General features: G+C 41.3%; 4 protein-coding genes and 2 non-coding genes across 28 annotated transcripts; 4 read left to right on the top strand and 2 right to left on the bottom strand.

Annotated features, from left to right (window-relative positions):
- The first annotated feature begins 133012 nt into the window (after positions 1 to 133012).
- Nyx (nyctalopin) lies at positions 133013 to 136996 on the top strand. Its single transcript, XM_076562953.1, has one exon. The coding sequence runs from the start codon at positions 133013 to 133015 to the stop codon at positions 134492 to 134494; it is 1482 nt and encodes a 493-aa protein (XP_076419068.1). The 3' UTR covers positions 134495 to 136996.
- A 41215-nt stretch (positions 136997 to 178211) lies between these two features.
- Cask (calcium/calmodulin dependent serine protein kinase) lies at positions 178212 to 511159 on the bottom strand. Of its 20 annotated transcripts, none has more exons than XM_015995775.3 (27): positions 510905 to 511148; positions 444758 to 444888; positions 380495 to 380600; positions 348142 to 348219; positions 343014 to 343086; positions 295756 to 295858; positions 290055 to 290230; positions 284211 to 284333; positions 278155 to 278238; positions 268114 to 268213; positions 264027 to 264044; positions 254368 to 254489; positions 233118 to 233195; positions 230474 to 230554; positions 223023 to 223211; positions 216388 to 216466; positions 214448 to 214533; positions 211878 to 211946; positions 209000 to 209068; positions 207618 to 207653; positions 205860 to 206056; positions 201926 to 202041; positions 194893 to 194973; positions 194709 to 194789; positions 191309 to 191511; positions 184317 to 184400; positions 178212 to 179610 (listed from the first exon to the last, which is right to left on the bottom strand). In XM_015995775.3, exons 1-27 carry the CDS (start codon positions 510961 to 510963, stop codon positions 179434 to 179436), a joined length of 2799 nt encoding a protein of 932 aa, XP_015851261.1. In that variant the 5' UTR covers positions 510964 to 511148; the 3' UTR covers positions 178212 to 179433. The 20 variants fall into 20 exon arrangements, with proteins under 20 accessions (XP_015851261.1, XP_015851264.1, XP_015851267.1 ...); XM_015995778.3 differs by having other exon boundaries at positions 444776 to 444888; positions 510905 to 511099; XM_076561542.1 differs by having other exon boundaries at positions 178586 to 179610; positions 194893 to 194958; positions 510905 to 511099.
- On the top strand, positions 292525 to 309938 carry Gpr34 (G protein-coupled receptor 34). Of its 4 annotated transcripts, XM_042269557.2 has the most exons (4): positions 301789 to 301929; positions 302385 to 302575; positions 303513 to 303607; positions 308201 to 309938. In XM_042269557.2, exon 4 carries the CDS (start codon positions 308296 to 308298, stop codon positions 309418 to 309420), a length of 1125 nt encoding a protein of 374 aa, XP_042125491.1. In that variant the 5' UTR covers positions 301789 to 301929; positions 302385 to 302575; positions 303513 to 303607; positions 308201 to 308295; the 3' UTR covers positions 309421 to 309938. The 4 variants fall into 4 exon arrangements, with proteins under 4 accessions (XP_076417669.1, XP_076417671.1, XP_042125491.1 ...); XM_076561554.1 differs by lacking the exons at positions 301789 to 301929; positions 302385 to 302575; positions 303513 to 303607 and adding exons at positions 292525 to 292619; positions 294774 to 294840 and having other exon boundaries at positions 308201 to 309907; XM_076561556.1 differs by lacking the exon at positions 308201 to 309938 and having other exon boundaries at positions 301732 to 301901; positions 303513 to 303608.
- Gpr82 (G protein-coupled receptor 82) lies at positions 327675 to 332057 on the top strand. Its single transcript, XM_042269558.2, has 3 exons — positions 327675 to 327808; positions 330706 to 330770; positions 330899 to 332057. Exon 3 carries the CDS (start codon positions 330933 to 330935, stop codon positions 331917 to 331919), a length of 987 nt encoding a protein of 328 aa, XP_042125492.1. The 5' UTR covers positions 327675 to 327808; positions 330706 to 330770; positions 330899 to 330932; the 3' UTR covers positions 331920 to 332057.
- A 12273-nt stretch (positions 511160 to 523432) lies between the features above and the next one.
- Positions 523433 to 523504, bottom strand: Trnaq-uug (transfer RNA glutamine (anticodon UUG)). The gene has a single exon. It is a non-coding gene; the product is annotated as a tRNA-Gln (tRNA).
- Positions 523505 to 548998: 25494 nt separating this feature from the next.
- On the top strand, positions 548999 to 549071 carry Trnak-cuu (transfer RNA lysine (anticodon CUU)). Its single transcript has one exon. It is a non-coding gene; the product is annotated as a tRNA-Lys (tRNA).
- The last annotated feature ends 14978 nt before the right edge of the window (positions 549072 to 564049 follow it).

Raw genomic sequence — 564049 nt, 5'->3', positions numbered from 1 at the left:
TAGACCAGGCTAACCTCAAACTCACAGAGATCCGCCTGCCTCTGCCTCCCGAGTGCTGGGATTAAAGGCGTGCGCCACCACTACCCGGCTAATTTTGTAATTTTATATTGAAGTCTATGATCCATTTGAGGCTCCCTGTTGCTTGCCCTTCCCCATTTACTCTGTGTATGTGTGCTTTTGTTTTTTTTTTTTTTTTTTTTTGTTTTTTTTTGTTTTTCGAGACAGGGTTTCTCTTGTGTAGCTTTGCGCCTTTCCTGGAACTCACTTGGTAGCCCAGGCTGGCCTCGAACTCACAGAGATCCGCCTGGCTCTGCCTCCCGAGTGCTGGGATTAAAGGCGTGCGCCACCACCGCCCGGCGTATGTGTGCTTTTGTATATGTGTGGTGTGTGTGATTGTGGGTACACATGCATGAACCATACACATGTGGAGACGAGAGTTCACCATCTGGTGTCTTTTTCAATTGCTCTCCACCTTTAAAAAATTTTTTATCAGTCAGGCGTGGTGGCGCACGCCTTTAATTCCAGTACTCGGGAGGCAGAGGAAGGCAGATATTTGTGAGTTTGAGGCCAGGCTACAAAATGAGTTCCAGGACAGCCAGGGCTGTTTACACAGAGAAACCCTGTCTTAAATTAAAGTTATTCTGGTGTGTGTGTTGCGCGCCCCTATGCATGTGTGGAGGTCAGAGGATAAATTCTCCTTCCACTCTGGAGGTCCAGGAATCAAACTCAGGTTATCTGCCATGGGGGCAATGGCTTTTATCTGGAGCCATCTCTTGTCCCTGCCCACCCCCGTCCCCAGCACATGCACTGCCACATCCAGTCTTTTCACTTTGGTTCTGGGGCAGCAAAGGGGGGTCCTCCAGCCTTGTGGGTTTAAGAAAGTTTCACCATTCTCCTGCCTCAGCCTCCTGAGGACTGAGAGCGACAGTGTTCATTACCGCATCCAGCTTAATTTGGAATCTGTTAAAATGCTAGAAGGTTTAGATTGAGTTGTTATTGTTGCTGTTGTTGTTTCTTTGTCTTGAGACAGGCTTTTATTATGCAGCCCTCCCTGGCCTGGAACTCATTATGTGAGCCAGACTGGCCTCCAACTCTCAGAAATCTGCCTCTCTCTCCCAAGTGCTGGGATTAAAGGCAAGTAACCACAGCCTTAAGGTTTGGTTTTTAAATCCATAGATAGCCAATTGTTGTAGTGTACCAGGCTTTTTCTTTTGGCCCACCAACCAGCTTGCCAATCACGACACAGAGACTTATTAGCTATGAATGCTCAGCCTAGCTCAGGCTTGTTTGTGGCTAGCTCTTTTAACTTAACTCATTTGTGTAGCTACCTTTCGCCTCGGGGCCTTTTTTCTTTCTTTCCCTATGTCTTACTTTGCTGCTTTCTCCAGTGTCTGACTGGCTGGAGGCTCCAGGTTTCTGGCCCCGGGAGTGTCTCTCTCTCTCCCTCCGTTATTCTCTTCTTCTCTTCTCCTCCTCCTCCTCCCTCTTCTCTAGATTCCTCCTCCTAGTTATTCCCTCTGCCCGCCAACCCTGCCTATCCCCCTACTGCCTAGCTATTGACCATTCAGCTTTTTATTAGACCAATCAGGTCCTTAGGCAGACAAGGTGAAACAGCAGCACATCTTTACATCATCTTTACAGAGTTAAACAAATGTAACGCGGCTTTCTATAGTTAGATGTTCACAGCACTAACCTGGGATACATGAGCGCCTGTTTGGGAACACAAGACCTTCAGTGAACGGAGAGTGGCATCTCGGGCTACCTGCCCTTTTCCTCCTCTTCCGTGCTCTCAGATGGAGAGGGAATGGCGAGTGTTCCCAGGTACGGCCAAATCTATTTGTGTCTTTCTGACCAACTTGACCTCAGTTCATCTCTCCTCCAGTACTGCATTGTTCATGTTCTTCCCTCTTCCTGCTCACTCCCTTATTCCACCCATCCCAAAGCCCTCTTGACCTCACGTCCCTCTCCAGCTGCCTCTCCATTTTTCTGAACCACCCTCCTCCACTCCTGCAAAACCCCAGCTTTGCAGTCTACTTCTCTCCTCTTAGTTTTTTATTCTAATCAGCCTTTCTTGCCATCATCCACTGAAGTGGCTCTTGTAGAAGTCACAGCAACCATTTTTGCCTTACTGAGACATTCAGTACCACTTGTCTCTGAACAAACACTTCCTTATTGACATGTTCTTGTCTCAAGAGTTCCATGAGCTCACATTGCCCTGGCTTCCCCCTCCCCTCCATCTTGTTCCCATCCGCTCCCTACATACCCACTCCCACCCCAATCAGTAACCAAGGATTAGTTACTTGAAGCCCTGACAGTGTCCTTATGTAAATGGAGGTTTCTGAGAATCTATTTTCCCACTTTATACTAAAGATAATATAATATAAAGCATATGTTGAGTGAGGTGGTGCACACCTTTAATCCCAGCACTCGGGAGACAGAGGCAGGCCTGGTCTACATAGAGAGACCATCTTAAAAAACAAAACAACGGGCCAGGCGGTGGTGGTGCACGCTTTTGATCCCAGCACTTGGGAGGCAGAGCCAGGCGGATCTCTGTGAGTTCGAGGCCAGCCTGGGCTACCAAGTGAGTTCCAGGAAAGGCGCAAAGCTACACAGAGAAACCCTGTCTTGTAAAACCAAAACCAAACAAACAAACAAACAAAAAAACAAAACAACACATATTGGAGATATTTGTATATCAGTTACATAGAATTTTCTGCAGTTGTGTGATCTGAACATTTTATTGTGTGTCATGCAATACTCTACTGATGGGCGTAGAGGTTATTTTCCATATTTTTCTTTTTTTCCATATTCTTCTGTCACTGTAATACTGCCCTGAATGACACCTTTGTATACACAGGTATATCCATTGAAAGCCAGGCATGGTACTCCCACTTGTAATCCCTGCACTCGGAAGGCTGAGGCAGTAGGATTACTATGAGCTGCAAAGTGAGTGAGACTGTCCCACACATAAAAATTCTTTCTATATATTGTGTTTTCTATAAAGATTATTCTTAGGGAATTTTCTTAGTATTATAGTTAGGGTATCTTCCATTATTTTTTTTTTTTTTTTTTTTTTTTTTTGGTTTTTCGAGACAGGGTTTCTCTGTGTAGCTTTGCGCCTTTCCTGGAACTCACTTGGTAGCCCAGGCTGGCCTCGAACTCACAAAGATCCGCCTGCCTCTGCCTCCCGAGTGCTGGGATTAAAGGCGTGCGCCACCACCGCCCGGCGGGTATCTTCCATTATATATTTAAAGTACTTATTTATTTAGAGACAGGGTCTTACTGTGTAGCATTGGCTGCCTTGGAACTTGCTATACAGACCAGACTGGCCTAGAACTCAAGAGAGTTCCTCTGCTTCCTAAGTGCTGTGACTAAAGATGTGCACCATAATGCTGGGTCTAATGTTTCACACCTTTAATCTCAGCACTGGGAGGCAGAGGCAGGCAGGTCTCTGAGTTTGAGGCCAGCCTTGTCTGCAAAGTGAGTTCCAGGACAGCCAGGGCCACACAGAGAAAAAAAGAAAAAGAAAAAGAAAAAAAAAAAAGATGTGCATGCACCATGACACTCAGCACCATTTTATATTTTTAGAATTTTTGTATATTATTATTGTATGTATTTGTACATGGTATCTTTCTTGTGTGTGTGTGTGTGTGTGTGTGTGTGTGTGTGTGTGTGTGTGTGTACACATGAACTCATGCACGTCACAGTAATGTAAGGGCAGAGGACAATGTGTGAATGTTTTTTTCCACCTTTACGTGAGTGGGTTCTGAGGATTAAACTCAGGTCAAACACCTTTAACCTCCTGAGCTATTTAGCTATCCCTCCATCATATTTTTTTTTTTGAGACAGGGTTTCTCTGTGTAACAGTCCTGGCTGTCCTGGAACTCACTCTGTAGACCAGGCTGGCCTTGAACTCAGAGATCTGCCTGCCTCTGCCTCCTGAGTGCTGGGATTAAAGGTGTGGGCCACCACTGCCTGGCCCGTCATATTTGTAATTAGTGATTATACATATAATATCTATTGATTTCTATATATTTTATTTTTAGATACCTTACTGAATTGTCACTTTAGAGTAGTTTCTCAGTTACTTCTTTGATTTTCCATGTTCACAGTTATTTCCCATGTTCACACCATCTGCAAAGGATGCAGTTTCATTTGCTGTCACTATTGGAGCGCTAATTTATTTGCTCTTGTTTTTTCTAATTGTATTTGTTAGTGTATCTAATTCATTTTCTCCTCTCTAATGCTTTTCTATTCATCTTTATTATTATCACCAGTACAATGTTAAATAATATTAGTGAATTCTTCCAGTATTTCTGCATTAAGCATGACAGAAGAATAATGTCAAATATGTTAAGGTTCTTAGTGTGTTGATAGTTTGAATTAAAAAGATTTAGTTAAGAAGAAAATTGTAGTTATGTGTATGCATGTACATCTATGTGTGGGTATGTGCATGTGAGTGCAGGTACCTAAGGCATCCAGAAGAGGGTGTCAGATTCCCCAGAAGCTGGAGCTACAGGTGTTGTAAGCTAGCCACCTAATCAGGGCTAGAAACTGAACTCAGCTCCTCTATAAGAGCAGTCCACACTCTTACCCACCATGCCATCTCTCTGGGCCCTATATTTCAGTTTTTTAAAAAATTATGAATGGGGGCTGAATTTGACTTACCTGTCTCTATAGAGATGATTGGTTCTTGTCCCAAAATTTCTTTCTTATTTTTGAAGCAGGGTCTTTCTACATACCTCTACCTGTCCTGGAACTCACTCTGTAGACCAAACTGGCCTTGAACTTGAAGAGATCCACCTGCCTCTGCTTCCTGAATGCTGGGATTAAAGGCATGCACCGTAACCCCTGGCTGTCCCAAAATTTACTAATATATTTAAGCATTTAATAGCATTTATAATATTCAAGGGATGTGGTACTCCTTGCCACTTGAACCAAAGAAAGATGATGGAGAGCAATAGATCCTTGGACATTCTCCCTTTCTCTGCCCTCTCTAGGCTTCTTCCTCATCTTGTTTAATGGCGCCATCATTTAATCACTCAGGTGAGGCTTAAAAGTCAGTGTTTTCTCTACCTCTATGACTCACCTGAAAATCTAAGTCCTACTCCCAAATATGCTCCCTGTATCATCACCACTACTAAAGTGCTAGGCCCACTTCCCTTCCTCTATCATGTGACGCACTGTAACAGCCTCACTAGCTGGCTCTGTCTCCACCATGGCTTCCGAGCCTTCCACATCCTCTGTATGCCTGTTCACCAAGCTCCTTTCAGTCCCTCAACCCAGCTGAGAGCGTTCTTCCTTCCAGACCCTTTCTTCACATAACCAGGGCCTCATTCAGAACTCAATTCTAGCACCTACCTTTCCAGAGAGACGTCCCTGACCTTCCTGGCTAGCTACCCTAAGTATAAAGGACCTAGAAAGTACTAAAGAAAAGACATTTACTGGTGTGGTGGTACAGTAAGCTGAGGCAGGAGGATTGCCACGAACTCAATGCCAGCCTGGACTATGGTGATACCCTGTCTCAAAAAATGAAGAAAAAAAAAAGACATTCATCTCCTTGCCTATGGGAGTTAAGCATAAGCTGAGGCGGATTGATCTTTGGCCACTGCAGCATATGAGGAGGAGGTCACAGGGTATCCGCTCTCCTGGTCGCTGGATGCAGCACACGGGAGGGAAACAAGTCTTTCTCGGCTCCCTCAACACACGTATATTGCAAACATCATCCTCACCGACTGTCTTCCTGCGTGAAAGGACCTATAGCTCGAAGCCATTTTTTGTTTCTTTAGGTGAAAGCATCTCCATCTGTGAGCAAAAGAGCAATACCCTACGGACTGGCCCCCTCCAGACTCATTGCTTTCTTTTCCTTGAAGTCAGAATATCTGGGAACAATTAAGAGTTAAAGAGTTAAACTGGGTGCTGGTGGCGCATGCCTTTAATGCCGGGACTGAGGAGGCAGAGGCAGGCGGATCACTGAGTTCCAGGACAGCCAGGACTGAACTACACCGAGAAACCCTATCTTGAAAACAACAACCACCACCAAAAAAATTAAGGAGTTACAGTGAAACAATCTATTTAGTGCCATTTGGTGATCCCTGGTTCCTATAGACATATACTAGTAGACTGTCACAGAAACTAACTCGCCCTTCACTCACACCTTCCATGCTACCAGGGTGTAAGCAGAGAGCCCTTCCCACGATTTCCCACGGCATCGCTCTCTCGCTAGCTGCTTTCCTCATTTTTCTGAACATTGCTCACATCTACCGCTTCTTCCCCCGCTGCAGCCTCAACGCAGACCGTGGGAACAGCTGCCTCTGCCTTCCCAACAGAACCCTTATTTAGTTCCGGATGGCAATGTGCCGCCTGGAGGTACTCAGCTCCTTAGTTGGGGGCTCTGTTTCCCAATTGAAGTAATGAGAAGCAGCTGGGAGCCCCTAAGAAGGCTACGGACTCCTAAGCGAAGCCCCGTGAAAGGCTGTGGGCTCGACTTTTTTCTTTCCCACCTAGAATATCAAGTCTGATGGCCAGGAGTGCGAGAGCCTGTCTGCGAGCCCGAGAACACGCTCTTTCCACATGCGGAGCCCGAAGGGTGGAGAGCTGAGTGTGTGCCCACCTGACCAACCACACGGCGAAGTCAGTGCCCAGCTGAGCTCGTTTCCCCTGAATTTCGTGGTACATGGAAAAAGAAACACCTGTGCATCTTGACCACATCCGCTGGCCTGCCCTTGACCCCCCCCCCCCCAGTCTATACAAAGGTATAGACATTCTCCTCTAAATTAAAATTAGTGCATAAAAGAACCAAGAACTCGGGCGGGCGGTGGTGGCGCACGCCTTTAATCACAGCACTCAGGAGGCAGAGCCAGGAGGATCTCTGTGAGTTCGAGGCCAGCCTGGGCTACCAAGTGAGTTCCAGGAAAGGCGCAAAGCTACACCGAGAAACCCTGTCTCAGAAAAACCAAAAAAAAAAAAAAAAAAAAAGAACCAAGAACTCAAGGGAGAAGGCAATCCCAATCATCTGCCCTAATGCATGGTTTCACGTTTATTTCCCACCAGACGATAAATGCCTTTGCAAATAAGAACTGTCTTTAAAACTCTAAACTTGGCTCAGGGGATAGCTCATTGGGTAAAATGCTTGCCATGTTAGAGTGAGGAACTAGGACCCATGTAAAAAGCCAGGCATGGTGACATATGTTTGTAATCCCATCCCTAGGGAGGTGGAGACAGGAGGACCCCTGGGCTCACTGGACGCCCAGTCTTACCACAACAGCAAGTTCCAAGCTGAGTGTGAGACCTGGTCTCAAAACACCCAAGGCGGACAGTTCTTTCAGAGCAACACCTGTGGCTGACCTCTGGCCTCCACATACGTGTGCAAACACTCACACAAAGTCAACTCTGACTTTAGGTGGAGGGCGAAAAGCCTTGTGCACACAGATAAGGCCTGGAGAAGGCGGGGAGTGTTAAACACACAGCTCACCTCTTCAGTGGGATGAGCCGCAAAGGTGCTCTTCCTTCCGGAATGCTGAGACGGGTGTAGTTTTGCACCCTGGCCAGCCTTTGCTCTCTGTTGACACGGCTCTGCCTTATCTCCCAGAATTTGTTTTTACTTCTTATCCCAGACCTTTCCCCCTAAATCTTTATTTTTATTTTTATTTTTTATTTTTTTGGTTTTTTTCGAGACAGGGTTTCTCTTGTGTAGTTTTGCGCCTTTCCTGGAACTCACTTGGTAGCCCAGGCTGGCCTCGAACTCACAGAGATCCGCCTGGCTCTGCCTCCCCAGTGCTGGGATTAAAGGCGTGCGCCACCAACGCCCGGCTCCTAAATCTTGACCATTGTTTTTAGACCATAAAGCCACTCTTAGGAGTGAGGTCACTTGTGTTTTACAACAGCCTAGGTGACTTCTCTGTTGTCTTAGGGCCAGGCCAATCCTGACACCCGCAGGTGTTATGTTTACCTCAGTCAAGCTCCTAGACCCTTGGCTTCCTAGACCCTTGGGCGCTATCTCTGAGTCAACAGTGCCCATTCTTGTGAAAGAAGCCAGACGTCCCTTGTAAGGCATCTCAGTGTAAGCATGTCTTAATTGTGTACTCGGGCCTGAGTTAATTGTTATCTGAATACTTCTTTCCAAGATTGTGCTGCGCTTAAATATGACTAAAGCAAAATGATCTGGGCTGGACTCTAGAAGGCCTGGTCCAGCCCCGGTTATAATGAAATTGGGTTGAGCCAAGTTTCATTCTTTTTTTCAAGACAGGGTTTCTCTGTGTAACAGCTCTGGCCGTTCTGGAACATGAACGACACCATTCCAGGCTTATTTTGGGGGGAGGGGGGAGACACTGAGATAAAACATGTGTGACATGTACACACAGTCCTCTCAGGTATACAGACAACATCTGCCGGCAGCAGCAGGGACACTGTTGTGATAGGGTAGAACCCATTATGAGGAAAGGCCAGGAACAGCCAATGAAGATTCAAAGAAGCCATAGTGCCTCACATCTGTAATCCCAGCACTTAAGACACGGCTGCCAGAAGATCAGGAATTCATCGTCCTCTGCTGCATAGGGAATTGCTAGTTTGAGCTACATGAGACCCCGTCTCAGTGTCTCCCCACTCCCCCCAAAATAAGCCTGGAATGGTGTTGTTCATGTATATAATCTTAGCACTTGGGTGTCTGAGGCAGGAGCATTGACACAATTATAGGCCAGCCTGGGCTACAAATGAAACCCTATTGAAAAAAAAAAAAAAAAAACACCTGGTCTGTTAGGTCTCACTTAGGAGGCTGAGGCAGGAAAATTGCAAATTCAAGGCCTACCTGTGAATTCAAGGCCAGCCTGGGCAAATTAGTGACATCTAGTTTCAAAGTTAGGAAACTAGCAATAAAAAGAGGGCTGAGGCCTCCGTGGTAGAGCATTTGCCTAGCGTACATGAGGTCCTGGTACCCGAGGACTGAGAGAAAAGGAAACCAAAACTCAAAGACACCCATCACTGGTTGCAGAGATGACCCCATGGTTAAAGCAGTTTTTCCAAGAGCACCAAGACTGCCTTTCAGATCCCAAGAACCCATATAAATGCTGTGTGAGTGCAGTGACTCACCTTCCACTCCACCTCAGAAGATGGAGATGGCTGGAGCCAACTGGCAAGCCAGACCAGCCAATCAGCAAGCTCTAGGTACAACTGAAAGGCCTTTCCTCAATGAGTAAGGTGGAGAACAATTGAGGAAGAATCCCAGTGTCAGACTCAAGCCTACACACATGCATAACAAAAAAAAGATAACTGTCTTTGTTTGGGTTTCTATTGCTGTGAAGAGACACCATGAGCACAGCAACTCTTCTAAAGGAAACATTTAATGGGGTGGCTTACATTTTCAGAGGTTTAGTCCATTATCAATGGCTCGACTTGGCGGCACACAGGCAGACATGATGCTGGTTACATCTTGACTTGCAGGCAATAGGAAGTGGTCGGAGACACTAGGCAGTACCTTGTGTATATATATGAGACCTCAAATCCCGCCTCCACAGTGACACACTTCCTCCAGCAAGACCACACCTACTCCAACAAGGCCTCACCTCCCAGTAGTGCCACTTGCCATTTTAAAAATTTTATTTTAAATTATGTGTATGTGTTTGTGGGGGTGTAGGTGCATGCTAATGCAGGTGTGTTGTAGAATATTAGTCAAAGATATATTTGTTTATGCTGTGGAACGTTTGTTTAATGATGCAAAGATGTGTTGCATTCCTTTATGTTGTGTCTGTTTAATTCTGTGAAGCTGTGTTACTTTGCCTTTCTAAAACACCTAATTGGTATAATAAAGAGCTGAATGGCCAATAGCAAGGTAGGAGACATAATAGGCAGGGCAGGCAGGCAGACAGGCAGAGAGAATAAAGAGAAGACAAAAGAAGATTGAGGAGCAAGAAAAGGAGGAGAGGAGAACTCCAGGGGCCAGCCACACAGCCAGCCATGGAGTAAGAAGGAAAGAAAGATTTATAGGATAGAGAAAGGTAAAAGCCCAGAGGCAAAAGATGGATGGGATAATTTAAGAAAAGCTAGCTAGAAACAAGCCAAGCTAAGGCCAGACATTCATAAGTAAGAATAAGCCTCCATGTATTTATTTGGGAGCTGGGTGGCAGGCTGCCCGAAGAGTAAGAGCCAAAAGAGAAAAAGAAGATTAAAAAAACAAAAACCACAACTACACAGGTGCTCTTGGAGACCAGAGGCATTAGATCCCCCCTGGAGCTGGAGTTACAGGCAGCTGTGAGCTGCCTGATGTGGGTGCTAGGAACTGAACTCAGGTCCTCTACAAGGTCAGTATGTGCTTTTAACTGCTAAGTCATCTCTGCAACATGGCTATTATTTTGTTGTTGTTAGGGATTAAACCCATGACTGTGTGGGGAGACGTGTGCTCTGTCATTTAGCACAACCCCAGCCCTCCTCCTGCTGCCATTTTTTCTTCCCTCCCTTCTGCCCTCCTTTCTTTTCTTGTTCTTTCTCTTTCTTTTTCTCTTCTTTCTTTCTTTCTAACTTATTGATTTTTATTGTTTGAGATGAGGTCTTGCTATATAGTTCCCAGTGGCCTGGAACTCATGATTCTACTGTCTTGGTCTCCTGAGTGCTGGAATTGCAGACTCCTGGAACTCACTAATCTTCCTGTTTCAGGCTCTCAAGTTCTAGGAGTACAAGCATGAGCCATATGCTTGTTTTCTGTTACCATTCTTCATTTAAAATTTCTCTATGAGTTAGATATTTAAATTCTTTTTTTAAAGATTTATTTATTTTTAGCTGGGTGTAGTAGTGCACGCCTTTAATTCCAGCACTCAGAGGCAGAGGCAGTCAGATCTACATAGTGAGTTCTAGGACACCCAGAGCTACATAGTGAGACTCTGTTCTGAGAATACAAATAAACACAAACAAAAATTTGTGTGTGTGTGTGTGTGTGTGTGTGTGTGTGTGTGTGTGTGTGTGTGCAATATGACGTGGGTGCTGGGAACTGAACCCAAGTCCTCTAAAGAAGAACAAACAGTAAGTGCTCTTAACTACTGGGCCATCTCTCCCGCTCCTGAAATTGTTAGTTCTTGCAAACATCCTGACATCAGGAATTATGGTTGTTTGAAGGTGGATGGCAGTGCAGTCTCTTGAGACAGGTCTCATGTAGTCCACTAGCCTCAATTTTGTTATGTGGCTAGATGTTGGAACCCCTGATTCTCCTGTCTCCCAAGTGCTGAGGTTTACAGCTCCGCCCCACCAAGCCCGGCTCAATTACTTGAAGAGGACTTCTTCCTGCCTTCTTTTTCTCTTCTCTCCCTTTTTCTGTTTTCCCCCTCCTAGCACTGGCATTTGAACCCAAGACCTTACATACACTGGGTAAGTACTATACTGGCTAAGCTACATCCCCAGCCCTTTTAAAATTTGGTCTTTTGTTTTGAGATAGTGTCTCACTATATACCTCTGGCTGTCCTGAAACTCACTCTGTAGACAAGGCTGGCCTTTAACTCATAGAGATCTGCCCGCTTCTGCCTCCTGAGCACTGGGATTAAAGGTTGACTGTGGTTGACCCATTACCTAAGCTTTCCTCGGACCCACCCTTTCTTCCTGTCCCATCAAAGCAGCCTTAGCTGAGGCCCCCCCCATCGTCTCTCTCACCTGGAATACTCCAGCAACCTTGGGACCGAGTCAGCTACTTTGATGTTCTCAACCTTGAATCTGTTACCTGGCCAAAAGTCAGAGTGAGCTGTCTCAAGGACTAGTTAGGCATGTTGCATGTTCCATGTTCCAATTAAACAAACTCTATAGTACCAGTTTCTTTTTGTTGTTGTTTGGTTTTTTAAATGCAGAAAGCCAAATGTGGTAATGAACATCTATCCTTTGCCTCTGAGCTTTTCCCTTTCTCTGTATATCTTTTCTTTCCTTCTTATTCTTTGTTTGGCTGTGTGACTGTGTGGCTGGCCTCTTTTCTCACTCCTTCTTCTTCTCTCTTTTTCTCCTTTTATTTTCTCTGCCTGCCAGCCCTGCCTATCCTTTCTCTTGTCCTGCAATTGGCCATTCAGCTCTTTATTAGACCAATCAGGTGTTTTAGACAGGCACAGTAACACAGCTTCACAGAGTTAAACAAATGCAACATAAAAGAATGCCACACATCTTTGCATCATTAAACAAATGTTCCACAGCATAAACAAATGTAACACATCTTAAACTAATATTCTACAACAGGTTTCACTATGTAGTCCAGGCTGGCCTCAATACAGACAAGCTGTCCTCAATCTTGTGGTGATCCTTCTGTCTCTACCTCCCTAATACTGGAATTACCAATGATGTTCATTACCACATTTGGCTTTCATAAGAAAGAATAAGACTCTGTGTGATTTATTTGGGAGTTGGGTGGAGGGCCCACCAAAGAGCCAAAAGAGTAAAAAACAACCAACAACAGAGACCCTGTGTCAAAAGACAAAAAAAGAGAAACAAAAAACCATAACTGAAACAAAACAAATGCTCATTGGGGAAGAAGCTCAGTGACGAGTATCCGCCTAGCATGTGCAAGGCCCTGAGTTCAAGCCTCAGCATGGCTGTAAAGATAGCTTAGGTTGGGTCACATGGTTACAATATTAATGTTACAAGAAATTTCCAAAGTCAACTGGGCCTGGTGCCACAATCTCACTGGGTCAAAGTAGGAGATTGCAAATCACACCTAGACAATTTAAGAAGACCTTGTCTTAAAGGGAGGGGCCTTGAGAGACGGCTCAGTGGTTAAGAGCACTTGCTGTTCAGAAAACTCAAGTTCGGTTTCCAGCACCCATGTTGGGCAGCTCATAACCCTCTGCCTCTAGGGGATCTGACAGCCTCTTCTGGTACCAGCGCGCACATGCCTTGTAGGGCTGGGTCTGTAATTCATCAAGAGGCTGCTGACCTAGTAAGTAAGTACAAGGCCTTAGGTTCAGTCCTCAGTATTAAAAAAAAAGGTGGTGAACTGCTTGTGGTGGTACATGCCTTGGGAGGCTGAGGTGAGAGGACCGCCAAGAGTTTCAGGCCAGTCTGGATTCATAATGAGTTCTAGGCCAGTGTAGGCCTACAGAGTAAAACCCTGTTTAACAAAACAAAACAAAAACAACTCCTCTTTTTAAAATTGGTGGGTTTTATCTATATCATTTTTACTATATTTATATTTACATATTTTATATTTATATATATTTAAATATATATGTATATATATTGGGGGTGCTGGAGAGATGGCTCAGCAGTTAAGAGCACTTGTGGGCCCTGGCCCCCCACTGTAAGTGGCTGCTGCCTTGTTTGCCGACCTTGACCAGATGTCCTCCCAATTCAGATTCCCTGCCTGTTTCCTTCTCACCTCCGGAGAGATCACCGGAGGTTCTTTGTTCTTGTATCCTGCATTTGGTGTAAACAGCTTAGATGCAAAAATGTTCAGTAGCGAACTTCTGCCCTTCCAGGATCCTCCATTGTGCTGTAAGCCTGTACTTAAGGTTTCCTCCCTCTTTCAATAAACAGCATTCAGCATTTCTGCCATGGCGAATGACTGCTGTCTCTTGTCTTTATTTTCTAATCCACAGCCCCTCGCTCGGACATGGTGAACGGATATCAGTAACTCGGGCATTACCACTACAAGCACCAACTGCTCTTCCAGAGGACATGGGTTCAATTCCCAGCACCCACATGGCAGCTCACAACTGTAACTCCAGTTCCAGGGTACCCAATACCCTCACATAGACATACATGCAGATAAAACGCTAATTCACATAAATATATATATATATATATATATATATATATATATATATATATATATTCTGAATGAAAGTTCTTTCTAGACACACAATTTGTACATCTTTACTCACTGCCTATAGCTTAGTTTTTTGTCTTTCTTTTTTTCTGGGACAGGGTTTCTCTGTGTAGTCCTGGCTGTTCTGGACCAGGCTGACTTCGAACTCACAGAGACCTACCTGCTTCTGCCTCCTGAGTGCTGGGACTAAAAGTGTGTGCCACCACCCAGACTTTCTCTCTTTTTGAGATAGGGTTTGCTATGTAGCTCAGGCATTCTAGAACTTTTAGTAATCCTCCTGCCTTAGTCTCCTGAGTGCTGGGATTATAGGCACACAACAACATGCTTAGTATCCTTGCTGGGGGTTGAACCTAGGACCTCATGCATGCTGGTCAAGTACTCTACCACTGAACTATATGCCTAGCACTTTTCATTCTCTAAACAGTATTTTTTGTTGGTGGTATTTTTTCTTATTTATGTATATAGCATTCATTCATTCAAAGCAGGGTCCCACATATCCCAGGCTGGCCTTGAACTAGATATGTAGCCAAGAATGACCTTGAACTTTGATCCTCTTACCCTACCTCCCAGGTACATTGAGTTTGAGTGTGTCTCACATTCCCAATTTATGTTTTGTTTTGTTGGTTTCTGGAGACAGGGTTTCTCTGTGCAACACTCCTGCTGTCCTGGATCTCGCTCTGTAGCCCAGGCTGGCCTTGAACTCACAGAGATCCTCCTGTCTCTGCCTCCCGAGTGCTGGGATTAAAGGCATGTGCCATTGCCAGCCTGGCCAGTGTTTCGTTTTCTTAATGGGAAGGTGTTTTTTTTTTTTGTTTTTTTTTTTTAACTACTTCAATGTAGCTGTTAGACCACTTTGATGTCTTGGGTGGTCTGTGGCTTCCACAGAGTTGTCTGCAATACACTCCTTCTCTGCAGGAGCTCTGTGGAGGCTACTCCTTATGCTGTTGGTCATTTCTCTCTCTCTCTCTCTCTCTCTCTCTCTCTCTCTCTCTCTCTCTCTCTTTCTCTCTCTCTCTCTCTCTCCCCATGTGGTTAGTTTCCTCAGTTTTATTGATCCTTTCAGAGAGCTAGCTTTTGCTTTCACGCCGCTTTTCTCTCTTGCCTTTCTGTTCCCATGTCATCGATTTCTGTCTTTATTATTTCCTTCTCCTTGCTTTGGGCTTATTCTATCCCGTTTCTAATCAGCACAGTAGCTGTCTTCGTTTGCTTTCTACTGCTGTGATAAACACCATGGTTGAAAGCAACTTGGGGAGGAGCGGGCTTATTTCAGCTTACAGCTTGTGGTCCACCACTGAGGAAAGGCAGGACAGGAATTTGAACAAGGCAGGTATGGATGTAGAGGCCCTGGAAGGGTGCTCTTCACTGGCTTGCTCCCCATGGCTTGCTCAACCTCCTTTCTTATAGAACCCAGGACCACCAGCCCAGGAATGGCACCACCCACAATGAGCTGGGTCCATTAATCAGTAATTAAGAAAATGCCTTCCAGGCTTGCCTACAACCCATTCTTGAGAGGCATTTTTCTCAACTGAGTTCCCCTCCTCTCTGATGAAGCTAGCTTGTGTCAAGTTGACATGAAACTCTTCTGGACAGAAGCTAAGGTCAATGAATTGCGACCTTCCTTCTTTTCTAATGTAATCATTTAAAAAAGCACTGCACTTAACTGCATCCTGCAATTTTCAGTAGACTACATTTTTGTCTTCATTAAATCCAAAATGTTTCCTAAGATTGAGTGCTTGCCGACTACGTGTAAGGCCTTGAATGCTATCTCTAGTAATAAAAACCAAAACATAAACCCAATATTCTCGCTCTGTCTCTTTGAGAGTGTCTCAACTATAGCGCAGGCTGGCCTAAAACTCACTGTATAGCTTAGGCTGGCCTCAAAACTCACAGTGATTGTACTGTCTCACCCTCCAAAGGATTGGGATGACCTACGGTATGAGCCACCATATCCAATTTCTTTGTAACCTATGAATTATTTAAAATGTGCAGCTTAATTTATAACTACTTGAGGGTTTCACATATACCACACACACACACACACACACACACACACACACACACACACACACACACACATTCATACCTCACACCTCACATATACCACACATACACCACACACACACTCACACACCACACATATTCCACACATACGTACCACATACACACACACACTCAGACACCATACACACACGCGCACCACACAATAGTCTCTCTCTCCTTTTCTTTCTCTCTCACACATACCACACTTACACAGAGGTGGAGAAAGATAAATCGATTTTTCTCAAGGTTGAACTTGAATAAATCTGCTTCCTCTAATTTCTGGTTTAGAGACGGGAGCAGTACGGACCTTAGATTCTAAGAACGGTAGAGACCTTGGATTCAATCCCCCAAACTGAAAAATTAAGGTGAAATAAAAGGTTTTGTTTTGGTGATTTTCATACACGTGAAAAGCATGTACAAGCTGGTGTGCTAGCGAACATTTGTTATCCTAAGCACTTGGGAAATGGAGGCAGGAAGAACAGGTGTTTGAGTTATCCTTGGCTAGAAAAGGCCAGCCTGGGTTCTAGGCCAGCCTGGGCTAAAAAAGACCCTGCTTCAAAAGCAAGCAAACAAAACTCAAAAACAAAACAACACACACACACACACACACACACACACACACACACACTCACTCACACACACACACACACACACACACACACACACACACTCCCATGCCGTTGGACAGTGTCCTGTAATGGCTGGCTAGAACCAGTTACTTGGTGGTTTTTCCTCAGTTCCTCCACAACGCTGCCAATTCTCCAGTCACTTACTCTGTCAACCTCAGTTGTCTCTCAGTATCTCAGGGATGGGAACCCTGTCAGAACCCACCGGTGCCCAAAGCCCTTGTACAAAGCGGTACTGTATTTGCATAGAACTCACAGGCATCCCCATTTGCATCATCTCTAGGTGACTTACCGCACCTCAAACAATGCAACCGCTGTGCAGCTAGTTCCTGGACCATATTGTTTAGGGACAAACGGCAAGTCCATACATGTTCAGACAGACACAAGCATCATAGGTTTTGTCACTTTCCAGTGTGGAGGTGGGACCCAGGGCCCTGTGCGCCAGGCAACCCTTGAACTGAGCTATATCCTCAGGCTTCTGCTGGGTTCTTTCGTTGTTTGATTATATTCTTTATTAAGTTCTTTCCACATTCCTTCCATCATTTTAACCACAATTTTGTATAAATAACTAGAATAACTCTGAGGCAGAGATTATAGTTATCACATATTACAAAACAGCGAAGAACCCGGCCTCAGACTTGCTTTGGATGGCAACTTACTGCTCCTGTGAGCTTTCCAGGGTCCCGGCATCTGTTGGATTTGTAATTGTATCTCACTGTATAGTATTTTTTTTCAAATCACGTCTATTATTTATTGGGGAGAATGCACTTTTCAGAGTGTGCACGTGGAGGTTAGAGGACAGCTTCCTGGAGTTGGTTCATTTTCCTGACCCCCGTTGGCCCCTTGCATGAGCAGAGAGGACATGGAGGACATGTTTGGCTTGCAGCTCCTGTCCCCACCTGCGTGTGCACAATCCAGCCTTGGGATTCAGGCAGCAGTTAAGTGACTAAACAACCCGGGAGATCTCATGGCTAGATGGGTCAGTCATAGGGTACCAGGTATTTCTCGGGGTCCTCAGAGAAGCTCCCAAGCCTCCCACCCAGAATGTCCCCACCTCTCTCTCTCTGTGTCTCTCTCTGCCTCTTGGTGTGGCTGGCTCTCTCTCTCTCTCTCTCTCTCTCTCTCTCTCTCTCTCTCTCTCTCTCTCTCTCCTTCTCCATGCTGGGGATTGATGCCAGGGCCTTCAGCATGCTAAGCAAGGACTGAACCACTGAGCAGCACCCTTCATCTCCCCTCTGGAGTCTCAGGCACACTGTAGTGAGAGAAGCAGGCTAGAATGCCCTCAGTCCATCCTAAGCAGAGTCAAAGCACAGCAGCTTTGTTGGGAATTCACGTTCACCCAATCCATGCAGACTTCCAGCACAGCCTTTGCTCAGCTTCCTCGCTTCCTTAGCATCTTTGAAGCTGCTCATTGCTTTGCTTTATTCCCCATCATCTTATGCTGTCCACAGCCACAGTCCACTAACCAGAAAGGGGACTGTAACCGGGCTATGAGACTAATAACAGCCATGCGTCACACTCAAGTTTCAGCAAGTTTTCTCCCTCACGCCCTCTCTGTGCGTCAGGATCCAGGCCAGGGTTTCACTTTGCTACATTCCCTTGCTCTTCTCTAACTCCTGACAGTGTCTCATTTTTCTTTCCTGACACTGTTGAAGTGTGTGCTCAGGTATTTTGTGGCATATCTAAGTTGGGGTCTTCCTTTTTTTTTTCTTTTCCCCAAGACAGGGTTATGTAATAGCTCTGGCTGTTCTGGAACTCACTCTGTAGACCAGGCTGGCCTTGAACTCATAGAGATCCACCTGCCTCTGCCTCCTGTTGCTGGGATTAAAGGCCTGTGCCGTAACTTCCTGGCTAAGTTGAGGTCTTTCTGATGATGTTTTCTCATGATTAGATGAGGTTGTGCATTCTTGACAAAAATACCAGAGAAATGGAGCTTGAGATGGCTTAGCAGTTAAGAATATGTCTTAGGGTTTCTATTGCTGTGAAGACACATCATGATCATGGCAACTCTTATAAAGAAAACATTTCATTGGGGTGGCTCACTTACAGTTTCAGAGGTTCAGTCCGTTATCATCATGATGGGGAACACGGTGGCATGCAGGCAGATGTGGTGCAGAAGCTGAACAGTGCTATGTCCTGCAGGCAGCAGGAAGTTGACTGAGATACTGGGTGGTATCCTGAGCATAGGAGACCTCAAAGCCCAAGCCTGCAGAGACACACTTCCTCCAACAAGGCCACACCTACTCCAACAAGGCCACACCTCCTAATAGTGCCACTCCCTGTGGGGGCCGTTTTCTTTCAAACCACCACACTGTACTTGTTGCTCTTGCAAAGGACCCAAGTTGATTCCGAGCACCCACGTGGCAACTCACAGCCATCTGTAATTCTAATTTATGGAAGTCTGACACCGTTTTCTGGCTTCCATGGGTACCACACATGCATGTGGTGTACAGATATACATGAAGGCAAAACACATATAAAATAAGAATACATAAAAATAACTAAAAAATAAAAATTGCCACAGAAATGATGTACCTTTTAAATCATTAGTAGTTATAGTGGGATGCTACCAGTAGTGTCTGTTTCTCTCTTTCCTCTCTCTCTTTGAGACAAGGTTTCATGTAGCCCCAGGCCGGCTTGGAATTTACTTTGTAGCCCAGGCCCACTTCAAAATCCAGGCAACCCTCTCTACTCTAGCCTCCCAAATGCCTGGATGGTAGACTAGTGATGTTTCTCTTGATCACTTGGCTGAGTGGCTTCTGATGTTCCATACCACAACATTCTTGTTTTTTATTTGTAGTTAATAAATACCTTACAAGTCTGGCTTGGTGGCGCATGCCTTTAATCCAAGTACTTGGGAGGCAGAGGCAGGCAGATTTCTGTGAGTTCAAGGTCAGCATGATCTACAGAGTGAGTTCCAGGACAGCCAGGGCTATGTAGAGAGATCCTGTCTCAAAAATCAAAACAAAAGGACTTTGGTGGTTTAAAAGAAAATGGTCCCCAAAGGGAGTGGCACTAATGGTAGGTGTGGCTTTGTTGGGGTGGGTGTGGCCTTGTTGGAGGAAGTGTGTCACTGTGGAAGTAGACTTTGAGTTCTCACATATGCTCAAGATACTGCCCAGTGTCTCAGTTCACTTTGTGTTGCCTGCTGATCAAGATGTAGGATTCTCAGCTCCAGCACCATGTTTGCCTGCACCCTGCCATGTCCCACAATGATGATAATGGACTAAACCACTGAACTGTAAGCCATACCCAATTAAATGTTGGCACCATCACACCCAGATGGCACACACCTTTAATCCTGGCACTCAGGAGGCAGAGGCAGGCAGATCTCTGTGAGTTTGAGGCCAGCCTGGTCTACAGAGTGAGTTCCAGGACAGCCAAAGATATACAGAGAAACCCTGTCTAAAAAAAAACCAACAGAAAAGCATTTTCTTTAGTGAATGAAATTGTAAAGTGGTTTTATGAGGTGTTTAGATTTAAGGATGAGAAAGGAGTGTTGATATGGTACAACTTAAGTTAATATATATTTGGGCTCTATGCTGTGGGATGGTCTGTATGTCAAATTGCTCTGATTGGTCAATAAATAAAACACTGATTGGCCAGTGGCCAGGCAGGAAGTAGGTGGGACAAGGAGAGAGGAGAGTTCTGGGAAGCAGAAGGCTGAGGCAGAGAAACTGCCAGCCGCCACCATGACAAGCTGCATGTGAAGACACCGGTAAGCCACAAGCCACGTGACAAGGTATAGATTTATAGAAATGGATTAATTTAAGATATAAGAACAGTTAGCAAGAAGCCTGCCACGGCCATACAGTTTGTAAGCAGTATAAGTCTTTGTGTTTACTTGGTTGGGTCTGAGCGGCTGTGGGACTGGCGGGTGACAGAGATTTGTCCTGACTGTGGGCAAGGCAGGAAAACTCTAGCTACAGCTCTAAATAAGCAAAAGTTATCTTCCTTCCTTCCTTCCTTCCTTCCTTCCTTCCTTCCTTCCTTCCTTCCTTCCTTCCTTCCTTCCTTCCTTCCTTCCTTTGCTAGAGCGTCATGCAGCCCAGGTTGGCCTTGAACTCACTATGTACTTGAGAATGATCTCAAACTTCTGGTCCTCCTGCTTCTACCTCCTAAGTGCTGAGATTACAGGTGTGTATCACCATACCTGATTTATATGGTACTAAGGTTTGATTTTTTTTTTTTTTCGAGACAGGGTTTCTCTGTATAGCTTTGCACCTTTCCTGGAACTCACTTGGTAGCCCAGGCTGGCCTCGAACTCACAAAGATCCGCCTGTCTCTGCCTCCCGAGTGCTGGGATTAAAGGCGTGCGCCACCACCGCCCGGCGGTACTAAGGATTGAACTCAAGACCTTGCACATGCCAAGCAAGCCTCCTGTCCATGGAACTCCATCACCGGCCCCTATTTGTTGTTTTCAACATTCTTGTTTGAGTGTCTTGTTTGCATTGTCTCTGTAGGCAGTTTCGGCCTTATTAATTAATTAATTAATTAGTTAATTTATCTATTTATTTATTTATCCATTCCCTTTACTCTCAATAGGAGGGCAAACTAGACCCCAAGGAAAGGTTTCTTTCCCTTCTCATGTCCCCTTCAGTCATTATCTGCCCCCCCATCCACCCTAGAAATACTGTCCTGCTGTGACTGGTGGCCCCGGGGTCAGAATGGTACTGTCCTCATGGCAGATGGATGGCTAGGTCCTCAGCGGACTTCCCAGAAGTGCTTGCTCAGGACTTGTATCAGTAGCTCATGTGCTAACTTCCTGGAAAATGAGCTTTGTTCCCCTGGGAGAGGGGGGAAGAGTCATCAGCTAGTTATTTTTTAACTCAAGTCATTTTCCACAGCTACCTTCTGACCATTGCCGATTCTGGACAATGTCCAGGATGGGCTGCCAGTTCCAGGGGGAGGGATGCTAGTGTTAAGAGAAGCCCCAGGAGAAAAAGGCAGCACTCACATTAACAGTCTACAAGGCTGCTTGACCAATTAGAAGTGCAATGATTGTGGAGAGCTGGAATTGATGGTCTAGAGCCAAACTCTCTTTGGCTATCTGAGCCCTCCAAATAGCCACTTATTGCCCACTTCTGGGTTTGATCTACCATCCTTGTAGCTATTAGGTAAATCCTTTTGGCCCCCAGCTTCCATCAGCCTGCCTGAAAAGCTAAGAATGTCATCAGGGGCCTACAACAGGGGCGTCATGGCTCTACTGGAACCTGCCTACCTGATGGACCCACCAAAGTATTGGAAAAGTGTCTGGATTTATGGCTCTCTTTGTTCTATTACTATAAAAATGTAAGGAAACTGTTATCATGTTGGGACATGGTACTCAGGGGAACCTAGATCCGTGTTCCCAGGCAATGCTCGCTCACACTCGGCTGGCTCCTGAATAAACTCTTACTACTGGCTTTGAGGCAGGAGCACGCCGCTTATGCTTTTGTTTGCCTTTTTTGTTGTTGTTTGTTTGCCTTTTTTTGTTGTTGCTTGTTTGCCTTTTTTTGTTGTTGTTGTCGCATTGATTGCAGTGTTCTTAGAAACTGCTTCTGTGGTGGGAGTGCTCACCAACCAGTAAAACTGGGTGGACAGGGTACCTGGGAGGCAAAGGCACTATTCTGCTGGGGAGGCAGGTGGGTCCTCAGGCCTGAGCTCTTCAGGGAGGTTAGGGAGGTTAGGGTCAATTTTTTGAGGCTCTCCATGGAGGCCTGGGCGTGGGTGAGGTTTCAGAGTGGCACCTAAGCAAATTCACAGCATACCTTGAACTTTCCTGGAGTTCTCCTTCCGGTTCAGATTCCTTCCTTAAACAAGCTCCATCTCCAGGGCATCGAGTGGGGTGTGGTGTGGTGTGACTGACCAGGTAAATCCAAACAGGTTATAACAATCCAGACTTGAATAGTGATACTTTAAAACAGCACTTGAGCCAAGTGTAGTGGCACAAATCTTTAATCCCAGCACTCTGGAGGCAGAGGCAGGTGGATCTCTGTGAGTTTGAGGCCAGCCTGGTCTACAGAGTGAGATTCAGGACAGCCAGGGTTATACAGAGAAACCCTGTCTCAAAATAAACAAACACTTGTTTCCTTCCCTTTGGCCATCAGACCATTGAGACAATGGGCCCCAAGAAACTGAAATTTCCCCAGGAGTCTCATGCTGGGTGAAGGAAAAGGCTGGGGCCCTGGTGCTAGCCGGAGTGGGAGCTTGTCTTCTGGAGAGAAATCTCATGCAGTTCTGACCCCTTGCAGGACAGACTGGAAATGGGTAGTGATGGTGTCAATACCTAGATTGGGCTGGACAGCTTTGTTTTGGGTAGTATACCTCTGCCCTCTCTTAACACCTTATAGGCAATTCATGGTTGCTGGGGTGGGATGGAAGAGTCATTCCTTAGTGCTAAATTGCCTTTGTTCAAGTAAATAACATCCCACTCCCTGAATTCAGGTGGGCAACTCTAATTAAATGCATTGGCCTCAGGTGGTGGTGGTGGTGGTAGTGGTGGTGGTGGTGGTGGTGGTGGTGGCACAAGCCTTTAATCCCAGCACTCGGGAGGCAGAGGCAGGCAGAGCTCTGTGAGTTTGAGGCCAGCCTGGTCTACAGAGTGAGTTCTAGGGCAGTCAAGGCTTCACAAAGAAACTCTGTCTCATTGGGTAATGCCTGGGGGGCGCTCACCAGCCTAAGACAGAGCACCTGTGTGGCCTGGGCAGGCGTCTCCATGATGGGTAAGGTGACCTGCTGATGTCCCATGCAACCTAAGTCGGAAGTCATTTTTTAGTAGTAAAAGGGGGACCTGTAGCTCCCTGGCCCCTGTTTTGGGTAACTGTTGCCTTGCTTGCTGACTTTGACCTTGATATTCTCCCAATGCTAATTCCCTGCCGCATTCCACCATCCTGAATGCTTAAGGGAAGTTCCTTGTCTGTGTATCCTGCATAATGGGGTTAACAGCTTAGATGCAAGATTGTAAAACATCAGTAGTGAACTTCTGCCCTCCGGGGTTCTCCCATTGTGCTGTAAGCCTGTATTTAAGACCTCTTCCCTCCTTCAATAAACAGCATTCAGCATTTAAAAAAAAAGAATAATTAGATAACACACACACAAAAAAAGAAAAACCTCTGTCTCGGAAAAACAGCAGCAGCAGCAACAAAAATGCCATGGCCTCAAGCCAAAAAGGAGGTGAGAATAGGAGGTGTGCTTTTGGGAAGGAATGAACTTGGTGGAGGAGGTGGGATGAGAGTAATGGAGGCGACTTTGATCAAAGTGTGTCACATCTATAAGGAACTGGGAATGAATAAAAGACCATAACCCTCAAGTTGGGACCCTGAAAATGGAGTTAAGGTTCTTGTTAGAAAGGTGGCCCCACTGAAGAAATCTCCTTTTTCTGCTTTTTGCTATTGCCTCTTGGGTAAGTTGCTTATTGAGGACAGGTTATTGAGGGCTGCCAGAGCTCAGGTTCTCTCCATGCCTGTGTCCTTTTTCAGTTCCTCAGAACACGGTGACATTTCTAGGCCGCCTTAGGAAGTTCTATGGTCTCTTCCCGCTGAGGACAAAGCTCCCTTCTCCTCACCAGCACTGGAATCTCTTTGTTCTGGGAAGTCAGGGAGCTGGCTGGACTTTTCCTGGGGTAGAGCCCCCCCTCTAGCCACGCTCTCAGCTCTCACCGGTTTCTGAGAGAAGGAAGTGAAGGAGCTGGATGATTCATCTGGCTGGCTTTGGGAAAAAGCAGAGGGCAGAGGTTCACCTCGGCTTATTTATTCATGACTGAGAGAGCTGGCTGAGAAGACACAAGAAAGCCATAAAGGCTGAACAAAATTTAGCAAGAATTTGGGTGGCAGCCCATAAGGAAGCCATTAGCTTTTCTAAAAAAAAAAAAAAAAGGACTTAATTCCAAAGCAGAAACACCATCTGCCCCCTACCAGCCCAACCACCACAGTTCTGGAGGGAGGTCCACTGTGGCCCAGGAGCATGCGGTGGCTGTCCTATGGGAACCGCCGATCTGCTGGTTTTGGCAGAAAGAAAGCAAAGGCAAATTCCTGCGCATGGACTCATTGCTCACCCCTCTTCTGCTTTTTGGCTGACATCAGGGCAGGCACACGAGGCAGCCCTACATCCATCTGCTGATGAGTCCAGGGACAAAAGGAAAGCCACACTGCTATTGTGACCTATTCCAAAAGGAACCCAGGGGCAGGACACAGAAACAAACCACATCCCCCCCCCCAGGTTAAAGACAAACGGCGCTCAGAAGACTGAAGTTTCACTGTTTAACCCCCCACCCCATCCCCCACGCGCCCCAAATCTGGGCCAGTTGAATCTAGCTGCTAAAAGTGCTCTCCAGATGTTAAGTCCGGTGACCTGAGTTCCTTCTCAGGGACCCACCCACATGGTGGAGGGAAAGACTCCCTGCAATTTATCCTCTGGCCTCCACAGGCATGCTATGGCATGCATGTGCCCACATACATATGCACACTAAATCAATGGAAAAATGCAATTTAAAAAATAAAATAAAACTCTGAGAACGAAAACTGGCTGGGGGTGTAGCTCAGTGGTGGAGGGCCTGGCCGCAAACCCGCTAAAAACGTCTCTGGTGTGGGACTCAAAGTGCCACTGAGACAGATTCTTGGGAGTAAACAGTGTACTTATCAGAAATGAGTTCCTATCGTCGCGGACAGACAACAGGCACAACAAGGATTTTGAAGAGAGAAATCCAGGCCTCAGTGGCAGAAGTGGGATTGTGTGCCGCATAGATTTAGATTCCAGAGCAGGCGCCTACAGCCAGGCTCTCCCGTGCCCAGGCGGAAGTCAGGGGAGGGAGTGGGGAGCAGCCTAGCCACCAATACTGCCTTTGATGTAAACTCATTTCCCCAGGTGAGAAACCCTGGCACCTGGAAGTCTGTGAGTTAGATTTGCAGACAATGTCTCCGTGTAAGGTGCTTGTCTGTGTCTGCAATGGGGGAAGGGCTGCTGCAGCTGTGAGCAGCTGCTGAATTCTACTATTACATTCTTACACCCACGTCCCAAGGTCGATCTCCATCACACCTACTCCTACAAAGCAAATCCCATGTGGCAGGAGTGTCTGTAACCCTAGCACTTGTAAAGCTGAGGCAGGAGAATTACTGCTAGTCTCATCCTTGGTACACGGTGAGACCTTATCTCAAACAAAACAAAGAACAAACAAAGAAACAAAACAAACCAAACAAAAAGACGCCCCTCCTCAAACTCTGGCTACCGGGACTTGTGCTTCTTTAAGAACTTGTAGTCACACCAAGGGCTTAATGTTAATTTGCAACTTGGATGCTGGGCTCCAGGCTGAATTCTAACCCTCAGCACATACCCTTGAGGCATGGTAGGGGGAATTATTCATCTTTAAATAGGAAGCTATTGGGGTGGGGGTGGGGAGGGGTGGGGAAGGAAACGGGGGAGGAGGAAGGGGGAGGGAGAGGGGGAGAGGGCAATTGGAGGAGAAGGATAGGGAGATAGGGCGGGGGGGGGGCGGGCAGCCAGAAAAAGCAAACGCGGAAGAGCCCTAGTTTTGAGAGTGCTAAGCCACGCCCCAACCTGAAAGGTTCCCATCACAGATAAGAAACCCCACTGCTGAAGTCCCACACAACCCCCCTGGGAGAAACGGCCACTTCCTGTTTAGATTAGTATCTTCCAGCTGGGGGTGGGGAGCGGTGATGGAAGCGATTGCCAGTGGCTCTCGGAAAGAATCAAAACTGCTGGATCAGGGCTCCAATTGCAGCATTGCGTCCCATTACTCCGCTCGCCCGCGGACAAGGCAGAGCTAATACCATAATAATACCAAGGAGGTGCGGGCGCGCTCGCAGCAGGTACCGTCATCTAGCTTCGGGTAACCACGCAGCATCCGTCCGGGGGCGGAGATGGGGAACAGATACCAGCTTTAGTCCCCCCCCCCCCCCCCCCCGCCCACTCCCGTCAGATGCGGAGGCTCCATGATGCAATTGTAGTCGTGGATTCACAGCTCGGAAGAGTCAGGATTGGGCTTGGGCTTGGGTCCTTCCCCTCCCCCAGCTACTTCCTTCTTAATATCTCTCATCACTTGGGCTTTTAGGTTTTAGCACCCGGACTGTCTGGTGCTGAGTAGTTAATCCCTTGGCAGTGCCAAGGCCTCGAAGCACACCATTCTTTCCATTCCCACCCTGGGGCTAGGGGGCGGAGCGGGATGGGGGGCGGGGATGATCCAATCCGAGGCTCCTCTGAAAGCTCTGGATGATCAATAAGTACCTTCTGAACTCAACGTAGGAATGCCTAAACTTAGTCACACTGTAGCTCATAGGGGAAAAAAAAAACATATTGTCAAGGACTCGACCCTTGTTTGATCGATGGAGAGCATGGCAAGGGCTGTAGGTGCTTTACAAAGCTATTTGGAGGTTCTTTAAAAAAAAAAAAATCAGGCATGCCGGGCACATGCCTTTAATCCCAACAGAGGCAGGTGGATCTCTGAGTTTGAGGCCAGCCTGGTCTACTCAGAGAGTTGCAGGAAAGGCACAAAGCTTACACAGAGAAACCCTGTCTCGAAAACCAAACAACAACAAAGAAGTCAAGTGTGATCTCCATTCATTCCCCTAGGAAGTCCAAGGCATGAGCCTTGGAAACATTTTACTAAGCTTCCGGACACAAAGGCTCACATATTGTGTGCTATAGGGTTCCATTTTTGGCCCCCCCTTTTTTTTTGAGACAGGGTCTTATGGAAACCAGATTGGCCTTGAACTCGGTATATAGCTGAGGATAGCCTTCACCTCCCAAGTCTAGGATTACAAGCCTGCACTACCCTGCCCAGCCTACAATTCTGTTCATATAAAGAGTCCAGCCCAGGTGCACCGTTACAGGCAGATAGTTACTGGTTACTAGATTTCGTGGTTATGAGAGTCAGGGCATGAGTGTGGGAAATGACTGTTAATAGATAAGGGATTTTTTTTGTTTTTTTGAGACAGGGTTTCTCTGTGTAGCTTTTCGCCTTTCCTGGATCTCACTTTGTAGACCAGGCTGGCCTCGAACTCGCAGAGATCCACCTGCCTCTGCCTCCCGAGTGCTGGGATTAAAGGCGTGCGCCGCCCAGCAGGTTTGAACTTCTTATCTTCATGTCTCAGCCCCCCAAGTACTGGAATTACAGGACTGTACCATCAGGCCTGGCTTATGTAGGGTCTGAGGAAACGCTGAAGGAAGACCCCAGACTCAAACAGTATGCAAGAACAAAGAGCATTTATTAGAGCAGCATGCATGTGGGGCCGTTCACCTGTACCAAATGGTGAGGAGCCCGAGAGAGACATGCAGGCTCCTTTTAAGCACAGCTAAGGGGAGTTTCAGGGTCAACTGCATAATTGGTTAAGCAAGCAGCAGTTTCATTAGCATACTTTTAATTGGCCGAGGTTTAGTCGTCGTTTCATTTTTGGACACATCTGCACAAGCTTGGCCGTGACTCAGAAGGGCCCGCTGGGTTTGTCCTTGAGACACTGTGAGGCTGACTTAGGCCCTCTGTGTGCGTTCTCTCCCTCCACCATGAATGTGAGGGCCTTGGAGATAGATGCCCTTTGTTGTGAGAGACACCTGTTTGTCTTCAGAGGACTGGAGTTTAAGTTCAGTTGTGAAAGTGAGAGCGTTTAACCCCTTCAGCTTAGAATCTACATTTTTAGTGACATTTCTAAGCGTTAGAGGAAAGGTGATTTACAAGGAAGCATATGACACCACCTGGGTCCCTGAAGAGCTCATAGTCACCCTGGGAAATGTGGGTTCCTACTGCGTAAAATTCAGGGCCAGCTCATGTGGTTCTGGAGGAGAACTTGCAGTAATTCAAAAGAGGATACTTTACGTTTGAGGCCCTGGCTTTGAGCTCCGCCAACCCCAAAAAGGTCAAGGGCAGTCTAGGTCGAGGTGGTCTGGGAGGATGAACAAGATCACACTGGCTGATGGGAGAATGGACCAGGCACGGACAGGTGAGAGTCACGAAGGCCTGTGCTGCCTGTGGGCTGGAGGCTACTTACTCATTGTGACCTGTAAGGGGAAACTGAGGCAGTTAGGATACGGGGAGGTGAGCCAAGGCCATTTCTAAAAGCTGGGACACATTCTGATGGGAGTGTGGGTCCAGAGGCCATGACAATGACGTGGAGGAAGAGCCTGGTGATAGTGTCGTTGGGCTGACAAGAAAAAGTTGACTTTGTGGAGCTGGGGACATAGCTCGATGGTAGAGGGCCCGCCACTTGAGCAGGAGGACCTGAGGTAGGTTCCCAGAATCCATGTAAAAGGTTGGGATGGGTGCACCCACCCGTCGGCACTGCTGGACTGGAGATGGGTGGATTCTCAGATCTCCCTGGCCAGCCAGTCCAGTAAACTGGGGAGCTAAGAGCTGAATGGCAGATGCTGTCTCAAAAAGGAAGGTGGGAGGGGACTGGAGAGATGGCTCAGTGGCTAAGAGTACCTACTGCTCTTGCACAGAACCCAAGTCGGGTTCCCAACATCTACATGGCAGCTCCCAGTTATCTCTAACGCCAGTTCTAGAGGATCTGATGGTCTTTTCTGACCTCTGCATAAGCATGGCGATGCACATAATACTCACGTAAGCACACACAGACACAGACACACACACACACACACACACACACACACACACACACACACATGTTAAGGTGGAGGGCTGTGGCTCAGTTGGTAGTGTGCTTGCCCAGCCTGTACCAAGTCTTGGGTTTAATCCTTAGCACCACATAAAACCTGGCATGGTAACACACACTGTAATCCTAGAACTTGGGAGATGGAGGCAGGAGGATAAGGAATGCAGTCTCATCCCCAGCTACATAGTGAGTTTGAGGCCAGCCTGGACTACACAAAACTCTGTATTATTTGTTATTATTATCACACACACACACACACACACACACACACACACACACAAACACACACACACACACATACACTAAGCTACAGCTTCCAGCTCCATCTTGCATTGTATACACATGACATTTTGTGGGGTCTTATTAGTCAATGCCTGTAATCTCAGTGCTCAAGAGGGAAGCTGAGGTGGGAGGATTGCTATGAATTTTAGGCTATCATGGGCTATATAGCCTGTCTCAAAACAAACCAATAAGCAACCTTCTCGCTGAGTAGCCTGAAACCATCTGCTTGATAACAGGAAAGTTTTTCCAAGTTTCTGGAGTAGATCACAAGTCAATCCTGCAGAACTCAGATCCCAAGCTAGAGAACTGGCATCTATCTGACCACTGGGTCTTGCTGCCCAGAGTAGGAAGATCCGACCTATCCCTTCGGGTTCCCACGAATTGTGAACAGAAACCTGGAGGCGGGGCCAGGGAAGGAGTGGCAGCAGGTTCCAAGGTCACTCTTCTGGGCTTCTGGCCAGAGAAAAGGGTGGAACACCGAGTAAAGTGCAAGAGAAACCACAAGTGGATGTCTGGCCAAATTCCCATTTGAGACTCGGAGAGGACATTTTCCCTCACTGGGCCCCGTTCCCCCATGCATCTCAGAGCCATGCGGAGTGTCTAGGAGGTACATGAGCCACAAGAAGACAAGGCATCTTATCCTGAGTTGCCCTGTGGTGCTGTGTGGCCCAGACAGTTCTGTTCTGGCTGGATTTAGACAAAGAGAAGGAAATTAAACCATAGGCAGACATTGAGGAGTCAACATCTACTGAACTCCTCCTAGAAAGTTCTGCCATAAAAACAAGGTGGTGTGAAGATGAGCTCATCAAAAAGGATCCTTGAATCTGGATTCAATGGCTCAGGCCTGTAACCTGAGTCAGGAGACTGAGGTAGGAGGATGACAAGTTCAAGGTCTTCTTTGGCTTCTGAATGAGTCCAAGGCCAGCCTGAGCAACTGAGAGAGGCCTTGTCTCAAAAGAAAGAGGAAAGGGGCTGCTGCTGATGAGGTTAAGAGCCTTGATGCTTTCTTCCAGAGGACCAGAGTTCAATTCCTAGCACCCACATCAGGCAGTTCACAACTGCCTGTAACTCCAGCTCCAGGGGATCTGACACCCTCCTCGACATACCCACACATATATGTATAAATAATAGAAGTCTTTAAAAGATACTGAACATGTACTTGCCTAGCATGCATGCGACCTTAGGTTCAATCCCCAATACTAAAGGAAAGAAAAAGAAGTAGAATGAGCATGAGGGGGAGGAGGGAGGGGGAGGGGGAAGGGGAGGAGGGGGAGGAGAAGCAGCCACTACCTTGAAGCTAAGCTTAAACCAAGATGGGGACACTCATCATTAGGGACCCAAGCTTGTGAGTACTCCCAGCTAAAGAGAGCACAGGAGATCAGTGCCACAGAGTCTGGAAATAGAGCAGGAAAACCAGCCAAGAAGTCCCAGGAATCTCAAGAGCTTCTAGACCCTTGTCCATTTTCGGTGCCTTAGCCCTGTCAGAAGGGTCACGTGTGCTATGTGACTCAGAGCAGTCGGCTTCCATGTCTGGAGGAGCAGTTAGGTCCCAGGCCCATAGAAGACAAGGCCCTTGTTCTCTGTAGCCACCCAATCCCCTGTGGTGGGGTCTCCGCTGTAGTCACCCCTGTCTTAGGTAGAACTGGTGACTCAGGGCCCTCAGTGGCTCAGAGCAGGGAGTCCCGGGCCTGGCTCCCGACCAGAAGCTACGGGAGTAACTTATTCCCCCACTTCCACAGCACCAGACAGAAAGGCCTAATCTAAGTGCCAGCACAGGAGAGGCCTTGGGAATGCTTGGACAGACACACCTATTGGCCAGGGGTGGTGGGCAGGTCACTTTCATGGCCGTGAACTGGGCCAGGAGGGAGTGTCGGGTAATTAAGTGAGGATGCTTGATTTCCACACAACTTGTTCTTCCTGTCTGGGGGTAAGTTTAGTTTTGCCCCTGTTGTTACTTTTAATAGCACTTAGGCTTGAAAAGGAAACCGAAAAGCACCAGCAGTCCTCTATTTGGATGGAGGGAGGTTGGGGGTGACTTCAGAAGGAGCTACTCAGGCTGTTACTCCCCGAGGCCCTCAGAACTCCTGGTGTGAGAGAAATGACCCGTGCTTTTCATGAGATCTTTTTTTTTTTTGGTTTTTCGAGACAGGGTTTCTCTGTGTTGCTTTGGTGCCTGTCCTGAAACTCACTCTGTAGACCTGGCTGGCCTCGAACTCACAGAGATCTGCCTGGCTCTGCCTCCCGAGTCCTGGGATTAAAGGCGTGCGCCACCACTGCCTGGCCATGTGATCTTATTTTCCCAATTGTCTGGAATTTTTTCCAAGACATGGTTTCTCTGTATAGTCCTAGCTGTCCTGGAACTTGCTCTGTGAACTCACAGAGCTCTGCCTGCCTCTGCCTCCTGAGTACCGGGATTAAAGGCGTGTGCACCATCACGCTCGGTGTCTGGAGGTTTTTATGACTTGAAACTCTTGTGTTTTCTGCCCCCGCCCCAGTCTTAGGCACAAAACCAGGCAGAAGCCGTGCCATTGACTTACCACTCAGCCCTGTGTTTTGATTTTGAGACAGCGTCTCATTATGTTGCCTAAGCAGACCTTGAGCTTGGTGTGTAGCTCGGGTGGGCCTTGAACTTGGAATCCTGAATAGCTGGCGCATTTTACCTGTGGCAGGTGTTCCCTCTAGTTATTAAGGGCAACAAGTCACGACAGCATTGACAGTGTCTGTGGTTTGACCTAGCACCCCAGCCCCAGGTTTCTCCTCTCTCTCAACACCCTTCCCATGAAAGAGCTCCATGCTTGTCCCTCAGTCACCCTTTCACTGACTGAGTACTTGTGTCTATACAGAGGAGAACGGAGAAGAAGAAATAATGTGACCATTTGGCACAGAAATGTCAGGGCAAATACTGCAGATGCTGTTGTCGTCTTGCCCTATAACCCCTGGGTCCAGCTGAGGTCACTAGCCGTTGTGGCAGACAGGTCACCACCTCCTGCCCCTCCCAGCCTCCCAGCTTGGGTACCAATAGAGGACCAACCCCGAATGGCGTGTGTGGGAAGGGAAGGGAAGGGAAGTTGACCGAGCTGGGCCCTGGTGGATAATAGCTCCAATCATTTTGTTCCCTATTGAGACAGTGTTTTTAATGGATGAGTGATTTTGTGTGTGTGTGTGTGTGTGTGTGTGTGTGTGCATGGTCATGAGTGGGGCGGGTGTGCATGAATGAGTGGGTACATTCACCAGAGGTCAGAGGTCGACCTTGCTGTCCTCATTATTTGAGCTGTACTATTGTGGAGGCGGGTGGGGTGCTGGCATGCAGAGGTCAGAGGACAGCTTTATGGAGTCACTTCTTCCCTTCCACGTCCGTGTGGGTTCTGGGCATTGAACTTAGGTCACCAGGCTTATGGGGCAAGTGCCCTCACCCGCTGGCCATCATTCCAGCACCGTCTTAGTTCTTGAGACGCTCACTGCTTGTCTGGCCAGTGAACCGCAAGGACCTTCTGGTCTCTCCTTGCCGGCGCTGGGATTCCAGGCATGTGAGCAGGAAGAGCTTTACTGACCAAGCTGCCTCTCCGGCTTCCTTTTTCTTTTATTATATATTTTTGAGACAGTGTCTCATGTGATTCCCAGCTGGCTTTGAACTCTCCATGTAGCTGGGGCTGGCCTTGAACGACTGCCCCCACCTGCCTCTCCTGAGTGCCGAGATGCTAAGTGTGGACCTCTACACCTCGCCGAGACAGTATTTACTATTACAATTAAAATTGCCTAACGGAACACCAGCCATCGGAACAGTTTTGGGAGGGTGTTGGGGTTGGAACCCAGCACGCACGCACGCACGCACGCACGCACGCACGCACGCACGCACGCACGCACGCACGCACGCACGCACGCACGCACGCACGCACGCACGCACGCACGCACAGCATATATTCTACCTCTGAGCTAGCTCCCTGCTTTAGCAGTGTGGTGCAGTAGCTCCCGCAGGACAGTTCTGAGGCGCGCTCCACACAGTCCCTCTGCCGTTCCCCAACAGGACTGAGCCCCGCGGTGGTAACCGGCTCAAGACACCCTTCAGGCTTTCCTCCCTACCCTGTCTCTCTTTTGTGTTCCCTGGGGTCAGGTCCAGAATCAACCACCTGCCCTCCAAGTCCTTCAGCAGGCATCTGTGTGGGGACTGCAAACACAGGCACTGGGTGTGAGCAGGTTCTTCTCAGAGCAGAGGACGGCTCTCCACCGAGGTCAGGGGTAAGAACAGTGGTCATTCTTGCAGAGGACCTGGGTTTGCCTCCCAGCACCAAATGATGGCTCACAACCATACATGACTCCAGTTCAGGGGATCCAATACCCTCTTCTGACCTCTTTGGGCACTAGGAACACGTCATGTACATACATCCACACAAGCAAAACATGAACATACATGAAGCAAAACAAAACAAAGCCCTAGTGTGTTGGCCATAAAGAAAGGAAGAAGGATTGGGGCCCAGGCAGAGGCCCCAGCAAGGGGAATGGTGTGTGAATGTGAGAAACTGGGGGGGGGGGCTTTATTTTTTTTTGTGTGTAGCTCGTATTTTCTTTTTACTCTTTGCTCTTTTGGGGGGCACGCCACCGAGCTCCCAAATAAATCACACCGAGTCTTATTCTTTCTTATGAATTCCTGACCTTAGCTTGGCTTGTTTCTAGCCAGCTTTTCTTAAGTTATCCTGTCTACCTCATGCCTCTGGGATTTTACCTTTTTCTATTTCTGTATACCTTTCTTTACTTTTTTGTTTTGTTTTTTGAGACAGGGTTTCTCTGTGTAGCCCTGGCTGTCCTGGATCTTACTCTGTAGACCATGCTGGCCTCGAACTCACAGAGATCCACCTGGCTCTGCCTCCTGAGTGCTGGGATTAAAGATGTGTGTCATCACTGCCCTGCTTTTTCTTTACCTCTTATTCCGTGGCTGGCTGGGTGGCTGGGTGGCTGGGTGGCTGGCCCCTGGAGTCCTCCTCTCCTTGCTCCTCGATCTCCTCTTCCCAGATGTCTTCTTCTATTTATTCTCTCTGCCTGCCAGCCCCGCCTGTCCTTTCTCCTGCCTTGCTATTGGCCGTTCAGTTCTTTATGAGACCAATCAGGTGTTTTAGATGGGCAAAGTAACACAGCTTCATAGAGTTAAACAAATGCAACATAAAAGAATGCAACATGCCGGGCGTTGGGGGCACACGCCTTTAATCCCAGCACTCGGGAGGCAGAGCCAGGAGGATCTCTGTGAGTTCGAGGCCAGCCTGGGCTACCAAGTGAGCTCCAGGAAAGGCACAAAGCTACACAGAGAAACCCTGTCTCGAAAAACAAAACAAAACAAAGAGAATGCAGCACATCTTTGCATCATTAAACAAATATTCCACAGCATGAACAAATGTAACACATCTTACAATAATATTCCACAACAGAGGAGATGCTCCTTCACTGACTTAGCAAATGAAGAGATAGCTCAGTAGTTAAGAGCCTCGGGGTCCCTGAGTTCAGTTCCCAGCACCCATGTCAGCTGGCTTGCGACTGTCTGTAATCCAGCTCCAGGGGATCTGACATACCCTTCTGGCCTCTGTGGGTATCTACACTCATGTACTCATACACACACACACACACACACACACACACACACACACACACACACACACTAAAAATAAAAATATATCTTTAGAAAATATCCCAAATTGAATGTGTGGCTGCTTACCTCACCTTCGGGTCAGCCTAGATGAGCCCCACCCTCCTGAAAGGGGCTCACAGCACTTACGTCTGCCTGCACTTGGGCAAGCCCCGTGATCACAAAGCCCGTTGTATAAGAAAGTGGGGAACACCTCATGTCATTTGCTGACTACTATACTTGAGGTGATAAATAATAGAATGTGTAAGTTTACTTTCACACCATCCTACAGCCAAAACCACAGACGGCAAATGGGAGGAAGCAGCAGGAGTCTAGGCCAAGCTGTAGCCGAGAACTGCCAGAACACAGTGTACACACATGTGCCACGTGTGCTGAGGGCAGCCAGGTACTCAGCTTGGGCCGTGTTCTCTTCTTGCTTTGCTTTGCTTTGTATAATTAAGACAGATTTTCTTTTCATGTGTTATACTGCCCAGTGCCACTGCCGATGAGCAGGATTTCCTCGCCATCTTTTTTTACGAGCACTGATGTTTGCACAATGCCAAAATCACCTAATGATGCATTTCTCAGGAGTCCCTTTGTTCCTTGACCGGCCTCAGCTGGGCAGAGGGAAGTTGCAGGTATGCCAGGCCTGACTGTTCTCACAGTCCTCCTCCCTCTCCTCCTCTTCTTCTCCGTTCCCTTCAACTAACTACGCGAACACAGGCAACTTAATCTTTTATTGGTGTTTGTTTTCCTTACCAGGTAATAGGAACATGTCTTTGTTCTTGGAAGAGAACAAAGGTCATTGGGAAACAGTTTCTCTCCTTCCTCATCCACTCTGCACAAACAGACCTTGAGACTAGTTTATCTTCTTTCACAGATACTCATCAACACATCTGATTATGTTTTCCTTTCAGCCTCTGCCTAAATAGTAGCATTTTATATGCCGCCCTGAACCTTCCGGTGTCGGGGTGGGGCGGAGGAGGTGAACTTGAGCGCTTGTGCTGACCAGAGGTCCACGTCACATGTCTCTCAGTTACTTTCCACCTTAGTCTCCGGGACAGAATCTCTCACTGAACCTGGAGCTGAATGATTGGGCCAGGCTGGTTAGTCATCACGCTCCTGTCTCTGCCACTCCAGAGCTGAAATGGCAGGCTTGTGCCACCATGCCCAGCTTTAACATGGGATTCGAACTCCAGTCCTCATGTGTGGATGGCAAGTACTTTCCTGACTGAACCATCTCCCCAGCCCTCCTAAACCTTGTATTTTTACCTAAAAGTAATTCCTGGACCTCCTTCTGTGTTGACATATTTGGAATGGCCTCATGATGAAGGCTCATGCCTGGCCTCTATATTGACATATATGTAGGCCACACACAGTCTTTTGTTGTTATAGATGGAGCTGTGATGTATATCTCAAGTGTGTGAATCTATTTGTAGGAGGAATCCCCAAAGGCAGAGCTGTGGGGTCAAGGAGATGTATAGCTTCAAGTTTTAGATATTGCCAACTGGCCTTCCACAGAGGTCACACCTACTTACGCTCCAACCAATAGCAGTGAATGTGCCAACGTTCTCACACCCCTTTGAACAGCCTACAGGATTTCTGTTGCTGTGTAATAAGTTACCACAAACTTGGTGGCTATGACAACACTCACTTATTGGCTCACTGTTCTGTAGGTCAGAAGTCTCCTGTGGCCTGGCCAGGTGCCCTACTCAGGGATCACCAGGTTAAGATGGAGGCATTGACTGGGTTGAAGTCCTCTTAGAGGCCATGAGGAAATCTTTACTTCCAAATTAATTTCTGATGGTTGGAATTCAGGTCCTTCCGGTTGTAGGACTGAGATCTGCTTGTCCTTTCTGGAGTCCAGCCAGGGGCCTGCTTTGCATTCTGGACTAGATGGCCTCCTCAGGGCTTTCTTGTGTTTTGAAATGCTGAGCTTCTGCACTCTCTCTGTGAGGTCTATGTCCAGCACAAAGAGGCTTATGTGATCTGGGCAGTGGTGGCACACGCCTTTAGTCCCAGTACTTGAGAAGCAGGCAGATCTCTGTGAGTTCGAGGCCAGCCTGTTCTACAGAGCGAGTTAATTCCAGGACAGCCAGGACTGTTACACGGAGAAAGCTTGTCTTGAAAAACAAAACAAACAAACAAACAAACAAACAAACAAACAAACAAAAAAAGTGCCTGAATGGCACCTCCATCATGGAGTCAGTTGTGCCAAGGTCTCAGGACCTACTGAAGTCTGGGGTCCTGTTACAGCCACATCCAGTTCTACTTTCCATCTTCGTATTATTGTCCCATCTTTGGAGGCTTCCTTAACCTGAATTTTAAGCATTCAGTGAAATTTTTGATTAATTTGCATTATTCTGGAAGCCGATTTTGAGTGTCTAAGTGAGCTCTTGTTTTGGTTGCTCCTTTGGCGTCATATCTTATCCTTGTGGACTGTTGAAGCTTCTCTCTTCTCTTTGTCCGTACTCGATTTCCTCAACTTCTCTTTCGAGAACTTTGGTGGTGTTTAGCAAAGAAGTGGAGAACAACTCACGCTTCCTTTCTATTTTTCCTCAGTTTGCTTTTGCTCATTCTTTCTTTCTTTTACAGATACGGAACTTTTAAAATAATGGGTTATCAACAACAAACTTACATTTCTGCAGTTGGGTGCTGTTTTGTCATAAAAGATAAAATCCTAAAATGGGGCTGGCAAAATGGCTCAGACAGTTAAGGCATCCGCCGCCAAGCCTGATGATTCGCGTTCAATCCTGGAACCCACAAGATGGAAGGAGATTCCTAAAAGTTGTCCTCTGATCTCTCTCTCTCTCTCTCTCTCTCTCTCTCTCTCTCTCTCTCTCTCTCCACACACACATACACACACAATGTAAACATTAAAAAATAAGGTGGAAAGTTATTGAGGAAAACACCCAATGTCAGCCTCTGGCCTCCACACACACAGGAACATATACACTTACACACAAAATGCTTAAAAATTATTTTTAGTTATGTGCCATTTCTCTCGGGGATGTCAGAGGCTCTGAGCCTGATGTGGGTAGTGGGAACTGAACTCAGGTCCTCTGCAAAAGTAGTTAGTGTGTGCTCTTAACTACTGAGCCATGTGTCCCATCCCAAGGGATCATCAAAGACACAGTCCCAAAGTGGTAGAGCTTTCACTGTTAGATGGACAGCTTAGACTTCCTGTGGCACTGAGAAGGCAGGGCCATATCTATGGCAAATGCCAAACCCTATTTGAAAATGAAAACTGTCCACTTTCAACTAGGAACACAGCTCCTTTTTCTCCAAGAATATTAAATGTAACTGTTTTGTTGTGTTTTGAGACAGGATCTCATGTACCCCATACTAGTCTCCAGCTCTCCAAGTAGCTGAGGCTGTTTTTGAACTCCTGATTCCCCTGTCTCCACTTTTCATGTGCTGTGATAACAGACATGTGCCAACATGCCTGATTTTAAGTATCATTTAAAAAATTCTTATACTTGGATGGGCATGGTGGCATATGCCTTTAATTCCAGTACTCAGGAGGCAGAGGCAGGTGGATCTCTGAGTTTGAGGCCAACCTGGTGTCTTAGGGTTTTCATTGCTGTGAAGAGACATCATGACCACAGCAACTCTTATAAAGAAAACATTTAGGGGGCTGGAGAGGTGGCTCAGCTGTTAAGAGCACCAACTTCTCTTCCAGAGGACCTGGGTTCAATTCCCAGCACCCACATGACAGCTCATAATTGCCTGTAGCTCCAGTTTCAGGGATCTGACTCCTTCACACAGACCATACATACAGGCAAAGGATGAATGCACATGAAATAAATAAATTATTTTTAAAAAAAGGAAAAAAGAAAACATTTCATTGGGATGGCTTGCTTACAGTTTCAGTCAGCCCATTCTCATCAGGATGGGCAAGGCAGCATGCAGGCAGATGTGGTGCTGGAGCTGAGACTGCTATGTCTTGCAGGCAACAGGAAGTTGACTGAGACACTGAGTGATATCCTGAGCATAGGAAACCTCAAAACCCACCCCCACAGTGACATACTTCCTCCAACGAGGTCTTATCCACTTCAACAAAGCCATACTTCTTAATAGTGTCGCTCTCTATGAGATTATGGGGGCCAATTACATTCAAACTACCACATTCCACTCCCTGTCTCCCACAAGCTTGTTTGTAACAATTAGTCCAACTTCAAAAGTCCCCATAGTTTATCACAATCTCAACAGTGTTTTAAAGTCCAAAGTTCAAAGTCTCTTCTGAGATTCATGCAATCTTTTAGCTGTAATCACTTGTAAAAATAAAAAAGTAGATCACATACTTCCAACATATAATGGCACAGGATCTATATTACCATTCCAAAACACAGGGAAGGGAGCATAGTGAGGAAATACTGGACCAAAGCAAGACTGAAAACCAGCTGGGCAAACTCCAAACTCTGCAGCTCCATGTCTGATGTCAAAATCCTCTTCAGATCTCCAACTCCATTCAGCTTTGTTGACTGAAACACACTGCTTTCTCTTGGGCTGGTTTCACTCCCTGTTAGCAGCTCTCCTCAGCTGGTATCCCATGGCTCTGGCATCTCCAACATCTTGGGTTCTCCAAGGCAATCCAAGCTTCAACTTCACAGCTTCACACAATGGCCTCTCTACTAGGCCTCTATTCAGGGACACCCTGACACATGCCTGGCCTCGGCAGCTTTCTTTAGGTGTGGAGGCAAATTCCATACCCTGATTCTTCTCTCTTTAACTCTAATGCCAGAACCACATGGCTGAAGCTGTCAAATTCTGTTGCTTACTGGGGCTGGACCATGGCTCCTTCATCCAATTACATCTTAACCAGCTTTCTGTCCAGACCACGCTGGCCTCAAACTCAGATTCACCAGTCTCTGCCTTCCCAGTGCTGGGATTAAAGGTGTGCGCCACCACACACAGCTCTAAGTTTTTCTTTAGTTCCTTTTCAGGGGTTGGAAACAGCTGGATCGGATCTTGCCCTGAGGTCACCACTCCCTTTATTCCATTTCTTAATCTGTTTATCTCCTTGAACGTAGGACTTAGCTCCAGTGCACTTCCTGATACTCCTTTTCTCCTTAAAATTTACGTTTTGTAATTACCCTGCTCAGCTTGCTCCTTTTCATTATAAATTTTCATTAGAGTTACCACTAATATTCACAGGACAGAGTCTATACTAGGCTGTTTTGAGATTTACTCTGCCAACAGAATTAATCCAAAATTCTTCACTTTAGCCTCATGTAGACTCTTCGGACAAGGGCAAAAGGTAGTTTGTTTACCAAAAATCACAAGACCAGTCTCTAGGCCACATATTAGTATTCTTCTCCTCTGAAGCCTCTTGAGGGAGCCCCCACAGTTCATCAGAGCACACTCAGCACCACTGTCTTCCATGCTCCTAAGCAGCTTTTCTAATCCATAGTCCCAAAGTCTGTATTACTCCAAACAAAAACATGGTCAGGCCTATTACAGCAATACCCAAGTCCCTGGCACCAACTTCTGTCTTAGTTAAAGTTTTTTATTGCTGTGAAGAGACACCATGACCACAGCAACTCTAATAAAGAGAACATTTAATTGTGGTGGCTTGCTTACTGTTTCAGAGGTTCAGTCTGTTATCATCATTGCAGGGAGCATGGTGGTATGTGCAGGCAGACGTGATGCTGGAGAAGCTGCTAAGAGTCCTACATCTTGCAGGTAACAGGAAGTCAACTGACATACTAAATGGTATCCTGAGCATAGCCCACCCCACAGTGACACACTTCCTCCAGCAGGGCCTTACCCACTCCAGCAAAGCTACATCTCCTAATAGTGCCACTCCTTATGAGATTATGGGGGCCAATTCCATTCAAACTACCACATCAGGTCTATAGAGTGAGTTACAGGATAGCTAGGGTTACGCAGAGAAACCTTGTCTTGAAAAACAAAACAAATTAAAATTCTTGTGCTTGTATTTTCATCGATTTCTTTTTCTGTTTATGAAGGGTTCTCCCCACCCCCCACCCCTTTCCCTATAACTAAAGATACTTCGAACTTCTGATCTGCCTGCTTCCACCTCTTGGGTTCTAGAATTACAGACATGTGCCCCAATACCTTGCTTATGCTGTGTTGGCATTTCAATGCAGAACTTTGTGTGTGCTAGGCAAACAGCACTCTACCAGCAAAATACATCTCCATCCCCCTAATTCTTCTTAAAAAGTCTTTGAAAAACATCTTTGTAGGGTCTAGATTAGAGGAGTAGAGAATATATATGATTGCCACTTCAAACCAGAACTCACTTTCACCCACAATCGAACCCCAAAGAAGCCTGTCAACTATGACTTTTCTTCAGAGCCGCTGATCTGGCCCTTCCTCATGGGAAGTTCCCACATTTTCACAAGATCCAATACTACATAGATTCAGAATCCTCTTGGAAATTTGGTCACAAAATATAGTAAAATTATTTTGAGGTGATTTGTGGCTTTAGTGAGTTGGGTGGTATTAAGGAGTATTACTTTAACTGTGTAAAGGTGTGTTACATTTGTTTCTGTTGTGGAATATTACTTTAACTGTGTAAGGGTGTATTGCATTTGTTTCACCTTGCCTGCCTAATTGATTGGTCTAATAAAAACTGAACATCCAATAGCTGGGTAGTAGAGGGATAGGCAGGGCTTACAGAGAGAATAAGTAGGAGGAGGAATCTAGGAGAGAGAGAGAGAGAGAATGAATGAGAATGAGAATGAGAATGAGGGAGAAAGAGATGGAGATGTCCAAGGTCAGCAAGGCAGCCACCAGCCAGTCAGACATGGAGGAAGCAGGAAAGTAGGACATACAGAATGAAAAAAAGGTAAAAAGCTCTGAGGCAAAACGTAGATGAAGAAACATGTTCAATTTAGTTATAAGACCTAAGGCCAAGCATTCATAATTAATAATAAGTTTCCATGTTATGATTTGGGGGCTAGCAGTCCAAGAAAGCTGGCTAGAGGGTAGAGACCCAAAGACCACTCAGCCTTACCAAAATGCAAATTGAGCTGGCCAGCAATTGCTTAGAGAGAAACACTTCTCATAGGGCAGCCGCAAATGCATTTTACAGGGAACTTTTAAAGAAAAGTATGGTGGAATAATCTTTTTGCACACTGTGAATATGTGTCATTCTGATTGGTTTAATAAAAAGCTGAATGGCTAATAGGCAGGATTTGGGGGGCAGAGAGAATGCTGGGAAGAAGATGGGTGTTGTTGTGAGGAGTTGCCAGCCAGATGGAGAAGGAGCAACACATTCAGGAGGACCAGTAAATACCATGAGTCACATGGCAACACATAGATAAATGCAAGTGATAGTGGGACAAGCCTAAGCTATCAGCCAATCTTTTTTTTTTTTTTTTTCGAGACAGGGTTTCTTTGTGTAAGCTTTGTGCCTGTCCTTGATCTCAATCTGTAGACCAGGTTGGCCTTGAACTCACAGAGATCTGCCTGGCTCTGCCTCCCCAGTACTGGGATTAAAGGCGTGTGCCAACACCACCGGCTCAGCCAATCTTGTATAATTAATAATAAATCTCTGTGTCATTACTGGGGAGCTGGTGGTCCTGATGAAAAGGTCCAGTTACAAATGGCATCCAACATAGGGACACATATATCTACAAAAGACCTGAGAAAGCTTAAAAAAAGGTTCTAAACACACAAAAATGGAGCCAAATGCGGCTCCCTAGTCTTGTGTCTCTCATGCTGGCCGTGGCACAGAGATGTGTCTCCCAGCAGCTGCCTGTGTGCTTGAGCTACCAGTGAATCATGAGCTAAGTCACATGGTGGGTTTAAGGTTTTGCTTGTGCAGACAGAAAAGGTTATAGATATGCAGTAAAGCAGGTTCAGATGGAAAAAAACTCTAAATATGTTATAGTATGTTTAACAATGTGCACAGGCTTAAGAATGTAAATTAAAAAAATGAGTATAGACACTATTAGAAAAAATAAATAGTTTAAAAATAGTAAAGTCTTTAAAGAAAGAGTAAAGTAATAATAAAAAAGGCCACATAAGGATGGGAAATACACAGGGAGTCTGGATCCTATATGGTGTCTTGTAACTTTGAATTTTTAAATGCTAATATACAAAAACCAATAGGTGCTGAGAGACTTTGGATTATACAAACTGCTAAATTAAACCAACCTTTTTTTTTTTTTTTTTTTTTTTTTTTTTTTTTTTAAGATTTATTTATTTACTATGTATACAGCATGTATGCCTGCAGGCCAGAAGAGGGCACCAGATCTCATTACAGGTGGTTGTGAGCCACCATGTGGTTGCTGGGAATTGAGCAGTCAGTGCTCTTAACCTCTAAGCCATCTCTCCAGCCCCCCCTAACCTATATATTTTAAAAATATCTTAACTTCAAAATGGAAGTTGGATAATGTGTTACATTGGGGGAGAAGTTATGCTTTAAGTTTCCACAGGAAATGAAAGGCTGTGGATTCCTTCCAGATTAATAGAGATCAGATTTGACAGAGGGAGACCTCCTGAGTATCTTGGCTACAGACATAGGGGAGGAAACCAAAAAAAAGACTACAGGACAAGTGACTTATAAGCTGATTCCTTTTTTGTTTGTTTGTTTTCGAGACAGGGTTTCTCTGTGTAGTTCTCCCTGGCTTTCCTGGAACTCACTCTGTACACCAGGCTACCCTCAAAATCACAGAGATCCACTTGCCTCTGCCTCCTGAGCCCTGGGATTAAAGGTGTGTGCCACCACTGCCTAGCCAAGCTGATTCCTTGACATGGGAACAACTCTGAGACTGGATGAGACATGATAAATCTTGTTGGTTACAGAATCCTCATTACTTATTATTGCATACCATCCTTTCATATGGCATGGATTGTTGTGGGAATTTATTCCATTCAACCAATGGCTTTTGGAGTATCTGACTTTACAAGCTGGCCTTGCACTTGTGATCCTCCTGCCTCTGCCTCTTTCAGCAAATCCTACTAGCATGCACCATCACAACTGGCTAGTAGTCAGATATTCCAAAAGTCATTGGTTGAATGGAATGAATTCCTACAACAATGAATAGAGATTTATATTATAGTTTGATTATACAGTCCAAACAGACTTATAAAGTTGACATATGTCTTTTACCTGCTCAAACATAAAACAAAAAAAAATCATCTTTAACTGATTTGTGCACACTGCACATTCCATACTTGTGTTAATGCAAACAGATATGTAGGTTACCTTTGAAAGTTTATGTATTTTCAGAGCAAGGGGACCAGACACCAATGAAAATGGGTGGCCCAGGTGATCTAACCTCTCAGATGCCTCTGTTGCAGTTTCCTCAGAGTTCTGCATCCAAAAGAGCTTCAAGGCTGCTGGCTGAGATGGTCCAGCCTCACAGACTACTCCAGCTAAGACTTCCGATAAGCCTTGCATTATCCCATCACATTGAGACCAGACAGCAGCTAGCTCCCACAGGACTTGACCATTATCTTAATTTTCTCAGAGTCCCCTAAAGATGCCTTTGCCCCCAGACACCAGGAAGTTATTTTAAGAATATAATGCCCACATTCCCAAGAAGGGTAGGTGGTTTTGGTCATTCTGTGGGTTTTGAATGTTTGTCATCATTTATGGGGGTTGGTTGCAAATTGTTACTGGCCATGCTAAGGGAGGAAACTAAGCAAGGGAGGTTGGATATTTTTTATTTAATAAAATTTTAAATTTATTTTACATACCAACCACAGATGCCCCTCTCATCTCTCCTTCTGCTCCTCCCCAGCCTTCCCCCCCCAACCCACCCCCATTCCCTTCTCCAAAAGGGTAAGGGCTCCCATGGGGAGTCAGCAAAGCCTGGTACATTCAGTTGAGGCAGGACCAAGCCCCTCCCCCCTGAATCAAGGGTGAGCAAGGTGTCCCATCATAGGCAATGGGCTCCAGAAAGCCAGCTCATGCACCAGGGATAGATCCTGATCCCACTGCCAGGGGTCCCTCAAACAGATCAAGCTACACAACTGTCTCCTGTATGCAGAGGGCCTAGTCCGGTCCCATGCAGGTTCCATAGCTGTTGGTCTATGTGGTGATATTTTGTTGAACTCTAATAAAATTTGCCTGAAGATCAGAGGACAGAGCCAGCCACTAGATTAAACATAGAGGTCAGGCAGTGGTGGCACACACCTTTAATCCTAGCACTCAGGAGGCAGAGATCTGTCTGGATCTCTGTGAGTTCAAGGCCACACTGGGCTACAAGAGATTGATCCAGTCTAGGAGAGAAACAGAACCAGGCAGTGGTGGCACACACCTTTAACCTCAGTATTTGGGAAGCACACATGCCATTAATCCCAGCACTAGGAAGGTTGAGACAGGAAGTAAAATGGCTGGGTGGAGAAAGGCGTGAGGAGACAGGAACTAGAGACTAGACATTGAGAATGTAATTCTTACCTGACAAATTTTCTTATTGTATACAGTTTTATTGGGTTAGACTTAAAACCTTTCTTTTTTATTTAGACAAAAGGGGGAAATGTTGTGGAATAATCTTTTGTACACTGTGAATATGTGTTACTCTGATTGGTTTAATAAAAAGCTGGCCGACCAATAGCTAGGCAGTATTTTGGGGGCAAAGAGGATGCTGAGAAGAAGAAGAAGGGCAGAGTAATGAGGAGTCACCTGTGGTGGTAATCTAATTGTATTGAAATATTATTTTGATTTGTATTGAAATATTAATTTGATTGTATGTTAATAAATAAAGTTGTCTGGGGGTCAGAGCTATTAGAGCCATAGCAAGAGTGTGGCGGTGGTGGCACACGCCTTTAATCCCATAGATATCTGTGTGTTCAGGGTCAGAGCTATTAGAGCCATAGCAAGAGTGTGGCGGTGGTGGCACACGCCTTTAATCCCATAAGATCTCTGTGTGTTCAGGGATACAGCCAGCATTGGAGACATATGCCTTTAAGACCTAGGGGGCTGTACATTCAGACAGTGACGAGGCAGTCATGTGTTTGGGTTTACAACCAATGAGAAGGCAGAACAACATACTTTAAAAATACGAACGGACAGGAAGTAGGTCTCTTTTCGCGAAGCTGGGACAGCAGGAGGAAGGGTGAGATTTTAGCTCTGAGCTCTGACCTCTCGGCTTTCTCTTTTACATTGTTTCTGTGTTTCTTATTTAATAAGACGGTTGGTTACATCTACATCTGGCGCCCAACGTGACAAGAATCCATTAAAAACTGCTTGGCTTGGCGGCAGGTCCGCTTTCCCGCAAGGGCGGCAGGCAGCCCGCGGCAGCGGCGGCACAAGGCGGCCGGCGGCGATCGGCTTCTTAGTCCGAGCTGCTGGCGTCCTAGTCCGGGTAGCAACTTCTAGCCCGGGCCTAGGTCTGTGAGCAGCTTGCCTAAAGCCGGTGCTACAAACAACTCAGACCTGCCCGTAAAGCCAACGCACGTGGTCGGAGCTTAAGGAAGCCAGACCCAAGCCTTGACTCGGCACAAGAGGGAACACGTGGCTGCATTTAAGCTTTAGCCGGCTACGCTTTCTTGTGCGTTCTCTCTTTCCTCTCTCTCTCTCTCTCTCTCTCTCTCTCTCTCTCTCTCTCTCTCTCTCTCTGGATTTACACCTGGGACACTAGGTGGCTGCTTTGAAAATCCCCTCGGATTTCTACTGTTCTACGCAGATTTGGTAAGTCATAATATATCAGATATTTTAAAGGAAACTATCTAAAAGAGAATTTTTTTCCACATTAAAAAACAAATGGGTTTTATGTGTACATTGGAAGAAAATTGGTTTTTGTTCGAAATTTTAGGCAGTCTGGCAATGGAACAACTATATAATATTAGTATTGGTGGAATTATGCACCTCATCACTATAATAATCCACATTTTAATATTTAAAAAGATAGTCAATTTAAGTGCCAGGATAACAGCATTAGAAGAACTTGTTAAACCTGTAAAAATTCAGACAGAAGAAATTAACAGTGAAGTTGTTTCAAGTCGGGATCATAAGGTTGCAGAAAGAAAGCCTGTTTTCACACAGTCACCCTTAATTTATCCTGTAACAGTACAGCAGATGCCTGATCAAATGGCTACACAAAATACTTGGGCTCCAATTGAAATGTTGGATTTAAAAAGGTTTAAGGAGGCAATAGTATCTTATGGCATGCATTCCCCATATGTAAAGCAAATGTTAAACACTTGGTCAACATATAATAGGATAGTACCACAGGACTGGCGGGACCTCGCACAAGGTGTTCTGGAACCCAGCCAGAGACTTCAATTTCTGACTTGGTTTAAGGAGGAGGCTAAAAACATAGAAAAACAATGGAGGGATAAAGGAGTACAAGTTTGCCAGGATCAGCTTATGGGCGAAGGCCAATATGCTTCAGCACAAGCACAATGTTTATATGATGTCCAAACCCTAATTTTATGTCGAACGGCAGCCTTGAATGCATGGGACAAAGTTGAGGAACCAGGAAAAAAATCTGAGTCATTTACAAAGGTGAAGCAAGGCCCAAAAGAGTCTTTTACAGATTTTTTACAAAGACTGGCTTCAGCAGTAAAGAGAACGGTCTCGGATTCAGAAGCTGGTAAGGCAATAATTGAATCTTTGGCCTTTGAGAATGCGAATGCAGCATGCAAAAGAATAATCAGGCCATTAAGGGCAAGATCTGCACCTATGGAAGATTGGATTAGAGAAACAATTAATGTTGAAGCTGATGAGCATGATGATACATGGGTAGGAGAAGTAATTTCAAAAGGTTTGAGGAGTGTTAGATGTTTTGGATGTGGAAAGCAAGGACATTTGAAAAGGGACTGTAGACAGGTCATTTCCAGAAACAATGTTTCTTCAAGGAACAATGGCAACAGAATGCCCCTTCCTTCTGGAGTATGCAGAAGGTGTGGTAAGGGAAAACACTGGACCAACGAATGTAGATCAACAAAGGACAGACAGGGTAATCCTTTGCCTCAGTCTTCGGGAAACTCCCAGAGGGGCCTCAGGCAGGCCCCCAGTGCAAATCCAGTTCAAACCTTTCCGGCAGCCATAGAGGAAATGCCTGCTCTGGAGAGCGATTAAATAACCAAATGCCTATTGGAATAAATCATGCTGGTCGGAATGATGAAACAGAGAGAATAGAAAATTCAGGAGAAAACATAAAGAAAATTTTTTGGCAAACTTCTATTAATGAACAAAGACCAAAATTAACGATAAAAATAAATGGTGTTTTGTTGTCTGGTCTGGTAGACACAGGTGCGGACGTTACCATAATTGCACCAGAATTTTGGCATCCAACTTGGCCTCTTCAGGAGGTAAACGTTCAACTGTTAGGAATTGGGACATTATCTCAGGTGAAACAGAGTGCAAGATGGCTCGAATGTATAGGTCCAGAAGGACAGAGAGGAAAATTAAAACCATATGTGGCTAACATAACTATGAACCTGTGGGGTCGAGACTTGTTGCAACAATGGAATACTCAGATTAACATCCCTCCAATCTCAGAAACAAATCATAAACTAGCACATGTTACTGAGAGAAATATTAGAAGATATTGTTCTAATGAGTGGTCACCAGCCATCCATATTATACAAGAACAGGGCACAATAACTGATGATCTTCCAAAGACACCAACAGCTCTACCTTTAAAATGGTTAACAGACAAGCCTGTATGGGTCCAGCAATGGCCTTTAACAACAGAGAAACTCCAGGCTTTAGAAGAGCTGGTAGAAGAACAGTTAAATGCTCAGCATATTGAAGAATCAACCAGCCCTTGGAATTCTCCTGTATTTGTTATTAAAAAGAAATCTGGTAAATGGAGAATGGTAACAGACCTTAGGGCAATTAACAAAGTAATTCAGCCAATGGGTTCTCTACAATCTGGGATGCCTTTGCCTACTCTGTTACCAAAAGGATGGCCTCTCATAGTTATTGATTTAAAAGACTGTTTCTTTTCAATACCCTTACAAGAAAAAGACAGAGAAAGATTTGCTTTTACAGTGCCTACTTATAATAATTCTCAACCGGTTAAAAGATTTCAATGGAGGGTCCTCCCACAGGGAATGTTGAATAGCCCAACTCTGTGCCAATATTTTGTACAGCAACCATTGGAAGTGATACGTAAAAAATTTCCTAAATCTATAATTTATCATTATATGGATGATATTTTACTAGCTGACTCAAATGCAGATACTTTAGAAATAATATTTGAAGAAGTAAAGAAAATTTTGCCTTGCTGGGGATTACAAATTGCTCCTGAAAAGATACAAAGAGGAGATTCTATTAATTATTTAGGATATAAAATAGAGCTACAAAAAATTAGACCCCAAAAGGTGCAAATTCGGAGAGATAGACTACAGACTCTTAATGACTTTCAAAGATTATTTGGAGATATTTCTCATCTACGAACTATTGTTGGGGTAAAAAATGATGAACTGACTAATTTGTTCAAAACCTTAGAAGGTGACAAGGACTTAAATAGTCCAAGAGAATTATCACCTGAAGCTGAGAAAGAATTAGCCTTGGTAGAAAAGAAAGTGCATGAAGGACACGTGAATCGTATTGATCCAAAGCTGGATTGCATTTTGGTTATTTTACCTTCTAGGCGTTCTCCTACTGGAATATTAATGCAGAGGGAAGATATTATATTGGAATGGATATTTTTACCAAATAAACCAAATAAAAAATTAAAAACTTATGTGGAAAAAATCTCTGACTTGATTTACAAAGGAAAATTGAGACTTCGTCAATTAGCAGGCATAGACCCAGCAGAAATTGTCGTACCATTAACTAAGGAGGACATTGAAAAATTATGGACAGAAAGTGAACCTTGGCAAAGAGCTTGCAGTAATTTTTTGGGAGAAATTAACAGCAAATATCCCAAAAGCAATAGAATTGATCTTATAAAGAGAGCTGAATGGATCTTGCCTCGAATTGTACGGCAAAAACCCATATCTGGAGTTCGTACATTTTATACAGATGCCAACAAAGAAGGAAAGGCAGGTTACAAATCAGAAAATTTAAGTAAAGTGGTTCAAAGTCCGTATAATTCAGTGCAAAAATCAGAATTGTATGCTATTCTGTTGGTATTAATGGATTTTTCAGAACCTCTCAACATAGTAACTGACTCTCAGTATGCTGAAAGAGTGGTGTTACATATTGAGACTGCAGAATTTATCCCTGATGCTTCAGAATTAACTTCACTATTTATTCAATTACAAGATACAATCAGGAAAAGGAATCATCCTTTATATATAACTCACATTCGATCCCATACTGGTCTGCCAGGCCCTCTAGCACAAGGCAATGAAGAGATTGATAAATTATTGATAGGAAATGTGCTGGAGGCCTCAGAATTTCATAAAAAACATCACGTTAATAGTAAAGGTTTAAAAAAGGATTTTTCCATAACCTGGCAACAAGCCAAAGAAATAATAAAGAAATGTCCTACTTGTTCCTTCTACAATCAGACGCCATTACCAGCAGGATGTAACCCAAAGGGTACTCAGAGAAATGAAATCTGGCAGATGGACGTGTTTCACTTTGCAGAATTTGGAAAATTGAAATATGTACACCACACTATCGATACTTATTCAGGATTTCAATGGGCAACTGCTTTGAGTTCTGAAAAAGCTGATTCTGTAATCACTCATTTGCTAGAAGTTATGGCCATCATGGGTATACCTGCACAAATCAAAACTGACAATGCTCCATCATATGTCTCTGTTAAAATGAAACAGTTTTTTGCTTATTACAATATAAGGCATATTACAGGCATACCACATAATCCTACAGGTCAAGCAGTTATAGAAAGATCAAACAGAACTCTAAAGGATATGCTAAATAAACAGAAATGGGTAACAAAAACCCCCAGAAATAGACTGCATAATGCTCTTCTAACTTTGAATTTTCTGAATGCCAATGAGAAAGGAACAACAGCTGCAGAGAGACATTGGATAATAGAAAAAACTACAGAATTAAATCAGCCTATATACTTTAAGGATGTGCTGACCTCAGAATGGAAACCAGGGTATGTATTACATTGGGGACGTGGTTTTGCTTTTGTTTCTACAGGAGAAGATAAGCTGTGGGTACCATCAAAATTGATAAAGGTTCGATTTGAACAAGAGAGACCTCTTAATTAGAGGAGGTGATAGTTCATCAACCAGCATGAACATCCAATTTAAACTAACTTGTATCAATAACACATGCCTTTTCATTTAATCAGATAATAACTTGTCAAAAGGAAACATCCCCAAAATTAGTCTTGGGGAAAGGTTTTTGTTTTTGTCTTTTAGGAGAATGAAGGTTAAGGAATCTGAAGAACACTGGACAAATGAGACAACTGAAGAAAAGGGACAAATCATCTATCCCAAGAAACAGAGTGAAACGGTGTATGGGTATATATTATCTAAAAAAATTTTATGTCTTCCTAAATGTTTGTTTCTGCTTTTCTCTAAAGATTTAACACTATTGGTCTTCTAACAGTCCCAGTTCAATTAAAATTTAAAGCTGACTTTGGAGTTGGAGAATGGCTCTCTCCTTCTTTAAAATCAAGCATGTTGTTAAAAGGAAAATGCAAACTCCCTGTATCATGCCAGAATAAGAGCCATTTCTGCTATGGTACAGGACAAAAGCAAAATTAATTAAGGGACTATTCTATTACTAATCTCAACTCTTTGATTCTATTCTGATTCTTTAAATTGTTCTCAAAGTATAAATTTTATATCAAAATTTACAAGATTAATATATATATATACATTTTAAACTTTGTTAAGATATGAATGGTCACATAGAGTACTAACTAATTCTAGAAAAAAGGCTAGCTGCATATATATGTTTTTGTGTTCGAGTCTCTTATCAGTTTTCTGCAGGAAATCATGGCCAGGCCTAACATCAACTGAAGTCTCCAGAAAGAAGATGGGGCCCCACAACAACAACAATTCCACGTGGACAATAATAATATCATTAAGCTGACAAACATCATCCACAGATCAGCTTTGAACTACAAGGTGCTCAGAGCAATTTTGAGATGACTAGCTGAGATGATCCAGTCTCAAAGACTACTTGAATAAGGACTTGAGATAAACCCTGAACTTTGGCATTATACACAGACTGGATAATGAAGGATATAGTTACCTCTCTTAGAATTTGACAATTAACCTAAAATTTTTCTTTCAGGATAAAGAAAACTTCGCCCATACCCAGCAGGAAGCAATTTTAAGAATACGACGCCCACATTCCCAAAGAGGTGGTGTGGGGCGGGTGGTTTTTTGGTCTTTTTAATGGGTTTTGGGTCTGGGATAATTTTTAGTATTTAGGGGGGTTGGTTACAAGTTATTGTCAAGGGTTAGGAAAAAGGCTAAGCAAAGGAGATTAGATTTAAGGTTCTTGTTTAAAAAAAAAAAAAAGAGAAAGAAAGAAAAGAAAAAGACAATTACTAGTTTTAAATACTTTACATTGGATTGAATTGTTTTATATTGTACACAAATTTGAAACTGATATTGTTAGAAAATGCTATATGTATATTTCTAATTGTATTTATTCCATCCATTTAACAATGTAATGCAAATTTCTGATCCTTGAATGTTATTATTATCAACTATTAGGATATAAAGAAATGAAAGCTAGTAGTTAGACATTATCATAGAACTTGTAGTCATATTAGATATGTTTTAAAAATTGAGCAGAGATGTTTTAGACAGGTCATCTTCAAACCCTTCAGAGATCTACAGAATATGGCATTTAAAATGTTTTAATAACTTAGAAAATTTTTCTTTTTTGAGACATGTCGGCTCCTGGCAGTACCAATCTACTTTAGAGAAAATATGGGCATTGAAGAAACTGCATATGGAGTCAACTTTCATTCTGGCAAAAGTTAGCCACTGGACAACAAAGTATCCTCGAATCAACAGGACAAAATGGACAGACAGATCACGAAACAAGGGACTACTGATTCTTGCCAAAACAAGTGTGGTTATGGCTTTATCAAAAGGCATCTTCTGATGCCAGGACAATATGGCCCCATCCCTGAAGTGGCCTTCGCATCCGGAAAAGGTACGGTGCCCTTTTCTTCGAAGACAGCTTAACAGGCAGAGGGCCGATGGATTCTGTTGTACAATGGAACAGCAGCTGAAAGCTCATGCCTCTCAAAAGTAGACTGGCATTTAATAGAGGGATGTGGAGAAGAAGGGGATGCTGAGATGAAGCCATATATACACAGCCAAGAAGAATGGACAGCTGAATTAAAAAACTGTCAACAATTTCCAGAATTTAAAATCCTGAATCATGACAGGACACTAGTGGAATTCAGGTGTTTCTGGTACGTGGACTGCTCTCACCCAATGTGAGGTTGAACTGTTGACCTTGTGTACATCCTACTTCACAAATGAGTCTGTCAGATACACTAAGCCTATAGGCTGAAGATGATGCCCCAACACTGCGGAGAAACCTCAGGTGACTGCCCAGGCAGCTGGCTGTTTCTGTCAACTCACAAAATTTTTTGGAAGTTGCTTGCATGCACTTCCTGTTTTTATTTTTGTTAGCTAATATTATTCCCTTCTTGGGTCTCTGAGGGAGTTGAAGATTAGTTAGTTATGGTTGAAGATTAGTTAGTTATAGTTGAAAATTAATTAGGATAGAAAGTACATTAGATACATCTTGGAATTATCAAAATAGGATAGATAATGGAATTATTTTCTCTGATTCGTCAAATACCTGTTTAGGTATTTATTACTTGTATATATTGTATATAGTTATTGTACTTTTGTATATAGTTTTTCTTTTGTTAGTCATAACCTTTTGCTTTTTTTCTTTTTATTAAAATAGAAAAGGGGAAATGTGGTGGTAATCTAATTGTATTGAAATATTATTTTGATTTGTATTGAAATATTAATTTGATTGTATGTTAATAAATAAAGTTGTCTGGGGGTCAGAGCTATTAGAGCCATAGCAAGAGTGTGGCGGTGGTGGCACACGCCTTTAATCCCATAGATATCTGTGTGTTCAGGGTCAGAGCTATTAGAGCCATAGCAAGAGTGTGGCGGTGGTGGCACACGCCTTTAATCCCATAAGATCTCTGTGTGTTCAGGGATACAGCCAGCATTGGAGACATATGCCTTTAAGACCTAGGGGGCTGTACATTCAGACAGTGACGAGGCAGTCATGTGTTTGGGTTTACAACCAATGAGAAGGCAGAACAACATACTTTAAAAATACGAACGGACAGGAAGTAGGTCTCTTTTCGCGAAGCTGGGACAGCAGGAGGAAGGGTGAGATTTTAGCTCTGAGCTCTGACCTCTCGGCTTTCTCTTTTACATTGTTTCTGTGTTTCTTATTTAATAAGACGGTTGGTTACATCTACAGTCACCAACCAGACAGAGAAGGAGCAAGACATGTAAAGACTTGCAAGTCACCAGCAAAACAGAGAGGATAAGTAAATGCCATGAGTCATGTGGCAACACATAGATGAATAGAAATGGGTTAATTTAAGTTATAAGAATTAGTGGGACAAGCCTAAGTATCAGCTGATCCTTTATAATTAATAATAAGTCTCTGTGTCATTATTGGGGAGCCGGTGGTCCCCACAAAAAGGTCCGACTACAAAAAGAAAAGAAAAACTTCTGAGTGTTGTGTGGGAGCCCACAAACGCTTCCTAGTGAGATCTGAGCTTGCTTTACACAGCAGGGCTGCATTAGGGCATGGCTTGACCATGTGCATGGTCACCAGGTGTCTCGGATGATCTGCACTTGGCTGTGGTTGGGGGGAGGTCTTTTGCTTCACCCCTTGGCATTCCTTTAAAAAGCCCTTTAGTAAACACAGAAGGGGATGGTGGGTTTTGACCCAGGCCCTCCCGAGGCTATCCTGTGTTTCTATCTGTCTCTCTCCTCTATATTTCTATCTACAAATTCCTCATTTCTCCCTGCTCAAGAGTATCCTGGGGGAAAAGTGAGGGCAGGCCCCCTGCAGTGTGGTGGTGCATAACTTAAATCCTAATACTCTTGAGGCAGAGGCAGGCTATCCTGGTCTACATAGCTCCAGGACATCTAGGACTACACAGAGAGACCTTATCTCAACAAACAAGTAGGCAGGTGGTGGTGGCACACACCTTTAATTCCAGCATTCAGGAGGCAGAGGCAGGTGGATCTCTGAACAGCTGGTCTACAGAATGAGTTCCAGGACAGAGAAACCTTGCCTTGAAAAACCAAAAGCCAAACCAAACCAAACTGAAGAGTCAGCTAAGTCGGGTATGGTGGCACATACATGCCTCTATCTTTGGGGGCCATTTTCTTTTAAACCGCCACAATGCCCAACTGAACCTTTTCATTTTAACCAAATGATTTCATGAAAATTTTGTTCATGAACGCAATAGAGGGCTGGCAGGCTGACTCAGCAAGCAAAGGCACTTGCTTCCAAGACTGACAAGAATCAGATTCTGTAATTTGTCCTCTGGATACACAGTAACCAGATAATTTAAAAACATCACACACACACACACACACACACACACACACACACACACACACACACACACGCACGCACACACGCACACACGCAGAGTGGAAGTTTCAAGACTGGCAGGAACTGACCGCTCTTTGATTATGTTCTTGAAGCCTGATTCCCCAGTGGGGGAAAAAAATCTTTATCTCATTCTGCCCTGAGCACAAAACGTTGTCAGTTCACTTGTAAGTCCTCATGTTCTTGTTCGATTGGCACTCATTTTGACACTAAAATAAAACTTACAATTAAATGTTTTCCCAAACTCTTCAAATAGCCAAAATGACTCATGCACATGCCAACATGGAAGCCGGTAGAAGTGCTCATGGATACCCGCGTTCTCTGTCGGGGGAGTTGCCCATACTTCCCTAGCTCCTGAGGGACTTGGCCCTGCACTCTGCCCCTGGTTCTCTATGGGTTCGTGTTGGTGGTCTTGTTTGTGTCGCTTTTGGTTCTGATGATGAACTTGGGGCCTCTCACGTGCTAAGTAAGCAAGCACTCTACTACCGAGCTCTTCTGCCCGCCCCAACGCTCCTGAAGCCCAGCCCCGCCGCCCCCTTTGGGCTCCTTAAATGACTCCTCAGCCTGCCTCCTTCTGCTCCAGCTCTGTATCACAGATGCTCTCTTCTGGCTTGACCCAAGAATGGAAGTGGACTGTTTGGCTACAGCTATCAGCACAAGGGCCAGGACCCTTCTCTGTGTTATAGAGCCCGGGATTGGTGGCTTCTCTCCAAAGCTTATCCTGATTTGGGGGTGAGCAGCCTCATCTCACTGTGCACACGTACTCTAGCGGAACATAGGCTCAGGCATCGCTTGGGGCCTGGCCATTGGTTCCTGAATCCCAGAGCATCTGCCAGGAGCCATCTGCTGGGTTTTCTGAGAGACCTGTCCACTCGGTGCCTCAGTGCCATATGGCACCTGTCACTTCGGTACGTGCATTCAGCAGACCTCCACCCAACCTGTTTACAAAGAGCCTCTCCACCTCCGAGGCCACCTCCGCAGATTTTCGGCGGAGCTGCACTTCCCTCTAATTATAGCCTGGGCACTTCTCGTGTGCTGGGCACTGCAGTAAGCATTTTGTTCAGTTTATCTCCTTCGGCCTAATTACAGCCCGGAGAGGTAGGCATTGGTTCAGCCCACTTCACGGATGAAGGAACAGAAGCAGCCAGAGTTTCTGTCACTAGGCAGCTGTGGCCACAGCTTTCCAGCTCACGCCTCACAGCCAGATTGAGTGACTCACTTGGCACCATGCTACCTTACCCTCCAGGATGCATGTAACCTGCAAATATGCCTCCCTCTATCCAGATCATTCCATTCCTTGGTGACCTGAGCATCCATTCCTGCTGCCCCAGAGTCCTGTCATGGTAACACTGTCTATTAATGTCTAACAAGGCTTCTGCCCCAGTAGGGCACGGCCCACATTATTTCTTTACCTCTTTGCATGTTTATTTTTGAGATAGGGTCTCATTTATGGAGCTCTGGCTATCCTGGAACTCTCTATGTAGTCCAGGCTGGCCTCAGACTCACAGATATCTGGCAGCTTCTGTCTCCCAAGTGCTAGGATTAGAGGTGTGCATCAACATGCCCGGCCTTACTTATTTATGTCTTTACTGTCGTACTGATTTCTTGGTGAGTAGGGGTATGTGAACATGAAGGGCAGAAGACAAAATTGAAGGAGTTGCTTCTCCCCTTTCACCTCGTGGCCCCCAGGATTAAACTCAAGTCACCATGTGCAGTAGGGTGAATGTAATTGGCCCCCATAGGCTCAGAGGGAGGGGCACTAATAGGAGGTGTGGCCTTGTTGGAGGAAGTGTGGTCTTGGAGGAGGCTGGGTGACACAGGCCTATAATCCACACCTTGAGGCTGGAGAGCACACCTTTAATCCGGGCTACACTTTCTGTTGGAAGTGTGTCACTGTGGGGGCGGGCTTTGAGGTCTTTTTCTCAAGCTTCACTCAGTGTGACAGTCAGTTGACTTCCTGTTGCCTGCAAGATGTAGGCCTCTCAGATCCAGCACCACATGTGCCTGCACACCGCCATGCTCCCTGTTGTGATGATAATGGACTGGACCTCTGAAACTGTAAGTGAGCCCCCTCAGCTAAGTGCTTTCTTTATAAAAATTGCTGTGGTCATGGTCTCTTCACAGCCATAAAAACTCAAACTAAGACATCAGGCTTGTAAGGCAAACCCTTTTATCCACCGATCTCAACAGCCCCATGTCAGACTTAAAGTAGCCTGTTGGGTATCGTATAACACGGGCCAACAGACCCTAGCCTCCAAGAGCGATAACCAGAGGAAAGAGCTCAAATCAACAGTCTACTTTTCTTGGTGAAAACAACAACAAAACAAACAAATAAGCAAAAACAAAACAAAACAACAGGAAGTCAGGCAGTGGTGGTGCACACCTTTAACCCCAGCACTCGGAAGGCAGAGGAGGCCAGCCTGGTCTACAGAGTGGGTTCCAGGACAGCCAGGGTTACACAGAGTAACCCTGTCTTGGAAACAAAAACAAAACAAAACAAGACAACCCAACAGCAACAACAACAGAACAAAGTCCATTTTTGAGGGTCTTGCCAGGTCCCAGGCTCAATCAGCTTCATGGTCAGTTGACTGTCAGTGATCCTGTCCAGAATCTGACCCAACAATGTCTGCCATCCCTGCCTCAATGTCCTGTTTTCTTGGAGACAAGTTTCCGGTTGCTGCTGTAACATCTGACCACAAGCAAGTGACTGAGAACAACATTAATGGCTGCCTTTCGGTTTGGGCGGTTTGAAGCCTTAGCAGTGAGGGGCTGGCCAGGGCCTTCTGCAGGCTCTGGGGAACATCTGTTTCCTTGAGAGAGGTGCCTGTATTCCTTGACTGCCCCTGAGTCCTGGGCTAGATAAGAAAGCTACTTTAGCATGGTCTACACCTCCGTGATTCCTGCTCCTTGACTGCCAGTGAGTTCCTTGGTCATCAGTAGTACTGTGTGGAAGAGTAAACAGGCCTGGTTCTGACGGCCCTCAGGATTGAACTGCAACTTGTGGGCTGAAATAAATTCTTTCCTCCCCTATTTGGTCAGAGTGTTTGCCACAGCAACAGAATGCAGCTCGAACAGCTTCCTCCCACCAGAGCCCAGCCGCTGGAAATAGGAAGTAGGGCATGGAAGGCAGGCGCTTGGCTGCGTGCCGCAGAGATGCTAGCCAGTTCTATAGGCCAGTGTGGAGCAGCCTTGATTCTGCCATGAGTAGTAGATGTGAATATAAGGTGGTGATCCGCCCTGATATCAGGTCACCAAATCCCCTCATAAGATGGTGGTCAACAAGAAAAGCCACCACTTTCACATGCAGGCCGCTCTTGCACTCTTCAGCTCCCGACCATTGTCCTTGTCCCTATTTCTAGCCCCGCTTCCCACCTGGAGATGGGCCTGCTGACCTGTTTCTCATTCTTGACCTTGGTGGTCACTGCCTCAGGCCCATCCCCTCAGCTCTTCATTTCAGTAGAAATCTGTCTGCGCATCATCTTTGCTTTCCTAAAATGTCAACCACTATACCTCAAGAAAGTGGACAATGCTCTGAGCAAAGGATCTAAAAATACTCGCCACTATTCTTGCCTCATTCTCCCTGGCTCCTTGCCCATATGCTCTGACCTTAATGTGCTGTATGCACAGATTTTTTTCCTTGCAGAATAGAAGCTTATTTTCATGAATAATCGAGGTTTTCCCCCTCCAGACTCACATTCTCAAAAGTACTATCTATAGAATGAGTTCCAGAACAGTCAAGACTACACAGAGAAACCCTGTTTTGGAAAAAAAAATGTGACCCAGTGTGGGAGGCCGGCTCCCACTTTTTCCCCGGGTACTCTAGAGGAGAGAGGGATAAGAAATATTTAGATAGAAAGATAGTGTGGAGAAGACAGAAACACAGGATAGCTTCGGGAGGACCTGGATCAATATCCACTGGCCCCTTCTCTCTCTTCAAAAGGGCTTTTTATAGGAATGGCAAGGGGCAGGGTAAAAGACCTCCCCCTAGCACATCCAAGTACAGACCCTTCCACATACCTGGTAACCATGCACATGGTCAAGCCATCCCCTAATGCAGCCCTTCTGGGTAAAGAAAGCTCAGAATCTCCACTAGGAAACCTCTGTGGGCCCCTACAACCCAGCTACTCCACTCTGGCATATGCCCAAAGGACTTTACATCCTATTCCACAGATACTTGCTCAGCCTTGTTCATGGCTGCTCTATTCACAATAACCGTGAAATGGAAACAGCCAAAATATACTTCAACTAACAGATGGATAATGAAAGCATGGTACATATTAATAGATTTTCTGTAGCCCAATAATAGGTTTCTCAGCTGACACAGTAAGCCAGACCAAGTTGAATTGAAAAAGTAAAAGAACAGGTTTATTTGAGCAAAGCAACTCCTGGGTGAGTCCTCCAGTCCCAGAGATGGAGGCTGGAGAAGTCATGCAACCAAACTAAAGCAGGGAGATTATACAGGTTGTAGGTGAGGGGTGATGATGTGTCCGTTACAAGCTGGGTTTGTGCCCAAGTATGATCAAAAACTGAACCCTTTAGTCAGAGACTTGGGCTGCTGGCAACTTCAGGGAGGAGCTGCTGCAGCCACCAAGAATGCAGAACTGGGCTTTTTGGTGCCTTTTCTTTGTTGGAGATTCTGAGAGAGTGGGGTTTGGGGGAGAGAGAGAGACAGAGAGAGACAGAGACAGAGAGAGACAGAGAGAGACACACACACACACAGAGACAGAGACAGAGACAGAGACAGAGATGGGGCTTCTCAAACCATGCAGGAGGGAGCTGGAAATTCCAACCAAACACATATATACTAGGGAATAATATTCAGCTATAAAGAAAATTGAAATAAGGATATTTGTAGGTAAATGGAAGACATCAGAAAAGATTCTATCCAGTGGGGTAACCCAGAGCCAGAAAAATAAATGCTGCATGTTCTCTCTCATCTGCAGTTCTTAGCTTCATATTTGTAGATGTGAATATATAACCTGGAGTAACCACACAAACCAGGAAAGACTAAAGGGACCATGGAGGAAGGGGGCTCAAGAGAAGAATAGCTGGACCAGATGATATGAAGTAGGAAATGGAAAGACTGGGAGGAGGACTGGAACTGGGGAGGAAGGAGGAGGATCAATACAGAAGGGAGGACTGGAACTGGGGAGGAAGGAGGAGGATCAATACAAAAGAAGGAGGGATGGGGAAAAATGACACAAAATCTGTGTGATAAACCTCAAGGAATCTTACTTTATATTTCCCTAAAACCATACACAATACATACAAGTGTATGAATATATATCTTAAAGGAAGTTTGCCACCAGGGCTAACAATCCTCACCATGAGGACCACGGACTAACAAAAGCCCTATGCATGAGAAACCCACTTAGAATGGTTTGTCAAGGTAGGCCACATGACTCCCAAAACAATATAGGCTGTTACTCTTGGTTCCCTCTCAGAGGTTGAAGTTAAGTCCCTATTGCTGAAGACATTGTACAGTCAGGACCCCGGAGGCAGATGGTTCAAGCTGGATCTAACCTGAAATCCTCCTTCCTGTGGTCTCGTTTCTACAGTACAAAAAAATATGCAAGTTGCCAAGGGATGGAGGCAATTAACAGTCTTACCCCACAGTGACACCCATGAACTACAATTACCAGCACGGCAGGATATCCGGGAAGGTGCAGTCAGTGACTCTCACGTGTTAGTGGTGACCAACAGCTGTCTAATTGCACTAAAGTCCCAACAGGAGCGAAATAACCCCTCGTCCTGGGAACTTAGGCAACTTCCTGGGTCTAGTGAGGTTATGAATCTTAGAAGAACCTACACTTTGCTAGAGCAGCACAATTCCTAATTACATTTTACATCTTATTCTTATACACATAGACAAATGTGGCTACCACCCCTCAGAAAAGAAGCCTCTCTTTACAGCAAATGGAGCCCATCAGAGAAAAGCACAACTGGACACAATAAGAGGTCAACAGATTGTGGAAACCTAGACCCAATGGATATGTTTTCAAGACAGTCCCCACATCTGCGGCTCAGGGAACATCGAGGAGGAGAGGGTAAAAAGATGGTAAGAGCCAGAATACCAGAAGGCGTGCTGTGAAATACTCTCTCCGAGAAATGGCTGCGTTGAGAAGATCTGAACATGGCGATGTCAGCAGACATGCTAACACAGAAGTGAGGAAATGTCATGGGGTCACACCTCTGAAGAGGAAATTACAAGCCACTGATGGCTGCTGAGAGAGAGGAAGTTAGCCTCTCCCAGGGATGGGCCCCTTAACTGACTGTCCAATACAAAGTGGTCCATTCTGAAACCATGTACACATACAACAGAAAGAGATTCAGAAGGCTGTAGTTATATATTTGTATGTATATTCATGCACCTATATATATTTAACAGAATAATTGGGGAAGAAATGTCTATTAAATTGGGAGTTGGGGGACATGGAAAGAATTGGAGGGAGGGTCTGGAGGGAGGAACTGGGAGGGGGAAAGTGATATAGTTATGTTTTAATTAAAAGTGTTTAAAAATAAAAACAAAATACATTTTTAAAAATTAAGAAAAAGATTGTGTGTTGTTTGCATTTATCTATTTATTCACTCGTGTGTGTGTGTGTGTGTGTGTGTGTGTGTGTGTGTGTGTGTGTGTATGAATGATGTGGTCTCATGCATTCCAGGCTAGCCTCAAACAGGCTATATAGCCAAGATTGGCTTTGAAATTTTGATCCTTGTGCCTCTACCTCCCAACTGCTGGAACTACAGGTGTGTGGCATGGCACCATGCTGGTGACTGAACCTAGGGTCTTGTGCATGCTAGACCGGCCGGCATCAGCTACTGATTATTTCCCCAGCCCAGGACCTTGCATTTTAGCTGGACATAGTGGTGGGTGCCTATAATCTCAGCGCTTGGGAGACTGAAGCAGAAAGAAGGCCAAGCGTTTGAGGCTAGCTTGGGCTGTGTAGTGAGTTCCAGCTAAGCCAAGGCTTCACAGTATGAGCTATAGTCTCAACATTCCTCACCCCCAAAACATCCAAACTGCCCTCATCAACAAACCCCTAAAGATCTTGTCGTCTATGGAGAAAGAATGATTTGCAGTGAACAAACCAGGCTTTGAAATCAGGACTGCCCCAGAATAGCCAGAACATATGATAGACATCTGGACATCAGGAAAAGATCTGCATGAGCTGAGTGGCTGCAACAGAGGCAAGATAACTGGACATTTTAAGAACTGTGGTGGTGGTACACGCCTTGAATCCGAGCGTTTGGAAGGCAGAGGCAGGTGGATTTCTGAGTTCAAGTTCTGCTTGGTCTATTCAGAGTTCCAGGACAGCCAGGACTACACAGAGAAACCCTGTCTCAAAGAACATGCAACAAAACAAAACAGAAAGAACGGTATCAAGCTTTTCTGAGCGCTAAGAACATCAAAACAAAGTCCTGTGGGTTGTGGAGCAAACTGATGCTCGAGGGAAGACTGGAGGACACTGAAAGCCGAAAACCCAGAGAAAATCGACACAGCAAACAAACGGTGACGACATGAACTACTGTAAGCTGCATGTTCTCATAACCACCGTGAATATCAGCACACGAGTCTCAGACCAGCAAGGTGACTCAGCTGGGACATTTGTCACCAAGCCCAATGACCTGGGTTCAATCCCTGAGGCCCATATGGTGGAGGGAGAGAACTGAGTTCCACAGGTTTTCCTCTGAATTCTGCGTGGGTGCTGTGGCATGCATTTGTGCCCACAGAAGAAATAAAATCTAACATGTTTTTTAAGATAACAATCTTTGGGCTGGAGAGATGGCTCCCCAGCTAAGGCCACCTGCTTTTGCAGAGGACCCTGGCTTGGTTCCCAGTACCATGTTAAGCAGCTGACAACCACTTGTAACAGCAGCTCTAGGACATCCAATGCCCTCTTTTGGTCTTTACTGGCACCTGGGCACATAAGGCATTCACTCACACATTCACGTAAGTAAAAGTAATAAAAATGAATCTTCAGAAAAGATAACAGTCTCTATTACCTGCCGAGGAACACCTTCATGCTTGCCTTTTTAATCATGGTCCTTCCCTCCTCCGTAAGTATTCGGGATGTCAACTTTTTTTTTTTAATTTTTTTTTTTTTTTGGTTTTTCGAGACAGGGTTTCTCTGTGTAGCTTTGCGCCTTTTCTGGAACTCACTTGGTAGACCAGGCTGGCCTCGAACTCACAGAGATCCACCTGCCTCTGCCTCCCGAGTGCTGGGATTAAAGGTGTGCGCCACCACCGCCCGGCGGGATGTCAACTTTGACAGTAAGCACAGAACTAGGTTTTACCGCTCAGCTACACATCCTTACACACTAAAGTTTAGCTTGCCTTTACATTTTTTTGTTTGAGGGACTGGAAAAATGGCTTAGTGGTTAAGGGAGCTCTTCGTTCTTGTAGAGGACCCTGATTAGATTCCCAGCACCCCCATGGCTGCTCACGGCCATCTCTTAGCTCTGGTTTCAAGGGATCTGATATTGTCACCTGACCAACTGAGGCATCAGGCATGGCATGCAGGTGGCACACAGACAGACACGCTGGAAAAACACCATATACACAAAATACAAATCAATCTTTCAGAAAACGTTTGTTTGTCCGTTTGTTTGACTCTCTCCCTGAGGACTGGCTCTCCTCTCACTGGAAGGTGCTGTGCAGGGCTGCTGAAGAGGACAGCCATCGTTGCTCCCACCCTGTAGTGCTGTGCAATGTTATTTTAACTGGGCAAAGATGGGTTGCCTTTGCTTATACTGCAGAATAGAATTACACCTGTGGAAAGGGGTGCTACATTTGCTCTGCTGCATTTGTTTACTGATGTAAAGCTGGGTTGCATTTGCTCTGCTGCATTTGTTTACTGATGTAAAGCTGGGTTGCATTTGCTCTGCTGCATTTGTTTACTGATGTAAAGCTGGGTTGCATCTGTTTTACCTTGTGTGCCTGAGGCACCTGATTGGTTTAATAAACAGCTGACCCAGAAGGTTAGAGAGATTTTACTATGGAGGAGAAACTTGGGGATACTGACCTGCCTTAGTGAGGCAGAGCAGAGCCATCGACCCAACAGTGTCCACAGCTGGGTCAGGGCCCTGCCAGGGCCAAAGCATGGGGCAGTTCTTTGCCCAGTGGTTAGCATTACCACACTTGAAGCAAGCTGCAGGTAGAGTCTGTTGCTGCCCGTATTTTATGGAGATAGCCTCAGCTGCTGCTACCAGAAGCTGATATTTTGTCTATCAGAGGAAATCTTTTTTCATTAAAGACCTTAAGTACCACATTCACAGTTCTCTCTGAGGGGTTTGAGGGCCACCATCTAATCTATTAAGTAAATAAACTTTACTTTTTTTTGTTACTTGCTTCAGGCTTAACCTTGACAACATATACAGAAAGCTAAAGATTGTCCTCATAAGTAAATTTCAATTGTACTTAACAGACTACAAGCATAGTTGTGAGCACATTAAAGAATCTGATCACTTAGAAGGTGACTGACCATGAACTTGTGTGTCTTAATTACCTTTGACAGTTTATAAGTTAGTAGCTGTCCTAGGTACTATTCTGTTGCCGTGAACAGACCCCATGACCAAGGCAGCTCTTACAAAAGGAAGCATTTAACTGGAGCTTGCTCACCGTTCAGACGTTTAGTCCATTATCAACATGGTGTGGAGCATGGCAGCATGCAGGCAGACATGGTGCTGGAAAAGTATCTGAGAATTTTATATCCAGACCCGCAGGCAGCAGGAAGAGGCAATACTGGGTCTAGCTTGGACTTTTGAAACCTAAAGTCCACCCCAAGTGACACACGTCCTCCAACAAGGGCACGCCTCCTCCAATGTGGCAGCAGGATCATGTCTGGGGAGGGCTCAAAAGTCATGAATGTGAATCATGTTGAACTACCCTGTCCCCTCATGGCATCACTTCAGGCCTACAGGTCCAGGGGTAAACTTAGAGTCTAGATGCGTGTAGGATCAGCCTTGTATCTAAGCATTTATTTAAACAAATGAATCATGCCCTCCAGTTTGTTAGGAAGCACTAGCTCCTCTGTGACAGGTCAAAATTACAATCATGTTCTGTGGGGGGCCGTTCACTGGGAAATGAAACAGGATCCAGAATAAGGTGGGGAACGAAAGAGCTGGAGGATGGGGAGGTGAATTGTGAATGCTGTCTTTTGGATGTGATACAGCTGCTGCACACATGAACTCACACTTGTGGTCATCTGCACAAGATTAGCATAAGATAAAAAACAGTCAAAATTCCAGCAGGGGCAAGGGGAGCTACGGGGTCCTGAGGCCCTATCACTACTGAGGAGCTTTGGGCAGTTGACGGCCACTGGGGAGAAAGAATCACTCTGTGTTGGAGATGTGGCTGCAGGTAGGTTGCCCGTGCCCAGTGATGACACCATACCCATTCATACGTGGTCAGACCTAGTTGAACTCAAGGACATATTGATAATAATAATGCAAAAAAAGAGGACAGGGAGTTGGGAGAGAGACAGGTTGGTGGGTCCTGGGGGAAGCTGGAAGGAGATAGTTGGAGCAGATAAGATCAAAATACGTTGTATACATGTATGAAATATTCAAAGAATGAATAAAAATATTATTTTTTAAAAGTCAGTTGCTTTTTAATACGCCAGCCCAAAGCAAGTGAAAATTAAAATTAAAATTATAATACCATTCATATTAGTATAAATAATGAAATATGTAGATATAAATATAATAAAATACATGGGTTGGGGATTTAGCTCAGGGGTAGAGCGCTTGCCTAGCAAGCACAAGGCCCTGGGTTCGGTCCTCAGCTCCAGAAAAAAAAAAAAGAAAAAAAATACATACAGGATCATATCCAAAATTGTGGTGAATGAAATAAAAGAAGATCTAAATGTATAAAAATGTTTGTGGCCAGGTGTGGTAGCGCACATCATTTATCCCAGCACTCCAGAGGCAGAGGCTGTTGGATCTCTGAGTGTGAGGCCAGCCCGGACTATAGAGTGAATTTCAGGCCAGTCAGTATACGTGGGGAGACCTTGTTTCATAAGAGAATCCTCCCACCCTGCTTCATTTGTTTAAGATAAAGTCCTACTCTGTAGCCTACCTAGCCTGGCCTGGAGCTCATTGTGTAGACAACATCATGGCAAACTGCTGGGATTATTAGCTGTTGGTGATCCGTTTGTTGTGGTTTCCCCATGTGCTTCCGTCTTCTATCAGAGGTGATTTTGTCTACAAGGAAGAAGAATGGCAAAGTTGGTGTGGAGACTTGAAACAAAACGGCCCCCATAGGCTCACAGGGAGTGGCGTTATTGGGAGGCGTGGCCTTGTTGGAGGAAGTGTGTCACTGGGCTTTGAGGTTTCAGATGCTCAAGCCAGGCCCAGTGTGGCATTCTCTTCCTGCTGCCTTCCTTTCTGGATTTGGAACTCTCAGCTCCTTCTCTAGCACCATGTCTGCCTACATGCCGCCATGCTTCCTGCCATGATGATAATGGACTAAACCACTGAACTGAAAGCCAGCCCCAATTAAATGTTTTCCTTTATATGAGTTGCTGTGGTCATGGTGTCTCTTCACAGGAATAAAACCCTAAGACAGCTGGCTACTTGACTAACTCATCCAGGGCTTTTAGATAGGGCTGGTGAATATTTCGTTGTCAATCACTGTGGTGGCATCTGCCTCATTATCCCAGTCTCTGGGTTCCCATCATGGCCAGTTTCCTTCTTCAGACAGGGCCGGGGAACATCCAACATAGTCAGTCACTCTGCTGGCTTCATTCTCAGTTCTGGCAAACTTCCCTGAGGTTGTGAAATGAGCCAGGCCCTCATCAAAGAGCAGCCAGAGCCTGCCTCAGATGGGACTTGTCTTTCGACAAAAGACCTGTTTCTGCCTGCACTATTGCTACTGCTGGGAATCTCCTCTGAAAGGGCCTCAGTTGGCCTGGTGGAGTACAGTCCCAGCTACTTAGGAAGCTAAGGCAGGCGATCACTCAAGCCCAGGAGCCCAAGTCAGTCAATGGTCTGTCTAGTCTGGGATATATAGAAAGACCCTGTTTCAAAAAAACAAAATGAAACTAAAACAAAACAAAACAAACAAATCAGGTGGTTAATTGACCAGAAGGTTCTTTGGGGAAGTTTTTCCTTTCCCTGTCATGGGTAAGTCCAGAACACAGTGTGGTGGTTTGAATGAGAATGGCCCCCATAAGCTAATGCATTTGAACCCTTGTTGCATAACTAGCTGGTGGAACTGTTTTTAGGAAGGATTAGGAGGCGTGGCCTTGGTGAAGGAGGTGTGTCACTAGGGGTGGGCTTTGAGGTTTCCAAAGCTCACAACAGGTTCAGTTTCTCTTTCTCTGACTCAAACTTTTGGATCAGATGTGAGTTCTCAGCTACTGCTCCAGCAAAATGCCTGCCTGCCTGCTGCCATGCTCCCTGTCACGATGGTCATGGATACCTTCTAAAACTGTAAGCAAGTCCCCCAATGAAACTCTTTCTTCTATAAGTTGCCTTAGTCTCTTCATAGCAATAGAAAAGTAAGACACATGAATAGGGATACTCCAGGTTTCCCCAGAGGAAAACCCTCTCCTAGGCTCCACAAATTTAGAGGCTGTCACATGTCACAAGAATATGTATAGAAAATTTCATGGGCGTATCTTGGGGTCCAGTGGACACATTGTTGACATAGCATCAAACTATGATTTTCTTGAAACAGCCATTCTTGTGACTGATATTCAGACTTCAGGGAAAAGCCAGGTGTAGTGGGTCATGCCTGTAATCCCAGCACTCAGGAAACTCAGGCAAGAGTTCTGGACCAGCCTGGACTCCAATGTGAGAACCTTTCCCAAGAAAAGAAAACAAACAGACTCCAGGAAAATGTTTTTGTACAATGTTTGTCTACTGTTTTATAAGGAAAAGGTGGATCTTTATTGATACTGTGAAGATGTGGTTGCTGTGCCACTCCAGATCTTGGAGGTAACCACTCCTTTGAAGTGCTGGGAAGATGGGAGCTTGGTGAAAGAAAGGGAAAAAATGAACTAATTGAGCCCTTCCTGTAATCAGACATTTCTCTCCTGCCTACCTGTTCTGAAATATCTGGCATTTTCTTTCCAAATAATTGACTTGGAGGCTTAATATAAATTATAAATGCTCAGCTGATAGCTCAGGCTTGTTACTAGCTAACTCTTACACTTAAATTAACCCATCATTCTTATCTATGTTTAGCCATGTGTCTTGGTACCTTTTCTCAGTACAACATTCTCATTTTGCTTCTTTGCATTTGCCAGCAACTCCCTGACTCTGCCCTTCTCCTGCCCATCATCCTTAGTTTTGTCACCCTGCCTATACTTCCTGCCTGGCTACTGGCCAATCAGCATTTTATTAAACCAATTTGAGTGACACATCTTTACAGTGTACAAGAGCATTATTCCTCAGCACCTTCCTTTCAGATAGCATGTGTCTTAGGGTTTCTATTGTTGTGATGAAGACCATGACCAAGCTGGGCAGTGGTGGCCCACATCTTTAATCCCAGCACTTGGGAAGCAGAGGCAGGTGGATCTGTGAGTTTGAGGCCAGACTGGTTTACAGAGTGAGCTCCAGAATAGCCAGAGCTGTTACACAGAGAAACCCTGTCTCAAAAAACCAAAACAAAGAAACAAACAAAAAGATCACAGCCAAAAGCAATTTGGGGAGGAAAGGGTTTATTTGGTTTACACTTCCACATTACAGTCCATCATTGGAGAAAGTCAGGGATGAACTCAAGGCAGGAACATGAAGGCAGGAACTGAAGCAGAGGCCAGAGAGGAATGCTGATTACTGGCTTGCTCCCTATAGCTTGGTCAGGTTGCTTTCTTACCACTGAGGACCACCAGCCAGGGGTGGCCCCACTCATCATGGACTGGGACTTCCCACTCTTCAATCGTTAATCAAGAAATGACCTATAGGTTTGCCTAGAGACCAATATGATGGGGGAATTTTGTCAGCTGAGGTCCTGTTGTGGGGTATTCATCAGAGAATACTGCTACGATATGAGTTTAAGCCAATAGAAAGTCTTTATTAGCCAGTCAGTGAGTACACTAGGTGTTTGGGATCCAAGTATAGCCCCGAGCCTTTCTCAGGGTGAGCTTTTAAGTACAAAAACCATGTCTTGGGTTCACATACTTCAGTTGACAAGAACAGTTAGGCAGAAGCAGAACTACAGAAGCCAAAAGCAAGGTTAGTACATTTAGAGACTTTCCCAGAACTATGGACTTTGATGGATTAGGTCTTGGTTTTAGTTTTGGCAGGTGGTGCTGTCTATGTGCTGAGTTTTACAGCCTGAATGGCATTTCCATCATGGAGTCAGGTGTGTTAAGGCAGTGGCTCTCAACCTTCCTAATGCTATGACCCTCATGTTATGATGACTCCCAACCATAAAATTATTTCATGCTACTTCATAACTGTAATTTTGTTAATGCAAATATCTGATATGCAGGATATCTGATATTCGACTCCTGTGAAAGGGTCATTTTTTTCAAAGGGGTCATGACCCACAGGTTGAGAACCATTGTGCTAAGGTCTGGTGCCCTCTTACACTATCCTCTAAGACAACCCGAGTGTGTAGGGGCTGGGGGGTGCATTAGTTCCCAACACCAACATGAGGCAGCTCACAACCAGCACAGCATGAGATCAGCTAATTCCAAGGCAACCAAACATTATTTACAACATTACCGTGGGGCCTGGGATGGACCTTGACCTTGTGCTCCAAGATGGAAGGCAACACAGATTAATAGCTCAGCAGCACTTACTAATTCAGGACTGCTCTTTTTAAAATTCAAAGCTTGGGGTGACCATTCTATTTGGAGAATGCCATCATTTCTTTTTTTAATCATGATTTCCCCCTCAACTTCTTTCTATTATGAGCACAAATGATTGATTAGTTACATTCTTAGCCTGAAATGGTGAGATATCAGGAATCTCGCTCTCTCTCCCTTCCTTCCTTCCTTTGTGTGTATGTGTGTGTGTGTGTGAGAGAGAGGGGGGGGGGGAGGGGGAGGGGGAGAGGGAGGGGAGGGGCAGGGGAGAGGCAGAGGGAGAGGGAGAGGGAGAGGGAAAGGGAGAGGTCTTATGTATCTCAGGCTAGCCTTAGACTTATCATGTAGCACAGGATGACCTTGAATTCCTGATCCTCCTGCCTCCACTTCCCAAGTGCTGGCATTACAGACTCATATCTTGATTATATCACACTTGGATCTTTCTCCTCCATTTTTCTCTTCATGTTTTTCTGTTGTTTCCAAATCCTCTACTTTCTCCTGATTTTCCCTTTGTGTGTCCTGGAAAAGACTCTGAAGACAAGTTTCTGTTGTTGGGCAAAATGAAACTTCTCTTGACCAAGAAAGAGTCTGATTCATAGAAACGCCAATGGATTTAAGAGAATTGATTCACTCAGTGGCTATTCACTGAGTGGCTGCTAGATGTCTGGCAGTACTCCAGGAGTTGGGATCACACAGGGCACATTCATTCTCTGAAACAGAACCACAAACAGTAGAGATGGGGGCTGGGGAGATGGCTCACTTCCCAACACCAACACGAGGCACCTCACGACTACCTGTAACTCCAGCTACAGCAGGTCTGACACCCTGTTCTGTCTTCTACAGACACAGACACAGACACAGACACAGACACAGACACAGACACAGACACAGACAGACAGACAGACAGACAGACACACACACACACACACACACACAGACACAGAGAGAGAGACAGACTGAGATACACACGAATATTAAAAATAAATGTAAAATCTTAAAAAACAAACAAGTAAATGAACATAACACAGCAGAGATGCAGCTTACCTAGCATCTTCAAGGCCCTGGGTCCCATTCTCAGCACCAAATGAAATATAATTTACAGAGGACTGTAGAATGAAGCAGAAGGTTGAGGATAGAGATTGAAGTAAGGCTTGACTAGGAGTGTTGGACCCCAAAGTTTAGGGTCTCAAGTGGGCGCCCCAAGAAACCAGACTCCAGTCCAGTTGATGCAATAGCAGGAGGATTTATTAAGCTTCTATATAGAAGGGCAAACTCTGCTCCCAAGAGCAAGAGCCGCATCTTACTGCAGCCCCATGAGGGCTTTTAAAGGAAAAACCCACAAAACCCACAAGATTACAATTCCCATACAATTTCGTTTCACAAGATCATGGTCTGATCACAGAGTGATCACAGAGGGGGTACAGTTACGTCAATAGGTACATTCTTCCTGAAACCTCAAGGGGGGGTATCAAGGCGGGAGTGGAGTTTACACACAGGTCACGGTGGTCCTTCCTGGAACACCTGCAACTATCCCAGTCACAGTTGAGAACATCTCTTAACAGAAATTTCTTCACATTGTTATATGTTTGCAGGGGAGATTGAACAATGGGTAAGTCAGGTTGCCCTTGGAACTAGATTTTCCAAGCCATATTTTAAATGGACATACTTGATAATAATGACAATGAAATAGATTTGTGTGTGTTGCTGAGGATGGAACTCAGGGTCTCTCCCATGTTAGTAGTAGTGTTTTGGGTGCTATATGAATAAGCACTTAAGTCTGAAATTATATTTTTAAGCTGGGCATTGTGGCATAGGTCTGTAACCCCAGTACTTGAGAGACTGAGATAGGAAGGTGGTGATGGGGGGGGGGTCTGGACTGCACAACAAGACCTTGTCTATTTTTGTTTTGTTTTTTCTCTTCTTCCCCCCAACTCTACCTTTTTTTTTTGTTTTGAGGCAGGGTTTTACTAGGAAGCTTTGGGTGGCCTGGAGCTTGCTATGTAGACAAGGCTGGCCTTGAACTCACAGAGACCCACCTGCCTCTGCCTTCTGAGTGCTGGGATTAAAGGCGTGTACCACCACTGCCTGGTCATTTTTTAAGTCTCTTCCTTCCTTCCTTCCTTCCTTCCTTCCTTCCTTCCTTCCTTCCTTCCTTCCTTCCCTCCCTCCCTCCCTCCCTCCCTCCCTCCCTCCCTCCCTCCCTCCCTCCCTCCTTTCTTTCTTTCTTTCTTTCTTTCTTTCTTTCTTTCTTCTCTCTCTCCCCCTCTTCTTCCCTCCCTCTCTCCCTTCCATCCTTCCATCCTTTCCTTTCGTGTGTGTGTGTGTGTGTGTGTGTGTGTGTGTGTGTGTGTGTTGCTGAGGATCAAACCCAGAGTCTTGTACATGCTAGGCAAGGACCCTACCACCTCACAGGCCCCCTTTTTTGTTTTGAAATAACATTGTAGGGTATTTGGTTTCATTTAGTTGGTTTTTGTTTGTTTTATTTTTGTTTTGTTTTGTTTTTTCCGAGACAGGGTTTCTCTGTGTAGCTTTGCACCTTTCCTGGATCTCTTCTGTAGCCCATGCTGGCCTTGAACTCACAAAGATCCTCCTGCCTCTGCCTCCCAAGTGCTGGGATTAAAGACGTGCGCCGCCGCCGCCACCACCACCTGGCCTAGTTGGTTTTTGTTTTTGGCCTTGACCTTGATATGTGGCTGAGGATGGCCTTGAATTTCTGACTCTCCTGCCTGTTTGCTTTATGCAGTGCCATGGACTGAACCCAGCGCTAAGTGTGTACCAGCCTCGGCACATCCCTAGGCCTGCTCCTTTGTTTTTAGGTAAGATCTCATGTGTCCTCGTGTGGTAGTTTGAATGTAGTTGGCCCCCATAATCTCACAGGGAGTGGCATTATTAGGAGGTGTGGCTTTGTCAGAGTAGGTGTGGCCTTGTTGGAGGAAGTGTGTCACTGTGGGGTGGGCTTTGAGGTTTCCTATGCTCAGGATACCACCCAGTGTTTCAGTGGACTTCCTGCTGCCTTCTGGTCAAGATGTAGCCAGCACCACATCTGCCTGTACGCCACCATGCTGTCTGTCAAGATGATAATGGACTAAACCTCTGAAATTGTGAGACCCCTCAATGAAATGTTTTCTTTATAAGAGTCGCCATGGTCACGGTGTCTCTTCACAGCAACAAAAGCCCTAACTAAGACATGTAGGTTGGCCTCGAATTCCTTATGTACCCAAGGGTGAATTTTACCTTTTAATCTTCCTACATCTAGGTGCTGGAATTAAAGGCATGCCCCAACCCAGTTTATGTGGAGCTGGGGATTGAACCCAGGACATTCTGCATGCTAGGCAGGCCTGCTACCAACTGAGCTGGGTTCCCAGTGTTCCTGAAATGTTTGGCTTGGCTTGATTGGTTTGCACTAAAATTTAGTAAGGCGAGCCCCACTACAGACAGTGAGATTTGCCCCTAATAATCCTGATGAATAACCTGGGCATCCTGCCAGCCCGTGAGCAATGCCATCAAGACACTAATGGCCAGGCAGTTGCTGTAGACCAGCTCATAGGCTGTCATTGTCACATGACTAAGCCCAACAGCCAGACGCAGAACCTTTTTCATCTGGAACTTGACTATGGATGGCATGATCGGAGGCTTGCAGGTCAAAAAGCCATCTTACAGCTTGGCCAGCTGCTTGACCAACTTCACATTATTTTTCTTAAAAATTCATTTACTCAGTGTGTGTGTGTGTGTGTGTGTGTGTGTGTGTGTGTGTGTGTGTGTGAGAGAGAGAGAGAGAGAGAGAGAGAGAGAGAGAGAGAGAGAGAGAGAGAGAAGGTGGGGGAGAGGAAAAGGGGGGAGAGTATGGGATGTATACATGCTTTGGCACACTTGTGGAAACCAGAGGATAATTTTATAGGAGTTGCTTCTCTTCTTTTTTTTTTTTCTTTTTCAAGACAGGGTTTCTCTGTGTAGCTTTGGAGCCTGTCCTGGAACTCGCTCTGTAGCCCAGGCTGGCCTCGAACTCACAGAGATCCTCCTGCCTCTGCCTCCCGAATGCTGGGATTAAAGGCGTGCGCCGACACTGCCAGCACACTTCTCTTCTTTTACTGTTTTTTTTTAGGTTTTTATTATTTTTGAAGTGTGTGTGTGTGTGTGTGTGTGTGTGCCACAAGTGCAGGTGCCAGCAGACGCCAGCAGAGCGCATGGGATCCTCTGGCGCTCGAGTTACGGGTGGCTGTGAGCCTCTTGACATTCAACCGTATTTTTGAGGCAAGGTCTCTTTCGTTTCTGTCACTCCGCTGTGCACTTTAGGCTAGCTCGCCTGCAGCTGTCTGGTGATTCTGTTTCTGCCTCCCAGCTCATAAGAGGAGTGTTGGGATTCCATCTGCCTTTTTAGGTGGGTTTCAGGGATTGAACTTGGAGCCTGAGGCTGTTGTGGCAAGCACCTTTACCCACCGCGTCGTCTTTCTAACCCCTGACTTCATATTGTGTGTTTCTTCTGTACCCTTGGCCATGCCTGGAAGAGCCAGAGCGGTGACGTCATCACAGGGCTGCTGGTTCTTCAGCATGCACACAGAGAACTTGGGGCAGAGAGTGCACTTAAACTTGATGGTACCCGAGAAACACTTGTCCTCCTGAGGGCCATCATTCTTCAGGCTGATCTGTAGACCCACTATTTCCAGAAAGTTCCTGTGTTTGCATTGCCTTCTGTGCGGCACTTCACACACCACCTCTTACAGAGTGTTAGGAAAGACTTCCCTGCTCACTCTGTGACAGCCAGCTGGAACAGAGCCCCCCATCCCTCTCCCTCTCTTTTGATAGTCTTGCTACGTAGCCCAGGCTGTCTTGTAACTTGCTGTCTAATGCAGCTGCTCACAAACACACATCCATCCTCTTTGCTTTTAGCCTCCTGAGTACCACAAGTGCAGATGTGTGCTGCTATATGGTGCTACATTTGTGTTATTGTAAATTTATTTTACTTATTTTACTATCATTGTTGTTGTTTTGAGACAGAGCCTCATTGTGTAGCCCAGGCTGGCCTCAGACTCATGATAATCCTCCTGGTTTAGAATCCTGAGTTCGGAGGTTACAAGTACATGTCATCACATCCGGTGTGAGGTGTGTTTGTTTCAAATTATCTGTCTATTTATTATTATTATTATTACCATTGTTATTATTACTATTTTGAAACAGGTTCTTCCTATTGTTAATCTCACCAGTCAAGAATAAGACTGCTACGACAGTTTAAAGCCAAATTTGAAGCAAGCTTTAATTAAATACTGGCCAGGTTGATGGACTCTCTGGTCAGGTGCATCTCTGGGTTTTCAGAAAATGTACACTAGTCATGCCTTGCAGAGGTTTAAAAAGGCAACCCCACAAGACTACCATATTTGCCATCAGGTCCAACCACGGACAAACATATATCCTGATGTGTTTCCTGCCTATGCACCCCCTGCTTACATCCATCTGGGACAGGTGTACATCCTGATGTTTTTCCTGCCTACATAGCCCCGATCCCCCACCTGTGATCAAGCACATCTGGTGCAGGTGCAGATGGGTCAAACAAACTTGTTTAGGGGAGTGAAAGCATAAACAACAGCCTCCAGCATTTAACTTTGGTCCTCACGCTATGTACACAGCATGGCCTTGAACTCATGGCACTCCTTCCTCCGCCTCCTGAGGGCTATAGGTGTTTACTACCAGACCCGGCCATTTCTAGTTTTTTTTTTTTTTTTTTTTTTTTTTTTTTTTTTGGTTTTTCGAGACAGGGTTTCTCTGTGTAGCTTTGCGCCTTTCCTGGAACTCGCTTTGGAGACCAGGCTGGCCTCGAACTCACAGAGATCCACCTGGCTCTGCCTCCCGAGTGCTGGGATTAAAGGCGTGCGCCACCACCGCCCGGCTCATTTCTAGTTTTCAGACACTAATATTGTGAATGGTTTTCATTGCTTCAGCATATCATGACTTGTCTAGACAATTCCAAGATGATTGTTAAACGAACAAAACAAAACAAAAACAAAAGCCAACTACAGCTGGGCCTGGTGGCTCATGTTTAATCCCAGCATCTAGGAGGCTGAGGCAGGAGGATTATCATGGGTTGGAGGCCAGCCTTGGCTACATGATGAGTTGTAAGCCAGTTTAGGCTACACAGAGAGTCTGTCTCAAACAATAGCAACAACAAAACAAAAAAGAAACAAAAATAATAGTGCCACCACCACCAAAACCAAAACCAAAAAACCACTGTGCAAAAGGTGATCTCAGCCAGATGTGGTGGCACATGCCTAAAAATCTCAGCTCTTGGGAGATAAAAACAGGAGGGTCAGGAGTTCAAGGTCTGACCAGGCCTTGTAAGACACACACACACACACACACACACACACACACACACACACACACACGGGATTTCTGGGTCTGGGGAATAGCTCAGTGGAAAAGCATTTATTTCAGAGAGTAAGGACATGAGTTTGGATCCCCTGACTCACCCCCAACCCTAAAGCTGGAAGCAGAGCTTGATCATGCTCCTATGGCAAGATGGGAGGTGGAGACAGGAGAATGACCAGCAGTCTATCATATCAGCAACAAATAAGAGATCCCATCTCAACCCAGGAGGAAGGCAGGGAAGACACCAAGGTTGTTTCTTATTTGTGGGTCTGTTTCCTTTTGTGGGCTTTATTGCCATTTTATTTTGAGACAGAGTCTTCTTACATAGCCCAGGCTGGCCTTGACTTTATGGCTATCCTCCTACCTCAGTCTTTTGAGTGCTGAGATTACAGGCATGCACCGTTATGCCTGGGTACGAATAGTCTGGGTAATGCATTCATCAGTGTTATTGTAATTTTCATAATTTGCATGTATTTGCCATTATGTAATGACCTTATTTATTTATCGTGCGGCTTTTTGCTGACATCTGCCTCATCTGCTGCCAAAATAGTAATCCCGGCTTGTCCCTTGTTCATGTAGGATATCCTCTTACACGGCTGTTCTCTGAATAACATTCTTGGTTTGTGTTTCTTATAGGCAACAAATTTTTAGATTGTTTTTCTAGCCAGGAAGCCACTCTTTGAAAGAAGAACTCAGCTGTTGTCATTTAATGCTTGAATTTGTAACATTTTTTCCATGCCATGCTTCTTTTTAATTTTTATGTACCACCTCATTTTCAGTTTGTGGTACTTTCAACTTGGTTTCCTTTTAAATCATATCAGCAGATGATCTGAATAAATCCATCTTCCTGAGATTTTCAGTTATGCTTTTAGAAAACTGTTAGCACTCATATTTACTTCTATTATTAAGCTGAGTCCTTTGAATTAATTCTCTCTCTTTTTCCTCTCTTTGTACTTCAGGGACTCTAGACTCATGTAAATTAAGTAAGTGCTCTACAGTGAGTAACAGTCCCAGCCTTCAAGTGGAGAACATTAAAAATCTACCTTTCAATGGATAGAACTGTGGCTCAGCGATAGACAGACAGCTTGTCTATCATATAAGGCCCTGGGTTTGATACCCAAAGGTGATAAAATAAAGGCAAGGTTTTTTTTTTTTTGTTTTGTTTTGTTTTATTTTTTAAAGACGAGGTTTGTCTGTGTAGCACTGGCTATCCTGGGCTGGCTTTGAACTCGCAGAGATCTGCTTGTCACAGGGATCTACCTGCCTCTGCCTCCTCAGTGCTGGGATTAAAGGCCTGTGCCACTACACCTGGCCTGTATTAGTCAGGGTTCTCTAGAGGAACAGAACTTATAGAATCTGTCTGTCTGTCTAGAAAGGGGCTTATTAGAATTGCTTACAGGCTGTGGTCCAGCTAGTCCAACAATGGCTGTCTACCAACAGAAGCTTCAAGAATCCAGTCATTATTCAGTCCACAAGGTTGGATGTCTCAGGGCTGCTCTTCAGTCTACGGCAGAATCCTGAGAAGTAGGCTCTAATATTAGCTAGTGAAAGAATGGACTTGCCAGTGACAAAGGAGGACAAGCAGGCAGAGAGCAAGCTGCCTTCCTCCACGTTCTTCATGTAGGCTGCCAACAGGTGTGGCCCAGATTAAAGGTGGATCTTCCCACCTCAAAATACTCAGATTAAAAGTGGGTCTTTTCACTTTGAATGATTTAATTAAGAAAAAAATCCCTCACAGGTGTACCCAGCTACTTGGGTTTTAGTCAATTCCAGATGGAGTCAAGTTGACCACCAAGAACAGTCATCTCGCCAGGTGGTGGTAGTGGTGGTGGTAGTGGTGGTGGTGGTGGTGGTGGTGGTGGTGGTGGTGGCGGCGGCGGCGGCGGCGGCGGCGGCGGCGGCGGTGTCGGCGGCGGCGGCGGCAGCAGCAGCAGCAGCGCACGCCTTTAATCCCAGCATTTGGGAGGCAGAGGCAGGCGGATCTCTGTGAGTTCGAGGCCAGCCTGGTCTACAAAGTGAGTTCCAGGAAAGGCACAAAACTACACAGAGAAACTCTGTCTCAAAAAACCAAAACAAACAAACAAACAAACAAAACAAAACAAAACAAAAAAAACAGTCATCTCAAGTTCATCCTTTATCAACTTGATATACAACCATATCTCCTTATGCCATGCTTAGCTTCCAAATGAAAACAATAACCAGGTCATAATTATGCCTAATATGAAACAGCTATCCCTCGTACAACTGCAAAAACATTATAACTTTAGAATAGGTGGCAATGTCTCTTGAATATTCTTTTAGTACCCCAAACTTAAATATGATAACTATTTATATTTCTTTAATTTAAGTTACATCATATGATAAAGAAATCATATAAGGAAAGGAAACACAAACATCTGTACAAACACATTCTTCACAAAACGTGACAGAGGTACTCATGTCAACTTAACCCTCATTTCTGCAACTGGTCACGTGGCCTTAGCTGGCATTTGTAACTACCTTCCTCTGCTACCCATTCTGTATTTCCTCCACCCTTGGTAAGAACCTCAGCAGGTCTTGGCTCTTTTCCTGGAGGAGTGACCCATACCCTCATTCCTGAGGGGTCTGTGCCCTTTGTCATCCTGCCTGGATTAGGCTGTTGTAGTTTCTCACTGACTTTAATCACAGGACAGGGTAGCACCAAGAGAAGCCCTAAAGGATCTCCTGCACTCCAGACATAATCCATCTTAACTCCACTGTGGAGAAGCAATCCAATTTCCCCATGGTAATCTGCATCAATCACCCCTCCTAACACTGTTATTCCTTTCTTAGCCTGTTGGCTTAAGGGCTTCGGAAGCCCTAAGTGTCCAAGGGAAGTCTAAGCTTCCAGTTCAATGGAATGTTTGTTGTGTCTCCTGGCTGGAGCATTTTGTTTCCTCCCTCTGGAACCAAAACAACTAAGCCAATAGAACTTAAAGTCATGGGAACAGGAAACAAAATTTTCCTGGTGGGTCACTAGGGGTGATAGTGAGTGGAACTATTCCCTTTTCCACACCTTGATTCCTGGACCCGTGGCTCCTGGCTATGGGAGAAAATGTACCATATATTGGACACTGATTCAAAGCATATACTGCCTTCTGGAGAAATCTGCCCCAGCCCTCCAGGCTACTGACACTTAATTGGCACTGTAACTTGTAAAATCAAAAGACCATTCCATCTTTCTATCAGGTCATTTGCTTCATTATGGTGAGGAACATGGTCAGATTAGTGGATTCCACAATCCTGGGCCCATGGTCACACTTCTCTGGCTGTGAAGTGAGTTCCTCGGTCAGAAGCAATACTGTGTAGAATATCATGATGGTGGATAAGGCATTTTGTAAGTCCACGGATGGTGCATTTTGGCAGAAGCATTATGTGCAGGAGAGGCAAATCCATAACCAGAATAAGTATCTACTCCAGTAAGGACAAAGTGTTGTCTTTTCCACAGAGGAAATGGTCCAATGTAGCTGTATTACTCAGGGTTCTTAAGAGTAAAGAGTAACAGAATTTATAGAATTAATCTCTCTATATATATAGAAAGGGGATTTATTAGAATGACTAACAGGTTGTGGTCCAGCTAATCCAACAATGGCTGCCTATAAGAATGGAAGGTCCAATAATCTAGTAGTTGCTCAGTCCCTGAGGCTGAATGTCTCAGCTGGTCTTCAGTATATGCTGGAATCCTGAAGAAGTGGGCTCTAATGCCAGCGAATGAATAGATTTACTGGTGAGGTGAAGGCAAGCAGGCAAAGAGCAAAAGCTTCCTTCTTTCATTTTCTTATATAGGCTTCCAGCAGAGGGTGTGGCCCAGATTAGGGGTAGGTCTTCCCACCTCAGAATATCTAGATTAAAGGTGGATTTTTCTCACCTCAAAAATCAGAATTAGAAGTCAATCTTCCTACTTCAAATTAAGTAAAAATCCCACACAGGGGTGCCCTTTTATTTTTGAGTTTCAGTTAATTCCACAATTGACACTCAAGAATAGTTATTACAGTAGTCAACCTGCCACCAGGTTGCTGGCTGGTCACCCTGGGGAGTGCCATATCTGGGGCTCAGTGTTGGTCTCTGCTATTGACAGATCTGTCACTCAGGAGCAGCCATAGCTAGGTCAGCCTTGGCGAGTGAAGTCCAGGTTATTGAGCCCATGCATAACCTCATCTCTGCCACCATGGTCACTTGGTTCATGGCCCCATTGGGCAATGACAAGAATGGCTGGGGAAAGAGGCTGACTGTCCACAGAATGGGTCTTTCTTTTTTTTTTTTTTTTTTTTTTTTGGTTTTTCGAGACAGGGTTTCTCTGTGTAGCTTTGCGCCTTTCCTGGAGCTCACTTGGTAGACCAGTCAGAATGGGTCTTTCTATCTACTTGATTATTGAACTTCTCTTCTGCTGATGACCATTTACATGGGACACAATTATCTTCACATCCTTCACCTGTTTGCAGAGATCTATCCACATATTTCTCCCTCATATCTCTTTCTCCTAAATTTTCCAATCATGCACTTTCCAAGTCCCTGATCATCCAGCCAATCCATTGGCTACATCCATTGGCCCATAAGTCAATGAACTATAGAAAATCTGAGCTGGGCAGTGGTGGTTCATGCCTTTAATCCCAGCCCTTAGGAGGCAAAGGCAGGTGGATCTCTGAGTTTGAGGCCAGTCAGAGGAACTCTGGTCTACAGAGTGAGTTCTAGGACAGCCAGAGCTATACACAGAGAAAGCCTGTCTCAAAACAAAACAACAACAAAAAAAAGAAAGAAAGCAAAAGAAAAGAAAGGAAGAAAGAAAGCAAGAAAAAGGAAATATGGTTATTTCTCCTTCCAAACAAAATCTATGACCATGTGTATTGCCTGGATTTCTGTCCACTGTGAAGATTTCCCTTCATTGGTGCCTTTCAGGGTTGTCCCAGAAAGAGATTGTCTTAAGTCAGTGTTCTATTGCTAGGAAGAGAAACTATGACTATAGCAACTCTTATAAAGGGAAACATTTAATTGGGGCTGGCTTATAGTTTCAGAGGTTTAGTCCATCATTAACATGGTGGCATGCAGGCAGACATGGAGCTAGAGAAGTAGCTGAAATTTCTATATTCAGATCCACAGGCAGCAGGAAGAGAGAGAGCTATTGGGCCTGGCTTGGGCGTCTGAAACCTCAAAGCCCACCCCCAGTGACACACGTCCTCCAATAAGGCCACACCTACTCCAACAAGGTCATACCTTCTAATCCTTTCAAATAGTGCCACTCCCTAAGCATTTAAATATATGAGCCTATGGGGGGGTCATTTTCATTCGAACCATCACAGGGGTTGTAATGCTGCAGCTGATCACTTCTGGGTGCCTCCATAGTATGTAGAACCATCAGTAAACCAGGCCCTAGTGTAGTCAGATGTTTCTTGGGGCCCTGCCAAGCCTCTGTAGTCCTGTGGCCTGCTTATAGAATAATGATTCTGAAGCTTATATTAATTATAACTGCCTGGCTAGTTCAGTTGGTAGAGCATGAGACTCTTAATCTTAGGGTCGTGGGTTCATGCCACTTATTAAGATCAATTCATGTGAGTCTATTAAATGGGTAACAAAATTTATTAAGATATAAATTAAGAAAATGCACTCATGATTATAGAATGGAGTAGACAGAAGAAGTCATCCTCTGATCTGACCAGGAGTGAATCCACCTTGCAGCCAGGAGCTGGGAGCAGGGGCTGTGTAACTTCTCCAGTTCCTTTTCAGAGGTCATGTAAAACCACAGCAAACACTGTCTCCTTTGGGCCATATAGCCCAGGGTCATGGGTGGAGCAAATACCACTACAAATAAGGAATATGGGTTAACTTAAAATGTAAGAACTCATTAGTAATAAGCCTGAGCTATTGGCTGAGCATTTATAATTTATATTAAGCTTCCATGTGATTATTTAGGAGCAGGGGGCCAGGACAGGAAAATTCTGACTACAGTGGGTCAGATTACACCCAGATCATGATGGGCAGCTCAGGTCACATGGTAACTTGGTGGCCCATTATCAAACATTCAGTTTCCGCTAAGGCACAATAGCAGGTCAAGATCTGCCTCTCAAAGGGAGAACAGTTGCAAATGATGGCAGAGCCTTGCTCCAAAATCCCAAAGGTCTCTTCTGTGATTCATCTATAGGGCCTGCCAAAGGCTCCAAACAGCACCCCTCTCTGCCACTGACACCTCAAGTACCATCATGTCTGCTGGATCACATGGTCCAACTGGTAGAGCAGCCCGCACAGCAGTCTGGACCTGGTGAAGAGCCTTCTCCTGTTCCAGCCTCCACACAAAGCTAGCGGCTTTCCACGTCACTTGATTTATGGGTGGGAGTAACACACTCAAGTGAGAATCCAAATAGGCTCATACAACGTTGTGCTCCTTTCTTAGTGGTGGAAGGAACCAGGTACAATAACTTATCCTTCACCTTAGAAGGAATATTCCTGCATGTCCCACACCACTGGACTCCTAAGAATTTCACTGAGGTAGAAGGCCCTTGAATTTTGGTTGGATTTATTTCTCATCCTCTGTGCATATGTGTTACCAATGAGTTCAATATGGTTGCTGCCTCCTGCTCACCTGGTGCAGTCAGATAATGTCATCACTATAGCACACCAATGTGACGACACTTTGTAGAAGAGACAGGGAATCAAGACCCCTTTGAACTGAGTTGTGACACAGGGCTGGAGGTCAAACTGTAAAGGGATACTGCTGGCCTTGCCGATGGAAAGCAAATGGCTTCTGGTGGTCCTTATGGACAGGTACCGAGAAAAAGGCATTTGCTAGATCCATAGCTGCACACCATGTACCAGGAGCTGTGTTGATCTGCTTAAATAAGGGCACCATGTCTGGTACAGGAGCTGCAATTGGAGTCGCTGCCTGATTGAGATTTCAACAGTCAACTGTCACTCTCCAGGATCCATCTGTCCTCTGTACTGGCCAGACGGGAGAGTTAAAGGGAGACGTGGTGGGAACCACCACCCCTGCATCCTCCATGTCCTTGATGGTGGCACTCATTTCTGCAGTTCCTCCAGGGATGCCATACTGGTTTGTTTCACTAGTTTCCCTGGCACAGGCAACTCTAAAGGCTTATCATTTCCAACCATAATAGCCCTCACTCCACAGGTCAAGGAACCAGTGTGAGAATTCTGCCAACTCCTAAGTATATCTATCCCAATTATACATTCTGGGACTGCGGAAATAACCACAGGATGAGTTTGGGGACCCACTGCGACTCAGACTTCAGCCAAATCTCCATTAATCCCCTGACCTCCATAAGCCCCTACTTTAACCGGGGGTCCACAGTGTTTCTTGGTCTCCTGGAATCAGCATCAATTCAGAACCAGTATCCAACAGACCCTGGAAAGTCTGGTTGTTTCCTTTCTCCCAGTGTACAGTTACCCCTGTAAAAGGCCTCAGGTCCCTCTGGGGAAGACCTGGAGAAGGCTAACAGTAGAACTCTTAGGTATTTTATCAAGGTCCTTCCTCAGGGGAACCTGGCCATCCTTTCGTTCAACGGGTTCTGGGTGTGCAAACTGACTCGAGTCTGGAAATTGGGTCACAGGCTGAGATTCCCTTGTGCCACAATCCAATGGAGCCTTTCTTTCATTTGTTTAAGAAACTTTCTGCTTATAAACATCAAACAAAAATTGAGTAGGCAGCCTATATATCTCATGTCTGCAAACACCATGATTGATGAGTCAGTACCAAGGGTCCATACGAATCACACTACCATAGAATTCACTTTGTCTGTGCTGACTATTATGGGTTAGGCCATTATGGTCATTACTTTGTGTTGCCCATTACAATAACTACAACCACCTTGTCTTTGGTGATTCGATGCTGCCACCTGGCCCCTGCTACCTCGGGGCCCAATTAAACCCATTGCATTTAATTCATCCGACTGAGCAGCAGCATCTCCAACCCTAAGGTCTGGGACAAGGAAAGGGGTAACAATGAAGCTCTTTGGATGTGCGGGTGCCCCTCTCACCGTTTTGTGTCATGTAGGATTAGTGAAGGGCGTGTCTTCTGGGCCTTCCCAATGTGGGGGATTAGGTTTTACACAATGTACTCACTGGAGCATTGAAATGTCCCTGAGCCTTCAAATCCCTTCATCAACACTAAGCTGAGGGATATCAGGCATCTCCAACTCCTTTTCAGCAGGCCAGCTTTTGAGAAATGCTTTAACCATCAATTCATACAAACTCCAACACCCCCCCCCCCAGACAGGGTTTCTCTTTGTAGCCCTGTCTGTCCTGAAACTGGTTCTGTAGACCAGGCTGGCCTCGAACTCAAAATTAGAGATTCACCTGTTTCAGGCGTGTGCTACCACCTCCAGGCTTTCAAACAAACTTTTGACACCCCTCCTTTTTTTTTAAACTGTGCAAGCTTCCATATTAAACCTAGAATCTCCACTCAGTGGGCCCTTATCAATAAACTCAGCCTGATCCAGTTTTATGTTCCTTCCACCATTATCCCACACCAATCCACTCCCACACATATTCCCAGACTTCTGCTTGAATGAATGAGCAAACTCATTAAGCTCTTTAGTTGTGTAGCGCACCTCCTCATGGACTACACTTTCCACCTCCTCTAGGAGCCGCTTTGCCTTGAGTCCGGTTTTAGGTCATGAGGGACTTCAGTATTGTCTTGACTGGCGTCTCCTTCAGAGAAAGTCACTGTTGATTTAGCAGACAATGAAGGATTCATTTCCTCAGTCAAAGCGGAAAAGGTACTATTTCAGGCGGTGAGGGTGAGGGTACATCTGTTGAGGGTGGAGAGACTACTTCCTCAGATGAGATAAATTCTTGCGAACCTGAAGCCTCTAGGGTTCTCCCACACATCCCCATCCCAAGTTACAGGATCCCACTTTTGTTGTTCTTGTTTTGAGACAGGGTTTCTCTGTGTAGCCCTGGCTGCCCTGAAACTCTCTTTGTAGACCACCCTGGCCTTGAACTCAGAGATCCGCTTGGCTCTGGAGTGCTGGGATCAAAGGCGTGCGCCACTGCTAGCCTAGATCTCATTCTCTACCAACTTACGCCCTTACTTTAACCGCTGACATCCTCTGAGGCTGAGACTTGAATTTTCTCTGTAATTCAGCCAACTTTATAAAGAGGGCTTCAGTTTGATTTTCTGAAACTTGAGCTCTGGCTGCTAGAGAGAAGATTCTCTTTCAGGACACACTTAGAAACCTTTAGACTGTTTGTTGCCCTTCATCATATTCTGAGAGGCTGAAAGTCAGTTAATTTTATCACAGAGCTTACTTGTTTTCGTTGTCAATTTATCCAGAGATGCTAGGAGCAACCAATTAGCATAATTTTCCCACAAATTGTCAAAAGTTTCTCTCCGAGTTTCTGGAAGAGGCTTCAGTAACTGTAGGGGTTGGCCAATTGGAAAGCCTATTCCAGGTACTTAAAGGATTCATCCTCAGACTTCTGTTGCTCTAGAACCACTTCTGGTACAAAATCTGCATTAGTCAGGATTCTCTAGAGGAACAGAGCTTATAGAATGGCTCTATTTTTTTTTAAGACAGGGTTTCTCTGTGTAACAACTCTGGCTATCCTGGAACTCACTTTGTAGATCAGGCTGGCCTCAAACTCACAGAGATCCATCTGTCTCTGCCTCCTGGCACTCAGGAGGCAGATCTCAGTGAGTTGAAGGCCAGCCTGGTCTACATAGGGAATTCCAGGACAGCCAGGGCTACACAGAGAGACTATGTCTCAAAAAGCCAAAGAATAAGACGTGTCTCTATCAACTTTAAAATGCCATTCAGGGCTGAGGGGTATAACTTAGTGGTAACAAGCTTGCCTAGCATGTATAAGGCCTTGGATTCCATCCTACGAACATGAAACACAGCTCACACCTAAAAGGAATAAGAAATGGTATCTTCTGGAACAAAATATGAGTGACCATGGCCTAAGAACGCAGATTCAGTGTGCACCAAATACCACGTCCCAAGTGGTAACAGCTTCATGAAGTTTTTACAGCTACAGAACAAAATAAAGTCATAAGCCAAGGTATTGCCTTGGTTGGAATGTAAGGTGGACGGATTACAGCAAAGCCTGGCTGACTCTCTTTAGGTCTCAGATGCTGTCTGACGCCATTCTTAGCTTTTGGGTTGGTGGAAGCTAGTGGTCTGTTAAGACAGCCCAAAAGATTTCACATAAAGTCTCAAGGATGGCTACCCAAAGGCTAAAGATAGCCCAAGATAATTTGACTTCAGACGCACAACATTCCAACTCTCCATAAACATACACCTAATCAGACGTGCAGAGTCATAAACATAGGTGTGGCTATTTTCTGGAAACGTCAGTCCACAATCCCTAGCACTGAGAAATAAATTCCTATGTTCACTGCGTGCTATTATATATAACGTATTTCATTAGAAATTTTTCCAAAGTCAGAAGAAAGACATTGTTTTACATTTTGCAAGTCTCTTTCCTGTCTGACTTTAGATGACAGCCAGATCCCTCCTGTGGTCTAGAAAATCTGCCTCTGGGAGGAGGGGGCTGAAGGGGCAAAGATTCTGATGTTAAAGCAAAGTTCATACACATCACGCTACAGTTGCCCACCGACATGTGGCATGGGCATACAGCTCCCCCACACCAGGCTTCAACACCAAGGCAATTCTAGAAAACAGAGGAGGTCTGTCAATAGCAAGATGCACATGAGAAATCAGACATTGTAACGTTAGCAGAGGACAAGTTTGGCAGAAAAGGTAAGACGGCAACAAAAGACTTGAAAGAAGGGACAGAGAACAAAGAATCACGTTTTGAAAACTAAACTTTAGGCTATGTGATGACTATTCTTAGTGGTCAACCTGACTACATCTGGAATTACCTAAAACCCAAGCAGATTTTTTTTATTAAATCATTTGAAGTGAGAAGACCCACTTTTTTTTTTTTTTTTTTTTTTTTTTTTGGTTTTTCGAGACAGGGTTTCTCTGTGTAGATTTGCGCCTCTCCTGGGACTCACTTGGTAGTCCAGGCTGGCCTCGAACTCACAGAGATCCGCCTGGCTCTGCCTCCCGAGTGCTGGGATTAAAGGCGTGCGCCACCACTGCCCGGCGAGAAGACCCACTTTTAATCGGGATCTTTTGAGGAGGGAAGATCCACATCTAATCTGGGCCACACCTTCTTCTGGCAGCCTGTGTAAGGACATGGAAGAAAGGAGCTTTGCTTTTTTGCTGTGTGCCCTCTCCTTGCTGGCAAGTCCATATCTTCACTGGCATTAGAGCCTACTTCCTCAGGATTCCGGCATATAATGGAGACCAGCTGAGACATCCAGCCTCATGGACTGAGCAACTACCGGATTCTTGGACCTTCCCTTGGTAGGCAGCCATTGTTGGATAGCCTGTAAAATATTCTGATAAATCCTCTTAATAGATAGCTGGATGGTGGTGGCTCACGACTTTAATCCAGTGTCCTTGTCTGGCCTTCACAGGAACCAGGCACACATGCAAAATACTCATACATTAAAAAAAAAAATCTAAAAAGAGTTCAAGGCCAGCCTCACTACAGAGTGAAACCCTATCTCAAAAAGAAAGGGGTTATAATAGTCTTGAGCCAAAAGCATTTTGAGAGTTACTGATTTAAGGCATCATGAGGTCATTTTTCTAGTAGATAGGCTGTTTTATTAACTGCTGCTCAAAGCATTTCTGAACACCTGAGCAGAATTCTTGGGGGAGAAATCATCCTTGTTGGAAAAGTCAACTCGTGAGCCACTGTGGCTGGAGAAGGGCTGGCACTGAGAGAAGTGGGGAGCTGAGACTGTTCAGCATGAGAAAGGGGTTCAAATTGGAAGTGTTTGCATGAGGATCTGGGGAGAGGACATAGGGGTGAAGGAGAGGGAGGTGGCTGGCACTGTAACTGGAGTGGGGCCCAGAGGAAAGAGAGCACAAAGAGTGCGCCTTCCTGGACGGGCAGGAACAAGTTGTGGCTGCCTGCTATTTTTCAGATCATCTTCAGGGATCTCTGTCAGACCCTGCAATAAGAGAAAAACCTCTCCATGTCGTGGTGGTGGTGGTGGTGGCGGCGGCGGCGGCGGCGGCGGCGGCGGCGGCGCACGCCTTTAATCCCAGCACTCGGGAGGCAGAGGCAGGCAGATGTTTGTGAGTTCCAGGCCAGCCTGGTCTACAGTGTGAGTTCCAGGACAGCCAGGGCTACACAGAGACACCCTGTCTGGAAAAATGGGGGGCGGGGAGGAAGAAAGGAAGAAAAAGAAAAAGCCCATTATATGTGTGAATGACTGGATAGATAGAAGGCTAAGTGGGAGAAAGCGGTTGCCATGGCAGCACGGAGGCTTGAGTTTGGAGCCCCAGCACAACGTAAAAGCCAGGCACAGGCGCAGGGAAGACACAGTGCTTGTAAGGCCAGTCCTGAGATGGGGGCAGAGACAGACAGATGATCTCTGGAGCTCTCTGGACACTCCATCTAGCTGCATTCATGAACTCTGGTTTCAGTGAGAGATGCCACCTCAAAAAATAAGGTGGAGAACAGTTAAGGAAGACCTCTGATACTAACCTCTGGCTTCCTATGCAAATGCATGTTATATGCATGCCCCCACAGGTATACCAGCCACCTCCACTGAAATAAAAAGGAAAAAAAATGAATTCATTTACAGTTTTGGTTAAAATCTTTCTCCCAAGAGCTCTAGGGGTAGACTGTTTTTCATTCCTGGCATGGCATTTCCTGTAGGGATCCTAATTTCTTAAGACCCCATTGTAGGGTTGGGTCATACCCCATGACTGCTCCAAATCCACACTAAACATCTGTTGTTATAATTAACATCACCATTGGTAAGTGATGTTTGGGGAAACTGGGGGAGAGGAGCTTTGTTATCTGTTAGAGTTGATGACTAATGGAGAGAAAATATGAGGCAAAATGAGGAAGACAGATTTCTGAGCAAACGAAATCAGAACAGAGTCAACGGGTAAAAGGGAGGCCGGCTTTCAAAGTGCAACCAGGGCTTAGTGTTTGGAAACTTTGTGGCTCTCAGGATGAAAGTAGCGATCTGTGATTATGACATCATCACTGTTAATTACCCCTTAGCGCAAATCTGCCTGAATGGAGAAGAGGGGTGTGTGTGTGTGTGTGTTGTGTGTGTCTCTATAAGGGTATTTAACATGATGATTAAACTATATTAATGATAATTTTCACTTCTCTAGCACCATATATCTTAGGATATCCTTTTAAAGTGTGTCCACAGGCTTTAATTAAGAAGAAGTAAACCCAGCTCATTCCACAAAAGAGGAAACTGAAATGCCAAGAAGGATCTTGAGCGGGGGTGGATTTTGGCTGACTGGAGCTGCCTTGTCGCCGCCCAGCCATGGGGTGAAATTTTCCTCTTTCCTTTCTCCAAGAATTGACGTTCACAGGCTTTACGTGAAGAATACCAATTTGCTCACGCTTGACACTTGAGGCATCCAAGACAAACCCCCACACATTTGAGGACTCAGATGAAACTACTGATTGATCTAGCCTGGGGGTATGACGCAGCCGTGGAGTACTTGCCAAGCGTGCAGCAGGCCCCGCGTTTCCATCCTGCCCATGTCAAAGAAAAATAAAGCTTATTTTAAGTCACCCTCTACTACTACCAAAACGAGTGAATGAACCAAGAAAATAGCCATGAAAGGAAAGCCCAAGGATTCAAATGGGCCATAAAACTCAGTCATTCTGAGCCTTGTTTTCCTCTTTAAACCATTTTCAGTCGTGGGTTATGTATGGCACTGCTGTAGCTCAAAATGGAAAATCTGATTGCTTCCTTTCCTACCTTTTATAGATCATTTCCATTTTCAGACGAAGGAAGCTGAAAGGGATGCCTGCAGGGAAATGCAGAGAAAAACAGGAAATAGTCTTTGCGGCAGCTGTATCTGAAAAGGTCCAAGTGAGGGCCGTGTATCTCAGAAGCTGTTCTGACGAACCCCAGCAGATGTGAAGGTGGAGGAGCATGCATTCATCAGCCACTTCCCACAGCGGCCGCTTGCTGCCAGCCCCTTTCTCCCAGTCTCCCTCCACCTGCTCTGCGTGACTATCTAAAGTCAGATCCAACATGCAATCTCCTTTCACCCTGGACATTTCTATTTGCTTCATTTTTTCCCTAGTAAGTAAGGAACCTTGAGAACAGAGGCGGAAGCCCATTATCCCGCCCAACAGGGAACCGGGTCGTGAATGCTGTCCGACACTCCATTTATTTTGTTCCAGGCTGTTTCAAGATTGTCCCCAAATCGCATTATTGATGTTTCTTAGGTTCTTTTGTTTTTTGTTTCTTTCTTTGTTTAGAAGCCTCTTTTCCTTTCCCGTTCCTCCATTCTATTAATTTGGCAGAAAACAAGTGACCATACGCCACCTAGAACTTTCCAGTCTATGTTTAGCTAACTGTGCATTTGTCTGGTGTCTTTCAGCACACTTCTCCATCTGTCACATTTCTTTAAGTGGTGGTTAGATCTTTCTGCTTTCTTTTTGGTTTGGTTTCTCTGTTTTCTTTTCTTGGTGTTGGGGGTTAAACCTGGGGCCTTGCCCATGGTAGACTCTAACTCTAACTGTCATTTTCAATTTTGGTTTTGAGACCTTTGACAAAGTCTTGCTTAAGTGAGTCACTCACTTACTCAGTAGCCCAGGCAGGCTTTGATTTTGTAATCCTGCCTGCCTCAGCCTTCTGAGTGGCTGGATTCTAGGCCTGTGTCCCCAGGCCCTGGAGCTGTGCTTTCTATTATATGGTATTGCATCACACAGGAGGAGGTGTAGAATGTTCTCGTCCTGACATCTGGGGCACGCTTAGATGGAAGAGTAGAGTCCATGCCTTTTTAATTCTATTGTTTCTGTCTTATTAGCTGGGCGAGGGCTCTACCGTGGAGCCATGCTCCATGCCCTCTGTGATTCCTTTATAAAGGAAACCTTTCTTTGGTTACCCCCAGATACAGAAGAGACAAGAGAAACGTGGGAATTCCCCTGTTCATTAGTACTTTTCATTTGAATGCCCGAGAAACCTCTAACGTCTACTGAGATGAATGCTTTCCTAAGTAAATTCACAGATTTAAAATTCTTTTTGTATTTGATGTGTGTCACTTGATTACACTTCATTGTTGTTTATTTGAGACAGGGTCCCCCGTTGTAGCTCAGGCTAGCCTGGAACTCAATATGGTCCCCAGACCGAAGACAGAGGGAACTTAAGCAGTTAGGAACTGGCCCCAGCAGGATCCTGATTGTCTGTAGACCCGAGCTCCTGGACAAACACTCATGATGTCAGTTGCAGAGGTGCCATGGGTTCAAGTCCCTCTGCTTGATGGCTTTTAGGTAACTTTATTAGTTTATGGTGGGAGCTTGTTATGGTGAGGAGACAAGCTCACCCTTTATCCCTTACCTGATTATTGTGCTCTTCGCTCTGTGACATTTAGAAGTGCACGGTCCTTGCTACTTGAGTCCTTCCTTGGGACTCCTGCTTCGAGGGCTTCTTTCTTTCGGTTTAATTTTTAAATCAAATATCTTTTACCTATTCGTTGACTATTCTACACATGCACACAATGTATATTGATCATATCCACCCAAACTCCCTCCTCCTACCCCCACCCCCAGAAGCCCTAATATACCCTCTCTCCCCTTCATGTTCTTCCCTTTTATCTTTATTTTTTGTAACCCACTGAGTTCAATTAGTGCTGCCTTTGAATGTTGGCTGATCTTGTGCAGGTGACTGTAGATGGACTTTCCTCTGGGCTACCAGCTCACAAAAAAACCCCAACACAGAGACTTATTAATTATGAAAGATTGGCCTATAGCTTAGGCTTGTCCCACTAGTTCCTATATCTTAAATTAACCCATTTATATTCATCTATGCTTTGCCTTGTGGCGTTTTACCTCTCTTCCATCTTGCACCTCCTGTTTCCTCTCCATGTCCTCTGGCATCTCCCCTGTGCCTATATTCATCTCCTCTTCTCTCTCTCTGCCCGGAAGTCCTGGCTAACCTCTTCCTGTCTAGCTATTGGCCATTCAGTTCTTTATTAAGCCAATCAGAAGGTGTCTTGGCAAAGACAGTGTACAAAAAGATTATTCCATAACAGGTGACAATAGTTGCAGTGAGTTCATGAGTACAATGACCATGTCACGGCAAGAAGACAGCATGTGACAGCCTTCCTCCCTACCCATTGATGGCTCTTACTTCTTTCTTCCCTCTTTTTTGACATTCTCTGAATCGTTAGGGGGATTGTATAGATGCCCTATTTAGGCCTGAACACCCAACAGTTACTTGTTCTCAATACTTTGACCAGTTGTGAGTATCTGAATTAACTTGTGAACACTGCAGAGTGAAAATTCTCTGGTCATGTTTGAGGGCAGCACTTATTTATGTGTGTAAACACAAATATTTAGAATGCAGTCTGGTAACATGTCCATGTAGCACCATGACAGTAGTAAGGTCCCTGCTAGTACTTTGACCCCCCTGAGCCATGGGTTTTTGACTATGTTTACAGTAAGTACCAGGCATGAATTCCCTCCTGAGGAGCACTCCTCAAATCCAACCCCAAAGTGGTTGGTTATCTCCATAACCTTCATGCCACCATTGCACCAACGGGCACATCTTCCTTGGCAGATCTGTACTGTAGCATTCAGGGCTAACCATGGGGTGTTGTACATCTTTCTCTGTCCCACCAGCCAGCTCCCGAATCACCACATGGAAACTTATTATTAATTATGAAAGCTTGGCCTATAGCTTAGGCTTGTTTTCAGCTAGCTCTTACAACTTAAATCAACCCATTTCTATTAATCTCTGTGCTGCCTCAAGGCTCATTCACCTCATTTATGTACTGTCTACCTGCTTTCTTCCTTCCTCTGTGTCTCTTCTCATCTCTGCCCTTCTTCCCAGCATCCCCTGTGCCTGGAAATCCTGCCTAGCTATTGACTATTCAGTTCTTTATTGAAGCAGTCTGAGTGACAAATCTTTCTATAGTGTAAGCAAATATCTCCCAACAGTGGGGTGATACCCTTGATGGCTTTTCAACCCCAGCAGCCTTCGGAGCACCTGTAGGGCACAGTGAAAGCTAGCCAGTAGGGAGGAAGTTTTCAAGTCAGTTCCAGTTTGATTTCTCTAGTTCCTGAAACCAAGTATGTTGTATTTTCAGAAATAAGGTCTTATCATCTAGTTCCAGTGGGCAACCCAGGGCAACGGCAATAGCCTGTGTTATTTTGGGGGCTGCTGGGGCCTCCCTGACCAATAATAACTCATAGGAAAATGTCCCATGCCTGGTACTGAAATTATAATTTAAAAATCCATGTCTTCTGGGCAAACAGTTTGCTTTCTTTATAATAAACAAGCTGGTTGAACACTCTTTCTCTTGACTCTAGGGCCTTCATTTCTCCTTGTTCACATGACATGGGCTCCAGGTCACAGACCACAACTATTGTAGCTTAGAGGCTTTATCTGGGATTCCATAAAACACCATCAAAACATAGCACTACCCAGCCTCTTTCTCCTCTACCCTGTTAGACAAAACAGCACTTCCTTTGCGCATCATGGGCATGCCTGTCTATCACCTAAGAGTACTTAGAGCGACAGCTATTAAGACTCGGTTGTAAGACTGGATGGGACCAGCTCTGATCAATTCCCTCCTCCTTGGGAGGAGCCAGAATGGTGGCCAGCTGCCAGGACAGTTTCCTTTTTGACCAATTTCTGGATTGAAGGGACCAAAGGCAGCCCTAGGGTAACGGAAAGTTCATAGTCAAGGCTACTCTTTGGCAGTATTCAGACCCTGACCTTCAGAATGGGGATCTGGGAGGTGTCCCTTTTCCCTGGAGTGCATTCCCTGGGATAGGGAACAGACTCCTGAGATTCCCCCAGACATGTCCTTTTCTCTCTTAGGCAGGCTGCAAGTGGAATTTCCCTGTGAAGGCCTGCCCAGTTGATCTGAATGCTCAGTGCTTGATCTATCTATTGAGAAACAGTGGACTCTTGGCAGGGGCAGACTCCCCCCCCCCCCCCCCCGACAACAGATAGGGCTTCAAGGAGTTGAATTCTTTTTTTTTTTTTTTGGTTTTTCGAGACAGGGTTTCTCTGTGTAGCTTTGTGCCTTTCCTGGAACTCACTTGGTAGCCCAGGCTGGCCTCGAACTCACAGAGATCCGCCAGGTATTGGGAGGCACCACACCCAATCTGAAGCATTTCTTGTGTATCTAGAAGGCTTAAAAAGGATCTGCACTAAACTCTTGAATGATTCCAAACTTTCTCAGGTAACTCAGGGAGCAGAGGCAATCCTAGATGGGTCAGGGGAGCCCTGATCAAACATATCAACTTAGATCCCAAGTCAATAGAGGATGCCCGGTCTTGAGAGACCACTTTAACTGTCTTTATCTACTACCAGGAGTATAATTTAGTCTGCCGTCACCCTGGACATCAAGCAAAAATGATAGAAGATTCACCTGGGGCCTGACAATACCCGACCATTTCCTCAGGAAAGTCACTAAGGTGTTCTATAATCCAGACCGGAGGAAACTAGGGCAAGAGAGTGGCGTGACAAGAAAAGAAAGGCCACCTTGTGAGTGGCCACCCTCCGGCGATAAAGAGCTGCTGGGACTCTGAGTGTCTCCTGCTAGATGGTGGCGTGAGTGTGGAAGCACAGGGCACTTCAAGAGGGAGTGCCCAAGCAGGAAGCAAGGGTCACCATCCAGCCCTGTCCTAAATGCCAGCAAAGCGGTGGAGAGCAGCTGAACCACTTCCCCAGTGGCAAAGGCTCAGAAAGTAACCTGATCCTGGTCCAACAAGAACAGGGCTGAAGGAGCGTGGGGCTGTCCTCTCCTGTAGCTGACATCCAATATCTCGACGTGAATCTTGGGTAGCCCTGATGGCGGGAGGGACAGGACATAAACTTCCTATTAGATTCAGGTGCTTCTTGGTCAGCCCTTCAGTCCAATCCCAGCTCTCCTTGTGGTGGCGTTCCTGCTGAGCTCCTGGCCTGGCTCCAGAGAGCAGCACCTAGCCCTAATCCATCCTTTGTTCAACCACACCTTTTGTTTCTCTTATCGCTCTATGTGAATCCTGTCTGAGAGTCAAGGATCAGAGAGTCCCCCAAGGATCAAAGGCCTATGGGAAACTTGGTCCAGGAAACCCGGAAAACCGAGGTACCTGAGAAATCAAGGAATTTGCACCTGGCATTTGGTCTCTGGGAGCTCCTTTTGGGTTGCTTTGAAGGTACGGAGATTAACTATCTAAACTGTAAAATGGAGTAAATAAGTAGGCCTTAGGCAAAGGGTTAGTGCTTCAGTCCTTCGAGGCTGGACCCCCCTGCAGCCGTGAAAGGCTAAATTCATTCTTAAGATGCCTCTGTGTCTTCATTCCACGGATCTGCGTGAACCCACACACTCGTGTAGCGACCACACAGCTACATCTCCTCCTGATAGTACCACCAGGATAGAAGTCTTTAGAAAGCCCATGACTTGCTGTTTTACCCACCCTCCCACCCCAGTGGAAACTGAGAAGACCTCTTTTTCATATGTCCCTGATAGTGCCAGAGAGCCTTCTTCTTCTTCTGGGACAAGATCTCATGTCCTGATTGGGGACCTTTATGGTCCAGGACAGGACCTCATTCTCCTTTTAATGGAGACTGAAACCCATCCAAGAGTATGAGTTGTCCAGGAGGCAGACTGAAAGGACAATTGTGCCTCCTTATTAAAATCCATCTCAAAGACCATTTCCTCGTCACCAGCAGGAACCTTTAAAACTCGAGGCACAAGAAAGCTTACACAACATAGCTAATCGGAAACAGTAAGGTTTAGTTTAGTAATTCCCTGTAACACCCCTAGTCTGGGGGTTCCAAAACTAATAGAGTGGAGACCACTCTATTCTCCTGACCTAGATCCCAGAGGACTCCAAATGGTTTACGGTCCCGGACTTAAAGGAAGCCTTTTTGGTATCCCTTTACATCCTGTGCCTGCTAGTGTTCTGTCAGCTTCCCACAACTGGAGTTATCTGAGAGGAGGGGCCCTCCATTGAGAAAATGCCTCTACAAGGCTGGGCTGTGGGCCGGCCTGAAGGGCATTTTCTTAATTAGTGATTGATGGGGAAGGCCCATTGTGGGTGGTGCTATCCCTGGGCTGGTGGTCCTGGGTTCTATAAGAAAGCAGCAGGCTGAACAAATCATGGGAAGCAAGCCAGTAAGTAAGCAGCGCCCCTTCATGGCCTCTGTGTCAGCTCCTGCTTCCAGGTTCCTGCCCTGTTTGAGTTCCTGTCCTGGCTTCCTCCACTGATGAACTATGATGTTGTGGAAGTGTAACCAAATAAACCATTTCCTCCTCAACTTGCTTTTGGTCATGCTGTTTCATCACAGCAGTAGAAACCCTAACTAAACACACTCCAAATCTCAATATCTATTTGCTTTTAAAGATCCAACTCCCCAGGCTAGCCAATTCACCTGTTTGGTCCCGCCCTGGGGATGCAGGATGCAGGCTTTAGCTGGGGGGGGGGCTTGCTTGACTTCTTCAGCTCTCAAGCCAAGATCTGGATGACCTCCTTCTTGTGTCTACACAGATGAAAGATCCTCAAGAAGAAAGCAAAGTATTGTGAATTTCTTAGGGAAAGGGGCTAGAAGGCTGTCAACAGTCAGTCAGGTACTTAGGAGCAGTCATACCTAAGGAGAAAGAAGCTTGAGGACCAGGTGCAACTTATCTCTTCTGGAAACACTTACACAATTTTAGGAAGTTTTAGAAATTAGGGATTCTACAGGCTCTGGATTGACCACACGGAGGAAATTGTCTGGTCTCTATATCAACTAATGAAAGAGACCCTGGCAGAATGAAAATGCAAACCCTGACCCCAGGGCCAGGGAATTAAGGTCTTAAGCAGGCACCTACTAGGGACCCTGCTTTGAATCCTTCCACTAATAAAGACTTCAAACTCTAAGCAACTGAAAGAAAAAGAAAGGCTTTGGGGTGTTTAGTCTAGAGGTGTTTAGTCTAGAGGTGTTGTTTAGTCTAGAGGTGTTTAGTCTAGAGGTGTTTAGTCTAGAGGTCTTTAGTCTAGCTCAATAACCGATAGGCTACCTTGGCTGAGAATTGGATCTTGAATCGAAAGCCTGGCTTGCATGCTTCAGGGCTTCTAAGTCAGTCAGTCACTGTCTGTTCCAGAGGCATCTAAGCTGACCTTGGGACATGATTTGACTGTTTATCTCCAATAACATGACAGGACAATTGGAATCAAAAGGGAGTCTGGTTAACTGAACACAGACTCTTAAAAGATCAGGCTTTACGCTTGGAGGGCCCAGCTGCTCAAATAAAAACATGCTACACCTTCAATTCTGCCACCTTCCGACCCGAGGAAGACAAAAGTGAAGACAGTCCGAAACCCGACTGAACAAACAATTCTACAAACTTCTATTGTTATGGAAGACTTGGAAAGTCCCCTGAAAACTCCGATTGCATCTTCTTCATGGATGGTAATGCCTTCATTGAGCATGGGATCCACTGAGTCAGGTATGCTATGGTAACCCTTTGTGGAACCCTAAAAAGGAAACCACCCAACCCTGCCACCCAGTAGTCAGATAGTTGACCTAATAGTCCTAACCAGAGCCCAAGAATTATGTCAAAACAAGAGGGTCCCTCTCTACACTGATTCTAAATATGCCATTTTCGTCCTCCATGCCCACACCACAACGTGGAAGAAGAGAAACTTCCTTACAGGTGCACAATCCCCTATTGAATGTCATCAAGAAACAGACTGCTTTCTGTCATATTTCAACCCAGACAAGTGACAGTCACCCATTGTAGAGGACATCAGAGGAGAACAGATGAACGCATACTTGCTCAAACTAGGTTAGGTTACATCAGAGGCTTCCTTTCCCCGGCTGTCCCAATCCGTGGCTTCCTCACCCTTTGGTTCCTCTAACCATGAGAGGAAAGGACTTCTCTTTTACCTTGTCTGTGGTTATTGGCTCTTGGTCAGCATGACTGATACCCTCTTACTCTGACTCACTAATCTTTCTGATTGCTAGATCTTTCCACGACAGGACTGACCCAACCCTGAAAAGACATCTCAGTGAACCTAGCCCCTGAACCATTCCGGGATAGGTCAATCTTTTTGTTTGTTTTTTCAAGACAGGGTTTCTCTGTGTAGCCCTAGCTGTTCTGGAACTCACTATGTAGACCAGACTGGCCTCGAACTCACAGAGATCTGCCTGCTTCTGCCTCTCAAGTGCTAGGATTAAAGGCGTGCACCACTACTGCCTGGCCCCGGATGAGTCAATCTTAACAGTCAATATTCTGGCTTCTCATACACCCTGTATACTGAAATCGCCCATAGCAGAGTGAGAGGAAGAGCCTGTCTGGTTGGTCCAGACTGGCAGCAAATAGAACTCTGAAGCACTAGGGTGGCTTCACTTGTGTACCACTCTTTTTTTTTTTTTTTTTTTTTTTTTTTTTTTTTTTTTTTTTTTTTTTTTGGTTTTTCGAGACAGGGTTTCTTTGTGTAGCTTTGCGCCTCTCCTGGGACTCACTTGGTAGTCCAGGCTGGCCTCGAACTCACAGAGATCCACCTGGCTCTGCCTCCTGAGTGCTGGGATTAAAGGTGTGCACCACCACCGCCCAGCTCGACAAGCCACTCTTTATTCCCTACCTGACTAACGTTTTCTTTGTTCTGTAACGATTTAAAAGCACCCTCGTTGCTGCTTAGAGAGCATCCTGTTTGGGAACCTCTCTGCTTCAGGAGTTTCCCTTTGGCTTTCTTTCTAATCAATATGTGGATTGAACACTCTCTGGAGTACCGCAGACTTCATTTCTTGTTGTCCCCAGGACAAACATCCTTGGAGGGAATCATAGATCACAACTCTTATAATCCTCCGGCCTCAACCTCTGGAGTGCTGGGATCACTGGTGTGAGCCATCACACATCTGCAAAGTCACTCTTCTTGATGATGCGACTGCCAGCAGACCCTGACATCCATGACGCTGATGCCTTTGTTTCTCTGTATTTCCTTTATTAAAGGTGTTTAACATTTTTGTTTGATTATTTGTGTGTGTGTGTGTGTGTGTGTGTGTGTGTGTGTGTGTGTGTGTGTGCAGTATGGAGGCCAGAGCATAATTGCAGGAGTTCATTATCTTCTTCCATCATGTAGGTCCAGGGGACAGAAGTCAGCTTGCCAGGCCTGGTGGCGGGAGCCTTTACCTGCTGAGTCATGTCACTGGCTGGTTTCCCGGGATTTTAGGTAAGGCAGGACACAGACACCGGTAAAGGAAAGTTGATTTATTTAGTTTGGCCGAATGGTAAGGCGGAGAAGTCTAATTCCACCCCACTGTGCCTTTGGTCATTTTACAGTTTATAGAAAGCCGTAAGACAACACCTAGAAAATATGGAAATGAGGCATGTTAATTGGTTCTTTCTTAAGAAAAGGGGGACCCGGGCCTCTTGAGTGCAGGGTTTTAGATCGATCGTATCGCCATGCCTACTACCGGTGATGCACTCTCTATAATGTTATATTTTTTCATTTTAGTTTTGAATGTTTATAACTGAAATAGAATTACATCGACTTCTCTCCCTTTCTTCCCTCCAACCTTTGCTAGCTACCCTCCCTTGAACCTTCCCATGTCCCCTTGTACTTTTTCTTTATTGTTACATATATATGTCACACACACACACACACACACACACACACACACACACACACACACCCTGCTGAATCCCTTTTCGTTGGTAGTGTGTATATAGTTTCAAGGCTGACCACTATGCATTGGACAACCAACATGGCGACTAATTCTCCCTTTCCCAACAGTCATTAGTTGCCTGTAGTTCTTTGTCTAGGGGCAGAGCCCCGTGAATCTCCCTCCTTCCGTGTTAACATGTCCACTGATATTGCCATTGTTCTGGTTGTTTATGCAGCCATTTCTAGGAGAGACTGTTTCATGGCGGACTTCCTGGTCCTCTTCCTTGATATTCTCTGAGCCACAGGTGCTCCCCGTCATCTGATGAGCTCTATCTTGTGTCTAGTTGTGGTTTTCTGGGGTGTTCTCCATTTGCTGCAGAGACAGGCTGCTTTGATAAGGATAAGAGCTCCACTCACGTATCCAGGAAAGGTGGCTCTCAAACCCAACCAAGTTTTTAATTCCAGTCTAGGCTGGGGAAAACAAGGTTTCAAAGCTCTTCCATTTTTGAAATAGAAAAGAGTCTTAGGGGTCTTGTGGTGTGGAAGATCCTCCCACTGCAGGTCTGACAGACTTCTTTGTTCCTAGATCCAGCCTTTGACGGGCAGGGAGTGGAAACCTTTGTATCTTTTCTTTGGAGATCAGCGTCAGCTCTAGACTGCTGTATGCCTGTCAAACACTAATTTCCTAAGTGGCCAAAGGTGATGGTCTGAGCACTTGGGGAGGGCTACAGCCTCTCCTGCATTTGTTCTTCTGACGGCTTCCGCAGAGCCCCACAGTTACATGGTGGCTCAACATTCCACAGATCCAAGTATCTTTGATGGCTTGCCTTCTGAAATCAGATGTTCCAAGAGCTTTTTGCCTGCCCCACATACCTATGATAAGAGAATTTTGAAATGCTCTAAATTAAGTTACAGGCCAGAGAATGGAGGAAGAGAAGAGATCAGAGGAGATTATTTTAACTGACAGCTTCCAACTAAATCAACAAAGAAAAAGACAAAACTGCTGGGCTGCATTATTTTTCTGTGTGCCGAAGACTGCCCACCAACGTCACCTCACTTTCGGTTTTCAGAAAAGATTAACCAATAAGCAGCAAATTTACTCAATCTCGGGACTCTGCCACATTCGCCTTGTCCTGGCCCGTATGATCATACGTGTAAACAATTTGTTTCTTTCCTCCAACATTCCATTCTCAAGCATACGGGCTCCTTAGGGCCATAACTACTGATTTCGACTGCTGTTTGGCCATGCTGCTGGTGGCTTAGGAAACCTATCCCAGGACCAGTTTTCACCTCCTAGCATGTGTCAGCACCATCAATCATTGTTTCAGAGGCCTCTGAGTTTGGAATGTTAATTTGATTCCTGGCAGCAGCCTCGCTGCATGGAGTTCTGGGTCTTTTTCCTGGGCAAGACAGATGGCTCTACTGCTCTATTTTGGAGGCCACACAGAGTGGAGATTTCAGACAGCAGTAGCTCCTGGAAAGTGCATTTTAGGGTAGTGGGGCAGCGAGCTGGGTTATTATCCACCCTCCTGACTCCAGGGTCAGGTCAGATGAGTAGGACTCTGGGAGACCCTCCCGGGAGGGTCTTTTGGCTTCGGCCAGAGCAGCCAGCCCTCCTGTGGCTTCAGGTGCGTGACTAAGGTTTCCGGCTCAGGCGTGCCCGGGGCCTTTCCGGGCCTGGCTGCCGCCCCCGCGCCGCCGAGCTGGAGCCTGCGTCGCGGTAGGGGCGATAAAGCGACCGCGGTGGCCGCGTTCCAGAGCCGGAGCCTCAGCGCCCTCTGATGGGCGCGCCTGGGAGGGCGGGGCCAATGCTCAGATGCCCCGCCCCTGCAGGCCCTGGAAGTGGGCGGGGCTGCAGCGCCGGTTACTGGCAGAGGCTGCCCAGGTTTCGCAAGGACGTGACCTTAAGGGGAAAAATCCCCTAGTGTGTCACGCGTGGTTGCTAACCCGGGCTAGCGAGCTGAACTAGTTTCGAAGCCCAGAGAAGGAGGGAGGGAGGGGACAGGCACCTAAACGTTCATACTGGGGATTCGTGGCCAACTGCCCCTCCATTAGCGCCGAGGCGCGCTTTGCGCCCGGGGCCCGGAAGCTGGTACGAGTCTGCATCCCGACTTTGTCCGAGCTTGCCCTTGGGGTGACGTCATTCCACTGAGCGTCAGCAGAATGCACGAACTGTTGCCTCCCTTCCTTCACTCCAGAACTAAGACTCTTGGTTCAGGTGGATTCGTCCAGCCCCACAAGGAGCTAGGGTTTTCATCAGAAGGATGCTTTTGGCCAAGGCAGTTTAGGGGTTCCTCACAAAAATTAGAATGAATGGCTTGCCTCATCCTGATCTCACTAGGTAGTGGCTTTTTGTCTTCTTACTGGAGTCCCCCTCGCCGAGGGTGGGGCAGGAGCGAGGCGACCAAGCCCTTGCTCCACGGTCAGCATTGTGAACTGACATTGTTTTCTGAAGAACTGCGTCTGCATTAGATTCTTCAGGCAGTTTGGTCAGGCTGATTAGAACAACTTGATGGTGGAGAGATGGAATTTTGTGAAAAGAGGATCAAAATTGTCTTATTTTAGAACCTTTACTAGCCATTTGCCTTAATTTTTATATCTGACCTAACGTGTGTGTGTGTGTGTGTGTGTGTGTGTGTGTGTGTGTGTGTGTACCTGCGCATGTGGGGTGCATGTGAAATCTAGAAGACAACCTTGGGTGCCTTTAATCAGAATACATCCACTTTATTCATTTTGAGATAGTGTCTGAAGCCTTCAAGTAGGCTGGGCTAGCTGGCTGGTGAACTCCAGGGATCTGTTTCTTGGCTTTAAAAGAAATGTAGGTTCTGGGGATCCATCTCAGATTTACTGGCTAAGCTGTCTTCCCAGCCCTGACTTAAATTCTTTAAAATTAAAAAGAATTGTGCGTGTGTTTACGTGCGTAGATGTGTATGCCAGAACACACAAGTGGAAGCCAAAGGCCAACTTACAGGAGCCCATTCTTGCCTTCCACCATGTGGGGTCGGGGGACTGAACTCAGATCATCAGGCTCGGGGGCAAGCACCCTTCATGGCTGAAGCATTTGGCAGGCACCTGGCCTAACATTCTTGTACTGGTTAGAGAAGGGCTCACAATATGTCATGGAGCTTAGCATACCTTTGGCCTCCACCTCCCCTAAAACAAAGACCGCTGGGAGATTACATCTAATACTGTAGAGCAAACAGCTTGCTGCATCAGTCCGCACGATGCTCTGCCAACAGAACTGAAAATCTATTGATTTACAACTTGGCTCTGTTCTGTGACTGTACAGTTCCTGTTGTCTCTTCCACTGTGGAACATGGCATTCAAGGTTCCCAGGTCCCGGCTACTCATATATGACTCGGAAGAAACTGTCTTCTTACTTCCTTTAAGGCAGAGTCGCTTATGTCAACAGCATCAAGAGACCCCGGCAGCAGGTCTCTTGCCCTTTCTGGGCCCTACTTTCCTTGCCTGAGGAATCAAGGGTCTGCTTTCGATTATGTGGCAAGACACAAGGAAGAGAAAAAGGCAGGACAAAGGCCAGCCCGTCACCCAATTCTTTTATTCCAGACGTTCTCACCCAAGCTTCAGTTCTCCTATTCAAACAGTGGCCACCTCCACCTATAAGGCAAATATAGGCTCACCTCTAATATTTGTGGGATCTGGGGTTAGAGTACGCAGGGAGGGCCATATACCACGTGTCTAAATATTTGAAAGTTATAAATCAAACTAACAAACCATTAAATAAAACATGCCCTATCCTCCATTGTGTGTGTATGTGTGCTCATGCATGTGGGGGCCAGAGGCAAACGTCAAGTGTTGGGGAAGTAGGAGTTAGACACATTCCCTGTCGGACAGACAGATGGGGAGAAGGGCCATGACTAGAAAATAAAAAAGGCAAACTTCCAAGATGGCCGGCCGACTTCTTCCTCACCCTTCTGAACTGAGACAAAAGCCTGGCAGCTTAACGAAGGCCTTTTCTCTCCCATCAGTAGGACCCTCTTTGCTGATGAGTTTAAGGTGGGATCAATACATGTTTACACAATAGCCCTGGGCCAATTAGCCATCCTGACTTTGTTCAAGCTGGCCAACCCTAAATCAGGGGAGGAAGACGCTTAGAGACTTTCAAAACACCAGCTCTCTCTCGAGAGGACTGGGTTTTTGCCTCGAGTGCCCCCCGTCTGTTTTGCCTTTCTCTGTCTGCTTGCTGTGTGAGTGTTTCCTCATCCCTAATAAAAGCCACGATTCTTCATGGCTGATTCTGCCTGCCATCCATCAAGACTTTCCCCAATGCTACCTGTCAAGGGAGAGATTTTTCCTGCCTTTTAATTCTTTAACCGTCAGAAAAATCGAACTCTATCAAGACCCCTAACTGACGACAGTGACTTCCTCAATCGATCTCCACATTATGTTTTTGAGACAGAGTCTGTCACTGAACCTTGAGCTCACCAGTTGGGGCACGCTTGCTGGTTGGGAAGTGCCAGGGATTTGCCCATCTCCCTACTCCCAGGCTGGAGTTACAGACACACTGCCATGCCCAGCTTTTCCGAGGATGCTGAGGATCCAAACTCAGGTCTTTATGATTTCATACCTCCTAAGCTATTGCCCCAGCTCTCATCCTCCTGTCTTAATGGATGTAGTCCTAGCATTCTGGAAGGCCGACTTCATTTGGAATTCTTCTATTCCTCAGCTCCTGTGGCTGGAACATGTGGGTACAGACAGTAACACCAGCTTAAGGCCATGGTGTGGCTTCCTTTTCCTCCCAGACCAGATCCACCTCTTCACCACAAGAAGAGGTGGATCTTCCCACGTGTTCAAGCGCTGTGTGTATCTGCAACCTGCTGCTCTTCTTGAGCGTGCACACTGGTGACCTTTAAGACACAATCTGACCTTTAAGAAACTAGACCAAGAGCAGTGCATTCAGAACCTGGTGGGTGGAAAACTCGGAGATCCTAGGTCTCCAGTGACTCCTTGCCTGTATCTATCTCCCTTTCTCCTGTCTAGTCTAACTGGTCCTGGCCAAGTGCTGTGGGGGTGTGGCCTTGGATCAAGCACAGCTCCTTCACAGAGGCTAGACATCCAAACACTGTCAACTGTGAGGCAGATGGTGCAGGTGAGGAGGTGTGAGGGTGCTGGGAAGGAATCAGTGGTTTTCAGAGGTGCTACCAAGTATGCTAAGGCTGGCAGAAAGCTTGAGAGTGGATGCAGATGGATAAGAGCAGGAAAAGACCAAAGGTTGAGAGACTAGCCATCCTAGGGCTAGGGTCTCTGAATTGTCAATGGTGTGTAGGAGATTGAACGTGTGTCTTCTAAACGGGAAAAGCCTCAAGCTGTGGCACCTTATGTGGTGTTCAAGGGCCAGCCTCCTCTCCAGAACAAGATGAGCTGAAGGCCACCCTGGTGCAGCTCTGTACTAGGCAGAAGTCGGTCACCACTCCCTGTACCATGCTGCCTTGGTAACCGACACTTCTTCACCAATTTCATTCTTTTTAGATTTATGTTTGTTTTTGAGATGGTGTCTCACTATGTAGCCCAGGCTGGGCTGAATCTCAATACATAGATCAAGCTGCCCTTGAACTCACAGAGATCCACCTGCCTCTGTCTCTGGGATTAAAGGTGGGCATGCTAGTAGAGGCCAAGGAGCCTTTGGAGCTGGAGTTGTGGGTGGTTGTGAGCTGTCCAACATGGGTGCTGGGACCCAAAGTCTATCCTTTGGAAGAGCAGGACGCACTCATTTGTTTTTTTTTTTTTTTTTTTTTTTTTTTTTTTTTTTTTTTTAGACAGTGTCTCAACATGTGTCCTTGGCTAGCTTGGAGCTAGTCATGTAGAGGTCCACCTGCCTCAGCCTCCTGAGTGCTGGGATTAAAAAGGAGTGTTCTCTCTCTTCTCTCTCCCTCTCCCTCTCCCTCTCCCTCTCCCTCTCCCTTTCTCTCTCTCCTTCTCCCTCTCCCTCTTTCTCTCACTCTGAGACAATCTCATGTAGCCCAGGCTGGCCTCCAACTCCCTAGGTAGCCAAGGATGGCCTTGGATTCCTGAATGCTGGGATTGTAGATGATCACCACCATGCCAGACTTCACTAGTTTCAAGGTGAGAGGGCCACTCAAAGCTTTCATAAAGAATTCTGCACAAACTTCCCACCCTGCCAAGATGGCACTAAAAGTAGCTCTTTTCTTTTGCATGTTTGTTTTGTGAGACAAGCTCCCACTATGTAGCTGAGGCTACCCTGGACTTGCTACGTAGCCCAGAGCCCAGACTAAATCTGAGCTTGCAATCCTCCTGCCTCAGGCTCTTGCGTGCACACCCAACAGAAGCTGCCTTTAGGAAGCAGAATGTCTACATCATGTTGACACAGCTCAAGATGGCTAGCAAATCAACAGTCCCTCATCTCCCCTGGGAGCAGTCATCCATGAAGGAGTTGGTAGATGAATGCCCAAGCTTCCCGCCCTGCAGCTGAGAGAACTCAGGTGTGTGCCGGGCAGGGTAAGCTCCAGTCAGTGGCTCTTGGTGCCTGACAACAGAGCTTTATTTCCACCCTCTCTGCTCCCCTGTGGAGCTTCTGTCAATCACCTCCCAAACAAAGTAATTCCATCTGTGTCCTTGTCTTGGGATCTGCTTCTGAAGGAACGAGAGACAGAGAACAAACATTTCACGCTAGAGTCTTGGCATCCATATATAAAGGGGTGGGCTCAGGCCAAGACTTCTTTCCCTTCCAGGCCCCTGCCTCTCAACAAGTGAGGCTACACACGCCAGGCACACATGCATTAGCCCTTCGAAACAGTCTAGTCTCCATGGGACGTGTGTATGAACGTGAAGGGAGGTTTTAGGTAAAGAACTAGAACGTGGTTTAGTACCTAAGAGCTACCAAGGAGACTCCCTGAACATCTGAAGCGTGAACGTAAGGTAGGCGATAACATTCTATAGGTAGTGAGGGAAAAGGAGCCATGGCGAGGGGGTGAGGCTTGTAACGTGCTCACATATGTTGCGTCAAGAAGAGAGGCTGGGATTAAAGGGAAGATTAGGGGTTAAAATGTTAGCATCTGAGATACTGAGCAGGATGAATAAGAGGACTTATAGTTGGATAGGAGATAACCAAGCTAGACCGATGAGAGGAAGGACAGGGTTCTGATCCAGTGACCTCAGGCTGCTTTGCCCCCTCCAAAGCCCTCCAGTGACATACTTGAAACACTGCTGACCTTTCACATATTCCTGCTTCTAATGAACAGGCTTAATTGCTAGCAAAGATGGCTTCTAATAAGAAGCTTCCACCTGGGAGACCACCCCAGACCACTGCATAGACAAGGAGCTAAATATGAGGTAACTAAGAAAGACTGCAGCTGTATCTTGGTACCTGATAGAGTTAATGCTCTGCCATGCTAAAGCTACAAGTTGATCATGCCTCTGACAGGCTCATGCTTAGCCAGCTTTCTTATACAGACCAGGACCATTTGCCCAGGGAATGGTGCTGCCCATAGTGGGCTGGGCCCTCCCACGTCAGCACCACTCTCTGGGCAAGTGGTTCTGGGCTGTACAAGAAAAAGTTAGCTAAACATGAGCCTGTGAGCAAGCCATCAATCATCGGTCCTCCATGGTTTCTGCTTCAAATTCCTGCTTGAGGCAATGCCCTGACATCTCTCAATGATGAACAGTGCCTTGGAAGTGTAAGCAAATCCTTTCCTCCCTTAAGTTGCTTTTGGTCATGGTATTTGTCACAGCAACAGAATGAAACTAGAACGCTGGCCAAATGACTAAGATGATACGATTTCTTCTACTGTTTATTATTTTATAAAACTCAGGGACAAGTATAAGAACCCGAGACAGTCACTGTGGCCGAGATACACCTGCCATATTTGTCTTCTGACTCCACAAAAGAGTGCGCAACATTCCAGCCCACCCAGTCTCCCAGTAGGCTCGCTTTCTCTCGTCCTGGGTCCATCAAGGACTCATTGATCTGTTCTGGCCACCTGAATGTGAACTCTGCCTCTTGAACCAAATGCTCTATTCCATTGGATAATGGACCAGGACATAACAGAATTCCCATAACAACAACTAGTAGACAGTCAAGGTCAAAGCTGGAGTCAGATGGATAGAGAGGGGCTTCATCTACCCCTAACTAGGTAGGTAGTACATAAATAGCCTATGACTGACTCCCTGGTTGGGCCAGGGCAGCAGGCATAGAGCATGTGGGCCCTTCCTTGGTTCAGCTCATACTAGCCCAGAGAATTAATTACCCTCAGGAGAGATTTCCTTAGTCTTTGTCCAGTTTCCGCCATTGCCCTATAGAAACTCCAGACAAGAGGAACTCAGTAGATTACCCGTCCTGGAAGCCTCTCCCAATTCTCAGGAGTTTCTCTCACTTTTCTTACTTTTTCCCTTTTCCTCGGCTTCTCATTCTTCTGTAATAATTCAGAACAAAGCCTGTCTCTGCTCTGCAGGTCCTCACAGGAGTCTGTGTCTTTAGTATTCTTTGGCATGTGACAATGAACTTGGGACCATAAGTGGTTGGCATCTGAGGTCCATGGGTCATGCATAACTGTACTGTGAAAGGTCCCATCACACTACAAAGGCCTGCAAAGGAGGAGTTTCATATTTCCCTTCAGCTGGGGTCAATTCTAAACCAATGGGCAGAGATACCGCAGAAGCGCTAGCCTGTCTCCTCCGACGAGGAAGCTTCCGGTAGAAGACTTGCAAAGGTGAAAATGGGTCTGAACCGCCCGCCTCTTTCACGTTTTCACTCGCCACACTCTTCCTCCTTCCTGCTGCCAAGTGTGCCATGACCTAAAGCCGGAAAGGGATACAAAGGGCCTTCTGCATTTTTTAAAATAAAACAAAGTGTTATGTGACTTCCCTGTGTGTGTGTGTGTGTGTGTGTGAACATATGTCTGTTCACTACAGATAGTGTTAATGCCACTAAACAAGAGTAAAGACCATCCCCAAATTCTTGTAGTCTAATTAAGCAGGCTTTATTTTCTGTCAGGCAGGGCTGTCTCCCTAAAGCAGGGTTTGAGACACAGCCATGAACACCGGAGACAGTGGGGTTTATATAGCTTAAAAACCCTGCATGACCAAGGTTTCCAAGGGCTGGGGGGGGGGGGGCTGGTTACGTAGGAATTTGGCTGAACATTTTGAAATTATTTGGCAGAACATCTTACCTTATCAGTGTGGAAGTCAGGGTATAGAGTATGGAACATGTCAAACTCCAGAAAATGGGTCAAGACATGGTCAAATTTAAGTTTGATGGAAAACAGGAATGAACTTATTTTGACCTCGGAAGAAGATGGCTTCTAATCTTAAGATGGAGTTAGGCTGCTCCATCCTTGGTGACAGACAAGGGCTACTTGTTCCTCACTGTCGCCTTCCCTGTCCCCTGGGGAGGAGCAGTTTCCCGTGCTGCAGCTGTTGGGCCACAGGTTCAATGGCGGAAGGCAAACAGGACTTGAGAAGCTGCCAGCTGGGGCTGCGGGCTGCGGGTGTGACCAGCCCCACTTTTACAGCGTCATTTCAGCCTCTGGCTGCCTGGAGCGGGGAGGGGGAGGAGGGCATGGAGACCTCACTGGGATGTTTGAAGGGAAGGTACAGTGGGGACATCAGCGGGCGGGCGTCAGGGTTTGGTGGCTTCCTCCGGACTGGGGGTGGGTCCTTGGCACCCATGCCAGGCGTCTCCCAACCACCTGTAAGCCAGCTCCAGGGGAACAGATGCCTCAGGCCTCTTCAGGCAGCGGCACTCACATGCACATACATACCCATATGCAGACACATCCACCTACACAGGACTAAAAATGATACAGAAAAGAAACCCTTTTTTAAAAAGAAAAAGACACTTTCGAGGGAGGAAGCTAGAGCAGGAGGAAGTTTAGAAGTACAAATGGCCAACCCTGTACAAGGATGAGGCTTTTACGATACATGTGGGCTTTGGAGCTTATTCGTACAGCACGGACTTTCTAGTCCGAGCGCTGCTGCATGTGGTTCCACACACAGCTTAATGGATCACCTGTCTCCTTAGCATCTTCAGACACTTTGCCTGCTCCTCTGGCTCCAGGCATTTCTAGCAGGGCTCTTGGCTGTGTGTGTGTATGTGTGTGTGTGTGGGGGGGGGGGATGGTGATGGTGGTGGTGGTGGGGAGCAGGGTGGTTCCAGGGTTGGAGACTTTGTTTACCAGTGTGTTTTTCTGTAATGCTAAACATTTTAGCAACATTTGTGTTAGGCCTTGGACCTCACGGCCAGCTCTACTCCCCTGCTCCAGGAAGGTATGTCTAACACTGGTGGTTACAAAGACTATGTCTACCTCTCCCACTTAACCTAGGGACTTCATCTGCCATGGGGAAGATGCTCCTTCACTTACATTACTTCCATCTACCCCATCCCCATTAGTTCCTTCATATCAGACGATAGACCAATTCAGTCATATTTTAGCTTTGGCTTTCAAGGTCCAAGTGTAAGAAAACAATAATTTCCCAGGGGACAGTGGCCTAGGATGGCTGAATTCACACCCAGAGCCCTCATTATGGGAACAGAACGTCAAGTTTCCTCTCAGCAGAGCCAGAATTGAGCACGTTTTCATGGATACCTGGGACTGATGTCTCACAAGGGAGCCTTGGAGGAGCTGCTGGGACCAGGAGCATGTAGGACAACTGTGGCCCAGGGCCAGAGAAACATGCTCCTGCCGTCTCTACGCAAATCAGTCTCCAAAATCCTTACAGGCAGAGGAATCTCCCACACTCTCTTGTTAAAATGCCGCGATCAGAGGATCTGGGGTGGGGGCGGGGTGCCTGAGTTTCTGGATTCCTAACCAGCTCCCAGGCGCTGCTGCAGCTGTGGCCTCTGCTGCATCCACAAACCAAACTGAGCAGCAAGAGCTTACATCTCGGCCTGGCGGGTTTGTAAAACCTCAGCTCGATTCTGAACATGACACTGGACTTAATGGCCTTAGGCCAAGCATGGCTGTAAGCCTCAACACCAAAGCCTCTTGCCTGCTTGGAAGGGCCTCTGCCACCTTCTGTTTGGGGATCAGCCACCTCTCCAAACAGATGAAAACAGCAGTCGGCAATTTGGGCAAGTTGTTTAACTGTTAGGTTAAACTGCCGGGTCTCTGCTCCAGCCCTCTAAGTTACATAATGTGACCCTGTTGGAAAGACTGATAATACCATTTGGGAGCAGGAAGCCGATTTCTGACGGCTTATTGTTGGTGGGTGGGGCAAGGGCTGGGGTCAGGGAACTCGGCAGAATGTGGGAAGGATTTAAGGAACGAAAGGGGCCTGGCAGATGGAGAGGGCAGGAAGGCTCGGGTGACCAAGGCTTGGGGATAAAACTGATTGGTGTGTCAGCAAAATCTGTCATTGGCTTTGGCGATTCAAAAGGCAGACACGTTTTCTCATCTCTGCTAATCCTCATCTGATACAGAGGATTTTCCAGCCACTATATCTCCAGAAAGAAAGAAAAAAAAAAAAAGCAATCAAACCTGCACGCACAGCCCTCGTTCTTTGCCGGTGTGCCCCCAGCTCCAGCCTTTCTTTCTTATTGCAATATTTCTTGGGCGATGGAGGGGCTGGGGGCGCTGGGGGCAGCCCCCCAGGATGGTAAGTAGCATTTCGGATGGGCCAGTAAGGGTTCTCCGCAGAGGCTTTCCACCATCTATTTTCTTGCTGGATCCCGAGTGATACCTGAGTTGCCGTGCGGCCTTCGCTTGATGAAGAGTTTCCAAATGGATGGATGCGGTGAAACTGGGGCGGGCTTCGGACAGGCTTTTCCCACGGGTTCCTCTTAGCCTACCATTAGAAGCTTGTGGGGAGGAATGAGCGCAAAGAAGGGAAAATGGCCGGGCATAGCCAAGGAAGCTTGGAGGGGCGGGCAGGGTTCCCAAGGGACCTCTTGGGCTACCTATGACCGGGTGACCTGCCCTTACTCCCCTCAGGCAGGGATCCTACAGCTGAACGGCGCTAAGCCGCCAGGTGCAAGAAGGCCGAGGGATGCTGATCCTGCTTCTTCATGGTGAGTCCTGCTGCCAGTGGCGCTGGGATGGGAAGGTAGGCAAGGGTCACTCGGCTTCTGCCTAAAGAGCAGGGGTTCCAAGCGGCTTCAGTCCCCGCTGGAGCTGGGTACTCCATGTGATCAGATTTCCCTGCTGTGTGACTGTGGGGAAGGGCTGGAAAATGGGAAAACAGTGTGTGGTAGGTTGTTTTCTCCCTTGATTTGTTTATAAACAAAACTCCCGAGTCAAATGTGAAATAGGGTTCTTTCTAAAAAAAAATAATATTCTTATATATTTTTATGTTTTGGATGTGAATTTATTAGTGTTATAACCCCAAACCAGTGATTTTCTAGACACACTATTTTAAACTCAAGGTGGGTGTTGTGGCTCAAGCCTTTAGTCTCAGCACTCAGGAGGCAGAGGCAGGTGAATCTCTGTGAGTTCGAGGCCAGCCTGGGCTACACATTGAGTTCTAGGGCTACATAGTGAGTCTAAGTCTTTAAAAAAAGTTTCATATTTTAAACTCATTTAGTGAAAAACAAAAATCTCTTGAGAAAAAAATCTTCCTAAGGGGGTGGGGGTGGAACTGTGGCATTATAGATGTTTAAACATTTTTATTTTTTCAAACTGTGTGTGTGTGTGTGTGTGTGTGTGTGTGTGTGTGTGTGTGTGTGTGTGTGTGTTGAAACAGGGTCTCATATATACAGGTTAGCCTTAAACTTCTTTTTTTCATTTGTTTGTTTTGTTTTCAAGACAGTGTTTCTCTGTGTAGCTTTGGAGCCTGTCCTGGAACTCACAGAGATCTGCCTGATTCTGCCTCCCGAGTGTTGAGATTAAAGGCAGCGTGTGTCACCACTGCCCGGCCAAACCTTAAACTTCTTATGTGGGCAAGGCTCGTCTTGCCTTAGCCTCCCAAGTGCTGGGATTACAAGTCTGTGCCCCATATCGCCCCTCCCCTAGTCAGAAGGGGCTGAGCCTATAGCTCCATGGTGGAATAAATGCTTAGCATGAACAGGGTACTAGGAACCTTCCCCAGCACTGCAAAACAAACAAACAAACAAACAAACAACCCCCTCCCCCAAACTAAACACCTCTGTCCCAAAAACCTAGAAATGCTTGCCACAAAATACTTTCTCCAGTGGCTCAAATCTCAGTTAGCCCAAGGATAAAAACCAACCAACCAACCAACCAACCAACCAACCAACCAACCAATCTCTTTTTCAGTTCATTGGTAAATGATTCTACACCAAGAATCTGTTTTTCTGACCCTTGTGGGGGAATGAATTACTAGAAGTTATGGTGATCTATGTAATGATCTTTGTATATGACACATGTTACAGATTGTACCAGATGATTCTAGTAACAGAATTTTCTTATTTTGTGTTCTAGTTTTCTTTATATCACTGCAAGAAAACACTCCAACCAAAAGTAACTAAGGGGAAGAAAGGATTTATTCAATTCACAGTTCTAGGTTGTTGTGCCCGTGTCTCGAGACCCCTGAGCAAGACCACCACAGAGTCGATATCCGATGCAAAACACACAGGGGTTTATTGATAACAAGCAAGCCCGGACTTGGTCCGTGTCCAACATTTCGATGCAGTGGATAGAGGAGGACAGCCCTGAGCTCTCAGGGTGAGGGGTTTTTAAAGGGAAAAACTGCAAGCAGGGTGGTACAAGCCTTTGCGTCATATGATTGGGTGAGGGTGTGTAACCTTTGAATTTACCGGTTGGAGGTTACAGTTATCATTTTGGGGGCAAGCCTGGACAAGTCCCAGGCTTTGTTCTTGAGCTGCCATGGAGGCTGGCTGACCTAGCATGTTCACACTGACCTATGCACATAGCTCTAATTTGGTGAGGGGTCCCAGACAGTAACCAACAGGCTGAACCTTAAGCAGTCAGAGTAGGTGCAGAAAGGGAGCTACTGCAAGGACTAGGTCTTTTGTTCATGGCCCTCCCAGAAACTGCTGCTCAAGTCTCAGGAAACTGAAATTGAGGACTGATCTCTGAGAGAAGACTGGGCAGCCTGCTATGGTGTCTGCTTGGTCCTTTCAAGGTCATAGTATACAGGGAGGAAAGGCAAGGCAAAGTCAAGGCAGGAACTTGAAGGCAGGCTGCTTTCTATTGCACACAGCATTACCTATCACTTAGGAACTCACTTCATAGTCTAAGAAGCACAGTTGTGGGCTGGCTGGCTGGCTTATACTTAGCTAGATTTCCTCTATAGCCTGGGGCCGCCTGCCTAGGGATGGTGCTGCCTGTGCTAGGCTGTGCCTTCCTACAGTCAATCAACAATCAGACAATCCCTCACGGACTTGCCTATAGGCTAATCTGATCTAGGGATTTCCTCAATTGAGGACCCCTTCTCAGGTGACTCTAGGTGATGTCACATTGACAGTGAAAGCTAACCAAAGCACTCTATAGTCCATCTTTTTAAAAAAGCCGGACATGCTCTGTTCCATCAAACAATAGACAACGCACCTTTAGTGTGTCCAAGGGATGCTATAAGGGGTACACCCACCCGGCCTTGGTCTTTGAGAAACCTACCTTCCTTAATGGAGAATCAAGCAATGAAAAGAATAAAAATAAAAATCATCAACGGGGCATAGGGCACATCATGATAAATAGGATATGACTTCCTACTTGAGGAGCCTCCAAAGGACAGAGGTTGACATTTATATCATCACCAATAGCCAGCCTCTTGCCATTTCTCCTCCTTAGAAAGGAGATGTTTGACTGAGTCATGGGGACAGAATGTTTGCTTCCAAGAGCCAGTATTATTGTCAACCAGTACCCGAAGCTCTACCGCCACTCACAGAACCCAGACAGTCTTCAGAGCCTGCATGCTGTAGACCGGAGCTGTCTCCTCTACAGAACCCTGAAAGACATCCAGACTGCTTGTGACAGTTTGGCAAGCTCAGTGGTGACATCATTTCCTAACAATAGACACACTTAAAATTAATGACCAGCTCCACATCCCCTCGCGCTTTCATTTAAAACACTCCAGCAGCATGGAGACTATTTCTCTGATGACGAGTCACAAGCAATGGGAACAACATGTTCCCAAGAAGCGGGCAGGGATAGCGATCTGCCTCCTTGGCTGGGGGGAGAAAAAGGCTGATTGAGCTTCCCCAAACTAGGACTTGAGAGACTCCGAAGTGGCTCAGAGCAGGGGAAATGTGAGGCAGGACCGAATGCAGCAGAAACAGTCTTCCTGGAGACATGCTTCTCCTCACAGGTGGACAAGGACAGACGCTCCCACATCCCCCTCCAGTGTTACCAATCCCTATCTCCCCACTGTTCACAGCATCACAACGGAATTCCAGACTCGCTTTCTAGGGTCCTTCACACCCTGCTTGCTCTATACTGAGTCTTTAGGGTCACCAGGGTTTGTGTTTGCCCTCTCCTCTCTCTTATAATCTAAGAGGTAGAATGTGGCTAATAATTGTTGATTGAATGCATGAAGCAGCCCGGAGTAGACTCTCTTCCTCAGTTATATGCACTCATTCATCCTAGAAGGATAAGGAGTGGTTTTAGAAGATGTCTATAGGAAAGGAAAGTCACAAGATGCTATTTTTAGACCCACAGCAACAGCCAAAAACGTGAAAGACTGACAAACGTCAAGCCTTGACGGGAATATAACAGGACTCGTGTGTTCATGAATCTCTAGCAGGAATAGCAATCGGTGCGGCCATTGGGGAGAACCATTAGTCAGTTTCATGGAAAGGTAAACACACATTTATACGGCTGAAGTGAGAAATGAAAACACATGTCCATAGACACACACACACACACACACACACACACACACACACACACACACACGCACGCACACATCCTGTGCAGGCTTTTGTTACAATACCTTAAGACTGGAAATAATACAAATGCCAACTGTTAGTTACTTTTATTTCTGTTGTGGCTCATATGGCTCACGTGTCCATCATGGCAAGGATAGAATGATGGAATAGAAGTTAACATCATGGCAGCCAGGAAGAAGAAAAAGGGACTACAGGAAGGGGGTGGGGCAAGATACACCCAAGGATTCATCCACCAGGCCTCGTTCCTCCAGCTAGGTCTCACTTTTTCAACTTAGACTTAAAATAACTCCAGCGGCTGGGACCAAGCACTCGATACCTGCATCTATCAGGGGCCATCTCGTATTCAGACCATAGCACAGATCAACAGGTAAAGGCATAAGTTAGTCAAGGTACCCCCATTATTTATCACAGTCTAGCCAACTCAGAACTATAAAGTAACGGTCAGTTGACATGTCACAGCATGGAAGAACCCAATAAACACACTGGTGAGGGAAAGAACCATTTACCACCGTTTCTATGGAATCCTACAAAGGCAAAGCTCATCTAAGAGTCAGAAAGCAGCTCTGTGTTGTCTGCAGAGAGGACACGTGCCAAAGGCACTTGAAGAGCTTTCTGGAAATTCAATTAGAAATGCTTTCAATCTTGATTGATATGGTAGTTGCAAACATTTGTTATACTTACTGAAGTGCACTTCAAAATGGTACTTTTTGGAGTACTACCGCACCTGCTTTTACATGGTTCTGAAGCTGGGACTTCTTGTTGCTAGTTCTTCCAACTGAGGCACAGTCAGTGATGGAGTAACCAAAATGGGGACATTTTCTTGAAGACAATCTTAATTGTACCTCAAGCCACTGAATTTAAAAGAAGAAAGCAGGAGTGTGGGGAGAGAATAACTGTACTCCACGGAGAATTCTCTCATTGTACAGTCAGATACTGTGGCATGTTGAGCAATATAGGTAGGAGATTCACTGATGCTACCGTATGGACCACTGGTTCTTGATTTTGAATGACAAGCAGTATGTCCTTTGTATGAATATATTGTTTGTTGATATACTCCCTTATTGTTAGGGATTTAAGTTGCTTCCCACTAGGGGCATGTTTTTAGTTGTTATACCAAAATGTCCAAGGCTAGGTAAGTACTTTATAAAGAAAAGAGGTGAATTCAAGTTCACGTTTTGGAGGTCAAAGAACATGGCACCAGTATGTATTCATCCTTGGTGAGGGTCTTATAGTAGATGAATACGAAGAAATTATATGGTAAGACAGGAAGCAAAAAAGATTCTGGGGGAGGTACCAGGCTTACTAATAACAATCTGCTCTCACGAGAGCAGCACTCTCAATGACCAAATTACTTACACTAATGTGGTGGTTTGAAAGAAAATGGCCCCCAAAGGGAGCGGCACTGTTAGAAGGTGTGGCCTTGTTGGAGTAGGTGTGGTCTTGATGGAGGAAGTGTGTCACTGTGAGAACAGGCTTTGAGGTCTTTTTCTCAAGCTTCACTCAGTGTGACTGTCAGTCAACTTCCTGTTGTCTCTGAGTCAAGATGTAGGCCTCTCAGCTCCAGCACCACGTCTGCCTGCAGCCACCATGCTGCCCACCATGATCATAATGGACTGAACCTCTGAAACTAAGCGAGCCACCCCAATGAAATGTTTCCTTCAGAAGAGTTGCCATGGTCATGGTGTCTCTTCACAGTAATAGAAACCCTAACTAGGACAACTAAGTTCCAGTTCTTGAAGGGCCCACCACCTGAGCTGGGCATGGGGAGACATGCATATAAACCCAGCCCTCAGGAGATGGAGGCAAGAGCACCAGGATCAGGAGTTTAAGGCCATCCTTGGCTACAATAGTTAAGTCAAGGTCAGCTTGGGCTACATGAGGCTTTGTCTCAAAAATAACTAAAAGGAAAAAAATGCGGGGAGGGACTGGAGAGATGGCTCAGTGGTTAAGAGCACTGGATGCTTTTGCAGAGAACCTGGGTTTGATTCCCAGCACCCACATAGTGGCTCACAACTGTCCTGTAACTCCAGTCCCTCTTCTGGCTTCCACAGGCACCATGCAAACTCAGCGCACAGACATACATACAGGCAAAACACCCATATACATATAACAAAATAATAAAGAAAGAACAGGTCCCGAACGCACCATGCCCACGCGGTTTTGTTCCCATTTCTTTCTTCCCTATTTCTTTCCTTACAAGTCTTTTGGCTCCTAGTCAGTTTCCTATGTTTGAAGTGTATTTGCTGGATTACAAGGTTCTCCAACTTGGTTTTTGGACAAGATTTGCTGATTTATTTATTTCAACTGCTGGGCCCATCTCGTCAGCTCCTTCTTTTCCTTCCTCTCACAGAGGGTACCTGCATGGTGTGAGAAGCAAGTTCTGGGGCCACCTGAGGCCAGAGGCCGTGGCATGGTACCCCCTGGTGCCTCTCTGTTTCCCCAAGTTAGCTGTGTTTTGAAAAGCTAGCCTTGGGCTTGGCTGGAGGAGCGACTGAGGAAGCATTTGCCAGGAGTGGGAAGAGAATGATTTCTAGAGCCAAAGTGGCTAAATACATTCTGCTGAAACCAGAAACCAGACCACATTTTCCCATACTATTTTGGTTTTGTGAGGCGCAAGTCTTTTTCAAACAATGAGAATAAAAAAAAATATTCCAAGCTCAGCCTGCGGTTGGAAACTCCATGAGTAACCATTCCCCCAGTGAACCTCAGGGGAGAAAAACACATATTTGCAGAGCCTAGTGCCTCCAGAGAGAAGCTCCCCAGCTGGTCCACATTAAGACAGCATTCTGTGGGGCGCCTAGGCCTGGCCAGCAATGCCTCCCTGCAGCGTGGAGCTGGCCCGTCCATCTCACCAGGTCACAAACCCAGAGCTCATTTCTGGTGTTCGCCCAGGTTTAGGGACACCTTGTAACTTTTTTTTTTTTTAATAAATTGATGTAAAATTCACACAAAATGTACCACCCCTTTAAACGGTGACATTTAGCACAATCATAACATTGCGCAACTGTCACTTTTATCTAGTCCCTACATGCTTTGCGCTGTCCAGAAGTTGTGAAATTTTGTGCTGTTATCAAGCAGTTACTCAGAGTTTCCCCCCCTTCTCAGCCCCTGGCACAGATCTGCTTTCTGTCTTCATGAATTTGCCTGTTCCGGACGTTTCCTGTAAGTGGAAGTAATATGATATGTTGCCTTGCGTGGTTAGCTCAATTCACCCAGCATAATTTGTTCTGCAGTTGTGGGTGTTGTACCGAGGGCCTCACACATGCTCTGTAATCCTCTGTCATTGACCTGTATCCCAGACCTCGTTTTACCTTTTTTCTTTTTTGTGTTTTGAGACAGGGTCTCTCTACATAGTCCTGGTTGTCCTGGATCTTGCTCTGTAGACATGGCTGGACTCAAACTCAGTCGCTTTTCTTCTTTTCTTTTCTTTTCTTTTCTTTTCTTTTCTTTTCTTTTCTTTTCTTTTCTTTTCTTTTCTTTTCTTTTCTTTTCTTCTCTTCTTCTTTTCTTTCTTTCTTTCTTTCTTTCTTTCTTTCTTTCTTTCTTTCTTTCTTTCTTTCTTTCTCTCTCTCTCTCTCTCTCTCTCTCTCTCTCTCTCTCTCTCTCTTTCTTTCTTTCTTTCTTTCTTTCTTTCTTTCTTCTGGAAACAGGCAGGTCTCACTATCTTGTCCAGGCTGGCCTTGAACTTGTGATCCTTCTGCCTGAGTAGCTGGGATTACGAAGCCCAGCTTTCATGTTTTTGAGATTTAGCCTTCATCTACATCTTGGCATGTGCCCATCACTTTTATTTTTCAGGTGGGATAGTCCAGTGTGCGTGTGCAGTATACCACATTTGCTTCTCCATTTGTCGGTTCATGGCCATTAGCTGTTTCTTCTTTTAGCTAGTGTTCATAGTGCTGCCCCGAACGTTGTGCAGAACCGCTTTCAATTCCTTTGGTTATATACCCATGAGAGACCTAGCTAGGCCATTATTCCACCATACACCCTATCTCTTTCTCTCTTTAGAGATAAGGTCTTCCTATGTAGGTCAAATTGGCCTTGAAATCTTGATTCTCCTGCTTCAGCCTCCTGAGTGCTAGGATTACAGGCGTGTGCCCCAACACCTAGTTTACCACAACATTTCGCACAACACTCATGGATCCCATTTTTATGAGGTCCGCAAAGACTCTTGTTTTAGCTTCCCATTGGAATCACATGTGGAGCTGTATTTGCTTGTGTGTGTGTGTGTGTGTGTGTGTGTATGAGGAGACCAGAGGATGATCTCCGACGTCATCCTCAGGAACTGTCCTTGCTTTTTGAGACAGGGTCTCACAGTGGCCCAGAACTTGCCAAGTAACAGTCTGGCTGACTGCTGAGTCACATGGATCACCTCCCCAGTTCTGGGATTACAGGTGTACACTACTCGGCTCTTCTTTATGTGGTGTCCAGGGATGGAACTCAGGTCCTTTACAGCACTTTACAGACTGTTGTCACCCCCGCCCCACCTGTGGAACCTTAAAAACACCAAGGCTCTGGCAAGACACAATGGTGCATGCTTATAATCCCAGCACTTGGCAGACAGAGATGAAAGGACCACAAATTCAAGGCTAGCCTGGCCTACACTGTGAGTTCCAGGCCGACGTGAATTACACGACAAGACTTTGCCTCAAACACAAAACCCAAACAACAAAACAAGGGCTGTGGATGTAGCATCTAAAAGGCAGAGTGCTTTCCTGGTATGCACAAGGTCTTGGGTTCCATGCCCAGCATTGACAACTAAACAGATAAACAAAACAACAGAAAAGCCCACCAATGCTGGACTCCATCCTTGTTATAACCGGCGGCTCAGGCATTTTGAGTTCAACAAAAACTCCCCGTGGGGTCCTAATGCGCAGCCCTGGCTGGACCATCCTCCATCCTTTGCAGTCTCTCCATTAGTAACAGCTTCAATCTTCTGATACCTGGCATGCCAGTCAGCTTTCCATTGCTGTGGCAAAAACCCCTGGGCTACATAACTACTGAGGAGGAGAGGATCTGTCACGTGCCTACGGAGGATTCAGTCTGTGAGTCCTCCTTTGGGGATTCTTTGGGGTTTGGTGAAGCAGAATGTGATGGTGAGGACGCATGGCCGAGCCAAGCTACTTATTCACTTCATGGTAGCCAGGAAGAGGAGTGTGTGTGTGTGTGTGTGTGTGTGTGTGTGTGTGTGTGTGTGCCAAAGACCTAGTGTCCCTTCACAATGGCATATGCCCTGCAGCCTGACTGCCTTTCACTAGGCCCTGTCTCGGAAAGGTTTCGTCACCTCCCAATAGTGCCGCAGGCTGGGGACCTTCAGCACACGAGCTTTTAGGGGATCTTTAATCTAAACAGAGCACCTGGTGTTTGGCTTCCTATTCTGGGACATATTTCCACGTGGTTTTGAGGGATTTGTCCCTTGATGAGCTTTAATCCTGTGACAAGTGGCTGTGGAGTCCACTTCTGGCTTGGCCCAGTGTTTTCACAGCTGTCCCAAGCCGCACAGTGCACCTGTTCCTCATAGCTGTCCACACAATACAATTCGGGAGCTGAGTGACGGGATGATCTGCCTGAGGTTTAAAAAGAAGGAGCCGCAAAGGGGCTCAGAGAGACTGAAGCGGCCATCACGGGCCTGCGCGGGTCTCCACTAGGTCCTCCGAATATACGAAGATACATCATGGTTGTTGGCTTGGTGTTTCTGGGGGGACTCCTGACAGTGTGAATGGGAATGGCTCGGATTCTTTTGCCTGTTTCTAGGACCCTCTTCCTCCTCCTGGGTTATCCTGCCCAGCCTTGATGAGAAGGTTTGTGCCTGGTCTTGTTGTATCTTATTATGCTGTGTTTAGTTGGTGCCCCTTGGTGGCCTGCTCTTTTCTGGGGAGAGACATGGGGGCGGGGAGTAGATCTGGGGGAGAGGGGAGGTGGGCGGGTACTGGGAGGAGGAGAGGGAAGGGAAGCTGTGGTGCGAATGTATTGTATGAGAGAAGAATACATAAAGATTAAAGAAAAGAAGCCGGGCAGTGGTACACACCTTTAATCCCAGCACTCAGGAGGCAGAGGCAGGAGGATCTCTGAGTTCAAGGCCAGCCTGGGCTACAGAGTGAGTTCCAGGACAGCCAGGGCTACACAGAAAAACTCTGACTTGAAAAACCAAAACCAAAACCAAACAAAAACAAAGAAACAAACAAACAAAAAGCAAAAAAAAAAAAAAAAGAGGGAGCAGAATAAGAAAGCAGGGGTGAGAGTCAGCACCCGAAGACCCAAAGTGTACGAGAGAACTGGTGCAGACGGACATGTCCTCAGGGGAGAACTGAGGAGGACTTTGGGAAAGCCTCACCTCTGACTATGCGGGCCCAAAGCGAGCTTTTGTCTTCCCCTCCCCACTCCTCAGACCAAGGAGGGAAGCACTGAGACCTTTTCTGATTTCCAGATGGATCCATCCCCGAAATACCGCCGTGTGAGGAGACGTTGCTTAGCAACTGACAAATGAGTTGACTTTCTGTTCTCCCAGACTGGAATCTTTATTTTAATTGGGCAAATGGGCTTTTCTGGCCAAGGATTTCCCATGGAACTCAGCTCAGGACAGCCAAGGAGATTTGTTTCTGGCATTGTCACCGCTGATTCTGAGACACCACCTTCCGTCTGGAGACGGAAAAGCCAGCACTGCCCTGGTCCTTCTCAATTCACTCTCACAGACTTCCTGGCAAGGGATGGGGAGGGATTCCCTTTGGGTTCTGAATTCAGGTTCTTTTCTTGAGCAAGATGAACTGTTCACAGTTCCTCAGGGGCAAAGAGGAGGGAGCCCACATTACAAAAATAAAGGGGGGCTGGTGTGGTGATATATTGTGTACCCTAATAAACTTGCCTGAGGGTCAGAGCAGCAGAGCAGCAGTCACTGGTTCTTCCCAAGCAAAGGCATGAGATCTCAAGTGTGGGGATTAAAGTTGTGTGCCGCCATTGCCTGACTGTTTCTTTCCAGGGTGGCCTTGAACTCACAGAGATCCAGACCGGTCCCTGCCTCCTGGGTGACAGGATTAAGGGTGTGTGCCACCACTGTCTGCCTCTATGTCTAATCTACTGGCTGGCTCTGTGCTCTGATCCCCAGGCAAGTTTATTGGGGTACACAAGATATCACCACAGGCTGGTTGTGTTAGCTTTCCACTTCTGGACCAAATACCCAAGAGAGACAGCTTAGAAGAAGGGTTTATCTGCACTCAGCATTCAGAGGTGTCCATCCATGGTCACTTGGCTCTGCTGCTTTAGGTCCGAGCTGGCACAGTGTATCATGGTGAGTGGCAGGGAACAGAAGACAGCTAAACTACATTTGCTAATCAAAGGGAGAGAAAGGCAGGGCTGGGATCCTAAGAGTCCCGTCAAGGACACCCCTCCCTCTAAAGACTGCTCCAGTCAGCTCTATTTCTTAATGGTTTCTCCTAATATTTCCAGCATTTGTGGACCCAGCTTTAGCACATGGGCCTTTGGAAAGATATTTCAAAGTCAAACTATAACACTTGTGTTTGGCTGTTGCTTAAGAATTTTACCAGGACTGACAAAATGGTTCGGTGAGTAAAGGTGTTTGCCACACACAAGTCTGACGACCCGAGTTCGATCCTTAGAACTCACATGGTACAAGGAGAGAAATGATTCCCATAAGCTGTCCTCTGACCTCCATATGCATGCTGTGGCACACATGTGTACACACACACACACACACACACACACACACACACACACACAGAAAAAAATCTGGCTGCAAACTACAGGAACTGCTCTAGGCTGCAGAGGCTAATTGGGGGCTTATTTGGTGACATTAGGTGTTCATTCCTAGCATTCTTGAACGGAAGCTTCACTGACGAGAGAAATGCCTATATCAGGAAGGGGGTAACTCCAGCAGAGAGCCCACAGCCACTGTCATTTAATGGGCACACGTGCACATGGACACATGTTAGGTACTGGGTGCCAGCGATTCCACCATGCAGATCTTTTTCTTCTTCTCTTTTCCCTCACTGCTGTGTAAATCTGAAAGCCAGGTGGCTCTCCTGCCATTCTGGCCAGAAGATGGTTTCTGCCTGAGGCCTTCTGTTTCCAAATCTTGCTGGCTGTCTGCTTGACAAAACTAGGTCACTTACTCTGGGCCCTAACTGCTAGACGAAGTTAGGAAGGAGAGTTTCTGGCTTCTAGGTGAACACAGAAAGAGAACTCAAAAGGCGCCGTCTCCTCTGCTGTCAAATGTCTACTATAATCAGTGACCATTTGGTTGTAAGGAACAGCACCTACTTACCCATGCAGATGCCTTCAGTGGATTTCTAATAATTTCACCAATAGGGAAATGACACAGAAAGTTCTAGCAGGGCCTTGTGGGAACTCAGATCTGTTGCTCTCTCCGCACACGAGTGGACTGAATGTCTGGGTCGCATTCCTAAGTCACCATTGAAACCAAATTCCGGGGAGGCAGGGCCTTTGGGGAGATGCTAGGTTAGGAAGGAGGAGCTCTCGAACTGGGATTTGTTTTTTGAGATGGGGTCTCACTGTGTATCCGTGGCTGGCCTGGAGCTCGCGGAGATTTGTTTGCTTCTGCCTCCCTAGTGCTGGGATTAAAAGTGTGCCCATCACGCCTGGCCCTGGCTTGGTGTGCTTATAAGGGAGATTCTGGAGAGTGCCCCCACCCCTTCTGTCATGAAGACAGAGAAAGAAGCTGCCAGCCCCCACCAGCCACTGAATCTGCTTTGATCTGGACCTTCCCAGCCTGCAGAACTCCAAGAAATGTTTGTTTACAAGCCAGTTCCCCCAGTTTAGCACTTTGTTATGGCACTCTGAGTAGAGGGACTGCACACTGGCGTCCTCACACTGCCCTTGGCTTCTGCTTCTCCCTAGCTTTGAGTCACATGCTGCTTTCTGTTTGGTTTTGTTCTTGTTTATCAAGGCAGGATATCATACAGCCCAAGCTGACCTCAAACTTGCTATGTAGCCAACGATGGTCTTGAACTCCAGATTTCTCCTGCCTTCATCCACCAAGTGCTGGGATTCCAGGCCTGTGTCAGCACAGCCAGATCACACGTGGCTTCGATACAAAGCCCAGCCCCAGTACTAGACAGGCTTGCACTCCCAAGAGCTTGCTGGAGAAGGCATGAATCCAATTAGCTGCGCTTACATCAAAGTGTAATGGCACAAACGGCTGTGCCTGGGAGGAGGCAGCAGAGGCCCATGGGACTTTGAGTGGGGCATGTTTTCTTAGAAACAGTGCTTGGTAACAACTGCTATAGAACCATGGACAATGAGTGCCAGAAGGCTGCTCAAAGGTCAGAACGTGCAGTTCTTTCATATCGTAGTTAGACATAGGAGCTCAGTTAGGTGTGTGAGCTGGGAGACAGTAAGCCTCAGAGGAAAGGTAAACAAAAATTAGTGCCATTTACCTTCGGCCGTGCACCCCCTCCGCCCCATTTCACTTTCTTCTTTTGAGACCAGGAGAATAATGCACTTAGGTGCAAGGCTGAAAGAGTCAATGAAGTAAGGTTATAAATCTATGAATAAACACTTATTAAACTTGATTATTACAGCTAGGCATTAAGGCAAACACTTGTAATTTCAGTGCTTGGGAGGCTGAAGCAAGGGGATTGTGAATTCAAGGCCAGCCTGGACTACAAGTGAAACACTGCTTCAAATTTTAAAAAGCTGGTTATTATGAGAGAAAAAGAAACCCATAAAAATGGAGTGGCATCATACATGTTTGTGTCACCAATATGACACAATATGTTGCCCCGGTTCCCAAACTATTTCCTATATTCACGGTTTATGGGGTTTTGTTCATTGTGCATGGTGTGAGGTAGGGTTGAGAGTCGTTTGATTTTCTGGGGATTATAATATGCAGGTCCAATTTGTCCTAGTCTACCTTGAACTAATCTTGCTACCATAAATTTGTGGAGTCTAGGTTGAGTTGTTAAATGTTACCAGGGAGCTTGGAGATCCTTTCAGAAGTCTTTTTTTTTTAAATGTTCACCTCCATTTATTTATTTATTTATTTATTTATTTATTTATTTATTTATTTATTTATTTATTTTTGTTTGTTTATTCATTCATTTAATGTATCTGGTGCTCTATCTGCATATACACTTGCGTGCCAGAAGAGGGCATCAGATCTCATTATAGATGGCCGTGAGCCACCAGGTGGTTGCTGGGAATTGAACTCAGGACCTCTGGAAGAGCTGCTAATGCTCTTAGCCGCTGAGCCATCTCTCCAGCCCACCTTTCAGAAGTCTTAGTCTGAATTTTGTTAATAAAAGAATTTGGCCAGGCATGGTGGTGCACGCCTTTAATCCCAGCACTGGGGAGGCAGAGGCAAGTGGATCTCCATAAGTTCGAGGCCAGCCTGGTCTACAGCACGAGTTCCAGGACAGCCAATGCTACACAGAGAAACCTTGTCTCAAAAAAATTGAGAATAAACTGAAGAAATCTTGAGGCCGATTTTATTAGATTTTGAGAAAGAAAAAAAAAGTAGGCAAGGTGCAAATGAGCCCGAATGAGCATGCTTAGAATGGACACAGAAGAAAAGGGAAAGTTACACTTTTCAGAAAGGCAGGCAGACTAATCCTAACCCTGTAAACTACTGGCCTTATAGGGTGGGAGTTCTGGGAAGGAAAAGTATACTATCTCATTAAGGGATAATTATTCCTCCTATCCTTTTAGTGTGGTTTAAGGTAAACCTGTCTTCTTGAGAAAGGGTCCCTTGGCTAGGTGATTGACCACCTCAACTGGATTAACTCTTTTAAAAGTTTTGGCAGCTTGGAATGCTAGGTCTCTACCCAGGTCAGAGAAATAGCTCTTTCAAATTGGCCTCTCCACAGATCAAGGCTACTGTGACAGTTTTACTTTGATTCATGTAGAGTAGAGGATCTTTATCAAAGAGATTCATGTTTCTTTTCATCTTTTATGTTACTTTGTCATAGTTTTCACTCATGTATGTTATAAACTCCATACTGCATTGCTATTTTTGTTTTAAACAATCACTTGGCTGTTAAACAATTAAGGTGAGAAAAGAGAGGTTTTGTATATTTAGAGACACACCTACCATTTCCATTGTTCATTGCCTTCCTGTTGTTTTTTTGTCTAGCTTCATCTTCCTTCAGAGAAGGCCCACAGAGAGCTTATATATTAGGATTACCAAGGAAAGGTTTGCCATAAATATGCTAAAAGAATTGACAGGGAAAGATGGGTATAATGAGTGAAAGCATAGGGAACATGACTTTCAAAAGAGACACAGAAACTAACAACAAGGGCTGGAGAGATGGCTCAGCCAGTAAAGATCTTGATAGGTGATCATGAGGACCCGAGTTCAATTCCTGGCACTCACATAAAAACAGGAGCTGCAAGATTACACCCTGTAAGCCCAGTGCTGAGGAGCAGAGACAGGAAGTTCTCTGGGGTTTGCTGACCAGCCAGTCAAACTAAACGGGAGAGCTCCAGGTTCCGCAAGAAACTGTTTCAATGTGGTGGTGACTGAGGGAGACACCTCGTGTTGACCTTTGTCCTCTACGGACACACATGCACAGCCGGAATATATTACTTGTATGGATATGCCACATTTGTTCATCCATTCATCTGTGGATGTACTTGTTTGCATCTCTTGGATGGTATGAAGAGTGGGCTATGCCTGTTCCTGTTCAAGTGTTTGGTACAACACCTGTTTACAACTCCTTTCATTATATACTTAGGTTTGGAACTGACAGTCAACCAGCAGTCACTCTGGTATATCTCATAATATCCCTCCCCACACATGAGTCTCATTTTTATAAAGTAGGTCTGCTTAAGTCCTTGCTTTCTTACTTCCAATGCTTATTAGAATCAGCCCCTTGGAGCTTTACAAATACCAATGCCTGGTCCCACCCCTAAAGATCTTGATGCAATTAGCTTGGGTTTATGAATATTAAAAGCTCTCATGTAATTCCTTTGTGAAGCCCTAGTTAGCACACCCACATAGACTTTTCTTTGCAGTCTCCTTGTAACATTAATTATGGGCACATTGTAGCTATCAACAGAAATTTTCACCTGATGGAAGATACTCTGCTATGATTGCAAACAGAACTCACCACAATATGTTATTATTATATTTTAAATAGTTTTCTTGGTGCCCGCTTTTCTGGCTTACTAAGCACATACCTAGTCTTCATACCTGGTAAGCCAATACTGGAGTTTTGTTGTCTGTTTTGAGAACTGACTTGATTCAACTTAAATTTTGCCTACTAATCCAGTAAATTAGTTACTATTTCTAATGGCTATCAAAGTTTCAGAGTCCAAAGATTGGTCTCTAATGGTGACTGTTTTGGAGAAATTTAAAATAAACTACAGTCTGTTTTTTTGAAATAGCCTAGACATCCACATGGCAAGTATTCTTTTTTCCATCATGGTAAAAAACGTCTGGCTCAGTGGTTCAAAGCAGGCACTGCTTTTCCAGAGGAGCCACATTTGGTTCCCAGCAGCCTTATCAGATGGCCCACCACTGCTGTAACTCCAGCTCTAGAGGACCAGATGGCCTCTACTGTCCTCTTTGGGCACTACACTCACACGCACGATGTGGCTCCTGGTCTCAGTTCGCGTCACTTTGGTGTTTCTGGGTCTGTGGGGAAGCAGTACAGCATGGTGAATGGGTTTGGTGGGGGCAGAGCTGCTTGCCTCCTGGCCATCACAAGTAAGGAGAGACAGAGTCCTGGGACAAGACGCACCTTCAAAGCCTTTACCAGTGCTCCACCTCCTCTCACCTCTTTTTCCCCTGGTTTTTAAGACAGAGTTTCTCTGTGTAGCCTTGGCTGTCCTGGAACTCTGTAGGCCAGGTTGGCCTCCCTGCCTCTGCCTCCGGAGTGCTGGGATTAAAGGCGTTCGACACCACCCACTTCCACCTCTTAATAGTCCACTCAGCTATGGAGCAGCTCTCATGATCCAGTCACCCCTCCAAAGCCCATCAACTGGCAACTGAGCCTTTCCTGTAGGGCTTTGAGGCATAGTTTTTAGATTCAAACCAGAACAACATGGTTCAAAATTTTAATCATAAAAAGAATATACAGCAGCTGGGCATGGTGGCATGGTGGCATGGTGGCACATGTTTTTAATCCCAGTACTCGGGAGGTAGAAGCAGGTGGATCTCTGTGAGTTCGAGGGCAGCCTGGTCTACAGAGTGAGTTCTATGACATCCAGGGCTAAACCCTGGCCAACAAACCAACCAACCAAACAACCCCCCAAAGGGCAACATACAATGGAAAGTTTCATTCTACATCTCTTGATCTCTTGAAAGCATTTTAAAAACATCAGCAACTGCCTTTTGGATCTCTTACATCAGTTGTGATAATTATATATCAGTTGTGATCATCTATATTATACAGTATAGTTAATAATATAATCCTCTACAGCTGGAGTTATTCGTAGTTGTGAGCCACCTTATAATCGTATGAGTTGTCTACAAAGAGTTCTTAAAACAAATGACATTCTTTGTCAAGAAGCTCACAAAGGAAGGCATCAATTCCATTTACTTCTGCACACATTTATTGAGCCATACTGTGTGCTCGGAACAATGCTGGCTGTTCAGCGGGAGAAACATGAGTCATAGGATTGAGAGTGTACTTTTCTTAATTAGAAAGGAGAAGAGACTAGAATGAAGGGCTGTTGGTAGGGAAATGTGATACTTCAGCTTGACCTAGTTGGAAGGGTTGATGAGAACAGGTTACTCCTCTGTTCTGCAGAGGACTGCACTTAAGGTTTCTGGTCCTGCCTCCCTAGCAGAGTATACCAGTCAACAGAGCTCTTATTCACAGCCAATCTGATGGTATAGGGTCCAGGAATCTTGCTGGTAGCTTGGTGTCCATTTCACAGTTTTTAGGGAGAAGGGAAAGGTATATCAAGCTTCCTCAACAGCAGAATATCGAAGTAGCCCGTTTTCAATTGGACACTCAAAGACAAACCCGAAAGGGCTGAATCCCCTTCGGAGCAGCTGAGAAACCATGGAGTGTTCACAAGAGATGAACTGCTGGAACTGAGTAAGCCTACAGAGGCAGCCGCGAGCATCTTGAACATACTCCTGTGTTGTCTATGCCTTCAGGTTCCCACAGGGGCTTAGAGAGGCGAGGTACTTACTGTGTACAGGATGGGGGGGGGGCACGGCAGGCCAGGGGTATTTGCTGGACACAGCACATTTACATCTGGACACTCCATTTCCTTGTATAAACGGTGAAACTGAACACTGCCTGAGATCACTTGGTTGGAAATGGTCCATCTGTCAGTGCTGCCTTCCCCGCTTCTCTTCTTTTCTACAGGGTCTTACCATCCTTGGCTGGCCTTGAACTCACTATGTAGCTGAAGATGATCTAGAGCCTGAGATCCTCCTGCCCCCACCTCCTGAGTGCTGGGATTATAGGCATGTACCATACACTCAGTTTATGCAGGGCTACAGATAGAGCCCAGGGATTTGTGTGCTAGCCAATCAATCACTCTGCCAACGGAGCTACATCCTCAGTCTCAATACAGTCTTGTCTATTGGTCCTCAGACTAGGCTTGGGACCATAGCCTTGCACAAGGAAGCAGGCAATGATATCCTATTTGCTGTTAGTGGCAACCATACTTGGAGAGGGCAGGTTTTGATGACTTTATTTGATCATCCACTTGGATTTTCAGAACAAAATTTATAAGCATTTTTCTTCCTAGTATGAAGTAAACAAGTTTCTAGAGAGTAAAGGCTGGTCAATTCTTGAGAGATGTAGGCGGTCACTGATGGTGTATTTAATATGCTGTCCTTGAAATAATAGAGTCCATCTAGTGCTGGTGCTATGGCTCAGCAGGTTCAAGCATCTACCTCCAAGCTGGATAACCTGAGTTTGACCTCCCACCGGGACCCACATGATAGACAGGAAAAAAACGGACTCCTGCAAGTTGTCTTCTGACCTCTGCATGTACACACCCACACACAGGCACAAAGTAAAGTAAGAGAAGATGGGGAAAGAAGGGAAATGGGAATCCTCATGGGGACAAGAAAATAAAAGGTTCTCATGCCCTTAATTCATAACCTGATAACCCCCAAGAGTCTCTTTTCCCTTATAGATAATGTATGGCATGTGCTTGTCCTTTATCACAAGATAACAAGAAACCCTTCAGGGTGACTCACCAGCCTCTGATCTTGGTGACTAACAAAACCCACTAGACCTCAAACTGCTCAAACAACCCAGGAAAATGCCTGTTTTTTTTCCTCCTATGTCTGCACCTAACCTGGGTCTCTCACAATAAGTGATAATTTTATTAAATTAAATTATTAAAATAAGTCCCCCTTTTCCTTCCAATTGAAAACTGTCTGATGTTGGTTGTTTTTACTCTTTGCTCTTTTGGGGGGCCTGCCACCCAGCTCTCAAATAAATCACATGGAATCTTATTATTACTTATAAATGCCTGGCCTTAGCTTGGCTTATTTCTAGTCAGCTATTCTTAACTTAAATTATCCCAACTACCTTTTGCCTCTGGGCTTTTCCCTTTTCTTACTCCTGTATACCTTACTTTCATTCTTACTCTGTGGCTGGCTGTGTGGCTGGGTGTCTTCCTCTCCTTGTTTTCTTCTTGCTCCTTGATCTTTCCCTCCCAGATTACTCCTTCTACTTATTCTCTCTGCCTGGCAGCTCCACCTGTCCTTTCTCCTGCCTGCTATTCGCCGTTCAACTTTTTTTTTTTTTTTTTTTTTTTTTTTTTTTGGTTTTTCGAGACAGGGTTTCTCTGTGTAGCTTTGCGCCTTTCCTGGAGCTCACTTGGTAGCCCAGGCTGGCCTCGAACTCACAGAGATCCGCCTGGCTCTGCCTCCCGAGTGCTGGGATTAAAGGCGTGCGCCACCACCGCCCGGCCGCCGTTCAACTTTTTGTTAGACCATCAGGTGTTTTAGGCAGGCAAAGTAACACAGCTTCACAGAGTTAAAGAAATGCAACATAAAAGAATGCAACACAACTTTGCATCATGAAACAAATGTTCCAGAGCATAAACAAATTAACACATCTTCAACTAATATTCCACAACACTTGTCTGAGAGGTCCTTCTGTGTGTTTCAGTTTTTATTTCCACCATCACTAGGATCCGAGATTATCCTTAAATTTAACTTTTCAGTTACTGTGAAAGAAAAGATATACAACAGGCTTTTCTTTCATTTCCACCTCCTCCCCTTGCTCTTTAGTTCTTCCTTTTTCATGAGGCTTAATGGACTCACTGGGGATTTTCGAAAATTGAATTCTTTTTTTTTTTTTTTTTTGGTTTTTCGAGTTTTTCGAGACAGGGTTTCTCTGTGTAGCTTTGCGCCTTTCCTGGAACTCACCTGGTAGCCCAGGCTGGCCTCGAACTCACAGAGATCCGCCTGCCTCTGCCTCCCGAGTGCTGGGATTAAAGGCGTGCGCCACCACCGCCCGGCTTGAAAATTGAATTCTTATGGTGAAAGGGGCCAATGACACCAATAGAAATATAGCCACATTAAAAAGGTAGAAACACGGGACTAGAGAGATTGCTCAGCGGTTAAGAGCACTGGCTGCTCTTTCTAAAGGTCCTGAGTTCAGTTCCCAGCAACCACATGGTGGCTCACAACCATCCATAATGAGATCTGATGCCCTCTTCTGGCCTGCAGGGATATATGCATAGCACTGATACATAAAATACAAATAAATTCAAAAAAGGTAGAAACACTTGACATCAACTTTGATATTTAACCCAATGTATCATATAAAACACCATTTCAATATGTAACCCATACGTTAATTGTTGAGGTAGTATTTTACTTTTTTGACACCCTCTATATACTTGTATTACTCATTTTGGGTTCGACATATTGCAGATAGTTCGGGGCCCATGTGGCTAGTGGCCACTGCACTGAGCAGCACAGGCCTTAATGTAGGGTGCAGTGACATCCTCGGAGATTCCCCCACCCACCCACCCAAAACCTTCTAGTTACATTCTAAAAGCATACCGTGATGATACAGGTAAGGAAACTTGGAGAAAAGTGGGACACGGGGACTATAGCAGAGATTTTGCCTACTAAGCTAACAGGAAAGCGAAGGGGAGGGCACTGGAGGTGGGAAAACCTGTGTTGGTGAGCAGATGGGAAGGGGCCATTTGGCGATGCCGGACTTGGTGGAGGGTCTGCAACCTGCTGCGGGGGCGACCTCTGACTACTGTTCTCTGTCTTGTCCAGCGGTGGTCTTCGGCCTGCCTGGCACGCGGGCCACCGAGGCCTGTTTGCAGGCCTGCCCTGCGGCCTGCACCTGCAGCAGCGTGGAGCGCGGCTGCTCGGTGCGCTGCGACCGCGCGGGCCTCCAGCGGGTGCCCACCGAGTTCCCGTGCGAGGCGGCCTCCATCGACCTGGACCGGAACGGCCTGCGCATCCTGGGCGAGCGGGCCTTCGGCACGCTGCCGTCCTTGCGCCGCCTGTCGCTGCGCCACAACAACCTGTCCTTCATCACGCCTGGCGCCTTCAAGGGTCTCCCGCGGCTGGCCGAGCTGCGCCTGGCGCACAACGGCGAGCTGCGCTACCTGCACGCGCGGACCTTCGCCGCGCTGGCTCGCCTGCGCCGCCTCGACCTGGCGGCCTGCCGCCTGTTCAGCGTGCCCGAGCGTCTGCTGGTCGAGCTGCCCGCCCTGCGCGACTTCGCGGCCTTCGACAACCTGTTCCGCCGCGTGCCCGGGGCGCTGCGAGGGCTGGCGAACCTGACGCATGCGCGCCTGGAGCGCAGCCGCATCGAGGCCGTGGCCTCCAGCTCCCTGCGGGGCCTGGGGCGCCTGCGCTCGCTCAGCCTGCAGGCCAACCGCGTGCGCGCGGTGCATGCCGGGGCCTTTAGCGACTGCGGTGCCCTGGAGCATCTGCTGCTCAACGACAACCTGCTGGCCGCGCTGCCTGCCGCTGCCTTCCTAGGCCTCCGCCGCCTGCGCACACTCAATCTGGGGGGCAACGAGCTGGGGCGTGTGGCACGTGCCTGGTTCTCCGACCTGGCCGAGCTCGAGCTGCTTTACCTGGACCGCAACAGCATCACTTTTGTGGAGGAAGGCGCCTTCCAGAACTTATCGGGCCTCCTGGCCCTGCATCTCAACGGCAACCGCCTCACCATGCTCTCCTGGGCCGCTTTCCAGCCTGGCTTCTTCCTGGGCCGCCTCTTCCTCTTCCGCAACCCCTGGCATTGTGACTGCCATCTGGAGTGGCTGCGCGATTGGATGGAGGGCTCCGGGCGTGTGGCTGATGTGGCATGTGCCTCCCCAGGTTCCGTGGCCGGCCTGGACCTCAGCCAGGTGGTCTTTGAGCGCTCCTCGGACGGCTTGTGCGTAGACCCTGAGGAGCTGAACTTGACCACATCTAGTCCAGGGCCCAGTCCGGAGCTGGTGGCCACCACCGTGAGCAGGTTCAGCAGCCTCCTCTCCAAGCTGCTGGCCCCGAGGGTCCCCGTGGAGGAAGTAGCCAACACCACCTGGGAGCTGGTCAACATCTCGCTGTATGACAGCCTTCCCTCTCGTGGAGTGGTGGTCTTGGGTTGCAAGGCCACGTTTCTCTTTGTCCCTTGCCTCTTGCTCACCCTGGCACAGTATGGAGTGTTCAGTCTCCAGAGGGACTGACTCTGTCACAGTGAAGTGACCCAGACCACTTGGGCCCAAAAGGGAAGGTTTGCTTGGCTGTGATTGAGAGGAGAGGGAACAGGATTAGGGGTGGTGATAAACGTTCTTGCTGAGGGTGGAAGAAACACTATCTCCAAAGATAGCCCTAGGCAGAGGAGCACTCTGGGAAATGCCACTGAAGTGGGTATGAATTCCTGCTCTTCTCACAGGGGCATCCATTGAAAAAGAGAAGAATGAACAAGGGCTCTTGGGTAGGTAGGTGAGGAATGGAAGTTCCTGGGACTCCTGCCCTCCACCTCCAGGCAACAATGTCCACAGGGCCTACATTAAGCGGGACTCGATTGGCTAAGTACCAGAACCATCTTAGTACTTAGTACATGTACATGCCATCTCTCTTGTCTCAGTAGTCCACTAAACCCAGTCCGTCTTTTCTATCATGATCCTCCTTTCTCCTCCTATGCCCAGGAGCTTGGGGACAACAAGGTTCAGGAAGGTAGACAGGACATTAGAGAAGGGGCATGGGAAAGGAGAGACTGAGATCCATGGCAGGTGGTGGTTGCTGAGGTCTGAGGTGTGTGTTAAGTGGAATTTAAAACAAAGATTCATTTCTCTTAGGCCACAGTTTATCCCTTAGTATAGGCAGTGCCAGGTGTTTGTGGACCACACTTATAAAATGCTAAAAGGTAAACCAGTTTCTCTAATGTAAGACTTTTCAGAGTCTTCCAATGCCATTGTAAGCTTCCAATGTACTGTGAACTCTCGAGGAAGCACAAAATCTTCTTTTAGCATTTCTTGTTGTGGGAAGAGTGTCCCTTCCCACAAATGCTTTGTTAGCAGGGTAGAGCATCTCCAGCTGGGATGCGTCCATTAGGTATGAAATTCTTACGAGCTGCTCGCATGGAGACTGACTAATGGTCCAGAGGGAAGGGGGACCTCAGATTTCTCAGGGTGCATGCCTGAGGGCAAAGGTCATCTACCAGCACCTACAGTAAGTGTGCAGGGGCTCTGAGTGTGGAGTGTATGAGGGTACAGAGGCCGAGTCCCACCCAGGGCCTCTGACACACTGGCTCTTCTCAGGGTGGGGGTGAAAAAGAGCAGAGGTTGATTGTCTTGTCAGCCTCGGAATCGGCAGCTCTCTGGGCCCTGGCCATGAGGGTGAGCTTTGCAGGTTGCCCTCTAAATGTTGGCCTGTGGGCTGGGGATTGTGGGTCAGTGGGAGAGTGCTTGCCTCATATGGGCGAGGACCTGGCTTCTCTACTCATCACTGAAGAAAACAAGACACTGGTCAGTGACCTTCCAATCTCAGTCTGGTCGGCAGTAGAACCATTCTGAACGGATGACAACAGGTGCGGGTTCCTGAAGGGCCATGAGGTGATCAGGTCAGCAAACGTGCCCACATGTGTCTGCTACACAGACGCTCCAGCTTGTCTCCACGCGGTGAGCAGCGACCGCTGTATCTGTGGAGGTCCTGGAAATGTACCGTCTTCATGTGCTGACTTCCTTCCTCTGTAGGGAGAGAGGCCAGATTTCAAAAAACCCACACAGATTAGGGCGTGCCAAGCTGTCAATGGCAACAGTATTTTTTCTTTTTTTTTTTTTTGGTTTTTCGAGACAGGGTTTCTCTGTGTAGCTTTGCGCCTTTCCTGGAACTCGCTTTGGAGACCAGGCTGGCCTCGAACTCACAGAGATTCGCCTGGCTCTGCCTCCCGAGTGCTGGGATTAAAGGCGTGCGCCACCACCGCCCGGCCTATTTTTTCTTTTTTAAAAAGGTGATTTTTTTATTGTTTGATAATTTCATACATGCTTTGTGTGTGTTTGTGTGTGACAGGGTCTCACTACATAGCTGGCCTTGAAGTCACGATCCTACTCAAACTCCTCAGTTGCTAGGATTACAGGCATGTGCTACCATGCCCACACACAGTATTTCTTAATAATACTAAGTAATAGTACTAAGTCAAAACTACTGCAGTGTTCAAATAGGCTTGCCTACTAGTGTTTGAAGGGCCTCGCCCTTCTCCCCATTCCCTCTGCCTTGCTGAAAACCCTTAGATTACATTCCTGAAGCTAGCCCCCAAGGTCTAGTCCCTTGTTTGGCCACTTCCTCCTCCTGAGGCTGACTACCAAGGTCCAGCAATCAGAAGCATTCTTTGGTTCACCTAATCAACATGCCTCATTAAAACTGAACATCTCGTCCTAACACAGGGTCCCCTGTCCTTACTTTTATAAACCACCATTTTCCTATGGGCCATGTCTGTCTGCTCTCTATGCAGAGGCAGTCCTTCATCCTCCAGGACAAACACCCCTGCCCCCTTTCCCTTGCCCCCTCCCCTTCCCCCTCATTCCCTCTCTCCTTTACCACCGCATCCTAGCACATTCTAACACCGATCTCTCCTTTTCCCCTCTTAAAAACGACACCTGCAAGGTCATTTGCTCCTGTTTTCTGCCTGAGTCAGAAAGCAGCCACTTTAACTTTTCTTCCCTGCTTAATAAAGGATCTCTCGGTGAAAACAGGTGTTTGGGTGTGGTTTGTGCCTAATCTGGGGGTCCGGGAGGAAGCCTCAGCTGTGTGGGGATCTCTCTCAGTGGCCATTAACTCAGTTGAATGGGCAATGAGCAGCATTTAAAACAACACATAGAGGCAGGAGAAACGGTTCATTGGTCAAGAGCACACACTGCTCTTGAGGATTGAAGTTCAGTTGCATGCATCAATGTTGGGCATCTCACAACCACCTACGACTCCAGCTCCAGGGATCGGACATCCTCCTCTGGCCTCCAGAGGCACGGCATTCACATACACACCACACACACACACACACACACACACACAGAGAGAGAGAGAGAGAGAGAGAGAGAGAGAGAGAGAGAGAGAGAGAGAGAGAGAGAGAGAGAGAATTAGAAATAAGAGAAATCTTGAAAAGCAAATACAAGGCTGAGGGGTTTGGGGATGTAGCTCAGTGACAGATGTGTGTAGCATGTACAAGGTGCTGTGTTACATCCTCAGCACAGCACCACACAAAAAGCCCCAAATCCAACATCAACAAAAATATGTTAGACTAGGAAGTCACGAGATGTCACATGTGGGATAAGAGTAAGCATTATAGCCAGGTAGTAGTGGTGCATGCTTTTAATCCCAGCATTTGGAAGGTAGAGGCAGGTAGATCTCTGTGAGTTCTAGACCAGCCTGATCTACAGACAGGACAGCCAGGGCTACACAGAGAAACCCTGTCTTGAAAAAAAAAAAGTAAGCATTGTGCTGTGAAACCTGACATTTTCATGTTCTTGTTCCTATTGTGTGGATATGTGTGTATTGGGTTCTATAATTTATATTTTATGGTGGGGTTATAGTTTAAAATTGTGGAAGCTGCTGGTCTGGAGCATGCATTTGTTTTAACTTTTACAGTTGCACATATCCATTGGGAAGGCACTCTCATGCCATGGTATAACATGTGTGGATTTCAGAGGACAGCTGTGGATGGGTCCTGGGGACTGAACAACGCACATGGTCAGGCTTGGTGGTGAGCATCTTTACCTGCTCCGCCATCTCACACACTCTTGAGCATGCATGATGTTAAAAAGACAGTTTACTTTCAGGGCTGGAGAGATGGCTGAGTGGGTAGAGTGCTTTCTGTGCGAGCACGAGGACCTGAGTTCAAACCCTCAGAACCCATGGAAAAAGCTGAGCATGGTCCCGGGCATGCCTATAATCCTAGTGCTTTGGGGGGATGGCGACAAGAGGATTACTGGAACCTGCTGGTCACCAGCCTAGCCAAAAGACGTTTGTGAGCTCCAGCTTCAGAAGAGACCCTGTCTCCAGGGAACAAGGCAGAGCGTGATGGAGCTGAGAACCTAGTGTTCTGTCTCTGGGCTCGTGTGTGAATGGGTGCATGCATATGAGCCAGCACCTCCCACTACCACAACATACAAACTTCTGCAAATTTTACTTTGACATTTTTCATATCTGCAGAAAAGTTGCAGGAATAGTAAAGTGAATATTTTGGCCATTTGCCTAAGTTTTCCAATTCCTAAGCTGTTGGCCACATTTTCTTTCTCTCTCTCGTCTCACTATATTACTCTTTTCTTTCTTTCTTTCTTTCTTTCTTTCTTTCTTTCTTTCTTTCTTTCTTTCTTTCTTTCTTTCTTTCTTTCTTTCTTTCTTTCTTCTCTCTCTCTCTCTCTCTCTCTCTCTCTCTCTCTCTCTTTCTTTCTTTCTTTTTTCTTTTGAGACAGGATTTCTCTGTGTAGCCCTGATACATTATTTCTTACTAATAGTTTGAAATACAAATATCATGACCCTCCCCTTAAATACCTTAGTATGTAGTTCCTAAGAATGAAGCTATTCTCTTATCAATACCATTATCCAAAAATCAGGATCTCTCTAACTTATGAAACACTATTTAAAAACCTATTCTGTGGGAACTGGAGATAGAACTCAGTTTGTAGAGTGCATGCCTAACATGCACAAAGCATTGGCTTCCATTTGACCCCCAGTACTGCATAAACCAGGCCTGGTAGCATATGACTGTGATTCCAGCACTGGGGAGGTGGAGGCTGGAAGGTCAAAAGTTCAACGTAATTCTGAGCTGTATAGCCTGTTCTTGGCCAGCCTGGGCTACATGAGACCCTGTCCCCAAATGCAAACAAAATCACTCTGGTCTGAGAGTGTGGCCTAGTGGCAGAACAACTGCCTGGCACCTATAACATCCTGGGTTGCTTCTCCAGAACCAGACACACAATAAAAAAAACCACTGTGTTGAAATATCAACAACTGAGAAATGAAATTTTTTGAGTAGCCATTTTCCCAGTGGTAGAAAATGAATTCCTAAATCTTGACTTGTCTTCATTTGGTCATAATATTCACGACTCTAACTAAACCTGTTGACTTTAATGTTTCAAAGTGAACTAGTTCTCTGAATGTCGTACTGTCCAAATGTGGGAATCTGATGAGGTCAGAAGCCTTGTTTGCTCAACTGTGTGTTGTGGCCATGGAGACTGAGCAAAGATCACGAGAGTCCAGGAGGGCAGGTCTCTCTGTGTTTGGGTAACCATGGAAGTCCACAGTGGGCACACAGCCTGGGTTACTGAGGAACAAGGTGGCGCCTTGAGAGGAATGTCCTTCCCTTCATTTGGAATGGGTTCAGGAGTTAGCCTCAAAGCTTTGCTCTACTTCTGCCTGGGTTAGGTGACCAGCCTTTAAATGAACATTTACTTGGATGAAGTTTGGAACAAATATCAACACTAAAATAGCCTCCTGGGAGACAGAGTTTTGCAGACATACCTAGTCCAATAGAATTCTGGGAATGTGGGAGCTACTTATTGCCAAATAGATCCAGAGATGCCTAAATAGTAACCCTTATAAGTTCTCAGGAGATCTGCAAGTGAACCTTTCCCATTATGAGTTCATTAAAGTCTCTGCTGTGGGGAGCAGAGGAAGACCCGAGTGAATGAAGTCCCGAGTGAATGTATATGCTTGACATATGTGCAGCCATGTCAAGGATACCAATGCTTCAGGCCCAGGAGAGTGGCAAAGCCTCCCTCAGGCGAGGCTCAGAGGGATGACAAAACCTTCCTCGGGGTCTAAGTGTGAAGGATGACTGTGTGTGCAAAAAATGTTCAGCATAGCTTTCTTCCCCACCAGATATTTATAACTGCTTCCCCACAGAGACTGACCCTACCGAGATTAGCTAAACCCTTGATCCACCTCTAACCTATAAACCCTGCCTCTCTGTTCATGTTGGGCTTTGGGGTGCTGAGGCTCCTCCATCAGACAGCTCGGCTCACCCAGTCTCCGACTTTCTGTGTATATGGAAGTGTTGTAGCTCTGAAGGGCAAGGTTTTCTCAGTTCAAGTGTTACACTCTGAGGGGAAGGGTATCCTGGCAGTCAGGAGCCAAGGAACACCACAGTCACACAGCACAACCAACCTCCCACAAGAGATTCATTGGGAAAGATACAGAAGGGCGGCTGCCTCTGCTCGGGTGAGGAGCAGCAAAGATCTGAGCAGGAGGAGTTGCCTCTATAGGGCTTCTTGGGGAGGAGCTTTCCAGGGTGGAGAGTTCTGGGGTGGAGATTGGTGGGATTTCAAGTCCTGAGCTTGGGGCGAGTTCAGGGATTGGTGGGATTTTGAGCTCAGACTCGGTGAGTTTTCAAACCCAGAAGTGAGCTCAGACCTTTTACCCTACAGTATATGTATCCATGGGTTTGCCATTTCTTCATTCCCTCATCACCTCAGTCAGGTTAATCCCTAGAACCAGGCAAAGTACAGCACTTTCCTCCATCACTGGTTAGCTAGCACTTAGGGAAATGTTAGGTACCACAGGTTCTGCTAAGCAAAACTGGATGTAGCAGTCAGGGTGGGCCATATTTTGTTGCAGTAACAATCAGCCCCCAAACATCACTGTCTTACTGGAGTGTATAGCCAATGTAGGATGATTAGGGGAGTCATAACCAATGTAGGATGATTAGGGGAGTCAATATGGGGCTTTCCCCTTGTATCTGCTCAGGGAGTCAGGCTGATGAGGGATCCACCATCTCAGGCATGGTTACCAAAACACAACTTCAGCATTCCCAGACACAGGAAAGGGGAGGTTGAGAGAATCAAGCTTTCTTTCTAAATGTTTCCACCCAACTGACATGTGTTGGTGTTGTGTGACAGACTTTTCCTGGGGAGATGCAACACACACATGTCTACTCAACCCAGATAGGGACCTCACAACAGACCCAAGTGCAGGTACCACCAAAGTCCAACTTGGTGAACCAATGAGTGCTATTGGGGTGACTTACAGGAATATGGGTGAGGGGTTACTTACAGGAGCAGAAATGACTCAACACAGCTACATCACCAAAGTCCACCCCAGCGTGGGTGACAGCTCACAAAGCTGGGAACCTGGGGCACATGGCACAGCTTGTAGGCAGCTCAACAGGTTGGGGGATGCCCTTTCCAGGTGCCTCAGTTGGTCTGAGCTCCTTCCAGGTAGCTGGGCTGGTCTCTGTTCCTTCTAGGCAGTTCAGCTGGTCTTGGTCTTCTTTGTAGCTTGGTTTCTCCAAGAACAACTCTCAGCCATTCTCTATTGTTTCCTATTGGAAGGGAGGGGCCTAGTGAATATGGTCGGTTTCAGGGACTTCCTGAAGCTATTTTGGGTTGTTTACTTCCTCTCTTAAGGGGCTTTGCTGCAGGATGAAATGTTTCAAACAAGGGGAAAAGCTACACAACCGTGGATGCTCATATAAAAGAAACTATACTTACCAAGACAGGGAAGTAGGGTCCCTCGTGTGCCCAGGAGAGGAGAAACGGGACTATATGTGAACATAGCAAAGCACAGCACTAGTGGCTGTCGTTTGGTGGCTCATTAGGTAGAGCACTCCTCGGAACTGCTTGGAGAAGCAGTGACTCCAGGGAAAAGCCCCCAGCAAGGCTTCTGAACAGTGTCTGCTCTGCTAATCGAGATGCTATGGTCTCTCACTATGGGTTCTTTCAAGAAAGGGGAGAGATGCCAGGCATGGTGGCACATGCCATTATCCCAGCACTCAGAAGGCTGTGGCAGGAGGGTAGTTCAAGGTCAGCCAGGCTACATAGTGAGCTTGTCTCACAAAACAGAAAAGGGGGTGGGGGTAGATCTTGGAGGAGTTGAGGAGTGGAGGAGGAGATATGACCAAAATACATTTTATACATGTATGGGATTCTTAAAGAATCAAAATATATTCAAGTCAAAACAACAAAAAGGGTAGAGACACGTCATATTTTTCTTTTAAAAAGTGTTTTCCAGTTGGGTGTGGCATCACACACACACATCTTTAATCCTTGAATTTGGGAGGCAGAGGCGGGAGGATCTTTGTGAGTTCCAGGCCAGCCTGGTCTACATAGCAAATTCCAGGTCAGCCAGAGCTACAGACTCTGTCTCAAAAAAAGAAAGAGAGAGAAAAGGTTTCCAAGCTCAGTGGTAGAGCACTTATCTAGCAGGCACACGGCCCTGCGCACAGCCTCAGCTCTTAACAGTGCTTTCCATGCACTCACTCACTTTACAGTCCTGAACTTCGCCGAGGGAAGGTCTGAAGGAGGTTTGCAGAAGGTCCCTTGTGCTGGCCTCACAAGAACGGTCCAGACCTCACTGCTCTTCTTTGTCCGGTCAGCGCTATACTCCTCTAGAGGAAGGTCTGCTGGGCCTCCCTGCCACCCTCCCCCCTTCTTCAAGAGAGAGGACCCCATTCTTTTCTGTTCTTGGCCAAAGGTGTCCCTGACGTCGGAATCTCTCGCCGTCTGGAAGAGAGACGAACGAAACGTTTCCAGAGGGGTGGTTAGAGTGGGAGAGAAGAAGTAGGCCAGCCAGCTGTTCCTGGGAGGGACTGTTGGCAGCAGCACTCAAGGCCCCAGCCTCCTTACAGGCCTCACCCACATGCCTGGCACTGCCAAGGTGTCTCTGTTTCCCAAAGCAAGCTGACAGCGAGGAGTCTTTTTAAAGCCTGCCTCTGAAACTCCACCTAGGAAATTCCCGTGTCTGGAAGGCCGCTGCCCTCCTTCTCTGCAGCCCTTCCCCAGGAACATCATGTAGGCCTACTGTGTGGCCACCAGAGCAAGAGAGTTTGGGCTGTCAGCCCACCTGTTGACCTTCTAGTCTTTTGTCCTTCCCAGTTCTACACTGCTTAAAAATTGCTGCTCAGAGCTACAGAACAAACAGGGATAACGGTGACTCCAGTCAGCCTAAAGTGATGCAGACTGACACATTTCTCTATAAAGAGTGCCAACCTCTGGGGAGTCAGGAGGACTCTCCTCTCTAAAGTGGTCTACATAAAACCAATGTTTTCCTCCTTTCTGCGGTCACATGGACTCTTGAGGGTCCTCTCTGAGACTGTTTGCCGGCTCCCCTTAGAGAGGCCCTAACGGGCTCTGTCTTGCCATTCACCCAAGACCCAAAGGCTTCACAGCACAAAGGATGTCTTTCCGGATGCCAGCCCAGGTTTTTGTCTCAGGAGGCAGGGACTGCTGAACTTGTCACTCTGTCTGTCCCTGAATCTATTGGTCTAGTGGGTGTCGGGGTTGGCATAGCATCATATTCAACTTTCAAGGGAATGTGGGGGGGCAGAGGTCTGCGGGTCATATGGAGATGATTGTTTTCATTTCTGGGGATGGAATGCAGGGCCTCATCCATCTTAGGCAAGCTCTCTGCCGCTGAACCACGCTCACAGCTCTGCTTTTGTGTCAAAAGCAGCAGTAACTACTGTCTCACTGCTCCTTAAGATAGGTACCCCCCGCCTGGGGCTGGTTTGAGGAGCTTTTCATCTAATTCTCTCCACCACACACAGTCAGGCCCCAGTCTGGAAGAGCAATTTGGTGTCTGCTTCCCTGTGGAACAGGGTACAGGCCAGAGTGAGGCCTGGCCTCCAGTCCCCGCTGGCCACCTTCAGTTCCCGAATGAATGCTACCTTTCTTTTTCTGTTTGTGCTCCAGGCAGACGAAACTGAAAGGCTCTTGTACAAACATACAATTTTGAAGGGCGTTCCTTTGAAATTTTGCTGACTTTTAGAACTGTGACCCTAAGAGGAGAAAAAGAGTTTTCTTCTAGCCAGACTGAGTCCGGCCAAGACCAGCCCACAGGGAGCCCCGCGGAGGCTCTTTCTCCACTGCTGCCACTGACAGAGTTCCCTATTAGCCTGCAGACAGGTGCTCACACCCGAGAGCCACTCATGGCTCACTCTTTTGTTGTTTTGAGAATCTTGTTTTGTAGCCCGGGCTGGCTTTGAACTCATGGCGAACACCCTGCCCTAGTCCCCTGAGCACTGAGATGACAAGCATGAGTCACAGTGCCTAGTTCTTGTCACTCATCTTTTGGCAAATTAGTGGGTCATGGAACTGGAAGAGGCTACCAGCCGTAAACAACCCAGAATTGCTCAGTGTAGCTGAGTGGTAGAGTGTGTGCTTCCCAGGCTGTGGGCTCAGTCCGCAGCAACCCTGGGCTCCTTGTCTTGGCTTCTTCTCCTGTTACTGTGATAAAGTACTCTGACAAAGACAACTTAAGGGGGAGGGGCTTATTTTACTCACAGTTAAAGGTACAGGGAAGTCAAGGCAGCAGGAGCTTGAACTAGAACCAGAAACAAATGCTGCTGTTCAGTTCAGGATCCCAGCCAGGGAATGATGCCGCCCACAGTGGGCAGGTCCTTCCCTCCATAAGGAATGCAATCAAGATATGCCTCCACAGGCATGCCCAGAGGCCCATCTCCCAAGTGATCCTAGATTTTGTTGGCAATTAACACTAATGATCTCTTCCACCCCCACAAAATAGCAAAGTAAATGGAAATTTAGCATGTATCAGAAGTAATAGAATGTGTTATTTCACTACACTTTTGATTTACTTAAATGTGCGTGTACTGCGTGTGTGTTTACAAGATTCCAATACAAAAATCTACCTTGCCTTGTGCACTATAATTTTCATTTGTTTATTTTCAAGGCAATGTCTCACTATGTAACTCTGACTGTCCCAGTGTGTGCACCAGGCTGGCCTCGAACTCACAGATATCCGCCTGCCTCTGCCTCCTAAGTGCTGGCATGGGCCACTATACCTGATTAATTTTGACTCTTTTTTTTTTTTTTGGTTTTTCGAGACAGGGTTTCTCTGCGTAGTTTTGCGCCTTTCCTGGAGCTCACTTGGTAGCCCAGGCTGGCCTCGAACTCACAGCGATCCGCCTGGCTCTGCCTCCCGAGTGCTGGGATTAAAGGCGTGCGCCACCACCGCCCGGCTTAATTTTGACTCTTAAAGCAGGTTCCTTCTTTGTTTTCAGAGTGTGTCCTTAGAAGGAGATGCAGGACTCCACTCCGTCCTTCTGTCTGGGCACTCTTTTCTCATGCAGCCAGCGTGCTTGCCTCCCCTCTTCTCTATTTGACATAGTTAGAGCCAAGAAAGTGAGAGCAGGCGCTTGGAAGATCACCTGGGCAACCACAAGGATGTGCATCCCAACTGCTAATGAGTGCTGGGCTCCTGCGGGGAGACTCTGCTTCATTTACTAAGTTAATAGCTATTAATGAGAATGTCCTTGAATGACCTCCTGGTGTCCTGCTGTGATACCTATTATTAATTCTCTTAATATCATGAAAAAGAGAAACCCCAATTACCCAAGGAACAATAACTTGAGATTGTCATCAATAGGAGGAACTCTATTATGTCACTTCTGTACCCTACTTCTAATATTATATGTAGCTGCCTTTTCCAAATTTTTCCCCTTTATTTCAAAATGTGTGTTCCTCTGGAAATGAGATGGTTAGCATCATCCATGGCCTATTTTGTGCCAGGTAAGGAGTCGATACAGAATTGTTTAATTCTCTCGTCTAATTTTATAACAATCTTGCAGCACAGGCAGTTACACCCATTTTACAGATGTGGAAACTGACATTTAGAAGCTCAAATGACTTGCCCAAGGTCCATAGCTAGTATATGGCAAAAGTGGGATTTGAATGTATGTCTCTCAGCTCCAGAGTCTAAGTTAATGTCCCTGCTCTACACAGGCATTTCTCTTCTGGAGCTCACAGATGAAGGTTGGGAGCAATGATCAAAATGATTCCAGAAGAATTGGTCTCTGGGTTAGCCATTGTTCTCATCACTTTGACAAGTGACCTGATAGGAGCCTCTTAAGGGAGACGAGATTGATTTTGGCTCTTAGTTGCAGAGGGTCCATGATACTGGGGAAGGCACAGCTGAGTGGCTCAGACCATGGAGGTGGGAGTGTACATAGGGATTTGTCAAATGACTGTGGTATACAGGAAGCAAAGAGCTGCACCATCCCAGAACCAGAACTGGGCTGTAACATCTACAGACCTGGCCTTAGTGACCCACTTCCTCCATCCAGGCCCCACCTCCTAAGCAGTGGTTCTCAACTTATGGGTCATGACCCGTTTGAGATTGCATGCCAGGTATTTATGTAACAATAACAGTAGCAAAATTACACTTATGAAGTAGCAACGATAATAATGTTATGGTTGGGGGGTCACCACAACATGAGTAAATGTGCTAAAGGGTCACAGAATTAGGAAAGGTGAGAACCACTGTGAGGTTTCACAGCCTTCAAAGTCCATCCACAAGCTGGGGATGAAGCGTTTGAGTCATTCACCATAACCAAGAAGGGGAGTCTGTTCAACAGATGGCCTTGGGGCAAGTGGGTGTTTGTAGACCAGAAAAAGCAAAAAGGAACCCCAGCCTAAACTTCACACTGTATATGAAAAACAACTCAAAATGAGTCATTGAACTGATTGTAAATATAAGACATTTTGGGGACAGTGAATGGGGGCTTTGGAGCTAGGAACAATTCTCAGATCTGATGTCAAAAGGAACAACTCACTAAAGGAAAAACCGACAGCTTCTCATCCAAATGAAAGTGTTATTCTGCAACAGGCCATGGAAAGCTAAGTTACAGGGCTGCTGAGATGACGCCGCAGTAGCGGAAGACATTCCCAAGCCTGCTGACCTGAGTTCAATCCCAGGGACCTACATGGTGGAAGGTGAGAACTGACTTCTGCAGGTTCTTCTCTGACCTCCACACAGATGCCATGGCATGCATGGGTCAGCAGATACACAAGAAAAACAAACAAACAAACAAATAAATAAGAAGTTACAGACTAGGAGAAAATATTTGGAAACTACATAGCTCATAAAGGACTCTCCAAACAACAGTGAAAACCCCAATAGTGCAGTTAGGAAATGGGCAGAAGCCATAGACAGACCTATCACTGAAGAGGATGGAGAGATGGAGAGTGAACATATAAAAGATGCTCAGCATCACTAGCCAGCCGAGAAGGGCACAGTTAAACCACGGTGAGATAGCTCAATATGCCTATTAGATTGGCAAAATAAAAGCCAATCATGACACCCAATGCTGGCGGCTCATGGATAAAAGGGCAGCCAGCCACTCTGGAAGAAATTTGGCAGTTTCTTACAGAATTGAACATACAACTACCATGAGGCATAGCATTCACACTCCTGGCCCTTTACCCTACTAAAATGAACACTTATATTCATACACAGACCTACATATACATGGTCATAGCAACTTGACTAATAAGAGCTTATGGAAACTCAGCCACCAACTTTGGATTTTCCCCAGTAAATTCTCATTGTTGAAATTATTTTGCTTTCTCTATTTTTTAAAAATGGCTTAAAATTTAATTTATGATTAATCCTATCTTTTTATTCTTTGAGAAGCCTGTATACATGTACACAATGTATTGTCATCATATTCATGCCCCCATTTGCCCCTCTCCAGACTCCTTCCAGACTCCTCTCACTGTGTCCCCGACCTAGTCTGCCTTCTGTTGTGTGATGATAACATGATCACCAAAAGCGACTTGGGGAGGAAAAGGGTTTATTTCAGCTTCCAGGTTAGAGTCCACCATGGAGGGAAATCAGGGCGAGAACCCGGGGCAGGAACCCGGAGGCAGGAACTGAAGCGGCCATGGAGGAGAGCTGCCTACTGCTTTGCTCCTCATGGTTTCCTCAGTTTGCATTTTCTACAACCCAAGCCCACCTGCCTAGGGGTCACACTGGCCCTCCCACACCAATTTTCCCACAGGCCAATCTGATGGAGGCATTTTCTCAACTGAGGGTCCCTCTTCCCAGACGACTCTACCTTGTGTCAAGCTGACCAAAAGCTATCCAGCACAATGCCCTCCCAACTTCATGGCCTTAAAAAAAAAACCCCCCCAAAAAAACAAAAACAAGCAAGCAAGCAAACAAAAACAACCATGAGTACAATTAGGGCTACTTATGAGTGTGTATGGGATCATTCACTGGAACATAGGCAACGTATCATGAGCCACGTTCCTGAAGAAAACTTGCTCTCCATCCCCCATCAGACAATTACCGCCAAGTACTCTGCTGGTACTAGTGGTAATTTGTGAGCCCTTCCCTGATCCGTGCTCTGGGTGTGTGCATGTGCTCCTGTGAATGGAACCCAGGGCCTTGTGCATGCTAAGTACACTGAGCCATGTCTCCAATCCAGTTTTACTCTTTTTTGTTGTTGTTGTTGTTTGGTTTGAATGGCCAGGAATTCACTATGTCCTAGATCAGTCTGCTCTTAAATTCACAGAGATTCATCTGCCTCTGCCTCCTTAGTGCTGGGATTAACCAGTTTTCTTCTTTAAAAAAGAATTATTATTGGAGTTAGGGAGATGGCCCAGAGGCTAAGAACACACATTGCTTTTGTAGAGGACCCAGGTTGGTTCACCAGCACCCACACGGCACCTCACAACCTTCTGTAGCTCAGTTCCAGGGGATCTGATTCCTTCTATGCAAATGGTGGCCTTTGCTTTGCTCCTTACACATGAGCAAACATGTACACATAAGATCTTAAAAAAAAGAATCACTATGAACCTTTAAAGTCAGAACACGGGCTGGAGAGATGGCTCAGCCGTTAAAGGCTAGGCTCACAACCAAAAATAAAGTCAGAACACAGGGTGGGCTGGGGGGGAAAGTGGGGGGGCGGGAGGGGGAGAACAAGGGAATCCGTGGTTGATATGTAAGGTTAAATTAAATTATAAAATTTAAAAAATATGTAAAGGACCTACCTGGTAAAAAGAAATAAGAAAAGTATAAATAAAGTTAAATTAAAATTTAAAAAAAGCCAGAACACAAAGTGACGAGCTTCCTTCCACACTTTCCTACATATGTGTCATTCCCCTTCGTTCTTTGCCCTCGACTCTCACTGGCCTCCTCCATCCCCTGCATCCTCTTTCTGGTTCCTGTCTCTCTTTCAGCTTTCGTGTCATTGGAACGCCATTGCGCTCTCTCCCCTCCTCTCCTTATTCCGAGTCAGGCTCACTTAACATGCTGATCTCCGGCTCGATCTATTTTGCTGCAATGCTATGATTTGATCTCTCCATATTTGCACAGAATCCCACCGTGTGTGGGTAAGCCACTTCCTTTATCCATCCATTTCTCGTGAGTAGTGCAGCGATGTGCGTGACTGTCCTAGCCAAGCAAGCTCCGGGAGTTCCGCTCAGCTCGCTTGCAACAGGATTAGTCCAGCCAGGCTTGCTTATACCCGTCATGTAGGTCGCAAGACCGTCACCTGAGTGTGCAGCCGCTCTCCACCACCCACTGTATGCAATTCGCTCCTAATTGCAGGTGACCCCAGGGAGGGGCTAGAGTATATAAGGGTGGGGGCTAGGGGAGGAAGACTTCATCTATGTGGCTATAGAGAAGCCCTCAACCTTGTGGGGTCAGGGCCAGTGTGGCTAGTTGTTGGGGCGAACATCCACGCCCCTGTAAGTAAGCCCTCTGTAATTAGAAACCCAAGAAAATCATCGGTTTTCCAAAGTGAACTTAGGGGGCGTTGTGTCTCTGTTTGTCACTGGGATCTGTTGGGGGGCAGGTGGTAGATTGCTTAGGTCTCCCCAGTGAAAGGAATTCTAGATACAGGAAATAACGCGGACGATCAAGTATCTCCAAGTATCACCACTCCAGGCATACGTATAATGCATCATATGGTTAGTTCTGTTTTGAGATTTTTGAGGAAGCTCCGTACAGATTTCCCCATGGCTGTACCCGTTTCCACTCCTCACCAGCATTTGTTGTCCTTTTGTTTCTTGGTGACAGCCATTCTGACTGAGGTGAGATGGAATTTCAAAGCAGTGCCAATCTGCATTTCCCTGATAGCTAAGGATGTTGAATACTTTCCCAAATATTATTGGCCATTTATATTTCTTCTTTTAACAGTATTAATTTTGATACAAGGGCTCACTATAGAGGCCAGGCTGCTCTTTAGATTGTCGTTTTCTTGCCGCAGCCTCTAACACCCCCATCCTCTCCCCTCTGTGTTTCCTTTCTTTCTCTACATTTCCTTTTCAAACTGAGAGGTGCGTGTTTGGGGGCCTTATAAAAACACCCGTTGGTTGGGAGCTGCTTTCCAGATGCCGGAATTCACCGCACACTTCCGGGACCGCGTCCGCTTGTGACTGCAGAAGCACAGCCCTGTTGTCTGAGTTCCCTGGCGCTTCGCTGGCTAAGACAGCAGCTGCAGGCAGGCGCAGCCTTCTGGAAAGACAAAGCCAGCGTCACTTGTCTCTCCCCTACCGCCTGCAGTGCTGCGGCTCCCTTTTTCCTCATTAGGAAAATTCCTTTCACCTCAAGGACCTGATGTGAGGAGGGAAGGGGAGAAGTAGCCACGGAGCCCTTTGTTTGGAGCCAAGGAAAAATGAGTCACCGCCAGAGGCTGCATGGCGCTCGGCAGGGGTAACATAAACCGCAGTGCCAGAGGTTGAGATAATCTAGAAGTTCGTTTCTTTTTCATAATTCAACCCAGAGCTGTGACAACATGGGTGAACCTGAAGGATATTAAGCCAGACACAGGAAGCCAAATATCACATGATCTCATCCCTACACGGACCCTGAAGCAAGCCGAAACCAAAGAGGCAGAGAGTGGAAGGGAGGCTGCCCGCAGCTGCGGCACGGGACGTGTTCGTACAAAGTTTCCGATACACAGGACTGTAGGCAGGGTTTTTCATCAGGACTGCTGGCTCCCCGATACACAACAGGGAGACTTACCATTAATTATAAATCATCAGCTGATGGCTTAGGCTTGTTACTAACGAGCTCTTACAACTTAACCCATATTCATTAATTTATGTGCTGCCACGTGGCTCATGGTTTGTTATCACATCTCCTACACATCCTGCTTCCTCTGCCTCTGGCTGATGACTCCACCCTTCTTCTTCCCCGTGATTTCTCAGTCTGACTCTCCCACCTAACCTCTTCCTGCCTAGCTATTGGCCAGTTAGCTCCTTATTAAACCAATGAGAGCAACACATCTTCACAGTGTACAAAAGGATTGTTCCATAGCACAGGATGACTAAGCCTTCCTGGACAGCATGGTAGTTCTGGTTAGCAGTACTACTTATTGAGATTTGCTGAGAGGTTTTTAAATGTTCTCACTACAGAAGTAATAAATGCAGGGGCTGTAGAGGTGGCTTAGAAGTTAAGAGCACTGGCTGTTTTTGAAGAGGGCCTGGGTCCGGTTCCCAGTACCCACATGGCAGCTTATAACCATCCATAACTCCATTTTCAGGGGATCTGAAGCCCTCTTTTGGCCTCCTGTGGGCACCAAACATGCATGTGATGCACAGACATACATGCAGGCAAAACCACCCATACACATTAAATAAAAATCAACAAATATTTTTAAAAGGAATACATCTGTGGAGCAATGGAGAAGTAGTTTGATTTAGCCATTTTACAAATGCATACATAGGTCAAAGCATCACGAGGTACACCATAACTCTATACAATTTTTATTTGCCAATTCGTAAGTAGCTAAGGGCAGAGAGTATAGCTCAGAAGTATTCCCAAGGTCCTGGATTCCATCCCTATCACCCTGCATCAAACCAAGACAAAAACAACTACAGAAAGTTCAGTGGGAAGGAAGTCTGTAGCCTGTGTGGTAGCTGTACTATAAAGCTCAAAACTACCCAGATTTCTCAAGTTATCACTCCATTGTGTATAATTCTCATTCTTATAGCCGTCTTATTATCCAAGAGGGCTGCAAGAACACCAGCCATCACATACACATTCTAGTCAGAATGATCCCTTTTGACTAGAAGGGGACAAATAAAACTGAATTTTTTTTTCTATCAAGAATATTTTCTGGCCAGGCATGGTGGTACACACCTTTAATCCCAACACTAGGGAGGCAGAGGCATGGTGGTTCTCTATGACTTCAGGGCCAGCCTGGTCTACATAATGAGTTCCAGGACCACCAGAGCTACAATAATAGAGATCCTGTTTCAAGAAAACAAACCAAAACAACAACAACAAACAAAACACAAACAAACCCTAAAAGGAATATTTTCTGGATAATTCTGCTCCCAGAACTCCTAACTCCCAGGTTATTAAAAAAAACATCTCAATGCCTGCTGTGGGTACTTCCTTATGAAGCACCGGTCAAGAAGGCCTTACGGGACCCAAAATGATACAGGGTTTTCTCGTTGCTCTTGGTTGCCTGCTAGAACTAGATGAAAATACCACATACTTGCCTTGCTGGGTGGAGAGAAATCAAGCTGGAACTGTGCTGGAAGTTTTTCCCTTGCTAGTTAGTTTGCATGGTGCAGGAAGGTGCTGTGTGAGCTTCTGAGGGAGAAAAGTCATCAACAGTCTTACCTAGTGTAGTGTTGTGCCTGTGTCACGAGACCCCTGAGCAAGACCACCACAGAGTCGATATCCGATGCAAAACACACAGGGGTTTATTGATAAAAAGCAAGCCCCAGCTTGGTCTGTGTCACAGCAGGTGGAGGAGGGCGGCCCTGAGCTCTCAGGGTGAGGGGTTTTTATAGGGAAAAACCACAAGCAGGGTGGTACAAGCCTTTTCATCATATGATTGGGTAAGGGTGTGTAACCTTTGAATTTACTGGTTGGGGGTTACAGTTATCATTTTTGGGGCAGGCTTTGTCCTTGAGCTGGCCGAGCACGTTCACATTGACCCATGCACATAGCTCTAAGTCAGTGAAGGGTCCCAGACAGTAAACAACTGGCTGAACCTTGAGCAGACAGAGTAGGTGCAGAAAGGAAGCTACTGCAAGGACTGTGTCTTTTGTTCATGGCCCTCCCAGAAACTGCTGCTCAAGTCTCAGGAAACTGAAATTGAGGCCTGATCTCTGAGAGAAGACTGGGCAGCCTGCTATGGCGTCTGCTTGGTCCTTTCAGCTGGTGTTGTACATCAACTTGACACAAGCTAGAGCCATCAGAGAGGAAGAAGCCACCATTAACGAAATGCCTCCATGAGATCCAGCTCTACTGCATTTTCTCAATTAGTGCTTGATGTGGGAGGGCCCAGCCCATTGTGGGTGGTGCCATCCCTGGATTGGCAGTCCTGGGTTCTGTAAGAAAGCAGGCTGAGCAAGCCAGGGAGAGCAAGCCAGTCAGCAGCATCCTTCCATGGCCTCTTCTCCTGCCTCCAGGTTCCCATCCTGTTTGAGTTCCTGTCCTGACTTCCTTCAGTGATGAACAGCAATGGTGAAGTCTAAGCCAAATAAACCCTTTCCTCCCCAGCTTGCTTTATTGTCATGTCGTTTTGTCGCGGCCACAGAAACCCTAACTAAGACACCCAATATGAACCCTGTAAGCTACAATATCAACCTGACAGACAAGATGCGCCCACTAGTGCATTGGTGGCATATACAAATGCGGAGGGCTAACCAACAGCTTTCCCCAGGAAGAATGTATGCCTGCTACTGTAAACCTGCTCCAAATCCATGGCTGGGCACGTCATAAGCCCTGGGATGTGAGTGGGAGACCTATTATTGTTTAGCTATATGGGCATGATGCCAGACTGCCTTCCAAATATATTTACAGCCTACCAAATATATTTAGTGTTGCTCCTAGCCGTGGTCAGAGAAGCTTCTGTTTGCTGTGGGCCACAGTTAATACAGAAACTCATTACTGGTCAGAGTGCTGAGAATAAGTGACAGTCGTGTGCTCAGCTCAGCTATGAAGGGAACGTCTATGTCACCCCCTCTAAGGCTCAGGGAGCACAGCAGAGGAGGCGACGGGAAGAACGTAAGAGGCAGAGGGTGAGGAGGGCTGCTGTGAGATGCTGCTTTGGGGCCGCGATGTGGTACTTGCACCTGTGAACCTGGAACAGCAGTTGCTCCCTGCACAATAATGGGAATTCCAGAAGAATTCCATCATGGATCGAAGAGAGGCTTATTGTGGGGGGACCCAACCCCACTTTTCCCCCAGAGCACTCTTGAGTAGGGAGAAATGAGAAATACTTAGATAGAAATATAGAGGGGAGAGAGACGGATAGAAACACAGGATAGCCTCAAGAGGTTCGGGATCCTTATCCACTGGCCCCTTCTGTCTCGTCTAAAGGGCTATTTATAGAAATGCCAAGGGGTGGAGCAAAGACCTCCCCCTGGCTCAGCCAAGTGCAGACCCTTCCAAACACCTGGTAACCATGCATGTGGTCAAGCCATCCTCTAATGCAGCTCTGCTGGGGAAAGCAAGCTCAGATCTCACTAGGAAACCTCTGTGGGCTTCTACAGCTTATAAGGCTCCCCCCCTCTTCGAGAGCTATAGACTGTAAATGGTTATGGGGGGGTGTCAATTCCTCAGTGGTGTAGCCATGAGATGCCCTTATGCAAGTAAATAACACCCACCCCATGCCCATGCAAGCAAAGCTAATTGAATGTGTAGGACACACACAGCCATGACAGAAGAGGGGGGAGACTTGGGAAGAAGGATTGTTTGGTGGGAAGGGAAAGCGTATAAGAGAGGGTATTGGGGGTAAACATGATCCAAATGTTCACATTATAGATATTGTGAAATTGTGAAAGAATAAATTAATGAATTTTTTTGTTAGTTGCCTACATCCCTGCATCCATCCCCCATATAACCAAACAAAAACACACTGGAGGCCGAGAAGTGTTATTTATCCTCTTTGGTTATATCTCCCGTTGGAGGGGAGAGAGATATGTATGCTGAAGAGAAACTAAAGTATGTCTGTCCCAGCTGAAGGAGAAGATTCTATCACTGTAGGGAAGGGGCAATTGCAGAAAGAGGGCGACTGCTGCACCTTGGCGGGTAAAGGAGAGCCTTGGTAAAGGAGAGCCTTGGCAAAGGAGAGGCCTGGTAAAGGAGAGCCTTGGTAAAGGAGAGGCCTGGTAAAGGAGAGGTTTGGTAAAGGAGGAGAGCCTTGGTAAAGGAGGAGAGCCTTGGTAAAGGAGGAGAGCCTTGGTAAAGGAGAGCCTTGGTAAAGGAGAGCCTTGGCAAAGGAGAGGCCTGGTAAAGGAGAGTCTTGCTCAACAACTTCCACCAGGAACCTAGCAGAAGACTGCACGGCCTGCTCAACAAAAATCTGACCAGGTTCGGGCTGGCAAGACGGCTCGGTTGGCAAAGTGCTTGCTGTGTGAGCATCAGGACCTGTGCTTGATGCCAGCCCCTCGTTAAAGTGGGCACAGCAGCCACGTATCTTTAATCTCAGCACCGGGGACACAGAGACAGGGTGATGTGTCGTGTCTCAAAAATGAAAAAAAGGTGGACAGGCTAGGAAGCCAGCTCATTGGGTAAAGGTGCTTGGTGTGTGCAAGTCTGACTGCGTTTGCCCCCTTGAATCCGTGGTGCAAGGAGAGCATCGACTCCCCAAAGTTGTCTTCTGATCTCATGTGCATGCACCCACAGTCACACCCACCCCTTTGCAGTAATAAATAAAATGGAAATTAAAAAACAAAGTGGAGCATGATTAAGGAAGATACCTGACACTGACCTCTGGCCTCCATATGTGTGCATATATGTAAACACACATGGGCAGAAGTATATTTATATGTAAGCACACATGGACACACACATATGCACAAGTATATTTCTACATGAAGTAAACCTTCTCTGAGGTCATATCCAGCTTGAAAGGAGCTTTGCCTTGACAAACTCTGCCTGGACTCTGGACTGTGCCGGATCTCAGGTCCTGGGGAGGTCTGCCCTGCCTTGACCTGAGTATGGACAAAGGTAAGGGCTTGTCTTTGCCTGGCCTTCAGGGCCTCTACTTATGTCTACTTCCTGCTCCAATACAATGCGTCTTCCTGTTTAATCAGCATATCCTGCCTACCCCTGCCCCTGCCCCAAGCCGTAGCGGTTCCTTCTTCCGGACTCTCCCAGGAAGGGATACTTCCGCTATTCTCATGGCCACTTCTAGTAACTCAGGAGGGACACCAAGCATGGAATAGGAGTAGAGCATTCCATCTAGAATGAACTCTCTCTGTCTCGTGTGTGTGTGTGTGTGTGTGTGTGTGTGTGTGTGTGTGTGTGTGCACCTGAGTGTGGATGCCAGACGTTGACCTCTGATGTTGTCAGTCAGGTGCCATCCACTTTTATTTTGGCCAGAGAGTATCAGTGACCTGCCTGTCTCTGCCCCCAGCCCTGGCAGTGTTGGGGTGACAAATGCATGCCACCATGGGTCCGGTTGTTTGTTTTGGCTTTGAAATGGATTCTGGTGATTGCACTCAGGTCCTTGGGCTAGCATAGCACGCAGTTTACTGACTGACCATCTCTTTTAGAATCATGTTATCAATGCAAATGATCTCAGTTTCTGTGTCCTTCAAAGGAGACTCGGTGACACCCACCTTCTAGGACTGTTTTGAGAAGTAAATGACATGGCCTTACCTGGTATAAAGTGCTTCTCTCTGTGTAATTAATAAGTCCCTTTGTGGAGATGTGCTGGTGTCACGTGACACTGTCCCTAGGGAGATATGAACAAGTGTCTACTCACTCCAGATAGGGAACTGATAATAGACCTAAGTACAGATATCACCAAAGTCTAACTTGGCAACCAATGAGTTTTACTGGGGTTACTAAGAGGAATGTGGGCGAGGGGTAGGCTACGGGAACAGAAATGACTCAGACAGCTGCCTCACCAAAGCCCACCCCGCACGGGTGACAGCTCACAAAAGCTGGAAACCTGGATCACAGCGCACAACCTGCGGAACTTCAACAGCTTCGAGACTGCCTCTTTTAAGCAGCTAGGATGGTTGGAGGCTCTTACAGGCTGCTCTGTTGATCTCTTCTTATTTTGGGGGAGATGGGGTGATCAGTTACTCTCTGCTTCTTCGGGACTGCTTGGCTGGTCCGAGCCTTTCCTCGGCACCTCGGCTGGTCTGAGAGCATCTCTAAGCAGTTCTTACTGCTCATAGGTGCTTGGGGAGGGAGGGTCCTAGTGAGTCTGGCCAGTTGCAGGGACCTCTTGAAGTCTTTGGTTGTTTTGAGCTTTGAGAAGCTTACTTCATGAGCTTAATGAGCTTCCCTGTACTATGAAATGCTTCATCTCCTCTTAGAATATTCTGCATCTTGACACGCTCCATGCCATGATGAATGGTTTTATCTTGAAGGAAATGGCTGAAAATACAAGTAATTAAACCTTTCATTTTGCTGTCTTTTTTATTTTTGAGACAGGGTCTTGTGCAGCTTCGAACTAAGTAGCTGAAACTTGTCTTGGATTTCTGCTCTTCCTGATTCCACCTTCGGAGTGCTGAGGTGAAATGCCACCACACCCAGTGTAATGGTTAAACTTGTCAACTTTATAGGGTTTGGAACTACGTAGGAGACACACCTCTGAACATATTGATGAGGGTGTTTCCATGGAGGTTTACCCGAGGAGGGCAGACCCACCCTGAATATGGATGACACCATCCATGGGCCAGAGTCCTGGACTGAATAAAATGGAAAAAGTGAGCGGAACGGGGACATTCATCTCTCTTTGCTTCCTGAGTGTGGACGCGTGTGACCAACTGCTTCGTACTCTGCTGTCATGCCTTCCTTGTCATGATGGACTATAGCCCTTTGAACTGTGACCCACAACCAACCTTCCTCCCTTAAGTTGCTTTTTGTCAGGGACTTTTTTCACAGTCATGAATAGAGTAATGAGTGCAATAGACCTCATAGTCTGTTTTTTCTTCCTTCTTTCTTTCCCTTCTCTGTTTATTTTATTTTATTTTTTGGTTTTTCAAGACAAGGTTTCTTTGTGTAATTTTGGTGCCTGTCCTGATCTCGCTCTGTAGACCAGGCTGGCCTCGAACTCACAGAGATCTGCCTGCCTCTTCCTCCCAAGTGCTGGGATTAAAGGCGTGCACCACCACCGCCCAGCCCCTTCTCTGTTTATTTTTAAGATAGGGTTTTACCCTATGTACTCCAGGCTGCCTTACAATTGTTATCCTCCTGCCTCAGTTTTCTGAATGCTAGGATTAAATACATGTGCCACCATATCTGCTTTGCCTTTTTGTTTGAGTTTTAAAATTTAAAATTATTATATTCATACATTTATTTGTGTGTATTGTGGGCATGAGCATGGCATGGTACCATATGGAGGTCAGAGAATAACTTTTGGGAGTAAGATTCTCTCCTTTTAGCATACCATGTGGGTCCTGGGTATCGAACTCAGGTCATCAGGCTTGGTGACAAGTGTCTTTATATGTTGAGCCATCTTGTCAATCCTGCTTTGCTTAAAAAAAGTGTAATTGTACATATTTATGGAATACAGTATGAGATTTCAGGATATGTATACAATGTATAATGATCAAATTGATGTAACTGATGTATCTATAACCTACATAGATGTCTTTTTTGTTGTTTTCTGGGAACACTCAAATTGTCTATTAATTGGTTGTGCTGAACCATAGTTCCTGTATCACAGAACATGAGATGTCCTTCTTCCTCCCACCAGTACCCTGTACTTAGTACCTTCCATTCACTCTCTCTATACTAAGCTAGCTAGAATGGCTTTTGATTCTAGAACCTAATGTTCTATTCCTAGATTGCTACGAGTGTTTGTCAGGGACAGGTTTCGAACATTACCAGATAATGTCATTGGTCCATTATTGAGATACTGATTTTCTGTTAAGGCAGTATAGTCAGAGAAACCCTAATTGTCCTTGAAGTTCCTCATACTCTTGATAATCAGAACCAGAAAAAGTTGAGTTACTTTCCTTAAAATGTGGAGCAAGACCATGGTAAACAATAATGATAGAGACAGGATTAATGTTGCCTTAGGAATAGAGCTGACATGTTAGGAAAATGAGTGTGTTTGAACTCATGCCTATCAAACCATGACACAGGCCAGGAGCGGTGGTACACGCCTGTAATCCCAGCACTTGAGAGCTAGAGGTGAGAGGATCTCTAGTTTGAGGCCAGCCTGGGTTGAATAATGAGTTCAGTCTGAGCTACAGAGTGAGACCCTTTCTCAAAAAGAGAAAGAACAGGAGCTAGAGAGATGTCTCATTGGCTAAGTACACTTGCTCTTCCAGAGGACCTGAGTGATAGGTGTTTTGGCTACTCCAATAGTAGGTTTCTTCACCCATGCAGTAAGCCAAATTGAGCTGAATTAAAAAGTAACGGACGAGGTTTAATCTGAGCAAAGCACCCCTGGGTGATTTGGGAAAGGGAGAAGGAGAGAAATCCCATGGCAGGTCCAGGGACAGGTGTAGGGTAGCTGTTCTCGCCATGCCCTGAAGTGTGGGCGCCATGGGCCCTGGCCCCCGACTGGGAGTGGCTGCGGCCTTGCTTGCTTGACCTTGATCAGAATTCCTCCCTATTCGGATTCCCTGCCGGTATCCACCCTTCTGAATGCTTGAGGGAAGTTCCTTGTTGTGTATCCTGCATTTTGGGCGTTAACTACTTAGATGCAAGAATAACTAACATTGAGTCTGGAATGTAGACCATTGACAGCGAACTTCTGCCCTCCGGGGGCTCCTCCATTTGTGCTGTAAGCCTGTACGTATTTAAGGTTTCTCCCCTCTTTCAATAAACGGCATTCGACATCCAAACGTACGAATGACTCGCTGTCTCTTGTCTCTATTTTTTAATCCGCAGCCCTTCGCTCGGACGTGGTGAACGGTTAGCGGTGACGCGGGCGTTACCGCTACAAATGGAGGTTCCTACCGAGATCTGAGAAAGAAAGGACCAGCTGACGGACACTCTTGGAAGGCCGGCCGGCATTTTAAAGGTAAGAGTGGATTGAAATGTTGAAATGGGTGCAGGTAGCTCACAGTCAGTTAATTGGACTGTTGAAGCAGGAAGGCACCAAAGTTAAGTAAGGGCAAGACAGCTAAAGATTTTAAATGAAAAAGGAAATCTTCCCCATAGAGAAGAGGGAAATTTCCCGTTAGAAAAGGGAGAAAAATTTTAATCAAGAAAAAAGGATTTTCCCGGTAAAAAGCGGAAAAATTTTTGAAACTAGGCCTAAAGATTGGGGCCCTGTAGAGGAAGGATGAAGGAAAGAGAGAAGCCTCTTCCCAGTGGTAATGGAGGATGTAAAGACTTTTTCCAACTGTAGAGTTTTCAGGATAGCTGAAACTCTGAGTTCTCTCTGCCAGTGCAGAGCCGCAGCATCTGAATTACAAAGAATCGGCAGGTAGGCCTCATTGCTGCTGTCTGAACAGCAGGCGAACCCAGAGCTTAAAGTTTTGCTGTCTGTTTGCTTAATTTTGGTTCAAATGTTTTTTATTTTTCCCTCAGAGTGGGAATAATTCAATATTTAGGATCCCTTCGTGGGAAATGTTTTTCTGTTTTTCCCTTATGGTGGGAATAACTCGTTATTACCTAGTCCCTTCATGGGAGTAGGAAGTTTAAACCTGAGTTTGTGTGCGGGGCGCGCCCAGAGGCTGTGGCGGAAAAAGGCGTGCACGAGATAGCCCGAAGCAGCGGGTGGACAGGTACACGCCGGTGGGAGGCAGAGCCGTGAAGGAGTGCGGCCCAGGTAGGCGCTGACAATAGAGCCTGAACAGTGGGCAGAGCAAAGCTAAGCTGCAGCCTCAGCTCTCGCCAAGTGAGCAGAGGCCGGGAAGGGACTAGCACTAAAAGTTTAACCGGGCCTAACTTCTGGTGAAAAATGGTTTCGGTCAGGACATTGAATGCTAAGTCAATGCTGTTTGAATAAAGGATGTTCTGTTCTTTTGATTGTCTTAATAAATGTTTGGATGAATGTTTGATTCTCATGGTAGATAAACTAAAACAGGATTCATAATTTTGAACTATATATATTTGGTATGCTCTTGTTTGTTGATCATTACTGAAAATTTGGCTCTGCAATTTAAGTTGCTTTCTAGAAATTCTTGGTTTAATTCTATAAAAAATATAACACCTAAAATGAATTGGGTTGTTAGATTATTAAATAATGTTGCTAAGATAAACCCATAAATAATAATCTCTTACTGATAAAAAGGTTACAAAATTATTTTTCCAGTAAATAAAATACAGGTAAATTGTTTGGTCCACATTGTTAATAATTGGCTATTTGTGCTAATGTTGTAATTTGGGATCTATAAAAAAGAATCTTCTTTTTAAGATTTTATAAAATACTACTAAAGAGTGTTACCTAAAGTTTACCTCTTCAAATCCTATAGAGATTGTATTTAATGCTTTTATAATTGACATATGTAAAAAGGACCATAAAAACAAAAGCTGATGATAGAATTACTCAATTATTATTGCTTTCATATTTTAAATACAAAATGGCGCTGATGTATGTAAAACTGGAGGCTTTGAAAATACAGGAAAAAAGGTGTTTTGACAAACAGTTATCAATGATAAACAGCCTAAATTAAAAATAAAATTATGTGGGATTGAGATTAAAAGATTATTGGATTCTGGTGCTGGATATATCTATAATTTCACAGGAATCCTGAGATCCCAATTGGCCCCTTAAAAATTCTACCTCTAACCTACAAGGTATTGGCACAGCTCAGACGCCATTACAGAGCAGGCTACTTTTAAATTAAAAGGATGAGGAAGGTCATACAGGAACTTTTCAACCATTTGTGCTACCTGACATTCCAGTGAACTTGTGGGGACAGGATGTGTTAAATAATATGAGAAAGGTGCTTACTACACAGCCTATACAACAGATGCTAAAGAGTCAGGGCTACTGCCCGGGCAAAGGCTTAGGGAAAATGTTACAAGGAGACCTGCTCCCTGCGGCAGACAGAAACTGTGTCACTAGGGGTCCTGGCAATACTAGAGGATTAGGGTGTTTTCCATAGAGGTCACTGCATAGCAGCCTTCAATAATACAACCAATAAAAATCACTTAAAAAAGTGATAACCCTGTGTAGATGGCCAATAGCCCTACTATATGTCAAATCTATGTGTCTTTGGCCCTAGCTCCAGTTTAAAAAGCTTTTCCAGGTGTTTATATAATTCACTACATGGATGATATATTAATGGCTGCTAAAGATAAAAAACTTGTTTTTGATGCCTTTTCTAATTTACAAGAGGTTCTTAGCCTGGCTAATTTACAGATAGCCCCAGAAAAGGTACAGGTATCTTTTCCCTATCATTATTTAGGTCATGAATTGTTACGCACGGGCATACGCCCACAAAAGATTACTCTGCGTATGGATTAGCTACGCACACTTAATGATTTCCAAACCTTTCTGGGAGATATTCAATGGCTTCGTCCCACTTTAAAAATTCCAACAGGTCAGCTTCGCCCCTTGTATGATGTCTTAAAGGGTGACCCTGACCCTTCATCTCCCCGTAAATTAACAGCTGAAGGACGTGTAGCCCTACAACGTGTGCAAGAGGCCCTGGAACAGGCTCACGTGCAGTATATAGATCTTAATTCTCCCTTATTGTATTTGTGTAAAGAATCATTGTCTTCATGCTTTTGCTTACATGGGAATGCCAAAATACATAAAAACTGATAATGGTCCCGCCTATAGTAGTACGGGATTTTCAAAATTCTGCCAAGATTTTTCTATTGTTAATAAGACTGGTATTCCTTATAATCCTCAAGGGCAGGCTATAGTAGAACGCTGCCATCGTACCTTAAAAACTTATATTGCTAAAGTAAAAAAGGGGGAGCTAGGGGCTCATCTCTCCTCTCCACATTCTATTCTTTCCCTTGTTTTATATATTTTAAATTTTTTATTGGTGGATTCTGCTGGAGTATCTGCTGCAGATAAGCACTGGAGGGCTCCTGTTGCAAATCATCCTCTGGTGCAATGGAAAGATCTTTCTACTGGCACTTGGAGGGGACCCGATCCGGTGTTGGTGTGGGCCCGGGGATCTGTTTGTGTCTTTCCACAGGACAATGAAATTCCTCTCTGGGTTTCTGAACGCTGTGTGTGCCCTGTGGCTGCTGCTGAATCCCAACATGGCAGAGACCTATTGGGCCTTCGTAAAAAATTCTCCCCTTCTGATGCCGATGGGGATTGAGAGCCCAATATGGCCAGCCTTGGCAAACATTATTGTAAGCCTAGGAACTGTAGCCATGTGGTTGGATTCTTCAGAAGGTAATGTATGGTAACTTTTTTCAAAAAACATTGAGAATGTATCACACCTTAGAGATTAAGGATAACTCTGAAGGTCAATGAACTTCATTTGTTAACAGTAGCATGCCAGCTAAGCCTTTCACATTTCTCAACCCCCCTCAAGCTGGTGTAGTACCTACTTTTCAGGAATGGCTCTGTGCAACATTTATTTGCCTCCTGAAATTCATCTAGCCTTTTTGAAGATACCTCAAAATTTGTGAGCCTGAATGTGGCCATTATTGAGGCCATTAGTTCTACTCCTTGTTTGCTGTTTTTGTTTTCTGTTTTCTTTGTTTCTCAGTTGTTCTCTTGCAGACCTGCCAGCCTAAGTAGTGCTGGGACCAAGAAAAATGGGCCTTGGTGGTTCGTGTTCCTGGAGCCGTGTCCATGCCAGTGGACCGTGGCAGCTAGACACAGATGATGCTCACACGCTCCAGAAGAGACTCTGACATCGCTGTTGCCGTTGTTGCTGTTTTAGCAGTGGTGGTCACTGCTGCTATTGTTTCTGGGATTGCTATTTCATAATTGGTTACTACAGCTAGCACAATGGAGACCCTGGCAGCAAAAGTAGCTACCACAGTTAGTTAATCTTTCTTCTTATTGGGCATGACAAATTTAATTCCACTTTTATACATTATAATTGGCTTTGTAAGTTGTAAAAAAATTATTAAAACTCAAGTTCCATTTGCTTATGGGATACCACCTTACAAGGACTCCTATTTACAGTAAGGCTCGTTTAAGAAGGGAATGGTTCAATTGCCCTTAGCTTCCTGGCTATGGGTGAGTTAGGACTTCTGTTGGTCTTTTCTGTGTCGCACAGATTGCAAGCCCAGTGCCACTTTGAGATCTTTGGCAGCAGTCACTCTACAGCTCACATGGTTGAGTCTGTATGATAATGAGTATTCAGAGACGGGTAATGCTTGGGCCGCTGCCACCAACCTAAGACAGAGCACTTGTGTGGCCTGGGCAAGTGTCTCTATGACGGGTAAGGTGGTCTGCTGGTCCCACGCAACCTAAGTCAGAAGCTCATTTAATAAAAAGGGGGGAACTGTGGGCGCCATGGGCCCTGGCCCCCGACTGGGAGTGGCTGCGGCCTTGCTTGCTTGACCTTGATCAGAATTCCTCCCTATTCGGATTCCCTGCCGGTATCCACCCTTCTGAATGCTTGAGGGAAGTTCCTTGTTGTGTATCCTGCATTTTGGGCGTTAACTACTTAGATGCAAGAATAACTAACATTGAGTCTGGAATGTAGACCATTGACAGCGAACTTCTGCCCTCCGGGGGCTCCTCCATTTGTGCTGTAAGCCTGTACGTATTTAAGGTTTCTCCCCTCTTTCAATAAACGGCATTCGACATCCAAACGTACGAATGACTCGCTGTCTCTTGTCTCTATTTTTTAATCCGCAGCCCTTCGCTCGGACGTGGTGAACGGTTAGCGGTGACGCGGGCGTTACCGCTACACTGAAGCACCTGCCCTAGCGAGGTAGCAGGTAACTGTTACACCTGCCTATGACCTTGAAGTACGTGCCCCTGGGCTGTGGCTGCTGGGTGGGGGACCCCTTAAGACCTGGGATGCACTTACTGGGCTCTCTCTTCACTACCTTGTGGCTTTGGATGCTGGGAAGGACCAGGGTTGATCTCGCCGGAGAACAGCGCTGGACCGTGCCTCACCCTTCCGGGATCCTGTGACAAATTCCTTTATTCTGTCTTGTGAGTTAACCCCCAAATCAATTCCTTTGATCATTAAGCAGACTCTGTGGATTGCCAGCGATATAATCCCATTAGACAGGGCTTAAATACCCTGTAGGTGAGGTCCTGAGCTCCAGGGGAGGAGCCTGGGCTTTTGGCAGTCTTTCGGATGGGGCAGGGTTTGGAGGTGAGGAGTGGGGCCAATGCAGAGCTTCCAACTGAGTACTGAGTTTGTTTCCAGTAGCCATGTTGGGCAGCTTATAACAGTCTCTAACTCCAGCTCCAGAGGATCCAACATTCTCTTCTGGTCTCTATGAATACCTGTACACATGTGGACATACACACGTGAGTGCACGTGCACACACACATAAATAAAAACAATAAAAGAATTGTTTTTCTTTTTTTTTCTTTTTTTGGTTTTTCGAGACAGGGTTTCTCTGTAGTTTTGAGCCTTTCCTGGAACTCATTTTGTAGACCAGGCTGGCCTCGAACTCACAGAGATCCGCCTGCCTCTGCCTCCCGAGTGCTGGGATTAAAGGCGTGGGCCACCACCGCCCGGCTAAAAGAATTGTTTTTCAAGACAGAATTTCGTCATGTAGCCCTGGAGATCCTAGTTCTCACTCTATAGACCAGGCTGTCCTTGAACTCAGAGAACTGCCTGCATCTGACTAATTAATTCTGGGATTGATTAATTGCTCCCTTTAATGCTGAGATTAAAGGCATGTGCCACCACTGCCCTGCAAAAAAAAAAAATCTTTAGAAGAAGAGAGTAACAGAAGCTTCTTTGGTGAGGGTGAGAGCTATACTTCTCTGTGGGCCCAAGTCTTCCGAATGCAGTTGGGATGCCACTGTTTTGGAAAGTGGCAGTAATGTGTCCTCTAGGGTCCACTACCTCATCAATCCCAGCTCAGGTTTCCAGTACCAGGCATGAGTTCCCTCCCAAGTCCAATTAAATGGCTGTTGGTCGCCCTCAAGATGCAAGTGCCACTGTTGTCCCCTAGGGTGTATGTACCTTGTGCTGTGCTGGTTACGGCTGTGCTGCATAGGCTTCACAGATGGGTAGGACTTTTGATTGCCTTTCTCCCCTGGCACCTTCCATTGCATCTTCCAAGCCTGTGAGAGCTGGTCCTTAGGGAGACGGTTTCTAGGTTACTTCCAGCTCAATTCCTCCAAGCCCTGTTTCCAAAGTGTGTGGTGTCTTCAGCAATAGGTTCTTACCTTCAAGAAACTTCTTTTTGTAGCAGATAGAGACTATCACTGAAACCTATAACAGGTCAGAATGTAGAGAATAACAGACCATGGGGTGTCCATCCTCAACACAAACTCTCCATCTATGGCTCAGGGAACATCACCAAAGAGGGGGTGGAAAGACTGTAAGAGCCAGGGGATCAGGATGTCTGCTACGTGACAGTGTCTGCTATACACGACAGGGAAGCCGTGCCTATCATCAGATCTTAACAATATGGTTGCCTAAACAAGACCTGTACAACGACAACAGCACTTGACATCCCAACATGGATAGGGGACATCTCACAGGACCCCACCCCTAGATGAAGAGCTACAGGCATTTAATTAATGACTTCTAAGAGAGGGACAATCAATCTTCTCCAGGGATGAACCCCCTTTTAGGTTATCCAATCCCAAGGGGTCAGTCCTAAACACATGTACATACGAGCAGTACCAAATGGATCCAGTAGGTTGTGTTTATTTATACATATATATGACAGTAATAACTAAGAAGAGGTAATTAATTTGAGAGGGAGTAGGGGTGTCATGGGAGGAGTTGGAGAGAGAAGGAGGGGGAAATGATGTGATACAATGGACTCATGTTTGATACTCTTAAAAAATGTTAGAAAAAGAAAGAACAAAACCAACCAACCAAACATGTCCCAATGGCAACCACACTGTAATACATAGAAGTATGGAATGAAATTTTTTTGTGTGTTTTGGTACAGAATAATGCTAGTATACATTTCCCCTTTAGTTTTGATTTCTTGCAGAGATAAAGGGTCTGGGGCTTCCTTGGTTTTCCTAAGGGTCTCTCAGAGTTTGAGAGTCAAGATCTTGTGATGTTCTGATCATCACTGCCGCCACCTCATTCTTCAGTTGTGACTTGGTATATCTCCCGGATGTTTGAGTGTCAAGTACTTTGCAGTATATTTTGGCATCAATTTCACTGACATAAGAAAGCTTGAATTTGGGGCAAATATTTGCAACTTCTCTTTGTCATGTGACTTTTCTTGGGGAGTTGTGAGCAAACATCTCTTAACTCCAGATAGAGAGTTGATGACAGACCAAAGGAATAATTCCATCAAGTCCGGCTTAGGGAACCAGTGAGTTCGCTGGAGTTACAGGAGCATAGATGAAGGGTTACTTACAGGACTAGGAAAGCCAGGGCAACACAGAGAAACCATGTCTTGAAAAACAAATATTAAGATTCCTGTATATCTGTATATATGTGTGGTGATTTGAATAGACTCATGTGTTTGAATGCGTGGCCTATAGAGAATGGCACTATTAAGAGGTGTGGCCATGTTGGAGGAAGTGTGTCACTGTGGAGGCGGGCTTTGAGATCTCCTATGCTCAAGCTATGCCCAGTGTGCAACACAGTTCACTTCCTGTTGCTTTTGTATCCAGATGTTGAACTCTCAGCTACCTCTCCAGCACCATGTCTGCCTGCATGTTGCCATGTTTCCTGCCATGATGATAATGGACTAGACCTCTGAAACTGTAAGCCAGCCCGAATTAAATGGTTTCCTTTATAGGAATTGCCGTGGTCACAGTGCATCTTCACAGCAATAGAAATCCTAAGGCTGTATGTATGTATGTATGTATGTATGTATGTATGTATGTATGTATGTGTCTATGTGCATGAGTGTATGTGTGTGAAGCCATGAAAGGGGCATGTCCCTTCTATCACCTTTGGGTGTTCTCTTCTATCACTCTTTGTGTATCCCTTTGAAGCTGGGTCTCTCCTGAGTCTGAGGCTCATAGCCAGCAAGTCCCAGTGATCCACCTGTCTCTGGCCCCAGAGGAGCTGGGGCTGCAAGTGTGTGCAGGTTGCCTGGCTTGTTACATAGACGCTGTGGACTGAACTCTGGTCCCCAAGTACATAAGTGCTCTTAACTACTGAGCCATTTCTCCAGCTCCGAATTCTTGTTTCTTCCGTGTGTGTGTGTGTGTGTGTGTGTGTGTGTGTGTGTGTGTGTGAGAGAGAGAGAGAGAGAGATTCGGAGGCTGGACCTCGGTCGGCAGTAGGGCAGCAGCTGCGCTTCCGAACCATCTCCTTCGTCCTCACACTGCTTTAACTGAGTCCCAGAACAATTCTTGGGAGATTCCTTGCATCTCTGATTTGAATTATATCTGTCTCATCCCCCCCCTTAAGATTCAAAGACTCCAATGGGAGTGGCCAGTGGGTCAGGCCTTGCTCACACCCCCGCCTGTCAGAGAGGAGGGGAGAGAACATCCTGGTCCTTCGGTATTTAAGGTGGGGAGTAGAGCTCCATTTCCCTGAGTAGGAAGGACACGCAGATGTTTTAGCCCCAAAGCTCAGTGAGCTGGGGAAACAGTCATTCTTGTTAAGGGTGGGGACTGTGCCCCCAGAATCATGTGTTTAACCAGCTGGTCCCCTGCTGGTGGTGCTTTTTCGGGAAGGTGATGGAATTTACAGGAGTTGGGGCCGGGATGGAGGAAGCGGGCTGCTCAGGGCTGAGGCTTGGGAGTTACAGCCTCTCTCTTTTCCTCTGCTTTCTCACTGCCCAAACTGTATGGGCAGCTGTCTCATACTCCTGCTATTCCAGCAAGCCACTCCTGCCCCCATGCCTTCCCCACCCTGATGGACTGACTACCTGTCTTCTTATGCTGTAAACTGAAAGAAACACTTCTTCCCTTACATTGCCTGTTGCCACATATTTGGTCAAAGTAGTGAAAAAAAAAAGCAACTGATACATTACTAAACAGTTCAAAACAAAACCTCTCTTTTGCTTCCACCCCAAGCCTGTTCTGTCTTCCCTTTGACAACAAATGCCCCCCCCCATGAATAGAAGAAACCGAGAAGAGTTGGAGCTGGAAGTGCCATCAAGGGTGACTAAGGCCTTCTGTTGCTGTGAGAACATCCAACCTATATTCAAAATGGATGCCTGACAACACAAGGTTTGGAAACTCTGCTGTAAGTGTACATGCAACTTTTTATTTTATTGTTATTAATTTACTGACTTTCTTTTTGTGTGTGCCTGAGTATATGTAGGTACATGTTCATGTGTGTACGCATGTATGTCACTGCATGTGCTTGTGTATGGCCATATGCCAGAGATCGAGGTCTGACATCTTCTTGGATTGCTCTCCACTCACTTTGCTTGTTTCTGTTTTTGAGACAGAGTCTTTCACTGAACCTGGAGCTTGCTAGTTTGCCTACTGGTCAGCAAGTGAGCACCCACCTCCAGAAACTCTGTTTCTGCCTCCTTCTGATGTGGGGTCCCAGAAGCATTTTACCATGCCTGGCTTCATATGTGGTGCTGTGGGCCTGAATTCTGCTCATCATACTTGTGTGGTGAGTGTTTTACTCTCTGAGCTGTTTCCTGGGGGTAAGGTGTAAAGTATTTCAAGTTTATTTATTTATTTTTCTCTTATTTTTGAGATTACAATTACAATGACATCATTTCTCCCTTCCCTTTCCTCCTCCCAAACCCTCCCATATACCCCTTCTTCCTGTACTTCAAACCCGTGGCTTCTTCTTTCATTTATTGTATATATGTACATACATACATACATACATTCCTAAATATAATCTGCTCAGTCTGTATAATGTTGCTTGTATATATGTTTTCAGGGCTAACCATCTGGTAATGGAGAACTGATTGGTGTTCTCTCCCCTGAGGAAGACCAATTCTTCGGCTTTGAGTGTTCCTCAGCTACCTGTAGTTCTTGGTGCGGGGTTGAGGTCTCCTGGGTTTTTCTCCACCCAGTCTGGCATGCTCATTGGTGTCATCCTGGTTCAGCTCATAATAGGGCAGTCATGTTGGAGAGACTTTCTGAGTGTGGCTTCTGACATCATTAGGAGACACAATCTCACCAGCAAACTCCTACTCCCCTGGCTCTTACAATCTCTCTGCCCCCTCTTCCACAATGTTCCCCGATCCTTGGGTGCAGGAGTTGTTTTGAAGATGTATCCATTTGGACTGAGCTCCACAACTCATTTTGATTGGTTGTAGTTTTATGTAATGTTCTCCATATTTTGCAAAGAGAAAATTTAAATGTATTACGTGCCTAGTGCCTAGTATGCACAAAGCCCTAGGTTCTATCCCCAGCATTATGGGGGGGGGGAGTATTAGAGGAGCGGAAAGAACCTAAGGTAGACCAGATGTTCCATAGTGAAGGAAAACAAGCAAACAAATGAACATCTCAAACGGTTTTGTCTGATCCTCCAGCAAAACCCCATGGACACTGCTGCCAGGTAGAGTCCGAACCTTAGGCACCTCTGCTTTACAGCTACGTGCCTCTACTGCCATCCTGAGCATAAGGCTCCCTGGCCACTTCCTTCTGAGTTCAGGTGTCCCACAGGCGCAGGGGCTGTGGCTCACAGGCCCAGGGAAGCTGCAGGGGAAGCTGAGAACAGAGCTCACGGCTTCCACTTTGGGAAGATTACTTAGTGTTGGAAGGTGTTTAAAAGATTCTAGGGCTTGTCTTTTCAGCCAGGTCCCCAGCCCCAGCCCCAGCTTCTGGGGACTGAAACAGGGGCCTGAGCATTAACTATGGCTTTTTGATTTTTGACAAATCCATCCCAATTCTCTATTTGCTTTTGGCACAGGATCTCATGTAGCCCAGCTGACCTTGAGTTTTCTATGCCTTGAACTCTCAATCCTCCTGCCTCAGCCTCAGTGCTGGAATTACAGGCTGCACCAGCATGCTTGGCTTCTATCTTACTTCTAAGATCCTAATTTGGTAGTTGAGTTTATTAGCACTTCCTCTGTGCTCTGTGCTTCTGTGTGTTGGACTTAACTTGGAAGTTACCTCTTGTTTTTCTTTTAGTCATTATGTAATGGGGCCCTAGGAATTAGGGTCTGTTTTCCAAAACCTATCTTTTTTCAGTTCCATCTCTCTACAGGAAATACCATACTGGAGTGAAAATAACCCATCCTAAGATCTATGGTGCCAGGAAAAAGACTGTCTCCCTGTCTGGGAACTGGAGCCCACAGCTAAATCTAAAATATGCACATTTTCGGGTTTTTTGCTTCATCTTGTCTATAAACTGTAACACTGCTATATGGGCAAAGCAGAGGCAGATGGAGAAATTTTGTCTCCCCAGTTTTGGCTAAATTAATTCTCTTTCTAAAGGACTGAAATGCGGCGCCAGGTTCTCCCAGAATCCTTCAGTCCTTACCTGTTACAGGGTCCTGCTGGCTGGCATACCCTGCCCCCTAACCAAAACTTCTCCAGCGCAGAGGCTGGGCTGCCCTTCCCTGTATAATCCAACCATTTTGGTTACCTGGCCCTTTCGTGTGCTCTCTTGGCCAGTCTCTTGGCCCGGGCTGCCCATCTTGTTTAGCAGCTGCTCTCTCCCCTCCCCCTCTCCTCACACGGCTCAGTCCAGGCATGCTCACTCTGGACTCTGCCAGATGGCCATGCCTCTGGCTATGTCTCCCTTTTATCTACAATAAACTTTCTCTTCCAACATACTTAGGACCAGTCAGGCCCTTTCCTTTTTTATTTCTCTTTTTCATTCATCTGGTGCCCAAATCTGAGACCAGTCATGTCCATCCTCCTTTCCATTTTAATTTCTTTTTTTCATTCATAAGGTATTTTAATTGTATGTATATTTAAAAGCCAAACAAGATATTATTGATATTTGTGTGTACAGATGTGGTCATCTACTTTCCCATTTTCGTTTCACAGTTCTGGTAGTTTTTAAATATTTATTTTGTGTACGTATGTGCATGCATACGTATGTATGTATGTATGTATGCATGTATGTATATATGTATGTGTTCAGCTTTGTGCATGCCACAGTACATGCCAAAGGACAACTTTCAGGAGTCACTTCTCTCCTTTCACTATGTGAGGTCCAGGGATTGAACTCACATTGTCAGGCTTTTCGGCAAGCACCTTTACCTGCTGAGCCCTTTTGCTGACCCCTAGCTAGTTTAGTTTTGGTTGTATGTCAGACACTGTACCAACTACTTGAAGAAACTGTTTGAAGCCTGGGGTGGTGTGGCTTTCCTTCAAAGAGGAATGAAATCCTCTTCTGGGAGGCGCCCAAGGCACAGCAGTCTGGGATCATCTGAAGCAGGTGGTGGGACCGGGGCCGACGTGAACAGAGCGCTGGTTTACTTGTGTTTTAACCTTAGCCTTTGGCGACCTTTTCTGGAAGACAGAAGTGCTCCTGGAGGAGAAGTCTCCCATGTTTCCCCCCCTTCCCCGCTTGCATGTGTGGGTTCATGTGCAGGTGTGTGTTCGTGTGCATGCGGAGGCCAGAGCTAGACATCAGGAGTCGTTCTTCTCCAATCGATTTCACCTTGGTTTGTTAAGACTGGGCCTCTCAGTGAGTCTGGAGCTCACCTATTATGTATGCTAGATAGGCTGCCACTGTGCTCTGGGAGCCTGCTGTCTGCGCCTTCCCGGTTCCGGCATTCCAGCCCTGTGTTGTGCTGCTGTGGCAGGCTTGTTCCAGGGGTGCTAGGGACCTGGTTTGGGGTCCCCATGCTTGTGTAGACCCTGGAACAGCTCTTCTTCAGCTGCGAAGCATATTTGCTTTATGTTCTGACTAGATCCTTTTCAAATTAGGACTCGGCATTGGATTTTGTTAATGATTATTTTGGGCAGCTGCAAAAGTGATCGCAGTTGGTGGGTTTTTTTCTTTTTTGTTCTGTAACTGAAATACGTGTTATCTTAAAGAAAGCACACAGGTCCCAGGTGTTGGGTCTGCTGGCTTGTCACCATCACATGGTGACGGTGTATGTCTGTAAGCACCACCCTACAAGAGAAAGTAAACATCCATGGCACTCAGGACCACTCTAGGGGAAAGTCTGCGGACGCTGCTAACTCATGGTGAACCTGCCTCCAGTGGACAGTCTCTGCTTCTCCACTTCCCACCTCAGCTGACTGCCTCGCAGTCAGAAGCCACTTGTGAAGTCTCAGCAGGCTGCTTCTTCTGAATTTCCCTCCAGTAGCTCGTCAGGATTGAGCCAGATGCTCTGGCCGTGAGCCGCTGTGTGGAGGGTCTGCAGCTGCATCGATGGAGCCCTTCACTACTCCTCCCGGCCCACAGAGACAGTCTAGCTCCGCCCTGGGGCCACATGCAACTAGGGCAGAGTTGCACACAATAGGTGGTAGAGGTCTTGCGACCTCCCTGCTCCCTCAGTCAACAAGTCCAGCTAATGGGATTCTTTGGCAAGAGGAAACAGCTGAACTCCCCAAGATGGTGGCTGCTTGGCTTAGAGGATAGTCACTTGTGTGTGTGTGTGTGTGTGTGTGTGTGTGTGTGTGTGTGCACATATACATATGTGCGGAGGGCAAAGGTCAACCTCAGGTTCCTTAGTAGCTATTGGTGTTGTCTTTTGAGATAGGGTCTCTCACTGAGGCTTGAGGCACTCCACTTCAGCTAGGTTGGGCGGTCAGCTGAGCCCCAGGATTTCTGTGTCTGCCTCTCCAGCACTGGGATTACAAGGCTGTGTCACCGTTCCTGGGTTCTGGGGATCCAAACTACGCTTTTCAGCCTGCTGGCACGCACTTTACTGACCAGCTGAGCACCCCACCCCCGCCCTGCCCCCCTCATCATGTCTACACTCTTCTCATAGTGAGAAGTTTGACTTGAGTGCAGCATTGGCTTGTAAAATCACTTGGTTTGTTATTGCGAATCTCCCAGTGAGCCTGGAAGATGCAACAGGGCTTGGCTCCTTTCTGCGTGTGTACAACACACGCAAGTGTGGGGAGTGTGTCCACTAGGTGAGCGGGGGGCACTGAGGAAGCCATGTCCCAGACTCTAGATAGACCCCACAGCCAACCACAAAGCAGCCCCGGTATCAAGCAGAGCACCAAGCCTGGAGTGCTTCCCCTCCCCCACCTTTCGATGCAGATGTCAGGCAAGCACATTGGCTGAGCTATGGCCCCTACATCACTAAAATCAATTCAGCCTTCTTTTGGCAGATGTCACAACTGTGTTTGCCCCCCCCTTTTTCTAAAGCTCAGAAGTTACTTGAAATGTGCATCCAAAAGCAAGTTGAAGTCTGTGATAACCATGGCTGGAGAGGAAGGTTTTCAGGATGGACATCAGGAGCCTGGGACATGCTCTTCCCAGAGAGGGAGGAAGCCACGCCTCTGGTACAGACCTTCGCAGGGGAGGTCCGCAAGGCCCAGCCATGCCCAGGGCTTAAAATCTGGCCATCCTCTTCTTCTACCTTTCATGGTGCTTGTTTCCAAGCTGTTTGGCCTGGAATCTGAGGAGACAACTGCCTTTTCATGTTTTATACATTTTATTCATACATTTCTCCAACTTTGAAATGACGAAAGCCCAAGTCTATGGTTTCCCATTACACAGCATCCTACAGATATGTATAGTCTACAAAGAATACTATGCAGTTTCTTCTTCCCTGTCACACGAGATAACTGATGAGGGTTTCCACTTGTACTGTGCTGGCAACGCCACCAGCACTGTGGCTGTTGAGGCGACAGGGCAAAGGGATTGGGATGGGAGGGCGTGTGCTAAGGCATGTAAATAGATACACACAGAGAGAAAGAAAAGCAGGACATTTACAAAGAATCCGAACCTTTCCAACCCCTTCAGCTCCTCTTGCAAGCTAAGGCTTTGCTGTACCCTGCGAATACTTACAATCGGATACGGTGAAATATACAACAACCATTAACATCTCTCTCTTTTTATCACTGAGACAATACTTCAAAACCTTTTATAAAAAGGCAATAATACATACAGAAAGAAAGAACACATTGGCAAAGCTTTAAGCAAAACCACCCCAGAACTGAGTCTGAGTGGTAATGCGCCTACACTGTACTGAAACACGATGCTGTGGTCCCAGCACCGCCTGCCTGCAGAGGACATCCCAGGCGACATCAAAGACTGGAAATCAACCCCTACCCCCCAATTCTTGGTCTCTGCCAAACGAAAAATAAAGGCAAGGCCACTCACTGTTGAGGAATGCCTACTTCTGCTCCCAAGCACAAGGCCCTCTGCTGAGACTCTCTCTTGGGTCCAGAAAGCCTCACCCCTGGACCTTACTCTTTCACGTGCTATAGAGAATGGATTTAACTCCAAGCAGTAGCAAAGTGCTGAGTTTTTGCCCATACACAGAGCTGGAGTTGTGCTTGGAGGCTAGAAATGAGGTCTCCTGTGTGGCTGCAAACATCTCCTTCCATTGTTTTTTGCTTGGTCCATTTGCACAGGTTCAATCAAGGGAGTTAATGGAGGGTCGGGTGACAGGTGGTGGAAGTCAGGATGCTCTCTCCTATCCCTCTAACAGCTAAGACTTGGGGATGCCTGCTCTGCCCCAGGGATGGTGCCCTTCTCTCCCTATAGCTGCTGCTGCTGTGGGCCAAGGGCACCAACAGGAAGTGTAGATGGGAAGGTTGGGACACTCTTCCTCTTTTCCCCCGACTTCCTGGATGGATGTGATAGCTGACCTTCACTCTGTAAGCCAGGCAATCTGAGACTTCCCACAAGTTTAAGGCAAATGGACATGTGCAGTGCCCAAGCACAGTCAATTACACATTGGGCCTCACAAATATGGTCCTGTAGCCAGAAGTGCCACATAAAGAGGCAGATCCTATGTCTAAAGGGGCCAGAAAAGGGCAAGTGCCTCCAAACAAAAGCAGTGACGAGAAGAGCACGCAGCCCTTCTGAAAGCCATACGGAGAAGCAAGGCATCTTTCTAAAGGAACTAACCAGAGATGCGAACAGGAAGATGCACACAGGGGCTTCAGTGGGCCTAGGCATAGACAGCCCTCGTTAGGAGAATAGGCTGAGAAGGCGGCGCTCAGTTCGGACAGTCACCACTAGCTGCCCACCAGGCTGCTGACCCGAAACAAGGAGTGACCAGGGCTGCAAGGGACTTGTGTTTGGAATGCTGGTCACTGTGCCCTCTATTCTTTCCAAGGTGACATTTTTACGAAGAATTCACTAACCAAGCCGTTTTCTCGATAGTGTTAGTGGCAAGCGAAGCTTAACTGTGCCCTTCGTAAGAAACTGACCTGAGATGCTAAAGGAACATCCCATCAGTGCGAGACAAGAGAATGCTTTGGGCTGCCTCATCTTTAAGGGGCGGGTTCCATTCTGGGTCGTTCCTGGAGGGTGGCTCGATTGACTGAACTTTGGTGAAGAATAAACCGGTAGCCTTAATGAAGCGAATCCTGACTGAAAAACAAGAGAACTCTGGGATGAAAAGCTTGAGAAGATAACAGTAGCTTTAAAGGACGGCTTGGCCTGCCTGCTCCAGGCCTTGGACAGTGGGAAGGGGCCCTGCGGCTTCACTTATCCTGCCACCAATAGGACCAGCTGGGACTCTGCCTTCTGAATGCAAATAGCAAGAAGTAGGTCAACTGACTTCTTTGCCTTTCTGAGCAGATATCTGAAACCATCTCACCTGACAGGGGGTGCGTCTAAAAACGTTACGATGTTCTCTCGACACTGGGAAACATCCAGATGAATTAAACTGAGTGACACTTTCCTTTTCAGTGTGCAGATAGGAATACGATGCGTGTGAGAAATAATTACTGCCTTGTGACTAGAAAATCAGGCCACTGCGTCTTTTAAACAAAGAACGTAGGAGATCCAAACACTCCCTCTCCTGTTGTGGTGAGTGCAGATGGGGTGGCCACTGATTTAGTGATCTCTGATCGTTTGCTTTAGTCTTTAAAAGGGTGTGTGTGTGTGTGTGTGTGTGTGTGTGTGTGTGTGTGTGTGTGTGTGTGTGTGTGTGTGTGTGTTTCTGCTGATGAAATGGAGGCAGTCAGGAAGCTTTTAGCAATAGCCTCTGCTGGTTCCAGGCACTACTGTACTCCTAGTACTCTGACTTCGGAAGTGTTTCCTCTCGAAGTCATACACACACTGCTGTAGAGCTGTGCATTAGTGGCAAAGGACAGATGACCTGGGGGGAAATCGCTGCGTTCTAGGTGCGGGCTTTTCCCCACCCACACAAGGGCAGGAAGGATGCCTGCCTGGGTTCTTCTCTCGGAGTCCCCAGAAGGCCCCCCAAGTGCCAGAGCACTTCTTCTCTCAGTCTGGGGTCACAGACATTGAAGCTGGCCTCACTTGGTGATGCTCTCTCTACCTGGAGGAATGCGGTAGATGGCGACAGATAGGCCTTCCCAGCATCTCTGGAGACGTGCTCTAGAGCACGTGGGGGCCTGAGGGAGTCGGCAGAGGGAGGGGACAGTTCTGTTTGCCATGGTTAGTTGTGGTCTTCTTTGTGCTTTACTGGAAGAGGTAGAGCAGGTACCGAGCCACTGAACAGACAGAGTGGCTTTTGGTCAGTACTACTGCAATAATGGTGTCTGGCCTGGGCACCAGTTAGACCGAGGTCAGTACGACACAGCCCGAAGCAACTCCTGGAGTCTTCTCCCTCCACCTAGCAAGAGCCCACTGTTGAGCCTGTCTCTGGTGTGGTATCTGGTCACCCCACTGTGGGACCAAACACAGTTGTTATTCTCACAATATCTTGTTGGTAAGTTGTGACCCATCTGGGCACTGATAAAGAATCGTCTACAAACAGAAACCAAATGATATCATGTAATAATAGTTGGGGAGGGTGGGATGTTGAGACTAGAAGAGGAGTATGAGCGCAAACATGCCTTCTCTGCTCAGTGCCCAAGAGGAGCTGTTCAGCCCAGAACTGGTTCTGCAATCCTGCCAAGGCACAAAGTGACGGAGGCCACCTAACCCACAGGCAGTGAAAGTGATGGTGTGTTTCCAAGGACCAGGGTCATGTCAATGCCTTGTTCTTGCACACCCTCTAGTGACCTCTGGCAAAGAGTCTGAGAATCCCAGCCTGATCCTCCTCTAGTGAACTGACGGCATGGCAGGGGATGAGATGGTGCCTGTTTCTAAAGCAACAAGGACAGGTGACTCCCCTGTGCCAAGGGATAGAGCAAGAGGAAGGAGAGGCCACAGGCGGCCCTTCGAGTCAGATGTGTTCCAAGCTGTGCTCTGGCAGGCTGCGCTGTTGCCCTGCCAACCGATACTCATTCCTGGGCCTTTCATGGGTCAGTGAGCATCTATCGAATTTTAAAACTGAAAAGATTACCAGCTTGGAGACCCGAACAAATCTGTAACGAAATGAAGGACCCAAAGGCATTTAATTATTGAACACATACAATGAAGTATATTTAAAAAAAAATTGGTCAGACTGTCCTGTTAGTTATCAATTTAAAGGAATTTACAGAGCTGTTATAGATTATTCTTTTGGAATAATTCAGTTTATAGCAAATGCCTAAACTGGTTTCTTCATTGCACAGTATATTCTCTTTAAGTGGGTGCTTAAAACAATTACATACAGATTAAAAATCCGCATTTCTTTGCTTAATTAAAACGTTAATACTCTTAGACAACACAGATCTGAAATGGCGAAACCAGCAATACCCCCTCCCCCTTACAACAAATTAAATTGAGACAAAATTACAAACACATTTCACTACGTGATTATTATTAATAAAAATCAGTTTCTTTTTTTTTTCTGTTTTATAAAGTTGCCCGAAATGCAAGGGATGTGCATAGGTTTACAACTTAGTCATAATAGCAATTTATTCTTATTCCCCTGGGTGTGCCCCGTGAACGGAATGTACTTTGCTGTAATTACAGATTGTTTTGTCCAACACAGACACACCGACAGCATAAACGCTCGCGACTGTCCACATGCATTAAGAGTCAAGACCCAACTTCAAATTTCTAAAAGGTTTACAGGGTGCTTCAAAGAGACAGTATCACAGTATCTGGATGTTACATAAAGGACTTAAAAAAAAGAGAGAGAAAAAAGGCCTTTAAAAATTTATGACTGTTTTGTAATCACTAGACTAATTATTTCAAATAAATAAAGGAAAGAAAGATATTCCAATCCATAAAATCAGACTCTAAAAAGAATGTAGTGTTCCACCCCCAGTCAAGGTAACAGAATCATTGTTTATTATTATTAAAATAGATTATAGAAAGCAGCATCTATTTTGTGCAGTTTTTAGGGGCCTTGGAAATAAAAAGCTATGATTTCCAAAAATATAACATTCCAAAGGATTGAATAATACATACATTTAAAGATACATTTTATTAAAGTTTAGGAGAACTGATTAAAAAAGATACTGTCTCTTTAAATTAGTGTGTAATTGTTTTTCTCCTCCTATCTATTCGGACATGACAATAATTGTAAATGTAGGTCACACTACAACTAGGCAGTCTCTAGGGACCACGACCTGCTGACACAAGGCCGATGATAACAAAGAGGCTTTTCCATGTAGGAGGCAGCTCCCAGTTTTATACTCAGCTAGCCAGGGAGGAGCCTAATAGACCCAGGAGACCGGGACCCACTGCGGGGCTGTGCACACGAGCTCCACAGCTTCCTCCAGATGTCTGATTGTCTCATCAATTTCATTGTTGATAATTGTGAGATCGAAGTAGTGTGCATATGTTCTCTGTAAGACATCGGACTCCTTCTGCAGGCGCTGGAGGGATTCATCCTGCAGAGGGTGGCATGGGAGAGAGAAGTCACTTGTAGTCTTTCTACATTTCAGTTCCTCCTAGTGTCTGAACGGGTCAACACTAAACAATGGGGAGGCGCGAGGCCAAGATGGCTGGGTCACAGAGGAGATGATGGTCCCTGTCCTGTAATGACAGGGTCGCAGAACTCCCACTGCCAACTGTGACTGGTTGACATGCAACAGGGGCCACTGTGAAAAATAGACCAAACCGACACTCCAGCACACACACGCCCCCCCCCCCAGGCCTCGCTGGGCCTGTCTATCCCCCGAGCTCCCTGGGGGAGGCCACACAAAGCCTGGGTCTCCAGTGGCTACATTTCTTTCGTCATTCCTCTAAGCCAGGGTGGAGCGGAGCTACTAGTGCGGCTGGATTGAACTCTTAGGCTCCTTCCCTGGGATCTTGAAGTTCATGTGAGCCTCGTGTGTTTGCGCTAACAAGCCTTGTCTTTGCATAACAAATTAAGTTGTAGTTTCCCCTTCTGCTTAAAAGGTTTAGTGTGTTCCAGGAATGACACATAATAGCCCTCATTTGATAGCAGTCCATGCCAGAGGCAAAGCTTTCTGGATGTTACAAATAATGGCTGGAATAAGCCATTTCCCAAAAACAATAGTAACTGAGGAATGCCCCCAAATTGGTCTGTACTGGAAACAGTCAGGCAAATGTCACTGTTTGCTCGTACTCATGTCTCTTAAGAAAATGACTCCCAAGCCTTGAACCCTAAGAAGGCTTGCTAAAGGATGGACACCTCTGTACACAGCTGGCCTCATACCATCTCTCCATCAGGCTGAGCTAACACCAGGAGGGAATTTGAGATCTCCAACTTGTCCCATGAATATTGTTTTTCTTTTTGAGGCAGAGTCTCACTATGTAGCCCAGGCTGGCCTGGAACTTGGGATCCTCCTGTCTTAGCTTCTCAAGTGCTAGGATTAGAGGCACATGACATCACAGCCACCTTGAATGCTCTTTCAGTGCTCTCTACTCTCTCTCTCTCTCTCTCTCTCTCTCTCTCTCTCTCTCTCTCTCTCTCTCTCTCTCTCTCTCTCTCTCTCGGTTTCTTTGTGTAGCCCTGGCTGTCCTGGAACTAGATCTGTAGACCAAACTGGCCTTGAACTCACAGAGATCCGCCTGCCTCTGCCTCCTGAGTGCTGGGATTAAAGGTGTGCGCCACCACTGCCTGGCAGGTCAAATTTCTTACGTAGAATTCAAATTTGTTTTTTGCAAAAATCAAGGTATATTCTAGGGTTTCCTGGTTGACCTCAACAGATAAACTGAGATGATAGTCTTAGATCAGAAATGATCTGAATGTAGATTTACAGTCTACGTGTACAGCTGGCTAAGTGAGATCGCTTTCACAGTTCTGCATGTATCCCATCAGCTCCCCATTAGTCACTGAACTCTTAAAATTGGTATTGTAACATTATCACAATGTTTTGCGCCAATTTTATAAACTTTACAGTACAATATGTGTTCCTTTTCTGAGGCAAACCAAAGGTATATTTCTCAAGGTTCTGCTGCTATCAGCTGCGTTGATGGAGGATTTTTTATACATTTGTAATAGATAGGAATAAACCAGAAAAAAAGAAGAAAAAAAAAAGTGGTGGAGGAAAAGGTGAACACTGCAAGAATACTCAAAAGGGCTGAGAGTTGCAAACGCCAAGAATGGCTTTGCATAGTAAATGGAATAGAACAGCTCTGAACTATAGCTTACTTTTCCTGGTTTGGTCTGACAGAATGATTGAATGCTTTTGTACAAAAATCAGAGCCTTAAAAACAAGGATTTGGTGAGATTGTAAAATGGTGTGCCACTTTGGCAAAACAGTTTGGTGGTTGGTCAAAATGCAAAACATTGTTACTCTGTTACTCAACAATTCTACCCTTAGGAATATATCCTCAAACTACTGAAAATGTGCACCTATGAAATATGTACATGAAGGTTTACAACAGTGTGTTGCTAATAGTAAAAAAGTTAAAACAACTCAAATAGCTATCAAATACTGGAGAGAAATAAAAGGTGGCTTATTCATACAATAGAATATTATTAAGACATAAAAATGAATGAGAAACTGACAGATTAAATGACTTTGGTGAACCTTCATAATTTCATTTGTAGATCTTTCCATTTCTAACTTATAAATACATTTGGGGTTATAAATTATAAATGTACTACCTCCTGTCAACATTGTATACTTCTATTTGATGATTTCTGTGTCAAACATTATATGGAAATGTTTCCAAGTAAAAAAAAAAAAAAAAAAAAAAAAAAAAAAAAAAAAAAAGAATTCAAATTTGAACTTTGTGAGTAAAATTAACTATAAGCTTTCTGCTCTACCTGACAAACACTAGGTAGTTGTAAACTATTGGTTGGAGTCTTACACACATACACACATACTTCCCTCAGCCCTTGGGAGTAGACAGGAACAGGGTCTCTGTGTAGCCTAAGTGAGCCTTATTCCATATACATATATGTATACATGTTTATTTGATTACTGACCCCCTCCTCAGCCATTACATAAAACTTAGGCTGCATGTTCTACCATTGCTGTGCCCTAGAGCTAAGCAGAGTGGCACACACAGTACATGCTTAATAACTGCTACTGAAAGAACATGTGTTCTTTTGACCGAGGTCCCTTTTGGATTTTGACAAGTATTAAATCTATTATACTAGGAAATGGGGCTCAGGGTCACAGAGTCTGATCCCTGGAGAATGTCAAAACTGTGATACCTTCAGGGACCAAGGAGTGCTGGGTGCCCAGCCTGGCTAAGGACCTCTCTTCCTTTTCTCTCAGGGTACAGCTCTCTGGCAAGGGCATGAGCAGGGAGGAAATTCTATTCTAGCCCTGTGCAGGACAGACAGACACCAGAGCAGCCAGGGATTCAATATTCCTTATCTGGGTACTTTGACCAATCAAAGTCTACTGGCTCAGTCATCCTCTACAGGAATTTCAAAGCAGGACACAGCACACTTTGAGTCTCAGTGTTAACTCTCCTGATGACTGGTGACTCAGCCACTAGTCACCTTCTGAGGTCCTAAATACACCCATTCTGCTTGTAGCTGAACAGCATAGTATTTTCACTGTGGCTCAGTTTCACAAGAAACAGAGCCCCTTTTCAGCAAACGTGTTCACCGGAGCCAGGAGTGCTTCCTACCAGTCCCTGGAGGCACAGTTCCTAAGAAGTCACTCTATGTGCCATGGGGTTCTGTGTGCTCTGTTCCTGGGCCTGGACGCCGCTAGCAGGCTCCGGTTTGTTCAGAAGGCTGGGCTGATGTCAACATTCCAGGAAATTTATGGCCAGACAGAGTTCTCTTTCCTGTATCTGCATCCTCTAAGGTGAGGCTCTGCCACCTTCCTTAGCAGCAGCTCGTCCCCTCACATATAAGCAGGCTTAACTCAGTGAAAACAAGAGGCCTTTATTCTAAGAGCAAAAGCAAGGGTTTATGGGAACAAGATGTCTACATTCTACAGCTATTAAAAGACACAGGCTGTATTTCATCACCTCCTAGCTGGTACTTACAGGCAATTTTCTGCACCATTTTGGCAGCTATGGAAAATTAGTAAAAGGGCAGAACAGGCAAAAACAAAAACAAAAACAAAGCAAAGATGGTAATTCAAGAAAATACACAGTAACCAAGGAAAAACATTAACCGCAATGAGGCTTCAAACACACACGGGAAAGTAGAATTTTACAAAGGAATATGCCTTTTGCCAATGAAATGACAAAGAACAGAGACTGAAGATATGAGCAAAAAGGTCAATCTAAATATGAAAGGTACACACAACATCCAAGCCTGGATCTAACCGTCCTGCGAGTATGGGTCAGCATTCACTGGACATAGTCGAGAGTCTGCTGATGGTTTCTAGAAGCTGCAAAATCATGCTCTTCAGGATAACTGCATGCGTAGGAGGGGCTTCCTAGCTCAGGACCACAGGAAGCAGATGTGGTTCCACTGTCAGCATATGCTGCTGCCCTTACTTGCCAGGAAGAGAGAGCTTTTGTGAGGGCTCAGTAAGATCTGGGCCAGCCTGACTTGAATTGGCTTGAAAGCAGTCAGAATTGATTCCTTTTGTGGTGCTGGGGATAGAACCTAGGACAGTGTTCATACTAGGCAACTGAGAAAGGAAGCTCCGGGCCCAGGGCAGCTATTTCTAGGTTTGGTAGCCCCATCAAAGTCACGGATTCCTTATAGCCCCTCTTGGCTCTAGTGGCTGCCACTGTCTTAACACAATCCTGCCAGGGAGGCAGTAGACTAGCTGTCCTGGAGGGCCGAGTCTGCTCGGAACGCCTCGGTCCTTGGGAACTGAGGGGCTTCGGCTTGTACTTGCGAAGCAGATACACTGATTAAGGCTGCAGGCTGTCCTACTGACTGGTCTAGTCCACACCTATTCCTGGAGCAGACCGACCCTCCTGCTGCAAATGCAGACTGGTGTGCTTCAGACTGGTGTGCTTCAGACTGGTGTGCTTCAGACTGTGCTAGGGAGGAGGCTGGAATTGGTCTAACGTTCTGATCTCGGAAGAAACACCCTACTTATGCAGTCTAATTGCAAACATGGAACAAGGCCTTTGTGCCCTGGAAACCAGAGTGCCCAGGACAACGCAGAGCTTTGCTCAGGTGTCTTCAGTCCAAGCCATGTGCATTCCTTGGTACAGGGTGTGCTTCTCCGGAGCAGGGTGGGTTCGCTCTTACCTCATTTAACCCTGGAGTGATAGTCGGCGCCGCGATGAACACCACGAAGGGGGCAAACTCGGCAGTTCTCAGGACCTTCAGCGCCTGCGTGGGCGAGAGAGACGCTTAGAAGAAGAGCTCACCAAGACACCGTGCGAAGGAGCCTACAAAACGGGACCTGGCTGAACAAGCCACGGCCCGGGCTCCTCAGGGTTTGGGCAAGGTATAATGAAATGTACCAACTTTGTAAGTAATGTAGATTGCTTTTCTCCTCAGGGTGGACAACAGTTCAGAAAAGAAGAGCTGACAAACTGGACATGTTTCTTATGACTCTCATGACTTGGCTGAGTTGAGTTTTTTTTGTAATAGTTAAAACTGACTATGTTGGTTAATGTGTATTTAAACCTGGTGATTTGATAAAGCCTAGATTTGAGTTGATGGGAAACACATTCTAGGGAGGCTTAGATCTGCAGGCTGGCTTCACACTGATTGGGAACTCATTTTGTCATATATCCAACTGCCAATTGCTAACCAAAGAGAGCAAATCCTGTCCGCCATCACTGTGGGGCTGTAGTCACATTGACACAGGCCTTCTCATAAAAGGCCCCCTTCGGGCCTCATGGGAGAAAGGGAGACCCTTGCCCAGGGCTGCAATCATGAAGTCCTTCCACAGAAGAAAGTACTTGTGTAGCTGTGGTCAATAACTTGACCCATGTGAAGACATGGACCTCTGAAGTTACTTCTAGTACCTTTCCAAAATGTGGCAAATCTGTGCAAGTGACTTGTTTGCAGAGGTGTGCAGCAATTCTGTGAAGGCTCACTGTTTCTGTTCCTCCCCTGGGAGGCCATGATACTGTCAGAGTATCAATGCCCATCCCAGTACAGAGCTGACCACACGCAGGTACCTAATCCACACATGACCGACATGCGAGTGACTCATAGGCATCAGGAGTCTCTATTCTAGTTTTCGTGCCCGAGACAGGGTCTTAGCACAGGCTGGCCTCAGACTGGCACTCCTGCACTGACTGGGGTTCCATGTGTACACCACTGAGTCAGACTGCTTGCTGCTCTCTACACAAGAGCCAAACGTCTATTCTGTCACCTATGTATTTTGTTTCGTAAATGATCTTGACTTCTGTTTGCTTTCTCCTATTTCTTCTGCTCCATCCTTAGCCTGGTTTAGAGTGCTGTCCTTACACTGATGCCTTGCCTCTAGTGTGGGGGCTTTGAAATCCATATTCCAAGCCACTGCTAGATGATCTTTCTGAAACACAAACTCCACCTTTCCCTCCTAACCCTTTAACAGCCCCCTCTGCTTGCAGGGAAACCCGTTAGCAGAAGGGCTGGGTCCCACGTTTAACTTCTGCTGCCTGGCTCTGCTCCACCCGCTGGGTGGATCTGGCTTACTGAACAACTTTCAGTCCGAGAAAAGGCCCACCTCTTTCTGCTCCCTCTACCTGGCCTTCCCACCCTTTCCCATTGCCCTTTCTGTTTGGCTGAATAATCCTTCAGAACTCAGTTTCTGGAAAGTTTATTATTTTTTTTAAACATGATTTCACATAGGCAAGAATGACTTCAAACTTCTAATTCTCCTGCCTCCATCTCCTGAGTGCTGGGACTATAGACATGCCCAGTTGTATGCAGTGGTGAGGGTTGAATCTAGGGCTTCATGCATGCTCGGCATGCATTCTATCAGCCGAGCTGGACCTTGAGCTCCGGATCCTCTCACACTGCTGATACCACACTGGCAGTTTCTTTGGAAAGTTTACCACTGGGCTCGGGGGCAATGTATTCCTGAAATACCCATCAATCACACTAGTTCTAGATTTTGGTCACATACGGTCTTTGGGTAGGTGAGGGGAACCTGGTTCACTGTCTTATCTGTCCAAATCTCTTCATCGGTCAAGTCCCCTGCTAAGAATGCTTTCCAAGCCTGCCCATGTTCACTCTTGATAGAGGTAGCTGCCCATTTCTTTGCTCACCTGTTGTGACTGAACACATGATTCAAGTAAGCCTAACCAGGGTCCTCCCTTACAAATGTCCACTTTGTCACTATTATCTTGGGTCTTTGTTTCTTCCTTCCTATGCCCTGGCAGCAAGGGAAAACATCAGACGGGCTATAAGGCTTTCTCATCATTTCCACTGGACGGACACACACATACACATACACACATACACATACACACACACACACACACACACACACACACACACACACACACACACACTTTCTCTCTGTGTGTCAACTAAGATGTGGAAACATCCTACTTGCTTTTCTCCCCAAGGTACCTCTGAGTGCCAGATGGAAGTGCACACACCTGGATGCTGAATGGAACTCACAGAGGACAACAACGGTCCCCCAGGTGGGATATGCTGTTCTTCTTAGTCGCCCACCCTGCTATACAACCAAGCCTGTGAGTGCTTTCGAGTCTAGTCCACCATCATGCTACTGCACAAACAAACTCGATCCTTGGAAAGCAGCAGCTTAGCTCCCAATGGACTAGCCATACATGCACTGTGTGCTGCCCTAAGTCTACAGCTGTAAATAAGGAGGACCATCCGACTCTTAACTACATGAAAGCCCCAAGGAAGGTCATGTTCATCACATTTCCAGAGGTTTCTTGTGCCTAAAAATCAGCTCTATGTCCCTCCCCCACCCTGCAGCTGACAGAAAGTTTAGAACCAAATTTAATGCTTATCATAATAACTACAGTAGTTCCTGTGGTTAGCATATTTGTTCCCCTGTCTTTTTCGTGTTTTTAGTTCTATCCTACAGTATCGCATTTTCCAAAATTCCACTGTGCCTCAGATCCCAAGCACGATTTTCTCGTCTCATTGGGCTTCAGTCTCAGCATCATCATCACCACACACCTCCTCGTTTGTTTCTGACCATCTCTATCCTCAGAGCCTGCTCTAGTTAGGGTTTTCAAGCAGGAGCCATTGTAGGTCCAGGCTCTTGGCTGAAGTTCAGAGTCACTTCAGGGACAGAAAATGCAACTGCTCATAAGGAGTCCCCTCCCTCAGGTGGCTAATATCAGAGTTAAAGATGAACTCCAAACCTCTGATTTAAGGTGAGATACAAATTTGTTAATAGTCACAAGTAAATCTATCTTTCTGAAAGGGAGGAGGGGAAGAAAGGAAGGGAGGGAGGGAGGAAAGGAGGGAGTGGAGGAAGAAAAGAAAGAAGGGGAGGGAGAGAGAGTCAGAGAGAAAATACACACTCTAGAAAAAGCACTGGAAACATACTGGATTAAAATAATCACTAGATTCGTACTAGATTGAAAAAGTACCATTCATTTATGAGAGGTAATTTACGGAGGTGAATTCATTTTTATAGTTCATCTATGTATGGCCAAGAATTAATCTCAGGTGATCTTGCCAAGGAAAAAGAACTCATTTGACCCAAGGACCTCAGGTGTAGGTCTCATTAGACTAACGTAGTTTGCACAGTTCCGAAGTACACAGGCAAGCAGCTCGGTTATTCTTGTACACAAAAGCAAGGGCTTCAGGAAGGGCAGCACCGTGATAGCCAGAGAACAATGACCTCTAGCTCCTGTTTATGTTCTGGTACTGAGGATGGGACCTAGGATCCTCCTGCATGCTAAGCAGCGCCCCTACCAATGGGCTAGGCCACCGGCCTGGACTCTTCTTTTCAAGTTGAGGTTTCTACTAAGTTTGAAATTTATCTTTGGATGACAACTTCTCTCTCTTTGGGCAAAGGCAAAGCTACAAACAATCTGCTACTGTTTTGGACATAGAATTTGGCTATATAGTTCAGGCTGCCCTTGAATTTATAATCCTCCTGCCTTAGCCTCCTGAGTGCTGGTATTACAGGCAGGCACAGCTGCTCCCAGCAACTAGTATCAACTTTGTAATGCTTCTGATTGGTAAATCAGAATACAGTTCAAGTTAAGAACCATTATATTAATTTCCAATTACCTATTAGTTATTAATCTACACTTTCTGTTTATTGGTATAGATTAGTTCCTCAAGTTTTATTTCCATGAGAAAAGAGCTTTATACTATTTATTTTAGGTTTCCTTACCCTATAGACTTTTCTAGATGTTGAAAGAAAAAAAATGAAGGTTAAACTGTAGTATTATGCATAAGGTGGGAGACCTAGAGGGTGCCCAACGTTGCCTTGCCTACAATGGCACAAAAGGTTGGGATTGGTCATAGAAAAGTAAAAAAACCCAACACAGTTCAAAGCTCACTTTGGCTGGAAAAGCTTGGTTGATCACAATTACATTAAGCCTGTTTTCTTCATCTATGGTGGTAGATACTGATAGAGTTCCTTGAGGTTACCAGAAGCGGCAATATAGGAATATAATCTCTTGCTATTTTGAAAGCAGCCAGGGTACTGGTTTATTTTTTTTTCTAGCCTAGTATCACTGCCATGGCCCTCTAGGTTGAAGCTGGACCACCACATCTTATCATTTAGTAGTGGTGCTTAAATTTAGCCTTAATTGTCTGAAATAAAACAAGATGGCAGAAAGCATTAGACATGTCCTAAAGGAGCTGAGCACCAGTGTTAGGTGGTTGGTCATACGATGGGCCACCTATGGGAGAAGTGGCTTCAGCTGTAGTAGCTGTTGGGCAGATTAAACAAGAAAAGCCACAAGGCACTTTCCCTCTTTTGGAGAGGCACATGCAGGAGGGAATTTCATCCTCACCAGCTTGTCTCCTTAACTGCATTCTCAGCTCTTGGCACACATAGCCTGGCATATTAGCGCTTTGTACAAGTGTGTTGAATCAGACTGTCTGAGATACAGTGGAGGCCTTAATCTAAACAGCTGGGTGGGAAAGGGGCATGGAGGAAACGTTTTAAGAACAAGGCCCTGCCTGAAAGTAAGTCATTCATGGCCACAGCCATCCTGAAAGTAGGAGAGAATGGGCTGAGACCAGGGAGCCCCAGGGGAACCCTGTTAGTATGGACTCCACAGGTATCCCAGATTGTACTGCCATACATAGCATCCAGCTAGGAGTCTAGACTGGGCAGGAGAGCCTGGGACCAGAGTGGTCAACCAGTCCATACAGGGGCCAGATGGCCCTGGGCCATCTAAAGCAGAGGCCCAGGATGCTTAGGGCCTGCCCTCAGGGGCCAGTGGAACGGAGAGATCACAGTTGTGAGAGGAGGGGGAACAGGAAGCAAGAGAGGGGTGCAGGTGAGCTCATCCAGCAGTCAGGGCAGCAGGGGCCAGTGTGCCCGGCAGGAGGAGGTGCCGGGCCAAGTGCAATGGAGAAAGGATCTGCTGTGGACGTCCTGATGAGGCTGAGAGATGGGTCTCCCGCTCAGCAGTGCAGAGCAGTGCATGGCTGTGCAAGGGCAAGGGACAGGGGGAGCTGGGTGCTATGAGGGGAGCAGCAGCGGCAGCAGCGGTGGTGGTGGTGGTGGTGGTGGTGGCGGCGGCGGTGGCAGCAGCAGCAGCAGCAGGGAAGGCAGAAAGCCCTTGGAAGTGGCCTGAGGTAATGCAGAGGGATCTGAGGAGCCCTGCAGCCAGCATACTGCTAGAGACATTACTACCAGCAGAAAACGACGTTCAGGTGAAGACCAGTGTGGAACCCAAGGAGAGGATGTCGAAGACCAGGACCAGGATTGAGACTTTGCCTCTAGCCACCCCTGGCCAGAAGATTTTTCCAATCCCTAGTAAGGAGGGATTAGTAGTTAAACAAAGATCAATCTGCGTTACACATCATCATATTTAGTTCTATATAGGTCCAAGTTAACCTTTAAGTAAACTAGTGTTTACCCTATTATTGTACTCCTCCCTAGCCCCTAACCAGATCCTATTGTGATTTCCAAAGTTCCGAGTTCAAGAACCCAACTTGGTGCTATAATGGAAATGGATGAAGCTAGTGGCCATGGGTTAGAAACTGAGCCATCACGGCCCAGCTCACACAGACTAAATCTAATGATTTAGGGACGGCTATGAGACCAAGTCTCATGCAGTGACTTCTCAACAGGGATTTTCCCTGCCTGGGACAAGTATATAAGCCTCCTCGTGCTGAAGCAGAGCCTGTTCCACCAGGGGCATTTCTCCATATCTCAGCGGGTGGTATCCCCATTCTAGTCTAAGTGATGAAAGGCGAGGGGTATAGATCCATCTAAAAATGGCACATCTGAGTCCTAAGAGTCCCCACCAGCCTGTCCTGTAACTTCCTCTGATGTCTATCATTCCCAAGTCCCTTTCCTTGGGCTTTAAGACCCCCTTCTACTTGGCTTATGCTCAGACATGAAAAGTTAGCTTGTCAGCATTTCTGTTTTCCTTGTGTATGCGAAGCTTGTGCCCACCTTACCGCTGACCTACAATGATGTCAATCCCTATATGAAGTCTTCAGCTTTATCTTTCTCAAGCTCCATCATTGCTATTGCTTCCCACATAAGACTTGGTTACAAATCATTACATCAGTCATCATTGTACTAGCTCCTTTTTGAGTCCTCTCTAAGTTCTTTACTTCTCTCCTCAGGAAAGGAAATAGCAGAGGCTGAGAGCTACCTGGGCTCCTAATCCCTGCCTTGCCTAACCCTGGGTGAAAGCACTCACAATTGCATTAAGCTACGGCTGTTTCACATCCAGACCTCAGGATCAGTTTCTCCCAAATGGTCAATGGAAGATATTGGCAGATGCTCTACTGGTCCAGCATGGACTGTACCAGGAGATCAGGGGTGGGCTGCTGTGATAACAAACTGTCAGAGCCTCATCCTGAGGTAGGGCAAGTGTAGGATTTCTGGTAGGCACAGACCCAAATGGGTACTTCATTGAGCTTCTGATTATAAGCGGCAGAAAAGAACAATGTGCTTCTTAAATGCATGCTGTGTGTGCTGAGTTCAGTGACTGATCAGTTTATATCCTAGACTGTTGACTCAGGCAGTCTTGAGAACTGAAATTTTCCCGTGGCTTAGAAAATTATTTCCGTGACCCAAAACTTTCTTATGGCATTTTGTATTTTAGAATCTGAGCTTATCAGCATGCAGGCAAGATGGAGTGGGTTCAGGGTGGCTTGGACATTACCTGAGGCTCCACGTCCAGTATTGCAATCAGCCCCTGCTCGTGGATTTTCCGAATGGTCTCCAGTTTTGTCCCGTACATTGCATCCTCATGGCTGCCGTACTCCAAGTACTCATTATTTGAGATGTCTTGCATCATTTGGTCATGAGATACAAAGTAGTAATTCTTGCCATTTTCTTCATCTTTCTTTGGAGGTCTGGTTGTATCTGTAAAGTTCCATTCATGAGAGGTTTAAATTGCTGGATTGATGGGTTACATTCCCAATGGACTTACTCAACTCAATCACTGTGTGTGTGTGTGTGTGTGTGTGTGTGTGTGTGTGTGTGTGTGTGTGTGTGTGCGCGCGCGCACGCACGCGCGCATGCATGCACTAAGATCCAGGCCTCTCTGTATATTAGGCAAGCACTCTACCACTGAGCTGTAAACTTAGCTCCTCAATTGTTTCTTAAAAGCTGATTAAACCAGGTATGATAGCACAGAGCTGCAATCCCATCACTTGGAGGTGGCAACAGAAGGATTACAAATCCAAGGTCAGCCTGGGATACAAGAGACCTTGTCTCAAAAGGAAAAAAATGCTGGTGATTCTTTACAGTGTCTCATATCCTCTGTGTCCATCTCCAGTAATGTGCAGAATCAATTTAAAAACCGTATTTATCTGTGTACAGCAGCAGATCAGATTTCTTTGGTTGGTTTGTTGTTTGGTGAATATTTCAGTGTTTTGAGATGCATTCCACACTGCCCTGGGAGAAAAGACATGAAGTGACTGTGATGGTTTTGGAATGAAAAATGGCCCTGATAGAGTCAGGTGGCACTGTTTGGGGAGTTTGAGCCTTGCTAGAGGAAATATGTCACTTGGAACAGAATTTGAGACTCATAGCCTTGCTCCATTTCCACTTTGCTCTCTCTGCTTTGTGTTTGAGGCTGGAAATGTGATCTTTCAGCTTCTTGCTCCTGTTGCTGTGTCTGCCCTGCTATGATGGACTCTCACCCCCCTGGAACTGTAAGACAAAACAAACTTTTTCCCTCTAAGTTACCCTGGTAATAGTATTTTATCACAATGACAGAAAAATAACTAATAGGGTGATGAAAGATTAACATAACTCAGTATCCCTTAGCTTACTTGGGTCCCATGCAGAAGGAAGGAAGAATGAAAGAATGTATAACTACACGTGGCTATTTACAGTTAAACGAATGAGTGAAACAGCTCAGTTTCTCCATCTTACTAGCCACATTTCAATGGCTGAAGAGCCACAAAGGACTACTCTATTGGAAAGTTCAGATACTGAAACTTCCAGACAGTGTTAGTCCATACCACTTCACAAATGAGAATGTTGGTTGGAATAGAGTAAAAGGCATACCACACTGAAAACATCATAATGGCCTTAAAGAGGTGTGGCTGTGATTAGTATAGAAGAACTACATCAAAGGTGAGGCAAGGAACTGGTGAACCGGTTTATAGGTCAAATGGTCCTTCAGAGATTTGTTTTTCATTTTTAACACAAGGTTTTACTTTGTAGCCCTGGCTAGCCTGGTTCTTGGTATATCGCTCTGGCTGGACTCAAACCTGTAGCCAATCCTGGCTTCTCTCTGTTTTCCTAGCTGCCATGAGGTATTTTGTTCCGCTCTAAGCTCTTGCCATCATGGTATTCTTTCTCATCACTGACCCCCAGCAATGGAGCAAGCCAGCCACCCATGGACTGACATCTCTGAACTGTGAGTGCCGAATCACTTTGTTCCTTTTGCTTTTTTTCAGGTATTTGTCATATCAGCAAAAGTGTAACACGACTGGACACAAACACACACTTTTTGTCTTTTCTCCCTGCTTTTGTTCTCTCAGCTTTCCACTTCCTCCCTTCTGGATTGCTTCTTCCCTTCCTTGAATAAAGACAAATTTATGTTACTCTTTGCTGAAAACATGGGCCAAAGTCAACTTTAAGAGGATGATTTCTCTAGTTACAGCGAAAGCTGAAGTTGGCATACCTCATCTTCAGTTATTTCAGGAAATATTATATATTACATCAGGTAATGTACAGTACATGTACATCCAAATATTTAGGAGACTAGACATGGTTGATGTCATCAAAGGTAAGCTTTAAAACTAAGTTACTTAGCTGGATAGTGGTGGCGCACACCTTTAATCCCAGCACTCTGGAGGCAGAAGCAGGAGGATCTCTGTGAGTTTGAGGCCAGCCTGGTCTACAAAGTTCCAGGACAGCCAAGGTTGTTACACAGAGAGACCCTGTCTCAAAACAAAACAAACTGAACCAAACCAAACAAAACTAACAAAAAACTAAGCAACTTAACCAGACATTATTCTGGGAAGTTCAACTGCTATGTGATCAAGATGAAACTAAACATTATCTAAATGTAATGTCCTCATGATACAGGTGTGAGAACTGAAAGCACATTTCAAAATGTTTGACTAGAAAATTGTAGCAGCACCAATTGCAATACCCAGTGAGCTTTCCTTGTGCTAATTTGTGAATTCTGAAGGCCCCTGGCTTGGAAGTGTGCAGTGACCTTGCTTCAGGAAGGCTTCTGGCCACTCTTGGTCAGGAAGGAACCAGTCTTGACATTTTCTTCTGTTGCTCTTATTTGGTTCTGAGTTTTTGGGAGGCGTGATCTTGAACTGTAGCCCTGGCTGGCCTCGCACCTGCAGGGTTCTGCTGTCTCTGCCTCTTTTGTGCTGGATTATAGGGATGCCCCCTCCTGTAGCTCTAGAGAGTCATTCATTCTCTGCCCACCCTGAACAAAGACTTAACTTCTGGATGGTGTTTGCAATGGAAATGTTAACCTTTAGAATAATGATGTGAACAATCCAGTGACAGGTCTGATAGCTATGATTTAGCCACCATCTGCTTCACACACAGCCTCTTACACCCCTTTACAACCATGGGACCCCTTCACTTTACAGTTGAGGCAATGAAAGAGGGCAAGAGGTTGACAATATGAAATAGACAAGGGTGATTGAAAAATATTACAGATTTGAACTCCTTATACTAAACAACAGATAGTTCATTGACTGGGTTTTAAAAGTGTTAAGAAGCCAATGATGTAGACAATGATTGGCAGAAACATGGTTGTATCAGAGAAAATTATCAAACAATTAAAGCTTACGTTTTAAAAGAATCATTCATCTAGATAATGTTTCTGACATATTGTTGGAAAAATCAGGTTACAAACACCATGGATAACCCCCACTAGAAGGGGATTACAACAAACACTCATGGTACTCATTATTTGGAAAACGAGCTTGAAATTACCTTATTTTCTTCATTGATCTTATTTTGGATTTTACAGATTTCCCATAGTACACAGTCATTTATATAATTAGAAAAATATGCATATTACAATGATAAGAACATGATAGGATAAAAAGAACTCAGACTGATCCATTGCTTACGTGGAATAGGATACGCAAACCGGTCTGGGTGCTTTGTGATGAGGGTGTTTTTTATGTGTCTTCTCCCGACACCATGTGCACCTATGCAGTTTTTGAAAAGAAAGGCAAAATTAACAACTAGTAATAATATTGGTAAAATATTTTGGAGGTGAGAATCAGCAAGCCACTGACACACTAAACTTACCTAACAAGACTAGTGTTTTCCTTTTGAATGCTGGCAGTTTGACTACTTCTTCATATGTGACAAGGTCTAATTGATCAAACACTAAAATGCAAAGATTTAGAAGAAAGGTAAGTTTATGGAATTGACATCTCATGTAGGTAAATTATAATTTTATTGGAAAAACTAAGTTACAGTAACACCATGAATCCTGCTTATGAAATGTAGCTTACATATGATTTAATTCATAGTGCCATTTTGGGAGAAAGTTCCCCTTTTAAGCCCATGAAAATGCACTTGAGAACCAGGAAGAACCAAAGAAATGATGAGTCCATGCATGAAAGGCCAATTCTAAAGGCTACCTCATTTGTTTTTCATGCAATATTCCAACACATCATTTGGATTCACTCAGAACCACATGCTGTTCATATTTTTACATATTACAAAGAAAAAGTCTTTGGGCAGCAACCAACACAACTAGAGCATGGGTGCAAGTGAAACTCAGTGAGTGAGGGCCAGCACTTCCAGAGATGGCTGAGAAATGCATGGTCACCCAGTTTTTATCTAATGTTACTGCTTTTATTACTTCTTAAGAATTGATGAAGGCGGCATGTTCAAAGCCAGGTTCTGGAAGGACTTTTATAAGCTTTTAATTGAAGATTTCACAAATTTTCCTGTAACTCAGGTCTTGGGAAGGCATGGGTTTTAAGCAGGGAAACACGCATTCCTGGCCCAGAAACCACGTCAGCCATTAATTATATGGGAAGCTATGTGATAAATCAGCATGGACAGGATGGAAAGAATCATGGAGAGTCTGAGCTTAGAAACCTTTGAGAAAGGGCAGTTCTTTAATTATTATAGACAGAGAAATACCTTAAAAATATGTTTTACAAATGTGCTTCTCAACAACACTATGATGAGAACAATTTCAAGCAATAGGGGAAGTTATCACAGTGAATGATCATTGCTATTGAAAGGGTCTGATTCTCACACGTTTGAAAATTCTCATGAGAAGGCTGAAGTCAGAGATCCGTGTTTCCTGTAAACTACCCACCCATGGTCATACCCAACTAATATCAAGTACACAGTGAAGTTTCCTCTTAAAATATTGAGTTCTCCCAGGATTTCAGAGGGGGTGAATAATTCGGTGAAGTGGACCCCATGGTTGAATCATGCAGAGAGCTGCTGCTCCCTGAAATAATATGGTCAAATTATCTTGAGAATCAGCTCAGTCCTTAACATTTGTGATCTGCACAGTAGCAAAGAACCTTATGATGCAAAATAAGATACCACGGAATGCAATAGATCACAAATACATAAATGAATGAAAAGCATCATTCTCAAAATATATAGAAAAAGAAATACAATATATCAAAATAAAGGTTAGTGCATATTAATGGGTCTTTGTGCATTTGCTTTCTTTTGAAAACTTGATTCTACAAAAGTTGAGTAAAAAAATCTTTAGCCCATATTCTCTAGCAATAGCTTATACTGGAGAAATGTTTGCAGAATGGTATGGTCACAGAATTAAAATGAACACGAGACTCCCCGTGGGAGAGCTAGCTTGCTGTGCTACAGTGGTAATGGAGTGATGAGAACTGCAGAAATAAAAGCAGGGTGCTTATGGCATTGCGTTCTGTACCTATTGCCTTGAATAATATTTCCATCAAGGGAAAGTATGCTTATGGGAAGAAGTGCATTGGCAAATTGATGTGTTTTACGCTATACAAACCATCAAGTGCTTCATGAAAGAGCAAGATGATTTTTCTGAAAAGTTTTAGGAAAGGTAGACACATTCCTCTCCCTCTATAGAGCCCTAACTTGAGTCTTGATTATTTATGCCTTTGTCGTTTTCTAAAAGTACACGAGTTAGGGATTAACAATTAACATACCACAAACAAATGAACAGATAGGTTAAACATTAGAATCTTAGCCATGAATGAGTAGCATGAAGAGGTTACTCTGGTCTAAATTAAATTGCCACGTACTCATAGGGTTGCAAAGCAAAGCAAAACAGGATATTTGAAAACAAGATATACAAGGGATATTAGAAGAACACTTAAAGACTGAACTTCGAAAGGGTTGAAATTGCTTGTTGATTAAAGAAAAAGGACTTAAAAATGAAATCATCAAAAACACAGAGGCATAGTCATTCAACAGGTTACTTACATGCACAGAGGCCATTGGGAGTGAGACAGCATGAAAAATGTACAGGGGTCATTGAAATATGACTTTTCATATATTAGTAAAATAAAAGTATAATAGGCACAAAATAAACTTTATCATGCACTATTTTAAACACAAGGTAAATAAACCACATTAAGAAACAAACTCATTTTAATACAAATTCAATCATACCCTTATATAAAAGCCAGTGGATTTTATGTGCTATAGCATGTGTATAGAAATTTTATGTGGGAATGATAAGAAACTCTTTTTAGAGAGAATAAATGTACAGGCCTTTCACTTTTCACTTTGTGCATTTCTGTACCATCTGCAATTTCTAGCTATGTGTGACTATTAGCTTGTTATTATATTTTTTGATTCTGGGGATCAAGCTCAGAGCCTTGCCTTGCACATGCTAATAAAATACCCTATCACCAAGCCACACTTCCAGCCCTACTTTTATTATTAAAAAAAAAAGCCAATGTCAGTGAGGTTATAGGCCACTTTTCTTCAGGATAGTTTAAAAAAGCTAATTACTAGTTTGTAGTATTAAGCATAATTTAAACACAACTATGAACGCTATTCCAGAAATCCTCTTAGGTGCATATGTACCCACATAAGCAGTATTTTCAGGACAATAAATACCACCGTTCTGAAGTCTCACATTAAAAAAAATGAATACAGACTTTCTAATTTGTAAAAAAGTTTAAATCAGTAACTTGAATTAAAAGTGACTTTTTAAAAAAATGTGCACTGGTGTTTTGCCAACATATAAGTCTGTGTGAGGGTGTCCGATCTTGTAGTTACAGACATTTGTGCCATGTGGGTGCTGGGAATTGAACCCAGGTCCTCTGAAAGAACAGTCAGCTCTTAACCACTGAGTCATCTCTCAGCCCCCTAAAAGTGACTTCTTGAAGTCTTGGCTTAGGAAGCTCAGTGCATCTAGAGCACAGTTCTAGCAGGATGACAATGCTGTTTGCATCAGATGCATGTGGCCAAAAGGTCTCACGAGTTTGCAGAAACGTATTTGGTGTAAATACTACACATACCACAATCCAATTCATTCCCAAGAATCCAGAAATATTTCCTGGCATACTTTGTTTATATTTCTCTGATTTCCTGGTAAGCTACTTAACATTTCAGGCACTTAAGTATTTAAGCAACTATTTGAAAAAAAAAAAAAAAAAGCAAACTATTAACACTGAATCTTTGCCTCTGTATTTCAAGTAGCTTCAAATACTGAAAAACAACCAACCAAACAAACAAACAAAACAACAAATAACCCTCCAATCTGACTCCAGTTAAGAATGAATTCCAACTCGTGGCACTGGTTCAGAGAGGATACTGTATGTCTGTAGTGGCCACACAGCTAATGTGGTTGAATGAAGAGAACCAGTCAAAACAGCAGGGGTTTATGGGTATGGGGGGGGGTACTAGGGAATGAAATGTTCATCCAAAAGGGATATCAGCAACCCATAGACCCTAATAAAGGAAGTGACTTAGTAAGGCTGCATTCACTATTTTGCCAAGAGATAAAACCCAAAGTTTTATGTTATATAACCTGATTTTCAAATGTGGTATCATAAAATTATTTAAATATTGTGTATGAATGAAATTTATTTATGCCACTATATTACATAAGATGTAGGCTGCACAGTTTGAGCAGAATTCTGCTTTAACTAGACATGTGGATTTTCCTGGTGACAGAAATAATAGATTTTAATGTTATTATTGCCATTCTTGGTGCTGTTGACAAAGTCTATCTTTATTCTACTTGAAGATACAAATAATTTCCAACTTTCATGATAAAATTTAGAGCTTGTCATCAATGTATGACGAATTTTCAAAGGCTTTGGACAGGTAACAAAATCCATCACCTTATTTTGAATTATTGTACAACATAGGAAGAACGGAGTGTGCTGTATTTTATGGCCAGTTTCTGAAAGAAATCCTTGAGAAATACAGTTTGATTTGTGAGCATCTGGCTAGTTGTTGGTATCAAAGAATACACTATTTCCATGTTTTCACAGCACCTGCCTTACCTAGATGGAGGCCAACAGTATTTTACGTAACTCTTTATATGGGGAATACAGTAATTTAGGAGGCAACCTCATCCTAGCCAAAGCAGACAGCTGTCTCCAGACAGCCTCATCTCTTGCAGTGCTAAGCAAAGGGTTCTGGACCTTAGGAGAAACAAGATGGAAACGTTCGTCGATAAAGTAGAGGAACCCTGGAGAGATGGTGACAGGAATACTAGGCTTAGTTAGGCAAGTATATTGCAGACAGGTCAGGAAAAAAGCTGGGCACCTCCTCCTAAAAGAGAAATTAACGAGAACTCATGACTCTGCAGGGGAAGGAACCCTGAAGGCAATATTCTGACTAGAGACTCACAGCTAAGCAGAAACACAGAGGTTTAGAAAGAAACTTAGGTGGCTATGCAAGGACCTTCCTTCCAAGCTGCTCAGGCAGATAAACATGGGCAGGCAGGACAATCCATCAAGCATGACTAGGACTGCTCGGCTGCCTAGAAGAGGCCAATGGTTAGGAGACTACTAAGGGCAACAAAAACTGGTGGCCCTCTGTTCCCTGTGTAGCTAAGGTTACTTTTCCTCAATCTGAGTTTATGAGAACTTTGGCACATGGTTTGGGATAGGGGATGTCAGGCCAAAGGATGGAGAAGAAAACAATTGTATCCCATTGTCTAAATCAAGGATTCAACCTGGACAGGCAGTGTTTCTCAGAGAGCTACAGCCCAAGACATGGAGCACTGAAAGATTACTCAGATTTCCCACAAGGATACCTGTTGCCAGACTGAGTGATGAATCCACAATTAAGGACTGCCTTGACCGGCTAACCTGGTTGCCTGGTTTGAAGGCATCAGTGAGCTAAGCGAGCAAGTCATGCACTTCCTCTGGGTGGGCTAATGATCCTGTCTCAGGCCATCGATTCAGTTGATAGCCACATTTGCAGGAATAGTGGACACTGCCTACTGGGAATCCAAATGGGCATGATGGAAGAAGTACACCGATGCCCCAGTGCTCAAGAAAAGAAAACATGAACCACAGAAAAGGAGAACCACTGTCAGATTGGATGCTGCTACTCCAGCAAAATTCTTCAACAAATGATTTGACTAAGTCTTTGTCAACAGTTGGAGAAGTCGCGTTTTCTGATCAATTCACTTAATTATCCTCATAGAATATTGGCAAATTGAATACTGATGTCTACATGCCTCCAGTTAGTAGAGCATAAAACTAATGACATATTAGCAGACTTGCCCAGCTATTTCTTTGCTTTCCTAGGTTGAAATTCATTTGAGTGTCATCAGTATCTGTGTGTCATTTCACACTATACAAATGACAAGGTGAGCTAGATAATTTCCTCTTTCATTTTGATGCTGGGGCTGGAACCCAGGGCCTTTCACATGCTAGTCAAGCATGTTACTACTGAGCTCCATCCCCAGCTGATTAATTTTTTTTTGTATTTAACTAATGTGATTTCAATTTAACTAATCTCCTTGTGAGCTGGCTCAATCGTGTTAGACTGATGGAAGCGGAGAGGAGGTAACTAAGGAGACAGCAAGAAGTGCTGATGTCTCCGGAAGAGCTACCTTCTGTTCATGCTGTGCACTTTTTCAGACAGTGCTACTTGGACATAGTGGTTGCTAGAGTCTGTTTAGATATTCTGCATAAAGGGATACTACTCCCTTTATGAAAGCAACACAAAAGCCATTGTGAGGCTACTGCACTGTGGAAGTCCATGAGAAAAATGATTCTTTGAATTGGGAATAGGACTGCACACAGTGCAGTAACTGATGGGAAGAGAAAAAGCCCTCATCTAATTGAGCCATTTCAACTTAACCCACGTGGGCATTCACATCCATTCTGTATACACAGCATTTCACAAATGCTTACATTTAATTTCTGATTGAGAAATAAGAATTCAGAAGTCATAAATAATTTTCCTGGTGAATGTTGATGCATGCTAGAACACTGCACATAGAAAGCTGCATTCCAGATTTCTCAGAAGTACACTGAATTGTGTATGAATGACTGCAGTCATTTGACTTTTCTGACCATATGGTTGATACTTTGGAGTTATTTCTGAAAATTTGGGAACTAATCTACTGCCAACCTTTAATTTCTCAGGAACAGTCCATTATAAAAGGAGTCACATTGAGAAGTCATTGAAATTTAATATACTACCACATATTTTCTTTCAGCTTAAATGACATCCTGTGAGTCTTCTGGGAATTCAAGTGCAATAACAGATCATACTTTCTTGGTATGCATATTGGTTTTTACATAACAGTGAACCCTGTGATTCAATTGAACCCCAGCTTCCACACAGACAAAGGGAAGGGAAGGTAATGAGGGCCTAGGTAATGTCCTTGTGTTTTTCAAGAACTCCATTAAAGTACAATGAGGGCAGGCAATAGTCACAGAAACTGACTATCTCAAGTTAGCATCCATGTCACCTGTGCCGTTCAAAGCAGCTACAGGACCCACTGTAGCATAGTCCTTCTGTGCACCTTTGTCCTTAAGATCCAAGAGCCAAGAGGAACTGGAAGGGAGGCTCCTCCTCTCAAGGCCAATCTCAGCCAGAGAGGAGAGAACTTTAGGGACTCAACACACCCCTAGCACTTGCTTCTCAATGTTGACTTCCTCTCATCATAGAGGATATGACCTCCAAACAGCACCTTCGTCCTATAAAGTAGAGCTCTGCCAAGTAACTGGTAGGAGGCAGGGGTTCTTAAGGCATCTGCAAGTTGGTCAAGGTCTCATAGGATACAATGTTCTGGAACAAGAACTCTGAAGACCAAACGTAAATGCTGTATTTGCTTAGGTCTTGGAGCTGTTTGACTCGGCCTCAGAAACAGACATGCTTTTCCTACCTGCGTTGTGCTTTGCCAAATATTTATCTTTGTACTGCTTCTTTTTCTTGCCAAACCAAGTACAGCTGGCCTGCTGCTCTTGTTTGGTCTTCTCCATGGCAATGCAAGCGACTCGCCTAGTACACAAAGAAAGGACGAAAGAAAGAAAAAAAAAGAATCCGACAAAGTTAATGCCTAGTTTTATGCTGAGAAGAAAACAAGTCATTTGAAAGCTACATAAATAGCAAGAATATCCTCCTCAGTCCTTGAAATCACTGGCATAAAGGCTATTCTTTGGCTTTCATGACAAATTTCCTAGAAATGCTTTAAAACTACAGGCTCATGTTAAAATTGCTTTGTGTTCCTTGAGCCCACATTAACTGATTATAAGGGTCAGAAGTTTCACCATGTGCTTATGAGATTCAGGATCAAGGCAGGCCTGTTGAGTGCTTAGTACTTAGTGTTAGGCATGTTTCTAGGAATTTTCCATGTATCAGCTCAGGTAATCTTTCTGACACATTGCATAGAAATTCTGAAAGTTTATAGTTTTGTCTTTCATATTTCATTATATTAGAAATGATTTTTGCTTATCATGTGAAGTAGGCATCCAGTCTCTTTTGTTTCCTTTATGGATACTCAACTGTCCTAGCAGGACATACTGAAAAAAGTAAGATCATTCCTCAGTGCTGTGCAATGCTGTTTGTTACATAGCAAGTACCTATTTTGGTATGGGAGTTCTTTAGGATATTATCTCTTTAGTTGGTCTATCTGAGCATCTCTGAATTACTATACCTTTGTGGCTTTTGGTATTTGATTGAGTAAGATCTTAGTCCTTGTTCAAGATATGCTGGCTATCCCTGAACTTGTGCATTTCCAGGCAAACTTTAAAGATAATTTATGTATGCATGAATGTATGTATGTATGTATGAATGAGTTGGGTGTTGGGTTTCCTCCTTGTCACTCTCCACCTAGTCCTTTGAGGCAGAGTCTCTCCCTGAATCTGGTGCTCATGTTTTATCAGCTAGGCTGGAAATCAGCAAGTCTTAGTGTTCCTCCTATCTTTACTTTCCTAGGAGCTAAGGTTATACCTGGTTTGCTATGTGGGTCCTGAGATCTGAACTCTGGGAATCCTGACTGCATAGCTAGTCCTCTTAATTACTCATGGAGTCATCTCTTTAACCTCTCCATGTAAACTTTAAAGTTAGTGTGTCAATTTCAAAACTTGGAATTTTGATTGAGATTGCACTGGTACAATTAATGCAGGAGGGATAGACACCTTTACAATATTGAGTTTTATAGTCCATAAATACAATGTTTGTTCCGTCTTCTTTTTTTTTTTCCAGAGAAGGTTTCTCTGTGCAGTTTTGGTGCCTGTTCTGGATCTCGCTCTGTAGACCAGGCTGGCCTCGAACTCACAGAGATCCACCTGGCTCTGCCTCCCGAGTGCTGGAATTAAAGGCGTGCACCACCACTGCCTGGCTTGTCTGTCTTCTTTAATGCCTTAGTAAATTTTATTTTATTTTGTTTGAGACAGGTTCTCGTGTATCTCAGGTAGCCTCAGAGTCTTTGAAGGATAATTTTGAACTCCTGATGCTCTTGCCTGCACCTCCAAGTGCTGGGATTGCAAATGTGCACCACCATGCCATTTTTTTGTTCTTAAAAAACAAGGCACCAAAGTCACTATGAAAATGAGGCTGGCTTTGAATTGATCCTCTTGCCTCCTCCTTCCCAAATTCTGGGATTACAAGCATGAACCACTGTTCCTGGTTCAAAACTCTCTCTAAGGCCTTGGGCAGGCTAGGCAAGCATTCTACCACTGAGCTACATATCCAGTCTTGTTTTAATAAGTTAAAACCAGTTATTTATCCTGTGGTTTCAGGAGAGTCTAACTTTTTTTATCCATTTTGAAAGAAGGTTTCTGTAGCCCAGGCTGACCTGGACCTCACTATGTAGATTAGGTTAGCCTTGAACTCCTAGAAATTTTTCTTTTTACCTCACAATAGCTAAATAGGGATTCAGATGGGTACCAGAATACCTGACTGACTGAATTGTTTTTTACAATGTGAGGAAGGGTTCCTGACAGATTCACTATCTTTGTTAAGCCTTAGGTCTTACTCTTGGTTCTCTGGAATAATAGCAAATGCCTTCCTTCTTGGTAAGATGAGCACTTGGTACTCTAAGATTTGCTTATGGCTCTGATGAAAGGGTCGCATAGAAGAACTGGCTGCTGAGTTCCCTGGTGCCCTTTGAGCTATTCAGTGCTTTCAAGCTCATTAAAACATAACAAAACAAAACAAAAACAAAAACAAAACCCTTTCACTGTCTGCAGCTTTTTCCCCCCCTTCGAATCAAGAAGATTGATCTGAAGAGCCTAGACCTCAGCATAGCCAAGAAGCGAACCATCTTTCTCCACCGTGGTTCTCCAGATTCCTGCAGAGGACTAAGCTCATGATTTGTATAGCTGCTCTAAGTAGGAGGAAGCCTGGAATCTACATAATTATTGTTTTTCTTTCCTTAAAATTTGTTTCCAATACATTCTCCTGTATCCCAGGATGCCCTCAAACTCTATGTAACTAAAGATGACTTTGAGCTTCTGATCATCCCATTTAAGCCTCCCAAGTGCTGGATTACAGGCCTGCACTACTACATCTGGTTTACTCGGTGCTGGAAATCAAACCCAGGGCTTCACCATGTGAGCTACTACATTCCCAGCCCACACATGATTATTCTGAATAAATGCTCATAATATATGGCAGCTCTCGAGAAGACATTTTATGACATGTATCATTCACAGCAGCAGCAGCATCAAGAAGACTTAGAAATTACTTTCCTCCTGCTTATGCTAAACTGTCTGCAGACAATCAGACTTAAAGACAAGCCAGACAGCAGGCTGCTGCTTCTGTGTGGGCCCACATCTCTCCATGTGTAACATGATAGCCCCTGATGTCCTCACCCACGCCAACATTCAAAATTTAAGAATAGTTTTGGGAAACATGAGATAGGTGAAAGAGGCAATTAAGCCAAAAGATTAACCAAGAAAACTCTTAAATAGTGAGAAAGACCAGTGAGAAAGCAGAAATAGTTTTGATTACTTCTAACTAAGTTCAAGTATTTTTTGGGGGGGGGGGTACAGGTTAGGGGGTGGCAGAATTCCAGTTTTTGGCAGGTTATGTTTTGTTACACAAAACAAAACCCAGACATTAAGTTATCTTTTTTGGTACTAGATTTCTGGTAGATATTGGCCAAAGAATTAAGAGGGTAAGATTATGGACAGTTAATAGATGACACTCATCCTCTCTTCTCTCAGACTCCAGCCTGTTTCACAACTTGAGCCTTCTAACAGAAGAGGTCATCTTCTCCCCCCGCTCTGTCTCTTGTTCTGTGGATGGAATCCAGGGCATGCCAGGTAAGCATCGACTGCCGAGCTAGAAAAGCCACTCTTATAACCTAGAAAAACCATTCTTAAAGAATGGCAAGGCAAAGACCAAAGCTTCTGATTGTCCTTTCTCCCAACAGTGGAACAGGTTAAATCCCTGAGTGACACTGAGTCATGGTACTTGGAGATTTTTTTCCTGGTGTTGTGAGATGGTCATGAAAGAAAGAAAGGGACAAGAGGAGGGACATCTGGAAGAAAATGCCATTCTAAAAAGATTTGAACAGTTTGTAGGAGTTGAGGGCTCTGCCCAAATGATCTGAGGCTAGTCCCTCGCTTGTCTTTAGACCCTTCTTTCCTTACACATGCGCAGATCTAACTGGAACCAGTATCCAACGACAAGCTGGGGACTGAGAATTCTTCGACAACTGATTTTTGGATCTGATCTCTGGTCTTTGACAATTGGATTTTGTATAGTTAGCAAAGCAAAAGATTTATCAAGCAGGTTTTATAATACAAAATATGAAATTGAGAACCGGAAGGGAGGGCATTGTTTCATCATAAAACAACAAAAAACCATACCATTCCTGAAGTTCAGGAGAAGGAATGAGACCTGCAGTTCCATTTTTGGAGTTTTCCAGTTTACCCTGCCACCAGTTGTGGTCATCCTTACTAATAATCTGAATGATGTCACCAACTCGGAATCGGATGCCAGCCTCTTTGCAGGGAATGAGGTCATCCTTGGCTGGATCATATTCGAATTGTGCTCTTACATAGATCTATAAAACAGGAGTTTGTAAGAAAGGAGGCCACAGTGATGTGAAGGAAAACAGTGAGCACTGATCTAATAACCACACATCAACATTTACAACACGAATAGGACATCAGATGGTGAAAGCTGAAACGATGTATGGAAATAGGACACAAGAAACAGGGTGCCACATCTAATGATCACAGCTTCAACTTTGCTGTTTCTATTTAGAAGGAACACTTAAAATACTTGTTGAATAAATTCTGCTTTTAGTGGTAGGATACATGTAGAATTATAGAGCAGTATGCTCACCAATTTTAAAACTTGCTATGGCTATGGTGATGGTATGGATGTGTTGTCACAACCATGAGGCAGCCTTTAAGGCAGGGAGGCTAACACTCAGGGTAGGTTTTTATCTTAAAGTAGCAAGAAGTCTGGGTTGGTGTCTTGCTGTTGGATGCTTTCATAACAACTGGCAGTGTCTATGCACTGCAGACAAAGCTATATGTATCTCAAACAATATTAACAAGTTCAAAATACAGCTTTATTTCTTAGAGGAATTCTGGCTTTGTATTCGTGTTTTACTCTTCTGGAAAAATAAAGATGAATCCGAACCCTTGCTTTACTAATGTAACACTTGAAATCAGTACAGAACATCAAAGCATGCATGGTTTAAGGCCCTGAGCTTTATGGTATGTGAATTTAGGAGGAGACATAATAGCAGACAGGGTATAATACAGCAGCGTTTTATGAATGACTGGAATTCTAAGTGCTCTAAAATAAGGTACTATATCCAAAGTTGCCTGAGTTATGCAGCCCTGAGACTAAACTGTGGGCATATTCTACCAATTATTAATTTATACAGTTCTTAACTTAAAATCAGGTTTATGCTTTTTACATTTCAGGAAAAAAATCCCCACAATTCTATCTCTTGATATTAAGTTTGAATAGTCACATTAAGTCACTCTAAAACCAACCTGAAGGGCTTTGGAACTACTGTATGATATTTCTATTTTAGCAAACTAGCCCTTCAAATGAACACGTTTGTACCTAAACCCCCCACTTTAGAAGTGCTGGCTGCTTGCAAGGTGCCTGCCGATGCTACACAGCACTTATCATTTCTAAACGAGCACAGGCATGTCGGGATGAAGGCCAGGCACTGATGCTCTTTGTCATCAGACCTAGATTTTAGACATACACAGGCAAATACCAATTTAATTTTTAGTTAGCTTCCAATTTTAGAAAAGTCCCTTAAAATGTTCCTTAGGGCATGACTTCGAGTTATATTTAGAATTCTATGAATTCTTATCCACCAGAGGCAGGTGAGACTCTCTGAGGCCAAACTCCTTACTGTCAGCAAAAAATGATCAGGTTGAACTTACAATAACCATCACAGCTACAGAGGTGTGAGGAGGAAAAAAATCTCTCTAGAGAATTAGTCATGTATAATGTGTTAAAATGAAATGGTACAAGCTTTCAATGCTCAAATGTTATGGTCCAAAATGCAGACATTATGGGATGGAAAGGGTTAATAAAGGATCGACTATTAGCTCAGTTTAGAGAAGTTTCTAGAGAGGATATCTATTCACCTGTCGTCCTTTTGGTTGGGTGGTTGACGGCAAGTCCTGTAGAATAAAGCCAACCCAGGAGAAAAAATTTTCATTTACTTGTCAAGAGTACAAAGTAATTTGTGTGTTTCTGTTACAACAGGGTTAAAAATGAACTAGATTTAAGTTGTAAAGAGATCATATACATTATTACATTTCTCAGAAGTGTTGAGTTATAAAAAAAAAAAAAATCAAACCCAGGCCATTTAGCAGCAAGCTGAAGAAAGCAGGTAAGTTGAAGCAGAGAGAAAATGTGTTCTTAAGAAACAACTCAGCATCTTCAACACAAAAGCCACTGCGGTTCAAACAGCCTATTACAAAACCCCTGAGGAGCGCAAAAGAACGGTTGTCCTTTCAACTTCATCACTGCAACCGTTCCGACTTTGAAAATTTTAACAGCTCCATGGCTCTTTACCATCTTAAAAGCGTTCCATGTCAACGTTCAAAAGGCATTCTTTGGGAGCCTAGATTCACATTGGAAACACCATTATGAACAATTTTCTCGCACAATTTTTCTTACTTAGATACTTGGGATATAATTCCATTAGAGATGATCTTTGAATGATTTATGATTTTATTTGATAAAAAAGTTGATATATATTCTTAAAGGGCAACACTGCTGCATTCTTAGAGCTCTTCTAATTGCAGCTGACTGACAGGCAGCAGCAGCAGCAACTTAGAGATTTGGCTATTCCAAAAAATGGCAGACCTGCACATGTAAATGCTTCTGTTTGATTAAATAATTCTTTCTATAATCCAAAATGAGTTCTGAAGAATGGCCACTTTCCAAATTCCAGTCAAATACGTACTTTGTGTTAAAGATGTGATACCAGCGTGGCTTGAGTGCAGTTTGAAGCCAGCTCCTTTGCTGTTCAGATCCAGGCAAGGCTTATAATTCACAAAAGTATGTGCACGTACCACAATAACAAGAGGGCACACCAATTCGTAAACTTAGATAGCGGAAACTAAAACATGTTGCTGATATCCCTCAGAATCGAAAACTCTAAAGCCCAAGAACACCCAAATGCTTCTTCTGCAAAATCCTTTATGTTTCTGTATCATTTTTTTTAAATGAAAAAAAATGCTTCAAGGAATTGAAACCCAATTCTATTTCTACCCTTTGAGCAGTCACACTGGTGGGGAGGCAGAGAGGTATTTTAGAGCAACTACAGAGGTCTTGCACTACGTTTCTTCAAGTGGAACTGGTTTTCAAGGAGAAGGAAATGTTGAGAAGGGTTTCCAGAGTAAACTGCCCTGCTGCTGCAGTAGACAATCTTGCCACCGAACACATGTAACTAAACACTCATGGCAGGTGAGCACCAACAGAATTGTCACACTTGGCTGTGTGGAGCTAGAGTTCTTACCGAAACAGAATTGTTAGTGCTGCTATGACCATTAGCAGGGGACTGTCTGGAAGTGGAGGGGGAATCTCTCTGCAATAAGACACAAGGTTCATTAACACAGAACACCAGCACAGAAACAGATATTTACATCAACAGTTACCACCACAGTCTGACAACCATTTCCTTTTTGGTTAATGCTATAAAAGGTGCCGTACTGACTTACTTGCATGATTTCACAGAAGTATGAAAAAACTTTTTGTAGTTTGAAGATTCCCATATTATAAGTGAGGATGGTGTTGTCATTCATTAATGATTTCTCCAGTATCCCAAATTCTACAATCTTTGTTTTTTTTATTGGGACCTCAGGAGAGGGATATTAAAACCCTATCAAATACCTCATGATGATAAATATTATAATACTATTGTGCTAAAGATCTCAACTGCCTAGTTTTATATTAAAGAGTAGGTAAAGAATGGGGTTGAGAAGCAGGCAATGGTTTTTAGGGACCTCACTGCCAAGAACTACCAAATGACTCCATAGAGAGTAAATGAACCTAAGAGAAAGAATTCCCATGTAACCAATCACCTTAGACCTTTCTAGAAAAATATTACTAATGGGAGTTAAAGAGAAAGCTGTACCAGAGAGCAACTCTCTTCCTTTGTATCACTTTCACAGACCGAGTAAGATAGTAACTCTAAACAACAATGTTCTCCTTCTGGCCAAACTCCCAGGAGCCACAGCACTGTCCCTAGAGCCACACTCCCAGATCTCTCTGCTCTTCAACCCACTCAGAATCCTTCGCAGGTCCCATTCCTTAGTGTCCAAGTCAACTTTAAGGAAAAGAGCTAAGAGAAGAAAATAAGTGCTTTAAATATTTAATTTTTAGAGTTCTTTATGAACTTCTGTTCAAAAGACATATTTTTTATCTAGAATATTGAAAGAAAGAAAACTTCTGGAATTTGTTAGCCTGAAATAGAATGAGATCCTTTAGAGGACCATTCTCAAACATTAATGAGTGGCTTGATCTCTGTTTGTCACCCTTGGGGAGTCAAGTCAGTAGGGGAGGGCATGAGGAAAGTATGAGCCTTCATTTGAGAAGCCTTGCCATAGCTAGGAAGAGGCCAAGCCCAGGTGGGTAAAAAAAAATCCAACAACAACAACAACAACAGCGGTGCGTTTAAATGTTGGAAGTGAACAGAATAAGGGAAGGGAATCATTACTTTTTTCCTAATATTCAAAGGTATAGAATTTATATGTATAATACTTGTGTCTTCCTCAAACTAGTTCAACCACTTGAAAAAAAAGAAACTTGTATTAATAACTAACAATATCTTCTGGTTAGCACCGCCCCTCAATCTAATCTATTTATTCAAGTTCTTTAACACACAAGAAATGGTGTGAGGAATATCTATGGTTTTAGAGTATTTAAATTATCTATACAAAAATGTATGCATGCTATTCTCTCCTTCCCCGAAAGGTTCATACTTTAAGGAGCCAAATTTAATGCTCCGAATCTTGAAGCTGGAGAAGTTCTGCAAAGTTTTGAAATATAATTCCATAGGAAGCCACCAAGAGGAGCTCAAGACCCAACAAAATAGACACTTTAATTGTCACTGGCTCACTTGACAAAAGCACAGATTCTTATACACATGTTGAATAGGCTTAGATGAAAAATATGAACCCTCTAATTGTTTTCTTGTGAAATTTGTAGCATCATTAGAGACTTGAAAAGTAATTTCTATTTCAAATTTTCTTAAGCATAAATCTAGTAAGTTAGCTACCAGCTCTTAAAAATTACCTTTAGAAAATGTACACTTCACAGCTACTTATTTGCAGTGACAGGATTTAAACCTAGGGCCTCACACATGCTAGGCGAGCATTCTACCACTGAGCTATCTCCCCAGCTCTTGTACTTCATAATAACATACTTGGAAGATCCACAGGAAAAATTTTAAAATAAGCTTCAATAAATAAAACTTGAGCTGAATACGCTGTAACCAAAGATTCATATTATTATGATAATTTGTATCTCCCAATATAGAAAGAATAGATTTTTTTTTTTTTTTTTTTTGTTTTTTTTTTTTTTTGGTTTTTCGAGACAGGGTTTCTCTGCATAGCTTTGCGCCTTTCCTGGAGCTCACTTGGTAGCCCAGGCTGGCCTCGAACTCACAGAGATCCGCCTGGCTCTGCCTCCCGAGTGCTGGGATTAAAGGCGTGCGCCACCACCGCCCGGCGAAAGAATAGATTTTTGACTATAACGAACAACATAAAACCAAAAAAATATAAATTGGAAGAGCTCTAATTGCAAGAAGATAAATATGTTTTAAGAAACGCTGGGGCTGTTATTCTACAAAAGGTATTTGTTTATGAGTCATTTAACATTTCAAAGATGAAGACTTTTACAAAAGGTTGCAAAAGCCCACATCCCTGTAGTGAAGCCAGTTATCAAATCCTCAGGGTCTTAATGCTCATCTTGAGACCTGCCAGTCATTCGAACACCAATATCTCAACAGAAGTTGATCACTTCTCAGATTCTTGGAAAGAAGAACTACCTGTGAGATTTCTTAACAAGGGAAGTGAATGGACTTCCTGGATACACTGCTGTATTTTTTGCCTCAGGGATTTCATTGTTTTTTCTTTATCAAACTTTATGTCATTGTAGCATTTCTATATTTGGCTTAGATTTGGCTGTAGACAGGTTGAAGATATCTGCATAGAAGTGGGGCTGAGGAGGAGGGTGGGACCTCCTCTGTTCCGTTATCTTCGTTGTAAAATTGGTGTGCAGTGATCTAACAGCACAGGCAGAAACAATTTCCCAGAAAGCAAAAACATTCAGCCATCAGCAGACAGTTAGTTAAGAACTCAGAGAAGATGGGTGAGGCTTGTTAGAGTTATTACCTCACAGGATGAAGACTGAGTGCGGTAGCTTGGCACAATCTTGAAGGTAATACTCCCCCGCATTTCCCTCTGGGGGAAAAAAAAGAGAAGAGTTCTCATGCAAACACATATTGCACACAAAAACACAGAAGAAACCATTCAAAACACGTGGGTGCAATTAGTACGCACCACCCTACAACAAAACCTCACTAGAGTGCAGGAACCACTCAGGTTACTGGTAGAAGTTTCTGGGAAAGGTCCAGTGAAGTCAAGGCTGACTAGCCTACACCTAGCAGTGACTAACCATATACATCTCTGATGGCTATCTTTTTGAATACAAAAGAGTCGAAATGGCATACAAGAATGACTATACATTGAACTGAACAAGAGACTAAGTAATTACATAAAAATCTTATTTAATATGCTACTTTCTGATGCTATCTCCATAAAATTGCGTTTGTACTTGATTAATTTTGGCGCTCTTTTTTATTACAGCAAGCCTTGGATGCTTACTTCATGCCTAATAGGCATTCATTACATGGGGAGCTGCTGCTGCACTGTAGCAGAAAGAAGGACCCAAGGCATAAACCAAACGTTTCCCTGTTTGCTACAACAAAGAACACAGATGGGGGTCTGTCAATGGATGTCAATGCTTTAATTCAAGGCCTAATTTCAGTGCAGATTTTTTTTTTAGTATAGTCAATAACGGCCTGGCCTACAGTGACTTTCCTCCCCTTTGTGCTGTAGAGAGATACACTACAGCTGGCCATGACTCAGCTAAACAGGAAAGAGGTTTCTGATATTGCTTAGATCAGGAGCCTTTTGAGGTCAGTGAGAAACTAGTTCACATGAGTTCACATATCGGGAAGGCTTTTCTGTAAATAGCTGGTTGGTAAGAAACAGATGAAGAATGAACAGTGTGAAAGCCCACACTGCTAAAGGCAGGTAAAATGGTTCCAAACTCCACTGCAACGAAAATATTTTCCTAGTTGTCAGTTTTTAATGATCATTGCAGAAGTTCAACTCACATACGTGATGGTACAAGAAGCATCCTGATTATGACTGAAGAATGATGTGTGTTTTTAAATATCTATTTATTCAGTGTGTGTGCATGTGCGTATGTGAGTGCCAGCACCTGTGAGCATATGCTTGTGGGGGCCAAAAGAACATGTTGAGTAGTCTGCTCTATCACTCTCCACCTTATTTCTTTGAGACAGGATCTCTCACTGAACCTGGAACTAGGGTGGTGGCTAGCAAGCCCCAGCTACCCTCATGTCTCCACCAGACACAATACTGGGGTTATAGGCAGGTGAGATCATGCTCTGCTTTTTACATGGGTGTGGCATCCAAACTCAGGTAAACCCACAAGTGCTTTTGCCCACTGAGCCATCTCTCCATTCCCTATATTATGTACGTTTTACAAAATAAGTTGATGGAACTGTCAAGATGGCTCAGCAACAGGACCTAAACAATGAGAACACTCATAGACATGCTATCATGGAAGGGGGAAATCTCATGGGTATTGGGGGATAGTCAATCAACTGTGCATTCCAAATTTGCATTTGCATTAATTAATTAACCTTGGGTCAGGATGCTGAATTAGCAACTAGTTGACAGAAAGTAATCATAGAGCTTCAGAGGGCACCTGGAAGAGATAGAGAGATGCACCAGAAGTAGGGAGGGATTTGGAGTGGCATAGAGCTTTTTTGTTTGGCAGAGCAGAAGGACAGTCTCTTTGGGAGACACCAGCAAGAAGAGAAGGTTAGCTAGGTGCTACTCAACCTCTCTGAGCTAGCAGGTTTTCACCCCAGCCTTTGAATCTATTTATAAACAGAATGATAGAGATTTAGTTAAAGCTACCTTTAGCTGCAGCGACAGAGCCCATGCCTGCGGGAACAAAATTCCCGACAGGCTACAGCCTGAGCAGCTGGCCCATTGATAGAGAAGCAGGCCATTAACTGTGGAGTCACAATTGCTGGCTGAAATAGCAGTAGATTAAGTCTCAGTCACTGTGCTGAAGTTAAAATAAACAACACATGAAGTTCCACCCATAGACAAAGAACTATAGGCAACTGTTGAGAGCGAGAATTAGTTATTTCCAGGGATGAGGCTCCCACTTGGTCATCCAATTCTAAGTGGATAGCTCTGAAAGCATGTACATACATTAACATTTAATGGACTCAGCAGATGGTATTTATACATGTAAACATTTATACATGTATAATAACAAAGAAAAAGCGTCTATGAGTGAGAGGGATGGGGGAATTGTCTATAGAAGGGGTTGGAGGGAGGAAACGGAAGGCGGGAAATGTTGTAATTATATTTTAATTAAAAACATAATAAAAAAAATGGCTCAGCATGTAAAGGCACTTGCCACAAAGCTTGATGACCTGAGTTCAATCCCTGGGGTCCACATGAAGGAAGCAGAGAACTAGTTCCTTCAAGTTGTCCTCTGAACTCCACATATGTAGAGGCATGTGTGCAACCACACTCACACACAAACACACAGTAAATAAATGTCTCAAAAGATACAAATCTAAGCTAATGCACTAAAAATTAATCTTAGAAAAGGAAAAACTTCATTTACTCACCAGCATTTTTTGTAGCTGTTCCACTGTTTGGTTAGCGACACTGATGCCATTGATTTCTCGAATTTCATCACCAACATGGAGTGTACCTAAGAAAATCACACACAATTATAAAGAGTAAATGAATAAATGTTTTTTATAACAATGAAAAGCCAAAGACAGCAATGTAATGAAAAATAAGTTATATATCTAAAAGCCAATGTTTCAGAGACAGGGCCACATTTGGTTTCAGCATTATTTAACTTTTATGTAGTAAAACCATCCAAACAGATAAGATCTTCTTTCAGAAAGCACAGTTTTGATGGCTGGCCACAGAAATTTGTTGACAACCCTATAAGATACTATCAGATATGAGCAGAGAGAACTGAAAATAAGACAAATGACTAGTACCTCTAAAACAAAAACATCAATGATGATATAAGCTAATAAGTGGATAAGTTGAGTAAGAATTCAGACATGGCTGAGGAGAATTTCAGTGAACTTGAAGATATAACAAAAGATTATGTATAATATAAGTCATAGAAATAAAGACATAAGAAAAACAGGAAATAAGAAATAAATAATATATAAAAAAGCTATGGAATATAGGAGTGTTTAATGTACATCTAAGTGAAATTCAGAAAGAACAGAGAGGACGAAGAAGAGGCAATGTTTGAGCAGTTGAACATTTCCTTGAACTAGTGCAAGTGTTACTATACAGATCCAGAAAGAAGAACATAAAAAGAAATCTGGGCCAGCAGTAAAAGGCTCTTGCCACCAAGTCTGACAATCTGAGTTCAATCCCTGGGACCCACATGGTGGAAAGAGAACTGACTCCCAGAAGCTGTCCTCTGACCTCTACATGCATGCTGTGGCATGTGTATGTGTGAATGTTTGTGTGTGTGCATATGTGCATGTGTGAGCACACACACACACAAAAGCAAATAAACATAATAAAGATATTGTTTAACTTGAATACATGTCAAGTTTAAAATTTCAAGGTAACCATTAACATCACAGAAATAGGGTGCAGAAATTAAAAGCTAATAATTAGGGGGTAATGAAACAAAAAAGTCACCAAAAAATGAACAAGGAAACCAAGATAGTAGAATCATCACAACAAATATTAATAAACTACTACTCCTATCAAAAAATAGTAATCTAAACTGGTCACAGTAGTGCACAACCTTAATCCCAGTGCTCAGGAAGTGGACGCAGGAGGACTACAAGTTTAAAGTCACCCTTGGCTACATAGTGAGTTTGAGGCCCAGGTACCTAATTTATATAGTCAAATATGTAAGTCCAAAGAGAGATTTATAAGTAGACAATGAAATACTCTACTACTATAAATGGATATTTAAATATTGGTAGGTCAAGCATACAAAAAACCAGCATATAGAAGATTTAAACAAAAACATTAACAACACCAAGCCAATCATTATATAGGGAACTCTGTATGCAGCAGTTAAAAAATAAAGGTTCTTCATAAATACAGATTCACAAAAATGATTAAAGTGCTATGCCATTAGGAAAGTCTTAAAAATCCCCAAGAAATGGTGTAATACAGACCACACTCGCTGACCACAACACAATTAAGTTAGCAGTAAATTACAGAAAGGTGTCTAGAAAATCTCTTCAAATATGATAAATAAAAAATACTTCTGAATCACTTATAGGCCAATGAAAAGTATAATAGGAATGTAAGAACACTGACAAATGAATTATAACAAATGGTTGCATATCAAAATTGGTAGGATACAAATAAAACAATACTTGGAGTTTTTATTGTCCTTTATTTCCGGTGGTGGGGATGGAACTCAGAAATGTGGTCTACAATGACTGAAACTCAAAGACAACAGCTCTTTTCTGTGAATTATAAATACAAAACAGAACTCCCCTCCATTTCTATCAGTAGAATTGGAAGAATTAAGAAAGGCAAAGAAAGAATTACAGATGGAACTCACCTTGCCTGTGAATCATACCCCCGTGCATGATTCTCGCAACAATACAATGATTTAGTTCATTCATTTTCAAAGTGATTCCCTGTTTAAAAAAAAAAGAAAGAAAGAAAGAAAGAAAAAAAGTTGGTAAGGATACAATTAAATGAAAGCACTATTTTATATTTGTGATTTTACTGTAGGTAATTTTAATTGGAAGAGCAATAAAATCATTAGAAAATATATAGAAGATGAAGATCTTCCATTACTTTACTCACAGAATTGTTCTATGATAGAAATGCTACTTGCTGGTGTTTTGACTGCTATAATACCATGCATGCATTTTATGCAGTGCTTTTTAATCTTTTAATTATGATTATTTTTCACATCGCTTTGTTTTTTTTATGTTGCCAACTATTAAAAAAAGGTTTTTACTCCTGCTTAGTTTATATACTTTCTATTAGTATATCCCTTATATTTCTTCCACAAAATAATAGTTTTATTTTATAACCCACATAAAATATTTCAAAGTGTAAAATTTGCTTAGTTTAACACATGCAAGTATGTGTGGACCTTTCACGACATCAGACGGTAACTGTGTCTTATCCCCAAAGATTTCCTCTTATTTGTTGGTCATCTACTCCCATTGTTCTAGGCTCTCTACTCATGCCCAAACAATCACTGATGGGCCTTTCCTGACTATAGGTAAATTTGTATCATCTAGAAATGGAGCAACATTCATTTTGGTTGCTTTCTTTAACTTATGATAATTCTTTTGAGAGTCTGCCATTTTGTTATAGTATCAATAACTTAATTTTTGGTCTTTGTTGAACAGTCTTGCATTGTTTAGACACAAGAACGTGTTCATCCATCCCTCCACTGCACTGCTTTCAGTTTTGGCAGTTATAATAAAGCAATTCCTGGCTTAATCTCCATTTACTCATAATGATTTTTTTTTTAAAGATTTGGGACATTTCATGTATTTGCGCATCACCTTTCTACAGACACTAGGATAACTTTTTCTGTGTTAATATTTTAGTATATACACTGTTGAAATGAGCATTTATTAATGTTTTCATATTTTGTTAATTTGCTTTGCTAAGATTATGTTTAGAAGTTTTGCATCTATATTCATGAGAGATTCGAATCTTCACCTTTCTTGTAATGTTATTATCTGGCTTTATAGGGTAGCACTGGCTTTATAGAATGAGTTGGGAAGAACTTCCTTTTCATTGGTTTGGGAAAAGTCCATTTGGAATTATGTGAGGCCTGTCTGGGGTGAAGAGACGTCTGTTTACATCTCCTCAGGAAACATGACTGCAATAGACTCATTGTTTTCATGACCAAGCTGACCTTCTGTTTGGTTCATGCTGTTGAGTTTGTTTCCTAGTCTACTGACGGCTACCTTGTTTTCAGTACTGAGGATTGAATTCAGGGCCTCATAGATACTACACCAACACTTTACCACTGCGACATATTGCCATTCTCATTTGTTTCTATTGATTTTTATTACATATTCCACTTATCTTGGCTTTAATTTAGTTTCATTGGTCTTTTTTTAAAGGTGGAGATGTGAGACAAGGTTACTGAATTGAGACATTTTTGTTAATATATATTTCTCCTTATTAAGTACTATTCCAGTCATATCATACAAAATTTGATACAGTGCAATTAATTTTCATTAACTGAAAATGCTATTTACCTTCTGATTTCTTCTTGGGTTACTTCAAATTGTGTTACTTAGTTTTCAAGTATTTGAGATATTTTCTTTCTTTTTTAAAATTTTTCTTTTCACTTTTTATTTATTTTTGAGATGTTCTTGCTGTGTAGCCCAGGCTGGCCTCAAATGCACAATCCTCCTGGCTCTGCCTCTTGAGCACTGGGATTATAGGTGTAATACTATACCCGGCTTCTATCTGTTATATTAGTTTCCAACTTACTTTCATTATGGTTGAGAATAAACTTTGATATTAATATAGCCACTTCAGCCTTCATTTGAATAATGTTATACTGATATAGCTTTTCTATCCTTATTTTGAAACTATTTTTATTTTTGTATTAAGTACATTTTTTTTTTGTAGCGCATGCCATGAATACTTTTTTTTTAAACCAAACTGACAGACAACCTTAGCTTTTTTCTTGTGGGGTTTCCAGACAGGGTTTCTCTGTGTAGCCCTGGCTGAGCTGGATCTTGCTCTGTAGCCCAGGCTGGCCTCAAACTCACAGAGATCTGCCTGCCTCTGCCTCCCAAATGCTGGGATTAAAGGCTTGCTAACCTCTGCTTTTTAACTGGAGAATTTAGACTATTAAGATTTAGCATGGCCGGGCGGTGGTGGCGCACGCCTTTAATCCCAGCACTCGGGAGGCAGAGCCAGGCGGATCTCTGTGAGTTCGAGGCCAGCCTGGGCTACCAAGTGAGTTCCAGGAAAGGCGCAAAGCTACACAGAGAAACCCTGTCTCGAAAAATCAAAAAAAAAAAAAAAAAAAAAAAAAAAAAAAGAAAAGATTTAGCATGATTGTAACATAGTTTGGTATAAATATATCTTCTTGTGTTCCACTTCTTCTGTGTTCTTTGAACTTCTTTTTTTCTGTGTTATTGTGGATTTATTCTCAGTCTGCTGTATCTTGTGGTATTCTTTGGCTTTGCTGACAGCCAGCAAGTCCTAGTGATGCTCCCCGTCCTTCATCTCCAGGGCTACAGTTACAAGCACATCTGATTTGACCCGGGTGATGGGGACTCTGCTCTCTCACCCACTGAACCCCCTCTTTGGTCTCCCCCAGTCCCAGGTATCTGTAACCCTTCGTGTTGCTGCTTTCACGGCTGTAGTTGGCTTTATTATAGCATATGTATTTAACCTACCAATTTGTCTTTGACTTCATTTATGAGGACTTTCTAATAGTGCACAGCCATTTCTTTCTACTTGACCTTTGTGTTACCCTTGTAATCCATTTTACATTCTTATACATCCCACTGCAAAGTATCATTGGAAGAGATTGAAGAGAGAAGGAAAAAAAGTGACAGTCTTTTAGCTTTGGTGGTCTATAGATATTTACATTTGGCCCATTTTTGAAAGACACTTTTGTTGGTCCTCCCAGATTCTTAGCTCTGCTCCCTCAATCTAGGGACTCTGCCTGCTCTGCTTCAGAACTCCCTCCGCACGCGCTGGCCTGGAAACTCTCTAAAGGTAGCAAGGTGGGACAATTACAGGTGTTAGTGTCTTTGCATCCTCTCTCTCTGAGAACTCTATTCCTCGCTGCGTGATGTCCAACGTCTCCAAAACCATTCTCACTTGTAACTGAACATCTGTCACAATCTCATCTGTTTCAGATGAGAGGCCAGAAGCCTAAGTTTCCTAGTTATAGTCACAGCCATTTTCCATTTGACTTTGCAAACATTCCCTATTAAAAGACAAACTTCCATAAACATGTTTTTGCAGTAGACTTGCTTGATCCTAAGAATCACACAGGGAGCTGTTAAATAATGCTGACTCTTAAGCACACTCTTTAGATTTATATTCCTGGGGACAGGAATGGAGCCCAGAATTATGTATATTTGAACAAGGTCACTTTATAGGATGGTGGTCTTGAATTTGAAGTGGTTAGTAGTAGGCATTCAATTTTGCCTCTTTGGAGAATAAAATTCTGTCATAAAGCTTCATGGAGTTATCTCAGAATTTATATTCTAAGTTTAATTTGAACCACGCCACAAAATATATTTTTGCATGGCTCCTATTTTGAAGCTCTCAGAAGGATTAGGCAAGTACTGTGAAAAGAACAGTTTATCAAAATGATTGTGGTCCTAACATTCAATTGTAATGTTCAGGTTTCATTTCCAATTTGTACAGTCAGTATGTATGGTTACTTAGAGTAGTATTCTGGAAAATGCCATAAATGAACACATACGTCAAACCAAGTTTCATAAGGGAAATGATGGCACAACAGAGATCTCACCCTTAAAGCTAATAGGTTTCTATATTAACTCAACTAACATGAATGGGAAGCTACTATGTTGTAGACGCTTTTAGGCATAGTAGTAAAGGAGGAAGACAGCATCTTCATTGCTAGGGAAAATTACTTCAAACCAATTATAGTCAACATTTTTTATTCTGTCCAATTTCTCTGCAGAGAAGAATTGACTCATATTGTTCCCAAGATCACAAACTCCAGGGCACGTGTTGGCTCAGCTTGGGATGGGTATGAACTTATCAAACTTGAGGAATTGGGGGTGTCAAAAATTCTTGGTCTTTCATTGCTTATACAAACAAGCTTTTCCCCGCTTGTGTAAGCTAGTTCAAGTATGGTATTTGTCATTTCTAACTACTGGAGTCCTAATCAATAGGGAAACAATTATGAGTAGAGTGTTACAAACTCAAAAAATACAGGGTCTAAAGGAAGTGTATCACCCTTAGGGAATGCATGCATTATAGAGGGTCACCAGGCAGAAGAGGGCATGTAGATACACTCTTCAGAGTAATTCAGAGCTACAAAGAAGGCAAAAGAACAGGCAAACAGCCATAGTAACTGCAATAGAGTTATAGTCTATTATTGTTAATATATGTTTTACATGAAATAATTCCTGTTTTCATGGCAGCCAGTGAAAATACATGCCATCACCAAGATCACAAGTGAGAACAGCCTTTTAAAGGAGACTTTAAGGAGTGATTGAAGGTCATTTTTGCTTTCTGAAAAAAACTAAGAGATAGATGTGTGTTCTTTCCCTCAATTTGTGTAATCAGCCCACATAAAAAAGACAAACAACTACCATTATCTTGCTTCAGATTATAAGATCACAAGATATTTTGGGACCTCCTTACGGTCCCTTACACCTTTCTGTCTGCTTTGCTTGGTTGGACATTACCCCTTCCGCCTTTCCAGACAGCCTTTTCTTCTCTCTAGTTTTGTTGTAACTGGGCTTACCAAACTGTGCTTACCTGCAAATTTACCTCCTTAACGTGGACCACCTTGTGGAAAGTGAGCTCCAGGAATGGACCATATCTTATCTGCCCCTATATCACAGCTTATCTAATGCAGTGAATACATCCCATGGACTTTCAACATTTGCTCATTGGGGAAATCAAAGCATAAAATGAATGGATGAAATGTTTGACTTTCACGGTTTGGAGGGGCCTCAGGATCATTTAGTCAGTGTGCTTCTAGAAGTGGACAACCGGCGGTCCATGAGGTCCATGGATGTAACATAATATGTGCAAGGCCTCAAATCCTGTTGCCAGCCATGCTCTTAAGAGCAAGGGTTGCTAAGCCCCGAGAGCAGCAGAGCAGGTACCTGATTTGCATGGCCCCTGTGTGCTGCCAGATAATGTTAGAACAATGAACAAGAGTATGACCAGAGAACTGAGGGCTCTCTGGAAATTGTGGTCACAGATCTGCTCTCCCTCCTTAAGCAGGTATTTTGCCTTTTCTAAGCTCCGAAGAAAAAGATAAATGCATATATTTGAATGTCTTCATCCCTAGAAATATGCTCCCATCTCTAAACTTGAAGGTTGCCCAGTGCCCCTCTTCACAATGTCGTTGTCTCCTTATGCATTCAATCGTATGAGCCCGAGGTTGCAGGGTCAGTGAGGTTGCAATCCACTACTTGTCTTGCTGATTTACTTTCATTCACTCATATCTTTTTTGAGACAGAATCTCAAGTAGCCCAAGCTGGCTTTGAACTTGCTATTAAGTTGGTTCTCTCATCTCCCCAGTGCTGGGATTACAGGCATAGGTCACAATGCCTGGCTTTTTCATGTTTTCTCTCTGGATGTACATTCCACTAGTTCTGAGTATCATTATCTCCCCCCTGCACCATGGCAGTGTCTGCTTTGTTAACTAGTCTTTCTAGACTCTATACTACAGTCTCCAGATTGCTAGTTCTAAAATGAGAAACAAATCCAGCTCCCAGCTTAAAACCTTCAGTAGCCTTCTGCTGTTTTTCAGCTAAAGACCTAGCATGTCTTTCAGTAGTGTATGGCCCACCCTTGCTATGGGCCACCCTGTCTGCTGGCCAGCTGCAGTGCCTGGTTTCCATCTGGAAACCATGAAAGAGCCTTCTCACTACTAGAGTACATGCTCTTTGGTTTGCCTGAACTGCGCCACCCTAGGTCTCCATCCTTTTCATCTGCTCAGTGACCACCCCAGAGCCTTTCCTGATCATCTCAACCTATGATGCTCCTGAGAATGATTGGAGGTACACTACCAGTTCTCTTCCAACTGCATGGGAAAATGAATAACAGGTTGATGTGAATGGGAGGAAGCTTATTTTAGCAACATTATTCAGGTCTCTGAATGTTTTCTGAATTATTTTTCTTCAAATTTTGGTGAAAGCAAAAGGTATGGAAAGTACTGGAATTTTTAATTAACTAATTTTTACAATGCTAATACTTCACAATTGCTTCTTTCTTTGCTATATGAGAGATTTTTTTTTTTAAATTCTTGAGTAATGTACCTCTTCTTGGAAAGTTGAGAAGTAATTGTTACAGGAGAGGTGTGATGGCCAGCACGTCTAAGATCTGGTGTCAGGCAGATAACTCTTGGAAAAAAGGGCAGGGGAACTGATGATCTGGAAACTGATTTCTTTAGAACCATCCATGTCCACCCTTCTTGTCGTCCTCCTCTGTACAGGGTGAAGTTGGCTGACTGTAACTCCAGTTTTTCCTACTTACCATTGGTTCATCTGTGTTCTTTTGGAACTGGACCAGCCGAACTCTGGTCACATTCTCCATGTCCATGTCTCCATTAGCGCTTTCTGGAGAATCACCATTTAAATAGGGAGAGGTCGGAGGAGGTGTGACCCTTAATGCTTCATCACTGTAAACTTCATGTGCCACTACGTCGTGAGTCTGAAGTAAGGCCTGGCGTTTTCATGAAAGAAGAAAAATATTACTTACAGTACCATTTGAGCAGGATTCTGCTACATAAACGTATGTTAATTATACTTCTTCTCAAAAGTATTTTTCATCTAAAGTGACTCAAAACAAACTATATCTCTAAACTACCTCAATTCCTTTGTGGCAAATTATCATGATAAATGGATCTCTTTTTCAAAATAGAATGAGCAAGTAAGGGAGCAAACCAAGGAATGGAGGGGCCTATCAATTACCAGGGTTAGAGGTGTCATCTAGTGTTAGGCTATAAAACTGTATCCAACTCACATGTCCAAATAAAAGCTGAAATAATTTTATTATTTTAAATTTTAAATAATTTAGCAGAAAGAACGTTTATTAAAAGAACCAGAAAATCTGCACTGGGGCTTTAAACTGAAATAAATGGTAATGATGACTGTACTGAATAAATAGCTTCTGTGATATGAATGAAAGGATAAAATTAGTATTGCTTACTAGTAGGTTGGTAATGGAAATGAGGGAGAAGCAAGGATCGAGGAGGACCCATAAGCTTCAGGTTCTTACAACTGAATGGACAATTATACAGTGACATAAATGGTGTCTACAAGGGATGAAGATAATTTAGAATGTAACTTAGGAAATCCAATTAAATTATATAGATGCACTTAAGACACCAATTTTCTAAAATACCGGACATACAGAACTCAAAATTGAAAGTTTAATTTATTTTACATTTATTTATCTATTGGTATATGTATGTACACACATGTGTGATTACACACATGTGCTATGGTGTTCGTGTGGAGGTTGGAGGACAACCTGTGGAGTGGTTCTCTACTTCTACCATGTGAGTCCTAGGGACTGAACTCAAGTTCTTAGGTTGGGTGAAAAGTTCCTTTGCTTGATGAGTCACGTCTCAAAATGGAAATGTTTTATTCATTATCTTTTTTGGAGCTCTTGGATAAATCGTACAGTTATTATCTTTTATTATTTTGGAGAGGGGGTCTCATGTATTCCAGGTCGGCCTTGAAGTCACTATGTAGGAAAGGATGACCTTGACCTTCTGTTTCTATCTCCCAAGTTCCAGAATTATAGGGGTACATCACCATACTCGGTTCATTGTGGTGCTGGGGATGTAACCCAGGGCTTTGTGAATTCTAGACAAGTACTCTACCAACTGAGCTACACCCTTACCCCTAAGTTAAAAATGAATACTTATTCATTTTGCAAAACTCACTAACAAAGAAAAAGGATTTCTTTATCCTGACATCTGTATGTCATCTTGGCAAACTTTGATAATAAATCTCTTTTGTTTCTCTAAAAAAGGATATCTTCCTGCTTTGTCCCATCATAAACCCTTTTTAATAAGCATGAGAAATTTTAGCTCAAAGAGAATTTACAACTGACTATTGTTGGTCTGTTTGAAATTTTATACAGATATACTAATGATATATATATATATATATATATATATATATATATATATATATATATATTGTATATATATATTAGTGTGTATGCTAACTCTAAATTTACTTTCATTTTCATCTGTAATATGTGTGGTAATGAGATATGTGAAGATAATGAAAATGCAATTCAATAGTATTTCAGCATCTGAAATCACTTCCTAAAAGGCTATTTACTTCCTAAAAGAGCTATTTACAAGTCCTGCATACAAGGCAAAAATAAGGTAATGCTGTGTTCAAAGCAGTAAGGAGATGGTGCTGGCTTGTCATCAGTAGGTGCTCAGAGTAATCCATTTATTCTGTTTCTAGTGGAATAAAGCCCAGGCCGCTGTTCTCCACTGCAGCTTTAGATGAGGGTCACTGAAGGCCACTGACAATGCACAGCTTTAAAGTAGAGCTCCTCAGGGGCCCTGGGAACCTGAGCTACCAAGTGTGGAGGTTGGACCACGTGGGCAAATCCTTCTTTCTGTGCTTTAATTTAGCCACCAAAGAAGCTAAGATTTAGAGTAGAAAGGCCAAGTCAGGAATGGGCTAACTAGAGAAATTCATCTCTTAAAATCAGGCTCATCATATCAAATAGATATCTTTTATGACTCAGGATACTTTGACTGGTACATACAGGCAAGCTTTCATGGGGATGAGATCAGCCTCAAAGTCCCATGAATTGATAAAATGTTTATGCTGCTTTTTGTAGATTATTTCTATTCATCCTTTAAAGTTATATAAACAGGCGCTTGCATTTAATGTATTATTTATAAGGAAAAATAAGCCCTCAATCATAAAGCAGTATCACACTGAATTTTTAAAAAGGCTTAAATTATGTTGTCAAAAAAGGTCACCCTTGATATTAACCAGAATTTGCTTCTGTTAATGACTGCTGGCGCTAATTCATATGCAAACAGAAAAGGGAGACATGCACAGAATGCTTAACATAAGGTTAAAAAGCATATAGAAGATCAACGTAAGGAGACTGAAGTTTTACTATTTCCTGTGAGTGTCTTATAGGGTATGATTGAGCAATCAGTACTAGGCTGAAATAGCTGTAGTTTGTTTGGATGTTTCTAGACACAGTCTTGCTATCTAAACAGGCTGGCCTAGAATTGGCATTCCTCCTGCCTTGGCATCCTGAGTGCTGGACAGCAGGTTTGGGCTGCCATATGGAGCTTAAATTTATCTTACATTCGTTATTAATTTTCTGTGTGTGTTTACACCCATGAATATGCTTGCCACGGCACATGTGTGGAGGTCAGAGGTCGGCTTGCAGGCCTTTGCTTCTCTCTTTTCACCACGTGGGTTCCAGGAATTGAACCCAGGTGGTCAGACTTGACCTGCTAGGCCATCTCACGGGCTGCCTTTCTTTTCTCTCCTTTAAGTGATTGCAGATATTTTCAAAGTGTCTGTGTTTTAAGTACTTGGTAACTAAAAGTTAAATGCTCTGGTTATAGTGATTAGAAAGCAAAGAAAAGTCCAGATAATTGAGCAAATTAAGTATAAAGTATCAAATATGCAAAGAACAACACTGGAACTTTGGTAAAACAAAAATATTACATTTATCAAAATATTTCCACATAGCTGTTGTTATTTTTAAAGCCCAGGGTTTTAAAAATCATTATTAAAATATGTATAAGACAAAAAACTTCAGTACCTAAAAGTTTATTTAATATATATTTTAAAATTTTATTTCTTACAAAGGATATTATCCATGTGTGTGCTTATTCAAGAATTACCAATAAGCATAATGTAAGCTTACAGGAAAATTCATTAGTGTTACAAATAGTCTACTTTTTAGGAGTCTGGGCTTTGGAGCCAGCGAGATCTGGCTTGAACCTTAGGGAGGCCATTTTCTAGGTGGGTAACTTTAAACAAGTGTCTACTTCACAGGGCAATTTCTACTAATGAGAATAGTCACACAACTTTACATCCCAATTACGAGCAAGTCCTGTTGTTCCCTACCATCTCCAACACGAAATCTCAACTGCCCATCTACCACTGTCCTCATCTTTCTCTAAGCTCCATCACTTCTTTCATTGCCTTCTAATTGGCCTCTCTCCTACCGTCCATTTACAACGTGTGAGCTCCAGAATTTTCCATCCCTTCCTTTGAGACAGGATCTTACTCCGTAGCCCTGGCTGGCCTGAAACTCACTATATACCTCGGGGTGGACTCAGACTTGCGGCATTTCTCCTACTTCAGCCTATCAAGTGCTGGGATGACAGGAATATGCCGAATATGCCACTATGCCAAGGAACAACCGTGAAAGCATGGATTGGATCGGATTTTCTTGCTTGCAAGCACTCAGTGCAATCAGTACTTTAACCAGGAGAAAGCCCTGGACGCTTTACTATGGTCTGGAGAGCTTTACTTGGTCTAGCCTCTGGCAAGCGCTGTAAGCATTTCTGTAGCACTTTCTTCCCTTTTACTAAACCCCATCTTTAATGGACTTAGTTGTCTCCTTGAACCCACACAACTTCCTTCTGCTTCTTCCTGTTTGAATGTTCAGGGGGCCAGCTCTTCCTGTACCAAGGCTCAGCTTAGCTAACTCTTCAGCGGGGCTTCCCCTGAGGATATAAAAGAGCCCCCGCCCCTTTACTACTGCCACTGCACTAAATCTCTGCCTCCTGGTTATTATCGCAGTCTGAAATGGCCGTGTTGTTTCATGTGTTCAGTCTGTTTCTAATCATCTAGCCACCCCATCCTGCGGCCTCACGGGAAGGGGAAATTCCAGGAGGGCTGGAACTGTTCTTCCCATTAACGACTAGATGCCTAATGGCTAGCACAGCGCACCTGGAGCACAGGAAGTGCTGAGATATTTGATAAACGAATAAAGATGGCTTTAAAGCACTGAGCTAGGCCTTCAAAGAACTTGAGGAATTATTATTTCTGAAAATGTTTACTGATAGGGATAGGGAGGGACACACACACACACACACACACACACACACACACACACACACACACACCCCACATGCTCTCTAAGTTTAGAAATGCAAAATAAATCAAGGCCTAGAGGGTAGGTAAGCTATGAGGAAAAAACCCTTATCCTGTAAAAAGGTCATAATTGGGTCTATGCTAATTTATTTCTTTAGTCTCCTTCAAATCCAAAAGATGTATTGTCTGAAATGGTCCTATATAACTCTATGAAGTGAGCTCAGATTTGTTTACAAATGTGGGGGATAAACTGCACAGAGCAGCGAGTGGTGAGGGGAACCTACTTGCAAACGGGCCAGTTACTATTGTGCTCAGTGTTTTACGAGAGCTTACAATGTGGACTCTGTACACAGGCAGATGACAGGCACTGTGACGTGACCAACCATCCTTATTAGCTAACACTGACGAGGCATTAAGCATACATCAGGCAGAAAGCAGGCTAAGTACAGTAGGCATCCATTTAGTTCTTACTCCAACTACAACAGGTTGAGCTCGAGATCACAGACCTAGCTCACAGCAGCAAGGATGGAGTTTAATCTCACGTCTGCCTGAATTTAGAGCTTTAATCACACTTAACCTATAGAAGACATGATGTCTGAAGAGGAATGAATTGTAATCTGGGGAAACATGGCCCCCATATATGCAGTATCAGTGAACAAGATAATAATTAACTCCTGTTGTGATTGTTCAAATGTGAGGACACTAACAGGGCACGGAATCTTTCTTTTTTCCTGCTTTGGTATATGGAGGACAACAATGATTAAATGAGATCACAAGCTCACAAAGCTAAGCTGAGATTTGGACAGACATAGGAGAACTGCCCAGGCCCATTCTCCAGGGACAGGGCCTGCATCAGCAGCTCAGTGTGTATTAGAATGCCACACACAGGAATAGAAAGGGGAATAGAGAAGAGAGGTTAACATAGATTTAGAGTAACTAGGAATGACTTCGATAGCAAAGGTGGGATTCAAACTGAGTTCTACAATGACACATTTCAGCTGTAAAAAAAGTAAGCTCGCCCAGACACAGAACTGTATTTCTAATTCTCTACAATGGGATGGCTAATTTGAATTTAGCCATTAAAGCTTAGAAAAATTAGGGAGGGGATACAGGAAATTGCTTCTTTCAAGATGGTTGCTTTGAAGGACATGTGAAATAGCATGTATATAAAAACTCACAGGTATGATATGATACATGTTATATTGTATAATAAATAAACTAGCATTTAAAATAAATAGTTGTAGTAAAAAAAAGGTTTTAAAGTCATTATTTTCACCCAGAGGGCAGTTGGCTGGATTTTCCATTCTTTGTATATATTCCATATCTACAGCTGTGACTGTTTAAAATGTTATATTCAGCATGAATTACCATCTGTAATTGTGCTGTTTTTTTATGTGCCTATGTGTATACACCTTTGTGCAGATGACCTTGGAGGTCAGAAGATGTCAGATCTCCTGAAGCTGGAGTTACAACAGTTACGAGTCTTCTAAAGTGGGTGTGGGAACTGAACTTGGGTCCTTTGGAAGAGCAGCAAGCACTATCAACCACAGAACCATTTTGCCAACCCCTGCAATTCTACTTTTCAATTGCAGATAAGTAGATAGCTATAGACTTTTCTCAACAAAAAAAGTTTCTTAGCTATTTCAAATTTCTAATAACTGGCTAATGCACGTGCTACTCCTATTTTTCATAGAAACCAATGGAAGATGGGTAGGAGTTCTGCACTGTCTAAAACAAAGACACCTTGAGTTTAATTCCTGGAACCCCTTCAGCTTGTTCTCTGACCTCCATGCATGCATGCACCACCCTAAATAAATATAATGCAAAACCCAAAGCCAGTTTTTCATTAAAAATTGCCCTCAATTATAGCTCTCTGTGGTTTAGGTAGCATAGTGAGTGAGGCAAGAACTATACGGAAGCAGATCCTCATTTGGGGTATACATAGTTCTTGAAGAATCACCTTTACAACTATGACACAAGGTCAACCAAAACAATAAAATCAAAATATTGGTTACTATCTGGGATTATAATCTTAGTCTGCTACTATGGTCAGGAACCACAAAATGCTATTTCAGTCAATGATATACTACATATACAAGATTATATTGAAGCTGAAAAATTCCTAGTGCCTAGTGACTTCATGGCATAATGCCTACTTACATGGTTGTGGTAGTGATGCTGGCGTAAACCAAATGACTGCCTAGTCAGTCACATGAAAGCATAATATATATAACCATAAGTTATTCATGGAACATCAGACTAGAGAGCCATGATGTTATTGGCTTCTTTACTGTGTTATACTTTTTATCATTATTTTACAGTGTGTTCCTTCTAGTTAGAAAAAAGTTTAATTATGGTAGCACTTATAATCTTTGCATTTAGGAGGCCAAGGCATGAGGATTCTGAATTTGAGGCTAGTCTGGGTTGCTTAGTGCGATCCTAGGTCAAACATAAGTCAAGACCAAAACCAAAAACAAAATGAAAACAAAGAAACAACACATTTACTGTAAAAATGCATGTCGTGTTATCCTAATACTAGTGTCACGTGCCTGTGTTTACTGTGTCTCTTGATTTCATCATTTCTCTTGTGTGCTTGTTGAATTTCACATTGTTCTGCTCACTATGATTCTAAGCGCCTCCTAGGACTATGCCATACAAATGGACTGTGTAGCCTGGTGTACACTGGTAGCCCATATCACCTGGGCTCTTTAAGGGCACTCTGTGATATGCTTACAATGACAAAATTGTCTAATGACATATTCCTCAGAATTTATCTCCACAGTAGGTGACATGACTGTATAAGGATAAAGTATTTTATGAAGGTTATTAAAAACTTCTTGTGAAAGTATGGTTTAGGTCTAGTGATGTGTTACTTACCATGAAATGAGGTTGTGTTAAAATGCGTTTTAGTTCCTTTGCATCATTATTCTCAGGGTAACATGAAATTTCTTCCAATACCTAGAAAAACAAGATACATACTAGTGAAAAATGATATGAGATTTACAAAGCATGGAACTCTTTTAAATTAAAATCCATGAGTGGGTTTTTGTGGTGGGAAAGACAATTACTTTAAAAACATTTGTTGAGTTCAAAGGTTATTAAAATATGAGAATAATATTGATAGAAGTAAAATGGAACAAATGCAATAATAGTTTGCCTTTAATACCCAGCTATGACCTAAAGGTAACGAAAAACTAAAAAGCAAACTGGGAAGTTTGTAACATATATTTATTACAGGTTTAAGAAACTTAAGTACCTTAAGGAGAAAATTCAAATTTACCCCCCAAATCAATTCCTACTGAAAGTTGATAACAGCCTTGAAAAGATGACCAGACGTTCAACGGGAACAGTGTATAAAGAATGCTCATGAAGTAGGATCATTAATGAAGAATACACTTCATTTCCTTGCAGCTTGGTGGGAGGAATGCTGTTCTCCATGCTTATCTTCCACCACAGAGAAGACAGTGCTTCTGCCAATGGCCCCTTGGACAAACTCCAGCGACCCCAAGAGCAGATTGGGAAGTTCAAACCCCCTCAGTCGTGTGTCTTGTGCACTCAACCTCTCCTCACCAATCAGGCATGAACAGTTTGCTTGCGTTGGTGAAAATGCTGCTTGCAGGTGAACTGCTGTTAAAAGGGTCTCCCTCCCTTTCACCCGGGAACGGAGTTCATCTGTTCACCTTAGTCCAGGGCTAGCAGCCCACAGCAGTGCCGCCTCGGTTTTCTGAGCAGGCCCCTGTTACTGCTCTATCTGCTGATGGCTGCTCCAGAGACCTCCACACTGCACTCAACCGAATCCTAATCATGGAGCCCATCTAGGCTGCCTCAGCACCACTGGTGTAAGGGGTACGTAGCCCTTCACCACAGGACTCTCCTGCCTCAACCTGCAAGAACTTCAGGAAGGGGTTCATCTGGCCTGAGTCTCAGATTTCAGCCCCCTACCACTCACACCCCTACTGGTGTTTCTTATTCAAATACCCTGTTATGCAGCTAATTCCTGCTGCTTAGTGAAACTCAAGTAGTTCTCCTTGGTGTATTTTCTGCTTCTCTTCCAGGAAATAACAAGGGGGAAAGCACAAACTTAGTTTCCCTTGCTACTTTCACGGCCTATGATCTTAAGTACAAAGGTGTGATCTCCTAAGCTAGGGGAAATTCTTCAAGTGTATAATTAGGACAAAGGATTGTCCCCAGACGGTCTCTACTTCTGTCTATTTGGGTATTGATAAGATTGGGCAGTGACTCATGATTCCTGCCTGAAGTGCATGTAATTCCTTTCAAAGAACGAGAGAATGATTGCAAATTAAGACAGATTTCTCCTTACCCTATTCTCACCAAGTGAGCAAGCATGGCAACCACCATGGTCTAATTTCTTAGTGAGAATAGAAACATTATATATATATATATATATATATATAATGTATGTGTATATATATATATATATAATGTATGTATATCCATATATCTACACACATATACACATACATGTGTGTATATATATATGTATATATATCAAAAGTCATGTTTCACATCTGCTAGGAAGTTGGCTGTGGTGGTACACACCTGTCATCCCAACAATGGACTATATGGTGAGATCCTGTCTCCACAAAACAAAACCCAGAACAAAATCTGCTAAAAATGGATTATGTCTTCGATACTCTTTCATTTAGTAATCATACTTTGTAAGGAGCATTTTTAAAAGGAAATGTTTATTTGCATAAAAACTTTAAAAGATCAAACAGTAAAAAAAGGTATTTACTAATGGGGTAATTTCTATATCATTCTAGTAATAAGAAAAAATTACACAGTCATTGTATTATACCCATAAAGATCAACTAGAGGCATAAAATATTTATTTCATAGTATTAGGCCCAAACCAACATATTTTGGTTGGTAATACATCAAATTCTATATGCAAATGAAAAAGATACAAAAAAATGGAAACTACTATGTTAGGATGATGGGATTCTGGGTGAATTTGGTTTTCCAAGCTTTCTGCAAAGCCATGCTCCTTTAATAAACAAGTATGAAAAAGCTTGTGGCAAATACTTTTATGCATTGATGATGCATAAAAATGATTTCTTTGAATTCTGTATATTTAATTGTTATACAAAAGTCAATTAACCTCCACATAATACCACATTAAAAAAGCAACTCAGATTTTTAAAGCATGTCTATTTCTACCAGGTGCAGTAAAATAACATTAAAAAAAGAAAAGACTATATTAATATGTTCATTTACACAGCAAAACCAGAAGGAGAAATCTGGGAACTACTGTTGCTGAGACTTTTTTCTTCTCCAGACGGATGTTCAATGATAAATTTAGCAATCTCAATCTGAGTATGAGTCAAACTGCGATCCTAAAGACTGAATAAATAGTTTAAGCAGAAAAGTAAAATGCTACTTTACTTAAAACATTTTAGGGTACTGGTAGTACGATGTGCCTCTTAACATGCAGCAAAACATCTTCAGTAAAGGTAGCAATTCACGATGCTGAACACTTTGAGAAAAAGATGTCACTTACCTCTTTGGCTCTCTGTACTGCATCGCTTGGAGGATTCCTGATTTGTGGTGAAGACTTTGTGTTAATTTTGTCATAGAGCTAAAAAGCAAAGGAGAAAATCCAATCAATACTCATCACGTTTTGCTACAGTTTACGGCTTTCTGTTTCAACAAACAATATTTTCCTCTTAAAAAGTCAAGGAGATGATGTCAGTGGGTCTTCTTTGGAACTGGTCATCATTCAAGGAAATTTGTCAGAGTATGTTTCATGTATATCTTGTGAAGTAAATACTTTTGAAGAGAGGAACCAAAATTCTGTTCTTAGCAATTCACACTTGTCAATATAGCAGCAATCTGAGTGTTTCCCTCCAGACAGAAGCAACATTCACTAACATGAGTATGCAGTAAAATGAAAGAACCATTTCTGGCCAAGAAGAGTCTAAAGAATTTTCACAGAAACCTAGATCTTGGGAAAGGGCAAATCCAACTCCTTCTAGGAAGGAATACTCTCACAGGAGTTTTTGCTTGTCTTACTAGGGATGTTCATGATCAGAATCAGTGCTGGAGCCCTCAGCAGGGAGTCAAGGACAGAAACTTGGTCTTGTTTGACTTTGCAAATACAGAATGTGAAAAAGGTCTAAATAAAGTTATACCTTCCCCCGACAAACATGAAAGATTCAAGCATCAACTTGCTAAAAAACATTAATTTAATTTGTGCAATTAAAATGCTAGTTCTACTTCAAATGGAATGGCCCACAGTCAATAGTGTGCTTTGAAAAGTACAAAGTTCGAGCCGGGCGTTGGTGGCGCACGCCTTTAATCCCAGCACTCGGGAGGCAGAGGCAGGCGGATCTCTGTGAGTTCGAGGCCAGCCTGGGCTACCAAGTGAGCTCCAGGAAAGGCGCAAAGCTACACAGAGAAACCCTGTCTCGAAAAACCAAAAAAAAAAAAAAAAAAAAAAAAAAAGAAAAGTACAAAGTTCAAAGTGACCTTGGCTAGTCTGGTGGTGTCTATTTCCTAACTTCTCTAAAACATTAATTAAGAAAGTACTACTTAATTGAAGACTGAATAAATAGTTTAAGCAGAAAAGTAAAATGCTACTTTACTTAAAACATTTTAGGGTACTGGTAGAATGATGTTTGGCCAAATCCTTGGGAGAATATATGTGGATGATCTCTGTCTTCTTAAAGTTTACATCTCTAGTGATTGCCAACAAAATCTGGAATAAAAAATGTACTTTCTTTTTTACAGAAATATGTCTAGGCAGGGTCTCATTATGTAGCCCTGGCTGGCCTGGAACTCACCATGTAGACCAGGCTGGCCTCTTGCTTGTAGATATACACTTGTCTTCAAACCCAGAGAGTTCTGTCTGCCTCTCCCTCCTGAGTATTAGGATTAAAAGTGTGTACCACGATGGCCAGCTTACAGAAATAATGTAGTGATTAACTTCCTAGACTAACTTATGAAAAGAAATGAAAGACTTCATATATAAAATATTAAGAAGGAAACCTCAAACAAAGTGAATGTCACCCACTTCAAAATAACCAAAGCAAAAAAGAAACCATCATTTGGGAATATTTAAATATATTACAATTGCAAGATGAACAAATCCTATAACATTGTGTCTGTAGTTAATAGACTTAATTTTTTATTGATAGTGAATACCATGTTGTATTCTTAGCAAAATAAAACAATACGTAACATTTAAAAAAGAGAGTGGGCCTGAGAGATGGCTCATTATATAAAGAAAGACACCTTCAGCCAAGCATGTCAACATGAACTCAATCCCCCAGGACTCACACGGTGGAAGGAGAGGACCAACTCTTGAAGGCTGTCCTCTGAAATCCACATGAGCACATTCCCATTAACCCCCCAAACAAAATATAATTTAAAAAAGATTAAAAAAAAATACATTTAGTGGTTCTGGGAGTGGTGGTATTCGCTTTTAATCCCAACATTCCAGAGGCAGAGGCAGGTGATCTATGTGAGTTTTAGACCAGCCTGGTTTACAGAGTGAATTCCAGGACAGTTGGAGCTACATGAGAAACACTGTCTCAAAAACCAAAACAGCAGCAGCAGCAGCAGCAGCAGCAACCATCACCACCATTTAGTGGGCCAGCAAAATGGCTTAGTGGGCCAAGGTGCTTACCATCAAGCCTGATGGTTTGAATTCATTCCGTAGAACCCACATGGTGGAAGGACAGAACAGACTCCTAGAAGTTGTTCTCTAACCTTCACACATGTACTGTGGCATGTGTGCATGTACACACACACACACACACACACACACACACACACACACACACACACACACAAAGTGTAACTTTAAAAAGATGCTTAGTTATCCCTAATGTCAAAGTATTAATAACTAAAGTTTATAGAACTTAGATGAATAATAATAATAATAATAATAATAATAATAATAATAACAGTAAGAGCTCAAGGCCATTTAAAAGAATAGCAAATTGAATTCAAGGCTTTTTAGGCTGATTGCACTATCACTTTACACTGTTTACACTGCTAATTCTTTACCTAAAAAAGTTTTACCTTTTCGTAACCAAAGACTATTGCTAATGCTACTTCTACCACTTTCAAATGTGATTAGTATTGCTTTCTATTTATACAATTAATAAATGCGTATCAACTTTTACTCACAGAGCAACAAACACTCACTCTTCCCAATTTCTGAACCTGGAGACTTGATTTTTAACCTGGTCCTACTATCCAAGTATAGTCTGTCAGTATAGCTTCTATAAAAATGTTTTAGTGCTAGGCACAGTAGTCAGGGCTTTGAATCTGCTAACATCTAAGAACTATGTCAGTATACTATCTTGAAGACTTTTATCTGGTGCCTATGAGACATTCTTGAGCCTCACTCTAGACCTACTAGAGGTGCTTTCATCTGTTCCGTGGGTTGTTAGAAATCTTCTATCCAGTACTAACTCCATGAGATGGAACCCATACCTGACACTGCTTGGGTGACTGAGAACCCGAGACTAAATAGCCCAGGGACCTAGAGTAAAAGCAAATACCACTGCTCTAAAAAAAGAGGAGTAATAAAATGACTCCCAATGACATTCTGTAATATTCTTAGATCAGTTCCTTGCTCAGCCATCTCAGCTGAGAAGCTTTTTCCTGTAGCAGGTGGGAACATATACTGAGACCCACAGCCAGGCAATATGCAGCCCTAAAAGAGATATCTCCATCAAATATTTCCTCTCAGGGCTCAGGGCACCCTGTGGAAGGGGAGGCAGAAAGAGTGGAAGAGGCAGAGGGGATGGAGGCCAGCAGGAGAATAAGGCCCTCTGCATCAACAGACCGATGCACAGATGAACTCACAGAGACTGAGACAGCATGCACAGACCTGCACAGGTATGCACCAGACGGGTCCGAGAGCTGAAAAGACAAGTGGACACATGCCCCATCCCTAACCCAGAAGCGGTCTCCGATTGATAACCACTTGTGAGTGAAAATTTGCTTTTCTCCAAGGGAGGCTCACTGGGGAAACAAAGTACTCTTAAGAGTAGGCTGCGTGTCCAGCAGGAGATGACCAACAGAAAATGAACTCAGCGGCATCTTTGGAGGCTCCTTGTCTCATAATGTCATGTCAGGAAGATCAGATTCCTTATTCTGGTGTATTCATAAAATACATGAATAAATAAAACACTTCATTTCTCAAGCAATTCAGATAAGAGATAATGTATATTACTAGGAATAATGATGACTGCTTCTTTTATTGAGCGTTTACTAGAGGCTAACTACTAGTCAAAGATCTTAATATACATGCATCCACTTAACCTCAGCTAATTTTGCAAGTCTGGTGCCTCTGTAAATGTTAGTTATAAAATGTTATTCCCATTTTTACAGATGAGGAAAACAGACAACAGTGAAGTAAGAACCACAGTTTTAGCTTTAGGGTGACTTCATGGGTGGCATGCAGGTGCCTGGAGTCTCATCACTTTCATGGCCATATTATAAGGAAGGTGCTCAGATAAAACTCCTCTGGGCCTTTGGTATGGCCTGAAACATGCATGCACGCATGCATGCACACATACACACGCTCCAGAACTCCCAGCTAAGGCCAATCGGCAGTCTGTGGCCTCCAGTGTAGGAGGAAGCTGCCAGTGGTGCTGCGGGGCTTGGTGAGCAGCAGTCAGCGTTCCTTCACAGGAGAGAACATATTTGATTTCCCTTCCCCTCCTCCTGTCCTCTCCCCCATGTAAAGCAAAGGGTATGGGGACCCTCCGGAAAAGCTTACACAGGAGCTGGAGTGCTGACTAGCGCTCTTTGCATTGGTCTCTGGCCAGGGCTTGCCGAGTTGCAGCAACTTACTGGCCCACATTGGTGCACTAGGAAGGTAGCTTTGTTCAGAGAATCCTTGGAGAGGCTCAACATGGGATATTTTAGGTCTTAAGTGAAAAGTGACTAGTGTTTGCTTCTTTTATGCCTCACCTGGGGTGCCCCCCCCCCAGTATGGGAAAGAATGTATGCTTCCTATGAGTTAGAGAAACATCTCGGAGGGTAACCTGCCCAAGGCCATTCTGATGGAGTCCTGTCCAAGAGGACTGCCTGCGTAGAGCAAGAAGACCCAGAAACAGGGATATGGGTAACGCCACGGGCAGGGGGCAGGAGTGTGCTGCTGAGGCAAGCTGCAGGCTATGCCAACGGGCTAAAGCTGCACATGTGTAACCCAGGACAGCGCCAGCACTGGGATGCCCGCCACATTCAAGGGCATCAACAACCGAAAAGGAAGTGGCTGTCTGATGTTCGTGACATTAGAACATGCTGTGTAAGGGCTTCTTTCTCTTCTCCTTGACCCCCGAGTTCTCCAATGTAAGACAGCAGCACACAGTTTCCTCAAAAATGAAAAATTTGAACTTCTACATAGAAATTACAAATATATATTTGTAAAAAAATGTTGAGTACCACAAAAAGAAACACAGCAGAAATACTTATTTTAGCTGGTCTCTTTAGGAACTAGATACAATTTCTATTTGATCCTATTTGCACATTAAAACTTTTCCCCTTGAAATTAAGCACATTTTGATTCTTTTTTGGATCTTTCATGTCTGCCTTACTTAAGATTGTTAAGATAGAGAAGACCTTAGCTATCAATATAATTCTATTCCTTCATTTTGAAGAGAATGTTACAGTTTGGATAAACGTCACCCGAGCACCCACGTATTTATTACAAGTCTTGTTTGCTGGTCTGTGGCACCAGCGGCGGCGGCTGAACTGTGAAGCCGTGGGGCCTACTAGGAGAAAGTCAGGTCATTGGGGCTGCACCTTTGAGGTGGATAATAGTATTATTATAATAGTATTCCATTCCCTTCTTCTCTTTGCCTCTTGCATGTCATGAGGTGGGCAGCCTCTTCTGCGATGATGTATTGCCTTCCCACAGGCCCAAAAGCAATAGGGAGAACTGACTGAAACTTCTAGAACTATGAGCCAAATTACATCTTTCTTCCTTTTAGGGTGATTATCTCAGCTATTTTGTCATAGCAACTGAAAGCTGACCAATGCAGAAGTGAAAACTAACATGTACTCAGGTGAAATGCCGCACTTAGGGTCACATAAGCAGAGCAGCAGGGCATGATAACATGGCCCTTTGTCTCACACCAGATCTCTCTGGATTGTCTTAGAACTTAGTAATACCTAACAAGTAACAACCCACACTAGGGAGATGCCGTTAGTAATATTTGGGGGTAAAACTGCAGAAAATGTCATTCACAGACCACGGAAAAAATAAAGTAAATATGAAAGTTATTAGCCAATCAATTGCAGGTTTTGGCATGCTACGATCTGAAATTTTTTAGGCTTTAGGGCTATCTGGTCTCTGTCACTACTATCAAAGCCCGTTGTGTAAAAGCAGCTGTTAAAATGAACAGACAGGGCTGTGTTTCAATGAAATATTTATCAAACAAGTGGTTGGTTGGATTTGGCTCGAGGGTGAGAATTTGTAACCTCTGCTCTAGAAATTTAAATTCAAGGTGGTCTGGCAACATCAAAATGTATTTCTTTTTGTTATTTGCATTCCTTAAAGCTGAAGACAATGAGCGTATTTATAAGGCTGGCATGCTGAAGCAGACGGGGAAGAGGGTGGGAAGATGTTAATAAATCATTCTTAGACGGAAAACAGGGATGTGGAAGTCTATGACTGTTTGCATTCTTTTTCTAAAGAAATTAGCCACCCAAGTTCAGCACTAGATATATATATCCAAACCACACACATAGCATGAAGGGCAAAACAAGGAAATGGGAACAGCTGCAAGGAAACAGGCTGTCTCACACCATGTCACTCCAGACAGGCCTGCTCCCGGCCTGTCTCTGGCACTGTGTCAGATGCGACCACACACAGCTACATGGACACACTTCACCTCTGTCTCAAGGAGAGTAGGCGCAGTTCCATTGACAAGCTGCACTCTACACTGTAGATGTTCCAAACAAAGCAGAATAAACTCAGTGGTAATATTCAATCCCTATCTCCTGAGCACGTACTTTCCAACAGAAAGATGAAATAAATTAATATATTGCTTTTAATTTACTTGTAAAGCATTCAATGAAGCATCTTTTTTTTAAAATGTCATACTTTATTACATACATCTCACTCTTGATTTAGTAGTCCTCAAATAGAAGTGATTGCTCATTGTTTTATTTATCATTGAATATTTAAAATAGATTAGTGGGAAGACGCTATGAAATAACTATCCCTGGGTTGTATAACCCATTTTCCCCCACAGAGAAAACCATATCAAAGGACAATGATATATACCATTTGAGACAAGATTATAATTTTCTTTTTTTGGGGGGGGGGTCAAGACAGGGTTTCTCTGTATAGCCTTGGCTATACTGGATGGAACTCAGTCTGTAGATCAAGCTGGCCTCCAACTTACAGAGATCCACCGCCTCTGTCTTCCGAGTGTTGGGATTAAAAGCATTCATCACCACCACCCAGCATGATTATAACTTGTACAAGACTATATATAAGCATGGACCAAATGACGAATGGGCTTGTAGAGCTGCAGAGAACACTGAAGCTCTTTAGCAAGCACTTAAGGACACTGAAGCAACTTCCTGTTGGAAAAGAATTCAAGTTTGTACTTAGCCGCAAAACAATGAAATGTCCTGCAGGCCTAGTAAGACAGATAATAAGAGGATGAGCAAGAGTGCGTGAAATGACAGCCATGAGATAGGAAACGGATTATCTCAGTAGGAACTTCCTCCGCAGTTCTGTGAACCATCTGTGGAGGAGCTTGGGGAACAGGAACCAGGCTCCGCTATCACACCTTAGTGAACCGAGAAGTGATAGGCAAAAGGACTCTTTTTCACTTATAATACATTTGAAACCCACCAAACTGTTAGGGAAAGGCAGGGGATTTCATACTAAAATACAGGGAACTCACAAGCAGCTATCACTTTGAAGAGGATTTTTTGGAAGTTGTAAATTGGAGAAAAATTTCTGAGATCTAAACTCTATTTTCCTGTACAAGTTAACAGATCAATTTGATGTCTTCAGGATAAACACCTCCCCAGGAGGCTTGAACAGAGGATCCTGGACAGCCTAGGAAACCCCATCTCTTAAATGTAAACCAAAATTGAAAGACCCTTTCAAAGATGTTGACATAATTAAACACGAGATAGTGCAAAGGGAGCATGACGGAGCCACACATCCTTAGTATCATTAAACATGAGATAATGCAAAGATAGCACATACAGGTCTGAATCTTGTAAAAGAAATATTGTAAAAGCTAAAATGGAATTTTCAAAGCAACTAAGGAGCTATAAATTTATAAACTCCAAGAAAAATGTCTTACACATTTAAGAATGATTATACATCATTGTGATTCTGTGATTTATAAAAGGATATCAAAACCACCAGGGTATTTTTTATTTTATGGAGTAAGTATCTCTCTATTCTATCAGTACCATTTTCCCCTTATAGACTATGGATTTTTCAAGTCTGTTTAACTAAAAAAATACCCGCCCCCGCTTTGTGTGTATGTGTCTGAGTGCGTTCCACATATGCTTAGGTGCCCACAGGATCCACTGGAACTGCTTGACACAGGTGCTCTGGGCTGAACTCTGGTACTCTAGAACAGCAAGTACTCTTAACTACTATACCATCTCTCTAGCCCCCAGGTTATTTCGAATAGTTAAAGAAAACATTCAAATATTAGTCGTGCAGATGACTCTCCATTGCAAGGAGATCATGCATTGCATGCATTATTAGAAAGGTGTACTTCCATTGTCTTTGAAGAGTATCATTACAATTTATGCTATGAGTTAACTTTCCCTCCAAATACTCAGAAAACAAGTAAAGTAGGCATCTTTTAGAAACTGTAAACGAAACTTGTGTTTCATCTCCAGAATCTAGTGACTAGAGTAAAGCAGCGAGAGTCCTAGTCTGGAATTAGCTTGTCCTTGGGTAGGGTCCAGCTCCTACTGAACACCTCAAGCTGGAAATGAATTGGGAGTGTACTAGTGGCTGGAAGTTTTTGAGTTAGATGTGCCAGGAAAGCTTAATAACGTAATAATAGCTTACTAGTGTAATGTTAGCTTAACAGCATAACAGTGAAATGCTGGCTTAAGTCACGTTTTAGTGGGGAATATATCCTGAAGTTCTAAGAAGCAGCTCAGCTGTCTGGTAATAGATAGTCCCAAGTAAATCCAGGACTGGTTTGCTGTGGGCAGTGAAGGTAACTGAAAGATCAGTATCTTTGGGCCAACTGAAGAGTTCCTGAAAGTCAATTGTGGTGGCATTCCTGCTGAGCTCCTGGCCTGGCTCCAGAGAGCAGCACCTACCCCTAATCCTTCCTTTGTTCAACCACACCTTTTGTTTCTCTTATCGCTCTATGTGAATCCTGTCTGAGAGTCAAGGATCAGAGAGTCCCCTAAGGATCAAAGGCCTATGGGAAACTTGGTCCAGGAAACCCGGAAAACCAAGGTACCTGAGAAATCAAGGAATTTGCACCTGGCATTTGGTCTCTGGGAGCTCCTTTTGGGTTGCTCTGAAGGTACGGAAATTAACTAAGCTGTAAAAAAGAGTAAATAAGTATGCCCTAGGTGAAGGGAAGAGTGCTTCAGTCCTTCCAGGCTGGACCCCCTGCAGCCATGAAAGATTCATTCTTTTTTTTACATTCAAGAAAAAAAATGTTTTATTTGATCATTTTCCTATAAGTGAACAACTTCTTACTGAAAAGAAGAAGATGGGAGAAGACATATTTAAGCAAGATATAGAAATGTAAGAATTCAGCCTCGAATATATTTTCATAATATTTTATAATAATGTGTTTCAATCCCTCAGTATTTGACGCTAGATTCATTCTTAAGATGCCTCTGTGTCTTCATTCCACAGACCCGCGTGAACCCACACACTCGTGTAGCGACCACACAGCTACAGTCAATAAATGCTTTCATATCCTGGCATCAGAATGCTGCATGTAGACCCTTGTTTGGTGTAGATTTTATTTGTGTGTACAGCAATGCTTTTGTTTTAGTCTTAGTTGAATGGTGCTGCTGTGGGATGTTCTGCATGTCAAATGTGTTGCTCTGATTGGTTAATAAATAAAACATTGATTGACCAGTAGCCAGGCAGGAAGTATAGGCGGGGCAAGCAGAGAGGAGAATTCTGGGAAGTGGAAGGCTGAGGCTGAGAGACACTGCCAGCCGCCGCCATGACAAGCAAGCCACGAGCCACGTGGCAACTTATAGACTAGTAGATATGGGTTAATTTAAGATGTAAGAACAGCTAGCAAGAAGCCTGAGCCATTAGGCAAAATAGTTTAAATAATATAAGCGCCTGTGTGTTTATTTTATAAGTAGGCTGTAGAGAAGCTCTCCAGCTATACATTGCACTTCAGGGATTTACTTTTGAGTCCAAGAAATTAAGAGCTGCTTGACCTCTAAGTTAAGTCTAAAAAGCTGTCCCTTTGGTGGCCTAATATAAGCCAGTGTGGCAATGTCTGGTGATTCGGCAGCTCTTCCTGAGAAACTGAGATATCAGCCCCAGATGACCTAACTTGATTGTCATTTTTGAGTTGGCAAATAGCTTTAAAATGAACTTCAGAAAGAAACAAATCACATCTGTTCTTGAGCAAGCCAAAAAAAAAAAAAAATCAAAACAACCTCCAAACAAAACAAAAATCAGGAGGGAAAACAATAAATCACAGGATATGATATAGGCATATAGTATAGGCAGCCCTTATTCTAATAAAGCCTTTTAAAAGAATTTATTGCATGCATACATTTGCTTGGACTCATGGCACACAAGTGGAGGTCAGAGATAACCTGAAAGAGTCGATTTTTCCTTCCATCATTTGGGTCTAAGTCATAGCCCTCATGCTGTCAGACTTGGTGGCAAGCACCCTTATTTGTGGAGCCATCTCACAGTGTAGGCGTCTTTTTGCTGTTTTTATTTTCTCTTCAGGACAGGGGATTGGGCAGGGGTTTCCTAGGCTGGCCTCAAACTGGATGTCCTTGGCCTTCTGCCTCCAGCTCTTGAGTACTGACATTACAAGTATGTACCTGATTTATAGGGTGCTGGGGATGGAACCCAGTGATTCAAGCATGCCAGGCAAGCCCTCCATCAACTGAGATATTTTCAAATATCGTTTTATTTGAAATAAAACCCTATTTTAAGAAAGCCTCTGGGGAGAAGGCACTTTTTGATATTAAAGACAAGAGTTTGCCCAACTGTAAGATATTTACACTCTGATATGAATTTACTTCCTATTTTTTTAAAGTGTTAAAACCTCATTTACTAGCCCTATTGTTTTTACATATCTATGATTATAAGTGAAAAATAATTATACTAAAGAAAATGTCACTATCTACCCACTGCTTAATAAAGACATTGATATCACAAGGGATTGCTTTTGGAAGCCACAGTAACTAGCAAAAACAAATTTAAAAAGAGACCAACACAAAGTTGAGAAGAAAGCAGTTGTGTTGTTGGATTGCTAATGCTGCAAGCTAGTCATTCATTCATTCTTTCTTTTTTGGTTTATTTTCTTGAGACAGGGTCTTGCTGTGCTTTGCTCAGGCTAGCATGATCCTAGCATGATCTTCTTTCCCCTGTCTTCTGAGCACTGGGGTTACAGGTATATATTTAATTTCTTAATTAACCACCATCTTTATATCTTCAGTACAGAAAGTAAGAACTCTGAAAAGCTTTAGTTTTGCCTCTCATATGCATACCCTAGATAAAGGTTGGAACTCCGTTTTGCCTTGGCTTTCCAATGAATCTAAAGTATAACAGTCTCATGCACACAGTTCAATTCTGCGATGTTTACACAAACCAAAGTCATAATCATGAAGGGACTTGCCTAGAACTCTATTATCAGCAGGTTAGTGAAATGTACATATTCTTGAAGTGTTTCACCTGCTAACTCATAGAAAAGAAAAAGCAACCATTCCCTCTTCAACGGAGCACACCATGTTCCTTTCTGGAAAGAGCCTTCTTTTGCTTGAGAATGAGCAGAAAGAGGAGCCATTACTTATTGCACTTCAAAGGCTCTTAGAAAGGTTCTTTGCCTTCTGATAAAGTAGAATATAAAGAGAGAACGACACTCAGAGTGGGTGATACTGATCATGGGACACACTGATTTAGTATTATAGTATCTACTTCAGTACTGTAAAGTCAATTTCCAACTCCGGTTTATGTAATCCATTCAAACAGGAACCAGATGAAGCCCTGTAATCCACAGCACATTCAGAGAAGACCGTGCATTCCTTTAAAAATAATAGAGACTATAGGAACCAACTTGGGATCCAGAAGAGCAATTTTGTGAACAAGGAACCAAGGTAGAAATCTCTGTGATCAGCACTTTGAGAAGTTGGTTTGTCCTTACATATTTACCATATAACATGGACAGTGGATGAGTGGGCAAACAAAATGCAACATACACACATACAATAGACTACTATTCAACCTTAAAAAAGGAGGAAATTCTGATACATGCTACAACATGGATGAACCTTAAAGACCATGATGCTAAATAAAATAGGCTCGTCATAAAAAGACAAATGCTGGACTAATGAGATGTCTCAGTGGGTAAAGTTGTTTGCCCCAAAGCCTGTTGACCTGAAATCAATCCTTAGGACGCACATGGTGGAAGGAGAAAGTCAGTTCCCGAAAGATGACCTCTGATCTCCAGATGCACTATGGCACATGTGCGCCTAAGCAACACACACACACACACACACACACACACACACACACACACACACACACACACACACACACTTACTTTAAAAAAATTAAAAAGAGGTAAATACTGTGTGGCCCACTGAGGTTCTTGGAACAGTAACACTATAGAGAGAGTGAGCAGAATTATGGCTGTCATGAGCTAAAAGGGAGAGGGGATAGAGACCTTGTTTTAGTTTTAGGTCTGCTGAGGCACATGAAAGAATTCTGGAGACAGATGGTAGCAATGGTTGCGCAGTAACATGAATGCACTTAACCCCACAGATCTGTACACTTGAAAATGCTCAAAGTGGGGCTGAAGAGAAGGCTCAGTTGTTAAGAGCAGGTGCTACTCTTCCAGTGGAGCTGACTTCAGTTCACAACTGCTATAACTCCAACTCCAGGGGATCCTACATTCTCTTCTGGCCCCTGTGGGCACCTGCACTCACATGCATATGCACACACATGCATATAATTAAAAATAAATCTCAAAAAGTTAAAAGTGATTTATCATAGGAAACGTTTTTAATATATAGAATTATGACACAAATTTCTGGCAAATTAGCCTGGATTTAACTTTTTTCTGAATCTTAAGATGATTTCCTCCATGAACATAATAAATGGTTTGATTGGTGTATGCCAGTTAAAGCCAAAATAGAACAAAATAAAACATGTGGAAATGATCAATTTCATATTAGGCTTATATCATAACCATAAAAAGTTCCAAATGGTTATGTTGTATTATATAACATCTGCCAAAATCTGTGAAGTTTGGGAAGTGGCAAATACATACTTGAATGTAGATGGAATGATCAAAATAATACTGTTCTGATATGCCCTCCTCAGTGATATATAATGTTTATAACTCATATTGTTTCCAAACAAGCTGCTGCTCCTTTTTCTTCATTTGTTTTTGAGATATGGTTTCATATATCCCAAGCTAGTGTCTATGCATTCAGGCTGTTGTTTATGCATTGTATAGCTGAGCATGGCCTTGAACTTCTGATCCTTCTGCCTCCATCTCCTGAGTGCTTAGACTATAGGCATGTGTAACTATATCTAATTTTTGGAGAGCTGGGGATTGAATCTAGGGCTTTCTGCATGCTAGGTTAGCATTGTGCTATCTAAGCTACATCTCTAGCTCCTGAAATAACTTTATCTTGAAAAGATACAAAAGCGCTAAGATAGATTTGGAAAAACCTAATTGCTTTCATTCACTTCTAAGGGCTTTTTTGAAGTCCACAGTTTGCCCATTGTAAGTGGATATGGATTGATGGCTTCTGGTAAACATATAGCTGTGATGTTTCATCTTGACTGTCAACTTCATTGAATCTGGGCATGTCTGTGAAGGTACGTTCTAGAAGGTTAACAAGAGGGGAAACCCTAGCCAGGCAGTGGTGGCACACGCCTTTAGTCTGAGGCAGAGGCAGGCGGAACTCTGTGAATTCGAGGTTAGCCTGGTCTACAGAGTGAGTTCCAGGACAGTCAGGACTATGTAGAAAGACACTATTTCAAAACAAAAACAAAAACAAGAGGAAAGACCTCTCAGAGGGGGCAGCAGCACCTTACAGTCTAGGGAAAAAGGAGTCTAAGAGAAAAACAGTGCTGCTTTATGCCTGCCTGCCTTTGTTCCTTGTTGGTAAATATATCTTATCTTGTTGCTGATGGGGCTATGGCCATTTTTTTTTTTTTTTGCTGACAGTGGAGTCCAGCTTTTTCTTCCAACATGGACAGAAGAGCAGCAGCTGTCTAGGAATTCTCCAGTACTGGAGTACTAGATTTGAATTGCTGAGGTATCCAGCCTTGTAGCCGGAACAGTTACTGGGTATTCAGCCTTTCCAGTGTGTAAATAGTCACTGTTGAATATCTACGCTACATTGTGCAAGCTCCTTTGTAGTACATATTCATTCTATTGGTTCTGTTACTTCAGAGAACCTTAACTCACAGTTACATAATTATTATTTCAATTCAGTTTTAGAACATTTTCCCCAATTCCCTTGTGTTTGAAGAAATCTTTGTCTATCTCAAAGCAATAAAGATTTGCCCCTATATCTTGTTTTAAAGGTTTTAGGGGCCATGCCACCAGTGATGTACCTTAGTGGCAAAGTACTTGCCTAGCATGCACACAATCCCAGGTTTACTCCCCAACACTACAAAACAAACTAAACAAAACAAAATTTATAGTTTTAAACTTTTACAATGAATCTAGGATCCATTTTGAGAGAACTCTCGAGTATGGTTGTAAGAGTCCACTTTCATGTCTTTGCTCATGGACTCCAACAGTGGTACCCCATTTGAAGACTATTCCTTTGTCATTTAATTGCCTTGACATTTTTCATGAAAATTAATTAATTGGAAATGTGAGAATTTATGTCTAAATCCCTTTTTTGTTTCATCAGTCTATATATCTATTTTGTTTTCTATAGCTTTATAGTAAATATGGAAATCAATTCTTTTATGTTATTATTCTTTGTCATCTTTTTGACATGTCCATATAAATTTCAGGATCACCATGTCAATTTCTAGTTCTCTACTGCTCGCCCCCCCCAATGCTGGGGATGGACTTTGGAGCCTTGTGCAGGTTAGGCAAAGCACTCTTACCCTGAGCTACCACTCCCCTGGGTCCCATTGTAGTAATTTCTACAAAGAAATACTGCTGGAATGTTGATAAGAATGGAAAATGCCATTTTACCAAAAAATACACATCTCCATTTATCTGGTTCTTATTTACTTTCTTTTTACAATATTTCAGTTTTAAGCACATAATCCTTATGTTCAATTTATCACTAGGTATTTTCTTTTTTGTGATAATGTTTTCACATTACTTTTGCTTATTACAGAAACACAGATATGGAGCTTATATCTTACGACCATGCTAAACTTACTATTAATTCTAATAGACTATTATATAGATTTTTTAAGATTTTCCATATGTAAACCAGGCATAGTGGTGCATGCCTTTGATCCCAGCACTCAGGAGGCAGAGGCAGAAGGATCTCTGTGAGTTCAAGGCCCACCTAGAAAGTAAGTTCCAGGACAGCCAGGGCTGTTACAGAGAAAAACCCTGTCTTGAAAAAAGATTTGAGAACCAAAAACCAAAAAGAAAAAGATTTTCATATTTCTGTGAGAAGATAATTTTTCATTTTCCTTTCTAACCTCCATGCTTTGAATTTTGTTCTTGTCTTATTAAATTGCTTAGAATCTCCAGGGTGATATTGAAGTGGTTAAGAGTCGATGATCCTTTGAATGGATAAATAAAATGTAGTATAAAAATATTCTGCAAAACTTGGCTACAAGAAGAATATATGTCAATATATATGTACAAGAATATATGTACAAGAAGAAGAATCATGTCATTTATCACAAAGTGGATTGAACTGGAGATTACCCAAATTAAGTGAAATAAGATTAGGAAGAAAACCATATTTGTCTCACATGGAGAATCTAGATTTTAAAACAGACACAAATGGCTATATGGGAAGAAAGAGAACAATGGAAGAAGGTTGGGGGGCAATACAGGATAATGGGGAATTAAACATAACAATGCATGAAAATGTCACAATGAAACCAATTATTCTGTACAATCCATATATGGTAATAACTTTTTAAAAGTAAGTAAAAAGAAGTGGACAACCCTTGCTTTATGTCTAATTGTATTTGTTTTCTGTTGCTGCTTAAAGAGTGATACCATCAGCTGGGCAGTGGTGGGGCATACTTTTAATCCCAGCACTCAGGAAGAGGCAGGTGGATCTCTGAGTTGGAGGACAACCTGGTCTACAGAGTGAGTTCCAGGACAGCAAGAGTTTTGCACAGAAATCCTGTTTCTAAGAAATAAAACAAAACAAGTGACCATATCAAGCTTAATGGTGTGCTGAAATATCTATATTAAAAAGACCCAGCTAACCCAGCTCTCAGGTTCTTGTTTTTAGTAGTACTTTCTCACTGCAGAGATGGAAACACAAGGAAGTTGTTTTCTAATCTGTTAGAAATGGTAGAGTAAGCGACTCCCCAAAGCAAAAACACTTTGATCTTCAGCCCTAGGAAGTGGACAAGAACACAAAGACCATCACCACTGGGCTTAGGCCCACCACCCAGCTAGCTTGTACCTGCCAAAGCCGATGACTCTTTGAGACTGGATGGGGGCGCTACCAGTAACTTGGCCTCCAAAGGTCCTCAGGGCTTCTCATTCCAGACAGTTAAGTCCAAAATTCACAAGAAACAGTTTTGGCATTTCCTGACTGGCAATGTCGTTACATATTCAAACTGTCGTAACTTATTTCTCAGACTCTAAGTGGCTAAAAAGTTCTACTTCTTTTTTCCTTTAGGAAACTTTTGAGTTCTAAAAATATTCTATTCCAAACATGTCTACTAAATTAATGTCATCTCAAAGTCACAAAACAGTAAATCTGGAGTTGTAGTTTCTATGCTAGATGGAAAAACTCTAACTCTCTCTAAGCAGTAAAGCAATATAATAAAGATGTCAGCCATATATAATATGAGGGATTCCAGCACTTGTTTATTTCTATTGCAATGTTTTAACATATTACTTAAAAATAAAACACTACTTAATCTATTAGACAAATGAACATCTAAATTAAGCTACGCTTAGAGCTGGCTTTGTGGTTTTAGCATTCATTTACTGGTTACAGTTTTAGAGAACAAGCTAATCATATTAGTTAGGTAGGGCATCATACTCACTACTGAGACGTCACTACATCCTAGCAGTCAGAGGTAGGACACACAGTGAGTGAAGTTTTGAAGCTTAGTTGTTAAAGTGGGGCAAAGATGATGAATATGTCATTTAATAGTATTTTATAATACTTTACTTACAAAGTAAACATTTATTCTGTAATAGGAAAATTTCTCTAAGAATGAAAGGACTGAGAATTGTTATAAAATAACATTTTCAAAATGCCTTTTGATCTGAAAATAAAACCATCAAAAATGTACTGATCAACTGACTATCCAAAATACCACACAAATTCTAAGCTAGCACTGGTTCAAAATACCACAAGAAGACAAAGACTATACTTTAATGTTTATTTCCAAGAAAATAAAATGAGTAACCTATACTTTAATACTTATTTCCAAGAAAGTAAAGTGACTAACTGATGGATGACACTGAATTATTTTATGCTGGATTTGTGCACTTAGCACTCACACCTGATTTGAGTGGTAATTCAGGGTAAAATCAGTTTTTCATGCTATACTGAGTTGAATTGTTTCTCCCAAAGTTCAGCTTTATCTAGAGCCCCAGAATATAACTTATTTGGAAATGGAGGTTTTTCAAACGTAATTAAGATGAGGTGTACTGGATCAGGGTCAGCTTTAAACTCTATGGTTGGTATCCTTTTAAGGAGGCCATGTGAAGACAGACAGAAGCACAGAAGACAAGGAAATATGAGGAAGCCGCAGAGCCTGGAGGGAAGTGTCTACAAGCCAAGGGATGGGGGCAACCAGCAAAGGTTGGAAGTGGCTGCTTGAAACCACTTGATTGTGATTTGGCAGCCTCAGGCAACTAGTACCCATGCCAAATTATATCTTACTAAAATTACCTATATAGTTCATATGGAGACCATCTTAACACTGGTGCCTTAGAATTTTAAACAGAGGCCGAAAGAAGTTGACCCAAGCAGGTCTCCCTCATGCCTCTCTCTATTTCTGCCTACAAAATGAGGAACAGTGTTCATGTGCTGGGAATGGTTAGGCAGCCAATATCTGGAGATTTTTGACTCATCTCTAACCACAGATTAAACTAGAATTCAAATCAGAACGTATCTTCCTCTGTGGAATCAATGGTTTTCTCCTTTTATAAATCCATACATAATAACTGTACATTATTAGTAGAGAACGGTGTGATGTGTTAAAAAATGGATGCTGGGCGGCAATCAAGGTATTTAGTATATCTGTCACCTCATACATTTATCCTTTCTTTGTGGTAAGAATACTTAAAATCCTCTTTTGTAGCTATTTGGAAGTATTCAATACGATATTGTTAACAAAAATCACCTTACTGTGAAAGAGATCACCAGATGACATTCTACTGGCCAACCTCTCCCCATGCTCCCACCCCCAGCTCCTCCAGCTGCTCAGTTTCTGTGAGACCAGCGGTAGACCCCACATTTGAGTGACATCACGCTCCAGCTGTCTTTCTGTGGCTGGCTCATTACACTAGTCACAGTGCTCTCCAGGTTCACTCATGTTGTTGCAAATGACAGGCACGTCAACACCATGGTAATTTTGTTCCCTCCAAATTCAAATGATGTCCTCCTGAATGCTAAACTTGTTTAAATTTAAAGCCATGACTAGGGCAAACAAAGCCCTCAGAAGTTCTTCAGTCATCTTAGGAACTTACTCTGTTTGTTTGGTTAGCTTAAAACTTCTGCTCTCAAACTTAGCTATTTAGAGTGTTACTGGATTAACAAGAATAACATAAAATGGTTCCCTGGGACTCAGCAACCTGAAAGAATTCATGGTCTTCAAAACTACGCCAGTGGTTATCACTACTGAGGACCCCGTAAAACAAAAGAATTCATACCAAGCACGGAGTTTGGAGTAGTGGAAGGAGGAAATACGGATGGACAAAGTTTTAAAAGTCTCTTCCCAAGAGCTGTTCATACCTACTTTCTCTTGTTTTAAAATTTTAATTTGTTTACTATTATTAGTGTGTGTGTTTGTGTGTGTGTGTGTGTGTGTGTGTCTGTGTGTCTGTGTGTGATGTGCATGTGTTTGTGGGGGGTCCATGCTGTGGCATGTGTGTGGAGGTCAGAGGCAACTTTATGGAGTTGGTTTTCTCCTTCCACTATGTGGGCTTTGGACATAAGCCCTGACAGCAAGTGCCTTTACCTGCTGAGTCATCTCACTGGCCCTTTTCTTTTGTAGACAATCTTACTATGTAGACCAGGTTGGCTTCTAACTTGTGATCCTCCTGCCTCAGTCTCCTGAACGCTGAGGATCAAACCAAAGATCTTGCACATGCCAAGCAAGTTTTCTACCATTGTGTTATATCCCCAATCTATGCCTGTGTCTAGATTGTATTTTCTAGGTCCCTTACATTCTAAGTCAGAGGTCAAAGGACAATTTACAAGAGTTGATTCTCTCCTTCCACTATGTGGGTTCCAGTGATCAAACTCAGGTCGTTAGGCTTGGCAGCAAGCACCTTTACCTGCTGAGCCATCTCACCAGCCCAGACTCATCTTAAAGATTCTATTTTTAATTATCTATGTATGAGTATGTGCCTGTGAATACAGTTCCTATAGAAGCCAGAAAAGGGTATTGAATCTCTTGGAGCTAGAGTTACAGGCAGCTGTAAGCTGTCTGATGTGGGTGGTGGGAACTGAACTTGGGTCTTCTGGAAGAACAGCAAGTGCTCTCTCTCCAGCCCGTTTACACATGATTTAGAACTGTTAATGAGCTCTGAGTCACACATGCACTATATAAAAAGCAAAACTGGGGGAGGGGTAGATGGCTCAGTGAGTAAAGTGTGCACTGTGTAAGCATTAGGGCTTGAGTTCAGATCCCCAGAATCCTTATACAAAGCTGGGGTCAGCATTGTATCCATAACCTCAATGCTGGAGGATCCCTGCAGCTCACTGGCCAGTCTACCTAGACAAATAAAAAAGCTGCAGGTTTAGTGAGAGACCTTGTCTCAAAAAATAAGGTAGAGAGTGAGTAAAGAAGACACTCCATGTCAATCTCTGGCCTCTACATGTATGCATATACATGTGCACATGTATCCACATAGCTTCATAAATGTTACCTCCCTCCCCACACAAAGCCAAACTAACTAAGGAACTCTGATAATTAATTTAAGTTGACCAAATCTATGGAGCGAAGCCAGTGTTCAATAACTATAATTATACAGTGTAAAGTTGAAACATCATGCAACATTCTTAGCTTAGCTTTTCCCACGGTGGTCCTCATCAAAATATGGCTCTACAGGATTTCAAAGTAAAAGATTTGTGCCTGAATTGTTTGAGAAATGCTATTAAATAAATCTCAGAAGGTTTGTTCAGGACTTCTTAGCACTTAATATAATGAATACCATACTTAGTCATCAAATAACCAATAAATCAAAGTTTTTTCTCCCTTCCTGCCATAGTATTACCTAGCAGATGAAGTTCTATAGAAAACCCTGTAAAGTTTTGCTTTAGTGTAGTCTGTATTCTGTGGTGGCTGAATCAAATGGTTCTACCACTAAACAGTTTTAGGTCTTCCAAAGCAAGTTCTGTTCTCTTAAGACAAAAACGACTGACATGTATTATTACCATCAGAACCATCCAAGAAGACTTTCACTGTAGAAATCAGTCAAGCTTTCTGATACCACACTGAAGGCAGGCATGAATGGTTAGTTTCTGTTTCTATTCTTCTCTTTTTCTTTTTTGGGACAGGGTCTCACTATGCAGTCTTGGCTGGCCTGGAACTCTCTATGCAGACCAGGCTGGCCTCAGAATGATAGAGATCTGGCTGCCTTAGCCTCCCAATGCTGGGATTAAAGGCATGTGCCACCACACCTGGTTTAGCTTTTTTATTTTGTGCCCTGATCTGCTGTCAAAGAAGCCTGCCACATTTAATGATGGACCATCCTGTTATGTTTGCAGAAGACACCAAATTTATGAACCCCAGTGTCCCAGCGATATTAAATATTCTTGTGTGTGAATATATCTAGTCCACTGCACAGAATCTCATTTGCTTTTTTATCACCTCTATATGCATGCTTGAGGAATAATGTTTTGAGGCAACAGAAAGAAATCGCTGTTAGGATTAATAGTTTATTATAATAGAAATAAAAAATACCTTGGTAAATTAGCGTTGTGCTACACTTTAAAAAAACTCATCACTTGCATGCACACATTATTTATAAATATAAGCACATATAATTTCCCCATTGTGGCTGGCTAGCATTGTACTTCACATATACTTTATTTTAGCTTGTAATCTATACTATATAGTTTGCCCCATTTTTCACAGATCCAAAGAAATTGAAAACGGAGTGCTAAGATAGAGATCTGTGAATCCTTAATAGGTAAAAAGGTTAGATAACTACTAAATGTTCTCCAAACAAGAAAACTAAAAAGACAAGACTTACATCTAGCAGTGTGTGAAGATGCTGATCCTGGAAAACACTGTGTAGAAAATCTAGGTCCTTTTCACTGCAGTCTGTAAGTGCGTGGATCTCTTCCAGGCTGTCCAGCACCTGAGAGACGGCTCCTGTGGGGGTGGGGTGAAATGGAAAAGAAACTGCTAGTACACCATCAATGTTACACTAGCTTGCAACCTTAAGCTTGCATTTAATAACAACGAGCTTCAGAACTCAGAAGGCTTGTGTTCTTATGAAGGAGAGGCTTAAATGTGCTTCATATCATTTAAGGGCAGAATATCTTGAGTGTTTACGTTCTCAACAATGGATCTGTGTCTTTTGTTTTTGAAAGTGAACTTAAGCTTGCATATTTAAATCAAAGCACTCTGTCAACATAACTGGGCTACTATGACAGAAGATCTGGGTGTAGCAAGTTAGACATCAGCTGGACAGTAAGGGTATGAGGACCACAAGGCATTTGCAACATTACAGAAACAACACAGCTGGGCCTTTCCTAGGAAGCATTCTATCAAGAACAGGAGAACAGTCGACTATGGATAAGAGGCACAGACTATCAGTTGAGAGCTCTCACTACTTAAAATAAACTTGGATTTTTTTTTATAGTTTTAGTTAGCAAAGACCTCAGTCAACTTATTCCTTTTAAAAAATTATATATGGAGTCAAGAGAACCAAAGTCATTCTCATTGTCTCAGGACCTTATACAGACCCCAAGACAAAGGGTTGGTAGACAAACAGGCATATACATAATGGACACATCCAAATACCACATGCAGTTTTTAGGAAAGCTGTTTTGTAGGGCAAAGAAAATGGAAGTGTTATCAGTTTCCCTACATTTCCCCATGCTCAGCACACTAGGCAGGTATCATTAGTGAAAGATACATATGAGCAATATTAAAATCATCTACACAGCCTTAAAGAACCAATCAACTTGTTTTACTCTACAGGCAATATGCAAACATACAGTCTATAAAAAGAATCCCAAGAGGCATCAGCACATTTGTATATACCAAGAAAGTCTAAGAATAAGTGCTCCATTCATAGTTAAGTCTTCAGATCAGTGGTCCTCAGCTGGGTGGGGGATTTGGATTTTGCTCTCCAAGGGTGCATTTCTTAGTGTCTGGGGCTATTTTGGGTTGTCACAAACAGCAGAAGGGAGGGTGACTATTGGCCTGTGGTAGTAGAGGCTAGGGATGGTACTGAATATCCCAGAGGTCTAGGATAGCACCCTACAACAAAGAGTTACTGACCCCAAATGTCAGTGCTGAGTTTGACAAAGCCTGTTTCAGACAAAAGTGGAATATTCTTTAGGAACCATTTCTAGTTCTTCTTGTCTCCGATCCCATCTGTTACAATGCGCTTATTGGTGAGAATGTAAATCAGGGTTATTCCCTAGAAGGTAATCTGGCAACACACGTCAAGAAACCTTAATTGCTAATGTGTTTTAATTTGCTAATTTCATGTGCAAAAATCTTCCTTAGAGAGAATAAGAAGATTCTGTATAAGGATATTTGTCAGATAAATGGAAGTTAAATCTAATAGATAATGATTATGTAAATTATAGGATGTTCACATAATGAAAAATATAGCTGAATAAAAATTATTTTGGAAAAAAACGTAAAGATATAGGAAAATTCTCATGATATAAACTTTAGAAAAGAACACAAAACCATGTAACATATTTCCTAATTATAGTTAAAAAAAACCAGACAGACAGACAGACAGACAGACAGACACACACACACACATAGAGTGGAAAAATTAGAACTAAATACACCAGAAGTGTAACAGTTGCTCTCATTTCCCTACTTAGTTCATCCTGTTCTTGTCCATATGACCCACGGTTTCTACAATAGCAAAAACAAGTTGCTAACTAAGCTACTGATTTTCATAGCACTAGCTACATTAAAGTTTTCGTATTTAAGTCACAAATCATGTGGCTATCCACATGGAAATTACTGTGGCTATTTAAAATATTATCTTTATTTTAGGACAGTTATAAATGCAATGCACTTGTAAAAAAATGACACAAAGATCAAAGTTTATCCAGTTTCCTCCAATAGTATCATATGACAAAACCTTACTAGATACCACAGTCAGGATGATGACAGGTACAAGAAGCTACAAAACATCCATCCCCACAAGGAGCCTTCATGAAGTCTTAGAGCCATCATGAAGTCTTAGAGCCATCATTTGCCTCCCATTCTGCTCTCTCCAAGCCCTGACAACTACCAATCTGTTCTCCACTTCCATAATTTGCCATTTTAGGGTTGTTATCTAAATGCAATCACATAGCATATAACCATTGGAGATTGGCTCTTTTTCTAAACCTAGCCTACTTCTCTGCAGTCATCCAGTTTGTGCCTCTTTGCTGCTGAGTTGTAGTCCATGGTATGAATATGCCAATTTGACCATTTATTTGCTGAGAAATAACTAATGGCACTTTTGGATAATTTCTGCCTGTCAGGCTACCGAGATTTTCACCACAAACATTAAGTAGATGTTGAATGGGATAAAAAGGTCCAAGGTAGAAATCAGTCCTCATTGCCCCTGCTGCTCCTGAAGATGTATGGACACAATCTATTGCCTTTTACCTGCTCTCAGGATCTTTACTTCGCTCACTGGAGCAACAAACAAACAAAACTCTCAAAGAACAGTACAACAACAACAAAACCCTGTAAAGTAGCACAAGCACAAAACCAGCTTTATCCATCCTTACTGAAGGATCTGGAAAGTTAAGAGAACATGTAGGAAAAATTAGTCCCCATGTTTCTATGAATCTCGAATTCCCTAAAGCATATCATTATTAGCAGAATTAAATGATACTGGGGTTATCAAATTATTAAAATCAGTTCTAAAGTCCTGAACTTATGAAACTAAAACAATAAAAATATTAAGGAAATAGTCTTTTTGTATACTTAAAGTCAGCAGATAACACAAAACCTAGTTATCATTTCTGTTCACTCATTTTAGTAATTATTGTGCTAATACACACACACACACACACACACACACACACACACACACACACACACTATAGCAGCTTACTAATAAGATTAAAACAAAATGTACTAAGTGAATACTAAGATGGCCAGGCTGATGATTGGAAAGCAATTCTGCTTGTACCTGAACAGGGTATATATCACTGGTTGATCTGTGAACTCCCCAAGTACCTGTGACATTCTTGTCCTGTCAGCACATTCCATGACTTACCTACTGGACTTTTGTTTATTCCTCTTTTAAAAAGAGTAATAAAATCTCCAAGGCAGGTCTTTATTTATTTTATTATGTTATTTATTGCTATTATTATCTGTTATTTATTTTACAATGTCTACAAGCTGTATACTCAAGAGATGGCTTGGTGGTTATGATCACCTGCTGCTCTTGCAGAGGATCCAGGCTCAATTCCTAGCTCACAATTGCCTGTAACTCCAGCTCTACGGAGATTTGATGCCTCTGACCTCTGTGGGTACCTGTACTCATGGGATATACCCTCCCTCCATATACATTTAATTAAAATAATAAAAATAAATTAAAAAGAAAATTCATAATAACAGTAGCTCCTAATTCTTTAGTTTCTATTATTTGCCAACACATAATGGCAGACATCATTCCATCTTTCTAGATAGGAGATCTGCTTTCAGAAGGTTCCAGCTAGGAAGTGATAGAACTAGTGCTCAGCTCTGGCCTTGTCTAGCTTCCAAATCTATGCTTTGCCTGACTTACTATACTAATTGGCTGTGCTAGGAAGCCCAGAGGAAACTTGAACAGTTATGGTTCATGCATAGATATGGAGGCTGGAAAAGAACTTGACCCTATTGCATTAGCCCACAACTAAGTGCCTTACTGAAGTGAAAGTTTCTCATTTGTGCCAGGTGCTAGAGAAGGGCTTTAAGGAAAACAGAACTATGCTCTCGAGCCTCAAGAAGTCTCAGATTGGTGTATACAAGAGGCCAACTACACCTAGAAGTGAATGATCCTGGGACAGGGTTGGAAAGGAAAAGGAGGATGAGTCCTTGCCTTAACCAGGGGATGTATCTGCTGATGGGGCTGCTGGATAGATGTCTTTCTGAAAACATCGAAGAAATCTGTTAGCTTGCATTTCCATGGTCTCCAGTGGTCTATTAAATCTCTTTATCTGTCATGTCTGGAGTGACTTATAGTCAAAGCTTGTACACAAACAGAATTCATTTAAAGTACTCTCTCTCACGAAAGGGAATATTTTCCCAGTTGTACTCAAGTACTCAGCTACTTACAGCTCTGAAAAAGGCCCCTAATTTTAAGTGTCTGTAATTATGAGGAGAATTGTTTCATTTAGTTTTTCTTTCATTTTTCAAATCGAATAAATGGTTTTGCTCTAATTTTAAAATCTTTTCTTAACCTTTGGCCACTGTTGTTAATTATTATTATTATTATTATTATTATTATTATTATTATTATTATTCTCAGAGCTGGGGATTGAAGCCAAGGCCACAGTCATGGCTGGCAGATACTCTTTTACTGAGCTACACTCCATCCCAAACCGTGACCATTTCAATAGCTTCTTTTAAAAGAACCTATTCTAGTCTTATTACTTGTTTATTTCTGTTTGTGCTTTGTTTTTGTTTTTGTTTTTGGAGACAGGGTCTCACTATGTAGCCCTGGATGGCCTAGAACTTATAAGAGATCCTCTAGCTCTGCTTGTACCACTGTGGCCTGCAGTCTTGTTCTTTCTTTCAAAAATACATTTTGGGTCTGACAGAAGTATCTCTAATCAAGTACCAAGCCCATCTAAAAGGCCCACAGTTTTTCAATGAAAGAAAAAAGGTAACAAGATAAATTAACCTGGGGCTGGAGAGGTGGCTAGTGGCTAAAAGCAGTGGTTACACTTGCAGAGGACCCAGGTTTGATTCCCAGCAGCCACAGCGTGGCTCACAACCATCTGTAACTCCAGTTGTAGGGGATCTGATGCTTCTTCTGATCTTCAAGGGTACCAGACACACATGCAGTACACACACACATGCACACGCATACACACACACACACACACACACACACACACACACACACACACACAGAGAGAGAGAGAGAGAGAGAGAGAGAGAGAGAGAGAGAGAGAGAGAGAGAGAGAGGCGCAAAACATTCAATAAAATAAAAATCAATAAACCTAGTTAAAAACTAAATTGACAGAAAGATTTTGGTAGGGCTTCCTTATTGTTATTGCTTCAGATTTTAAATACAGGCACTAGTGGTAATTACACACACAGATTATTAAGCTGTTACTAGTATTCATTTTATAGATCAATATTGTCATATAGGAACTAGCTACTCTTTTCAAAGATTGAAAATGATGCTTTTCCTATAAAATCCTGGAGTAAATGTCTACCTGCCTTAAAAAAAGTCAATCAGCCAGTAAGTGGTCCCCAAGTTCTCCCTAGGAGACAGCTATCTAATGGCACAGCCGCAGGCATCCTAGTTGCTTTTGTATTCTGGGCTGCACTTTGTAGAGTGTGTGTTTCAAAAGGATGCTTTATCAAGGATCCTTGATTAAAAGTATTTTTTTCTAAACAATTTTTCAAGAACTTAGAGTTGAGTATTAAAATAGAAGATTTATCCACAGAAAACATTTTATTGTTTGGAGACAGAGTCTTACTGTGTAGCTCAGGCTGGCCTCAAATTCTTGATCTTCTTATCTCAGTCTCCCAAGAGATGGGCTTACAGGTATGAGATAGCATACCCAGATAAAAATCACAGTGGAAATTATTTCCATACCAACACATGTATGGTAATTTGTATTTTTATCCTTGCTATCTTATGTGATTTTACAATAACCCTGTTGTGCAGGCAAATACTTTATATTTGAAAGACAGGAGGCTTATCAGGGTTTGATAACCTATCCAAGGGCCACTCTCAGATGGGGAGCAGAGGAATGAATCCTAGCACCCACCTGTGATTCCTGTTCCAGGGGTCCCTCTGTAACTTCAAACCACGTAGTACCTCAGCAATGAACCCAGATCACATGTTCAGTAATGCCATGCTTTCCAATTTCTAGTCTCTTTTTAATCTCATTTGCATTTACCATATAAGGTTCTTTTCTAGCATTTGGTCCAAACTTTTACGCTGATAAATTTACTAAAAGCAATTATATCCTGGCTTAGGATAATATTTTACACAATTCATTCAGTAATCAAGTGTGTTTCTAAAAATTCAGGTTGAAAATCATACACTTGAATTTTGAACATTTCTATTTTTCAAAAGAATCTCACTTCTAAAAATGTTTTTCTGAAAAGTCTTCTGTTGCTATTATGAAACAATAGTCAAAATAGCTTAAATAGTCAACTACTTTTTTTTTTTTTTTTTTTTTTGGTTTTTCGAGACAGGGTTTCTCTGTGTAGCTTTGCGCCTTTCCTGGGACTCACTTGGTAGTCCAGGCTGGCCTCGAACTCACAGAGATCCACCTGGCTCTGCCTCCCGAGTGCTGGGATTAAAGGCGTGCGCCACCACCGCCCGGCTAATAGTCAACTACTTTAAAAATGTTTTCTAGGCCTATGTATTTAAAGAGGAATATATTTTTAAGGTCAACAAAAGCTTTGGATCCAGAACAGTTTTATTTCAAGAGTGGAAAAGTCTCACAAAAAAATTACCAAGTAAAAATAAACCCAAAAGGACAACAGAAAAAGAAACAGAAAAATGTTTAAACTAAGCGGTTCTCAGCATCAACGGAGGCTGAATTCCTCTCAAAACCTTTCCCCCCACATAGCAAACTCTGACCAATTCCAAACAGGCAGGAAGGCCGACAAGCACCCAGCCCACAGAGCTGTTACCAGCTTGCTGTACTGCTCTATCACATGTAGCCCAGCTATCCATCTGGCAATTCAGTGTATTTCTCATTCATGCCAAAGTAAGCGGCAGAGTGGCTAACACCAATCACTTCTCTCTTAAACAGTTCAGCAGATTTCAGTTTTTCGCCAGACAAACTTTAAATCGGCTTTGGTGTTCCAATGTTTACATGGTAGTTATTTCAAGAGAGATCTGTGTGCATTTCTCGTATACATGTATAGCTATGAAACTTGCTAACACTGGCAAATGAAGCATGTGAATGCAGCTCACTTCTGAAGGAGAAGCAATACCTTCTATTGCCTAGTTCACTCTGTACACATACTCTCATCACCCAATAAAAACCTCTCCCTTGCAAACATGATACCTCTTTAAAGACAGGATCTCATTATGTAGCTCAGGCTGGCCTTGAAGTTATGATTATCTGGTCTCATCTTCCTTTAGTGCTGGGATTATAGGTGTGAACCCTGTCCCTGGCTAAGCAATATGTTTAAAAATTTTGTTTTGCCAGGTTTGGTGGCACATGTCTTTAATGCCGTAACTCAGGAGACAGAGGAAGGCAGATCTCTGTGAGTTCAAGGCCAGCCAGGGCTACATAGTGAGACCTGGTCTCAAAAAGCTTTTTCTTACTCAAAAGTGTACTTTATTAAGTTAAATTCACCAATTTAAAGGTACACTGTCATCACTCAAAAAATATCCCCCCTGTCTAACTGTAGCCTGTCTCTTCTCACCCCCATCCTCTAGCCAACAACTTTTATTTTCAATGCACAAAGCAAATCCAGGCTTTTAATCAAGCTATAAGCAATAGTAAATTCCACAACGGAAACTGATATTTTGAACTCTGGCATGTGTACTATATACAATTCCAGTTGTGAAAATTTGTATAAGAGGATAAATGCCTCAGATTCTTTATGTGTAGATTATGGTATAGGTACCTCAAAAATGTATTAGCTTAAGTTTCTTAAGGAACTCTACATATATATTTCATCATTATTCACTGCTACAATTCCAGTGATATCAAGTTTATTAAAATAGTCTGTTTCCAAGTAGTAATATTCTTTCTTTCTTTTTCTTTTTCTTTTTGGTGACAGGGTGTCACTATGCAGCTCTGGCTATCCTGGAACTCACTTTGTAGACCAGGCTGGCCTTGAACTCATAGAGATCTGCCTGCCTCTGCCTCCTTCCTGAGTGCTGGGATTAAAGGCATGAGACAGTAGGCATAAGTAGCAACATTTTTTGAGCACTAATTTTTTCAAAGTACGTTAACAATATTCTGCTAGCCCTTAAATGCCCATTTGTGTAAAGTTTTACACAGATTGGTAAGGATGACTCATACGATGCTCATCCTCAATTGTGATAATAGGTGTGGCTGGTTAAAAAGGATAGTGAGAGAGGAAAGAGGAAGGAGGAGAGAAGAAGGGAGGAAGCGATTGCTTGCTTGCTTGATTTTCATTTTTATAGCCACCAGCATGGATATATAGGTAGCCTCTGGACCCTGCTATTCCTATCAATTGTGATCAACTCCTTCTCCTGGCATGGGGACTGAGCATATAGAATGTCACTTCTGTGGCAAAGTTAAAAAATTGTTCTCTGTCTTGGGAACACAAGGGAACAACTCTTGCCTTCTCTTTAGTCATTTGTGTTGGGGCAGCAAGCTGCCACGTTGTGAACAGCCTTGTAGACAAGGCCACAGCCAGTGAGGAAGAGAAATTTTCTACTAACCACTGGGTGAGTTTGAAAGATTTCACCTGTAGTCATTGCCTTCGAAGGGGGATGGCAGCTCTGGAGTGCCATCACAAGAGATGTGGAGGCAGAGGCACTTAGCAAAGCCATGCCCCTACTTCTGATCCTCAGGTGTTGTGAGGAGGATAAGGCAATTCAGTACTCAGCCATAGACCACGAGTATATGGTGAGATTTTTCATTGGCTGCAAATTTAGCCATAAATATCAAATGCAACAAAAGTGACAATGAATTTAATTGCTAGCACTCAGATTTTCTAATTTATCTTTGTCTCTTATTTACTTTCCTTTAGTAAGCATCACTTTGAGGTAAAGTTTTATTTTTGCATTTTGAGTACTGACATTGATGGAATCCACCCACTTTATCTGGACTGTCTCAGTCTTACATATATGTGCATATTTCTTACAGATTAATTTTTTCACATATTCAGATTACATTTTCTTTTTTGCAACTAAGGTATACACGTCATTACTCTTCTTTGTTATTTATATTTTGAGACAGGGCCTCACTACATAGTCCAGACTGATCTCCAACTTGTGACCTTCCTGAGTCAGTCTCCTGAGTGCTAGGGTTGTACCAGTGTACCTCTATGCCTTCCAGTCACTCTGATGGTGAAGTTGTTAAAAGGCATGAGGTCAGGGCTTACTTCACAGCCCAACATTGATAAACTCAGAATGGACTCTGTATCAGCAAGTAAACCCACTTATGTGTAATGAGACTGTCAAAAGAAGACTCACTTACCCTAAAAGTTTTCTTTAAAGCCAACTTTGAATTAAAATGTTATCTTTTCCCCCCAGAATGAATATATTTGTGTTTGAAATTCACGTGTGAAATAATATTAAGTATGGTTGAAAATTTAACTCTGCCTCCCCCCGCCCTGACTTTTGAAAGAAATGAGAAATTAAGTTGAATAACAATGCCTCAGGAAATCAATATATACAAGTTCTCATTTTATGGTCACACAGTGTTAAAATTCACATTTAAACATCTAAACACAAACAGCCACGGAAAAAGTCAAGCCAATTATGAACCATGCAAAGCCAAACACTTTTGCATAAAGATAAACCTTAGAGGAAAACAAAGGGATACCTACTTTCTGCTGCTAGAAGTCCTAGGAGGAAGGCAGCATACGGACAAAGGACAAACATGGTTTTAGAGCAAGCAGGTCATCAAGCCATAGTCGGGCCCGCTACATAAGCCCCAAGCACAGCCTCCCAGCCACCCTCCAAATTTCAGACATCCATTACTGAGATCTACTTCTTAGTTCTTTGCTTTGGAATATGAGAACAGACTATTTCTCCTTTGAATTAAGTAACAAAGCAACAAGATACTGTTTACCATAAGATTAACCTTAGTGAATCTAGTAAATGCATAATGAATGAAGTTCAATAATCAAAATAGAAAAGCATTTCTCAGAAAAAAATTGTTTTACATTACGACACACTTAAACATCTCCAATTTTCTTTGGATGACAGATTAGGGAGCTGATTAATTTTTAAACTGTGATTTTAAATACAGTTTTTCAAATGCATACTCATCACGACAATACATTTTAATTTAAGGAAATAATGTGCTGTTTTTTTGTGGGCAAGCAGTTTTAGTCACTGTCCTCAAATTTCAGATGTGGTAGAGAGAATTTTAAGAAATTTTGGGAGACAAAATTGGGATTGTCAATTATTACTTTTGTTAGGCTTATTTTTACCTATCATTTCATAAGAATAGAAAAGGTGTTATGTAAGGTAGAAGACAAAGACAATCTGTGTAAAGAATGGGCAGCTGGTGAAATACCGTTCTCTGTCTTCCCAGCTCTGCGTGCCCGCCCCCAGCACCACCCTACATAGAGGTTCTGAAGTCATTTCTCTCTCTCTTGTCTTGGGCTTGGATGCACTTGCTGGTAATCACAAAAAAATGCTTCCGGTTTTGTAGTGTAAAACAAACCCGTTCAAATTGAAACAGAAAGACAGAGGAAAGGGTGACTTTGGGAATTTAAAGTGAACAAGTATAAGGATAAACAGGGAAGACTTTGGGTTTGAAAATTAATGAAAATACTAAAAATGAGATGGAAGCAATGAAAAACAACTGTGGATGTTCTCCTTTACAGAAGTGCACAGCTCGATCTGAGTCTAGATGAGACACACAAATGGCTCTCTGCAGCTGACGCACTAGTGCAGGCTGCAGAGACGACATGGGTGGGCAGATGGCTGCTTGGTCAGCAATGTTGATTAGGGCAGAATGCCTGCCTCAAAAAGGCTTAGTATTAAAAATTAATTTTAGAAATGGATGAATAATTTCTGATAGCTGTGTGAAGCGTGAAGGAAAATGTTACACTTTTCTTTAAACACCTCCTTTGCTTTTGACTTCTGACTACATAAAAATTTCCTCTTCATTTAGGGTAGTGATTTACATTTAGATTTTAATTCTTCTACTTTTTGTTTGTAGCACCCAGATAGCATCACTGAAAAAAAAAATCCTTTACAGATATTTACCATGGCCATTTAAAATACACACTGCTTAGAAGATCATGAAGTTCCCAGAATTAAAGAAAGTAAAGATAAGGAGAGAGAAGAAAAGAATGTAAGAAGGTGAGAATGCAGGAAAGGGAAGTCAAAACGGAATGTTCCATTGTGAACAATGAAGGTGAGGCCTTGAGGTAGCCTGCAAGATGGTGAAGAAGTTTTGTTGTTGTTGCTTAAAAACAAAGTACTGTACTAAAAGACTGTTCCAACCAAACCACTTAAAGATTTTACTGAAAGAAGGGAAAACCTAGGTGATAAAATATATTTAATATAAATAAGCATGTCTATGAATATAGATAATTTCTTTCTGTAAAGAAAAAATTTCAACTCTTCCAGAAAAAGAACACTTATGGCCTCATTACATTCTCAGTGGGCAGACATAAATATTAATTAAAGGCAAATTCTGGAGATTAGGTTTACAAAGTGATTTACAAGGACTATAATGTTTTCTAGGCCCATTTCAAAAGATGAAAGTGATAGTATAGACATTGATCACAAATCCCAAAGAGACAATTTATTCTAAATATAGTACAAGTTGTGACTCTATCATGTCATTACAAATATGAAATAAAATCCATGCCTGGATCCACTCTCCCTAAATAGGGTCAACTGTAATCTATGCTGAAAGCCAGAAGAGAGATGTTCAAGCTCTAAAAATTGTCCAGGGGATAGGAACAAAATATATATATAGTGGGGAAAAAAAGGGCAGAGATGACCTGATCCAGTGCATGTGTATAATCACAACCATGCACCAGCCCAGGGCACCAGAAGGGCTCAGGCACGTTCTAAGGCAGCACAAGAGGAAGCCTCTGGCCTTTCTCCCCAGTCACTTCTCTAAGATTCTGAATGTGTTTGGAAATCACCTTCACTCAAAAGAGGAAGATTCATATCCCGATTGGTAAAAATCAAAAGGAGGAAGCACATACCTGCTGGACAGGGAACCTCAGTCCTGTCATTGTGCATATGGTCTAGGCACATACTGACTGGTACGTGCACGTATGTACATGAAGAGAGGGCAGAAGCATAAGCACTGACAGACATTTCCAGATGCACCAAGGAAAAAGCATTCATATTGCTGACTTTGGGACACACTACTCATGCTGTAGGAAGGGCCTTGAGCCTGGATTCTAATGCTCATACACAAATATTAAAGAAGCCAGTTTAAATATGTAAAAGCCAAATCAGAAGGACAAATTCAACCACATAAAAATGGTCTCTAACAGAAGTAAAGCTGAGGCCAGATGACATATAATTCAGGAGTTAAGTAAGTAAACAAGAGGGAGCCCATGCTCAACACTGTCTGGACAGCCAGGATCCAGAAGCTGGATGGCTTAGAGACCTAGTGTAGAACCAAACACTATTGACAAAAAAACTCAATGAAATGATTCCTAACGCTGTTCTGCTATACTCATAGATCAGTGTCTAGTCCAATTGTCATCAGAGAGGCTTCACCCAGCAACTGATGGAAACAGATGCAGAGACCCACAGCCAAACATCAGGTGGAGCTCAGGGAATTCCTCACTAGAGGGGAAGAGAGGATTGTAGGGGCCAGAGGGGTTGAGGACACCAGGAGAACACAGTCTACAGAATCAACTAAGCAGGCTCATAGGGGCTCCCAGAGACTGGAGCTGCAATCACAGAGCCTGATGGGTCTGCGCTAGGTCCTCTTTCTGTATATATATGCGCAGAGGGGATGTCTCTGACTCCTTTGCCTGCTCGTGGGACCTATTTCCTCCTACTGGGTTGCCTTGTCCAACCTTGATGTGAGGGTTTGTGCCTATTCTTATTGTGTTTTGTTATGCCTTGTTGAGTTGATATTACTGGGAGGCCTGCTTTTTTGAAGGGAAATGGAGGAGCAGTAGATCTGGGGGAGAGGGGAAGTGTGGGGGGAGGACTGCGAGGAGTGGAGGGAGGAGAGGGTGTGGTAGGGATGTATTGTATGATAGAAGAATAAATAAAAAGAAAAAAGAACTCTAATGACTCTTCATCTAAATTGGTCATTTAAATTTTTAGTGAATGGTCCTGGGGAACACCTCACTGGTCAGATGTAAATGTGAGCATTTTATAGAATGATTGTGTGAGCACTAGCAGGTCCCCCCCCCCCCGAAGTACTTACGTATCATTCATCAAAACAGGTAACTCTTCTATGAGCTTCTTCCTTGAATACTTGCACACACGAGTTAGAGACTTTACAGAGAGAAGAACTTGGCAATTGTTTAAAGCTCACAAGACAGCTTTTACATGGAAAGACTTAATTTCAAGCAGTGCTGTCCCCAAGTCTGATTCCATGTAGCTGACATGGGAAAATCTTACATTAGAAGGTTTTGCAGGGGGAGAAGATGATCATCAAGATCCAGTGAGTCTGATTACGACATTGGGGTAGATGACATGGAGCGTAGAGTTTGGAGTGTACAAAGGGGAAGAAGTAGTGTGGTAAAAAGAAACTGGTATAATGTTGGTTTGGAAGCATTTGGGGAGGACAGCTCTGGTATTCAAATAAAGAGGAACCAGACAACGGTAGGTAGGATTTGGTGGGTGACAAAGTTCCTTAGAATCTCTTGGAGGGAGGACTTGACTAAATTCCCACAAAGATTATTCAGAATGGATGAGAAAAGATAGATGCCAAGTGATTTACACAAGTGAATGAATGAAGTTCCCAATTACCTGAGGAGGTAGGGTCTTCAGAGAAATCCGGCAACTCTTCAGGAGGGTCCCCGTAGAAGGAGTTGAATTTATGACTCGACACAGCAGCTAGTACTGCACCCTAGTACAAAAAGATGAAGAGCATACAATTAAAACATACGCACAAACATGAGGCGTTACCTAAATGCTTATTTACCTTAAGGATTACTCAGAAAGTAAATCTGTAAGAAATGTTGCCTAGGAGAGGGGGTTCTCAAAACAATTTTGGATTACTTTAGATTACTCCATATGCAGAATGAAGTGTCTGAACTAATTACATCTTGGACTTGCATATGTACCAAACAGTACAAAAGACTTTGTCATCATAAAATGACGTGGCCAAAGGATATTTAGTAGACTAGAAAGATGTTTGCAATAAGTTATATTTTAAAAAGCTTTCAAGCCAAGTGGTGGTGGCACATGCCTTTAACCCCAGCACTTGGGAGGTAGAGGCAGGTGGATCTCTGTGAGTTCAAGGCCAGCCTGGTCTACAGAGTGAGTTCCAGGACAGCCAAGGCTACACAGAGAAACCCTGTCTTGAAAAACCAAAAGAAAAAAAAAAAAAGCTTTCAAAAGAGTGCATAGTCTGATTTCTTCTTTGGAAAAAGTTAATTATAAAAGAGTAAACATATATCAGAATATTAATAATATCACTGGGTAGTAGGATTGAGAGTTTTTCATTTTCCTCTTTTCTTTTTGTAACAATGACTACATTGCTCTTGTACATCAATTCTCAATCAGGCCACACATTAGAATCAACTACATGTAATTTTTGAGACTGGGTATTATGTAGCACAGATTGGCCTTGAACTTGCTATGTAGTTGGGGCTGCTCTAAACTCTTGATCCTATTGCCTCTACCTTCTCCCAAGTGCTAGTACCACATAGACATGGAACACCATACCTGGTTATGTGTGGATCCTGGAAGCCACAGAGAGGACCCACTGAACCCTAGTAGAGAAGCACTGCCATACCGAGTGCCTGGCATCTTTTAGGACTACTGTGTGGGACAGCACTGGGAGCTACTGTTTTAGTACTAGGAAAATCCCTAAGCTGCCATGCTTGCTCTCTAGCTCTGCCCAGTTCTAGCTCTGCAACCTTGCTTGAGTAGATCATTAAAGCACTCTAGGTTTTCTTGTTGTTACATGTGCATCTATGTGCATGTTTATGTGGATGTGTGTGCACATGTGTGCATGTGAAGGCCACAGGCCAGACCTAGGTGTCATTCCTCAGGAGCCATCACTTTGTTTTTTGAGATAGAGTCTCTCACTGCGAACAGGGGCTTGCTGATTAGACTAGTCCGCAGGCTGTAGGCATCCTCTTGCCTCTGCCTCAGGGCTGGGAGGGTATGTTCTTATGTGGGTGCTAGGGATGAAAGTCAGGTTATTGTGCTGGTGTAGGAAGCACTGTTCTGACCGAGCTCTCTATCTCTTCACCGCTTCTCTAGGTTTTCTTATCTGTAAATGGAGAATATGAAAGGGGACGTACCTTACTTTACTGTATAGAATTGCCAAAAGTCTTAATGTACACAAAAGTGCTTTGAAAGCTGTTGAACATTCTGGAAGTATAAATCATTACTAAGCCTACTAAAATATGGGTAGAACATGAGTACAAATCTTTGTTGCTCTATGTAGAATTGTTCACTTAGGTGGTTTAAATATCAAATCACCAAAGTGGTCTAAGTCTATCATAGTTTCTATGTAAATTTTAACTGTTGAGCTCATGAGTTTTTCTGAAAGGAAAGGTAAATCTGCCATGTGTGTAGGAATTTGTTGGTAAATACATAAAAATGTTAGTGGCAATGAATTTCCACAAGGCCCACTTTTTGGAGGTCATGTTAAGTTTTTTCTCTAAATTTTAATTGAAAAATAGACTATAGAAAGTAAAGAACCAATGTTAGGCATGATGTTTCATGCCTGTGGTTGAGGCAAGAATACTGGGAGTTACAGGCTAGCCTGGGCTACATAGCAAGACCCTGTCTCAAAACAGCAGCAGTAGCAGCAGCTACCACTACTAACATCATCATCCTAAAAAAGATGAAAAAAGTGAAAAACACACAAAATAAAACACAAGTGCTTTTGATATTGCCATTTGAGGCAACTGCCTAGATTTCCCTTAGTATGGGGTTAAAATAGGGTTTTTAATGCAGAATTATACCAACCATATAGAAAAAATAGTGAATGTTGAGTTCTTTCTACAGAAGAATCTTTCTTCCTTCTTTTAATTTATTCTTTGTGCCTTTCACATCATGCCTCTCGACCCCACCTATCTCCCTCCCCCCATAATAAAACAAAATAAAATTTAACTGAAAAAAAGAAGTGGGGGGGGGAGAGAAAGGGAAAATCTCGTCATGGAAGCTACAGTGTGACACAGTGAGTCATGCAGTGATCCCCTTTACCCATTCATCTTTACATGCAGGCATTCATTGAAAAGAATCACTGGTCTGGTTCGAGGCCCCTGGTCTCTGCTATACACCATTGATACTGAGTCCTCACTGGGACTCTTCCTGGACATCCTGTTGCTTCCCTTTGTTGACATCCTGCAGCCCTCGGTCCGAAGGACCAACCCTTGGTCCCTGCTCCAGCAGATCACAGATGGGGTGGATGTTGGGGTGGGCCAACTCATAACCCTGGTTCTGGGCCTGTAGTTGCAGGGTTGGTCAGCCCACCAGCTCTCCCCTGTCCTCACTGCCAGGGTGAGCTCTCTAGCATTACCCTGGCTAGTTCACCACTGCAGCAGGGATGAGCAAGGGGCGGGGCCTGTTCTCCTGCTTTTGCATCCTCAGGGTTTGATCTCCCACACCTACACCTCCAGGGCCAGCTCTGCTGTATTGTCCAGGCGAGGTGGAGGGACCACTCTCCTGGGTGCTGCAGTCGATAGCAGGGCCAGCTCTCCCATCTGCCTCAAGTGTTGATGGGCAGGGGGAGGAACGAGGGCATCTCTCCCCCTCCCATGCCACCACATGACAGATGAGTAATGGGGCCAGCTCTCCCATGCTCACAACATTGGGGCTGGCTCACCCACACCTCTGCCAACAGGGTATCGTACTGCCCAGGCAAGGTGCAGGGTCCATGAGTGCTGCAGTTGGGAAGGGGGAGGTTAGCTCCCTTGCCCACCACAGGCAGCAGGCATCTTTCCCTTGCCCTCACCACCACATGGCAAACAAGGGGAGCGTGGCCAGCTATCCCACTCTCACAGCTACAGAAGGATCTTATTTCACTTTGCATATTACACATGTTCCCTAAAAGCTGGCTGGAATGGAAGTTTTATGCATCAAATCATATTTCCCACACACCCAAATCAGAATTGTAGAGATGTTTTATTTCCAAGTGAAGTTAACCGAGTTTCTTGGTATGTTACTGTTAGGTTTTAAGGCTTTTCCCAACTACTTCTGTAGCTGAAGATCTTATAAACAAATACTACACCAGTACTTAAAAGAGCCTGAGAGAAAAATTGCTGTGAGACAGTAAGTTCCTAGTTTTTCTGGCCCATGGCTAGCGGTTTGGTCTATTTAGTTTTCTCAGCTCAGTGACCATACATGGTTCCACTATCCAATGCAAGGCAATTATGTGAAATAGGAAAACAGTTTCAAAATAGCTCAGAGTCAAAGAATTTTAGTATGCTTCGAGAGTCAATCTCAGTGATGGGCCATTCTAAAAGATTTATTTCATAGGTGAGAAAACAGGTCAGGCAGGCTTAGAAACCTGTAATTATTAAAGGTGTAATCAACAGTGGTCAGAACTGAGCTCCACTGACCATTCTTCCTAATTTAAGGGTTTCTACTCGACTGAGAGTTAACAATGATTTCTTTTTACTCTGTGAAGGGACAGATCATAAATATTTTAGGCTTTGAAGGGTACACGGTTTCTTTTGCTACTACTCAACTCCGACATCAAAGCACACAAAAGCAACAAGAGGGTTGGTCAAATGTAAATGAACATATGGCACGGATTTTCAATAAAACTTCATGTCCCTCAAAGGCTGGACCGGACCCCCAGCTCCCACAGTACACTGTAGCTAGAGAACAGCCTGTTGTGTGTAGCAATATAAACGATACCTTATATAAAATTTTTCTGGTTTATTTAACCTCGACAAAGAAGCTTGTTCTTCAAATTTACTAGGTGACTTTAGCATGTTTTAAGGATGAAACAGAATTTTAAATTAAGACTATTCAAAATCTGTTAAGAAAAACCATGATAAAATTGCAACTTTCTGCTTTTAAAGTACTAAAACAGCATTCCTAAACTGCCTTTTCTTATGCAGTTCAGGGATGCTGGAGACTGATAAGCAGGCAGAGGCAAGGTATACTTTCATAATTTGCAAAACCAATAAAGGAAAGCCATAGAGAGTTGTCAGAAATCTCCCTTGCTGTGTTCTTTTCCTTTTTAAAATAATTTGTTATTTGACAGTTTCTACATGGATTTAATATATTTTTGTTACAGCCATCCCCCTGCATCCTCCCACTGCTCTCATCCTACTTTCTTGTTTTTTCATTTTCTGTCTGTTTTTACTTGGTGACCTCACTGGGCTTAACCACAGCTGCCTGCATAGATATGGGTGTGGAGCTGTCCACTGGAACACAGATGGCTAACTCACTCGTGACTACACTAAGAAAGATAATGACTTCTCCCCAGCAACCCTGGACTGCCATTAGCTTCTCTGAGTGGGGTGTAGTCCCATGAACCCCTCTCCCATCTATGACTGAATGTTTAAGGGCTCCTTCTTTTTTTTTTTTTAAAGATTTAATTTATTTATTATGTATACAGTGTTCTGTCTGCACATATCCCTGCAGAGCAGAAGAGGGCACCAGATCTCATTACAGATAGTTGGGAGCCACCATGTGGGTGCTGGGAATAGAACTCAGGACCTCTGGAAGAGCAGCCAGATGCTCTTAACCGCTGAGCCATCTCTCCAGCCCTAAGGGCTCCATCTTGTGCAGACTTCTTGAAGGCAATTACAGTTGCTGAGAGTTCATGTGTGCCTCCTTGAGGGGAGGGTCTTCCTTTCTATTAAGAGTATGGTTTGATCCTCTTAATTGAACTGCTTGGTTTCAACTCACTATAGCTAGCTATTGGAGAGAGGCTTTTAAAAGAGAGTGTGGCTAGATATCCCAGGCTGGTATTGAAACCTTCCTGACTCAGCTTCCTCAGTGCTGGAATTATAGGTATGTGGCACCATACTTGACTCAAACCATCATTTCCTAAATTGATTGCAGTAAATTCACTCAAATATCGAATAGTGCTTCTATTTAGATAAATTTTTTCCTTTAAAGGCCAAACCCTATATTTATGTCCCATTATATTATGCTAAACAGAAAACACATTGAAATTAAAATTGTGATAATAGACAGATAATTTCTGCTTACACAAAAGTCAATAGTGATAGTGAAAGGGATCAAAATATTTTATCCCAAAACATACCATTTTGATGTAAGGCTTCTTTTAAATTTATGAAACATTTTTTAACTGTTTGAAAATTTCATAATGCATATATAATGTATTTTGTTTCATTATAGAGAAATATGCTTTCTAGGGGTCAAAATAATTCCTGAAGCAAAGGGGATAACTTTCAGAACAGATACCCTGTGGAGCTTGTCCCTAGACTGACAAGCTCACATGTCAAAGACATCCCTTTGTTTATAATTATGCTTAGACTTATGCCCAAGATGGAAAGCAGCATCCCCTCTCGTGACGTTTAATTTCCACTGTCAACTTGGCTGGACTTGGAGTCACCAAGGACACCAGAACTGGGGAAGTCTACGAGTGTTTCTAGAGAGGATTAGCTGAGGAGGGAGAGCCTCCCTAACTGTGGCCAGCACCAGCCCTTGACTGAAGAGCAAGGCAGCTGAGTACTAACGCTCATCTCTTGTCTTCCGGACTGTGGACCCAGCACGACTCCTTTCCTCACACACTTGCTGGCATGTCCCCACACACTCCAACAGCACGCCAAGGTAAACCCAGCTTTCCTGAAGCTGTTTGGTCAGGGGGTTCTGTTGCAGCAATGAGACAGCAGCTAACATATCACTTAAGGAGTCCACACTTCAGAGCACAGCTCCTCTTCACAGCCTACATAACACAGTCTTCTGACACATCAGCAGTACATCTCCCTTTACTCAGTCTTACTTTCTCCCAGGAATAGTAGTTTACACACCTTGTATTTCTTTTGTTGGATTTATTTCTGAACATTTCATTGTTATGCTGTAGTGAATAGACATGCTTCTTAACTTCTTCTTAAGACTGTTCATTGCTCATATATTTGTGTAGACACACACATGTATATATATATATATATATATATATATATATATATATATATATTTCACTTTTGTACTGATTCATAACCTATACTTGTTATGAACTTGTTCTTTCTAGTGAATTTCTTAGGATTTCCTATAATATGGAACTATGTCATCTACCAAGCCAATTTTATTTTCTTCCCAAATGGAAGCCTTTCTTTTCTTGTCTGAATATACTACAACCCAGTTATTTCTCTTTCTAATATGTTCTAGGTGATGCCTATCTGCTGGTCCAAAGGCCTCACATGAGAAGTGTAGAGTAGTTCCCCTCTTCCTTGGTTCTAGTAACTTACAATCTTGGTATGAAAACATGACAGGGAAAATCCCAGAAGTCAATATTTTATATGCTTTAAATGACCTTTACAATAGCATATTGCTATGAGTTACTGCTAGTCTTACTGTGCCTAATTTATTTACTATACTTTATCAGAAACATGTTTGCATATTAAAAACAGAAAAACTTTAGGCACCTAAGGGTCTTGCATGTTACACGGTGGCTTGTTACACGGTGGCTCTCTTACTTGAGGAAAATAGTGAGTGGCAAGGGAGTGAGTATAATTATAAGAACTTCCTGTAGATAATGTAAAGGAAAAAGGTGATCAAAATAAGTGATAGCATAAGTCTAAGCATAATTTTTTTGGAGGAAAAATAAGAACAGAGATTATTCAGTAAACATTTCAGTGTTTTATGCATTTTTTAAAGTTCCTAAGGGCTGGCAAGATTGCTCAGTGGCCAAAGGTGCCTGCCACCAAGCCTGAATATTTGAGTTCAATCCTGAGGACCCACATGGTGCAAGGAGAAAACTAACTCCCACAAATTGTCCTCCAACCTTCACATGCCTAGCATGGCATGTGTGTTCCCTTTCCTTCAGGCACACAAAATAAATAACTAAAAACTAATAAAAGTTCCTAAAAGCTCTAAAAATATTAAAGTTGAATGAATAGTAAGAATCTAAAATTGTATACAATGCTTATTCGGGAATTACAATCATTTATAGATTACTAAATCAAAGGTATAATAATAATAATAATAATAATAATAATAATAATAATAATAAATTAACAAAGAGCACAAAGTTAACAGTAAAAAACATCTTTGGAGCATTTACCACAGTCTGGTATTCTTCTAATTGGTGTAACAGTAACTCATTGAATCCACTACTCCCAGGAATTAGCAGCTACCACTCTGCATACTTTAACAGATAACGACACATATCAAGGTACAGAGACTTCCAATGAGGGAGGGTCAGATTGGGCGTTCACCAACCCATCACAGCTCAAGAGTGGCTCTTCTGTACTGCTATGTGCTTCTTACTTCTGCTACCCGTAACCAAAATTCAATAATCTGCTTTCAGCAAATTTTCTTTTTTAATTACATCTAAGGTAGTCTTAAAAATTAGGCTGCTGCACCATTGGGGGAACTTCAATCAGTGTCTGGGGTAAAAATGAGTGGGCACCTAGCTGTTCATTTGGGGAAATAAGCTGTGGGGTGGTAGGTGTTGTAAACCAGGGAAATTACAACCTTTGTTCTAGAGGTTCATAGGAGAGGCCTAAGGAGGAGGAGAATAAGCTCCCTGAGAGGGCAGGCATGGCATGTGTTAACCTGGCGGCTGACAATTCTCAGGAATGCAGCCTTGCCAGAAGCTGAAAACGAGCCCATAATGATTAGGCTGACGTTCCTAATTCTATGTTGCTTGGCTGGTCTTGAGACTTTAAATAGCCTGTAAAGGGATGTGGTAAATCCACATGATCCCTGTTTGTTGTGATAGTTTGGCCCTGTCCAAATGAATCTTAGTCACCAGTTTGGCTATTTTTGGTCTAAGTCTGCTTCTGTGGCACCAGGGGAAGAACATGTCTCCTGTGATGGGTGAACCCATGCCTGAGTGAAACCTCTGTATTTGGGCAAAGGAAGGTTCAATCTTGCATAGCACAATGTTATGTGAAGCCAAAGCAGGATCAAGGATTAAAGAGATTTAGAGAAACATTAAGAAAGAAGCACAGACACAATGTCTTTGGACAGTTGGACAGGAAGCTAACTGCAAAAGAGTTGACCAAATTTTACTTTGAATGATTAGATTTTCTTGTTTTTCATTTGATGGCTATACCAGTTTAGGCAGATGTCAAGGCAAAGATGTCAAGCCCTAAGAAACTTCATTGGCCAGGCGGTAGTGGTACACGCCTTTAATCCCAAGACTCAAGAGGCAGAGGCAGGCAGATCTCTGTGAGTTTGAGGCCAGCCTGCTCTACAGAGTGAGTTCCAGGACAGCCATGGCTACACAGAGAAACCCTGTCTTAAAAAAAAAAGAAACTTCTTTGGGCACTAGCTCAATGATGGCATATCATTAAAAATTATTCTTGCCAATGATTTTATGAAAGCAGATAGAGAAGAGCCAGTTTGAACTCCTGACAACAAGAAAATTAGGAGAAAAGCTTAAAAAAGAATGCTGATGTTAATAATGGTATGTGAAAAGTTCTCTTGCTGTTCAGCAGCATTCACCGATCAGTAGAATCTCCTACAAGGGTGGGAATGTTTTGTATCTGTGCTGTTCAGTACGGTAGCTCCTAGTCCACTGAGCACTTGAATCATGATGGTATGAATGGGAACAGGCACTTGGCTTTTTAAATTTTAAGTAACTTAAGTTCACATAGGTACATGTGGCTAATGGATACCATTTGGGGCATTTTAGCCTTCCATGGTACTATTATAACCTGAGGGTTTTCCCAAACATTTACATAAAATCTACCTCTATATAAAATCATTCATAATCTTCAAGGGGTGAAGATTAACAAATTAATAGTATTATAATTTAGGCCATCTGAAAATACTCAAGAAGCATTGTAGCTGGTAGGAGTCACGTGACTAGAGACCATTATCCAGTTAGCCACTTACTTACAGAACAGACTCAACACAATCGGCACTCCAGATCAAGTAAGCATCAATCATTCCCTCTGCATCTCTGCAGCCTGGTGCTGCTGCCCCACAGCATTTCCTTCCAGAGTGCAGACCTCCACCACCAAATGCTGGGTCTTTTTCAGAAAGGTCTGAACTACAATGCTCCCTGTGAAGGCCTTTATCATTTTGCCTTTTCACTGTTTGAGGCAGAGGATATGGAGAGTGGTAAGAAAACTAACTAGGAAAAATAAAGGACAGCAGGCGATCTGCAAACATTTTCTTATAGATTATGGTAGTGGGGCTTTCATTTATTGCTTTATGATGATTGTTCAACTCTGGATCCAGTGTTAACCCAGCTGCAGTTTCCAGTGAACTAAAATCACACTTAAAAATTTAAGGTCTTATTATCATGGTTAGTTTAACATTTTGAAGCAGTGTCTGATTATGTAGTCCAGGCTAGCCTGAAACTCATGAACCTCCTGCCTCAGTTTGTTTCAGTGGCGGGATTATAGCTATATGTCATGTTATATTTTCTGTCAAAATATTTATGTTTGAAAAAACGAAGCTTAGATTCATAATGTAACCATACCTCTGTTATGAATTTTAAAGACAAAACAAATCAAAAATATAATGTGCCTTCTAGTTGCTAAATTTTGTTTTGATTCCGACTGAAACATTAACTTAACATTTACTGAAATGGCAACAATTTTTAGAAATAATTTAGTTGCGGCAAAAATAATGGCTGACAATGAGGATGTGTCTGTAGGGAACAAAGCAGAACAAAGGCATGACCACTAACCCCATCTAGTAGGCTTTTTGGTGGTTTTTCAAATTTACCTTTAGTTTCCTCCTCGCATTGAATTTCCGCAGCTGTTCCACTGTTTCTGGAAGATGAATTTTGTAGGCATAACGATCCCGCTCCTATAAAAGAAGATTATGATCATATACAACCACTGAAAAAAGTGAAGAAGCTTAACAGAAATTATGAAGGTCAAGTTTTAAGTGTGAAGTTTAGATTTAACTTTAGGAAATAGGTTATTTTATTCCATATACTGATGCACATTCTGAAACAAGGGCTATAAACAGTAAAATTGATGGCTAAATAGTATTTCTAGCAAGAATAAAGGACTAAAGTAATAGATTATTTAATTTTTAGACATGTGGCTAAAGTTATAATGGTTGTGAAAGTATGAAGCTGCCTTTTTCTACTTAATTTTTTTTTTAGCTAGCATGCGAAATAACAGATTTCATTATGACATTTTCCCACATCCATATATCATTGCACTGAGGTTGTCTTCATCATCAACTGTCAGGTAAAATGCGCACTAAAAAATGAAGTCTATACTGACTCAGCATTCGGCACTGTCCGGAATAACTGAACATCTAACTCAGCCACTTCCCCCACGCAGGGTCTGCTTCAGCTCTTGCCCAGAAAGAAATCATTTCCTTTGTAGCAGCCTTTTAGAATTCCAAAAGAGCAAATTAGAATTTTATTTTAGAAAAATGAAAGTAGATTCCTATCTTTCACTCTGCACAAAAGTCAACTCCAAATGAGTAAAAGACCTTAATGTGTGTGGCAGTGGTGGCACATGCCTTTAATCCCAGCACTCAGGAAAGCAGAGGCAGGAGGATCTATCTCTGTGAGTTCGAGGCCAGCCTGGTCTACAGAATGAGTTCCAGGACAGGCTCCAAAGCTACACAGAGAAATCCTCTCTGGAAAAACCAAAAGACCTTAATGTAAGACCTGAAATTCTGAAACCATTAGAGGAGAAAATAGGGAAAATACTTGAAAATATAGGCATAGGGAAGGTTTTTCTCAATAGGAATCTGGTCACTTAGGAAATAAGGTCAACAACTAACAAATGGGACCTCATGCTATTAAAAGGCTTCTGTACAGCAAAGGAAACTGTCAACTGACTGAAAAGGCAGCCTACAGAATGGGAGACAAATCTTTGCTGGCCAGACAGCTGACAGAGAAGTAGTATCTGAAATAAATAAAGGATTAACAAGAATTAAGAAACAGCAACTCAACAAATGGGCTAATGAAATGAACAGATTCCCAAAGATAAATAAATATGGTCAATAAATATTATGAAAAAAATGCTCAACCTCACTCGTCATTTGAGAAATTCAAGCCAGAACTAGCCAGAATGGCAGGCATTAAGCAAACAATTAACAAAGGTTGGGGTATTATTTACTGAGAGAGTGGTCGAAATAGAGCAAGTAACCAGCACCAAAGTTTAAGGAGTGAGAATGTGTGGAAATCCTGATAAAGAGCAAGCAGATGAATACATGCAGAGAGAATGCAGTGACGGGACAGTGGAGACAGATCAGATGGGAGGGATGATGAGGACGAGGCAGGCGAGGCTGGCTTTATTATGAGAGGGCAGGGACACAGGTGCTTGCTGCCAAGCCTCATGACTTGAGTTTGATCCCCAGAACCCACATGGAAGAAATCGAGAATCCACGCCAGAAGTATCCTCTGACCCCTCCCTCCAACGTGTGTCATGGCACACCATCCAAATAAATAAATAAATAAATAAATAAATAAATAAATAAATAAATAAATAAATAAATGTAAAACACCTTACATAGGAAACTCAGCCACTGTATGAATATACACCTAATTTCTCTAAGGAAGAGACAGAATGGCTGGCCATGTGACTGGGCTGTTTAATGTTTTAAGAGGTGGTCAAATGTACCCTTTACGTTCCCAGTAACAGCATGAGTTCCAGTTGCTCTATATCTTTGTCAACACTAGGTGTGGTTAGTCATTATTCATTTTTTGTTTATATTTATTTAACATGTATGAGTGTTTTGCCTACATGTTTGTGTATGCATGATGTGTGTGCAGTGTCTGTGGAGGCCAGAAGATGGCATCAGATTCTCTGGAACTGGAGTTACAGATCACCGTGAGCCACCATGTGAGTGCTGGGAATTGAACCTGAGCCATCTGGAAGAGCAGCCAGTGCTCTTAACTTCTGAACTTTCTGTCCAGCCCCAATAATTTTTGTTTTAGCCATTCTAACACAAGTGTACAGGGATTTCACTGTGGCATTATTTAGATTCCCCTAATGACTAATAATGTTGAGGAGCTTTGACTGTGCTTACCAGGCATCAGTGTATCTTTGTAAAAAAGTCTGCTCAAGGTTTTTTCCCATTTTATATTAGATTTTATGCTTTCTTATGGAGTTTTGAGAATTTGTTACATTCTTTAGATTAAGATCTTTATCGGATACATAATTTGGAAGGATTTATTCTCAGTTTACAGTTTGTTTTTCATTTTCTTAATACTGTCTCTCAAATAATAGAAGCTTTTAGTTCTGCATACATTTTGCAGGTAGAACAGAATGCTCTGACAGGCTGAACATGGGTAGTTTGAGGAAGAGGACACCATTACGCACCACAATTTTGAGCACAAGAAACTGAAGTCTGAGTCCAACTGTACTGGGAAGACTAGGGCAAGCACCTTGAAAGATGCATGTCTTGTTTGAATACATGGCAACAAATGGAGTTTAGAGTTGATTTTGAAAACACTTCCTACCTAATAGCATAAACACATTCCCTGGAGTGTTAGGTATTGGCAATCAGGAAAATAAAATGACTGCCTAGCGGAGAGTGGTGAGACAGAGAGAGCACATTTCATCACATGCTTCTGCTGCGTAAAACCCCGGGCAGGTTACCTGATGGAATGGCTAGAAGACTGAAAGCTGGAGAAAGGCAGGTAGATGTTCTAGGGATCCAGGCTTGCAGGAGAAAGCTTAGGCTGATATTGCTGCTATTTTCTTTATCCTCTTTTACTTCAGCTTTGATTCCTGACATATCCTAGCCTAGGTATAAGGCTGCAGCCCAAAAAGTCAAAGGACAAATAACACTGACCAAATGATCCCTGAGAAAAGCCCAATGGAGAAGAGGATATCTGTGCAGGATAGAACCTTGGGCTATTTCACAGCCTGGCTCTGTCTTCCTTTCAGACTAGGAAGTTCACTACAGCCGTGACCCTGAACTCTGTCTGTACTTAATCCTACAGTTGTTGGGATGGATATTCATTGCAAGTATCATTAATCAGATATATAAAGATATTAAACAGGTGCAAGTCAACAACTATAAGGCATTCATATGTTACTTGGTTTAATACTCAGATTCTTTGTCCACATGGAATAAATAAGAAAGACCGTTTTTTTTTTTTTTTTTAAACTAAAGAAATAATTCTTTTGCTCTTATTTTTGACTCAAAACAATGATACTTTTGACTTTGGACACCCTTTATTACAAGAATTTTCATCATTCTTTTCTTTACTTTGTACTTATTGAGGGCATTTTCCTTAAGCCCTGGCTTACATTTTAGCCATCCTAAACGAACATAACTTACACCCACTGTAATGAGACACATATGTACATGAACAAGGGCTAAATGTAAGATAAAGTTGTTCCTTCCAGATAGATGAGCTCCTCACTAATGGACTTCTTTATCTCCAGATGACACATAAGCCATGAGAATAACCAGTAGTTCAAACATGGCAAGTGACTCTGAGTTTAGCTTTTCAGATTTTTCCTTTTATGTTACTGACATTTTAAAACATTTTGGAGCCAGAAATCCATTTTGTATGGAGCTCAGACTACTTAAGATGAGAACTATAATCATTGGTAGAGACAAGAATTTCCAGAAAGAAATATGTTATTAACCAAGATAAGCTTTGATAAAGAAAGTCGCTGTAACTGTATAATGCTAAGACGCTTTTTTAAAGCATCTTAAAAATGACTATTGTCCTTATTTGGCATTAAAAGTAACTTCTAAATGACAAAAGATCTTCATTGGAAAAAACAAGAGAAGCAAAGAAAGAGTAGGAATCTTCTAAGGTGTTCATTTTATATCAGGAAGAAAAATACTAAGAAAGTAAAAAAATATTAAAGAATTGATTCTTTGCTAGGAAAATCAGAAATATTAGTATTAAAATATCAAAAGGTTGAATACATATTTCAAAAGTAATATTCTTTTTAATGTTACTGGGACTATACTCGGGATTTTATGCATGCTAGGAAAGTGCTCTATCGTTGAATAATAACCCTCAGTGAAGAAGTAATATTTCCAAGGAGAATCAAGATTCACTGAAATGCCAAAATTGCCCTATAATATTATTCCATGTCATCATCACCAGGAATACATATTAATCAATATTTTTATATATCTTAGTATCTTGCATAAGCTTGGAGGAAGCAGCACGGTACAATAGTAGCCAGGAAAGATTTTACCAAGCAACTGGTATCTAAATAAGGATCTGAAGATGGTGAGGAACAAACCCCAAAGTGACCTAAGGAAGAATATTCTAGGCAAAGGGTATGACTAATACAGGAGAGTTGAGGCAATGATGTATCTGTGGTCTGAGGGTCAGCAAGGAGACCAGAATTATAGAAACCGAGGCTCAGGAGACTAGGACAGGGTAAAATCAGAAAAGTATCAGGAAACCCAGTTAGATAGCAGGTCAAGGAAGAATACTTCAGGAGAGGGGCCTAGATTCAGGCCTCATCATGTAAAGACACTTAAAGGCAGTAAAACTCAAGGAGGTCTTCCAGGTATACAGTGAGATGCAGAAGAAGACGAGGAGCAAGGACGGAGGCCAGTCAGTGGCACAGCCATGTGATATGGTAGGGAAGGAAACGAGGACAAATCAGCAAGATCTGAGGAGACACAGCCAGACAAGCAGAAGGGAAACAGAGGGCAGATACCCTGGGAGCCAAGGGAAGAAAAGTTCCAGGACATGGAACTTTGTCAACAGACCAATAAGGTCTGGCCCTGGGATCTGAGCATTAGACTTAGCAATGTGAAGGTTAGTAGTGACTAGACAAGAGCTGTTTTTCTTTTGAGTTTTTGAGATTCTGGACTTCAAACTAAGGGCCTTGCCCATGCTAGGCAAGAACTCTACTGAGCCATACCCATTGCCAATAAGAGCTGTTTTAGTGGGGTTGGCAGCAGTGAGATCCTGACTGGTATGAGTTCAAGAGAAAGGTATGGCAGAAATTGGAGAAATGGGTACATATAATTCTTATTAGTTTTGCAATTGAGTGAACCAAGGATTGGGGGCAGAAGCTGGAAATGTTTGTAGGAGCAAGAGAAGGCAGATGTGCATACATACATGTGAATGTAAACAATAAAAACAAATCATAACACATCAGACCCCAAAGGTCCAGAAACCTGATAATGTGGGAAAGAAGGAAGTGGCTGGACCAATGCCATCTAATTAGTGAGAGGGACAGGGACAGGACATAGAACATGAATGATGGGCTGGGGTAGGCTGAACTAAATAAAGTCTTGCTTCTAGCAGTGACAACGTCTGTGACTGAGGGCAAAATTCTGAACCTCTCTGAGGATGTATTCTTCCTTATAAAGCAAGAATTTCCTGGAATTACAGCACAATGTTTTAATGAAACAATACCATTTTCTGATGTCTTAAGATATGATTTTCCTTAACCCAGAAAAATGGGATACAAAAACACTTGAAATGTATCTTCCCCCTAGAACAGTGAATCTATACCTGGTGCCTACTGAAAACCAGTGAAGTCCTACAGAGTACAGAGCTGCACCCACAATAAAGCTAATGTGAGATAACATGGTCACTTCAGCTGTTCCTTTTCATCTTTGGTACATGTGTTGCCAGACAACAGCCCGTCTTCACTCACAGATTCTGTCTTAACCTGCTTTTGTGCCCTGTCCAACAGCTGAACATCTTACATGTCTCTGACAGGGTGCAAGGCAGCAAGCAAGATGGACAAAACTGAAGGAAAGGCTGAGAAACAAGCCAAGAGAGAAAAGGTCCATCATCTTCCAGGGTGGTGCACTGTGGCTGCCGCTAGTCTTTAAGCACAGTGTGCATGGTGACCCGTGAGCGCAGGTACCTTAAGCCATGGGTGATTGAGCGCCTCATAAACAGTGATCCTTTCAGCGGGATCCAGCATCAGCATGCGGCGAACTAGGTCTTTGGCACTTTCAGAGATATGGCTCCACTGCCTTGGATTCATCTGGGGAGGAAACAAGGAAAGCGCCACAGTTATCTTCAAGAAGTCCACGCTTATCATTATTTACTCTTCTATAATCTATACTATTTCTTTTTCTTTCTTTTTTTTTTTTTTTTTTTGGTTTTTTGAGACAGGGTTTCTCTGTGTAGCTTTGCGCCTTTCCTGGAACTCACTTGGTAGCCCAGGCTGGCCTCCAACTCACAGAGATCCGCCTGGCTTTGCCTCCCGAGTGCTAGGATTAAAGGCGTGCGCCACCACCGCCCAGCTAATCTATACTATTTCAATGTAACATCTCAGAACAAATAACAGATTGGAAGACCTGTTTTCTGAGGAAGAAGAAAGCATATGCAATGCTTTGTGATTTTTTTCTCCATTATATGAGGGTTTGTATCAGCTATTATTCTGCTGGGGCTGCTACATTGTAATATTTTCAATATTTAAAAGGTAGAATGCCCATTATTCTGGTTTCTAGTTTTGATTTTGATCTAAAAAGGGTACAATACATTGATCTACAAAGTACTGAAATAAATTTGAAATGAAAAGAATCAAAGAAAGATTCTTTTTTTTTGAGATAAGGTTTCCCTAAGCCCAGGATGGACCAGAACTCACTCTGTAGCCTGGGCTGACCTTGAACTTCTAGTTGCTTTTTCCATAGGCTCTTGAGCACAGGCATTACAGATCTGTCCCACCACACCGGCTAAATAAAGTTTTAAAAGCGATGTCTGCAAATACTGGGATCAGGTGCTGAGTGTGGTATTCACCACTACAATCTTAGCAACTGGGAGGCTAAGGCAAGGGAATTGTGAGTTTAAGGTCAGCCTAGGTTGGATAGAAATTCTGAGAGAGAGAGTGAGAGAGAGAGAGAGAGAGAGAGAGAGAGAGAGAGAGAGAGAGAGAGAGAGAGAGAGAGAGAGAGGAGAGAAGAAGAAGAAGAAGAAGAAGAAGAAGAAGAAGAAGAAGAAGAAGAAGAAGAAGAAGAAGAAGAAGAAGAAGAAGAAAAGAAAGATGCGTACATAAGCCCTACAACAAAATTGGGAGCAACATTAATTGTGAAGCTATGAAGATTCATTAATTGGATATTATGATCACAGTATTCAAAATCTAAGGAAAAATACTATCATCATAACCCTGCAAAATAGCCAATTCCACTAGTATACTCTATTCAGTGAAGTCACTTCTTTCTTTTAGAGATGAGACAACCAATTCATGTGGTAAAATTGAATAAAACCAAACAGTAAGAATTACGAGTTTTCCAAAAGTCTTCTGATAATGGCTGTGAACCTTTGAGGCAAAAGCTGGAAGGCTCCTGGGGAAGGGGATATGTCTAAGCCCAGCAATGAGAAAAACATTCAAGGAACATGCTCAGAGCTTGGAGTTGGGAAGGGAAGTGGGAACAGGAGGTAGTGACGGAGGTAGATCTTATTCCCAGTTCAACACCAGGAAGTTGCCTGATCGAATGACCATATGGAAGCTGCTTGATGCCAGGTGCTTCATGTAGTATTGCAGCTTTTGTAACTGTTGCTGTTGTTTTTCAGTGTGGGAGACACAACCCTGGTCCTCACACATGCAAGGCCAAGTGCTTTGCTAAGGAGCTACATCTCTGGCTCAGTGTGCTGGCCTTAACCAGTAGAGATTTATGGCACCTCTTAAGAGAAAATGATGGAGAATGAATACAGCGATTTAAAGCCAAATGAAATCACAGTACTTGCATCATAGCATAAAGGAATCACTCCAATTTGGCCAAGGGCTAGCAATAGATACCAAGCTTTGGCTCAGATGAGGCTTTGAACTTACAGATGGGGAGGGAAAAGCATCTTCATGCTAGGGAGAGCTCTTACAATTGAAGGATGTTCTATATTCCTCTTCTTATAGGCAAAATTACAAAAGCAACCATTTTCATTTGTTGAATTTTGTGACATAACTGTCATAAGACTGCCTCAATATTGTCGTCCTACTGGAATTGTGGTCAATGTCCATGCTTGAAAGTGGTGACTAATTAGGCAGGACCTAGATGGTTATGCTCCCTTGCTGTTCCCCCCTCCCCCTCCCCAACTTGACACAGACTAGAGTTATTTGGGAAGGGGAAGCTCAATTGAGAAAATGCCTCCATCAGATTAGCTGTAGGTAAGTCTGTAGGGATTTTCTTGATTAATGATTGATGTGGGAGGGGAGGGCCCAGGCCACATTCCATGGTCCTGAGTTGTATAAAAAAGCAGACTGAGCAAGCCACGTGACACAAGCCCATAAGCAACATTCCTCCATGGTGTCTGCTTCACTTCCTGCCTCCAAGTTCCTGTGTTGGCTTCCCCCCACTGATGGACTGTAACCTGAAAGGCAAATAAACCCTTTCCCCCACAACTTGCTGATGGTCATGGTATTTCATCACAGTAGTTGAAAACTAAGACACCCTTCTTCCCTTTCTTGGGGCTCATGTGATCTTCAAAATCTGATTTTTTTTTCTTGGCAAATGAAAAGATCTGAAAGTGGTGGCTATGAATTTTGAAGAAATGGTTTGGAATGGTAACTCCCTGCTCTTTTTATGAGGACATCTGGCACTGACAACACAGTCCTTCAGCTGGCAAAATTAGATAAAACTGAGTTATCGGGGCAAAACAACTGGGTTAGAAAACAGGCATTTCTTTGAAATGCTAGCATGTATTCCAGTTAATAGTATTCTCTGACATCTACCTTAAAAGAGCAAGTAAGGGCAGAGTGATGGCATGTGGGGAGAAGGACAAATCCTGAGTGTTTTCTCTCCTACACAGAAGCTAGATTTAAAACACAGACATGCCAGGAAAGCAGAAGGGGGGCTACTAGGAGGAAGGGGACCAGAGGAGGGAGGAGGGGGGGGGAAAGGGTGGGTAATGGAGGAGCAAATGTGAGCAAATTTATATGTACAAAAATCTCATATGGAAACCCACTGTTTTGTATACTAGCCAAAATTTAATAAGAAAATAGAAAAAAGGATCAAGCAAGTCAGTACATGAGAATGAGGTCTAAGCCTCATTCTGAAGAGCAGGAGCAGCTCCCAACCGAGCCATACCACACTTAGAAGATGTCATCGAGTTTTTCTTACAGATGTCCAAGATCAGGGCTTTACTGCTTCTTTTGCTAAGTACCATCAGGATGTCAAAGTGATTTTTGTTTTTGAGATGTTTTGGAATAACCTAAAAGTCTGTGAGATGCAGAATAAGATTGCAATGTATTGCTTATTGAAGCTGAGGGCTCTGCCCTATCCTTGTGTGATCGATTATTTCCATACTAAAGAAGCAGCAGTGCATATTGATAGAGTCGTATCACAGCATGTAAAAAAATAATGACAAGGTCCATGAAGTTCACAGAGGTGGCGGAAATGGACCTATACTTTAAACTGCTGATGAAAACCTGGGCCCTTTGTAAAAGAAGCCTTGAAGACAAACAAGAAGTGAGATTAGCCAAATAAGTGGGAAATACACTGTAAGGTGCAAAGCTTCAAGTATTTAAAGCATTGAATACTTATTTCTATACCTTGGTACAGAAATTATGGTATAGCTGCTACCTTATCACTTCCTATAATATTGCCACCATTCGCTAGGAATAGGAAACTTTAAAATAACTTAATTTTTGGACAGTATAAAAAGTACAAATTTCTTACCAAGGCATAAAAATAGGTATTCATGCTTTAAAAATAGACAAAGTCAAATACCAGACACTGTTGGAATGAAGCGCATTGCCTTGGAAACGAGGAAGTTAGCAACTGAACAAATACAAAGGAAGAATTCTATTATTAGCAAATGCTTATAACTCAAAAAGGCAGGTGGGAGATTTTATTATATGGTAAGTACGCCATCAACTGCTGAGAAGATTTAGTGAAGTGCCCAGGGCAGTTCTGGGTGCATATGAAGTGCTGTGTCTCAGCTGCTATCATTGCTGTTATTCTTATTAACCTGGTACTTGCTTCATATAGCCTTGGCTAGTCTGGAGCTTTCTATGCAGACGAGGCTAGCCTCAAACTCATAGAGTTCCTCTTGCCTCAGACTCCCAAGTGCTGGGGTTAAAAGCATCACCACCATGCCTGGCCCTTGGTGCATTTTCAACTGAGTTTCTTCTATAATTTCATTCAACCAGAAAGCCCAGTCTATGTATTTCTGACAAGTGCTTACAATCTCCAAGGACAGGAGAGCAACGGCTAATAAGCAACCTCCTAGAGTATTCAGTTACCTTGAAAGTAGTGCTTTATTTACTAGTGGGCAATTGAATCTAAGAGAAGCAGAAAAAGATGTATTTACAACTTCTTTCTGTTTCAGAAGGATACTGTTTGCTCTTATGAGCTGACAGTGCACAGGCAAACAAACGAAATTATTCACTATTTTCACCTCCATGTGCTTTCATTATAGTTTAAAGGATGAGGTTGCGACTCTGAAACTACTTTTCCACATTATGGGCTAGAAAGATGACTGAACTGTTAAGAGTGAGTATTGCTGTTGCCGAGAACCTGCACTCAATTCCCAGCTTCCACATGAGGCTCCTAACAGCCACCTGCAGCTCCAGTGGCTGAGAACTGATGTCTCTGGCCTTCACTGACACTTGCTCTCTGGTGCACATACTCCACCCCCCCCCCAAACTCATACATACACATAATTAAAAATCAAACAAATCTTTAAAAATTATGACATTACTGACAAAATGAAAAGAAAATGTTAGTGGCCTCAGTTTGGGAGTCTAGTGTTACATAAACTTGTATTTGGTCTTATGTTACCAGGCATGGCACAAAATGAAGCAATTGATTCAGCTGAATAGAAAATACAAGCTTCAGTGCCTTGACCAGAGGCATACAGACGCTCACAGTTTCAGATCCTACCAGCTACATGTGTTGGAATATGGCTAGAAATGTAGGGAGAATTGGGACTGTGAAGGGGCTTTCGGCTTACGTATTTCGGAGACTCCTTAGGTCTTTTTTGATCTAGCCCTCCACAATGTCAGTAATAGCATTATTTTTTTATAAATAATAAAAGCAGTAATCTGGTAGTTACAGGGCAATGATAATATCTGAGGCTTTCAATGCATAGTAGCTCCAGAATGTGAATGTTTAAGTCATATCAAAATGTCTCTAAACTGGGGCTGAAGAGACGGCTTAGCTCTTCTGGAGGACCTGAGTTTGGGTGAGAGCATCTCCACTGGTGGCTCATCACTGCCTGTAACTCTAGCTCCAGGGGATTCAACACCTCTCTGGCCTCTGCAGGCACCTGCATTCACATGCAGACACATACACAAAATTAAAGTAATAAAAAGAAATTCTTTAGAGAAAATACCTCCGAATTGTTATCATGAAACATGGTTGTGATGTTCACATGTCAGTTTACTCTGACTTTTTTTTTGCTATATTGGTGGAAATTTAAAACTAGGATAAGAAATGACTTAAAGTACCTGAGTGAAATTTCCATTTGAATATTATAAATTAAGAAAAAAGCTTTAAGAATAAAGGCCTTTTCTTAACTCTATAAAAAAGGCCCATAGAAGAAGTCTGCTTCTCATTGAGTTCAACTCATGGTGACTCAAACTTATTCAGATCCCACTGTGCTCCACAAGACTGCTGGGTCCCTGATGTCAACACAGATCTTTGCTATGGTGGGGTGGGTACCTAGGTGGCAGTCAGGTGGTGAGCAAAGACAGACAGTAGCTTTAAAACAACACCTTTTGGGGTCTTTTAAATCTGAGTGGAAAATAAAAACCATAATCCATTACCTTATATTTTCCTTTAATAATGCCTTCAAACAATCTTTCCTTGGTTCCGTAGAAAGGCAAACAGCCACTGAGCAGGATGAAAAGGATCACGCCACAGCCCCAGACATCGACAGGCTTTCCGTAAGGCTCTCTCTTGACTACTTCTGGGGCCATAAAATGAGGTGTTCCAACACGTCCTAGATTTAAAACAACAACATTATAGAAAACTGGTTTTATAAAATGAAGGTTTTTTTTCCTACTTGAAACCTGAAAGTAAAAAAGCAATATCGGATGGGCGATGGCCCAGCACTTGGGAGGCAGAGGGAGGTGGGTCTCTGTGAATTCAAGGGCAGCCTGGTCTACAAAGTGAGTCCCAGGACAGCCAGGGCTACACAGAGAAGCCCAGTCTCTCAAACAAACAAACAAACAAACAAACAAACAAACAACAAAAACCAATATCAGTCTGAATGAAAAATTTACCAATATCAGTGTTTTCCTACCACTTTTTTCCCCTTATAAGAGGAATTCATGGAAGGAAAAAATAGTTTATCTGACCACTTTTTGAAAACACATGGTCTAGAACAGGACCCTGGTACTCTTCTCTGGATTCTGCATGTTATATAGTAGGTCTTTTATTTCTTGCTTCTTCAAGGAGTTTAAACGTTCTAATTTAGAGTGGGGGCAGGGAAGAGTGAGTTGACTGAGCCTGCACCTGTTGGGGAAGAGGTGGAAGGCCCACTTGGATAGAGGCAGGGGCAGGGGCAGGGAGAGGGTGTAAGTGAGCAAACATTGGATGGCAAAAGGGTTACTTTGAATTTATTAGGTTGACTGTAGCAGTTCTCAATGGCTACTGGAACGGGAATTAGCTCACTCCTAATGTTAACATTTGAAGAGAATTGAGAGCAAACAGATGGCATGCCCTAAAGCAAAATCAGGAACTCCCTCCCATGCAATCCTCCTGTGTTTGTTGTTGTTTTTTGAAACAGGGTTCCTCTGTGTAATGACCTTGGCAGCCCTGGAACTCTCTTTGTAGCCCAGGCTGGCCTCGAACTCACTGAGATCCGCCTGCCTCTGCCTCCCGAGTGCTGGGATCAAAAGCGTACATACCCGGCTCATAGGATTTGAGTGTCTAAGTATCATCTGACTCTTTGACTCTCATCTTGAAACAATTTTCCTTTTTCCTCCCTCTGGTACTAGCTGCTTGCACATTATAAGCATCTTTAACTGAGTACCCTCAAGACAGTCTTTTCCTCTCTGGAGGAGTAAAAGGCTTAAACTCTAGGGAAAGGACTTGGGGGTGAGCCACTGCCTACCAGACTTGGCAGCTCTTGTACATTTTGCAGGCCCAGCCCTGCCTTCCTTCCTCTGTCTGTTGGTTTGTCCGCCTGTCTCTTCTCATGCTGAATCCAAGATCATCTTTACTTTGAAGATTGCAAAAGACTTTATCTCACTGCGGTCCAGAGCCTAAGAAATCTTTTAGTCCATCTACACAGCATATATCGCAAAGGCCTGTTTGGTGGTTATCAAACTCAGCTGGGATGGAGAGGGCCAAGGAGCTCCGCTGCAGATCATTCTGGTTTCCCTTCCATTCCCCATAATGGAAGAGATTAAGCTCAGGGCTCCAACAGGGAAAATACCTTCTCTTAAAATGTACAACAAAAACGCAGTACCGACTACAAGGATCTGACGAGAGAAACAGTTTTTATTTCTGGGTTGTCTGATTTGCTTTCTCAAGCAGCATAAAGGAGCTGAAGTATTGGGAGCTGAACTTTCTGGCTCATTGGCAGCTTCTATAAGGCAGGGCCCCAGGATAATAAACATTGTTCTGATGGACAGGGCAGAAGCTGGCAGAAGTAGGGAAAAGCAGGGCTCAGGGTATCATTTGAAACACTGCTCCCAGGACCCATCCGGTACCTGCTGGAAAGTTCACATGGTACTTTGACATTCAACTCCTACAACTCCAGGTAGAGTGACTCATTGTGTGTGGGGGGGTGGGTGTGTGTGGGTGGGGGGGCTTTTTGTAGGGAATAATCCAAAGCACCACAGTTTAAGTCCAGCCATCTATCTGGACTGAAGACTGCCGCCTGCACTATGGAGGAATTAGTGCTCTTTCTTTGGGAGAAGTTTGCTCAGAGATGGCAGAGACTTTTCAATTTCAAGTACATCAGTATGAAAAACTTCACCAAACTCCTTGCCTTTGCTACTAATTTTCATTTTTTTTTTTTTGTGACCACTTGACTTTTATCACAAAATTCTAAGAACAGGAAACCAATTACCAAACCAAACATAGAACTGTTTATGAAATACCTCAGATATTTACATAATATTTAAGTGCTAATTTTAATGCAATAATAAAGCCCTCCCTCAAACTTCAGGGAGGGAGCTGTTCTGCGTAGTTATGCTTTCAATACTTGAGGATTTGAGCGTTCATAAGACAGCCTTTTACCTTATCCCTTCTGTAGGCGTTTTACAATTTCCTGACTCCTTTTTTGCATAGGGTGTCACACATCATTCAATCTTTCCGTGGTGACTTGCAGTTGTCATCCTGGCTCTCAACAACAGATGACACTCCCAGGACCCTCACAGGTATGTAAGGATGGCTCTCTCTGATCCAATGGCCTTGCTTTGCTGTCACCTTGTCACCTTTCCTACACTTTTTGTCACCAGGCTTTCATTTGCTTTCCTCTTACCATGCTTTCTCCAGGCTTGGCAACTCTTCATTTGTTCCTTATAATCTGCTACTGACCTGAAAATGACTAGCCACCAGAGTCAGGTCCTCAGCACCGTGGTAGGTACAGCAGACATAGAGAGGGACGAGCCATGGCTCTCCTGCCCCTTACAAATCTCTCATCTTGGCTGTTATTACATGTCCTTGATCAAATTTTGTAAGGAAGTAGGTAACCCAGATAGTTCTGGTTAGATGAAGAGGAGGCATGACAGTTACAATATGCTTGCTTTTAAAAGGCAATAATTGTTCGCTTAGTCTTCAAGCAAAAGACTAAACCTGACAGATAAAATGACAAAAGGCATTCTAAACAGATGAAATGGCAGGTGCAAATTATGAGGGGACACAAATTTATACAATTTTATGAAAGCCAGGAAGAATTCCTCCTCCTGTGTGTGCATTTAGTTCTCAACAGAAAGGACTATGAATGGGTTTTAAGGATAAATGGTTTTCACTACATTGTAATTATTTTCTAGGTTGTATTCAGGGTAAGTGGATTCTCTAAACAGTTGAGTGTTAGATGGGGGAAATGTAATGGAGTTAAGTGGTTTTAGTATGTAGAACATGTAAAGGAGATAATATTTTCTATTTGGAAGCCCAGGTAATTAAACATTCCAATCTACAGGAAAAAAGCTTTCTGTTCCAAAATTGAAAACATTAGCAAAATTTCAAAAGTACTTTAAACAACAAGAAAGCTTTTTCCCCTTAAGGGAAATCATGTATCCCTTTATCTATTCACATTGTGTTTTTAAAGGCATTGCAATATTTAAAATAGTTACTTCAAGACTATATAGAAAGGTTCATTAAGAAACAATATTTTGACTACTAGGAATTATTTTAGGATTGGAGATGCAGCTCAGCAGAGTGCTTGCTTAGCATGTACAAGCCCTGAGTTCCACCCCCAGCACCATATTCAAATTTGGTGTGATAGTGCATATCTGTAATCCTAGTGCTCAGGAGGTGGAGTCAGGAGGATCACAAGTTTGAGGTCTTCCTCAATCCCTTATCAAGTTGGAGGCCAGCCTGGGCCACATGAAATCCTGTCTCAAAAGAAAGTTTAAAAAAAGGATTTGAGCCGGGCGGTGGTGGCGCACGCCTTTAATCCCAGCACTCGGGAGGCAGAGGCAGGCGGATCTTTGTGAGTTCGAGGCCAGCCTGGGCTACCAAGTGAGTCCCAGGAAAGGCGCAAAGCTACACCGAGAAACCCTGTCTCGAAAAAAAAAAAAAAAAAACCAAAAAAAAAAAACCAAAAAAAAAAAAAAAAAAAAGATTTGAATTCTAGAGCATAGAGAATAGTAATTTTTGAATAATGGACATGCTGTGCGTTCAAAACTAGTTGGAAAATAAAAATTAGGGGGAGGGTTCATAGACTTCAGGAAAATGGTTGTACATGGAGGCAAACTTAATGAATCTCCCCCCGCCCCATCAAGATTTGTGAAATAACAGAGTCCATGCCACAATGAATATGAGCAGAATGCAGATCCGAAGTAACAGACACAAAATCCTTCAGTACATAACATATAAAAGGAATTTGACTCATTTTCTCTCATTCTCATGTTACTGGAAATGTTTAGCTGGAAAAGTATGTAAGATCAGAAGAACTTAACACAATTTAATTTCAGAGAGGAGTGTGCTAGAGAGTGATTCTTAAAATACAACTATAATTGATGCTCATTTTTTTCAGAAGATAGTGCCATGTCGCTACTGCTTAAGGCTCTACTCATAATCAAACTGAATGAAATGTCCTGTGTAACAGACAGCTATTTCGATAGTCATGGTTTAGAAAGTGTTTACATTTAACATAAGCATCTGTTTTGTTTTCTTTTAGAAGATAGTGTCTTGCTATGTTGTCTAGGCTGGTCTCAAACTCAAAGCCACCTTCTTCCCTCAGCCTCCCCAGTGCTGGGATTCATGTGTACATCAGCACACCTTGCTTAACAGAAGTATTCAGAAGGGTGGCAAACTGACTTGAAGACTCCATGCTAAAGGCTGTGCTTCATGGTGTTATTCTCCAGGAACGCACTGACCATGCTGGCAGGACGGAATGGAGAACTACACAACGTGTGAAACTAAGAGACTGAGGTAAACTCTGGGCAGCATGGTGGGCTGGATTCTGTTGAAAAGAGTAACTGAAGAACCCCCCCCCAATACTGGGATCTTAATTAGCATCCACTTCTATACAGCAGTGAAGAAAGCTCCTACTTTGACTTTCTTATTTTCTACTGTGGCACAGGAATTTAAAAATCATATTTTGCTTTGGTTAATAAGACAACCAGCCTATGTTCTTATCTATTTGCTCTTCAGAAACGCACAGGCTGGCAACTTCAGCAGGATTCTTTGATATATAGAAAAAGGACAATGGTAGGAAATTTAAACTTAGACATGCTGTGACCCTAGAAGGTAAACTCATGCATACTAGAAACGACTATTTGTCCAGGTGAACTTCCAAAACTTCTATGCTCCAAACGTTAACGTCTTTGTGTACTGTTCTTATATTGTGCTTCCTTGGGGCTCCTTCTCTGTGAATTGTTAGGGACACAGTGCAGAAATCTACACAGCACTTTCTGCAGTGCTGGAGATGGAACCCAGCGCCACATACACACATGCTAGACAAGTGCTCTGCACCAAACTACACCTACAAGCCCAGTCTTTTTTTTTTTTTTTTTTTTTGAAACAGGGTTTCTTAGAGTAGCCCTTGCTGTCCTGGAACTCATTTTGTAGACCAGGCTGGCCACCAACTCGGAGATGTGCCTTCCTCTGCCTCCCGAGTGATAGAATTAAAGGCGCGCGCCACCATCTCCCAGCCAGAGTGTATTTTTAAGGGACTAAAATTCTAGTTACGACAGCGGAATTACTAAGTTGAAGACTATCTGATGGTGCTGGGTAGAATGGGGTGTGAAACGCTCAGGCTGGGTTAGTATCTAATTTGAAATCTGACACCAACTTAAGAGTAAGCAGGTTTTGAAGGGGAAACCAAATACGTTAAAATGGTCTTACCTCCAGCGACCAGTCCAGATTCTCCTAACTGAATAGCTACTCCAAAGCCCCCAAGTTTAACAGGTGCCGAGTTTTCTTTTGAGGCGAGGAGAACACAGTGGGGCTGAAAAGAAAAAAACGACAATCAAACCCAACGATAAGAATTAATGGAAAATAATTCAATTTACACAAAACCAAATAATACAATATAGTAATACTTAAAAAATGTTGGAATTGGGTCGGCAAGATGGCTCGGAGGGTAAAGGTACTTACCCAAGTCTGACAACTTGGGAACCACAAATCAGAGAGAACCAACTCTTACAAATTGTCTTCTGGGCCCCCACCCCAATAAAAACTACAAGTATTAAAAAATTAAAAACCTATTATTAAAAAACAAATTTCAGTTAAAAAAAAACAAGCTTCTGAAGCTGGGTAGTAGTGGTACACGCCTTTATTCCCAGCACTCAGGCAGGTGGATCTCTGAGTTTGAGGCCAGCCTGGTCTTCAGAGCGAGTTCCAGGCCAGCCAGAGGTACACAGAGAAACCCTGTCTCAAATAAACAAACAAACACACACACAAATAAAGCTTCTAAACTATATAAAATGCTTGAATTCTTTGTCCTCTTCTCTCTTCTGAATGCTTTCTCTAAAGACTTAGGAATTATTTGTTTCTAAGATCAAGCCATCACTCATAAAGCATGGATGTTCAAGAAATACAGATATATTTTCTTTTTTGTGCAATAGTCTCTTCATTTGATTGATAGTAGGAACACAAGAATGAGAGAAAAGAGGACATTGCAGCTGATCAGGCCTGAGAGGATGGTGATAAGGACAGAAAATGACAAGAACTAATCAAACATAGCTATTGTTCTAAAGGTAAAGCTGAGAGGAATTGCTGATGGATAGAAGTGTAAGAGAAAGAGGCAGGTCAAGCTTGACAAGCAGGTTCTTGGAATTAGCCTTGGAGTGAAAATAAAGATACCGTTTACTGAAATGGGGACTCCTAGGGGAAGCGTTTGAAAGATGGACTAATGAACGCTAGGTCTTATAAAATAGGGTAGGGCAGGGGCTTGGATTAGAGACGTGAATTTGGGGATCAACAGCATGCCAAGCTAATGGAGTTTCTAAGGGAGTGACTACTATTAGAGAAGAGGCCGGAGAGTTGGGTCTTAGGGGTAAATGGAGAGTAGAAAGATGAGAAGACTCTGGCAAAGGAGTACAGAATGGTCAGACAGTGAAACCCAGATGAACATCAGAGTTTGCATCTTAAAAGCCAAGTGAAGAAACTTTTCCAAGAAGAAATGCTTAGTAGTGATCAATGTTACCAAGGCCATTTTAAATTAAGAACTGAGAACAGATGATTAGATTTGGCAATTTAGGAGTCACTGGTACCCATGATCAAAGTGGTATTGGTGGCACAGTGGAGATAAAAATGTCTACTGGACTAGGTTCTTCAGGGAATGGGAAGAGATGATGTGGAGACAGTATATATAAACAGCTTTCAAGTTTTCTGTGCTAGGAATGCAGCAAGAGGAACATATGGAACTGAAGAAGTCCTGCCCCTGCTTCAACCTTTTAACATTTGCAATTGTAGGAAAATGAATAAACTTCCACATGCCCACCCATTTTATATGCACAATTATTGACATTCTGTGATCCTCTAAAGCTTTTTAGTACACTTACGTGTTTGGGTGTATAATTGTGTGCCATCTCAGAGGAGAACTTGAACAAGTCAGTTCTTTCCTTTCACTGGGTAGGTTCTGGGGACCACACTCAGCCATCAGGCTTGGATGCAAGCACCTTTATCAGCTGAGCATCTTGTTGGCCCCCATTCTGCCATTTTTGCTTTACCTATCCTCATTCGTTAACTTTTTTGCTGAAGTATTCTAAAACCAACCATATAATTTCACCTATTTACCAAGTTCAGTACTTCGAACAGAGGACTTAAAAATAATTACATTTTTAAATATAAATAATTTATGTAAATCATTTTATATAAATTATTACCACATCAAAAAGCAAACGATTGTAATCTTATCTTCCTTTAAAAAAAGATTTTATTTTTACGTGTGTGTGTGTGTGTGTGTGTGTGTGTGTGTGTGTGTGTGTGTGTGTGTATGCATATGGGTGCAGTGCCTTCAGAGGCTGAGAGGGTATCTGACTCCCTGGAGCTGGAGTTACAGGAAGTGGTGAGCCATTTGACGTGGGTGTTGGGAAGTGTTCCCTGGTCCTCTGGAAGAGCAGGAAGTTCTCTTAATTGCTGAACCATGTCTCTAGTCCCTCTAATATTCACACTACATTCAATTTTTCTTGACTATCATAACAAGGCTTTTTAGTTGTGCTTTAGTTTAAAATAAGACCCAAACCCTAGTATTTGGGAGTTGAAGACGGGAAGATCAGGAGTTCAAGGGGGAGCCTCAGCTGCATATTAACAGTGAGTCTGAGCCCACCCTGGGCTCCAAAAGATTCTATCTCAAAACAAACACCCAAATTAAATGGGATCCATGGACCATATATTGCTGTATTATAGAATATATTTCCCCTTCTAGTTTATTCTTTCCCCTCCCCAATTTTCATGGTATTTATTTAAGATACTCAGTAATGTCTACATTACTGTAAAATCTCCTACAGTCTAGTGGTAGCCACAGGGTTTATAATTTATGTTTTATACTTGGCTGTATTTCATAGAGATTCATAGTTAGATCCAGAATCTTGATTAGAGTCCAGTTCAATTTCAGTTTTATGTTCTGATATTTCATGTGGTTTAATTGTTATATCTCATCAGTAAGAACATGTCTGGATGCCCTGCTTTAGTTACAGGATTCAACTGTAGATTCAGGTGTTATTTACCGGACCCATCATGAGATTTACTACCAACTGTTGACTTAATAATGTTAGCAGCCTCATTTCATAGATTCATACCTTGGGATCCTAAAAACTTAGAATCTGTAAAAATACTGAAGTAAAATTTACATAGCATGAAATGTGCACATCATAATATACTTTAGTGGGAAAAGATATTTAAATCTACAGGAGGCTCCCAAGCATACAGCCGATCAGTTATTATTGCTTTACCTTTCCAGTAGACAGAGTTTTAAGTGTGTACTTTATAGAAGGGGAAAAATACAAATTCACTCTTTTTTGACTATAAGGTTTTGACTTCTTTGATTTAGCAAGTAATTTTGGTGCCTAATAACAGTGATACAATTATTCATTTGCTCTGTCTATACCAGAGATTCTCAACCTTCTTCTGACCTTCTTGGGGAATCACACATCAGATGTCCTGCAAATCAGATATTTATATCACAATTCATAAAAGTAGCAAAGAAATAATTTTACAGTTGGGGGTCACCACAATGAGGAACTGTATTAAAGGGTCACAGCATTAAGAAAGTTGAGGACCACTGGTCTATACATATAGGTTTTAAAATAATACCTACAGAAGCGGCAGCAAGATTAGTAACTATGTATAATTTCTTTGTGATTCTTTTTATCATTAAATTATATAAGATAAGTTCAGTCATAATATTATTTCACTACTGAGCAAAATAAAAGGCTGTAAGTTCATACTGATACAAATAAACCAGGAAACAAACACATAGGGAGGAGAGGAGATGCCTTTCTCTGGCACAGAAGTCAGAGATCCACCTGCCTCTGCCTCCCTAGTGCTGGGATTAAAGGTGTGCACAACCACACTTGGCAGAAATGCCTTTCCGTAAATAAGTAAAGAAAATATAATGTTGGAACCAGAAAATCACCATTGGCAGTTTTCATGAACATAATTGATCCAGGTAAGAATCTCCAAGGATGCTAACTAGTTGGGCAAAGTTTGAAGAGTGATAGGATATGTATATTCTCCAAGTACCTCCCTACAACATACTTACTAATTACAAAAGGGGAATAGTAGTATTTCAAGGGAGAGGCCTAGAAGAAACTAGCACAGAGAACATTGCTAATAATGGGACTTGGTCTCTGATATGATGCCTTGAGAAGCCAGTGACACTCTCATGGTTTGTCCTTGGCAAAGAGTGTAATTAGATCTAATCACGGAGAAAAGCCCAAGAGACAGTCTAGAAAGTAGCAGGCTTATATAGCTCTGGATTCAAGGGTTTCAGTGAAACTAAAGAAATATCACAGATAAATGTGATCTTGTTTTTATTTTTGCTCTAAAGGATACTATTAGGGCAACTGATGAAATCTGTAACAAGGATTGTCAAACACATAATGGTGTCTTTCAATGTAAATTTCCTGATTTTGATTACTGTACCACACAAATATAGCTTTTTTTGTTAAGTCTAAAATTATGCCCCGAACCCCCCCATCCTATTTTAAAGGCACCTAAAATAACTTCTCGATGTGGTTATGCTTTCATTTTGGCATGTAATGAGGCTCATTTAGTTTAATTAGATTTGTACAGCTTGGTGTTTTAATTACACAAAACACGCCTGTACTTCCAAACTCAAAACTGCAAAACAAATAATACTCAGAGAGGTCTAGGTTTTGTCTTCTTTTACTACCCCGCACTATCTCCCTCTTCATTGGTAGGATATAAAAATAAGAAATATAATACATACAAAATACCTGCATTTCCTGTAATATGCCCTGAACATATAGAGGAGGTTCCTTTCTAACTGCTTTTATTTTCTTAGGGAAATGAAAAGCAACTAGCAGGTGAGAGTAGGGGAAGGAAATGGGGTTGCTGGCAGTTTGAGAAGGTTGAAGGTGTGAAACACTATTTTTGAAGGAGGATGAACTAGGGCAGTGACTCCCCAATTTTAGCACCAGCATCACCTAGATTGTTGGGCCTCATCCCTTGAATTCCTGGCTGTTAGGTCTGGATGAGGTTTAGAGTGTACGTCTGTTACAAGCTTCTGAGTTACTAATGCTACTGGTCTAGAAGTCTTTCTTTGAGAATGCCTGGACTAAGGACATTGAGATTCACATTAAGGAGCGCTGGCAGTCCAGGGGCCCACTTAAGGTTTGATAGCCAATCTGAAGCCAGACCACTGTGTAGGATTTGTGTGCTTGTACCCAGCAGTCCTCAGCTTCACTGGGGAGGTTCAGGCCTGGAGGAGGTGATGAGCTAAACTTCACTAGGGTTGGGTTTCACATAAAGAGGGGATGGTGACAAGCATAATGTTCAGAATGAACAGAACAGGCTCATATAAAGAACTGGAAGATAATACTCAAATTTGATGGCAACCTTGCTGACTGACATTGAGGAGAAAATGAGGCTACAATATGAGAACACTAAAGTTTAAAAACAGGTGTGGGACAACATACAATACAGAAATAGTGTTTATATTGTATTTTAGGAGATAAAAAGAACTTTATGACTCATTTAATCATGAAAAATCCTGCCAGGATTTTGAAGAGATATTTGCATATATATATTTGTTGCAGCAATATTCAGAATGGCCAATAAGTGGAGACAACCTACATGCCCATTGAAAGATAAGTGAATAAAGAAAATGAAAAATAGCCAACCAATGGAATTTACAACCTTAAGTATGAAGGAAATTATGTTACATGCTATAGCATGGATGAACCTCAAGGATAGTAGGCTAAGTAAAATAAATCAGTCACAAAAGGTTTATATATGATTCTACTCAATGTCACAGAATCAAAGTTGCTAATGTTGAGACTAGGGGGAGAGAAAATAAGTACATAGTGGGTTGGAGTTCTAAGTCTGCAACATAATGATATAAGTACACTTAGCACCACTGGATGATACACTCCAAACTGGTTATATGGTAAATTCAGTGGTATGTGTTACTTACCACAGTAAGAAAAAAAATACTGCCAGACAAATACAGTAAGCATCTTCTTTCTCAGAGATTCTCAGGGGGAAGTAAGAGTTTTAAAGTATTTTTATTCTAGCAATGTAAAATTGTTGTCTTGTGTATTAGATTCTTAACAAGCTAAAAGCTCTGCAGAATATGATGTTCAAAAGAACATGCCCAGAAATACTTAAACGGCAGATGAAGCCCAGTGACTTAAACACTGTTTAAACAAAGCTGCAGAAGGACGATTATGTTCTAAACAAGCAGCAAAAGGGGAACTGACACTCAAGCGCAGGGCAGCAGTTACACAGATGAATTGATGGTGGTTAAATAGTGGACTGGGACCAGAATGGAGGCTGCAGAGCCTTGTCACATCTTCCTGGAGGTAGGAGAGACCGCTCCAGGTAACTTGGGTAAGTTGATTGTTGTCATGAGGAGAGACTAGCACTGCAAATCCCACCTAGTCCTCAATTTTTAAGGCTGTTTTACAAAATAAATCCAGGGTCTTAAAAGAAGACACGAAAGTGTACTAAAATAAAATGTAGAGACCAAATAAAACTTGAGCAAAACTGAAGAGTAAAAAAGTTACCACCAATGTTAGTATAATTCAGGGCAGAAAGACCATTTTATGCCAGAAGCAACTTCTAGAATGAATTCCGAAGAGAGAGAAATTCTAAAATCCATGTAGCAGATCACTCCTCATTTCTTAGGAAAGGGGAATCTGCTCATTTCTGCTTGTACTGGATAGCCTGTTGGCAGTTAAGATGACCCAAGCACTCCCTAGTTTAAGCTAGAAGGGACAAAAGAGAAGATGTCATTTCCTAAAGTTCAGCTTGAAGCTGTTGCTCAGAGTGGGGTCTTTTCATAGCTTCAAAAGGAGCCCCGGGGCTGTCACACTGAGAAAAGAAGGAAAAGGGGAAAAACAACTGCACCACATGTGAATATAAAGAAGAAGAGAACTCGAGCAATTGCACCATCACCGGATGGAAGAGCCCAGCTGTCAGAGCCTACTCTAAGGAGCTTTGCCTTTACCCCTTGTACTTCACGAAAGCCTCAACTGTAAGTATCCTCTGGGACTTTTAACTATATCCACGAGCCTTTGCATAGTTAAAACTTGATTAGCTGAACACTCCAAGGAAAGCCCAGTGTATGCTGACAATGCTATTCGGAGGTTAGCAAATCTTTGCTGTTTAGAGCCACTGAGTAAACTGCTCGGACAACACCTCCTCTTGGTTTGCAAACAAGGTTCTGCCGTTTTGGATAGGATATTTAATAACAATATAGTCCTATCATTTATATGACATTGTATAGTGTCACAATGATTTATAGCTGTACTTGAATCAAATATTTTTATTATATTATTACTATCTTATGGAACTTACCAGACCAATTAAAATTTAAGTTTTGTGTTTCGGAATAAATAAAGGGAATACTCAAGAAAAGAAAAAGAAACCACAATGTACTTTACAAAAATAATTAATTCAAACAACTAAAATTAAAATTGAAAGTACACAGTTAAGTTTATAACAAAACTAAATATATTGCTAATCTCATTATTTCCAAAGTAACATGCTTTCAATTGTTGTTCTGTATGCAGCAATTACTGCAACAGCATGGCCTGAATATGTATATTCAGTCATTATTATCAGTCTATTATCAAATAGGTATGCATTTCAACACATGATATTGATAGAAACAACACCTAAATTGTATTTTAAAAGCTATTTTCGCCAGGTGGTGGTGGCGCACACCTTTAATCCCAGCACTTGGGAGGCAGAGCCAGGTGGATCTCTATGAGTTCGAGGCCAGCCTGGGCTACAGAGTGAGTTCCAGGACAGCCAGGGCTACACAGAGAAACCCTGTCTTGAAAAACTAAAATATTTTTATAATGATGATGATGATGATGATGATGATGATGATGATAATGATAATGAGTGAACAACACCAACACACCAGCTGACGTATAGCTAACTTAATTACTTTTTTACTTTTGCAGTATTGGAGATTGAACTCCAAGGGCTTTGTGCTTGTTAAACAACTGCTCTACCATTTAGATATGCTCCTGATCCTCTTTCAACTTGTTCTTCTGAGGTAGGGTCTCACTAAGTGAGACAGCATTGCTGTGAACTTGTGATTCTCCCGCCTGAGACTCCCAAGGAGCTGCGATTACAGACATACATGAGCCATAGAGCCTGGCGCCTGCGGCTGCTGAACACACACACTGCTTTTGCTTTCTTCTCCTTCAACTTGACACTAACACAGTTCAAAAGACGTATTATTTTGTCTAACCATTATTAATTAATTTATTAATTATATTTGCATATTAGAATTGAGGAAATGGTTTCAGGATATGTTCTTTGTGCTATTATCTTCCTAGAAACAACTTGATTATTGCTCTTTGGCCTAGAAATAATTCTGAAAATTCTGATCAATGATTTGATGCTGTGAAATCTGGATTTATTTGCATACTGTTATAGACCTAGCAAATGGAAAGATTAATAACTCTTTCAAAGGAGCAAAGCTAGATGGTACCACCTTTCTTAAACCAACCAAGGTAGATAGTGGTAAAGGAATCTTGCCAAACTACTACTGACTGATAGAATTCAACATTAATAAGGGAATGATGATCAGCTATGACAGGAGTGAGGTTTACTGAGGAGGTTCAGGGGTTATCAGAATTAGAGCTGAGTCCCAACTTAAGTCCCAACTGCCACTTAAGAGCTCTGAGGTTATGGGTAAAGGGCCTACCTATGGCTTTTTCGTTACCTCACGTATAAAGACTATATAAAAGAAATTATATAATGTGTTCAAACAGTATCTGGATCACAGCAAGGGCTAAATAATGATTAATTAGTCATTTGACCATTTAGTTCAATTCAATGTTGATTCTACACACTGGACACCTCCCAAGAACTTTTAAAAGAAACCAGTGTACAAAGCGCATTCCAGATAAACTATACATGGTATCTGGGAAGAAGCCAGACATTGGTATCTTTAAAAAGCCTTCAAGGGGATGCTCATCCACAGATTTGAGAACTACTGAGAATCCCTTCTACAGAGTGGTGCAGCTTTGAATTTCTAGTGCTAAGACTGCTAATACCTTCCAAGCTAGACTGTTTCATTGTAAAAGCATTTACTCACAAAGAGGCAATAGCTGTCTCTGCACTTTCTATGACTGGTCCTTGCTTTGCTCTCTGCAGACATGAATAAGAAAGGGAGACCCTCTTCTCTGTGGCCTTGCAAAACATCCTCATCTATAGGCTAATGTGCCTATTTCTTTCAACTTACCCCTCCGACATAATCTGAATCCCACTTCTCCCTGTTTGGTGCATGGTCTTTCTTAAGCATACCGCTGAGGATGATTAAAAATTAATATCACAGGGAGACATCAGCCTGGGACAGAATCCAGGTCAACAGTAACTATTTTCATTTAAAACACTACAGATTTATGAGTTATAAAGCAAGGATGGGGTTAGTTTTTTTTTGCTGTGGCAATTGTGTTTTTGTGAATTCACTACTTGTACTTTTAACACTTTATGTCTACTTCTCACAAATTCCCTCTTTCATTCAGTAATATGTAGTGTGCTAAACACCTGGACACAGAAGCAAACAAGAGCAGACTTGATTCTTGATCCTAATGGGGTTTAAAATATATCAGGAAGAATAACTTCTTATGGAGGAGTATTCCAAGTCACGTTAGCTTCCTCAGCTGTCACTCATATCATCTGAGTCTCAGCATCCTCTCGCCTATGGAGAGGATGTCTCTACCTGACCCTCAGTGCTGCCTGGATACCCACACAACATAGGTTTCTTGCCCTCTTCCCGGCAAGGCATGCTGCATTATCAGCAACCTGCTACCCTTCCTAGATTGTCTCTTCATTTGAAGATGTCGGATCACAAGAAACATGCCTGCATGTTTCTACGTTGTGAAATCTGTCTTCCTGCATCTGAGACACAGCACAGCCAAGCTTCAGTTCTTCCGTCATTCCTTCCTCCCAGTCCTTCTCTGTTTTTCCCTCCATGGTCCTAAATTGTGGAGACAGTTCTCAAGATGGCTTGACAGAACTTCCTCCTCACCAGCCACTTCCTCTTCCTTGGAACCAACTCCTTCGCTGTCAAAATTTAAAGCTGAATGCTACTTTCTATTAAAAGTCTGTACTTAACCAAAAAATATAGTTTTAAGAGAGGCCACATTCTTCCAAATATTTTTCTCTCTCTATAACATCAAATCAAGAATTAACTAAGCAACGACAAACGCTGCACGTTTCTTCTCATAGAAAGAATGTAGAAGACATAAAAGCAGCAGGAGGAGGATGTGAGAGAAGAATGGGTCTAAGGAAGGGAACAATGAGGTGAAGAAAAACAAAGACTGTATATTTTCTTCATGTAGATTATGACAATAAAGCAGAGGGGTCCTACTGAGGGAGGGAAGCAAGGGAGAGTGGTGGGGGTGAAGATGAGCAAAGTACAATGACAGACATATGGAAAATGTCATAGTGAAATACATTCTGTATACTAACAAAGATGCTTGATTTAAAAAAGGAAGCAAAAATTGAAAATTATAGTGGTGTGATGTGCTCAATGGGAGAATATTCACCTAGTATGTGTAAAGCTCTAGGTTCAATCCTCAGTACCATAAAACAATGACAACAAGAAGAAATTAATTATCATAATTAAGGTCTACTCTTTATAGCTGGGAAGTGGTGCTACATGCATTTGACCCCAGCACTCAGGAGGCAGAGGCAGGTAGATCTCTGAGTTCAAGACCAGTCTGGTCTAGAGTTCCAGGACAACCAGGGCTACATAGAGAAACCCTGTCTCCACCAAATCAAACCAAACCAAACCAAACCAAACCAAACCAAACCAAACCAAACCAAACCAAACCATCAAACTACTTTTTTGTTACTGCATTTAGGGCTTGAACACACTCCTCTAAAAATGCTTACTGAGAGCAGGGTCTCTTTCTTCATATTGTTAATATCCAATGTTGTTAACTGGCCTTAATATCCAAGCAGTACTTACACGAATGTGAAATGTTTCGATTGATCATTAGGTACCTAGTTTTTTTTTTCCTGAGACAGGGTTTCTCTGTGTAGCCCTGGCTGTCTTGGAACTCTCTCTGTAGACCAGGCTGGCCTCGAACTCATTGAGATTCGCCTGCCTCTGTCTTCTGAGTGCTGGGATTAAAGGTGTGTGCCTAGCAACACACTTAGCTTTTTTTTGTTTTGTTTTGTTTTGTTTTTGTGTAGTGTTGGGAACTGAACCAGGGATGCATACATACTAGACTAGTGTTCTATCACTGAGCTACAAGACCTAGGCTTGAAGCAAAAACTATTTTAAACACTTACTATGTATCAGGGTTAAGTGTTTCACATAAAAGCTTTGCATTTTTACAAACGAGAATAGAGGCTTAAAAAAGGTCATTTGTCCTTGATTATGAAGTTAGGTATGATTTTGAAAGTCCTGCTTTGAAGTATGTAATTTTCACTATCCACTTATGTATGTGTGTGTATGTATGTATGTATGACACAAATGGGCCATCGCACACATCTGTAGGTCAGAGGACAACTTGTGGAGTCAGTTCTGTCCTTCTACCAAGTAGGTCTTGGAGATCAGGTTTAGGTAATTGGCTTGGCAGAACATACCTTCACCCTACTAAGCCATCTCATCTGCCCACTACTATAAAGTCCTTATGTTACATCTATGAGGGGCCTTTGCAGAAAACCAGGGCCGTTACTATAAGAAAGGAATGTGAGGAGACCTGCTTGAATTCTCCCTGCATATATAATAGGTCCCAACTGTCAAATGCCTGAGAATTGTTCAATAGCAAGTAGCACTGGGACCAAGTAGAACTGACATACTTAGAAGGTTCTGGTGACAATCTCAAATGATATAATCCAGGGCATAATTAAAGTTTAATTAGTTAGCCTCTCATAACCTTGGGCTCCATTTATATTACTGCCCTATGCTTCAAGGGTGGGAGTCGTTTATTGGCTGTTATCTGGTCTAGTTTTATATGATCACTGTATTCTCCTGTGAAGGGCTATAGGAGTCTGTGAAAGGAGGCAGGTACCAGCCTTCTGTTTTGGTAACTGTGTATTTCCATAGATAAGTAATTTTAATACTCCTATCTTGGTCTTAGGTGAAGGAAGAAATTTAGGATCTTTTCTATTCTCACTGTGGAAAGAGAGATCACTACAGCTTATCCAATATACACCATGTGGCAATGTATGTCAAAATGAATGGATGCCAACTATAAGGGGAAGGGGAAGGACAGGAAGCATTTTTGAAGCTGAGCAGGGTCAGCAGGGGACCTAGCTCACCCATGGCAATAAGCACCTTTAGGGGAAATTGATATTCATCCTTGAAAAAATATGAGCTGCTGTTTCTTTGTACTATCTCTATTCCCATAACAATACTGCTAAGAAATGATGCTCACATGGTTCAATTATTTAGTTTTATATAATAAATGAAATGACTCTGTACATGTGTTATAGCAACAGAGGTTAGAGAGATCCTACTGTATTTACTGTTGTTTTGTGATGCAATAATGCTACTACACACATTGTGTAGATAGCCAAAGGGTCCCAAATAAGGTCTGAAATGAAATCCTTATTTATGTTTTGTGTTAAAGGAGCTGTTATTATCACAGCAACTGACTCAGTGTTTGGTATTCTTTTGTAGGAAAATATGAAGAAATAAAGAAGTACACACGAAGAACATGTCATTTAGTACTCTGTTCTAATAGCTACAGAAGACACTGAGAAGTCCCTGTAACGATGACGACTACTTCAACTGACAGCTGGCCCTGCTCCTCCTATGGAATGCACTTTATAACTAATTACAGTGACCAAGCCTCACAAAATTTCTCAGCCGTGCCAAATGTTACTAGCTGTCCAATGGATGAAAAACTACTATCTACGGTGTTAACAACTTTCTACTCTGTTATTTTCATCGTGGGACTGGTTGGGAACATCATTGCCCTCTATGTATTTCTGGGCATCCACCGCAAAAGAAATTCCATTCAAATTTATCTACTTAATGTGGCCATTGCAGACCTTCTACTCATCTTCTGCCTCCCTTTTCGCATAATGTATCACATCAACCAAAATAAGTGGACACTAGGTGTGATTCTTTGCAAGGTTGTGGGGACACTATTTTACATGAACATGTACATTAGTATTATTTTGCTTGGGTTTATCAGTTTGGATCGCTATGTAAAAATTAATCGGTCTATACAACAAAGGAGGGCAATAACTACCAAGCAGAGTATTTATGTTTGCTGTATAGTATGGACAGTTGCTCTTGCTGGATTTTTAACTATGATCATTTTGACGCTGAAGAAAGGAGGGCACAATTCCACAATGTGTTTCCATTACAGAGATAGGCATAATGCAAAGGGAGAAGCGATTTTTAACTATGTTCTTGTGGTAATGTTCTGGCTTATTTTCCTATTGATAATCCTCTCCTATTTGAAGATTGGCAAGAATCTACTTAGGATTTCTAAAAGGAGATCAAAATTTCCTAATTCTGGCAAATATGCCACAACAGCCCGGAACTCCTTTATCGTACTGATCATTTTTACTATATGTTTTGTGCCTTATCATGCCTTTCGATTCATCTACATTTCTTCACAGCTAAACGTGTCTTCTTGCTACTGGAAGGAAATCGTTCACAAAACCAATGAGGTCATGCTGGTTCTCTCCTCTTTCAACAGCTGCTTAGATCCAGTCATGTATTTCCTGATGTCCAGTAATATTCGCAAAATCATGTGTCAACTTCTTTTTAGGAGATTTCAGAGCGAAGCAAGCAGGAGTGAGAGCACTTCAGAATTTAAGCCAGGATACTCCCTGCATGACCTCTCTGTGGCAGCCAAAGCGCAGTGCAATACTAAGGGTAACTGAGGCAAATGTGCTAAAATGAAACGACAGACATAAGCCAGCTTCGTCATTCCTTGAGATCAGTAAAATTATGGAACAAAGCCCTAGAATGTCCCAAACCCTGATCTTTAGAAGTGATTGTTCACTTGCTTACATTGTAAAATAGTTCAAGGCAAAGAGAAAAGCTTACATTTGTCCCTAGATTTTAGAACTATATGTAGAATCTTCTCAGAATATAATGTTAAGCTAACATTTTTAACAACATTTATAAAGTTAAGTGAAGTTCATGGATTTAACAACAAAATGAACGAAGTGTCATTGTTTTTCAAGTCGCTAAAGAGTTAATAAAAATTAGGCACTTGATACTAATTTTAAATATGTTTAAAAATAAAGCAATTTGGGTACTGTGTTGAAATGTCAAAAAACACGTTTGTTACTTCAAAAGCGAATATTTGCTGTATTCATTTATGTTTAAATCTCTGCTAACAAATGAATTAATAAATTTCTAATAAAAGTGAGACCACTCACTATTACTGCTTAGATAAAAATGAGAAGAATTTAAATACTAAATATATAAGCTAAGAACTTGATAGCCTGGCTAAAGGAACTGACTTAAAGGGGATTCATAAATTATTCATCCACCTCACACTCTGATAGAGGAAGAGGGTGCGCATGTGATGATGTGGCCCAGCAAATATAAGGTACAGCTCTTACAGAAGAATGCAAATATATACATAGGAACATATATACAATGATGTTCAGTTGTCATAAATGGGCATGATTAGCCTTTTTCCAGTCATAGAGTGGAAGGAACATTGTACATTGCAATCTAGAGAGGAGGTATCTTTAGAGAAACTGCATCCCTCTCTTGGCAGCTTGTAAAGTACTTTCCAGTACTATGAAAGCTAGTCCTCAAGGAGAAAGCTTTCAGGTTAGATCCAGTGAGATTCTAAAAACCCCTTATCCCCACACACATGCGGCTTTACCCCATTCCCCAAAGAGGCTTCTTTTGCAGTAGATAGAGATCATTACAAAAAGCATCATCTTGTCAAAATGCAGACAGCAACTGATCATGGGCTTCCCAGCCCCAGCTGGATGTATCTACAACACAACCCCCACACCCTAAGGTTCAGGGAACATTGTGGAAGAGGGAAGTGAAACATTTTAAAAACTAGAGGACCAGGAAATCTGCTGCAAGGTAGTATCTTCTAGATAGGACACAGAAGTTATACCTAAGAAATCTCAACAATATGGTTGCTTTAGCAAGACTTGAATAATGACAACACCAGTTGACTGGCCAACATGGATGAGGAAAATGGCATAGGGCCGTACCCCCAGATGAAACTGGCCAACATGGATGAGGAAAATGGCATAGGGCCGTACCCCCAGATGAAATAAAATAAAATTCAGCCCAATTAAAAATCTTCATGCTTTTTTCTCACCTAAGTTATTTTTATTTTTGCAGTTTCTTTTTTTTTTTTTTTTTTTTGGTTTTTTTCGAGACAGGGTTTCTTTGTGTAGCTTTGTGCCTTTTCCTGGAACTCACTTGGTAGACCAGGCTGGCCTCGAACTCACAGAGATCCGCCTGCCTCTGCCTCCCGAGTGCTGGGATTAAAGGCGTGCGCCACCACCGCCCAGCTTATTTTTGCAGTTTCTTAAAAATGTTCTATCATTTCTCCTTCCCTCTTCTCTAACCCCTCTCATATCTCTACCTCGCTAATTACAGACAGTTAATGATTGTCAAGAGAGGGCAAGGAGGTGCCCCTAACTGGTTATCTAATACCAAGTGATTAACCCTGAAATCAATACATATAAACAACACTAAACAGACACAGTGTATTTATACACTTAGGCACTTATACATATGTGTAACAATAATAATTAAATGAACAAGAGGGAGTGAGGTAGAGATATGAGAGGGGTTAGAGAAGAGGGAAGGAGAAATGATAGAACATTTTAATTTTAAGAAACTACAAAAATAAAAATAACTTGGATGAGAAAAAGCATGAAGATTTTTGATTGGGCTGAATTTCATTTCAATGAGATTTGCTTGTATATAGTAAGCACTCAGTTTCAGTGAGCATTATATTTCAGAAACTGCACAAACAGGCTGAATAAAGAATAGGTTAAGCAAAAGTATATTTGAAAATGAAGTTTTCAGTACTATTAGAGGCTTAGATTTTTTTTTCCTTTTTTTTTTTTTTTTTTTCGAGACAGGGTTTCTCTGTGTAGCTTTGCGCCTTTCCTGGAGCTCACTTGGTAGCCCAGGCTGGCCTCGAACTCACAGAGATCCACCTGCCTCTGCCTCCCGAGTGCTGGGATTAAAGGCGTGCGCCACCAACGCCCGGCTTTTTTTTTTTAACAATTTTAATTGTTGTCCTGACAATGGTATCAAATACTATCTAAATGAAATTTAGTACTTGTTTTATAATTTTAAATAATGAAGAATTGGAACCTATCAGTGGCAAGCATTCCATACCTCTTATTATTAATAAACATAGTTTAAATATTATCAAGAGCTGTAGATATGGCCCAGTGGGTGTATTGGCTAGTTTATGTCAACTTGACATAAGCTAGAGTCATCAGAGAGGAGGGAGCCTCAACTGAGAAAATGTCTCCAGAAGATGGGGCTGTAGGCAAACACGTAGGGCATTTTCTTAGTTAGTGACTGATTGGGGAGGACCAAGCCCATTGTGGGTGGTGCTACTCTGGGCAAGTGGTCTGGGTTCTACTAGAAAACAGACTGAGAAAGCCATTAGGAGCAAGCTAGTAGTCAGGAACCCCTCTATGGCCTCTGCTTTGGCTCCTGTCTCCAGGTTCCTGCTCTGTTTGAGTTCCTGTCCTTACTTCCTTCAATGACGAACAGTGATATGGAAGCACATAAGTCAAACAAACCCTCCCTCCCCAAGTTGCTTTGGTCATGGTGTTGCATTGCAGCAATGATAACCAGAACTAAGACAGCAGGTAAGAGCTGTAACCTGAGCACCTGGGGGAGTGGGTGCAGAGGTAGACAGATCCTAGGAGCTTGATGGCCAGCTGGTCTGGCAGAGAGATAAAGCAGGACACCTAATATCCTTTTCTGGCCTCTGTGCAGGAGTGCATATACCAGAGCATATGTGCATGTATAACCATACCACACATACACACACACGCAGGTATGCATGCACACCAGCACACACACTATACTATCTGTTTCTATAATTTTAAGGTCTGTTAACATAAAATATTCATAGTTCTAGAAACCATATCATTATGTATATTACATTACACAGTCTCAGGACCATTGAAATAAAATACCCATAGTTTTGGAAACTATCTCATTATTTATATTAACTGATAGAATCTCTATAAACTATGCTGTGGGATGGTATGTCAAATTGCTCTGATTGGTCAATAAATAAAACACTGATTGGCTCGTGGCTAGGCAGGAAGTATAGGCGGGACTAACAGAGAGGAGAAAAAAAAGAACAGGAAGGCAGAAGGAGTCACTGCCAGCCGCCACCCTGACAAGCAGCATGTGAAGATGCCAGTAAGCCACAAGCCACGTGGCAAGGTATAGATTTGTGGAAATGGATTAATTTAAGCTATAAGAACAGTTAGCAAGAAGCCTGCCACGGCCATACAGTTTGTAAAGCAAAATAAGTCTCTGTGTTTATTTGGTTGGGTCTGAGGGGCTGTGGGACTGGCGGGTGACAAAGATTTGTCCTGACTGTGGGCAAAGCAGGAAAACTCTAGCTACATAACTATTTGTAAAAGTTTACTGAATAACTTATGTTATTTGTAATAAAGTAAAATTTGATTACAGTCTATCTACCTGTTATATCATAATGGGTTACTTACTGACAGATATTTCATCTATAAGTATTCCTTATCTGCATCTTGAGAATAGTTCTAGAGTTTTAAAAAATATGCTACTGACTCACTGAATTTAGGGTTATTTATTACATATAATCTTTTATTTCTTCCTGAGTATTGATGCATGTATGTAGGAAACACTGTTCTTCTATTGGTCAACACAAGGGTTAGTTCTAGATACACACAAGAAAAGGAAATTCAGAAGTACATGCATATCTCACCTTGCAAAAGATCTGCAGTGAGAATAAGCTTCTAAATAATATCTCACATGTGCAATGCCATATAAGGACATGAATTGCCTGGTTCCCTGAGTGACATCTCAATTGCTGCTACTTTGGGGAAAATATTCTGCACAGAAACAGGCTATTTGATGGTGTCTGTTTCTACAATCTTAGAAAAAGACAATTATACATGAGCTTTGATTTTAACTTAAAAAACATATTTAATCCTGTTTATACAAAAATAGAACTAATGCAATTACAACAATTTCAACCAACGCCTATTGAAAATTACTCATAAAACACAAAATAGAATTTTCTCAACAGGCAATACAGGTGCTGCAGAATTATTTTCTAGGTATCTAAAGTACATACTGAGCATACCTAATTTTAAAAGTCAAAATGCTCCAAAATTTGAAATATTTTGAAAGTTCAGATACTGGAATTTTAGGGTAGGGATATTCAACTAGTCAAGTCTATGTAGATAATCACAGATCAGAAACACTCCAAAATCTGGAAGGGATGGGGCGTGGGCAGGGGGAGGAGGCTGGGCGGGGGAGCAGGAGGAGGGATGAGAGGGTGATCTATGGTTGGCATGTAAAATGAATAAAAAATTTTTGTAAATAAAAAAAAAAGAATTTGAAAAAAAAAAGAAAGAAAAACTCCAAAATCTGAAACACTTACGGTCCTAAACATTTTAGATAAGGGATACCTAATCTGTTAACAGAAACTTACCTCACTGATAGTGCATATATTCTTGTCCTTAGTAAGAAAAACAAGGGAGTAGATGTGGAGAGAAACTTTCATGATGTGAGGGGAGTGCATGGCATGTGAATGACTCTCAGAACGGGGCAGGAATTAATCTGAGGGAGACCCAAAGCTTTGGTAGTTAAGGCGTGCATGGTTTTGAAAAGTTTCCAAGGTGACATACATCCCTCTCTCTGAGAGAGAGTCACTGCAAATAAAGGAACCATCACAAAAAGCTTCAAGAAGGAAGAATAGCTTAATAAATAGTACTGTGCAAATTTAAAATAAAAAGCCAACTTACAGCCTTGCTTTGTATCACACTAAAGCAATTGTAAGTGGAATTAAAAGTTAGTTATAAATAAAGAGGCCATAAACCTTAAAAACCATAGATGACTAGATCATCTGTGGACGATTAATGCAATGATAAAAATCTGTAGAGAAATGTCCATGTCATGGCCTGGCTGAGTGGTTGCTGCAGTACCACTTAGCTCTGGCTGGGTTTGCACATGAAGACTTGGTGAGCTGCTTGGGTGGTGGCAACAATGGACACAGATCTGGAAAGGAGATAGGAGGTTTGTCCTCAATTTCCACTTTGTCCCTCCCTCCCTTCCTTCTCCCTCCCTCCCTCCCTTCCTCCCTTCATGTTTACAAGCAGATGAATGGGAATCAACCATATTCATGTGTCTTTCACTCTGTTAGTACTTCACGTGCACCACAGCACTGGATTGTGGTTTGTGAGCGGCAGCTGTATTACCCGAGGGAATGCAAACTGATCAGCTTTCATTCCGCAGACAATGTTTTTCCTTGTCATTACACTCTACCTAAGCACCATAGTAATCGCCAAGATGTCTTTAATATGTCTGTGTGTACACATTCATGTGCACACATGTGTGCACGTACACACTGGGAGCCAGAGGTCAGCATGAGATGTCCTCCTCAATCACTTTCCACCTGATTTTTGAGACTGAGTTCTGATCAGGCTAGACTGTCTGGCCAACAAGCTCCAGGGATCCTCTGCCTCCCTAGCTCTGGGACAATAAGCATATACTGCCATGCCCAATGTTTTCATGTGGGTGCTGGGGATTGAAACTCAGCTAATAATGCTTGCCTGCCAAGCAATTTATTGACTGAGCCATCTTCCCAAGCCCCCAAGATGATATTTACCCAAAATCAACTTCCCCCGCAAAAAAATCCCAACCTCTCCAAACCTCAAAGTACTACTAACATGTATTTAGAGCAAAAACTTTTGTTTATCATTTATCAAAATTGTATGATGCCAAAATCCCCAAACCTTCAAGACTGGCTTTCTGGCTGTCACATATTTGTATATCTTGCAAGATTGACCTGAATCTTGAAAGCTAATTCACAGCAAACACATACAGGTGGAGCAGATAAAAAAATAAAAGTAAAGTTGTACATTTTACCTGAACTAATTTTGTTTTAGTTCATAAAACACATCAAGAACCTCCATAAGATGAGTTTTGGAAAAATTTTTAGTTACAGTTTGGATACATGTGTCTCTTTTAGCTTTGGTCACCTAGAGAAATTACTTTAGGAGCAACAGTTAGCTATTAGTTATCTTATTTGGTGATTTCACACATAAGTTTTACTCTATATGTTTATTTATTAACTATTAACTATTATTGTTTTTCTTGAAACAGGACAGTGATATTTAGTACAGGCTGGCCTTGAACTTGTGATCTTACTGCTTAGTCATGCTGGGATTTTACAGGTGTGCATTGCTATACCTGGTTAAGATTTTTTAAATTAGAAACATTTAAAAGGGGCAGGGGAATCTACACTACAACAGACAGTTAAGTAACTACAACTCTAATTTAATGTTTTAGTCTTACTTAAAAGTTGTTTCACTGGGCATGGTGGTACATGCCTGTAGTCCCAGCCTTTCAGGAGATTGAGGCAAGAAGATTGTAAATTCAGGGCCAGCTGGGGTGATACAGTGAGACCTTGTCTAAATATAGAAGGTGGTGATAATAATTCTCCAATACCCATACACACAATTCAAAGTTAGATATACTAAAGCTTACCTCACAGCATCCCTCCAAAGTCTACTTTCTTAAGTTAATATGCATCTTTTTAATGTATATTTTTGTACTTTTATAACACTCATGTGCATAACAAGATAAACTTTGTTTTAAAAGTTTACATGTGGTATAACTTCTATTTATTTTAAGTTCTTTAGTTTCATTATTATTATTATTGTTTTATGTTCATTCGTGTTTTGTCTGCATGTATGTCTGTGTGAGGGTGTCAGATCCCCTGGAACTTGAGTTACAGACATTTGTGAACTGCCATATGGGTTCTGGGAATTCAACCTGGGTCCTCTGAAAGAGCAGCCAGTGCTCTTAACCACTGAGCTGTCTCTCTAGCCCCCATTTTTATCATTTTATAACTTTCCCCCACTAAAGTTATGCTTATCTATGTGTCTAGCACAGCGGCCTTACTTCTTTTCCCAGATGAAGTGTTTTAGGATACATTTCCCCTACCAATGGGTACTTAGGTTTCCAGCTTTTCTATTAGTAGGAGTCATGCTGAAAAGCAGTTTTCTGTTCACCCAGGGTCTTTGCAGGGAGGTTCCTTAGAGTTGACATCTACAAGCAACAATGTCTGGCTGTAATACTATACAGGTCTTTAGCATGTCCCAGTTCTGATAATTTATTTTCCAAAGCAATTTTACTACTTATACACGAAATCTCACAGCTAGGCAGAACTGAGCTCCTAGCTGCCACATCCTCATTACCACTTGATTTCATCACACACTTTTTGTCAGTCAGAGAGGTACAAGATGGTATCTCCTTGTGGCTTCAGTGTGCACTTTCCTGATCACTAGGGCAATGGAGCATCATCCTGTAACATTTCCTGAATGTAAGCTTCCCCTTGGTCTGTTCCTACTTGTACTTCCGTCTCTTCCCTAGTTGCTTAGCTTCCTAGTCCAACTGTCATCAGAGAGGCTTCACCCAGCAACTGATGGAAACAGATGCAGACCCACAGCCAAACAGTAGGCTGAGCTTGGGGAATCCTGTAGGAGAGGAGGAGTCAGAGGGGCCAAGGACACCACAAGAAAACCTACAGAATCAACTAACCTGGGCTCATAGGAGCTCCCAGAGACTGAAGTGCCAACCAGAGAACTTGCATGGGACTGACCTAGGCCCTCTGCACATATGTTACAGTTATGGAACTTGGTCCTCTTGTGGGACTCCTCACAGAGGGAGCAGGGGCTGTCTCTGACTCTGTTAACTGCTTTTGTACCCTTTACTCCTATTGGGTTGCCTCATCCAGCCTTGATAGGAGAGGAGGGGCCATGGCTGGGAGGCCTGTCCTTTTCTGAAAAGAAAGGAGAAAGAGTGGATGGGGGAGGTGAGATTGGGGGGAGGGCCTGGGAAGAGGGGAAACTGTGATGGGGCTGGGAAAAATAAACTAATAATCCTTCCTTGCTTAAATGGACCACAAATAACTTCCACCTGTATGTGCTTATACTTAGTTCAATGACTTCTGCCAGGCAGCAGTAGCAAGAAAAAAAAAACCTCATCAATAAATCTAGCTAATCACTAGTCTTTTAATACACATTCCTCAAGGACTGTAAAATTTGTAGGTGAAATCATATTTCTGATAGCTCAGCACTTCGCTTAAAAATAGTACAGAGGTATCAAATGAGGGGACCCTTGAGGGTATAAAAATAGAAATGTTTTCTGAGTGTTAAAACTATAAAACCCAAACACTTGTGTATAAATATATAAAAACATGCTTAAGAAGCACACTGTCTCAAATCAGATGTTCTGATTAAATATATTAATATGTCACATGTTAATTAAAGAAAAGAATTAGTGGTTGGCTAGGGAATGAAAAGAAAATTTAGAGGAAGATGTGCTGGGGAAAAGTCAGGGCTGCCTATTCAAACAGTCCAGGAGGTTAGTGTTGGCCAGTGGATATGGAGTACAATCTATGACCTCATTGATATGACCATGAGGAGAATCCTGGAGAGGATGAATCCAACTTAGAGTTTAATAACATTTCAGTAAATAATGGAGAGGCTTGAAGAATGCTGAGTTCAAATGTCTGCTCCACCATTCACGAATTGCCTTGGACAAACTCTTCCTCCTCCAGAAAAATAAAACAAAAACAAAACCATGAGTAATGGTGAACCTCATTCAGAGTTGTTAAGAGGACTGAATGAGTTAATAAATGTACCCAGCAAGCAGAGAATATTTGGTATGTTATCCAAATAGCCAAATCCCAGGGGAAAGGCAGAAATACACAGAGAGCAATGGTCAGAGACTGAGAGTAATCGTGAGATCTAGGGAGGTAGACAATGAAAGCTGCTCTGGGCCAACTCTGGAAGAAACTCACGAGGGGCCTGAATCCTAGCTTGCATTCCTAACAGCGGGGACTGGGACAGGAACGCAGATCTATTCTGTTTTACATTAGCCAGACCATACTCTGAAACTCTGCAAGCAGACAAAGAATGTGAGGGCATCTGGAAAGGTGCCAGAAGACACATTAGTATATATCTGAGTCTCAGCTTTTCTGTATAATCTGGGCGGCTGAACTAGTAATCACATTGCAACGGAAAATGGTGACAAGGTACCTTCCCTAAAAATCTGCCCTAATGGGAGGAAGTCAAGTTTTTATTCTTTTGGAGGCAGGGGCTCTCTATGTAGCCCAGGCTGGCCTCCAACACTACTCTACGGAGGGAGTTTCTCAAGTTCAGGGATTACAAGCGTACACCACCATGGCCAGTCTGTGCCCTCTTCAAATATTGCCCAACAGTCAATTTCTAGACCAAAGGTTCTTTATGCCTTCGACTAACACTGCTGGCAGATGTTATAGATGGTCCTTTAGCCGCAGTTCCTTTCTGTTTCCTTCCTGCCCCTTGTGGTTACAACGAACGGAGACTCTTAGCAGTCAGGTCCCTCTCTTCTGCTGTTTTCCCTTCCTGGACGCAGCAGCACCTCTTTCTCTTCCTCAGTTCAGTTTTGTCTCTGTGTCTCCACTTTCTCTTTTCAGACTCTTTTCTCATAACTGCATGCCCTCTTCTTTCCTACACCCCCTCTCCATCTGTCAGAAGCAGAAATGCTCATATGTATGGGGAAATTCAGTCTGTACTCAGAAGAAAAACCCCGTTTCCTCTATATCTTTGAAACAAACACATTCAGCTGGCTGCAAAGGGAACTGATAAGTTTGCATGCATGCTCATATTCAGTTCCCCTTTGTGGCCAGTAAGGCTTGAAAAACACAGGACACATGGGGTCAGCTCTTGTGGGTAGAGATGACAAGGTTCTGAGTATCGGCAGCAATTATGGAGAAAAGCGTACTAAGTAAGCATCTGTGAGTCTCCTGGTCCAATGACTGGAGATTTCTGACTCTCAAAGCAGTGAAACCCTGAGTGACAAGGACAGCATAGTGGGGTGGGAGAACAGCCCCTCCACCCTGCTGGAATGACCATCTCTCCATCAGTTTATCCACTCTCAGGATCGAACAAACTGCTAGCAGCTAGCAGGAATAGGCGTTCCTTCTAGTTCTACTGCAAAGCTAGACTAATGTTCTGGAAGCAAAAGAAAGGGAAAGGCTTTCATCGTGGATAAAAATATACAAAGAAAATGGCAGATTCACGGCACATTTAATGTAGCTTTGAATACGAGGAGGAACCAAAGCCGCGTGACAGCTCCAAGATGTGCCTGGGCCATGTGAAGTCCTTTGCGAAGCACGAGTCTTTCCTCAGGAACGCTGCCGAGGAAAGAGTGGACTCGAAAGTCCACACACCATATTAATCCCCAAGAAAAGAGCCTCTTACTGTACTTGGAGGAAAAAACAGAGAAGCCTAGGCAGAACATCAAATCTGAAAACATATTCAAAGAAACGTGGCAGATTAAAATGAAAAGAATGTGTCAAGACCAATTTCTAAAAAGGCAATAATGGATAGAAGTCATTTCTGCAAGAAAAAGAATGCTTTTCCTTGGCAGCTCTTTTGAGGTGGGAGGAGGGGATGGTGTAGTTATGTGAGAGCCCTAGGCAGGAGGGAAGTGGCAGAATGACTGAAGATTTTGTGACAAACCACATCTTCTCAAGGATAAACCAACGGATGAGTCCCCTGATGTAGAGATGAGTTGCGAGGCATCTTTAGGAGGATCAGGAGAGTTGAGAGGAGGAAGTGAGCACAGTTGGAGGTAAAGGCTATTTCTTCTAATCCTTTCTCCAGAAGGTAAAATCTACTGCAGAATACATTTATTAATTATTTTCATTATAATCCTTTTAGTAGTATCTGACTTTTCAAACTATATCCATCAGCTATCATAATTTTATTTTAAATGTTAAATACTAGACAATGGCCACAAAACTGTCCCATGCTAAAATGTTAGACTTTCTTTTCTTTTTCTTTTTGGGGGTTGGGGTGGGGTGGGGGCAGGATCTCATTTGTAGCTCTGCCTGTCCTGGAGGACAGCTTGACCTCATAGACATCTACCTGCCTCTGCCTTCTGGGTGCTTGGGCCACCACACCAGCTTGTCAGACTTTAACCTCCAGGATTATTACAGTCATGAATGGTTCACAGAGGTTCACTTATGATACTCATCTGAACAAGACAAGGCAAAAGCAAACCAAAGAATCCTTAAATCATCTATCCTATTCCTGGACAGAAATTATTGTCTTTAAATTATTTTAGTCTTATCATATTTAAAGTGGTTTTTGTAGATTGACTAGGGCTTAAAAGGACAAAGCAGACATTTTCCTACTTGCTTCGTTTCCAGCTGGAAATGACTGCAATGCAGGCAGCTTCAGCTTTGCGTGAGCAAAGGGTTTGAGACTGGTGATACACTGCCCTCTGGCGGCCAAAGCTCTAAAGAAGCGAGGCGCTTACAGAGCTGCTCTGTGTTAAAATTTAATGCAGGGTTTTCTCTCCAATTGTTTTCTACTAGGTATTTATTTCTGGAGATGTAGAATTCAGACAATTTTATTATTTCCAAACATCAATTATTTAGTTTTATTAAAGCATTACATTTCAGGTTGTTTTTCCCTGAAAGAAAACGCAACATGAAAATATTAGAAAGAGTGCCTCGAATAGTGCTAATTTGAAAGATTTAGAAAACAAGACTTGTTTGGAATGATGATTTGAAATGACGACTTCAACCCTAACCTATTTGCACACATCAAAAGGGTACCAAGATGCAAGTGCCAATGGAAGAGATCCCTATTTTAGCAGGAACCATCAATGCTTGCTAAAATCCACTGGGAAAGGGGAACATTAAATCCAGAACCTCCAAGCGTGACCCTCCGATTACATGGAAAGGCGGTAATGGGGACATAAGTAAGATCTGGTTTTGGTCAAAGGAGATGCTTGGTTGGTCACCTTGTCAAACACTGTTTTGTGTGTGCTTTTTGTTTTGTTATCTCTCTCTCTGTCTCTCTGTCTCTGTCTCTCTGTCTGTCTCTGTCTCTGTCTCTGTCTCTCTCTCTCTCTCTCTCTCTCTCACACACACACACACACACACACACACACACACACACACACACACAGAGTTTTGGTTTTAATTTTGTGAGAGCGAGAGAAACAGAGATACAGAGAGGGGAGGGAGAACACAAAATTGTGTGGGTAGGGAGGCAGAGAGGATTTAGGGGAGGGGAAAGAATATGATGAAGATGTAGTGTATGAAATGTCTTTTTAAATAAATTTAAAAAACCCTAGATTCTGTGAGTGCTATCCTATTTGATGCGAGCATTTAATACTTGAGGTCAAATCAAGGACTTATGCTAGTTGTGTTATCATAGATAATATGTTTGTCCTCTATGGACCTACATCTACCATCTAGAAAGTAGAAGAAATAATATTTATCTCAAAGATATCCTAAAACTTGTATGTATGTATGTATGTATGTATGTATGTATGTATGTATGTATGTGTATGATTATAAAAATGTAGCTAAGGGACTGTCATTTATTGTCAAATTCTCTTTTTTCCCCTCCCCTTCCCCCCCACTGAGACAGTATCTCATTATATAGCATTGGTTGTCCTGGAACTCTCTATGTAAAGCCGGATGGCCTCAAGCTCACAGAGATCCACCTGTTTCTGCCTCCTGAGCACTGGGATTAAAGACCTGTGCCACCATGCCTGGCTATTAACATTTTTTTCTAAGAGCAATTTATGTAAAATGTATTACTTCAATATTTGGGGGCTCTCAATATGAGAAACTAAATATAGACACTAACAGATACAGGAAGGAAGACCTCATGCCCAGTTCTCCCTCATCTTCCCTTGATACCCCCCCCCACTTGAATAAAGACAGAAAATGACATGCAACATAGCCTTAATCTTAAGACATTTTTTTTTCCTAGAAATTCAAAAGTAGCTAGTAATAAAATGGCTAGGAAACCCTGTTCTTGGAGAACTCTGGGCTGATTACCTTAATCTCTCTGCATTCCCAGTTGCTGTTCCACTGTGTGATGTGTACGTGTGTATTTGTGTGGCAATGTGACAGGCCACATTTCCTTCATTTTCAGAACTGTCTGGTTTTAAGGAAACAAAGGAAGTGTCTTTGAATGCTGCAAAGACAGCACAGGCATGGCAGGAACAGAAGAACTGCTGGCCCATTCTCATCTTTACCTTTGGCTTTAAAGGACTCAAAGAAAAGAAATATGCCAGGAGTCAGATTTGGCTCAAAGATGCCAAAAGTTAAACTCATTCCTTAAGACATTCTTGCTCTCTTTAATCCATTACTAAGATGTCCCCCCTCCCCCAAACCTACTCATTTCTGGTTTGCATTCCAGCCACCTCCTCTGAGGTGGTCCCAATTCTGTGACGACTGCTAAGGAGGTTGCTATAATGTGTCTGTGCTGTGCATTCTTGAAAGGTAATGTTTAGCTGTTGACTCGGGTCTATATGAAAAGACAAAAGCCAAAGCTGGAGGGTAGAATCTGGATGACCAGATCCGTTGGGTTTTGTCGTTAGACACTTTACAAGCTTGATAACTTGGCTGTTGTTTTTGGTGCTGGGACTAAAGCTAAGGGAATCAGTGATATTTGAATATCCAAATTTTGGACAGAATTGTCTACTCTTTTTAGTAGTTATTCAGACAAATACTCATGCTGCTTGCTAAGAGATCAGCTCCTAAAAGCAAGAAGAGCACCTTTCCCCCCCCTAATAAACAATGTTTAACAGACACTTCGAAATTACTTTTGCTAGAAGGCTGGGGACATGAGTTTGATCCCAGAACCCATTTGAAAAATCTGGGTATGCTAGAGTGCTTTAACCCTAGTGCTGGGAAGGCAAAGACAGGTGGATCCTTGTGACCTGGCTGCCCAGTCCAGCCTCACTGGTGAGCTTCATGCCAGTGACCCTTCTTGTCCTCAATGGAGGTGCACGGTGTTTCTGAGGCTAGAATCTGCAACTGCCCTTCAGCTTTCACATACACATGCAGCTGCATACACTTGCACACATGGAAAAAGAGGGAAAAAGAACAAAGAAACCCCGACCTTCCTAAAAATCACTGCCTTTTCATTTGGGCCCCCAGGTAACTAAAAGCACAATTTAAGCCTGGCATCTCTGCCTTTTACCTCGCCTCGCTTGTTATGTTTTAATCACCCAAGGACTACATATCAAAAAAGCAGTGATAACTAACTGATTCCATCACCCTTCAAGGCTGAGGACACAAAGACAAGACTAAGGAGGCCTCAGTATTATTGCTTTTACCATGTCCTGCTTCAGACACCTAAAAGGTGCCTGAAGGTTTCCAGTCATTATCCTAACCCAGTAGTCCTTTGGATTCCATCCCCTAGATTAGGAGTTATCCACAATGAGGATTATAGCATGAGCAATCATCTCCTGAGATCCACCGTGTCCCCTCCAACAATAAGAACATCTAGGATTATAGCATGAGCAAACATCTCCTGAGATCCACCATGTCCTCTCCAATAATAAGAACATCTACAGACCACCTTGCTGAACCACAACTGAGTCAACGATCAGTTGATCACAAGGTGATTCATACCAAGTATTGGCTACACTTTGACCAAGGCTGTTTTAATTATGCATAGCTCTTGACTTCTTGCCTCCATTTGTCTTCTATTTAAAATCTAAAGCTGATTTCAGTACTCTACAGAGGGACTTGGGGTCACTAGACATTTTTATCTGTTCCTCTTTTTGATGTGTGCATGTGATTAACTCTCCTGTCTCTGCTCTTCACAATTTCTCATTTGTTTCTTGAATTGGCCTATTAGGATGGGTGGCCTCGCCCAGCCTGTTAGGGGTCCTGGAGAAGGCACTTGCATTCTAAAACTCTAGTTACAGATGGGTCTTCCATGATTACATCTTCTTGTAGTAGATGTGAGGGCCTGAGAGCAGTAGAACTGGAAACAGGGCTGTGGCTAGACACCACATCCTGAAGAGAACAGGAGGTTCAGTGAGCTTGAACAAACCACAGCTTTGAGTAACAGAACTGCACTTCACTTCTAAATGGCTTGGGTAAGCATTGAACTGAACAAGGCTTACCACGGCCCCCCTTTGAGGGAAATCATCATTTTTAATATGTAATATTCTAATGTGCACAAAATAAGACGTGTTCTTGTCTTATATACCAGCTTCCTTCTCAATGCCCCGAGCTTCTGATTGGTCAGATGGACCATTTAAAAGGCCAGTTACAGCCCGATTAGATATAAGCATGGAGAGCCAAAAATAACTTCCCATTTGAAACACATAAGTTCAGGTATGACTAAGCTATCTCATGTCCTCTGGCTTTTGGCTTTGACGGACACAGGTACATGTGACCTTAAGCCCCCTCCCCTTCCCCAAGTTCACAGAGTCAGTAAAAACAGCTCCCCACTGGTTGCAAAGCTGAATGAGCACATGCCTGCCCTTTGGACTACTCTTACTGAAGTACTCCAAAAGAACTCTGGAGCCAGATTTAAAAACTGCACCTGATGCATGTGTGGGAGGCCAGCTCCCACCTTTTCAAGGGTTCCTATGAGGAGAGAGGGATAAGAAAATATTAGATAGAAAGATAGTGAAGAGGAGAAAGAAACACAAGATAGCTTCGGGAGGACCTGGGTCAATGTTCAACGGCCTCAAAGGTTTATTAAAAAGACAGCGTGCAAGATCAAAGCACACTGTACAGCCAAGTGTAGACCATTACAAACACCTGGTAAACATATCCGTGACCAAATCACCTCATTATGCAGCCCTGCTGGAGAAAGCAAGCTCAGATTCTCTGACCCTGAGTAATTTGTGTCTCCACACACATGCAGCAAGAAAATTTAGCTAAAGGCAGGACTTTCTTTCTGTAGCAAGAAAATTTAGCACAAGGCAGGACTTGAACTGGGGGATGATAACACTTCCAGGATATGTATCTTAAGGACCAGAGCAGAACATTTTGTTTGAGCAGATGATATAAGAAGTAATCAGATAAAAACATTCTCATGTGGACAAAGAAAGCAGAACTTTGAAGAGGCAACATAAAGAACCAAAGAAAACTCCTTGTAACAAAGGGGTACTTTTTACTTCCTAGAGGATTTGTAGCTTGGTTTAATATTCTTGAAATGTCTCCCTGACAAGTAATATTCTTGTTAGTGTATTATCACCTGACATTAATTTTTTCTACTATTGGAAAGAAATATTTTCTACTTTCTTAGAAAAAGATTTTATATTATCTTACTAGCAGTCTCATTTTAGGTATTCCTGTTATTTCTTTCAGCCTCGCTTTCCACCACTATTCATCATACATTCTCTGTTCTCTCCTTCAGTTAGTTTCACAAGGTTTTTTTTTTTTAAAAAACCATTTTGATTTACTGTTTCTTCCATGATCTCCACATACCACTAGAAACGTGGTAGAAACTCCAATAAATATCTGAGTGAACTGCACTGTTTAAGGAAAATACAGAACTTTAAAACCTAAAACAGTCAGGAACGTAACAATGGCCACTTTTTAAGGAGTTGTCCATTTTGGGGAATTCAGATATAGGAAAGGGCTTGCTGGGTATGCAAGAAGTCCCTGAGTTCTATCCCCAGTACTGCAAAAGAACAAGGGTTTTTCTAAAGGTAGGAAGAGGCTGGCACTGCAGTGGGCCATGGAGAGAAAGCCACGTGGCCATCCCCCGCTTCCCTTGCTGCCTTTTGTGACTCTAGGTGCTGAAGAAAAGCCTAGCAAAATGATGAAGATGGCAACTGCCAAACAATTTTTAGATTTCTAGAACCCGAACTTCTGGTGACTTTCAGATAACATCAGAATGTGTAGCCCTCCTTGTTCTTTTAACTCTCTGCATCAATCAACACAAAGCGGACAAATTTCTGTGAAGATTAACTTGTAGAAAACTTATGTTTGTATCTAGCCCCAGGAGGTCAAGGTTGATTACTATGTTCTTGCCACAAGGGGAAGAGAAATGGGCACAGAGCTTCCTGCCCATTGTACCAGTGCTTAAGGCAGACTTTCCCTCCCTATAAAAGCCCTTTCTTGGAACCCAATTCTTCAAGACAGAGCATTGCCAATAATAGCCCTCTCCAGCTTCTCAGGCTCAATTGTTGAATAAACTCAATTTCTCATCTTCTACACACTGGGTAAGTAGTAAGCAGGACTTGGGTTTGGAAACAAGAATTGGCAAAACTGGGCTGGGGATGTAGGTAGCTCAGTGGTACAGTACTAAATGTACATAGCTCTTGTATACAGCTCTTGCTATGTGCATTTTACCCTTCACTTAGTGGTTAATTCACAGACTGACTAAATAATCTTACATGTAAGATTAGTGTCATAATTTGTTAAAACTATTAACTTGTTCTGAAACATATTTGCTACTTCTAAGGTTCCCCAAATATATCATAAAATGCTCTATCTGATGTACTCACTACTTCAACTCAAAATGGAGGTAGCACATGCCAATTTGAAGCAGAGAGAGTTTATTTTAGTAACCAAACTGGGTTACAGTCCCTGGGTATAGTCTGTGTACACAGTGAGCATTTCTGGGCACCAGCTTTTTCAACCCCCAAACAGCCCCAAGACTACTGATGACCATGAGGTTTTAATCTAGCATATTGATACTTAATTTGAGCAAGCTAGTAGAAATAAGAAAACTTGAAGGTTTGTTTTCCCCCACTCTTGGAAAAGATGGATTGCAAAGCAGATGAGCTTTGTAGTGAAGCTGAGAGGCAAATTTGTATCAGTATTTTCTTGAGTTACTAGAGAGTAGTTCCTTCTGTCATGCTCATAGAAAAATAACTATCTATGTGGAATTAAACCTTTCAATGTAACTTCAGCCAATCACAATAGTAAAGCTAGCTACTTGAGGAAATAATCATAAGGAAGTATACTAAATATGTTTATAGGTAGATTGCCCACTAACTTCCTCCCACTAAAGAAATAGAGAAACGAGGGTTGTTTTGTTTTGTTTTTTTGAGGAGGTAGTTGCTACATTTACCATAACTATGGAATTTCTTCAATATCTAATTTCCCTTTTCTCCCTATGTAGTTGGTGTCATACAAGACTCTATTCAAACTGGTTGAGGATCCTGGAAGAGTGAAGATCAGAGAACTGTCAGTCTGAAATTTACATCACTACCTGAACAGTATATAACCTTAGTCAGCACAAGCTCCTCATACAGGTAAGGGTGATTCTTTGTTCAGTTTTAGCTTAAAGGTTAACTGCAAATGTCTAAAAGGATTAAACTGTTTCAATTGTGAAATCTGATCATTACTTAAGTAAGGCAGTCAGCATAATAGGTGTTTAACTAGCCATGAGTAGCTGCTAGCGTTATAGAAGTTTTCTCACTTGTCAAATTAGCAGAGACCCAGTGTGTACACAGGCAGTCTACTGAGGGGAATGCACACTTGGAAACATTTTCTTGGAAGTAATTCTGGAAGAGCCCACTTTTATTTGACTTCTTAAGTTTAATGGTAGTTTACAAATTTTAGAAACTGTTTTTCTAGAAGCTTTAGAATCAAAAGGCTATTATTGAAGGGGACACAAATTTGGGAAGCTGAAGAGGGAGAGCTAGTTGTCATTTTGTTTCTTTAGAGACTCAACAGCATTATCTGATCCTTTTCCATCCTCTCTTGTCCTCCTTTCGTTAGGGAATATGTTATGGATATTCATGGAGGTGCCGTTACTACTGCTGCTTTTAGCATGCAGTGTGTTGTCTCTGAGGCAGAAGCTACTGCTCTCTGTAACTGAAGCTTCATCCCGTACAATCTAATTCTCCTTTGAACAGAAGGGTTTTTCTTAATAAATGAACTGGTTTACTTCCATCTCTCTCTACCTGATTTTGAAATCAGCAACATTACAGATTAGGGTTGTGTATTTAAGACTCTCTATAATGGCAGTCCATTGCAGTTCAATAGCTATAAAGGCACTCTGAAACATATGGTGCAATTTCTAAATAAAAATTGTAAATAAATAAAATGGTGAAGACAGTGGTAGGCCTTAGTTAAGGGTCTCAGTTATCTGAATGCAGACAAACTGCAGTCTTTAAGTCTTCCAAAAATGATAATGTATTAGGAAATAATCCTCATTTTTTTTTTTTTTTGGTTTTTTCGAGACAAGGTTTCTCTGTGTTGCTTTGCACCTTTCCTGGAACTCGCTTTGGAGACTAGGCTGGCCTCGAACTCACAGAGATCCGCCTGGCTCTGCCTCCTGAGTGCTGGGATTAAAGGCGTGTGCCACCACCGCCCGGCTTTTTTTTTTTTTTTTTTGATAATCCTCATTTTTTATAAAATCTGATGTATGACTTTAAAGCAATCCAAGACACAGAAAATAATAAGACCATGATTCTGAAGAGGGGCAGAGAATAAAATAATCCCAAAAGGCAGAGGTCAGAAAATAGGAAAATCTTTTTATGTTTATCATCAAGAGAGAAGGTGACTAAGAAAAACTCTGCTGTACATCATAAAAGAGCACAGAATACGGTGTCCCACAAGTTCATGGCAAAGAACACAGAGAAATGGTGTGTTCAAAGAGAAATCACATTCCTTAAAAGAAACAAAATTGCTTTGATAATTGCAATTTTGGAAGACAGAAATTCTTATTTGACCAGAACCTAGTAACTTTTCTGTTATTCTCACCTGAAAAAAAATAAATAAGGAAAGAAATAAGTGAGTTTGTATGTGATCCCTCAGTTTCTCACATATACCTCTGCAGCAAAAAAGATTTAAAAATAAGATATAAAAAACCAGCAAGGCTGTGGTGGTAGCACGCACCTTTAATCCTAGCACTCGGGAGGCAGAGGCAGGCGGGTCTCTATGAGTTCCAAAGCCAGACTGGTCTACAGAGGGAGTTCTGGGACAGCCAGGCCTACACAGAGAAAACCTGTCTTGAAAACAAAACAAAACGAAAAAGTGAAAACCAGGGCTGGAGAGATGACTTAGTGGTTAAGAGCACTGGATGCTCTTCCAGAGGAGCCAAGTTCAAATGAATCTCAGTAGCCACACAGTGCCTCACAACCATATCAATCTGTAACTCCAGTCCCAGGAAAGTCAACACTCTTTTCGGGCCTCTACAGGCACTGCATGCACATGGTGCATGGACATACATGCACATAAAACATCCATGCACATAAAATAAAAATAAACGTTTTAAAAAAGTAAAAACCACACCTGCATTTCCACTGGGTTGAAAACACTATATCCTCTAAATAAACAAAAAATTCTGAAATCCACAGATACTAGATTACAGAGGAGGACACATTAGGGTATTCTAGCCACCAAGCATACCAAGTATAGTTTTGACACATAATTTAATTTATTGAAGTGTGAGAATTTAGCACTATTTGGAATGAGAAATTACTGGTGATCTCATAATGCTAATGGGTTCTGAAGTTTACCCTTGGTCTTAATATTTTCCTTCTGTTTAATTCAGGACCGTGTATGAGTTTCATTAATTTGGAATTGGGTTTACTTCTGGATTATGAAAAAAGACCCTTCTAATAGTACTATAGAAAAGTGTTTTAATCTAGCCATAAATATACTTGGAAACTATATATAATCAATGTTGTAATTAAAAACTAGTTTTTGCTTTATTAGTTTTAAAAAATAAGAGCTTTAATATAAAAACTTGCAAATAGAAGCTATTTATTAATTTTTAAGTTATCATATAAAGAGATAGATTTTACCTGTCTGCTAACATGGCCACATTTGTAGCGTTGCCCTCTGATCAGCATGTATTAATTTGTATGTGAATTGAGATTTCTAGACAAAACCTATCATGATTTACATATAGCTTTATAATCAAAGGACTATAAATTCTTCAAAGCTATGAATGATAAATCTTAGGCATTTTTATTTATTTAATTTATTTATTTATTTTTTTGTTTGTTTTTTTCGAGACAGGGTTTCTCTGTGTAGCTTTGCGCCTTTCCTGGGACTTCACTTGGTAGCCCAGGCTGGCCTCGAACTCACAGAGATCCACCTGCCTCTGCCTCCCGAGTGCTGGGATTAAAGGCGTGCGCTACCACCGCCCGGCAATCTTAGGCATTTTTAACTATTTGCATCAAATTTTGTTTTTTAGACGAAGGCATCACTTTAAATACTGTTGCTTTTATTTCAACTGGACCACTGTGACAACTAGAAAAGGTAAGACACCATCTGGATTTTCCAGCTCCATCCAATGCATTTTGTTACTTTACCCAAAAGCTTAAAAAAATCGACTTAACTTAAATGCCACATTAATATTAATATTAAGTATTGCAATTCTGTTCTAGCTCCTGTGACAAAATTCAAGGAAATCTGATATAAATGAGTAACAACTCGACATGCATTCAACCATCCATGATTTCTACCACAGCTTTACCGATCACTTATGTCTTTTTGTGTGTTGTTGGTCTCTTTGGAAACTCACTTGCTCAGTGGGTATTTCTAACAAAAATAGGTAAGAAAACGTCAACGCATGTCTACCTGGCAAATCTTGTGACTGCAAACTTACTTGTGTGCACTGCCATGCCTTTCATGGGTATCTATTTCTTGAAGGGTTTCTATTGGAAATATCAATCTGTACAATGCAGACTGGTCAATTTTTTGGGAACCCTATCAATGCATGTGAGTATGTTTGTCAGCCTCTTAATATTAAGCTGGATTGCCATAAGCCGTTATGCTACCTTAATGAAAAAGGAATCCATGCAAGAGGCCACCACCTCATGCTATGAGAGAATGTTCTATGGTCACTTACTAAAAAGATTTCGCCAGCCCAACTTTGCCAGAAAAATGTGCACTTACATATGGGGAGTTGTGCTGATCATAATTATTCCTGTTATCCTATACTACTCAGTTGTGGAGGCTACAGAAGAAGGAGAAAGACAGTGCTACAATCGGCAGATGGAACTGGGAGCCAGGATCTCTCAGATTGCAGGTCTCATTGGAACCACATTTATTGGATTCTCATTTTTAGTAGTAGTAACGTCATACTATTCTTTTGTCAGCCATCTGAGAAGAGTAAGGACCTGCACCTCCATTACAGAGAGAGATTTGACCTACAGATCTGTGAAAAGGCATCTTTTGATCATCCAGGTCCTCTTAGTAGTTTGCTTTCTTCCATATAGTATTTTTAAACCCATTTTTTATGTTCTGCACCAGAGAGGAGACTGTCAGCAGCTGAATTATTTAATAGAAGCAAAAAATATCCTCACTTGTCTTGCGTCAGCCAGAAGTAGTACAGATCCCATTATATTTCTTTTATTAGATAAAACATTCAAGAAGACACTATATAATCTCTTTACAAAATCTTAATTCACCACATATGCTACCATATGGTTGACTTTTGAATGGAAACCACCACAAAATAGAAAAACATTCATGTGACTCTATTAGTGACATTAAATTAATTGATGAAAATGTCACAGCTTGGTTGACAATGGGCACTAGCAAACCTCTTTGGGTTTTATAAATAAATAAAGGCATAAAATTGGACGTACAGTTCTATTTATACTGAAAGTCAAGATGACAGAGACTTCCAGAAGCAAGTCAAGTATACCACAAGAATTCCACTGTGTATGAAATCAAACTCTTTTTTTGTTTTCAGTCAATTGTGAATCTTCTGTCCAATATACAATATTTTATGACTTGAAGGATAAAGAAGCAAAAGGCTTATAGGTGTGCCTGCTTTCTAACTGAATACATGGACTCATCTACGGTTAAATTTTATTCTGTTGCTAACCTAAAAAAAAATTAGAAATGTTAAGTACTGGAAAAATTCAACCAGTAAGAAACATCTTCATTTAAATCCTATCTAACTGTATGAATAATGCATTGTAAAGTAAATTTGGTATTATCTGGCTCATTTTACTGGGAAAGGCATATTCAATGATTCTAATATTTAATAAATAGATTTCACTTACAAATATGCTTAAACATTTGAATTACGATTTGTCAAAATAAAAAGCAATATAATATATAATTATATGCCCATCTTCATGCTATTTTCATATATTTCCAATATAAATAACGATGTTATTATTAATGACAGTACCTGCTATATAGTTATGTTCAATTAATTTCTGTAAACTAAATGAATGAATGGTAAAGAAGTGTAATCTTGTTACATAAAAGACTAGCCTTTGGCCGGGCGGTGGTGGCGCACGCCTTTAATCCCAGCACTCGGGAGGCAGAGGCAGGCGGATCTCCGTGAGTTTGAGGCCAGCCTGGGCTACCAAGTGAGTTCCAGGAAAGGCGCAAAGCTACAGAGAAACCCTGTCTCGAAAAAACCAAAAAAAAAAAAAAAAAAAAAAGACTAGCCTTTGGTTAAACTCTCTGGTTCAGTACTGGCTCAATCTCTTATTTAGCTGGACATGTTAATTTCCTTAATCATGGAGCAGAAAATATGACCCAACTCATATCATTACTATTAAATCAGATACTGCTACTATGGTGAGCTAGTAGCTAGTCAGCACTTGTTGTATGCTAGGTCCTCTGTGTGTGTGCTTCATGAGCAGAATGTTAATCATCACAACCATAAAGCATGTTAATGTACTTACTGATGAAAAAACCCAGATGCATAGTTAAGAGGTCATCTCAATTCCTCCAGTATATACATATATTTAAGAAGTAGTTATTTCTTAGTGATAATTTCTTTCATGTAATCTCGCCAATAAGAAAAACAGTGATTATATTCTGTATTATATACATTATGATTAAAAAGCAAAAATAAAAACTGTGTATTTCCCAAATTATCATAAACTCCTTTGGAGCTATAATCTATCTTCTTTTTCTACTTCCGTTCTCTTCTCACATAGAAACAAAAGAAAAGAGTTGATAAAATGGATAAATTAATGGATAAAATCAACCATTAATCACAATTTATCACTTTGTTAGAAACTGCTTAAAGGCTCATTTTCTTCTCTTCCACATGGTAATCACTTCAGTGTTCAAAAAGAAGTTCTCATTAAGTTCATGTGATACTACAAATCTTTAATTTTAAGGCAGGGTTAGTTCCTGAAATAGAAGTGTAGAACAGATGTTCTAAGAGCTATGTGCTCAAAATTAGTAGACATTGTGTGTAATTTTCATCAAAACTCAATACAGAAATCCTTGTTGTTGTTTTTATTTCATTCCTTAACTGAGAGATGAAAATATCCAAAGTTGGAACACATTCTGGCATCAAGTATTAACAATGTATATCTATTCTCTCTTCTCTCTTCTCTCTTCTCTCTTCTCTCTTCTCTCTTCTCTCTTCTCTCTTCTCTCTCTCTCTCTCTCTCTCTCTCTCTCTCTCTCTCTCTCTGTTGGGGCGTGTGCTTGGGTGTGGCAACCTTTAACTCTTTAACTTCAGGTCTTATTTCTCAGGAGCCATCCATGTTAATTTTGAGAGAGGGTCTCTCACTAGGATCTGGGGCTTGCAGATTACATGAGGCTGGCTGGTCAGCAAGTGCCAGGGATGTGCTCCCCAACATTGGAATTACAAGTATGTGTCACTAGGCTTATCTTTTTACTTGGGTGCTGCGCACTGAACTCAAGTCCTTGTGCTTCTGTGGCAAGTACTTCACCAACTGACTTACCTCCCCGTCTGTGTACCTATTTGAATATCTGACTGAATTGACTGAATTTTTGGTTCAGTAACATGCAGAGACAAAGGAGAATTTGGAAATTCCTGGTGGCCTCCTTGTGTGCAGGCTGAAAACTGAGGTATCTAATGTAGTGACTTTGTAGACATGTAATTCATAGAATAATTCAAAGTCCACTGAGAGACTGCCTGAGATGCTCAGATTTCTCCACAGTTACAACATATTATCCTTACATGAGTTTTAACCCCCAAACTCATTAGACTAAGAGGAACTGAAATGATCATATTTTTTATGGAAACTATACCATATTAACTCATTGCACTAAGACTTTAAAACACATATAAAACCTTAAAAAGTCATTATTTAAAAATCACTTCACAGGCCTGGAGAGATGGCTCATCTGTTAAGAGTACTAACTACTCTTGCAGAGGACCTGTGTTTGATTCCCAGCACGCATACTGTGGCTCAAACTGTAACTATAGTTTCAGGGAATCTATGCCCCCCAAGGACACCAAATTCACATGTTACACAGATACACATGCAGGCAAAACACAAATACACAAAATAATAAAATAATTTGAAAAATCACTTTACAGGCCAGGTGTGGTGGTGCATGTCTTTCATGCCAGCACTTGGGAGGCAGAGGCAGGCGGATCTCTGTGAGTTCCAGGCCAGCCTGGGTTACATAGTCAGACTTTGTTGAACAAAATTGCTTTACAGCTCTACTTACTATGTTAAAGATAAATGATATTACCAAATTAGAATTATTTATATTTAAAAATTATATGCAACGAGGTATATGGTTTCTCTTCAAATTGCTCATTCTGATAAAAAATGGAAGCTGTATTAAATTATATGTTGGATTTATTCTCAACATATTTGTTTTTACATAATTTCCTAAACAGGTGACTATTGTGTTGAATTTTTCTTAGTAATTGAAAATTGATTATTTAATATCATAGAAAAAATTTTATATAAAGTATCATTTTCTATAGAGCGAGATCCGGGACAGGCACTAAAACTACACATAGAAACCCTGTCTCGAGAAACCAAAAAAAAAAAAAGTATCACTTTCTGAATCTACCCTAATTTTAACATTTGTATTTTAGAAATCTCAAACAATATTTTCACTATAGAAAACAGGCATGATTTCCCTTTCCTTCCTTCCTCATACACAGTCTCCTTAAGGCAACTGTAAAATTATAAACCAGGAATTCCAACCATTAAGTCTAGACTAACAAAATTCAGGATGCACTAACTATTTAGTCTGAAAAAGTCAGCCCTTCCTGGGTAGGAGAGGAAGATGACCCGAGGACTTCCTGGTCTTGCAGTCTGCCAGGGCGGGAGCTAGGACGGGTAAGTGGGGGAAAGGAAAGCTGGCGGGCAAACCACACACGGAACACTGGTCATTTGCTGAACATTTCGGTCATGTACCCTAAAGCTGGAGGCTGCCATGTGATAACCCCCTGCCCCAATGATACCATTTCCAAAAGTTACTGCAGATAGAAAAGCTTTATAACTGATGTTAAAAACCTGTCTGGCTATAGGAAACATGTCTCTCTGGGCTCAGGTAAGGAGTAGTACAAGGCGCTACTTCTAATAAACAATAGAAATATTCATCCTTTAAAAACTTGTGGAACTTTTTTCAAATTCCAATGATTAAGAGCTTATAATCAAACGAAATGTGCACAAGTTGCTCAAGGACCTTTTAAGAATAATGCCCAATACTAATTATCAGTATGCTTCTTACAATAAAGACAGAAAGGGAGTGGATCTGTATGGGAGGGGGGGTGGGAAGGAACTGTGAGGAGTAGGGAGAGGGGAAGCAGTAATCAGATATATTGTATGAAAAAAATCTATGTTCGATTAAAAAGTGAATTGGTTTTAATGAGAATCAATTCTTTAAAACAATATAGCACAGGGACTTTTGGAATTGTGGTAGTTGGTGTAAAAGAAAGATTAGTGAATGAGCATAAGAGGAAGGACTATTTCAAGAAATCAGCACTGCAACAGCAAGTCTGCTTATTAAAATGTGGAGAATGCACATTTATAATAAAGTCAGGCACTCAGCAGGTGAAAGGAGAACTGAGACCAGAAGGGGACCAAAGAGCAGTCAGGCGTGCCGACACTGGCTGCAGAGGAAACCACCGAGGAAGCACAGTCAGAAACACTGAGGCACGAGACCTTAGGCTGAGTGTATGTGCAACTGAGGCTAGCGGTTCTGAGAACCAAAAGCTGAGCTCCCAGACCTCCTGGGCCAGGCCCCGCTCGGAATGGAGAGTGCTTGTGCTTGGCAAGCAGTTTGCATGCTCAACAGCTGCTTTTCTTCAATTACTGAAGATGTACCAGAGTGAGAGAGACAAGGCTGAAGGATGCTATGTCTCTGCAAACCCAGGCAATGTCTTGGGATTCAGGGGAGCTGAGAGAATCAGGCCAACTCTCCCAGGTCAGCCAAGGAGCCAGGAACTGCACTGACCTTGACAACGGTCTGATTTCCCTCCAAAGTACTTTGAATTTCGGGGTGAGAGGACAAAGGGGAGGAAACATCACTGATTCATAATGGAAGTTTCTCCAACCAGTCACAAGATAAAGAATTAAAGGGAAGAAGATAGCAGAGAAAAAACAAACCAAAAAACAAAAAACCAGCATACATGCCTCAGTGCCCACAAGGAGGCAAACCACAAGCAATATAGTATTTCAACAATGGGTCTTAACTTGGGGCAGTTTTATGCCTCAGGAGACATTTTTGGTTGCCACAACCTGGAAGGCTGGAGATGTTACTGGCATTTCATGGGCAAAGGCCAGGGGTACTGCTTAAGCATACTGCAATATCCTAGACGGCTTCCCACACCGAGGGTCAAATCCCCAATCTCACTGGTATGACTGCCTGGAGATCCTTCATTATCATGACATGGCTCCTTACATTTCAAAGACAAACATTTAAAAAAATACAATTTCTTGAGAAACTGCGTCTCCAAAGCAAGCAGCTTCTATTATGGTTATGTGATGCTATATGCTCAAATCTAAACAAAATACCTCTTTTCAACTTAGTTATGATTTCAAAAGGAAACAGCCACTAAGCAGAGGAAAAAGTACGATTAATCAATATAAAATTTACTGCTTTTAGATCATCTTGTAAGACAGAGAGGGGGAAGGAGAAAGGAAAGGAGGAAGGAGGGAGGGAGGGGGAGAGAGAGAGAGACAGAGATATGAGAATATATGATTGATCGATAGCTAGATGAAAGAAATTAAATCTAAATTTCCCTCACGAAAGTGCAACATTGTCATGGTCTTTATTTTCTTCATTAACTATAAAGGATGTAAACAAATAAAACCTTTTAACTGTAGAAACCAAAATGTACATATATGAACCAAATATATACATAGGCAAGTCACTGACTTGGATGCAAAAAGTCCTGGATAGGCTGCTTTAGTGGTAAAAATATTAATATAATAAACCAAGTGAAAATTTAGATCATTAGTTGTGTGAAATATATTGGTATTGTATGTCAGAGGGTACAGCTGGAGAATTTCTGGATATACGGATGTTCTGAGACCTAACAGGTATGAAGGCTTTACCATGACCAGCAAGCAGGATCACACACTAGAACAAGCACCTGAATCTCACTAAGTTTAGGTGAGTTACTAACGTGTTAGGAAATTCTATTGACACAACCTTCAAAGTACAGCTGCAATCGAACTGCTCTTCCTTTTTTTCTTTTCTTTTTGGCCACCTGCAATGCTCCTACTCTGCTTTGAGCTGAGAACAATCATCTCCAGTCTCCATGAACTCATTCTGATTTTTGGTCATTCTGCCTGGGCCATAGTGATTTCCAGGCTGCTTATCCAAGCAGGCCACTTGTGTTTATGTCTTGGCTTTTCTTGACTCTTGGCATCGGCTCAGCATACTCCTTCAAGTCTTGGCTTGGTGCTATGTCATCTCAATGTACCTGCTTTGACAACTCTATTTAAGCTCCTCCTCCTGCATACCCCCTCTCCCCTTTACCCCCTCTTTCCTTCCCCCTCTCTCTCTTGGTTTTTCAAGACAGGGCTTCTCTGCATAGCTCTGGTTGTCCTTGAACTCGCTCTGTAGATCAGGCTGGCCTCGAACTCACAGAGATCTGCCTGCATCTGTCTCCTGAGTGCCTCTCAGTTTCTAAACTACCAGTTTACTTCTTTCTGCACAATGACTTGCTATTTGTTGCCCTGTATTAGAATGTCAGCTCCACAAGGGCTGTGACTGTCTTGTTCACTGATGTAGCTCCAGGTCCTAGGACAGTGCCTACCACATAGTAGGCACTTGAAAAGTATCTTTTGGATGAATATCTTAAGGAAATATACCCAATTCAACAGTGTCAATTAAGTAAACTGAATATTCCATTCACTCATACAAAATACCCAAATTTCAGGTACCATCAACATAATGGTACCTGAATATAAAGGCTATCAACACTAATGCAAGCCCTCTGTTGAGTCTCCCTGACAACTGAAATACAGTGCTTTTGCCTAGTGACTTCTTAATTTGCAGTCTGAGAATTACTTCTCTATTTCCTTCTTCAGTGGATTTCTAAGTGCTTCCTAAAAATTACATGGCATGTCCCCCTGAAAAAGAAACTAACTTAATATAACCCAATATAAAAGTACTTTCAGGCCTTTGCACACACTGTTCCTTCTCTGTGAAATAGTCCCTTGTCCTCATACAACTACCCCATCATTCAAGACTGCCTTCAGGAAACCCTCTGATGCTGTCTTTTAATGATACCACCCTCTATAAAAATTGGTTTGCTTGTCTCTAAAGATCACACCCAACAACTTCTTTTACCCTTGTATACTTCTAGCACTTCAAAAAATAAAAAGATGTGGCTAACCAGACATGGTGGGAGTGGGATTACGTTTCTGTAATATCAGCACTTGGGGTGGTAGAGTCAGAAGGCCACCCTCAGCTACACAGCAAGTTCAAGACCAGCTAGGGCAATCATTAGACCCTGTCTCAAAAAACCAAACCCAAACCAAACCAAACAAACAAACAAAAACCAAGACAAACAAACAAAACAGTCATTATTATTATTATTATTATTATTAATAAAAGACAGTTATATTTCTTTCCCTGGAACTCAGACTAATTGTCTGACCTTTTATAATTGATATGGCCAATCAAATGCCAAAGGTGTGACATGGAGCCCAAACTGAGATCTAGTCATCTACAGGCCTGGTAACTTCCATTCCTTTGAAGACTCGAGCCACTGTCCTTCTGGAGATGGGGCCACATGAAAAGAGCGGGGGAAGTGTTCACTAGGAGAGCTCTCTAGTTTCAGTTACAGGAGCTGTCAGCAGACGGCCTCAAGTCTCTGTGCACTGGCCCCATGGCCTTGGCCAACAGTCTGGGTGTCAGAGGCGAGCACTTCCAGTCTATCTCTAACCAGACTGTACAGGGAACAAATGATGTCAGCTGTTGTTTAAAGTCACTTAATGTTGACAGGTGGTCGGACTCCAGAAGTGTGGAATAAGATGTGTTCCTTAGTCTCTTCTCTGATACTATCATACTTTTAGGGCTTACACTCCATGTGAAGTGGGCAATCAGATATTTGGAGAATATGTAAACAGATGCTAAACTAGAAGATGAAATCAAATATAACTAACTACTTTCATGTTTTGTTTGATTTGGCTTCCCAGTATATCAAATACCATGACCCATCAAAATCTGACTATATTATTAGAAGCATTACACATAATCGTAACTTGTTATATAATATTTACAAAAATTTCTGTCGAGGACAGAATTCACACAAAATAAAATTGTTGAGCAAACCCTTTTACACATAATGCTGTTACATAACTAGCAATTTGTTTTTATAAATTTTAAGTTGTCAGATTATCGTTTTTTCTAGTATGTATTTTAAAGAGTAAAATATTTGCCTTATATGTATATATGGAGAAAAATTTTACTCTGTATACATTCACTGTTTTATATTTATTAAATGTAAAAGAACAACAGACTGTAACACTCTATTGACAATTTTTCCTCTGTTCACTTTTGTGGTGGTTTGACCGAGAATACCCCTCACCCAATAGGCTCACAGGTTTGAGTGCTTGGTCCCAAGTTGGTAAACTGTTGGAGAAGGATTAAGTGGTCTGGCCTTGTTGGAGAAGGTATGTTGCTGGGTGGGCTTTGAGGATTCAAAAGCCCATGCCAGGCTCAGTTTCTCTCTCTCTCTGCCTCCTGCCTATGAATCAGGATGTAAAACTCTCAGCTACTGCTCCAGCACCATATCTGTCTACTTCCCATCATGATGATCATGGACTAACCCTCTGAAACTTTAAGTGCCCCTAATTAAATGCTTTCTCTTATAAGAGTTACCTTAGTCATGGTGTTTCATCACAACAATAGAATACTAAGACAGTTTCCCACAATTTTTACTCTCTTTGCATAACTAAAGATTTTAAGGAATAAAAGTATGCATCTATTGGGTTGTTTATTGTCAAGTTTTCATAATGACAGTACCAATGTCAGATCTCCACATTTGAAAAGAATGAACAATAAGATATTGTACAACTAATTTGCACTAATGGACATTTTGTACCTTTTACAGTGATTTTCATTTGCTATTATTACATTTAATTACATGGTTTTGGAATTGCATGAGGATCCTCAGCTTTTAGCCATAAGAATTTCCATTACTAACTTCTACCTAATTTCCTTAACCATTTAAAATATGCCAAAGAGTAAGGCCTTTAAAAATACACCTAGAAGGAAGGAACATCACTTTTGTGCACACTGAAGGTTACATAGGCCAGGGCCAACCCAGCTAAGCATGAAAGCATAGCCTATGGCTAAAGAGACCTCAGAGACTCTGGTAGTTAAAGGCCTTAGAAGGTGCCAGGGATGAATGAGAAAGCCCACTAGGCTCCTTTATGGCCTGCTTCTGTGTGTTTTTGACACTGATGGCAGGGACTGAGCCATCTCATTAGCTCAATACAAGGATAGAACAGGAAGAAAGAATAATAATCTTACGGATCTTCTAAGAGTACAAAGTCCATTCTATCTAGAATCATGACTCCCTGCTATGTTTAAAAACTAGCTGTTTGACAGCACCAAGGAGAAGGGGAGGGGGTGAGCTTGGGCAGCAGCAGGAGGTAGAGAGGGAAGAGCAGTGGGATGCACCAATGTGTGCTCTTTCTTGATCACTCCCTTGCTCCCTGGGCCTATGTCTCTAAAGCCACAGCTCCAGAGTTCTTAGTCCGGGCTCAAAGACTATCCTTGGCTGTGGTATTCCAAGGGTACCAGACTTAGGTTTTACTGATGGCATTAAAAAGACTCTTGAGGATAAAGGAGCATGATCTTCCCCAAAGAGGACATGGTGAGCTTGCATGAGGGACCTGCAATCATAAAAAAATCTTGCTACTGAGGTACCATGTTTCTCTTGAGTAGATTCCATGAAATCTACATCAGAAATACCACAAGTCGGAAATGACATTAGAAAAAGGTTACTGTGGTTTTTAATAGTAAGCCAAATGAGAACTCTTACTATTGCCAATTTCTCCCACAACTAGATGAATCGAGAAAGATACTTGTAAACATCAGCATTATGATTAATGGGAAAATCTTTGAAGGCCTTAGAAACATTCTGACTATAGGCATCCCTCTATTTGAGGCTTTCCAGTGCATTTCAAACAAAGAAAGAACTAATCAGAACAATACTGCCTATTTTGGTATCACTGTAATTCAAGGGTGTTGTAGTTATCTTGGACTTTTCATACTCTAGTAACTTGGTGCTCAAAGGATAAGGTATGCACTGGATGGCAATCAGAGTGCTCTGAACACTTCAGGGTCAAAGCTTTACAGTAAGACATTTGAAAAATAATTGTTAAGGACTGTACAGCAAACCACCATGGGGCTGGATTACAGTCCTCACATATACAGACAGTTATTAAAGTAAACTATGTTTTATTTTTAGAATATAAAGTAACTATTTAGGTCCTATAAAAATATAGTAGTTGTTCTTTATACAGTTTACATCCATGTGCCACTTTAACATGATTTGTTAAAATGGCATCCACTTGGGGAAGTACAGTAACACTTGACCTACTTTCCCTGTTCATCAAGCTACTCAGCACTACTAGAGTTTTGATTCTATTTTCATTTTAAAATTTTATTAGTGAGAGCATTTTTCAGGCCCACTAGTTCTATCTTCTTTAAAATGATTCATAACCGACACTGTCTCTTCTAGTCGTAGGTATTATTTTTAATTATTTTGTGCTGAGAGGGGTGCTTGTAAGAAGTTAGGAGGTAACTTATTGGGATGAATTGGCTTCTTCATCAGCACTTTCTTTTTTGAAACTAATTTTTACTACTTCACAAATAACAGTGATGCTGCAAAGTAACGGTGGTGAAGTCAGCAAAGACCACGAAGATGATGCTGATTGAAGACGACTTTCTCCCTTGGCTCCAATCTGATGAATGGGTTTTTGTTTGGAGTATCTGCTACTCTGGCACTGCCCTTGTCTCCTATTTTTTTTCAGTTTACAACATTTCAGCTTTTCTTGAAAGACAGAAATCCAGTTGAAGAAAAGTTATAGAAAAACAAATGATAAATTTAAGCACATGGTTAATATTTTTAAAATAGTTCTATTTTCCTTATTTATTGGCTTTGTGTTTTTCTCTTATGTATCTCTTAGGAAAAAAAAAAAAACCAAGGAAACTGAAATTACGGTGTTCCTGTTAAGAATTAGTACAATGACTCTCTGAATACAAAGTAGTTAAATTAATTCTTATTTGCAAGTAAAATTTAAGATGCTCTTTATATTAAAGAAAAGAAATACTTACCTTCACATCCCTGTGAATTATGTTATTATCATGACAGTAGCGCAGAGCTTCCAGTATCTGTCTCATGTAATGGCTGTAAAATACAAGAGAAATCTAAAACTGTAAAAAACTTCCATTGTTAAAAATTAACACGTAGTGTCTCTACTTTATAACCCCCACTAACTTTATATTAGCTAGTCACAAACATCTTTCATTTGAGCAAACAAGACAGTGAGACTTAAGGAAAAAGTTGACAAACTTAAATCCTCCTTCAAGAAACAGAATGTTCTGAGCTAAGTCAAAAGCATTCTGCATAATCAGTCAACAGTAATAAACACACTAAAGAGGCACACTATGGATCGCTATGAAGGAAACTGCTGGAGGCTAGTGGAATGATTCTGACTAAAGGGTTGTGGCCTTCAGTCAGCCACTCAAAGCGGCTCTCTACCTGGTGTCCACTTAAGCAGGAGGAGAATCCATGGAACCTCTACACATGCGATTTCTCTTTGTTACTTAATCAGGCTTTAGTTGAGGGTACTCTTGAACAAAGCAAGGCTATTTCTAGACAGCTAGGGTCTGCAGGGGCTTCCACCGGGTACAGAACAGAGGAATTGATGTTTTTTAACAGGGCCAACTAGTCACAGTTACTATGGGTTTATATCTGGATGAGACTATCTGAAGCTGAAAATAAGGGAAGTTGAAAATGCATTAAAAACATCCCTAACCTATTACAAACATTAGAGTCTAAGCTTAGTTTGCCTTAAGTATGCTCAAAACAGTAACATTAGCCATTACTGCATATCACTAGCCCAGGAAAAACTTGAAGAGTAGTTTCTACAGACTGTACATGCTTTTTATTCAATCGTAAAGTACAAAATTGGGAAGTCAAACTAAGGCAAGACAGAGATGCCTTCCCCTTTCATCTCAAGCAGCCACTGTACAGAAGTGCTCTATTTCAATATTTTATTGTATAGTGTTCACTAAACTTGGTTGTGCTTTCAGACAGTATATTTCTGACACTAAAACAAAACAATTTAAGTTAGAGCACTCATAATGACCTTACAGGCACATTTATGACTTAAGACAAAAAGTTTCCTTGCTTTATAACAGAAAGATTCCTATCAAGTATCCTCTTGTACACTACAGTATGCTACAGTCTAAAATTCTCATACAAATATCCTTTTATTAAACATCTGGATTATTTTATATATTATAATAGATTACAAGTTTCCCTACAAAAAAATAAGAGACACAAGAGGAAAAAAACCGTAAACTTAAAGTAAACTAGCCTTTTTTCCTATACAGCTCATCTCTTCATACCTGGGCCCTAAGCAGTTCTTAGTGTGATGCTCCACTGAGAATAGACATGTAGGGGTTTGTCTGGGCCAGTGCAGCCTGCAATTAACTTTTGTTTAAGTTAGGAGGACTTAGCTTACTGTTGGGGACTTTTACTCATTCAAAGTAGACCTTGGAGGAGCTGTGACCCCCTGAAATGGCTAACAACAAATGTCAAAGTGGTTTGGAACTCGCAGTAAAGTCATTATGTTATAGTTGTTATTAAGTTTAGTCAAAGTTTTAAATGTCAATTCAGATGTCAAAATGGAGGGCTTAAATTAGGCAAAGTGGACATGTACCCACAAGAGCAGACTATTTTGGAGACATAATACTAAGATAGCCACCTAAATTATCTTCAGCCTAAAGAAAATCCCTGTCTTCTAGCCTTAAAAACCCCAATAAAAGTCAGTGACTGAGCATTTGAAACTGTGACTATCACTGTACTTCATCACTTGGCTAGATGAAGCTCAGTGACAGGGGTTTGTGTAACATGCGCAAGGCTCTGGCTTTAATGCCCAACTGTTAGAAAACAGTATCTGAGTCAAATATGCATGCACAGCAGGATCTCTAAGTCATATAAGGGGAGAGAAGAACTTTTTCCTCTACCAATTCTCACATATCTAAACTAATAATCTTCTACCTCTTAGTCATGATCCTTGGAGGCTATGCATGGAAGAGAGTTGCTGACTCAACTTTCAAACCAAAAAATGTCATTTCATAAAATATCACAGTCCATATTTTCAGAAAACCAAAGAAATACATATATTTCCCCCAATCTTGAAAAATCAGAAAAAATGATAATTCTATACAAAGAAAGGACTGTCCAACAGCGCATTTACTGCCTCTAGAACAGTGGTTTTAACCTGCGGGTTGTGACCCCTTTGACAAACCTCTATCTTCCAAAACATTTACATTATGATTCATAACAGTAGCAAAATTACAGTTATGAAGTAGCAATGAAAATAATTTTATGGTTGGGGGTCACCACAACATGAGGAGCTGTATTAAAGGGTCACAGCATTTGGAAGGTTGAGAACCACTGCTCTAGAAGGAGGTGTTTTGATCTTTAGATGGTGGGTAAAGAAAGATAGCTCAACTTACTCCTGTGGTTAACAGTGGGTTAAAAAGTCTAAATATTTGCTGGGCAGAAGAGATCTTATCTCTGATATGTTCCTAGTTAAAGATTATTTATGGTAAATAGAACCAGGGATATTTGAGGTGTAGGCAGCTTCATGGAGAAGATAATATAAGCCAACCAACATTCTCAGGTATAAACCAAAGATGTTTCATAACTAAAATGCTCTCTGAAGCGTGTGGAATCCCACTAGCTCCGCAAAGGGAATTTATTCTGGACCAGAGGTGTATTGCTAGTTTATGTGGGAAGAAGTGATGTGGGGAGCCCTTGATAGTTCAGGTCTCCCTCTGCCTCAGATGGGCCTTTTGGTTGTCTTCATCCTTCAAATCAGTTAGCAAAGCTTGCTCCTAGGAAATGGACCACTGTGATTTTAAGAGTTGGCGTCAATGTGTTAGCCTATTCCAGAACTCATCAGCACTGAAAGGAGAGAGGCTGCCCCTTACTGGGCTGTGTTGTACTGTGTTATACTGTGTATACTGTCATACAGATCTGTGCTTTGCTACTCTTCTTGAAACTCAGCCAGTTAGAGAAAAACAGCTTTAGCCATTTGATTATTTAGGTCTCTAAGACTTGCTGAACTCACTGGACTACCCATTCAAGCTAAATTTCCTCATAGTAAAGCACAGGAACAGAGAGAAGAGAGGAGTTAGAAGTTACCTGGCAGAACACTACACACCATGAGAAGAGTCTCTATACCGTTATTGATGTGGCGTAAGAGGGAACACAGCTAATGATGCCACCCGAGTCTCCCTGCTTCCCTTTTTATTGTTAGGGGAAAGCAGACTTTAATTAGGTGTGTCCAAACGTTTCTGAGCAATGTCACTTACTGGTCCCACTGGTGGTGCTCTTTTCTGCTGCATTCTGAAGAGTTCCTTTCAGAAAACCACCATTTACCAACAAATATAAGTGGGTTTGAAACAGTCAATAAGCTTTCATCTTGATATATACACAAACGTCGACCTTTTCCGTAAGTCTCAAGACTGAGAGAGCCCAGAAGTCATTAAAGTGCATGCTATCACCTCTCCCTGCCTATGCCGAGACCCAGACCAACTGTAGAGCAGGACTGAAATGAAAGGAAACGGAGGTGAGAGAAGGAGTGAGCACCGGGGATGTCAGGTGCTCCAGCAAGGAAAACAATCACCTCCCTTCATCGAGGAAAAGTGCAAAGAGTGCAAATTCTCACATTTTGATTTTCTTACTTTATGTTGTTCTTAACAACTGTACAAAAGACCACTTGACCAGCATGCAAGAGGTCCTAGGTCCAGGTCAATGCTTGATGATAAAAAATATATAAAAGTTTCCTTGAATTCTTTCAGAAATGTAAGAAGTGTGTGTGTGTGTGTGTGTGTGTGTGTGTGTGTGTATACAAAAGTCTGAAAGTTCAATTTCCTTTAACAAGGTACTTCACCACAATGCCACAAGAAAAATGAAGATAACACTGACTGCTTGGAGTACTGGGGCATGCTTCTTACTTTGGAAGCACAGCAAAAGGTGACAATTTAAAAATTGTGATATAAGCTCAAAAATAGAAGAGTGGGACTTAAAAACACCTAGAATGTGCTTTAGAGAGCATGATACACAAGACAAAAGGATATTTAGCTTTCATTCTATCATATTATCATATGTCAGTGATACAAGTAAATAGTCTAGTTAACATCTGAAGCCTTCAGCTGCTTCTTTTTGCCAGCTCCAGGAGTACAAAAACAGCAATTCCCTCACACTGCCCATATTCTTGTTCTGTGCTACAGTCACATGCACTTCATTGTCCACATTGGGGCCCCTTGCTCCTCAGCCAGTCCACACAGGACTAGACATTGTATAAGGTAGTTACATAGTTGTTTCTAATTATGTCCTTCTAGGATGATATAGTTATAAAAAGAATGAAAGGAAACTTATAATCACTTGATGTAACTGTCTTTCAAATGATAAAACAGTTCAATAAGTCCTTATAGGTTTGTGAGTCTGAACCCTTCACCATATTGTGGCCACTGACTGAGGAGGGATGCTCGGGCTCATGGATCAAATCAGTAACCCGCCAGTGCATAATTATGCTGTGACTGAATACAACCAAGGCAGAAAGCTGTATTGCTATAAGTCTATAAGCTAGTGCTGTAGTGCATGCATGACTACTATCATTTTCATTTTTACTTCTCTTTTGAGTCATTAAGATTTTATGACTACTGCTCCACTTAGTCATCGCTTGGTTGAGAGACCACATATTGGCCTGAAGCAACATATTCAGCAGAAAGATGGTACTTTTATTTTTTTTTGCTCTTCTTATTCTTCTGTGTTTGCCTTAGATTAATTGATCACATAATAATCTAAAATCACTAGAAAGCAAAATAAAGAACTAAAATGAGGCACAATTTGCCAAACCTTCAACCTTAAGTCTACATGGTTTCTGGACTACCAAACCCCTTTGTAGAAAGTCACCGGGAAGGGGTAAAATAGGAGCATTTGTGTGCAAAAGCAAAGTCATGTTAGCAGATGCTGTGTTTGCCATTCATTGCACATTTCCAGCTGCTGTCAGCTTCCACACATACTGAAGCAGCTAAGTCATCTGTGGCGGCATCAGCAGTGTGCTGGCAGACAGAAGAGCTGGTTACTTCCTGGGATTTCTTGGTCAATTCCGCCTTTTACTTCCACTTTACTTCTGGGGATTAGATGCAGATTACGTACCTGGCTACAGCTTCACTGTACACAAAACCAGCATCAGCTCGCTTTACGATTTCAAAACACAGATCTGCTCCATCCATACTGCAGAGAAATGTGAAAAAGAATATTAGAAAAGAGGAACATCAAAGACAACATTCTAAGTAAACATATCATTGTTGGGAGCTGACTGACTACTGATGGTTGTACATTATTTAAATCCTCTTTCTTTTAATGAAAAGCACACACCAAATGTAATGCATTATAACCGCCTGCTGAAAATCTACAGAAAAAGAAACGTTTTAGGAGATTAAGCTAACGGAAGTATCAAATAACACAAACATCACAGTAATAAGTCTCAGAAGAGAGCAACTCTAGAGGTAGTGGGTGTAATTTCTGAATTAAATTACCAAATTCTCTATGTCAAGTAACGTAGTATTTTAAGAACACAAAGGTTTCTTTTTTTTATATAACATTTTGCAATAGCTATCACCAATAAATGGGAAATTTAAGTTACATTCTGTGAAAAGAAAAATTAATAAGCCAATACAGAATTTATTTATTTTACCTTCCATTACCCAAATCAGTTTCTACAGATACATTCCAACACACTTATTTTTGTTTTTGTTTTGATGTGATGGTAATACCCTGTTACTATCTTTCTCTAAGACTTAGAATAATTCTCAATTTCTCACCTTGTAGGTGAGATTGCTTTGACCTAATCTGCCCAATGACATTTTAAGAAAATCAAACTGTCATAGACTGATCTTATTACTTTTTTAATATGCCATTTCCTTTTCCTTTTTCCTGGTATATGCTTCTGTATATACTGTTTTTCATATCTAAAACCTACCTTAATTCAAATTTCCATTCTATTCCCATCTACGAAGAAAATTCCCTCAGTGATTACCAGCTTTTAATTGCTAACAAACTACAGTCTGCATCATAACCTTTAGGCTTTATGCAACCTAAGCACATACAAATGTACAGATACATACATGAAACTCATGTAAGATTACTTATATTAAAAATGATTCAACTATTAACAGCTAATATTTTCAAATGCTTCTAAAGTATTTTGAAATTCTCTAGGTCAGTTTTCAGTATAACTATTGCAAGTAAAATACTGAGAATATAAATTCCTGGAATGGAAAGTCAAGGCACTCACACACAAGTGTTAGGAGATTTCATGGGAAGCAGCTGTCAGATTTCCTTTCATACTTGAAACTAAGCACCCTAAATCAGTCTGGTTATGTCCATTGCTTTTCCCAATGACTATAGCTACACCTATTGGATATGCAAAGAACAAGTGTACACTGTCACACCCTACAACAGCCCAACAAGAGTATAAAGTCCTAAAAACCAGTTTATACTTTCAACACACTGTAATCCAGTATTCAGCAGAAGACCGAGCAGCACACAGAACTTTAATCAACAGTTGGTTACATCATTTAGATCTTAGTGTGGTTTATGTCAATGAAACATTTCCATATTTATATAAGGCTTTTACATGTCATACTTGGGCATTTTTCAATGTCAATTTGGATTATTTAAAATGTTTATTATGAAAAAAATTGTGGTTTTGTTTTGTTTTGCATCCCCCTTATGCACTTAAGGCTTGTGGACAACTCTGATCATGCCCTAGAAGAGAATTCTTGAGTGGCAGTTGCTAGGTCAAGGGATTTACCATAATGCTTTTGCTAGCCATACTGCCAGACACCTTTTAACAGTTCGTACTGTTACTGTGGAGTGTGAATGCCCTTTCCTCTACCATGCCCTCACCACAATGACTACTCTTTTTCATCTTTGCCAGAGAGGAGGAAAACAGTCATTCATGCTTGCTCTAATTTACATTTCCTTGATTACTAGAAAAGCTGAGTGTTTTCTTCATTTCTTTTTACTGTAGGGTGGAAAATGGCTTCAGTTTAAGTTGGTTAGTTGATCTATGAGAACTAAAAAAAAAAAAAAAGAAATCTCATAGTGAAGAATTTCTTCTATTTAGGCATTTTCCCTTTCCATTGAAATTTAAGGATAAGTGCCATTCAAAAAGTTGGATAGAGGAGAAAGCCAAATGGACTGCATAATACAGTAATAAAGATCTTGGGGAAGAGACGGGGAAAGGAGATGGTGGTGGAGAGGTGGCAAAATGATGAAAAGCTCAAGTCTAAGAAGGGAACTATTCTGTGAAACAACCAGGAATCACTTACTGACCGGTGCTATAGTGACCAGCACTATCAGTCTGGGCCTCTCTGCTCATCTCTGCAATACTAGTACCTCCAGTGACTATCCTCACACATCCGCACACAGGCATTGGTTTTTTCTGGTTTCGCTTTCCTTCCACTGACTGCTCTATTCTTGTATCTAGTATTATACAATTTTAAATACTGTAATAGCATATTGTAATATTTGGCAAAATTAAGTTTCACATTATCTTTATGAACTTTTTCTCCCAGTTAAACATTAAAACAATTTTGTGAAATTGTAAAATATCTTTATATTTTAGCTCAGATGAAATTATTTATACTAACTTCCAGAATTTAATATTTTCTAATATTTTTATCTCTTACTTATTTTCATATATACATTACAGTTTTAAGGTTTTTTCATATTGATTACAAATTGTGATTATTAGTTTCTTCCATAGGTATTATATCTCTATATAGCTAGTTCTCTCTTTTCCCTTCCTCCCTCTACTCCTGCCTCCATCCCTCCTTCTTCTTTTTCTTTTTTTTTTTTTTTTGGTTTTTCTAGACAGGGTTCCTCTGTGTAGTTTTGCACCTTCCCTGGAACTAGCTTTGTAGACCAGGCTTGCCTCGAACTCACAGAGATTCACCTGGCTCTGCCTCCCAAGTACTGGGATTAAAGGCGTGTGCCACTACCGCCCGGCTCTCTCTTCCTTCTTTAACTATAGTGCTGAGGATAGAACTCAAGGCCTCGCACAAGCTAGTCAAACACTGAGCTATACCCCTAGCTCTGGAGTTTTAGTTATTAATAAATGAGGTCTTTTGAACATTATATTTTTTTTTAATTCAGAGATTCATAACCAGGAGCACTGAACAAAATCACTGGTGTAACTTTTAAAATGTTCAGGCATGCTTTAGAAAGGATTATTCAGAAAGAATAATGACCATGAAAATACCTTTCTATTATTAAAGTCATCTGATTATTTATAACATTAATTGATATTAAGTAAAAGCAATGTGCTAATTTTAAGTTTCATGAGATACAGAAGTAAAAACTAAAAATATTGTTATTTATGTAAATTTTATTCACCATATATTTAATCTATACATATTCATAATATATGCAATGCTGATATAATAACCTTGAATATTTTAGACAAAATTGATGATTTCTTTCCTTTAATACATTATTTGAAAATATAATACTTCTAAAAACAGTGAGGAGGCTTCTTTTACTGCTCTTTTCTTCGGTTTCCCATCTTGGGGTACTTATTCAGCAGTTCATGAATTTTCCAAAAGCATGCTTTGTATTTCCTAGTTGTCTCCTAAGAGAGTGAAATGAGATGGAGAAGAAATCTCGTATGGAAAAGGATGAGGAGGGCTTCTGTACTGCACGTGGAGAGAAACCAGGGGAGGTTTACTATAAATCATAGAAAGTGATGGAATTACGAATGAATGACTTTAACTGCTCTTTCTGTCTGTACAAATCAAGAATTATATAATTAAGAAAACGATCCAGAGTCAATGCATCAGACAAACAAAACAGGTCACAAGGTATGGTTGTGTGTATATTGAAAAGGATGAGAATCTGTCATTCCCAATTCTGCCATTCTGGCCTAAGGATGAATTGGAGCTGAAAGTACAGCATCATACATTATGATTTCAGAGCCATCTCAAATTGTAATAGCAATTCCTACATGTTTACAATCAGTTTCTGCACCTCTCATAGCACACCAACTTGTAAGAGATGGCAGATTGGCATTTGTATGCAAATGACTTTGAGGAACACTGTTATGAAGGACAGACAAAATTTCTCTGACCAGCATTTTCTCTGAAGATGACAAAAACAACTATACAACCTAGATGAAATTAGAAAGCAACATTTTACATTTTCAAAGAACAACCAGTACAACAAACTGAAAACTGAACAGATGAGACATGAACAAGAAGAGCTGCTTCTGTCCTGGGCAGTGGGTAGTGGTGGCATGCAGAGAGTGAGCTACACAAAGGAGGCAGCTGTGGGGGACACCTTTGGGAAACCGCAAATGACAAGGTCCCGATTCTTCTGCACCTTGATGGTCTAAGAGGACAGACTGAACTCTTTTTTTTTTTAAGTTATACTTTTTTATTTTTATTTTATTTTATTTTACAATACTATTCAGTTCTACATATCAGCCACAGGTTCCCCTATTCTCCCCCTTCCCCCCCCTCCCCTTACCCCCAACCCACCTCCTCCAGGGCAAAGCCTCCCCCAAGGACTGCGATCAACCTGGTAGACTCAGTCCAGGCAGGTCCAGTCCCTTCCTCCCAGACTGAGTCAAGCGTCCCTGCATAAGCTCCAGGTTTCAAACAGCCAACTCATGCAATGAGCACAGGACTTGGTTCCACTGCCTAGTTGCCTCCCAAACTGATCAAGCCAATCAACTGTCTCACCTATTCAGAGGGCCTGATCCAGCTGGGGGCCCCTCAGCCTTTGGTTCATAGTTCATGTGTTTCCACAGACTGAACTCTTGTTTGGCAGATGTCTGAAGAACTTGCCAAAGCCTAAACAGCTGTGTTTTGGAAATGGGGATATAGAGTACATTCTGGTGTGACATACTGGTAGTATAGGAAACACCTAAATGCTTCTTATTAATTACTATGTAGGTAAAAGGTGAACCTAGAAATTGCATCAAAAGCAAGCATTCAGGGTATGTTTCCTGATCATAATGCAGTTGTGTTAGAGGTAAATTAATAAAACAACAATAAAATCCCCCTAAAACTTGTTAGCTGAAGAAAGTATGCCCAGTAACTTATCAATCAAGGAAAAACTCATAATGATAATTAGAAAATATTTCTAACATTGACAATAAAGAGTAGGTGTCAAAACTTTTGTAAGATTGAGGTATCAGCCTGGGTGTGGTAGTGTAAACCTTTAATCACAGCATTCTAGAAGCATAGGCAGATGTGATTGCCATCAGTTCTAGCCAACCTGGTATAGATGGTTGAGTTCCAGCATTACATTTTAATAAGTTGGGGCATAGTTCTAATCTTATAGTGTAAGAAGAAGGCAATCCATATCACACACACACACACACACACACACACACACACACACACACACGAACACACACACACACAGAGAAATATAACTTGGCCTTGGAGAAACTTTTCTTTAGTCAGCAAATTCACTGTTCATGGAAAATACATCAATAATCAATATAACCCTTCTGAGAGACTTTATAGTGCTTGCCAAACTATTTATCCTGTGTTTTTTATTAATAAGACCTTTTAAGATTTGCTACACAATGATACACACTTGACTTACTTAATTTTATTCTAAAGGAAAGAATTAGGGATCTCTCCCAGTTTTAATGAGAATGGTTTATCATAGTTATTAATAATAGGAAGTTGGAAGCAACTGAAATTCCAGTAATAGAAGAATGCCTCTATAAACTCACAGTGGGGAATATTAAATGATGTTCTATATTATTGACATAAAGATGTTCATAACATAGTAAGACACATAAGCAGATATAGGTACGCACAAGTACCTAAGTTGCTGGATAGTAAAAAGAGAATTAAAGAGTGGACAGGATGATGCTTGAAACACTTTGCTTCCTTTTACTTCTTCATAAACAAACAGGTATTTATCACATGAAATCAGGTCTCATCATTTAAAAATGTAAAAAGATTCCTTCAGAACAGTGTTAAAGAAGCCCTTACAAAACAGTTTGAATCCATTACTTTGTGACAATGATTAAAGTAATACAACAATTAAGCTAGTTTTCAGTGCATAATTACATGATGGGCATTTTCTAGGTGTTTTACATGCACTAGTTTATTCACTGGCTACAGGAAGCCTATTAGGTAAGGTAGTGCAGGCATCCCCATTTTATTTAGGAGAAAACTGAGAAACAGCTCAGGATAAGTGAAAGGTCACATGGTGCTCTTTCTCTCTTAACTTTTCAAGGCAAGAACTTACTATGTAGCCCTGGCTGCCTTTGATCTCTGATAAAGTCAGGATTCAAACTCAGGCAGTCTGATTTTGAAGTTCATGTACTACCCCTGAAACTGGTTAGGTTTCAAAGAGGAAAGCATCCTAACTCTGTGCACCATTCATTTTCATGCCAACTACGGAGGTTCCATGATCTAGATCACTGTGTTAAGCACATGGAGTGGGGTGGGGGATGGGGGTCTTCAGAATGCAGAGCTCCCCATCCCCACCCTCCTAAATGACACATGTAGGTGCTATTATTGCTGATATCATTTAAATGAGTCCTCTACACCTCTGCATTTAATAAGCCCCACCCCCCTCTCTGTGTTGATCTTTTAAGACCAAGGTCTTACATTGTAGTCCACGCTGGCCTAGAACTCATAGGGCTCCCTCTGACTCAGTTTTTTAAGTGTTGAGATTATAGGTATATGCCACTATGTCTATCTAGTATGCTTGATGATAAGTCCTGTAATCCTTGCATATATAAACTAATCTTTTGATTAAGATGAATCTTAATTTTGTTTTATTTTCCCTAAAATTTACAGCTTTGTTTATGGTACTGATTTGATATCTTTATAAATGCTGCATAACCAGTGTCTCTTCCTTATTCTTTTGGCCCTTGTTATGTCTCTGTCTAGGATATCCTCTGTCTAATTTTATATATGTCTGACTTCTACTCCTGCACCAATGACCTTCATCAACTTCCTACGAGCCCTCCTGTCTATCACAGCTCCCAACTCTTCTCTCTACTGAATAAGTGGGCTTTAAGAATATGGACCTATGACCATTTAGACCCATACTCCCAGTTACTTTATATTTCACAGGCCAGCACCTGTCTGGTCTATACAATTGGACTGTAGCAACTTTGAGGGCAAAGTAAGTCTTTTATCTTCATTATAAAACCCATATATTGGTGGTTATTTATGAGCATTTATGGGGAATAAGTTTATTTCCAAAAGAGAGAAATCACACACAGAAACCTTTTTCACCCTCCCTTCATATATACCATATTCCATGACGGGGAGGGGAATTTAGCCTCATTCAGAGTACAATTAGTAAGCACTTACTACAGGTAGAGAATAGAAGGGCCAGTTTCATGAATCGCTTATCTTTTAAGAGCCTACAATCACAGAAAAGGAGATAAAGAAGGATGAAAGAAAAACCAAACCAAAAGTGAGTGCATCTTTGAGTTCTGATGGCGGGAGATACTCTATCTTTGAAGGATTCTGAAAGTTTCTATGAAGTAGGCAGCCTCTGGGATGGGTTCTGAAGAAAAGAGATAGGAAGAAGATGAAATAAAGAACAAAAGAGTGCAAGAATGGAGCTAAGAGGGGTAGTTTAGGGGAAGGTAGCGTCTCAAGGCATTTCTTCTGCTAAACAGATGACAATACAGCCTGGAAGGAGTCCCAGCAAGTGAAGCAGCATGTGAAGTAGGTTTGTGATGGATGAGGAAATGTGTGACATTATAATCTGTCTTCCTTCCTTTGGATATTGTAAACAGGCCACAATCATATTCTTTCAGTGTGAACCTAGGCAGGGACCAGAGAAATACTTCAGATTGTCAATGAAAAAACACCATCATGCCAATGGAGAAAGGTATCACTCATTGGAATGGGAATTTAATGGCTTAATAAAGCAATTATGATATATTGTCAAAAACATTAAAATAATTTGAATATAACCCCAAGTGCCTATTTGCCAGTTGTATTTCTTTTGGTGAGAATCATCTATTTTTGTCCTCACTTACTTATATATGAAGCATAATATCTTCCCTTTCTTTTTAAAATGATTTGTTTATGCAGGGTCTTTCATTGGAGTGAACTCTATGCTCAATGGAATGTAACTCTTTTATATTAATACTGAAACAAATTAATTTTGTTTCTTTTTCGCTTTAAAAAATCTATTGATGTTTTCCTTTGTGAACCTTAGTCCACTGAAGTTTTAAAAGCTAATCAAAGATCTATTAAACAATATATTCTATTTCTTGTTGGCTTTTTCTGATTAGTTATACAAACTCAATTCTGTCTGTAGTATTCCTATTGGTGTTTAGGGGTAAGGTGGGATTTCTGAATTGCTAATTTTCTCTTTAATTTTCTGAACTTTACCACATGTACTGTTCAATGGTCTCCTACCGAAAGGGAATGCCAATACTGCCTAGCTGGGAGCTCTGGTACATCTACTGCCCAGTGTAGCCTTTCATAGCTTTATGGATCTGAATGTTTGGTGGAACCTAAAAAGAAGACCCCTCTGAGTGGATGTTGATGATCAGGAAGTGTCTGAAAGAGCTTCTTCTCATAGATCACGGAAGGAATGAACGTACCAAACAGGGCATCAAGTGAGGGTAAATGGACACAAGTAGGTGGAACAGCAAAGGAAGGGAACGCCATGGAGGGAAGGCAGGCTGTACAAATCCAACACATTCTCCTCCTTTGTACTTTGCTAGTCCATCACGGTACACATCCATACTGTTTTAACACATGTCACAGGCAGCCTTCCTTAGTTTAGGCCACCCTTAGCATGTTCTGGCCACAGAAGTGCGCAAAGGAAGCCTATGTTACCCTGCGTCTGAGAATTTAAAAGCTATAGAGGCAATGTCTCGATTATCCAAAGTACTCAAGATCAGAAGTGTTTCGGGTTTCAAAAGCTTTTCAATTTTCAAATAGCATGGGAGCATGCACGTGTTCAGGCATGCACATATGGACACACACACACACACACACACACACACACACACACACACATGGACGGGGACACACACACACACACACACACACCCCTTGGGATAGAACTCGAGTTTAAACACAAAATTCATTTATGTTTTACATATAAAGGCCATAAATATCCTGAAGGTAATTCTATCAAAATTTTCACGTGCCCACGTTTTTACTGTCATCTGTAACATGAGGTGAGGTATAGAATTTTCCACTTGTGGCTTTACTCTGCCATTCAAAAATTTTAGATTTGAGGGTATTTTGGATTTTTAGATTGAGGATACTGACTTGTCCATTAAACTTACAAACCACTAAACATGTTCTATAAGGCTGAGTGTGGTAGTGCACAACTCTAATCCCAGAACTCAGGAGACAAGATCAGCCTGGCCAGGGCCACATAGTGAAACACTGTCTTAAACGGGAGGGAGAATGCCACTAAACATTTTCTAGGTGCCTTGACAAGTTGCAAACAGATTTTCAAAAGTACTTGTAATTTTTGTATTCCTCACAATTCCTCACTAGAACTATGTTTGATAATGGTGCCTCCTAGTGGATTAAACAAAACAAAGATTCAGCTATACTGGCTGGCCCGTGAGTTCAAAAGATCTACCTGTCTCTGCCTCCTGAGCACTGTGCTTACAGACATATGCAACCACACTGGCTTTTTCACATGGTCCCTAAGGCAGGCACTATCTCCCCAGGTTCCTGAATTCTTATATCTGACGTGGGTGTGTAGTATTACATGGATAGTCTTAAATAATCGTGCAGTTAATTATTGGTTTTCTTTTTTGACTGTCATTTGCATACGAAATCAAACCAGCTGGTTTAATTCTTCTAGGAATTTCTTAGCTAAAATGAAATGTTAATGTTGGTACTTATAAACCTACAGGTGTACAAATATAAACAAAAATAGGTACAAGCACTGGTATCTCCTTAAGACTGAACTGTTCTAACTTGGTAAGAACAAAATGAAACCACTTCTATGTCCTGAGGAGGACATCTTATATGCCTGTAAATGAATTATAAATTTCAGGCATTATGAAGCAAAAAAAAGTGAGCCCTTGAATGTTCAAATAACATCATGGCCAATTTGCAAACAGTAACAAAACTGTTTACATGGACAAATATAAGCCAGCAGTTAACTAAACTGATCCTTTGAGTATTACAGGAACACACAGAAACTTAAATTTATTATCCTCATATACTATAATTTCTATATTAGTCACTCCTCTGGGATTAAAATACTGGATGTTCCCGTTAAAAGCAGGTATGTTAATAGCTAATACCAAAGATTTATGGAACATTTAACTATATCCCAACTACCATTTTAAGTGGCTTGTAAGTATTAATTTGACGCCCATAACAACACTAGGAGACAAATACTATTTTGCAGGTGAAGAAATTGAAGCTTAATACAAATGTTATGTAATTTGTACAAGGTCACATAGTTATAAAGTAGTACAGCAAGAATTGGAATGTAAGCAATGGGATTTGGGGTTCTGAAATCTTAACCTCTAATCCTGAGTCACTAAATAGCATTCATGACTATGGCCATGAAGATAGTATTTAGTATAGTGATCAAACCACTCTTGAATTTCATTTTATTCTCACAAGTAGTCAAAGTAAAAACTGAGGTGCCCAGATATACAATGGACCCTGTGTCAATGGTAGTGACTCGTATGTTCTACCTCTAACTGCGGGCCAGACTCATAAGGTGGCTTGTACTGGACAACAATAGGTGTGTGTTCTACAATCAGCACAAATGCAAATGACCCAAGTTGAGCTAGTGTTTCTTTCACTTGGGACCATTTCTGGCTATTATTTCTTTAGTAAGGCCTTTCCTTTTCATCATTCCCTCTACACTCTACTTCTAGAATTCCTATTCCTAAGGTATGTTGGATGTTCTCTAATCGGCCTTTGTGGCTCTCAGTTTCCCTTTTATACTTAAGATTTCTAGCTAACTGTTCTTTGTTCTCTCTTGTTTCTTCAATGGCTTATATCAGTTCCAAAGACAGAGACAGAGTGACAGATACACACATTGTATGTACATATACCACACACTCTCCTAAGGCTTTTCCAAGATTTACCAAATAGTCTCTTGTTCTATGGTTGTTATTCTTTCAAAGTTCCCTTTTATATTATCTATATTTTCTTGACCTCAAATTTTTGGAGACTTCAGAATTCCTTTTTCTACTATCTACATTTTCTTGAGTTCAAATTTTCCATGCTGAGAGTTTTGTGATGTTAGCTTTGTCTTGTATCTTTTAATGTGAATACTCATCTTAAGTGGAGATTTCTTTTTCTTCTGACCCCTTGAACTACTCCTATCTGCTGGTCAGAGTCTTTCTCAGCCATTCCAGCAGGCTCACAATCTCCATCCATCTCTTGACTTCACTCATGGGCATGACTCCTGTTCCCTCTTCCCTGTAGGGCCTTTTGGTCCCTCTCACAATGAAGAAGTTAAACTCCAAATTGTATTTTGCATGGACTTCTTGACTGACTTTTGTTTCAGCTGTCTGCTACTGTTTTTCATACTGAATTTAGAGGTCTCTCTCTTTCTCATGTACAAATCTTATTATATTATTACTGTGGTAAAATTATTCTAATGTGCTCTATCACCTCTACATGAATATCCTATCTGAAGCAAGCAGCAGTCTTTGATGCTCAGCATTCTCAACCTCCCACCTGGCTCCACTAATGGCACATTCAATACTCAATTTTAGTATTATATACTTGTTAATCTCTTCCATTAGAATATTCAGTCCATGTATTTAAGGACTTAGAGTTGCTCACTGTTAAATCTGTAGCGCTTAGAACAGTACCTGGTACACTGCAGGCATTCTTTAAGTACTTGTTGAATATATGGATTAAAAACCTTGGTAACTTGGGATCAAAAGACATAGACATAACATAGCAATTATGAGTGGGGCCCTAGAATCAAACTGCCTAAGTCAGAATCCTGGCTGCAGCACATAGTGTTGTAAACTTGAACAAGTCACAACTTTATAATTTTCATTTTTTATCTGCAAAATAGACATTGCAGTTAAAGTCAGTTGCTTATTAAGAAGACTTAAAAGACAATAAAAATATAATATGCAGTATGAAGTTGTACACATTACTGATGGTTTTATTATTACATGTTCAAACTTATCTCCAGTCATGTTCTTGTCTTATACTTTACTTCAAAGTAAGCTCTACCATTACTAGAAATGACCCAAGCACACACTCTGACTCACATTTCTGGTCATCCTACGTGCTTGCTCTCCTGGCCGTAATGCCTATTTCTTTTCCCATGAACGTAGTCAATCTGCCACCCACAGTCTATTAAATTTATCCATCCTGCCTTGAAAACAACAGTGGGCTTTGATTTGCCTTGGTTTTTACAAAGAAAATATTCTGAATTCAAAAGCCGTCTATCCATAGTAGACCAGGTAAGTAACTTAGGGCACTAAATGCTAGAAAAGCAGGTGGGAAGTAAGAGAGTCAGATAAGCTATTCGTATTTTCTCTCTGTATTTGGAATGTGAAGTAAGAGACACTTAAAGATACTTATGCTTCATTGGGCGGTGGTGGCGCACACCTTTAATCCTAGCACTTGGGAGAGAGACAGAGGCAGGCGGGTCTCTGTGAGTTCCAGGACAGCCAGAGCTGTTACACAGAGAAACCTTGTCTCAACAAACAAACAAACAAACAAACAAACAAACAAAAAGATACTTGTGCTTCAAGGTGAAGAAGATCTGGAAACTGGGAAACCTATTTGAGGGCCAAGTGCAAGCCCTTTAATGTAAACAGCCAAAGCTGGTCTTTCTAGAGCAAAGTTAATGCAAAGCGCCCCTCCCCACCTCCCAGAAGGGAGTAGTAGCTTTGGGTTCTGTGATCTTCTCTGCCCTCAATCTGCATCAGACCTAGCCTCATTCTGCGTACGTTCTCTAAATTTCATGAGATATCCATGTTTTTTATACTTTTGCTTAGGTTTGTCTAGTTCATCCCTACCTACCATTACCACCTGGCAAACTCCTGGTTATCCTTCCAAGTCTCAGTATTGCCTCTTCTATAATGGCCACTTATAAATCTCAGTATCTGTCCAAGATCTCTATGTTCCTAATCCACGTGTTCAACTTCCTGTCATTTGGATGTCTCACAGACAATTCAAGTTCAACATATCCAAACTGTACTTTATCACCTACTTCTAGGACTGCCCAAGTTAGTCAAAGGCACCACCACCACATGCCAAGTACTCAAGTCAGAGATGGAGAGTCAGCCTTGGCTCCTCCTCTTTCCTAACTGCCTATATCCAACCATCAAGCCCACTCCTAGTTTCTAAGTACCTGCAGGCTATATTCACTTCCTGTACTGTCTAACTGACACTCACCTACCTTGGTCACCAAGGTAATGTCCATACTTAACTACTTCATTGTCTCCTAATTCTCCCTGCATCCAAATGTGCTCCTCCTAACCTCCAGCCACACTATTTCTAAAAAGTCCTTTAAAATGGCAATCTGAGAATTCTGTGATGGGATCACATCTCTAGGGTGAAACCCTGAATTCTTGCTATGTCTTAAAAGACCTGTCAAGATCTTGTGATTGCCTTGATCCCTGAGGGGTGTGCTGGAGAACCAGGAAGAATATACCAAGGACAGGTAACACTTTTAAGAGTCTGGCAGAAAGGAAGAGGAGTATAGCCTTTACATCTTTTACTAAGATTCAATGATATTTTGAACATTTAAAGTAAACAATGGCAAGATTACAGTTTTCTTGGATTCAGTGGTCATATAGTGACAAGAAACCCACTGTAATTAACAACATGTTGGTCAAGTCCATAGAAATGGATAAAGTGCATAAAACACATCATAATTTATCGATAACCATCCTTGTCCAGACATATACACATAAGTACAACAGTTTTATAATGAGGTAAATATTTACTAGCTAATATGACTGAAATTTAATTCAGGTCTTTAATCACAATGTAAAATCAAAGCTTACATTTTTCTACAATGCTGGTGGTATAATATTTATGGAAGGAATTTGACATCAGCACTAGTATGAAATAAAGCCTGCATAATGTTATTTAGGTAACAAAATAAAATTGGAAATATTCCAAATATCTCCCAACAGAGGAAAGGTTTAATGACTATTCTGTATCACAAACAGGATACTAAGCATGTATAAATAGGAATGAAAATGTCTGCCTTCTACTATGGAACCTTCAGCAAAGTAAATTTAGGTTTCTACTAGGGCAAGGAAGCAAGTGGGCTGAAGGGATGAAAGCTCGATCTTTCTGATTGAAGCCTAGTCCTTAGTTTGATTTTGTAGCCATGTAAATAACCTAAAAATAAAATTTAAGTCAGAAGGAAAAAAGGTAATCCCTCCAATTAAAACAAATGGACATAAAATAAAATAAGACTGCTAGATTGTATCAATGGTAGTAGTCTAGCTGTAACATTATACAACTTTTGCAGAATGCTAAGTTTTGGAGAAATGAGGCAAATCTACAAGGATCTGTCTTCTTTCTTTCTTTTTTTTCTGAGACAAGCTTTCTCTGTATAACAGCCCCAATTGTTCTGGAACTCACATTGTAGATCAGGCTGGCCTCCAACTACTTGGTGGGCATGGGGACGCATGCTCTAAATCTCAGCATGTGGGTGGTGGAAGCAAAGGCAGGCAGATCTCTTTGAGTTTGAGGCCAGCCTGGTCTACATACAGAGTTCCAGCCCAACCAGAGCTACATAGTGAGACTTTGTCTCCAAAAAAAAAAAAAAAAAAAAAAACAAAACAAACAACCAAAAAAAAAAAAACAAAACAAAACAAAAAAAAAAAACACTGCCCCCAACAACCAAAAAACAAATAATTCTAATCTGATCCACATCAGGTCTGTGGCAAAACCACAAAGAGTAGATATTTCAGGTTACTTTAAAACTTGGCATTTTGATTGTGTACCTGTGAAAGGCTACAACTAAAGGAAAAAATAAGTGCAATGAAATACTATACTAAATATTTAAACTAGTGGGATGAAGCAAATAAGTGTGTTAACATGGTAAGAATCAGAAATTCTTAAGATTTAGAGATATATAGTTTTATAAGTTAAAAAGTTCTGTAATTTATCTTACTAAAAACCATAACTAGAGAAAATTTCAAATGTTAAAAATATGAAACCTTCTGGAAAAATGTAACAAACTAGCTAATTTTCTTTTACCTGTAATCTTGTGATGAGGCCCTACCTTCAGCTCCATTCCCATAGGTCTTGAGGGAGGGCCTAGTCACTGATCTAGCTAATTCTATTTTCCCTACTTCTTAACTCTCTTGAGGCATTCTTTCTTACTGTTACCTTGGATCCCAGGAATAACAGGTATGACTGATGAACATTTTAAAACTTAAGAATAGGGGTTTCTATAGTAGGAGTAGCTAAGCAACAGGGACTTTCTTGGTACCAAGAATTTTGCATGGCTGACTTTGAGGGTCAAAGTAATGATCAATCAGACTATACCAGATTGAGATGACTTGGACTGCTACTTGGCAGATTTTGAGATAAATCTCAGATGTCAGTAACATGCAATGCATAAATATTTCATTACTTATCTCCAGATAGAAAGGACTCTTTTTTTTGGGTAAAATAATTACAATACCAAAATTACATATTAGAACTAATAACTTACTGTCTAATAAGAATCAATATATAATAACTATATTATCTAATGAATGGAAATTTTAATTGCTAATTTAATCTGGACATAATAGTATTAACTCATGGTTTATTTTTATGTTAGATTTTAATTAAAGACAACTTTTAAAAAAATTATGGTACTAAATGCTGTGTACTCAGGGCTGGGGATGCATAGAAATTAAGTCTTCCTTCAAGGAGTACCATGAAAGATCATTTTTATTTTATATTGCAAATGTAGAGAAATCATGCACACCTATCAGCAATGTCCCTCAGGATTAACATCTTAGGTTACAATTTCTTAGTTTTTTCTTGTTTTAAGTGGCCTAGATAATTAAACACTGGCCAAGGATTTTAAAACATCCCTCAGCTGGGTATTGTCTAATCATTAATTCTTCCCTAGATCCGGCCTGTGACTTTCCTGAGGGGCGGAGAGAAGAGTAGCAGAGGTGGGATGCTTTCCTTATCCTACATCAGAAGGTGCTCCAGGGAAGAGGAGGCCTGTCTCCATGGAGTGCTCAACATTCCTGAGCGCTCCGCTTCTTCTTTGCCCTCTCTTGTCTACTTCTTTGTAAGCTCTATGTATTCACACATTCTGACACACTTTGTGTTATATACAATACTATTTTAGTTTGCGGCTCCAACTGCTCTAGGTTTGGCTACCTGGGACGCTTTCAGGTTGGTTTCTGTGTCTCTTTGACATGCATGTATCTTTTGGCACTGTCTTTTGGCAGGCTTAGCTTGCATTTTCTCTGTCTCAGCTCTGGCTCCTTCTATTACAGAAGCATATTTAGAAATGAAGACGTGGGAGGATGTGTACATATCATCAGTGATTTGAAGTTGCCCTCAAACTCTAAAAAGTAATATAGGGTCCACCCTAGCCCATCCTCTTGCTTATTTGTAACTTCTTCCTTGACAGAATTTCAGCCTTCTGACATTTTTTTAATTAACAAGCAAAATAACCAAGCACTATAACAAAATTAAACAAGCAATTTTTTTGAGAAACATTTGGAAACACATGAAAAAGGCAAACGTGCTTAGAAAATAAAAAATTCTTTAGGGTTGGAAAGATTGCTCAGTGGTTAAGAGCACCTGATGCTCTTGCAGAGGACCTCGGTTCAATTCCCAGCATCCACATGTTGTCTCACTCCATCAGTAACTCCAGTTCTATGTACTACTTTCTGCCCTTCAAAGGCATCATGCACACACATACACACATAAAGGGAAAGCATTCACACATAAAATGAGTAAATCTAATAAAAAAATTAAAAAAGCAACAACGGGAATGGAAGAGAAAGAAATGAGTAAACATGCTTTAAAGCGTTTTATAGCACTAATGACAAAATAAGTGCCATTTAACCCAAAACATCATTTGACCTATCAAAATGTTAACTTGGGGGCTGGGACAGCTCTGTTCATAAAGGACTTGTTGCATAAGCATGAGGACTTGAGTTTGTGTCCCCAGGCACAGTGGTGTGTGTCTGTAATCCTAGCACTGGCAGGACAAAGACAGGCAAATCCCTGGGGTGTATAAGCCAGCCAGTCTAGCCAATCAGCAAGATCCATGTACAGTGAAAGCCCTGTCTCAAAAAATAAGGTAGAGAAAAACTAAGAAAGACACTGGACATCGACCTCTGGCCTCCATGCACACTCACATATACTTGCACACATACACACAAAGTAAACATGGATCTTCTCATCTCCCATTGGTGTGAATACAAATGTAAATATTTATGGAAAGTAATCTGAAACTACATAAAGATCTAGCTGTGTGTTGTAAGTAATTAGCCAATCCACAGATTTGAACCCTGACCTTATATCCAGGTATCCACCAAAATCTTAAACTTTAAGACAGTTTCAAACTATTAGAACCTGAAAGTATCTAGCAGAAGGGGAAAAAAATCTCTTTTGAGGAATCAAAGATTCAACATAATTTTCAGCAAAAAGTCAAAATGGTACCTGACAAAGAGCCAAAAAAGAAAACAGACAAAAAATAAAACCATGTGGAGTCCTCCAGCACAAGATTATTAAGTAAAGGAAGCTTACTATGTTTCCAGAATACAAAAATCCACCTTGAATTTTTGCAAAAATGTAAAAATAATAAAAAGTAATATAGTAGATACTTAAAAAGAAATAGAAACTATAAAACTCAAAACTAAAAAGCGTAATTAAAAATCTAGAAGGCAGATTGACAGAAATTCAGTAGTGTTGAAACAGACCTGGAAGAGAGGTCAGAGGAAACAAAGGGTGGGGATGGAGGGGGAGAGTACTGAAAGAGACTACGGAAAGAGGGGGCAATTCAGGATCAGGTAAAAACATGGCCCAAAGGAATCTCCCAGAAATCTATAAAGATGATCCCAGCTTAACTCCTATCAATAGTGGATAAGTAGCCTGAACTGGCCTCTCCTGTGACCACATTGGTGCCTAGCCCAATTGTCATCAGAGAGGCTTCGTCCAGCCTGGAGGCAGATGCAGACCCACAGTCAAACATTAGAGTTCAGGGAATCCTGCAGAAGGGGAGGAGGAAGGATTGTAGGAGCCAGGGGGTCAAGGACACCACAAGAAAACTCACAGAATCAACTAACCTGGGCTCATAGAGGCTCCCAGAGACTGAACTGACAACCAGGGAGCCTACATGGGACTGACGTAGGCCCTCTGTATATATGTTACTGTTGTGTAGCTTGGTCCTCTTGTGGGACTCCTAACAGTGAAACGGGGGTTGTCTCTGACTCTTTTACTTGCTATTGGAACCCTACTCCTCATACTGGGTCACCTTGTCCAGCCTGAATACATGGGGAGGTGCTTAGTCTTACTGCAACTTGATATGCCATGTTTGGTTCATACTCATGGGAGACCTGACCTTCTTAAACAGAAACAGAGGATTGGTATTTTTTTCCAGTAATTGAGTAAAACGGAAATTTATTATAAGCCACAGTGAATTTGGGGTAGGTGGGAACAGAGTGGAGATGATGGGAGGGACTGGGAGGAGAAGAGGGAGGGGAAACTGCAGCAGGGATGTACATAAATAAATTTATAAAAAAGGAATTGCAAAATATAAGAAAGAATGTAGGATACATATAGAATATCATAAGGTTTATCTCTAAGTATATTTAATTGTGTTGTAAAAATTATGAGTGAAAAGGAACAGACAATATTTGAAGAGATAATCACAGAGAAGTTTTCATAACGATGAATAATATCAACACACTGATTTAAGACACTTACAGAACTCAAGGCAAGGTTAAAACACACAGACACAATTCTTAAGATATATTACAGAGAAAGCAAAGGATGAGGGAAAAATTTAATAGCCTGAGAAACAACCACTACTACCTTTAGAGAAATGTCAGGTTAATAGCTGAATTCTCAACATCAATGGAAGCTGAGAAAGAGTGAATGATGCCTAATAGACAGAAAATGCCAGTCTAGAATTCTCTACACAGCAAACAGCCCCAAGACTAAAGGGAATATAAGAAAATTCTGAAACTAATAAAAATACAAGTTTGTACTTAGGAGACTGACACAAGGAAAACAAACCCAGATAAAACCATAGCTGTGCTCAAAGACTAAAAGAACAAAGATAGGTAAGTGTGGGGGTAAATCTAAATGACTAAAATAAAAGAAGCTAGGAATGATGGGAATACACATAACTCATACTTTATGTAAATTGTTAAATGAAACATGGGATATGTCAAAGGAGATGGTAAATGAAATTAATGGATTCTACAGAATTTATACTTCTCAGGACTATAATTGCTTATAAATATTTGAATGTAACGGGTTAGGGAGTATATATTGTAATTTCTGGGTTACACAATAAAGTAACAGGAGAGTGTTTAAACTCTATAATTAATAGAAGGGAAATATAATGACAAAAGATATTAAATTGATCTAAATAAATAAAACAAAAGGAAAGAAACATGCCAACAAGTGCTACAAGTAGAGTAGAACATAATTACAACCTCAAAGAAAAAGATATAATAAAAGTAAATTTAATTAAAACAAAACAACAGCAACAAAAGAAAGCCACACATGTAAAACAAAAGATAGGAAATAGGGAGGCAAGATGTCTAAGGACTTGCCACCAACCCTGATGACCCGAGTTCAACTCCCCAGGAGCCATATAGTGAGAGAATCAACTCCTCCAAGTCGTCTTCTGACGTCTGCAAATGCATTTACACACACACACACACACACACACACACACACACACACACACACACACACACACGAAAAAGATATGGCCACAGAAGCCCCAAAAAATACTCCAAACAGCTTTATGCAAAACTATTGAGGATCCTTTGCCAAACATGTCACAATGATGTCTAGAACTTCTGAATATTCTTGCAAATATTTAAAGAATTAAATTAGAACTAGAGACTCTTCTCACAAGAAACTTGTTCATGTGAGTTTTATGAATCACATATATAGATGGAAAAGAAAAGTCAGATAAAGAGAGGAGCCTTTTTCAACTATTTTATAAAACTACTATAATATAAATATGAAAACCTGGTGTGGATAGTAAAAGAATATCATAACAAAATTGTCCCATAAGCATAAATGTAGAAATCTTAAACAAAATCCAGCAACATATAAAAAGTATGACAAAGATTACTTATACATCACAATCATGATGTGTCAACCAAAGAATCAATGCAATTCAGTACATTAACAGATTAAATGCTGATAGTATCTGACTGTTTCAAAATACTCAGAAAAAAAGCTGTGGTAGTCTGAATGTAATTGGCCCCCATAATCTCATAGGAGTGGCATTATTAGGAGGTATGGCTTTGTCGGAGTGGGTGTGGCCTTGTTGGAGGAAGTGTGTCACTGTGGGGGTGGGCTTTGAGGTTTCCCATGCTCAGGACTTCCTGTTGCATGATGTAGGACTCTCAGCAACTACTGCAGTACCATGTCTGCTTGCATGCCACCATGCTCCCTGCCATGATGATAATGCACTGAACCTCTAAACTGTAATTATATGTTTCCCTTATAAGAGTTGCTGTGGTCATGGTGTCTCTTCACAGTAATAAAAACCCTAAATAAGACAGAAGCTGGTGCCAGGGACTGGGGTATTGTTGTGATAGGATGGCTATGTTTTTGCTTGGAGTAACACGGACTTTGGGAGTTTGAGTTAGCAAAGCAGTAGAATACTTTAAGTGTTGCTTAATGGGCCACATTAGTAGGAGCATGGAAGACAGTGGTGCTGAGTGTGATTCGATGAACTGTGAGGATCAAGGGGGTTCAGAGGAAAAGAATTTTAGTATGTTCCCTAGAGATAGTTCTTGTGATATTTTGGTGAATAAAGTAGCTGCCTCTTGCCCTTGTCCTAAGAGTCCTCCTGAGACTAAAGTGAAGAGTTTTGGATTAATTCCATTGGCAGAGGAAATCTCAAAACAGCCTAGTATAGACTGTCATGTGGTTATTAGTGGTAGCTCTAATGAAGATTTATAATGAAAAGGAGCACGCTGAACAGAGCAAATTACAAAATGTAAATTTTGAGGAGAAAAAGAACGCCAGGAAGTGGAATGGAGATTAAGAAATGGAATATGGGGAAGTGGTGACCTCAGGGCAAGATCCCACCCAGCTGTTTCCAACCTGTAAAAAGGAATTAAAGAAAAGTTTAGAGCCAGGTGTGGTGGTGCACACCTTTAATCCCAGCACTGGGACGGCAGAGGCTGGTGAATCTCTGAGTTTGAGGCCAGCATGGTCTAGAGATGCAGTTTCAGAACAGGCAAACTTACACAGTGAAGGACAGAAAGCTGGTGGAGATGTAATTGAACAAGGGGGCCATGTTACAGGCCTAGTCAGCAGAACTTGGCAGGTTCAGCCACGTGGTTCTGGCTTTAGAGTTAAGGATAGAAGAAAGGGGTTGTATAATTTGCCTCTGCACCTAAAGAAAGTTGCTAAGGCCAGGCATGTGTCAGGGATGTCCCTGAATGTAGTCCTAGTAGAGAGGCCATTGTGTGAAGCTGTGAAGTTGAAGCTTGGATTGTCTTGGAGAACCCAAGATGTTAGAGATGCCAGAGCTATGGGATACTCTGACATGGGAGAGATGCGAACAGGGAGTGGAACCAGCCCAAGAGAAAGAAGTGTGCTGCAGTCAACAAAGCTGAAGGGAATTGGAGATCTGAAGAGCGTTTTGACATCAGACATGGAAATGCAGAGTTTGGAGTTTGTCCAGATGGTTTTAGTCTTGCTTTGGTCTAGTATTTCCTCACTATGCTCCCTTTCCTACGTTTTGGAATGGTAATGTATATCCTGTGCCATTATATGTTGCAGTATGTAATCTATTTTTATTTTTATTTTATAGGGGATTGCATGAATCTCAGGAGAGACTTTGAACTTTTAAACATTGCTAAGACTGTGACAGACTATGGGGACTTTTGAAGTTGGACTAAAAGCATTTTGCATTATGATACTGTTGCAAGCTTATGGAGCCAGGGAGTGGAATGTGGTAGTTTGAACGTAATTGGCCCCCACAACCTCATAAGGAGTGGCACTATTAGGAGGTATAGCTTTGTTGAAAGTAGGTGTGTCACTGTAGGGCAGGCTTTGAGGTTTTCTAAGCTCAGGATACTACCAGTATCAGCTGGCTTCCTGTTGCTGCAAGATGTAGGACTCACAAATACTACTCCAGCACCATGTCTGCCTGCATGCCACCATGCTCCTCACCATGATGATAATGAACTGAACCTCTGAAACTGTAAGTGAGCCACCCCAATTAAATGTTTTATTTGTAAGGGTGGCCGTGGTGATAGTGTCTCTTTACAGCAATAAAAACCTAACTATGACAAAATCATTTGATGGAATTCATTTTCCATTCACACTTATTATAGCCAATGTTTTTTTGGATGCTTTACCTATCACAATAAAAGCAAAAAATTATAATAAATGCAAAAGAATTATTGGCTGGCAAGATGGCTCAGTGAGTAAAGCCATTTGCCAAGAAGCCTGAAAACCTGAGTTCAATCCCTGAAACCCAGATAGTGAAGAGAACCAACTGCCAAAAGTTGTTCACTGACCTCCGTATGTGTGTCCTCAATAAAGAAACAAACAAATAAATAAATGTAATTTTAAAAACAGAAGTGGGATGGAATAAAACAAATAATCATATGCAAATAATGTGATCATGGACTCAGAAAATCCAAATGATTTTACTAATTAACGACTGGAATAAAAGCCCACTGAATGGAAATGGATATGTTAGTACAAGGCAGAAGGAAGAGAGGATAATGAGAAAGGCTCACACACCCTTAAAAGCAAATACATATGAACAAATCTAACAAAATTTAAAGTAGATGTTGTCATTATTTAACACACATTATTTTTAAAAATACATCTAATATAGATGCATACAGTCTCAATAGAAAAAGCATCAAAGTTTACTTAAAGAAGGCAAGAGCTAAATGGGAAGCTACATATGACATTAGTGAATTGGAAGATTCAATATTAATATTGTAAGCAGGTCAATTCTCAAATTGTTATAAAGATTGAATATAAACATTAATGTCAAAAGTCCCTTCTAGGTTTTTACTAAGTGCAAACTGATAGCCACATTCTAAAATGCTTTTGGAGAATGCAGAGACAATTATGTCCTCCAACACACCTGAAAAGAACACAGGCAGAAGAAGGACCTGCTCTACAAGTTTCCAGAACTCATAAAACAACAGACTCCTGGTACAATGCCAGGCCAGCATGGAAACAGTCACTCATATACGGATGCTTGATTTCTGGTAAAGGCTATACTGCATAGCAGGCTCTTTAATAACTGTGCTGGGACAACTGAATCTCCATATGGAAAGGCATGAAATCGGATTGCTATTCACAGTGTATCCCAAACCAATTCCAGATGGATAATAAAATATAGGAGAAAATCTTTATTTTCTCAGGGTTGGTAAATGGTTCATAAACTTAAGACACAAAAATGCTAACAAAAAGCAAAACAATTGATACATTGCATTAGATTAAATCTACCAACTTATTTTTCATTAAAAAAAAAACAACATTAAAAGAATGGAGAGGACACCAAGTGGCAATTAGGAAGGACAATGAGAAAAAACTACTATGAAATCCTAATGCATACCAATTGGCAAAATAAAAAAAATTCTGGCAACACTAAGAGTATCAAGAGGGATATGCAGTGTAGGAATAGATAATTCTGAATATAAAGAGGGAGTGCTGTTAGTAAGGATCAACGCCAGGCTGAAATGAAGGCAGTTCCAGGAAAATAGGGCTGAGGTCACCCTAGAGAGCCAGAATCCATTGATGGAGGATGAGGTTATACATATACTTTAGAAAATAGCTTAGAAAAACTGAAGTTGAACATATTTAAAAGCCCACCAATCCTACTCTAAAAAATGTATGAATGTGTGCTTAAGTGCACCATAGTCCATGTACAAGACTGTTTAGAAAGCACTGGTCAAAATAGTCAAATCTAGAAAGCATCTGAACAGTCATTAACTTTAAAATGAATAAACTTTAAAGTGAAAGTTTGTTCATTGCAATACTGTACAGTGGTAAAAAGGAACAGATGTACAAAGCAATTTGGATGGGTCTTACAGATCTAAAATATACACTATAGGACTTCATATAAAACAATTGATACTACATTATATTACTTAAGGATGATTATTCAGATGATATAGCTATAGAAGCACAAAATGACATATAGATTAAAGTTATTTCTTATAGAGAAAGGGGTTATGATCACAAAAGGTTAGAATTAAGACTAAGTGCTGGTAATTATTTTTATTTCTTGACTTGGGTTGTATATGTGTGAATGTTCCTTTTACAGTAATTCCTTAGGTTGTGTATTTATGTGCATGCGTTATTGTAAACATAATGCATGCATTAACTTAAATCTATGAATATTATGTTTGTTAAAACTCATATGTTGATGATACAGTAATTCTGTTTAGGTAATTGTATACAAGAATATTAACTGTCAAGTGTCTGTGGTGTGCTCAGCCATAAATGAGACATCTATATCACATCCACCTCCAAGGCTCAGGTACTATTATGGAAAAGGAGGCAGAATGATTGTAAAAGCCAAAGGTCGGTGAGAGGAAAGATGGCTCAGCAGTTAAGAGTACTGGCTGATCTTACAGAGTTCCTGAGTTCAATTCCCAGTAACCACATGGTGGCTCACAGCTATCTATAATGGGATCTGATGCTCTCTTCTGACATGCAGGCAGATAGAGTGCTCATAGCTAAAAAAAGAAAAAAAAAAAAGCCAGAAGTCAGGGAGGACCGGGACTAAACAGTATCTTCTGGACATGACAAGACTGAAGTCCTCAGGAACTTACAGCAGCGGTGGTTGCCTGCATATGATTTGTACAGAATTAAGCCAGTCAACATTCCAGCAAGGGGTGGAAGGAACTTCTAGGCACCTACTTCTAGCTGAGGAACAGTTACTGACATCGGAAGGCTGCTGGGAGAGGGACAGTTAGTTTTGTGTATGGGTGTGGCCCCTGGGAGGTTGGATGGCCTTACATTCATGAGTACATGGGCAGCACAAACTGGACTCAATGGGCTACGTACGTTCCCAAGGATTAATAGAAACATTTATTAAAAGCTGGAGAGCTGGCTCGGCAGTTAAGAGCAAGAGGACTGGGGTTTGAGTCTCAGCACTGGCAAGCAGCTCACAACAGTCTGTAACTCCAGTTCCAGGGGTTCTGATGGCCTCCACAGGCACCAGACATGTACACGGTGGAGAGACAAGCACTCAGGCTAAATACTCATACATATACAACAATAAAATAACAAAATATTATTTAAAAGAAATATTAAATACAGCATGATTTCTAATAGATAGGGAAATTACCTAATTAAACACGCACATGCACACACACACACACACACACACACACACATACACACATCTAGGTACCTTACTGCAGTCATAAAACACTATTTTCAAAAAATCCAATGTCACAAAAAAATGCTTAGGACCATTAAGTAGGAAAAAAATCGGGAAACACAATTAGGAAATAAAAGGAAATGTTCCCAAATCTCTGCTGATTAAGTTTTGTGAGTGGCATTATTTGTGTCACTCTAATATTCAATCATTTCTCAACTGGTACAAAGTAGGTATATTATAAAGATTTTATATACTAAATTATTTCTAATTTTTATTTTAAAGTTAATTGTACTTTTAAATACCAGAAAAATCAACTGAATTTGTCCTATTGTATAGGCACATAAGTGATTAAACTATTTTACTGGACTGAAGATAAGATTTAATATGCTGCACAAAAATTACTGGAGTGACAACTTCAAATATATTCCTCTAATAACAGTATCAGAGTATAATTTACTTTCAAATGCAATTTCAAAGTTTAAAATCTATGTTACACTGTAAAATCTCAATCAATAATTTGCTTCAGAGATCTGGCCACCTAAAATTTTTTCTACTACATATTAAAATGATACCATAATTATACTTAAAAGTTAAAAACAACCCCAAACCTAAAGCTTATAATTATCTTCATAAGCAATTACTGTGGTTTGTGGAGCGAGTTAATCAACTCAAAAATCTACCTTCTGGTTGTCTCTGTTTTAGTTTACACAGGATTAGCATAGCAGATGCTGTGAAAGGAGGTCTGACGGGCCTGCTTCCAATGTTGGTCCTGATGGGCAGGCATCTGATGACCTGAGCCCCAGAACGTTCCTAGCTCACTAACTGAAAAGAGTGGCTCCCTGCATCTAAACTGTGCAAGCAACAGCTTATGCTGAAAATCTACTTGGGTTCTGGGAGTCTGGAAGCTGGTAGTGCTGGGCATAGGACACCTATGCAGCCAGCCCTCAATAAAAACTCTGAGCACCAAGTCTCTAATGAGATTCCCTGGTTAGCAGCATCTCACAATCGATTGCTGGAAAGGCCTACTGGAAGCTTGTCCCTAGGACCCTATGCACCATTTCTTTTTGCTGCAATAAATCATAGCTGTGGATGCCATCACACACTGCATCCCTTGAGTCTTTAAAGTAAACCATCAACCTGAGAGTAGTCTTGGGGACCATGAGATAGTATGTGGAACTAAAATCAACTGACCATTTTGATAGAGTTTGAAGAATGTTAGTGAGTTGCATGAACAGTAATTTGTATCCTCATACATAAGAAAAAAAGTCAAGACTAGAGAAGGCTATTTAATATACGTATAGATCTTCAAATAAATTAAGACACTACAGGCCAGATTTTTGTTGTGTGATAAGAAACAAAGACATTTTTTGCTTCAAATGTCTGTCACAACTTTGCTGGCAAGTAATAATTAGTTGCACTTAGTATAATGAATTTCACAAATACTCCCTTCCCCATGCATGCATATCAGACAAAAGTTAAAGTTAAAAAAAAAAGCAGTTCCAGCCTATTAGCTTCTTTGTAAGCTTCAAAAATACAAACTGAGAATGTTATTTTAAAAGATAAAAAACTATTGTTTTCATGTCAGATGTGTTTTAAATCCATATTTAATTACTGTAAAATTCTCCCTGTGGTATATGTAATCATACTATAATAAGGTAATTAAAATTCCTTAGCCAGCCAATTTAGGATTTACAGCTTAACTCAAGCAAGCACCAGACACTACTAAAAACAAGCCCGACTGTGCTACTGAGAAACAAATATTTAAAGTTTTTTGGAGGGGAAACACAACTCAGCCTTATCTTCAAAACTGAATTTGTACTTTAAAACAGGTTTGGCAAATCACTGCAGACAGGTTCAATCAAAGTGAAGACTAGTCCCAAAGCAATGGCACTATCCACTTGTCTAACAGTCTGACTGCAGGCGGTGGCAAGACGACAATATAATCGTTAAGCATTAGCCCTGCTTTAAAGGTCACCTGGTCCCATGAAGACCTGCATCTGTTCAAACTGAATCCAAGGATGGACCTGGGTATGTGCTTCACTAAGACTCTACATAGGACGGATTCATATTCATTCTCATTCTCATTCTCATTCTCATTCTCATTCTCATTCTCTCTCTCTCTCTCTCTCTCTTCCCTCCCTCTCTCCTCCTTAACTTTCTTTTTTTACTTCCTTCCTGAGACAGGGTTTCTCTGTGTATCCCTGGCTGTCCTGGAACTCACTCTGTAGACCGAACTCTGGATCCGCCTGCCTCTGCCTCTCGAGTGCTGGGATTAAAGGTGGGTGCCACCACAACTGGCTTGGAAAGGACTTTCCAAGCATTGAAATCTATTGCTTTAGATATTTTCCAGTTCAACTCTGGTTCTGCGAATCTGTATTTAAATATGCTTTACATTTACAAACTATTTGTAATTACGTAGATACCTACTATTTCCTAGGATTTTCTAATACTCAAGCAACATAATTATGCCATATGATTTCATGAGCGTAATTTAGAAAAAGAGTATTGGGTATACACAGACTGCAGCAAAGATAGATATGGACACCAAATTTACAAATATTCTGGTAATCCAAATATGCTGTTCAGTCTAGCCTTTCCCCCTCATAAGAGCTTCCAAGAAGCCATGAAACAACAAAATCAATTGGCCCAATTTCATTTGTTTCCCCTTTCCCTGTCTACTCTGTATTGATGTAACATTATAAAACCGTGAAAAAGATCCAGATCCCTCACTTGAGCAACTTGAGCAACAAGCCCTTGAATACCAGGGGAAATTACATTTATGGCCAGGAATATGGACGGAATTCTGGAGTAGCTTAATCCACACTGCAGCTGTAGATGCATTCCCTCTCTTTGCCAGTAGGTGGAGGCACACACAAAGGTACTGGCATTGCTCTTTTGAGCACAATTCTTATAGTAATCTGTTTCCGGTTTTTTTGGCTTGAGGTAGAAAAAGTGGGCAAAGATCGCTGTGAAGGCTCATTTATAAAATAATGATAGAAAAGAAGAGTTTTATATTTCTATTTTGGTTCTGGCCTTTTAAAGAAATCACTGTTATTTTAGCTGTGAATTTATAATCTACTTTCAGGTCCCTAGAGCTCATAAAAAAGTTCTAAATTTAGATAGCTGTCATTTAAGATTCATGTTCAATTAGGAAAAGCTGAAAGTCAAGTGAATATGATATGATATTAAGTACTTCTTGGTGATTTTGTTAGGCATGCTAATGGTATTATCATTTAAAACAGGAGTGTTTCTAGGTGAAATGACACTGTTTTCGAAATCTCAGGGGCAAATGCCCATAGGAAGGGATAGCTTGAACAGGGACTAGCAAATGTTCTGATAACTGGTGAAGCTCTGTGCTGGCTTTCATCATATTAGTCTCCCTTTTTATCTGGAATTTTCTAAAATAATAGGTGAAAAAAGAAAACAACCATGTTCTATTATTTGAGGCTAACAGTAGGATTAGGCCACTGGTAAATGTTTATCTTTCATAAGATGTCATCTTTAGTTACAGCCACTGGATTATTTTAATCAGAATGGTATCACAAAAATCTCCTAAGGACCACCTCACCACTAGAAGCCCAAATCCAGATTTCATGACAACAAAGAGCATTATCTCTCTACTACACTGTTCTTTTAGGAGCCCTTGATGCAAGCAGCGTGACCATCCAAATTTAGATCAATGTAAACATTTTGTTTTCTGTGCTTGTTACTTTATAGTACAGGATTCAAACTGCTTTTAGTTCTCTCAGAATAAAATATGGGCAGAGACAGAGTTCTTGAGTGAAGAATCAAATTAAACCAGAAAAGCGATTAAAAAAGAATTATAAACTTAAAATTGTGTGGGATGTTAGAGACCCTCTCTAGTCTCAAAGTAAAACCCCACCTGCAGCCCTCTTGGATGGATACAGCTCCTTGGATGTGTTCTGTAAGACAGCAGCTTCATTCCTGGACTAAATCTTGTCATTGGAGACCCTTCCTTACTTAAAGGTGAAATTTGTCACTTGTTGATTCTAGTGGTGGCCTGTAATGCCACAGAAGAAGTACATACTCGTACAGATAACAGTCTTTCAAATAACTGAAGATACTGATCATGGCCTCCCTATGGTGGACTGTTAGAAGGAGAAGATTAATACATTCCTGGATAGCTATGACTCCAATGTCTTCAAGAGCTCTTCCATCCCAGGGCACTTCATTTGGGATTCAAGTATGTCTAGAAATGCTCAAACTCTTTCCAAGGAACATGTGAACTAGATTTAAAAAAACCTTACCTATAATATCTTTTGTGAGCACCACAGTGCCCATGTGGAAGTCATAGGACAACTTTCAAGAGTTGTTTCTCACCTTCCACTGTGTGAAGGCAGGCCTTCCCTTGTTTCTGCTGCACTGTGTACTCCAGGCTAGCTTGCCTGAGAGCTTCCAGGCTATTCTGTTTTGGGAATTTAACTCAGGTGATCAGGCCCACTCAACATAGCCAGAGCTTTTATCTGTTGAAGCCATATTGCTGGGCTCCAGACGTAGGATGTTTTAAAGCAATCCGTTTCCATCTCCTCATTTACCATAACCTGGTCTGCCTGAAAACAAATGCTGTGATCTGTTAGTCTCCCTTTCATATCTCTGCATTTACAATCAGCCATCTGAAAAGACCAACTGTTCCCCTACCCCCAAATGCCTATCTACCTTCAAAGGCAGTCTGGGAATGCAAAACTCCTGAAGAGGAATGTACCCTAGAAGCAAAGCCAAGGCCTCGAGTAAAGAAAGGAGGCACCACCGTATAGCTAGAGAACGTGTTTATGGGAGAGCTTCATCTACTGAACTTGAAATCAATAGTCATATGAATGTCGTTGTCAGGATGCCTATTAACATTTTAATTTTATAAAAAAGAAAAGTCAGAGGCCGGGCGGTGGTGGCGCACACCTTTAATCCCAGCACTCGGGAGGCAGAGCCAGGCGGATCTCTGTGAGTTCGAGGCCAGCCTGGGCTACCAAGTGAGTCCCAGGAAAGGCGCAAAGCTACACAGAGAAACCCTGTCTCGAAAAACAAAACAAAACAAAACAAAACAAAAAAAAAAAAAAGAAAAGTCAGATTCTTTTCTTTGACAGAAAGCAAGTCTGATTGGGCTCTGTGATTTGACAGAGAGGATCTATTTTGCCACATAGATCACATAGTGGACATTTCCTAAAATGTAGCTATACTGTTGTGAAGGAAATATATATTTAAAAGAACATTCAAGGTGCTGAAAGTAACATTCTTACAATAAAATATTTTAAAATTTAAAATTTAATTTTATGTTTTGCTTGTATGTCTGTCTGTACATGTTTGGTGCCTCCAGGGACCAGAAGAGGACAATAGATCTTCTGCAACTGGAGCTGTGGATGGCTGTGAGCTGCCACATGTGTTCTTGGTCTCTAACCCAGGTCTTCTCCAAGAGCAGCCAATGCTCTTAATCTCTAAGCCACCTCACTAGCTCCACACTAAAAGTTTTTAAATATCAACTTATAGCAGGCCCAGCTCATGAGTCTAGCACATCTGTTATCCAGTGTTTTGAAGGCTGCGACTCTCTGATGGAATCTGCAGGCTTTTCTGTTCTGGTTGTCCTACAAACACTGTGGTGTCCTGCTTACTATGAACACTCCAGGGAGAAAGAGCGGTATGTAAGGTGGGAGTATGGCTTTGTTTTGAATTCTATATGCTTTCTAATTAATGTAGCCTAAGATTCCATTCAGAATTTCTAAGCTGTTGCAAATAACTAATCAAAACATTTATATCTCTTTCAAGTAAATAGTTATAATTAAATTCACACTAATCTTGCACTTACGTAGCTGAATTTGTCCTCAATTTTACTTTCTTTGTTTTAGTTCTTCAGACACAAATTTCTATACAAATAGGCAATGTATTAGTAGGGGGCAACTTGTGAAATGTCTCCCAGAGACTCCTGCTTCTTGCTATGTAGGTCCTGGTATGTGAGCTGGATCTAATGAATCATTTCTAGCTAATAAAATATGGCAGAAGAGATGATGTGCAACTTTCAGAATTAAGTTGTGAGACAGATCTCTACACTTGCTGCTTGCTCTATCAAAGCTAGTAGCCATGCTAGTCTATGAAGAAGCCCACGTGACACAGGACTAAGGAACGCCTCAGGCCAATAGCTCTTAGGAAATGAGTCCCTCAGTACATGATTGCTAACAGCCAGGGGATTGGCAAAGTCCAGAGCCATCTTGTGAGAGATCTAGAGCCACAGGATTTGGCTAAGTTGGGCCTTATTCCTGATGCACAGAAAGTGAGGTAATACATGGGTGTTGCTTAAAAACCACTAAAATTTGGAGCAATGTGTTATGAAGCAATGCATAATCTGATTTGGTGGATCTTGAATATTAAAGCTAGTATAGCCTCCTTTTCCTGCTTTCCTAATCAAAGTCATGGGTAAATTTTGAATATAGTAAGATTAAAGACAAAATATTGTATAATGTCATTCCATTTATATAAAGCTCTTTGGACATTTATCCAGGCTCACAACAAAATTATGTGAGAAGCAAGTGAAGTAGTTAGTATATTAAAATTCAGATACTGTTAGTTGTAGTTTCCTTTTTTATATGGCAATATGGTTACATCAAAAGAGAAACTTAGTATGTTATTACACATTTTGAGTTGCCAGAGAGACTTCCTACGTGGAATCCTTCACTCTCATCTCCCTCTTCTTCACTAAGAGGCAAACTGAATATTTTGGGGTGTCTTTACCCTTTAAACTCTAGTTCATTTTGGAGCCTCTTCTCTTAAATGTGCTGAAAATATGAGAGTATCTGATATGCCCAGCTTCTGTTTCCTTTACCACTTGTAACCTTACATGAGAAAATCCTTTTTTACCTGTGACTTCAGGTCTCTTGAAACACATGAGTCCATGGCTATTGCTAAACTTGAAGAGAAAGTTATTAAAATTTTCTACAACCAGCATCACTTAAAACTTTACTGAAAAAATAAAATGCACACTCACAATTCAAAAACCATGTAAAGCATTCCATCTGAACTATATGTCTCCAATAACTCTACAATGTGTGGATGTTTCAGCATATGACAGATACTGGCTTCCCGCTTTAGATCTGCAAAATAAACACATAACACTTCATTAGGTAGGAACAAAAGACAATTAGAGTGAAGGATGAATGAATGGATGTGATCTATGGTAACATGAAGACTTCTCTGACTAAAGAGATGAAATCCCCCATTTTAAACTAAACTTATCTTCTTACCCTTTCAAGACTGACAATACAACTCTTTATACTGTTTGTCAGCTTCCATCTATATATGGGAGGAAGCTCTTACTAACAAATGTCTTCATTTCTCAGTGCAAAGAAATACCCTGTCCCAAAGTAAAATAAGTACATGTACATATTTCCCATAAACTCTTATAGTCACCTTTTTGCCTCTAAATTTATAGCTTTTCCTTGATCTGCCGATAAGTAACTCAATTTGCTGTTTTGAATTTTACCTTTGTCTTAGTTTTCCTGAAGTCGAATAAGAATAAAATGTAGCATTTATAGACATATCATAGAAGTTATGTGAAATACAAAAAGAAATAGTATGGTTTACACAGAAAAGGCAATATTCCAAGAGCCAAAGGTAGAATTAATTAATTAGTTTTTGCAATGATGGGAATGGAATTCAGAGTCTTGCATATTATAAGCAGGTACTCTGCTGCTGAATTACATCCCTAGCCTGAGAAAAAAATTTTAATATCATCTACAAATATGTTGAATAACTCAGGGTCTTTTAAGTACTTTGCAATGTTATTCTGAAGAACAAACAGATAATGCAGGTAGTAACTGCTGGGCATTGTGGCACATGCCTGTAATTCTAGCACTTGGGAGGTGGAGGTAGCAGGATCAAGAGTTCAAGGCTATCCACTGTTAGGTAGTGAGTTTAAGGCCAATCTGGGCTACATGAGACAGTATCTCACAACAACTAACAGGCCCTATTTGGAAAACAAAATTACTATCAACATCCTCACACTGAGTGTGGGCAGGGGCATTCCATTACTAATAGTGTTATACCTGTTTGCTGATGTATAAAATACAATGTGGTATTTTTATATCTGAACGTAAAAGGGAGACAAGAAAGTAAGAACCACGGACAGACTGCACAATGCAATAGATAACATGATCTCTTTTCTGGTTTATTAATTCAACTTAGTCCTGTCAACAAGAGCAATGGCTGCAGGTAGAACCTTACAAAACCTACTCACGTACAGGCAAAAGAAATAAAAGAAGGCAGTCCAGAAGAGACACCATCAGAAAAGGAGGGATCAGTAATACAATATTAACAAAGTCAGGGGTATAGAGGAAATAAAGGTACATACAGGTGGAGAAAGTTGGAATCTGAGAAAAGGCCATGAACATTCTGAGCTGGTAAAATTCCAAAGAAAGGTCAGTTAGTATATGGAACTACTGACATCTTGAGTGAATGTGTGCTATTGACCTGGGCACAGCCATGTTCCCAATGTCTTAGACCCACAGGAAATGGCAACACTTGCCCTGGCTTAGGCATAGGGAAATGGCAAAGCTTTCCCTCCTGGTCCAAGTGGGACTGTGACAGTGTATGCAGAAAATGTAGCTTTCTTTCCCTTCCCCCATGTTTACAACTACAGAAATGAATGGTTCCTGCTATGATTTGCTAAATGTACCTCCTTGATTCGGCTGTATACCGTAAACCTTGCCTCTGTGATTTAGCTATATATGATAAGCATGCTGAGCTTGGGGGTGGAGGAATACTGTGGCTTCTCCATCCAAGAGCACAGGCCACCTGGTTCCATCTTTTCTCGTGTCTACCATTACTTCATTTCCTCGTTGCCCCTAGGCAGGGCCTTGGAACCCAAGCTATGGAAGGATGTGGCAGGTCAGGGCTGAACTTAGTATACAAGAGACAATTATTTAATGTTAGATTAAAATTTATCATTTCTCTCACTGAACGGAGTACTCCCACCATTCTGTGAGGTAGGTACATTACTGATGAGCAAACTCACTCAGGCTTGGAAACATGCTCGTTATTACACAGCTATACAGCTATCACAGGAGCGAGCTTTGAACCCTGACTCAAAAGTCAGCAGCCTTTCCTATGGGTGTGAGTGTGGTCACAGCTGAAGAATCTGGCAATAAATAAATGAATAAATAAATAAATAAATAAATAAACAAATAAATAAATAAGGAAATGGTTGGGCCAAAGCAGGTTTTGTTTGTTTGCTCACTGTGGTTGGGAAGGAAACACTGTGTGCGGCTGTGAGCTGTCCTGCACTGACAGAGTCCACAGCATGTGAAGTCAGAAACTGGGTGTGATCCCACCTTTGTCCCTGCCACCTGCACACCAACTACCAACTTCTATAAAGGGCTTCCTTTCAGCGACCAAAATGGGAATAGGAATATGTGATGCAGTACCTTCAGGGGCTACTAACCGACTCCAGAGGGCAGTGCTACGACTGCATCAAGAAGCCACATAGGGAAGGATGGTATGTACTCACTTATAGGAGGATACTAGATTTGGAACAAGGATGACTGGACTGCTACTCACATCACCAGGGAGGCTACCTGGAAAACAGGACCCCAAGAAAGACATGGGGATCACCCAATGACGGAGAAATGGCTGAGATCTACATGAACAGCCTGGACATGAGTGGGAGCAATGAAGGGTGACGGTCGAGGGAAGGAGAGCCTGTGGGAGCGGGAGATCCCAGCTGGATCAAGAACAGAGAGGGAGAACAAGGAATAGGAGACCATGGTAAATGAAGACCATATGAGAATAGGAAGAAGCAAAGTGCTAGAGAGGCCCACAGAAATCCACAAAGATGCCCCCACAATAGACTGCTGGCAATGGTCGAGAGACAGCCGGAACTGACCTACTCTGGTGATGGGATGGCCAAACACCCTAATAGTTGCGCCAGAAACCCCATCCAATGACTGAGGGATCTGGATGCAGAGATCCATGGCTAGACCCCGGGTGGAGCTCTGGGAGTCTAATTAGTGATCAAGAGGAGGGTTTATATGAGCGAGAATTGTTGAGACCAAGGTTGGATAAAGCACAGGGACAAGTAGCCAAACAAATGGAAACACATGAACTATGAACCAATAACTGAGGAGCCCCCAGCTGGATCAGGCCCTCTGGATAAGTGAGACAGTTGATTGGTTTGATCTGTTTGGGAGGCATCCAGGCAGTGAGTGGGACCGGGTCCTGTGCTCATTGCATGAGTTGGCTGTTTGAAACCTGGGGCTTATGCAGGGACGCTTGGCTCAGTCTGGGAGGAGGGGACTGGACCTGCCTGGACTGAGTCTACCAGGTTGAACTCAATCCTCAGGGGAGTCTTTGCCCTGGAGGAGATGGGAATAGGGGGTGGCGGGGGGGGGGGGAGAAGGGGGGCGGGAGGAGGTAGAACAAGGGAATCCATGGTTGATATGTAGAATTAAATTATATTGTAAAATAAAATAAAGTAAAAAGCAAAAAAGAAGCCACATAGGGAAGAATGATGTAGAGCACAGCATGTGGGGGAAGGGGCTAAAGGGGGCAAGTGCATGCGTGTGTGTGTGTGTGTGTGTGTGTGTGTGTGTGTGCGCGCGCGTGCGTGCGTGTGCGTTCAGTGTTTACCTCAAAAGAAAAGACTGGAGGCTCGGAAAAATGCCTCTCTGCTCAAAAGCAGTTGGGCAGGCCCGGTAGGAGGAGCTGCAGGACTGGTGCAGCTGCAGGGCTTGTGCTGCAGGGAGATGCTATCCATGAGGAAGGCTCTTAACAAGTGTGTTGGAGGGCCAAACTGAGCCACACAACATCAATCTGATGCTTGCATGGCTCTCTCCTCTCAAGAATGCTCTGCTTCCCAACTCTAGGGAAAGCGTGAGAGTTTTATTACTTCTTTTTATGTTTTCCCTAGCTTCTCAATTTATCAGAAGTCACCCTTCCATACCTCTGTTTTCCCCATTAGTAACTCCTTCCCATCAGTTTCTGTTCTGATGAAAGGCAATTGTAACTCCATGCTGCAGTCATAAAGCAAACACATTCAGTGTTTTCCACAATAAAGACTGGTCTCTTCTGCGCTCCTCAGTTTATTTTTCATTTTGCTCCTTTCATGTAACTACAGCATGCTTCAATTCCCACTCACCTTTTGCTACATGACACCTTTGTTACACTGAGAGCTTTTAGTAGAAACAGATCTGCCAATGACCCCCTGTGCTTGGCACGGTGAACGGCTGAACAAGCTCTTGGTCTAGTCTTAATTCCCATCACTCCAAACAAAGACAGAATTTCTGGGGCCCCTGCTTTCCAATAACAAAGTGGCATAAATGTCACTGGATCTGACATTTTAGAGACTAAAACCAGAATGCTGAGAGGATAGTACAAGACTGACAATATAAAAATAAATTTGAAATGATAGGAACAGCAATGTAAAAGATGCACAATTATTTTCCATAATTCAAATATCAAGTAAATAGTGCAAATAGAAAAGCATACTTTAAAAAACAAATACCAAAATGAAAATTTAAATTAAGTAACTCACAATGCACAATGACATTCTATGTGCATTTTAACTGTAGACTCCAAAAAATAGGAAACTCAAATGGTCATTTTAAAATGTGAATATGACCTAAGGAAATAGGTACCTGTTGAATGCTGTTAAGTCTATGATGACATAGTGGATTGAAACTATTGTTTACCTATATATTGACTCATGAGGCAGAGGAAGGAAGAATTGGAAAGAAGATGGTAGTACTTTGATGTACAACTGTCCGGCTGCTCACAGATACTAGCATGAGACATACCTGGGAGGAACACGGCTGAGTAGTGTCACCTCTGCCTTGTTTACTGACTAGTAACAGTCAACCTCTCCTTCCTCTTTCTCTCTTCCCATCATAATTGATTTTATAATTTCTTAGGAAAAATTTGAAAGATACTTTCAACCCTCTATTTCTATATTTAATGCTCTTACAATTTAACTATAACTATATTTAATCAACTCATTTCTTTTTTCCTTCTTTTCATTTGTTCTTTGTGTCTTTCACATCATGCATCTCTATCCCATTCATTTAACTCGTTTCCTTTTAAAAGAGGCACTAATGCTTTTTAATTTTATAGCTCAAATCAGTAACATATTTAAATTAAATCAACATACTATACAATCTTAAAACTACTATTATTTTCGTAAGAAGTTTGGTTTGTCAAACAGCAATAAAGTGAGTATGGCTTATCAGTCTCTTAAATAAGGAATAGCTAGGGAAGCTGTTTCAGTAATAAGTTTAAAAACAACTTTTCTGAAAAATACCCTTATTATTCATTTTACTTCCACTTAGTAGAGTTCTTTCATAAAAATTGGGCACCACTTAGTGCCTCAATTCTGCAGCAAGCTTATTCGACAATGGGTAAAAACTAGGTTTCGTATTTATAAATATGATTGAAAAAAGAGCAATTTCAAAAATGTTTAGCTTTGAAGTAGCAATCTGAATCTCAGTATCTGAACTTTAAAAGCCTACATTTAAGAGTTAGTTTGCCTAGGAACATTCAATGAAGATTAGATCAGCTATTTTAATAATATCATATTCAATCCAATATATGAAAAATATTATTTCAACACATACTTAATGTATTAAGTTATATTAAGTTATACTTAATGTAATAAGTTATTAATAAAATAGGCCGGGCAGTGGTGGCGCACGCCTTTAATCCCAGCACGTGGGAGGCAGAGGCAGGTGGATCTCTGTGAGTTGGAGGCCAGCCTGGTCTACAGAGTGAGTTCCAAGACAGGCTCCAAAGCTACACAGACAAACCCTGTCTTGAAACCCTGCCACCCCAAAATTAATAAAATGTTAGTTTTGTGCTCTTTAAGATCCAGTATGTGTCTTACACTTATAGTCTATATAAAATTAGTCTAGTCACAACTTAAGTGTTTCACAGCAACATGTGAGTAGTGGCTACAAATAAGAATGGTACAGCTCTAGATAAACTCATTTGCTTTCTTCTTGACTACGTTTATTTATTTATCTGTGTATTCATGTGCACATGTGTGACAAAGTCACATGTGGAGGTCAGAGGACAATGTGTGGAAGTCAGTTCTCTTCCTCTACTATGTGTTCCAAGAATGTTCACAGGTCACCAGGCTTGATGGCAAGTGACTTGACTTCTGAGCCATCTCACCAGCCTGCTTTACTTTAATTCTTATTCTTTTCTGTGATCCCTCCTGCATCAGCTTCATACCTGCCAGGTGCTGCCAGGTGAGCATTCTACCCATTAGCTACATACCCCAAGCTTTTTTTTTTTTTGAAATTCTTAGGCATACATTTGCAGTCAGTCATTAAAAAAGAATCGAAATTCAATTATGTGTAACTCAAGACTACGTCTATCTATAAGAGGAAACTGTATAGCTCATCTTTATAACTACATTTTATCAATTAATAACTAAATCTGAAGTTTTCCAACTATTGTTAATCTAAATCCTTTATTTGTTCTGTCATTTAGAATTGTTTTTATTTTGCTTAATTTACCAAACAAGAATGGTTAACATCACTGTATATAGTCTGTATAGAAAGCTTTTATAGATTCTAACACTAATGACTATGCAATAAAATATTTGAGGATTTACTAAGTATCATTTGTGATTTTCAAGCACCCCCTTTTCAAGTACTTACTAAATAACTGTGATCACTCGTGTGTGCGCGCGCGCGCGCGTGTGTGTGTGTGTGTGTGTGTGTGTGTGTTATTTTACAGAGGAAGAAACTGAGGTCCTGGGTTCAGTGATGTAGGCTGATGATGAAAAAGCACATAACTAGTAAGAGAGGACAAGACTAATGACAAAAGCCCAGTGCTCTTGCTATTACACCATCAAGGCTCCCGGGACCATGGAGTTTATATATGTCCCACGATCCAAATGGGCGACAGTGCTAGTTGTATCATAAACTCAACAATTAAAATTCACTATGATCCGAATCATGCTCCAAACTCAAACAGAATATCCTAATGCTGCCCTAGAAATAATTAAGGCCAGTAGTGATATATTTACTTGAACAAATGTTAATAACAAAATAAGTAAATGAAAATCAGTATTGATATCATTTTTCCTTGCTGTCATAAAACTAATGACTATATGATATTTTAAGAGAGGAATCTAAGCGGAACCTTGGAGAAGTTACAGTAGTAAAATCATTTTCTGCTGCTGAGTTTCATCTTTATATAATAACCAATTTGAAGGCTAATGTATATATAATTCAGGTTTGTTTTAATAAGGCTATTTTTCTATAAATCAAGAAAGGCTTTCTCTTTCTTTTTTCTCTTTCTTTTTTTGGGGGCCGGGGAGGGGGTGACAGGTTTCTCTGTAGCCCTGGCTGTCCTGGAATTTGCTCTATAGATCAGGTTGGCCTTGAACTCACAGAGATCTGCCTGCCTCTGTCTCCTGAGTGCTGGGATTAAAGGTGTGCACCACCACTGGCAAGCTAAGAAAGACCTTCTCAACCACGGATGGATGATCAGAGGCTCAGGCAGATGCTCACAAATGTTTTTTTTTAACTGCAAACTCGTTATTTCTTTGATCTTCTACACATTTTACTATTATCCCTACAAATTTTATTATTTTTTCACATACTTGTAGAGTTCTGTGCATTTTCTAATTTCTTTGTGTTCTTGTCCACCTTTTAATTCTATAAGCTAAAATCTCATTTGTCCTTTGAATGATGAAAGGGAATTCAAAATGCTGGACTAACAGGGCTTCTTTTTTTGTTTGTTTCTTCACTGACAAATTGTGCATTAATTAGAAATTAACTTTAACTGTACTGAATATTTCAAAATTAATGAGATTTCTGTAATATATTTCTCAAGTTTTGGTTCTGGTAAGTGAAACAAACACATTAAAACACACTATCTTGTTTAACATTAAATTTAAACTAAAGCCAATACTATATGTACAAACACCAATCAGCTATAAAATAAAGCCAATTAATGTGACAACTACTTGTCATTTTCATTATGATGAGTTGGTAAATAACTGCCTAAAATGTCATTTATTTACTTTGGATTTAAGTTATAAAAATGTCAGTTCATTCTTTTTTTTTTTTTTGGTTTTTTTTCGAGACAGGGTTTCTCTGTGTAGCTTTGCGCCTTTCCTGGAACTCACTTGGTAGCCCAGGCTGGCCTCGAACTCACGGAGATCCGCCTGGCTCTGCCACCCGAGTGCTGGGATTAAAGGCGTGCGCCACCACCGCCCGGCGTCAGTTCATTCTTAATCCATATTTGAATATTAAAAATCATCGATCTTACTAGCTAGATAGTAATAAATGTTCCAGGTGACAAATTTAAAGCTCCTTATTAATATTAATCTTTGGAGATATTAAGGTGTCTTTAAAGAGAAGCATTTGCTTAAAAAGCCATTTGTGGTTAAGAGTCAACATTAGATTAAAAAAGAAACCATATTATTTGTCTCAGAAAATATAGCACTCAGTCTTCTATGCAAGGAGTTACTCAATCATGAATATGATGTATGTCTATTTGGAGATGCAACTAATAAAACAGATGTTAATCAGACAGCTAAAAAGAGAAGGCAGAGGTAACTAAAATCCAAACCAAACCAAGTTTCAGTGTTTCATTTTCCCAAATATATGAATGACTACTGAGAGTATATTTTATGCATGATAATAACTAAACACAATGCTCCTAATGTCTCTAATAGGTATAGTTCTTTGCTTGCTTTTCTTTTTTGGGAGGTATAAACCAAAGAAGGAGAGATCAAGGCATTTTATGATAAAAACCAGACACCTATTTCAACATTGTGTTCTTCACTTTATAAAAGGAAATTTGAGAAACCCTAGTTTATGCCTCAATTACTTCTCAACATTAAAGTCTTAAAAAGCATCACACATATTGGGAGATAAGGGTGCTTTGTAAGATGATGAAATGTATACATTTGTTAAAGTTCACTAAACTATGGACTTATTAGGGTTCATTATATTGTACACAAATTACCAATAAAGTTTAAACAGCAAAAGAAAATATTACAGTAAAGCAGTTCAATTAATTTGTCAAAGTAACAAACATTATGCACATACCTTGTGCATAATAGTTCCTGATTATGTTATCTAGATTTACTTCCTATTTTTATTTATTTATTGATAGCTGGGGATCTCCCAAAGGACACATACCAAGACAGATTTCCTTAGGACTTACTTCTCTCTACCAAGCCTTTATCCACTGCAAGAAATACTGCCATCAAGATGAACAATTTCCCCAGAAAACAACTTGTGATCTATTTAAATATACAAATAAGCAAATAACTAAGACCAGAAAGCTCTATGGTACAGTGAAATTATTACCAAGGTTTTTAATTTCATAGGTTTCTCCACCTAGTCACAAAATCCTTTTGTCAATAGTATCTCATAGAATAGTATAAAAGTTGTGCATAGCAGTTTGAACCTGGAATCCCAGCAACTGTGAGTCCAAGGCAGAAGGACTGCTAGACATGGGCTACAGAGTGAAACTGTCTCAAAAAGAAGTATGAGACAAATTGATATCAAAAAGTATCAATGATACTTGAACATTTATTGTAGAAAACGCCAATGCAAAGAATAAGATTGTTGTTTTAATAAATACTGTAAAATCAGGGATAGAGAGAACACTTGCAGATTTATACATACCACCAAATTATTTGTATATTATCAAGAGAAACTTGCTAACAGGTATGTGTGGGTAAATATCTAACCATTTAGTCTTTTTAAACCAGTCACAAAGCTTTGAAAAACAGTAGAAAACTTTTAGTTCAAAGTAGACTCACCTAATAGTTGTTAGAAAGTGTCAAAAAGATGTTTTATACATAGTGAAACTCTGGCCTATAGGGAACAGCCTTCTGAAAGGGCTCTATTTTCCCAGTGTTTTAATACATTTTAGGTATGTGTTATACTGTTCTGTCCTTGTAAGAAACCTTTCATTTCATCTTTTCTAAAAATAAGGAAGTATCTTGTTTAGTGCTTAAAATGTAGTAGCTATCTAGATAATGCAATTTAAAATTTGGAGTCAGAATCATTCAGAAAGTCTGTTGAAGTAGTGGGTGCTCTGTCCCCAAACAGTCTGTAGTGACATTTAAAGGAAGCACAGAACCTACAATGAGTGTGGTCAGGGTCAGGAAGGTAATTGTCTAACCCACCTCCAGTTGTTCTGAGAACAATGTATAAACCTGGAAACTCAGGCTCTGTCTTGTACTCCAGCAATGATCAGTTCTGAGAATAATTCTTTAGGTTTTAAAAAGCACATTTCAGCTGTTTGCTGCCAAACCCAGCACTGTACTATGTGAGATGTATGAAACTACCATTAACTACATTTCTCTGCTCTTTGAAAAATTATAAGACGTTCCCTTGGGGACATTCTATGTGGTCCAATTTGCTGTTTCCCATCTTGCTATCAAAATAATATAAATTATGTACTAATTAGTGTATAAATGTTTACAAAAATGAAATAAATATATTTTAGAGTTTCTGCCAAATAATGACACTAAAGCTCTTCTCTATTTTTTTGTAGGCGGAATGCCATAATGTGCATTTTCTTACTCTGTAAAGAATGTACATTTGTAATCAATCTTCCGTCTTTGTTTTTTGTTTTTGTTTTTTTCTTTGAATAGCTCTTTTGCCAGTTCATCAAACTGGGAATGAATAAAACAAAAGTTCCCTTAACAATGGCGTTTGAGGGGCAGAGGCTGCTCACATCTGCTTTACACATAGCCAAGTGGAACCACAGCAAAGACAGGATCCTCTGAGCCAGTGAAAACACAAATGCGAGGCAGACAGACCGACATCAACTCCTCTTCATTTAAGACTCAGTGGTCACTCAGTAGCAACAAAAGGCCTCACTCATGACACAGAATTAGAGTAAAAAATTACAATGGTTATAAAATTATAATGGTTCATTTCTTAAAAATGTCATACCAGCTTCTTTGGTTTGCTTAGGACTTTCCTGGCTATAGCACTGAGGCTGGTCACGGTCACCCTATTCCACAGATCTGGCATGTATCCTTTCAAGCACAAGCACTTTCTGCAGGAAGGTAGTTATGCTATGATAGTATAACAGACTTATAGTCAAAAGGTCCATTTTAAAATCCTGTCTCCAACAAGTGGTAGCTGTATCACCCTTAGAGCCTCACTTTCCTCATCTGTAAAATGGGAAGAGTAAGACAACAACTTCCCTCTCAGGACTATGGAGAGGCCTAGAGAGCTCGTAAACCCATGAAAACACTTTGCACAGTGCACGGCATGGAGCATGGCTCTTTTTCTTTGACCATTTTTGGTGGAAATCATTCCTTCCTGTCTTGACCAAATTCATTTGGACCAAGTCTGAAGACAAAAGATGACAATGGGAGCACCCATTCCTCAGCCACCCTTTACCACTGGACTTTTTCATCTGTAACATTCTGGGAAATCATTCTTGGACCCATCCTTGCACACACCACTGCTTCTCCTCCACGTTGTGTCACAGCTGCCAAACCTGTCCATTTTATGTCCTCATCACTTGTCTACGTTCCCTTCCTCTTACTGCTGGCTCCCCACTTTCAGTCTTCACCAGCTCTTGTCACAGCAAGGATCATCTAATGGGCTCCTCTGCCTTCAATTTCTTCTTTTCATTCTACTCACTAAAGTACTATCATAGTTTAAAGCAGATATTATCGTATTACTTCAAACCCCTTCACTGTGCTCTGTTCCATGCATTTAAATGTTATAATGCTGCAGGATGGCTTTGATTTGACCTCGAGTGACTTAACTAGAGTCCACAGACCTATTTAGCAACATAATTGGAATCTAAAGCTTTTTTTTTCTTGCCTCCCCCCAAATTTCTACACAATTTCTACACACCTCCATTCTATTTCAGCTGCTCTCCCTTCAGCTTCCCTGACCCACACTTAGGTATTTTCAATATTGACCTTTTGTTGAACTTCCACCCTGATTCCTAGTGGGAAGGATCGGTGGAGGAACTGGAAGGTAGAGGAGGGTGAGTATGGTCAAAGTACGTGATGTACTCGACTAAAAATATCTATGAAATTGCAGTAAATGCGCCTTCCTCGTTTAATACTTCATATGCTTCTTTATCCTGACAAAAGCCACTCCACTCATTCACCAAGATCCCATTTACACTTTGCCTCACAGTTATCCTTAACAGTCTCCAGCAGGGGTAGGCACAAGCTGCTGTCATGACATGGCGACTGCTCCTCCCTGCTGCACTCCCATGCCTCAAGATCTCAGCATCACCAACTAGGCTGCTGCTGGTCACTCAGCTTTCCGCCGACCTTGCTGGAAGGCAGCATCAAGCATATACAAGCCATTCAACCTATGTCTATTACATATCTTTGTAAAACAGAAGTGTATGCCTCATCAAAGTATAAAGAATGCTAAAAATGAACATAACTCTAACACCCCTTCTTATATTCATATTTTACTCAGAAAGAAAATGAGGCTCTGATAGGCATGCTCAAATTCACATGGCTAACTTATAACCCAAGTGAAAGATGAGCACAGGTTTTTGATTCCCAATCCAGAACTCTGTTATCTCACACTTTCTAAGGAAGATGATGCTAAAACCATCCAAAGTTTGAGTCAATCTCTTCTCAGTGTCATATTCAGATTGATTAGAGTTTTCAGAGAATGGTCAAGACATAAAATTTATATGCAACAAAAGGGTATGAATACCATCCTGGACATTTTGTTACCATGACTGCAGATGGAAAACTTCAAGGCACTACCACCACAGAATCCACCAACTTTAGGCAAAGTAACATATGCCTAGCATTTCTATGCCATTGTGTAGTTTATACACTACATTATTTAATATTATCATATGGCTCTAAGGTTTTTCTTAAAAAAACTGAAGATCAAAGGTTTCATGAAAAATTTAACAATTAAAGGTATTTATATATGTGTATGTTTACTACTGGTTAACTATTCAGGAGTAATTAGATTAAATCATCACAATTCTGAAAGAAATGGCTTTTTAAAGAGCATATCTGACTTTCCTCCACTAGAGGGAACTAAACATCTCTCCTACTCAGTGAGGAAGTAGCCCATCACTAAGATCTATGCACACAGACAGTAGTATTGAGATAGTTGGTGGGGACCCTCTTGTCACCAGCTGGCTTCTTGTCATGCCTTTTCCAAGAGTGAGGTGGGCAGACAGCAAAGAGTGTATGAAGGAGAGGTACTTTATTATCACAGGATTAACAGCCAGAAATGAGGCTGAACAACTTTCAACTGGAAAAACAGGTCTCTGGGAAACTGATAAGAACTGAATAGATCTGAACTCTTGGTAGCTTTGGGATATTAGCCAGGAGTGTTAGAGCTCTGAAAAGGGTTATGACTCTTGCAGGTCTTTGGAGCCACAGGTCTCTGAAGCAGTGGGTCTTGGAAGCTAGAAACAGCCACAGGAATGAGTTCCTGTTAGTTGTCAAAGTCTTCGAGATTGAGGCATGAACGAGTCCCCCTGTAGCTGTGGTTTCAGTTCTATGGGTTGCCAGTCTGTTTCTGAAGCATCGTGAAGGCAGTCTCCCTTTTCTTTTTCCTCAGAAGAGCACTCCAACAAGACTGTTTATTTAATGCTCATCCATTCAGTTACATTGAGCCACCTGGGCCCCGATTGGCTGAATGTATGTGCATAACAATAAGGTGAAAAATAGGACCAATCGGACAACAGTTGTCCAGCCTGGAGTGGGAGGGAAAGGACACTGATCCCACCGAAAGCACCCAATCAGGTTGCCAACTCTGCTTCCCACCACTACAGAGGTAGGTACACTTAGCTGTTGAAAGGAGTTGTAGCGGTTTCAGTTGCTATGGTGACATGGATCACCTGGGGGCTACTCCTGTGATCTCTTCTTCCAGGTGCCATCCCATTGCTGTAGTCAGGAAGAACAGTGTGGGGCAGCAGTCTGACTGGTGCAGGCTGCATCCCATTGCTCACTCTGATCCACTCAAGGGCTCTTCCTGTCAACTTTCCTTCAGCGAAGGTTCTTTGCTTTGTTCCCTGCTGCTGCTTCCCTGACAGTTTGGATGGTGACAACAGAGGCTGGCTGTCAACTGGCAGTCTACTACCAGCAACTCATTGCCCTCAGGGTTTGAGCACGAGGGCCCCTCTTATCTCTATCAGTGTTGGTCTTGACGATATAATACACAAATGGTTTGCCTTTAACTTGTCTATCACAACAATAAACATCAGCTAACTTTTACGGGGAATGTTACTATGAGTCAGGCTCTATTTTAAATGAGTTGACCCACTTAATCCTCACAACTTTAAGAGGCAGACAATACTTATATAAGAGAAAGGCAGAGAGCAATTCAGTAAATTACTCACAGAATAGGCTGTAGAACAAAGATTTGAACCCAGGGAATCTGAATCAATCTCTCTCTCTCTCTCTCTCTCTCTCTCTCTCTCTCTCTCTCTCTCTCTCTCTCTCTCTCTCTCTCTCTGTCCCATGCACATATGTGCATGTGAACCACCCATGTAAGGTCAGAAGATGACACTGGGAAGTCTTTCTCAATTGCCTTTCCGTCTCAGTTTTAGAGAGAGGCTCTCTCAGTGAATCTAGAGCTCCCTGTTCTGCTAGACTGGCTAGTCAGGGAGACCCCAGGCTCTGCCTCTTCCCTGTAAGTGCTATGGTTACGAGTGTACTCCATAATCTGACTTTTAGGGGGTCCCCATGTTTACACAGCAAGCTCTTTACCCACTGAGCCATCTCTCTACTCCTGAATCTATCTTCTTAAGTCCATAACATAATGCTCCTTAAATCTAGAACTGATCAACTCGAAAGATGAAACTTATAGGTAAACTATTTCTCTGCATTACTTTAAAAGACAAACCCCAAACTTCACTAAAGCTAAGCTTAATCAAAGTTTAGTAATTAAACGTAAAATCTTTTGAAAAACTTTTGTTTTCTCAGTTCAAGTCACCTGATTAGAATTTTGAAAATGACCTTTAATTAAGATTCAGAATCCTTAAAGCACAATGACCAGGTGGAGTTCTAGGACAGCTGCCTGAGAAGCTCACTTCTCAGAAACTTGTGAAGAAGAAACTTGTCACCTGGAGAGACATACCAAATCCTCCCAGAGTAGCTGAAGGAGATGGTTTCGAGAACCCTACCCCCATACCAAAATCTGTGGCTCTTCAAGTACCTTATGTAAAACAGTGTAGTATTTGCATGTAACTTATACTTTAAGTCCCCTCTAGATTGCTTATAATACAAATGAAATGTAAATGTTGTGTGAGTAGTTGTTATACTGCATTACTTAGGGAATAGTGACAGAGAATCAAAGTCTATACTTGCTCAGTACACACACAATTCTGCCCAAATATTTTCAGGCCACAGTTGGGTGAGTCCCTGGATGCACACCCTGCAGGTACAGGGGTCTTACTGCATTTAGCTGTCTCTGGAGACAGATGAAAAGGTTTCGAACAAATTGAGAAGCATTTATTCAATAAAATCTACAGAAACTGGGTTACGGACAATGGGAAGCCTCCACAATGCAGGGAGAGTGCACAGGGAGCATACTCACTTCCCCACTGTGTCTTACAAAAAGAACTGCTTTAGGGGGCTCAGCTTTCCTTAAGGTAAAGGTGCTATTCCGGTGGAGTAGGTGACCAGTAGATAGCATATTGTGGAAGGCCCACGGTGAACAGGAAAAAAAGCCTATGGAGCAGCCAGTCCTCTACTTTCACTTACAGCTAAACTCAGAGGATTTAGGAGAAGAAGCTGACATGGTATAGTTAGTTACCCCTTTTCAAATAGCTGCAGAGATGGGTTTGGTAGCTGACTGGCAACTTCCATCTTCTTCAGCTTCCTGGGGTAAAAGGTCTAGTCCAAGCACATTCAGCATCTGGTGAATGCTGGCAGATGGCATGCTCCCTGGCTTTAGGCTATAAGAAATCTGTAGCACTTGATGTAGAATCAGGAGGGCATCAAGCCATGCTACAGTCTCCCCTACAGCACAAAGCCCCTGCTCCTACCAGTAAGGAGAATCTGCATGGAATGGCCACTGAGCTGTGAGTTCCCTATTCCTTGCCATTATTCCAAATAACTAAAGTTAGTCACCAGCAGGCCTTAGTGTGTGCCCACATAGGATTGCTTTATGGAAAGAGGTAACTAGAGAGCCATATAATACAACAAAATATAATGTATATTGTTCAATAAATTATACTTGAATTTTATGAGTAAGTGAACTAGTATTTCCATTTAAACAATGGTTTAGACATATATATTTCTTTACTACTTCTTTCCAAAAGTTCTTCATAGTTCTGCTTTATTTTATGAGAATTTCAGACATGTATATAAGATGTTTTGATAAAACCCATTCCCCAGTTCCTGCCAATCTCTACTACTCCTTGAAAGCCAGCTAATATTTCAATAAATGAATTAAAAGTTAACAGCTTAAAGGAACACGTTAGGAGGCAGAGGTATACTGGATAAGTAAAACAAGTTTCAGATAGGAGGAAGTAAAGGATCAAAGAAAGGTGAACTCCAAATGTGGCTACCATTATGATGTGCCCCTCAATCTATGAAGTAGGGAATATAAAGGACTGACAAGGTATGGCACAATGAGTTTATTATACACTATTTCCTCTCAACAGAAACACTCTGTCCTGGAGAAGAGTGAGGCTCAAATACACGACCCAGGAAATAAACTAAAACTGAAAAAGCTAAGACGCTTCTGAAAGTTCTAAGATTTACAAGCTCCTGTGCAAGGTTATATGAGCAATAACAACTCCAGGGAGAGGGCACTCTTTGATCAGCCCTGCTACCTGCAGGGCTGCAGGGACACAGCTTCCATTAGTTTCCACCTAGGCTGGGGTTGGCCTTTCAGCGATGCCCTTAAGTGATTCATGCTCCTCTAAGTAGCACTTCACCCACACTCCTATAAACTCATTGCTTCCATAAGCTAGACTCGAGTGGAATGGTTTTTTTGACCTGTGGTCAGTGCCCTAGATAGGGTGACTACTGAATGGTTGGTTTATTTCCCCAGTGAAAGTCATGCAACAGAATCCATCATCGCATTCTCACTAAGACTATGCTTACAAATGCTACAACCAGCTACTGATAAAGGGACAAGAGAACACCAGAGCAAGTTTATCCTTGTGAGATATGGGACTGCAATGACCAACTCTGGTGTAAGGACTCCAAGTAGTATGCTACAGAGGTTGAAGCACCCTTGAAAGTGTCTAGGAATTTCCCATTCTTTTCTTCCTTTATTTCTTCTTTCATATCTCCAAAGGATTCAGACATACAAACCTGTAAGTGCTCTCTCAGCCTCCTCAGGATCCTTACCCATCAAGTTCCACTCATTGGTCACTTCCCAATAAATGTCTTATGCATCTAATCATTTCCTGACACTTGCTTTTTGTAGAACCTGAACTAACATATAGAGGTTGTAACAAGAGAAGCCGGTGAGAAACAAGCTGGCTATGCTTATCAAACTACTGAAGGAAGTTCAGAAATAAGAGGCACCCGGGATTTTCAGGGCAGTTGTGCTGGCAGAGCAGAAAACAAGAGTATCAGTTGAACTTGCCCAGGAGCAGTCTGTGGCCATGAAATTTACCCCTCCCTTTCCTTCTGGAGACCTTGGACCCAGATGCATAGCTCAGATCAAAATGAAGTGCTGTACTTAGATGGGAGAGTCAACTAGGAATTTCATGTGTCAAACATGTTAAAATAAACAACTTCAGCCTCATTATAGTTAAGTTGTCTTGTGGAACTCCTGTAATTAGGCTTAGATGTTCCTGTGTGTCTCATCCTCCCAGCAGATATACCTCTAGCCCAAGACAGACACTCAAAAGGTTCTTCTCCATTAAACTGACTAGGTTAAGAGGAAACAAAAATCAAGCCTAGAGATACTAGACAACTATGAGGCTGTCCAAAATGGCTCCGTTTTTTTCTGATCACTTATAGTTAAGTTACTCCTATATCCAGAGTTTCTAGGCAACTATTTAATACTGTCCCCTAGAAAGGGAGGGAGGGAGGGATGGAGGGAGGGAGGGTGGGAGGGAGGGAGGGAGGGAGGAAAAGAAAGGGTCATCAGGTATAAGAGGAAACCTCTAAAAAAAGAGTCTAAAAGAAATAGAAAAAATTCTGAGGAGGTCATTTCTCACAAAAGCCAAACAAAGGGAATGTCAAACACAACATGATAAATATAATGGTTATCTTGATTAACTTGATTGGACTGAGAAGCAATTAGAGAAGTGGTTCTCAACCTACGGGTCGCGATCCTCTGGAGGTTGTCAAATGACCCTTTCACAGGGGTTGCACATCAGATATTTACATTATGATTCATAACAGTAGCAAAATTACAGTTATGAAGGAGCAATGAAATAATGTAATGGTTGGGCTCATCACAACATGAGGAACTGTGTTAAAGGGCCTCAGCATTAGGAAGGGTGAGCACCCCTGCTCTAGAGGATTAATAAAGCACACTTCTGGGTATATCTGTGAAAGTGTGTCTGTGTGGGTGTTTCCAAACAGGATTAACTATGAGAATGAGACTGTTCCCCAACATCACTAGCTCAATCCTATAGGCTGGGAACCTAGATAGAATTAAAGATGAAAATCAAGGTGGCCAGTGACTACATACATTGTTTCCTGGACACCATAATGTGAACTGTGCCACATTCTCCTCACCAGGATGGATGAAATCTTTGAAACCCAAAGCCAAAATCACTCTTCCTTCCCTTATGTTGTTTTGCTAAGATATTTTGTCACAGCCATTGAACAAGTATTTAACACAGGAAATTGGTACCAGTGAAGTGGTATTACTGTTGTACCTGTCTGACAATGTGGTTCAGAAGTCTTTGTAACTGATTCATGGAAGGAGTTTGGAAGAGTTTGGAGATGTGGGCTACAGAAACTCTAGAATGCACTAAACAGAACTTAATGATTCTGGTGGGAGCTAAGATCAAAACACTATTAGGAATGTGGAGAGTAAAAACTGTTCCTAAAGTTTTACACGGAAATGAGAACTCTGTAGGGAACTGCACTAAAGGCCATGGACATTACACTCTAGCAAGAAACCTGTTTTGATATTTGGTGTGAAGCTGAATATAAAAGTGGTAGACTAATGTGGCAGAGGAAGTCTCAGGGCAGCCCAGCATTCATGGATACTGCTGACTGCTTTTTAGCCAAGTTTATAATGAAATCATGAGCAAAAAGAAGAACAGAAATGTTTCAAAAACTTGCAATTTGCTCAGAAAAGAAAAGTGTAAAGTTGGGGCCAAGGAAAGTCCCAGTGCTGAAAAGCTTCGAGTCTTTAAGGGGAAGCCAAATACTTTGCTTTGGGACAACAGGAAGGATGCCTTGAAAGAATCTCAAGAATTACTCAGATTCCACTTCAAGAGTGGAAAGTTTCTGTTTCCTTTTTTAAAATAACAAGTAATTTTAAAAAAGCCAGACGTCTCTGCTTACACAGAGCTGCTTAAGAATGCATTTCCTTTTACTCAGTAATTCAGGCACTCAGAGGCCACTGCAGCCATGGCCCAAAGGGTCCTGGCACGTATTAGAACTGTGGTAGACTTTGGTATAGTCCATGGGATGCTGGTTTTGCAGGCATGCAGAATACAAGACTTGTAGGGTCTTGGAGGCATCAGAACAAGATTTTAGCAGCTAGGCAATGTGTGACAGAGTCAGGTCCCTGTAGGCAGCTCCTGAGAGGGAAATAGAGGAAGCTGTAAGAGTAAAGCCAAAGACGCAATGGAGACCCTAGGAAGTTAGGTATGTGGAACATAGAATATCTGCTGAGGAAAGCTATAGGCGATGAACAAAGCCAGGCCACACCGGTGGATAAGTGGACTGCAATTGCTAAGGCAATATTGAAGCAGGAGTGCCCAAGCCCCCTGGAGCTCATGACACCATCACTTATTCTGGAAGCTGCAAATGGATTTCCAAGACTGACTGTTTTCCCTATGGGTTTTCAACAGTGTTCTGGTCCCCACTCTTTCACTACTCTCCTGTTTGTCCTCTGTAGTACAAACATGTACTCTGTGCCACCGGAGCTTGGAAATAGCTGATGTCGTCTTGATTTTCTAGAGGCTCACAGCTACGAGTTTGCATTGAGTCTCAGATTTTGAAATTGGGCTTTTGAACAGGTTTTGTCTGTTAAGACTAAGAGAATTCTTGGGGATAGAATGAATACATTTTTTAAAAAAAGATTTATTTATTATGTATACAGTGTTCTGCCTGCATATATGGCTGCAGGCCAGAAGAGGGCACTAGATCTCATTACAGATGGTTGTGAGCCACCATGTGGGTACTGGGTATTGAACTCAGGACCTTTGGAAGAGCAGCCAGTGTTCTTAACCACTGAGCCATCTCTCCAGCCTGAATGAATACATTTTTGCAATAGGAACTAGATATGAGTTTTTTTGGGGGGAAGGGAGGGGAATGGGTAAAATATTACAGTTTAAGGAGACATGTTTGGATATCAAGTTGACAAGAGTGAACTTGTGATTACTGATCTTGATTGTTAGCTTGATTGGACTGAGAAACATTTAGGTTAGTAAAGCATGTTTCTGTTGTTCTGCCGAAGGTATGTCCAGAAATTACCTATGGAAAGAGGATCTTCCTCCTATAGGCTAGCGTCCTAGGCAAAACAAAGGGGGAAGGGAGAAAGCCCTCTAGCATAAGCACTCTCTTGTGTCTGCTTCCTGGCAACCATAATGTAAGTTGCTTATACCCTCCCTGTCATGATGAACTAAAACCTCTGGCACTGTGTGCCCAAATAAATCTTCCTGCCTTAAAGTTTTTTTGCTCAAATACTTTGTTGGAGCAGTGAAAAAAAACCTAACACAGTAGGTAAGAATGATATGAAACTGTACAATACTGACAACTTAAAAGCAACACAGTCAGAGAATAATGCCTTTGGACATTATAAATTGGAGCAAAGATAGGAGATTCAAATTGATGGGTTAGAAGATCAAATTGAAAAACTACAGCTAGGACAAAGGAAGAAGAGATAGGAGAAGGAAAGAAAAGGTGAAAGATGGTGGCTAATTATATATGCCATGTTATTTAAATAACAGCAGCCAGAAAAGAATGGAGAAATTGGAGGGATGTAGTTACCTAAGACTTTTTTCCCCTCTGAACCAAAGAACAATGAGTTTCTAGATATAAAAAGATTCTAAGCATAATGATTTTTACAAGAGCCGATAGTAAAGCATATCACTGAGAAACTTCAGGGGTCACTGGAGCAAAGAGACTATCACTTAAGCTTTCAAAAGAGAGAAACGGGGCCAGGTATTGTTGCGAGATGTATAGCTCACTAAATCCTCTCAGCAATTTTGGAAAGTGGTAAGATGTTGCACCCGACTTTTAGATAGAGAAACAGGCAGAGACTTTATATGATACACCTATGTCACACAGCTGGTAGGCGTGGTGTGCAGAAGCTCCCTGAGATGCCTGAATCTTTATATAGCTGCTATGCTGCTGCATTTTGTCAAAGCCCTGCAAGGTTGCATCTGACCAAGAATGCTATACATAGCTAAATTACTGATCAAAGCACAAAACTGAACAAACACATTTTCATATATCTAAAAAAAAGCACCTTTTCTCAGGAAGTTACTAGAGAGTATACTCTACTGAAAAAAAAAAAAAAAGAAAGAAACATGGGAAACCTAGAAAGCAGGGAAATCAGCACAGAAAAAAAAAAGGAATTCCTTTAATGACAATCAAGATGTAACAACAGAGGACCCCTCTGTTATAAAGAAAAACAATAAATGTACTGAGAGAAGTCACACAGTTCAGGGGGACAGCAAAGAACTAAGCCAAGTGTTGTGAAATAATCTTTTTTTTTTTGTACACTGTGAATGTGTCACTCTGATTGGTTTAATAAAAAGCTGAACGGCCAATGGCTTGGCAGGATTTCCAGGCATGGAGGACGCTGGGAAGAAGGGAGGGATGCCAGGAGACGTGGATGGAGTAGGAAAGCAGGATGGACAGTACATAGAGGAGGTAAACGAGCCTCGGGGCAGCATGTAGATGAAAAGATATGGGTTAATTTCAGTTATAAGAGCTAGGTAGAAACTAGCCTAAGCTAAAAGCCAAGCTTTCATAATAAGAAGTCTCTGTGTCATTATTTGGGAGCTGGCAGGAGGGACAGAGAAAGACTTGCTACAGCTAGGTATTTACTCCAGGAGCAATAATTATATTAAATATCATATTATACCAATAACTCAAGTATGAGTAATTAGAAATGGAAAAATAGAATAGATTTTGCAGGTAGGCTGGGGACAGGTGGGAACAGGAGTGGGAAGGATCAGGTGTGGGGGGAGATGGAATGGAGGGAAAAAAGAGAAAAAATATAAATAAAAAAATGAACAAAGGATAGTAAGGACAAGCAGGAAGGAATGTAGAAGCAATTAATAAATGAGCTGTATCTTTTGAAGCAGTAAGGTGATAATTGATATTTAAAATTATAAATACAAGAAATAGTATATGTTGCTAGGTACAAAAGGAATAGTGATGAATGCTTAAAGCAGGGTGAGGTGGAATGAACTGGGACAAAAATTCTGAAGTAGTATGGTGTGATAGCTATGTGTATAGTTCTTTTCTCAGAGAAATGGATTGTTACCTAGAAGTATAAACTGAAATAAACCCTTCCCTCCCCAAGTTGCTTTTGGTCAAAATGTTTTATCACAGCAATAGAAAAGCAAACTTAGAACAGGAATAAAGGATAGAAAGGGAGAGCACAGCCGGGCGGTGGTGGCGCACGCCTTTAATCCCAGCACTCGGGAGGCAGAGCCAGGCGGATCTCTGTGAGTTCGAGGCCAGCCTGGGCTACCAAGTGAGTCCCAGGAAAGGCGCAAAGCTACACAGAGAAACCCTGTCTCGAAAAACCAAAAAAAAAAAAAAAAAAAAAAAAAAAAAGAAAGGGAGAGCACATCTGTAAATGAACCCCACCTAAGAAATATCTTTCTTATTAAATTTAATAATGTAACATCAGGATCTTGGATAAAACTGACTTTGTAAGTAATTCAAAACTGGCTCTCTTTGGGGGATATTATTTTACATGTTACAAATTATAAAGTTTTGTTTTCAAGGGTAGCAAAGTTAATACTATACTGGGGCTACAGAAGTATACCAACAATAACAAAAAAGGTATTTTTAGCTGTTTTATTTATTGTATAAGCTTTACTAGCCAATTTTAGTGTTTGTTCTCCTGTATAACATTTTTTAAAAACCTCTTGTCAAAATAGTAGAGATTTAAAAAGCATTATTTCCAAAGTGATAATAATACTCACTTAAGTCTAAGATACTCTGAAATAAATCCACACCTCTGTACTGAATATGGATGGCTCTCCCACCTAAACATAAGCACTCATTTTATACTGTCTCAATTCATAAAGAGTTTGATCCACTCTTAATGGAGTGCGAAAAACCACAATTAAAAAGGTCCTTTTCTCATTTTATTTCTTGGTTAATTACAATGTTCAAACAGACCACTGGAAATAATTTCCTTTTAAAATTATCAGTTTTGCCTGTTTTATTCTCTTTCTCTCTTTTTAATATGGCATGGGTCTCATTAATGTCATTAGTTGCAGTGCCTGCTGAGAGAAAACGCTGACTTCATGCACATGGAATCAATTTCCTGAATTATAAAAAAGAGCTTTGTGAAGCTACTTCTTGTATAGTATTTATTTCCCTAGAAGCTTTCTCTGTGGGAATGCTTTGAGTAGTGTGATAGGTGCCAGATTGCCAAATCTCATTTATGCAATCAATTTAGTTTTGCATTGTGTTCCTTTTTTGTTTCCAGCTATTTATATGCAATAAATGACATATGCAGCAGCATATACAGACCTTATTCAACGCCTGTCCCTGGAAGCCTGTATACTCTCTAGCTTTGTATGTTGGTATTTTGTGGCCAAGGTTACTCTTGCGTGAAAAGAGAACAGGACACCAAGGTATATGAAGCAAGGCAGAGGCATTAGGGAAAGAGGGAATCATATGCACAGCTTGAGTGATTAGCATAGCAGGTCAGGGACAGGGGTGCCAGGGTAGGCAAACAATGCCACAGATGGGCTTTAGAGCCAACACTGGAGAACAAAGAAAAGGAAAACCAAGGTGTCACCAAGACAAAGGAGAAACACCAAACTTAAAGATGAAAAATCAGAGTTAGGATCCTGAAGTAGTGTGAAGATACCGTCCTCAGACCTACCATAGAAACTGAAGGACGATGTCTACCACATCTTCCCAGTTCTGTGACAAAGCATTATAGGTATTCATAATTCAGATCTACTACCTAAGTCTTTGAGGGAAAGTTCAGGTTTTTATATGGTGGGACTTAATAAAGAAATAATAAAGAGTGGAGAGAAGTGATATTCAGAATAGAAAACAAAACAACAAATGAATACAAAGACAATTATAAGAGTGTCAGGTATGGCATACACCTTTAATCCTGTAATACCAGCAGCTGGGAGGCTGAAGCTGGAGGATTATGAGTTCCAAGGCCAGCCCAAGATACACAGTGAGACCATCTCTCAAATTCAAAGGCCAAATAAGCAAAAAGAAAATGATAGGCGTAAAACAGCCAATGGATGCTGAGCTTTCAAAAGGATAGGTACATACAGTAAGTCAGACTATATGATACATTCTGAATTTACAGGGACAGAAAAGTATTTCAAAATAGCATACATTCATTGGTAAAAATCTTTAAAAATCGTGTGTGTGTTCTTTGTCAGAGGACAACTTTGTGGAGTTGATTCTCTCTTTTCACTTTTATGTGGATTCTGGGTTTTCAAACTCAAGGCTTGAATGACAGGTGGTTTTAAAAACCTGTCAAGCCAATTTGTTGGCCCTTATTGACATATTTCTGGCTTACATTTTACAAGCAGCTATTGAAATATTTTAAACATTGGGATACATTCATTATTAGGTTTACAAATAATATTTGAACATTAAGCATAGCAGAAACAACAAGTGCCATAAACTGTTCTAATAAGTCTTTAGTATAAAAGAGACTGATAAAAAGAAATACTGATGAACCAGCTACTGTGTATTAGAGCAAGGACTATTTTTAAACTCCCTAAGTTGGATGCAGTTGAGAATTGTATTACGACCATGCACTATATCTGATAGACTCTATCAGATAGATGGTACACATAGCAGACAGCACATGTTTACCAAATGAGATTTTGAAGAGTGTTCATCTAGAGGTACAACAGAATAAGGATAACCTATATCTCCTGCTATGGAGCAAATCACAGAATAACTCTTTTTCTTCAAAAAGGAAGATGCAAAGGAGTATATGAAACATGCCACTTTTCAATCAAGAAAGAGGAATGTGTTTGTTTACAATACAGTACTTCCAATACTGAAATACAACTATGTAATCTGAAAGACAAAGAATAAAAACTACTGAAAATGATTAAATATGAAGGGAACAGGAATAGAAAACATACTTATGTGTATGTATCTTACTTTACAGTTCACTTTTATAACCATCAGATTGTTTTTTATAATTAAAAACATTAAATAGAAATTAAAAATAGCTAGAAATAAAATTAGAGTGAAACAAGTTAATAATATAGCCAGTCACTGACTAAACCAATAAATAGTTATTTTAAGTAAACTTTGTATTTAAAACCCTTGAAAATTATTGGAAGCTTTGTAATTATAAACACAGTTACCATGCTTCCAGTAGTGTCCTCTGCTTCCACACCACTTCATCATTACTAAAAAATTGTCTTAACAGTTACAATAAAAATGATAATCAATGACAAGGTTTCCAACTAGATTCTCAGATTTCCAGTCATATGTAGATAAAAGGAAGATGCCATCAGAATCTTCATGTAAGTTGTGCCTAAAAGATGGATGACTTGATCTCTTAAAGTAGAAAAACCACTGAAAAGGTGACTGAAGAAGACTGCTATATGAAACCTGGAAATGTTGCCCCCCACTCCACCCCAGATTTCAGTTCTGAAGGTGATTCCTTGGCTGTCGGAGCCACCTATCCACTTAAAGGCAGTACAATGTGGTGATTATGAACAAGACCTTCGAGACTGACAATGCTGAGGTAGAATCTAGGCCACTTACTTGATTGTTTTCTGAGTCTGTACAAGCCACTTAACCTCTGTCAAGCTTCAGTTCTTTTGCCTGAAAAACTGGCATAATTTGGAAACTATATAATAGAATTGTAATGAGAAAAATGAGACACCTTTTACTAAGGCATTTTACGCAACTAAAATGCTAAGTAAATGTTACCTGTTGCTGGCATATTTTTGTATTATTAATTCTCATCACTGTAAGATCCTATTCATCTTATTTCACTCTAACAAATTTCTATTTTTAACCATATTGCAAGTGTAGTGATAATTTTCTAACTACAGCATCAATGGAAATAAGATAAGCTTGATCATATTTGACAGAATTCGGTAACAGTATCTCCCTTTCTGTAAGTCATTAGAATTAAGATTCTTTGAAATCACATTAAAAATCACGATGAAGAAATTTTCTAAGCATGAAAGTTTATTTTAATTAAGAAGAGAACTTTCTTTTCTCACTGACCTAGAAAGCTGAACAAATGAATGAAACAAATATGAAAATTCTAGACCCATGTGGCATCATTGATGAATTCTATCAAACATATAATAATGTCAATTCTACACAAATCTTCATCTTCAAAATGGAAAGGAACATGTCTCAACTTGCTATAGAAGATCAGCATAACCTTGTTAAAACAATAGCAGCAGCAACAACAACAACAAACCGAGTAAGGTAGGAATAGAACAACAAACCGAGTAAGGTAGGAATAGAAAGAAATGTTATTGATCTTTAAAAGGTCATTCACAAAAACACTCCCCACAGCTGACATCATACTTAATGGTGAAAGACCAAATGCTTTCTAACAGAAAGACGACACTATCTTCTTGGCCCCAGTTCTAATTTATACTGCAGTCGAATTCTAGCTAGTGCAGTACAGTAAGAAAACCAGACTAAGAAAGATGTGTATTTGGGACGACACAACTAACACATAAGCAGTCTCCATGAAGAAAATAGTATGAAATCTATCACAAATTCCAGAAGGACTGAATTTAGCAGGACTACAGAACACAATAAAACTAATATATCAAAAATTAATTGTATGCATGTATCCTAGTATAAAAAAACTTGACATTAAGATAAAAATTATAATGAGTCAAATATAAGAAATAAAGTTTTCAGCCAGGGAGTGGTGGTGCATGCCTTTAATCCCAGCACTCGGGAGGCAGAGGCAGGCGGATCTCTGTGAGTTCAAGGCTATCCTGGACTACAAAGGGAGTTCCAGGGGAGGTGCAAAGCTACACAGAGAAACCCTGTCTCAAAAAACCACAAAAAGACCCCACAAAACAAAACAAAACAAAACAAAAACACAAAAAACAAACAAACAAACCAACAAAAACCCAGAAACTTTTCAAACGATGTGAAAAGATTTGCAATAATTTAAAATGCTGTTTAGATATATTAAAACATAACTAAAAGAGTTTGAGTTGAGTTAGAGGACTTTCTATAAACTTTCAACAGTCATCAATTAGAAATCATTTATTAGCATTAAAAATATAAGGTACAGAGAAAAACTAAAATCATTTCCTCTAAAATTAACAAGACAAAGATGTCCAGTATTAAAGTTCTTATTCAAAATAATGCTTGAAATCTTAGGCAAAGCAATAAGCAAGAGACTGCTATAAAAAAGATACAAACAACAAAAGAAGTAAAATTATCCCTGTTTGCAGACAATAAAACATTGTATTTCCAAGACCCAAAAGACTACACTATAAGACTATTAGATCTTAGAAACATCTTTTCAAAAGTAGCAAGATATAAAAGTCAGTAGCTTCTCTATACAACAATAAGTTCACTGAGGAAGAACTCAAGGCAACATAACTCACAATAGCTTCAAAAATTGCCTATTCATAAATTGAACTAAAGATATTAATAACTTCTACAATACAAACTTGAAAACATTGAAGAAACTGAAGACCTCACATGTTTATGGATTGGAATAATACTTTTTATTTTATTTTAATTTTTTTATTTGACAATACTATTCAGTTCTACATAATAGCCACAGATTCTCTTGTTCTCTCCTTTCCTGCCCCCCTCCCCTTCCCCCCAGCCTACCCCCCATTCCCACCTCCTCTAGATCAAGGTCTCCCCCGAGGACTGGGATCAACCTGATAGACTCAGTCCAGGCAGGTCCAGTCCCCTCCTCCCAGATTGAGCCAAGCGTCCCTGCATAAGTCCCAGGTTTCAAACAGCTAACTCATGCAATGAGCCCAGGAACTGGTACCACTGCCTAGATGCCTCCCAAACAGATCAAACCAATCAACTGTCTCACCTATTCAGAGGGCCTGATCCAGTTGGGGGCCCCTCAGCCTTTGGTTCATAGTTCATGTGTTTCCATTTGTTTGGTTATTTGTCCCTGTGCTTAAGATTCAATGAAATCCTCATAAAGACCTACAGAGAACTAAAAAAGGCAATCTTAAAATCCACATGGAAGCCAGGCATAGTGGTACATGCCTTTAATCCTAGCACTAGGGAGGCAGGGGCAGTATGATCCCTGTGAGTTATCGGCCAGCCTGGTCTACACAGAGAGTTTTAGGACAGCTAGTGCTACATAGAGAGAACCTGTCTTAAAAAAAAAATTCCATGTGGAAACACAGAAGTCCCTGAATAGCCAAAGCAATCCTGAGCAAAAAGAAAAATGCTAGAGGTATTACAATATCTTACTTCAAACTATATTATATAGAAACAAACAAGCAAATATGCAAAACCCCCACAACTATGGCACTATTAAAATAGCGTGTACACACACACACACACACACACACACACACACACACACACACACACAACGTATAGAACAATGGAATAGGGTGGAAGATTCAAAAACAAGCCCATGTAGCTACAGTTCTAATTTCTGGCAAAGGTAACAAAAGCATATTCTACAGAAAAAGATAGCTTCTTTAACAAGTGCTAGGTAAACAGTATATTCACAGTAGAAAACTGGATCTATAACCTGCTCTCCCCCACTATATAAAATCAACTCAAAATGAATCAAAGACCTTAATTTAAGGTTAGGCATGGTGGCATGTGCCTTTAACCCTAGCACTCAAGAGGCAGAAGCAGGTGGATGTCTGTGTTCAAGGCTAGTTTGGTTTATAAAGTGAGTTCCAGGCCATCCAGTGTTACACAGTGAGAACCTGTCTCAAAAAAACTTAAATAGAATATAATAAAGAAAGATTTTACTGTAAGATTCTAAATTTGAAACTATTTTCAGAAAATACACTTTTAAGATCTAGTCAAAGTATATACCACAATAATGACCAGCCTGGCACAATGGGCCCTAAGGGTTCGATAGTGGCACACACACCTTGGCAGTAACCAGCAGCTCTCTAGTTGAAATTAAGACCACTCGACAAGAGAGAAATCATATGTGGAATGGAAACCTAGCCAACTGCCTAGGGCTATGAAATCCTGGGGCTTGGAGGAGAACCTACAACTACCACTTTACTAAACCAGCATAACCCCTAACTACATTCCAAGTATTTGTCCTTATGCCCACAGATGAGTGTAGTTCTCATCTCTCACCAAGGGAATTTCTCTTTGCAACAGACAACCACTACAGAAAACCACAGCCAATTAAAATGCAGAGTTAATGGATTCTTACAAAATGCTCCTGCACCTAAAGCTCAGGGATCATTGCGTAAGAGGGACACAAAGATTGTAAGAGACAGGATCAAGATGTTTGCTGTGAGGTTGTGTCTTCCAGTGATGTCAGAAGCTAGACCCATAGTCTCACCAACATGACTGCCTAAACATGAGCTGAACAAGGAGGACATCAATAGACATGCCAAAGTAGACGGGAGAAAGACCACAAGGCCTCAACCTTCTACACAAAGAACTACAGACAACTAAGAAATGCTGGGAGTGAGAAGAGTAGTCTTCACTAGGGAGGAGCACAGCAATTGGTTGTCCAATACCAAACAATCAGCCCTGAAAACATTCACACAAGTTACATTATACAGACTAAGCAGGTTATATTTAGGAATATACCTATCTCTACATATACATATATGCACGTAACACCAATAAATGAAAACAAGGCCATAAATTAGAAAGAGAGCAGGGAGCTGCACATGGGAGCACTTGAGTGAGGAAAGGGAAGGGAGAAATGATGTAATTACATTATAATCTCAGAAATAATTTTTTTTAAAAAAGACTCAGGCATTGCCTCTACCACCTGTGGTAGTCAAGGGAGCTGACCCTCTCCTTTTACCAGCTGCAGCACGTGGGAGAGTGGGCCCTGTACCTCACCTGGGCAACACAGCGGAGCTGGCCCTCATGGTCCCCGTGTGGGAGAGCCAATGCTGAGGGCATGAAGCAGGAGAACTGGCCCTGCCCCTTGCTAACTGAGGCAAGGGTGAACTAGCTAGGGCAATGGGGTACTGTTGGAGAGCTCACCCTGGTGGTGAGGACAAGGGAGAGCTGGTGGGCTGACCAACCCTGCAACTACCCAGGCCCAGACCAGGGTTATTAGTTGGCCCACCCTGTCATCTACCCCATCTGTGATCTGCTGGAGCATGTGAAGGGGCCAGTCCTGCAGACTCAAAGCTGCAGCATCTCCATGAAACAGGGCAACAACAGATATCCAAGAGGAGTCCCAATGAGGGCCCAGCATGGATAGTGCAGCAGAAACCAGAGGCCTTGAACCAGTCCAATGACTCTTTGCAATGAACACTGCAAGTAAAGATATATGGACAAAAGTTTCCTGTGTGACTCACTGTGTCATACTACTGCTTCCATGATGAGATTTTTTTCCTTTTTTTCTCTTAATTTTATTTTATTGGGGGGGGAGCTGCAAGGGCAGAGGGCAGATATGAAAGGTCAGGAACTGAATGGGATTAGGATGCATGATGTGAAAGACACACGAATAAATAAAAAGCAAGTTTAAATAAATCCAAGCAGAGGCAATGACTTTCTAACTAGAACTCTGACAGTTCAGTAAATAATAGCAAGATCTGACAAATGGAATTGTGTGAAATGAAACAATCAGCAGAGTGAAAATACAGCTTACAAAATCAGAGCAAGTCATTGCTAGCTGTTTACTGAGCAAGTTATTAGTATTCAGAATATATATGAACTCAAAAAAATAAACATCAAAATAACAAATAATCACATCAATAAATGAACAGAAAAGACAGTTTTCAAAGGAAGAAACACAAGTAGCCCAAAATACATAAAAACAATTTCAGCATCTTTAGTAATCAGGAAAATGTAAAAACTACATTGAGATTACTTCTCACTCCACTAAGAATGGCTATCATTAAGGAAATAAACAAAAACACCCAACAAATGTTGGCAGGATGTGGGGAAAATGAAATGCAAGAAAATTTGCTTTAGAAAGACAAAAATGTGTCTAAACTCGAGATACCACACAAGATCCTAAAAATAAAATAAATATTCATGTTCTCTCTACTCTTCAGAATACAAAAATATTTACTCACACAAAGTTGACCTACATAAATAGAAAAAAATGTTTATGTATTGAAGGACTTAACACAATTAATTTAAGATGTCTCATTCTTCTCAAATTTGCATAGATTAAAATCAATCCCAATCAAAACCTCACACCTTTTTAAAAACTTTTTACAATAAAGAACTTAGAATAGAGCAAGAAGTTTTGGAAGCAATGACAGAATTTAAGTTAGTATAACTTAAGAGTTAATTATAGAAGTAACCCAGACTGCATGGATTATTTTTGATGAAGGTGCCAAAATACTCTGATAGACAAAGGTACCTTTTTCCAATAAATACCAACAGAACAAGTAGCCATTCATGAATTTCAACTCTAATCTCACACTGAAAAATAAACTACTATCAAAGGGGATCATAAATTTAGAGTAATGGCTAAAGCTACAATTATGCTGGTATATACAATAAAAATTTTCATAAAGCTGATGCTGACAAAGTTTTCTTAGAACACAGAAACCATAAAATAAAAAAATCAGAATTTCCCCCAAATGAGAAACATTTAATCTTTTAAAGATTCCATTAAGTATATAAAATGGAATGTCACAAACTGTGAGGAAAAAGTTGCAATATATATACTTGATAAAGAACAAGTATTCAGAGTATGAGTCACTGTAACTTAATACAATGAAGATATACCCCTTCCCTGATCACTCTCCATCTCCCCCTCCCTCCCTCCCCCTCCCTCCGTGTCTCTCTCTGTCTCTCTGTCTCTGTCTCTGTCTCTCTCTCCTCCTCCTCCTCCTCCTCCTCCTCCTCCTCAATCTGTGGGTCGTGACCCTATTGGGGGTCATATACAAGATATCCCGCATATCAGATACTTATATTATGATTTATAACAGATGAAGTAGCAATGAAAATAATTGCAGGATTTGGGGTCACAACATGAGGAACTGTATTAAAGGGTCACAACACTAGAAAGGTTGAGAAGCACTGATCTAGACTATGTCAAACTGACAGTTAAAGCTAACAAGGACAGCTTCTCGTTTATGTCAAGGGATGCCCTTCTCCAGCTGTTTCCTATCAAAATCACTCCCATCGGTCACGCTTTCTTTCTCTTTCCTACTAGCTTTCACCTTCCAGCAATACTGATGCTGAATGTACCCGCTCCCCATCTTTAATCTCCACCCCTATTCCATACACTGTTCCTCTTTTCTAGAGCAGAGCTTCTAAACCTTTTCTACTTGTAATCCCTTTTTGCTCAAGAAATTTGTATCGACCTCAGGTATATATATAGGTATGTATAAATCAAACATTTACCGATAACAAATCATAAAGAAACTTTAAAACAATTCTTTGGCACTCATATAATTTTACTATTGATTAAAGATGAAAGCAAATTTTCATACTAATGAAATAGACGTGCCTGTTTATTTGCAAAGAATTAAATTTTGGCTGGATACTGGATACTGCAGGACAGAGAGCATCTTTGTTTTTCAGAGTTGATCAATATTTTGATTTTATAATTGTCAATGCTGAGATTGCCTCTTTGCATAAATATATAGTATAAAATGGCAGAAATACACTTAAGACTATTTCAGAAATTGCTGGAAATTCTGTCCTAATTTAGAGCCAAATTTATTTAATGATTTGTAAAAAATGAAACCAAAGCCAGCAGCTCAAACAGTAATTTTTAAAAATAATCAAAAATTTAAAAACAATTCAGTGATATACTTCTTTGATATTTACATGCTAAGGAACAACAGTAGGGCAATTTTGCTTTTTTTCTATAATTAAACTATTATTATGTTTCCATAAAAGCCAAAAAATTTTTATGTACAATAAAAACACTAAATTGTAACATACAATCGTCTCAAATCTGACCTGAGGTATATGTAGGTGTTACATCATGTGCAAAGTGTGTGCACTGTGTGTTCAGAAGCAAGTCACATGATATAACATGGGTGATTGCTACTAGAAATATTTCAAATTCAGCATGCATTTGCTTTTGAATCAAGTTTTGGTTGTTGCATGTTCAGAAACTGTTTCCTGTTGCCAAATTTTCACAGCCCCCATATTCTGTTATATGATGTCATATGGGGTTGCCTTAAGAAGCTTAAGAAGCCAGGATCTAGTGGAACACCTCTGTTACACACGTCTCTTCTTCCCACTAGAAAATCTCTGGAATATCTCCAGTGCAATTTTTCCTCTCAAAAAGTATCCTGTATTTCCTTCCTTTCTGCTCCTCCTTCCTCAGCCTACTGCAATCTGGCTTCTGACTCCACGGCAGCACTGAAAGCACTCTGGCTAAGGTTCCCACCGATTTCTATGCTGATAAATTCCACCAACATCACTATTATTCTATCAATTGGTCTCTAAACCATTTCTGACACCAGAGAAAACAAATTTTTCTCTCCGCTTTGATAACAGCATCTCAGAGGGTAATTCTCCAAATCTCTTTTGGTAACTCTTCTTTTTATAAATGGAGGTGTTCCTCGGGATCCTGGTAGCCTCCCTCATTTCTTTCATCTTTTGTTCAGACCTTTGTTCCCACTTGTAGGTAAAAATAACAATTTATATTTTAGTATTTCATCAGGAGCTAAGAGCAATAAACCACCTGCACAACAAGTCTACTAATTCACCACTCTGCACCCCTACTTTCAGTGACCTAACCCCAACAAGTTCACATACTAATTCATTGACTGGCATAGAAGAAGTTGTCACTTTCCCTTCTGTTCAAGAGCTGAGCAAGTACCTATTAAAGCATGTTAATAGTTTCTTGTTGCTTTGGCAGTAAATCACTTCAAACTTTATGTTTTAAACAACACAACATAATCATATTTACAGTTTTAGAGATCAGCCTCTACAATAAATCCTACAAAACAAAAATCAAGGTATTGGCAGGGTTGTGTGGTGATATTGTGTTCCCCAATATATTGTGAACACTAATAAACTTATCTGGGGTCAGAGACCAGAACAGCCATTAGATATAGAGGCCAGAAAATGATGACACACACACCTTTAATCCTAGCATTCTGAAGGCAGATCCGTCTGGATCTCTGTGAGTTCAAGGCCACACCGGAAACAACCAGACATGGTAATAGACACTTTTAATCCCAGGAAGTGATGGCAGGAAGCACAAAGGTATATAAGGCGTGAGGACCAGTTAAGCTTTTAGGCTTTTGAGCGCAGTTCGGCTGAGATCCATTCAGATGAAGACTCAGAGGCTTCCAGTTTGAGGAAACAGGATCGCCGGAGAAGTTGTCAAGGTGAAGTCAGCTGTGGCTTGTGTCTGGCTCTCTGATCTTCCAGCATTCACCCCAATACCTGGCTCCAGGTTTGTTTTTATTAATAAGACCTTCTAAGATTCGTGCTACAGGGTTAGTTCCTTTTGGAGGTTCTAAGGGAGAATCTTGTTTCTTGTGTCTTTAAACTCATAGAAGCTGCCAATGTTCTTTGGATCACAGCTGCATCATCCCAATCTCTAATTTGTCACACTACCGTGTCCTATAAATTAAATCTCACCCTGTCTGTCTTTTTATCAAACCACTGTCATTAGATTAAGCCTACAGAAATAATCCAGGATAGTCTCTCATCTCTAGATCTTTAACCACATTACAATTTCATTTTGCTATATGAGTTAACCCAATCTCGAATTGTGGGTTTTGGATATGAACATCTTTTAGGGGTCAGTGGATATCACTCAGCTTCCACACAATGTAACAACAATCATATAAAATTTAGAATCTAAATGAATTTTCCTTTGCTGCCTCATGATATCCTTTAGGGTAGGTTGACTTTTACTTCTTAATATCTGACATAGGAAGAAGTTAATAAAGATCTATTAAATCAACCTAACAAAGCATTCCTGTTGAGAATGTCCTGGAAATGCAAATGTCAGATAACTTAATGTCAGTATTTCAATTTAATCTTAAAGCAATGGGGCTACAGAGAAAGTTACTATTAACAATATATTCTGAAGATTGAGGAAAGTAGTAATTAAGAAAAAAACGTAGTTAATTGGCAGAACAAATTAGAAGTGGGGTGAAACTGAAGAATAGCCTATAGAAAGTTTTGCAATGGTTCAGCAATTAGTAAACTTGAGCCCCACCTTAGGTGTTGGTAAGTGGGAATGGAGAAAGGGAACAAAGGGATATGGCTCCTGTTATTACAAAGACAGAATAAATCAGTCTCCAGTATTATGGAATATTAGTTTAAGATGTGTTACCTTTGTTTATGCTGTGGAGTATTTGTTTAATGATGCAAAGATGTGTTGCATCCTTTTATGTTGCATTTGTTTAACTTTGTAAAGCTGTGTTACTGTGCCTGCCTAAAACACTTGATTGGTCTAATAAAGAGTTGAGTCCAATGGCTAGGCAGGAGAGAGAAATAGGCGGGGCTGCCTGGCAGAGAGAATAAATAGAAGAAATCTAGGCTCGGGAGGAGAGCAAAGAGAAAAGAGGAGGAGCGAGAAAAGGAGAAGGTGAGGAAGACACCAGGGGTCAGCCATAAAGCCACAGAGTAAGAGGAAAGAAAGGTATACAGAATAAAAAAAGGTAAAACGCCCTGAGGCAAAATGTAGTTAAAAAGAAAGGGGATAATTTAAGTTAGAAAAGCTGACTAGAAACAAATCAAGCTAAAGCCAGGCATTCATAAGTAAGAATAAATCTCTATGTATTTATCTGGGAGCTGGGTGACAGGCCCCCAAAGAGTGTAAAAAGAAATCAACTACACTCCAGGACAGCATTATTAGTGTCATCACTCCCCAATGTGTTGGCATTTATATGACCCACTATTAAAGGAATCCATTTGATCATACCTACTTCTTCATACTCTTCTTAAAGTCTAATTTTCAGAGAGAATCCTGGGTTTTACTTTAATATACAAATCAATAGCATTTTCACTAAAATTCACTTGGTCATTCATATTATTGTACACAAATTCTCTAGGTAATATTTATGAAATCCTACCACAACAAGCCCAAATACACAATATGGACTAACACAATATTCTGAATCAAATCATGGATTTATTTCATTTATGTGGATGATGTTTTAGGTAAAAATTTGATTTTAAAAGCTGAATTTTCCCAAATTGATAAGAATCAATACTAACAATTCTATGGTGGATATGCTATGGTATTTAGTTAGTTATTAACCATTTAATGGAAATAAGGAAAAGAAAGCAAAATAAAATGAAAAAAACTGCCAAGTATTATAAGATGGGGTAGCTCGATACAATATGGCATCAAGCTATCCCACCTGTGTGGCACAGGTCATGAAACTGGAAAGGGTACTCTCAGCGGGGAGGGGGGGATCATAAAGGGGAGATAAAAACAGAAAGAGGGGTTGGGGATTTAGCTCAGTGGTAGAGCGCCTGGGTTCAGTCCTCAGCTCTGGGGGAACAAAAAGTACTAGTTTAAAAAACAGAAAAAGGAAGGTAATGTAAAATTGACACAAAAGAAAAGTCTACTGGGAGAGGGAACCATCAAGAGGGAGACAAGGGAACAAGGAAGGGCAGCAGGGGGGAATGAATAACAAAGTATACATGAAAACATCATAATGAAACTCAGTAATTTGTATGCTAACTTCAAAGTTAAAACAACAACAGCAACAGACCACACTATATCAGCTAGGTATGGTGGCGTATGCTTGTAATCCTAGCACTCTGGAGGGCAAGGTGGAAGTTTTAAGGCCAGCCTGAGCTGCAGATTGAGACTCTATCACAAAAACAATAAATAAATAAAAAATAGAACAAAACCTCCACTATACTCATTGCTAAATAAAAGATCCATGCCCCTACACTACTTATTAATTCACGGTCTCCGCATTTCCACCCGTCAATGACTGCTTTTCACTACTGAAGTTGGACTCAATTTTTTTTTTTCCGGCTGGCACAACACTAAGGTTTGCCAACAGAGGGCACCGGAAGGACACCAAAGGAGAAGTATTTTGCTCTCTGGTTCCAGAGGTTTTTCTCATAAGGTTTCGAGGTGTGTGCAGCTTAATTTTCAGTGCCCAGCATGTGGCACCTGTCCATGAGTAGTTTCTCTCAGAATCCTGTTTAGGTGTCCTTTCAGCAGAGTACTGCTGTTAGAGTACTCTCTCTGTGACCAGATTCCTCAGGCACATCTTTAGTCAGTTTTCTGCACATTCTAAGGTGAAGCCTATCCCTAGGGATAGCTTCCAGTAGACCCTAGAAGGCAGATTTCCATTGTTTCCTACCAGCATGATGTTTCAGCAAACCTGTGGTCCAATTAGCTATCACCTGCTCTCTTCAACAAGGACTGAATCTCAGTGGCCAAACCCTGCCCAAGTGTTCCACTTGAACCCTTGGAGTAGTGGCTATTCCTTAAGCCTGCTAGTCCTATATTTATTTACCAGAGTCTATAATTTTTACCAGCCCATACCACAGAGGGCAATAAGTCATTATACTAAACTTTTCCTGTTCAAATAATTGCTGTTTGGCAATCTCTGGAAGGAACTATGAATGATACACCTTAGGTACAACCAGATTAGTTAAAATTATAAAAGTATTCAGCAAACCCTTTGGGTTCTCAAAACTATAGAAATTAAACTGGTTACAAATAGAATCAAAGACAATGGCATTAGATTTTTTCCTTATTTCAGGATTAAACATTTTAAAATACACTATGAAAGCAAAACAGCAAGTACACTTCCTTTCATGCTTTTTTTCAGTTAAACCACCTACATCTGTCTATTGTGATCACACCAAAGTAGCTTTGTGCTCAAATCTAATGAGTTTCTTACAAAAGAATTTCATGCTGTCTTCCAGGATATTCTACCACTGATGATGTGTCCTTACAGGTTTGCTTTTTTTGTTGTTTATTGTAGACCTAAACCATTTAGCAAAAATAAGAATTGTTTTACAGTTCAAAAGGCAATTTTATGTTTCCTTATAATATTCTTGAGAACCATGCCAAAAAGCATATAAAAATATGCCTAAAATAATTTCTTTATCTTTTGATTATAAAACTATTAAAATTCAGTTTTAATGAACAGTGCTAGACTGGATTTTAGTGTCTAATTGTAGAACACAATCTATCCTTATTTTAGTCTTTCATTTAGAGACAAATTATTCACTGTTGTCATATTGATCTTCAGTTGAGGACATCTGTGTACTGCTTCAGAATGGAATAAGGACCAAGAGCATCTACATCCTCATTCAAACATTTAAGGTAACAGTCTGAGCTTTAAAATGTATTTGGTATGACAGAGTAAAGACAGCCAGAGATTTCTTCCATTCCCATCCAGAGATGGGATCTATAGCCTTTCTTCTTCAACACCAAAGAGTTGTGACTTTTCAAACCAGTAAAGAAGAGTGGGAAAGAAACTGCCTGTGGATCATTTTCCTTATTATCTAGGCAGGCCTGTCACCACACCACTTGGACTTTTGGTTGAGATTTAAAATGTCACATTTTTGTGTATGGGTAGTCTAATAATTGCCAAATTTCATTCAAAATAAGTCTTTACATTAAAGTATATTACTAACATTTTTCGAAATAATAGTACTACTATTATTAGTGATTTAAATTATTATTATTTAATCATCATGATTCATGGTGCCTTTACCCACTGTCTCACTGGCCCCATATCAGAAATATCTGAATATAAATTCACTTAGCTTTCATTTAGTAGAAACCTTTTACTCATTTCATGTTCATAAGATATTTTCCTTATTAAGATCAGTATATGATTCAATAAATTTTAAATCTGTATTGCCTTACTGATGATTCCATATTATAATTATTTGAATATTTGTTTTTTATTTTTGTATTCTATGGTGTAATGATTTAAGACTAGAGATTTTTAGAGTGGCATTTCACATTAAACTGTGTTCCAATTCTGGCCTTATTACAATGCCAGCTAGGTAAGTTATTTCAATTTTAAAATTCCATTTTCCTCTCTGTCAGTTGGGCACAACAACCTGGGTTGCTGTGAGAACTAAAGAGATAATAACAAAGCAATCTCTTAGCAAAGAGCTTGGTATTTAGTGTGCAGTATGTCTTCTTATTCAGGTTATCACCTTATATAATTTGATGTGATATCCTAATTATTCTACACAATCACATTCTTACATCATCTTCACTTGACAAGTGAAGACACTGAGTTTGGGGTCTCCTTCAAAGGACACTAACCCCATTTGTGGGGGGTTTATCTCTGTGATTTAATCACCTCCCAAAGCCCTACCTTCTAATCCTTGGAGATTAGAATTCAACTATGAATCTGGGGAAAGACACAAACATTCACATGGTAGTAGAGTCAAGCCCCTTCTCCCAAGTCAGCTGTCTTTAACATGTCAGACTTGTAAAGTAGAAAGTGGTGACAGAGTTTGAAAGCAAACAGCAATATCCATGAGCATGTTTGATTTTGTTATTTAAAATATTTTTGGACACTTTGCAAACAGTATCAGAACAATTTTTGTCTTCTCACAACTTAAAAAAACAACCCCAGGTAGTTTTATTTGGAAATAAAGAAATTAGAATAATTAAAATAAGCAAATAGAAATTGTACGGATGAGATTGATGTTGCTAAGATTAAGGTAACTCCAGAATGAATTGAAGATACATTGTCACAACAGAGGACAGGGAAATTATACACTGCCTATATATGGTATTCAGTAAATTAAAGAACTTCAAACATCCTTACTCTTAATCTACTGCCAGCCCTGTGAGGACAGTATCATTGTCCTCATGAAAGCTGAGGTCACGATGTACAGACAATTTGGAATGTCTGGCATGTCTGATTTCAGCTCTTCTTAGGCTTTTCCTGTTTTGATGGATCTAGAAGAAAAACTAAAGCCTTTTCAGCTATAATCCACTTAAAACTTAACAACCTTAAACTTTCCTTGAATTTAATAAGAACTCAACAGGATAGAAATGTCATTTACTTAATCTCTATGAATAAGAGAAGCATTTTCAAATATCAGGGGACAAGATGATCACATTAAACTAAATGAACTCAACAGAGGGCTCTATTTATATATACATATGTATATGTGCATGTACACGCGTGCACATTCATGTGCGCACACACAAGTTGGGAACTTAAGAAGTGGGGGGACACAGGAGTTGGAGAAGGAAGAAGGTAGGGTAGAAATGATGTGAACACAAGTATTCATGTATGGAATCTTGAAAAATATTTTTAAAAACAATAATTGTTTCTAAAGCTTAGTTAAAGAACAGAACTGAATGAGTAAACGATTACAGTGGAGCTAGCAAAGATCCTTTGCAATACTTTCATTCACATATTGAAAGTGTTCCAAACATGTACACATTATAGACAAACTGGCCAAGCTTCTCAGAAAGCCAACACTGCTTACTAACTTTACACTCAATAATGAGTAATTGGCAATCATTCCTCAAATAGTAGTGTTAAATCTGCCGGCAGTTATTTCTGAAGTATAACACAGAATAGATACAATTTACCACAGTGATGTGGAAGAAATTTAGGCAAGCCAAGATAAAGTTTAAAGCACAGAAAATATTAAGGCCAGTTCAAACGGACTAGAAAAATTCTTTCCTAAACATTTCAGAAATGGCATTTTTATCATTTTGAAATAAATGACTTATCATCTTCTACGTATCTAATGAGGATGACAAATTAGATTTACTAGTGTCCTGAGTAATTTTTTCCTTAATATTTACTATTGAGATGACAATCTTTTATCTGGATTACCAGACCTACAGTTATTTATGCTGCATACCTATTTGTACTCGCCAAGTCATTAGTATTTTGCAGAATAGTTACCTAATAAGCTTTCCCCTAGCACAAAACTGAAAGAAAGCTTTTGAGAACAAATAAAACCCATTTATTTAAAATGTAAATAACTAGCTCATCTTTACCACATGAATGGATAAAATAACATATTAAAATTGTTCCAGCATCTTGCCCTTGGAACAATGCAACTGTTTTAGTTAGGGTTTCTATTTCTGTGAAGAGGCAACATGACCATGGCAACTCTTATAAAGGATGACATTCAACTGGGTGGCTTACGGTTTCAGTGGTTTAGTCCATTATCATCATGGTGGGGCAGACATAGTACTGCATCCACAGTCAACAGGAAGTGAACTGTGTAATTGGAAGTTTCTCTCCTGCCTGCCAGTTCCTAAATAACCATTCAGAGGCTTAATATTGATTATAAATGTTTGGCTGATGGCTCAGGCTTATTACTAGTTAGCTCTTACATTCAAATTAACCTATTTCTATTAATCTAAGTATTGCTATATAGTTATGACATTACCAGTCTGTTGGCATGTTGTTCTTTGGGTGGCTGGATGGTGTCTCTGCCTCCACCCTTTTTCTCCTGTAGCTCTGCTTGGATTTCCTGCCTGGCTCTATCCTGCCTTGCCATAGGCCATAGCAGCTTTATTTATCAATCAGAGAGCAACATATATTCACAGCATACAAAGGACATCCCACATGAGAACAGTCTGCTGGGCATAGCCTGATCACAGGAGATGTCAAAGTCCACCCCCACAGTGACACATTTCCTCTAACAAGGCCACATCTACTTCAACAGAACCACACTAGTTCTAATGAGGGCCATTTTCTTTCAAACCACCTCATATACCTATACATTGTATATAAATTATGTGTGTGGTTTGCTGAATGTTCAGTAAACTCTTTAACAATCAAGAAACAAGAGTACAACCAGCAGCTTAGTAGCCCTTCTGTCCCCCAATAGCCACTATCTTCTCACAGAGGTAACTTAACTTGAACTCAAATATAAGATTACTTACAATACTTTTGTATTTTAAATAAATGTGGTCATATAGTGAATAGTCTTTTATTTTATGTGTATATATGTATACGTTAAGGGCAGGACATGCCACAGCATGCATGCGAAAGTCAGAGGAGAACTTTTGGGGCTTGTTGATACAGGGTCTCCCTTGTTTCTGCTACTGTGCTGCATACTCCAGGCTAGCTGGCACCTGAACTTCCAGGCAAGTGCCCTGCCTCAGCCTCCCATCCTACATACAGTATATTGGGATTACAGAAGTATGACACACCTGATTTTCTATATGGGTTCAGATGATTGACTCAGGTCATCAGGCTTGTGCAGCTGTCACTTTTATCTGCTGAGCCATCTTTCCAGCCCAGAGTGAGTAGTAAGTAGTCCTTTATGCCTGGCTTCTTCTTCTTCTTTTTCTTCCTTTTTTTTGAATTTTTTTTCATTTATTTTATATCCCAACTGCAGTTCCCCTCCCTCCTCTCCTCCTGTTCCATCCACTCTTCCACTGTTTCTGTTCAGAAAGGGACAGGCACCCCATAGATGTCAACAAAGCAGAGCATATCAAGTTGAGGCAGGACTAAGCTTCTCCCTTTGTATTAAGGCTGAGCTAGGTAAACCAGTATGAGGAATAGGTTCCCAAAACCCAGCTCATGCACCAGGGACAGGCCCAATCCCACTGCTAGGAGTTCCACAAATAGACCAAGCTACATAACTTTCACACATATGTAGAGGGCCTAGGTCAGCCCCATGTAGGCTCCCGAGCTGTTAGTCCAGAGTCTGTGAGCTCCTATGAACCCAGATTAATTGTTTCTGTGAGTTCCCTTGTGATGACCTTGACACCCCCTGCTTGTACAATCCTTCCTCCCTCTCTTCAACAGGATTCCCAGAGCGTGGCCCAGTGCTTCGCTATGGATGCATGGCTTCTTTTACATATCATGCTTGTGGGGGTCATCTATATTTTTTGTGTAACAAAGATTCATCCATTCTCTTTTTACTGCTTCACTATATGAATATACCATAATTTACTGTGTTATTCTTTTTAGAACATGGGGTGCTTCTAATTTAGACTATCATAAAAAATTATACTAAACCAAACTTGCACACTTTTAATTTTTGGTGGATATATGTTAAAGTATTTCTATTGGATATACACTTAAGGAATGGCAATGCTAAACTAATTACAAACTCATTAGGTATGTATGTCAGCTTTGGTAGATACTTCCAGTTTACAAATTTATGTTTTTATTAGAAAAGTTCTGGTTGATTTACATCCTCACTGACACTGGAATTGTTGTTTTCACTGTTAGCCATTCTGTTAGTAATGCAGTGCTATAAATTTGTGGTTTAACCTGGATTTTTCTGATGATTAAGTTGTGTACTAATTTACTAACCATGTGAGTAAATTTGTTTTTTAATCCTGAAATATTGTAAGTCTTTTGCCCATTCTTGATCTGCCTCTGGGGTCTCTGCAGGGTTTACTTTGGGGACACCTAGACTGGACTTCTTATAGTATGAGAAGAGTCACCAGCTACTACCATAACTGATTATATGATCTAATTATAGAACGCTACAGAACAAACTTGCACAAAAAAAGTGGTTTGGATAAACTAGAGTTGGCCAGGTTAAAGGGGACACATAGTATTAGAATCATATATATTTATAGTTCAACTTTTGGACTACTGACCATAAAAATGTAACATAACCATTTAAACTTTTAGAGGTGCAACAACCTTCACCAACAAGTCGAAATCTTCATGTACTATTAATACCACACCATTGCTTTACTGTAGTATCCCTGGCATCCTCAATACATTAAGAAATTTTATGGTATTTCTTTATTCACTGAGTAAATATTCACCAAGTGTCTATTTTGTGATAGGCACAATTCTAGATGGTAAAAGTAAATTAAACTGGAAAAATCAAGAAAAAGATATCCCTACCTTTATTTCATGTATATACATTTCTGTTTTGAGGTGTGGCATATGTGAAGCCAAGAGTATCTGAGCACTGTGATATAAAGTGTAGGACAGCAGTATGAAATGTGACTAAAACAGAGGCTTGGGGTCCAAAACACAGACCAACTGAAGATTCACCTGGCTCTATCATGTCCCATGTATCAATTCAAAAGTTCTTAAACTTCTCTAATCCGCAACTGCAAGATATATATATTTTTTCAGAAGATAAAATATGACAACATATATAAGCAGCACCTACTAACATGCCTGGAGTTTCAAATAGCAAATGACCAGTACACGATAGCTCTTTAAAATGTAGAATGTGCATATCATTTGGGTATGGATACAATCTTTACTACAAACAGAAGTACAGACTGCTTCTGTTTATAGACACTGCTCTTTTTGATACTTGTTACTAAAATGCTTTCATTATATACTCATTTTTTTTTTCATGCTACTGGAAGGGTTGAGTTCGTGTAAAATTGTCAACCTAAAAATACTGCCTTAACCTCCTTTGAGGCTTAACAAGTTCCTACATAAGGCTTAAGCACTCTAGATGCAATGCTGTAAATTGGCCATGAGGGAACTGGGCATGGGGAGGTGAGACGGGTGGGAAAAAGTTGATACAATGAACAAGCAAGGAATCCACTTTAGGAAAATTGTAAATGTTCCTTGAAATTGGGCATCTCTCTTTAGGGGTGCTTGAAAGCTATTCATATTGAAGTGTCACAAAAGATAATCATTCTATGTGTTATGGGTGTCTAAACCAGGGCAATTCCCATACCTGCCAACAATGAAGCCATTTCCTTGTACCTGGTAGACTATAACAATGTTCAACCTAACTTTGAATCTTATTGTTTTTTGTATGTATAAAGGCTGAGGAAACTTGTTCATGAAAACAAGATGCTATTATATAACCTAGCAATGCTACCCTTTTATTTCTACTTTGCCTCTAGTGGGAATGGAACCTAGAGTCTTACAAATGCTAGTTAAACTTCTACAACTAAGCTATATCCCCATACTACAATGCTACTGTTAAACATACATTCTAGAGAACTTGAACATATATATCCATGAAAAATCAAATACAACTGAGTTTTCATTATTCATAGTACTTATGTTTTTTAGTCAGCCCATACATGGGATAAATGTCGAACCATTGCTCTTCAGAAGAAATAGAGGGCTAGGTTCCTGTGAATTTCTGGTCACAAATTTTTGGTCAAGTGATCAATCCATAATCCTTTATATGATTGTGTAAAGACACATTTTGTCACATACATTAATTTGGTAACTGAACTCATGGCCAACAGCTCTGTAACTCATATTTGAAGGATACAATTCCTTTGTAAAAGCACATAATAGCATTCTTACATTAAGGAATGCTAGGCCATACTTTGGCACTACACTTGGTGGCCACTTTAAAGCAGCCAAGTCAACAGCAAAAAGCACAAAAATGTGAAGCGTGGAACTAAATAGACCTTGAAAAGGACATTCATTTACAGAATGAGAGCCAAAAAAGGAAGAAAAGAACTGCACTGTTTAACTTCAACTAGGAACCCAGGTGTTGGGCAATTCAAAAATTGCAATGCTTTGCAGGTCTGTGGATGATCACAAAAGTGCCACAAGTGTTAGTTTGAGAGTTACAAAGAAACATTGCTGAATAGATGGATACATAAAGTAAAAAAAACCATGCATGAAGACTGCTAGTATATTAATGTTAACAGCAGCATTCCACTTGTCAGCTTATAAAGTGGTCCAATACCAATCTTCAATTATGGTGATATTTTATTTGTACTGAAATGTGATTTTATTTGTATGTTAATAAATAAAGTTGCCTGGGGGGTCAGAGCTAATAGCAAGCCATAGCAGAGCTGGGCGGTGGTGGCGCACGCCTTTAATCTCAGCGCTCGGGAGGCAGAGCCAGGCGGATCTCTGTGAGTTTGAGGCCAGCCTGGACTACCAAGTGAGTCCCAGGAAAGGCGCAAAGCTACACAGAGAAACCCTGTCTCGAAAAACCAAAAAAAAAAAAAAAAAAAAAAAAAAAAAGGAAAATGCAAACTCCCTGTATCATGCCAGAAGAAAAGAGCCATCTTCTGCTATGGGACAGGAGAAAAGCCAAATTAATTAAGGGACTATTCTATTACTAATCTCAACTCTTTGATTCTATTCTGATTCTTTAAACTTTTCTTAAAGTATAACATTTATATCAAAATTTACAAGATTAATATACATATATATATATACATTTTAAACTTTGGTAAGATATGAATGGTCATATAGAGTACTAACTAATTCTAAAAAAAGGCTTCAATTAGCTGCATATATATGTCTTTGTGTTCGAGTCTCTTATCAGTTTTCTACAGGAAATCAAGGCCAGGCCTAACATCAACTGAAGTCTCCAGGCCTAACATCAACTGAAGTCTCCAGGAAGAAGATGGGGCCCCACAACAACAATTCCACATGGACAATAATAATATCATTAAGCTGACAAACATCGTCTACAGATCAGCTTTGGACTACAAAGTGCTCAGAGCAATTTTGAGTGGGCTAGCTGAGATGATCCAGTCTCAAAGACTACTTGAATAAGGACTTGAGATAAACCCTGAACTTTGGCATTATACACAGACTGGATAACGAAGGATATAGTTACCTTTCCTAGAATTTGACAATTAACCTAAAATTTTTCTTTCAGGATAAAGATAACTTCGCCCATACCCAGCAGGAAGCAATTTTAAGAATACAACACCCACATTCCCAAAGAGGTAGTATGGGGCAGGTGGTTTTTTTGTCTTTTTAATGGGTTTTGGGTCTGGGATAATTTTCATTGTTTAGGGGGGTTGGTTACAAGTTGTTTCAAGGGTTAGGAAAAAGGCTAAGCAAAGGAGATTAGATTTAAGGTTCTTGTTTAAAAAAAAAGAAAAGAAAGGAAGAAAAAGACAATTACTAGTTTTAAATACATTGGATTGGATTGTTTTATATTGTATACAAATTATATATATTGAAATTGATATTGTTAGAAAATGCTATATGTATATTTCTAATTGTACTTATATCATTCATTTAACAATGTAATGCAATTTTATGATCCTTGAATGTTATTATTACCAACTATTAGGATATAAAGAAATGGAAGTTAGTAGTTAGACATTACAATAGAACTTGTAGTCATATTAGGTATGTTTTCAAGATTGAGCAGATATATTTTAGATAGACAGGTCATCTTCAAACCCTTCAGAGATCTACAGAATATGGCATTTAAAATATTTTAACAACTTAGAAAATTTTTCTTTTTTGAGACATGTCGGCTCCTGGCAGTACCAATCTACTTCAGAGAAAATATGGGCATTGAAGAAACTGCATATGGAGTTACCTTTCATTGTGGCAAAAGTTAGCCACTGGGCAACAAAGTATCCTTGAATCAACAGGACAAAATGGACAGACAGGACATGAAACAAAGGACTACTGATTCTTGCCAAAACAAGTGTGGTTATGGCTTTAACAAAAGGCATCTTCTGAGGCCAGGTCAATATGGCCCCATCCCTGAAGTGGCCTTCGCAATCTGGAAAAGGTACAGTGCCCTTTTCTTCAAAGGCAGCTGAACAGGCAATGGGCCGATGGCTTCTGATGTGCAATGGAACAGCAGCTGAAACAGTTATTCTTGAAGAGTAACTAAGCTCACGCCTCTCAATAGTAGACTGGCATTTGATACAGGGATGTGGAGAACAATGGGATGCTGAGATGAAGCCATATATACACAGCCCAGAAGAATGGACAGCTGAATTAAAAAACCATCAACAATTTCCAGAATTTAAAATCCTGAATCATGACAGGACACTAGTGGAATTCAGGTACTTCTGGTACATGGACTGCTCTCACCCAATGTGAGGTTGAACTGTTGACCTTGTATACATCCTACTTCACAAATGAGTCTGTCAGATATGCTAAGCCTACAGGCTGAAGATGATGCCCCAACACTGCGGAAAAACCTCAGGTGACTGTCCAGGCAACTGGCTGTTTCTGTCAACTCACAAATTTTTTGGAAGTTGCTTGCATGCACTTCCTGTTTTTATTTTTGTTAGGTAATATTATTTCCTTCTTGGGTCTCTGAGGGAGTTGAAGATTAGTTAGTTATAGTTGAAGATTAATTAGGATAGAAAGTGAATTAGATACATTTTGGACTTACCAAAATAGGATAGATAATGGAATTATTTTCTCTGAATTTGTCAAATACAAATGGACTAGACATTGTTTAGGTATTTATTACTTGTATATATTGTATATAGTCATTGTACTTTTGTATATAGTTTTTCTTAATGTCAGTTATAATCTTTTTCCTTTTTTCTTTTTATTAAAATAGAAAAGGGGAAATATGGTGATATTTTATTTGTACTGAAATGTGATTTTATTTGTATGTTAATAAATAAAGTTGCCTAGGGGTCAGAGCTAATAGCAAGCCATAGCAGAGCTGGGCGTTCGTGGTGCATACCTTTAATCCCAGCACTTGGTAGGCAGAGCTAGGTAGATCTCTGTGTGTTCAAGGATACAGCCAGCATTGGAGACACACGCCTTTAATCTCAATACCAATCATAGAAGACCTGGAAATCTCTACAGACAGGCAGTGACAAGGCAGTCATGTGTTTGGGTTTGCAACCAATGAGAAGGCAGAACAGAGAGACTATATAAAGACAAACACACAGGAAGTAGCTCTCTTTCGGAGAGGTCTCTTGGCTGAAGAGGCTAGCTGCAGCAGGCAGTAAGGCTCTTAGCTCTGGTCTCTTGGCTTTCTTCTTTGCATTGGTTCTGTGTTTCTTATTTAATAAGACGGTTGGTTACATCTACATTCAATTAATGAATAGATATATAAAATGTGGTAGAGCCACACATTGGACAACAGAGCAACTGGATCCAATCTACAATGTGTAAATGCATTTTGTGAAACATGTTAAGTGAAAGAAAGCAGTCATTAAAGGTCTCCTATGGCATGACTCCATTAATGTCCAAAATGTGTAAATCCATTTGAGACAAAGTAGATTCAAGGTTGACAGGTGGGCAGCTGAAGGATCATGGGTCAACAAAAGGCAAAATGTTTAAGAGTTTGATGAAATGGCCGGGCAGTGGAGGTGCACGCCTTTAATCCCAGCACTAGGGAGGCAGAGCCAGGCGGATTTCTGTGAGTTCGAGGCCAGCCTGGGCTACCATATGAGTTCCAGGAAAGGCGCAAAGCTACACAGAGAAACCCTCTCTCAAAAAGAATAAAAAAAAAAGTTTGATGAAATGCTCTAGAAATAAGAGTTGCACCAGTGAAAAGCACAAATATATAGGCTAAATGACTGAATATTATGGTATATAAATTACATCTGAATAAGACATTTTACTATTTTATTTTTATTAACTTGTATTAATTCTACTTAGTGAGGCCAAGTATGGTATTTCAATAAATGCAAATATCATATACTAATCAAATCCAGCTTCCTTTTATCTCCCTGTTTCTAACTACCCCTAAAAGTTTAGCTTATCCTTCTGTAACTCCAGTAATACTATACTGTTTTCAGTTTGACTTCTTTGTTTTAAAGAAAGGACATAAAGTATTTGTGATTCTCTGGCTGACTTATTTCATTAAACAAAATGTCCTCCAACTCCAACCAGTTTGCAAGAAATGAAGGATCTGATTCTTCTTTATAATTGAACAATGTGCCCATACATGCCTGCACATAAGTGTGTGAGTATGCATGTGTCACAAAGCACGTGTGCAACTGGCAGAAGTACATTCTTCTCATCTACCATGTGTGTTCACAGTATTGAACTCAGGTCATCAGGGAAGAACCTTTACCTGCTGAACCAGGTATGGCCTCTATATGGCGTTTTTTGCCCGCTTTTAAAATTAGGTTTATTTGGGGTATGTATTTCAGGTTATATATGTAATTGAGTATAATCCATTGCCAGATACATAGTTGGCAAATATTTCTTCAATTCTATATGTTGTTTTTCTCTATTGATGCAACTCCATTATTGTTTTTTAAATAAGATGTAAATATTTGATACTTTGTAAGAGAATTTTTTTTGGTTTATATACTATGAATTCCATAATGACTTAATAAATAATTAGTTTCAGTGATTCACCAGATAGCATGTTGATTGTGTTCCATGAATTTTACTGAAAGTAAACAGAGAATAAATCTAACTAATTCCCCTTTTCAATCCTGATGCCAATTTTCAACGTGTTCCTTTATCTGGCATTCTAGAGGCCTTTATAGATATTGCAACACCCTACAATATTTTAGTTGAGAGGGAAGAAGACTCATTGTAATGTGAGACAATAAAATATTATGAAAGGTAATATGAGAGGAAAAATTGCATATCCATCATGAGCATTTTCTTAAGCATAGCAACTTTAGAAATAATAAGAGAGAAGATGAATTTAGAAATTTGTTCCTTTGGAAGTACCTATGCCGGATGCTGTGTGGAAGTCTTTATGAACACTTAAGAACACTTGTAACCCCTATTCTGAAGAATAACTGTTACAGAGTGAAAATTCAAGTAGCAATTCTCTAAATTCTTTTTTCACCATCAAATTGAATTCTTTATTTGTTGAAAATAATACATGTTACCACTTAAAATCTGTAACTCCCATGCTATCCCCAAATGTTTCAAATTTCAAGGGGACAGACTGCATATGTTTCTTTAAATGCCCATCATATTACTGAAATTAGGACAATGTTAAAGGGTATCCAGTACTTTAAATCATCTCCAGGTTATTTTCAAACTCCAAGTAGTTGTTGAATTATACTGTTTAGAGACTCTTGACAAGATAAAAGTCTGTACTTGTTTGGTACTGTGTTTGCATGAATCTAGTGATATGGAATCCATGAATAATGAGGATGGACTGTATATATTAAACATTGCCAAAGAAAACCAGGACTAATAATATATTCTTGTATAAATTAGAAATATAAAAATGATGCAGTGAATATTAATGTACTTTCAAAGTCTTTATAGTTTAACATTTGTTAAATTTTACTTAAACCCCATAATCCTGGAAAAATAGCAAAAGTTAATAAATTTACCAATTTTTATGTTTTGGAAAACAACTTGAAAGGAAGAGACCTTTCCTTCTCATTCACTTATCTATGATAAGGCCAAATACAGACAGTCTGAACGACCATTCTTTGCCTTATAATTGATGAGATCAACTGTTTAATCAATAAAAGCAATATAAAAAATTCTGTTTTGTCTGATCTTTGAGAACTACATAGATCTTCCGTGCTATAAAACAGGCCCCACTCCCTTTGTTTGGCATCCTGAAGATTTCTGCACATATTTCAGTGGTCCGTAATAAGATTCTGGGTAGGGCTAATAAAAACTCTCATCCATAATATAATGCAATAGCCCCTTTCTCTTCTGTACAATAATCATTTTGAATAGATGCACTCTTTACTAAGTTAGAATTTGTTTTTTTAAAATATACACTCAATTACATAATGCAAACCTCTGTAGGACCACCTTAATGATAAAAGATGATTTCTTAGGTTATTTTAAATGCCTATTCATTTAGCCATAATAACAGCAACTCAAACATATAAGAATTGCCCTCAGCTAATTTAGACATAAATATTATAATCATAAATATTATAATCATCTATACTGCCAAATTTTCATACTTATTTTATAGAATTTTTCCCATCTCCACCTAATAGGGTTTATGCATCCACCAACCTACCAAAATATCTATCATTGTCTATTTCTATGGCTTCCAGAGGAATTCTCTAAATCACATAATGTAAAGAATGAAATAAATATCTGAAAGAATAGTTAGCTGTTTGTATAAAAACAAGGGAAATAGGGAAAGTTTAAAAAAAAATCTACAAATGGTGGAGGTGAGACAATCTTAAAATACTATTTTATTTCAGAATAAATATTGAACAGAGGCTTTTGTTTTATAGTTTTTCATACTATTATATTTCCTGAAGGTGACATTAAGATGAAATTGAATATATAAACCAAAGGGCTTTGAGAGCACTAATATATAAACATGTAAACATGACAGACTCTTTATCAACACATCTAGTAAGTGAGATAGGAAAATCAGATTAAGAGCCATTTATAACATTGATATCAAAATTATAGCCAACATATTAAATATTAAATGTTGACATCGAGAATTATACCTAGTGAGTCTGAGTCATTTTAGTTAACAAACAGCCATATACTTACAGGAACAAGTAATCTGGACTAAATTGTCTCCACATTCTTAAAGGGTAAAATAAAAGTATGGAAGAAATCAGAGCTTTCTTTTTCCCCATGGCTGATCTCAAGAACAGTCACTGTAAATTGCTCCACTTCAGAGATACATTAGCAATTTCTGACAGAACTAGTTGCAGGATATGATTAACAAGACAATCAGAAACTTCACATTAGGAAAATGTGCATCTTATTTTAAATGTAGCTATCCAGAAACAATTGCCACAGCACCACAAGTAATCAGTAAAAAATGGATGCATTTGTTTGAAAGTTGACTTTTTAGCTTAAAACAGGGTTCCATATAGACAGCCAGGCAAGCAGGCAGACAGAAACACACAAACACACTCTCTCTGTCTCTCTCTCTCTCTCTCTCTCTCTGTCTCTCTCTCTCTCTCTCTCTCTCAAAATAGCCAAAGATGTAGCATCAATGTAATTTGCTAAAAAGCACAAAATCTGTTACCTAAGATGAAATACAAAAATACATGAATCCCTTTTGCTTTTAATGTATGCTTCAATATATGGGGGGAAATTTAATGGGAAAATCGTCTTTTAGAATATACTAGTCAGTGATCCATGCTGTAATTAAATGGGAACTATGATCAGAAATGGTGAAAATAGACATTCTGTAGAAAATTATACAACTAGCTGGAAGCTGGTCTCCAATCACTTTTGCTCAAATATTTCATTTAATACAAAATCCTTTCTGTTTTCTCCATAGAACTATCAAAAAAATAAAGTGATTAAAGTATTAGTCACAGCCAATAATTTCATGATTCTCAGGAATCCATGTTTAATAATATCAATTCTAAAGATGATTATGTGATAACTCTACAATAAAATGAATTTATGCTTCACATGCATAGGATGCAGCACATGCAGAATAATTCAATAACATTTGGATGAATGGGTGTTTTCATTTCAAATACCTAATTCACAAATTACAATTTGATTCATTAAATCTGTGACCAGTACTTCATAAATGCATGATGAAACTGATGAGGAACTCTATAGTATTTTACATGACAAAACTGAAGTATAAACCTTAATATCTGGATATTTGCTGTGTTACTTCTATACATGCCATGGCAGAAGAAAGACTAACACTAAAGAATATCACTGCAAAGAAGAGGTTTTCACATGCTTTCTGCATGCAGGAGGAGGGGATATAGATTAATTAGCTAAACCAGTAATTATCCTACAAAATGAATGTAAATTCATTATGTAAATTAGAATGACTGAATATTCATGTTTCCTAGGGAAAGCAACTAACAGTGTTTGATGATGCTCTCAGTTATATCAATCATGATTTGCCTGTACATACCAATTTGAGTTATCAGAAACCCAAACCTTCAGTTAAAATGTGTTTTCTTATACTCTCGAATATTTGGCAGATAATTATTACTCTTGGAGAAGATTGTACAAACCACAAAGAAACTTTTAAGGAACATCTTTTATTCTAGAATAATTACACATTAACAGAAATGCGCAAAAATAATACAAAGAGGCTTTTTATATCATTAACCCAATCCTTCCTTCCCTTGGTAACATCTTATACAACCACAGTACAGTATCCAATGCAGGAAATTGACATTGATACAAATAATAGACCTCATTTTGGTTTCACAGTTTTACATGCATTAATGCATTATATGTAGAATTATTCAATGCATTATATGTAGAATTATTCCATTTTATCATTATGTGCACATTCTTGTCACCAACAAAATGGAAATCAGTTGTGTTCCACAAAGATACTCCACAATGAGCCCAATTCTATTCCTTTAAAATCACAATGATCATATTTCATGATTTTTGACTGTAACACTGCAGTGCCACATAGCAGACAATTATTACTCTGTCCTGCAGTTTTAAATTTTTATCTCTTTGAAACTTGCATAAAGAAGTCTATATAATACATAATATTTACAGGTAGTTTTTTAAAATGAAGCACAATTCTTTGATATCCATTAAACTGTTCAATGCATTGCTATTTTTCTTTTTATTGTGGAGTAGTATTCCACAACACAGATGTACCACAATTTACTTAACTATTAGCCCATTGTAATGTATTTCAGTACTTTCCAAATTTTACCTAGTATGAATAGAACTACAATGAAAACTTGATTATGATCTTGCCATGAACATATATTTTCATTTCTCTGGGATGTATGTTTTCTTGTAATTTAATGGCTGAGTTGTATGGAAAGGGTTTGCTTAGAATTTTTCACTTTTGATTTTCCAGATTTATAACACCACTTTATAGTCCCAGTAGCAATGTATGAAAGAGCCATTTTTTTTTCTGCATTGCTGACAGAAAAATGTATCATTATTTTTAATTCTAAGTTTTCCACTAAGTATGCAGTAATATGTCATTTTGGCTTTGATTTCCCTAATGAATAATGATATTGAACATTGAACATATTACTTTTTCTTAACTGTAACTGAATTATTTTCTTACTCGTTTTTTAATGTATGAATTGTGCTCTTGCTATAATGTCTAACAATTCTTCATCCAGTTTTATAGACACAATTTTCTGGTATATTATATAAGTGATATAGCTTTAAACTTTACATTTAAATCTATGAGCCACTTTGAATAAGTCTTAAACAAGTTTAGACTAAAGTCCACTTTTGGCCTATGGATGTCCAATTTCTCTACTAACATTTGCTGAAAAAGATGCTTTCTTCACTGAATTCGGTTTAAATCTGTCAAAAATCAGTTGGGAGCTGTTGAGATGCCAAGCCTAACGACTTGAATTTTATCTCCAGAATTCATGTGGTAGAGTGAGTGATTCTATCTAGACATCCTCTGATTTTCACATGTGTGTATGTACACAATGAATAAATAAATAAATAAATGTAAAAACTGAAAATAGTTCTATTTGTGCTGTGGCTACTTCTGTAAAATCCAAACTCTTCTATTAATCTCTGTGTCTAACTCTGAATTATTAACACACTCAACTGTATATCAAAAAATGAGAATAGACTGATTCTTCCTACCTTATTATGTTTGTTTTTTAAAAGCAATTTTTTTTTTTGCTATTTTTGTTCTTTTTTCCTTTCCGTAAACATGTTAGGATAAGGTTTCTTATATCCACAAAAATTCTTGCTGAGAACTAAATTGAAATTGTGTTAAATTGTGAGATTGTTGGGGAGAATAGACACATTGCTATGCTGAGCAGTCAATCCATGAACAGCATACATATTTATTTATGGCATTACTATGTGGTCAATTTTTATGTCAAAGATCCAAAGGCACAGAATTAGAGCAATGTTGCCTAAAACAGACAACTCTACTAGACATAGCCACAGTAGACTTCCCGAGGAGCAGAAATATTTTCTATCATTTCTAATACATTTTTTACTAATATAGAATTACATCACTTTCCCCCTTCCCTTTCTTCCCTCCATCCTGTCCCATGCCTCCATCCAGCCTCTACCATCCCCTCTCACTCTCAAATTCATAGCTTCTTTTTTTTTTCTTTGATTATTATTGGCCTCCATTTATTTAGAGACTGTTTCTTTTCATTAGAATTTTGTAGTTGTTTTCAATGTAACAGGTTTGTATATGCTTTGTGTGGTTTATATTTAAGAGTTTGGTTTTGTTTTACCTAATTCTAAATGGTTTTGCATTTTTAACTACGGTTTCTAGCATACAGTATATAATTGTTTAGCATATTTGTTTCATCATCATTTTCACTAGTTATAGGCTTTTCTCCCTAGAGATTTTGTACACAGACTCACATGGTATCTGCAACAAAACCTCCGTTTCTTCATTTCCTATCTATATGTATACACTAACTTTTCCCAACTTGCTGTGGTTGTTTCTGGCACTATGTTAAATAGGAATGATGAGTGCAGACAACTTGCTTAGTTCCTATTCGGATCTCCACCCAGAGTCACTGCCTTTCAGGAGGATGGGCTGCTTGTTTCAGCTCTACTTATTAAAGAGATTGCCTTTCTTCCACCAGACTGACCTCTCTATGTTGTCAAAGATCAACAGGCTCTATTTGTGTGGCTCTATTGCTGAGCTCTAGTCTATCTATTTATCCTTCCACTGATAGCCACAGTCCTAATGACTGTAGCTCTAAAGTAAGCACTGGAGTCGAGCACTAGCCTTGTGACTTTGTTCTTCTAGACTACTATGATAGCTATTCCAGATATTTTCCCTTCTTATATAACTTTAGAATCACTTTGTCAATATCCAAAAGGTAGTTAGCTGGAATCTGGAATCACATTTTGGAATGCAATGAATCTATAGATTAACTTGGGAAGAACTGACCTTGATCAGTACTGTCTTCCTAGCCACAAATATGAGAAAGACTCCCCATTTATTATAATCTTAAAAAAGTCATAAGTTTCAAATTTTCTTTATGTAACTCTTGTTAACTTTATACGTAAGCATTTCAATTTATGTTAATATAATAGTTCTCTATTTAATATAATAGTTCTCTATTTTAAATTTCAAATTCCAATAGCTCATTGCTAGTATATATCAAAACAACAGACTTCTGTATATTAACTCTGTAACGTTGCTATAATCTCTCCCCTCTCTCCAACCTGTTCTTGTTCTCTCTCTCTCTCTCTCTCTCTCTCTCTCTCTCTCTCTCCCTCCCTCCCTCCCTCCCTCCCTCCCTCCCTCCCTTTTCTCCTCTCTTCATGTGTAAGTGGGTATACAATGTAAAAGTCAGAGGTCAACCTTGAGTGTTACTCCTCAGGTATTAGCCACCTTGCTTTTGGAGACAGGGTCTCCCACCTACCTGAAGCTCATCAGCTAGACTGGCTAGTCAGAGCACTCTGAGATCTGTTTCTGCTATACCCTGTACTCAACACAGGAATTACAAGCAGAAGTTACCCTGCTGACTTTTTAACATGGGTTTTGAGGATTGAATTTAAATTCACTGACCGAGCTATCTCTTCAGCCCTGAAATAAAGTATCATTAAAATACAAATTTCTATTTTATGTAGAGGTATTTTAAATTTCTTTTGGTTATGGTTTGAATGATAAATCTTTTCTTAACATTTCAACTTAAATGCCTTTTGAATCTAAAATGTGACTCTAGCCAGAACAATGGCTCAACAGGTAAAGGTGCGTGCTGCCAAGCATTATGACCTGACTTTGATCACTGGGACCCACATGATGGATGGAGAGAACTCCTATAAGTTGTCCTCTGATCACCAAATACATGTTGTGGAGTGTATACATGCACACTGTATGCAAACACACACACACACACACACACACACACACACAAATGTAATAAAAATAAAATAAAATGTGCTTTTTGTAGATGATCTATTATAGGATGTGTTTTTTGTTCATTGTGCTAATCTCTGCCTTGAAATTAGTTTTAATTCATTTATATTTAATACTATTACCAATAAGGTAGGATTTATATTAGAAATTTTGCTGTGCCCTTTTTGTTCTTGTATTCCTATACCAGTGACTTCTTTGATGTTGTACAGATATTATCAGCTATAGCATTTATATTATCTTGTCATTTCTTCTAGTATATTGAGAACTTTTATTAGTTAATCTGGAGATGACACTACTGCATAATGGTCTTATTAACATAGTTTTATAATGCTACTTTATGCAGTTATCTTTTAAGTCAGTTAGGAGAAATGTTGGTACAATAAAACTGTATTTATAGCCAAGTGTGGTAGCACACGCTTTTAATTTTACCTGGAAGGCAGAGGCAGGCAGATCTCTGTGAATTTAAGACTAACCTAGCCTACATAATGAGTTTCAAGTCAGCCAATGCTACATATTGGGGTCATGTTATAAAACATGTATTTATACTGTCTTTTATATATAGGGTTTTCTTTTTAATTGTGGTCTTTATTTCTATAGGGCTTCAAGATATTAACAAATACTTTCTGTTGAAACTATAGAACCTACCCTGAGAATTTCATGTAGAGCAAGTTTATTATTATTTCCAGTAGGTAGGCAGCAAGATTTCCTCAAATTTTGTTTATCTGAGAATATCTTAATTTATACTTTTTTTTGGGGGGGGAAGAATGTTCTTTCTATATAAAGGATTCTTAATAGGTATTTTCTTTCAGATGTTGAAAGCTATCTCACTGCCATCTAGTCCTCATGATTTCAGATGAAAAATCTTCTGGTAGTTAGTGCAGATCCCTTGTCTATGATAAATTGCTTCTTTCTTGCTACTTTCTTCTGTAGGTTTACATTTCTTGTCTATAATGTTGACAGTTTGATTATAATATATATTTTCGGTTTATCTATGTAGAGTTTACTGAACTTCTGTGTCATTATTTTCCTCAAGGGTTTCTTCAAAGATTCTATTTCCTCTTCTCCTATCATCTCAGCACTCCTATTATATTTATTTTGTATGCTTGAGGGCTTTCTGCAGGTCTCTATTTGGCTTTTTCCCCCTTTCCTCAACTATATAATCTTAATGAGCCTGTCTTCAAGTCTTCTGGTTGTAATTCTTTCTTCTGTCTGTTCAAATCTGCTGCTTTTTCATTTGGATGATTTGCTTTTCAACTTCGAAATTTCTACTCTGTACCTTTTCTTTTTGCTTGTGTAGTTTCTATCTCAATGCTTATATTTTCTATTGGTCAGGATATTACTTTCATACCTTCTTTTACTCATTTTATACTGGTTTCCTCTACTTTTGTGAGCATATTAAAATAACTAATTAAAATATCTGCATTTGCTTATGGATAATTCCTAGTTGCTTGCTCCTTTCAACTGCTTATGCATGAATAGTATTGTTGTTGTTGTAGCTTCATTACATGCAAACCTCATAATTGGCTATTTTTTATAACTGGATATTTTTAACCATAATATCATCTGTAAAATCAGAGTATTCTATCCAAGACTTATTGTTGTTGCTGCTCTTTATTATTGTTCTTTAAAATAATTGATTGGGAAGAAATCCTGTTAAGTCTGTATTCTTTCTTATGTGTGCCTAGTGAATCCTTGATTGGTTTGCTTAGGCTTTTCTTAAGGGCTTTGGAGGCAGTTTTACCAGTTTTCTCTCCCCAGCAATTGCTTACTTCTTATTGAACCTTGGAAAGAGAATTTTATAATTTTCTGAGCTTCCTAAACCTTATGAGTTTCACTGGTCTTCTCTTTCCTCTAGGAGGGAATGTTTGAACTTATAGGAAATACCTACAAAATGATGATCTTTAACTAAACAATCATTATTCAAACTGTGGTTATGGACTGGGAGTAGAGTACATTGGTACATCATATACTTAGCATGCTCAAAGCAATGGTTTCAACCCCTAGCACCAAAATAAGTAGGTAAAAATAAAAGTAACTCAGAACTTTGGAATTCAGTTTCTAATTTCTATCTATTTTATATCTTTTAATATCCTTATTTGCCTGAATTAATTTTGATACTATTTTTAAAACAAAATCTAATTAGTGACTCAGCAGAATAAGAGACAAAAATATATTAATTAAAAGTTCAAAAATAATCTAGGAATTTCACTAAAGGATGTGTCTATATGACTTTGTACATGTGTAGATGAAAATATCTTCCAATCAGGGGCTGGTGAGATGGCTCAGTGGTTAAGAGTACTTCTTGCTTTTCCACAGGATCCAAGTTTGGTTCCCAGCACCCATATCAGGTGGCTTATAACTATCTGTAACTCCAGTCCCAGGGGACTTCTTCTGGCTTCCACAGAAACTCATACACACATTTGTACAGATATATACATATAAAGATAAAATCTTAAAATTTTCATTACATTTCTTTCTTTCTTTCTTCTGCGTACGTGCGTGCGTGTGTGTGTGCGTGTGTGCGTGCGTGCGTGCGTGCGTGCGTGTGTGTGTGTGTGTGTGTGTGTGTGTGTGTGTGTGTGTGTAGGTCAGAACATGACCTTCAGGAGTTGAGTCACTCCTATCATGTTGGTTCCTGGGATCATGGGATCAAACTAAAGTTGTCATGTTGAGAGGCAAGTGCCTTTACCTGCTGAGCTATCTCACTGGCCACACAACAAAAATACCTTAATATAAATTCACTTAGCTTTCATTTAGTAGAAACCTTTTACTCATCTCATAAGCAATTTTACATCTTTATACATAAGGAGGAAGAAATTCTAAACCATTTAGGAGTGCTATTTCTCAGAATCTTCTAAAAACTTAAAGGAAAATGAACACATACATAAAAATCTGTTTTTATTTTAAAGGGATTATTGGATTTGTGCAATATGAAAAACCCTATTGAACAAAACATTAGAATATTGATGGCAAAAAATAAAGAATAAATATTCAAATTATAATATGGACTCTTCAGTAAGGCAATACAAATTTAAAATTTATTGAATCACATAGTGATCTTGATTACTATTTTATTTCAAATTTAAATTTGTATGTTACTTATATAGAATTTACTACATATTTTTCTAATAAGATCAAATTATAAAAATGCTCCCAGGTGATCCTCATCAGACATATGTACTCATATTTGTTATTATTTGCTTTCTTGAGACATGGTTTTATGTAGTAGTTTGACCTCAAACTTACTAAGTAGCCAAGGATGACCTTCAACTCCTGATCTTCCAGCCTCCACCTAATTTTTAGATTACAGTCCTCTTCAACCACATCTAGTTCATAATATATTTGAAAAAAGATATGGTAGCAGGAAGAGAATGGGCCATGACAACGGTCAAATAAACCACAAGCCAAAGGGAGGAGAGCTATGAGTAAGGGCAGAATAAGTGATAGGATGGAGTTTTAAATGATTCGCTGCTTAAGAAATTGTCTTAAATAGCTAGAAGTCAAAGCTATTTCTAGATACTCTTACTTGAACTTATGGGCTCTACTTTACTGTGCTAACACTTCACTTCAAAAATTGTTTCTTCTTAATACTGTATATCTTATATGCTTTACTGTGGAACAGATTGTTTTTGTACCATAACAATTTGTAAATGGAATAGAAGAGAAGGAATCAGACATTTTTTGCTTATAGTAACTAGAAAAGGGGTGAAAAGAAGTTGGGCAGAAAGGTCATAAAGGGGTCAATATTGAGAGATTTTATATAATAATTTAGTATTTATAACATCTATTATACGTCTTATAAAATGTGGCTAAGTCGGAAGGATGTAAGCTAGTGTGAATAAGAGCAACAGAGGGTATGGGATTTCCATTACAAAAAAGTGAGATGGTACTATATGTGAAATTTGATTCTGTTTCTTGCTTAACTTACAGTAAGTCACTGTGCTGAAAAAGACAGGATAAACTAAAGGGTAATACCATGAATATGCCAATAGCATAGTTTCACTAGAATACCACTGAATTCTGGCCCAAACCAGACAACACCATGAGTAATATGAAGAATTCAAATGGGTATCATTTAAAGTCTATAGGTGTATAACATTGATAGAAAAATAGTACCAGATTTCAAGTGGTTCAAAGAGACATAAAGGATCAACTGAATTCCTTGGTCTTACTTTCAAGGCAGAACTTGACATTTTTTTATCACCAAAGCAATGAAGGCGTGACCTACAACTTCACTGATAAGTTCATATATGTGTCATATTAAGTAGAGATAGAACTTCAAACCAGGGATATAAATAAATTATATGTACTATCCACCTTCCTTTTTTAAAGTTTGGTGTTTGACCCTCTGACTAAGTGGGGTTTTTGTTTGTTTGTTTGTTTGGCTTGTTTTTTTGAGACAGGGTCTCACTATATAGTCTTGGTGTCCTAGAACTCATTATGTAGACCAGGATATCCTTGAAATTCCAGGGATCCACCTGTCTCTGCCTCTGCCTCCTAAATTCTAGGATTAAATCACCATGCTCTAAGTGGTAATAGAGATTCACTCTCATATTCTGGGTCTAGAGTTCCAGAGATCTGACTAAAGAAATCTGTCAATAATCCACCATAGACAAATGAGGAAGGAGTTGTCTTCTTTAAAAATGTCTTTAGTTTGGAAAGACACGGAATTAGGTATAATGATAAGACAAATCAAATCTTTGATATTAAAATTTGGGGCTAAGAAATAAACTACAAGTGTTCATTTTAATTATCTGTAATATTATATAAGAGGATCTCACTGCTGTTATGGTAATTTAATATAGGTGATTGCATAATTGATTTAATATTTCTAATTTTAAATTAGAACCTTATTAAGTTTGCAAACAATATCAGAACATTTTTTTAAAGTTTCAAAACATCTACTAGTTTAATAATCAGGTTTGTACAAAATTATTTCAGCGCTTAGGAAGGTCAAAGCAAATTAAAAGTTAAGAGAAACAGTACTTGCCTAGCTTACCTGAAGCCCTGGGATTTGAATCCCAACACTACAAAACAAACAACACAACCAAACATAAAACAAAATAGTTCAAAGAAAAAAAAATCAACTGTAAAGTCCACTGAAAGGTAAATTTTACATTTTGCTAAGTATATAAAATAACCTATATTTAAAAGCATTTAATGGCCAATTCTGACAATGAAATTATGAACGATAAAACATCTAAACTTTACCGTAAGACTTTTTTCCCCCAGCAGTGTGGTCATGTTTATTTAATCTAAAGGTATGCATATCCTTTAACCTGGAAACAAATCAGTAAGGAATTCTTTCTTTCTTTTTTTTTTTTTTTTTTTTTGGTTTTCCGAGACAGGGTTTCTCTTGTGTAGCTTTGCGCCTTTCCTGGATCTCACTTGGTAGCCCAGGCTGGCCTCGAACTCACAGAGATCCGCCTGCCTCTGCCTCCCGAGTGCTGGGATTAAAGGCGTGCGCCACCACCGCCCGGCAGGAATTCTTTCTTAGTAGTAACTTAAAGAAAACAGTTTGTCAAAAGATTTATTTATTTTTATTTTATTTGTATGGAGGTTTTGCCTGCTTGCATGTCTGTGTACCAAGTGCATAGCTGGTGTTGACAGGGACCAGAAGGGGGCAGCAGTTCCCCTGGGACTGGAGTTACAGGTGGTTTGTGAGCCCTCCTGCTGAGAATCAAACTTGGGTCCTCTGGAAGAGGATGAAGTAGTAATTTTTAGGAATCTTCTAAAACATTATATTGATAATAATAATTTTAAGAGTCACAAAATACTTAAAAGTAATCAACCTGAATAAAAATCTATAGGAATAGATTAAGTTAGAGCTCACGGTGTGTGAGATTCTACTTTCCAAAACAAAATAATTGGATAAAACACAAATGGGATACTTCACCTTGAATTTTCTAACCTACGCTCTCAATTGCACTGCTTTAAGATTAAAAAGTAAAAGACTAAAGGAAGCTGTGGAAGTCTAGAGTTAGTAGATAGGCTAATTAGAAAAGTCAATATAATAATCAGCCTTGTTACCTTTAGTGTGAATCATGGCACATATTTAAAAAACAAGTAACTTTAAATGCACACATATATAACAATATCTTAAACTATAATTCTAAGTCCTACAAATTCTAATACTACTGACCTTTCAACTTTCACAAATACTATGTGATTAAGCCAAATGTGAATCAAGTTATCAATCTTCTAGTTATACTAGATAGTAATCATAGAGGCAGTAAATTATATTTAGAAGGACCTTGGCTGTTCTAAATCTTCAATTATCATTCTTGCAATTACTTCCATTCCTACCTTACATCTCATACAACAGGACTCAAATTAAACCCTAAAAAATACATGTCCATATTTCATTCCCTTTCCAGCAAAAAAGACAAGCTCATAAAGATCCTAGATGACTATAAGCCTTCCATATTTCAATGCTATCTTTTAGATTTCTGAGTAACTGTTTAAAATGGAGCTCAGACTGTCTCCACCCACTTCCCCACTACATCACACCCTCTGCTTCCCCACCCCCCAGATGAGGATAGGTTGATAAATGGATTTTGGAGATGGAATAAAGCCAGACATCAAATAACTTACTTGAAATCCATCTCTTACCTTCTGTACTTAACCCTGGACTTGATGTGAACTTGGCTACATCAACAATTTTTACAGCAAATTGTTGCCCAGTTTCTCTGTTGATACATCGTCGTACAACACTAAAGGGACCCCTAGAAAACAAAAAGTCAATTTTAGTTCACTGGTTTTACATTTCTCTTTTTGATCAACATCTTACTGTGTTTCCTTATTTACCACAGCCAAACTATATAGCAAGTGACCTATCATATTTTAATATTCATATAGAGTTTCACAATAAAGTTTAATGTAATTTTGAACATTATTATCTAATTCAAAGGTAACTCATCATTTTAAGATAGTTAAAACAAAAAGAATGGAAGCCAAATAATTAGGTTTTCAATTCAAGATAATTAAAAAAAATTCTAAGTAGTATCCTTATATTCAAGGCAAACAGTAACTAGTAATTCCATATAATTATGAACAGCTTACACATAGGGAAATTTGTAGATGTGGTAGTATACAGAGACATACTCCTTTTGTTTAATTTGAGATTGTACTTTAATTACAACATCTCTCCCTTCCCTTTTCTCCCTCCAAATCCTTCCATACACCCCTTCCCACTCTCCTTCAAATTCATGACCTCTTTTTCATCAATTGTTATTGCATGCATATAAGACATACTCTTTTGGAAGCAGAAAGTTAAATCATTGCTAACACTTCCTCTTATCTTGTCCAGAAACCCAATCTTTACTACCATATCCTACTGAGTATCTTTCTATCACTTCTGAACATGTCATGTCATCAAGTTTTCAAGCTATCATTTTTTTGCTGTGACTACTGAAAAGGTTTCTCATTCATTCTTGTAGTGTTTTAGAAAAGAAAATCTGATATGTTCTCACTTATAATCCCAGAGAAAAAGTTTTACACACACACACACACACACACACACACACACACACACACACACCTAATCAAGAACCAAAATACAAAACATATAATTAATTACTACAGAAAATAAGGAAAAAAGAATCTTCAACAAAATCTAGACAGCAGTATTGAGCACAAAGAAAAAGCCCTGTATGATTTCGTTTCCATCAACCTCTCTAGTCTGACCAAAAATCTCAGAGAAATCCTCCATTATTCTAAAACTTCAAATCAGAATTGTTTTAAAGAGCCATAAGAAATGAACTGCCTTAGCAGTAAAAGTCACTGTACTAGTCTAGTGATTTGCTTACCTACTGCTCCCTTCAATCTTCATCAGTGACTCAATACTTGCCACACAGCTGGATATGCATGGTGAAATAAAATGTTAATACCTGGGTCCAGGAAGCGCGCGCGCGCGCACACACACACACACACACACACACACACACACACACACACACACACACACACACACACACACAAGTTCTTTGAGATGAAGTTATCAAATAAGTGTCAGAATTCAAGATAACCTAAAGACAGACTTGTCGTGTAGAATTGGCACTTCAACTATGACAGAACCATTAAATTCAGAAGCATATGTGCATATATACATTTTTTTTTTTACTTTCTAATGGTGGAAGAGAGACAAGAGAACACTTTTATTGGCTTTTATAAAATACTTTTATCTGTGCTCAAGGTACATAGGAAGAAAAACATTTATATAGTGCTCCTTTAACTTGTAATACTGTTTCTCTTTCTTTATTCACTTGGAGAACAAGCAAATGAATTTAATCTAACCTAAACATAAATTTTTCTTACATTAACACCATCATCATGGCCATCAGTTACATCCAACTTCAAATCTTTCCACAAACAGCAAAGCTAACATGGAAGGGAAAGAAGGGCTAATGATAACTTTCAGATCCAAACTCTACAGAGAGAAAACCTTTTACATAATCACTCAAAACATCAACAAATATTCCTCTGTAAAGTATACCAAAGTGTTTCCATTTTTAACCTGGATGTCTACTTGTGATTATTCAGTCTGACAATAGCATACAATTTCAGGAAATATTTAACATAATCAGATTTGGGCCACACAAAACCCCTTAGGGGTATATATACATTTGTGTAGTATATTATATTTTCCAACTTCTGTTTGTAGAATTCTTTGTGGTCAATCCAGTCAATTTTTAAAACACTTTTCCTGCTTGAATGAAGGTAAGGAAGAAAGCATAAGCTTCTCGTGCTATCCTTTTATAAAATTAAGATAGATAAGGAAAAAGGAGAGAAAAGGCAATGAGACAACAAACCACCTTTTAAAATTAGGAACACACATATACACACAAAACAACAACAACAATTAAAGAAAAAAGAGACCATGAATTTGAAAGAGAACAGCAGGGTAGTACATAATAGGAGGACTTGGAGGGAAGAAAGGGAAGGGAGAAACCATGTAATTATAATCATCTCAAAATATTTTTTAAAATCTAAATAAAAATCAAATTTTTATTGAAATCTACTAATCCATTAAGCTAATTTAATGAGGTTGAAAAAGGAGTTCATTATGAATTCTTCAAGACCTGAGCACAAGTCATAAGTAAAGCATGTTAAAGGGAGTTTTCCTTAATAACATACAGGAAGCTAACAAAGGTTAGCTGAGCCAAATTTAATAACCTTAAAAGACATCAAACCATACTCTTAAGATTGCTTGTGATTTCCTTCACAACTTGAAACTCATCAGATACTAATAAAAGATATAATTTGAGTTGGTCTTTTACGAAAATGCAAAGGGTATTTAATAAACAGTGTTAACATATAGCCACATTATATGTATTAGTTATATTTGGTTGATAGTTTAGGGAACAATAAAAATTCAAGAAGAACATATTTCAGTTTGGCTTGTACCCTTTCTTGACACTTGACATTTTTACCTTAATTTTAAAAAATGTACTGCATAGTCAATTCTTGAGTATTGATGCAGAACAAAATAAGTCATTATCTTTTTCTACTAGGGTACTGACCAAAATAGAACACTAACTGACACTATTTCAGATTTGATTAAACATTGCTGGGGGAGAGAATTTCTTTCTTTCTTTATTTTGGATGATGTGTCCACTGGTAGGCTCCCCATGCACCAGCGACTAGTGGGCTCCCCATGCTCCAGTGACAGCCTTGTACTCATGCACATATGGGCAGCACTACTGAACTTAACGATTCATTAAATAAAAAAATGGCATGAAGTTGGGAAGGGCTGTGTTGGAGATATTGAGGGGACTAGAGAGGGAGGTTAGGCGTAAATAGAATCATATTTCATTCTGTACATGTATGAGATTCTCAAAAGAAAAACAAAACAAAACAAATATCTGCACACACACACACACACACACACACACACACACACACACACACACACACACACTTTCCATTCAACTCCTTACAAATACTAAATATTGACTTGAATAGTAGCACAGAGTTCTTATTGAGGCAGATGGCTATTTACATAATTCTATGTGTTTTAAAATTTTTAATTAAATTTACTATTCGAGAATTTAATACATGTACATAATGCATACTAGCCACTCTTAATCTCAACCTCTCCCATCTCACTGCTACTCCTATATACATACACCACCTCTTTCCTACAACTTTCTCACATTCATGTCTATTTGTTGTTCTTTGTGACCTACATGGAGCTATCTGTTGAAGCCTAGTGGATATATAATTAGAGACAATTACTCCCATTCCCAAACCTGTCAATAGCCAATAGTGTAACAGTAAGATGTATGAGTCCCTTCTGATTCCATGACTATTAACATGGCCTGTCTTATGTGGGCCAGTGAGGGTAATTGCAGTTGAGTTCATGTCTGTGACAGTTGTATTGAGTCCACAAGATGGCATCTCACAAGCTTTCACTTTATCTTCTGGCTTTTTCATCTTCCTACACCCCTCTTCTACAGTGTTCTCTTAGCCTTAGAGGGAGGAGTGTAAATGTCTTGTTTAAGACTGAGTCTTCAACCATCACCTATTCTCCGAATATCAGGGATCTATGAATCTAGTCTCTACATCCACTGCTGTACTTTGTAAAGAGAGGCTTTTCTCACTAAGGTTGAGAGTATCCTTTGTCAATGGGTATTAACACACATATTTAGAAGGCCATTTGATGCTGTATCAATTTAATTACCCCAGTTGGGCCTACAACCTCCTCAGGCATAGGTTGTTAAGTGGGCTTACTGTACTAGTTGTGGGTTCCCTTCTCAGGAACACGCCTCAAATCTATCAGATGGCAGTTGGTTATTATCCCCACAACAATTGTGCCATGATTGTACAGGTAGGCACATCTTGCCGGGCAGGTTTTTTTCCCTGTTTGTAGGGTACACAGATGGGTAAGACCAATGACACCTTTTCTCTACCAGAAGTCTGTAGAGTAGCACCTTGAGAGTAGCCAGCAGGGAGCAAGTTTCCAGCTCAGTTTCAGCTTGCTTTCTCTCTATCTTGCAACCAGGGTATGCAGTGTCTTTAGAAAAAAGGTTGTACTCCCTAATGGTGGGTAACGAAAAGTACTGACAGAACCTGTGTTGTGTTGGGGACCTTTGAGGCTTCCTTGATGAACTCCCACCCATACCTGGGATTGGAAATCTTGCTTTAGCAACCTACTGCTTCTAGGAGTATCATTATCTCCCAGATTCATTCCCATTTGAAAGATCTCAAATAAATAACTGAATGATACACCTCAAGTCTTAAAGAAGCAAGAACAAACCAAGCCTGAAAACACTAGACAGAAATAAGATCAGGGCTGGGCATAAAGGAGGCAGAGGTAGGCAGATTACTGTGAGTTTGAGGCCAGCTATGTAGACATAGGAAGTTCCAGGCCAGCCATGTTTACACAGTGAGACCTTGTCTCAAAAAATTTAAGATCAGAGCAGAAATTAATGAACTAGAAACAAACAGAGAAATAAATATAATGTAAAGAATTATTGAAACAAAAAGTTGTTTCTCTGGAATGATAAGCAAGATTGGCAAACCTTTTTGTCAATTTAACCAAATGAAAAGACAATGAATACCAAATCAATAAAATTAGATACAAAAAGTGACATGTTACAACAGATAACAATGAAATCCACACTATCTTGAGGACATACCTTATATCTATATTTTACTAACTTGGAAAATCTAAAAGAAACCGATGAATTTTCAGATGCACATGCATATGACCTACCAAAATTAAACCAAGATGAAATGAAAATTTAAGTGTGTGTTATACACACACACACACACACACACACACACACACACATACACACAGCAACAAGATTGAAACAGTAATAGTCTCCCAACTAAAACTATCTCAGAAACAGATAGATTCACTGCAGAATTGTACTAGATCTTCAAAGAACTAATACTTGATACTATGCAGATTATTGATACTACGCAGATTATTCCACAAAATAGAAAAGAAAGGAACGTTTCCAAATTATTTTTATGCAACCAGTATTTCCCTGATACAAAAGCTAGATAAAGAAACAGCAACAACAAAACCTGTTAGGTAAAAGATCAATTAAAGTGGAATATAATGAGTATTGTTATGTCTGCTAGAGTTCTGGAAAGATTATAACTGCCCTATGTAGACACAGAATACTCGCCTTCACTTTTCATTTATAAGAAAAGTTAAATGTAGGCAATAGACAATTCTGATATAAAAGCTAAATACATTTGAAAAAAGAGACTAGAGTTATATGAAACGGTTACGAATTATGCTAGTATGTTGCTTTCCAGAATACCAAGATAAACTGAGCACAGTGCATCTAACTTATTTCCCAAATCTCCTGAAAGGAGTTTAAGAAAAGGACTGGGAGAACAAGAGAGGTGAGATAGTAAGAATCGAATTCGCAGAGTAAGAGCATACATAGATGCAGTGATGTTAACTGATCCAGCAAACTTGGGAGAGCTGATTTAGAGAAAACAAGGAAGACTATTTGAAACCAAACCCATTTACATTACAGAATAATCAAGAATCTCATGAAGCTGGAACTAGAAGAAATATGTTAAAGAAGCAGTTTATGAACAGTCTCAGTCATTTTCCCTAACAAATGGACGTTGAAAGTTGGATCTTTACCCCAAGACAAGAGATGTCCAGTGGAAAAGAAGAAAAGATAATATGAAGTTCCCTATATCATCCAACTATATCCCAGCATCTTACACTGTGGGATGTGACCCTATGAACCACAAAATTGAATGTGACACAGACACAGCAGACACACAAAAACAATTACGGTGAAAGGCTTCTTCTCATGCCCAACAACCATCCAAAAGATGAATTCACAACCAAATGTGCAATGAGTCTGAGGTGTTGATGGCAGCAGTCACTGGCATTGTGTCACAGCTTTGCCCATTGGGCCTCCTAAAACACCTTAGCTCAGATTTGAGACTGGTGTTCTGAACTCCAGTGCATTTAGTGTACACAGAATGCTTTCTGCTCTTATAGAAACATGTTTCCTACTCTGACTCCTGAGCATGTAATAAATTAGTAAGTATACCTTTGGATTGGATTGGGTTAGAATGACTGACTTTCAAAATCGCTGTTTGAGTTTCTGACTTGAATTTCATTTAAAAATATCATTAAATGCATTTTAGTTTGGTATCAGGACAGAATTTCTAACAATGTCCTAAACACATTCCTATCCATGTATTTATGCAAAACAATGATCTCAGCATTGACAACTGTAAAATCAGTATTAATCAACTCTGAAAAATATTTAATATGCTCTAAGCTCTTTGGTTTCAAACATTCAGCCAAAATTTAATTCATGTAAAAATAAGCACATCCACTTAATTAGTGTGCAAATTTGCTTTCATCCTTAACAAATAGTAAAACTATATATACACAAAGGAATTGTTTTAAAATAAATTTCTTTATGACTTATAAAGTAAGTGTTTGATCTACATATATATTTTACCTGAAGTTGCATAAAAATTTCTCAGGTGAAAAGGAGTCATGATTAAAAAAAAGTTTAAGATGCCCTGAATTAATTAGATCATCTTCCAAAGAGACTCATGGTCTCTCAATCAGCTTTTAGTCCTTCTGCTGTGGGATTTTTTCAAGTCAGCAATATTACCATTTTGAGCTAAATGTTTTGTTTTCTTGTCTAGGAACATAATATGCATTGCACTCACTGAAGACTAATAGTAAACCCCCAGGGTTTGATAACCAAAAATGTCTCCAAGTGTTGCCTGTGGGGGAAGGGGCAATACAGTCTCCAGTTGAAAGCAATGCTTGATTTATGATCATGACCAGACAACCATGGCTCTTAAGACTTCTGGAGAAGAGTCTAATTTAGAAAACAGGCGCAAATGCTAACAGAAAGAGTAATTTAGAGGAAACGGACCAAAGAAGAGAAGCACTAAATAATTAGCATTAATATCCTTAGTAAGGTTTAATAACTATGAAACCAAAACAGAAATTTTAGAAAACAAAAGGGGGATTTTAAAAAATAAACACACAAAGAACCCTAAAAGTCAACATAAAAGTTGGCAGGCAGTACTGAGGAAATACCCCATAAAGCAAAGCAAAAAGAAATAAAGAAAAACAGAAAGAAAAATTTCCCTTTTAAAAGGCCTTGCCAAATATTCAGCAAAATGAATAACCCAAGTCTATACAGACAGCAGTGTGAAGTAAAATTTTCACCTTTCCAGATATGGAGGTAAGAGTTCACAGAAAGCAAAGATGACTGCACTTCCTATATGGTGCTCCAGGCAACACTAGAACAAGAACACAGTAGTGAAAAACTTTCCCAATGAAGGAAAATGACCTCTAATCTTTAATTCTGTATGCAGCCAGGGCATCAAAAACCATCAGGGTAATCTCAGGCACTAGAAAGCCAACAATTTCCTTACCATGCATGCATTATGGAAAACTTATTATAGAGTGTATTTGTATACAAGATGTACCAATTAAAAAGACACTAAAAAGATTTCAAATAGGAGCTCCAATACAGAATAAAGATGAAGGAATTCCCTAGGAATGTAAAGAAGGGAAATTTCAGGCTGACTGTTGGGCACCAAATATAGAGGGGAACCAATGCAGGGTATATGACAGCGGGTCCCCACAACTACTGACTACCCTTTTAAACCTAGAAACACATGGGTGGGGTGAGGTGAGCTGACTCCAGATTCTCTTGTTGGTCATTTTCTGGCTATGGACCAAGAGAGGCCCTCCATTTTACTCTACTGCAGCATTCTGCTTTCACATATTCCTGAGAGCTAGAGGCAAGTGTCAGTGGGCCCAAGGGCAGGAAATGAGGTATGGCCTATTCCCTGGAGCACATTCCTGTTGAACCTTTCCAACAGCTTACTTTCCCAACAGCTCCATTCTCCTTCCTTCCTAGCAAAAGCCCCAGATTCTAGGACTTACAAGTGATCATGCCAACTGACTTCTCAGAATGGAGTTCTAAACAGTTTTAGGTCATCTGAAGCCACACTATATGAAAGATTCTGTTTCACCATTCCATAGGATGGTAGCAATACTGTCCTTTCCTTACATAGCTAAATTTGTGTATGCAACACAATATACTGCGAAGGAATATACACACTTCAGGTAAAGCCACAACAAAAAATAAAAAAGGAATAATTACTATAAAGGCCAAGATGGTGGTTTAAACAGACAGAGAGAGATTGTATGAGAATTACAGAAGAGAGTTTTGAAAGCAATAGTGATATTCTACTTCCTAATCTGACAACAGATTTGTCACTTTTCATTTTATATCAATTTTTGGTTTGTTTTTGTTTTTTGAGACAGGGTCTCACTATGTAGCCCTGGCTGTCTGGCAACTTACTATATAGACCAGTCCGGCCTCAAACTCAGAGATCTACCTGCTCTGCCTCCCAAGTGCTGGGATTAAAGTTGTTCACCACCACTGCCCAGCTTCTTATCATTCTCTACACATATACATTATAATTTCCTTTATATATTGCTTTTTTTCTAGCTTTAAAATATTTTAATGGCTGAGTGGGTAAATTTCTAAGATTTTGCTAATCAAAAAAGGTCTCCTTAATTTTTATATATCTGTATAATCCAAATTATTTCAAATGACCTAATATACACTAATAAAGAAAACAATGGTAATTCAGACACATTAAAGTCAATAGACACTGTTAATTATAATTTTATATCTAACTGAAATAAATTTAGAGTATTATTTTAAGATTCAATGTGCAAACTTTTATGTTACATCTGTAATATAAATTTTTATGCTATAAAAGATTTATAAGTAAAAATATATATTAAGAAGCTTTTAATAAATGGGGTAAACTTGTCCATATTGTAGGCCTAGAAACTGTTATAATAATTTGCACAATGTACCACAGGATATGTGGGAAAACAATGAATAATAATTTTAAAAAGGAAAGAAAACACTAAAAAAAGTCAAGGCCAACAATATACATATATTCACTGCATATATAAATATAACAGTTCATATATTTTTGAACCTGACTAGTCAGATTCCGTATCTGTCAATTTTTCTACTTGCTTAAATTTATTTGTAACCTTAAAGTCAATACTTGAAACACCTTTACAGTTTATGATTATGCACACAGTAGCGAAAATTTTGAGTCTTCTGATGAACATGCTGCCAGTTGAGGTCAAATGAGATAATAATCCTTCTTCTTGTTCCCACTGTCACATTATAAACAAATTGCTTTTGTGAATTCTATTTGAGTCATATGTTTTCTATTTTGTGCTTTTTGTTGGTTTCACTACTCAAGATGGTCCCCATGAATAGTGATGAAGTGCTGTTTAATGTCTCTAAGCACAAGAAGGCTTCATGTGGAAAATATGTATTAGATGAGAAACATCAAGGCAAGAATATACATTTCTTGGTGTCTAAAGAGGATTGGTTGTAGGATTCACCCATGAATACTAAATTTTATTCATATTTAGGTCCCTTATATAAAATGGCAACTATTAGAGTATAATCTACACATAAATTTCTGTATAATTAAAAATCATCTCTAGCTTACTTATTAAACCTATTACATTTATATGTGTGTTTTATTTAGAATATCTACAGAGGTCAGGAACTTACTAAGGGGCCATGAGAAGGGGTTTTTGAGGGAAAGGAGTTAGAATGCACTGTTATAAAAGGTTAAAGGGCACTTCGGTAAGGAAGGGATGAATTGGGTTGAGGCAGGGGAAGACAGGGTAGAAGAGGGAAACTGGAAGAGATAAATCATACTAAAGAGTTTTCCAAAAAGTCATATGGAAACCTAACACCATAGAAGCTTACTAAGATATATCTATAAATAAACATGAAAAGTTAAAAGGGAGTTATCTTGACAAAGCTACAATGTCCTTTCCAGATACCAGAGGCTAACAAATAAAAGGCATAGTCTCAGGAATGGGTTACTGGTGAGGTCCCAAAGATTCCCAAATATTACAAGCCATTAATAATGCTCTTGGCTCTCCTCCAGAACTTGACAGTAAGACCCTATTGCTTAAGATGCCATCCATACTCTTGAGTCACAGAACATGGAGAAATCAAGCTGGTACTGAACAGGAAGCTTCATCGCTACTGGCTAGATTTCATGGAGGTGCATGCACACTACCAGAGGAGAAAAGTAATTATCACTCTTAACCAGCTGTTAACAACCTGGTGAGCTACAATAATGAGTGGCTGGTCAAAACACGCTCAATAGTTGTACAACCGTGGCACAAATGTGGAATTAACCAGCCACTTCCTGATTAGATTTATGGATCCCTCTACAAGATGAATATCATACCTGGCATCAGGTCAAGAACCTATAGCTAGACAGATCATGGACCCTAGGAGAGAACCTACTACTATATTCTGCTAAACGGACACACTATTAAGTAAACTCTTCATGACTTATCATTATACCCACATACTAAGTCCTCATTAGAGAACCTTTTGATTCCTGAGATGCCCAACACAGCAAACCACAACTAGCTAAGGTGCAGAGAATATGAGAATACAGAATGTTCAGCCCTAAATGGAGCATATATACTGCACCCCTCCTCTAAAGGCTCAGGGATCACTGCAGAAGAGGAGGTAGAAAGAATGTAAGAGCCACAAACGGTGAATGACTCCAAGGAAGCAGTTATCTTCAGCAGGGAAGTTGCACATGTGAACTCAAAGCAGGTGTGACAGCATGCACAACAGCTGTGCAAGCTCAATCCAGACCAAATGCCAGCACGGAGAGGGGGGATGGGCACAAAGTTCCATCCCTAGCCAAGGAGCTATTGTAAATGTAAGAAATAGGAAGGAGATTATACATAGGCAAAAAATCAAGTAAGAAAACATAAGGGAAGCAGCACAAAGAACTTTAACTCTATTATACATGTGTAGATCCTCTTAGCTTAATATATAAAGAACATTCAGAAATAGATATTGAAGAGCTGACATTTTGAGAATTCAATTGACATTTTCACATTTTATTGTCTACAATGGAAAAAATACAAAAAACAAAAACAAAAGAACACACAGATAAAAAGGTTTAGTAAAGCCATTCCTGTTTCGAAGGAACTCCCACTAGATGACACTACTATTGGTATACATAAATAATGTTAGTATAAGTCTACAGAAAAGTTTATTATCTATGTATAGGAAAGTGGCCAGAGAAATCTTCTATGAGACAAGGAAGTTTGAGAGGGCAAGAAATGGTCAACAGATTTCCAAGACAAGAGGAGTTAGAAAATTCAAAGGGTGGACAAAAATGTGTGGAATGGCCTAGAGTGATATGAAATACACAATGTGTGCTGGGGATTCTAAGCTATTTAGTACTGCTGGCAGGGAAAATTGGAGGGGTTAAAGTAGCTGGAAAGGGAGAATAGAATATGTGGGGGGCTAGGCAGAAGTTATTACATTAGCCCAAGAAAGAAGTAAAGACCTGAACTAATTCAATAGGGACACTGAGAGACGTTTTAGTATATAAATTGACAAACAATCTTGAGGGGCAGTGAGGGTGAAGTAACAGAATACTGATAGATTTCTGGCGATAATTAGTGGGTAAATAATGGTATCGCTAAATGAGAGAGGAATCATAGGAAAAAGAACTGGAATACTATTCAGAAAGAAAGGGAACATATTTGGAAGTTTATTTAGTAAGTGTTATTCCATAGCACATCCAGGTACAGACTTAGAAAGAGCTGAAAGAGGTAAAAGCCTGAAATTTTAAAGGAGTAAGGAGGTTGGGAAAATGGTTCAGTTAGTAAAATATATGCCGTGCAAGTGTGTGGTCCTGAGTTTGCATCTCCTGTCCCCAAGCAAAATCCCAGGCACAGTAATATACATCTAGAATCTCAGTGTCAGGGAGGCACAGACAGAAGGTTCACTGGTGATAGTCAATCTAGCCAAATCCGTGAGCTCTGTGTTCAGTGAGTCCCTGACTCAAAAAATAAGTTGGAGATCAGCTGAAGAAAATATGACATAGATTGCTGGCCTCCACACAGTATGTACACACATGCATATGCGCCTACCTGTATGAACTCATACACATACAAAAGGAGTAAGGGTCAGCATGGATAGGAAGATGAAGACATTAACTACTACTATTTATAACATACCAGAATGCCAAGCTGCTAGGACTTTTCCAAGATACTCTCTCATTATTTGTCACCACCCATAATACAATACTTGCTCCTATTTTATAGATCAGGAAATTGAAACTAAGATAGGTTAAGGACTGGAGCTCAGACTTAAGGAACTCTAAATTCTAAAGTTATATTTTCTGTATTCTTAATAAATCACGAGTAAATGGGAAGTAACTGAAACCATTGTCATAAATGAGAACCCTTGAGAAAACAGATTAAGTCCCAGCTTCTCCTCAAGACACTTCTAGAAACACCACTACTATAGAAAGATTACAAGTAACCTAATAAGAAGAATAAGAGCTAACTAATGTTAAAGGCCATTTGAAAAACCACATGGAAACCTATTCCTGTAGAAGTCTAAAATATACACATATATGAAAGTAATCTAAGTAATAGATTATAATTATGCCTCAACTAGGTATCTTATGCCACCAACTGAAACCTCCAGTGTCAGGAAAGGGTTATATCTTGTTGAGCTGTTGATCAAAGGAGTCCCATGAAGTTGCCCCCCCCCCATGCCATGTATCACAGGCTATTGCCAAGGCTACTGGTTGTTCTCCACAACTAATGATAAGGCCCTACTTCAGAAGACAACACTTATGTATGTCATCACATACAGAGAAGTTGAGCTGGTACCTTACTAGAAGCTTCACTCCTACTGACTAGTTTTCATGTTGAGGGAGATAAGTACTATACACAGTACTGGAAGAGAAAGATAATCATCAATATCACCCAACTATAAACCCTGCAACCCACAACAATGACAGGCTTGCAAGATATACTAGTGCAATAGTGGCAGAAATGTTATGTGAGTAGTCAACCACTTTTTGGTTGGATTTAAAGCCCACTCTATGAGATGGAACCTATAGCTGATACTAAGAACCTGAGACTAGATAGATCATGGGCCTAGCAGAAAGCCTAATACTAGTATTTTGCTGAAGGAACATAACAATAAAATGACTCCTAGTGACATATTTATATACCCATATAGATCAGTGTATCTCTCAACGACATCATAAAAGCCTGTAGTACATGGGAATTAACAGAGACCCACAACTAGATAATGTGCAGAGAGTGAGAGACTTTGGAGCATGTAATCCTAAATGGGACGTCTTTATCAAAGCTCTCCCCTCAAAGCTCAAGGATCTATGTGGAAGAGGAGACAGACTGTAAGAGCCAGAGGTAATGGACAACTCCAAAGAAACAGTATCTTCCTGACACAGCAAGACTGATGCACATATGAACTCACAGAAACTGTGGCAGCACACACAAAACCAGCACAGGTTCAAGCCACATAGGGTCCCAGCACTGAGAAGGGAAAGTGGACCCAGGCTCCCATCCCTAACCAAGAAGCTATTTGCAATTGATACCCACTGGCAAAGGGAAAATCAGTTTTCTTCAATGGAGTGTCAGTGGGTATATCAACCATACTGCAGAGTAAGTTGGCCTTACTCCATACCCAAGAGTAGTTGGCCACCACAAAACAAATTTCATAGTGTGGTGATACACTGTGTACCCCAATAAAGCTTACCTGGGGCTCAGAGGGCAGAGCTAGCCACTAAATTAGACCTAGAGGTCAGGCAGTAGTGGCACACACCTTTAGCCCTATCGTTCGGGAGGCAGAGATCTGTCTGGATCTCTGTGAGTTCAAAGCCACACTGGGCTACATGAGAGAAACAGAACCAGGCAGTGATGACACATGCCTTTAATCCCAGTACTGGGAAGCATATACACCTTTAATCCCAGGAAGTAATATGGCAGGATACAGAAAGGTATAAAAGGCGTGAGGAAACCAGAACTCACTCTCATGAGGCTGAGGAATTTGTAGAGGTAAGCTAGTGGCTGACTGTTCTGCTTTTCTAATCTTTCAGCTTTCACCCCAATATCTGGCTCTGGGTTTTTTATTATAAGACTTTTTTTTTGGTTTTTAGAGACAGGGTTTCTCTGTATAGTTTTGGTGCCTGTCCTGGATCTCGCTCTGTAGACCAGGCTGGCCTTGAACTCACAGAGATCCACCTGCCTCTGCCTCCTGAGTGCTGGGATTAAAGGTGTGTGCCACCATCATCCAACTATTATAAGACTTTTTAAGATTCGTGTTATACTATAGTTTGTTTTGTTTGTTTGTTTTGTGTGTGTGTTGGCATTCTTGTCATGTTGCTTGTTTGTTTTGATTTTTGTCTTTGTGGGTGTTATTTGGTTTTGGTTTTTGCAAGACAGAATGAGAACATAAAGGTAGGGGGATCTGCACCAGGGAGGAGTTGGGAATGGAGAAGGAACATGATCAAAATATATTGTATAAAAACTTTTTTGAGACAGGGTCTTTCTATATAGCCCTGGTTGTCCTGCAACTCACTCTGTAGACTAGGCTGGCCTCAAATTCACAGAGACTTGCCTGTCTCTGAATGCTGGGATTAAAGGTGAGTGTCACCACGCTGAAAGACAAGCTCTTAGACCTCAGTATCTTGCAGCAATATAACACCAAGGCCGAATGTCTAACAAAGTCTGCCTTGCACAGTATCACATCAGAGACTGGCCCACTGGAGAGACAATATTTTTGAAACTATCTTCACTTTTTTTCCTTTTTACTAATTTTCTACTAGTGTTCATGAACAAAATTACTTATAATTAGTGCTAGCATCATCACAATTGCTAAATTTTCTGTGCATAATCCAATCCTTATAAACTGAAAAACTGAAACTAATAATTATTGAAGTCTGAGAGTGTGAAATTACATTGTAAATCGCATCATCAAAGTGATATGTTTTGTTGCTATGTCACTAACATAAATTGTTTTCAAGACAGCACATTATCATATAATAGTGTTGTTGGAAGCTATTATCACAATTGCACCTAAGAGTGAGGTGGGATTAATACTTAGGCTTAGAAGCTACCTTTAACTGTCTGCTCTTCAGTGATCTCTCTGTGGAATGTTATTAGTCTCTTCCTGTTCACAACTATGCTTTAAAGATCCCTAGTTAGCCGGGCGGTGGTGGCGCACGCCTTTAATCCCAGCACTTGGGAGGCAGAGGCAGGCGGATCTCTGTGAGTTTGAGGCCAGCCTGGGCTACCAAGTGAGTTCCAGGAAAGGCGCAAAGCTACACAAGAGAAACCCTGTCTCAAAAAACCAAAAAAAAAAAAAAAAAAAAAAAAAGATCCCTAGTTAAACCTACTAGTAAATTACATAAAATTAATGTATCTAATTTAAATTAAGTTAGTAAAAGTAATCTTGAGGCCAGCAATACTCCCTCCTTCCCCTAATATACACTTTAGCTATTTAAAGTTACACAATATTGATATTATAACACAAGAAACAAAATTTAATTAGCTAAAACTCTAAATTGAGGTTTTCTGAATTGGTATCCTGTGGAGCTCTTTTTTTGTTAGTTTGTTTGTTTTATTATTATTTTTTTTTTAGACAGAGTTTCTCTGTGTAGTCCTGGCTGTCCTGGAACTCACTCTGTAGACCAGGCTGGCCTCGAGCTTACAGAGATCCACCTGCCTCTGCCTCACAGGTGCTGGGATTAAAGGTGTGCACTACCACTGCCCAGCTATGTGGAGTTCTTTAAAGAATGAAATCTTCTGTGTCAAGTGAGGCAGGGAAATAACACATGAAGGACAACTGTATGTCCCTCTCATACCCTGTGACATGTCAGTGACCCAGTCTTGTGGTTGGGAACAAGCATCCTTCCCTTGCTGCACTCTACCCCTACCACCCATGTAGAAACTACTAATCTTTGGTGTTCTCTAGAAAAACTGATGTTACAGTGATATGAATCTTTCTTTTAAGGATTAAATTTGTTCTTTTACAAACTCATATATGATCTGAATCTTAATGTTTAGAATAACAACATGAATTATGATGTTGTAATGTCTTAGGAGCCATTCAAATATCATTTTTTTTCTGTAACAAATACTCAACTATGGCATATAAACTGTTGATTAAATAACTTGGGGGTGTTAATCCAATTGTTTGCTTAATAAAGGATGGAAAAGATTTAGCTATGTAATTTAAATGTCTATTCATTAATACTCCCCAAAGTAATTTACTTTCTTTTACAATTGTTAATATAAGCATATTCAGCAGGCAACCTCTAGTCTTTTAACCAAAAAACACTTAACACAATGGCAAAGCATGCAAAGGAAATAACCATTTACACTCAATTACCCAGCTCAGTGCAGGGCAGCAGAAAATAGGTTTTGAATTATAATTGTAGTAATCAGTTTCTAGGTCTAAAGAAGTAAAGTAGATGATCTGGAAAATAATTGCTTTGGGGAAAGAAATCTAAAAATAAGAGTACAGTGGATGTAATTGTTTAAGCAAGATAGTAAAATATCAAAACATTTAGGGGAAAAAATTAAGTTAGGTAAGAAACCAAAGTCCCTCAATGTAACAATCGAATATGCTAGGCAGTAATACTCACTTGTAGCCAGTTCAAAGAACAGAACAACTTCTCAGTACTTAAATGACTTCCTATTAGTAAATAAGGCACACAAGAGAACATGGAGAACAAGAAAAGAACAACGAACCATATCCCTCAAAACAAGTGAAAGTGAACTCCGGAGGGTTCTCATCTCTCCTCTCCCTTTTGCAATTGCTTAGCCAAAAATTATGGCACTATTCTTGACCATTTTCTTCTACATTCTAATTTTAATTAATTAGGTAATGTTCTGGCTGCACTTTGAAAATCTTTCCATTCAGCTGATTGTTGGAGCAACTTTAGGACTCCTGAACAAAAATCTTCATCAGATCATTCTAATATCTGCTTCATCTCAGTCTTGGAGTCAGCTGAATGCTTCTTTTCATTTAAATTGTTTTACCTGATACTTGTTGTGCCAATAGTAGTTAGTATAGTGTGTATATTATTCAGGTACTGGGGATTATAGATCTTTTATTTTGGCAGGCAACCATCCTGTTTAGGTTTAGTGTATAGATCATGGAGAGCTTTTGTAGGTTTTAGTTCCAATGGAAGTTTAATTTTCTCAGCACTCACAAGGCTATTCTGGCTTATTCTTCCAGGGCTGTGTGATAGCTAATATTCATTGTCAACCTTACAGAGTCTAGAATCACCTGGAAAATAAGACTCTGGACATGTCTACAGAAACCGTCTTGAATTATTTCAGGTTGGAAGGCCCATCCTCTGTGAATGGCACCATTCCCTGGCCCTGGCCCTGGCCCTGGCCCTGGACTATAAAGGTGGAGAAAGGGGAGCTGAGCAGTAGCAAGCATTCGGTGTCTCTGATTCCTGACTAGATGTGATGTGAGCAGCTCCTTCCAGTTTCTGCCACCCTGACTTCCTCACCATACTACCCTTCAACTTGAAGCCAGAACAAATCCTTCCTCCCTTACGTTACTTGTGTCAGCATATTTTGTCAAAGCAACATGAAAAGAAACTCAGAGAGGCCCAACTCAACCTCTGATATATCATCTGTAGGGACACAAGGTATTTCCCAGAGCCACGTGTTATTTATCACTGAACAGTTCTGAGGGAGACAGCCCAGAAGCTATTGCGTCTTGGTCTCCTTAGGACACAGGGTAAAGGGAAGGTACACACATGACTGTAACCTACGAAACACAAGCCCCTTGTCAGTGGCAGTAAGGAGTAGAGATAGGTATAACCTAAGTTCTGCCGTTGTCATGTCAGACCACAGCGGCCAGAGTTGTGGCACAGAGGATGAAATGACCAGGTATTATAGTTGTTGTCAGCTCAGACTACCCGCTGCGGTCTAATGTGGCACAACGGCTTAGAGGGACTGCATATTTTGGCTCCAATGGGTAGATAAGACTGCCCATTGGGGTCCAATGTAGAGCAGCAGGGATGAGCAAGTCTGACTAGGTCTCTGCTGGGCTTCCTACTTCCTGGTCCTTTTGTCAGAGAAAGTGAGCTTTGGGGATTTTCGTCTTCTATTTCCATTGAAAATATGTCATGTAGATCTCTCTGGTGTTCAGTCTAGGAGCAAAAAGGAAGGTAAACAGAAAATCTAGTGAGCTAATTAATACTTGCTATTTTTATTAAAATTCTAAGGTTCCTAACTGCTCTCTACATTTTTTACTAGCAAACTTCAGGAAGCTTTTTACTGTTTTTACATGACCCATTTTCAAGGCAGTTAGCTGCACTTATAAGGGAGAGACGCTGTGGCTTAGATAGGAAGTGTTCCCTATTCATGTTTTTGAACAGTGGCTCTCAGCTGCTAGTAATACTTTGGGAAGTTGTGGAAACTTTATAAAAAGGAGCCTCATTTGAGGAAGGTCACTGGGGGCAGTTTGTACTTAAATACTTTATTATTCTAATGACTGAAAACAGGCCTTGTAAACTTGAGATGTTTTCCAAAATGGTACTTGGTAATGGCAAAGAACCAAATATAGCTCTTTTAAAGCTCAGAAAGTTTTCCATCCTAAAGTTTTATAAAAACAGTCATGACAGTAATTTGTTACATGTTTCAATAGTTCATTAAAAACAATTCAGCTTGTATGATTAAATACAAGCTTCAGCTATTCTAATAGTTTATCAACATAAGATATGCTAAGCAGAAAAAAATATTTATATTATCCATATAATCACTATTTTACAGGCAAAGACTTAAAAAAAAGTCATAGTTCCAAATTAATGCTGTGCGTGAGTATAAATTGGTAGATAGCCATGGGACAGGTAAAACCAAACCAAACCAATCGCCGCCCCCCACTCCCCAAAAAAAAACAGAAACAGTTTAGCCAATAACCATTCATCAGTTCATTTTAAAACTAACACATATGCAATTATCATGTCTTATCTTTGAGCCAAATCCTTTCTTTCATATCAACTAATAGGAAAAAAATATAGAATGCATTAAAGATATCTAGTATAGACAAAATAAACTGAGCGACTGTAGCAAAGAACATGTTTTAAATGTAAGGTTTTCTTTCTCTCCCTTACCCTTCTCTCTGCCCATCTCCCATCGTGTGTGTGTGTGTGTGTGTGTGTGTGTGTGTGTGTGTGTGTGTGTGTGTGTATGTGTGTGTGTGTGTGTGTGTGTGTGTGTGTAATCTAGAAGAGGATGTGTTAGATGTCCAGCTTTATCATGCTGCACTTTATTTACTGAAGGCATGGTCTCTCACTGAATCTAGAGCTTAACATTTTAAATAGACTAGAAGCCAGTAAGTCCCAACTATCCTCTCATCTCTAACCCCCAAAACGCTGGGGTTATGCACAGCAACACTGGGTTTCTTATGAGGGTACTGGGGATTTGAACTCAGGTCCTCATGTGTACATAGCATGCACTCTTATCCACTGAGCTCTCTCTCCAACCTCAACATGTGAGGGGTTTCATAGGCACCTTCACTGACTGACCACTGAACTACGGAAAAACAAATTCATTACACTAGCCAAGAATCCTTGCACACTAACATTTCACAATGAATTTACAGCTTCCCTTTGGCATGCCCAGGCAACTTGGTAGTACAAGCACTCCAACTCCAAACATCTTTTAATTATAGAATTGTCTTCTTTAAAGAAGCCAGTCTTGATAGACTTCAACATTTTCTTCTTTGAATTAAATCTATTATGAAGTAGTTAAGAGTTCAGAAGACCAGAAGTTGAATCCTGAGTATCGTTACAAATTATGATGATAGGAGCCCAGTTATTGAATATTTTAGAGATTGAGAAACAGAGATGGAAGGTACTTCAGAAGGTCCTGAGAAATACAGAAGATAACAGGCACACCTGGCACATCCACACAAGACAGGACATCGAGGGGGATCTTGAAAGTACCTCTTCACTACTTCTTCCCTAAAATATGCTATTTCTTACACTACACGAATATCATCTCACTAACACTAAGAACCAGGAAATAATCAAGGAGTGCTCCATTTTTCAACAATATTGAAATAGGTAGCCTAGGCCAACCTTCCTCCCTGAGAACCTAAAACCTGGATGGACACGGACGGACACACACACACACACACACACACACACACACACACACACACACACACACACACTCCTTCCCAGTTTCTCCTGAAAGGTCATCCTCAGATTGGAGGTAAATCAAAAGCAAATGTGGCCTTGCATGAATCTGGGGACTTGGCTCCCTCTCACCTGGTGGTCCATAGGATCTCAAAGAAGTTAGTGCAATAAGGGGAATGAGTCTACAGGGGGAAAGGCAGAATATGGCAAGGGGTTGAAGTACTAATGTGGGGTTGAGATGGATCTTAGTATTTCATAGGGCAGCCAGAGGAAGTCTCATTAAGAAAGTGGTCTAGACCAGCTGTGGGCACATACCTTTAATCCCAGCACTTGAGTGACAGATATCTGTGATGAATATTTTCAATATATTTTATCCTTCCAACATTTGTGAATCCTTCCATTTTGTTGGTGCTCCTGAGCTTAGTAAATATCTTGGACGTGTCTAGAGGATGACAGACAATAGCAGTATTGCTACCATTTTTTGGATACTTGATGACTGCCAGATACTCTAATAAGTGTGTTGCAAAAGGTCTCAAGCAGTGTTCTCAATATTTACAGAAGATAAAACCATCAAGACCTAGTTAATTTTAAAATGTTCCACAATGTTCCACACTGCAGAGTTAGAATTTTAACATAAACTCTATGTAGCTGTAGGGTCTATGAGATTTCCACTATTTAACTACATCTGGTACCAAGCACCATGGCCAAGAAAAAGGAAAAGTAAATGTAGAAAGATGGGGATCCCTCTGCCTGCCCCCTAAAAAAGATTGGTAGATGCTCTTGGGCCTATTAAGAATACTCATTAGGCAACTGGCAGGATGAGAAGTACAAAGAAGAAAATTGTGTATTAAATAATACACAAAGGATTGGGTTTTCAGACTGGAGTGGAAATCTACCACTGAGACATTTTCAATAGCTCCACACCATACCTCATTGCTAGCCATCCTCCCTTGCTTTGGTTTCTAGTGGTTCTCTTTGATTTTATTGTCCTAATGTTCACAAAATCTTAGCTGTTCTTAATCTCTAGACAATACTGTGTTTTCCTGTCTTATTACCTTTCTCTAGTCTGAAACGTTATAATTTCACTTCTTAAATCACATGCTGGGTGATTTCTCCCAAATAAGGAAAACTTAAAATCCAATAAATAGGAAAGCTAAAGTAATGTTTCCAGGTGTTTTAAAGAAATTCCTATCTAATATTTTATTCTGTTAAGCTGGTCACAGTACAATCAGAGAAAAGAGATCTATCTCCCTGCCACCATATCAGAAGTATCACCAAGACCTATAAAATGAGATAAGTACTAAATAGACTACTTTCCCCAAAACTCTTCAGTCTTTTTTGTGGGGGTGTGGCATTGGGGAGAAGGGCGGGGTCTGTAATAGTGTAAGGAGCAGTAAGAATGTAACTATCCTGTCATGGGTGAAGATACTCTAAAACACTGGTTTTCAACCTGTGGGTCACGACCCTTTGGGGGTTAACCAACCATTTCACAGGGGTTGCCTAAGACAATCGGAAAACAGATATTTATGTTACAATTCATCACAGTAGCAAAATTACAGCTATGAAGTAGCAACGAAAATAATATTATGGTTGGAGGTCACCACAACATGAAGAACTGTACTAAAGAGTCACAGCATTAAGAAAGTTGAGAACCATGTACTTGCTCCTGATTTCTTTTGGTGTCCACATTATGATCATCTACTTCATGGTTAAAATGTAAAATAAATGAAAACCTTACAGAAAACTGTTTTTTTTTAGCACAACAATCAAGAAAATGTAAAAGATCACTTGAATACTACCTGAAAGACATATTTTCACAAAGGTTTTTTTTAATCCAAAATATTTAGTTATTATATTATTTTTTGTTTATATAGTTTTATCGATTTTTACAGTGAAGTGTTTACAGTTGTTTAATAAAGAACTGTATGTATATTTTGTACAGGCTTTTTTTGTGAATCCTTAAAAACAAAACAAAACAACAACAACAAAAAAATCTCAGCTCCAGGAACTAGCAACAATTTGTTATACTTAAAAAGCTGAAAAACCTCCAGGCCAGCCTGCTACAGGCTGTGTGCAAAAGTTTTGACATCGCTGAGCCACCCCAGCCAGGATTTTAGTAGTTCTTTGAACCAGGAAAACTAGTAAAATCCTGGCCTGGAATTTATTCCTGATTTCCACAGACACAAGTCCAGATACATTATGTCCTGAAGTTTTTTAAACATACATAACCTCTCTTCCATGAATGCTTATTATTAATATTAAATTTCAGCCAAAAAGAAAACGAAATGAGTATTTTTGACTTTGACCTAACCAACCCCGATTCCATTCAAAGAACACCCTAAGATGGAGATGAGAAGGTCAATGGTGACCTTTCTTTCTTCCTTTGGGTAGAAAGTAGGAGGATTCAGTCTTCTAGAAAGACATACTTACACCACTTAACATTAAGTGCTCCAAACGAAAGGCTAATACGGAAGTAAACGGTGAAAACCGCAGGCCAAGAACCCAAGCTCTACAACTGCATCTGTCGTACAATTCACTGCAGGCCGCAGACAATTGGGGTTTCCTCAACCCTCTTAGAAAGCTAGCTGTAACAGAAGAAATGAGTTCTACTGCACAGACCTTCTTTATTTTGGTTGTATTATTATTAGGAAAAATATTAGAAGCACTAAAGAGCAGAGAGTTTATCAACTGGCAAAATTATTACTCACAATTCTTTCCAAGGAACACATCAAAAAAGCCATTACCACTTCATTTACAAAAATTCTTGTACTTCCACAGTGCACAAATTCAGAGTTACTATCCTTAATGAGAGTGTAGTGTGTAACTCCCATATAGCAGACTGCATATTTTAAAGCTTGTTTTATGCCTCTGGTTTCCCACAAACACTTATCTGATCTGTAATACAAATAAGCCAAAGTACTATACATCTGTTACTTTCATTTATTATACAGATAAAATGGATCTCGATACTAGGTAAGCAAATCAAATGATAGTAAAAAATCTCAAATACCGGAAATATACTATTGATAAAAAATAGTCATTTTTAAGACATCAGTCAGCTTAAACCTTAACTGTCATAATAAAATGTTTCATGGTAAACAGAAAATATGATTGTGATCAGCAGCATTAGCAAAGGCTATTTCGATCACAGCTCCATACTCCTTAGCCTTGCCATAATACTGTTTTCCACAGAACAGAGACAAGCATGAATAGTAACAGATGCTTACTAATTTGGATTAGTACTTGATTTGAATGTACAATGCTTTAAAAATTAAATAAACTATTAACTACAGCACATAATGTTAAAGCCATTAGAGCAAATTAGTCTTCATTGCTTTATCTAAAATCTTGGGAGAGGTCTACCCTGAACAAAAAAGTCATTATTTTGCAAGACAATAGTCTCAATAATGTATTTTTTAAAAAGTGAAATTCTGTGTTTGCATCTTTGATGGGAGTGGAACTGATCTGAAACAATGAATATTTGGAAAGCACCATACAAACACTTCTTGGGTCTTTAAGTTTCTGTGAGTCTTCTTTACCACCCAACTAAACATTGTGGCCTTCTTTCTCAGCTGAAAGTTCTGTGACTTCTTTTTGTTATTGTACTCCTCGTAATGCCTTTTAGCCTTTTCCGACCTCTGAATCCTCATGCAGAACAACTTGGCTAAGACAGTCATGCTATTCTTCTAATCATCAGAAGCATTGCTACAGGGACATCTGACCCTCATCCTCTGTGCCAATATCTGCACCTGCTTAAGCTCTCTGACTCTAAAGTTAATGGGATGTTAGAATATAGTATATTAACAGTATCACAGTAGAAGGAGGTTGATAGAAATGACTGCAAGGGAAACAAGAACGTATTTTAAATGAAGCATGACAATCATAAAGGCATAATAATGCTTCAATTGAAAGGTTATATTGGCTTTCTGCTGTGCACCTGCTGGCTGCTGTCGAACATTGATGATAGCACCTCAGGCCACTGCTAGAGATATACTCTGGTGGCTGGAATTCTCTGATGCATGTAACAGATGATTTTACTTCTAATAAAAGAGATAAAGATTATATAATTTCAGTTGGAGTCCAATATAGGCATGAAGCATGAATAGCACAGTGATTAAGAATGTTGTTGACAGTATATTAGAATTTTAAAATTTGAAATCTGATTGAAGCAGTTATGAATTTGGGGGCTGTTGCCAAGTTATTTAACTCTCTGTGCCTCAGTTTGCTCATCTGTAAAATGGGGCTGAAGAAACTACCATTAGCTATAATTGGTTCAGAATTATTGTGAGAAATAAGTGAGTGATTGGCATGCAGTGGGTATTTGATATCTAATTAATTACAACATCATATGCCATTTTGTCATAGACTAGGGTCTGGGATAGCCAAGAACAAGAGCTGCATCTGGGACCAAGATATACATTTAGAATAAAACAAAGTCAGGTATAGAGATGATTCCAAGGCATCACTTGACCCAGCCCCTTGTTTTGTTAATGACTCTGTGCCTGTAAAATGCAAGAGATGATCACTAGCTCTCACATTGAACCCATGTATGGACACGCAAGGTACTAGGGATGAAGACAGAGCTGAAAATATTAACAGTTTTCATTCACCTCATACTACTCTCAATTTTTTTCCTTCTGTATGTCCATACTGGCTCAAGAGTACAAGATTCATGTGAAAGACCAAGGATTTAAGAAAAAAGTGAAACCCTCACTAGCCATGCGTGCTTGGCTAGGCGTGAATTCCCTTCTGTTGAGCAGCCCTTAAGTTCAATTAGAGAGCTGTTGGTTACCACCAAAATATAAGTGCCACTGTTTGTACCCTTGCAATATGATTATTAAAACTCAGGATGACTCTGGGTCTTGTTGGCATTATTGGTGAATGAACACTAAAATTCAAATTTGACTTTTTATGTAATTAAAAATTATTGCATTTACCTGTAAGTATATGTGTGCACACATATGTGAGTATACACCACAGCATGTATGTGGAAGTCAGAGGACAACTAGTAGTAGTCAGTTCTCTCCTTTAACTTTGTGTGTCCTGGGGATCAGGTCATCAGGCTTTGGCTGCAAGTGCTTTTAACTGCTGAGCCATCTCACCAGTAGAATTTTTTTTTAACTATGTATTTTTCTTTTATTTTTTCTTTTATTTTACAATACTATTCAGTTCTACATAACAGCCACAGATTCCCTTGTTCTCCCCCTTCCTGCCCCCCTCCCCTTCCCCCCAGCCCACCTCCCCATTCCCACCACCTCCAGATCAAGGCCACCCCCGAGGACTGGGATCAACCTGACAGACTCAGTCCAGGCAGGTCCGGTCCCCTCCTCCCAGACTGAGCCAAGAGTCCCTGCATAAGCCCCAGGTTTCAAACAGCTAACTCATGCATGAGCACAGGACCTGGCACCACTGCCTAGATGCCTCCCAAACTGATCAAGCCAATCACTGTCTCACCTATTCAGAGGGCCTGATCCAGTTGGGGGCCCCTCAGCCTTTGGTTCATAGTTCATGTGTGCGAGAATTGTTGAAACCAAGGTTGGATAAATCACAGGGACAAATAGTCACCAGTAGAATTTTTGTGTAATATTTATATTATTTAAATTGTCCTTTTAGAGCAACAGAGGAGAGATAGGGAGAGGGACTGGGAGAAGAAGAGAGAGGGGAAACTACAGTTGGGATGTAATCTTTCCATAAGATAGATAGATAGATAGATAGATAGATAGATAGATAGATAGATAGATAGATGATAGACAGACAGACAAACAGATAAATTGTGATTTTTTTTAAATGAAATCTTTAACAACATCTTGGCAACCCCAAGAACATTTACCAATATTATTTTCCATTGGGAGACTGGAGTAGGAAATGTCCTGAGAATTCTGCTACATTTACTGTTTTTAAATTTCATTTAATTTTATTGACATATAATTGTGCATATTTATGGCCCATATGATGTTTTAAAATGGTTACTCATATTTTAAACATTTTTACTTCTATCTCACTAAAAACAGAATAGATCAAATAAAGTGTTAGTAAAAAAGAATTGATATCAACTAACTACATATCTAACTCTTAGGGAAGAAGAAATGTATCACAATATAAAGATAATAGATTCTCCAAACTAAAATCCTAAATTATGATAAATTATTTTTCTTTGACCATTTACTATAAAAAGCAGAACACATTCTGAGGTTGAATGTCTATTACATGGACACAAACTTTTTTCAAAAGACAAGATTTTGACACATTAGAGGCAGACAAAATGCATGCTAATTCTACTCCAAAGAACAAGTATTTTTTTGGTTTTTGTTTTTTAAAGTTTTATTTATTATGTATAGTGTTCTGCTTGCATGTTGCCTGTACGCCAGAAGATGGCGCCAGATCTCATTACAGATGTTTGTGAGCCACCACATGGTTGCTGGGAATTGAACTCAGGACCTCTGGAAGAGCAGCCAGTGCTCTTAATTGCTGAGCCATCTCTCCAGCCCTGCAACAAGTGTTTTTAAAACTGACATTATTCCCCATGGTTTGGGGAGAAGTCTTTCTGTCGAAGTAATTATAAAGATTTGATGGCAACCTGAAGAGGCTATGCAGGTTTTCTGCTAATCTAAAGGTAGCAGGGATGGCTGATCCTACACTAAACAGTCAGAACAGCATTTAAATTCTCCAGCATTGAATTTTGGAAATTTTACATAAAATGTAATGACATACATCCCATGTAACCTGAAATGTTCCCTCTAGTTCTATCAACAAAAATAGCAAACTATGGGATGTGAGTTATAAATGTTTCCAAACTTTTATCAATTGTGCAATAGACGGCAGGAACAAGCGCCCCCTCCCCTTACTGAATAGAAGATTTATTTCAGTAATAAACTTTTGTTACCTGAGAAACACTCTAATGTAGTATGGGAAAACAGTTTTCCAGTGAGGAAGGGCTTTACCTTTACGTATACAGGTGAATGGAGTAACCCTTCCCTTCTGCCTAACCAGCTGTAAGAAATTCAAATACATGAGACAATATAACAGTGTCTTCCTAATGGGCTTGAATTTAAATGATCTTATGTTGTGTTCATATTTAAGACACCTTCTCTAACCACTAACCTACTTTCTGTCTTCTAACCAGTGACTAGGTTTCTCTATAATTACTCAACATCAAACCTCTTGAAATCCAAAAGTATCCAGTGAATTCAAGACTTGTGTCCATTTTCAATACTTGACTCATTTTTCATTTCAGGGAGCTTCGCTATTTCTTAGACATAGAGAGCGAGAATGGTTGCACATTTGTTGGCTGTGAAAAACTATACATGTTGTTCTATTTAGAATAATGGGTAATAGGAACTATAAAGGCACATGCTATGCTCACTGAAATAGGATTTTTAAAACTTACCACATTTATGTATTTTCTTGTGTGTATGAAGGGAGGCATGTACACGGAGGCCAGAGAATAACTTAAGGGAGTCAGCTCTTCTTCCACTGTGTGGAATCCCTAGGATCTCTCAGGTGGCCATCAGACTTGACTGCAAGTGACTACCCACGGAACCATCTTGCTGATCTTTATATGGTTAGTTTTAGACAGACAACGATTTCATCCTTTGCTTGGCAGTTTTCCAAATTATTTCCTCAATCACATCAAATTTAATAGGTTTATTAGTAGCACCGCAAATAAGCTGTTTTTGGGAAACTGATCCTATGTCTTTATAATCTTAGGGGTGTTGTTTGTTTTCTTTCTTTTTGCTTTGTTTTTGTTGCTTCTTGGTACTCCTAAAAAGTGAAAACAATCATTTCCCCCATTTTCAGATAAAATGATGGAACCAAAAGTAGTAAAGAACAGGGATTTTGGTACTGTTCTAATTTCTTTACCTGGGTGCTAGTTTCCAGGAGTAAACTACATACGCTTTTGATTTTCTAATGTACTATTTGTCGTGGTATACTCCAAGAGGAAACTCTGAAAAGTAAAATACTGATTCACACTCCAGAATGCTCAGCAGAGATTAGTAGTGTCCAACTCTGATGGAGAGCATGTAATTCATAGGTAGTTCTCAATACTCCATAGCAAACACCATGTGCTGTTTTCACTGTTTATTTCCTCTTACTTAGTCTCTTATTTCCTCCTATCATTAATAAAAACACAAATGCTCCATCAACAGAAAATATTTGGAACACCATGGTTAACAACTTTATCTTCAAGGTCTGGAGAGAGAGCCCAGTGGTTAAAAGCACTTGCTGCTCTTGAAGAGGACCCAGGTTCACTTCCCAGTACCCACCTCACTCAGTTCACAACCACCTGTAAAACTCCAGTTCCAGGGATCTGACACCCTTTTTTGGCCTCCATGGTGCCTGCAAGTGTGTAGTAAACACACATACACTCAAGCACACTCATATACATAAAATAAAATATATAATTCCAACTTTCTCTTCAGGGGCTACAGATGAAGGTCAGTGGTAGAGCACTTGGCCTAACATGCATAAGGCCTTAAGTTCAATCCCCAGTACTGGAAAAATAAAACAATGCTGATTCTTGGGACTGAGTTTGTAGTTCAGTGGTACAGCACTTGCTCAGCATGGACAAGTGTTTGGGTCTCATCCCCATCATCATCATCACACACACACACACACACACACACACACACACACACACACACACATACACACACACTCATGAATGAAAGGAGAGATAGAAAGAGAGAGGGAGAAGGGGAAGAGGGTAGAGAGAATGAATAATACCACCACCTTTTTTCAAGCTGACTTGATCTTATACAATATTAAATGGGATGTTTTTACACAGAACTAAGGCATCCTACCTACATTCTTTAAATTCTCTATTACTCAAAATGCCAAATATAATGCAAATGCTATAAGTAGCTTTCATAATGGATTTTATATATATAGAAAAACATGTAGTACAATGTTAGCAGAGATTCAATATTTTTAATCTGTGGTTGGTTGAATCCACAGATGTGGGATTCAGACATGGAAAGTTAACTGTATATTCTTGCAATGCTTAAGCCTCAGCTTAGCTATAAGCCCCTCATGCATTTTACTAATTAATATCCTTGGTTTTGTATATTAGTTACTTTTTTGCTGCTGTGACAACATAACATGACCAAAGCAATTTACAGGGGAAAAAACAGTTTATCTTATCTTACTTATGGTTTGGGAGGGATAAAATTCACCACGGCAAGCAAGCATGGCAACAGGCAGGCAATGGTGGCAAGAGGAGGAAGCTGAGAGCTTACATCTTGAACCATTACCACAACACAGAGAGAGTTGGCCCCCAGTGATCTATTTCCTCCAGATAGGCTCTACCTTCTAAACCTCCCCAAACAGCTCCAACAACTGCAGAGCAAGTGTTCAAGTATCTAAGCCTATGGAAGATATTCTCATTCAAACCACTACACTTGTGATTCCTTGTTATCACTGCATCATGTATATTTTTAGAACTAGAAGACATCTCATTATCCAAACTACTTTAGTCAATATTGATATATTTTACTTTAGCAATTAGAAAATGGGAAAAATAAAATTTTACATTTCTTAGATTCACTGAAGTGATGAGAGAAAGGTTAATAGAATAATACTCTGAAAACCAGATTTGATTACATAAATATTTTTATCTTCTGCCTACCTTTCCTGACTCATCTCTCAACACAATCTAGACCTGTATCACATCTAGCTACACTAATCACAATCATCTTCCTCAGATTAGCATCTTCTCTTCCCCCGTGCTTCTGTGTAAACTTCATACAAACTCGTCCTCAGCCTAAAATACCCTCCTTTAACAACACCTACCTACAATCCATCAAAACTTAGCTCAAGTAGCTAGGAATTGGTTTTCATTCCCTTCCGATCAAGTTAAGCTCATCTTCCCCAGTGATACAAAGTACAGGTCTATAGTAGACTTGGCAAAAAGAACAGTGAATCAAGAGTCAGAAAACTCAGTGATAAAATATTAGCTTGTGGAAATAGTGAAATCTTTACTCAGAAAATGGACCATTCCATTAATTCTCACTTCTAAAGGAGGTTTAATTCCCTTTTTAATTTCTATCACAGAACCTCTATGGCTTTCCTTCATAGTATTCAGTATCAATGAATTTTAAACAATTGTTTATGGGATTATTTAACATGTTTCTCTCTCTGAATTGCAACATCTATGATAGAAACAGAATCTCATGTACAACTCAGCGCTGCATGCTCGAGGCCAAAAAGAACCCATAACATAATAACTTCTCAACCAATTTTGTTGAACGAATATTTCCCAAAGTTCCATACTATTTGGGGTGGATATACCATTTTAGTTTACTAAGCATTCCAAAGATCTTTTTCATATAGCTTTCAGACACTGCAAAAGAACATAGCAACTATGACGAAACTAAGAACATGAAATTACTCAATTTGCTATTTCTCTTTACTTTCCCCTATTAAAATGAATTATTGGCCAAGTGGTGGTGGCACACACCTTTAATTCCAGCACTGGGGAGGCAGAGGCAGGTGGATCTCTGTGAGTTCAAGGCTAGCCTGGACTACAGAGTGAGTTCCAGGACAGGCTCCAAAGCTACACAGAGAAACCCTGTCTTGAAAAAAACAAACAAACAAAAAAAAAGAATTCCTAAATGACAAGGGCCATACATAATTATAGATGAAGAGTTCAGACTTTAGAATCAGATTAACTTAAGACTCCTACTTTATGGCTTAAATCTCTCTGATCCTCAGTTTACAAATCTCTATAAAGAAAGGAATCGCCCTCCTGTGCTAGGCTGGGGAAAGAGCTCAATTAGTAAAGTACTTGCCATGCAGGTATGAGGACCTGAGTTTAGATGTCCAGCACCCACATTACATAACCAGGTGGCATGTCCCTGTAAATCTAGTGCTGGGAAGGCAGCAACAAGAAGATCTCTAAATGGGTGAGCTATGGCTTCAGTGAGAGACTGTCTCAAAAAAAGAATGTGCAGAGTGACTGATGATGGTAAATGGTGTCAACCTCTGACTTACACACACGGTGGGGGCAGATCCATAGGTTAAATCTTCCTTAGCACTGCACTTTGGGAGATTGTGTAACCTTTAAGAACTGGAGCATAATGGGCAATCTTAAGATCACTGCAGGTGTGCCCCTGAAAGGTACAGAAGGGCCCCAAACATTTTCTTTCTCTCTTTAGTTACCCAGTCATGAGGTAAGCAGTTTACCTCCACAGTCATGATATACTACCTTGTCACAGACACAAAATAATAGGTACAATTGATCATGCTCCAAAATCTATGACGCAAATATATTGTTTCTCATTACAAGCTGATTATCTCAAGTATGTGTTATTATGACAGAAAAATAACACAGGATAATATTTATCTTTGGGGATTGTTCTGGGGATGAAAGGATGTATACTGTTGACTATTATGTCTGGTATTTAGGAAATACTCAATAAAATAACTATTATTTACTATTATTAAGCCCTGACGTCTAATATACTAACTAACAACTGCTTTAAGACTTACAACTGTTAAAAGTCTCAGAATAGGTGCCCGTTGAATGCTCAACTACAGACGGGACCCCTATTGGGCTCAGAGACTATCACAGAAGGGGAGGAAAAAGTGTAAGAACTGAGGAAAGTGAAGAGTGGAGTGCTAGTATGGAACACTGACTTCTAGACACACAATGTCTATTGCACTCTTTACCACTCGTCATCTGTGGTTACCTGCACAAGCCTAGGACCATCAACAGCCTGTTGTGGGCAAGGGAAGGGATTCATGGGGCTCCAAATTCTCCCTGAGGACTGAGACACATTTGATGGTTGACGGGGAAGGGGGAGACATTTTTCTTGAGAAGTATAGCCACTTGAAAGGCACACATGCTCCTGAAAACATATTCCTGTAATCAACTCTAATGACACTTAAAGGATCACCAAGAAAGACATGAATGTAGTAAAGAAGAGAATCAAGGAATCAGAAAAGGGATCTGAATACATTGTTGTATGATCTGAATACATTGTTGTGGGTGATCTAAATACATTCTGCATTTAAGAACTCATTGAATGAAACTCATTGTTTTATATAATTAATATATGCTAGTAAAATAGTTTTAAAATACCTGACAACTGGTGCACAAGTATACTTTTTGATGATTCTTCTCTTAATGCCTTAAAAGATGTAAAAGTATTTGGATGTTTTAGAAAATGAGATTCTAGTAAAGGCCACATTTGGTCTCTTCTTTAATTACCTTTTTTTTAGAGAGATATAGTTTTGTTACACACAAAAAAGGTACACAAAAGTGGAAGAGGGGTGTGTATTGAGAGGGTTCAGAGGGAGTGGGAGGGGAAATCTGGAACGGTAGATATGATCAAGATACATTGAAATTTTCAAAGAATAAATAAAAATATTTTGAAAGAATATGCAAGGTAAGTACTATAGAAAGTAGAGCAAAAGAATTTACTTTTTATTTGAGGAAAGAATTGCTTACATAATACTTCCTATTATATTTTTTGTCTAAAGTTTCCTTCACCAGCTCATGTTTTGAATGCTCAGTCCACAGTTTGTGGCACTATTTTTTAATTTTATTTATACTTATTAGTGTATGTGTATGTGTGCTTAAAAATGAGAAAGTGAGAGAGAATGTGTACTCTATCACATGTGTGGAGGTCAAAATAGAACTTTCAGGTATCCATTTTCTTCTTTCACTTCAGGTTAGGGGAGAATCTACTGCTAATGTTTTGCTAAGTTGACAGATAGTCTAATGGCCTTCTAAGGACTTTTATTTATACCCATAAACTAGTGCTGCTCTTAACCTTGATCAGAAGTTTCTTTGTGGCACTCTTTGGGGCTATGGATCTCCTTAGGTGATAAGGTCTATCTGGAGGAAGATTATTAAAGGCAGGCTTTGAAGGTTACACTCATCCCTGGTTCCAGCCAGTGGTCTCTGCTTCCTGCTTGGCTATGACAAGAACAAACCTCTGCCATGTTCTTCTGCTGCCACAGAAAGAAACCTGCTGGACTGAAATGCCTCTGAAACTGTGAGCCAAAATAAACCTTTTCCAGAGCTGGAGACATGGCTCAGCAGTTAAGAAAACTTGTTGCTCTTGAAGAGGACTCAGATTCAATTCCCAGTACCCATATGATGGCTCACAATCTGTTAACCTTAATTCCAGAGGATTTGATGCCCTATTCTGACCTTTTGTGAGCACCAGGCATGCACATGATGCACATACAAATATGCAAGCAGAACAGTGGTACACATAAAAATAAATCAGTAAATATTTAATAAACTTTCCCTTGCTTAAGCTGTTTTGTGGTTGTTTTGTCACTGTAATGAGGAAAGTAATACTGGTTCTAATATTGGTAGACATAAACTACAAGTAATAGGATTAATCTGTTCTTGATCATGGTTCCCATCACTGCAAACAGAAGCTAAGACTCTGGGTAAACTGTATTACCTGGTTTAAATAGCTAGTGGAGTATCTGTGTAGGCTCAACAGGATCACATAAGACTACTTGGCCCATTTTTTTTGACCATTCCCCTCCCTCCCATTGATTAATTCCCTTCTTTGCAATTATGTCTACATATTTTCATTCTCATACCGTTTCCTTGTCCTTTCTAAACATTACTGTCCTTGAAAAAATCATTTTCCCTATTCCTAATTTCTCTCAGGTTTTGAGTCTAAGAAGTAAATGTACATTAGGCTGCCTATTACCACCTAGAATGCACCTCTATCAAGGAATATGAAAGACTTAAAAGAAAACTAGTTTTAAAAACTAACACCAGGGGCTAGAAAGATGGCTCAGTGGGTAAAGCAAAGATTCAAATTTGAATCTCCAGCACCTATGTAAAGCTGGGAGTGGCCACACACCTGGAATCTGAATGCTATGGTGGGTGGAGACTAGAGGATTTGGGGGACTTGCTGGCTGACAGCCTCACTCCATGTTCAGTAAGAAACTTGGACTCAAAGGAATATGGTGGAGAATGAACTCTCCATGTAGCCAAGGATAACCCTGAAAATTCTGATCTTCTTCCCTCTATTTCTAGGTACTGGGATTACAAAGGTGTAACACCATACCCAGTGTTAGGGATGGAATACAAGGTTTCACGCACGTTAAGCAAACACTCTATCAAGTGAGATAAATTCCTAGCCCCTTAAGGCAATTTTTAAAGATATAAGTTCTTTCCCATTCTTCTTTCACTAAAAGAAAAAAGAGAAATAAAATCCTACACATTTTTTGAGGTAAACATATGATGATGAAAACCCCAAGTCTGTCCTACAGCAAACAAAACTATTAAATTTCTAAAATAATTTATGGTCTTAAATTCACATCAACAGGACATTGGCTGTGAAGCTACAAAGTATCCAAGAAAGTACATTTTACTTCTAGCACTTGACTTGGGGACAGAGAGAAGAAAAAATGATAAAGAACTCCCAAAGGGACATTGGGGGTTCTTTGTGGGTAAAGGAAACACCTTTTGGGACCACAGTGTTGCGGAACAATCTTTTATATGTTGCTCTCATTGGTTTAATAAAGAGCTAAATGGCCAACAACTAGGCAGGAAGAGGTTGGGCGGGACTTGCAGACAGGAAGGGAGCTCTCTGGGATGAAGAAGGGTAGAGTTGCCAGCCAGATGCAGAGGAAGCAGGATATACACAAGATGAAATAACAAGCTATGAACCATGTGCCAGCAAGTAAATTAATAAAAATGGGTTAATTTAAGTTATAAAAGCTAGTTAGGAACAAGTTTAAGCTATCGGCTGAGCTTTTATAATTAATAATAAGTCCCTGTGTGGTTATTTGGTAGCTGGCTAATGGGACAGAAAAGTTCTCCTACACCACAGATCATTCTGTTCACTTTACTGACTCTGCTATCCATTTTAGCAATCATACCTACCCTACATTTGGCAATTAAGCAACAGGCTCCTGCTACACTAGAATCCAATCACCTGCATTTTGCTTAGGCTTCCCAATCCGTGACAGTGGGTCCTATGGAAATTTCTGACAGAATGTAGGGCTCTGTACGGATGCCCAGACTCCCCCTCACAAATTTACTTTCCAGGCAAAGAAAGTCACCCTGGAGAGCAGAATCAGAGATAGGTTCTGCTCACATAGGCCATCCAAGAAGCCAGGATAGAAAGTCTACTTTCCCTGACCAATAGAAATGATAATTTTCACTTCCTCTTTTCAGGGCACGAACTTCTACTAGTTAACTTATTCTTTTTCTACTTACTGTGGTTTGGTTTGAGTATGTCTCCCCATACAAAGCTTGGTCCCTAACTAGCAATGATACATAAAAGTGTTTCCAGAAACTTTGGAAGGTAGAACGTAATTAGAGGAAGTAGGCCACTGCCAGCTGGTCCTTGGGGGTTGTACTTTATTCTGCCCCTGCTTCCTGTTCTTTTATGAAGAAAGTCACCTCTGCCACAAGCTCCCACCACCAGAGCCAGAAGCAGTGAAGTCAAGGATTATAGACTGAAGCCTGTGAATCTCTGAGCCAAAATTCCTTACCTTGCCCTAATAGAGAAGGCTGCACATCATCAAAGTACTGAGGGCCTAAAGATAACAATGTGCAGATGTTTTTATCATGGAAAAGGTGGGCAGTTATCTGTACAGAAAGATAGTGGTATAAGAATTAGATAGCTAGAGAGTTATTCTGTAGCAAAGACTATCAATCATCTGCTCAATATTTATTCTTCCCCCTTTTTTCATGCTATCAGAAGCCCCCAATACTGTTGGGCCCTAATCTACAAGTAAAATATGTTCTCCAGCTTGGTAGTAGATGAGATAGTTACATGATATAATTCAGTCAGTAAGATAAAAGTAGATTTCACTTGATTTGGTTTATGGGAAAGCTAATTCAAGAGGGCTCATTCGGCTGGCAGGCACCATCTTGTCCTGTCTTTCAACATGGCTGGAACATAAACATGATGACTAGACTTGGGGACTATTTTGTAACCATAAGTATATAATAAGGATAGTTGAAAGAAAAGCTAGAAGGTGCCAGGTCCCAAATAATACCTGAGACACACCATGCCAGCTGTGGAATATACTCTGGAATTCTCATTTTGTGGGAAAATGGACACAAATTTATGTAGGCTATTGTTTAGATTCTCTGTCCCAGACAGGAAACTTTAACTCCCAATGATATATAAAAAAATCCTTACTATGATATTGTCCGTATATTTTCCTAATATACCCTACAAAACACAATCTGTAACAAAAAACTCTATGAAGTACTTTTAAAAAGTTGTAACAGGTTTAGTTAGATCATTAACAATTTATCATTCACATGTTACCATATATCCACTTCAGGCATGGGTTAATGACCAAGACATTCTCTACCAATAAACTGGGAATATGCCCCTCAAGGGTCTCAAAAGCTACAACGGCTGTTGATTTATCACTCAATGTTTTAGAACCTGTTTCCTGTTTGTATAAACTTCAGTTTCTTCTCAACTCTAGATCTCAGAGATTCAAAGACAAACTCTAGACCTTAGAATGGCGAAGATGTGTTAAGATGTGTCTACATATTAAATACCTCTGATCTAATTAAATCATCTAATTCTTCAACTTTAGATAAATCACATTTTAAAAAAACAGCTGTTTATTCATCCAGAGATAAGAAAATTAGGAAACTGACTTATCTCATATAACTGACATGAAGAACATATGTAAAAGGAATGTTAAAAAGAAGCTCGGAACATGGAGTGCTCATGCAGTGGCTCAGCAGGTAGAGTGCTTGCCAATGAGGCATGACAAACTGAGTTCAATCCCCAGAAACCACAGAAAAGTGGAAGAAGAGAACCAATTCCCAAGAGTTGTCCTCTGGCCTTCACACACAGACCATGACATGCACACCTACAGAAACATATCATAGGTACACACACAATAATAAAACAATAAAACCCTAAACCCTAATGTACTATGAATACATACATTATTAATTAAATCTATAACATGTAATTTATTCTTCACCTTTAGTATAATAATTTGCTACCCTTTACATACACTCAACACTTTTTTTAGGTTCATTTAAAGGACACAGCTATGATGTTCCATGTAGAACTATACTAAGGGTTCACTGTTCTGATTTTATATCAAAGAAATAATGACCTGGGATAGAGAGAGCATAAAAAGATCAAAGGGTATATTCCAATTGTTTCTATTGCTTTGGTTTCACCAGACATAACACAGTTGATTGTTGACTAAACATAGTCATCTGTTGTTATAATAGTACATATCACAGCCTCCTCTGATCTCAACCCAAGATAAAAGTACAACTGAAATTTCGGTAATATTAAAATCTCACTACCCATGCCTTTAAAACAAGTGCTATTCCACTCTTCCCTCTGAAGTCCACTACCTTTTTCTCCCCTGCCCATGATGGAAACTAGGGCTTTGTGAATGCTACACACGTGCTCTAACCACGTAGTCACAGTCTTAGCCCCCATTAACATTTCTTCAATGTCCTTGTCAACACAGGAAAACACTGAAAAGTCTGGAAATGTTGCCTTTAAGACTATAAAAGATCCAATAGCAATGTAGAACAAATTACGACATCTTTAAGCTCAAGGCTGCTTAGATCACTTTTGGAATACCTTATACACCTCACAGATCCCAACAACGGGAAGAAGGCACATACGCAGAGAGCACAACTGCCTGCTCTACTGGAGGCTACAAGTTCATGTAGCCAAATGCTAAAGGACCTTCGAATTTGTTCTTGGAGGCTTTTTGGCTGTGCTTGGTGTCAAACCAAGAACCCTCCATATGCTAAGCAAGCTGTCTACCACCGAACTATTTATCTGTAGCCCCAGAACCTTAGTTTTTAAAAAGCAACAATTAAGATCATGCAAGTAAGTTAGGAAATTTCAAGTGAAAATCTGGCTAGATAAAAAGATCAAATGTTTCCTTCAAAAAATGTAGTTACCTGTCAGGGATAACAACAAAAGATAAATCTGCTGTCTAATCTATTCTACTTGGCTGATGTAGACGGAAAGCTTCAGAAACTTTCTATCAGCTACTTGGCATAACAGATATACTGCAGCACACCTTTGACACTAGTTCACAAACCCCTAAGAAGACATATGCTAGATACTGTGGGATTAACAGCTTTCCCCCTTGATATTACTATCCATAATGGCCACCATCTGGGCTGACTTAGAGAGTAATACAAGGAAAAAAGACAAAAGGTGTAAATACATTTGATATTCTTCTGTACAAATGTATTTACATATAGTTACTTAAATGGTATTAAATTTTGAAAAATGGAAGTAACAATTTCTGAGGAAAATGACCAAAAATTAAAACATGCATCGAGGTGAAAATAAGCTGGATGGTGGTGGCACACGCCTTTACCCCAGCACTCAGGGAAGCAGAGGTAGGCAGATCTCTGTGAGTTTGAGGCCATCCTGGTCTACAGAGCGAGTTCCAGTACATCCAGGACTGTTTCACAGAGAAACCCTGTCTCAATACCCCCGCCCGCCCCCGCAAAAAAGAGGCAAAATTGAAATACTGTACAAAAACCAAAGAAAAAGTCTTCATCACAGGTATATCCTAAACATGTTCTCAGGTTACACCTCTGACTTCTGACTAGAGGGCATATATCTTCTAGGCTAGCGCTCTCTCTCTCTCTCTCTCTCTCTCTCTCTCTCTCTCTCTCTCTCTCTCTCTCTCTCTGTGTGTGTGAATATGTGCATAAATATACACAAAAATGTCAAATTTCTAGCCAAACAACTGAATATTTAATATATCTAAAGTTTTTATCAGATACATATGCAAATAATCCTGAGTATATCAGTATATGCTGCATTTCTAAGATAAATGCACTTAAATAGCCAGATATGTGAAACCTTAAAACTTAACACATTTTTATACATACATACAGTGAAACATTAAAACTTAACACATTAAACTGAGGAATCACCTTGAATTCAATTAAATGGGGCAGTCAGAATACAGTGTGTGTTTAGGGCTATTTTACCCTTTTTAGTAGATTCCAAGACTTTATTCTAATGTGTCAGACATATCAGGTCAACAAATACTGAATAAAAAGCTTTGTAACACTCTTCTTGAAACCTATACAAAGTAGTGACACCTTTGTAATTACTTTAGACCTCATTGCTGAAGACCAGCAATAAATCATATCTATGGAGGCTGGGTATGGTGGTTCATACCTTTCCCAGCACTAGGCAGGGAAGCAGAGGCAGGTGGATCTCTGTATGAAGCCAGCCTGGTCTACATAGCAAGTTCCAGGCCAGCCAGGACTATAAGAAAGAAAGAAAGAAGGAAGGAAGGAAGGAAGGAAGGAAGGAAGGAAGGAAGGAAGGAAGGAAGGAAGGAAGGAAGGAAGGAAGGAAGGAAGGAAGGAAGGAAGGAAGGAAGGAATCAGATCTATTACACCATCAACTCTTATTAATGCCAATTTGCCTTAGCTAATTCCAGTTTAAAAAATGTGACTCTGAAAGAACAAAAAACAAAGAACAAAAACTACAGTCAACCTAAAGCAGTGATACTATCATCTATCTACGCATCTTGAAAAGTTATCAGTATTTCTCAGTTCACAGAAAATATTACAACTTCTTTTATTAATTAACATTTCATTTATTTTATATCCTGATCACAGTGTCCCCTCCATCCTCTCCTCCTGTTCCCTTCCCCCTACCCCCCTACCCCAGCCTCCCCTCTACCCTCCCCCATCCACACCTCCTCCAGTTCCATCCAGAAAGGGGCAGGCCTCCCATGGGCAGCACAACTTTCAATGTATCCTTCCTCCATTTCATTTTCCCTTCTATTTTAGAATAAAAAAGCAAGATAAATGGAAACCCTGACACAAGGATCTCTCAATTTAGCCATCTGCCAACAGATCATAAAGCCATCTGAAGTTTTAGACTACAAAGCAGCCACAGGTAGTTCCAGATGGTCTGAAAAACTTGGGGCCACTGGCTCCATGTGCTTTGGCTGTGCTTTCTAGCAAGAACACCATGACTTAAACCTGGGAGAGGAGAAAATACAGGCCTTGAAATTAGTGCTTTCCAGGGGAAGGGAAGAAAACTACTTTAAGACACTGAAACTCTGCAATAGTTCTTAGCTGTGTGCTTCAATATGAAGCTGGTGAATCATTCTAAAGTTGCTTAGGATATCAGTAAGTGGCAGGAAGACTAAAGAGAATCTATTAACACCAAACACTTTGAAGATAAAACTTAACACTAGTCATTTAAAGTATTTAAAAAGCTAGGACTAGCATAAGCACTATCATGTAATAACATTTTCTACTAAGAACTTCTGCCTCACAGCAGTTCCTTAATATTGTTTTTCACACAATACTAAGAGGTCATTCATAGCCTTAAACAGCATATAGTCAATGTTTCCTAGCTAATCTAATGCTATGACCCAGGAAAAAGTAGTTGCACCAAAGGAAGACTTACATGAAAAACATCCTATTTAAAAGATGAAGAATTTTCTAGCAGAAACTCACAAAACTCAGAGTAAATCATGGTTTCAAGTTGGACAGTTTTATAGAACATTCTTTAATTACTTTTTTGTTGGTATAATCTTTATTAATGAACTACACTGTAACAATGTTTATTAAGCTATTAAACTACTTTATTCGCTATTATCTAAAGACCAGCTACCCCTTCAAATGTCCATTTGTGGAAGAGTCCTCCAGGTACTATAAAGGGCACCTTAAGAAATATCTACTTCTAACTAGCTCTGTTCTTGCTCAACTTTTCAGTTCTTGTTTTTCTCTTTCTCTGACCCAGTTCCTTTCTACTGGGATGAAACTGCTATGTGTGCCCTGCTCTAAGATACTCCAAGTTGTGTAAAACAGTGGTTTTGGGGTTGTACCTTGCTCTGGGTGACTTTATTCTATAAACAGCACTTGGCTCCATTTTGCATGCAATGCTTAAGCAGGATGACTCTGTACTTACTTTATTGTACACATAAATATCACCACCTATCCAAGCACTGCTTATGAGACACTAATTGTTCCTAAAAGTAAAAAGGTACCACAGTATCAAACTAGCAAAATAGACTGATATATTGGCACATAAGTATATTAAAACCATATCAGAAAAATTAAACACAGTAGATGAAAGAATGGTGCAATGCCCTCAACTGAACCCCATAAAAAGGAGAACACCTAACAAGGTAATGGTGATGGCCCCTGCTGCCCTATAATTTGACCTATCATCTATCTGTGTCAAGAGACCAAGGAATTGACAGGATTCAGTTCCATCTTCACTGCTGGCATAGCCTACCCGGAATGGCCATCCAATAGTCTATCCATTTTTTCCATCAAAACCTGACCCTACATTTCACCCTCGTGGTCCAGTGGTCCTGCATCTTACCTTTTACAGTCTCCACAATCATGTAGCTTGTCTCTGAAGCTGTACTCAAGACTAAGGCTCACCAGCTCAATGCTGTGGACCTGAAACAGCTACGGCTCAGCATTGTACCTCTACCAACTTTCCAATTCAGTTTATTTCATATCTAAACACTAAAACAACTCTACATTTCCACAGGTTCTCTGCCTCTGCCTCATTTTTATGGTCATTTTGTAACCTAGGTAATAGAGATAAAATTACTGTGAGATATATAATACACATGCATGCATGTGAGGGAAATCTAAGAGTTTTAATATTAATAATTAAGATTAGAATAAAGAATCTGTGTTTGCCAGCTATCAAGGGAGTCAGGACTACTTGACAAGTTGCAGCCAAGGAAAATAACATAGCTAGCACATTTATTATTATTTAATGAATTCCAGCATTGTGGAAAAACACAAATATGTCCATCTATGTTTCTGATAGTGTATTCTTAACATTGCCCCTTCTTCTACCCTTATTGCTCCCTCTTTCTCTGCTCTTCAGGAGTAATTATGACCTTTCACTCCCAGGAGAAGCCTTATTCTCTTCTGTTGGCCACTGTTCTAATTATGAGAAAACAGAAATGATGTCTTTGATCTCTCTCTCTTTGAAGAAAGCATTTGCTATACTGGGGGGAGGGGGAGAATCCTGCCACATAATTTGAGAGTAGAAAAAAACTACTTTGGTAGGCCAAATATCTTTACTGCCCCCTCAAAAACTAAATAAATGTCAGATTAACCATAGAGAATAAGAAATCAAAATAAAAGAAGAAAATGAAGATGAATTTTCACATAATGCTCAGGAAGCATCAAAATAACCAAAAAAAAAAAAAAATAAAGAAAAAGACGGATAGATTATAACTATGGGAGAGGTGTTTTTAACCAACCTCCACTTAACAAATTTCACAGGGTGAAATTTAATGAATGCCCACAGCATGTTGACTACTCAATGCGAATTGTCTACTCACATATGCACACGCTCAAGAGCCCCACAAAATAAAATGTCTATGAACCAAGAGTCACTTAACGTTTGTTCACAAATGTGTTTCTCTTTATGCTAGTTTTGTAGGTGTTTCTGGAATTCTTAATTAGAGGTTGCTGCAAACACCAGATAAAGGTGATCCTATATTAAATGTGGGTGACAAGGCTGCAAAACATTTGGGGGGACTATAAGAGACATAAAAGGGTCAGATTACAGCTCATTATTACTCCACTTTAAAGATGTATAAACTTAGAAATAGAAGACATTAGTAAATTCAGTCAGCCATAGAAAGACAAATACTGTATGTTCTCATTTATATGTGGAAGCTAAAAAACCAGTAGTACCCAGAAACTGGTAAGGATAGCAGAAGGTAAGGGGGCAGGTAAATGGAGAAAGGGTAGTTAATGTGGTTGACAAAATTTATCTATGACAAAATAGAACAAAGAGGATCTTGGGCTGGGCATAGTAGTGCATGCCTTTCCTGGCACTAAGAAGGCAGAGGTGGCAGATCTCTCAAAGTTTAAGGCTAGCCTGGTCCATCAGTGAGTTCCAGGCCAGCCACAGCTACATAGTGAGACCTTGTTTCAAAAAAAAAAAAAAAATCAAACCAAAAATCTTGAATGTTCTCAACACAAAGAAATGACCAATGTTTGAAATGATCATATTAATCACTCACTCCGATCTAATTGTTACATATAGTATATATTACTGAAATATCACATGATTCCTAATAAATATGCACAATTACATCCATTAAAATTAGTAATACGTATTTTAAAAGATCAGTTCATATTAAGCTAGAAGTTGCAAAGGCCATGTTTAAAATTGGAAATAATCCGCTCTCTCTTTAATAGACCAGCGATGAGATCCAATCACATCAAATAGAAGCTTCTTCTAGATGGTTTTTAGTTTTTCAACATCCAAACTCATTAGGTAGAATTTTTTAAGTAAATTTGAAATATATTTAAAAGGTAATAGCAGATTAGTTCCTTTGCTATATTGAATTTATATAAATTAGAGAGGGAAAGAAAGGGTGTGGATTTGGGTGATAATAATTTAATATCTCTATCATTTGACTAAGCAGTTCCATTTCTGGAACTCCATTCTTGGTAAATACTTGGTAAATACACACACACACACACACACACACACACACACACACACACAATCTGGATAAAGCTTTGGCAGCAAGACATACTTTCTGAAAGTACTATCTGTAACATTTTAAAAAGTGGGGAGACAAACATTACTATGTTAGACACTGCAGGTGAAATAGTAAAACTGTTACAGGCTTTCCTGAGGTTAGAGCCTATTGGGAAAGTCAGTCAAATTAGACAAGTAATTATCTAAAGTACAATAATAGGGGAATCACCACATAAATTATGAGGCATTCAAATAAATGATGAGATGATACACAGTCATCAGAAATTATTTATAATGAATTATCAAGAACATGAGAAAATACTTGTACTAAATGAAAAGCTATCAAATTACAGATACAGTGTAAACCTATGGGGAATGGTGAGACAAAAAAAAAAAAAACAGCACAAAGCTTCTGCCTACTGATGATAAAGACCAGCAGGTCTGTGGCATTTGACATGGGGCTGTTTCCATCCTTTACCAGGACTCTGTGGTCTACTAGCTTTGTGGACACTGCCACTGAAGGGAGTTGACCTGATTTTGAACCCCATTGTTGGGGCACTGCAAAAGAATAGTAATCATTAGTGAAGAGTCAAAAACCACAGCTGCTTAAACTCGCAATATTTCTTTGAGGCAAATAAGACAACAGCCAAGCATGTAAATGGGAGATCTTCAAGATGACACAATAGAAGGCTTAAAAGCACTGATGTATTTTGGAGGTTCAGGAAGACTGCATATGTGCAAAGCTATGTGCATGCCCAAGAGGCACTGGAGAGGGTCCCAAATATCTATTACTGCTGTCTGCTTGTGAAGCCCTGCAAAAATCTCTAAGTAAAAGCACACGTGTGCATGCGTGTGCGTGTGTGTGTGTGTGTGTGTGTGTGTGTGTGTGAGAGAGAGAGAGAGAGAGAGAGAGAGAGAGAGAGAAGGAGGGAGGGAGGGAGGGAGGGAGGGGGAGAGGGAGAGAGAGAGAGAGAGAGAGAGAGAGAGAGAGAGAGAGAGAGAGAGAGAGAGAGAGAGAGAGAGATCATTTTATTTTTTGAATTAGTTGACAAAGTAATATGTTTTCTTACATGTTTGGTTTTGGCTGGCTTTCCCCCACCATCCCTCATCAAATCTGCCTTCCTTACCATACTTTTCTCCCAGTATTCTTCCTTTCCACTTTAATTGTGTGCCCTCTTGATCACTGCTAAAGTCTCTTATTTCCCAGTCATGTGCCCATTTCTAGTTTCCGGGCCTCTTCTCATATTCCCTCCCACCTAGATATGCATATTTTACAGTTAGATGCTAGAATCTGCACATGGGAAAGAACATGCACACTTGTCTTTCTCAGCCTTGATTACCTCACTTAGTATTTTTCAGTTCCACTCATTTGCTTACAAAATCCCAAGTATATTTTTCTTTATCATGGAATAAAACTCCATTACAACACACACACACACACACACACACACACACACACACACACACACACACACCACTCATAATGCCATCTTCTGTTGATGGATATCCAGGCTGGTTTCACTTCTTTGCTATTGTGAAAGGAACTGATAAACATGGATATGCAAGAAACTCTGTAGCAGGATTTGGCATTCTTTGGGTAAATGCCCAGGAGTGGTCTAGCTGGGTTACCTGATTTCTATAGTGGTGCATTAGCCTACACTTCCCATCGTTCCTCTCTCCTATATTCCAACCAGAATTTGTCGTCATTTATTTTCTTGATGGATGGCATGCTCAATGGGGTGAGATGGAATCTCAAAGTAGATTCACTTTGTATTTCTCTAATGGTTAAAGATGTTGTTAGTTTCTTTTACTGCACAGAAGTTTCTTAATTTTCATGTACTTCCATTTGGTAATTAATACAGTCGTTTCCTGTGTTACTGGGATTACAGTCACAAGTCTGTCGCCTGTACCTACATTCTGAAGTGTTTCCCCTTTGTTTTAGCAGTTACCATATTTCCTGTTTTAAATTAATATCTCTGATCTAGTTTGAATGGATTTTTTATGCAAGATGAGAGATATGGATCTAATTTCACTCTTTTGCCAGCACCATTTATTGTATAGGCTTTTTCCTAATTCATGTTTGACGCCTTTGTAAAAACTCTGGTGTCCAATGCTGTATGGCTTTGTCTCTGGGTATTCTAGTAGGTTCAATGGTCTACAAGCCAAGCAGATGTTTAAAGATCTTACTTTATTATTTTTAAGTCATGTATATATGTGCTTATATGCACATTAGTGCAGGTACCTATGGAGTCCAGAATAGGGTTTAGATACTGTGGAGCTGGAGTTTCAGGTGGTTATGAGCTACCACTGCCAGACATGGATGCTGAGAACTGAATTCAGGTCCTCTGTAAGAGAAGTCCAAGCTCTTGACTGCCAGTCCATCTCTTTAGTCCATCAGGCCCTAAAAAGGCTTTCAAACTACCTGAATGTCAAATGTATGCCCCACTCTACATACAGTTTGTCCCTAACAAAAGGTGTTAGGCTTACTGGCTCAAAATGTTTAAGGAAAACTGGTCTTGACTCCCCATTAAGTTATGCTGAGCCAATGGAAAACCCTAGAAAGATAGACTTTAAAAAACCAAAACAAATCAAGGATTTAAAGAAAACAAAACAAAACGCTCATCCAGGCAGGATGCCATATGCCTGTAATCCTAGCATTCTGGAGGCTGAGGCAGGAGCACTATTTTGAGTTTGAGGTCAGTCTCGGGTTCATAGTAAAGACGACCCAGGCCACAGAGATCTGGTCCAAAAGCCAAAACTTTCGAAGAAAACAAAACTCAATCAATTAACAAAAAATCTCTAGCATAGACTTCAGCAGCTCCATGCTACCAAAGAGGAAGACTACATAATTAGTTCAGGCAATCACTGAACCAAGTGAAAACAAGAATAACCACTACCTTTGAGGCTCATAACAGAATTATTTTAATATAGTATTCAAAGACTCAACCTACTGAGAAAAATTGCTGAAGGAAAATAGTAGCCAACAGAAATCAGCCCTGAAGGGACCCAACTGTTGGGTTTAGTAGAGTTCATGTTTTAATTTTGATTACATTTCAACATGTGTATGCACACAGGCACATTTGAACACACCACAGCAGATGTGTGGAGGTGTGAGATGACAACTGTGGGACTCAGTTCTCTTTTCCACTTTTTTTACATGTGTGTGTGTGTGTGTGTGTGTGTGTGTGTGTGCACGCACGCGCGCGCGCGCGCGCGCACAGGCACATATGCAGAAGACAACATGTGTGAGTTTGTTCTTTCTTTCCACCATATGGGTTCTGGAAATCAAATTCAGGTCATCAGGCTTGATAGCAAACACCTTTACCCACTGAGCCCTCTTGTCCACCAGGGAGTTAGTTCTCTCCTTCGACCACGTGAGTCCCAGGGGTTGAACTCCTAAGTCATCAGGCTTGCCAGCATGTGCCTTTATCTCCTCAGCCATCTCACCAGCCAGGGTTTAGGAGATTTTAAATTAGGTATTGTAAATATGTTCACATAATTAAAAAAAACTTTGTCTAAAAAGTTAAAAGAAAGTATCATGACTCATTAGATAGAAAATAACAATAAAGAGATAGAATCATACAGAAATTGCAGTGCTAAAAATTATTTTAGTGCTTGCCGGGCGGTGGTGGCTCACGCCTTTAATCCCAGCACTCGGGAGGCAGAGCCAGGCGGATCTCTGTGAGTTCGAGGCCAGCCTGGGCTACCAAGTGAGTTCCAGGAAAGGCGCAAAGCTACACAGAGAAACCCTGTCTCGAAAAACAAAAACAAAAAAAAAAAATTATTTTAGTGCTCTTTTCCTGTTTCTACCAAATTACCCAGGGGAAGTGGCCAGCTGAGTGCACTCCAGATTAGGCTTCATTTGGTGAGTTACAAATGAAGTACATTAGTACTGCACTGCTTTATAAGCAGTGCTGTCAAACCACCCTCATCCACGATAACTTAATATGAGGAGACAGTGAAGCTGCCAAAGCCTTAGACAAGCACCAAGTCCATTGGTGGTGGTTGGAATAAGAATGGCCCATAGACTCATATATTTGAATTCTTAGTCATCAAGGAGTTGCACTACTAGAGAAGGATTAGAGGACATATGGCCCTGTTGGAAGAAGTGTATCACTGGTGGTGGGCTTTGAGGTTCAAACGCCCAAGCTAGGTCCAGTGTCATTCTTTCTTCCTGCTACCTGTGGATCTAGATGTAGAACTCTCAGCTACTTCTCCAGCAACCTGCTTCCCACCATGATGATAATGGACTAAACCTCTGAAACTGTAAGCAAGCTCCAATTAAGTGCTTTCATTTTATACGAGTTACATGGTCATGATGTCTCTTCACAGCAATAGAACAGTGACTAAGACACCATCTTTGTATGGTTTCATCCAATTATGATGAGGCTATCTAAAGAATAGAAAGAAAAATTTATAGAAAAACACTCAGGCTTATGGTGAGGTCTCCTTTTCCTCCTCTTGAGTGGAGTCTGTTAAGGATCTGTTATAAGATCATGCCATCTGTAAGGAGAAAATTTAATTGTTTTGTGATTTGGATGACTTTTATTTATTAACTGTTCTGGGTTTATCTTCTAGTAATATATTGAATACAACTGATGAGAGTGGGTATCCCTGACTTGTTTATAACATTAAAGGAAAAGCTTTCAGATTTTTCAAGATTCAGTGTATTAGCTGTGGGGTTATTATACATAGCTTTCAATATGCTCAGGTATATTCTTTTCTAGTTGTTTTTGTCATGAAAGGATTTTAAATTTCATTGGATTTTTTTCTTCTAGTGAGATCACCACATAGGTTTTATACTTATTCTGTTTTACATTAACTATTACCATATAATGAACCATCTTTGCACCCTACAGATAAATTCTATTTAATTATGATGTATAATCCTTCTTCCCTCCCATCCATGCTATCTGAATTTTAATAGTAAGTAAATGAAATATAAAGTTAGTTTGACTGGTATCAAAGGTAAAAGGAAATAATTAGTTAATACAACATTTAAAATTACAGAATCACTAATTTTAGAGTTCGAGAAGATTTAAGAAATCAGTGAGGTCAACTCTCTAATTTCCCATTGAAAAAAATTATGAATCAAAGAGGTATATTTACTTGTCCATGTCATGCTATAGGATGCTGAATTTACTTAAAGAAGAAAGCAATCCTAGAAGAGTCCCTTTAGGTATAGCATTTTTGTAACAAGTGTGAAAGTTGTGAAAAACAAAATGGAGTCATTTATGACAAAGTGTAATAATCAGGAAACCAGGAAGAGAGGGGTCCTCATACAAATTTGACTGATTACACAAGTTATCACAAACATTCCCAAAATTGCAACCTTGAACAAAGAAATACTTCTTTCTACAAGGATGTCTACCCAGCAATTACTGTTCAACTCTGGACTGACATGTGTCCCCCACTACTAAAACTTTTAACCAAGGATAATGCTTTCAAAATAATGTATGAAACGTTCTTTGTTTTGCCTTAAAAAACATGTATCTTCTTTTGCCTCCTTAGTGTGCTTATGGTTCATTTAACACCCACAAAAGCAGACTGTAATCTTGTTGTTTCTGATTTAAATCTTTATTTTGGAAAGTCAGTTTTTCTATCACTCATTTGAGGATGATAAAAGCATAGATGGCCTTTTAATCTGTTATTAAATTTGGATTGCTTATATTTGGTTGAAGAATTTTCAGGTATCTTCATCATGGATATTGACTTGTAATTTTCTTTTCTGTAGTGTCCTTGTCTGTTTTGGCATTAGAATAATGCTTACCTCATAAAGTCAGTTTGAAAATATTCTTCCTCTTCAAGTTTTAAATAGTTTGTAAAGGAATGACATTAACTCTACTTTAAATGTTCAGGAGAATTTATCAATGAAACTCACCAGCCTTGCCTCCTTGCTTTTCTTGGTGGAAAGGTTTCTGATTACTAATTTAATTTTCTCATGCATTTTTGGTTTGTGCAGATTTTACTTCTTTTTGATCCAATCTGAGAAAGGTATATTTCTTCAGGTGATCTGATTTGTTATCATATAATTGTTCATGGCAGTCTCTTATAATTCTAGCCATTTCTCTATTATTTGCTGTAACGACCCTTCTTCATTTATAATTTTGATTATTTTTCTTAATCTGCCTAAAGTCTTGTAGATTCATGTTTTCAAAAAAAATCCTAACAGTTTTGATTTTTTTTCTATTTTCTATTTTACTAATTTTTGCTCATTTATTTTTTCATGTTGATAGTTTGGGGAGCTTAGTTTCTTCTTTTTCAACCTCAGGCACAAAATGAAGTTGTTTATTTGTTATCTTTGCTTTTTCTTGATGTGGACTTGTGTGTGTGTTCATGTGTACGTGTACACACATGTGATGCAAGTGCATGTGTGGGCCAGAGGTGAACATCAGGTGCCTTCTTCAGTTCTCTCCAACTTATTGTTTGAAACAGTCCCCCACTTTACCTTTTGGTTTTCTGACCCATTTAGTTTAACCGGGGCCACAAGTGTAAGCACAGTCACCCACCTTTGTAGCTCTAGCCATCCTAAGTGTAGTGTCTGTCACTATTGTTTATTTGCGTTTTTCAATGACTTAATGGTGGACACTTTTTCATGAGTCCACTGGCGATTTAGAAATCATTTGGGGGGAAAGCACAGTTTAATGAGTTTTATTTAACAGTGACTAACCTGAAACTGCTGCATCCTAGCAGCTACCATATTACCTACCTTTGCTCAAGGTCAGGTGGGGTTAGCTAGTTGACTGAAAGTCAAGTCTAGCCTTGTGGATCGCACTAGATCAGCTGTTCTCAATCTGTGGGTTGCAACCCCTTTGGGGGGGTTAAATAGCCCTTTCACAGGGGTCGCCTAAGACCATCTGAGGACACAGATATTTACATTACAATTCATAACAGTAGTAAAATTACAGTTATGAAGTAGCAATGAAAATTTTATGGTTGGGGTCACCATACCATGAGGAACTGTATTAAAGGGTCACAGCATTAGGAAGGTTGAGAAGCACTAGACTCAGTGGTCCTAGTGGAACAATTAATAATCCAGCAAGGAGAGAAGAAAGGTAAATCAATGCAAAGTCTAGAAAAAGGTGGTACCTAGTATAAAGTCTGATGCTTTGAAAGTTCTCAAAAATTAGGGAAACTAATTAGTTATTAGTACTGGATAAGAATCTACCATAATGTTCAATATCTACAATACAATTCTAAGTTTACTAATGTGTTCAAAGAGGCATCATGAGACTTCAAATGCTTTTGAAGCAGGAAAGTATTAGTACTAAAAGAAAACAGACCTGTTACCTGGAGACCAAGGTGCAATGTCTATTTCATAATGAGTCTTATCTGATACTACAGCATAAACACTCTTAAATAACATTCTCTGCCTACTAAGAAATTTTGATTTTGAACATTATAGCCTTGAAAATGGTTCAAAACACACATTCAGCAGAATTTATCTACAGCAGTTGCTTCTCTGAAAGGAACACTAAGCTCCCAAGCATAACTGGCTGCCAAGGAAGTGAGGAAAATTACTGATGCTTACTTCCGAATCTGTAGGGTTGTCCCAGACACCTCTGTACACAAGGACATGACAACACAGCACAAACCACGAAATCATTCCTCTTACCTAAAGCATAGTATGATTTACCAAACTTTTTATCATCATCCACCCCTGACCTCTATTTCAGGTAGATAAAACAGAAAAGATGGGGTTGTTCAGATGATTCCTGTGGGTGGATTGTACTGTCGGGAAAATAATACTACTACCTTCTTGTAAAGAGTTCACCTTTTAGTCATCGCCATAAATAATTTTTAAAAATCTTCATTTCCAACACTATTTTGAGGAAACTGTAAAACTCAAATTATCTGACAGATAGGCTGCCTTGGGCAACAGACCTGAATGACCACATTCTGTGTACTTGCCTTTGTCTGTATCTCTCTCTTTGTATCTCACCACTGGGATGAGTAAGTAGGGCAAAAGGTATGAATTAAGTTGACGGAAAAAGTCTAAAAAATGAAAAGGGTATTTCAGTCATGTCCATTGTCTGGGATAAATCATGAACCAAAACAAACTCCGAAGATAGCTCAGTATCACTTAGTTAAGTCCTATTTTCTAACTTACTATTACCAAGCACAAAAAGGGCAATGTAGAACATTAGTCATTGAGTTAGTAAGTTGATATTAGAGAGACATATGAGGGTCATATGTAAAGGCAGACAAGGGTATCTACCTAATGATTTTAACTACTCACAAAAAAACAATAATAAGATTCCATCTCAAGCAGGGATCAGTGAGGTTTTGTTTACAGGACCAAATAACAAATAGTTGAGGCTCTATGGACAATGGTCCTACATAACTACTCAATTCTGCCTACAACATAAAAAGCAGCCATAGCAACTAGGCAGTGGGACCGAGTCCTGTGCTCATTGCATGAGGTGGCTGTTTGAAACCTGGAGCTTATGCAGAGACGCTTGGCTCAGTCTGGGAGGAGGGGACTGGACCTGCCTGGACTGAGTCTACCAGGTTGATCACAGTCCTCGGGGGAGGCTTTGCCCTGGAGGAGGTGGGAATGGGGGGTGGGCTGGGGGGAAGGGGAGGGGGTGGGAGGGGGGAGAACAGGGGAACCCGTGGCTGATATGTAGAACTGAATGGTATTGTAAAATAAAATAAAAGGAAAAAAAGAAAAGAGAAAAAAAGCAGCCATAGACAATAAACAGGTAGTGAACCAATTTAGGCTATAGACCATCATTTACTGATCCAGGGTTCTAAGAGGGTAGTTCTCAAAATTCGGTGTGCGTCAGAATTCTCTTGGAAGGCTTGTTAAAACAGTGATAGTGGTGTTCCATTCCCCTAGTTTCTGATCTGTAGGGTCAAGGAGAGGCCTGAGATCTGCATTCCCCACCCCCAAGACAGGGTTTCTCTGTGTAGTTTTGGCGCCTGTCTGGCTCTGCCTCCCGAGTGCTGGGATTAAAGGTGTGCACCACCACTGCCCAGCGAGATCTGCATTTCTAATACATTCCTAGAATGCTTAAATTTTTCCTTACAGGCTAACTAGATGTTGAAGAGTCTAAGTTCAAATGTGATTGGACACAAATGTTTCTCATGTGAAGTTCCAATTTTGAAAGTTCAACCAAAATATTACAATTTAAGGAAAAAGGGGGCAATATGCTAATTCACATTCTTTCTCTTTGCTTTTTTTTTCCTTTTTTTCTTTTCTTTCTTTCTTTTCTTTTTTTTTTTTTTTGGTTTTTCAAGACAGGGTTTCTCTGTGTAGCTTTGTGCCTTTCCTGGAACTCACTTTGTAGACCAGGCTGGCCTCGAACTCACAGAGATCTGCCTGCTTCTGCCTCCCGAGTGCTAGGATTAAAGGCATGTGCCATCACTGCCCGGCTTCTCTTTGCTTTGACTACAGTGTAAATTTATTATTGCTCCATCAGTAAAATAAACATACTTCACCTTCAGATAGTCAGCAGTTTGACTTAATATGTTCTAAGTCCTACCTAAGAGGCAACGCTTATTATGTAATGTTCATAAAGACAACACAAAATCAGTTTAAAGACAAAGGCGGAACCCAGCAAGATGTGTGTAAAGGCACTCACTGCACCAGCCTTACAACTTTGGTTGGATCACTGAGACCAACAAACAGGGTGAAAAGAAAGAACCCAATCATACAAGCTGTCCTCTGACCTCCACATATGCACTGTGGCCACATGCACATGCACACACACTTTTTTGAAAGGTAAATCATCCTTCCAAAATCAAAGAAAATTCAACAAAGCCCATTTCTAAGTAGATGTGCTTCAACAAAACTTATATAATGTATAGGGCAATTTAAGACTTTTTGAAAATCACGCCATCTTATGTTCACAAGAATCTCATAAAACCAGCAATGCCAGTTGCTTTTGCTTTATGAGCCTGTATGTGTGTGTGTGCATGTATGCCATGTGCATTCAGTTACTCACAGAGACCAAAAGATGGCACTGGATCCCCTGGAGCTGGAATTAGAGGCACTTGTGAGATGCTCAACATGGGTGCTAAGAACAGAACTTAGGTCCTCTGCAAGCTCTCTTAACTGCTGAGCCATCACTCCAACTCCCCATTCTTCTTTTATAAGATGAAGAAATAAATACTGATGTCTCGTGAACTATTATTCAATAATTTTCCAACAGGCATGGTGGCATATGCCTTTTCAGCACTCAGGAATCTGAGGGAGATAAATTTCTGTGAGTCCAAGATCTGCCTGGTCTATATAGTGAGTTCCAGGCCAGCCAAGGAGATGCTGCCAAATAAATAAGCAAACAAACAAACAAACAAATAATTTTAGAAATAAAGTTTCTTTAGAATACTTATTTCTCTTGGCCTTTTTTGGAGGGGTACATTTTAAGAGAGGTTCTCACTCTGTAACCCAGTCTAGCCTTGAATTTACAATAATCCTCCTGTCTCAGCCTCTCAAGTACTGGAATTGCAGGAATGGGCCATCATGCCTGGATTAACAATTACTAAATTGCATTTTCCCCCAAATCCAACTTACAGTTCTCTCTGTCTAGAAATGGATCTGGTAATGAGAGGAAATGTGCTAATAAGGCCATCAAGTCCATATTCATATTTGTAAGCTTAATACTGAAGCCACCAGGATAAGTCAAACCAAGAAACCTGAGGTTCCAGATGTCAACTAAAGCCCACTAAACCTGCTTACAGGTCATAGAATATGAAGCATGATCCAGCAGTATAATGGGAACACTCAACCACAGAAGAAATATTATTGTTGAGAATCTAAAAGGTGTAGCAGCAAGCCTTGAATGCTTCCTCTTCAGATTTCCAGGCTTTTTCTGCAATGATGATAACAAAGCATTTTCACATGAATAGACATTTTCACAGATCAGTTTAATTGCCATGAGAGAAATCTTCTTAAAAAATGTTTGAGACTATAATTATAACATTTCTCCTTTCCATTTCCTCCCTCCAAAACCTCCCATATACTCCTCCCCACTCTCCTTTAAATTCATGGCCTCTTTTCTTCACTAATGGTTATTGTATGCAGGTATATACATACATACATATATATATATATATAACACATACATTCCTAAATAAAACCTGCTCAATCTGTACAATGCTGCCTGTATGTGTGTTTTCAGGGCTGACTGTTTGGCACTGGATAACCATTTGGTGTGCTCTTCCCCGAGGAGGGCCACCTCTCTCATTCCCAGCGTTCCTCAGTTGTCTGTAGTTCTTTGTGCAGGGATGAGGCCTCATGGGCTTTCTCTCCATCCAGTTTGGCATGCTCATTGGTGTCATCCTTGTTTAGCTAACATTTGGGCAGTCATGTTGGTGAGACGTATGAGTGTGGCTTCTGATAACACTAGGAGACACAACCTCACTTATCTCTGGCTCTTACAATCTTCTCACTCCTTCCTCCATGTTCCCTGAGCCTCAGGTGTGAGAGCATTTTGTAGATGTATCCATTGCAAGAAAGCTTTTTAAGAAAAAAAGCATAGCTTACAACATGCATGATTAGTAAAGTTTTTTCCCTCACATCTTAGCATTTGTTAAAAATATGTTGATTATAGTGTGAGTTAAATATATTCTCAATCTGACCTGTTACCTGAATAGTATGACTTTTTTTTAAATTCATGTGAAATATACGTAAGAATTCTCAGTGAAAACAGCTTCCTGCTTGTTTTACAAGCATCTAATTACAAGTAATTTAATTTAAAAGAAAATATTTATTAAAAAGATAATCATGCTGGAGTGATGGCCCAGTGGTTAAGAACAAGCACATGCTACTCCTGCAGAGGATCCTAGTTCAGTTCCCAGCACTTACATGGCTACTCATAAAAGGACACCCCCCCCTCCGAGCTGAGGACCAAACCCAGGGCCTTGCACTTGCTAGGCAAGCACTCTACCACTGAGCTAAATCCCAAACCCCGAAATTACTCTTTTTTTAAAACGATAATATCAAGGTGGGCATTGTGGCCCATGCCTTTGTCCCAACAATCAGGAAGCAGAGATATGTGGATGTCTGTGAATAAGGCCAGCCTGGTCTACATAGTTGATATCCTGTCTCAAAAAAAAAAGGATAATCTCAATTTAATGTCATATTATACTGTTAGGGCTACAGCCTAATTAAGATGATATTAAGCCTAAGTAGACTACAGGAAGTTATTCATATACAAATAAAGTCAGACAATCTTCTTTTAAACTAATGAGTTAAGGGAGAAAGGGAGAGCCAGCGAAACTTCTAACCTAAATGATGCAATATATACAACACTGTCCAAGGATCATAGGAAAAGACCCCTTTAACTCTCCTCTGAAGACAACCTATTTCCATAGAAGTGGTCTAAGTAGACCACCCTCTTCAACATGATGATCATTCTTACAGAGTGTGCATTTGGGTAATTTAGAGTCAGTGCCCAATCTTTCACAGACAACAATTTTAGGGTCTTTCTGTCTCATTTGTCCTCAGTTAAGATATGAAATTGCTGTCATAACAAAATTTGAGAAACTACTACACTATAAATTTAACAAATCTTGTATATAGCTATTATTTAAAATACATATCATGGGGTTTTCCTTTTCTTTTCTTTTCCTTTCCTTTTAAAAAAATTACCACAATTTGTATTGTATGTATATGTGTACACACACACCAGAGAACAACTTGCAGGAATTGGTTCTCTCCTTCTACCATGTGAGTCCCAGCAGGAATCAAACTCAGGCCGTCAGGCTTAGTAGCAAGTACTTTAACTCTGAGCCATCCCACCAGTCCTAGATTTTCCTTTTTTCCTCATGAAATCTCACATTATGAAGAATTAATATTTTACCAAATATCCAAATGCAAAAGTGTGATACAAAACTCTCTCTTTTAGCAAAATCTTTGGTGCTTTTTACAGCACTGTAAAACTACAGCCTAGGACAGATTTACAACTAAATTATGAAAACCTGCAGAGTATTATTGAAAAAATAATATGAAAAAACCTGCAGAGTAAATTATGAAATACTCACAGAGTATCTTTCCTAGTACATAACAATTTTTGCTAAAAGACACTAAATGCTCTTGAATATATTTCTAAAACTTTCCTAAGAGTTATTAGAGTTCCTTTACCTGAATTCCTCTACTCCTTCTTAGAAATGAGGAAACAGGCCGAACATTTCAAAAATCACCTAAGGAGAAGACTAACAAACCTTTCAAGTTCCATATCCTCTACAAAGATTTCCTCAACTTTATTTTCCTGCTAGGTGTCTCGCTGTCTCTGGATCTCCACTTAACACACTCATTCAATAACTACTGCTGACTTTCTGCATGCTGGGTAAAGAACTGTGCAGAGACAGCAGTGTGAGCAAGTCAGCTGTGACTCTTGCCTTATCAGAATTCAAGAACTACTGAGATAGGGTCTCAATTAAACATTTCTCTTTTATTGATACAGAGCTCCTGAGGCTAGGGAATCCAAGTGTTTGCTGAATAATAGTAATGCAACTAAAATAAAAACATATAGACATTTCCATAGATGTATTATCTAATCCTCATAATCTCCCTAAGAAGAATATACTATCATTTTCATTTTACAGGCAAAGAAATTAATGATCAGAGATGTTAACTAATTTGCTCATGGCTTCAAAGCTACAAATGAATGAATAGATACTAACACCTCTGATGATTTTACCTACACAGTAGGAAAGGATGTTCATTTCACTATATTATTTATGGAACAGAGCATGTGTTTAGCACTGAGAAAGTACACATCTGAAAATTGTTGAAACTTATGTTCATAACTGCCAAAAGAAATTTGAGTATGGCAGAGACATTCTACAAATAAAAAACACTTATGTTGCACTTTTAATCACTAATCTATGCACATAGCTTGTGAAGTAGATATCATTCCTTCTATAAAGAAGAAAATGGCTACATTGTGCCTAAAGGTGATTAGATCAGATCTTAGGGGACTGGCTGCCTTACAAGCCACAAAGCAATGGAATCATATATTCAGAGGAAACAATAAGATAAGCAGGAAGACTCAAAATCTATGTTTCTTTAAAGCACAAATGTGAACACATGAAGGAGCAGTGAAACATTGGATATCTGCATAATATAGCAGAGGTAGACACCTCTGTAACTGAATAAACCCTCCGTTCATTTAATGAGCAGTAAAATCTACATATGGTTAAGTGATGTCCTAGTTTGTTTTCTGTTGCTGCAATCAAACATGGACCAAAAGCAACTTGGGGGAGGAAAGTGTTTATTTGGTTTACATGTCCCAGTCGCAATCCATCATTGAGGGAAGTCAGGGAGGAACTCAAACAGGAGCAGAGGCAGGTACTATAAAGAAAAGCTGCTTACTGGCTAGCTCAGTCTGCTTTCTTATACAACCCAGTACCACCTGCCAGGAATGGCATCACCCACTTGAGCTAAGCCCTCCCACATCAATCATTAATCCAGAAAGTACCCCACAGATATTCCTACAGGCCAGTCTAATGAAGGCATTCCTTAGTTGAGGTTCCCTCTTCCCAGATAACTCTAGTTGGTGTCACAGTGACAAAAACTAACCAGCACAAATGACAACAATTCCATCTTAGACTGACATACACCAAAATACAAAGTCAACGTGTGTGTGTGAGAGAGAGAGAGAGTGTGTGTGTGTGTGTGTGAGAGAGAGAGAGAGAGAGAGAGAGAGAGAGAGAGTGTGTGTGTGAGAGAGAGAGGGAGAGAGAGAGAGAGAGAAAGAGAGAGAGAGAGAGAAGTGAGATTATTTTTGTTTATTTTGAGACAGGATCTCATGTAGCCCAGGGTGGCCTCAAATTCAGTGAGTCTGAGACTAGTCTTGAACTTCTGTTCCTCCTGACTCTATTTCTCAAGTTCTAGAATTATAGTGTGCCCCACCATGCCTAGCAATATAGTATATTTTGGAGAAGAAACCACAGGGGAGAGAGAAGAAAGAATGGAGGGACGGAGGATGAGTATGAATCACTTACTGTACATGATTAAAATAATCACAATAATGTTTATAAAGCCAAAATGCTATACTAAAAGAAATATGAAATTTGGTTAAAAACAGAATGTACAGGTACCTAATAACACAAGAAGCTAAAATGAAAAAATTATATAGCTAGATACAAAACATATATTGGCTTAAGTACAATTAAATAACCATTTTCTATTGTGACTAGATGGACAATTAAAAGAGCCAATGAACAAATTTAGAAGGTGAGGGAAAGAGGCTGAGAAAGGAGAGGGGAGGAGCATACTAGAAAGAATTAAGAGCTCTATAGTGGAATAATTTTAGAAAACAACACTTGTGTGATAAATACCAAGAACTTAAAGTAAAACTTAAAGGATCAAATATTTACTTTGTCACTCAATAAAAGGCTTCCATCTAAATTATGGTCAAGCAAGAGAACAAAAATGGCATCGTTTTGGGAAAAACAAACTATTTTACTTAAAAGCCAGTAATCAAAAATCTACAAAACACAAATACAGTGATAAAGAAATCTGTATTAAAAATTTGCAACTAAAATAGAAGCCCCAATATGTGAAAGCAGAACATCTCATCAGCGTGGTGGCTGGTGACAGGTACTTTGCTCTACAGTGCTCACTGTACAAAAGTAGCCTTTTGACTACTTAACTGATCAGTGCGGGTGACCAGCTGTGACAGATTCAGAAGCTGCAGTTTAGGACATGGTTTTCAAAATCAAAATACAATTCAGTATTTATCGCAGGACATAAGAAATCACCCTATTCTACCCTCCACCAAATGCCTGTTTCTGAAAACCTCACTACTTCTAGCTTAGAAATGTAAATAATTAGTCTGGAAAAAAAAACACTTCAAGAGTAAAGGGGATGAAGAATGTTTCAAAACCAATTCCATTTTGGACAGATGGCCAAGATTCCTTATTTCCACTGCTAAAGAATACACAGATTTATCAGTTAGTTTGGTAAATAATATTTCATTACAGAGCAGTGGTTCCCAACCTTCCTAATGCTGCGACCCTTTAATATAGTTCCTCATGTTGTGACCCTCAACAATAAAATTATTTTCATCACTACTTCATAACTATAATTTTGCTACTGTTATGAATTGTAATGTAAATTTCTGATATGTAGGATATCTGATATGCAACCCCTATGAAAGGGTCAGTCAACTCCCAAAGGGGTCATGAGCCACAGGTTGAGAATCACTGTCATAGGGCAACAAGTGGAAAAAGAAGCAATGAAAGAAGGAATATATATTGTATCAAAGAGGTGAGAAATGTAACTGGAAAGTAAAGAAATCATCTTTTATAGTAATCCATTTGAAAACTGAAAATCAGTCTTATTTTAAAGAAGTCCAGTGCAGTCTTTTTCACAACCTGAATCACCAGTAGAATGTGGCCGAAAGGTTTTCTAAAGATTGTTAGCTTTAGAGGCAGACAGAATCCCATGTGGTCTTGGCCAGATTACTCCACACCACCTCTTGTGCTCAGTCTTCTCTGTAAAAGGGTTAAATTAAATGAGATGATACATGTAAAATGTCTAATATTAGAAAGGCGAGTCAATGTCCTTTGCCAAATAGTCATTAGGTTATAAAACGTTTTTTATTTTAAAACTTACTGTGTTAAAGTTCCTTTAAAGGCGGTTAAAGTATAAAACATTTACAAAAAGACAACCATTCAAGCACAATCTCAAAGCAATGTGGTATACCTATTTCTACAATTTATTGATCATAGCTATAAATAGAAATGCAAGAACTTTCAATGTAAAGGAAATATCTAAGAACACAATTTAAAGGAAATTAGAAATATAGTCCATTGTGTGAAGCTTATATATACAAGAGGAAAATGAAAGGTGAACTGTGCATGTCAATTGTACACAAAGTATGTTTCCATTGTGGAAGTTAAAGAAGTCCACATGAAACACTTAGGAAGAAGTTGCAAATGAAAACCCCTAAAGCAATTGCTAAAAATCTACAGTAAAGTGATATGTACAAGTAACTGAAGAGCTCACTTTCCCCCCAAGAGGGCTCCAGAATCAACTGCTCAGGAATAAGACCGTACTTGTCTCAAAATTTTGTAGGTTGCCTTCTATGGAAGGGCAACTGAATCACAAGTGTTGGAATTATTTAGATTCTTAGAAATGTAGCTGGTGACTGTATGTTTCATTTGCCTTACTACATGGCTATTGCTGTGATCATGTTCTTTTTTTCTTGTAACACTACTTGCTTTTGGAGAATTTTTAAATCATTCAGACTTACATATGACCTTTTCCTAACATTAAAAACTAGTTTATGTACAGTGTCTACTTAAATTTTCAGAAAGATTCTTCTATATGATGTAACATTCCCCCTGAGGTACTAGAACTCCAAATCACTGAGATAATCAATACATGAGAAATCCAGAGTGATTAGTACAAATCAGGAAAGCTGATTTTTTTCCCTCTCTGCTTAATCACATATTTTATATATTATTAACCCAGTATTTACATAAGACTGCATTTAACTCAATTCTCTGGCAAATTGCATTACTGTAGTCACAGGTACAGAACTAAAAGTATGCAAGTAACTTAACCATTCTCTTTTAATCAAATGTTTGTGCAAACAATCCATACTAAACTAATGAATTTCTTATTAAATTAAGCCATTGCAGTAAAAAAGTATCATCAATGGTTATTGAAGCAATCGTTGTTCTGTGTTGTTCCCAACATCAGACAATCATCATGTTAGCATTAGATGAGTGTCATAAATCAATGTGAGTCTTAAAAGGCCCATGAAACCAAAGCCAAACACAGGCTGAAACTAAATTCTTACACAACAGCCTCAGAGACAGAAGTGCACAGAAGATAAAAATCCATGTTTTGGTCTAGTAGCTTAAACGCATTACAAAATATATTTACTATATTTTGTAAAAATTTTAATCCTCTGAAAAGCTAGTTCCAGAATGTTACATATGTCAGCTAAGTTTTAAAACAGTGACTCTTCACACAAGATTCATTTCGTTTTAAAAGAAATAGCTGACATGTCTGTCCCAGAGATTCTGCCTCTGTCACAGGGCTCTGGCACTGATCAGTTTTAAAAACTCCCCTGACAGTGCTACTATGCAGCCAGGTAGAGCACTACTACTTTAAACTAATTCAGCCTTTTGGTACACTAGTTACTCCAAGGTGGATAAATCGACTTTTTGTCTTTAAATGTGATTTTATTAACACTACTCCATCTATCCACACCTAATGAGTGACTCTTACATTGCAGGCAGTGTGTTTAGCAATGAAGATGTGTGTTATATATTCCCCCGCCTTCCAAAGCTACCTATTAGCCAGGTAGAGAGATCATAAATAAGTAACTGTAATTAAATATGATAAGTGCTCTTAGGGTGTAAGCAAATACAGCAGCCCTGGCAAACTTGCAGGTCATCCTTGAGCAAGGGTCATGCTGCATCATTCCAATTTTAGTCTGTCTTAGCAGAGCAGGAGAGTCAGAAGTTACAGGTTCCCAAACATCCTAAAATCCAGGACAAATCTTCATCCTACACAAGTTCAGAACTGTACATTGTGTGACCCTCTTTCAAAAACACTGCTTCTGCCAGAAAGATGGTGGGTTTTTTATTTTTTAATTTAAATGAACTGTTTTAAAACTTCTTTCATATACTATTACTGATTTTACATTTACCTACAAAACTATAAATCTGCAAAAGGGACAGTTATGACATAAATTAATCATTAATTTGTATTTGCATAATACCTTTTCTTTCTAGTAATTGCTACATTTGTTAGGATAAGAAGCGTGGGAACTAGATGGGTGTGGTGGTACTGTACAATCAATCCCAGCATGTAAGAGGCAGAGGCAGGTAGATATCTGTGAGTCTGAGGCCAGCCTGGGCTAGACATAGTAAGACCCTGTCTCAAAAACAAAAACAAACAAAAAAGGAAGTTTGGGACTGTAACTTAATTTACTTCAATAACTTCAAAGATGCCATATGAAAAATGTTATGGAAACAAGAGGCATTGAAGAGTTTTTGCAACTTGCAAAAAAAAAAGGAGTTTTAATTTGTTAAAAAGAAATGGCATCTTCCCAATCTTTGTAGTTAAGATATATGATTCCTTCAAAAATAGCTTTAGCAACAGTAAAGGTTGCAACAACTACAAAGAAAATATAACCTAAATAGCATCTTCCCTCAAACCTCCCTACCTCCAGTCATGCTCTTAACCAAGAAAAAGACACCTAAGTGTGTGTGTGGGGGGTCTATTACATTGGAATTAAAGCCAGGTGTGGTGGCACACACCTTTAATCCCAGCACTCAGATCTGTGAGTTAAGAGCAGTCCTATCTACATAACAAGCTCCACGCCAGCCAGGGCTACATTAGTGAGGCCCTATCTCAATAAACAAACAAATAAATAAATTGGAAATATCCTTGACACCATCAATAATGCCTAGCTCATAGAGGATGAGTGAGTAGGTGGATAGGTGGGCAGAGGAGTGAGTAGGTGGCCAATATGTCTTGAAAACTGAAATCTATTTTAAAGAGCCTTAGTGAAATTTTAAAACTATTAAGACATTGTGGCATAAACACTATTCATGATGCTAATTTCATATGAAAGAAAATCAAAATTCTGTAGAGTCTGGATAGAAATCAACAAAACGATTTCAGGATGAATGATGATCTGCAAGGCCTTTCTGTTTAAGCTCATAATTGAACAAATCCTTAGTTTAAATGTATGCTGTCAAGGTCCCTGCAAAAAAAAAAATCTCAAATGAATTTCAATTTCAGGATCAATACATACTGACACAATTTACTGGAGAAACCTTCAACCTTTGCACAGGGTAAGGAACACTATCATTACATTTTTTAACGCTGAGACTATCTTGTCATTTATAAAATGCCATTTCTTGAAATAATGAATCCAAGTCAGATTTGTAGAATGGGAATGAAATCTCACAGTTCACAGAAGTGCAGGCAGCCACTGACTACCTAGCATCTCAAAATTAGCTTGTTCTTCCTCCTTATGCAGCTGCAAAACAACAGAACAGATCAACTTAATTTTACCAGGGGTGTCTTCTGAAAATATTTTAGCAATTTTAAGTCAGCACAATAAAGACCACTAACATGAAGCTGACCACTTTTCAAAATCCAAAGGGATCAATCACACTGCCATCCTTTCAGACCTGAAGGAATCAGAACCAGTCACCAAAATTGATTCAACGATGGCTATTTTCCAACATCATGATGTACACAAGCATCTTAATTCCACATTTTCCAAGAATCAACAGCAGGCTCACTTACAACAGCGATAACTAAGATACAACAAATATCACTCACTCACACATGGTCATTTGGGTGGTTTTGAAAAACATCTAATTTACCTTCTTTGTGTGCTCTTAACAATGAAGAAATGAAGGAGATTTTTGATATTTTTACTCTAGAAATGTGGTCGTCAATTGTGGCTATTAAGCACTTGAAATGTGGCTAATCCAACTGAGGCAATAAATTTTGCATTTTGCTTAATTGATTAAAATTTAGAAATAGTAATAGTAAATTCAGTTACTGGAAAACTTTTATGTATGTTTGGAACAACTTGAGTATGTGAATCTACTTTTGCACATGCAAATTTTATGAGACCTAAATACAGATCAAGTAGTTCTGGGGAAAATTCAGCTTAGCGTCAGAATTGAGATGTGCTGTTAGTATAAAACACACATTGGATTTCAATGGCTTAGTATGAAAACATGCACAGCATTGCAAAAAATTTCATGCTGAAATCACTAATTCAGATGTAGTGTATTAAATAAATTATTTTACTAAAATTAATTGCACCTTTTTGTTTGAAATCGTTGTAATGTGGCTACTAGAAAATTATACATTACACGTGGCTCTCATTAGATAGCTTTGGACAGCGCTGCTCTAGGGCACATTCACGACTCTACCAGACACATTTGGACATCTTCCTCCTAACAGACAGGCTGGCCATTGAACAATGGGGCAAGGAGTAATGCGTCCTCGAAGCGTTTGGATCTATGGAAAGAGTGTAGCAAGCTCAACCCACAATTTCACCCTGTGAGCAGCAATGTAATACCTCAATATGGAGGAAAAAAAATGAGTTATCAGTACTCAAAAAATTGAAACTGAGTATACTGCAGACAACTTAAAAGAGGTAGAGCCAACTGCTCTGTCTTGGTTTCATTTCCCAACTGTGGACCTTAAAATAGACAATAAAGCACCGCTTCCAAAACGACGTGAAATATTCCAATACTAGCTATCTAACGAGCCCTATTAAATAAGCAAAAAATCGCTCTTAAATCTTATCTCAACTTCCAAAGGCACAGCATACACGCTGAGCTAGGAAATCAACTTCAGATTGCCAGCATTTCCCTCACAAGCAAATTAGCAGGATTGTGCACTTGGAATATTGTTTGACAAGAATGAAAAGGAAACAATTCAAAACAGATTTCAGGACTGGACAATTAGATGAGGAACTGCAGATTTAATTCTCAATCAGTACTGTGATTAATCTGATTCCCTGCTTTTCCCTAGTGTAATTATACAACACAGATGAAAGGATGAGCATTTGGACTGTCAGTTCTATATTTTAGACCAGCCCGGTGACTCAAAGCAGACGGCTCTACCACGCTAACCACCATCCCAACAACAGTGGAAGGGAGCCTCGAGCACTGATTGTACAGTCATTGCATAACGAGGCATTAAAAATTTGGGTGCCCCTAACTCTTTCTACGATCGTCTAAGGCAGGTGAAGAATTTGCTGAAACTGGACGCACCCGTCTTCAATGACCCTCTTAAATCCGGGCATGGGGTGAACACAAAGGCATCTGTCTAATATCCTGGCACAATAGACACACACCCCACAATTAAAAACCCTGGACGCGCTCTCTCGCTCTCTCCACACAAGCACACGAAATGCAGGCTGCTCTTTTCGTAAAAGGTCTATGGTACAGGAAAGGTAACAATAACCCCAACTGTTCCCAGGAAGCAACTATAAAATCGGTCCTGCCACGTCCCTGTGTAACCGTCAGATAAAATGCAGGGAGCCCGCCCCACGCCTTATGGGGTGGCCGACCCGGGCTCGTTGGCCTCCACGGGTGGCGGAGAAGCCCCCAGACCCTCTCCTGGCAGGAGACCCAGGTACACGTCTATAAATACTCCAGGGTGAAGAGGACGAGGGAAGCAGAGGGGAGGGAGAGAGGGCAGGGGGCAGGCCCGGAGCGGGTGCGGGAGGCCCCGGGCATCGCTGAAATGCATTTTTCCACACTCCCGCTCCCTCGAGTGGAGACTCACTTGCCGATCACCTCGCACAGCTCGTACACATCCTCGAACAGCACGTCGTCGTCGGCCATGGTCCGTCCGGAGGGGACAGTGGCCGCAGCGTGGAGGGCTCTGAAAACTGGGTTGGGGGCGCCCAAGAGCTCAGTGCCCGGAGCTCCGGGCTCGCGTCCTCTCCACCGGACCCGCAAGCCCTCAGTGCTGAGGAAGCTCAACTGGGGCCGCGAGGCCGGGAGACTGCAGCGCCTTTCCTCTGCCGGCTGCCGCCCCGGCGCGGGCGGCGGGGCCGGGGCGTGGGAGCGAGGGCGGCCCGGGCCCGGCGCCGCCCGCCCGCCCGCTGCTCTTGGCGCTGTCGCTCGCGGCCGCGCTGCCGGGCGTGCGGACCCTCGGGGATCGCGAGGCGCCGCACTCTCCGCTCGTCAGCCCGCGCGGGCCGCGAGGCCGCGACCGCTCCCTCTGCCCGAGACCGGCTCCGGCGCGGGGCAGCTCGGGCTACAGGGGGGGCCGCGACAGGACCATGGAGGGAGGATCGTCGCGAAGGGAGGTGGTGGCGGCTGATCGGCGCTGGGGACCAGGAGGCGGCGGCAGAGACGCTCCCTCCTCCTTCTGCTCCTCCCGCCGCCGCCGCCGCCGCCCGCCCGAGTGTGGGAGGGGGCTTCGCGGGATGAGTGTTCAGTACGGGCGGGAGCCGCGACCGCTGCCTTCAGCTCCTCCCCTCGGCTTCAGCTGCCGCCTGGCTCACAACCCCGGTGCAGCCGTCGCGCGCAGACTAGCCCTCCTCCCTTTGGCCCGCGCGGCTGCAAGACCCGCAGGCCCCGCCCACTCCGGCCCTTTGGGAGGCGGGGTCCGGGGAAGGAGGCGGGGGAGGGGGGGAGTGCTCCCCGTGGCGCATGCGCGCAGGGCCCGCAACGTCACGAAGAACCGGCCGGCGCGGGGAATCTAGAGGGCGCTGGGGGTCGGCTAGCGGAGCTGCGCGAGTTGCAGCTGCTGAGGTGGGGCTGGTGGAGGTCGTCGCCTCTATGCCCAAGCTGTGACCAAGTGGAGAAAAGGGGCTGGGGACAAAAGGTCCACAGCAGTATGCACGTTTTGGGACGGCGTGCTCAGCACTCTGGCAGTTTTCGCCCTTCTTTCGTAACCTCAGGAAGCCGTTCCCAGTTTTTGGCTGGGAAAAACGCAGGGAAAGGGTTCTAATGAATGGGAAAGGCAGAGAGGAGGTGGAGAGAGATTGTCACTCAAGACGGCACTTGGCGGCGGATGCTTTTAGTGCCACCCTGCCATTCTTTAATGAAGACGAGGGCTGGGGGAGGGGGAGAATTGTCCAAGGAAAGGACCAAACAAAAACTGCAGAGGAAGGTGTACAACAACGAACAGTGAACTAGAGAAACAGCCTCGCCTGCCGCCTGCCCAAACTCACCAAATATCTATGCAGTGTCTATTCCTGCTAGACAAAATATAGAGACGGGTCAGGAAGATAGTGACATAAGGAGACTTTAAATCCATCGTATATTGTTCCCCAGCCCCAGCATCTACTTTATTTACTGTACTTCCTACAAATGTTGGAGTTCTCAGCATAAAAATGCAACTAGAAGGAATGGACGCACAGGGTCAGCCACGGAGTAAAGCTGTGGGTGTTGCCGCTGTGCTAGGTTGTATGCAATATGAAGATTTCTGTTCAACTGAGCATGTGCAGAGTGAGCCAACGCCATGAGACAGGTATATGCCTTAGTTGAAGACCAATAAAAAAGAAGTCTTTGTTCCTCCACACAGCAGAAGTGTCCAATTAGTTCATAAGTCAGCTTTCCAGAAATCATCTGTTAAAATTCTCAGCGCGGTATTTTTAAAGTAGTATTTGCCAAAGTGCAGGGGGCAGGGTGAAGACAGCCTATTTCCCTTTCAGAAATGATCTGCACAAACCCTTGATTGCTCCCTAAAAAGGCTGGGAGACTTGCCTATTAAATATTTGGGAGCTAAACCTCTTTCTTATCTTTCTTACCTTTTCTATTTTTAAAGCAAATCAAGGGAGAATATAATTGCATAAGGTTTTCCTCCTTTCCCAAAGATTTTGTGTTTTCTCTAAAGAATGAGCTTCAGAGCCCAAGAAACTTTGTCTTCTTTGAGGGTCCAGCAGTTACAAGTCACTTACCCCAACCTATCATGTCTACCTGCCACCTAATGAATAAGGCATCATTCACTCTGCTCTGAAGTGCGCATAAATCCTTGCAAGTCACTCTGCCAGCTCCCTTTCTCTAGCCCAAATATGAGCTGTGCTAAGGCTTGCCTACTTTATTTTGGAGTTTATCTTTCATGGAGAATTCTTCTCAGAAGTACAAGTGGACAATTAGAAAGCAGAAAAAGATATGTAGGTGGGACAAAAGAGAACTGCGTGGATAGGCATGGTCTCTGCTCGCAGACAGCTGCTTTAGACCTGAAAAGAGTCTTAGTGGCCAAGGGGTCCGACTCCCTTATCTCCAGGAGTGGAGGGTTTATAGGTTGGTTGCTCTACCAAGAGCTACCCCATATCTCCACTACTCGATAGCAGTTCTAGGTTTGATGTGGGGTTAGAATCCATCTTCGTTAGAGAGGTAGACACTAGATTTGTTAAGTTAATCAATACAGGCCCCCCACCACCACAGTGGTTGGCCTAATCTTATCAGCACTTGACACTTCCTGGTCAGTCCTTGCTTGAATGGTTCAGGATCGTCTAATCAGCACAAAGTTCAAAAGTTTCCCTCCAGCTAGGGCTTATATCTCTGAGCTCCTAGGGAGTAGTTAGTCAAACAGAAGGGTCTCAGCAGTCCACAGCTCCAAGAGTTTGTATAATGTGTGATGGCAAGTGGAAACTCCTCTTTGCTTCCTGCTTCCGGGATGAAAATAACCAAACTTTTCAGATGAACTTAGGTTTTTTTCTGAGTTTCCTGCAAAAATCCAATGCTTTCCCCCAAATACAAATGATCAGGTGTTAATAATTTAATTCTGTTTTAGTTAATTTAAGGAAATGTTAGGGTAGCTAGTTCAGTTAAAGCTACATTCAGGTTTGTTAATAACTGAATCTTCAAGTAACAGTCATCTAAACAAACGAGGGTGGTGACTTTCTCGTTTAACAAGGAGTCTGGAGATGTGTGGTTACTGACATTGGATCCACTACTCGACAGTTTCGACAGTGACCTAGTTTGTTCTTTCCACTCTGCCATCCTTTATAGTTGGCCTCTTTGCCTTTGGCTTGTTTCGTCATCTCAAGATGGAGGCCACTGTTTCAAACATCAACAATGCGAGGCAGGAAGGCAGGAAGGGCAGCTGAGGTCTTTTCACTCCCTGTCTCATCTCTGTTAAGGAAAGAAAATATATTTTCTCTTCTCACTTGTCCAGACCAGAGTCACCTAGCAGGCGACCTCACTTGCAAGAGCAGCTAGGGACATAGGTGTTTTTGCCTTCTCTATGGAGGTGGATGAGAAAGAAGCCGGGGGGGGGGGGTGATGTGAGTGTTTGAATTTCTCAAGATTGGGATAGACATTTGCAGTTTGCTCAGCTCCCGTGTAATTTCAGGATTACACAGATATAGAAGGAGAAAACACACTCCAGGGAAATATTAGGATGAGGGCCACACAGAGGACAGTGTGGCATAAGCCTAATTTAGGCAATTTAGAGATCACCTCATTCTGCAGTATAAATTATCACCGAGTTAGTGAATACAATTAAGACTGACACTGTTCTCAACTGGAATAAAGTTGTATTGTTGCCTCATGGCATAAACAGAGTGTTCTAAGCTCAAGTAGAAGACACTACCCATCGCTCCAGTAAAAAGCATATAGATTACACTTACACTTCAATACTTTGTGGCTCTCTGTTTGTTAGTCCTTGATGTTTAGACAAGCCTAGAGGACTAAAGTGATAAAGAAAGCAGGCGTGATCCCTGTCCATTCTCAGCTGCACCCTAAAAGAAGACAAGAATCAGACAAATAATTACAATGAGAAGTAATGGTCCTTAGGGTTTAGGAAGTTGGAGGCAGCAAATCTGAAGAGAGCCTTTGGGGCGGGGGAGATAACTTCAAGGATGAAATGTTTCCTGTGCAGGCATGAGGATCTAAATTGAAATCCCACCAGCCAGTCTAGTTGAAGCAGTGAGATTCAGACTTAGCTAGAGACCCTATCTCAAGAGATAACTTAAAGGAAGACACCTGATTTCAGCCTCTGACCTACTTATGTGCACAGATGATAGAATACACATGCACACACACTCACACACACTACATACATCCATCTCTCTGTCCATCACACAATTATCTATCAATATATTTATTATATATTATATATTATATGTATGTGTGTGTTGAGAAAGACCAAACTGAAGAAGTGTTTACACCAAGACTGAAAAAGTATAGAGATTAGCCATTGGAAGGATTGGGGCCTATGGGTAATCAGCAGAGAGAATATTTGTGGATTCATGAGGTGAGCAAGAATATACTCTCTGAAAAACAGACAATGTTATTTGGAGTCCTGGATCATACAGTGCAGGAAGAAAGAGGCGATAATATGTTAGAGAAATAGATAGGGGCCAGATAGTAAAAGATATTAAATGCCATGTTTAAGAGTTTACCTACTAAAATGCTTGATTTCAGTAATACCGACTCTTCTATGCCAGCTTTGGTCCCCTGGCCCTGTGCATGAATGGAGTGCTACATTTTAATGATTTTCTATTAATGTGTTTGTGTCTGTCTGTGTGCGCGCGCGCGCGCACACACACACACACACACAGGCCAGAAGAGATCATCGGATCACCTAAAGCTGGGGTTACAAATGATTGTAAGACACTGAGTGTATGTGTGCTGGGAACTTACCTCAAGGCCTCTGGAAGAACAGCAAATGCTCTTAGCTGTTGAGCCATCTCTCCAGGCCTGGAATTATGCTTTTAAGTAGTTCTTACTTTTGTACTTGGTGCACACTGTCTTCTCCCTCCACTCCTTTTGAAAATGTAGAAACTCCTCTAATACATTATCTCAATCCTCTGTGATCCCACTTAGCATTTCTGAGAGCCCCACTTCAGCTCAGTGTAGTCTTGCATACAAAGACTGCTTGTGACATAGAGGACTTCCCACAAGCTACTGGAACTATTTTGCAATGTGGGAATGCCTGGGAGTTTAGGTCTCCTACATCTGACTGTTAGCTATTAGCCAATCACTGATAGTGCAAGAATGTGGAAGCCCAGTTCCCTTGGCTGGGAAAGAGGGATCAGCTCCTTCCATAGCTTCCCTGTGGGACTGAGCTCAAGGTATGGACCCTTTTGCCGGTCTTTACCTAAAATCACACCCTGGCTTAGCTCCTTTACCTTCATTTCCCTCTTCTCTCCTTTCCTGTTTTTCTCTTGGAGTATTATTGCCTTAATGACTCACTTGTTTATGGTTCTGTTATCAAGATTAACTTTGGAGGAACCCAATCTAAGCCAGTGGTGTTTCTTAAAGTAACAATTTCATCAAAATCATCTGGAAGTTTGTAAAACATTTTTGTTTTGTTTCTTAATGTAGATTCCTAAGTCTTACCCCAAACTTAACAAATCTGACTCCATTGGAGCCGTCCCTGGAATGTATATTAGAATCTTTTTTAGAAAGATTTTTAAAAGTTTTAATTATACCCCCTACCCCGAGTGTGTGTGTGTGTGTGTGTGTGTGTGTGTGTGTGTGTGTGTGCACATAAGTTCATTGCCCAAGGAATCTAGAGGCTTCAGATGCTCTTGGATCTGGAGATACAGGCAGCAGTGTGCTACCCAATGTGGGTGCTAGGAACTGAACATGAATTAGAGTCCTCTGTAAGAAAAGTACATTCTCTTAATGGCAGAGCCATCTCTCCAGCCCCAAGGATCTATAGTTTTATATGCTCCCACTAAGTGAGTCTTATACACCTAAAACTGAATAAAACCTGCTCTAACACTTGTTTGGAGAACCGTCTTGAGAGGTAGAAAAACAAGGTTGATGTCACTACTAGGGTGGGAAATCCATAGGAAATGTACAAGAGCGCTCTAGGGAACAGGAAAGGGGCTGGAGAGAAATGTGTTTGCTACCCAGTTTCTGCAAGTTCCAGTCCTGTAAACTTTCCTCTAAAGATCTGCTCTGCTCTTCTTCCTTTAATAGCCATGAACAAGTCACTGGCAACTTTTTTTTTTTGCCAGTGGAAATAATATTGCCTTTGGAAAAAGCACAATGTCAGCATATACTGAATATTGTTATCACTTAAGAATTAACCAAAATATGTCAATATAGCTGGACGTTTTTCTGTTTCCCCGGCCTGGGATCACAAGTGTTCATTGGACTTCCAGAACCTCCAATGTGCTGCATGCTGATAAAGATTGTATTGGACAGAATTATTTTCATTACGAGTAGCATACAATCCAAGCCATCCTTAAAAATATTGAGAATCTATTGGCTGACATAATTGAAAGGTTGAGGCTTAAATTAGCATCAAGTGAGATTTGGTTCAGGACTCAAGAAAAGTCATTGATGATCACTTTCTCCAGATTTTTACTATACACTATGTGATAGTGGCTTTATCTTATTGTTTTTTGTTTTTGTTTTTGTGAGACAAGGTCTGGTAGCCTGGGCTGGCCTAGAACTCATTATGTAGACCAAGATGGCCTTGAACTCACAGAGATCTGTCTGCCTCTGCCTCCATATTGGCTTTATCTTTCGGAGCCATAAGATAGTTACTGGGTCTCGAGGCTCTCCCTTAAACTATCAAAATGTTTGTCATTGTTTCTGACTTCATCAGTTTATACACAAGAGAAAAGAGTCTTGTCTATCAGGTCCTATCCCTGCTCAAAGATCCGTTCTTCCTCATTGGCCTGACAGTGAGGCTCCATTCTAGACCCCAAACACTGGCATTGGTTGTGTCTCAGGGCTCTATCTTGTTCTCGAGTTCACCTAGTCACAGCATCCTGTCAACTTTTCCTTCAAAATTTCATCTAGATCCCTCCCTTATTTCCCAGTTTTTTCAGTCTCTAGTCCAAATCCACTGTCCTATTAGCCCACACTTATATATATATATATATATATATATATATTGCCCACTCTACTCATTGTGCTACTACCCCCAACGGCTCGTCCTATCCTGTTCACTGGTCAGGGATTGGGATATCTAGTTTGTGTTCACGAGAGAGAAATCTCAACATCAAGAATTGATTGGGGCTGGTGCATGGTAAACATTCTGAAGGTGTTTGCCAAATGTTGAATGAGTGAATAGCTTTACAGATCTCATTAATTTGTGAGATTCTCTCTTATTGACCTTTGCTTATAGTCTTGTTCCTTCATGCCTTCCACCTAGAAAATGTGTGGGACATACTAGGTCTTCCCTGTGTATTTGTTAAATAAGTGAAAGACTGTAGATGGTCCCTGATTTATAATGGTTCGCCTTATGATTATCTGACTTTTCTATTGTCAAAAAGTGACATGCATTCAAGTAGAAACCATACATTGGGTTTTGAACTTGGATCTTTACCCAGGATAGCTGTATAGGGTCTGATCTTCTCTAGTGATGATGGACAGCAGCAGCAGCAATGGCAGCTCCCAGTCAGCCTCATGATCACACAGGAATAACCAGTGCTCCCTAACGTGCTGTGTGGCTAAGCTGGAATGAGTGGGACCTAGTATAGTAAATGCACTTATACTTGGGGGATTTTCAATTTGTGATGGGTTTATAGGGACATCATCCCATCATAAGTAGAAAACCATGCATGTGTGTGTGTGTGTGCCTGTGTGTGTGTGTGTGTGTGTGTGTGTGTGTGTGTGTGTGAGAGAGAGAGAGAGAGAGAGAGAGAGAGAGAGAGAGAGAGAGAGAGAGAGAGAGAGAGAGATTGGCAATACTGTGGAAGGAACCCAATGCTTCTAAATTCTGGGTAAGTGTGCTACCACTGAGCCACACTGCAGTGTTAAGTCTTACTATGTACAGATAGCCCAGGCTGGCTTGAATTCATGATCTACCTGCTTCAATCTCCAGAGAGCTGAGATTACAGGGATGGAACATTATGACTATTTCGTGTGTATTTTTAAATTGAGTTAGAGAATCATTTTATACTTAGAACTAGAGTTTGAAACCTAAAGAAATAAAATGATTGAATTCTTGAAAATGGAAATATGTAACAGAAAGATCAAAATTTTTATGGAGATGGTCAACAACATCATAATTGAAGAGCTATGAAGGTGAGCAGTGATGGACATAAAGGCCATTGAATTTATTTCTACTAATTGAAAAAGTTTTATTAGTTATCTTTTGTCTGGGGAAACAAAATCTCATATGGTATTGGAGTTTTTCCTCCTGCTTAGCTGTAAGAGATTTCAAAAGTAAACATAGGGAATTAAATCCCCTCCTTAATTTCTTTTGTCTGGATTTCCTAGCTCATTCTTTCCAAGCTGGCATTAAACTGTCACACACGGAAAAACATGAGATGAGCTGCAATATGTTCAGTGCGTGACTTATATCGAGCCCGGGTCTGGCTACATTACAAAGAGTCATGTTAAGTCACCCAAGCTTCTCTTGAAAGGAGTATAATTTACTATGCTAAGTGCACTGTGGAAAAGGTCAAGTGATTAATAAGTCACCGATATGAAATACAAGCCTATCAACGCTGAGAAGTTTAATCATTTACTCTCTGCGGGCTCGAGGGAAGCAGGTCCTTGCTGGGGGTCTTTTGTAGCACTGAGACTCTGCAGACCTCTCAGGCAGGGATTTCCTTCTTATCTTACTTTCTCCTAAAATAAATGGAGGCTCTCTTCCTAAAAATCCTTCTTCTCACAGAAGTGATCTATAATGCCAAAGCTCTATACTCACATGATATTTTCCATTTTGGTCAAGAGGGAAAAAATACACAGACTGTTTGCCATAGTGCTCAGGTCTGACAGGAATTTTTCAGTGATGTTTTACTGCCTGTGCACTAATCAAATACTTCCCACTCAAACCTGTTTACCCTGCTTTGGCTTTTAGATTGTCATGTAATGGGGACAACAGCTAAGAAAGTAACCTTTTCAAATGAACTGAGGGGAAAAGAGAGATTCTAATGATCTGTAAAGAAATAGCTGAAGGACCATTTGTTGAGGGCTCATTATAAACGCCAGGCAGTTTGGGAAAACGTTACACATATTTCGTTTAGCCATGCTACAACCTTATGAAGTAATTGTTGTTACCTTCCTTTTATAGATGAAGAAACTGAGGCTTGGAGAATGGTCGAGTAATGTGCCAAGGTCCATACAACTGGAAAGAGATGGGAGCAGTTTGGAGAAGAGCCCTGCCAGGCTCAAAGCCTGACTGGTCCTGCACCCTGCCATTGGCTTTCTCTGAGGCAGCAGTATAGGTCTGCCTTCTTAGAATCAGCAGAGTCTGCCTTGGGAAAATGATACAATGAGTTGACTAGCAACAATGGCAGCTTTTGCTTCTTGGAGTTTTTTTTTAAGTGCCAAGCACAGCAGTGTGTATTTCCAAACACTTATTTGCTCATTGAATAAAACTTTGTTGAGCCTTTATTATATACTAGTTACCAAAGGTACAATAGTCAGTTAAATCAACTGATTCTCTCTCTCTCTCTCTCTCCTTAAAGCTTGAGGAGCGCTCCATTATTAGCGTTTCAGAGAAAAACCACAAGGCAGGCAAGTTGTAAATCTCAGCAGCTGCCAAGAGGAGAAAGACGGAGAGGCAGAGAAGAGGAAGCCATGCCTTTTGAAACGAGGTCAGCAACAGAGGTCTGCAAGCAGCTGTGTGAAGAGCGGATGGGAAGCTGGGATTCAGAGGCCCAGTGAGAAAGCTCAGCGTGTGCGACAAGCAAGTTTAGGAATTTGTTTAGTATCCAAAGAGACAGAAAGGAGTAAAGGAAAAGTTAAGCATCTAAATGATTTGATTTATTTATTTCACATTTATGTTTTAAACATTAAAAATTTTAAAATTACATTTATTTATTTTATTTGTGTGCCTCACACCTGGCTGGTTGATCATTTATTTGTGTGTGTGTATGTGTGTGTGTGTGTGTGTGTGTGTGTGTGTGTGTGTGTGTCTGTGTGTGTGTGTGTGTGTGTGTGTCTGTGTCTGTGTCTGTGTGTGTGCGTGTGTGTTCATATGCCTGCGGATTATGGCTTGTGTGTGTAAGTCACAGGAAAACTGTGAGGATGACTTCTCCCCTTCCACCACATGAGGATGGAATTCAGGGGATTGGGCTTCTACAGGAAGCTCCTTTACCCACTGAGCCATCTTGCTAGGCCTCAAAAGTTATATTTTTAAGTTAGAACTCAGAAAAGTGGGCAAGCAACTGCCTCAGTCTGATTCTTGCCTTCTTGGAGCTTCTAGGTTGCTGAGGGCAGCAGATGTAAGTCATCACAGAAATACATTTTTGATTACTTCAATAACCGTGCAAGGAGCCGGCCTGGGCCTGGGAGTGTAGCTCAGCGGGGAGAGTGCTTGCCTGCTAAGTACAGGCCCTGGTTTGATCCCTGGCAAGTCTGAGTAGGGCAAGGTGGTGCATGCCTGTAATACCAGCATTTAAGAGATGGAACCTGTAGCTCCAGGGAATCCAACATCCACTTCTGGCTTCAAGGGCATCTGTACACAAGTTGGCATACATTCACAAAGACACCTAAATAAAAATAAAAGTAAATTTTAAAAATGGAAGAGTGCAAAGACCACTCAATAGGGAAAGAATCATTTCAATTAATGATGATGGGAAGCTGAATATCTTTATGCAAAAAAATGAATTTTTTCTATTACCATATTTGAAACTTAACTGAAAAGGAATCAAACACTTAAGTGTATGACCTAAAACCACAAAATTCTGGAATAGAACAAATAGTAAAATCTTTGTGACATTGGATATGGCGATGCTTTCTTACATATATTAAATGCAAAAGCAACCAAAGTAAAAATGGGTAAATTAAGTTATATATCAAGATCTAAAATTTCTGTGCACCAAAGATACAGTCACCCAGGTATGGTGTGGCATGATTTTAATTCTGACACTGGGAGGCAGGGGCAGATGGATCTCTATGAGTTCAAAGCCAGACCAGTCTACATAGCAAGTGTCAGGACAAAAAGGGCTACATAGGGAAACCCTGTTTAAACAAACAAAAAAGCGTACTCAAATGTTGGGTGTGGTGGTGAGGAAAAATGAAAAAAAGAAAAAAATTCCAAGGACGCAGAAGGTTTATGATTTCTCTGGGCGCAGCCCAAGAGAAGAGAGCAAGGACTCGGGCTGCAGTATGACTAGGAGTGTGGACTGTGTTCTTAATTCCCAAGAAGAATTTAGCTGGTGGGGCGGCTCCCCAGGGCAATCAAGGTTTGGTCATTCTAAGCAATCCCATTTGCGATATTATCCTAAACTGTCCTGGCTAAAATATGCTGTTTCCCTCCTCATAAACAAGAAACTTGAGGTAGGGTCTCCCTGGGTGTGCTTATGTGGGCCTCTCCTGCAACCCAACGGCCCAAGGCTGGCCCCGAACTTACAATGATCCACCTGCCTCTGCTTCCCGTGTGCTGGGTTTAAAGGCGTGCACATCGCCAGGCACAAATCCCTGCTTACTGACATGGTTGTTATGCTCATTGAACACGGGGCAGTCTCAGTGTGTGCTGCCTTCAGATTACTCCGAATCAGTTAAGGATGCTCCTTCTGCATTCCTTGTCCCTGATCTGCCAAGCTAACTGATACTTAGACCTCCTTTTCACACATGTCCCCTGATCGCGAGTAGTCTGGGCTAACACCTTTTCCTGTGGGCAAGTTGGACCGTTTTGCGGTAGCTGTTCCTCTTCTTTGCTCTCGATTTGCTATTAGGAACTTTGTGGTGGGTGGGGGTATGTGAATGCTTAAAAATGAAATGAAACACTTCTGGAACTGAGAGGTAAAAAGTATGGTGGCTTAGACCTGTAATCCCAGTGAGGGAGGACTGGAGATTCCCAATGTTAAGCCACTTTGGGCTACGTAGCAAGTCCCATAAAAAGGTAACCTATGGAAGGGGAGAAAATATTTATAAATCAACCCAACAACAAAATCCCTAACAGGTCAAATTAAAAATGTTTAAAAACAGGGCCGGAAAGATGGCTCAATGAAGAGCCTGTATTGCTCTTCCAGATGACCTGAGTTTGATTTCCAGCACCCACATCAGGTTTCTCAAGGTCACCTGTAACTCCAGGGGGATCCTACACCTCTGGCCTCTGCAAGCAAAATTCACTAGTGCACATAACTTCCTCCCCCCCGCCCCCCGCCCCCCCGCAACCACATACAGCCCAAAGCTCTTGGGGCTGGAGAGATGGCTCAGCAGTTAAGAGCATGTACTACTGCTCTTTCATAAACCAGAGTTCAATTCTCCGCACCCAAGTCTAGTGACTCACAACTGCTTGTAACTCCAGCTTCAGAGGATCGAGCGCCCCCTGCTGGCCACCGTGAACACATGCATCCACTTTCACGGACAAACGCACACAGACATACACATATATAAAATAAAACAAATATATCCTTTTAAAAAGGTTCTCCTCCATGACTTAAACTAAAACACAAAATCACCAATTCTAGCCAGAAAGGCCACCATAAAGTCCCACCGAGACTCGAACTCGGAAAGCTGGATTCAAAGTCCAGAATGCTAACCATTACACCATGAGACCCTATCAGAGACAAGTGTCTCTTATCATCCTTTAATGGAAAACTCTAGTTTCAGAAAGGCCGATTTATATGCCTAACTCATGGTTGCAGATGGAATTTGATTACATTTCCTGACCTTTAAGTTTATAGTCTACACTGTCACTCAACTTTAATAACCAGATCTGAAAAATAAAATAGAAAAAAAAAGAGAAAAACCACCTCCTCTCTTGATGGCTTTGCTGACCAAGGTATATGAGAAATCACAAAGCACTAGATTTAGAATGAAGTGTATCTGTCAGTGACTGTCTAAGTTGCCTGCCTGTCTTCTGTAATTTTTCCAGCCCCTTTGCACATACATCCCCATTCTAGACAAGGAGAAATACATCTAAATGTGGAATTAGGATATCAGTTTACTTTCTTTCATTTCAATTCTAAAAGCTTTCTTTTCCTTCTGCAGTGAAGATAACACCCTAAACCAAAGTGGAGGTAGAGCCTAGAATTTTTTTTAGTAGAGCAACTGCCTTAAAAACCTGTTGGAGGAACATATTTAGGTTCCTAAATATGGTAGCTGGTGGATGTGAGCTGGAAGGCAGTTTTCTCCGGGAAGAACACAGGCATACGCCTGACTGCACAATCATGGGGGATGTTGGTATAACATGCTGGGGCTTGCTGAGATATTGGAGACTGAAGAAGCTCCTAAAGCTACGGTGACACTAAGGAATGCCATGCACGTGGAGTGCTTCAGCAAGGACTGTACTTGAGGACCAAAGAGAATTTCAGGAAGACAGGCTAGGATAGGGCAAAGGGAGTCTTGGATACGTGTTGAAGTACTTACTACTGGCTTAAGTGGGACCAAACCCAGGTAGAACTTTGGTTAAAGGAAGGGATGTAATCCTGCCATCCTGCCTTGGCTCTAAGGGAATAGATATGACTCAGGGTTGCACAAGCAGATTATGATTTCATTACCAGAAAGTCCAATTCTCTAGAAATTCTTTTGGGCCATGAACTTGAGACTATAAAAGTGGCTGGAGGAGTTGAAAGAGATGGCTCAGTGATTAGGAGAAGATGTTGTATCCGCAGAGGACCTTGGTTCAGTTCCCAAAGCACACATGGCAGCTTATAACTGTCTATAATGATAGTTCTGGGGGATCTGTTCTTTTCTGGCCTCTTTGGGTATTGCATGTGCATGATGAACATATTTGTAAGCAAAATTTTGATAATGCAACTTCTTTATCTGATGTGATTCATATGATTCTTTTTCTTTTCTTTCTTTTTTGAGACAGGGTTTCTCTCTACAGCCCTAGCTGTTGTGGAACTCATTTCTATAGACTACACTGGCCTCAAACTCAGAGATCCACCTGCCTCTACCTCCCAAGCACTGGGATTAAAGGTGTGCACCACCATGGCCCAATTTGATGCAATGTTTTTAAAATAACACCAAAGACTAAGCTGGTGTGGTGGTGTCCTTTGATGCCAGTGTTTGGGAGGCAGAGACAAGAGAATCTTTGTAAGTTTGATGTTTGCTCCATCTACAAAGTGAGTTCCAGGACAGCCAGGGCTGTTACACAGAGAAACCCTGTCTTGAAAGAAGAAAAGACCAAAGACTAGGCAAATGGTCTATCCCCTTATCCTCTAAGATATATTCCTTATAATTGCCTTTTCCCTTTATTTTATTTTATGAGCATTTTATTTTATGTTTTGTCTACATGTTTCTCTGTGAACCATGTGCGTGTCTGGTGTCCACAGAAGTCAGAAGAGGGCATTGAATCCCCCAGAACTGTAGTTACAGATGGTTGTTAGCCATCACCTGGGTGCTATAAGCAACCAGTACTTGTAACTACTGAGCCACCTCTGCAGCCTATTTCTTCTTCTTTTTTTAATAGAGTCACACTATGTAGTCCAGACAGGTCTTGAATTCACAATCTTTCTACCTTGTCCTCCCAAGTGCTCGTATTGCTGTTATGAACAACTGATGTGGGTTATCTTTCTGTATGCTATGAGTATGTGTTGCTTCCATTGGTTAATAAATAAAGTTGCTTTGGTCTATGGCAAGGCAGGATAGAGACAGGCAGGAAATCCAAGCAGAGATACAGGAGAAGAAGGTAGGAGTTTGGGAGAAGCCAGCCAGCCACCCAAGGAGCAACATGCCAGCAGACCGGTAATACCATGACAATGTGGCAATACATAGATTAATAGAAATGGGTTAATTTAAGTAGTAAGAGCTAGTAAGTAATAAAGCCTGAGCTGTTCAATCAAGCAGTTTATAATTAATATTAAGCCTCTGAGTGGTTATTTTAGAAGTGGCCGCAGGATGAGGCAGGACAGAAAAACCTCCATTTACACAACCATACCCAGCTCTATAATTACTTTTTCTGAATAAGGAGGGATAGAAAGACAAGGGAAATTAAAGGAGTACAGAATAAGAAAGGAGTCTACTTAAAGTCTCTTGGTACCTGTGAGTAGAGAATTTCAGAACAATTAATATTTGCAGTGAAGGTTGCTTATATAGAGACAATATTCCCCTTTTCCATACCAGAGATTGAATCTAGGGTTTCATACATGCTCAGCAAGTACTCTACCACTGAGCTACAACTCCAACTCTCAAAATTCCTTCTACAGAGAACTATTTTCAAATAAGACTGTTAAAATAGCAATGAAATATACTTAAAGTGGATACTAGCTGCAAAATAAAGGATAACTATGCTACAATCCACAAACCCAGAGAGAATAGGCAACAAGGAGGGTTCATGGGGGGACAGCCAGATCTCCCTGGGAAGGGGAAATAGAAGAGATTTTGTGAGTGGACTGAGAGCTGATGGGGATGGGAACATGAGAGATCAGGCGGGGTGGGGGGCACGGAGTGGGTAGTGCTGAGGGGGAGTGCTGGGGGCATTTGGGGGTTGGGCAGAAGTCTGGTACAGGGGAATCTCCCAGGAGTCTTATGAGGAGGACTCCAGCTTAGACTCCTAGCAATAGCAGATAAGTAGCCTGAATTGGCCTCTCCTGTGACCACATTGGTGCCTAGCCCAATTGTCATCAGAGAGGCTTCGTCCAGCAACTGATGGAGGCAGATGCAGACCCACAGCCAAATGTTAGGCAGAGTTCGGGAATCCTGTGGAGGAGGAGGAGGAGGAGAAAGGAATGTGGGAGGCAGAGGGTCAAGGACACCTTGGGAAGGCTCACACCATCAACTAACCTGGGCTCATAGGGGCTCGCAGAGACTGAAAAGATAATCAGGGAGCATGCATGGGACTGACCTAGGCACTCTGCATACATGTGATACTTGTGTAGTTTGGTCTTCTTATGGGACTCATAACTGTGGGAACAGGGACTGTCTCTGACTCTTTTACTTGCTTTTGGGACCCTACTCCTCATACTGGGTCACCTTGTCCAGCCTTAATACATGGGGAGGTGCTTAGTCTTACTGCAACTTGATATGCCATGTTTTGTTGATACTCATGGCAGACCTACCCTTTCCTGGATTGTGATGACGGAAGAGTAGAGGATTAGAGGGGTGGGAATGGAGGGTGGTAGGGTGGTGGGGGTGAAATGAGGGGGAAGGACTGGGAGGGGAGCCTGCAGGGGAGGCTGTGGGGGAGACTGAGTCCTGGGATGTAAAATGAAGAGATGAATTTTAAAAAGAGAAATATACTTAAGACCTGAAATGCATGAGATTAAGTGTGGCATTACTTATTTCCTACATTCAAATCTGAAAATTTCTGCGAGTTTCATAAATAAGACTCTCAACTTTGTTTGTAGTACAAACATCTTACTCTCCCCTGCAACCCTTGTGACTTGGGCTTTTACCTCATTAGTTGTACTTCTATTTAATACATAACAGGATATCACCTAAGTTCCTTAGCAACCCTTTGAGATAAAACTTCAGAACCCACCAAAATCATATACACGCAAATAACAATGTCATTCCATAATATGGTCTCTTATTTGCTTTTGTGTTTTGTGACAGTGTCTCATGTAGTGGAGGCTGTCACTTGTAGTGGGTAGCCATTCCAACCTTGATCTGGAAGTTCCAACCCCCATTGAGGCTTTGGTAACTGTCACGCCTACTAGGTAGGACCAAGAGAGGACCCTGAAGACCCGAGATCCGGATGCTCTGTCTCTCTTGGTTCCTGGACGCTGGAGGTAGACCAAGCAGAGTTCTCCAGAGAACACCTCTGGATGCTATGTCTTTCCCAGACCCTGCAACCTACCTATCCCTTCATTTGTAAGTTACGCCACTAAATAAACCTCCCTTTTAACTATGTGGAATTCTTGATTCCACTGGAATTCTTGATTCCACTGAATTCTTGATTTGATCCATCTTCTAAGTGCTGCTATACCTCTTTAATATCAGACTGTTTTAGGTGTGTGTGTGTGTGTGTGTGTGTGTGTGTGTGTGTGTGTGTGCCAGAAGAGGGTCTCAGAACTTTTGGAACTGAAAGTACAAGCACTTATAAGCCATCTGGGTTCTGGGAACTGAACTTGGGTCTTTTGAAAGAGTGCTCTTAACCACTGAGCCATCTCTCCAACTCCAGACATGTTTTTAAGACAAGGTCTCATTCTATAACCCAGGATAGCCTCTCATTTTTGATTGTCCTACCTTAGCCTACCACACACTGGAATTACAGGTGTACATCAGATTTTAAACTGAGAGGAATATGCAATGCAGCTAGCCTAGAAGCTGAAATGCATTGAGTCATGAATTCCTGTCCTTCCTGAGCCAAGAGGCAGGACAAAAGTTGAGGAGCGGGTATGGAGTGGCACCCACTTAAGTCATCTTTTATGTCTAGAACACGAGACAGTTTTACTGTCCCCTACGAGGAACTTGTAGGAAGTTCTCCTTTGGGAGATTTGGCACTGAGGCTTTGCTGGAGCAAGTGCTTGCAGAATGATGGAAAGCAACACTGTTCTCAGAAACAAAGAGACTCTGGACATTTTTGCAAGGAAAAGATTGCTTTCTCTAGTTGATTCCTGTGGAAGTGGGCTTTAAAGCTAATTTTTTCCCACATCCACTATAGCTCCTGTTTGAATTAATAGAAATAAACTCAATCCCCAAGTAATTTATTAAAATTAAATTTTCATCATTTTGGTGCCTAGTAGGGGGAACTGAGTTCATCAAAGGATCATACCCAGTGGACACAGAATTCCAAACTAAAATATTCTCAGAATGACACCATCCCATCTTGAGGAAAATGCAGACTTCACCTAGACTAGAAATGTGATAGTGGGAAGCCAGGGAAGGCTTCCCTAGAGCAGGCATGGTCTAGGCCAAGGGTTGGGTTAGATGTTGGGAAGGGCACATGAGAAAAGGAAGAATGTGTATAAAGGGCCACGATACTAAAAGAGAAATCCTGAACACTATAATCCACAATTTGAAATCCACAAACATCAAAGGTTCCTAATATCTAAAATCTTCCAAATATTCTTGAAGAAATAATTTAAAACTTCATTGAACACATTTATTTACATTTTAAAAGAACATCAATTTGAGAAGCATATGAAAACATGACAGAACACTTTATAGGTTGCTTTGCACATTAAAATCAGAAAAAAAACCCATACATATTTTTGTAAGCATAAACACTCAGGTGTTGCAGGTGAAAGCAATATAATAAACATTAAAAAGAGTGCTGGCATCCAAGATGTTCTGTAATGAATATTTTAAGGAAAGAGGGAATATTCTTTGAGTAGATTTATCATATGAAAGACCATATAGACTACTTATAAATGGAGGCTCTCAAACTAAACAGAAAGATGCTCATTGCTTTGTGAAGAGTTCAATTAAGGTAACCAAATTAACAGAGTACAAGGCATAAGAGCCATGTGCAGACAAACCATATTCAAACATAATAGACCAAGAAGTAAGTGTATAAATGCATATAACTGTGGTTAGTAATTGAGTGAACCCAGATTTGTAACTACTGTTATCAAAATACTGTGGGACATAACCTCTTTTGTATTGTGTGTGTGTGTGTGTGTGTGTGTGTGTGTGTGTGTGTGTGTGTGCAGCACACAAGTTCACTTGGGATTTGCTAGTAGCCCAGGCTGATCTCAAGCACACCATCCTCTTCCTTGTCTCCTGAGTGCTGAGATGATATGCCTATCCACTATGGGCTAATCTCAGAGGTTTCTTTTTACAACTTTAGTCTTTTTATGTGTTATAGGCCTATTCAGATTTTTTTCCCTGAGTGAGTTTTGAGTTTGTGTCTTTTTAGGCTTCATCTAGGTTATCTAATTTGTTAACAGTGTTGTTTAACATCTTTCTAGAATCCTTTTTATTTTTATTTCTATAATACCAGTGAGATATCCCCTCTTTCATTTCTTCTTTTTAAAAAATGTCTTTATTTAATTTTTGTCAGTTTCATTCATGCATACAATATATCTCAATCCTCTGTACTTCTAACTCCCCAACACATTTCCTTCCCACCTACATCTCCTCCTTAAATGTAACCTACCAAGTCCAGTTAGTACTACCTGCTGGGCTCTTGGCTGATCTTGTTGATTATTATCTTGTGCAAGTGTTGGGCCGACAATAACTCACATAGACTCATGAGTGCAATAGACATCTCTCAGCATTCCTCCCCACCTCTGGCTCTTTCATTCTTTCTGCCCCTTTCTCTGTAATGTTCCCTGGGTTTATATATGTCTTAGTTACTGTTCTGTTACTGTGAGGAGACACCATGACCAAGGCAACTTATAAAAGAAAGCATTTAATTGGGGCTTGCTTAGAGTTTCAGAGGTTTAGTTGATAAGCACTATGGTGTGGAGCATCGCACCAGACAGGCAGGCAGGGTGCTGGAGAAGTTGCTGAAAGCTTACATCTGATATGCAAGTGGAGAGAGAGAGAGAGAGAGAGAGAGAGAGAGAGAGAGAGAGAGAGAGAGAGAGAGAGAGAGAGAGAGAGAGAGAGAACCTATGAACCTATTATGGGCTTTTTTTTTTTTATTATGGGCTTTTGAAACCTCAAAGCCAACCCCTAGCAATACACCAACTGTGTGTGTGTGGCGGTGTGTGTGTGTGTGTGTGTGTGTCAAGCATTCAAACATATGAGCTTATGGGATCAATTCTCATTCTTACCACCACAATATAGATGTCCCATTGATCTGAGCACTCAACAGCCACTTATTCTCAGCTCTTGGACCAATTATGAGTCATTGCACTAACTGCTACACACTGCAGAAAGAAGCTTCTCTGGCCAATGTTCAGAGCTATAACCATAAATATTTAGAAGGCAATTTGATAACATGTTCTTTTAAGAGAAAAATATTAGTTGATTCCTTATCCCCACCCCTGCCAAGGCCTGTGACTTCCCAAGCCATGGACCTTTGATTAGGTTTACAGTACCAGACATGTATTACAACCTGTGGAGAGGCAGTTCTCAAACCCAATCCGAGCCTTCATGTTACTACTGTACCAGTCGGAATATCTTGACTAGCAGGTCAGTCTTGTAGCACCCAGGGTTCACCACTGGGTAATACTGTTGATGACTTTTCTCCTCCAAGGGCTTATATAGCACCTTCCAGAACTGTGAAAGCTAGCCTGCAGGGAGGAAGTTTTTTAGCTTAGTTCCAGCTACATCTAGCAACCAAATGTGTTGTGTTATTAGCACTAAGATCTTACCGTTTAGTTCTGGTGGGTAACCAAGAGCAATGGAAATAGCTTGTGTTGTTTTGGGTGCAACCTGTAGGGAGGTATCTCATGTCCGGCACTGAGATTTTCATTTAATAATCCATGCCTTTTGGGGAAAGTATTGTTTACAATGCAGGGTAGCTGTGCTCATACTCTTCTATGAAAAATTACATTTTAAAATTAGCTTACAAAGCAGTGGGTTTCCACAAGAGATTTTTATACATCCTTAGTTTTTAAACCAAGACTATTGACAAAATTGATTAAAACAAAAAACCAAAACAAAACAAAACAATGATTCATTCACTATTCATGAATAGAACCCAATAATGATTAGCTTAAGTAATTTTATCTTTTGTTGTATGAGACAGGTCTCTCTATGTAGCCCTGGCTAGCCTGGAAATTGCTATGACACCAGGTTGACCTTGAGCACACAGAAATCCACCTGCTTTTGCTGGTATTAAAGGTGTGTTCCACTATGCCCAGTCAAGAATTGTATCTGTTGCCAATCCAAGTGTACAAAAAGAACATCTCATTATTGAAGAATTTCAACATTTGAATACACACTCCCAGTGCTTACACACAAGGACAATGTTGTAATATGTGCTTTCTGGTGTTAAATTTGCAGCAAAATTCATAAAATAAATTAGAACTTTCTGAAACTCTGTATAACTTGTATCTCCAGAACTGCAAGTGATATATAAATGGAAAGCATACCAAGAAAACTGTAAACAATAAAGATGCCAGGCATGGTGGCCCACACCTGTAATCCCAGCACCCTGGGGGTAGAGGACAGAGGAGCAAAGGGTTGATGCTAATGATAATAATAACGACACTGACAATTTAAACTAGCAGGAAAAAACTAAGAAGAAAAATAGAAACGTCTAAATTAGTTGTTTTGACATAATTATGACATATGGAAGAAGTGTACTACAAGAAGAGAATATGAGCAATTATATAGTGAGACTCCATGCAAGGTCATCAGCTACTAGATTCTGAAATCTTGTATTAGCACAAATAGCTGCTCCTTTCCTTTAGGGCATAGCTTCTTGAAGAATATTACACAGTCACATTTATTTTCTGTTGGGTACTGCTTTTTTAAAAACCCTTTTAGGATTCCATGTCCAGTGGAATTTCCTCATCATCTGTGCAATGTTTCTATGTTGTTTTGGGCATAGGGACATCCATTCCACACTCACTCGTACATAGATCACAGATTTGTCAAAAATAATACTGATGAAGTTAGCGAGATGGCTCAGCAGGTTTGATGCCAAGCCAGACAACCTGAATTTGTCTTCCAGCCCCAAATAATAGAAGGCAAGAACCACTCCTGAAATTGTCCTCTGGCCTTCACCTGTTTACCATGAAACTCATGTGGCACTCATGTGGCACACACACAATAAATGCAATTTAAAAACTATAATAATTACATAGATGATCAAACTGCAACATAGTTCCTTAAGCATCTTCTTGTCCTATGGTGCACATAATTATTTTAGAATCAGCCAGTAACTTCACTGGCATTTTTTTAAAGGTAAATTTAGCTCTGAGTTATTGAGTCCCTACTAGAATTTCATCACCTGGAATGATACATTTTCAATCTAAATTTTTCATCATTGGTACATTATATGACCAGGCCTTTCTCCAAACATAGTCTTCTGTTTCTCTCATATAGTATTTGTTTTCAGGAGTTTAGCTTTCAGCATTTGGAATAATAACCTTTTAGTATGGGAATTCAAAGTGGAGGATTTTAGACGTCAGGAATTTGGGTCTTCTGTGATTTCAGCACTTGGGATTATAGCTTTTGGGGATTATGATTCATGCTGGAAATCAAAAGACTTGGGTTTTGATAAAGACATCCCTCTTAGGGCTGTTCACTCCAAAGTTTCTCATTCTCTGCACATTGTCCAGTTTTGGGTCTCTGTGTAAATTTTCATCAAGGCTCAGGTATGTATGCAGAGGAGGCATAAAGATTGTAAGAGCCAGAGTCGTGAATGACTCCAAGGAGACAAGGCCTTCCAGGCACAAAAGGACTGATGTACGTGTGAATTCCAAGAGACTGTGGCAGCATGCACAGGGCCTGCACAGTTCCAAGCCAAATCGGGTCCCAGCACCAAGAGGGAGTGGTGGACATGAGCTCCACCCCTAACCAAGAAGCGCTCTGCAATTGAAATTTGCTTGCAAAGTCAAAATTAAGTTTCTTATGGAGAGGCACACCTCAGGCCAGGCCCCATGCCCGGGAGTAGTTGGCCTATACCAGATGGACTCCATGTTTGTTGTGTGCTTTTTGTTTTGATATTCTTTGTCTTACTGGGTTTTTTGTTTGTTTTGATTTTCATTATTTGTTTAGGGGAGAGGGAGAGAAAGAGGGAGAGGAGAGGAGAGAGAAGAAGGAGAGAGAGAACATAAAATTGGATGGGTAGGAAAGTGTGGAGGATCTAGGAGGAGCTGGGAGAAAGGAAATACTATGATCAAAATATATGGTATAAAAATTTTCATTTAAAAAAGAAAATGAAAGTAGGCAGGAACAAAGGCAGTGATGGCAAAACCTTAAATGAGATTGGGCCCATGGTAGACATTTTGATCTTTTCAGCCTTGCATATTGAAAACATCAGCTGCAGTTTGGAGAACACGCTGGAGGGAACAGAACGAAGGACAATATTGTTCGGGCTTCTGTGTGGTGGAAAAGTGAGGAATGGTTGCATGCAGTACAGTCGCTCGCCTTCCATGTTTCCACTCCACCTTCTTTCTCTACTCTATGTTCTGAGAAGTCAAACTTGTGTTAACAACTGTAGAACACCATCCCTTCCTCTCCAGCTTCTGGTTTAGTTTGGCCAATGGGAAACCCCTGATATAAAAATCTCAAATCTGCCCTCCCTCCCCCCCCCGCCCCCCCTTGTGTGTCTCTGGTGTGTGTGTGTGTGTGTGTGTGTGTGTGTGTGTGTGTGTGTGTGTGTGTGTGTGTGTGGTGTGTGTGTGTTGGGGATAAAATTTGGCCTCTTGCATGCTAGATAAGCATTCTAACCCCGATCTACACCTCTAGTCCCACGTGACTCCATAGCTTTTAGTAACTGCTCCTTGACTGCTCCCTTCAGACTTGTGGATAGTGATATTTATTCTCAGGGGTTTCTATAATTTCTACTGGGTATGATTTCTCTCAACTTAACCCCGGGGTAAATAACTCCTCTCTCAATTCTTCTAGTTTGAATGTGTCATATTTGTCTCCTGTTGGTGCCTTTCCCAGGTAGCAGGATATGAAATGAATGAACAGGTTAGAGATTGAGTTGAGAAATAACTTAGCAAGGTGGTTGACGATGAAAAGGGCATTATTTGCAGACATGAAAATTTTACTTACAGTATTCTAATTTTTTAAAAATAAATTTATTTATTTTACATCCTGGTGGCAGTTTTCCCTCCCTTCCTCCCAGCCCCACCCACACCCTCCCTGATTCCATCCCCCCATCCAGCCATTTGAATTTTTTAATTTTTATTTATTTATTTATTTTGTTTTTTGAGACAGGGTTTCTCTGTGTAGCTTTGCTCCTTTCCTGGAACTCACTTGGTAGCCCAGGCTGGCCTCGAACTCACAGAGATCCGCCTGCCTCTGCCTCCCGAGTGCTGTGATTAAAGGCGTGCGCTGCTGCTGCTGCTGCTGCTGCCGCCGCCGCCACCACCACCACCACCACCACCAGGCTGCCATTTGAATTTTTATGGCAAATAAAACAGATGACGTGGCCTCTTAGCTAGGCATGACAATGTTCGTTGCATTTTAGTTACTTTTTCATTGCTGTGACAAGCTATCTGACAGAAAGAAGATCTGGCAATCTCCGGCCCTGTGTCTTATACCTTGCATGTTACTACAAAAATGTTTCTCCTACCAGAGTCCAAAACTAAGGGAATGCAGAAAGGATACAAAAAACCCATGAGGATGCTGAAAATAATTTTATTTTTAAAAAGTGAGAAATGATTAAGGTAGTAAAGAACTTGAGTATGAGATGTATGTTCTCCACCCAGATCCAAGCAGTTAAGAAAAACCCAGAGCTCAACTTACTTCCTTGGGGCTCCCTACCCAGTATAAATGTAGAGTGCAGACTTCAAAGGGAACGAACCCCTTAGCAGTGCGTTCTCATCACTACAGTTCAGAATTTAGCGCTATTTGTCTAATTGTCATTTAACTGAAGGAATATTTTGATATGTGGCAGGATAGTAGTGAACGCTTAGGTAATAGGAACCAAAGGGATTAATAGAGTGCCGGGAATGAAACTCCAGTAGGCAGAATAATACCCGCTCTACCACAAGATGTTGGAGAACCTGTGAACACGCAACCTTACCTAGAAAAGGAGACTTTGTAAGTGGGATAAAGTTAAAGTGAGATGGAAAAAGAATCTTGGATTATTTATGTTGCCCTCTGACCTACACACACACACACACACACACACACACACACACACACACAGACACACACACACACACTGTGGCACTTTCACACACAAGTGAAAAGATATTATAAGATATAATCAAAGATAATTAGTAGTGTCTTTTCACTAATAGGTAACATGCTTTTACTAAATTTCCCATATTTACCAAATGTTCCACAATGAAAGTGTAGTTTTCTTTTTTTTTTTTTTTTTTTTTTTTTTTTTTTTTTTTTTTGGTTTTTCGAGACAGGGTTTCTCTGTGTCGCTTTGCGCCTTTCCTGGGACTCACTTGGTAGCCCAGTCTGGCCTCGAACTCACAGAGATCCGCCTGGCTCTGCCTCCCGAGTGCTGGGATTAAAGGCGTGCGCCACCACCGCCCGGCCAGAAAGTGTAGTTTTCTAATTAACTACAAGACAAAAAGTAACATATTTACAGTTTTAAGGTTCCATGATAATATGTACCACTAGATTTATCATAGACCTAGAACAAAAAAAACTTGCATTGTAATTTAAGCATTCTTTTTTTGAAATCAGGATTGGCTGTATAATTGGTGGGCCTGTATAAAATGAAAACACGAGCCTCCTATTCAAGTATTATTCCAAATTCCAGCACTGCAAAAGTAAACATTAAAAAAAGTGAACATTAAATGGAGTGTAACCCCCTTCTAATCACAGAGTTTTATTTGACTGGATTGATCTTCTACCTATTAAATAAGTCCTGCTTATAATCATTGCCATATATAAATACAATGGACATTAAGCAAGCAGTGTGAGCATTGAAGTTGATTTTGAACATTTCAGTGATGAGTGACATGTGTTGAGTAACACCTTTGTCTTATTTTGGTGTTTTATTCTTCCTTTTATATTTTGGACAATGATTATGCGTTTGACTGTGTCACCTGACACAAAATTCCTTTAAAAATGTAAAGCATTTAGTCAGTTCTTTGGTTCTTTCCCCAGAGCTATGTGTTTCAAATCGTGCAATCAATAAACAATGGCTAAGCCTTCAGTGACTAAATCCAGCCTTGGTGCTGTCCCCACAATCCCTCATCTCCACAGACTGGAATACTTTCTTCGACCGACAAAAACAAAACAAAAATATTTGCCCCTCAAATTGGTGCTTAAAAGATTGGCCTTTGGTATGACTCAAATTTCTTCTTGGCATCATGTTTAAATTGTTCCGAAGAGCTTATTTGTCTTGCTATGAAGGAAATAATTAAGTTACTCAAAGTCTCAATTCAGAGGAATACTAAATAAAGTGAGATCCTCGAGTTAAAGGATGCCCTGGCAATCCAAATTCTTCTTCATTGCACTGTCTTTAGCCCCACTTCCTATTTAAGTGAAGGATAATCTTTCCCTAGAAATCTTTTGAAATACAATTTTATTTTTTACTGAATTGATTTTTTAACAGACACAGAAAACAAAAATTGTCCATATTTATGGGATACCAGATGATGATGTTTCAATATGTGCATAAATTGCATAGTGTTTAAATCAGGTTAAATTTATCTCCAGAAACATTTATCATTTCTTTATGGTAAAAATACTCAAAATCCCCTTTTCTAGGTTGTTGAGATGGCTCAGCAGTAAAGGTGCTTGCCTTGTAAGCCTGGAAACTTGAATTCAACTCCTAGAACTGATGTAAAGATGGTAGGAGAGAAGCTGTTCTCTGGCATCCACACATGTGAAATCCCTCATAATGCCCTTATATATGATGATAATACATAAGTCCCTTTTCCTACTTTTAAAAAGTAAACAGCGCATTATTGTTATCCATACTTACCTAACTATACAATAGTACATTAGTATAATAGTCTTCTTTGGTCCCTTCTCTGTTCCTGTCCCTGCCCTATGTTTCTTTAGTAACCCAAACACGTTTTTGTTATAGTACCCCTCCCATTGTGATAAAATGATGTTCTTCCCACTAGACTATGATAGAAACCAACATATACTACTCAAATTCACCAGCAGCAGGAAGAGAGCTCAGCCCCTTCAAGGGCTGCCTCTGTTCGAAAGAATCCTCTTGTACTAGGCAATATGACACAGAGAATTCCCCCTCCATCTCAGATTCCTTCCTAGAAGCCCACAGTCCATGGCTGACCAAGCTAGGGATGTCTAGCTTCAGTCAGCACAGGCAGATTCATAGCAATTCAGATGGACAGTTCTTGCCCCCAGAGCTCCCTGCAGACTTGGGTAACAGTCAGCAGTTCTCTTTTGATCCAGTATCACCCTCTGCCCGCTTCACACTCATCTTACAGATACTGATTCCCAATTCCATCTCAAGGTCTGCTTTTGGAAAACGTAGTCTACAGCACAGGTTCTGAGTTCTTGGTTTCATTTACCTTTGTATTCATGACCCTTAGCACATTCTAAGGCCACAGTGCACACTCAATAAATGCTGGTTGAACTGAACAGTGTATTATGGACTAAAAACACACAGCATTGTTCTCTTTTCTCCCTTTTGCTGACACAGTTGTATGATGAAAATCATTGTGATGCTCTTTAATGTTGTTAGACAACCAATAAAGAAAATGTAATAAAGTGATGCTGGAATATCTTTAAGCAAGTTATTGAGCCAATATAATCTTTATGTGTTACCTGTATAATCTAACATGATAATATCAGCATTTTAATATAGTATTAGACTTTGCTAGTCTTTTTATATACTGTTAAAGTAGAGCCTTTGTTAAGCCCTGGGAAATGTTTATTGTTGGTAGAAATGAAGGCAATCCCCAAAGTGCCTTTTAATATGAAGAATGCAGCATGAATTCTTAGTTATGGGTTTTCCTTATGATACATTCTTGTTTGTTTGTTTTTAAAAGGATGCTTTAGAATAGAAATCAGGTTGGGAGGAATTGATGGAAGCAATGAAGAGAAGAAATAACAAGTTGCTAGCAATGTCAAGAAGCCTTGAGTGATGTGATACTGTGAAATCAGTTCCCACTGCAATTAGGATTGCGAAGAAAATTGAAAGAAAAATCAAAAGAAGATGAGTGCCAAACAACATCCCTATTAACAACCTCCTTCAAAGCCATGAAAAAATACCTTTCCAATAATCAAACACCATGGTCAGTACAGAAGCTTTGATTTCCAATTCATAGGCAATAAATCAATATAAATGCAATAGATTTTGCAGCTCAAGATATGTCAGAACTCAAGGGATAGTGGCATTCAAACAAGATCAGGCACATTCCAGATATAGATAGGGAAGAATGCTCAAATGCCGGAAGGCAAGAAGAAGCAAATTGGGGTAGTATTAGGGATCCGAGAGAGTGGATGCCTACTCATAAAAGCAAACTGGTCAATTTGCAAAATAATAAGTATCTTATTACTTGATGGAAATTTTAATAAAAGTAAATGGTATAATTTTCAAGCTTTTCAAAAGTGTTTATTCAAAACAATGTTTCAGCCCAAACTATAGCAACTAAAGTTGAAGGGAAGAAGGGTTAGGTTGTACCTGAAGAACCCAAGGGATGCCTGGGCCAGTTAAATTATTCTGTGTTATACAGTAATGATGGTCACATGATGTCATGTATCTAGAAAAATCCATAGAGTGTATGACACCAAGTGGTGAAAAACTAAGGACATTAGTAAATTATATATATATATATATTTGGTTTTTCGAGACAGGGTTTCTCTGTGTAGCTTTGGCTCCTGTCCTGGAACTCGCTTTGGAGACCAGGCTGGCCTCAAACTCACAGAGATCCGCCTGCCTCTGCCTCCCAAGTGCTGGGATTAAAGGCGTGCGCCACCACCGCCTGGCAGTAAATAATAATGTGCTGAGATTGATTCATCAGTAGTAACACATGTACCATTCTATTAACGCTTGTACCATTCTTTTTTATTATTATTAAGAGATTTGGGGTTGGGGTGGGGCTGGAGAGATGGCTCAGAGGTTAAGAGCACTGGCTGCTCTTCCAGAGGTCCTGAGTTCAATTCCCAGCAACCACATGGTGGCTCCCAACCATCTGTAATGAGATCTGGCACCCTCTTCTGTATACATAATTAATAAATAAATAAATAAATAAATAAATAAATAAATAAATAAATAAAAACGTAAGGTGGAGAGTGACTGAGAAAGACCACCGACACTGACCTCACAATCATCTATAATGGGATCTGATGCTCTCTTCTGGTGTGTATATACATAATAAATAAATCTTTTTAAAAAAAGAGATTTTCTATTCATTTTACATACCAACCACAGATTCCCCTCACCTCCTTCCTCCTGCCCTCCCCCCAGTTTCCTCCCCCAACCCCACCCATTCCTGCCTCCTCCAAGGCAAGATCTCCCATGGGGAGTCAGCAGAGCCTGGCACACTCAGCTGAGGCAGGTCCAAGCCCCTCCCCTCCATCGTGCACCAAGGCTGTGCAAAGTGTCCCACCACAGGCACCTGGCTCCAAAAAGCTGGCTCTTGCACCAGGGATGGGTTCCGATCCCACTGCCTGGGGCCCCCTAAACAGTTCAAGCTAAACAACTGTCTCGCCTATCCAGAAGGCCTAGTCCAGTACCATGGGGGCTCCTCAGTTATTGGTCCACAGTTTATGCATTTCCACTAGTTTGGCTAGTTGTCTCTGTACTTTTTCTCACCATGATCTCCGTGTCCCTTGCTCATAGAATCCCTCCTCTCTTTCATCGATTAGACCACTTGTACCATTCTAAAGCTAGACATTAGTAGGGTGGATGGGAGGGGGAAGGGCATGTAGAGGAACTCTCAATACTTACTGTTCAATTTTTCTATAAACTGAAAATTTCTGAGAGTGGAGATACAGCTCAGCTATTAAGAGCACTCACGTTCCACAAATGCATGTGCTACACACACACACACACACAGACACACACACACACACACACACACACACAGACACACACACACAGACACACAGACACACACACACACACACACACACACACACACACAGAGAGAGAGAGAGAGAGAGAGAGAAATAAATATAAATATCCAAAACTGCTCTAAAATTAAGATCTATTCACTTAAAAACAAACCCCATTTCTGTCAATGTTAATGGTGCTAAAACTGAAATAAACAAGTTTTGCTATGGTCTTCCAGATCTTTCTCCTGTTTCTGGGTCCCAAAGTGTGTACATTTAAGTCTTTGGTGAATATTGATAAATAGGTCTCTAGGAAGCTTTCTTATTTGTACTTTTTGCATAAGAAAGGGTAGCAGTTGTTCATGGTGTCTTTCCCAAATCTCATCACTCTCACCACTTCAGAGAGCCATTGGCCTTCAATTTTTTTCTAACCTGCAAGGCTTACTTTACCATTCATGGCTAGGTCAGAAAGTACAAATAAACTAATGCTTTCCTGGGAATATGGCTTAGTCAATGAATATGACAGTAATCCATGGTGTACTTCAGCTGTCTGGTCCCTTTTGAGAAACATCTCTGAGGGGTGTGTGTCAGGGGGTGTGGGTGTATGTGTGCCCTGTGGCCATCCCAAGTTCCTTAGTGGAAATGAATTCAAATTGCTAATGGTAAAAACAGATGGTTTTGTTATGTCTTTCTTCTTTTCTGCCTCATTTCTCTACTCGGCTACTGAGTGGTTTGTTTACCTTCCAAATAAACCGGGTGACCTTCTGCCCTTGCTTCAGGGACTACTTCTGAAGGAGCCCAAATCTAAAACCTAATGTACATTTTGTTGTTGAGACAGGATCTCACCATATGACTCAGTCTGGTCTCAAACTTGAGATCTTTCTGCCTCACCCTCCTGAGTGCTGGGATCATAAGTGTGAATGAACAACCAAGCCCCACTAATCTAACCTGCACTCAGGTGCCTTTCTGGTGAATTGCCCTATAATTGATCCTTACTCCTATGTTTCTTTCACAAACTTGGAAAAATTACAATTCACAAGCAATAGTAAAATGCTATGATTTTCTTCTAAAATGTATCTGAAATTCAGAGAATTCATAATAAGCAGTGGAATCTTAGCTTTAAATGATTAAAGGAAACTTGGCAAACAGTCAATGATATTTATTCTCTCACAGCTTAAAAATAATCTTTGCCTGAAGTGTAAAGGTTATTGTTCTCATTTGAATGTGGTGCTTTTTCCCTGTCACATCTGAGGTGTGACAGATACATGTGCCCTTTGTTCTCTGGGACGTTTTAATATGCAATAATTATCACACACAGACTACAGCTCTATGTCTTTACAGCCCTCTCTCCTCTCATCTGATTGCTGCATTTAAATGACCCAGTGGTCTCTTCTCTTTTGTGTTATTCCACCCGAGGAATGTGAGTACAAATATTTAGGCTTCATTGGATTTTCTGAACTTAAATCCATCCAATGGCGAAACTGAAAAGCTTTCTTTGTCTCCAGTGGATTGATTAAACATGGAATTCCATAAAGCTACCACAGTCCTGTGAACTGTGAGGTTACAATATATTGAGTTAATTTGTTTTGACAAAACTTTGTAGGTTCCATTATACATAGTGATTTTCAGATCTAGTGCAGTGACACTTTCTGTAGCAAAATAATTTCATTCAAACTCCAGCATGCAAAGTGGAACTTTTTTCAGATTTAATTTTCACACATTTATATAATGAATTGTAGTAATTTTCATCCCCCATTCCTGTCCCCCATCCCCATCCCTCTCCTGCTGGAACCCTTTTCAACAAGTCACATCTTTTCCTTTTGTGTGTGGCCACTGAGCTGAGTTACAGTTTCTTGCCATAGCATGGGTGGGGGGTTATGTTTTTTGGGCAAGAGCAACTTCACAGTGGCTACACCACTGAGGAAAATAACCTCCCCCTGTTGTGGCATATTAGTTTAAGATGTGTTACATTCATTTATGCTATGGAATATTTAATGATGCAAAGATGTGTTGCATTTTTTTATGTTGCATTTGTTTAACTCTGTAAAGCTGTGTTACTTTGGCTGTCTAAAACACCTGATTGGTCTCATGAAAAGCTGAATGACCAATAGTTAGGCAGGAGAGAGAAATAGGTGGTGCTGGCAGAAAGAGATTAAAAATAGGAGGAGAAATCTAGAAAAAGGAGAAAGAGGAGTGGGAAAAGGAGAGGAGAACACCAGAGGCCAGCCACTCAGCCTCACAACCAGCCATGGAGTAAGAAGGAAAGAAAAATATATAGAATAAAGAAGGTAAAAAGCCCAGAGGCAAAATACAGAAGAGAAATGGGATAATTTAAGTTAGAAAGCTGACTAGAAACAGGTCAAACTAAGGCTGGGCATTCATAAGTAAGAATAAGTCTCCCTGTGATTATTTGGGAGCTGGGTGGTGGTCCCCCAAAGAGTCCAACTACATCCTCCAACAACTGTTAACTGCCAAAAGTCTCTCATGGGCTTCACTCCTCCATGGATGATGAAATGTTGGTAGGACCCAATTTTGTGCAGTTTTTGTTCATATAACCATGACTGCAGTGAATTTGTGAATGTAACAGCTAGCTCCTATCTAGAAGACGTCTTTTTTGCTGTACAACTCTCCATCTGCTGGCTCTTACATTCTTCCGTGACATTCCCTGAATCTTGGATGGTGTTATATACCTATCCCAAATAAGGCCAAGTACTCCAACCCTTCTTATTCTTGGCACTTAGGCAAGTTATGGGTTTCTGCACTAGCTGCTGCTGGCCTGCTGCAGTAAGAAGCTTCTCTGATGAAATCTGAGCACATCCCAAATCTATGGTTGTAAACACAAGCATTTAAAGACAGTTTGACAACATGACCATTTATCAAAGCAATAGTAGTGGGTTTCCACTTAGGGCTTATGACCTCCTCAGCCATAGGCTCTTGATAAGGGTTACTGTTGTATTTTAATGACTTAAGTTTCTACCCTCTGCAGGTGTTGAGGCACAGGAAGGGCATGGGTGTGTGCACACGCCCCCCCCCCCGCCCCCCCGAGATGTTTCTCAAAAGGGACCAGTTAGCTGAAGTACACCATGGATTACTGTCATATTCATTGACTAAGCCATATTCCCAGGAAAGCATTAGTTTATTTGTACTTCTGACCTAATCATGAATAGTAAAGTTAGACTTGGAGGTTAGAAAAGAATTGAAGGCCATTATCACAAGTGGTAAGAGTGAGGGGCTTTGGGAAAGGCACCATGAACAACTGCTACCCTTCTTATGCAGTATCATTTTCTTCTCAAGTCACGACTGTACAGTTATTTATAATCCTTTGTTGTGGTGGTTTGTTTGATTTTAGGTGTCTTGGTTTTGTTTACATTTTGGAAACTGGATTCTTTAGAAATTGTGTGACAGAAAAAGATATATACAATTTCAGAGGAAAAGAGACCTAAACCACTATTTGCTTCATACTCATAGGGTGGTTTTTATTTGCAAAGGAAAATAAATTTAAAAAGGAGAGCTCTGTCAGGGTTAGGAGAGATTCTGGAGGAAGAGCACCTAATAAGGCCTAAAGCTACTACTGATGGTCCACATGTGGTTTGTTCTGGTGCAAAATGGGAGGTCATGTTTGTGGGGACAGTGCAAGCATAACAGAATGAGTCATTTTGCATGCTAGGCACTCTTCAGCTATAGTTAAATCTCACAGTTGCCTGGCTCTAAGAGAAAGCAGGGATGCCTTCAAGGACAGAGCAAAGCAACTGATGAGAAAGCATCTTATCTGACCCTGTGGGCCTGCTCAGTTTTTTTTTTCTCCTGCTTACAGTGTCTTTCCTAGCTGGCTCTCCCCCTGTAGCATTTAACACCAGCAGGCTGCCTCTGAGGAGAAAGGGATCAAAGCGGCTGTGATCTGCAGGAGCTTCTGTGTGTAAATCCTGGAAGCCTTTCATGCAGATGCTGTCTGGGAACCTAGTCTTTGAAAACCTTTTTGCTGAAGGTTTGAGGATAAACTTGGTTTTCTTGGTGTTAGACAGCTCATGTGGGTCATGCTGATTGATGCTGAGATTCAGTCTCTGTCCCATGCTCTCTCTCATAATTCAGCGATAGTCTCCACACTCAATTCAGCTTCCAAAATACAGTTGCTTAAAGAAAACAGAGGATGGTTAGTTAATATGTTTTGGTTAAAAGTATAAAGATGTAAGTTCTATAGAAAACAATAAACTGCTTTGGGTCGTGGTGGCGCACACCTTTAATCCCAGCACTCATGGGGCAGAGGCAGGTGGATCTCTATGTGTTGGAGGCCAACCTGGTCTACAGAGTGAGATCCAGGACAGCTGGGGCTACACAGAGAAACCCTGTCTCGAAAAATAAAAACAAGAAAGCAAAAAAGAAAATAATAAACTTAATCTCCCTACTTGGTATGAGCCAATAGTATTAACACCTTTTTGTCCATTTGGGATATTCCACCCCCACCCCCCACCCCTGTGCCATAAAACTTCTTATATTACTTATCCTTCTAGTACTAAATTCTAAATGTCTTGTTTTTCATACCTTTCTTAGTGGCTTCCACTTGTCTTTATTTTTTTCTTTGCTATTACATTTTGAACTTTATAGCAGTGATACAAATTCAATTTTTATATTAATTAATTATGTGTATGTACTTAAACATGCCATGGTGAGTGTGTGTGTGTGTGTGTGTGTGTGTGTGTGTGTGTGTAGGTCAGAGTACAACTTGCTGGCGTCAGCTCTATCTTTCCATGAGATTCCCAGGGATCAAACTCAGGCTTGGCAGAAAGTGAACCATCTTATTTGCCTTGTAAATTTTAATGTTAGTACCTCAAATCAGAAACTCAGAAATAAGTCTGTGTCCCTTGCCAAATCAAGGGACTTTTGTTTACAAATATTGTCCTTGTTTCTTGAGCCTCTCCTTCCCTTCCCTTGTGTTCTTCCATCTTGCAAGTCTCTCACACACATATTCCATATTCACATGATTCAAAAGCCGAATTGAGTTGGGAGGGGGATGTGCTGGTGAGGGTGAGGGTAAGGGTTTGGGTCTGAGGGAATTTGGGAGTGGCGGTGGATATGCTCTAAACACAATATATACATGTATACCATTCTTGAACAATAAATATGAAATATATTCTATTTTTAAAAGTCAAATAGGTACATATGTTTACATAGTGAAAATTTCCTACTTAATTCCTACTCTTACTCACTCAGTTCCCCTGGCTGAAATGGCCATGATACTAGTGTGTGAATGTGTGTGGGGGGGTAGGGAGAGAGAGAGAGATGGGGGAGGAAAAGGGAGAGGGAGGGAGGGAAGGAGGAAGGGAGAGAGAGATTGTATGTATATATATTATGAGCATACAGGTTATATATTTTCCCTTTACCCATAAAGATGATAATGTGTCATGAATACTGCTCTGTAATTTCATTTTTTCCACTTACAAATGTGAAATAATCCCATTTTAATGCATAAAGAGTCTCCTTATTCTTTTTAATGGATTTATAGAATTCCCTGGCATGCATATGTCATGGTTTATTTAACTAGCTCCTTATTGATAAAAAATTAGAATGTCTCCATTGTTTTCTATTACATGCAGTGCTAAAAAGCATAGCTACGTACTTCATTTTTTCCCTGAGAAAATGTCTCTAGAATACATTTCTAGAAGTAAATGATAGGTCAAAGTAATATGCTTAATATGCTTTGCAATTTTGATAGATGTGGACCAATTGTCCTTCACAGAGTTATCCCTATTGAGTACTGCCTCTGTATCTGAATCTCACTTGTACATTTTTCTGCTTTTTACCCATCAGCCAGATCAAGGTCCTTCTTAGGTTAGTGACTATTCTTTATTCCCATCATTATACTAAATAATTGGTTATTATCTCAAATAGTGATATGTATTTAATTTATTTTTGTGATTTTGGGGATCAAACCCTGGGACCATCAGCATGACAGGCAAATACATCACTGAGCTACAGCTTCAACCTTTTCCCCCTTTTTTTTTAAATGACAGGATCTCACTCACTTTGTATCCTTGCTATCCTGGAACTCACTCTATAGACCAGGCTGGCCTTGAACTCACAGAGGTCTGTCTGCCTCTGCTTCCCTAGTGCTGGGATCAAAGTCGTGTGTCACCACACCTAGTAACAGATTGAGATACCATGTTGCTAAGAAACTCTGGCAGGTCTTGAACTGAATAATATTTTCTTTTAAGGAAACTGGAGTGAAAAAGAGTTGGGTGTGAGTCTTAGCTAGCTCCTTATTTCCCCATGTCATCGAACAAAGTGCTTTTCTACTCTGAGATTGCTTGTTATCTGAAAACCTGGATATCTCTATATCAAAAACTTCATAAAATTAAAAGATACTGCCTAAGAAGTACCCAATAATGTCTTGGCACAGAGTTGGAATCCTATAATTGATTGCTTCTTCCATATTTTGTCCTATTCTTTTCTCTCATTTTAAAAGACAAACACAAGTTTTCTGAGAATGTGAAATGATGAGCTATTTGGAATTGTTTTGTAAACTATACCTAGTAGGCAGAACTGTGAGATGGTCCCCATGGCTCATATTCCTACATAATTTTCCCTGGAGAACATGAAAGGGTTGTAAATATACCTCAATACCCTTTCACTATTATTTCATGTTAAATAGCACTGTTAACTTTAAGAAAGGGTGATTAGCTTTAGTGGGGTTGACCTAATCCAGTGAGATCATTAGAAGCCAAAAGTGTCCCCTGACTGGTCACCGAAACGCGGGGTAAAATGACAGTCTCTGTTCATCTCAGAAGAAAGCAAGCAGCTATGGGAACTGCCTTTGGACAGCTTCCAAAAACTGACATGTGGTCTCTAGTCATCAATTAAGGGGAAAATGAGGGTCTAAGTCTTTCAACTACTAGGAAACAAATTTTGCCAATAATCAGTAAGCCTGAAAGGGGACCATGAGGTGCAGAAGAGAATCCTAGCTCTAGCCAGCCAGCTCTGTGATGTCAGTCAGATGAGATGCTGGGGAACAAAAATCTAAGCACACTGTGTTCAGTCCCTAATGTACAGAATTTTGAGATAATTGATGTATACTGCTTTACAGTAAGCCTGTAGGTTTGTGGCAGTTTGTGGTACAGCACTAGAAAGCCAATATGAACCCCATGTTTATGAGATAAACCAGCGATGAGGTTAAATAGAGGCCAAAGAAACAAAAGGTAGTATTTGTAGCCTTTTTTTCTTTGTAAAAATTGTATTAGAAGTTACTAAGTGTACATAATAGTGGCTTTCACTATGGCATTTTCATACAGGTACATATTGTATTTTGGCCATATTCACTTCCTGTTACCCTATGTAGTCCCTCTTCCATCAATCTTCTTCCTCTTATCAAGTAGCCTCCTCTCTTTCCCTCCTCCACCCTTCCTTTCTCCTCCTCCTCCTCCTCCTCCTTCTTCTTCTCCTTCTCTCTCTCTCTCTCTCTCTCTCTCTCTCTCTCTCTCTCTCTCTCTCTCTCTCTCTCTCTCTCTCTCTCTCTCTCTTCCTAGAAGGAAGGGTTTATTTTGTGCTTAGTTCCAGAAGTATGAGTTCATCATCACCACCATCACCACCACCATCACCACCACCATCACAGTGGGGAAGTGTGGCAGCAGGCAGGCATGGTGGCTGGAGCAGCAGCTGAGAGTATATGTCTTGAACCACAAACAGGAAGCAGAGAGAGCAAACTCAAAATGGCATAAGTCTTGAAATCTCAAAGTCCAACGCTAGTGACATATTTTCTCCAACAAGGCCACACCTTCTAAGCCTCCCCATATAGTCATCAACTGAAGAACAAGTATTCAATTGTCTAGACCATCAGGGACATCTCATTTAAACCATTACACTGGATAAGGGGAAGTTTCATTTACAAAAGACCATTATACCATTTGAATGAGAAATGTCCCACCAAGTATTTCGTACTTGGTCCCCAGTTGTTGCTGCTGTTTGGGTAGGTTTTGGAAGTGTAGCCCCACTGAAAGAGGTATGTGACTGGGGGAGGGCTTTGAGAAGGCATACAGCCTCACCCTACTTCTAGTTTACTCTCTGTGCTGCATGGTTGTGGTGGAAGATGCAGTCTCTTAGCTTTCTGTTCCTGCCACCATGCCTGTCACTTGCTGTTGGACTCTTATCGTTCTGGATCCACAAGCCAAAATAAACTCTTATTCCATTAGTTGCTTTTGTTATGATGTTTTTTTCTTTTTTAAATAATAAAATAAAATATAAGATAATAGTAAAACTAACACATTGGAATTGTTAAGTCTGTTTTGTTAGATATTAATATGGCTACACAAGCTTGCTTCTGAGGTCCATTTGCTTGGAATATCTTTTTACAATACTCTGCCCTGAGGTAATGTTTATCTTTGATATTAAGGTATGTTTCTTGGATGCCGCAGAAAGATGGATCGTATTTTCACATCTATTCTGCTAGTCTGTGTCTTTTTTTATGGGAATTAATACCACTGATGTTTAGTGATATCAATGAGCAACATTTGCTGATTCTCATTATTTTGTTGTTGCTATTGTTGTGAAGGAGGTGGTGGTGGTGGTGGTGGTGATAGTGGTGGTGATGGTGATGGTGATGGTGATTATTTCCTATCAATAATTTATCAATCTCACCATTGCCTTGTGCTAAAGGGCCCGGCTAGCTCAGTCGGTAGAGCATGGGACTCTTAATCCCAGGGTCGTGGGTTCGAGCCCCACGTTGGGCACCAGATGTAGATGTAACCAATCGTCTTTTTAAAATAAGAAACACAGAGCCAATGTAAAATAGAAAGCCGAGAGGTCAGAGCTCAGAGATAAATCTTACCTCCTGCAGTGCTCCTAGCTTCCCCGAGAGAGAGCTACTTCCTGTTCGTCTGTGTTTAAATAGTCTTTCTGTTCTGCCTTCTCATTGGTTGTAAACCCAACCACATGACTGCCTCATCACTGCCTGTAAGTACCACCCTCCAGGTCTTAAAGGTGTATGTCTCCAATACTGGCTGTATCCCTGAACACACAGAAATCTACCTAGCTCTTCTAACCACCACGCTCTTGCTATGGCTCTAATAGCTCTGACCCCAGGGCAACTTTATTTATTAACATAAAATTAAAATCACATTTCAGTACAAATAAAATATCACCATAGGTGATGGTGTGTGTGTGTGTGTGTGTGTGTGTGTGTGTGTGTGTGTGTGCGTGCGCGCGCGCGCGCGCGCGCGCGCACATATTTCCCCTCCTTTGATTTGATGGTCTGGGATTATTAATTCCCTGTGTTTTCTTGGGTATGGTTAACCTCTTTAGTTTGGAGTTTTCCTTCTAGTACCTTCTGTAGGGCTAGATTTGTGGATAGATATTGTTTAAATTTGGTTCTTATCATGGAATATCTTTTCTCCATCCATGGTGATTAAAAGTTTCACTAGGTATGGTTGTCTAGGCTGGCATCTGTGGTCTCTTAGAGTCTCTGGTACATCTGTCCAGGCCCTTCTGGCTTTTAGAATCTCCATTGAGAAGTCAGATGTAGTTCTAACAGGCCTGCCTTTATATGTTACTTGGTCTTTTCCCCTGGCAGTTTTTAATATTCTTTCTTTGTTCTATATGCTTAGTGATTATTATGTGGTGCAGGGACTTTCTTTTCTGGCCCATTCTATCTGGTGTTCTGTGTGCTTCTTGTACCTTGGTTAGCATCTCCTTCTTTAGGTTAGGAAAATTTTCTTCTGTGATTTTGTTAAAAATATTTTCTGAGCCTTAAGAGCTGGGTTTCTTCCCCTTCCTCTATTCCTATTATTCTTAGATTTGGTCTTTTCACAGTGTCCCATGTTTCTTGAATGATTTGTGCCAGGAGTTTTTAGATTTAACATTTTTTGACTAATGTATCAATTTCTTCTATCATGTCTTCAGAGTCTCTCTTCCATCACTTGCATTCTATTGGTGAGGCTTGTCTTTGTACTTCCCATTTGAGTTCCTAAATTTTTCATTTCCAGATTTACCTCAATTTGGGTTTTCTTTATTAATCAATATTTCTACCTTTTATTTCTATTTCTACTTTCAGGTCTTGAATTGTTTTCTTCATTTCCTTCCACCATCTGTTTGTGTTTTCATGAATTTATTTAAGGGTTTTATTTATTTCCTCTTTAAGAATATCTATCATATTCATATAGGCTGTTTACAGTGTGTGTGTGTGTGTGTGTGTGTGTGTGTGTGTGTGTGTGTGTGTGTGTGTGTGTGCGCTTCAGCTATGTTGCAATATTCAGGGCCTGCTGTGGTAAGGTTGTTGGCTCTAGTGGAGACATATTATCCTGGCTGTTATTTACTGTGTTTTTATGCTGGTGTCTAGGCATCTGGGTTTAGGAAGATTGTAATTCTAGGTGCTAATATCTTATCTTGTCTTTGTTGACTGTGTGTTTTGTTCCTTAGTTTCTGTTTCTCTCCTTGGTTCTTAGGAGGGTGTGGTGGCTGTGTGTTGCCTGGTAGGAAACTCTCCTGGGATCCTGCTCAGTGTGGCCACTAGAGGTTCCAGGTAATAATGTATTTCTAGGTATTGGGAGTTGACACTCAGGAAAGGGGATGGGCTAGATTGGGGGCTGAGAGGTCCCACAGGAGGGCGGAAAGCAGTGTGTTCTACCAGGATCTCATTAGTCCCCTAATCAGATGGGGCAGAGAGTGAGGAGAGGCAAAATTAGATGGTCTGCTACAGAGCTGGGCCTGAGACTGGGGCATTGGACTTGGAGGAGTGCGGTAGAGGTGAAGAGCTGCAGGTACTCTGGCTAGACTCTCTAGCCTCCTTTCTACTTGGACTTGTCTTTTTTTTCCCCAATGAGTTTCATTAGATTTATTTACAAGAGTGTGGGTGAAAATTTGTTTGCAGATGCATGTGGACTTTACTAGTGGGTAGGCTATTGAAGAGAATCTCTCCCTCATGTCCATCAACCTGCAAATAAATCCTCAGGGAGGAGAGGTGCCCCATGAGACTGTCCTGATTTTGTGGCTAGTCATTGACAGGCCTAGTCTTGTGGAGATCTTGTGCAGGTTTGCTGTGAGTTCAGGAGTGAAAGAGCCATGTCACACCTGGAAATCAGTGTTCTACACAGGCCCCTCCCACCTTTTTACAGCTCTTACATTCTTTCTGCCTGTTTTCCCATATCTTTCCCATTTCCCGAGCCTCAGAAGGGGCAATATAGATGTCCCATTTGTGGCTGTACATTCATATGTCATTTATTCTCTATACTTTGCCAGTTGTGAATGTCTGCAGTCATTATCGACTTCTGGAAAAAGAACCTTTTCTGACCACAGTTGATGGCAGCACTATTCTATGGGCATAAACTTTTATTTGGGAGGGAATTTGACAAGTACATCATGCCCATTTAGCAAGACAATACCAATTTCCCAACTAAGACCTACAAATTCCCCAGCTATGGACTTCACATGGTTTTACAGCACCAGATATGAATATTTTCTTATGGAGCAGACCTTACATTTAATCAGAAAGCAGTTAATTATCCCCATAAAAGGCTTCCCACTATTTTATCAGTGGATTCATCTTGCCTGGTAAGTTGGGGTTGTGGCACACAGGGTCCACAGCTGAGCAAGATTGTATTCTCTCTCTCTTCTCTCCTCTCTCTCCTTTCCTCTCTCTGTTTTTTTTTAAATTAAGAAAATCTTTTCATTCATTTAACACACCAATCAGAGATCCCCCTCTTCCCTCCTCCTGCCCCTTCAGCCTCCCCCTCCTAACCCATCCCCACTCCCCCCCCCACAAGAAGGCAAGGCCGCCCATGGGGAGGCACATCTGGTAGAGGCAAGTCTAAGTCCATCCCCATGCCTCAAGACTGCACGAGGTGTTCCATCATAGGATTTTTGAGACAGAATTTCTCTGTGTAACGGCTCTGGCTGTCCTGGAACTCACTCTGTAGACTAGTCTGGCCTTGAACTCACAGAGATCCACCTGCCTCTGCCTCCCAAGTGCTGGGATTAAAGACATGTGCCATCACCGCCTGGCTGTATTTTCTGTCTATTAACACAACACTAACATCATTTGATTAGATTATGAATTAATTTATTTGATGCTTATCTTCTTTCTCAGACCCAATTTCCTCAAGCACATGTCACCTTAGTAGCCCTTTTTCATTTTTTCCTTATTTTTTTATTAAGAGATTTTCTATTCATTTTACATATCAACCACAGATTCTCCTTTTTCATTTTTATGGTCTTACATTCCTCACATGTCTATCTTATTGTTGTTTTGAAATGGGGTCTTGCTATACAGCTTTGTCTGGCCTTGTCCTCTACAAGGAAACAAATCTTGTTAGGACAATAGCTGGTCACCTGCATTCCTAGCCCCATCAATTGCTTCTAAGAGTGTATTTTTTCCTTTTTCTTAAGACAATTTTTGATTAATTGAGTAATTAACTGAACTATGTTTTTAACAACAAAATCTAGCTTTAAAAGCACTGGTATTATTTTTGGTAATTAGAATGATTTCATTCTGTTATTCAGAAATGGTAGAGCTAACTCTGAAATGAATAGAATGAGAATCCCATGCTCTAATGTGGTTCTTTATTGTCCACTCATATTGCATGTGTTTAGTGTATTCTTAATCTCCTATAAAGATAATTGTTCATCTTAAGTAAGATGAACAGCTAGTCATGAGTTTCCTAAAGAGAAAGCCATTAAGTAACTTGACTTTAACTGATACCAGTAATGCCCATAAGAACAAAATTATGAACCAGGAGAGCATGCAGAAGCTTAATTTGAAAGTTTATGAAGGGTGTAAGATGGGCTATTATATAGTAACAATTATCTGAGAGATAAAACTGATAGATCCTATAAATGCTTCAAGTATGCTGGCTAAGACTTCTTAACTTTTCAAATTACCATCTTACTATTTTTTAACCTCAAAAATCAAAACAATTATTATTCATTAAAATACATTTAATGAGAACAATATAATAATTAGACATATTTGTCTGGATATTAAAAATCAATGCCATCTTACAATATTTGTTTGAAATTTTATAATTATGATTTTGTGTTCTGACTCTACAGGGGAACATTGACTCATCTACATTGAGCTGCATATATGAGCTATGAAAGGATATGGTTTGCATGTATCCTTGGAGAACATCTTTTTTTCAAAGATGGCTCAAAAAAGTAGTTGAGGGGGAGAAAATTTCTAGATGGTACTTCTATTTTAGGTCATTAATTCATTAACTGGTTAGGGGCTTTTAATATAGATGTGTTGTATTTCAGAAATGTATTTATTATTCTAAAGCTATTGATTGCTTGAAAATTAGTGCATATGTGTGTGTGGGTTGATATTTAAGAGTCTCACTATGTGTAGCTCAGGGTGGCATGGAACTTGCAATCCCTCTGCTTTAGTGTCCTCTGTGCTAGGATTATGGGTGTTTGCCACCATGTCTGGCCCAAAACTAGCTTTTGACAGTTTATATTTCCTAAATTAGGGAATGAAAGTACAACATCCTGTTGGCAATCTGTTCACGATAGCGGTAAAGTCACATCCAGTTAATGGACTTCTATAAGTGAAACCTGCATGCCCCCCTTGGCCCCTCTGGAGCTCAAGAGATGGCACAGCTGATCCTCCTAACATCCACTACACTCGATTAAGAACAGGTGGAAGTATCTTCATTTCACAAATAAGGCTCATATACAGAAAGAGGTTAATGGTTTGCTGACAAGCCAACAACCAAACTGGCCTGGCCGCCCTTGTGGCTGCTCTCCTAGCCCAGTATTTCCTGCTCTGAAACAACATGCTTCTGTCCTTACAGCCATAGTCTCAGCAAACCTGGTTTTCATTATAAATCCTATGCTTGCCTTGATGATGAAAATGGAAAACTAGACAAGCAGGTCCTTTATCATCCTGTTTTCATCATATTGCTTAAATAGTCATTGGTCAAAGCATTTGCAAATTTATTTCTGTTTAGTTCTTTGTTTCCCCCTTTTGGCTCTCTATGTGAAGATGATAGAAAGAAATGGCATGGGCTATCGCATTGCATTTTTGACAAATGTTTCTGGAATGCTGTTATAATAACAAAATACAATTTTAGGGTGAAGGGCTGCCATGGAAGATTATCGACCAAACAGCATTGACCTAGCTAAACAGCAAATAAAAGATGTAACACGAATTGCTAAACGGTTTTATTAATAAAAAAACTTGGAGCTAGATATTGGGGTAAAAAACTGAGAGATCAGAGGAATAGGATGAACCACAGCCAACCTCACCTTACCATCCCTCAGCCTTGAAAGAGAGCTATTTCCTGTATACTCACGCCTCTATGCCTTTCTGGCCTTTCTCTTCTGCCATCTCACGTCCTCTTTCTGCCCAGCTACATCACTTCCTGTCTGTCTGTACAGACCTCCAGACCTTTATGGTTAACTAGTGTTGGAATTTAAGGCGTGTGCCACAACGCCTGGCTCTGTTCCCAGTGTGGCCTTGAACTCACAGCTATGTTAGAATTAAAGGCGTGTGCCACCATTGCCTGACTTCTATGTTTACTATAGTGGCTGGCTTTTCCCTCTGACCCTCAGATAAGCTTATTAGGGTGCACAATATTTGGGGGACACAATATATCACCACAAAACGGTCTTTTATTCCATGACTATTTCATGAAGTGTGCTTCCTTTGTAACCATGTAAAGACTGCTAAGACATGGAGAGCTTTTATGCAGTCATGATTGTAAAATACGTCTTTGCTGTAGAAACATCAAAACACCTTAGGATAACATCCTGCAATCTGAGTAGCCCCACTGTGCTGGAAAATTTCAAACGAAGAGAAGTAATTGCAGGCCTCACTTTAAAGATATCAAACACGAGAACTTCATGCAAGCTGCTTCCGCCTTCTCCAGCTGGCAGCATCGCCACCAGAATCACAAACAACAGCAGGTAACTTTGGTAGAATATGTCACATCCGAACGAGAAAAATGCAGTTGTACCAACAGAGAAGCAAATTTCAACAATTAAGCAACAATTAACGAATAATGTGCCATCGATTCTATAAAGAATATTTGAAAACTGTAACTGAACTTGGAAAGGTGCACATTATCTTTGCTAGAAAAGAAAATGATTCAAAGGCAGAAAATGAAAGTTGTCTAATATGGTTAAGAAATGAAATATTCCTTTAAATCAAAATCTTCATCAACAGAAGCAAATACAACATTAACAAATCTCAAGCTACAAATCCATGAGTTCAAGAAATGAGCTTTTAAAATACCACTTCAGTCATTCATGGGTTTCTTTTCCATAAAATGCTATTTCCCATGCTAGGATAGTTCTTACTCAGGGTCCAGTACTGTGTGGGGTTAAGTGTTCATCTGATTCTCTGATTGTTCCACCCTGGATATATTCTGTCTTTACCTGTGTGACTACCCTTCCGGTCTCATGTGTCGCTCCCTCCCTAAGGTCATCACTGGGGAGTAGGCTGCAGATCTCCTTGCTGTAGGGATCATCAACACTTAGCTCCACCAGTCTGAAGGAATGTCTTTCTGGTTGGAGGGAAAAGTTTCGTTAAACAGCTATAAGCTTATAGACATACAAATCTCTTTTGGGAAAAAAAGGTGGGAAGATTTGGAGCCCTTTCCAGCTTTCTGCACTGCCAAATAAATACCACCCTTGAGGCAACAGAGTTGCCTAGCTAATGGAAGGTAGATATGGAAAAAGAAAAACATCCAGGTTAGTATCGCACAGTGTCAGTAGCCATTTATTCATTCAACATGGGATTGCTGAGCACCTGTTATGTACTGGGCATTTCATTGTGGCCTTGGGATGTAACAGTGAACAAAAATCGGGCATCCTGCTCAGGAGCTCATATTCCAGAGGAGACATAAATTAAAGAGAAGCTAAATGATTGATTATATAATTCCAATTGCAATAAGTGCTGTAAGATCCATGTATGATGTGTTTTATATAAGCAGAGCCCATTGAATTTGGTATTGGCAAGTTTTCTGTGAGTTTTGAAGGATGATCAGTAACCAATCCAGTTGGGATAGGGAAGGAGCATTCGAGCAGAGAAGAGAATGTGTGTGTGTGTGTGTGTGTGTGTGTGTGTGTGTGTGTGTGTGTGTGTGTGTGACACATGGACAGGTAATGGCCTATTGAACAAGGTTGACATCACATATCATGCCATAGATGTGCAAAGTAACATTAACATCTTCTGCCATCAATTTTAGCCCTAGATCAAAGAAGCTATCCAGTTGAAGCAGACAGTTCATTCTATCCCTTTATGGTATGCCTGATCCAATTTACTAAATATCCCCTAAATTTATGACTATTATTTATTACCAAATTCAGAAGTGTGTCAGTTATTATTTGGCACTATCTAGTGGCACATATTTGGACTGCCACACCACTATCTAGGAGTTTCTAACTCCTTTACCCTGCCCCTGATTTTGGGTCCCTGGAGGGAGGGATCCTGAGCATTCCTGTGAAAACAGGTGTGTTAATTTTTCCTCTCTCTGTAGCATTGAGAATGGATGGAAAGAAGGTAAAAGAATACAGGAGACCTGATATGAGCCCCAGCTCAGGTGAATAAGAAATAACAGCGATGATATAATGAGTAGATGGAATCAAGGCATACAGAGGAGGAATAACAGGAAGGATTTAATGATTGGTTGGATGTGTGTGAAGGGCCATAAAGGGAGTCCTTTTGACTTTCACGATAGATGCTGCTACTTACTGAAATATGGAACATTGGAGGAAGTCCAGGATTGAATGAAGAAAACTGGAGAGGAAATGTTTCATAAAACAGCATTTTTCTGGCAGAGGTTGGCATCTTTTGAATTGGTGCCTCAGTTAGACTGTCTGCTGGGTTGGTTCAGATCCTAAGAATTCTCTCTCTCTCTCTCTCTCTCTCTCTCTCTCTCTCTCTCTCTCTCTCTCTCTCTCTCTCTCTCTCTCTCTCCTCACCCAGAGTCTAAGTTTTTCCTAGGCTAGCCTGGAACACTCTATGTAGCCCAGGCTGGTATTGAACTTTCTTTTTAAAATTTATTTGTTTGCACCTTTTGTGTATTTATATGTGCATGTGCTTGTGTGTCTGTGCCTGGAGAGGCCAAAAAGGGTGCCAGGTTTCCTGGAGCTGGAGTTAACAGATGAGTATGAGGTCTCTCAAGAGCATGGGTGCTGGGAACCCAACTTCAGTCCTCTGCAAGAGCAGCACATGCTCTTGGCTCCTGAGCCATCTCTCCCCAGATCCTTGGAATTTTCTTATGTTACACTGCCTCCCCAGTCTGTCCTTGTAAGTATGATATTGATATCTTATACTTAACATGTCCTGAATGAAGTTTCTGATCTTTAGAAAAAACACGATCTTCCTGAAGTGTCTGTTTTCTCTTTCCAGTTGTTCTGCATGAATTTCTCAAATAATCTTTAGTTTCTGTCTTCTGTACCACACATATGCAAACAACTTTAGCAAATCCCAGTAGTCTTGCCTTCAGATTACATTGAGAATCCCATCATGTCTCCCCTCCACTGCTGCCCAAACCAAGATCGTTTATTTTTTCTCTTGGGCTGTTATAGCAGTCTCTTATAGGCCTCCCTTCTTCCCTTGCTCCTTGAGACTCAGTCGTCCTCAATCAGTCAGAGTGATCTCGGTAAAATAAGCCATATCATGTCACTGCTTTGATCAAACCCCTCTATGAGTCATTACAAAAGTTCACATTTTCATAGTGGCCTCCTAGGTCTCTGTGCTCTGCTTCTAACTACCTCCCTGACCTCATGTTCTACCACTCTTCATGCTGGGAGCATTTCTCTCCAGCCACTCTGCAGCCATCCGCACAGCTTCATGGTAACACTGTGAAGAAATTCTAAGCATATCATTCTCATCTCAGGCTTTCTGCAACACTGTGCATTCCACCTGGAATGCTTTTCTTTGCTCTGGATGCATGCTTCACTTTCTTACCACTGTAACACGTCAGTGAGGCCACTTCTGATACCCTACTTACAATTGTAGCCTTGCTCCCACGATCGTCTCTGTGCCCTTTCTGTGCTTAATTGGTTTTCTTACTCACAATCATCTAAAGTATACTATTACTTGACCTTTTGACTGTTTGGTCCCTCCCTCCTCCACCCCACTAGAATGCGTGTTCCTGGAGGGAAGCATTTTTCATTTTCTTCCTGGCTTTGGTGGTATTGATGCATGATAGGAGCTTGAGTGGCTCTTCCTTGTCACCAATCCAGCTGCATCTCAAGTTTGGCCTTAAATTTGAAGTAATCATCACATTTGTCCAGCTGGGACAACTTAGGGCTTGGAGGAGTCCCAAGGTTTAGAGATTGTTTCAATGCCTTTGGCTTTAGCTGTGACACTACCATTCCAATTACTAAGCTATGACTCTTTTCCAAATGGGTCATTAGTTTTAACCCAGAGAATCCAGCATGACGCAGAAGCCAGATAGTGCTATTTGGCAAGGCTCAAGCCTGCATCCAGCACAGCTCACAACTGTCTCCTCATGGAGGTCCTAGTAGACTTAAACTTCCAACATACTAGGTCAGTATGTTGACATGGTAGAGGCACTAGCCTTCTTACCTGAATTGTTTTCCTATCTAGGAAATCTTTATGAAAAGTGGTGGTCCAGGTTCAGGCATGGCAGTAGGACAAAAGTGAAAATGTACTGAGTTGATTGGATCCTTTGCATAACCAACATGGATATGAAGTAAGGAGTTAATTGTTTTATTGAGAATAAAGCTTGCAAAAGGTAAAAGGGGGCTTAAAAATGATTAAGCAGAGAAATCTTACAGACTGTGATACTCATGTAGCAAATAATCAGCCCAAACATAAACTCTAGAGTAAGAGGGGTCTGCACTGAACAAAATGGCCAAGTCTCTGGTCTTTTTGCCTAATTGAGTCATTGGATTGGGCTGCCTAAGGAGAGCTTAGCCTCGGCTTCACAGCACACCTCTATGACCACCACTTATATGCACTGAGATGTGCTGACTATTCCTGGGTCTTCATGTTGTCCTATGGTGAGTTGGGGAGGTAGGGGAAAGGCAATCAGGTGGACTCATGTTTACAGCATTTGAGGAATGTAGGTCTGACTTTAATTGGCACAGGTGGGAAGATTTTTCTTTCTTTTTCTCTTTGGTTGGAGGCGACAAAAACCAGTAAGTTATTGGGTTTTGTTTTCTTTTCATGAATCTGTTAACCAAAGTCTTGTCTTTTCAGTGACAGATAGGGCAATCCAGAACTACAGGATAGTATCAGTTCTGTTTATATTTTAAAAATATCTCTCACAACAAATGCAAATCAAGTGCCTTAAACTTTTTAATCATTCCTACCAGCCTACACTTCAAAAAACAAAATATCATTGGTAATTATTACATCATCTTAAAACATATACTCTCTTGTAATCAATTAAGCTCATTATACCTGAGTAGTCATTACCAATGATGCATAATTTAAATAATCTCTGCAAGATGATTTATTTATGACTGTCAGGCCTACTAACAATTTTCCAAGTAAAGTATTATAAAGTTTCCCATGCAAGTCCTTTCATCTTAGGGAATTCTCAGCATTTCTTTGGGACAAAGTGTTATGGACAGAAAGAATAGCCCATGAAAATTACCTAAGTGTCTTGCTTGTCCTTATCTTCCTCTAGCTGGGCACATTGCGGGAGAGGGGGGAATTTGTCTCTGTATTGATGTTCTTTACTCATTCAGATATCCTTCTATTGGATACAAGGTCCCTTAAATCTCCCCTTCCCAATGAATATTTATCTGGAGAACATTGAGACTTCCAGCTATAACTTCAGCAGTTGCTTTAGAAATACATGGACTGTCATTTTCCTGCCATGACTCTTGGGCATCTCGTTACTTTTAATCCTGTTATTACTCCATGGCTGGTCTCATAGTTTCTCTTATGATCTACTATATGCAACTCTTCCCCTCCCCCCACTTTAGATATGCTGGTAGCAAGAGACAGAAATCTACTCAAGCTATTTTAAAGTGAAGCAGGGTTCATCATCACATTCTTCTCTTGGTAAAGTTGTTTGGTCCTACCTCCTATGTTCCCTCCCCCCAAACTCCATAACCTTAATTCATTCACACATGGCTTTTGCTTACCATCACACTGCCTCCTTCCCTGTCTTGACTTCATTCAATTTCTCAGTATTCAGATTTTCCAATTCAGTTTCTTAATTCCTAGGAGGAAAGCATCTAACAGGTTTAGATTGGCTCATGTGTAACAAACCCCAAGTCTATTCAACTGTGAGTAAGGGTAGGGATGACATAACATGGGTCTTAGTAAACTTAATACCTCTGTAGTGGGAGATAAAGCAGGCTGCTTAAGAAAAAAATCTGGGTAGTGTGTTAATGAGTAGTATGTCAACTAAAAGTTAAGATGCGGTTTCTTGAGTCCAAGAAAAAGTCTGCCAAAAAAGAGAGTAAGATTGCATATAAATGTTTAGAATAATTTTGTTATCAAGAAACCATATTGGTTGGAGAGATGACTCAGCAGTTAAGAACACTTACTGCTCTTGAAGAGGACCTGGTTTTGTTTCCCAGCACCCACATGACAGCACAACCTCCTGTAACTCCAGTTCCAGGAGGATCTAATGTCTTCTTCTGGTCTCTGTGGGTGTCAGACATGTACTATTATCTTAGTGATTCAGACCATGAGCTTTGGGGTCAGTCTTATAACCTATGTGGCCTTACACATGTTACTCAAACTCTCTGCTGGTTAGTTTTCCCATCTATAAAATAGAGATAATGGTACCTATCTTCAGTGTGTGTGTGTGTGTGTGTGTGTGTGTGTGTGTGTGTGTGTGTGTCCAAGTGCATATGTATGGGCAGTATGTGTGATGACAACTTGCAGGAGTCAGTTCTTCCTTCCTCTGTGTCTTGGGAATTGAACCTAGGTTTAACAACCTGAGTGGGCTAATGACTTGGTGATTGGTATTGTTACTGGCTGAGCCATCTTGTGCCAGCCTAGTTTTTATGATCTTAAATACATATTGTGTAGGGTTCTTTACTGAGTAGCAGTAGAAATGTTATATTTTCTGCATAAATTCTATTTATATCAAAACAAATGTTCTTCATGTTATTGGTGTTAACTGATAAAACTGATAAAGGGTCGGCATAAACAGATAAGTTCAGTTCTATGGCTTGGGGGTGTTTTCTTTATTATTTATTCATATTTATTTGTATAAATACTGACTTTTATTATATCTGTATACTACTTAGCCAAGTCTTTCTTTAAATTAACACTTAAAGGGAGAAAAAAATCTTAATCACTACCTTAAAAGAAGAAACACTTCACCATGACAATAAATGAGGTTTGTGTCACTTGCCTTAAACAGGAGATTACAATTTGCATAAATACAATGAAAATAACACAGTGCTCCTACATGCTAAGGAGACACATTTGCTTGCTTAAAGCCTGAATTTGGCTTTTTGTAGATAGAAAAGAAAATAGAAAGGGAGATCAGCAAGTGTTAGAGAGTATTAAAGACTAACATACTGAGTTGAAACTTTGGTAGTGATGCAATCAGAGGATTAAAGAGAATTGAGTATTGAATAGAGCATAATGCTCTCACTATGTGATTTACTGTTATTTAATGGTAGGTGTGAGGACTGCCCAAAGCCATACCTGAAATTCTCTCTCCCACCACCAGTGGTACAAGTGCCACACAATAGGAAACCACTGTTTGGACTAACAACTCATTAGCAAGGAGGAGAATAGAAACGGTGCTTTCTTCGTTTTCTCTTATTTCATTTTCTCCATAGGAGACTTATATCTCGAGGAAAATTGGGGGGTGTGGAGTTCAAATACTTTCCCTACCACTTAACTAGCCTCGAAAGTGACTTATCTCTGGATCCTTGCTTGCAATATTGAGAGAAATAATAATGCCTAACATGCAGAGTTAATGTGAAGATCAAATTGATAATACATGAAGAGTGCTTAGCACAGGGCCTGACTAAAATAAATCCCAATAATATATGTTTATTGTAAATGGGATCATGAATATACTGACTTACTTTTTATTCTCAGCAATAAGTATTGTATCTCCCTGCAGGTCCATGTAAACCTACCTCACTTTAAAAATGGCTACACAGAATCTCAAAGTATGTGTCACTCATACTTTCTTTAACTACTTGTTTGTTCAGAGCCATTCAGTTTGGTTTTTGTGTATATCTGTGTGATCACATAGTCGTTTTATAAGCATAGAGACCACGTATAAGAGGCTAAGGCTAAACTTCCCAAAGGTAGTGTCATGTTCTGTTTCTGTAAAACTGTAAAACATTGCCAACAAGTTCATTCCCACCAATGGTGGCACCTTATTTATATATGCCAGAAAGATCGGCTGCCCCTCTGTGTCTACCGAGATTTGATTGGCATATAAGAGGGCAAATGATACTGCTTAATGGATATGGAAAAGACCTGCCTATAAAAAAGCTCCATTGTGTGGAGTGGAAGGCAAAGAGGACAGTCAGAGGTCTGACAGGGCTGGGGAAAACTAGAAAGATCCCTGTGGTGGGGTTTGGGGAGTTGGAACACAAAACCAAGACTTATCTGGAAGAGAAGTGAAAGGATTTTTTTCTGAGATAAAGTTTCACTTTGTATCCTTAGCTGGCCTCAAACTCTGCCTCTGCCTCTATGACACTGGGATTAAAGATGTGCACCACCATGCCCAGCAGGATCCTCTTTTGATACCTGTTTATGGTGTAGAAAAAAGCCCCACAAATGGCATTTCATGCCCTGTCTAACTCAGTGCTTCATTCTGCAAATGCTCAATAAATATTTTCTAAGTGAATGGATAGATTACATTACTTATTACTTGAGACTCACTCCAGGTGTGATAGGGATGTAGGAATGAGAACATTATTCCATGTATCCCACAACAACAAGCCAAGTCTGAGACACATTCTCCATGGGATGGCCGCCACACGAAGTTACACAATTAATATCATTGTTTCAGGTGCTAGAAGAGGGGGAAAAGAATCTTAAAAGAACCATTACAAGAGTTCCTCTGCCCTTTGTACAAAACCATAAAACCAGTATCTGACCCAAGTTTCTGACTCCATGTTAAAGGAAAAATAAAGCCATCAGCAAATCCAAGGAAAGAGAGTGACTACACATTATTTGGCCAAGCCAATTTGTAGAACACATTGAACTGGGCTCTGTGGCCCATAGGAGTAAAATCTATTAGTTATTTTGGGTTGTATTAGTGCATGTACAAATAAATTCAAGGCCTTCTCCCTTGGGTGGCCCATTTTGGGTAGCCATCCCATCCTTTTTCGACAGCAGACATGATTCCAGGGTATACTACTGGTAGCCCAGGCAGCTTGTTTTCTGAGTCAAATGGCTCTGAACTGAGTACTTTCAGAGCAGTGGAACAAATTGATTTGAAACAGTTCAAATCAAAGATGGGCTGTGGTGGTTACATTCTGGTTGTCCCTTGCTATGTATATCAGTCATGACTTTCTAAATGATGCCCTCTAACAGTTATCAAACGTCCCTTATTTTCTTACTCAAATGCCATTGGGTTGACTGTGCTTTTGTTGCTTCAGTGGCTTGTCTGGGCTTTCTTCTAGGAATCAGTCTGGTCTTGAGTCTGTTCTACATTGTCTTCTAACTCTGTTTGTTTGGTTTTCAAACATGGTCTCACTCTGGAGCACATGCTGGCCTCAGATTCATGGTCCTCTGGCCTTAGCCTACTCAGTGCTGTGTAGCCAAGCGCTCTGTGAACTGCCAGCTCCCAAATAATGA

This window comes from Peromyscus maniculatus, chromosome X (genome assembly GCF_049852395.1).
Source record: "Peromyscus maniculatus bairdii isolate BWxNUB_F1_BW_parent chromosome X, HU_Pman_BW_mat_3.1, whole genome shotgun sequence".
Taxonomy (NCBI): Eukaryota; Metazoa; Chordata; class Mammalia; order Rodentia; family Cricetidae; genus Peromyscus; species Peromyscus maniculatus.
This window is presented reverse-complemented; position numbering and strand designations above follow the sequence as displayed.

Coding starts and splice junctions, on each gene's coding strand:
- Nyx (XM_076562953.1), top strand. CDS start 133,013: ATGCCGGACTTGGTGGAGGGTCTGCAACCTGCTGCGGGGGCGACCTCT.
- Gpr34 (XM_042269557.2), top strand. CDS start 308,296: ATGACGACTACTTCAACTGACAGCTGGCCCTGCTCCTCCTATGGAATG.
- Gpr82 (XM_042269558.2), top strand. CDS start 330,933: ATGAGTAACAACTCGACATGCATTCAACCATCCATGATTTCTACCACA.
- Cask (XM_015995775.3), bottom strand. CDS start 510,963: ATGGCCGACGACGACGTGCTGTTCGAGGATGTGTACGAGCTGTGCGAG. Junction 278,239..284,210: donor TCAATCACCCATGGCTTAAG/GTACCTGCGCTC, acceptor CTTCTTTTATAG/GAGCGGGATCGTTATGCCTA. Junction 230,555..233,117: donor CAGTACAGAGAGCCAAAGAG/GTAAGTGACATC, acceptor TTGTTTTTCTAG/GTATTGGAAGAAATTTCATG.